This window comes from Typopeltis vanoorti, chromosome 2, assembly GCF_054136105.1.
Source record: "Typopeltis vanoorti isolate ZY-2024b chromosome 2, IOZ_Tvanoo_1.0, whole genome shotgun sequence".
NCBI lineage: Eukaryota > Metazoa > Arthropoda > Arachnida > Uropygi > Thelyphonidae > Typopeltis > Typopeltis vanoorti.
In genome coordinates, this window is record NC_143550.1 from 93,646,889 (window position 1) to 94,067,210 (window position 420,322).

Here is a 420,322-nt window from a genome sequence, read left to right on the forward strand (position 1 = left end):
ACTCTTCCCTCAAAATACATTGTAAGTCTTAGCACTCTTTTTGGCAAGGCTGACTTTAAACTTGTTCATGTCTCCTGTTCTACAGATTGTCCTTCTTCAACTCTTCAAGCCTCATGTCTGGTGGCACTATAATGGTTCTAATTAGGATGACCCTTTGGGATCTATGCCTCATTTCCATGGTCTGATTGCTGTTTTTGCTCTTCTGATCTTAGCACCTGCTCTGATCTAATAACAGAATTTATTCTCACTGGGATGAGTGTGTTTTTATTCCTCAGTCCACTCAAAATTCTCTATCCTTATTCAAATCCAACATTTTTACCAAAATAATCCAAGTCAAAAATTCAGCGTATGTCCAATAGCTCCAGTCAAAAACTCCATCCTCTTACTCAGCTTAAGCTACAGCTCATAACAATATCAATAAAATCTAAAGCAGACTTTACAAAAGGCCAAATGTTCTAAGCTTTTCTCCTGTCCAAAATGACAGTCAAGCCTTCTAGTCCCTTACCAAAGCTGCTGTGGGATGCAACTTCTCTACTTCCATATTTCCACCTCTCTCTCTCTCTCTCTTTCTCGTGCATCTCCTAAAGATAACGTAGACCTTTTGGTATCAGTTTGCTCCTCCAACTGTTGTATAAAGAACTGAGGCAGATCTCCTCCCACCATTCCACAAACTATCCACAGTATGCCTCCTCTGAATGTTGCCAGAAGGGCATCAGAAAAATACTCAGTAGCCTTGATACCACTAAGTCTCCTGGTCCTAATGGCATTCCTCTAGCTGTACTAAAACTTGTGCTCCAGAACTCACATTCATCTTCCATTATCTCTTCAAGCAGTTATACCCTGGCATTTTTCTAACTGTTTGGAAGCAAGCTTTTATCCATCCTTTTCCCAAGGATGATAAAAGTCAACCATCAAACTACTGCCCTATTGCACTGACCTTGATGCTCTCAAAAATAATGGAAAAGGTTTTCAATAGCCAACTGCTTCACTGCTTGGAGACTCACCAATTACTTAGCAATCACCAATATGGATTCTACTGTTCTCATTGCATAGCTGATCTCCCAGCTAGCTTTGTCCACCTTTGGATGCAGGTTATGAAAAAGTGAACTCAAGTGGTCACTCTTAATATTTCCATGGCATTTCATCAAGTCCAGTATCATGGCCATTTTTACAAGCTACCATCTTGTGATATTCCTTCCCTTTATGGCTTGCCAGCTTTCTCTATGGTTGTTATTCATTGTGGGTCATGGTGGATGGTTTCCTTTAATCAGATTTCTCAGTTAATGCTGGAGCTTAGTGCTGTCACCTACACCCTTGCTCCTGTACATCAGTGATCCTCTCTCTCCCTCTCTCTGACCTAATCCTATTCATAGCTTTGCATGACAGAACTCTTCACTCCCTCATTGTCAAAACCTTGTAGTGCTCAGCTGTCATACTTCCAGATCTTTTCTAACCAATGATTTAAACAATAATCACTCCATTCTCAAGTGGGATGAAGACAACCTGGTGAATTTTAATGCCATCAAAATGCAAACTTGTCTTATTTCCAAGAAGAAAGATCATCCCTTTCTTTCCTTCCCTCATGTTTGATAATATTCTTCTTGCCAACCATGATCAGTTTTTCTCTTCTTGAGTTAACTCTCACATCTAATCTATCATGCCATAAGCACATCAGGTCAGTAGCCATTCAGCCTCCAAAAAGCTTGGTATTGTTTTTTTGCTCCTAAAAGTACTTCTCTCCTGCTTAAACTTACATGCTGTCACCACATTCGGGTGGTATACATAGGACCTCTCTCAAAATGTTTGATGGTATTCAGAAGCAATCAGTTTGCCTAACCGATGATCCCTCCCAGTGACTCCCTCCAATCACACTCTGTTGCTGAAGGCTCCTCTATAGATTTTTTTCCATGGGCACTGCTCCAATGAACTGGCCACTACTATTCCTACACTTATCTCCAATCATACACAAACACAAGTAGCTGCTGGTCAACAGTTATATACAGTTCAACTCCCTACTCATTACACCAATTTCTCATCCTCTACCTTCACTCCATACACCTCTGCTCTTTAGAACAGTCTTCCCCATACTGCTTTCCCCAGTAATTACAATCTCTAGGTCTTCAAAAACACATGAACAAATTCCTTTTTTTCTTCTGACTATTTGACTATACACAGCACCGTGTCATAGATCTCAGGACATCTTGTGTGTGGAACTGATATATATAAAAGAAAAACTATCTAATAGCTGATGTTCTTTGTAGAGGACACCAGCTGTTAGATAGTACAATGGATAAATTCTAATGGTGTTGCTTTAGGAGATTTTTCAGACTGGCTTCTTACTTTTCATCCGTTTTTGTATTAATCATCATCATCAAATTCCTGATATATACCCTCAAGGATGTACAGGATATGATAGTACTACATGAAAAATTTACATCATTACTAACTTACTATCTACAATTTTCCTCCAAATCAGTCTGTTAAATGTACAGACTCCAATATTATCAGATCTTATATTTCTGTCTTCTAAGACACTTTTTACTGAATCAGTCCACCTATATCTTGGTCTTCCTCTGGATCTTTTTCCTGCCAACCTGGCAGAGAACACCTGTTTTGCTAATCTTTCTTCTCCCATTCTGCTTAAGTGACCATACTGCCTGAGATTAGCTCTGCTGATGCATTCCTGGATGCTGACAATATCAAGTTCTTTACTAATATCCTCGTTTTTAATATGATATTGCCATTGATGCCATCTGTTCATGCCCCTAATCTTTCTCAGAGCTCTGATATCTGCTGTCTATCTTTGGTCAAGTGTTTTACTTCTAACCCAGCTCTCACATCCACAAGTTAAAATTGGTTTAAACAGTGTCTTGTATACAGCTAATTTAGTGTTTTGACTAATTTCTCTCTTATTCCACATAAATTTATTCAGTTGACTTCCTACTATACCAGCTTTGTTGATTCTGTTGTCTATTTCCATATTTAACTTACCATCTTCACTAAAAATCATGCCTAAGTAGCTGAAATGTTTTACTTGTTCTATAAGTTCTCCATTCACAATGAGCTGATATTTTCAATGTTTCTGCCTATTTTCATTATCTTTGTCTTTTTAATGCTGACCTTCATACCATATCTATTACAACAGTTATTCAATTCAGTCAGGGAATCCTGCAGACTTATAGGGGATTTATTTAGAAGAATAACATCATATGCATACAGCAAAGAGCTGAGATAACACCTCCAATTTTCATATCAGGTTTAATACCACTTTCTTTCATAATGTGATCCATATAGATAATGAATAAGAGATGGGATAATGTACATCCTTGTCTGACACCAGATTTAACATTAAACCATCTTCCTGTACTTCCTTCAATTCTAATTGCTGACTTACAACTCAAATAAAGACTGAGTATTGCTTTGATATAATGCCTCATTAACACCATATAACTGTAGCATTTGGAATAGCTTCTCTCTTGGCACCTTGTCATATGCCTTTTCCAGATATACAAAACTTAAATACAGATCTTTGTTATATTCCCATGATTTCTCAACTATCAACTCAACTATCAACCATGCTAAAGATACCAAGCTACTTTAAATATAAACCTGGTTTTAATCCATTTCCCAAGTGAGCAAACAGATAAGAAAGTCAAGTTTGTGCCTGCAAGTAGTGCAAGTCTTAGGCAACTCGTGGTAAAGGTGGAATAAGCTCTGATCACTATTCTTAGTATTTACCCTTAATGTAAAACACATCTCCCTGAGGAGATGTATGATTTGCAAGACTAAGACTTGCACTACTTGCAGACACAAACTTGACTTTCTTGTCTGTTTGCTTACTTGGGAAATTGATTAAAACCAGGTTTATATTTTAAATAGCTTGGTATCTTTAACGTATATTATACCCAAGGTAAAAAAACTTTCTACATCTATCTCTCATTCTGAGATTTTTATTTAATAAGGTCGAAGCACCCTTATGGTAACTTGTTTTGTTAAAATATTTATAAGCTCTGTATTACTTAAACCTTGGTATTTCTAAGCCTGGCTCCCACTGATGAGACCTCAATAAAGGTTGAAACCGATCTGGGTAGTGGTACTAAGAATAGTGATCAGAGCTTATTCCACCTTTACCACAAGTTGCCTAAGACTTGCACTACTTGCAGGCACAAACTTGACTTTCTTGTCTGTTTGCTTACTTGGGAAATGGATTAAAACCAGGTTTATATTTAAAATAGCTTGGTTATCTTTAACGTATATTATACCCAAGGTAAAAAACTTTCTACAAGCTGAAAGTCAGTAAAACTTGATGTGTATCAAAGAGTACCACTGTATATGCCTCTTCCTTGTCCAATGCATTTATCACCTTGTTATAATATGTAAACAAATTTGTCAAATTGGTAAAATATGACATCCCTTTAACAAACCAATAACAATGCTCCCCAGTCACAGAGAATACCGCTATTATCAACCCATTTCTGTATCCTATCTCTCAGCAACCTCTCCAACCTTAACCACAAATTCCAGATATACAGGTAGAACTATAATTTGTAGTGTCAACTTTATCACACCTTTGTGAAATGGAACAATTTTCATTCCTTCCACACCTTAATGAATTGTGCTGTTGAAAGATTCTTGTTAAACACAGGTAACCCATGGCTGACACTAACTCTTGGAGCATTCCCTTGAGAGAGAGAGAGTTGATGACATTACCATGTGTCTTAAGGGAATGCTCCAGAAGTTAGTGTCAGCCATGGGTTACCTGTCTGACAAGAATCTTTCAACAGCACAATTCCTTAAGGAGTGGAAGGAATGTAAAATTGTTTCACTTCACAGAGGTGGGATAAAGCTGAAGCTACAAATTATTTAAGTATTTAATTTGTTGGAGAAGTTGCTGATAGCATAAAGAAGTGGGTTGATAACAGCTAGTAACTTTCCTCTTCTGGGATAATAATTCCCCCCCCCCATACACAGCCTGCTGATATCTATCAAATAGTCAATCGCCAATCCAATCAACTTATCATGTGGCAATCTATCAAAAGACTGCAAAATCTAAGTGTATACTACTGTGTATCCATCTCCATTGTCCAATGCACCTGTCACCTTATTGTAATAAGTAATTATCTAATACCATATAATATCAGTTGTTGTGAAGTGTATTCAGGTATGCTTCACATTCTATTTCCTATTCTTGTCTTCCAAGTTCTGAAATATGGAAGTCACAGATAGGATGCCGACCTGGTTGGCCATGTATTAGCATACTCATTCTCCAACCAACAGGCTATGGGTTCGAATACCACATGGGTGTGGATGTTTGTGATTATCCTTAGATGAGAGATGAATTTCATCACCTGGTATGAGACCACTGCCCTGCTTACTGGAGATCTGAAGCAGCTTGAAAAAAGCTCCATGTTTGATTTCTAGAGTAGGGTTTCTGGACTATGTAAAAATTAATTTTTAAAAAGTACAAAAGAAAAGTAATAAATAAAAATGATAAAAATAGAAAATGAAATACTTAACCCACCCATGGTGCAAAAGGGTACTATAGATTAGGAAAAATAGCCTTTCACGAGCAGGAGAAATTAAAAAAAAAGGATGCACTGGACAAAATTGATGGAAGATTGATACCTTGAATGAGGTAAATAAAATAAAAGATTTGAAAGTAATAGTGCAAAAAGGACCTAAAATTCAGGAATAACATTACTAGAATTATGAAAGTGATACAATGGATTACTGCAAATGATGAGGAGGGCAATGACAAGAATACAAATTACTATGTACAGCTTTGGTCACCTGATTTTAAAGATTAAGATATCTTTCTTAGAAAGGGTCCAGAAAAGAATAACTAGAATGATGCCAGGCCTCTAGAATGACACACACACACACACACACACACACACACACACACACACACACACACATATATATATAGAGAGAGAGAGAGAGAGAAAATGCCACTTGTATTAGATAGGAGGAGTGAGATGATTGAAAGAAATTGACATGGAGGAATTTTTAATGAAAGGCAGAATGACAGAGAAAAAGAGAACAAAAGACCCCCACCTGAAACAGCGAAAGTCTCCTGTATAAGAGACCTTCTCAAACTCACCACCTAGATGAGTCTTTGACTCCATGGGGTCTTGGGTAATAATAATTTTTTACCTCCTAGATGAGTCTTTGACTCCATGGGGATCTTGGGTAATAATAATAAGGAAGGCATTAGCATGGTTTTCTTTTTTTGCATGGAGAGAAAAAGAGAATAGAAAGTGAAATGGTTTCTGAGAGTGTGGCGAGTACAAAAAAGTAAATGATTTAAGACATACTAGGATGTGCACTGCACATGCATGCATGATAGTAAGCATCTCCAACAATGTACAGGTAACCCTCGTATAACGCTGTACTTATACAACGTGGTTTCGGTATAACGCTGTCTACAAATTGTAGTATCCCTTGTTCAACGCAGTTTCGATATAACGCGGTCTACAATTTCTAGTAACCTTTATTTTTTTTTTTTTTTTCATATTTTTCATTGCGGGACTTAAAATCAAATTTTATCTTCGTTAAATTTGTGTCTGCCCATATCGTGCAAGTAGTTATAAGTATCGAATTTAGTTTTATTGTATCACTGAATAAGGTACTGTACAAAGGCTTTTTGCAGTCTGTGTCATTCTCAACAAATAGTGCAATTAGAGACAGATGGAATAAAAACGGCGCTAACTAATAAATCACATGTCCCCTCTCACAGAAACTATGCTGTATAGACTTAAGCAAAACCATATGTTGCACCGAAACACAGTATCTAACTAAAAACTATTGTCCAATTTTTCAATTATGAAATAAGTGTTTGTTTTATTGCATTTGAAATTCTCGATGTCATTATGACAGATCACAAAGGCTAACTTGAAATAAAAGACTACCAAGAATTGAAACATGCCATATAATGAATGTGTGAGTTCGCCTACCAAGAAGCCATAAAATTCAACCAAGGGTTGAAACGTTTGTGTGAGTTGAGCCAGTCAGTAATGAGAAGTTCCATCGGAACGATAAATGACACCCTATTGTGAATGTGTTAAAACTAATAGTGAATGTTGTTATGACAGCTTCAGATGTTATGGAATTCGATTGAAGAGAATTAGCATTTCAACTCAACACTTGTCGGTTGCTTTTGTCTTTGGGTTGCATGATCTTTTGTAAATACCGCACCAATCATATACACATCTTTATAGCTGCTGTCTTGTGTAAAACAAAATTCAGCCTGTACATATTGCAACAATTAAAAAAAAAACTTGAATACTTTATAAGTGTATAAAAGGATATCACCTGTAAATCGTTGACATGCCAGCAAAATTCTCAGATGTACCACCTATGGTTTACTGTATAAAGTGTTTATTGTTGAAAATTGTCTTCGTTTTCTGCCAGGAAAGCGCATTTAAAATCATAAGTGTGTTATTCTCAAGTTGAGCAGTTTATTTTCTGGTGAGTTACATACATATGTAATGCTTTTTTTTTTTTATGTAAAATATTTTTATTGTAATGGCCACCAAAACTGCAACGAAAGGGAAAAAAAACAACATTGAAGAGGAAATTCATTTCTCTAGAAGAAAAAATTAAAATTTTGGATCGGTTGAAAATTGGAGAAAAACCAGGAGTTGTTGCAAGGACTCTGAATTTAAATGAATCAACAATTCGAACAATCAAACAAAATGAACATAAAATCCGAGCAAGTGTTATTGCTGGGTCAACGGTAAGTGCAAAGCACATTGCTTATGTTCGCGATATTCTAATCAAAAATGGAGAAATCTCTAATGATTTGGATAGAAGATTGCACTCAAAAGAAAATTCCTTTGGAAGGACACCATATTAAGCAAAAAGCTCTCAAAGTTTATAAACAGTTAAAAGAACTCAATCAAGATTCTTCAAAAGAAATCTCTCAGCATGGATTTTGTGCCAGTAAGGGTTGGTTCGAAACCTTTAAAAAGCAGTTTTCTTTGTATAATCTTAAAATCCAGGGAGAATCAGCATCAGCAGATGTTGAAGCTGCCTGGAAATACCCAGCAGAACTTTAAAAAATCGTTAAAGAAGGTGGTTACTGTGCAGACCAGGTGTTCAATGCAGATGAATCTGGGTTTTATTGGAAAAAAATGCCAAAACATACCTATATTTCGAAAAATGAAAGATCAGCTCCTGGATTCAAAGTTTCCAAAGATAGAATTACTCTACTGTTTTGTAGTTATGCATCAGGTGATTACATGACAAAACCAATGTTTATTAACCGATCTGCAAATCCTCGTGCGATGAAAGGGCTCAACAAGTCCATCCTACCTGTTTATTGGCAGGCCAACAAAAAAGGCATGAATTACAGCTAGCATGTTTGAAAATTGGTTTTTCAAGTGTTTTGTACCTGATGTAGAAAGTTACACAAAGAAAAAGAATATGGACTTCAAAATTCTACTAATTTTAGATAATGCACCAGGCCACCCAACAAATTTAAGTCATCCGAATCTTAAAATAACTTTTTCGCTGCCTAATACTACTTCACTTATTCAACCACTCGACCAGGAATAATATCAACATTTAAGTCATATTATATTTGGCGAACATTTCAATTAATTTTGGAAAAAATGAAATCTAATCCAAACATGACACTGCCTCAAGCGTGGAAAGAGTTTTCAATATTGAATTGTGTAAAAATTATTTCTCTGTCCATTAAGGAATCCCTCTACGCTGAATGTTTGCTGGAAAAAAATATGTCCTGAAGCCGTTCTGGAACAAAATTTTGTACCTCCAGTGGATGCTGAGCTACGTCGTATAATAAACGTCACACACATTTTTGGTGGAGAGGGCTTTTGCGATATGGTTGAAAACGAAATTAGTGAATGAATTGATGGAGACACAGATTTAAATGAGGAGGAACTGGTACAATTTTATAGATGGCATCGAACCAAATGGCAGGGAAAGTTCTGCCGAAGATTCTGATTGTGATGAATCTGTTAAAGAATTTAGTTTAAAGAAATTAGCAGAAGGATTGGACTTGGCAAGAAAGTTAGGAAATTATTTTACATATAATGATCCCTCAATGGAGCGCTCGGGAAAATTCACAAGACAATTGGATATTTGTTTAGCGTCATATTATGAACTTAATAAAAAATTGCAGCATAGTGGAAAGCAGTCTTATTACTGACTTCTTGATGACTAAACCAGCCAAAGTATGCAATAAGAATTATACAAATGATGTCCAAGAGATTTCACGTGGTGAAGACCTCCAGCCACTTAAAGAACATCTATGAAATCTTATTTCTGAAGACAGTGATAACGATTAAAATATGTGCTTTATTTTATTGTCTAAAATATTTATGCATTATGTGCAATGAAATTTATGTACAATTTGTAATTTTTATAATTTTATACTACGTATTGGTCTCATAGTTTCTGTTTTCTTAACTTACATGAATTACCTGAATTAAATAAAAAATATTGTTTTTGTTGGATATGTCATTGTTGTTTATATAATTAAATAAAAAACGATTTCGGAACCTAACCCTACTTTTTCTATGTGATCTAAGTCTTATATAACGCAGCATTTCTATGGAACCTAACATCCGCGTTACACAAGGGTTACCTGTATTTTTGAATCCATGGCAGTGTTGCTAATAATAATAATAATGATAAATTAACTATGTTTATTCTCCATCAATTTTATCATATAAACATTGAAATGAGAACAATAGTGATCACATCTCTGGCAACTAAGTGCAGAGGGTTAGCTAATAAGTTATTTGGGTTAATCAGAGGTTAGATAATGAATTGATCTGGTTAGAAATATAACTGAAATCACTTTTTTTTTTTAATACTGATCCCATACACGAGAGGTTGAAGAACCTATAATCTCATCAGTGCCATGTGGAGTGCAAGTGAGGACTGAGAAAAGTTTATTGACACTTTTCTTGAAGAGTGGCATGTTGTAGGTTTAGGAATACGTCATGAAAAAGGCTGTTCCATAGAACAGAAATAGATGGAATAAAAGAAAAAAGGAGAAGAAGATTCTGTGTATTTGCAGATGCACTAAATATAGATGATGGACAGCCAATGCTCTTGCTTTAACAGGCCCAACACAAAGTAGTGGAATGATGGCTGCTAGTTTGGGGAGTAATAACTATGGAAGTACCAGTAGAACAGACAAAGTTTTGAAACATTGCATCTGTGAGATAGAGGCTGAAGTGAGTCTGTAAGGGCTGGATCATCTGTAAGCAAATTGCTCCCTCTGAAAAGCAAGAATTTTTAGGGAGGTGTTTTTAGGTGCACCATCCCAAATATTTGAGCAGTATTCTAAGGATAGAGTTAGTAGATGGGTGAGTGAAAACAGCATCCTGTGTGGAAAAGAATGACTATGTTTTTATATGCTGAGAAAGTGATTGATGTGATGTGTTTATGCCAGAAAGGCTGGAGGCAATTGTTAGTCCAAGCAGAGAGATATGATCCTGTCTGATGATTCGTGTATTACTAAGGATAAGGATATGTGAGCTGAGATCACTTTTGCAAGAGAAAAAGCAAGACGGCATTTTGATGGCTAACAGATCATCCTTTCCCCCACTGAAGGATGGTATGGAGATGAATCATCAGCAGAACTGTGAAAGTAAGGCTATGAAGCCAGTGTATTGTCTGTTAGCTGTACTTGTTCTCTAGCTGATTTAGCATGATAAAATGCTAAGTTTCCAGGATGTAAATCCCTTCCTTCTCCATATGAGACTGGCTAACTCACTATCAGTCAAAAATCCTTTATGAAGGTTCCTTGTATCCTAGATGGGAATTGAACCCAGATTTTTCCAATTAAAGGGCCAATGTCATGATGTCCTTGCAGATGCACTGAGGTAACAGGTGAATTATTATATAGCTTTTATTACATTATTACATAAAATTATATTGCATAATTACATACAGTTCTTGTTGTTGTTTATTGTGCTATTACTTTTTACAGGGACGAGGAAGAATTGAAAAAACAGAAATAATAGAAATGGCTATCAAGCATTTAAAACACCTTCAAGCTCATTCATGCAAAGATCCAAGTAAGTTTTAAAGGGCTGTGTTGCAATCATAACTATTAATTTATAAATGTTGTTGTTGTTATTATTATCTTCTTAACCTCCATGGAGTCACAAGGTTCATTGTGGGAGATCAACACTAGTCAGTACAAAGTCCTCAAACTCATCCACTGTTTGCACTTTCGTCACCCTCTCATGCAATGCATTCCATGCAAAAAAACTTAGTTCTTACCCTTTTATTCGCTACATCCTGATATTAAACATTATTATTAAGGAATGTTTATGCTGATTATGAGTGAATATAATATCAGATAAATGGAAGTTGTCTTTACTCATGGTAGAAAAGGGAAAAATTCCAAAGCTTTCATCAGAAAAATCTTATCTCTGAGAATTCAAATCTTGCTGTATTTTAATGTTACATAAAAAATCTAACACATTTTTTCATAAAGGATATTGTAGACATAATTTTGACCTCCATGCAGTCATAAACATAGAGATCCTAATCAAAGTTCATTAAATTCCACCCAGTAAGAATCAAGTTACTATAATATACAGAATGGTCCAGAATTATGTGCTAAGGCAGTCAAAGAATCCACATTAAGCAAAGTATGTTTAAAAAAAAAAAAAATGCATTCACAGAAATCAAAATCAACAATTTTGAAATCAATATAATTATAATTTAATAACATCACACAAAAATCAATTAATAATCACAACAATAATAATGAAATTGTGGTGACTATTGTTCCAATAACTGCCCTGTTACTTCTGGCCACCTTGTATGCAATTTAATAATAAATAACTCTACTAACACTTTTAATCCTCAAAGGGAGTAGGCAAGGCCATTTTATTCCTATATGTTTTAGAGACTGAGAGACAGTCACTTTCTACCTTTAGCCGATCAGAAATAGCTGTCCAAACTATCAATGATTTTAAATGGCATCTAGTGAGGAGAGTATGGCAGCAGATAACTGCACCATCTGATGGTGGCAGTTATCTGCTATTCCCTAATTCTAACACAATATATCATATAATAGTGTGAAAAACCAGAGATTCAGGAAAAAAAAAAAAAAAAACTGCTTTCCCATTCCAGAGATTGATTAACTCAGAAACCAGTCAAAGAAAGCTTAGAAAAAGTTCCTCTAGTCAGCGGAGCAGAATCAAACTTAGAATGGTCTTTCTTTGGGAGACAGAAGTGCTTGGCAGTGGAAACAGTAGTAGTGTGAGAAATGAAGAGAGAATAGGAATGCAAGAGGAACAGGGAAATGGGCAGAAGCTCAGGTGGACAAGGAGACATGGCATAGGGAGAGTGGATGTTGAAAGCAGCAGTGAATGTGTGTATGAAGATGGAGTATATTGTGATGTGGGTGGGGAAGTTGAGACTGAGCAGATATATGTGGTAGCCCTGTGGAAAATGATATTTGCCAAACACTATTGACACAAATGCCATTTTCCACAGGGCTACCACATATATTTGCTCAGTCTCAACTTCCCCACCCACATCGCAATATACTCCATCTTCATACACACATTCATTGCTGCTTTCAACATCCACTCTCCCTATGCCATGTCTCCTTGTCCACCTGAGCTCCTGCCCATTTCCCTGTTCCTCTTGCATTCCTGTTCTCTCTTCATTTCTCACACTACTACTGTTTCCACTGCCAAGCACTTCTGTCTCTCCTGATTTTTCCCTTCATCTCTTTCTTCTTATCTCTTGCATGCATCACATACTGTGCTTTCAGTGTTATGATTTCCCCACCTTCACTCTCATTTAGATGAAAGAGTAAATGAGAATGCAGCTTGATAAACTTAAAGCTAAATGCAAGAAGTAACTACCCGTGTTCTTACATGCTTAGAGAAGAGTCGAAGAACAATGATGGCTAGGTGCTATTCCATCAAACTATGGCTAGTTTGATGGAATAGCACCTATAAAACAGCCTCTAGAAAAGATGTGATAATTTGTGAGAAAATTAGTGGGGGGGGGAGAATTGATAGGTTAAGCAGATTGCTCTCTTCTGCACATTATCAGGGATTTTTAGAGAGGTTTTTATTTATCATTACAAATATAAGTAAGTACAGTATTTTAAGACTGGATGAATTTGGGATTTTTACAGGTGAAGAGTGCTACTTGAATGGAAAAGGACCCAAGTTTGTTTTGAAGCTGAGAAGAATATGGATGTGATGTGTTTTTGCCAGAAAAGACTAGAGGTGTATGTCAGAGGGAAAAGACTAGAGGTGTAAATCTCACTTCACTTCTCTTTATTTTAAAAAAATAAAGAGAAGTGAAGTGAGATTTTTCTTATGAGAAATAAGAGAGGACTGTGTTTTGGTAGCATGAAACTTTGCTAGATTATCTTCATATCTCTAGAGAATGGCAAGGAGATCAAGGAAACATTGGTTATGGATAAGCTGAAAGCTTCAATCATTTGAAAAATGCAAAGTTGGCTGATATTAAAAAAACAAAATGAAATATCTAGTACACTATCTCTTGAGAGTACATACTAGAAAATTATGATTAATCTGAGATCATGATGTTACTATATAAACAAACAAAGAATGAGTATAAATGATGTTCATTGACAGCATCAAATACAGCATGAATGAAAACTGAGGAACTCAGCCAACCACTTATTATTATTATGTAACACCTTCAAGAAGTTCAAAGCCTCATTGAGGGAGGGCACCTACCCTACAACTTCTCTGTCTCCACCACTTAATCCACCAACTACAGTGAACCACCACTACCAACATCATCTACTGCCCACCAATTACCACATGTAGTTGTGTCTGTAAATTGCATGTGTTTTCAATTACTGAAGATTATATTGTAGACTGGTTCCATATTATAATTTCTTGAGTTATAATTTTGAGGAAAACAATGAACTAAAATTCGTTTAGTTTTTAAAAAATAATCACATTTCTGTAAGTTAAGTGTTGCTTTTTTTTCCAAATATCTTATACAAGTTTGCTTATAAGGATTGCTGTGCTGATGATTTTATATTAAACTGTTAACAAGCACATGTTACTTTTGTCTTCGAGATATATATAGTTTTATTTATTTTTATAGATAATTGTGAGCTTGCCAAAATAACTGAAGAGGATTATAAGAGGCAGTATCGTCTGGGCTTTCAGGAATGCATGTCTGAGACACTAAGATTTTTAGTTGAAATTGAAGGCATTTATTCTGAAGATGGTATATGTTTGCGACTTGTAAATCACTTACAAAAACATTATGACAGAGCTAGTGGAGGTATGTACTGTATTTTTACTGTTAACATTATTTAAAAAACTTAAATAATACACAAAATGAATGCTCCAAACAGATACATGGCATCTAAATTTCTATCAATTAAACTTGCTGGGACTGATTTCTGCCTTTGATCTAATAGTGTAGTGGTGATAATAGGGGTGTAATGATCATCACTTGTCTCTCTCTCTTTTTCTTTCTATGTTTGTTTGTTTTTTAGGCAAATCCCATTCATAAAGGCTCTTAGCCTTTAGTACATTAGCTTTAACAGCAGTGTCAGCCTAGTTGGCCAAATGGTTAGCATATCCGCTCTCCAACCAAAAGGCTACAAGTTTGAATCCTGCCTTGGGCATGGAAGTTTTTGTCTTTCACTTTCATACAAGTGTATAAACACTCTCCCAAGATGGAATGGGTCACCATGGGAGAAGTAGACCCACCTTTCTGCAATGGGCGAGGTTTTTACCCAACAGTAGGGAATATATAGGGTGAGTAAAAAAAAAAAAATAGCAGCAATGGACTTAAAGTTAAATAATCTAGAAATGCCCTGCTCAAGATACAAAAATGAAACTTTTTCAAACCACTTCAGGCCTTCAACAGTCAGAATGGTAGTTTCACACAGAGCAATGAAATTCATCAACGATCTATATTCACAGAACTCCATGCATACCCGTGTTTCTTGCTGCTTCAGTTATTTGGGTTAATAGATTCACTTTTTAGCATCTTATTTGTTTGTTTATTTGTTACAAAAAATCCATCTCTTCCAGCAGATAACTGAAGAATGATTTCTTCAGTTATCTGCTGAAAGAGATGGAGCCCTGTAATTATGACATTTATAATATGGTAATCCATATTACAAATGCCACTAATAAAAAGGCTGCATTCAAGTGGCATAGAGAACATGCTAATCCCAAACACCATGATTTTCCCCATAAAATTAAAATCAAATTACATTTAGGCAATTCACTCCGTCTCAAGGAAGTCACAGTATACTACAGTAATTGTAGATTTCCTTTCTAGAGATGATGAATTGACATTTACTGAGGAAGTAGCCATTTCAGGAAACTTACTTGCTGTGAGGCATCACTAAGAAGTTTTTTTACCAGTCGACGTCAGTACTATTTGTTTCAGTTGCACATGGAACTGTATAAATGAATGTTCATCAAAATTTAATCTGTTTTAAGGTTTGGTTTATCTCACTGAGCAAATTCATACCATAATTGTCAGCTTTGTATATGTTAATTTGTCAGTGGATTGCAGGGAGATATTCAGTTGTTTACAGAATATGTGAAGCTAGGAAAGGTTATTAGTAATAGTGCTGAAGTGGTAGCCCTGCAAGAGGAGTTGAATAAACTGGATAGATGGACAAATTAACGGGGGTGTCAGTTTAATGCAGCAAAATGTAATCTCGAAGTTTGGGATACATTGATGGGAGGCTGCATACTCTGTTGGAGCTGTATAGGAGGAAGTAGGGGAAACAAGAGATCAGGGGGTGGTGATTGATAAAAACCTGAAATTCAGGGAATATATCGCAAAGGTCGACCTGCAGAAATAAAAGAGTTGTCGTTCCATTGTATAAAGCCTCAATCAGACCACACTTGGACTATTGTTGTCAAATTTGGTTTCCAGGATTTAAAGATGATATTAACTAATAAATTAGCTGTGGAAAGAGTACAGAGATGGATAACAAAGATGGTTTCAGGACTGTACAATGTTAGTTATGAGGATCGACTGAGGGATTGTGGACTGCAGAGTTTGGTAGATAGAAGAAGAAGAGGTGATATGATTGAGACTTTTAAACTGTTGAGAAGTAGTTAAGAGGGTTGAAACTGGGGGAGTTCTTTCACTTCGTGGAACAGGGGAAAGGAGCAAAGACCATCCCTGGAAGTTATGAAAGGAAGCTGTAAGCAAGAGGATGAGGAGTGGTTTCGTTACATAGAGGGCGGTTGAACAGTGGAATGCATTGCCTGATTAGAGTGGTGAGAGCACGAACAGTCAATGAGTTGAAGGATATGGCATGATAGACTTTGTGTTTTCTAGGAAGGACCTCCCATGATGAGTCTTTTGACTCCATGGAGGCCTGAATACTAATAATAGATAGCACCAAATTGGGACTTCTTTGTGTTGCCCATTACAATTTTAAAATGGTTTCCATTAAACTGATTTGTGCTCTGAAGATGCTGCATGTCCTAAAATATTTCAAGCTAAAATATCCTAAAATAGTTCAAGAATAATGATTAGTTTTGATATTGCTTCACTGTTTACTAATGAACCATAACAAAAAAAGATCCTTGATTTCATGAAGCCCTGTTTTCTCGTGGATATATTTGCATTATTCAAATTTATAGCACATGCTGGTTATTTCACATGAAAAGGAATGGGACAACAATTGGTTTCTCTCCTCTCTCCCCTATAACCAATTTTTATATAGAACATTTAGAAACTCAAGCATTTTACACAGGTATACTCAAACTACTGGTTTAGCTGCTTTCTGTAGATGATGTATTTGCTATTTGGTCCCATTATCCAGGCACATTACATATATTTTTCTGCATTTAAACAGCCAACATCCAAAAATCTGCTTCACAATATAACAAGAATCAAATAACTGCCCCCCCCCCCTTCTGAGATACACTAATCACATCCATTTTGAATGGTTCATTATGTTTTTCTATTTATAGAAAACTAACACACGTGCACACACATACACTTTCACAGTCAAAATCAATCTTTTAAGATTTCATTAATTAAATCATTTTCAAATATCTGATCTGATTTTCCCTTTCAGTCATTTTCCACCGTAGCTGACTTTGTAGGCATTGCCCGGTGAGATTTTTACAGAATAGTTCGCCAATGCTTGCCCCCCCCCCCCCCAATTTTATCTGGGCTCAGGACCACCATATGGCTGGGATATATTCATGACCGTGTAATCCATGTGTGTTCACGGGGCCAGTTTGCCTGTTCTGGGGGGACAAAAAACTCGAGTTTCTGGGTGAATAAACCCCTACCTCTGTATGAGACCAGCTAACTCACCTTTAAGAGACCAGATAAAGATTCCTCATGTCACTGATGGGAATTGAACCCAGGTCGTTCCGACCAAAGGGCTTCGTCTTCGTCTATATTGACTGAGCTACGAAGGCTCTTTTCAAATATAATTAATTATATTATTATTAGTTATAATTATTATAACTAATTGTTATATGGACGGTACAATAATTATTATTTCACCGTCCATGGAGTTGGCAGACTCATCATGGGAGGTTCAATCAACTGACAACATATTTATCACACCAAATCTTAAAATCCTTAAAACTCCTTGCATTAACAACATGTTCTGGTAATGTCTTCCATTCACACAATTATCCATGTAAAAAATCTACTCCTCACACACCTTTTCACTACTCTTACATGACTTCCAGGGATGGCCTCTGGGTTTTTTCCTTCTCACCTTGTACTCCTTTTATAATCCCATCTGGATTAATCTGATAAAATTCTCTCACTAACTCAAATGTCTCTATCATATCGCCTTCTCTTCCTCCTATGCACCAAATTCTGCAATCCACATTTTTTTGATCTCTCTCTCCATAGCCAGCATTCCAAAGTCCTGATGTTGTCTAGTCACTTATCTCTGGACTCTCTCCAATGTTTCCAAATCACACTGAAAACCAGGTGACCAAATTTGAGCACAATAGTCCAAGTGTGGTCTGATCAGTGCTTTATGCAGTGGCACAACCACCTCCTTATCCCTACATGTTAGTGCTTCTCATAGCAGCACTGCGATGTTCATCTTTTGCATCAATTGCAATATGCCCTCTAAACTTCACTCTAATGTCAACCATCACTCCCAAATCCTTAATCTCATCCACTTCCTGCAGTATGGCACCATCGATATAGTACACAACCTTATATTTCTGCACTCCAAAATGCAACACTTATTAATATTAAAACTATAACCCCACTCCTTTGTCCAAGTCAAAGTCTATTCAAATCTTCCTGAAGAGAATTAATATCAGCAGTGCTACTTATAATTCACCCCAACTTTGCATCATCAACAAAAAACTGAATAACCTTCCATCTAACAACATTTATGACAACCTTGGCTGATCCTGCTTAAGAAACCTTCTTTAAATTATGTCATCTTATAAATTTGAAGTATTTTCTTAGATAATTTGAAATTTTTGGGTAGAAACACAGCAACGAAAATGTTATTAACATCAGACCTCCATGAAGTCAAAAGATTCATTGCAGGAGGTTCACACTCTCATGCAAAAAGATCATCGAACTGTGCCTTAAAGCCATTCATAATTTCTGCACTCACAACATTTTCAAGCAATACATTCCATTCACTAACCACTCTCCATGCAAAGAACCTACTCCTCACTCCTTTGTAAACATCTTCCCTATACATCTTCCAGGGATGTCCTCTTGTTCTATCCTCATCTTCCTCTATTCCATGAAAAATCTCCCTAAATATTAATCTGGTAACAACTCACCAACTTATATGTCAGAATCATATCTCCTCTTGTTGTATCCCTCAACCTGTCCTCATATCTCACATTCCATAGACCAAACAGAGACTTCATGAACCTTCTCTGGATCCTCTTCTTCTAGAAAACTAGGCAACAATTTCAAAAATCATTAAAGATTAGCCTTGTTAATTTGGATTTAAAAAAAAGCAAATAAAAAAACGCTTGATATAAATGAGATTTCTGAATCTAGGATGATGATCGAGGCAAATGTATAATTTTATCAGTGTAACCACTTTGTTCAGACCACACCTAAACTATTCCACATAAATCAGGCACCTGGTTTCTACAGTAATGAGAGTTTGCTAGAGAAGGCAAGGAACATAAGACAAACAGATTATTAGGACTTTAGAATAATAGTTGAGAAGAGATTGAGGGAATGTTAATTGCAGATCTTGGTTGATAAGCACAAGAGTGACCATATGATAGATATTTGAGTTCCTCGAATTTCAAGTTATGTGATTAACACGTTGTTTGAATGCACTCTCCACAGTAATATACTGACTCTATTAAAATAGTAATTTGTAACTCATTTTTCACAGCTTACTCATCAAATCAGCTGTTTTCTCAGGGTTTCGTGACACTTTTGTATAGGCAGTGGAATGTATTGTCAGGTTGTGAATGTGAAGAGTGCAGTTTAGTTTAATTATTATTATCATCATCAACAGACCTCTATGAAGTCAAGAGACTCATCATGGGAGGTCCTACTCTCATATGCACAGCTCATCATACCTTGACTTAAATGCATTCACTGTCCCTACACTAACCACACTCTCAGGCAATGCATTCAATCACCCACCAACTCTCCATGCAAAAAACCTACTCCTCACTCCCCTTGCTGTTATACACTTTATACAGCTTTCAGGAATGGCCTCCAGATATTTTATGAAAAATTTCATCCACACTAATCTGGTAATTATCCCTTACCAACTTATACGTCTTGATCATGTCTCCCCCTCTTCCTAGTGGAAGAGGGGGGGGAGACATTCTGTAATTTGCATTCTCTCAATCTTTCCTCATATTCCACATTCCAAAGACTAGATACAAACTTTGTCGTCTCTCTCCAACATCTCATCATCCTTTTGAAAACCTGGTGACCAAATTTGTGCACAATAATCCATATGTGGCCTGATCAGTCTTATACAATGGAATCAAAACATCCTTACTTCTGCATGTGAGCATTCTCTACATCATTCCCATAATCCACTGTCCACAAAATTTCAAGTCTCTATCCACCACAACCCCCAGATCTCCCTTTTGTTATCTGACCTCTTTAGGTTCCAAGTCTCACATCCATAAGTCGCTGTTGGAAAAACAACTGCAATCTAAAATCCTCAACTTTGTTCCCATGGAGACAGATCCATCCTTCAAATTTTAGACACATGATGTCTTCAGCATATATACTAAACAAGTGAGAAGAAAGTAAACATTCTTGCCTAACTCCCTTTCCAATCTGAAGCCAATCAGTAAATCCAACACCTGTTCTTACTGTGGCTTCTTGTTCCCTGTACAAGTTGGCTATCAACCTGATAGTGTATTGAGGAAAACCCATTCTTTTCATTACTTCCCACAGTTTCACATGCTGAACACAGTCAAAAGCTTTAAAGTAGTCTAACAAACACATTACCAGAGGGGATCTAAATTCTTTATATTTTTCAATGATCTGTCTAAAGCAAAGGTTCTAATCTCTGGTGCACTTACCTTTCCTAAAACCTGCTTGTTTCTCAGGCATCTCTGCCTCAACATTGGCCTCAATCCTATTTAGCATGATCTTCAATAAAAATTTTGTTTGCATGAGATATTAAATAATAATTCTATAGTTCTTGCAAGCCTTCATATCTCCCTTCTTATGTAGTGGTATGAAAACCAATTTCTTCTAGTCTCTAGGGCATGATCCTGTCTCTCATATCCTTGTAATCAATCTATTAATCTACTGACTCCCCTCTTCTGGGATATCTCTCTTTCGTACACAACCTGCTGATAGCTATCAGACAGCCAATCTCCAATCCAACACACTAATCTACCATCCAACCACATTCGTTCCAATTTAACTACCAGCTTGTCATGCGGCAATGTTTTGAACGGCTTTGCAAAATCTAAATATACTATTGTGTACTCATCTCCCTTGTCCAATGCATTTGTCACTTTGTTATAAATAAGCAAGCAAATTGATAAAAACACTCCCTTCCTTTATCAAATCCATGTTGTCCATCAAAGAAAATACTGTCGCTATAAACCCAGTTCTGAATCATGGTCTTCACTAGCCTTTCTAACACCTTGACCACAACTGCAGACAAGCAGATTGGCTTATAATTTGAAGTCTCAGTCTTCTCACTTCCTTTTTGAAGTGGAACAATTTTGCACTCTTTCCATTCCTTTGGAACTTGAGCCAATCTAAGACTCATGCTGAAGAGATAAGTTAAAGCTGTCGTTAACTCCCTAGGATATTCCCTCAAGACACATGGTGGTTAAATGAGCAGCATCTCTACTATATCCTCCTCAGTGGTCATCATTCTACCATGATCACTGACTAACATCATCCTTCCTTCTACTGGCCACATACACATACTAAAAAAACTCCCTTGGATTTCTTTTTGACCTCATTTACTAACTGCTGCTCATACTGCACTTTTACCTTTACCATGCAAGTCACTTTCTTTGCTTGCTCTTTGTACTCCTCATGTAACCAGTTATTGCCACTCATCTTGTGCTCCTCTGCAATGTCTCTTTCTTCCAGATTGCATGCTTCATCTCTTGAACCATTCTTACACCTATTTTATTATTACACCTATCTTATTTAATCTCCTGCCCTATGGAATACTCTCAGTCATTGCCTCTACAAGACAGTTCCTGACAAAGGACCAAGCAGTACTGATTTACTTCTCATTCAATTCCTCATTCCATGATATAGCTGCAAGCTGCCTCCTGAGATTGTCACAATCACCTGCCTTGTAGTTCCACATATAACCCTTTCTCACAGCAGTCCTGATATGGCTGGTCACCACTCAAGTGATCACTTCATAGTTACTTCCACCAACTGAAGAAAGATTTGACACTTCACTTACAATAACATCCTCTGATGAGATAATCAATCCTCATGTAGCCTCTTTTACATACTGCCATAGTTGTCCCTCAAAAACTCAAGAACAATGCAGTGTAGTTCCTCTAGCATTCATAAACATTCTCTTTGGTTCCAGATGCTGTCTCTTCATTGCAGTCTATATTACCATAATTGAAATCACCCATAATGATCACTGTTTTCTTATTAGCCAGATCAATCTGCCTACACATTTCTATCTCATAGCCTTCCACATTACTAGGTCCACAGCAACATCCTACTAAACATTTCATCCTGTCTATCTCCACTTCACACCATACTGCTTCAAACTTGCTCACTATTTGTTACTTGCATCTTCACCTTAGATGGGCACAACTCCTCTGCCATCATCAACAGAATCTTCCTCCCTTTCAGTCCTGTCTGGTCTATCTTCATCTCCTCATCCAACTACATCCCACGTATCCTGATAATTTTGGGACAAATGAGCTATCAGTGGTACAATTTTATTCCCCTTATTTTGAATACATCTAGCATTCATAAATATACACACTGGCTAATTTCTGGTTCTATAACAAGGCCTACTGACCACATTTCTCAGATATGACTCCCCCTCCCCCAGCCACTCTTCTCTATCATCACGGATATTACACCTCTCCCCTAGACCTAAATGTTATCTCCATGTCTTTGATCATCTTAATCCTTTCTTGCACCCTCACACATCCATTCCTGAAACCATCAACTACACTTCTCACACAGCATCTCCCTAACCCTTACCATTTCCCTGTCTGTCTTGTGTCCCTATTATCATTCTCTTCACTGATGCCACTCACCTCTCCTACAAATTCTCTTAACACCTCTTGCTTCCTCAGGTCTTTCATTCACTTCATTCATTTCATTACTTTCTCTATAGCAGCAGTTTCTCAAATTGACTCACACCAAATGCATTTAAACATAGCCCATCTCTTTTATACAGCTCCATCTGTCCCTCAAATTCACAGTTGCCTGCAGCAATTGTGAAATCACCATTAAAAGGGCAACGTCTAAATTCAACAAATATAAATATATTAAACTCACTGCTTATGCCACTGACAGTGATACCCTGTGGTCTCCCTAGCCAAAGCTATCAGGTGCAACTTTTGTCCATCTGTGCTTCCTCCTCTATCTCACCTAATAGTAGCATTATTACCTAAAGACAAGGCTGATGTCTTGGCTTTATTCTTCTCTTCCAACTCCAACATAGATGACTGTGGCAAAGTACCTCCTTCCTTGCCTAGAAAATTGCATCTCATGCTTCCTGTGATCTTCTGCCAGAAAGGGAGCTAGTCTGGATGGAATTATACCCACTGTGCTCAAGAGATGTGCTCTTGAACTAACACCTGTTCTCTATCATCTATTCACCAAACTGAGTACAGTTCAGTGAATAGATGTTTAGCATCCACCCTTCAGTGTAGAAAAAAGCTCATATACAACCAGTTCCCAAAAATGAGATAAATGTTTATCATCAAGCTATTGACTTATTGCTCTTACAACAGTTTTGTCAAAAGTAATGGAGAAGGTTATAAGCAGTCAGTTTCTTCAATACCTTAAGAAATGCTACCTAATTAGTGACCGCCACTATGGATTTTGCCACTCCAGATCCACAGAGATCTCCTAGCCCAGTAGTGGCAAACCTTTTTATGTGTACGTGCCAAAAATTTACAAATAGAGTTGCTGACGTGCCGGCGCTTGCCAAAAATTTACCAATCAATTTGCCGACGTGCCAGGCAGTTATTAATAGGGGGTAAATTAATAGAAAATTAATCTAACTTTAATTAATTAATCTACGCCTGCAACTAATCTAACTTTATTTATTTATTTATAAATGTATAATATATATATTTATTTATAATATTTTATAAATAATTATTTATAATTTTATAAATATATTTTATTTTATTTATAATATTTATTTATATACAAATTTATAATGTTATTCAATGTGTAAAATTGAATTCTTGTATTATTAAAATGATTTTCATTATGCTGGTTTGAAGAAGAAAAAAAAACAGTAGTGAGAAAAATATTTATGCATTGTAACTCACCATCAAAGTTAGCTGAGCAAGGGAAGCAGCAGAAGGATGTCAACCTGTCTGCAAAACTTACCATATTTACTCAAAAACAACTCGCTCTCGCGTATAACTGGCATCCCTGATTTTACTTTACGAAAAAAAAAAAAGATATTAAAAATTGTTGCATATGCTTCACACACGAAAAATGTTTAAACATGCTCACATCGAGGCAATAGTAACTCGCTCCCTGGGGTTAACAACACACCCTCCCCAACAGCCATTATACTGCAGTTGCAAGAAAAAGAAGTAATTTTATTGTATTCTGGTTAAGGTACAAGGCTTTTGTAGTCTGTGTAATATATTTCTCAACAAATAGTGCAATTAGAGACAGCTGGAATAAAAACGGTACTAATGAATCACATGTCCCCTCTCACAGAAACTACACTGTATAGACTCAAGCAAGACCATATGTTGCACCAGAAACATAGTATCTAACTAAAAACTCTTGTCCAATTTTTCAATTACATGAAATAAGTGTTTGTTTTATTGCATTTGAAATTCTGGATGTCATTATGACAAATCACAAAGGCTAACTTCAAATAAAATTCTACCACGAATTGAAATATGCCATATAATGCATGTGTGAGTTCCTGTGCCAGCTCAAATGCAAACAAGTAGCAATAAAATTCAACCAAAGGCTGAAACTTTGTGTGAGTTGAGCCCACTGATACAGAGAAGTTCCATCAGAATGATAAACAACACCCTGTCATGAATGTGCTAAAACTAAGAGATATATAGTGAATGTTGTTATGGAATTTGGTTGAAGAGAATTAGCATTTCAACTCAACAATTGTAGGTTGTCTTTGAGTCGCGCGACCTTTTGTTAATACCACGCCAATCATATGCACATCTTCATAGCTGCTCTGTGGAGTAAAACAAATTTAATTTGTATGTGTTGTAACAATTAAAAAGAGGTTGAATAATTTATAAGCGTATAAAAGGACCTGTAAATTGTTGACGTGCCATAGGTTTCGCCATCCATATCCTAGCCTGTCACTCACATTTGGATCTGTTCCATGGAAAGGTTTGGAGAAACCTGTGCGGTTGCTCTTGACATCTCTAAGGCTTTTGATAGGGTATGGCATTGAGGGCTTCTCAACAAGTTACCATCATTTGGACTGCCTTCATCCTTTTGTAAATAGATTGCCGCTTTTCTCTCAGATTGATTCCAACATGTAATGATGGATGGTGTTCTCTCCTCAGACTTTTCCTGCCAATGCCTGTCTTCCCTAAGGGCTCTGTTATTTCACCCACCCACGTCCTTATTTATATAAATGACATCAACTGTAAACCCTACTCATAGTTTTGCTGATGATACCACACTCCACTCGTCCTATTCGTATGACAGGCTTGAAGTGCTCAAGCATCTCATGCTTCAAGATCTATAATAAGTGCCCTGAATACTGATCTTGACAGTATCTATGATTGGGGTGAAAGTAACCTAGTCAACTTCAATGCTTCCAAAATGTAGTTTTCTTTGTTTTCTCATAAAAAAAACCACTCAAAACTTGTCTGTTTACTTTGAAAATGCTGAGTCAAGACCAAAGCTTTCTTCTCAGATGGACTCTTATTCTAAACTTTTCCTGGCACAATCTTATGACTTCTATAGAATCAGCATTTTCAAAAAACTTGGCATCCTTTTCCACTCAAGACTGTGCTTCATTGCTGAACAGTTACTTACTCTGTACAAATCCCAAAGCTGACCAACATTGGAATACTGCTCTCATGTATGAGTGGTGCACCTAAAACCTGCCCTAAAATTCTTGATGCTCTTCAAAAAAAAAGAGGAGTCTGGTTGATAAATGACACTTCTCTTACAGACTATCTTCAGCCACTATCCCCTAGGATCAATTTCTGCATTTCTATTCTACAGATATTTCCATGGGCACTGTTTAGTAGAAGTAGCATCCATTATGCCTCATATTTCTGCTAGATCAACAGGAACTTGTACTACAGCAGCTAAGCATCCTTTTACAGCCGAATTGTATACCCGAACCTGCTATTCCCAATCATCCCTTTCACCTCCACATTTCCAAAAGACTACAATCTTCAAGAATATCAACAGATTACTGTATTCCTGATCCTGCCCTCACAGTATCTGTTTCTATAGACTCTTCTGCCTTTTGTGTGTTGGATAAATATAAAAAAAATAATAACAATAATAATCCATCCCACATGTTCACAAAATGAACTCCTTTCTCCTCATACAACTCTGCTAGCATACCACCTATAATCTTTGCTCACCTTCTCTCATTTTTATACCTGGACAACATTCTGACTGCCTTACCTACTACACTGTTATTTTCAACTCTCCTCAACTGCCTCCTTGTTACCAACAAATCGTTTGTGCCAAATACCAATACACTACCAACTCTTTGCTTGCTTACTCCTCTCATCCAATGCTTCACTCTGCTTATTCTACCTCCCAGAAAACAAGGATCACTCAAGACACAGCTAATCATTGATCCTCATACAGGGCTACTTTCAAATCATTCAATATCTTTTTCAAAAGGTAATGTTTCATCCAATTCTTCCTCATATTTCCTTGCAAATCTGTAATTCTCCTCAGTTCATTCCTTATATGCTTCACCTCCTGCCTCATCTTTACCAACACTGTTTTCATTTCTTCAATTGCTTTCTCACTGCCATTTACACCAATTGCATTGCACATCTACTAACTCAGAGAAGTTTAACCCCCTCAAAGTTTGGACGACTCATAATTCTACTCTTTTGAATGGAATAAGAAAATAATGAAATTCAAAGGATTCAAAATTGACAACACAAATACCAAAGATGCAGAGAACCAGGCTATCTGGAAGAGGGGAAAAAAAGCATATGACTGCTGAGAAAATTCACCAGCAGCAGGTGCAAGTAATTAAAAAAAAAAAATCAGTGATGACACCAAGCCATCATTGTGAATATAAACTAAATGTTGCTGCCACAACAGCCAGGAGTTGAAAAAAAGTTTTTCATAAATCTAGTTTAATAGAGAGGGCACAGGTCAGTGTTCTGCCACATTTTTTTTTCTTTCACCAATTGGTGAAAGAAAGAAAAAATGTGGCAGAACAGTTTGATATTGATATTATTTGAAATGTGGCAGAAAAGTTTGATATTGTTAGCTATTTATTGTAAATTTGGCATAAATCTTAGCCTGAGATGAATGTGAAAGCTGAATATGAAAAGAAATTGGATCTGCAAGCTAAAGACAGTCCACAAGAATTCTATTGATATGCTGCAAGAAAAAGAAAGAATGAATCTGAAAGAATAATATTTCTGAATGCAGATGGTGTGAGGTGGACAGAAGAAGAAGAGTTTGTTCAACTAATGAGTGCTCATTTTGATAAAGGCTATCAACTTGATGTATGCAACATTGAGTTTACTACTACCTCTTCACTGAATGAAGAAATTCAAGTGTATGAAGAGAAGATATTAGAGCTATTGCACAAACTGAATAAGATTTCAGCAATAGGGACTGATGGGATATCAGCACATGTGCTAAAAGAATGTTCAGCTGAACTGGCTATTCCTTTGACCAGACTGTTTAATATGAGTCTCAGAACAGGGAAGATTTTGCAGGAATGGAAAGCATGTATTGTAATTCCATTGCACAAGGGTGTGCAAAGACCAATGTATCCAGCTATCAACCTATCAGTGTCTCAGGAGTGGTGAAGATTTTGGAAAAATTGGTTAGGGCTCACATTCAGAAATGGGTTGACAGTGAAACTCTGCTTTACAATGAACAGCATGAGTTTACTAATGGAATGTCATGTTTTAGCAACTTGCTCACATTCCATTATAATGTTACCATTGAATTAAACAAGGGAAATGGATACACCATGATACTTTTGGATTTTTCTAAGGCTTTTTTTTTGACAGAATAGAACATGGAAGATTGTTGCATAAATCAGAGAATATGGGTTTGGATTATAAAATATTAGCATGGATAAGAGGACGGCTGACTGACAGATATCAAGGTGTGCAGGTCTGATCTCCTGGTTTCCATTGTGATTCTGATACAGTGGAGAGAGAGTGCAAAGGAGAGTGTTTAAAATTATATCAGAATTGTGGAATACTGATTAAGAAGACAGACTGAGAATTTGTAGTGTAATTTTTCTTTCCCCATCTAACCAATTCTAACTCTCATCCCCTTCTTAGTGGAAGCTGAGAATGAATGCCACTAAGAAGGGGTTGAGTGTTAGATTTTCTCTCATAGGTGATGCATGACTGGAATGGATTGCCATTGCATGTTGTGTATGTGCAAACAGTGTGAATGAATTCAAGAATAAGTATGATAATTTGTGCATGTAGTATGTGGCCTCCTTTGATGAGTCCTTGACTCCTTGAAGGTCTCTCTCCCTCAAAAATAACATCCCATTTACACCATAGTAATTGTAGCATTTTGAATAGTTCTCCTCTTGGCACCTTGTCATATGCCTTTTCCAGGTATATGACAAGATTTCTTAACTATTTGTCTTTAAGTGAAAATCTGATCTTAAAATCCTCTATTTAACTTAAATTCAGCTTGTTCTTCACCTTCACCAAGCTTCCCTTGCACAATTGTTCTTAGCCATTGGAAGTTATGAAAGGAAACTGTGAGCAAGAGAGTGAGGAGTGGTTTCTTTGCATGGAGGGTGGTTGAACTGTGGGATGCATTGCCTGATAGAGTGTGAGAGCGAGAATGGTCAATGAGTTTAAGGAGTGGTATGATAGACTTTGTGTTGCCTAGAAGGGACCTCCCACGATGAGTCTTGATAGACATGTTTCCTAGGAAGGGCCTCCTGCGATGAGTCTTTTGATTCCTTGGAGGCCTAAATAATAATAATTTCTCAAGCATACTTGCATAAATCTTACTAGGAACACTCAGTACGGAAATACCACTGTAATTCCCTACTATCCCAGTTTTATTTCCCTTTTTTATAGATGGGTACTATGAAAGCTCTGTTCCATTCATCCAGAATTCAACCCTCTGACTAGGCCATCTGAATTATACAATGCAGCCACTATAAAACTTTTATACCTCCACAGTTGATCATTTCTGGTCAAATTTCATCTACTCCAGCTGCCTTTCCACATTTCAGGTTTTTGATGACTTTTTCTACTTTAAGTATGGATATGTATTCCCGTTGAGGAAATTTTCTACCACTGTGCTAACAATGCTTGTTTTAATTAGCAGTCTTTCAAAGTAATTACTCCAAACATCTAGAATATCTTCATCTTCTGTTTTCATGTTACTTTTATCATCTGATTCCTTTTACACCACTTTTCGTCCATTTCTAACCTTTTTCAAATAGCTACCAGAATATTTTGATACATTCCTCATATTTATTTTCTATGTTACCCATCAAGCAAAAGTCTTCCCATGACTTTTGCTTGATGATGACTTTTTTTGACAATGGTGAGCTCCAATAATAGTGAAGAGAAGTAAAGTATGTAACTAGACCATAATGATATGTACAGAGCCTGCAGTTACTAGTAAGTAAATTGTGAAATATATCTCTCCATCCATCTAAATCTGCATAAACATTTTTCTGGCTTAAAGTCACTCAGAGAATCAGTTCCTGAAGTTTGGCAAATTCCTCCTGATCTTTTGAGTGGCATTTCCTTTAAATTATTCCTTACCCCATAGTATGATTGCACATTGTAAAGTTACTATAGTCATGTGATGAATATGAATAGGGAATATGTTAGCAGAGTATGAATGAACTATCTGATGGTAAACTTAACTCATAGTATAACTGTACATATTAATAGCAGTAGCATGCATGCATGATATTATCATCACAATATCTCCATAGAATTATAAGTCATTCATGAGAGATCTCTAAACACTCTGTATAATCATTTCCCGCTCTGTCAAACTATTCCACATGATGAACTATTCTCTTAATTACTTATACACAATTTGCAACATTTGTGGCTTTGGACATTAGTATATATACACTACAGTATCCATTGTACCCTTACAACTACCCTAATACTTTGTATTGATTATCCCATTCAAATTGACAATTTGTGATACCATTGAACATTTTTTTTTATCATTCTCATACTCAGTTGCCTCGAGAGTACCTGCACATATACTTGCCTGCATCCCCTGCCAACTGCTAATTCCCTGTCTCTGCACTTAAAAATTCTCACAAAATAGTACTTTCTCCAGAAATCTAACTCCATATTCATTGAACTGAAATCCATCACTCATATGCTAGTCATTATATTAATCAAATTCACTTTGCACCTCCTCAAACAGCAGGATTCCTCCTGCAACCTATGCATTGACTCATTTGTGATCATGTTATTCTTAACTTGTCTATATCATACTGTGGCTGCAAACCTCTCTCTCTCTCACACACACACACACACACACACACACACACACACACACACACACAAACATGGTTCCAGCAACTCTTCTCTATCATTAACCACACTTGTCATCTGCCAGACTATTTGCATCTACCAAAGCCATCATCTCTCACTTTCCCTCTCAACATCTTGACAGCCTCACTAACATCTTTAAACTTCAGATGGCAAACATGATTTTGTCACACTCTTTTCAAACAACACTCTCATCGTGGAAGATGATAAAAGGAATGGTTATGTAGTTTGTCAGTTCTTATCTCTTTCATACTCTGCTTTTCCTTCCTTTGCACCTTTTCTTCCTTTTGCTTCTGTGCTATATCCTTGCCAGACTTTTCTCCAGTTGAGTAATGCAAAACAGTGTTGTTTGATATGCAGTGAATAATCTCTTAGAAAACAGAAATGTAGATCTCAAAGTATTGGATACCTGACATGTAACAGATTAATCTGGAAAAAAATTATTTTTTTTTAAAATCTTCGTGAAATGATCCAGTATATTTTTCATATTTCTTGGCCAGGCAGCTTGAGCAGCAGGAACTTTCGGTCAATATTACATAACAAGATTAATTTTTTATTTGATATATCCACAAACTACATATCGATCTCTTCACATACTCATCCATCAGGCTATTCATTATCTCTGCTCTCCTTTTTAGCTCATGATTTATCTTATCTAGGCCTGCATATCTGCTTTCTCTGCCATACCATTATTCTTTCCTCTCTTCCATAATGGATATTTTTGACCAACATCTGCCCTGATTCCCTCTACTACCTTCAGTCTTTCAATAATGAGTTTCTTCACAATGATATTGAAAAACCTTGTTCTAAATTAACAGAAACAATCACTTCCAGTGAAAAAACGGAAGAAGTGAAATTGTTTTGTAATGGAATTAGTCAACTCAGAGAAATATTGCAAAATCCAGGACATACAATTAAAAGGATCTGCAGTAATAGCTTAAATTCTGTTGAAAGATTTTTCACTTGGTTATACTATAAATTAAAAATGCCAAGAAATTATATTCTTGGTTTAATCCTTTATCTAAGTGTAAGCAAACAATGTTTGCACGTGAAATATCTTCATGACTGGGCTACTTGTATATAGAGGCTAATGACCACATCAGTTGCCTTAGTATCCCATAATGCAAAGCACACGTCTTTTCAGATGTTTGTATAATGCTATGCATTATGAAAAGGGCCACTACCCAGACCAGTTTCAACATTGGAAAGGGTGTGTGCTTTGTATTATGGGATACTAAGGCAATTGATGTGATGTCATTAGTCTCTATATACAAGCAGCCCAGTCATGAGGACACTTCACACATGAACGTGTTTGCTTATATCTTTATCCATCATCAGATAAAGGATTAAACTAAGAATATAATTTCTTGGCGTCTTTAATTTATAGTTTAAATTCTAGTTTTATTGCTACACATACTTCTGCTCATCAACCTGCAAGCACAAATTCTTCAAACACAACTCCTTCTAATATCACCAGTTCTCTAACACGATGACGTATACAAATTTAAGAACAACACTAAAGATCGTTTTAATCTTTAGACACTTTGACATTCTCCCCTTTTCACATGGAATGATGTATAAACATACTCACACACACTCTCGAGGTTCATTTACCCTTCTCATTTTAATACCCAGAAAACACACTTTATTGTTTGTGTATGTTCTTATATCCGCCACACTTCTAACAATCAAATCCATATATAAAGACACCTTTCCGTCCTTTCTTTTTTACCTTTGTTACTTTTCTTTGTCACTCCTTAACCAATCTCTTCTGCAGTCAATCAGTTTCTTCTCTCTCTCACACACATACATTTTGAGTTTTTCAGATTCATATTAGCCCTCCTTCTGAATGTTTTTTTACTTTTTTACTTAATCCTCTTCACTCCACCCGGGAGCATAGGGTCTTCTACCACTGAAGGTTTCAGTTTGCATAGCAAAGATTTTTTTCTGAGACTGGGTTGCTAGCTCTGTGCTCAACCCTCCCCATTTATCCGGGCTTGGGACCCGCATGTCAAGTTTTCACTAAGCATGGCTGGGTTCCTTCTGAATTTTCTTATGACTAAATTCTTTATTCTTAACAGTGTTACATCACCTTTTATTGCATAATGTTTAATGTATTTTCATTACTTCTCAGATGAAACATGTCCAAAAACTGTTTTGGACGTGTTTCATCAAAAACCCATAGTTTACAGCATGAAAGTAATGGTTATATATAATCTCTTATGAAGAGCATAAAATTCTATACTTGGGCACAAAGTTTATTAGAGAGAGAGAGAGAGAGAAAGATAATAAATATCCATTATTGCTTATGCCAAGTAGGCAGTGTTTGTCTTTAAAGGTATAAAGGATGCAAAAGTAGTTGAAAACTTGCAAAATGCCAACTTCAGCATATGCTGCATTGGTATTCCATTACTTAAAAGATACAAATGGATTCTTGGACAGCTTGTCTTTTAAATAATAGAATACCAAGGCAATTAATTTATGCTGAAGCTTTGCATGTCATAAGTTCTTCACTGGTTTTCCAAAATTTTGATAGTTTCAAAAGTAAACACTGGCTACCTACTTGGATTGAAATCATGATGATTATTATCTATCCTTCCTTCTGTTACACTATATAACATGTATTTTCATTTCTTGATTTTTACATGATTAAGTAATGTAGCAATTACTTATCTATTTCTAGGAATTCCTTATTTTGATAGTATCTATGGAATGCCACGAATAACAAATGATGAAGAATCTACAGGGACAGCAATGGAAACAGAATCTTCAACTTTTCATTCACTTTGTAATAAATATTTTTCACCGACATCTGCCCTGACTCCCTCTACTGCCTTCAGTCTTTCAGATATTAAAATAAATCAAAAATATGAGTCTGATCACAATGACATTGGAAAACCTTGTTCTAAATTAACAGAAACAATCACTTCCAGTGAAAGCACTGAACAAGAGAAATCAATCTGTAATGGAATTAGTCAACTCAGAGAAATGTTGCAAAATCCAGGACATCCAGCTGAGAGGATCCGCAGTAATAGCTTAAACTCTAGTTCTATTGTTACACATACTTCAGCTCATCGACCTGCAAGTACAAATTCTTCAAACACAATTTCTTCCAATACCACCAGTTCTCTAAAACCTGATGAAGTATACAAATTTAAGAACAACATTAAAGATCGTTTTAATGCAGATCTCCATTTTCATACAAATCTGCCAGAAAATGAAAGTAACAGTTATGAAAACAAAGGCAGCATTGGTTATCCTTTAGTTATTTCAAAAGATGCACAGAACTGGCAGCAGCAGCCAAATGGTAATGTATACACTTCAGATAATTTTGTTTCCAATTCAGAAATGCAAGCATTAAACTCAACTGCTCCTTCACCAATGCCTCATATAAGCAATCAAACAGAAATGCCTCAAAAAGTTTCATGTCCAGAATTAGGTTTACCATCAAATCATGGATGGGATCAACAGGGAGATTCAAGTAGTAGTTGTGGTTCAAACTCAAGTCCTCCAGCAGTGGGAAGATCCAACGGTAGTAGTTCTGGTTATAGCACTGGTGGTGAGATGCCTTTTGTTCCAAATTATGACTTCCAGACATTAAGTGATCCACAATCTGAATCAGTGTGTTACAATAATCTATTAGGAAATCTACCAGCAAGGTCACCAAGTCCTCAGTCAGGAATACATGATTCAAATGTTCCAATTTTTGCACTTCATCCTAAAGGAACCTTTTATGTTCCCCTTGCTTTGGATCAAGATCTTCTGGCACCCTATATTTCAGCATTTGAAGATGCCTCACCAATTCTTCATCCAATAAATATATTTGTAAACTTTTGTAGGTCGTTAAATGTTTTAGGAAAAATTAGTGAAGCAGTATGGCAACAGAACAGTAACTTTACCAAAAAGCAATTAAGAAAAGTATAATCGATAGTAAAAAAATAATGCTCTTCTATATAATACCATATCTTAAAAAAGAGACAAAAAAAAAGTGATAAATTTTCAGAATTCCAGGTAGAAGACAGTGTATAAAGGTATTGACAGATGCACATATCTGTTTATGTATATAACATGTAAATACTTTTAGTTTCATCACTTTACAAAGTTATTTAAAATTATATAATTAAAGTTTGTTTATACAATAATATATAATTTAAAAGTTATATTCATCAATATTACAAAAATAAATGACACATAAAATTAAGAGTTAATTCTCTCATTTACTTAAAAGCAAAAAAAAAATAAAAATGGATGGAAAAGCAATCGGCATTAAACAGGTTTTTATTCCACTTCAAGTCCTAATAAAGCATGATGGTGTGGTCTCATACCATGCAATTAAAATGATCTACCACTTTTTCTTTAAACAGCTGCAGTTAATAATAATAATAATAAAAAAATGTATTGACTTTGTTTTTCAATAACCAACAGCTAATAAATGTTTACTTGTCAATTGCTACAGCATATGTTGCAAAACAATCAAAAATGCTTCATTTTAAACATTATTACTACACAATGTCTAACATCTGATTTTCACAACAGTTCTTCATTTTCTCTCTATTACACATTAATGAGTGAAACCCTGAAATAGCAGATAAAATGTCTGATTTCCAGAGTTTACCTAATTCTTAATATGCATTATTATTATCCTAAGACCCCATGGAGTCAAAGACTCCATGGGGTCTTAGGATAATAATATTCAAGTCTTCTTGTAAGACCACAACATCTGCTCTACTCCTCATAGTTTCCAACTTTCCATAATCTGCAAACTACAGAATATCCCCATCCAAATCCTTGCCAATATCATTAACAAACAGGTTAAACAGTAATGGCCTTAAAACATCCCTGAGGCATACCACTAGTGAATTTCTCTCTTCTGAGATATTGCTCCACCATACACAACTTGTTGTGTATGGTGGAGCAATACCTATCAGACCAACAGAGCAACACCTATCAGACAGCCAATCACCAACTAGAGCAACACCTATCAGACAGCCAATCACCAATCCAATTCATGCAATGCAATAGTCTAATATCCAACCCCATCCTCTCTAGTTTGACTATCTACTTATCAAGTGGTATTCTATCAAAGGCCTTTGAAAAGTCTAAGTATACTACTGGGTATCCATCTCCCATGTCCAATGCTGCTGTCACCTTATTGTAATAAGTAAGTAGATTACTAAAACATGACCTCCCTTTAGGAAATCCATGTTGTCTATCACTGTCCAACACATACAATACATAATACTATTGTTGTCAACTCAATTCTGGATCCTGATTCTCACCAGCCTGTCCAACACTTTAACCACAACACCTAACACACAGATTGGCCTATTATTTTGATGCTTGAGTTCTGCTACTTCCTTTATGAAACAGTAGAATCTTTCCTTCCTTCCACTCCTTTGGAACTTGACCCAGTGTGAGACTTGCTTTAAACAAATATGTCAAGGCAGAAGTTAACTCCCTGGTACATTTCTTCAAAATACACAGTGATACATCATCAAGTCCCACAGCCTTATTAACATCAAGTTTGCTTAATTCTCCATATACCTCTTCCTCACGCACATGCTGGGGACTGCTATTGAAAAACATAAACTCTTAAAATACTATGTAATAGTATATATTAGAATATTAATTATAACGTTACAATGCAATGGTGATAGACCCTACACACTGTTACAAAATGAGCCTAAAAAATACAAAATTCTAATATGCAAGTATAATTTTTTGTCTACCATTTCTTCCAGGATTTTTTTTTTTTCACATAATTATGCTATAACATACTAAAGCAGATTAGCTAGTAAAAGTTTTCTTATGCCAACCAAACAGTGACAAAACATTGTCGATAAGGCAATATTAAAGGATTATTTAATCTATTAATTTTGTTATATTATGGCAAATGCTCTAAAAAAACACTGAAAATTCTTTGCTACAAACTAGTCACCTACACCTAAAGCAAGAGTTTTATTTATCATGCATCAAATTACATTAAATAGAGAAAAATCATTCACTGTATGAAAAGAGTACTAATGGAAATATATGAAGAATATGCAAATGAATTATCTATTTACACTTGTGCATAGACCCACCCAGCACACTGCAGGCTTATAAAACTAAATCAGATGCAACAGGGCTAATGATCCTATGTAACCAGTAGTTTGCTGTGTCTGTTAACTGCACTTATTATTCTCTGGCTGGTCTGCCTCTTACAGGATGAAAAACCATGCTACCACCATATGAAACTGCCTGACTCACCATCAGCTGAAATGCTACTATACAGGTTCTTTGCATCCTAGATGAGATTGAAACCCAGATCTTTCCAACCAAGGGACATCGTTGGCATTGATACCAACTGAGCTATAGAAGTATCTACATAAATGAATGAAATAGTATAAATCATAGTATACAATAAATAAAATGGTAAGAGTTCAAAAGGTGAAGAGCCAGCTTCACAAGATTGGCTTGATATTAAATGAAGTAGTAATTCTTGACCATCATACAAAAGTAGCAAAATGATAAATTACAAGTAATGGTAGTTACTTAACAGGCTTCATTTCGGCGATATAAACATTATTTAAATTAAGGGGATATTAAATCCCACATTGTTTTAAAACCGCATAAGAAACTCAAAGATTGGAATCAGAGAGTTTCAAGCCGAATATAGTAAACTATAAAAATATCGGCATTTACTAGCGTGAGTTAATGCAAGTAGTTCTAGTACGTAGTACAATACCGGGCAACTCGCAGCAAAGGTGGTAAAGTTCTGATCGCTATTCTTGGTATTTTCCATAATGTAAAAACACATTTCCTAGGAAATTAATATTTTTTTTTTATATTTATATTTAAGTAACTTAATGGATGCACCTGTTTGACAACTTGTATAGCAGAGTATATAAGTTCTTTTTGCTATAACCTTTGGAATTAATTTGGTCTAGCTACTCACTGATGAAGCCTCAAAAAAGGCTGAAACTGGTCTAGATAGTGACCTCCTGCCATAATGTAATAACAGCATTCATTTCCTAGGAAATGTGTTTTTACATTATGGAAAATACCAAGAATAGTGATCAGAACTTTACCACTTTTGCTGAGAGTTGCCCGGTATTGTACTATGTACTAGGACTACTTGCATTAGCTCACGCTAGTAAACGCCGATATTTTTATAGTTTACTATATTCGGCATGAAACTCTCTGATTCCAATCTTTGAGTTTCTTATTCGGTTTTAAAACAATGTGGGATTTAATATCCCCTTAATTTAAATAAAGTAATGGTAGTTATTTATTTTTATGCCATATATGAATCGAAATGGTGAAATTATGAATATTTATAGTGAAATAGTGAGCCAAACAATGGAATTACATCTTTTTATGCACAAGTTTTGTCAACATTATAGTGCTCTGAACAGTTAAATGAAGAAAGAGAACAAACCAATGATCACCTCTCCCAGCAGTGACTGTATTTATTATTGTCATAGCACCTCCAGGTGCTATGACAATAATAAATCATTGACAAAATCATTGACGAAAAGCACTTTTTAGTCATCATATATTTGAATATATTAACAAAAAGAAAAAAGTGCACTATCAGTATATTCACATAGCTATTATTACTCTCTGTAGACTGCACTTCTCTCTGCAAAATAGAATACACCCTCTCATTTCTCAATTCATTACTCCACACAAGGCCATCTCTGCTAAGTTCCACTATTCCAACTCCAGTTTCCGTGACCTAATGCACTCACTTGCTGAGAAAAACAACAGGTTCTCCAAATGCCTGCATCCATCTCTCTTGCAAACAGCTACTTTCTATCCTGAAAGGTACTATAAGCATTCACATATTCCAGACCTCTTTCTACATACTCGCCATGATCTCATCTCATTTATTTTCACTTCTCTTTATCTCCACTACGTATTATCCTACCAAGACACACAGCACTCACTTTATTCCATCTCTCTCTCTCACATGCGAGGGTGGTCTGAAAAGTTCTTGGCCACAACCATAGATGGCAACACTATCGGCAAGATTTTTTTTTCTAAGTTGGTACATCTGTCATAAGCATCCATGTAAAATTGCAAGTCATTCTATCAAGTAGTTTGTTTTATACAACTGTCTGAAGCAGAAGTGGTGTCTGTATCTCTGTATCCCTTGAAATGGATAAAACTGAGTATCGCGTGGTTATAAAATTCTTTGTAAAAAGAAGGTTTAATGCCAAAAAAAATTCATTCAAAGTTTATGGGCACTCTTCTCCTTTGTTTTTGACAATTAAGAAATGGGCTGCTGAGTTTAAACATGGCTGTACCAGCCTTGAAGATGATCCACGTGAAGGAACGTCCAAAAAGTGTAACAAATAAAACAGTAAAACAATAAACTAGAAATCATTGATCAAGGGCACGATATGGTATTGGATGACCAGTGAGTCAAAGTGCGTGAAATTGCTGAGGCTATAGGCATTTCAAAAGAACGTACAGGATATATTTTGCATGAAGAATTGCAAATGAAAAAGCTTTGTGCAAGATGGGTGCCAAGCTTGCTCACAGCAGATCAAAAATGCACTAGCACTAAAATCTCTGAACAGTGCTTGGAGCATTTTAACAAGAATAAAACTGATTTTGTGCAGTGATTTATTACTATGGATGAGACTTGGATTCACTGTTACACACCAGAATCCAAACAGCAGTCAAAACAGTGGACAGAAGCTAGTTGTTCAGCACCAAAGAAGACAAAGTCGATTCCATTGGCAGGAAAGGTCATCATGGCATTGGTATTTTGGGATGCTAAAGGAATTTTGTTTATTAATTACCTTGAAAAGGGTAAAACAATAACCAGGGAATATTATACCGATCTTTTAACCAGACTAGACGAAAAAATTCGTGAGAAAAGACCCAGTTTGCAGAAGAAGAAAAATCATCTTTCATCAGGACAATGCACCTTCACACAAAGGTGTTTTTGGCAATGGGAAAATTAAGGGATCTGCACTATGAATTGTTGGAACATCCACCCTATACCCAAGATCTGGCTCCCTCTGACTTCTATCTCTTCCCAAAACTAAAACTCTTCCTCGCTGGTCAGCATTTTTCTTTGAATCAAGAGGTGATTGCAACTGTAGAGGGGTATTTTGCAGATCTTACTGAAAACCACTACAAGGATGGAATAATGGCAAGGAAGCATCGCTGGAATAAATGTATTAGTCTTAAGAGAGATTATGTTGAAAAATAAAAATAATTTTGAAATTATAAATTCGTTTTTTCATTGTTAGGCCAAGACCCTTTCAGACCACCCTCATATATCTGATGTATCTCCTAGCATCAATCTCAAATCATTTGCTATATGATTCACACTATTATTATTTTCATATCTTCCAAGTTTTCCTCTTGCTTGATTGTGACTGCCACACTCTATTATTACTCCAGCACAAAATCAAATACTATTCTGCTCCAAATCATCAAATCTCAATACATTACTGGTGATTAGCACCATGGAAAGATAAGTGATTTTTTTCATAATTCAGTTAATAATAGGTTAATTCACTCTAGTTTACTGTTTTATGTGGGTGTCTGATAGACTGAGCTATTCAGTTTTAAGTAAACCATGTATTTTTGTTCAAATTCAATATTATTGGTATGGCACCCATCTGTGTCAGAACTATGACAGCAAGGACATCATTGTTGGGTGAAATGAATTTATGTAATTTTGTTCAATGTAGTGTTGTCTGAGAGATGCATTTTTCACGAAAGCTGAAGGATTTATAGGAGAGCAAAACTGATGAGCAAGTGTATAGTAAGTGTTTTAAGAGTAAGTGCAGTTGGATGCAGAGAACAAAGCAAGCATTAAACGTGTAGAATGGCTTATGTGTTCGTCGCATGTGTTGACTAATTTTGACGGTAATATATCAGAAGACAGAAATACTGTTATAACTGTTACACAGTTATAACAGAAGCCTTGAAACATACATACTCCAAAGCTTAACAAATATGGCTGAATCAATTTGCTTAAGATTTTGGAGACATAACTAGTACCTGATTTTTCTCTCTCTGTGTTTTATTTATTTATTTATTTTTTAACATAGAGGGCAGCTACTTAGGACTTTAGTCTTTGTGTTGTTGCTACATCAAACTAGTCCCATTATTACACCATATTGTTGTAGTCTTGCATAGTGTGACAAACTGTGTTTTGTGCTCTGAAGATGCTGGTTATAACACCAGCAAAATATCAGCAATAAGTCAATAAATAATTATTTACTTATCTTTCTGTGTTATATTATCGTCAAAATTAGTCAACAAAAGCAAGCATTAGTAGAGTAGATAGTCAATGGCAGACTGAAAAATTTTGATGTCAGAATTAATGTCGAACATGCAGCAGTGGAAATACAGAACAAAGTGGTATTTAAATAAGGAAATAACATGCTTGCATGTTATCTTTCACAGGACAAAGTGCAAAATTGAAAAATTTCAGAAATGTTACAAGATTAGCAGGTGTGATAAGAGGAAGAAGCAGGACATCCAAGGTAAGTATTGAGATCACATGAACAAATGAAACAAGGTAAGGAGAAAATTTTGTATGGAGATTCTATGATCAAAGGAGTACTTAATGAAAGTGAAACAGCATCCTGTTTTTCTGGTGCAAATCCAGATGCAGAAAGATAAGGTAAAAGAACTACTTGTCTTGGTTGGCACTAATGACCTGAGAGGTGAGAAGTATTCTATGAGGGCGGATGCGAAGGAGTTGTTGGATGAAGCAAAAACGAAAAGTGAGAAGGTGAAGATTGTAAGCATCCTGGCACACCATGATGAGGTGAAATGAGGAGGAGGGTACTGAATAGGCAGGTTGGCATATATGACATATATGAATCAGTAGGTAGGTTGGCAGAAAGAATGATGGAGGATTTGTGGCCCTATGGTCTAAGTTTGATGGAAAGAAGGATTTGTATAATGCTAACAGTCTGCACTTAAATGGTTTTGGTATCAGGTGTCTAGAGAGAGAGAGCATTGTTCACCAAGAGTGATCAAGAGCAAAGTCAGGAAAATGTGAGTAATTATGGTGAAGGGATAAGGGAGTGAGTGAGTGTGAAGACTATCCTACTCGATAGTCAATTCAGGAAGTAAAGGTAGATGGGGGCCTAAAGTGATGCTATGAAGAGGGGGGGGGAGCTGGAAAGTTCTGATAAAAACACCTAGAACAAAAATGATATGAATGTAACTGATATAACCACAAGAAAGAAAGAACATACAAGGATATAAGAATATATAAGTTACCTTCATTACTCTGATACCAGTATGCTCTTTTTTGTGGTCATATCAATTGCTTTAATATCATTTTTGTTCTAAGTATTTATCAGAACTTTCCAGACCCTCCCCTCATCCACAGAGGGAAGAGTTTTTGACATTGGTTAGTGCAACCTTGCCAAAAGTTACAGGCATTAGTGATACTTGGCCAAGAGCAGATGATGCAGTTACAGGGATAAAATGTGAAGGATGATCATTCCTTTTGAAGCAGTCTAGTGTGAAATTGAGGCCAATAAGTCCAAATATACTGTTGATTGATACTATAGGCCAGGGATGGTCAGGAAGATGAGCATCAACAAATTAGTACAATGAATGCAGGTCAAGTAATTATTATGAGGACTTTAGTTATGGAGATATAGATAGAAAGAAAGATCAAATGGCATTTATCAGGAAATGGAATTTATACACCTACCTTGAGACAGTATGTAAGGGGGGGGGAGACTTGGTGTGCGAGAGTACCACACCCAATCACAGGTTCAGAAGAACTATCCATAACCAAGGTGGCTACATTGCCTCTGACTGGGGAAAGTGACCATGCAGTCTTGGCTTAGGAGACTACAAAATAATTAAGAATATTCTGTCAAGAAATGATATATGTGGATCTATAAGGTAGATAATTGTGACATGATTAGGAGGAAGCTTGAAGCTGTGCCATGGCATAAAAACCTGTAGAGGAAGGCTGTTAGTAGTGCATGGGAGATAGTTAAGGGACATCTGTAGGAAACAATATCAGAATGTATATCCAAGATCAGGTAGGAGTTAGATGGATGAGTAGTATCATTAAGCATGAGCTGTAAAAAAAAAAAGAAATTGTTGTGGTAGGTATATATAAGAAAAAAGGTGACTAGTATGATAAAGGCAAAATCAAATTATGAGAAGAAACTAACCAAGCAAGCCAAAGGAAATCCCAAAAGTTTCTTTTGCTACATGGGAAGTAAGAGGAAAAGTGATTACAGAAGGATAACCTTAAGGAGTGTTGACAGCAGTGAAGTGACAGAAATAGATCAAATAGTTGAATGACCACTTTGTCATCTGAGAGGTTACTGTTGTGACATATGTGGCAGGGAATAGTGTGGGAACAGAGGTGGATGAACTGGAGGATTTTAGAATATTGCAGAATTAAAACGTAAATACAGCTGTAGTATTAGATGGAACATCAACTCGTGTTTTAAGAGAATTAGCAAGAGAAATACCTCTGGCTAGGCTGGAAAGAGGGCATAATTCCTTTGCCTCTTTATAAGGCTCTAAGACTTTAGTATTATAGACCATTCAGTATCTCAGGAGTACTTTTCCAGTAAAAGTACTGGAAAAGCTGATCACAAAGAGAATTCAGGAATGGGTGAATAAGAATATGATATCTATGAAGGGCCATATGGATTTCTGAAGAGTCAGTCATGCCTTAGTAATTTACTAACTTTCTATAATAGTGACAATGGCTACATGATGATCTTGCTGAATTTTGTGAAGGCATTGCACAGAATACCACATGGAACTCTTAAGCAAATTAGAGCAAATGGGGATGGATGTGACACTGGTTATATAAATACAAGGGTGGCTGATAGTTAAATTGATAGATACCAAAAAGTGATATGTGAAGGAGCAGAATCCAGGAGAATGCAGCTCACTAGCAGTACTGCTAGGTTCTGTGCTGGGACCATTACTGTTTAATTTGTGTGTATATATATATATATATATATATATATATGATATCTGAGGGAAGATACAGTTGTTTGCCAATGATGCAAAATTAGGCAGAGTAACAGTTAATGAAGGCGATGTGGAGAACTTGGAAGATGATTTGATGTGGAACAGCATAAAGTTGTGCATTTTCAGAGAAACAGATTATAAGCTGTGCCACAATGATGGATCTGTACTCCAGGAAACAGATGAAACTAGGGGTTTTATGGGTGGTAGTAGATAGAGAATTGAAGTTTAGAGGACATACTACAAAGGTTGCCAAGGTAGCTCATGCAATTACTTGGCTATTGAAGAACATACTAACAGATAGACACAAGGAAGCTGTTATTCCTCTTTATAAGGCCTTGATATCCACATATAGATTACTGTGTTCAGGTCTGGTCACCTGGGTTTCTTGGGGTAAGGAAGCAGTAGTGAAGATCCAGAGGTGAGTGGTTCTGTGGAATGCTCCCTATGATTGAGGTCTGTGGGTTGCAGAAGTTGATTGATAGGAATAAAAGAGTGATATGATAAAAACATTTAAGTTACTTAAAGGATCTTATAGGATTAATGCAAGAAGTGTTTTAGCAGTTGGCTACAGGGGGACAGAACAAGATGCCATCCCTAGGAGTTGAATAAAAGTGATAGTAGTGCGAGGACTAGACTTTTTGCTTGGAGAGAGAGAGTGGTGAGCGAATGGATTGGGTTGCCAGAGACAATTGTGTGTGCTTTGTCTGTTAATGGGTTCAAAGAAAAGTATGATACATTGTATGGATATTTTGAGTCTCCTGTGATGAGTCTTCAGCCTCCATGAAAATGCTTGTACAATAATAATTACACTCCTTACAGTTTCATTCTTCTCTCACTGGCATCCTTACCCCTTTCTGTTCCTGCTCTCTGGTCCCCCTCCTTTCTCTACTTCATCTCTCCTTCCTCTCATCATTCTCTCTCTTGCTCCCACACTTTCTCAACTTCTGCAATTTGTTTTCTTTCCCTATTTCTCATCTAATCTTGTTCTGCTTGCACTAGCTAACCTCTCATAATCTCCTCACATTCACCCTCTTCAACTCGGTCTTCATGCCTTCCATTTCCTTTCTCAGCAGTTCAATTTTTACTCTCCACACTTCCTGCTTTCATCATCTTCACTCACAGCCATCTGTAAAAATATTTGAAATTGGTGACTTTTGGTAAAATTCATCCAATTTCACATGAAATCAAAAACCAAACATTAAACTCTGAAACTCGGCAAATTTTAGTGGAATGAAATGGTATATCTTTATCTCATTTTGTCCTTAAGAAAAAGGCTGAAAACTCACGGGGGAATATAATAAGGATCCCAGATTGTGATAAAGACATATAATAAAATGTCAAGGATAAAATTATTTAAACACAAATTTATGTAAAAAAAAAAATCTTATAACAGCAAAAATACAAGTATTTTAAAAACTAAAGTAACACACATCATATATGAAACATTATTTGAGAAATAAGCACTGTGTGTATGTGGGGGGGGGGATGCTGATAATGATTTATGGTTTTAATGGCACAAGGACAGCAAAGGTCATACTGTACCATATCAAAGGTTATAGCAGTACACAAGGCAAAACAATCACAAACATCCATGCCTACAGCAGGATTTGAACCAGCAATCTGTTAGAGAGCAGATATGCTAACCACTCAGCAGGGGGGGGGGGGATGAATAGGTGGAGTGTTTGCAAAGCATGTAAATCAGAAAGCTATCCATCTGACCAAACATTTCTGGTTAGTGACTGTTGTACAATACTTGCTGCTTTGTTTGCATAGTGTTTACTCATTTTGTAACATATCCAGTACGGTAACATAGCACCATGTCATATAGCTCAATTCATGCAGAAAACTGTGTACTAAATTTTCTTTTAGAAATCCAACTGACATTCATGCAGATGGAGAACTCAGATTAGTTACTGACTAATCCCATTACACTATTTCACAATGAAAATACTATTTTATCACCCACTAGAATTTCCTGATTATATAAATACAAGTTATATAAATATCGGTCATTTGATGGAAGTAAATGCTGAAGAAAATCACATCAATTTGAAAGCCAGAAGCTAAAATGGTTGGAACTCAAGCAGAAGCAACTAAGGCTATGAGGCTAGTGCATAATATCCATTAATTGCAGATTTTTTTCCCTATTAGTCTGTGTTTTGCAAGAGGAACAACCTGCTATCTCTGTATGACTGAAGTAGCTCAACCTTCAATTGAAAAGTCCTTATAAAAAGATTCCTTACATCCTAGTTAGAGTTGAAATGACAGGTTTTCCAACCAAAAAACAAATTTGTGGCTGTGTGATATTAGGCATGCATCAGCATGACTACATTCTCTCCTTCCCACTTTTATTTATGGCACTCACCTACATGAGTGGCTATTCACCTTCTGGTACATTAGTATGGCATATGAACAAAGAGTGAAGCAGAAAGAACTCTACTGATGACATATTTGAAGATTTGTACACTGCACTTTCTACACATACCAGCCACAGAATTAGAAATTTTGCAGAAACAAATGGCTTTCAATATAGACTTTTCTTTGACTAGATATTCAGTTGTTTGCAGATGATGCGAAGCTGGGAAGGATTATTAATAATTGTGCAGATGCAGCAGCCCTGCAAGAGGATTTGAATAAGCTAGATAGATGGGCAAACGAATGGGGGGTCGGTTTAATGCAGCAAAATGTAAGGTCTTGAGGTTTGGGAAACATCGATGGTACACTGCATACTCTATGGGAGGAGTTATACTGGAGGAAGTAGGGAAGACAAGAGATCTGGGATTGATGATTAATAGAAACTTGAAATTTAGGGGAAATATGCAAAGGTGAAGGTAACACAGAGGATTGCTGCAATAATGAGAAGGACACTGACCTGCAGAGATAAAATAGTTATCATTCCGTTGTATAAGACCCTGATCAGACCACACTTGGACTATTGTTCTCAGATTTGGTCCCCAGGATTTGAAGGGGATAAATTAACTGTGGAAAGGGTACAAAGGCAGATAACAAATATGGTTTCAGGACTGTAAAATGATAGTTATGAGGATCGGCTGAGGGAATGTGGACTGCAGAGTTTGGTGGATAGAAGGAGAGGTGATATGATTGAGACTTTTAAACTGTTGAGAGGTGGTTACAGGGTTGACACTGGGGAGTTCTTTCGCTTGGTTGAACAGCGGGAAGGAGTGATGACAAGAGACCATCCCTGGAAGTTACGAATGGAAACTGTGAGCAAGAGGGTGAGGAGTAGTTTCTTTGCATGGAGGGTGGTTGAACCATGGAATGCATTGCCTGATGGAGTGGTGAGAGTGAGAACGGTCAATGAGTTCAAGGAGTGGTATAATAGATTTTGTGTTTCTTAGGGGGGGGACCTCCCACAATCAGTCTTTTGACTCCATGGAGGCATGAATAATAATAATAATAATAATAATTATTATTATTATTATAGTATAACCAAGTGAAAAAACTTTCAAAATCCATTGAAGAATGGTTTGGGGATCAGAATTTAAGGATACAGAAATTGATATTCTGAAAGTTCTTTTATGTAAAGTGCAAGGTTTTTCGAATGAGGAAAAAGAATGCAGTACTGTGTTCAATAAAACCATGGAATGAATTTGTATCCATATACACAGCCTGGAAAGAAGTCAGTGTAGTCCTACAACAGTCTAGAGGTCCTAGACTGTTGTAGGACAGATGGCCATTGACCTTACCTGACACTCCAGTTCATCCCACAATGTTCAATAGGGTTGAGATCAGGGATCTGTGGAGACCAGTCAAGAGTTAATGGTGATGTTCATGTCCATTAACTCCACAGTTACAGCAGTCTTATGACATGGTGCATTGTCTTGCTGAAAGAGACAATGGTCATTTCTGTAGAAATGCCACAAAAGTACGAAGCACTGCATTGTTCAGAATGTTCAGATACCTCTCTTGGTTCAATGTTTCTGGCACCACAAACAGAAGTCCAAGGTCAAACCAGGAAAAATAGGACAAACCATCACATTGCCACCTCTGAATTTTATAATTGGGGTTATACACTCTGGTAAGACATTCACCAGGCATCTGCCACACAAGTCCATATGCTTGGTAGAGGGTGTAGTAGCGTGATACATCACATCATAACACAGCTTTCAAAGCTTCCTCATCCCACTGTACACTGAGTCTTGTTCAATACAATTATATGCCACAAGAGAAACTACAGTCATTTAGAAGTGTGTTTGTGTGTGTGTGTGGTATGAGGGTGGTCTGAAAAGTTCTCAGCCTCGACCATAGATAAATAATATTAATCTTGCTGATAGTGGCAACACTATCAGCAAGATTTTTTTTTCTAAGTTGGTATATCTGTCATAAGCATCCATGTGAAATTGCAAGTCATTCTATCAAGTAGTTTTTTTTAATACAGCTGTCTGAAGCAAAGTGTTGTCTGTATCCCTTGAAATGGATAAAATTGAATATCATGCGGTTATAAAATTCTTTCTAAAAGTAGGTTTAATGCCAAAAGAAATTCATTCTAACTTCATAAAAGTTTATGGGCACTCTTCTCCATCGTTTTCGAGAATTAAGAAATGGGCTGCCGAGTTTAAACATGGCCGTACCACCCTTGACGGTGATCCACGTGAAGGACGTCCAAAAAGTGTAACACCAGAAATCATTGATCAAGTGCACAATACAGTAGTGGATGACCAGCGAGTTAAAGTGTGTGAAATTGCTGAGACTATATGCATTTCAAAAGAACGTGTAGCATATATTTTGCATGAAGAATTGCAAACGAAAAAGCTTTGCGCTGCGCAATATGAATGTTGCACTTGCTTTCATTTGAGTGCAGATCAAAAATGCACTCAAATGAAAATCTCTGAACAGTGCTTGGAGCATTTTAACAAGAATAAAACTGATTTTGTGCATTGATTTATTACTATGGATGAGACTTGGATTCACCAGAATACAAACAGCAGTCAAAACAGTGAACAGAAGCCGATTGTTCAGCGACAAGGTCAGTTCCATCAGCAGGAAAGGTCATGGCATCAGTATTTTGGGATGCTAAAGGTATTTTGCTTATTAATTACCTCGAAAAGGGTAAAACAATAACCGGGTAATATTATTCCAATCTTTTAACCAGACTATATGAAAAAATTCATGAGAAAAGACCCGATTTGCAGAAGAAAAAATCATCTTTCATCAGGAGAATGCACCTGCCCAGAAAGGTGTATTGGCAATGGGAAAATTAAGGGATCTGCACTATGAATTGTTGGAACATCCACCCTATTCTCCAGATTTGGCTCCCTCTGACTTCTATCTTTTCTCAAAACTAAAACTCTTCCTTGCTGGTCAGAGTTTTTCTTTGAATCAAGAGATGATTGCAGCTGTAGAGGGGTATTTTGCAGATCCTACTGAGAACCACTACAAGGACAGGATAATGGCACTGAGCATCGCTGGAATAAATGTATTAGTCATAAGGGAGATTATGTTGAAAAATAAAAATAATTTTGAAATTATAAATTTGTTTTTTCATTGTTAGGCAACTTTTCAGACCACACGTGTGTGTGTGTATATATATATATATATATAATATCACAAAAACTGAGTTAATAATGCAACAATCGATCAAAAGATTGGAGAGCACAGATATGAGTGTTCTTAGAAAAATTCAGGAGTGAACAAACTTAATGGCAGGAACATATTAGAAAAGTAGGTATAAATAATACTTACACAGATCTAATATAACAACTGAATGAATGCTAACTACCATGTAACTATAAGGAAAGGATTAATATATCAATTATAATAATTGGTATGTTAATCTACAAAAAAAGTGACTACCAAAACACTATGATAAAAGTAAAACAGCAAAACATCTGAGGTCTTCCACATACATACTTTTTTTTCTTGTAGTGTAAGTCTTAAAGTACAATAATTATATCACTGGAATTCATTCATAAAACCAAACAAATTAAAAACAATGTTCATATACTCGTAGAAATAATTAACCGACTTTGAACAGAAAAGTAAATGAACTCTAAAATTGTTTACATGCCTGAACCAAGATGACAAATTATAATTAGGCAGAATAAGAGAGAGAGAGAGAGAGAGAGGAGTATTTGGCCCTCCTTAGTGACACTTGATTTATGGATCATAATATAGTAATAAGGATAGAATGCAAGGGATATCCTTTGTAAATAGAGGAAGGGATTTTGCTAATAATAGTAGAAGTGAAGCCAGCGATGTGACAGCGTCTTTTGTAGATAGTAACAGATGAGAAATTTTGTTGATAGGAAAATATGGGATTAAGTTTAGTGAAACTTCTTCAAAATTCTACCAATAAATAAGTTCAGAAATATAAGGAAATGGAACCCTGTGATCTTTTGAATAATCATGAGGTGTCACAACGTAGGAGTCGATTATCTTTGGATTTGATGAACATTCTAACCATTTAATCCCACTAAAGATTTGATAGCAAAAAGTTCTTGTTGTAAGCTTGAAAGAGAGGATCATACATTAGGCACTCTTAATTAATAACTTAGCCTCTGTAGCTCAGTAGGTATAGATGAAGCCCTTTGATCAGAAAGACCTGGGTTCGATTCCCGTCAGTGATGTGAGGAAGCTTTATCTGGTCTATTTTGAAGAAAGGTGAGTTAGCCTGTCTCATACAGAGGTGGGGGTAGGGGGGGTTCCACCTAGAAACTCAGGTTTTTCGTCTCCCAGAACAGACAAACCAGATCCGTGAACACACACACACAGATTACAGTCAGGAATACCTAAGACCCAGCCATAGGCCTGATTCATCAGGTATGCCAGTCCCAGATAAAATTATTAGGGGTGGGTGGGGATTGAGATGGTGCAGTACTTCCCTATTAAAAGGGCCTCACAGCCGTTGTATCATCATATGCTAAATAAATAATAATTAACGACTTGATAACACCATTATTATCTTATTTTCATTTTTTTTTTTTTATTTATTTTTAGAGGTGTGATGAGCAGATTTTTGATGAATATATCTAAAGGTAGGTTTCCAATAAATACTGACTGACAAAATAGTGAAGGCTGTGCAAGTAAGAAGGATGTCCAAGAATGGTAAACTACAAGCATTTTCTTTTTCCATGATGAATTGAATGCACGGCTGAAGGCTATTGATCCGATGCCAGAAAGTGGCATCATTTCAGAATGAGGGGCTGGCCTGGTTGGCTGAGTGGTTAGCATATCCACTCTCCAACAGGTTGCAAGTTTGACTCCTGATGTGGGCATGGATATTTATGATTGTCTTACGTGTACTGCTATAACCCTTGATATGACCTTAAATATGAATACCTCTTCAAAGGAAGTTGTGAAGCCCTGTTATATCAGCCTAACTGAATTGGAATGACTCTCTCTTTTCTCCAAAAGTTTGAGAGATTATTTTATGTCAACGTCAAAAATTGTTTTAATATTTATTAAATATTAATTTTTAGCATGCAACAACCACTTTTAACTGGTAAACCAATTGTTGCATGCACCTTGTATTCCTGTTCATGGGTTTGTTTTTTGTTTCCACACACTCATGTACTGTTATTTTCAGAATGAAATATTTGTAGTTTCAATTCAAGTTTATTATTGTGTTTTAAAAGAAATGAGTTACTAACAGGGATGAACTGGCTAGTCAGGCTACCAGGAATTTCCTGGTGAACCATCATGTGAATGGGCCAAAATTTTTTATTAACTCACTAAAGTCAATTTTTATTCAGAAAATAAGATCGTAAAATAAAAATGCTTCTGAAAAACTTGACAGCAAATGCATATTGGCTGTTCAGCTATTCAGCATTCCTTTGTTTACTTAGTAACTACATATATTTGTAGCTGCTAAATAACAGTAATAGCTTTTTTTATGCTAGCGTTATGATGTTTTATATAATATATATAGATTGTGTGCAATAATGTACCTATAAATATGTAAAAAAGAAGACACGGTCGTTGGAAAAGGTTAAAAATGCGACATTTTTTTGTTAGAATTTTTTGTCACAGCTGATGTTACAGAATGACACGATGATGCTACGAGCAGAATCATATGAATGTAAGACACTTAAGGATACATTTTCGCAAACCACTTCATAATCACATGATACTTCAATGTGAAGATTAGCCAGTCTTCCTTGTTGCAGTTGTCGGTGAATGCAAACGCTGATACAGCTCCATTATATAAATATTTGAAGTCTAATTCCATACATTAAGATATTTTGAATAAGACTTTCAAATTAAAATTTGCAACAATGACAAATGAAGGCTTAGAAATTACATATGTCAATATGTTTGTTGAAAATAGAATTTAAGGATTATTAAAAGAACACGCAAGACCAGTAATAACTTTTAATTAATAAAGGTACAGATATTTATTATTATTATTACGGGCGATTCCAGGGAGTCCTTAGACTCATCAAGGGAGGCCCTAAACATCATGTCCACACAACTATACGACATTCTCACAGTATCTATCATACCTTGCCTTGAACTCACTCACCATCATAGCACTCACAACAGACTCTGGCAGCTTATTCCACTCATTTACTACTCTAAAAGTAAAGAACCCAGCTCTAACACCCCTGCTAACCACACTCTTGCCTAGGTTCCATAGGTGTCTTCTAGTCCCACCACCAGTCCTGATCTCAAAAATATTCTCTGAATTAATCCTATAGAAACCCTTTAGCAATTTGAATGTCTCAATCATATCTCCCCTTTTCCGCCTATCAACTAATTTCTGCAACCCACAAATCTTCAACCTGTTCTCATATGGTTCATTCCATAGACCCGCTATCATCTTATTCACTCGCCTCTGGATCCTCTCCACCTGCTCCCCCATCAAGAAGGAACCTAGGTGACCAAATCTGGGCACAGTAGTCGAGAGGAGGTCTTATCAAGGCTCAGTACAGAGGTACAATAACTTGCTTGTCTCTGCTCGTCAAGGTATTTTTCAACAACCAAGTGAGTTGATGAGCTGATTTAGCTACTTTTGCAATGTGCCCCCTAAACTTCATCTCCGTATCCACCAACACTCCCAAGTCCCTGGCCTCATCAATCCCCTGGAGTACAGTTCCACCAATGTGGTATACTGCTAATCTTTTCACCCCAAAATGCAAAACCTTACATTTTGTCACATTAAATTGACATCCATTCTCCTTAGCCTAGAACTCCAATTTATTCAAGTCGTCCTGCAAGATTTTGACATCTTTTGCATTCACTATCGCCCTACCCAACTTTGCATCATCAGCGAACAAATGAACTGTTCTTCTTTGATCCTTCCCTATATCGTTAATGAACAAATTAAACAGCAGTGGTCCAAGAACAGAACTCTGCGGCACACCACTAGTCACAGGCCATCTTTTGGACTCTACTCCTGAATAAACTACTCTTTAATCTCTCTCCATCAACCACCCACCTATCCATCTCACCAACCCTATATCCATTCCCATATGTTGTAGTTTACGGATTAGAATTCCATGTGGTATCCTGTCAAATGCCTTTGCCAGGTCCAGCAGTATCACTGTAAACCCATTACCCTTATCCAGTTTAGCCGTCACCTTGTTATAAAACTTGAGCAAGTTAATTTCATACTAAAACTAATAGTACACCTTCAGTGTCACACAAACAGTGTGACACTGAAGCATAGGAATTCCCATGTGACACATAGGAATGGAATACAAGTAATGAACATTCTGTGGATCACCTATTAAATTACAATTATTGCACGTGCTAGGAAATGATAAAAAATAATAATTAATCTTTAAGATAATTGGTTTTTTTATTGGTTACATAAAATAAAAGTCTCCCAGATCTTCGAGAGAGAGAGACAATCATTTTGATTTAAATTCAGTCGGTGTAAAATAGCTTCACAACTTTCTTTAAAAAGGCGTTCATATTTGAACCTGCATCTATGGGGGAAAATAGCTTTATCCCACTGGATATTATGAGTAGTGTTAATACTGTGTTGTGCTAGACCAGAATTCTGAGGTTTGTTGTATTCGATATAATATTGATGTTCCTTAATTCTTTTTTCCACAGAATGGCCAGTTTGTCCAAAATAAGCAACATCAATATTATATCGAATACAACAAACCTCAGAATTCTGGTCTAGCACAACACAGTATTAACACTACTCATAGGAACATATGTGGGAATCAATTGGTATTTTTTCAAAATTCTACCTATAGGTTCTGAGATTCCTGGAATGTAAGGGATTGGAACTCTACAGACTGTTGAAGAAACCTTAGGTATTGGAACATAAGATTCAATTATCTGATGGATTTGACTGGGAATGTAATTATTTGATTCCATTATCTTTTTAATGATGGTAAGTTCTTGTTGTAAGATTACCAGAGAAGAGTATGTGCTCTATTAATTAGAGATTTAAGAATGCCAAATTTTTGAGATGTGTGGTGAGCAGACATTTTATGAATGTATCTGCCAGTAAATGTGGGCTTTCAAAAGACGCTTGTAGATAAGGTACCAGAAGAAGGTTGAGTAAGGAGGATGTCCAAGAATGGTAAAATACCAGAATTTTCTTTTTCCATGGTGAACTGAATACGTGGGTGAAGGCTATTTATCTGTTGTAGAAATGTGGAAAGCTCATCTTCACTATGCGACCAAATAGCAAAAATATCATCGACATAACCAATTATCTTAAAGATTAATTATTATTTTCAATCATTTCCTAGCACGCGGCAACAATTGTATTTTAATAGGTGATCCACCGATTGTTCGTTACTTGTATTCCATTCCTATGTTTCACATGGGAATTCCTATGCTTCAGTATCACTGTTTGTGTGACACTGAAGATGTACTATTAGTTTTAGTATGAAATATTAGTACCTTTATTAATTAAAAGTTATTACTGTGGTCTTACGTGTTCTTTTAATAATTATACTATGCCACAGATACCTCTAAAAATAAGAATTTAATGATAAAATGGACTGGAATTTTTTTTTTTTTTAAATAATTCTGGAGAAATTAGTTCCAATAACCTGCAATAAAAAAAAAAGAAAGAAAGAAAAATGGATAGTATACTTCATTGTTAAATTAAAAGGTATTTAAACCACCATAATCTTTACAAGCAATTTTCCTATTTGGATCCCAAGAATTTTGAAAATATTCAAAATTATCTTCATAATAATGATCCTCTAAAACAAAGTGAGCTATTAAAAATTTAGCAAAGTTTTCAGAAAAATATTACAAACAGAGCTGGTGAATTCTGCAAGGAAATGGAGCAAATTCAGTTCATCATTTACCAAAGATGTATTGCATTGAAATATTGATACTGATAAAGATGATAACTTCAATGAAACTGTTAGATATCAAAAACTATAAATCCTACAAAATCTGCATAATGTATTATTAGGACTAAATTTAATTTGCATTTGCACTCTCAAACATTGAAATACATTTGCATTTTTTGCCCATAACGATATATTTATATTAACATCTTCGACCCAAGAATCCTGCGCTAAAATATATCTTAACTAGACTGCAGAAGTGTCTTAGACAATCATATCTTGATCATGTTAATATCACGAAAAAAAAAAAAAAAAAAAAGACTTACTCAATAAAATAAATGAAAAAGATATTGTTAATGAACTAGTGTCAAAATAAATTTTAATGCCATTTGAAAAAAAGATAACATAAATAATGAGGATATTTGTAATAGGTCAGAAAAAAAAATTTTTTTTTTAATATTTTGTAATATTAAATAGTGCTTTATAGGCCTTTCTCAGGAAACTTCCAAGGCCTATTTTAGTTGCCAGTAAATTTAAACAACTTAACATCTGGGAAATTGTCATATCAAAACTGAAGTTTCTTGGAACAGTATGTTTGTAAATAAACTATATCAAAAGAAATCCTAATTTCAGAGTCCAGCAAACAAATATCTTTAACTTGTTTAAGTTAAGGGATATATATCCCATATCGTTTCTTAGGCGAATAAAAAACTCAAAGAATTTCATGCCGAATATAGTAGAAACTATATAAAGTTCGGCGATTCCAAGCGTAAGCAAATACCTGGATACTGCAGCAACTGACCCTTAAGGTAGTGCAAGCTGAGGCAACTCATGTCTAAGGTGGAGCAAGCTCCGATCACTATTCTTGATATTTACCCATAATGTGAACTTAGCTCCTAGGAGCTGTATTACTGTTCTACATTATGAGAGAAGGTCATCACTACCCAGACCGGTTTCAACCTTTATTGAGGTCTCATCAGTGAGTAGGTAGACCTAGGTTAATATTAAGTTTGTAGCGAACAGAACTTACCACCCTTCTATGAGTATTGCCGAGAGGTGTCCTAATAAATTATTAGACATATGAAGAGCCAAAGGCTTCAATTTGGCAACAAATTGAAGTCGCCGAATTGAAGCCTTTGGCTCTTCATATGTCTAATAAAATATCTTTAATTTTCTCCTTGAAGCCAAAACTGTTTAATATAAGAGTTTGTTTGGCCAGTGAGGTTTTGAAGAAAATTCAAAAATTCTTTCGCTATATAGGTAGGAGAGCTGATGCAATCAACTACTGGACATAGTGGATAACTAGATTTGTGCATCTTGAGAAGACCATAGATATTGGGGGGGGGGTTTCAATCTGATGTGCCTTATGCAATGTGATCCCCTAAACTTCAGGTCAATCCATTACCACTAACTGGATCTCTCATTCCCCCCCCCCCCACTACCTCCTTCAAAATTTTTCCACCAAGTGAATACTTTGCACCCTCCTTTGCCTACTAAGTTTCAGAACCTTACACTTTGCAACAATGAACTGACCAATCCAATCACTTGCCTACTCACAGAATTTGTTCAAATCTTTTTGTAGAGATTTGAGTTTTCCAATTTTCCATCGTCTGCAAAGCTGCATATTTCCAGTTAAACCAATCTGAATATCATCAATATACAACTTAAACAATGGCCCTAAAACAGACGTCTGCAGCACAACCACTAGTGACTTTCTTTATTTTGAGATACCAAGCCCCATAAACAACTTGCAGATACTATTACATAACCAGGTTTCTGGTGGGCATTCTTAGCAAATCTTTAGCTTTGCACTTTTTTTTTTAGTCTGACAATATGGTAATATATTCTGCAGCTGGCTCCCTTGTGAACTCCTCAGTGTCAGTTCCTATACTATTGCTGATACCTGACAGCCTATACCTATCCAACTCAGTAATCTAGTATCTAATCCCATCCATTCCAATTAGTTACCAACTTGTCATGTGATAATCTATCAAAAGACTTTGCAAAAGTGGATAAGTTAAACTACATGCATTTGTTACCTTGTAGTAGATAAGTAAATTGATAAAACATGACGTCCAGGGGTGCCCTGGAAATTAAGTAAACTAAAGAGAAGCTCTCCACTTGAGCTTCTTTTTTGTCACACTGATGAGGATGAAATACCCTGATAAATTAAATACCTTAACTACAACCTTTGTAGCAGATACCAATCTACCATTTTTAACCACAGAGAAGAAGTTGGCTTGTTAGTAAAAAATACCTTTTTTAAAATCCATCACAGCCATTGAGCCACACAGACCAAGAATGATCTCAATTAGAATGAAAGCTAAGGAAGAGGGAATATACATAAAAATAATCCAGATCTATGCATCAGACCATTCACATGATGATGAAGAAATAGATGCCTTCTATCACAAACTACAAGACCTCATAAACAAAACTAATAAAAACGTTATCTTAATAGTCATGGGAGATTTCAACTCCTCCAAAATAAGGAAATACTCACCAGATATGAATGGTGTCATGGGAAAATTTAGAATAGATGAGAGAAATAATAGAGGAGAAAAACTACTTGAATTCTGCAAACAAAATAATCTATTCATTTCCAACGCCCAATTCTACCACCAGCCTTCCCATACTTGAACATCATTGATTACTAAAAAAAGTGTCCTCTCAGCAAATATTAAATTAATATTCAAAAATAACATCTCAAAGAACAACTGCAACTTAATTGGCATAAGCAAAATAAATGAAGAACATATAAATAAATTATATGAGAATGCCATAGAAACAGAACTGCAAAACATACCCTTTGCTAATAGAAACTGCATGGAACCAGGGAAGAAGAATAGTCAAAAACACAGCTATCAAGATTCTAGGCACGGTCATTAAACCAAATAACAATTGGATCTCCCCTGAAATATTAAAACTCCTAGAAGAAAAGAGAGGCTAAAAACACATTAAATCAAAATAACTCCAAAGAAATCAGACAACACTATAAAAAGCTAAAAAATAAAATCGACAGAATGTGTAAAGAAAAAGTAAAACAATGTGAGGAAGCAAATAAAAAGCATGACACTAAAACTATTTACAAAATAATAAAAGGTCTAACCAAAGAATACAATAACATTACTTCAAAAATGAAAGATTCTAATAATATGAAAACCGGTGCAATTCAAGATATACAAAAATATGGAAAGAATACTACCAAACGTTATTCCAAAGAAACCAAGCATGGGATTCGTGCTTGGTTTCTTTGGCAAAGAAAAAGAAAGAGCACCTGCTATCCTAAACGATGAGCTACTTTAAGTAATAAACCAAATGAAATCATCCAAAACTCCTGGAATTGACCAAATTCTTACTGAACTCTGGAAACACGGAGGCCAAGGAACTATAAAATATTTAATTGAATCTTTTTAACCAAATTTTATTCTCAGGAGAAATACCTAAGGACTGGAAGTTAACTCTACTTCATTCATCACAATTCCAGTATAAGCTGTTGGTTCTTCCATTCCTGCAAAGTCACCACCTGGATGATATACTCTTGCAAAGTGCTCGCTCAGTAATTCCACAATATTGACTGATTCGGTTACCTCCCTACCCTCAGCATTTTTTAAGATTATTCTACCATGAGCATTTTTCCTTTTACTTGCAACATATTGAAAAAACTGTTTGGGATTCTCTTTAGCCTGCATGGCCAATTTTCTTTCGTAATCCGCTTTTGCTTTTCTTATCACCCTTGTTACCATCCTGGCCTGAGCTTTATACTGTTCCTGTGCCTGATGCTCATGTTTCTCCTTAAATTCCCTCCACAATTGTTTCTTTTTTTGCAGCTCAAGCTTAATAGTGTTATTCATCCATTTAACCCCTACTTGATTTATTATTAGGACTCTTGGTATACAGTCAACCATTGCCTCCTGCAAACAGTTCTTAACCACCTCCCATGCACTATCAACATCCAGCCCTTGCAGTTTTACATGCCATGGCACTGAGCCAAGCACACACCTAAGCTTGTCACACTTACCAGCCCGGTAATTCCACATGTACCCTGTCTTAATTGTAAATTCCACTCCTTTAGCCACCTCCCAAGTCATGACCTTATGGTCACTCTCACCAATTGGTGGCAACATGGTCATGTTCATTACAGCCACATTCTCAGTTGCAATTACTAGGTCCAGCACTCTCTGCCCCCTGGTATTTTCCAATACATGTTGCCGTAGATAGTTGTCCCTTAATAACCGCATAAAATCCAATTCCTTCCTCCCATGTGCCCTCTCCTCTTTCCAGTCAATGTTACCATAATTGAAATCACCCATAATAATTACCCTCCTTCCACTCATTTCTTCTATTTGCTTATGCATACTATCCCCACTATCCACTCCATCACCCGGTCTATAGCAGCACCCAATTGTATATTTTGTTCTGCTAGATTCTATCTCACACCAAACTGCCTCAAATGTGCTTTTTTCCCCATCCTGCAGTTCAACTTCTATACTCCTTGGCTGCAGCTCATCAGCTATCATCAATAACACTCCTCCCCCCTTTTTATTCACCCTGTCACTCCTGAACACGCTATACCCGTCGCATTCAATCCCACTAGCTTTATCATCTTCTGTCAGCCATGTTTCACTAATACCAACAACCTGTGGCCTGGAAGTGCCAACCAAGGCCAAAAACTCTTCCTTCTTGTTCCTAATACTCCTGGCATTAGTTTACAAGAATTGCAGAAGCCCATTTGTCCCATCCCTACTTTGATGCCTTATACTAACTATCCCACTCTGATTTGTTGTCCTTCATACTCGCTCGGGCATAATATACTCATTCATACACTCAACTGCCTCCCTAAAGTCTGCATATCTACTCCCCCCCCCTTAATAAATCTAGTTTCCCTGAGTCTGTACATCCACTTCCACATCATACATCAACACTTTTTCAAGCCTCTGTACACCAACTCCATTCAAATGTAACCCATCCATCTTATATAAGTCCTTTCGCCCATCAAACTCATTCCACAAATTCCGCACCACTCTCCATGCATAACCCACACATAAAGTCATTGGCAATTATGGCCCTCCTTCTAAACACTTCGCTGTCATACCGCGGTAAGATATTCACCATCCTAACTCTCTCACTCTTCTCTTTTGCTACCTCAAGTAATTCCCTCACATCCTCTATTATTTCCATTTTGTCCTCTTTCAAATCATTTGTTCCTACCACGATTATCATCTCTTTCACCCTCTGTTTTTGCACTCGAATAGATTCGCTGACGTCCTTTATGTCGCACCCATTATACAAAACTGCATGCATAAATTAATGAAAGAAATTGTCAAAGAGGTACAAGCTGGTTTCAGACCCACAACTGATTAAATCTTCATGCTTAATACTATAGCAGAAAAATACTGGAAACACAATCTACTGTATTGCAGCTTCATTGGCTTTAAACAAGCCTTTGATTCCATAGACAGAGACAAATTGATCAATATCCTAAACTCTAAATCAATAGACTCTGAATTGTTGACCTTCATTTCAAACTTTTACAAAGACACAAAAGCACTCATCAAATTTAATAATATAAAAACAGAAGAATTTAAGATAGAAAAAGGAGTTATGCAGGGATGCCCACTTGCACGGCACTTATTCAACATACACCTAGAGTAAATATGCAAAGAAATCTCCAATGAACCAGGAATAAATATAAATGGAAGAAACATCAACTATATCAAATATGCAGATTATTATTATTATTATTTCGAGGCATCTCCATGGAGTCTGAAGACTCATCGCGAGGAGACCCAAATCAAATGATAAGATTTGTGTGTATGAAACAATTAGAAAAAACAACCCATCTTTTAAATGAAACATGTAAAAACTTTGGAATGGAGGATCAACAGCAGAAAGACCAAAATAATGAAAATAGGAAGAGAAGTTGAAAACATCTCAATAACACTGGAGAACAAAACCCTAGAACAAGCAAAATCCTTTGTCTACTTAGGAAGCACCATTACACACAATTTGGACAGCAGTGAAACATTAAAACAGAATTAATATTGGATGGTCAAACACGAATAAATTAAACAAAATATGGAACAATAACGAACTCTCGAAATATCTTAAAATCAAACTATTCAAAGCCATGATCATCCCTACAGCAACATATGGAAGTGATTCATGGTGACTCACTAAGAAGGAACTACTTCTCAAAATAAGTGCATTCGAGGGGAAATGCCTAAGAAAAATAAACAAAATACACTGGACTGAACATAAAACGACAGAACAAGTAAAGAATGATCTCAACTACCAGAACAACCTCACAGACATTATTCTTCAATAACGGTTCTGATGGTTTGGTCATGTCCAGAGAATACTGCCTCACAGACTTCAAAACATCGTGCTAAATGGAAGAACAGGAAAACAGTGCCCACCTGGAAGACAGAGGAAAAGTTGGCTCAGCTCCTTAAAAGAAAGAGGCAAATTCCCCAGCTTCACTACTATGTTCTAGAAATAGAATCATTTGGAGACAGATTGTACAAAGGGAACTCAACCAGTCACCAGACGAATTAACATCTCACTATAAACATTCTTTCTTTTACTTGTCACATATCAAAAGAACTCACTAGGATTAAAATGAAAAGCCAAAACGGCTATTTTTTTTTTCCTGGCGAGGTTGATAAGTTAAGGGGATAAAAATCCCTTATTGTTTTTCAGCCAGTAAGCGAAACTAAGATCGAAAACTACGATCTGAACGTTTCATGCCGTCGAACTGTAGGCTAAGTGTGGTTGGTGTGACACTACCAAGTGGTCACTTACGCTTGGATCTGCCGACAGTTCGTCAGCATGAAACGTTCCCCCAGCCATATGGAAGTGATTCACCAACCACACTTAGCCGACAGTTCGTCGGCTAAGTGTGGTTGGTGTGGCACTACCAAGTGGTCACTTACGCTTGGATCTGCCGACAGTTCGTCGGCATGAAACGTTCAGATCATAGTTTTCGATGCTTACTGGCTGAAAAACAATAAGGGATTTTTATCCCCTTAACTTATCAACCTCGCCAGGAAAAAAATAGCCGTTTTGGCTTTTCATCTTAGTTATAATATGTTATAATATAATATAGTGACACACCTTTCTGGCAATCGTATAGCAAAAGTATGTAAGTTCTTTTCACTTAAACTCTGATATTCTAGGTCTAGCTACTCACTGATGAGACCTCAAAAAAGGTTGAAACCGGTCTGGGTAGTGACCTCTCCTCATAATGTAAAACAGTACTACAACTCCTAGGAGCTGTGTGTTTTTACATTATGAGAAAATATCAAGAATAGTGAGGGAACTTGCTCCAGCTTTGCAACGAGTTGCCGTGGTGTGGCACTACCAAGTGGTCACTTACGCTTGGATCCGCCGACAGTTCATCGGCATGAAACGTTCAGATCGTAGTTTTCGATCTTAGTTTCACTTACTGGCTGAAAAACAATAAGGGATTTTTATCCCCTTAACTTAACTCACTAGGATTTTTCTTGGTCTAATTTGATAATTTCTCATCATACTAAATGAGCCACCTTCATGGCCTGCTCTTTATACTCTTCATGCAGCTGATTATTACAATTATTTAATTTATGTTGCCTCCACAATGCCTTCATCCAGATTTCATGTACAACTCCTTTATTCATCCATTTGGCACCTGCCTTATTCAGCCTTTTGACCTTCAAAATGCATTCTATGTTGTTAGATATCAGTTAAAGTACATATTTTAGCTTAGGTGCTGGTTTAAACTCATAGATCTAATGGAATGAATACAGCCTAGAAAAATAATTAAACAACTTTAATTGTTCCTATGTATATATTTCATCTCAGTCGGAGACACATCATATTAAAATGGTAATAAAATTGTAAATATTAAAAAAATACACAACACAATAAGTGGATATAGTTAGACTAGAAGACTAAAGTCCTATAAGGGTAGAGGGGGGATGGGGGGTATTCTGTACTGGATGCTGTTGACTAGCATTAGCTGTTGGGCAGGAAGCCTAAAAATTAATGTTTCCCAAATCTTGGGAAGTTAAACACAATCATATTTATTTAGATTAGGTAATTTTTTTAAATCTGCTACTGATTCTAAAAACGTCTTTAAAGTTTGCATTTGCTGCAGTGAAGCATAGTAATTTATTCCACCAGATTTGGTGCAAGATATCCAAGGCCTAGTCAGCTAGAGCTGACTGACCACAGTTATGGCAGCAGATGTATATCTAGCTTGACCATAGCTGCAAGAACAAGAAGCCTTATAAACACCCTGAACACAAAAGAGCAGACAAATGAGGTCAATTTCAAATGGGATTTGAAAGATTATATACCTTTTGTTTTTTTAGAGTTATGACTACTTTTTCTGATGTGCCCCAAATATAGGGAATAGTATTATTGCAATCTTTATGTTGAAGGAAATGGGAGGAATTAATTTGGTAAAATTTTTGGCACTGTAGACAGCAAGGTCTGGCAAATATAGAAGAGTTCAGCTGTGAGGGAAGCCCAGTTGGAACACAGGTTGGAGGTTCTGTTGACAAGTTTTAATAGCACTATTTTGATGAGAGGGAGGATGATGGGAAAGTTTATATATGTATCTACCTATGTGGGTGGATTTTCTGTAAACTGAAAAAGAAAGGGTGCCACTGGGAAGACATGTGATTAAAGTAAAAAAGGCAGACATATTTTCTTTTTCTACAGTGAATGGGATTCTGAGGTGGAGGAAGAAAGAGTTTAACGTATCTGAGTCATGCAGCCAAATAGAGACCACATCCATATATATCTTAACCAGATAGGTTTGGGAAAACCAGTATCAAGAACATAGTTTACCAAAATGCTCAACACAGAAATTGGCTAGAGAAAGGAAAAGCCTACTGCTGTATCTTCTATCTGTTTATACATGGTATCTTCCCATGTGAAATAATTTTGCCATGCATACTGGCAAAACTAAAGAGACCAATGATGTCAGGAAGGAAAACATTTTTCAGTAAAGTTAAAGTGCTAAATGTCCCAAGATTTAGAAAACAATAATTCTTAGGCCTTCTGCCCAACAATACCAATAGTAGGTGCCCTTCAAAGGAGTTGTCATATGAGGGGACACCTCTAACTTCTCCACATATTGTTTTGCATGTTTATATATGTATTTCAATTTTAATATAACATTGCATCCTTGACAATGTCTCTGTGACAGACAAAATATATGAAAACTTATGTTAATTATTTTTCTATGCTCTATTCATTCAATTAAACCTAACTTTGAATCTGTTACAGCAGCATTTATCTCCTTTTTCACTTAACTCCTCATTCCATGATACAGCTCCAAACTAAGCTTTTCATAATCATCAATCTTGAAGTTGCCCATGTATCTTTCCTTCAGAGAAGTCTTCATATGAAGTTCAGAGGACACATTGCTAAGGTGTCCAAGATTGCACATAGGATTACTTGGTTGTTGAGGAACACACTGACATCCAGAGATAAAGAGGTTATTATTCCCCTTTATAAAGCATTGATACTTCCACATTTGGATTACTGTGCTCAGGTCTGGTCACCTGGATTCCTTGGAGATGAGGAGGCTGTGGAGAGGGTTCAGAGAAGAGTGACCAAGTTGGTGAGTGATATAAAAAATGCTCCTTACATTGATAGATTGAGAGCTTGTGGATTGCAGAGATTGGTTGATAGGCGAAGAAGAGGGGATATGATAGAAACATTCAAATTACTAAAAGGTTTTTATAGGATTGATGCAGGGGAAATGTTTCAGCTGTGTGAAAGTGATGGAAGAACAAGAGGTCATCTCTGGAAATTAAAGAAGAGTGTGGTTAACAAAGGTGTCAGAACAAGGTTTTTTGCCTGGAGGGTGGTGAATGAGTGGAATTCATTGCCTGACTTAGTTGTGAGCTCTTCGTCTGTAAATGAATTCAAGAAGAGATATGACAGATATTGTTTTGCTAGTTTGGGTCTCCCGCGATGAGTCTACTGACTCCATGGAGATACCCGTAATAATAATAATAATAATAATAATAATAATATGGATGACCAGCACCCAGGGGATTAATTCATGTTCTCTTGTCAACTGAAAGAAAATGCAACACTCCATTCAGAATCACATCATCTTGTGCAACGATTAGCTCTAAGATTCTTGATCCTTGTGCACCTTCCATTACATGCTGCCTAAGATAGTCTCTCAATAACTCAAAGAAATTTTCATTATTCCCAGATGTTACCTCTTTATTCCAATCTATCAGGTCATCCCAAAAGTAGTAATATCATTTTTTATCCTGTACTTGCTTAAACATGTCTCAGCTTGTCTAAACATGAATCTTTAAAGCTTTATAAGTACTGCTAAGCAGCTAAACAAAACATAAGTTACTGTTTAAATACTCCTTTATTACTATGGTCACTGAAGAGCACATTAGGCACATCATGCTTTATGAGCTCAAAAAAGGCAACAATGCTGCCACCACTGTGTAAAATGCAAAAGAAGTGTATGGTGATGTTTTGAATGTGTCAGCGATGGTTCCAAAAATTTCAACAGGAGACTTTAGCTAGAAAGACTCACTCTGGGTGCCCTGTCTCTCTAATGATATGCTGGAAGCCAGTATTGCAAGAAATGCCAATACAACTTTTGAAGATTTAGCAAAAGATCTTAATTCATTGTCATCGACCATCCATCCCCATTTGCAAGAACTTCGAATAGTGTCTAAGCTCAGCAAGTGGGTTCCTCAGAAACTGACAAACAACAATCAAAGAAGAGCAGTGCTCAACATCTTCACTGCTCTTCATCTTCGAAGTCAATCTCCGTTTCTGAGTTGTGTAGTCACCAGTGATGAAAAGTGGACACTTTACAAGAATGTTAAGAAGTGAAGGCAGTGGGTTCATTCAGGGGAACAGGCTAAATCTCAGCCAAAACAAGACCTTCACTCTCAGAAGGTTTTAAGGTTTTGTTATGTGTTTAGTAGGAATATGGCTGGTGTTATACACTTTGAACAACACAACCCTCCACATATCCTATAGTTGACATCTGACTAAATGTCTTCCTGTCCATCTCCACCTCATACCATAATGCCTGAAGATTTTACATCTCCACCTTGTGGAGACTTAATTTCCGTCCACACACACACAAAAAAAAACGATGTTTTTGTGTGGACGGAAAGAATATCATTCTCATCCAACCTTGTTTAACTTATTCCAACAATTTTTTGGGTAAATAAACTCAACCAAGGCAACAATTTCAAATCCTTTATTTCTGATGCTCTTGGCATTCAAAAAATAAGAACAGCAATTAACTTTTGTCTATAACCAGTCCAGCCCATATCACCTGTTCGCTGTAAATTCTTCACACCCGGTCATGCCCAATCACCTCTCACTACCATTTACTCTATACTAGTGTTGTCAATTTAGCTATTTTTTGGGGGGAGTTAGTTCTAGCTCCTTTTTTTCTTCCCTAGCTCCAAATCTAGCTCCTTCAGAATTTGTTTCAGCTCTTTTTAGTTGTTTTTATAACCTAATCTTAAAGAAAGTTTTCAGATGTTCGCATTTGATAAAGAATTGTATTGTACATTTGGTGCTATTATCATACATGTTTCAAACACGCAATGACGTCAGTCACCTGGCCCAACAGTCTGCCACCTTGAAATTGATAGGATCACTATCAATAGTTGTTGTTGAACAGTGTTCTGGTTGGTAGTTATTGGTTGCCATGGGGCAACCCATGGTGAACAATAGCGAATGGGAAAGTTTTCAGACTGATTCGTTGCAGTAAACAGTTGCACACCCTTCTTCAAAAATGAGCAAAGAGACAAATAAAGCTTACAAGCAAAAATTTAGGAGGGAGTGGCTTAAATGGGAATGTTTAGTAAATTTTGCAGATGTGATATAGCTGCTAAATATTGTTAGCTTGTAAAGCATAGTGAAACTAAGAAATATCTTGCTGCAGTTCCATATAAGGCTGTTCCTATTACAAATATGCTTGTGAAGAAGTCTGATGAGACAACAAACTTTGAAGGCAGCTTAGCATTAGTTCTTTGTTGTCATTCATCATTGAACAGTTGCGATCATCTGATAGATCTTTGCAAAAATATCATCCCAGACAGTCAAATTAGGCCAAAGGTAAAAATGCACCAAACCAAGTGCTCTGCAATTGTAAAAAAATATTCTAAATGAGCATTTTGAAGATCTAATTGCAGATATTTTAGATGGAAATTTCAGCTTGCCAATAGATGAATCAAATAATATCACAGTGAATAAGATTTTAGGAATTGCCTTCATTTATTATATCAAGAAATTCAAAATTATGCATACATTTCTGAGCATGGTGGTTCTAGAAAAGTGATGCTAGTAGTAGTATTGTGGCTGCTGAAAAAAGAACTCCTAACCAAGAAACTGGACATTAAAAATCTCATTGCAATTGGTACAGACAATGCCAGTGCTATGGTTGGTGTCAATAACGGCATTTATGAACAACTGAAGGCATATAGTCCCTATTTAATTAGATGTGTATGCCATTCATTGCAACTGGCAATGAATGGCATACACACTTGTGCAGAATCTTCCAAGAAAATTCAAATTTTTAGTTGCTGAAATGTACACTATCTGATCAAAAGTATCCAGACACCTACTCAAAACTATAATCAGACTCTCCAGTAATGGACATTAATACAGGGTGGGTCCACCCTCTGCTTCTATGACAGCTCTAACTTTGCTGGGGAGACTTTCTACCAAGTGTCAGAACATCTCTGGAGGAATGTCAGCCCATTCTTCCTGAAGAGCTGTAGCCAAAGCAGTTCGTGATATGGTGTTCTAATTCATCCCAAAGGTGTTCTATGGGATTCAGATCAGGGTTCTGGGCTGGCCAGTCCATTTCTTGAACATTAGCAGGTAGCATTGTCATGCTGATACAGACAATAGTCATCACTGAATTGATCTTCTACCATAGACAGTACACAACAGGTCAAAATGTCCTTGTACCCTTCCGCATTTAGATTTCTGTAGTGTTACGAGAGGGCCAAGTCCATTTCATGAAAAACATCCCCACACTGTAACGCCACCTCCTCCAAATTTCACTACTACACATGCTTGTAGGAATCGTTCTCCAGGCATTCGCCACACCCAGGCCCTCCCATCGGACTGCCACATGGTAAAGCATGATTCATCACTCTAAATCACACATTTCCAGTTGTCCAGTGGCATCACTCTTTATGCCACTACAGGCAGCACTTAGCATTGACAGGAGAAATGTCTGGTGTATGGACAGATGCTCGACCACAGAACCCCATTCCTCTTAACTCTCGACGCACAGTCATGGTGCTGGCTGGACAGTTAGTAACAATACGGAATTCCCAGGTGATTATTTCACTCTATGTCTGGCAATTTCCATGAACCACCTTCTTCAATACTTGACGGTCCCTGTCTGTCATTAAACACGGCCTACCTGACATTGGTTTTGTTGTGGTTGTGCCTTCATATTTCCACTTCACAATCACGTCACCAACTGTTGACTTGGGCAACTTGAGGAGGGTTGAAATGTCTCTGACAGACTGATGTGGCAACCAATAACTAGTCTATATTTAAAGTCTGAGCTCCCTTGACCTACCCATTCTGCTCATACTTCTTAACACTGAACTCAACACAAAGTTCAGTAAATGAGGTCGTAGTGACATCTAGACATCAGTTTACGAATTACAGAGGGGTTGTCCATATACTTTTGATCAGATAGTGTATAAGTGGTTTTTGCATTCTTCTTCAAGACAAGTAGCATACAAAGAGCTGCATCAAACTATCAATGAAAATGATGCTCCCCTGAAAATTGTAAACAACTATGCAATGAGGTGGCTCTTCATTGAACCTGCAGTAGACAGAATTCTCAGCTAGTAGTTGGAATGAAAAACTTACTTCAAAAAAACTCACTTTCAGTCTGACTGAGAAATGTTACAAAGCTCAAATTTTGTGGGAGATGTACAAAGATGAAAGGAATCTGTTGTACTCTTTATTTTTTGACAAGATTATTTGAAGACCTTTCTCATTTGATTTACTCCATTGCTAATACGTTAGTGCTACCATCATCCACAGTCAATCCTCTAGAGTCAAAGATTGATGACTATTTGAATCCCAAACCAAATCTTTTACAGATTTGAAAGAAAAATTTCAGAGTTGACGATACAAAAGAAAATAACACAAAATGATGAGCACAATCTTAGAATAGAACAAGACAGTTTCTTTTTGGTCTCTTCAAACAGCTTAAACAAAGGTTGTCTGAAAACTTGAATATTTTAAGAATGATGTCTTCTTTTTCTGTTGACAATACCCTAAAACATATAAAAGAACCCATTACTCCCATCTTAGAAATAATGCTGAAAGCAGAAAAAGATGCTGCTGCTGAATACCAGTACAATACAATCCACTTAAATAAATGGAGAAATATAGAAAACACTGAGCTTTTCTGAGCTGAAGTACGAGAATACAAAGATGCATTTAGAATGAATCCATTTAAAGAAATTGCTCAATGTGCAATAAATTTATTAATACTGCCAAATTCTAATATGGAAATTGAACTAATTTTTAGTTCCATGAATGTAGTTAAAACTAAATTAAGAAACGAGATGGAATTGCCAATACTGACAGCTGTTTTGTCAGTCAAGTATGGCCTCCTGAGTAACAAGTACTGTAAAGACTATCATTTACCAGCATCTGTACTGAGTAATATTGGAACGATGGCCACATATAATAAAGCTGAAAATTTATGTGAAAACGCAGATGAATTAAGCACAGAAGACCACTTGAAAAATATTTTATCCACTCAAATGCAAGTACCACTTCATCTTGAGTAAAATAACTGAAAAGTATCTGCTACTACTTCTAAAATTTTAGCTTCAAATTTTATTTTCAACTCCTTTTTAGCTTTTTTTTTTTTTTTTAAATTTAGCTGTTTTTAGTCATTTTCATTTGGCAACACTACTCTATACATCTACTTGGACTCAAATACTCGGGTGCAGCCTGGTATGTATCGTTGTGTCTTCCTGTCCAGCCTAACTCCCAACCCCATTTCCCTATCCATCTAGCATTCCTGTTCTCTCACTCTCATCTCTCACACCTTTTTTCTATTCACAAACACTTTAGTCTCACCTGTTCCACTTTTTTCACATCACCTCATTCATTCTAATCTCTTGTTCACATCACTCCATATACTTGTTTCTTGCAAGTCTCTTAAGCTGACTCACACCAAATCCATTTTAACGCAATCCATCACTTTTGTACAAATCCTTCCCCTTAATACATCTCACTCAATAAAAAACACTGCACTCCCTTTTACTCACACAGCTCTGGTATCATATCATCCATGATTCTTGCTTGCCATCTTATCATTGTCATATCTTGTCAACACACTGACAACCTTACTTGCCCTTGCCATGGTGTTATCTTTCACTCTGCTCTATAACCTCCTAATATCCATTGCAAATTTTTCTGTCCAAGCAAATTATTTATTCCCACAATCATCACTGGCTCTTTGGCTCCCTTACTTCTCTTATCCAAAGCATTCATTCTTGTTCAATCTTTCCTTCCAGAAAACAGACTCTGGAAAGGCTTTCATTCACCAGACTTTTAATAATGGAATTTCCACATCGCCACTATAGTCATTCGTCATCTTTTTTTTATATATATATTTTTTCATTCTATCCTTCTGCACTCCTTCATTCTTATCCAACATCTAATCTCATTGAACATATTCCTCATCCCAGTCAAATTCATTCTTCAAATGTTGCACCCTAGCAATTTCATTGTCTTCTGCTCCCAGAACCCTGCATGCTTTCATTCCATCATTTGTACTTTCTTTTGCTCCTGCAGCCTTACTTGCTTTTGTTCCATTCATTCATACTTTTTTCCTCTTCCACCATCACATTCACTTTTGTACTGTCATTTGTATTCTCTTTTATAAGTGTAATCGTGATTGCTTTGGTACCAACAATCTTTCACATTTACTGATAACTCACAGACTAACAAAATATCACACACACTCTACAGACCCCCTACCTTCTCCTGTTCAGGTCGTTCCATAAACAATCCTCCACTCATACATGCTACACTCAAGACATCATTTTCAAAAATCTGCACAATTATTATTATTACGGGCGACTCCAGGGAGTCCTTAGACTCATCGAGGGAGGCCCTAAACATCACGTCCAACAACTATACGACATTCTCACAGTATCTATCATACCTTGCCTTGAACTCACTCACCGTCATAGCACCCACAACAGACTCTGGCAGCTTATTCCACTCATTTACTACTCTAAAAGTAAAGAACCCAGCTCTAACACCCCTGCTAACCACACTCTTGCCCAGCTTCCATAGGTGTCCCCTAGTTCTCCCACCACCAGTCCTGATCTCAAAAATATTCTCTGAATTAATCCTATAGAAACCTTTTAGCAATTTGAATGTCTCAATCATATCTCCCCTTTTCTGCCTATCAACTAATTTCTGTACTCCACAAATCTTCAACCTATTCTCATATGGTTCATTCCATAGATCTGCTATCATCTTAGTCACTCGCCTCTGGATCCTCTCCACCTCCTCCCCCATCAAGAAATAACCTAGGTGACCATATCTGGGCACAGTAGTCGATATGAGGTCTTATCAAGGCTCGGTACAGAGGTACAATAACTTGCTTGTCTCTGCTCATCAAGGTATTTTTCAACAACCAAGTGAGTTGATGAGCTAATTTAGCTACTTTTGCAATGTGTCCCCTAAACTTCATCTCCGTATCCACCAACACTCCCAAGTCCCTGGCCTGATCAATCTCCTGGAGTACAGTTCCACCAATGTGGTATACTGCTAATCTTTTCACCCCAAAATGCATAACCTTACATTTTGTCACATTAAATTAAAATCCATTCTCCTTAGCCCAGAACTCCAATCTATCCAAGTCGTCGTGCAAGATTTTGACATCTTTTGCATTCACTATTGCCCTACCCAACTTTGCATCATCAGCAAACAAATGAACTATTTCTCTTGGATCCTTCCCTATATTGTTAATGAACATATTAAACAGCAGTGGTCCAAGAACAGAACCCTGCAGCACACCACTAGTTACAGGCTGTCTTTTGGACTCTACTCCTGAATAAACTACTCTTTGATATCTCTCCATCAACGACCCACCTATCCATCTCACCAACCCTATATCCATTCCCATATGTTGTAGTTTATGGATTAGAATTCCATGTGGTATCCTGTCAAATGCCTTTGCCAGGTCCAGCAGTATCACTGTAAACCCATTACCCTTTTCAGCCATCACCGTGTTATAAAACTTTGCAAGCTGCTGATCTCATTAGTACTGCCATTTTGTTTTTCGCTGAATACAGGGTACAAGTTTAGGAAAAGCAGCACTAACAACCCACAATGTTCTACAATAATCTAAAGCACTTAGCAGCTATCAAAAATAAATGAAATTTTTACCAAAATACAAATAATATTGTAATTATTACACAAAACAACCTTTATCTTTTCCAGAGTTTTCTCAATGGTCTGATAGTTTACTGCTCCTTGGCAGACATCTTAAAATTAGTTGTTTGGGCTTTAGAGTAAGTATTTTTTCCACTTGGTTATACTACAAATTAAAGATACCAAGAAATTAAAGAAATTATATACTTAGTTTAATCCTTTATCGAAGTGTAAGCAAACAAAGTTTGTGCCTGAAGTATTTTCAGGACCAAGTGTAAGCCAACTTATTTGGTTACACTTGGATAAAGGAAATCAAGTATAAAATTTCTTGGTATCTTTAATTTATGCTATAACCAACATAACATCTTTGAACTTTGGAATCTAAAACAATTCTAGAAACAAGATTCCTAAATATGTAAATTTTTGTTAGTCACAGATGATTACCATATACTATTTTACTCATAGCAGTCCCATCATAGTGATATTATTATAAAATAAAAATGCCATTGCTTGCCCATGGCAATGAGATTTTGCTAGCTGTGAGTAGCTGCAGATGCAGCTAAACAGAATATATTGTAAAGAAAATGTTTAACTTTAAGAAAATACAGCACCACTAATCAGTTCATGGAATGCCTACTGACCTATTGGGACATAAGGGGAAGGGTCTTGGGTGAGTACTTTTTTTTTGTTTGCATGATGAGTAGGAATTTTTCATAATTTCTCAAGCCATGGATATAACATCAGTCTAGGGATCTTCATAAAAGCAAAATTGGCTATCTAGATTATATGTTACATAGTCAGATAAGCATAACTTCACTGGGCGCAGTTTTTGGATGCCACAGAGATAGAGAGAGAGAGAGAGGATGGACTAATCTGTTTATGCCACCTTCGAAAAATTTATGAACTGTTACTTTGGCTGTGCAATAAATTTACAGCTTCCACCGGCAGCTAAATACTAACAATAAAATACTAAAAGTAACAACTCCATAAAAAAATTATGACTGCTTTATTTCCAAATTAAAATAATAAATCACAGTTTACAATAATCAAATGACAAATCTACATTTATTTAACAATCCATTTTAATCAGGTTTTTTCATGCAATTACCATCAGGATATCGTTTCCGAAATTCATCGATTAAAGAATGATCAATAAGGCTAACACCATCTAGCTGATTACCTAATGTTATCCAATTGGGCTGAATATTATGAGGCCGACCAAATAATTCAATCTTTCGTGTGCCAGGTGAAAGTCTTTCAATAATTCCATATATTTCATCAGGTTTGTGACTAGTGGCTCGTACTTCTGCTACAATTACATCACTATCTAGTCCACGATTAATATCTTCTGGATTACCTTTAACACCAACCAGACAATGTTCTTTACCATGATTTAGCCAATGTCCTGTTCTTCCAGTTCGAATAATCCTTTGTAACTGATTTGTTTTAACCCAAATTATTTCATCACATCGTTCATAACCCCATAGCTGAAGACACTCCCGACCCAACTCCATAGCTCTACCTGTTACCCATAAGAAAATAAGTCCATCATCTTGAAGGCTTGGGACATTTAAATGCCTCATTTCATCATCAGACATTGTTCCATAGGGGAGTTCCATGTGAATATCCCATGGTGGATCGGCCATTACCACAGAAAACTTTCCCAATATAGTCATATCAAAATATCGTAAATCACACTGAATCCACTGTGCAGGACAGAGAACAGGAAGTTTACCATCATGATGATTTATTTTTGAGGGTGGTGTTGCCAACTTCTGACATTTGGAAACTGGAATTGTAACAGTAGAATAGTCTACTTCATAATGTACATATTTGCAAGTATCCATGTGAAAACAAGTGTTTAAAAAAGAACAATCGCCAAGAGATTCATCTGTATGAGGTTGAATAATCTTTTTGAAGTGGAGCTTGTTACATGGTTCAGTAACATTTGACACTTTAGTACATTCTTCTTTTGTTCCATGGGGGCAAAATTCCTGTACTTGGGCTCCTCCCTGTGACTGAAACTGCTCAACTAAGGATCTTTCTTTTGCTGTGGGTTTGCTCAGAAGCTCAAGAATTTCTTCTCCTACTTTTTTACTTTCTTTCTCTCTGGTGGATGGTTTAGATAAAAGACTTTCAATACTGTCATCATTTTTTCTTGATGTATCATTTTTATTTGCTACTTTCACTTTTTTTGTATTTAGCTCATCATCATCAGATTTATCACATTTTCGTTTTTTATTATCATCATCCTCCTTGTGTGGATTATCTTGGCTGCTGGCAAGATCAACTGACACAGCATGCAATTTAGTATGTTCTGCAGAAGAAACTTCAATGCAGCTTTTGCCTTCAGGAGTAAATTTTTCAGTAACTTTTATTAATTCTTGAGCAACAAATTTCTGAAGTAAATTTTCGACAACAATGTGAGGTACATCTCTGTTTAAAGATTTAGTTAGTGAAGAAGCCAAATACCTAGAATCAGTAGGTAAATTAAGTGATACATCACATAAGCATAATAATAATTTTTGTTCCACCCTCTGGTTCAAACTTTAAAATCGGACGGGGCTGATGTTTCTTCTTTGACGGTCTGCTGAAGACTTGGGATAGGACTGTTACTTCTTGGACTGCCTGTTCCTCCAAAATCACTGATACTTACAATTAATCCCTCACGTTCCTTCTTTCGTCTCTGAAGTCTTTCTCGAAGAATACTTTGTCTAGATTTAAAGGCTTGAATGTCACTCCAAGTATCAGACATCTCGAAAGAAAAAGTTCTGTAGATAAAAAAGAAAGATTTTTTTCAAATTTTCAACTCAACCAAATACGAAATGTTGATTAGGGATGGGGGGGGGGGAAGAGAGGAAGTAAATATATGCATGCTCTATCTAAAATCATTCAAGAAAGGTACTGGTATAATGCTTGTTCAACATCATTTTGTTTACCAAGTAACACATGAGTTTAAATTTAGTCTATAAAAAAAAAATCTTTTTGATCAAGGTTAAATTAACTGATCATAAGCAACATGTATGAATTTCTACTCTGAAAACAGTCTGAAAACAAGCATCCAGTCTGGAAACACATCCAATTCATATATATATATATATATATATATACAGTCATACCCTGAAGTTACGCGGTAGGTGGGACCAACAAAAAGCGCATAAGTCGAATTCGCATAACTCGGTTATAATTTTGCATACAAACATACAAAATATTAGTTAACTGGGACCCAAAGTTTTACAAAAACACCTATATTTTTTAAGAAATATAATCATAATTGTAGTTTTTTCGTACATAAAAAAAAAAGAAAGTTATTTCGATGTCAATGGTTTCATAAAATCTAATAGATTTGTCTAACGGCATAATGTCTTTTTCTTGTCATGCAAAATTTCTTCATAGCAAGCTAACGATTTTTTTATTCCTTGCCTTGTGGCTACAATTCGTGCCTCGTTAGAATCTATGTCCTCCAAAATCTGTAAATCTTTCTTTTATGATTGTTCTTACTGTGGATTCCTGTAGATCAAACTTCTTTGCTAGCTCACAAATTTTCGTTCCACCTTCAAATTCCTTAATAATGTTGAGTTTTGTTTCCAAAGTCAATGTTTTTCTTTTCTTGCTAGCAGTAGAAGAATCGGACTTGTTTCCTTTGGACGACATTATTATTTTTTATGTGATAAAATTTTTATCAAGAACATAACATTAAACAATCGCAAGGTTTGTAAACTATAAAAATCATGTATGAATGGAGACTGCGCAAAACACGTCAGTGCTTGTTCACAGCATGTGCGACACTGGTGAATGTGGCCGGTGCCAGAAAGATACGACTAGTGGTGAGGCATGAAGCGGGACAGCAATACGTACATATATGAAACCATGTAACTCCAGATTCGCATAAGTCGGGGTATGACTGTAAATATAATTAAAAAGAACAGAGAAGCTCTAATCTCAGTTCCTGAGTATTTTTCGCAACGTACAGTCAAAACTTTAATAAGCTAGTCAAATTTTTCTGTATAATGGAATTCGACCAAATATTATAACACTTTTATAACAGTATGCAGGTGCTTTCTACCCAACATATAAAAATATTGAGTATAAACACTTCTAGTGCAAATGGAAGAATAACAGGACATTGTGCCCCAAATGGGAAAGAGCCAAGTTAGATTCTTATTGTGACAAGAGGAATCTTTAATATGCTTTTCAGTTGAGGGCAAGTTAGCCAGTCTCATACAGAAGTAGCAGGATTTTTCTCCCAAGAACTCAGGCTTTGCACTCTGCATACAGGGAAATCTGCCAATGTACGCACAAAAGGCAGCTAACAGACAGAGGTTAGTGACACGGCAATGTGTGTGTGCAGATCAAGGACTTAGTAGCATGAACAGATTGTGTGAAATGGGGTACCTTTCCACAATTAGTTTAAAGACTTCTTGGACATACCACACAATAATAAAGCAGAAATTTATTGTAATTTTGAAGAAAGACTGACATGAAATCTGCTGCAGAGAAACAATAGCAGGAATGAACAAAGGAAAAATTTAATAATTAAGGGGATACAAATACCTTGTTGTTCAACTGCCAGTAAGCAAAATTCTTGAACAAAGGATTTGTATCCCCTTAATTATTATTAAGGATGCCAGAAAAATAGCCGTTTGGCTTTCAATTTATGTTATAAAGGAAAAATTTGTTTTAAGTTTGTCAGAATTAGTTTTAACTGAAATGGATGAGGATAGTAATGAGCTACTTCTTGTGCTTGAATAGATTTTGAAGGAAGAAGGTAATATTTACAGAAACCAATTCTGCTAAACAATTATTATTATTATTACTGACACCTCCAGGGAGTCCAAAGACTCATCGAGGGAGGGCACCCACCCTACAGCTCTCTGTCTCCACCACTCAATCCACCCACCACCACTACTAGTATTTTACACAGGCAATCACAAACATCCATGCCCACGGCGGGATTCGAACCCACAGCTTTTGGCTGGAGGCAGATACGCTAACCACACTCGGCCAACCAGGCCAGCATTATAATGTAAGTACTACATAAGAGGTGCACAAAATATAATGAAGCAAAGCAAATCAGCCAGAAGTGATATGGAAAGAAAAGAATTCATTAAACTGATTCCACTGAATAGCATTTTTAAGGAAGAACCCTCAAAACATGAAGAGGATTATACAGCTGGCAAGATCTAGATTTTGTCTATGGCAGAAAGAAAAAAAAAACACGTTTTTTTTTTTTTTTTTTAACGCTAAGATTACAATATTCATCAAAAAGATCCTGTCAGAAGGCCTGACTTATCAATTATAACAAGAAATGAAAAGGATTGAAATTTTTAAGAAATAAAACAGTACTGAGTTTCAAAAATAAGAGATTAGCAGAGTCCATGTCTTAAGTAGTGTCAATCCAAGGCAATTCCTATGCGGAAAGTTTTTGCACTTGGTTATATTATAAATTAAAGATGCCAAGAAATTATATTCTTGGTTTCATTCTTTATCCATGTGTAAGCAAACAAAGTTTGTGCATGAAGTAACTTCATGACAGGCTATAGAGGCTAATGACTTCCCATCAATTGCTTTAGTATCCCAAAATGCAACGCACATTACTTCAACCTTGGTATCACTTCTGAGTCTGGCTCCCACTGATGAGACCTCAATAAAGGTCGAAACTGGTCTGGGTAGTGGCCCTTCCCATAATGCATAGCATTATGGAATACTAAGGTAATTGATGTGAATTTATATACGAGTTGCCCTGTCACGAAGTTACTTTATGCGCAAACTTTGTTTGCTTACACTTGGATATAGGAGGAAACCAAGAATATAATTTCTTGCATCTTTAATTTATTCTATGCTGAAGTTATATTCTCAAACTCTGGTAAATTTTGAACCTTTTAAATTTCTATCTTATCTGGCTATAATATCAATGGATTAATATCCTTAAAATCTATAAGAGACGAGCCTTACCCACCAGTCAAGATAAGGATTTATAAATAAACTTTCCTTTCAATATTCCCAGTTGCACTCACATGTTCGGTGATGGATACGAGGCTACAACTTATTCAAATATACCCGCTGAGATATATACTCAGAGGGTGTGTATTTGGTATAACAGATAACTCTGTATCAGACATGACAGAGTAAAACTAAAGAAATGAACATTATTATATAAAACTTGTGTAATAATCTGCTTTTCATCCATTTCATCTTGGTATAAAAGGTGTAGCCCATTAAACTGGTTTTGCCACATTACAAGCATACTCTGATCAAACGACATATTTGGTTCCAGACCACTGTCATATAACAAATCACTGTCTTATCTCCCCCCCCCCCCATACACACTTGTAGATGCATGTGATGGTTTTACTGTTCTTAAGCAGTCATATATATGTAAATTACATAAAGCATTTATTAAATCAGATATATACACAAATGCAAAACGTATTCTGAATGAGTTGGCTTCAAGGAACATGCCAACTGGTTTGTTCATCAATCTACACCTTGTCACATTTATGGATAACTGTAGTATTAACTATCATAGAACATTGTTTCACTTAGAACTTTATTTTTAAGGACTGTACTAACAGTAGTTCAAGGTAAGTTTAGCCTGCAGCCTAATTCAGTGTTTGATACACCACTGTCACTAAATTTTAAAACATTTTAATATTAGTATATGTAATGAATTACACATCTTCTGTTCTCTGGAAGCAACAGTATCCTTACTACGGATTTTATCTACCCTTATTATTACCAACAATACAATAAAATAATAGTTATACAGTTTACGAGTAGCAGAAAAACATGGAAACATCGAGAGGTGCAGCAAGCAACCAAGGTCAAGGACCTGAATCCTATATAAAGGTCATGAAAATTAAGCATTGGTGGATTCATCAGTATTGTTGTTAAAACCATCTTATGAGCAAATGAAACATCGTATAAATGGCTTAGTCATAATCGGATTGTCATATGAGTTGATCATCATAAACCGAAGTGTCATAAGGTGGAGTACTACTTTATTACTCCAGGTGTCCCCATGGAGTCAGAAGACATATCACAGAGATCCATTATTCACACAATGCAATTCACATAATGACCTCTTCTTCTTCTCACCATACACTTTGCCACATTAAGCTGGCAGCCATTTACCTTTGCCAATAATGCTATTCTATTTAATTCTTCCTGTAAGAGCTCTACGTCACTTCCGTTTACTATCGATTTAGCATCATATGCGAACAACACTGCATATTTCCTTCAAATCATTTCCTATATCAATAATGTACAAATTAAACAACAGAAGATCAAGCACTGAACCCTGTGGTACACTACTGATCATCTGCCTTCTTGCAAACTGAACTCAATAAACTTCAATAAATATTCAATAAACCACTCTGAAATCTGTCCATCAGCCACACTCTAATCCAAATAACCAGATTCATATCCTTCTCCATTTGCTCCAATTTATGTATTTATGTGGAATCCTGTCAAATGCCTTTGCAAAGTCCAGCAATATCACCAAGTAGCCATTTTCCCTTATCCAACTCCACTGTCAGTATATTATAAAAAGCAAATTACTAAGACAAGAGCTACCTTTTGTAAAACCATGTTGTCCCTTACACAGTATCATATTGCTATCTAACCGGTCTTGAATGCTGTCTTTCACTAATTTCTCCAATACCTTAACCACCACTCCTGAAATGCTGATTGGTCTATAATTTGTTCCTTTTGCTTACTGAAGCCTCCTTTATACAGTGGAATTATTTTACCCTCATTCCACTCCATTGGCATTTTCCCAGTACTGAGACGTAAAATAAACAGCTTAGTCAGAGGAGCTGATAATTCCCTTGCACATTCTTGTAATACAGGGCAAAATATGCCATCTAATTGCTCACTATCTGACTTGCTCCTGTAAACTCCCCACCATCAGCACTTTTTAAAGTCATCCTTCTAGTTATTTCTCCTTTTACTTGTCACACAGCAAAAGAATGCTTTAAGATTTCTTTTGGCTTTGTCAGTTACCTTTCTGTCATAATTAGCTTTGGCCTACCTTACAAGTCACTCTTCTTGCCCATGACTTGTACTACTCATGGGCATGCTGATCACCTTTATCTTTATATTCCCTCCACAACTTTTTCTTTGACTGAAACTCACTCCTGCTTATTGATGCTATTCATCAATCTGATTTATCCTGCTGACCCTAGGGATAGTCTGATACTGCTCTCTTCAAAAACATCCCTTGACCACCTCCCATGCATCACCAACATCTCTCCCCTTCAAGTTCTTATGTCATGGCACTGCTGAAAGCTGACTCCTCAGCTTGTCATAATTACCTGCTTTCTAATTCCACATATATGACTTCTCGACAGAAAATTGTGAGTGCATGCATGTATAGAAATCTTCCAGGTGAAGACTAAATGATCATGTTCACCAAGCAAAGACAGTGTAACCAGAATGGTTACTGTTAAATTCTCTGATCTAAGATCAGATCCAGCACTCTCAAACCTTGTGTCCCCTCCATTACATGCTGTCTCAGATAATTACCTCTCAGCAGCTGAATAAATTCCATTTTCTTCCCTCCCTGTGACCATTCCCCTTCCCGGTCTATATCCCCCATAATAATTACTCTACCTGGATTCACCGTGCTAATACAGCAATGCATATCATCCACCTATACATTCTCCATCATACCCTTGGATTATAGCAGCAACCAATTAAATATTTCATCCTGTTGGCCTCATGCCAGATAGCCTCAAATGAAATATCCTCTGCATCCCTGTCCTCTAGATATTATTATTATTATTATTATTATTATTATTATAGGCTACTCCGTGGAGTTTTTAGACTCATCGAGAGAGGCCCTAAACATGTCAAGCACTATTCCATTCGCAGTATCTATCATACTTTGCTTTGAACTCCTTCACAGTCATGGCACCCACAAGTATCACTGCAAACCCATTACTCTGGCAACCTATTCCACTCATTCACCACTCGCCAAGCAAAAAAACTAGTTCTAATAGCCTTGCAAACTACACTCTTACTCAGTTTCCAAGGATGGCCCCTAGTTCTCCCACCACCAGATCTGTTCTGAAAATTTCCTCTGAATTAATCTTATAAAAATCCTTCAGTAATTTCTGTCTCTCCATTATATCACCCATTTTCTGCCAGTCAACCAGTTTCTGTAACCAACAAATGTTCAAATTGTCCTCATAAGGTTCATTCCATAGACCTGCTACCATCTTTGTCACTCGCCTCTGGATCCTCTCCATCGCCCAGATCTGAGGGCATTAATCAAGATGGATCTTATCAAGGCTCGATAAAGAGGAATAATAACCTGCTTGTCTATGCTCATCAAAGTATTCTTCATAACCAAGTAATCTGATGAACTGCTTTAGTCACTTTTGCTATGTGCCCTCTAAACTTTAACTCCCTATCCAATAACAATCCCAAATCTCTGGCTTCATCAATTTCCTAGAGTATAGTTCCATCAATGTGGCTTACAGCTGGTAATCTTTTCACCCCAAAATGCATAATGTTACACTTTGCCACATTAAATTCCATTCTCCTATGCCCAGACTGCTGGTCTATCCAAATCATCCTGCAAAATTTTAACATCTGCATTAACTACTGCTTTACCCAACTTTGCATCATCAGCAAACAACTGAACAGTTCCTCTCAGATCCTTTCCTATATCATTGATGTACAAATTAAATGGTAGCAACGCAAGAATAGAGCCCTGTGGTGCCACTAGTCACCTTCTACTGAATTCTATCCTGAATAAACTATGATATCTCTCCAACCACTCTCTTATCCACTTTACCAACTGTAAATCCATGTAAATCGACTGCAATTTATTGATTAGAATTCCATGTCATATCCTGTCAAAGGTTTTTACAAAGTCCAGAAGCATCACTGTAAACCCATTAACTTTAACCAACTCAGCTGTCACTGTATTATAAAATATGACCAAGTTACTGAGGTTATGACCTACCCTTCACAAAACCATGTTATCCCCTATACAGTAACCCATTTCCCTCTATTCATTCCTGTATTTTGCTCTTGACCAAACTTCCCTAGTACCTACACCCTCTGTTCAAAAAGAAATCGAACTTTTGATAGAAAATAAAACACTGCCCAATTATAATTATTCAAATCATTTATTTCAATCAATATACTCTCCCTGAGCTTCGATATAGCATTTAGCATGGTCAATTAATTCGTTAGATGAGTTTTTTTATATCGGTTTTGGGATACTGTAGAGGGTCGTGATTACTGCCGCTTGAACATTTTCAATGGTATCGTATCGCTTTCCTTTCATTGGCAAATGAAGTCGCGGGAAGAGAAAGAAGTCACACGGTGCTAAATCAGGTGAATACGGCAAGTGATCCAACACACAAACTTGGTTTTTTCTCGAAAACTGTCTCACAATGTTCGAACAATGAGATGGTGCATTATCATGCAAAAGTGACCAGCTATCACAATATTCTTTATGGACAATGTCCTTGGAATCATAGAAACAAATCTGCATCATCTTTACTTTCGACTTCTTCGAGCAACTTTTTTTTTCAGATGCCCCTCTTCTGGTGGTCTCACGCAGCACTCTGGTGCTTTGTTTTGGGCTCATACTCAAAACACCATGTTTCGTCACCAGTAATGATCATTTCTAGGAAGTTCGAGCCTTTACGAGCAGTTTTAATGAGGTCCTTGCAGTGTTCAATTCGATACATTTTTTGGTCGTCGGTCAACTTGTGGGGAACAAATCGCGAATTCAATTTACAAAGGTCCAAACTCTTGGTCAAAATGTTGTGCACAGTTGATTTTGGAATCCCCAATTCATCTTAAATCAATCTCACGGACGAGTTCCGGTTTTCTTTGATGAAATCACGCACTTTTTGGATGTTAACTTCGCTCAGTCCAGTTTTTAGACAGCCCGGCTTTTCGTCATCCTCAAGCATTTCAGGACAACTTTGAAATTGCTAAAACCACTCATAAACTTGAGTACAGGAATAAGCATTCATCACTGTATGCTTTTTGAAGCATTTGATGCGTTTCAGTAAAACTTTTACCAAGTTTAACACAAAAGTCAATCGCAGCTCTATGTTTGAAACTCATTTTCCGACCGTTTGTTAAAACACACTGTCACTCCTGGCACTATAACTTGGCTTCTAATGAAACAAACTTCATAAACAGTTGACACAACATTAATAAAGGTTGCCACTCTCGACAACAAAAAGATACAACAGGTAGCACCACTAGTTTCTTCTATTTTCTAAAAGTTCGGTTTCTTTTTAGACAGAGGGTGTATGACAACTACTCCTGATGTGCTGATCAGTCAGTAATATTGGCAGCATATCTAAAGAACTGTGGGATTATCTTTGGCCTGCACTGCTAATTTCCTTTCAAACTCTGCATTTGCCTTTCTTACCACACTGGTTACCCTTCTGGCATGTGCATTGTACTGCTCATGTGCCTGTTAGTCACCTATCTCCTTGAATTCCCTCTACAAATACTTCTTTTTTTTGTAGCTGAAGCTTAATGATGATATTCATCCATTTAACTCCCCACTTGATTTTTATTAAAAACAACATGTAAGTCCACAGTAATAACTTTAATTAATAAATAAGGTAGATATCTTGTACTAAAAATAATAGTACATCTTCAGTGTTACAAACAGAGAGGAATAGAATACAAGTAATGAATATTCGGTGGATCACCTATTAAAAACAATGTCATTGCGAGCTAGGGAATGAAAGAAATTAATAAAGAATTAATATTTAAGATAATTAGTTTTTTTAATGATTACATAAAATAAAAGTCTCCCAGATCTTTGAGAGAGAGAGAGGCAATCATTTTGATTTAAATTTGGTCGGAGTAAAAAAGCTTCACAACTTTCTTTAAAGAGGCGTTCATATTTGAACCTGCATCTATGAAGTAGAATAGCTTTATCCCAATGGATATTATGGGTAGTGGTAATACTGTGTTGTGCTAGACCAGACTTCTCAGGTTTGTTGTAATCAATATAATATTGATGTTCTTTAATTCTTTTTTCCACAGAATGGCCAGTTTGTCCAAAATAAGAAACATCGCATTCACAAGGAATTTTGTTGATAGAACTGTTGAAGAAACCTTAGGTATTGGAACATAAGATTCAATTATCTGTTGGATTTGATTAGGGTGGTAATTATTAGATACCATTAACTTTTTAATGATGGAAAGTTCTTGTTGTAAGATTTCTGGAAAGGAGCAAACTTTATGTGCCCTATTAATTAGACATTTAAGAATGCCAAATTTTTGAGTTGTATGATGAGCAGACTTTTTATGAATGTATCTGCCAGTAAATGTGCTTTTGGAAGACACTTGTAGATAAGGTACCAGAAGAAGTTCGAGTAAGCAGGATGTCCAAAAATGATAAAGTACCAGAATTTTCCTTTTCCATGGTGAATTGGATACGAGGATGAAGGCTATTTATCTGTTGTAGAAAGGTGGAAAGTTCATCTTCAGTATGTGACCAAATGGCAAAAACATCATCGACATAACAATACCAAAGAGATGGTTGAGGGTGAATGGATGAAAACATAGTCTCTTTGAATTGTTTCAAAAAATAGTTAGCCAAAGGTGGAGACAAAGGACTACCCATGGCAGTACCTTCAGCTTGTTTGTAGAACTTGTTTTTCCAACTAAAATAACCTGAATGGATAACAAATTCGAAAATTTTTGCAATATCTGGAGGGTAATCTTCATATAATAAATTGACTGTGTCGGCTAATGGGATATTGGTAAACAGAGATACAATGTCAAAACTGACTAATAACTCAGACTCTTTGATTTTTAAATCCTTGATTTTTTTCCAGGAAATCTGTTGAATTTTTTTATGTAGGATCTTGAATGTCCAGTGAGAGCACTTAAAGAACGAGACAAGACTTTTGCAATTCGGTAAGTAGGAGAATCAATGCAATTCATGATTGGTCGTACTGGATAGCCTTCTTTATGGATTTTCGGGAGACCACATAGATGAGGAGATCTTCCAAAGTAGGTATGTAATTTATCCACATAATTTGGGTCCCAACTGATGACCTCATCAAGTAATTTATTTAATTGTTTAATCTGCGAATTTGTAGTATTATGCATGATCTCTTTGTAGGTAGATGTGTCTTCTAAAAGACTAGATACTTTGGTCTCATAGTCAGTCTTATTCATGATTACAATAGCTTTTCCTTTATCAGCCTTAGAAATAGATATATTATTATCTCTTCTTAAAGAAGTTAGACCTTTGATTTCTGCATTTGATAAATTGCGTGGAGGTAATTTGCTTTTAAATAACGAAGTCGCAACTTCAAAAGGAAGTTTATTAGCATAGTCACTAGAAAGTCCAGACAGATTGCGTTCTATATTATGTAAAAAGTCAAGATACGGAATGCGTGTAGGAATAACTGCAAAATCAAGGCCTTTTGCCAAAGCACTGGACTCAGCGTTGGATAAAGAGCAATCGGAAATGTTAATAATCCATTTTTTATTAGAAGTGATGTCAGAGGTTAAGTTTTTCTTTTGTCTGTGATATAAAGAATTATATTTTTGCATAAGTCTGTGAAAATTTCTTTCGTAAGAACAAGTAACAGATTGCTTTGATAAGCGAAGAACAATATTTAGTAATTCATCATTAAGAACAGTTGAAATTTCTTCTTCGAGATCCGAAATAGACTTGATATTAGAAGCTAATTCTTTTCTGGCATTGCCATAATTCTTTTTGACAAATAGGTTCTCATGAAATGGAACCATTTTTGGAATCGCTTCTGGAGTAAGACTGCAGGTCATGTGACTGGTGCAATCAACAGAGGAACATTTGCAATCATAAAGTTCAGGTACAGTGGAATGGACATGTGAGGCTGAGTTGCTATTGAATTCTACTTCTACTCTTTTTGACTTCAATTCCTCTTCAATCATTAGCAAAACCTTTCCTTGCATTCTGTTCCTTTCATCCTTTCTGAAGATACTATATCCTTTGCATTCTACTCTTATGACTATATCATCTTTGGTCAACCTAGTCTCAATTAATGTAAGTAACTTTTGCCTAAGTTGAGCTAACAATGCCAAAAACTCCACACCTTTATTTCATCTTCTAGTATAAGTATATATAAACTGTAATGTTTCCCTTCATCTCACATCCTCCCTTAAACCTTTTGTTAGCCTACTAACATTAAGAACATAGATGCTTTTAATATCATGTGATCACCCACCAATTAATTCATTAACTTCTAGGTTGTGTCTGGATCCATGCTATCTGCATGCTTCCCCCCCCCCGGCCAAAAAAAAAATTCTAGTTTCCCTAACTCTACCCTTCTAACTCTCAATGAACAACACTTTCTCAAGACTCCTCACACCTCTAATCCATTAATATGCAAAAACATCCACCTTATATAAATCCTTCCTTCCATCAAGCTCACTCTACACAATTCCTCCTGCACAATCTGTGCAATGACTCATTAGCAATCATTGCTCCTCATTTCAGCTCACCTCTATCATAACATGGCAATAGACAACTTTTGCTTTATCACTCTTCGTTTTCATATGCACTAGCAACTCTTTCATATCTTCTCCCATACCACACTTCATCATCATCAGTTGCATCAGTCTTGGGACTGGTAGCTCAGCAGCAATTTCCTCCATCCTGCTCTGTCATTGGCTTTCTTCTTAACCTCCTGGTAACTCCTCAAACCCGTGCTGTCTTTGACTTGGTCAAGAAAGCTTTTCCTTGGTCTGCCTCTTCTTCTTTTCCCCTCTATTTTGCCTTCAGTTATTCTTTTCACAAGTCCATCACGTCGAAGTATATGTCCAAACTACCTATCCCTTCTACTTTTGATCGATTTTATTACAGTTCTTGTTTCGTTTATCTATACCACACTTGTCACCTGCTAAATCATTTGTACCTGTCAAAATAAACATCTCTTTCACCTCAACTCTCTGCATCTTTTCAGCATCACTAACATCCTTAATCTTGGCACCAGGAAAACATGATTTTGTGTGCAATATCTCTGAAACAGGATGCCCATTTGAGATTATTCTATCATTCAAACTTTCCTGTTTATGTGGCATATGCAAGTCTTTTCTTTCTCTAAACCTACAGAACGTTCATATAATGGGCTAACAACTTTTTTTATTATTTTTATTAATTTTATATATTTTTTTTATTTCTTTACATAGTCCAGACACCCTGCTTTAGAGATGAAATGTAACTTTTTCAAGCCACTTCAGGTCTCCTATCAGCAGAACAACGGTTTCATATGGAGCAATGAAATTCATCTCCCACCTAAAGGCAATCACAAACATCTATGCCCATGGCAGAATCAAAGATGCAGCATGTTGGTTGGAGAACGACTATGCTAGTCACTCAGCTAACAAAGACGCAGAGTTCTAACTAGATAGGATACTTTTAAATTTGTAGATAAAGAAAAGGGTAAGGAAAGGTGTGGGGGTGGGAGTGTTTAAGAATGCAAACAGAAGAAGCTATGTTCCCAATGGAAACGGAAACTGCTCTTTGACATATTTATCCAGAATTATTTTAATTTTTTTCTGACTAGTGTGTGTAAGGTACTGAGATGGCATTACTAAAGCTTACATTAATAGATATGGCTGGTTAATGGATGATACTTTGTATCTTTTTCATTTTCTGCAGGTTGTAACTATTGAAACAGAGTGCCTTTTTATCAAAATGTTAGCTCTGTTGAGAAGCTGTTTCCAAGAAACCTCAATGAAGCATACAGATTTTGCAGATTAACCAGACTCTCACACAATCAAAATACTCTCACTCATGACAATTTCAGGAGTGAGATCATGTTTGACATCAAGGCCTGCTAAATAAGTTGCCTTCCTTCAGTCTATCAGTCACCCTCTGTACACAATAGCCAGCTTTCTTTCTGGTCATTCAATGTATGTCATCGTGGATAGTACCCTCTATTCAAACACCAATACAGAAGAATCCCAGGGCTCTGCTCCATTGCCTATCTTCTTTCTCCTATACATAAACAACCTACTCTGAATAACTACTAATCCTATTCACAGCTCTGCCAAAGATAGTACACTCCATATCCTACTCTTTCAACAAACCATGTAAAGCTCAGACATCCCAAACTTCAAAATCATCTAGAACCAATACCTTAAACACTGATCTCTATACAATCCTTCAATGGGGTAAGGATAACCTGGTCACCTTCAATGCCACCAAAATGCACTCTTGCCTTTTTCTCTCTCACAAAAGGGACCTCAGCTTACATTCCCCTTACCCCCAGGAATAAACAAATCATAAGGCAAGATCAGACTTTGTGCTTGGAATGGCATTTACCTCTGAAAATGGTTGGGATGGTTAACCTCTAAAAGCTCTCAAAAAATTCTTGATGCTGTGCAGAAAAAAGCAATTCAACCAGAGATGATTTTCTCTTTCTTTCTTTCTCTCTCTCTCTTGCTTGCAGACTCACTTCAACCCATTTCAGCTCTTCACTTTTATAGAGGCCACTACTCCAGACAACTAGCAACCATTATTGCACCAGTCTCTACTGGGCTTGTTAAACGAGAATAGCAGCTTCCCAATCACATTTCAGTACAACTGCAAACGCATTGAACCTGCTTCTCCTCTTCCTCGCTTATTCCATTCACCTCTGACCTCTGGGAAAGCATTCCTCATGAGGTGTTTCAACAACTGCATTCTCCAACTCTTCGAGAAAAATTTCAATAGATTTCTTTCTCAATCCTCTCACGCACACAGACGCACAGCAATGGCGTGATATAGGTTCTTCTACATCTTGTATATGGAAAAACTATACCGGCAGGGAAGACTATTAATCTTTTTTTTTCTTTTTTTTTTCTTTTTTTGTTACTATTGGGTTGTAGCTGTTTAGTAGAGCTGTTCGTCTAATAGTTTCCAGTTTTGCTGGAGAGAAAACTTTCGGAGGAACAAATTTTGTGTGCTCTAGACACTGAGGATTTTACAATATCATACTTTTGACATAGATAGTAATCACATACATTATGAATATAGCAACCTGCAAAAAAAAAAGCTGGTTTTTGGTAGGCAGAAGTCGAAATCGATCCATCAGGTTCCCATCTGATATGCACATGAAAAAAGGAAGTTCCTTCTGACAATTCTTTTTCAAGTGTGTAAATTTAATTCAAGGATGTAAATTTTATTTATTTTATTTTATTTTATTATAAAAAATCAATGGAGTTCTGACTGCATGATTCCAAATAACAAAACCGTCATCAATGTAGAATAGCCACATATGGCTTTGGATCAAGAGAGAGAGAGAAATCTTTCAGATTATATCACATTAAACTGAATGCTAATATAATATATTTTTTCCCCTCTTTTAGCTTGCGATTACAGAAATTATACAATGTTATACTAAACACCAGGGAAGCATGAAAATGTACAAAATGAGATTTAAACACTAAACAGGAATTAGCATTTAAATAGGAAATAATAAATAGGTATTGGAAGTGAATAATGGTATTTCTAAAAATTAAATGTGTGATAACTGAATAAATACCATTTCTAATGAAATTATTTCAAAATCTTATTAGGTACTCATCTGAAATGATAATGATAAAGACATTTTTTTTTTATTTCCACCTGAATCCATGAATAATATATATGCGTGTGTGTGTGTGTGTGTGTGTGTGTGTGTGTGTGTGTGTGTGTGTGTGTGTGTGTGTGTAGAAAGTATTTTACCTTGGGTATAATAAATGTTAAAAATACCAAGCAATTTTAAACCAGGTTTAAAATTGCTTGGTATTTTTAACATTTATTATACCCAAGGTAAAATAATTTCCACATTTATATCTCCTCCAGAGATTTTTATTTAATAAGGTTAAAACACCTTATGGCAACTTGTTCTGGTAAAATATTTATAAGCTCTGTATTACTAAATCTTGGTATTTCTAGCCTAGCTCCCACTGATGAGACCTCAATAAAGGTTGAAACCGGTCTGGGTAGTGGCCTCTTGCCTTTAACTTTAATACAAAACATCATGCATCTCCTTCTTGGAGATGTGTTTTGGCATTAAGGGTAAATATTAAGATTAGTGATCGGAGCTTATGCCACCTTTACCACAAGTTGCCTTGGTCTTGCACTACCTGTAGGATCAGCTAGACTTGCATCACTTGCAGGTGTAAACTTGACTTGTTTGTCTGTTTGCTTACTTGGGAAATGGAGTAAAACCAGGTTTAAAATTGCTTGGTATTTTTAACATATATATATATATATATATATATTATTCATATGGATTATAAATGGCTATAACATTAACTGGTATGCGAAAGTTACCAATCATACTGGAAGTGATTTCAGGTAAGATAAAAATAGAAAACAAATTCCATCTTATATTTAAAGGAAGAAGCAAATTACAGACTGGTCAGGAATGGTAACTTGTTAAGGACAAAATTCAGGAACAGAAAAAAAACAAGGGCAAATTCAAAATTAAACAAGACAAAATTAGACCAAACAATAATAATGTGTCAGCCATGTGTACATAAAGTAGAGGTTGTTGTTATGTGCCATCCAGTCATTTTCAATTCTTGGTGATCTTGTGCACAAAGGCTCTCCATCCCACTCAGCTTCTTGTTCATTCTTTCAGCAATTGTAAGTTCAAATTAGTAAGTCATTTATGTTGTTCATCCAACTCTTTTGTGGTCTTCCACTTCTTCTCATTCCCTCGATCTTACCCGACATAGCTGTCTTTTCTAATTCATATTTATAAATTTAGGGACACAAAAACACACGTGTTGAACAGATTATTTCATTAATTACTAATAAAATAAAACTCGATGTTTCGACCCCTGTATCGAGGTCATCATCAGAAGGATACAAGTGTATAAGGAACCAAGCTACATATTCTAGCCCTGTACACCGGTAAACTAAATCTACGTAGTTAATTAATCCTTTCTCCTAGCCTGACCTCTAGTGATAAAAATAAATAAATAAATAAATAAATAAAATATTTAAAAAAAATTAAAAATATATATAAAAATTAAAATTAAAAAAAAATATAAATACAACTACAATAAACTGCTAAAGGTCCTCATGTATTAATATTCTGGATTTGTACAGTTCTGATTATTATCTAACAATCAGAACTGTACAAATCCAGAAGAATATTAATACATGAGGACTTTAGCAGTTTATTGTAGTTGTATTTATATATATATATATATATATATATATATTTTTTTTTTTTTATCACTAGAGGTCAGGCTAGGAAAAAGGATTAATTAACTATGTAGATTTAGTTTACCGGTATACATGGCTAGAGCATGTAGCTTGGTTCCTTGTATCCTTCCGATGATGACCTCGATACAGGAGTCGCAATGTCAAGTTTTATTTTATTAGTAATTAATAAAATAATCTGTTCAACACGTATGTTTTTGTGTCCTTAAATTTATAAATATGAATGCTGATCACCGTGTAACCTTAAAAGAAAGAATGTATTTTCTAATGATCATCAGTTCACATAGTATGTTCAAAGTACATTACATCAACTTCTGTTTAGTGATTATCGCCTCCAAGGAACATTGTGTTTATACTCTAAAATCTTACTGGCCATTCTTGCAGTCTGTGGGATTCTTAATAGTCTCCTCCACACCCATAATTCAAATGAATCAATTTGCTTTCTGTCTGTCTTCTTAATAATCCAGCTTTCACATCCATACATCACTACTGAAAATACCATTGCTTTGATTATTCTAACTTTCGTAGCCTTACTCACACCCCTATCTTTCATAATTTTTAGCAGGTTTAACAGTTTTTTTTTTTTTTTGTTGTTGTTTTTCCCCATGAATATCCTCCTTTTAATTTCATCTTCACATTTACCATCATTTCTGATTCTGGACACCAGTAAATCATAACTTTCAATTATTTCTATTTTAAAGTAGAGGTAGCATAGTACAAATGATCCAAAGTTCTATAATAATATTTATAATAAAAAATAATATTCCTTATTTTAATAAGGATGATGATGAACAGCCTATGTTTCTACCCACTGCAGGGTGAAGACTTCTCCCATTGCAGGAGGTTTTGGGTCTACTACTCCCATGGTGACCCAATCCATATTGGGATGAGTGTATCTATAACTTGGGTGAATGAATGTATGAAGGTGGAAGACAATCACAAACATCCATGCATACACGGGATTCGAATCCTCAGCCAACCAGGCTGGCTTTAATAAGGATATTAGAATATAAATTAATACTTAAAATATTTCAGCAAAGTCAAACTGCCATCATCAGGAAAGTGTAGGACCAAATATGCATAAAGTGATCAGTTCATTAGAAATAGCATTTAGTAACAAGTGGGAAACCCCTCCTTTGCCTTAAGAACAGCCTGTAGTTTATGACATTGATTCAACTAAGTGTCTAAAATGTTTTTTTTTTTTCCTAATCTGAAAAATCTGGCCTTGCTCAGCATGGAGTGAAACACTGACCACAATACCCTATGATCCAATACTCGCCTTTTACATTGATGTGGATTTATGTTTGAGTAGTTATTTAAAGAGTGATAAAGCACTTCTACAATGCCTAAATTTAAATCGGAATGACTGTCTCTCTCTACTCGTCCTCATAAATGGCAAGCAATACTATCCCATTTTAATTTTTTTTTTATTTGATATATAATTTGTAATTTGTTTACCGAGAAGACGGGGCGGATGTATAACGGTGAAAGACAAGACAAAGCCAAGTTTTCATTACTGTATTTAGTTTTATTTCGTTTTATTTTGTGTACTTCATGTTTTGTTTTGCTTGTAATTGTTTACTTATTTAGTATTCATTTATTTTTGATTTTGAATAATTAACGATTATGCTAGTAGTCCCTCGGCAGTAACGAATGATGGCGGATTCAGCTGCAGTTGCAAATGACGTGTTGCCAAGTCCTCCGCCATTTGGGCACTCTATTATAAGCAATATAATAAGGGAGTTTGTGGCATGCAGTATTTGCGGCATGTATGCATCTCGGGAATTGGATGTCTGGCTTGTGAGAGAGGATGGAGTGCGTGTGTGTTTAAAGTGCAGGCAGTGGGAGGAATTAAATGCAGCAGATATCTCAATAACTGACCTTGTTGCTCCAGGAATGGGAAATGAATACAGGAAGATGAGTAGTGTGATAGGAGGGAATGAAGAAAAAAATGTGAATGAGAAAATAATAGTTGATAGTGTAGAAGAGTGAGTGACTGTGAAAGTTTAGATGGTTTTGTTTGGGAAAGTGAATTTCGATTTAGAGTGACTGACCTGCAGAGGGAGATAGAGGAGCTAAAGGAGGAGGTGGAATGTCTTGGGAGAAGTATGATAAGTATGAAAGATGAGATTAGAAGAATGGAAGCGGTAAATGCAAGGCAAATTGGAGTAGGGGACAGAGAGCGTTCTGGGAATGATAGGAGAGGAGAGAAATTTGTGAATGATAAAAGAGGAGAGAATGGAATTGGATATGGAAATGGAAATGTAGAGAATGGAAACAGGAGAGAGAGAGAGAGAGAGAGAAGTATGGAAGTGCTAGAAGAGGAGAGAATGGAAACAGTAGGAGAGACGGAATGAGAGAGAGAGAGGTATGGGAATGCTAGAAGAGGAGAGAATGGAAACAGTAGGAGAGACAGAATGAGAGAGAGACATGGGAGTGCTAGAGGAGGAGAGAATGGAAACAGTAGGAGAGATTGAATGAGAGAAAGGTATGGCAGAGCTAGAAGAGGAGAGAATGGAATGAGAGAGAGATATGGGAGTGCTAGAAGAGGAGAAAATGGAAACAGTAGGAGAGACAAAATGAGAGAGAGGTATGGGAGTGCTAGAAGAGGAGAGAATGGAATGAGAGAGAAGTATGGGAGTGCTAGATGAGGAGAAAATGAAAACAGTAGGAGAGAGGGAATGAGAGACAGGTATGGGAATGAAAGAAAGGGAGAAAATGGAACCAATAGGAGAGAGGGAATGGTAAGAGGTATAATGTATGGGGATTCGATGATCTGTGGTGTTCAAGATAGGATGGGTGAGGAGTGTTTGCCAGGAGGAATGATAGAAAGGGTGGCTTTGGCAGTTAAGAGAGGTGAAAGGGTGGATGAGATGATTGTGATGGTGGGAACAAATGTGAGTGGTGGTGTAAATAGGGCAGCGAGAGATATGAGATTCTTGCTTGAGGTGGTACGAAAGAAGACACAGAGAGGAAAGATAGAGTGTGTGTTGCCTAGGTATGATAATGACGAACTGAGCAGAAGAGCGGTAATATTGAATGACATAATAGCTAGAATGTGTGATAAGAGAGGACTGGAATATGTGGTGCTTGGAGTGCATTTGAGGACAGAGAGGAATTGTATGCAAGAGACCACTTACATTTGAATGAGGAAGAACGTAGGCATCTGGAGAGATTGCTGTTCTGAACGAGTCAGTGTGTCTCAAGGAGGATGGTAGCAGGGATGGCCTCTTGTGGGAATGGGTACTTGGGAGAAGGGGGGGGACAACATCAGGTAACACTGAGCTCAGTGGAGTCTAGAGGGGATAATGCTGGGTATAGAAACAACGGCATTTATATACTATATACTAATGGCAGGAGTATCCGGAATAAAGGAGAGGAATTGGTGACGCAGATAGCATCAGCCTGGCCAAACATTATTGGGATCACTGATACGTGGTTGACAGAAGAGGATATAATAACAGGAATAGAAGTCGCTGGGTACATTTTTCGGCAGGATAGGAAAGGAAAGCGTGGTGGTGGAGTACTGCTTATGATACGTGACAACCTATGTCCTCTAAGAGTGGAGACTTTGGAAGGCAGTGGCACTAATAATTTTGAAAGCATATGGTGTGAGGTAGAGGTGGGCAAGACAGGATATTTAGTAGGGTGTTGCTACAGACACAGGAACACAGAAGGTGGGGACCAGGAAATGTTTAGACAGTTGAGTTTGGCAAGTGCAAGAAGAATGATTGTTATGGGAGATTTTAACTACAGTAGTATAAACTGGGGAGAGGAAGATGCATGTAACAATAAGGGAATGGAATTTCTAGAGTTCTTGAAGGACAAATTTCTTAGGCAACATGTAATAGAGGGAACAAAAGGTTCAAGAGTTTTGGATTTGGTTATAGCATCAGAAGAGTTGATAATAACTGAGATGACATCTCTCCCACCGGTTGGAGAGAGTGACTATATGGTTTGGACTTGGAAAATGAATAGACATGCAGGAGTCTCAAAGAGACGAGAACATATGTGGAATTATAAGGCAGTGATTATAATAGTCTAAGACGTCAACTTGGGGAAGTTTCATGGAGGGAGGAATTGGAAGGTCAGGATATCATTAGTGCATGGGAAATTGTGTAAGAATATTTGTTAGCAGCAATGGTAAATTGTATACCACGAGTGAACAAGAGGACACAATTTGGAGTAAAGTGGATGACAAACAATATTAAACAGGAATTGCATGCGAAAAAGAGGCTGTAGAAGAGATATAAGGAGACAGGAGAAGAGAAGATGCATGAAGAGTATAAGACACAGGCCAGAAGAGTGACTAGTATGGTAAGGAAGACGAAACTGGAATATGAGAGGAGATTGGTCCTAAAATCCAAAGAAAATCCTAGGGAATTTTTTAGCTATGTGGCCAGTAGGAGGTGAAATGACTGTGGAAGAATGGTATTGTGGGATAAAAATGGGAATAGAGTGACTGATGCAGAGGAAATAGTAGAATTGTTCAATGACCACTTTATTGGAGTATTTCATCCTGGAGGAGGAGTCAGTTTTAATGCTAGAGGGATTGGGCAGGTTCAAGGTTTAGAGGTACAGGAGGAGAGTGTGTTTCAAATACTGAGTACTCCGGATATTAGTAAAGCTGAGGAACTGGATGGCATTTCACCATGAGTTTTGAGAGAATGTGCTAGGGAACTGACAGTGCCTTTGACCTGGCTTTTCAATGAAAGTCTGGCTACTGGAAAGGTGCCCATGAAATGGAAGGACGGTAAGATAGTGCCATTGCATAAGGGCAGAAGAAAAACTGGAAGTGTCTAATTATAGACCAGTTTGTGTGTCATCAGTAGTTAGTAAGATCTTGGAGAAAGTAGTGAAGGACCGTATACAGCATTGGGCAGATGAGGGTAATGTTATCTGTCAGAGTCAACATGGATTTGTGAAGGGGTGCTCTTGTTTTAGCAATATGCTAGCCTTTTATGATAAAGTTACAAAAGCATTAGATGAGGGAAAGGCATATACTGCAATTTTCTTAGACTTAGCAAAGGCATTTGACAGGGTGCCACATGATAAGCTGATATTTAAGTTGCAGCACATGGGACTGGATGTCAGATTGGTGAACTGGACTCAGGATTGGCTGTTTGATAGGTATCAGAGAGTTGTGTATGGTGGGGCAGTTTCAAAGAAGCAGAGGGATACAAGTGGGGTCCCACAGGGCTCAGTACTAGGACCTATACTGTTTAACCTTTATATGGGGAGAGGAAGATGCATGTAACAATAAGGGAATGGAATTTCTAGAGTTCTTGAGGGACAAATGTCTTAGGCAACATGTAATAGAGGGAACAAAAGGTTCAAGAGTTTTGGATGAACATCCCCCTGCAATCCAATGATATTGTCAATGGATTGCAGGGGGATGTTCAGTTGTTTGCAGATGATGCAAAGCTGGGAAGGATTATCAGTAATATTGCAGATGCGGCAGCCCTGCAAGAGGATTTGAATAAGCTAGATAGATAGATGGGCAAATGAATGGGGGGTCGGTTTAATGCAGCAAAATGTAAGGTCTTGAGGTTTGGGAAACATCGATGGTACACTGCATACTCTATGGGAGGAGTTATACTGGAGGAAGTAGGGAAGACAAGAGATCTGGGATTGATGATTAATAGAAACTTGAAATTTAGGGGAAATATGCAAAGGTGAAGGTAACACAGAGGATTGCTGCAATAATGAGAAGGACACTGACCTGCAGAGATAAAATAGTTATCATTCCGTTGTATAAGACCCTGATCAGACCACACTTGGACTATTGTTCTCAGATTTGGTCCCCAGGATTTGAAGGGGATAAATTAACTGTGGAAAGGGTACAAAGGCAGATAACAAATATGGTTTCAGGACTGTAAAATGATAGTTATGAGGATCGGCTGAAGGAATGTGGACTGCAGAGTTTGGTGGATAGAAGAAGGAGAGGGTATATGATTGAGACTTTTAAACTGTTGAGAGGTGGTTACAGAGTTGACACTGGGGAGTTCTTTCGCTTGGTTGAACAGCTGGAAGGAGTGATGACAAGAGGCCATCCGTGGAAGTTACAAAAGGAAACTGCGAGCAAGAGGGTGAGGAGCGGTATCTTTGCATGGAGGATGGTTGAACCATGGAATGCATTGCCTGATGGAGTGGTGAGAGTGCAAACGATCAATGAGTTCAAGGAGTGGTATGATAGACTGTGTTTCTTAGGGGGGGGGAACCTCCCCTCGACGAGTCTTGATAGACTTTGTGTTTCTTAGGAAGGACCTCCCACGATGAGTCTTTTGACTCCATGGAGGCCTGAATAATAATATAATGCTCTTTCATTTCATTAATTAAATTTAATTTTATTTCAAATCATTTAATTTTAAATCTGAGACTTAACTAATCTTATTTTATTGTTAACCACCCACTAGGTGGCATCCAGCATGTGGCTTAGCTCTGTAAATAGGATTAACATTCTTTGTTGCAGCTTCACCTTGTGATTATGCTGATGCACTGATAATGATCAGTTTGTTTCAGGTTGAAATATTTGCAGTAATAAAATTACTATATTCTTGTGAATACACGTGTGTAATAAATAAGTGTCAAAACATTTCCTCTGGGATGTTTGTCCACTCTGTGACAATAGCATCACCCAAATGTTGCAAATTGGATGGTGGCAGACTGTTGCTGCAAGCTGCTTGTTCCACCTCATCCCAGAGATTCTCTATTATGTTCAGGTCTGGGGAATGAGTTGGCCACAAAAGTAAAGGAAACTCACTGTCATATTCCTAGAACCACTTTAACACGCTACACACTTTGTGGCATGGCACACTGTCTTGCTGGAAGTACTCACAAACAGTGGCTAAATTGCAGCCATGAATGATTGAACATGATCAGTGATGTTAAGATAGGCTGTGACACTCAGGTGGTGTTCAACTGGTATCAGGATATCTAATATGTACCAAGAAAACACTCCCCACACCATTACACCCCACCAGTCTGAGCTGTTGCTACTTGGCAAGAGGGGTCCACGGCCTCATCTTGTTGTTGCTGCTACATTCTGCAATCAGCATGATACAATAAGAACCGAGACGAATCAGACAAGGCGACATTTTTCCAATCATCTGCTTTCTGGTGTTGGTGATTATGTGGAAAACTGAAACTGCATCTTACTGTTAGTTAACAGCATTGGGACCCAGGATGGTACTCTGCTCCTGTATCACATGACAATGTGCAATAAACTGTGCACTCTATCACATTTCACAATCCTTGCCATTGTTCTCTGACATCATGCATCAATGAGTTGTTTCCATCCATAGAACTCAGTGTATGCACACAGGCACTAAACTGGCTAAGTGAGAACAAAGCAGAGCAACCAGAAGTGAGCCTAAAATTCTACATAGTGTCCACTAAGTGAGCTAGATCAGGTGTCCTTTGCTACTGAGCAAATTGTCTGAGGATGAGCATTTCTCAAATTTGAGATAGTTCCATGTATAGAAATTTGTATAGGTCCAGATACTGTCCAAAAGTAGAGGCAAATTCCAGGAACAGTCTCTCATATTTGTTAGAGTGGAGTAAGGTAATCTTTTTCCACCATATCGTGTGACAGTGTCCAAAGTGTAGTCTATGAGCATCCATCCATAGTGGTGTAAACAAATGTAGTCCTTGTACTTGACAATTCTGATGTTTGCAGTCCTGCCTGTTTGGGTATAGTAGAAAAGCTTACAATTGCAAGTATCTGGTAAACAACTGGCAGATGTAGGGACTGTGGCTGGTCTTGGAAGGGAAGATATGGTGTGTCAATTTTTTGTAGTTTTCAAAGGTAGTCATCATATTGCATTTTTTTAAGATTTCTGCTAGCTTGGTGTAGTCTATGTTTAAAGAGTGAAGAGGGAAGGTGTAATATTTGTTGGATATGGTAGGGGGATTGCAGCTACTGGCTACGAAGCATTGTGAATGTAGTTAAGTTCAGTGGGGCAGGGGGTTATTATTGGGAAAAAAATAATTTTTCCGTTGTATAAAGTTTTTATAATTCCATACTGTAAAAAGGAAAATGACTGTTGGTCAATATACCTATATGTGTACATTTTCAGCAAACCAAGAATGACAACGCTGCCCGTTTCCATATTTAATTTGCATCTTCACTAAAAATTGTGCCTAAATTTAGCTGAAAAGTTTCACTTTCTATAGATTTCCCATTCAAGATGCAGCAGATAGTTTCAATGTTCCAACTGTCTACTTTCATAGTCTACATCTTTTTACTGCTAATTTTATTCTCATCACACTAATCTTCATAGAGTCACTCAACCAACAATATATTTCACTCATTATATTCACAATGAATTCTGACAAGAACTGATAAAGAAGACTATTCAATACACATCAAGAAGTGAGAGAACTCAGGGTCACCTCTGGATATGATGCAAAAGTAAGGTTAGCAAAAGGTATAATGACTAGATATCCTTTGAGAATGGTGTATGAGTGGAATGGATTGCCAGAGGCAGTTATGAATGCTTCATCACAGAATGAGTTCAAGGAGAGACATGATAGGTAGGTATAGGAGAAAAGTATAGGATAACTGAACTGTGAAATAATGGTTATGAGGGTAGAAGACAAATGACTGATATAATTGAGACATTTGAGTTTACTGACAGATATATACTGGCTGGACAATGGAGAGATTTTTCCATATGGAAACAATGAAACTTTGGCAGAAAGAAAAACAACACATACAAGGGGCATCTCTACATTGCCTCAGACAACAATGAAAGTTAACATAGTAAATGAGTTTAAGAAATTATTATTATTATATGACACCTCCAGGGAGATCAAAGACTCATCGAGGGAGGGCACCTACTCTACAACTCTGTCTCCGCCACTCAACTACCATCATCTATCGCAACTACCATTGTCATCATCATCTACACCAGCGCCATCTACCACCCAATTTCACAGACAATCACAAACATCCATGCCCATACGGGATTCAAACCAGCAGCCTTTTGGCTGGACAGCAGATACTCTAACCACTTGGCCAACAGGTTGGCATGATAAACTTTATATTATGTACCATGGACCTCCTGCAATAAGTCTCAATCATATGAATGCTTAGAATAAAAATCATATTATTAAAAAACTACCCTTCACATAATGCATAACTAAATATAATTTACATCATAAGTTTATAGGTAATTGAGTTAGTAATCATTTTTCATCTCACACTGTTAACAAGGTTTTAATAAGGTATTACAAGTTTTTGTCCATCTCTGCTTCATGTTGCTCTTTGAAATGAAAATAACAAAAAATAAGAAATGGGGAAAAACTCTACCAAAAATTATCACACTAAAAAATGGCAAAGTTATCAAAACAGTAAATTTCAGTAAATTTTGTAATCATACTGAATTCATCATCATCACCAAAATTCTTCATATATACCCTCAAGGGGTGTACAGAATATGATAGTACTACATGAAAAATTTACATCATTACTAACTTCCTATTTACAATTTTCCTCTAAATCAGTCTGTTACCTCTCAAGACTCCAACATTATCAGATCTAATATTTCTATCTTCTAAGGCACCTTTTACTGTATCAATCCACCTATATCTTGGTCTTCCTCTGGGTCTTTTTCCTGCCAACCTGGCAGAGAACACTTGTTTTGCTAATTTTTCCTCTCCCATTCTGTTTAAGTGACCATATCACCTGAGATTAGCTCTGCTAACACATTCCTGGATGCTGACAGTGGCAAGTTTTGTTTCCTAATATACTCATCTTTATTATGATATTACCATTGATGACATCTGTTCATGCCACTAATCTTTCTTAGGACTCTCATATCTGCGGTCTCTAGGCTTAGGTCAAGTGTTTTACTTCTAACCCAGCTCTCGGATCCATAAGTTAAAACTGGCTTGAAAACTGTCTTGTATACAGCTAATTTAGTGTTTTGGCTAATTTCTCTCTTATTCCATATAAATTTATTCAGTTGAATGCTTACAATACCAGCTTTGTTGATTCTCTTGTCTATTTCCATATTTAATTACTATCTTCACAAAAAATCATCCTAAGTAGCTGAAATGTTTTATATGTTCGACAGGTTCTCCATTCACAATGCAATTGATATTTTCATTGTTTCTGCCTATTTTCATTGTCTTTGTCTTTTTAATACTGACCTTCATACCATATCTGTTACAACAGTTATTCAGTTTAGTCGGGGAATCTTACAGAATTGTAACGCATTTATTTAGAAGTATAACATCATTCGCAAAGAGCCGAGATTAACATCTACAATTTTGATATCAGGTTTAATACCACTTTCCTTCATAATGTGATCCATATAAACAATGAATAACAGAGGGAATAACGTACATCCTTGTTTGACACCAGAGTTAACATTAAACCATCTTCCTTTACTTCCTTCAACTCTAACTACTGACTTACAACTCAAATAAAGACTAAGTATTACTTGATATAATGCCTCATTAACACCATATAACTGTAGCATTTTGAATAGCTTCTCTATTTGCACCTTGTCATATGTCTTTTCCAGATCTACAGAACTTAAATACAAATCTTTGTTATATTCCCATGATTTCTCAACTATCTGTCGTAAAGTGAAAATCTGATCCTGACAACCTCTATTTGCCCTGAATCCAGCTTGTTCTTCACCAAGCTTCTCTTCCACAATCCTTCTCAACCGTTTCTCAAGTATACCTTGCATATAAGTTACCAGGAACACTCAGTAGAGATATACCTCCATAATTCTCACATTCAGTTTTTATTTTCCTTTTTGTATATGGGTACTATGAGAACTCTGCTCCAATCATCTAGAATTTGCCCCTTTGTCCAGGCCTTCTGAACTATGCAGTGAAGCTACTGTAAGACTTTTATATCTCCATACTTGAGCATTTCTGGTCGAATATCATCTACTCCTGCTGCATTTCCACATTTCAGGGTTTTGGTGGCTTTTTCTATTTAAGTATGGATATGTATTCCTGACTGCATTCCCTGGCAGTGTTTTTTACCACTGTGCTATCATCATTGCTTGTTTCATTTAGCAATTTTTTGAAGTAATTACTCCATACTTCAAGGATATCTTCTTCTCCTGTTTTCATGTCACCTAAATTTATCATCTCTAATTCCTTTTACAGCACTCTTTCCTCAATTTCTGAGCTTCTTCAACAACCTCCAGAATATTTTGCCACCTTCTTGATATTTATTTTCTATGTTCTTCCCAAAGTCCTCCCATGACTTTTGTTTAGCTAGTTTTATAGTGTTTAGCTTTCTTACATTTGTCTGTGTATTCTCTAAGAGCACAAACTGACTTATTTGACAGGAACTTTTGATATGCTTTCTTCTTTTCTTTCACTGCCTCTTTAACTTCCTGTTTCCACCATGGAGTTCTGATTTTTCTAACCTTGCAGACAACCTCACCACACGCATCTCTGGCTGAATCAATCAGTGTTTTCTTCAGGGCTTACCACTGAATCTCCTAGGTTTGGTTCCTCTTCTCAAACTCTTTCATTTTTTTCTTTAATAATGTTTGTGTATTTTAGTCTACAGTTCACATCTGAGGGCTGCTCAACTTTTCTTTGCTTTAAAACTTTAAAATTTTTTCTCAACAGATTACAAGAAAGTTTTAATTCTTGCTCTAACCTTCCATGAAAATTCTGGACTCAGCTTAATAGAATATGAACTGGAGCTCAAAGACAAACTGTGAACCATATTGTGACCCAATGTTATCTTAGAGCAGCGCTTCCCAAACTGTGGGCCATGCCCCCCCCCCTTTGGGGCCATTAGTTTTGTTGAGAGGGCTGTGAAATAATGAAAACAAATTTAAAATGTTTCAAGATTAAGTGTGCCATGTCAAACGTGTATGTAAGATGCTAAAAATACAATATTTGCATTTGATTTTTGCAATATTCGCTGTGTATGTTTTGTATTGAATATAAATACAATAAATATTATATTAATATACATTGGTATTACAAATTTTTTTCGATGGGGCCCGTGAAATATTTTAATTTTTACAAGGGGGTCTTTACATGCATAAGTTTGGGAAGCACTGTCTTAGAGCATATTCAGGAGACAAATCAGACTTTTTAAGTGCTACTCCTGAAGCTTTTGAACTACTTGACTAATATGGATATAACGTTTTAATTTTATTGGTTTTTAAAATGACTTTTAACTTTATTTGCTTTTAAAATGATAGTGTATTGTACTACATGTTTTGTTATTTATGCCATACAAATAAAGAAATAAACTGAAAAAGTTTTCAGTATCAATACTATTAAACTCTTTTAATAGAAATTCTCGTAGAAAGGCTTAAACTTTAGTTATACATGCTTACTAAATAACTTAAGGAAATTACAACGTACAATAGAATATACATTAAATTAAACTTTAATATATTTCCAATATTTTGGCAACGTGACGTTGCCATCTTCAAAGGAACTTACAATAAAGACATGTTCACTAAAAACAGTAAATGAGAAACGAAGCAAGGAAGTTATGGTTTTCCTAAAAGTCCTGATGGTGTCCCCTAGCGGGCTATGTAGGTATTCTTGGCCACTGGACTTGAAGGTCTCCTGATATAAGCCTCCCAAATTTGGGGCAGTCTCATGCAACCAAATTTGTTGAGGTTTGGCATGTTTCTTAGGGCTGAGGCTGATTCCATAAATAGTCTTTCAAATTTGAACTTGCTACGGTGTATTATTGTGGCTTTCTTCCACCTTATTCTGTGGTGTGTATCCAGAGCATGGTCTGCAAGACCAGAGTGGCTGCACTGGTGAAACAGGATGTAGTCCTTGTGTTCTAAAAATTCTGATTTTCGCTGTCCTGCCTGTTTGGCCAAAGTAGGAAAACTTACAGCTGCAAGGGACCTGGTATACATCAGATAGGTCTAGAGGGGGTGTTTGGTCTTTAGTGGAGCGGATAAGGGATGCCAATTTCCTATACGGTCTGCAACAAGATGTCAAGTCATGTTTTTTTAGGATTTTGGTAATTTTTTTTCGAAGTGCCTCAGATGTAGGGAATGGCATAGGGAATCCTTGTTGTGAGGGGGGGGGTTGTGGTTTACTGGTTTCAATATTTTTTGGATTTTTTTTGGCGGGGGGGGGGTGCCATTGGCTGAGAAAGTGTTGAGGATGTGATTTAGTTCATTGGTTAGGGCACTGTCATTTGAACAGATTAGTTTAGCCCTGTTGTATAGTGTCTTAACAACTCCATACTGTTGTGAGGGGGGGAGATTGTTGGTGAATGTATCTGCCTGTATGGGTGGGTTTTCTATAAACTGAGAAAACCAAGGTTCCATCAGGCTGGCAGGTGACTAGTGTGTCTAGGAAGGGGGAGGCTATTGTTTTTCTCTTTTTCCAGGGTGAACTTGACTCTAAGGTGTTGGTTGTTTCAGTGTGTTAAGAAGGAGAAGAGTGTATCAGAGCCATGTGGCCAAATAGTGAACACATCATCAACATAGCGAAGCCATATGGTTGGTTTTGGGGGGGAAGAGTTTAAGGCTTTCTCTTCAAAGATCTCCATAAAGAAATTGGCCAGGGGTGGGGAGAGTGGTGAACCCATGAACCCATAGCTGTCCCGTCTATTTGTTTGTAGAATTTTCTCTGCCAAACGAAATAGACTGAGTTCAATGTGAACTGAAAGAGGGCTGAGATATTGGGAGGAAATTTAGCTTGGATTAGCTCTAAGGTTTCCTTGAGTGGGACATTTGTGAATAAGGAAGAGATGTCAAAACTGACTATTATGTCAGTATGTCGGAGTGTAAGGTTTTCTATGCTGCCTTTGAAGTGGGTTGAGTTTTTTTATGTGTGATGGTGTGTTGCCAGTACAGTGTGTGAGCGCTTCGGCCAAATGTTTAGCTAATTTTATGTGGGGGAATCAATGCCATCCACTATGGGAAGTAATGGCACATTTTCTTTATGTATTTTTGGGAGTCCATATATAAAGGGGGGGGGGGGGATATAGAGTTATACGGTTTTAATTTGTTAGTAACTTCTATAGGCCAAGAAGTGACCTTCTTAAGCAGCCTGTGGAGTTTTCTAGTTTGTGAGTTGGTGGGATTGTATTCCATTGGGAAGTAAGTAGCCGATCTTATAATAGAGCATTAAGCTTACCTGTGTAGTCCGTTTGGTTGAGTACTATGGTGGCATTTTCTTTTTTTGTTTTGGTGATAATCATTTCTTTGATTTTCCTCATTTCCTGCAGCGCTTTATATTCCTTATTGGATATGTTGGTTTTTGGTGGTCTGGCTTTGGAGAGAACACAAACTACATCCCGTCTAACATTCTTGGCGATGTGGTTTGGAAGGTGGCGAATCCTGCGTTCAATTTGGATCATAATATCCTCGGCCGGCATTTTTTTGGGAGCAATGGCAAAGTTGTGGCCACGTGAAAGCACGTTGAGACTTCAGGCTTCAGAGTAACTGAAGAAAGGTTGACTACCGTGTTGGTTGGAAGTTTTAGTTCGGAGGTCGAGTTCTTTTTTAATTTCTCAAATTTCTTGATATGTCGACCCTGTATTTTCTCGAATTCTTTATCCGCCGCAGTGCATGAGGCGTCATATAAAATTGACCAAAGCTCATGATTTAACGTGCTGGAAAGCTCTCCTTCAAGCGCCTGAATAGCTGTGTTAGCTTCAGCCAGGAGAATGCGCATACCGGCAATTTGTTCTCGTAGCAGAGCTTGGCTCACGAGGTTATAAATTCTGTAAGAAGTAACGGTGCTTGAATTTAACACAATTTGGGATTATCTGTTTATCCCGGCAGTGTTTTAGGAAAGTCAGATGATTAAGTTGTCTTGATAGCTTCAGTTTCATTTTACTGTATTGGTGAGCCTGCAATGGAATCTCCGGTTTTACCAGTACAGCCACTCTGTTCTTGCAGACCATGCTCTGAATACACGCCACAGAATATGGTGGAAGAAAGCCACAATGATACACCGTGGCAAGTTCAAATTTGAAAGACTATTCATGGAATCAGCCTCAGCCCTAAGAAACATGCCAAACCTCAACAAATTTGGTTGAATGAGACTGCCCCAAATTTGGGAGGCTTACATCAGGAGACCTTCAGCCCAATGGCCAAGAATACCTATATAGCCCGCTAGGGGGGGCACCATTAGGGCTTTTAGGAAAACCATGGCTTCCTCACTTCGTTTATCATTTACTGCGTTTAGTGCCTGCGTGCACGTCTTTATTGTAAGTTCCTTTGAAGATGGCAACGTGACGTTGCCGAAATATTGGAAATATATTAAAGTTTAATTTAATGTATATTCTATTGTACATTGTAATTTCCTTAAGTTATTTAGTAAGCTTTTAATAGAATATATGCTTTATCGTGTCTTCTCTTTCATCTGTCAGCTAGTTGCAAACCCAAAGTCTGTCGATCTATTCTCATAGGGAGCATTCCATAGACCTGCCATGATCTTTGTCACTTGCCTCTAGATCCTCATCACCACTCCATCACCATGGAATCTGTTGTCCAGATCTATGCACAGTAGTCAAGATATGGCCTTATTAAAGCCTTATATAGGGGAAAAATAACCTCTCTATTCCTGCTGATTAGTGTGTTCTTCAACAACCACGTAATCTGATATGCCGATCTGGTTAAGTTTGCAATATGACCTCTAAACTCCCAGTACACAATCAACCCCAAGGTCCTAGCCTAATCAATAGAGTACATGGTTCTAATTTCTTCCCAAAGTGCCATCTTACACTTGGCCACACTAAACTGGCAGCCATTTACTTTTGCCCATACTGCTAGCCTATTTAAGTCTTCCTGCAGGATCTCTGCATCGCCCTTCATTTACATTGCTGTTCCCAGTTTAGCATCATCAGCAAACAACTAATCCATTCCTGTCGATTCATTTCCTATATCATTGATATACAAATTAAGTACAGCAATCCCTCGATTAATGTGCCCCCGATTAGTGCGTTTTCAATTAGTGCGTAATTTTTTATTTTTCTATACCCAAATTCGATTAATGTGCCTCTAAAATTCCATTAGTGCGCCTATATACATCTTAAAAATAAATGTTACCGATTTTAAAAATTTTCTATCTATACATTTTTATGGCTAACTATTTAAAAAAATCACTCACCAGAATGAAATAATTTAGCTACCGATTTAAAACATTTTACAAAGTTATTTTTTAATGGCATACTACATTATTTCCATCTACACTATGTTCCAAATTTAACGCTTAAATTAATGTCATCTGCTAATTACATAGCATTTTGATGATCATATCTCGTGCCTCCTTTGAAACTGTTTTCCTTACTTTTTTTTTATTTTAAAGTGTTTTCCCAATCTTTCATCATGAGTAAAAGAATTAGTGAGTAAAAATGTGGAAGTGTGAAAATGATTCGAAAAGTAATCTCACCGGAAGAAAAACTTGAAATAATAAAGAAAATGAACATGGCGAGTCCAGAGCAAAGATAGGACAACTACACAAAAATGGGTGAATCAACTATAAGAGCAATTTTAAGCAAACCTGCTGAATACAAAGAGAAAGGTAAGAAAAGAAAGGTTGCTTCAAGTTCATCATGCATGCACTGAAATCAAAGTATTATAATCATTGAATTAGAGAGACGTCTTTCTACATGGATCGAAGATTGTAATCAAAAACAGATCCACTGACATTATCAATCAAAAGCATTACGTCTCTTTGCATCCTTGAAAGAAAGGACTATCAATGATTGAAAAGAAGAATTCCAGTGCTGGGTGGTTCAAACGTTTCATAAAAAGAAATAGCCTACATAGTGTTCTAATCACAGGAGAAGCTGCAAGTGCAGATACGGAAGTGGCAGCAAATTATCCAGAGATGTTGAAGAAAATTGTGGATGAAGGGGGCTATTTTGACCAATAAATATTTAATATCGATGAATCCGGCCTTTTTGGAAGTGAATGCCTTCCAAGACTTTTCTGGCCAAATCAGAGAAATCCCAGCCTGGTTATAAAGTCGCAAAGTCGAATGAAATTACTGTGAGCAATATGCGAACCGTTTGGAATTCTTCCGCATTGTGCAAATGATTTTAGAGGCTTTTCAAATGAATCTAAGTCAATTAAATCTCATTCTGAGAAATTGAGTGATTCCCACCTGCTAAATTTAGATGCACAGCAGGAAGATCCCAAAGAATATGAAGAAAATTTAATCACTGACAAGCCCAAAGAGATTTCACAGAAACAAATTGAAATATTTTTCGTGCAACTGAAGTTCTTAAGCAGCAATGCTTAGAGATTTGCAGAAGAGGCAATAGAGCCATAACATCAGTTGTATGAAAAAAAAAAAGAAACAGAATGCCCGCCAAACTACGTTAGCTGAATTCTTTGTTAAGAAGCAGAATAATAAATTTATATTCTGAATATGTTTTACTGTCTTTCAGCATCATGGTTTTACTTTAATTAGTCCCTGAAACATACCCTAATTCATTTATAAAAAAATTAAGGGTCAAAAAAGAAATTTAAGGAACGAATTATACTTTTTTCCATAGGTTATTATATTCGATTAGTGCGTTTTTGATTAATGTGCCTGTTTTAAAGAACGCATTAATCGAGGGATTGTTGTATATCAATATCAAAGTATACCAAGTACTGAACCCTATGGTACACTGCTAGTCACTTGCCTTCTCCTGTACTCCACTCCTCCATAAACTACTCTTTGATATATGTCCATCAGCTGCCCTCTAATCTAAATCACAAAATTCATATCCAACCCTATTTGCTCCAAAGAAAAAAAAAATGCAGGTGCTAGAGCTGATTCTGGGGGCTTTTCACATATATTACTACTACTACTTACATATTTTTGAGCCTCCATAGCTCAGTTGGTATAGACAAAGTCCTTTGGATAAGAAAGATGGGGGTTCATGTCTCCTTTGTGACAGAGGAACCTTTATTACTCTTTCGACGTAAGGTGAGTTAGCCAGTCTCATATGTGGGGGGTCACCCAGAAACTCAGGTTTTTTGTCCCCCAAAACAGGCAAACCAACCCAGTGAACACATATTTACAGACATAGGACATGCCGAGAAGCAGGGCTAACCACCAGGGCCGGCCTTCTCTATAAAGGGGCCTGGGTGCAAGAAACCTTTTGGGCCCTAAAATATTTTTCAAAGGTAAAAATTAAAGGATTCGAAATAAACATATTGTAAAACCTCTTACCTGCAAATGATTTTGGCACAGGAAAACAAAAAAAAAATGCATTCGAAATATAATACGTTTCCGCAAATGTGTACCGACTGTGCCCACTCGATCATGGGGCATGGGTGCATTGCACCCACCCCACTCCCCGAGATGGCCGGTCCTGCTAACCACCTTATCCTCAAATTATGGTTGCCGTTATGAAGTCCAAGAAGTTGGAAGGTCGTGGACACTTAAGTGCCTGTTAGGACCACTGATGATGATGATGATGACTTACATATTTTACTACTAAAACTTTCTCAAGAAAGATCCTGCGATTATCTCCCCCCACACACACACACCTAATATTTTAGTATTTATCAGATTATATCAGAAAAATCCAAGCTATTTGTTTTACATCTTGTAATGCCTTTTCAATCCCCAAAGGATGCAGGTAGCACTTTGAGTTCTTTCTGAAAGTCAGGAAACAGCCAGTCCGCTTCTAATCTTTGCCAAGATCAAATGTATTCCAATGACATGCAATATTTCCTAATTTTACCATATTTGAATGAACACATTTCATAATCTAACTCAGATTTATTTGAATGTAAGTTTGCTAATTAATTTATCTGAATGTGTTGATGTGAGTTCTACATGACGGAATAATAATAATTACCTTAAATCATTCAAAACTTCAAGCTGATATTTTCACTTAGAATGTTGATACCCAAAAAGCATGTCTGGCTGTAGCTTGAGAATGCATATTAAATACTCAACATAAAAAATAGATGCTGCTGAAATCTCCAACAAGAATGTTCATTCTGCATGGCACTTAAACAACAAGTCACTTTCTGTCAATGCACAGTAAATAAACATAGTAAAGTCACAATAATGAAATATCATATAGTATTTCCATTACATATTTATAATTATTGTTTATTTTTTATTGGAAAAGTATACTCTCAGGCAGTGATTTTCAACCTTTTTTCATAACACGGCACACCTAGACTAATAATTAAAATTCTGCAGCACACTAAAAATATATTCTTTTAATTTTTTTGATGATCTAGCAAAAAATATGCATAATTCTAATTGAGTTACACACACACACAAGAATATGGAAGAGGCACACTAATAAATAAATGCACAAATTACATCCTTTTTTTTTAATTAATTTGTTTTCATAAATCTCGCGGAACACCTGAATACCTCTCGCAGCACACCAGTGCAGCGGTACACCAGTTGAAAATCGCTGCTTTAAGGCATAGGTGGCCAACAGCAGGCCTGTGGCCTGTAATTTTGTGCAGCCCATGGCAGGATAAAAACTATATTAAATTATATGTATTATCAATTTAGCTACCAGTTTCGACCACAGATTTTCTGATTGATATACTAGTTATATTCATTATTTCTGATGACGGAAACAATTTATATTCTCAACACGGAATCAAAATTGCTTTAAAAAGAATACTCAATTTATAAAATCTACTGCTTCTCTGTGTGAATTGTAGTAGTAGTGGGAGTGGTAGATTTCTATGTGCTCCAGATTTACGCATCACTGAAAGTCACTTGCTCTGCTCTGATTACAGTAATCAGTTTCACAATTAGCAGTGTTAGTGTTGCAGTTTGTGTCCCCTGGTCAGTTACTTCAGCCTTTGTGTACTATGAGTATGAAACATAAGATCTGTGAAGAAAACAGATCATTTCATCACTCCACATAGCCTTTAAAGAAATGCAGAGAACCAACCAGGGCTTCTGACCTAATTCCCAATCCTCACCTTCTCGTGGTGCACTCTGTTAGGTATCTACCTGGATACTGAACGGACGAGGATAGGCTAGCAGTTTCGGATTTAACCGACCTAATTGTATTCTTATTGGCTTAAACCAAAATTTCAAATGATGCTACAACATGACAGAATTTTAAGCTGGCTGGGGCATCGTCCGGTTAAACAAGGCCTCCATTATTTTCATCAGGGAACCACGGCAAATAGCGAAAGGTCAGCTACTGCAACAAATCCTAAAACTCGCCCCAACTCAACACCACCAGAGTTCAAGATCGTACTATAAACATAAGAAGCCTGAATAGCAAAAAAATGGAGCTAGCTGAGAAATTGAATAAGTATGAGATTGACATAATTGGGGCAACGGAAACAAAAAAGGCAAAAACTGGTGAGATCTTTCTGAGCAATAAATACAAAATGTTATATTTCAGGCAATGACAATCAAGGAAAAGGAGTAGCCGTAGTATTCAACACTAAATCTTCTTGAATGGCAGGCAGGCTCAAGTAGAGCGATGTGAGCAAATATTAGAATGGGGAACTGCACAATGAGACTTATTTGTACCTATGGTCCCACAAAAGGTTCTACTAAGGTAGAAGTGGAGGAGTTTTTTGAGGCTTTAGAGAAAGCAACTGACACAATGAAAAAGGAAAAGTTGGTCCTTGTTCAGGATCTAAATAGCAGAGTAGGAAATGATTGTCAGACATACAAAAATATTTTGGGAACAGTTGGAGAAAAGAGCAAAGCTAATAATAATGGTAAATACCTGCTGGATTTCTGCTCAGGTCATTTACTGGTTATTACTAACACAATGTTCCAACATAAAAATGTGCACAAATTCAAGTGGAGAGAAGATGCAAGGAATAAAAAAGTCTCATTGACTATGTTTTTGTTGATAGTGATGTTTTCTCCCTTTTGCAAGACACCAGGGTGTACAGAGGATCTGAAATTGGAAGTGATCACCATTCAGTCTTGGGCAGGATAAAATTGAATTTCATATTGAAAAGAATAACATGTAAGAAAGTTTTAAAGGGAATAAAAGTTGAGCAGCTCTCAGATGTGAACTGTAGACTAAAATTCACAAACATGATTGAAGAAAAAATAAAAGAATTTGAGAACAGGAACCAAACCTTGAAGATTCAGTGGCAAGCCTTGAAGAAAACACTGATTGATTCAGCCAGAGACACATGTAGTGTAGTGAGGTTGTCTGCAAAGATAGAAAAATCAAAACTCCATGGTGGACACAGGAAGTTAAGGAGGCAGTGAAGGAAAAGGAGAAAGCATATCAAAAGGCAAATAAGTCAGTTTGTGCTCTTAGAGAATACAGAGACAAATGTAAGAAAGCTAAACACTGTAAAACTGGCAAAACAAACGCCATGGGAGGACTTTGGGAAGAACATAGAAAATAAATATCAAGAAGGGGGGAGGGGGCAAGATATTCTGGAGCTTGCTGAAGAAGTTCAGAAATGGATGAAAGTGTGCTGTAAAAAGAAATGATAAATTTAGGTGACATGAAAACAGGAGAAAAAGATATCCTTGAAGTATGGAGTAATTACTTTGAAAAATTGCTATATGAAACAAGCAGTGATGATAGCACAGTGGTAAAAAAACACTGTCAGGCCATGCAGTCAGGAATACATATCCTTACTTAAGTAGAAAAAGCCACCAAAAGCCTGAAATGTGGAAAGGCAGCAGTAGTAGATGATATTCAACCATACATGCTCAAGTATGGAGGTTAAATGTCTTACAGTGGCTGCACTGCATAGTTCAGAAGGCCAGGACAGAGAGGCAAATTCTAGATGATTGGAGTAGAACTCCAATCTGGTATCCATATATAAAAAGGGAAATAAAACTGAATGTGAATGTCAGAATTATAGAACATATATCCTGGTAAGATATATGCAAGTATACCTGATAAAGTTAAGAAGAATTGTAGAAGAGAAGCTTGATGAAGATCAAGCTGGATTTAGGCCAAATGGAGATTATCAGGATCAGATTTTCACTTTACAACAGATAGTTGAGAAATCATGGGAATACAACAAAGATCTGTATTTAAGTTTTGTAGATCTGGAAAAGGCATATGACAAGGTGCAAAGAGAAAAGCTATTCAAAATGCTACAGTTATATGGAGTTAATGAGGCATTATATCAAGCAATACTTAGTCTTTATTTGAGTTGTAAGTCAGTAGTTAGAATTGAAGAAAGTACAGGAAGATAGTTTAATATTAAATCTGGTGTCAAACAAGGACAGACGTTATCTTCTCTGTTATTCATTATCTAATAACAAATAACACATTATGGATCACATTATGAAGGAAAGTGATTACAATTGGAGATGTTAATCTCAGCTCATTGCAGATGATGTTATACTTCTCAATAAATCCATAAATCTGCTACAAGTCTGCAAGATATTCTGACTAAATTGAATAACTGATGTAATAGATATGGTATGAAGGTAGCATTAAAAAGACAAAGACAATGAAAATAGGCAGAAACATTGGAAAGATCAACTGCATGGTGAACGAAGAACCTAGCGAACAAGTAAACCATTTCAGCTACTTAGGCACGATTATTAGTGAAGATGGTAAATTAAATATAGAAATAGACAACAGAATCAAAAAGCTTGTATGGTAGGAAGTCAACTGAATAAATTTATATGGAATAAGAGAGAAATTAGCCAAAACACTAAATTAGCTGTACAGGAAAGAATCTGACATATTGTCAGCATCCAGGAATGCATTAGCAGAGCTAATCTCAGATGGTATGGTCACTTAAGCAGAATGGGAGAGGAAAGATTAGCAAAACTAGTGTTCTCTACCAGGTTGGCTGGAAAAAGACCCAGAAGAAGACCAAGGTATAGGTGGATTGATACAGTAAAAAGTGCCTTAGAAGACAAAAAAAATATAAGACCTGATAATATTGGAGTCTTGACATGTAACAGGCTAATTTGGAGGAAAATTGTAGATAGGAAGTTAGGAATGATGTAAATTTTTTTTATGCAGTACTATCATATCCTGCACACCCCCTTGAGGGTATACATCAGGAATTTGATGATGAAGTATACTCTAAATAAGAATCCTTTACAGAACATGTTCTATTAAAAATAATAGAGTAGAATTTAGTTAACTGGGCTACTGGTTAATTAGGATAGCCATTTATTTATTAGGACAAATCTTAAAGAGCCAAACAAAATTGAGAAAACTGCCAGAAATTTCTTCACTTATTTGGTACAACAAGCCATTTATTTGTGACAAAAAAATGCATCATTCAAGATAATCCCATCTGAGGAAATTGGTGCAAATTTATTTTTTTTTTTGTCAGATTATAGTGAGATCTGGCTATCAGAATCAGACATGCTAACTGGTATCGAGTGTCAAGGGTACTGTATTTTTAGGAAGGATAGAGAGAATAGGAGAGATGGGGGCATGCTACCAATGATATGGGATGACTTGAATCCAGAGAGTTGAGACCTATGATTGTTGTACTACTACTACTTACAATATTTCATGTGGCAGTGAGTTTGAAGCCATCTGGTGTAAGGTGGAATCTAACAACATTAATTACATAGTGAGGTGTTGTTACAGACCTGGTGGATCAGTTACTAGCGATGAAGAAATGCATCACCAAATTCAAAGATGAGTGCAAAAAGAGTAATCATAATGGGAGACTAATTATGATTACTCTTTTTGATTTCTCATTAGATTCTACTGCTACCTGATCCAATTGATCAGGTAGCAATAGAATCTAATGAGAAGAATGAAAATGCATTTATTGAGCTGTTGTGGGTCAACTTCCTCAAGAAGCATATGACAGAAGGAAGTCTATGTCAAAGAGTGTTAGATTTGATTATAGTGTCAGAGGGTGTTTCAGTTAAAAACGTAACTATTCTGCCTCCGGTTGGTGACAGTGATCATGGGGTACTCACTTGGGAACTGAGTAAATTTATGAATGTTCCATTCAGAAAAGGTTACATGCTGAACTACAAAGCAAGAAATTATGACCAACTGAGGAGTATACTGAGTTCAGTGGAATGGGATCAGTTGCTGGATGGAAGGAATATCGACAGTGCATGGGAATCATTTAAATAATACTTAAATGATGCGATATCAGAATGTGTCCTGAGATTTCAAAGAATAAATAGGGAATGAGTCAAATGGATGCGTAATCTTATTAAACAAGAGATTCTTAAGAAAAGGACGATGTGAAAGGAATACCGTGTGCATAAGGATGACATCAGTTATGACAGTTATAAGCAGCAGGCTAGAATAGTCACAAGTGTTTACAGAAAACAAAGTCTGAGTATGAAAGGAAACTGGCTCTGCGTGCTAAAGACAACCCACAAGAATTCTATCGATATACTGCAAGTAAAAGAAAGAATGAATATGAAAGGATAATTCCTCTAAATCCAGATGGCGTGAGAGTTACAGATGCAGAACATGTTCAGCTAATGAGTGCCCATTTCATTAAAAACTATCAACCTGATGTACACACTGAGCTCACTGCAACCTCTTCACTGGATGAAGAAACACAGGTGTATGAGGACGAGGTATTACAGCTGTTGCACAAAATGAAAAAGAATTCAGCAATAGATGGGATATCAGCACTTGTGCTAAAAGAGTGTTCAGCTGAACTGGCTATTTACTTTAACCAGGATGTTTAATGTCAGTCTCAGAACAGGGAAGATTCTGCAGGAATGGAAAGAATGTAGTGTAATTCCATTACACAAGGGTATGCAAAGACCGATGTATCCAACTATCAACCTATCAGTATCTTAGGAGTGTTGAAGATATTGGAAAAATTGGTTAATGCTCGCATTCAGAAATTCGCATTCGCATTCTCTACTTTGCAATGAACAATATGGGTTTACCAAGGGAAGGTCACATTTTAGCAACTTGCTCACATTCTATAACAATGATACCATTGAACTAGACAAGGAGAATGGATACACCATGATACTTTGGGATTTTGCTAAGGCTTTTGATTGAATACAGCATGATAGACTCTTGCATAAACTGGAGAAAATGGGTATGAGGTTACAGAATATTAGAATGGATAAGATGATGGCTGAAAAAGTGGTACACAGGGGATGTGAGTCTGCAAGATTTAAGGTAACAAGTGGTGTACCACAAGGATCAGTGCTTGGTCCACTGTTATTCAATCTGTACTTTAATGATATTGGGAAGGATTTGACAAATAACATTCACCTTTGCTGATGATGCAAAGATAAGTAGGGAAATCAGGAATGTTGCTGATATGCAGTACTTGCAGAATGACTTGAATAGGCTGGAATCATGGGCATGGGAAATTGGTGTCAGTTCAATGTCGGTAAATGTAAAGTCATTCACTTCAGCATGATTAGATATCCAATATTGTATTAAATTGGTGGGGTTATGCTAGAACATCAGTTCCCAACTGGTGGTACATACCCGGGGGGGGATGTGCTGGGCCATTCAGGGGTACAATAAAAATAATCAGTAATGGCAGAAAAATTGTAAAATTGTTTACTTGTAAAATTGTAAATTAAATTGTAAAATTATTTAATTGTAAAACTGTTTACTTTACATTAAGATAGGCACTGAACAGAAGTGTCAGTATTTAAAAACAGCTATTTTAAAAACAAGGGGTACAATTTATAGAAATGGGTTTAAAAGGGGTACACAAGTGGAAAAAGGTTGGGAACCACTGTGCTAGAAGAAACTGAAGAGGCTAGGGATCATGGAGTGTTAGTAGATAGGAAGTTGAAGTTCAGGGCCATGTGTCAAAGATCGCAAACACAACACCAAGGATAATAGCAATGCTGAAATGATTGTTCACATGTAAAGATAAGAATGTCATTTTGCCTCTGCCTTGATAAGACCTCACTTGGACTATTGTGTGCAGATCTGGTCTCCTGGTTTCCGTTATGATTCTGATATATTGGAGAGAGTATAAAGGAGAGTGTTGAAAATGATATCAGGATTGTGGATACTAAATATGAAGACAGATTGAGAATTTGTAGACTGCAGACACTAGCAAACAGGAGAAAGAGGGGTGATATGATTGAGTCTTATAAACTTCTGAAAGAGTCATACAGGATTTCAATTGATGGAATTTTTCAATTTATGATGGGTGAGGAAAGGACAAGAAGGCATCCTTGGAAGCTGAGAATGAAGTAGGTAAGGACTAGATTTTTCTTTCAGAGGGTGGTGCGTAATTGGAATAGATTGCCATTGCATGTTGTGAGTGCAAGCAGTGTGAATGAATTCAAGAATAAGTATAATAGCTGGCGTGTGTAGTATGTGGCATCCCTCGATGAGTCTCTGATTCCCTGGAGGTCTGTCTTAATAATAATAATAAATGGTTAATTGGTTTAAGGCTTATTGACACAAAGAGTGCAAAGGTCATACCGTACCAATCCACAGCTTATAAATGACTCATCAGCTTTGTTCCTCCACATGTTTTGGATCATGACTCATTACTTCTCTCACAGACTCAGCATATATAGTGTATTACCTTCTAAGTGTGGCAGTTTCTAACTTGTGTTAGTTGAGTACACTTGTGTCATCTTTCATGATATCCATGCAGTTAGCCTAGTGGCTATGCACTTCGCAACCATATGCCTGGGGAAGGAGTGTCCTAGGTTCGATTCCCGTCGACAACGTGAGGAGCTTAAGGATCTTTCTCAGCCACAGCCAAGTTAGCCAGTCTTGGGAGTGGTCAGCAGGGTTCCAACTTCCTCCCCCCCCCCCCGTTTATCTGGGTTTTTCATCCCACAAGCAGGCAAACCAGCCTTGTGAACACACAAGAATATTTAAGATAATCCCTCCAGCCATAAGTCTGAATTGTCAGCTATGCCAGTCCTGAGCCCAGATAAAAACAGGGAGAGATTGAGGTGGTGCAGAACCTCCCAGTAAAAGGGGCTCACAGTCGTTGAATCACCATAAGAAATGAATGAATCTTTTATGATTCATTCATTTCTTATATGAGCCAATTCTTAATCAGAGAAGTGTAGATTTTTCAGTACTTTTTTTTTTGATAATTTCATATTTTTCATTTTATAAAATTTTGGATCCTTACCAAGATGCCATGTAAAGATTTGTCAGTAGCCAAAAACATTGTCTTACTAGACTAAATCAAAGACCATTCACCCAATACCAGTTATACATCTGGCTGAAATAACTGTAGTACCAAAAACTACAATTGTGTGCCTGATAAAACAGCAAGATAAACAAGATGAGAGGACATACCATGAAAACAAGGATACATTCCAAAATTGGATGCTGACATCGAGGATACTCTAAATCAGTGGTTCTCCATTAAAACTGGATGAGGAGTTTGCAAGGTGATGTGTTAAAATCCAATGTTAAAAAAGAAGTCAGAGGTGCTAGCTAAGAAGCTGAATCATGATGATTTTAAAGCAGCTGATGGTTGGTTCTTTCAAAGGAAATGTAGGCATAATATTAAATTCGAGTCTTCTTCTTCTTCTTCTCTTCCGTCTAAGACGGGTTGAGTCTTCTCTTGAGCAGGATCTTCCAGTCTTCTCTATTCCTTGCTGTTCGAAAAAGTTCCTTATATGTTCTGCATCCCGAGATGTCCTTTATTAATTTCAGCCAGGTAATTCTTGGTCTTCAAGGTCTTCTTTTTTCAGTTGGAAAAGTATTGATTAGGACATTGGAAGTCTGTCTGTGTCCATGCGTACAGTGTGTCCAAACCATCTCAGTTGTTGTTTTCTAATTTTTTCTATTATTGTCTTTTTATACAATAGTTCTTGTTTGACTGTGATGTTTGTTTTCTTTTCTATCCAACTTGTTCTATTTATTTTTCTTAAGCATTTCATTTCAAATGCCAGCAGTTTTTTCTCCTCTCTTTTTTTTAACAGTCCATGCTTCTGCTCCATAGATGACTGTTGGTATAATTATTGCTTCATATAATTTGATTTTGGCTTGCTTAGATATCTTGTTTGTTTTCCAGATTTTCTGTAATTTTCCCATGGTGGTCCATCCTATCGCTATTCTGTGTTTGATTGTTTTGAGGTCATCTATTGTTTCTGTTAGTTTTGATCCAAGGTATATGAAGTTGTCTACTTGTTCTATTTGTTCTCCGTTTAGGGTGGCTGAGATGGTAGTTCTGTTCCTCCCTATTTTCATCACTTTTGTCTTTTGTATATTTATTGTCATGTCATATGTTTTACAAGTTTCGTTTTGCTTGTTGATCAACTTTTGTAGTTCATTTGGGGTTCTTGCAAGAAGGACGAGATCATCTGAATATGTGATATTATTTATGTTTAAACCATTGACATTGATTCCTGGCCCATTGTCTATTGCCTTCTTTACAACTTCTTGTAGATAAATGTTGAATAAGCATGGGGATAATGGGCATCCTTGCATTACTCCTTTTGGATTTCTATGGGTTCTGTTGTGAGTGTGTCCTTTTTAATTATTGCATTTGTCTTAGAGTAATATTTTATCAGAAACTGTATTATATATTTGCCTATTGCTTTTTCGAGTAGAATTTTAAGAAGGATTTCTCTGTTGATGTTATCGAAAGCTTGTTTAAAGTCCACAAAACAGCAATATAGTTCTTTATGGTCTTCCCAGCTGAGCTCTACTAGTTGGTGCAATGTGAAAATTTGGTCTATTGTTCAATAGTTTCCTCGGAAACCAGCTTGTTCTATGCCTATCATTTCTTCATAGGTGTTTTTTAATCTATTTTGTATAATTCTTATGAATATTTTATAGGTGTGAGGGAGTAAATTGATTGGTCTATAATTTCTGCAGTCTCTTTTGTCTCCCTTCTTGTATATTGGGATGACAGTCATCTGGGATCTCTCCTGTTTGTAGTATTTTATTGAATAGGGTTGTTAAATATTCTATTGATATGCTGCCTCCATACAACCACAGTTCAGTAGGGATAGTATCAATGCCTGGTGCTTTATTGTTTTTCATCTGTTTTATTGCGTATCTAACTTCTTCTTGTAAAATTTTTGGGTGATCATTATTTTCTTCTATTGTTGCCATTGTAGTTTTGTTTCCTTGGTGGAAGATAGTCTTAAAATGGTTTGACCAGATTTTTCTTATATATTCAATATTTCTGGTTTCAGTCATCTTGTTGTTTATCATTGTTACTGCTTTTTCTGAGAATTCCTTTGTAATTTCTCTTACAGTATCATGGAAGACTTTTAGGTTGTTTTGTTGGTATGCTTCTTGGCATTTCTTAGCTTTTTCTTCTAACCATTTTTCTTTGGCTTTTTTGCATAGGTTATCAACTTTATTTTTAGTGCTCTGTATTTTTCTCTATTCTCTTCATTGTTTTGTTAGTTTACAAGTATCTTGGCCTCTCTTTTCTCTTCTATGGTAGCTATGATTTCTTGGGTTATCCACTGTTTGTTTATTTTGGGTTTGGAATCTAGAGTGGCTTTTGCAACTGATAACACTGTTTCTTTTCCTTCTTCCCAGTATTTTCTGCTGTTCTGGAAGATGGAGGGTTTTAATTTCAAGCATATCTGTTCTAAAAATCAACTTCTGCTTGAGCTATCTTTTAGTTTTGATAGGTTGATGTTTTCTTCTTTTCTGATATTGTTTTTCCTGTTGAATTTTATCTTCACTTTGGCAGTTAATATTTCGTGGTCAGTGTCAAAATCAAAACTTCTTAATGTTCGTACGTTATTTACTGATCTTTTCCATTGTTTGTTTATGATGATATAGTCTATGCAGTTCTTTATATTACCATCTGGGGATGTCCATGTATATTTATTATTAGAGCGTTGATAGAACAATGTGTTTGTAATCATTAGATCATTTGCTTTACAAAAGTGGAGTAATTATTCTCCTCTGTCGTTAAGCTCTCCGTATCCAAATTTCCCCATCACATATTTTTTGTCTGCTGTGAACTGTCCTATTTTAGCATTAAAATCTCCCATCACTATCATGAGTTCTCTATTTTTGGGATTATCTATTTCCTGTTGTAGTTCTTCGTAGAAATTTCTATTTCTTCCTCTGAATGGTTACTGTCTGGTGCATATATTTGGATTATTTTAATTGTTTAATTCGAGTCATATAAATAAAATGTATAGAAAATATTAAATATTTTCTAATGTGTTGTGTATTTTGTTTTAATAGAATTAGATTGAAGGATAACAGTTCTATGTTGATATTGATGATGAGGAAAATTTAAAATGTACATATTTTGGTATTGTCATCATCATCGTCATCATACTTAACCTTGTCAAGGTTAAGTAGAGTGGCCTGTTCTGGCCTTAGAAGTCATTGTTGAATCTCTTAAGAGGATGTTTTGCTATTGTAATTAATTTAAATAAATTATTTGTTGATCAGTCTTTTTAACATAATTGGGAGAGAGAGAGAGATGCTTAATTGAACCAAAATGTTCTAGTTCAAATGTGTCCCAATTAACCAGGATGTACAGTATTTAAAAATCTTCTGCATCCACCTCATTATCCATATCCCATATATCTATGATATATGGATCATCAAGTCTGGCTTTAAAAGAATTCAACCATTTACCTACCATAGAAATATTTTCTATTTAACACCTAAAAAAAAAGAAGGGTGGATTCTCTTGTCAGAAAACCTCAGTATTGCCTTTCAGCAATATTCATAAAGCCAGATTCTCCAGCAATATACTAATATGTAATATAGTCTTCCCCATTGAAACTATTTTCACTGTCTCAATTAACAGCAGGCATAATTCTTTAAATTCGCTAATCTGTTATTATGGCTGCCCTTATACTTTAGTCCTTCAACTGCCAGTAAGCCAAAATAATAATAATTATTATTACATGACACCCGACACATCGAGGGAGGGCACCTACTCTGCAACATCTCTGTCTTCACCATTTAATTCACCAACGCCATCTACGCTACTAGTAATTTCGCAGACAATAACAAACATCCATGCCCACGGCGGGATTCGAACCCACAGCTTTATGGTTGGAGAGCGAATACGCTAACCACTCGGCCAATCATGCCGGCAATAATTATCCTTCAAACTCCCAACTTTTGAAATTATCGCTCAAAAATACGAAGTAAGAATAAAGAGAGAAAGATTACATTAAACATGAGGGCCTCCTACCGATAATTCCTTCGGTTCATATTAAAGTATTATAGTAGGCGGTATGCATTTCAGTCTATAATTTACCTACAAACAGATACAGTAGGTACTTAATTACCTTCAAGTGTTCCTTAATCTATGCATCACTTAAAACAGATGTACTACAAGACGAATCATCACTGGAATTGAAACAGGAAACACGAAAATAAAACAATATGATAAGACATAAAAAGATTCAACAAAAATTCCAAAACATATTGCACAAATTAAAATGCATAGTACATAAATCCGATTGAATACCTGATAAGCTATTTCAACTGGTTCAATTTCTTATAAATACGTGAATGAACACATATTGCTTTTTTTGATCGATACATAGCACATAATGCCAGTTACAAACGTCGTAAAAACACATTACGAGAAATCCAATTGACATAACTAATATAAATTATTTATACAATTAACATGCAATTCCTCTTTAACTAGGCAAATTAAATAACATAACCTTGCCTGACACTGATAATTCGCGAAATTCAACTTGGTATAGCGCGACCAAGTATAAACAATAATATACACGTCACGCCCTCTACGGTACTAAAAGTGAGTAGTATTTTCTTTATTAGATAATCTAGGGTAAATCCTTGAAAGTCTCATCCAGTGTTATCTAGTAGATGCAATAAAACCTCAAATTTATTATATCAGCAAGATTATTAATAAAATAAGTTATTATAGGCCTATGTAGCTCGGAGGAAGTGGCGCTTGCATTCTCTGCGCTAGGCTGCACGAAGATAGACATGGTTCGATTTTAGTCTCCTACTGGAGGAACTTTTTTCTAAGCCTTTCTTCGACCAGTTTTTTCTGAAAACTCGGGTTTTTCATAACCTGAACTCAAGAAAATCGACCGTAGAATCCACATTATTTCAGACAGTGACATATCCTGTTAAGGTTAGGTACCAAGAGGTGGCAGCGCTTCTTTGCCGGTCTCTTCATTGGTGGCTGCCTATAATTAGTGATAGACAGGGGAGAACTATCTCTAATTGGTACCGGTGGAGACTGGACTGCCCACTCAGATCAGTCTCCACCGGAGACTGAAAAGCTAGATAGCGTTTAAAGGCCTCGCCTATTATATATAAGTGAATAAAAAGGCGTTAGCTTATTATTATATTTATTTCCCAGTGTGGTGGCCAGGATAAGAATAGCCCGGTGTAGCCGATGCATATCGTACGACGCGACTAAAATTGGCACCCACGGAAGGTAATGGATGGTGATGCTGTAGCCAATGAATTTTTAACTGAGGCCAGCTATTGCTGTTACCTGCCTACCATGATCAGAGCTTATAGTCCTGTATACATTTTATTTTATTTTATATTATATTTTATTATTTATTTATTTTTTTATTTATTTTTTATTTTATTTATTTTATTTTTATTAATATAATAAAATTATATTTTATTAATAATTAATGAATAACTTACATATAATGAATAAAAAGTCTGCCTTAGGATCTGATGGAATATCGGCACAGTTGGTAAACGAGTGTTCAGCTGAACTCGATGTGCCTTAAACCAATGTCTACAATTTGAATCTCAGTACAAGTAGGATTCCATAGAAATTAGAATAATATATGTCAATTCTACTGAATGCGGATGGTACAAAGACAGATGTGTTTAACTTCAGACCTATAAGCATCTCTGTAGTGGTGATGAAGACATAGGAAAACATAGTAACTCACATGCAGAAATTATTATAGAGAAAATCTATATTAAATAGATTTTCTCTATAAGGAAGTTCATGTTGTGAAGTTTGTAGAGAGATGTGTGCGTGAACTCCTATGCAGAAATGGGTAGGAAAAAAACTATATTTTACAAAGAACAGTATGCGTTTTCTGAATGGAAGTCATAATGTGTGAGCAATTTGCTAATATGTTATCATCATCACTGGCTTTTAAAGGTCGTCCGTGACCTTCCAAGTATCTTTGGACTTCCCAACAGTAATATGAGGATAAGGCGGTTACACCTGTGGCACTAATAATTCTTGTTTGTAAATTGCGTGTGTTCCACTTGCCGGTTTCTCTGTTTTGAGAGACGAAAAACCAAGTATCTGGGAGAAAAACACTCTGTCTCCGTATGAGACTGGCTTACTCACCTTTAGTCGAAAGAGACCAGATAAAGATTCCTCAGTGACAGCAATCGAACCCAGCTCTTTCCGACCAAAGGGTTTCATTTATACTCACTGAGCTATGAAGGCGCTCTCATATGTTATGGCTGAGTTAAATAAACGGAATGAATATGCGATAACACTATTCGTCTGGATGCTGAAACAGTTGATAAGATATCACATGAAAAGCTGTTGCATAAACTGGAGGACATGGGATTTTAATATGAATTATTGGCATGTAAAATTGAGTGACTGACGGACAGGCATCAAAAAAGTGATATGGGGGATGTGAGTCTGATATAAGTTGAAAAGTAGTGTCTGCCACAGATACCTTGAACCATTATTGTTTAATCTGTATATCAATGATACTGGAAAGTGTCTGACTAGAGCTCTTCAATTGCTTGATGATGCCAAAATTGGCAGAGCAATTAGAGATGCTACTGATAAACAACATTTATGGGGTGATTTGAATAGACTAGAAGGGTGCACAAACAATAATGGCTATCCATTAAATGTCGGTGAGTGTAAAGTTCTGCATTTTTGTGTGATGACATAAGATAAAGCCAATATCATATTATATTGGTGTGATTATCCTTGTAATAATTGAGGAGACTAGAGATCTTGAAGTTGTTATATTGTGAATGAAGACATTTGGGAATTATAACACTTCATTCACATTTAACATAATCCATCATGTTATAGGCAAGATTTGTAAATATTATTTGTTGTTAGTCTCTTGCTTGTAATATATTATTCATATAAATGCTTTGAGTTTTGTTTGTTATTAAAAAAAAAAAAAAAAAAAAATCAGCTAACGCCTTTTTATTCCCGTATACGGGATTAGGCGAGGCCATTTAGCCCTATCTAACTTTTTGGAGACTGAGTGGCCAGTTCAATCTCCACTGGTACCCAATCAGAGACAGATGGCCCAAGGCTATCACTAATTAAGCGGTACGCAGTGAAGAGAGATGGCTCAAATGTGCCGCCATCTCGTGGTCCCTAACCCTAACACAAATATATTTAATGTCTGAAATAATGTGGGTTCTACGGTCGATTTTCTTGAGTTTACAGGACGAAAAACCCGAGTTTCCGGGAGGAAAAACCTGCTTGCCCGTGCCAGAGATCGACTAACTCGGGAACCGGTCGAAAAAAGGCTTAGAAAAATTTCCTCTAGTCGCCGACTAGACTCGAAACCAAGACTTCCTTCGTGCGGCCAAGCTCGTGGTGTGCAAACGCCACATCCACTGAGCTACACAGGCTCTTGTTTGTTATTAATTAATTATTTAATCTTAGAATATGTAATAATAATGAAAAGACTCTATATAAATATGTCATTCATTTTTTTTATTTAGCTTATTCTATAAAATTTATTATAAGAAACTGTGCATAAGTAAATTTCAATGTATATTGTATGAATTGTGATATATCTTTTTTATTTCTGTATGTAAGAGTGATTTTATGTAATTCTTTGAATGTATTTGATTGGCTGCTGAAGGAGAAACGGAGTTTGTTTTTAGTATGCCGTTCACATTTTAGAACGTGAACGGCTGTGATATGGAGTGAAGCCAGTAGATGTAAGCTGAACTGGCTAGAACCGGATTGTGGCGGAAGAATGAACGATTTTAATTGGTAAGGGGATTTGTAAATGCCGTAAATCGATCAAGAAAGGACCGGGAAATTAATCGACAATTCGGAAAATATTTCTACGGAATTCTAAAATTACAGCGAATACTAATTGTTTTGAGGAAGAATAGTGCAAAGCTGAATTTAATGCATAGAAGAAAATACGGAATAAGTTGATTACCTAAAATGAGTGGGTCAAGATTTGTGAAACACTATGTTAATATTTCAGTTATTATAGTGAAGATTTCTTTTGAATAGTATTCCTTCAAAGTAATAGTTAACTACAGTTTTAAGTGTGCCTATAGTAAATCCCGGTAAAAGCAGTGCTTGTTATATTTCAGTGTGAAGAAATAAGAGTTAGCTCCGCCTGATATATCTTAACATTAACTGTGGCGTTCTACTAAAAATAGCCGAAGTATGGAGCTTTAAGGTGTTTTCCCCTTGAAATGATAACTGCCTCATAATTAAATTAAGTGTTTGTTGACTAAGAGTGAATTAGAAATTTCTACCTTAAGAATAATTACTGTAAAATTCTGGAAAATTGAACTGTGTGAACCATTTTCAATTATTCGGAAGAAGAATATAGAATTGACAGCTGAATATTCGATGCCTAATGTTTTATGTTATGAGTATTTGAACTAAGTTGATGTATAAAAGAGTTGAATTATCTCATTGAATAGAGACAAGTTGTGATAATAGTATTTAAGCGTTGGAGAATAAGAACTGTAAATTTAACTTCAATCTTTAAACCAAACCGAGAGGCTACTAGTGTTTCGGAGATATTTTGAATATTGTTCAAATAGATTATCTTGATTAGAAAATTATGCTTAAATGTACATGTTCTATAACCCTGTATTAAATGTTTATTTTATTGAATTCATTTGTTATTTGCCATTTTTCTTCATTGCACTGCTCATAAATTTATTCGAACCTTGCGGAAGCCTTAAATGATAATATTAACCTCGGCCTGTATAGAGCGAGATTGCAAAAGTTAGTTGATGATTGATTCCACTCTATTATATAGACTAATCCAAATATAGGGTGGCACAGTATAATGTGAATTTCCTTATACTCGGATCCGTATCAATCAGCACCTAACAAAATAAAAACGGAATTTAAAGAAATAAGAATAGATCCGATTAACCAACATAAATGGATCAATTAGCAACATGGACGACACAAAAAAATCCGTAGCCGACAGGTTGTGAATTCACTGGTATAAATTAAGCAATTAAATATTTTTTGTGTGATAGTAGAAGTGATCCCTAAAACCTTAATAGTAAATTTAAGTGAATCACAGTGAGCAGGTTGTGAACTAGAATCAGGCAAAGAAAAAAGGCATTTTAAGAATTCAGAATTTTAAATTTAAGCTTTGTAGCTGATAGATTAATATGGCAGTTTCATCTAGTTCGAGAGTGGAAGATAGTGAATTTTTCGTACAGTCTCTTTTCTCAGTTTTTGGGTGAGGAATCAGATGATGTGCTGTCCTTCTTTTCTTTTGTTGAATAACTTAGGGAAATAGCAAATTGGACTGACTTTCAATTATTAATATTGTTAAGAAGTAAGTTGACTGGTAAAGCTAAAACATTTTTGTATTCATCCCCAATTCTTAAAGAAACGTTAGAATATCATAAATTTAAAGATGTTTTGATTTCACAGTACTCTAGATTAGGAAGTATTGGTCCCAACTTATGGAAACTACAGAGAGCCACACAAAAAGATAAAGAAAGTGTCACAGATTTTTACAATCGTTTGTTGACTCTTTCAAACAGTTTAAATGTGACTAATGAAGATAAACCTCATTTAGATTGGGCTGAATTCCAACAGTTTCGACAAGGGGTAAAATTAAAATTAAGAGAGACCTGTCTACAAAAAGAGAATTAACAATTTGGAAGAATGTTTTAAGGCTGTCAAAGAAAGTGAACAAATAACTGGAGACTTAAGTCCCTCATCCAATATAGGTCTTGTAAATGTTGTAAATAAGACTGATTGTTCCCTGAACCAATCTGAGATTGAAAAGAAAAATAAAGATGAAAAGGAAAAAGGAAAGAATATTGGAGAAACTCCAAGAAATGTTAATTGCATAACTGAAAGTAAAGAGCAATCCAACAAAAAGTTGATGGCAGAAGTGCAAGCCCTAATTCACCAGGAAGTAAAGAAATTACAACAACCAATAACGGATAGTCTTAATGAGGTTATAAGCAATTATCAGCAATTACCATAAAGTCTCAAGAAGACCAAAATCCCACAACTGATAAAATTAGTAAGATAATTAAACTAGAAGTGGAAAAACAAAATAAACCCATTTTAGCTAGTCTAGATAAGGTGATTCAAGGACTAGAAATTTTTAAACAGCAAATACCCATTGTGACTCAACCTCAGACAGAGAGAGAACATAGAGATCCTCCCAAATGTTATAGTTGCAATAAAATTGGACATTTGCCAGGAATTATTTCTATAACAAAAGAAATTACTCTAATAACAGATGGGATTCCAAATTTCGACATATACTTCACAAAAGGTATAATAGAATTCAGAAATCCCCAAATTTAAATGCACAGTTGATGAGAATTAGAAGAGATATCCTCGGCTCTAAGTGTAGCATCTTATTAGGTACTGGATGCAATGCCTCTACCAGAAATAGTCCTAGAATGGACTATTTCTTAAGCTTAAAATGCAAGTTGTGGAAGAGCATTGCCAAACTGAGAGAACCTGTGAGAATTACTATTCTCTCAGACTCAAGCTTCATAGCTTATGAGAAAGTTCACGTAAGGAATTACCTGCCAGAATTTAGACTAGGTGTCTGGCAGGATTTGCTTGTTGTCCCCCAAACATCCAACTTAAGCTCCCACATTATTTTAGGAACAAATTTCTTAGCAAAGTATCAATTCTCCTGTAATTTTTCTAAGCGGGAAATATCAATAATGAACAGGAGAAGAAGTATCAGAAGAAATAGTGGTCATATGTATGATGGAACAAGGCCACAGACAAAAGAGTTTCATTTACTAAATGAATTGGAACCATCTACTAAGGTAAAGTCTTCTGTAAATAAATGAACTGAAAAGGATGGCGATGTAAATTGTGATGTATTTTATCAGATTGAAACACAACTTAATACTGATGAACCATCACAGCAACAAATATTGATACCTGAATCAGATGTTGGCACTGAAAATCAAATAATAGTTAAAGTTAATTTTGCCAAGGTACTGAAAATTTATTAGAATAGAATTAGAAATTTGAGAAGTCAATGGAAATACAAGGGAATGAGTGATCACAGAAGGAAGACTAAAAGAATAATTCCTCTGCATTATATAGACTAATCTGAATATAGGATGGCACAGTATAATATAAATTTCCTTATACTCGGAATTAGCATCTAACAAAATAAAAACGGAATTTAAAGAAATAAGAATAGATCCAACGAACCAACATAAATGGATCAATTCGCAAGATGGACCACACAACAAAGTTACGGTGCACAAAATCAAAGGTCACGTGACAAAATAGCAAATATAACCGAGAGAACAATTGCAATATGGAAAAGATATGGAAATCATTTTGCCTCTTTAGAAGATCTTGATATGTCCACAACTTGATTACTGTGCATAGATTTATTATCCTGAGTTTGGACTTTTTAAAGAAGCTGGGGGAAGGGGACAAAGAGAGTTACAAATAATACTGAGATTACAGAAAGTTGATTACGAGAATAGATTGAAAGATATCGATTACAGACATCAGAAAGCGAGGATATGGTAGAGAAGTATGAAGCTTTTGGAAAGCATTATAGAATATCGGTTGATATTATTTTTCAATATATGCTGGTGAGGAGAAGAAAAGAGTGCATCCGTGGAACTTAAGATTGTGTGGTGTTAAGAAAGGGATAAGAAGCACCCCTTAACATGACAAGTGGAGTGGGTGAGCTATGGACGCCATTAATCAGTTCTTCGATACTGGATGTCTAATAATAAGAATAATACAAAAAATCATTGAGTATGAGAAGGAAAAAGTTAACATGTAAGCTGACTAATGGTGCTTCCAGGAATCAGTACTTGATCCATTGTTATTCAATTCTACTATTCTCACTGACATTAAAAGTATTGGCCTGAGACATTGGTGTTTGCTAATGATGCAAAAATAGAAAAAGTAATTAAAAATGAATGGCGTGCAGAACTTTCAGAATGATTTTAATATGCTGGTATCGTGGTATGTGAAAATGGCTGTAACTTCGTTGTTACTAAATGTAAAGTTAATCATTTTGTGGTGAATTATACCTTTTTTAGTGCAGTGTATACGGAAAGATTATGCCAGAATAAAACTTATCAGCGTATTAATCTTAAATAAATGCTTATTAAACTTAATAAATGACTTACGTTTCTGTGATTAAGAAGTTCTGTAAATAAATTCCGGTATTGAGACAACATGTTTTAAGATAAATAACGAGTTCAATAAATTATAACCCTACAAGTTTCGTAAGTCGTCAGATTTACATCATCAGCGGTATTAGCAAAGTCGTACAGACAAGAGAATAGGAACAATGCATTATCAGCTAACGCCTATTTATTCCCGTACAGGCAGTAGGCAGGCCGTTTAATCGGGTGATATGCAAATTTTTAAAAAATTCAACATTAGTTCGATAACAGCGCCCTCTAACGACATAATGTCCAAACAAGGTATAAAGCACTATACTATGTATTGCTGGTTTCTTTAACAACCTCTGCGTTAAATTATGTGCCATATAACGAAATATACTTAAATACACTCAAATAGCTTCATTAGATAGCTTTGTGTGTGTAAAACACGAAAATAACGTTTCCGTGAAATTTTGCAAAAAGTGAATTTTTTCGTGTTTTTTAGTCAAAAGCAGCTTGTTTTCACTCTTACAGCACGAATACGCTGATACTCGCTGGAAAATGATCCGATCGATATGAAACTTTTTATATAGGCATAGGACAGTGCTATCTATCAAACTGTGCTAATAAGAACTTAATCCGGTGATATGCAAATTTTTAAAAAATTTGCATATCACCGGATTGGCTATCGCTGTTATCGAACATTAGTTCGATAACAGCGCCCTCTAACGACGTAATGTCCAAACAAGGTATAAAGCACTATACTATGTATTGCTGGTTTCTTTAACAACCTCTGCGTTAAATTATGTGCCATATAACGAAATATACATAAATACACTCAAATAGCTTCATTAGATAGCGTTTGTGTGTGTAAAACACGAAAATAACGTTTCCGTGAAATTTTGCAAAAAGTCAATTTTTTCGTGTTTTTTAGTCAAAAGCAGCTTGTTTTCACTCTTACAGCACGAATACGCTGATACTCGCTGGAAAATGATCCGAACGATATGAAAATTTTTATATAAGCATAGGGCAGTGCTATCTATCAAACTGCGCTAATAAGAACTTAACTATCTAACTTTTGGAGACTGAGTGTGCAGTTCAATTTCCTCTGGTAGCCAATCAGAGATATAGCTGGCCCAAGGCTATCACTGATTCATCAGTACGTAGTGAAGAAGGCGGCAAGCTAGGTCGATTTTCTTGAGTTTACGGGACGAAAAACCCGAGATTCCAGGAGAAGAAACCCGCTAGCCCGTGCCAGAGATCGACTAACTCGGGGACTGTCGAAATAAGGCTTAGAAAAATTTCCTCTAGTCGGCGACTAGATTTATTATTATTGTTATTATTATTATTATTGAAACCTCCAAGGAGTTTGAAGACTCATCGCGGGAGGACACCTACAACTGTCTCAACCACGGCACCAAAAGTCTAGTACGAATTATCTCAATCACTGCCATCTACCGCCCACCTCTACCACCACAACTAGTATTTTTGTGTGTAAATTGCGTGTGTTCTGAAGGGCCGATTTGTCTGTATGCAGGATGAAAATCCCGAGTTTCCAGGAGAAAAAACCCTGCTACCTCCATATGAGATCGGCTAACTCGCATTCTATTGAAAATCGTCCAGATAAAGATTCCTCCCTTCGCGACGAGAACCAAAGTTAGGCTTATTCCAATGGAAGGGCGCAGTGTACAGTCGTTCTTCCAATTGTGCCACGGAGGCGCTTTAAACCACCAAACCCTTTCTTCGTGTGGTCAAGCACCGTAAAGTGCAAATGCCACTTCTACTGAGCTACACAGGTTCTTCATTATTATTATTTTTAATTTTATTTATTATTATTTTTTTTATGATTTTTTAGCTGATTTTTGTTATGTCACATCTCCAGGGTGTCCAAGACTCATGTTAGATCAATGCTAGTTGCTGTGGTCACGTTCTCTAGCATCGCGCATCACTCGTTCGATGATATCCTATGTCCACGGCAGTTAGATTTTTATTAACAGTAGAAGAAAATTTGATGTAAGATTAAACTTTGATATTTGTTATTTGGGTGGGGATCCACAACATTTCAGAGGCTTCTTTGAGTGATCAATATGAGACATTTTTGTTTGTGAAACTTCTTGATGACCTTTGGTAGTTGTAATGGATGCCAAAACTGATTTATGCTGTCTTCTTTTTTGGGCGTTTCTTACGTGTTCAGACATATGGATCTCCCCCAACCTTCCTGTGTGGCCTACATAGCGCATGCCACAAGAACAACAAATCTCATATTCGCCTGGTTTTTTCATGGAAGGGTGCTGAGGTTATGGTGGATATAACGATTTCAAACGAAGGTGAGTTAGCCGATCTCATACGGAGGTAGCAGGGTTTTTCTCCCGGAAACTCGGGTTTTTCATCCCGCATACAAACAAATCGGCCTTTCAGAACACATGCAATTTAAAGACAAAAAAATGCTAGTTGTGGTGGTGGAGGAGGTTGGCGGTTCATTTGCGTTGATGGGGATGATTGGTAGTAGAGGTTCAGTGTAGTGGTTGAGACAGTTGTAGGTGTCCTCCCACGATGAGTCTTCGGACTCTTTGAAGGTATCAGGAATAATAATAAGAAGAAGAAGACTCAAGAGATTTTATGCAATGGTATAAAAGCCAATTTAATGTTGTACTCACTGAGTAACTTTTCTTCTTTGTAACATTCTTGATGTAAGTTGTGTGACTGCCTTCTTAAATTACTATATACTCGTATGTGTGGATGCATTAAGAATTTTGTTGATTATCTTTAGTTTGTAACCATAGAGAGCAAGGTTATGCCTCAGGTAGAGTAGTTTTTCATTTCTATTAGCACGTAAAGGAAAACGGCAATGCTGAAACAAACCTTGATACTGAATAATGAACCTTGATAATTTAATGATGATGAAGTAAATTTTCCTCTTCCAAGAACTTTATACAACCACAATTGAATTACTATGTTAATCTAGTAGAAGTCTTAAAGATTCTCCGAATAAACTGAATAACTACTGCAATAAATTTCGTATGAAAATCAGCAATAATAAGGCTAACCCCCTTTTATTGCCTTATAGAGTAGGCGAGAAATTTTTCAACCCTATTTTTAGCTTTTGGAGAATTGGTGAGTATTTGAATATCTACTGGCGGGCAGTTAGAGATAGCTTGGCCAAGAATAGCACTAAATTATAAGCGACAACATGAAGAGACTGGCAAGCAAGTGGTGCCATTTCTTGGTACCCAACTCTAACGTGATATGGCCACGCCTGAAATGGTATAAGTTATACGGTCGATTTTCTTGATTTTACACGGAAAAAACTTTGTTTCGTAGATAAACAAAAAACCGCTTACCATATCAGAGACTAACTAACTCGGGAATCAGTCTAACAAAGGCTTAGAAAATGTTCCTCCAGTCGGCGACCAAACTTGAACTTAAGGCTATATTCGGGCGAGTCAGCTTAGCTCTATATGCAGCAGACAGCATATAGAACCTGTAGAATAATTAAAAGATTTCTTCTATTTAAAAATAAATTTTAGTAAAGTTGACAAATTAAATATGGATATACACAACGGATTTAGAAAAGCTGAGATAATAGGAAGCTACCTAAATAAATTTATATGGAGTAAGAGATTAATTAGTCAAACACTGTGGAACTATGGAATCAGTGCTATGAAAATTGTGAAAATTGGCCACATTTGCCACAAAATATTTTTGGAACGGCAGCCTTACATGACACCACACGACGTTTAGCACTGTTCTTGATGATATTGTGATTGATCGGCATGCGATTGGATTTGCGTGGCCGTAGAAAGCTATATGTTTTTAGTTCTCAATGAATATTTGGTGTTGGCATTGGTTATAGAGGCATTTCGGAACAGGGTAGCGAGTGTTTCAAATGAGAACAGGAGATTTTGTCGCGCTTCCTGCTTCAGCACTCGGCAATCCACTCTGAGTTTATGTGACCTACTCATGACTGTCCTGTTGTTGTATTATATATATATATATATATATATATATATATATGATGCTTAGAATACAACTTTGCCTTGATTAATCCTGCTGAGAATCAAAAGCTATTGTAAAAATACAAATGTTTATTTCTTTTTTTCTCCATAAAATCCAAACTTTGGTTTCCTCATCACGGAAAACTAAAAGAAAACCATGGATTTGTTCAGTGATTGGACAAACTTGATTGAATAAAAAATGATTGTTGAAAAGAAAATAATTCCTGCAACAGACTTTATGCCCAAAGGAAGCGCTAATTTGCCCAACCGTATTTGAGAACAGGTGGAAAACAAATCCCAACCGTTCAGCATTCACTGATACGGAACCAACGCCATCAATGTACCAAGACTATCAAGAATGACAGACAACCATAATATGATTCCATGTCGTGGCTCTAACATTCACCTTTGGTGTGTAACAGTGTATCCTCCATCGTCGAATTTTTCGAGATACTGAATTAGAATCTACATTTTCGAAGAGCACAACTCCTACATGCCTAACTCATGAAACTGCAGAAGAAAGACAGAAAAAAGTTATCTAGTTGGTAACTAGAATAAACCATGTAATAGTCTTTCTTTGGTAGCCTAGCGCTATAAAAGCAATCACCAGTTCCATTAATTGTTCGGGTACTTTTTCTTTTTCAAGTTCTGATATATGATATGTATGGAATGCTACAAAATGTTATGATTCTACTTTTGAGAGAAACTTGTGAAATAAAATTGTGAATTATCTACAAGTAAACAAAAGAAAAGTATATTTAATATACTTACTTAATCCTCTTCACTTCACCTGGGAGCATAGGTCTTCAACCACCATTTTCCACTGGACTATGCTTTTTGCTTCTTCTTTTATTTGGTTCCAGTTTTCATTAATATTTATTATTTCTTTCAGTATTGTTCTTTTCCATGTTTCTCTTGGCCTTCCTCGTCTTCTTTTACCCTATGCGTTCCAATCTAGAGCGTGATTTACTATTATTTTATCTTCATTATATAACATTGCAGCCTGTGTAGCTCAGTGGATGTGGAGTTTGTACACCACAGCCTTGACCGCACGAAGGAAGACTTGATTTCGAGTCTAGTCGGCTACTAAAGGAAATTTTTCTAAGCCTTTTTTTCGACCGGTTCCAGACTTAGTCGATCTCTGGCACGGGCAAGCGGGGTTTTTTTGTCCTGGAAACTCAAGAAAATCGACCGTAGAACCCACATTATTTCAGACATTAAATACGAGTGTTAGGGTTAGGGACCACGAGATGGCATCACGTGTTGAGCCGCCTCTCTTCATTGCGCGCCGCTTAATTAGTGATAACCTTCGGCCAGCTATCTCTGATTGGGTATCAGTGGAGATTGAACTGCCCACTCAGTCTCCAAAAAGTTAGATAGGGCTAAAAACGGCCTCGCCTACTTTCTATATATACGGGAATAAAAAGGCGTTAGCTGATTTTTTTTCCCCTCAACACATGCCCCAACCATCTCCATTTCCTTTCACATATCTGTTGCAACATGGGTTTCTGGTTTGTGCCATAGTTCTTCGTTTGATATTTGTTTTGACAAGTATATTCCCAGTATCATTCTTAAATACTTGTTAAGGAAGACCTTGACATTGTTAACTATCGTTTTTTGTTTAACATCCACGTTTTTGATCCATAGATTAGTATTACCTTGACATTTGCGTTAAATATTCTCATTTTATTTTTTATAGAGAAATTCTTTTTTTTCCAGATATTTCTAAGTTGGTTGAAAGTTGAATAAGCCAGCTGTTTCCTTCTATTTATATCTTCAGTAGTTCCTCGTTTTATTGATACTATTGAACTAAGGTATATAACTTGTTCTACTTCTTTAAGCAATGTTTTTTCTATTGTTATTTGTTTATTTTGCTTTGCATTTATTTTCATCAACATTGTTTAATTTCTATTTATCCTCAGACCAACTTTTTTGGCTGTTTCTACAAGTGTTGTTGTTTTTTGTTCTATATGTTGGTGCTTCTGTGAAAGTAAGCAGATATCATCTGCAAAATCCAGATCATGGAGTTGGGTTGGTTTTGAAGTCACCATTGTAATCCACTATTTCCATAAGATACTTTTCTCATCACCCAGTCTATGACAAATAAAAACATAATAGGCGAGAGTATGCTATCTTGCCTTACTCCTGTCTTTGTTTTAAATGGTTCTGAGAGAGTATATCCAGGTATTACTTTAATTTCAAAATCTTCATACATTTTTTTAATTATTCTTATTATTTTTTCTGGGGGGGTCCATAATGTCTAAGTAATTACCAGAGGGAAGATCTATTTAATATTTAATATACTCCCAGATATTTCATTTTGAAAATAACAAACTATCATCAGTGGCTTAACAGGAAACAGTTTTTTACAAGGAAGAATACAAACAATTGATTATTCAAAATTAGAACGATCCAGGTGATGTTAAATCTCGATATCATTTCATTGAAGAAAATTAAACACATGAGTGCAGAATAAATTACATATATAAATTTACAATGTCATACAAAAAACTAAATTTAGACTATCATATTGAAGATGGTCTTAATTTTGAAAAAAAATAATGTGTTTTCCAAATCAACCTCTCCCATATTTTTGACATGGAAACGCAATCATTCTTATTCAACTTAAGGCGGGTGAATAAGGCCTCGGCACTCTCATTAAATACGCGAGTTAATAGTACTACATGAAAACTTTACATCATTACTAACTTCCTATCTAAAATTTCCTCCAAATCAGTCTGTTAACTGTCAAGACTCCTTCGGACTCTCATTAAATAGGCATTGGAATTTATATGGACATTTGTGTAGAAGGCGTGTTTCAGACCAGAGAATGCTGAGGTTTGTCTCTACTCCGTGTTCCGCAAATCCCGACTTCTCGGGTTTGTTGTGAAGAATATAAGATTGATGTTCCTGTATTATTTTTTCTATAGAGCATCCGGTTTTCCAATTTAAGAAATATGGTAGTCACATGGAACTTGGTATACATCAGGAAGAGATATAGCTGTGTGTTTATCTTTAGACGAGGGGAACAGGTAGATAGTTTATTAATAGGAAAATATGTATCTTTTCGATCATAGTTCTTCAAAATTCTTGAAATTGGTTCCGAAATTCCGGAGATATGTGGCATTGGTACTCAGCGTTCCAATCGCTTACTTAGAACCCTTTGGAACTGGCGTTCCACGGGGTTCCAAGAGGTTAGTAATTCGAAGGTTTCCAACAACTAACTGCGCTCAAACTTGCTTAACTTTTTGCTGAGTCATTAGTAGCAGAGGCTCTAACAATCGACCAACCTTTAGAGAAATGGAGGTGCTGAAAATATTAGAGAATCTCAATACAAACACAGCCATGGCATTAGACGCCTTCTAGTACCATATTGGCCTCTATGGTACTAGGAGGAGTAAAGAGATTATGAACTCCTATAATCAAGTATATTACTTTAAACGCCAATACTTGAAAGGTACTAATAGAATTAAAAGGGGGAAAGCTACACATCCGGCCAATAAATTAGAAACCTTGATGCAGATGTACGTAAAGTTAAGTTACTCACTGTATATGCAAAATATTGTGATATGAGACAGTAGGTGTTCTAGGAAACTATTTAAGCATGCTACTTATTAAAAATCGTCAATAACTTTGATCGCAATAAGAAAAACAAAGGATCTTTCTGATTCAGATAAAAAGCATTACGAAGGTTATATGGCTCGAGCCACAGATTCTGCAAATTGCAGTAATCACTAGTTTCTCAAAAGGTGAGTTATCCCGGTTGTTAAATGCTTGTTTAAGAAGCGTAACCCTATTTCGAAGACAGTCTATCAGGAACGAAATCGACGAGGTCTGAGAAGGTTTGGAAGAAGAACGAGAACTTCCTGTGTGTAACAAATGCCCAAAGCAGTTAATGAAGAATGTTTTGGAATGGGTAGGGATTGAAAACGATCAGTATTGGCAGTCGTTAGCCTAAACGGAAACTCATCGTAATCAAATTACTGCCATGTATCCTCAAGGGGTGTACACTAGGCAACAGTACGACATGAAAAATTTACATCATTACTAACTTCATTTCTATAATTTTCCTCCAAATCAGTCTGTTAACTGTCAAGGCTCCAACATTATCAGATATTATTATTGATCTTTTTCCTGCCAACCTGGAAGAGAACACTTGTTTGGCTAATCTTTGCTCTTCCATTCTGTTTAAATGACCATACCAACTGAGATTAGCACTGCTAACACATTCCTCGATGCTAACAGTATCAAATTCTTTTCTAATATCCTCATTTTTTATAAAGATATTGTCACTGATGTCATCTGTTCATGCCCAAATCTTTCTGGGGACTCTCATATCTGTGGTCTAAAATTGCTTTGAACACTGTTTTGTATACATCTAATTTAGTGTTTTGAGTAATTTTCCTTTTATTCCATATAAATTTATTCAGTTGACGTTCTACCATATTGGCGTTGTTGATTCTGTTGGCTATTTCCATGTTTAATTTACCATCTTCACTTAAAATTGTGCCTAAGTAGCTGAAATGTTTCACTTATTTTCTAGGTTCTCCATTTACAATGCAGTTGATATTTTCACTGCTTCGGCTTATTTTTATTGTCTCTGTCTTGTTATTGATGAACTTCATATCATATCGATTACAACTGTTATTTAATTTAGTCAGGGAATCTTGTAGACTTGTAGTAGATTTATTCAGAATTATAACATCGTTTGCATATCTGACACTAGATTAAAGATTAAACCATCTCTCTGTACTTCCTTCAATTCCAACTGCTGACTTACAACTCAAATAAAGACTAAGTGTTGCTTGATATAATGCCCCACTGGCACCATACAACTGTAACGTTTTCATAGCCTCTCTTGGCACCTTGTCATATGCCTAAACGGAATTTATTTTTACAAAGAACAGGAAAGTTTGTCTACAGCAGTGATAGAAACATCGTGACTGGGCACTGGAACACTTTTTGTAATGTGTTCCGATGAGTCACAGTTCATCGTGCTCTATACCAACGGTAAGTGGAGTTTGGCGACAGCCTATGATGTACTAAACTCAGCTTGCCTAGTAAACACAACTCAGGATCCTGGAGGAGTATTGTCTCGGTGTGGTATATGTTCTCTTTGTATGGAACGAGAACCCTGATATTGCTGGAAGGTCAGGTATATCTAAATATTACTGCCTATCAGTTCAGTCCTGCAATATTGACATATTATCGAGCAGTTCACGGTTGTTTCATGGACGGCAATGCTATTATTCTTCGAGCAAGAACTGTTCAGCAGTGGTTCTGCGAAAATGACAGCGATAACACCATATTCGTTGGCTAATATAGAGCCAAAGAATATGGCTCTATATCCGGGAGCAACGTTCCTTTCCTTCAAATCTGAGCCAGTTAATTAAAAGACTCTCTAATGAACGCCTCGTATGTTGCACAAATAGCTCAATCCATGGCCTCAATCTCACACCAGGCTGCTTCAAATGAACAGCCAGCTTCCCACCTATTTATTATTTTTTGGCTGCAATAAATCCGCTGTAATCGGCAGGAACCCTCTCACCATATTATATACTCTATTTACCCTGAAAATACTAAAGCGTTCACATTCTATCCCTGTAACTACCCCATCTGCTGTCTCATTAATCCCTGTAACTTTTGACGACGTTGCACTAAGGAATGCCAAAATCCCCCCTCCCTCTTGTTCCTGATATTTCTCTCATTGGTATATAGAAATTGTAGCATCCTTTTATGTCTCCACCCAACTTTATTTTGTGAATTGAACGCACTATTCAATATTTTTGCTGAGAGACTAAATTTCTCACCTGGTCATTGCACGCTCATTGCATCATGGGTGCCATCATATAAACTCACTTGCTTTCACCCTAATTGCTTGAGTTTCCCTGAATTTGCACATAAGCATGCTCAGTGAACAAAACCCTCTCTAGACATCTCAGAACAAAAATATTTAGATTCCGTCCAACAGCATTGTACAAATCCTTTTCCCTTCAAACACAGATCACTGATCCAAAAAGCATATATCAGTTCTTCTACACAATCTACCTATAGACCCATTGGCTATCAACGCCATCATCCTCAGTCTGCCTCTATCATAGTGTGGTAGGAGATTTCAATTTTCACCTTGTCACTCTTCAGTTCTAATGTTCTAATTCAGTTCTTCAGTTTTAATGTCACTCTTCTCTTCTAACAACTGCTTTACATTCTCCCTCATTGAATGCTACTTGCCTCTCAAATACATTTGTACCAACCAAGACAATCATTTCCTTCGACTTACCTTTTTTGCATCCAGTTATCTCCTATATTATTAAATTTATATTTCGAAAACTTTGAGGAAAAAACAATCAATTCCTTTACATTAAAAGCAAGGGTAAGGAAAAGGTATACTGATAATAATTATGAATTTGGAGTCATGGAAAGCTTCTTTAAAGAAGTTTCTGATCAATCCGAACAATCAAAACAATAAGATAATTTATCTCCGAATTGGTAGTTTACAATTCTCACCTTTTATTGAATGTAAAACTGGCTCGTTTTCAGTATCCAGGAGTATATAGTCTTTGGTGGAACTGCAATTAGCCTTATTTTTGCCAGACAGAGACCTATATTAAGTTGCCTATGAAATCACATATGAGAGACATTCCATATGGCATAACTAGAGCAAGCGCTCTATCTAATCATGTTCATAATTCTAATCGCCCTAAACGAGAATGATTCTGTCATTCATCTAGTATTTGGAACAAATCAGAAAGCATTTTTAGATGCCACGATGAAATGCAGAGAAGAATTGCTCAATTAACAGATATTGTGCTCGCTATGGTCCATTTTAATGCTAACCTTCGGTATAATCTCAGTTGCAGAGGAAAAAAAGTTCTCTGCAATTTAAACTTATGGGTACCACACGAATTATCATTAGGGGTGACTTAAAAAAATCAGCTAACGCCTTTTTATTCCTGTATATAGGGAGTAGGCGAGGCCGTTTAAACCTATCTAAATTTTGGAGACTGAGTGTGCAGTTCAATCTCCACTGGTACCCTATCAGAGATAGTTGGCCGAAGACTATCACTAATTAAGCCTCACGCAGTGAAGAGAGGCGGCTCAGTAGCGCCGCTATGTCATGGTCCCTAACCCTATCACTCGTATTTTTTTGTCTGAAATATTGTGGGTTCTACGGTCGATTTTCCTGAGTTTATGGGACGAAAAACCCGAGTTTACAGGAGAAAAAACCCGCTTGCCCATGCCAGAGATCGACTAACTCGGGAACCGGTCGAAAAAAGGCTTAGAAAAATTTCTTCTAGTCCCGAGTTGATTCGGAACCAAGAAGTCTTCCTTCGTGCGGTCAAGCACCGTGGTGTGCAAATGCCACATCCACTGAGCTACATGGCTAGGAGTGACTTTAATTTTCCAAACATTGATCGGAAGCAGAGAAAGCTGTGATAAGAAAGATGAAGAATTTATTGAACTCTTGCGATACAACTTTCTTAAGCAGCATCAAAACGAGCCCCTGGTAAGAATATGGCTATTTACAGCAAATTGGTGATAGTCATCATGCTGTTCTTTAAAGGGAAGTATCTAATAGTATTGATGCTCTGATTAAAACAGGTTACATGCTGAACTACAAAGATGGAAATTGTGGTCAGCTTAGGAGAACACTACCTTCCGTCATATAAAAAAAATCAGCTAACGCCTTTTTATTCCCTAATAGGGAGTAGGCGAGGCCTTTATACCCTATCTAGCTTTTGGAGACTGAGTGGGCAGTTCAATCTCCACCATATGGTATCAGTTATTGAATGGAAAAATTTACAGCACTGCATGGGAATCTTTGAAAAAAGTGCTTAAATGAGGCAATATCTAAATGTAGCCCTAATCTTTAAAGAATAAGTAGGTTGGGAGAGAAATTGATGTGCAACCTTATTAAGCAAGAGATCCATAAGAAGAAATTGATGTAAAAATATGGTGATAATAAGAGTGGGAGGTATTATGAAATATATGAAGCTCAGGCAGGAAAGTAACGAGTGTTGTGTGGAAAGCAAAACCGGAATATGAAAAGAAAATAACTATGCATGCTAGAGGCAATCCAAAAGATGCCGCAGACAAAAGAAAGCATGATTGTGAAAGAATAACCTTATTGAATTCAAATGGTACTTGAGTGTCAGAAGGTAATGATATTATTGATTTAATGAGTGCTTGCTTTGCTACGAATCAACCAGCTGCATGTAACACAGTGAACAGTGCTATTGCTACATTGGATGAAGAGTTAGAGGTTCATGAAATTGAGGCTGAAGAGCTGTCGCATAACATGGGTAAGAATTTGCCTATAGGGACAGATGGAATATGAGCCTGTTTGCTAAAGGAATGTTCAGCCGAATTCGCTAGGCCTTCCACATGTTTGTATAACTTGAGCTCAGGAATTATACCACAGGAATGGAAGGAATGTAGGATGGTTCGATTGTACAAGGGTGAGAAAAGACAGATGTGTCTAACTACCGACCTATAGTATCTGTGGTGTGCTAGTGAAGGTAAGAAGTTAGTAAAAGTTTGCACATAAAAATGGCTAGAGAATCACGCTATTCTCTGCAAAGAGCAGCATGGGTTTACTGAAAGAAAGTCATATTTTAGCAGTTTGCTCATAATTTATAACAATGTTACAGCCGAGTTGGATAAAGGGAATGGATACAGTATGATGATGTTGGATTTTTTCTAAGGTATTTGATAGGATACAACACGAAAAGCTGTTGCAACAAAGGTTGGTCGATTGGTAAACCTCTGCTACTAATGGCTCAGCAAACAGTTAAGCAAGTTTGAGCACCGTTAGTAACTGAAAGGGGTTTATCGTTAGATGCTGTTGGCACACTCTCCCTCGATTAGATTTTGGACTTCCTGGAGGTGTCACAAAAAAATCAGCTAATGCCTTTTATTCCTGTATAGAGAGTAGGCGAGGCCGTTTAGCCATATCTAACTTTTGGAGGAGACTGAGTGGGCAGTTCAATCTCCACTGGCAGCCAATCAGAGATAGCTGGCCCAAGGCTATGACAAATTAAGCGGCACGCAATGAAGCGAGACGGTTCAACAAATGCCGCCATCTCGTGGTCCTTAACCCTATCACAATAGATTTAATGTCTGAAATAATGTGGGTTCTACGGTCGATTTTTTTGACTTTATGGAACGAAAAACCTGAGTTTACCGGAGAGAAAACCCGCTTGCCCGTGCCAGAGATCGATGAATTCAGGAACTGGTCGAAAAAAAGCTTAGAAAAATTTCCTCTAGTCTACGACTAGATTCGAAACACAGTCTTCCTTCGTGCAGTCAAGCTCCGTGGTGTGCAAACGCTACATCCGCTGAGCTACACAGGCTTTTATGATTATTATTATTATGTGACACTTCCACATTGTGTGTGTGTGTGTGTGTGTGTGTGTGTGTGTGTGTGTGTGTGTGTGTGTGTGTGTGTGTGTGTGTGTGTGTGTGTGTGTGTGTGTGTGTGTGTGTGTGTGTGTGTGTGTGTGTGTGTGTGTGTCACATAATTATAATAATAATCATGAACTAGAGAATATTGGATCTGAATATAAAGTTTTGTTTGGATCAGAGGACGGTTGAAAGACATATAAAAAATGTTATACAGTGATTGTGAATCCACCAGATTTAAGATGATCAGTGATGTACCTCAGGAATCAGTCCTGGCGCTATTCTTCAATCTATACATTAATGACATCAGGCCGGGTCTAATATCAGGTGTGCAGTTGTTTGCCAATGATGCAAAGATGTCGTGGCCTGTGTAGCTCAGTGGAAGTTGCGCTTGCGTCCTCTGCACTCGGTCGCTCAAAGTTAGACTTAGGTTCAAGTCTAGTCGCCGACTGGAGGAACTTTTTCGAAGACTATCTTCGGCCATTTCTAGAGTTAAACGATCTCTGGCACGGGCAAGGGGTTTTTTCTCCCAGAGACTGGGATTTTTCGTTTCGTGAACTCAAGAAAATCGTCCGTAGAATCAACATTATTTCAGGCAGTGACATAGGCCAGCTATCTCTGATTGGCTACTGGCAGAGACTGAACTGCTCACTCAGTCTCCAAAAAACTAGATAGGGTATGAAGGCCTCGCTTACTTCCTATGAGGGATTAAAAGGCGTTAGGTAATTTTTTTTTTTTTTGATGAGAAGATAGGCAGGGCGATCAGGGAAGCTACTGATATTCAACACTTACAAAATGATTTGAATTGGATGAAATTTGGGCAAACGAAAATGGCTGTCAGTTTAATGTTAGTAAGTATAAAGTTATGCACTTTGGCGTGATTGGAGTTCCAGTGTCATATTATATTAGAGGATTTTATGCTACAAAAAATTGAGGAGATAATGGATGGTGGTATATTGCGGATAGGAATTTGAAGTTCAAAGGTAACATAGCAAAATATAAGCATAAGGAAGTCATTTTGTCTTTTTATCAGACTTTGATAAGACCGCTCTTGCATTATTGCGCACAGATTTCATCTCCTGAATTCCAAGGGGATAAAGAGGCTGTGGAATGGATGGAAAGGAGAGTTTCAAAGATTTTATCCTGATTATGGGGTTTAAATCATGTGGATAAATTGCAGGTATTTGGATTCAGACCCTGATTAACAGGAGAAAGAGGGATGACATGATAGAGGTCTATAAACTTTTGAATGAGTGTTGTAGGATATCATCTGACGAAATGTTTCGTTATATGGACGGTGGGGAGAGAGAGAGAGCTCGTCGGCAACCATGGTAGTTAAGTTTGTTCACAGTCAAGATAGGGATAAGAGCTCATGGTTTTCTCCAAGAGAGTAGTGAATGAATGGATTAGTTTGCCTTTATGCATGGTGAGTGCATCTTCTGTGAATGAATTTATGGCAAGGTAATGAATTTATGGCAAAGCAGCTAATTTGGGTGATAGAGGTCTGTAAATGTTTGAATGGTTATTATAGGATATCATCTGATCCGCCTCGCTCGATAAGTCCTTGACTTTCTGCAGGTCTGAGAGAAAATAATAATAATAATAATAATAATAATAATAATAATAATAATAATAATAATAATAATAATAGCATATCTTATTGTCACTCTTCAGCTGTCCAACTTTGGTATACACGTGATCATAAGCGCGGCATGATCTCGAACTATACAGCATCAAGAACTCCTTCAAATGTCAGCAATACATTGGCAACTTAATTTATAGCTACGTCTTTTAATGTGTATTTTTGTATTTCTCTCTTCATGTTATGCATCCGATGAAGTTTTGTAAGAAACCGAAGCTAGTTGTGCTATCAAATACTTAGTAGTATTCTTTCTGTTTTTGGCATCTCTCTACTTCTACTCATTATATTTATTTAATCCCACCCCTATCCACTGACACCCACACCCACACACATATCTATTAGAATTCAGTGAAACGAGATGATGGTTTAATCGCACCCCCTGAAAGCATTGATTCATTATAGCTTGAGCTCACTATGAGTGATGGATGAAAAGCCGACACCTTCTGGAGGTCCTTGCAATCGTTAAGAAGTTAGTTAATTATAGGAATTGGAGGACTTCTTCCTACTATCTTTGGGAATACAAAGCATTAGATTTATTTGTTTATATGTTATTTTTAAATTATGTGAATTCGAGAATACGAATTTGTGATAAACACAATAAGAAAAACATTTGCCATGAAGCTGGGAATTTTGATAATGGGAACTTTTACAGCTGGGGCAACGACTCCAAATTACAATAAGTAACTGTTAAAGGTGAGTATTAGTTAAATTGTTGTTGTACCACGGTAGTAGTATAATGTTTCATTGAAATAAGTTTTAGACGTGATAATAAAACTGCAAAAAAAGTGAGATAACATGCCGGTCATTTTAAAGGTAATTTAAATATAATCTTATCATAAAGTACTGACGACAGGAAAAATTAAAGAATGCAAAAAAGTTTTAAAAAGTTCGTTGTAGCTGTGGCGTGGATGGAAGTATTGATATTAATGGGACTAGGAGTAAACGCCCATAAAATGCACTTTTGATCTGTTTTGAAATACAATAATGAACCTCTTATCTCAATACCTATCACAACATAAAAAGAAGCAATGAGATATGTATATGCATTTGCAGTTGCACTGCGAATGAACGTTAAGCAATTGCTGCTCATGTTAATGTGGACTTAAAGGAAATTGAATGAATGTTACATGTCACTAGACAGAACTGTGCTAAACACACAGGCTACGTAGAGTGGAATCTTAAAAAAAAAAAAATCGTGATTAGATAAGTGGTAAAGTTTCTTAATAGGCAAACTGCTTACACACTTGGGTAAACGATTAAAACAAGAATATAATTTCTTGCCAAGTGCATAAATAAGTTTCATAGTTTTCCAATCCTCCACCGTATGGGCTGACTAACAATTTCTGGATGGATCAACATAAAAATAAAAGCATAACATACTTTGTAACCAGTTGAAAAGAAAAAAAAACTTATCAAAAAAAAAGTTCATTACAAATGTATAAAAGGAAGTTTCAGAACTTATTAAGTTTAAAAAAAAACTACTTCATATATGCATTCTTGAATTTACTGAAATAATTTCAGTATATTTGAGAAAGTAAGAAAGAAGTAAACACATTCAGCAGAAACATGGTCAACATATCTATACCAAATAATAGATCACTTAGGAGAAAGATAACAATTGTCTCTCCTTTCTGGATATTCTTATTCTCTCTCAATATAATGGCAGTCTATAATTCTCAGTATACAGGAAACATACTAACACTGAAAATATGTTATTGCTGCTTCTCATCATCACTCCTGTTGGAAATATGGTGTGATTAAAAATTTAGTTCAACATGCACATAAACAATGTTTTACTGATTTACTTCTAAATAATTAACTGCCATTCAGTTATTTAGACATCTCCAGTGGTTACAATTCAGAAATTATTGATAAAATAATTATGGCCTTAGTTATAGAAGTTCTTTGAATTTCAATTTCTTATGGTAAACGATTATCAGAGAAAATTGCAATACCTCTATGCCACATTACCTACAAGTTTCTTTCCACCCAGTTCTAAAACAAAATTAATTCCTAGCCTCTCCAGAAAACAAATATCCTCTTTCTTATATTGGAGTTTACAGGATCACATGTTTGTGCAACTTTTGTTATTATTTGGAGATGGGTTGTTCAGCTCAGATTCATTTAGAATAACATATATCTACTTCAAGTCAGATAAGTCGTTTGGCTATTCATTTATTAGGCATAGAATTCATTGGAACAAAAATAAAGTTCTACACTAAAGTTATTTTCTTCTTGAAAGATTATATTAAAGAAAGTTGTGAAGCCCACATTTATAATCAGAACTGAAACAAAAAAATGACTGCCTTAAACTTTACAAATTTTGAGAAGTCATCCTAAGTAAAACATCCCTCATTCCAGTAATAAATTTAGTTTAATCCTTTATACAAGTGTGAGCAAACAAAGTTTGCGCCTGAAAATATCTTCAGGACTGGGGTAAGGTAGTACAACACTGGGAAACTCGTAGCAAAGGTGGACCAAGCTAGCATCACTCCTATCTCAGCATCTCCCATAATGCAAAACACATCTCCTTGCGGATATGTATAAAGTTATGCATTAAGGGAAGGGCCACTACCCAGACTAGTTTCGACCTTTATTGAGGTCTCTTCAGTGGGAGCCAGGACCAGAAGTGGAGATACCAGGCAGAAGCAATGGCAAGGTCATCTCTATCTATAGGAGTTGTCAAAAGGTGTGCCACCTTTTTATTAAATTACTCTAGATTTAGAGAATGATGTTGAAAGTTTATTTTTCACTTGGTTAGCATAACATTATACATATCTGCACGGAGATACTGAGATAGGAATGATGTTAGTTTGGTCCACCTTTGCTACGAGTTGCCCGGTGTTGTACTACCTTACCCCAGTCCTGAAGATATTTTCAGGCGCAAACTTTGTTTGCTCACACTTGGATAAAGGATTAAACTAAATTTATTATAGTCTAACCAAGTGAAAAATAAACTTTCGACTTCCCTCATTCCAATGTTTCTTAATATTGTAATTATTTCAATTTATTTCTTTGAATTCTAATAGTTGTAGATGGGGTTACCCTCCTGCAGTTGATAGTATATATTGTCACACACTTGGAATTTAAATGTTTTTCTTATTGTGTTTATCTCTTTTCAGCTGTATTGACAGTAGCTAGGAGACCTTGTCAAAAAAATCTACAAACATTAAATAATTTTTTACTAATGTAAATGTTAATCCTTGACTCTATAATTTTATCATTGGATATTGAACAGAATCAGACAGTTGTTTGAATGATTCCATACAATGGAATCATTCAATTGTTTGCTGATGTTGTAAAGTTGGGTAGGGTAATAGTTAATCATGGTGATGTAGAGAGCTTGCAGGATGATTTAAATAGGCACAGTATGGACAAAAAACATAATGGATGTGAATTTATTGTGCAAATGTGTAAAATTATGCATTTTGGGATACGAAGATTATAAGCTGTGTACCACATTGAGGGAACTATACTCCAGGAAACAGATGAAGCCAGGGATTTGGGGACTCAGGGTTGGAGTGAGTTTGATCGAATTATTATTATTATTATTATTATCATCTAAGACCTCCAGGGATTCAAGGACTCATTAAGGGAGGCTATAAATCGCCCAAACCAGCTGTCATACCTTCTCTTACATTCATTCACACTAGATGTACTCACAAACTACTGTGTGAGAGAAAAACCTTGACTGTGAACAAACTTAACTTCATGGATGCTCCCTGTGTTCTCTCCCCACCTTCCATATAATGAAAAATTTCATCAGATGCTATCCTATAATACACATTCAGAAGTTTATAGAGGGTCTGTAATCCACATACTCGCAATCTGTCCTCAGATCCCATAATCCGGATAGAATCTTTGTAACTCTCCTTTGCACCATTTCCACAGCTTCTTTATCCCCTTGGAATCTGGGAGACCAAATCTATGCACAATAATCCAGGTGTGGTCTTATTAAAGTTTTATAAACAGGCAAAATAACTTCCTTATTCTTACATGTCAAGGTTTGCTTCAACATCGCAATTATCCTTTGAGTTGTATTTGCACCTTTGAATTTCAAATTCCTATCTGCCCAACATGCCATGATCCCTCACCTCCTCAGTTTCTTGTAGCATAGCCCCTGCTAATATAATGTGTCACTGAAATCTAATCATGCCAAAGTGAATAACCTTCACTCTGTTGGACTCTCTAACAATAAAGATACATTTCATAACCACAGCAAGGTTAATTGCCTAGAATGTTCTCTTAATACAGTAAAACCCATCCAATCCCTCAGCCTTACTGACATTTTGGATTACTTAATGTTCTAAACAGCTCTAGTTTACCTACTTCCATTACCACAGTTGCTCTTTCTCCTCTACTGTATATTTCTTGAATGTTCACTTAAGCCAGTTGTTCATTGAATAGTTTCACTGTATCTTCTGCTTCCAAGGAGTTTTTTTCCTTTGTGCAGCCAGTAGGAAGCACAATTATTACAAAAATATAACCTTATTGATCTCATCTAAATAAAGTCATCCTTTTGTAACGATTGCCCTTTCTACTGGCTGCATGAAGAAGAAATCTCCTCTGAATTTCATTTTGTCTGCTTTCCTATTCTCTTCTCATTTTCTAATTTGTTTGCCTTACTAGACCTGTCATATTCCTTGCTGGCACTTTATATTCATCATAGAATAAATATGTAGATAAATAAAAGCAATTAGTTGTGTACCTGTCTGTTGCACCATAAGTTCAAATATACTACTATCATGTATTATGAATAAAAGATTAAGAGAATGAAGAGTGTCTCATAATTGACAGACTGGTGACCAGACTATTTAATTGAAGTCTCAATACCTGAAGGATCCCAAGGAAGTGAAAAGAGGACCAGATTTAAACTGGTCAGTGTTTTAGGAATGGTGGTTAAGGTATTATAAAAGTTGATTAAAGTCATTCATTGTTCAGTAATTTGTGGATGGAAATATGGTACTCTGAATGATATTACCTTGTGAAGAATAGATCTTTCCTCAGTAATTTACTTACCAACACGGCATTTAAGAGAAATGAAGGAAATGGTTATGTTATGGTACTGCTGGACTTTTTTCAAGGGCATTTGGCATAAATTGGAACTATGGGAATATATATAACGTTGTGATATAGATATGAAAGTGGATGATAGACACATAAATGAGTAGCATATGGTATAGTAGAATGAAGGAGATTGCAGGTGATAAGCAACCCATCACAAAACTCTGTATATGGACTGCAGCCATTTAATTTGTATGTTAAAGATATTGGGAATAATTTGAGGACCTGTTGTTTTAAGGATACTTGCGACATAAGACTGAATGATATAATCACGTAATCACAAGAAAGATATTTATTTAACCAAATATTTCTGTCTGGAAATAGCAGACCATCGTCGGTGGTATTACAAGAACAGTTTAAAAAATATACAAGCTAGAATACTAACAATAGATCGTTGAAATTAGAACATGCCGCGTGATGTTATATCACTAAGTATGAAACGAAATATTTTGAAGTAGAAACATGATTGAATTTGCTATTAAAAAAAAAAAAAAAAAAAAAAAAAAAAATTAATGAGTAATCTTGATTAGGCTTTCCCAGATTTTTGATATAGATATGCAGTCATTACGATTCAGGTTGGGATGATGGAGCAAGGCCTCCACGCTTTCCTTGAACAAACGTTCGAACCTATAACGGGATCTATGTAAGAGGCGCGTTTTGGACCAAAGGATGCTGTGGTCAGTTTCAATCCCGTGTTGAGCCAAACCAGACTTTTCAGGTTTATTGTGAAGAATGGATGATTGATGTTCTTGGATTCTTTTTTCAAGAGAACGTCCAGTCTGTCCAAAGTAAGAGAGATCACAGTTGCAAGGAATTTGATAAACTCCAGGAAGAGATAAAGTTGAGCGTTTGTCTTTAGGAGAAGGAAATTGAGAAGACAATTTGTTAATAGGAGAATACGTAGCTGTTAAATCATATTTCTTCAAAATTCTTGCGATAGGTTCTGAAATACCGGAGATATAAGGAATAGGTACTCGACGTATTGAATCTTTGTTGTTTTGTGGAGGATTATAAGATGTAAGAAGATGTTGAATACTTTTTTCAGAAAAGCCATTGAGTTTCATGTGTTGCTGGATAGTAGAAAGTTCTTTCTGTAGATAATCAAAAGTAGAACAATTAGTTTTGGCTCTTTTGATGAGACATTTTATAATTCCTGTTTTATGACATGGATGATGGGCTGATTCTTTCAGAATATAACGACCTGTGAATGTTGGTTTCCTGTATACTGTAGTTGTAAGAATATTTGAAGATGATCGGATGAGGAGAACGTCTAAAAAAGATAACTGGTTGTTTTCTTCTAATTCCATAGTAAACTTTATGCGATGATGTAAGGAATTAATACTGTTTAAAAAGGAAGATAAAGTGTTTTTACTGTGAGGCCAAATAGCAAATATGTCATCTATATATCTTACCCAAAAAGATGGTAGAGGGAAACTAGATGTGAAGAGGACTTTTTCTAAATGTTCCAAATAAAAGTTGGCTAAAGCTGGAGAAAGAGGACTTCCCATGGCTGTTCCTTCTACTTGGCTATAAAATTTGTTTTGACATATGAAATAACCAGAATGTATAACGAAATCGAATAGTTTTATAATATCTTGAGGAAAGATGTCAGCAAGTAGTTTTAAAGTTTCCTTAAGAGGTACATTGGTGTATAAAGATTCTATATCAAAACTAACCATAAGATCTGTAGGTTGTAATGAGACATCTTTTAATTTTTCTAAGAAATCTGAGGAGTTTTTTAAAAAAGAACTCGAGTTGCCAATGTAAGATTTCAGTAATTTAGCTAGATATTTGGCTATACGGTAAGTAGGAGAATCAATGCAATCTACTATTGGACGAAGAGGATAGTCAATCTTATGGATTTTTGGAAGGCCATAAAATCTAGGAGGTCTTGCAAAATGAGTTTTAAGTCTTTCAATTGTGTCTTTATCCAAACTGATGACTTCATCAAGGTATTCAAAAAGTATTCAACGTCTTCTTACATCTTATAATCCTCCACAAAACAACAAAGATTCAATACGTCGAGTACCTATTCCTTATATCTCCGGTATTTCAGAACCTATCGCAAGAATTTTGAAGAAATATGATTTAACAGCTACGTATTCTCCTATTAACAAATTGTCTTCTCAATTTCCTTCTCCTAAAGACAAACGCTCAACTTTATCTCTTCCTGGAGTTTATCAAATTCCTTGCAACTGTGATCTCTCTTACTTTGGACAGACTGGACGTTCTCTTGAAAAAAGAATCCAAGAACATCAATCATCCATTCTTCACAATAAACCTGAAAAGTCTGGTTTGGCTCAACACGGGATTGAAACTGACCACAGCATCCTTTGGTCCAAAACGCGCCTCTTACATAGATCCCGTTATAGGTTCGAACGTTTGTTCAAGGAAAGCGTGGAGGCCTTGCTCCATCATCCCAACCTGAATCGTAATGACTGCATATCTATATCAAAAATCTGGGAAAGCCTAATCAAGATTACTCATTAATTTTTTTTTTTTTTTTTTTTTTTTTTTTTAATAGCAAATTCAATCATGTTTCTACTTCAAAATATTTCGTTTCATACTTAGTGATATAACATCACGCGGCATGTTCTAATTTCAACGATCTATTGTTAGTATTCTAGCTTGTATATTTTTTAAACTGTTCTTGTAATACCACCGACGATGGTCTGCTATTTCCAGACCGAAATATTTGGTTAAATAAATATCTTTCTTGTGATTACGTGATTATATCATTCAATTTGAGGACCAGTATCTAGTCGTTTGCTGATGAAGCCAAACTGGTGATGGGAAATAGATGATAAAAGTGATGTAGATATCCCACAGAATAATTAAAATAGACAGCCAGTACAGACCAAGAATAGTGGTTTGCTCAGTGTGAAAAATGTAAAGTTTGGGCTGAAAAGATTACAGTTATGGCATTGTAACAAATAGTGTCTGCTGCATTATTGTAATAACTTCTTTTATTCTTTATTATTATCATCATCATCATCAACACTCGACCTCCATGGAGTCAGAGACTCATCGTGGGAGGTACTCACTATTGCATACAATGCTCATCCAACTACGTCTTAAACTGATTCAATGTATCCACATCTACACAACACACTCAGGCAATGCATTCCACTCACCAACCACCCTCCATGCAAAGAACCTGCTTCTCACTCCTTTGCTCACACCCTTCTTATACAGCTCCAAGCAATGGCCTCTTGTTCTACTTCCTTCTCCACTTCTATGAAAAATCTCTTCCATGTCTACCTGATAACAACCCCTGACCAGTTTATATGTCTCGATCATATTCCCCCCTCTTCCTCCTATTCACGAGGCCCTGCAACTTACATTCCCTCAATCTGTTCTCGTACTCCACATTCCAAAGACCACTAACCACCTTTGTGAATCTTCTCTGTACCCTTTCCAACATATCTTTGTCACCATGAAAGCCTGACGACCAAATCTGTGCACAATAATCCATATGAGGCCTTATACAATGGAATAATAACCTCTCTATTTCTGCATGTCAGGGTTCTCTGCATCATTGCCATTATTCGATGTGATGTCTTCAAAACTTGTGCAATGTGACCCCTGAATTCCAGGTCCACCATCACTCCTAGATCTCTCATCTCCTCTACTTCTGTTAAAGTTTCCCCACCAAGTCTATACTTGGCATCCCATTGTTCCTTACCAAATCTCAAAACCTTACACTTGGCAACATTGAACTGATAGTTCCACTTATCTGCCCATTCATACAATCTATTCAAATCCTTTTGTAAGGCATTAACATCAGCCTGACTATACATTGCTCTCTCCAGTTTTGCATCATTTGCAAACATCTGGATATCACTAGTTAAACCAAACCCAATATCATTAACATACAAATTGAACAACAATGGCCCCAAAACTAACCCCTGTGGCACATCACTGGTGACCTTTCTCTTTCAAGATACTGCACCCCCCCATATACAACTTTCTGATACCTATCTGACAGCCAGTCACTGATCCAACACAGAAGTCTCTTATCCAATCCCATCTCCTTCAATTGAATTAGCAGCTTGTCATGTGGCAGACTAAATTAGCAGTGCACGCTTTTCCTCTCGTGACCTTTCTCACTTACTCTACTGCATATTATGTTTATCCACCTTCCGTATTTACTAGTCGAATTCATATGAAACACTGGAAAATTTATTTGTTAGACTGTGCCATCCAATATATCAGTATTCGGCATAAGACTCAATAAAACGTCCGGTAGATCTCTCTCTCTTACTAGCGTAAATTCCTTCAACAAAGTTTACATAAACAGTCGTGGTTCTTAAATAATTAACCCGTGCTTTTAATGCCTTAGTTGTTTCCTGCTCACAAGTTCGATTATTTTTAGAAACAGTGCATTGTAAAATAAAGGATCAGGCAGCACTCTTTTAACAAATAATTAAAACACATTTATTTACATTAATGTGAAGTATACATGAATCAAATGATAGGGAGATTGCTTTCTCTACCCATCTATAAAATCTTTAGCATAAAATTAGAACCCTTTTACTTCAACACTAAATAATCTCTTTAACTCCAAAACTTATTTACTCTCTGCTTACAAATTCAACTTATTAAACTTCTAGTTTACTCGCAAAGAGGTTAGCTAACTCTCTGCTAAGTTACTTTTACAAATTTAATATCAACTTCTAACATGCCAATTGTGATCTCTTATGGACACTTCTTATTACTATTAAACTAATTTTTAACAGTCCATATATAACATATCTCCTAGATTATAAGAGAAAATGTACAAAAGGAGGAACTTACAGAGGCTCTATATCACACATTCAGTCAAGAGTCTTGCACTAAAGTTTTTATGGCATTTCTTTCATCTCAGATTTTAAGCTTCCTTCAGGAGTGTCTTGCTTCAGCGGTATCACTTCGGGGTATTGGCGAGCTTTTGGACTGCAATCTGCAGTACTCGAATAGCACATGCAAGAGGGTTCAGCATACGGGAGGGCAAATTCTCCTCTGGATCCTACTTCGGGAACTTCTGCTTCTAACTGCTGCCACATCTGCTACTAATTGCCAATCACTGTTCCTCTACCCGCCGATGACTAACTGCCACCGACTGGCTCTGGCTCTCTTCGGTAACAGCGCTTTGCCTTGCTCTGTCAGCAACTGGATCTTGGCTCTCCTCTCTTGGCAACTGGACCTGGACGCTCCTCTCTCAGCAGCTGGACCTGGACTATCCTGCTTAGTAACTGGGGCCTTGCCTCTCCTCTTTCTCTGCCACCACTGCTCTGGTTCCGACTGCCTCTTCTCTGCCAACAGCTGGAAGCCCCTTATGCTCATCTCAGTCCCCTCTTATTTTGTGATTTTGGGTCCTTGCACTAAGGGTAGTAAACCCCAAAGAATTCGTCATGACTCTTTCATCTTCTTTTAAGTTCAACCTGCTCTTTGTTCTCCTCTGAGCACTCCCCTCTTTTTTTTTTATCTTGCCAGTCAGCAGAAACTTGTCTGAACCACTCTTAGATACTAACTTTATGTGCAGAGCTCACAAACAACTTTTTGCCCTCGTAACTCTACTTGAAACTGCCTTCCAATCAAGAACTTCATGTTTGTTATTGAATGCTACCACTGCCCCTTCCTTTCCTTGATCATTATTGCCTGAAAATAACATCCTATACTTATTATTTAAAGGAGGTTCCAAGACTGCTGTTGCAAATTACCAACCGATCAGTATATCAGGAGTTGTTGTCAAGGTCTTGGAGAAAGTAGTCAAGAGAAAAATACAGGAATGGATAGATGAAAATGGGATGCTGTATGGGGAACAGCATGGTTTTGTGAAGGGTAGATCATGCCCCAGTCACTTGCTCACGTTTTATAACACAGTGACAGCTGAACTGGATAAGGGTAATGGGTTTACAGTAATACTGCTTAACCTTGCTAAGGCCTTTGACAGGATACCACATGGAATTCTAATCAGTAAACTGCAGCATATGGGGATGTATATAGGGTTGGTGAGATGGATAAGAGGGTGGTTAATGGAGAGATATCAAAGAGTAGTTTATTCAGGAGTAGTAGAGTCCAAAAGACGGCCTGTGACTATTGATGTGCCGCAGGGTTCTTGGACTACTACTATTTAATTTGTTCATTAATGATATAGGAAAGGATCCAAGAGGAAATGTTCATTTGTTTGCTGATGATGCAAAGTTGGGTAGAACAATAGTGAATGCAGAAGATGTCAACATTTTGCAGGATGATTTGGATAGATTGGAGGACTGGGCTAAGGAGAATGGATTTTAATTTAATGTGACAAAATGTAAGGTTATACATTTTGGGATGAAAAGATTAGCAGCAGTATACCACATTGGTGAAACTGTACTCCAGGAGATTGACGAGGCCAGGGATTTAGGAGTGTTGGTGGATAGGGAGTTGAAGTTTAGGGAGCACATTGCAAAAGATGCTAAATCAGCTCAAGAAATCACTTGGTTACTGAAGAATACTTTGATGAGCAGAGACAAGCAAGTTATTGTTTCTCTGTATCAAGTCTTGATAAGACCCATTTTGACTACTGTGCCCAGATTTGGGTGCCAGGGTTTCTTGTTGATGGGGCGGAGAGGATCCAGAGGCGGGTGACCAAGATTATAGCAGGTCTATGGAATGAGCCTTATGAGAACAGGTCAAAGATTTGTGGGTTGCAGAAATTGGTTGATAGGCAGAAAAGGGGTGATATGATTGAGACATTCAAATTACTGAAGGGGTTTCTATAAGATTAATTCAGAGGATATTTTTGAGAACAGGACTGGTGATGGAAGGACTAGGGGCCATCCATGGAAACTGGCAAGTGAGTGGTTAGCAAGGGTGTTAGAGCTAGGTTTTTTACTTGGAGAGTGAAATGAGCTGCCAGAGGCTGTTGTGGGTGCCATGACTGTGAATGAGTTCAAGGCAAAGTATGATAGATACTGTGTGAATGTTGAATAGTTGTTCTTGACATAATGTTAGGGCCTCCCTCGATGAGTCTAAGGACTCTCCATGGAGTAGCTCGTAATAATAATAATATTTAGTAAGATCTCCTCTGTTTTTGTCGTCTTTATCTCAGTAATGCCAATTATGTCCAATTGTTGTGTAAGTGAATATGAAATCATGTGAATGGATACTGGTCATAAGTGACAAGTGTTATGTCATGTCAACTGACATGAGCAAATGCAGCATCGTGTAATTGGGTATTGGTCATCATTGAAAAAAAGTCATGTGAGCGGATTGTCGTAAAGTGGGAGTAGTAATGCCTCGATTAAGTTGATGGGACTGTATTGCAAAAAGTTGTTGATGCTAGAGATTTGTGATGATGGTAGATAGGGAGTTGAAATTCAGAGGATACATTGCAAAAGCAAGCAAAATAGCACCAAAGATTATTGGGTTGAAAGAAAAGATGTTGAAAGACATTTTCAAGTATAGATGATTGCAAGTAGAGATGCACCCCATGGAGACAGTAATTCTTGAACATTTCTATATTTTATATTTAATTATTTGCACTGGGGGAATTTGTACCTAAACATAATATTTTAGTATACTTTGTTAGTATTCTTTGTCCAGTATTTAAATAATTGTGGCAGCTGCAATTCAGTTATCCAGTAGCTTAATATCCGAGTCCTCCACCATATAAGGACTACATTTTGCACAGCTTACTAACTGATTTAATGCATTGCCTGATAGAGTTATGCGAGCACAAACAGTGAATGAGTTCAAGGAATGGTATGATAGACTTTGTGTTTTCTGTGGTGGGCCTCCCACGATGAGTCTTATGACTCTGTGGAGATCCTGAATCATCATCATCATAATAATTAATATTAGAGTATTTAATTTATCTCTATTATGCTATGAATGTAATTCTGTTTCTCAATTTCCAAAATATATTTATTTAAAAAAAAAAGCAGAATGTTTCTCATTATTTGAAAATTGTCATGAATTTGCATTTCATTCTTTTGTCAAGGAAGGCAGGATCAAGGGCATCCATGTGAATAATGTATCTCTACTTAAAGATAGCTGAAGTGGCTACATACAAATCAATCTTGAATTTGTATGTAGCAATATGCATAAAAAGTAAGTTCTTAATTTTAAATTATAATAATTTTGAAAATTACCATATATGTCATCATTTAAGATGGTATACATTAGAAATAAAAAAAAAAAAACAGTTACCAGGGATCCTCTTACACTCCAGGTATAAAATCTGAACTTTGATGATGGAAAATATTGTTTTGACAGGCACAAATGATTTGAAATGTGAAAAATATGCAATGAGAGAGGATATAAAATTGTTGTTGAAAGAAATGAAAATGAAGAGTGAGAAATTAAAGATATGAGTCTTCTGTCTCTGTATGATAGCTCAGAATTGAGAGAAGAAGGGCTATGATTGCTAATCAGCCAATTTGTGCAGGAAAAATGGTGGGCAGTTTATTGATCTATGGAGTGAATTTGATGGACTGCCTTTAAATACTTTTGGAGTTTGGAGAAAGAGTTGTTCAGCGACAGGTTGAAACTGCAAAATCAGAACATTTAGAGATATTAAGAGGAAGCAAACAAGTATGAATCTACCCACCCCTGGGACAAAGCAGTGATCATCAATAATAATAATAAAATTCCTGACATAAACTCTCAAGGGCCACATATTAGTACATGAAAAACTTACATCGCCATTAACTTCCTATCTACAATTTTACTGCAAATCATAATAAATTTAGTTTAATCCTTTATCCAAGTGTGAGCAAACAAAGTGTGCACCTGAAAGTATCTTCAGGACTGGGTTAAGGTGGTACAACACCAGGCAACTTGTTGCAAAGGTGGAGCAAGCCACCAACACTCCTATCTCAGTATCTCCTATAATGCAAAACACATCTCCTTGCGGATATGTCTAATGTTATGCATTAAGGGAAGAGCCACTACCCAGACTAATTTCGACCTTTATTGAGGTCTCTTCAGTGGGAGCCAGGCCCAAGTGAAGATATCAGGCAGAAGCATTAGCAGGTCATCTCTACCTATAGGAATTGCCAATTGGTGTGCCCCCTTTTTTAATAATTTACTCTGGATTTAGAGAAAGATGTTGAAAGTTTATTTTTCACTTGGTTAGAGTATAATAAATTTAGTTTAATAATCCTTTATCCAAGTGTGAGCAAACAAAGTTTTCACCTGAAAGTATCTTCAGGACTGGGTTAAGGTGGTACAACACCAGGGCAACTCGTTGCAAAGGTAGAGCAAGCTACCAAAACTCCTATCTCAGTATCTCCTATAATGCAAAACACATCTCCTTGCGGATATGTCTAATGTTATTCATTAAGGGAAGTGCCACTACCCAGACTAGTTTCGACCTTACTGCAAATCAATCTGTTACCTGTCAAATTCCAACAATATCAGATATTATATTTCTGTCCTCCAAGGCACTTTTTATTGTATCAATCAATCTATATCTTGGTCTTCCTCTGTGTCTTTATCCTGCCAACCTGGCAAAGAAAAATTGTTTTCTTAATCTTTCCTCCCCCATTCTGTTTAAGTGATCATGCCACCTGAGATTAGCTCTGCTAACACATTCCTGGATGCTAATAATGTCAAGTTATTTCTTAATATCCTTCTTTTTAATATGATTGATATTGTCATTGATGCCCTCTTGTTCGTGCCCATAATCCTTCTCAGGACTCTCATATCTGCGGTCTCTAGTCTTTGGTCAAGTGTTATATTTCTAACCAAGCGCTCAGATCCATAAGTTAAAATCGGTTTGAACACTGTCTTGTATACAGCTAATTTAGTGTTTTGACTAATTTCTCTCTTATTCCATATAAATTTATTCAGTTGACTTCCTACCATACCAGCTTTGTTGATTCTGTTGTCTATTTTGATATTTAATTTACCATCTAGTTTAATTTAGTGCTTTATACTGATTATTTATATGCTTTATACTAATGCCAGGAGTATTCGGAATAAAGGAGAGGAATTAGTGGCACAGATAGCATCAGCCTGGCCAAAAATTATTGGGATCACTGAGACGTGGTTGACAGAAGGGGATATAATAACAGGAATAGAAGTCGCTGGGTATAGCATTTTTCTTCAGGATAGGAGGGAAAAGCGTGGTGGTGGGGTACTGTTTATGATAAGTGATGACCTATGTCCTTTAAGAGTGGAGGCTTTGGAAGGAAGTGAGACAAATGATTTTGAGAGCATATGGTGTGAGGTAGAGGTAGGCAAGACAGGATATTTAGTGGGGTGTTGCTACAGACCCAGGAGCACAGAGGATGGGGACCAGGAGATGTTTAGACAGCTAACTTTGGCAAGTGCAAGAAGAATGATTGTTATGGGAGATTTTAACTACAGTAGTATAAATTGGAGAGAGGAAGATGCATGTAGCAGTAGGGGAATGGAATTTCTAGAATTCTTGAGGGACAATTGTCTTAGGCAACATGTAACAGAGGGAACAAGAGGTTCAAGAGTTTTGGATTTGGTTATAGCATCAGAAGAGTTGATAATAACCGAGATGAACATCTCTCCCACCAGTTGGAGAGAGAGTGACCATATGGTTTTGACTTGGAAAATGAATAGACATGCAGGAGTATCAAAGAGACTGGAACTTATGTGGAATTATAATGTAGGTGATTATAATAGTCTTAGACGTAAACTTCGGGTAGTTTCATGGAGGGAGGAATTGGAAAGCCGGGATATCATTAGTGCATGGGAAATTGTGAAAGAATATTTGTTAGCAGCAATGGTAAGTTGTATACCATGAGTAAAGTGGATAACAAACAATATTAAACAGGAATTGCATGCGAAAAAGAGACTATGGAAGAGATACAAGGAGACAGGTGAAGAGAGGATGCATGAAGAATATAAGACACAGGCCAGAAGAGTGACTAGTGTGGTAAGGAAAGCGAAACTGGAATATGAGAGGAGATTGGTCCTAAGATCCAAAAAAAATCCTGGGAATTTTTTAGCTATGTGGCCAGTAGGAGGAGAAATGACTGTGGAAAAATGATATTGTGGGATAAAAATGGGAATAGAGTGACTGATGCAGAACATAGTGGAATTGTTCAAAGAACACTTTATTGGAGTATTTAATCCTAGAGGAGTCAGTTTTAATGCTAGAAGGATAGGGCTGGTTCGAGGTTTAGAGGTACAGGAGGAGAGTGTGTTTCAGATATTGAGTACTCTGGATGTCAGTTAAGTTTTGGGACTGGATGGTATTTCACAATGAGTTTTAAGAGAATGTGCTATGGAACTGACAGTGCCTTTAAGTCTGGCTTCGGCAAAGGTGCCCAGGGAATGGAAGGAAGGTAAGATAGTGCCATTGCATAAGGGTGGTAACAGACTGGAAGTGTCTAATTATAGGCCAGTCTGTGTGTCATCAGTAGTTGTTAAGATCTTGGAGAAAGTAGTGAGGGACCGTATACAGCATTGGGCAGATGACTGTAATGTTATCTGTGAGATTCAACATGGATTTGTGAAAGGGCGCTCTTGTTTTAGCAATATGCTAGCCTTTTATAATAAAGTTACAAGAACATTAGATGAGAGAAAGGCATATGCTCCAATTTTCTTAGACTTAGCAAAGGTATTTGACAGGGTGCCACATGATAAGCTGATATTTAAGTTGCAGCACATGAGTCTGGATGTCAGATTGGTGAACTGGATTCAGGATTGGCTGTCTGATAGGATTGTGTATGGTGGAGCAGTTGCAAGAAGACAGAGGGTTACAAGTGGGGTCCCACAGCGCTCAGTACTAGGACCTATATTGTTTAACCTTTATATCAATGACATTGCCAGTGGATTTCAAGGGGATGTTCAGTTGTTTGCAGATGATGCGAAGCTGGGAAGGATTATTAGTAATAGTGCAGATGTGGCAGCCCTGCAAGAGGATTTGAATAAGCTAGATAGGAAAGCAAATGAATGGGTGTTTCGGTTTAATGCAGCAAAATGTAAGGTCTTGAGGTTTGGGAAACATCGATGGGATGCTGCATTCTCTATGGGAGGAGTTATGCTGGAGGAAGTATGAGAAGACAAGAGATCTGGGGTTATTGATTGATAGAAACCTGAAATTTAGGGGACATATTGCAAAGGTGGTGAAGGTAACACAGAGGATTGCTGCAATAATGAGAAGGACACTGACCTGCAGAGATAAAACAGTTATCATTCCATTGTATAAGTCTCTGATCAGACCACACTTAGATTATTGTTCTCAGATTTGGTCACCAGGATTTGAAGAGGATAAATTAACTGTAGAAAGGATACAAAGACGGATGACAAAGATGGTTTCAGGACTGTACAAAGATAGTTATGAGGATCGGCTGAGGAAATGTGGACTGCAGAGTTTGGTGGATATGATTGAGACTTTTAAACTGTTGAGAGGTGGTTACAGGGTTGACACTGGGGAGTTCTTTCGCTTGGTTGAACTGCAGGAAGGAGTGATGACAAGAGGCCATCCCTGGAAGTTACGAAAGGAAACTGTGAGCAAGAGGGTGAGGAGTGATTTCTTTGCGTGGAGGGTGGTTGAACCGTGGAATGCATTGCCTGATGGAGTGGTGAGAGCAAGAACAGTCAATGAGTTTAAGAAGTGGTATGATAGACTTTGTGTTTCTTAGTGGGGGGGGACCTCCCCTCAGTGAGTCTTGACAGACTTTATGTTCTTTGGAAGGACCTCCCACGATGAGTCTTTTGACTCCATGGAGGCCTGAATAGTAATAATCTCTTTTACTTTTTCTTTTCTATTTTTCCATTGCATTCATTATATTTATTTCTGGAAAGTACAAAATAGTAACACTGTCATTAATGGCATGTTTTGTGAGGAAATTGCATAGCATATAATACTTCTCTTTTTTGTATATTTACTTCACTTACCTGATCATTACTCAATAATAGCTTATTGGTTTCAATTCTTTCTTGTCTCTTCTTTTGGTGCTTAACTTTCTTGTGCTTTCTGTGCTTCTCTAAATGTTTCTTGACTTTTTGTAATTCCTTCATCTGTCTGATAATTTACTCAAGTCTTGAGATTTTGAACATTAATTCACTTTCAGTATTCATATTTGTTACAGTACTTGCATATTTTTGTTCAGTGAGGAAATCCTTCTTGTTCTCAACTTCAGGAAGCTTATATCAGGAATAGGCATATGGTCATAACAACCCCACTTCTTTGCAACATTAATAAATTATATTCATTATATCATTATCTTCCTCATGAAAATGTTTGCTTGACTCACAAAGTGAAAACTAATAAATTAAACTAATATTATGTATATACAGGTTTTTTTTTTGAGAACCACAGTTGACTTGCAAGCAATAATGAAAGAATCTAAACCAGCAAAAAAAGTGTTTTTTCTGTATTATTTCAAAGATGTCTTTCTTTGACTGTTATCACAGTGAGGGCATATCTTGCCAAACCATTGACAACAAAATTTTTAGGAAATATACAATTAATTTCTTACATCTGAATAGTAAGATGTTATGTCTAAATCTTTATTTTGATTGAAATAATAATGCAATCTGCCTTTCTTATTATATATATATTCTCATGTTGTGAAAAGAGAATATATATATATAATGTTTCAAAAATGTTATCAGGATTGTGGAATACTGATTATGAAGATAAGTTGAGAATTTGGCTGCAGACACTAGCAAACAGGAGAAAGAGGGGTGATATGATTGAGACTTACAAACTTCTGAAAGGGTTATACAGTATTTCAGTAGATGAAAATTTTCATTTTATGGAGGGTGGGAAAAGGATGCAAGGGCGTCCATGGAAGTTGAGAATGAATGCTGTCAAGGAAGGGATTAGGGCTAGATTTTTCTCTCTTAGAGGTGGTGCGTGATTGGAATGGATTGCCTTTGGTGTGCAGGTAGCTTGAATGAATTCAAGAACAGGTATGACAGTTGGTGCAAATAGTATGGCCTCCATCGATGAGTTCCTGAATTCCTGGAGGTCTCTCTCTTAATTATAATAATAATAATAATATACAGGCAATCCCTGGGTTACGAACGAGATACGTTCCTGAGAACGTCTTTAAGTTGGATTTGTACGTAACTCAGATCCCTGATGAACAGCACATATACAGTAATAATAATAATAATTATAACAATACTATAATGGCTCATATCTGGCAGTAATAATACGGTGTAATAATAATATCCCTGTACTCTAATAATAAGTCACAGAAACTATTGTTCTCTTTCTTTTAATTTAAACAAACAGAGTGTAAAAACAAACTCATACATGTGGGTTTGTTTACGTGCATGGAAGAAACTAGTTCCTGAGTTATTAATTTAATTATTTAATTCGCTAGCTCCAAATACTTTTTCGGTTCATGGCACCCAAAGTCAGAACATAAGCCTACCTAACAGTTGCAGTGTGCAGTTGATGCAGTTATTTTAGTGAAAATATTGGAATATTTTGCAGTACACAGTTTGGGAACCACTGATTTAATTGTTAATTATCCTTATGGGAAGCATTGGGAGCCCGTTCGTAAGTGTGAAATGCATAAGTCGGGTTGTCCCTAACCCAGGTACCATCTGTGTTATGATAAGCATGTATGATTGCTGTTCCCTAATTTATCCATACAGTATGGGAATGCAAGCCAATGTATTCTAGCATCAAAATAAATAATGAAACAATATATACACTTCATTCCATCTATTTGGGAAGTTAATTATGTTTTAATCCAGATATCACCTATCAGTATGAGACATAGAAATAGTGTATCTCACGTAATTACTTATTGGACTGTTTTGTTCACATGATTTTTACAATATTATTGTTATTATTATATATTAACATGGATGTGTTTGTTTCTTTAAGTTTTGAAATGTATATTTTGCTACCTGTTTTCCATGATTCTTGTTTTTAGAAAATAGAGCTATTTCCATCATCATCATCACCATTCAATAAAACAAATGATATCCACTTGAAAAAGGATAAAGTATGGAAAATTACAGTATGGTAAAGCAGATTGGCAAAGGTAGTTATGGAGCAGTGTGGTTAGTTTCTTATCGTAAAAATCATAAACAGGTATGAATTTGATTTCAGTACACTTTTAGTTGATATCTGCCATTTTATGTATTTTTAAATATAAGAGCAGAGGTTTGAAGTAAAAAAGTAATTGGCTTTAGCTGATAACTGTTGATTTATATATTTTCGAATAAAAGAGAGTTTAATAATCAGTAGTAAAAAGGAGTTAATTTTTATAAACTTTGTATTTCTGGGTCTTTATTAGTATTCTTATTATAATCACAGGATTCCTAAGCAATGTGTGTGTATATGCATGCATGTCACTTGTGCAGTGCATAAATGGCTCTGCGCATTTATTCCTGAATGATATAGAGAATCAAAAGCTTTTTCAAAATCTGTGAACACTAAATATCCAGGAAGCTTATATTCATTTACTTTTTCTATAACTTGATTAATAATGTGAATATGATCTATTACAGAGAATCTGGCACTGAATTCTGCTTGTTCATATGGCTGTACATCACCCAAAAACTTTGTGATCCTATTTAGCATAATGGATATAAACATTTTGTACAGTTATGATAGCAGACTAATAGGGCTATATACTTTCATGGTTACATGGTGATGAGCATTTATTATTAAAAATTATGGAAACAACTACTGTGTTATAGTAAAACTTCAGTTTAATATAAACCAAAGTTTTATTTATTCAAATTAAGTGGATAATGAATCCAACATTATTTCTTAGTCGAATTATTTCTTCGGCTAAGAAATAAGGTTGGATTCAATATCTACTTCATTTGAATAAATTTACTTTGCCAAAGTGAAGCGAAGCCTATTGGCTCTTTATCTCAGTGAAGTTTTATTATAACAAAACGATCACTCGACATTTCGACCTTTATATAAAGGTCATCATCTGGAATATACACATATATACAAAGAAACAAGCTACGTTACAATCCATATGGTATGTTAAAATTACAGTAATTTGATCAATCATTAAAACTACTGTCCTGACCTTTGGTGAAAATAAAAACCCTTACTACATCAAATCTAGAGTCATGTTATTATTATTATTATCCATTTGGTTATATACCATTAAGAGATATATTAAGCTAGAGAGCAACATGCTCTCACATAATTACTCGTATAAATTAGAACAAAACTGTATAGATGGTGGCTGGAGCTGAAGTTATTGCTTTGAATCCTAAAGTAAGGGTTTGCTGTAAAACTTGAAGAACTTAAGGGGGCTAAATGTGTGTCATCCAAATTCTGGGAATTTTTATGGCACCATTATTGTTAAGATTAGGATGATCAAGATTTCAAGGCGTCTTTAAATTTGCATTCATACCAGGTTTTTGCATAATGTAAAGAACAGGTACATTTCCAACCAGTTTGGTGTAAGGCGTTAAGAGTGTGATCTGAGATGCCTGCTTTACCAAAATTGTTAAATTTAATGCAGTGGTTAAATTTAGCCAGGGCTCTTTGGGGCCTGGACCCAGAACATTTTTCTGTTTTGTGACTTTTCTAACTTTATGGTAATTAAGCCTAACATGAAACAGACAGCATTGGCAGGTTATTAAGACATGCATATGATTGGTGCAGTATTAACAAAAAGATTACACGACCGAAAGATAAAAGCATAGCCGACAATTGAACCGACTCTTCAACCGAATTCCAGTAATATGTGAAACTGCCATAATAACACTCACTATATATATATTTCTTAGTTTTAACACGTTTACAAATTTTAACACATTCTGTTGAATTTTATTGCTGCCTTGAGGCGAGTGAATTCACACACATCTAATTAATAACAATAGTTTTTAGTTAGATACTGTTTGCCGGTGCAACATATGGTTTTGCTCGAGTCTATACAGCATAGTTTCTGTATGAGGGGACTTGTGATTCATTATTTAGTTTCATTTTTATCCCATTTGTCTCTAATTGCACTATTTGTTGAGAAATATATTACACAGACTGCTCATACTGACATAATAAAAGTACTTGTTTTTCTTGCCTCTGCAGTATAGTGGCTGTTGGGGAGGGTGTGTTGTTTACTGCTGCAAGCGAGTTACTATCCCTTGATGTGAATGTATTTAAGCTTTTTTCATATGCGAAACTTTTTAATTTCATTTTTCGAAAAGTAAAATCAGGGGTGCGAGTTATATGTGGAGGCAAGTTATATTCGAGTAAGTATGGTATTTCAACTATGGATAAGTACATTGGTACCTTCTTTAAATGGAAAAATAGCTCGGATAACAGTGACAATACAAAACGAGTTTCTAATGACAGTTTGTGTATAGTTTCTGAAGAGAAAGAGGTCTGTAAGAAATCTGCAAAAAAGGGCATATTCTGCGAGTTCTGTTGCCACCAGCTGCACGCTTCATGTGCGAAAATTGACGAAGCTGCACATAAGCTACTTATTGAACTTAACCAGCTTCTTCTGTTCACTGTGCCTTCCTTTGGTAAAACAACTTCTGAACATAGGCAAACGTGTCTAAAATCTCAAACAGCACATCAATGCTTTAAATGAAACTTTTACTGACAAAATACATGCAGTCGAAGCTAAGCTAGATCAAATCAAAAACCAGCGCAATGCAAGCTCCACTCCGCCAGTGAAAGAACTTCGCGATATCTAATTGCATCCATGGTAAACAACTTGATGGAGGCTGAACAAAAAAAAAAACTCAAAGCCATCATTCTGAACTTCCCGACGGAAAACGGAAAATCACTACAAGAAGACATCAAGAAACTAGCTGAAGAATGCAACATTGATCCTGAGAATATCGTCAGGTGCCATCGTTTTGGGCCTATAAATAAAAGGAAGGACAGTACGAACTTTCCATGCCTAGTAAAAGTGACTTGCAACATGCCGACAAGCACATCAAAAATAATAACAGCAATCAACAACAAGTTAAAAGACTCCTGCCCCCCCCAATCGCGCATACGTGCACAACCAGACTTATCATTTTCACAAAGAGAACAAAGATGTCAGCTTCGAAGACAACTCAAAGATAAACGTCAAAATGGTGACAACAGTTGGACCATCAACTACAGACAAGATAAACTGGAGAAAAAACCAAGTGATGCCACTAGCAGCCACCATGGGGGACCAGCAGGCAGGCACCGCATAGGAAATATGCAAGACCCATGCGGTCCAACAAACGTCCCACAAAACCCTACACATCCACTTCACCAACATCCTTGGCCTAAACTCCAACCTGAATAGTGTCCACTACCACTTTCAGTCTACCAAACCCCACCTATTCTTCCTGGCATAAACCCAAGTCTTGCCTCTCGCCAGCACCACTTATCTCAGCCTCCCAAACTACTTACTCTTCAACAACTTTTGCCCCAAGGGTGGTGTCTACGCATACATCTGCTCAGACATACCTTGCCAGAGAGCACCTAACCTAGAATCACCCAACTTTGACCTTCTTTGATTGAAAATATCCCTTCCCCACTCAGTTCAATTCATCTGCTGCCTCTATTGCTCCCCCAATGCAACCAACCACTCTGAGCTCTTTAATTTCCTCTTCCTAAAAGTCGACTTTCTCCAATCCCACTTTCCCAACAGCGAAATCATTCTTCTAGGAGATTTTAACTTCCACAACACTAGCTTTCCAACACTGGCTTTCCTCCTCCAGTTGTACAGATCTTGCAGGCAGAGATGCAGAAACATTTGCCATCACCAATGACCTTACTCAACTTGTCCAGATGCCAACCAGAATACCAGACAACCCAAACTGCTTCCCAAACACCCTAGATCTCTTCCTCACCAATGACCCCTCCAAATACACAGTGAAAGTAGTGGGCCCCCTAGGCAATTCTGACTACAACCTAGTGCTCATCTCCTCCCCCCATGCAACAACGTTTACACAGACACTCCCATACAAGAGTAGTTTGGCACTATAACAGTGCCAAGTGGGACAGCCTTCATAACTTCTATGCCGCATTCCCATGGTTGGACTATTGCTTCCGGCCTTCCAACCCAAACATATGCACCGAGCTGATTACCGAAGTAATCCTCACTGGCATGAATACATACATTCCACACAACACTCTGAACTGCCATTCATTAACGAAACCCTGGTTCTCCAAAAGATGTGCCAAGGCTGTAGAGATGAAACACCAGACATACCACAACTCTGAAATCAAGAACCTCATCCTCCTTCAAAGCTTACACTGAAGCCCGTAATAATAGATGCAAAAAAACAATCAATGCTTCCAAAACAGAAAGTCGAAAGAGCAAAAAGTAGGAAACTAGCAGCCTGTCCAAATGGCAGCCGAGCCTTTTGGTCTCTTGCCAAAGGAATTGGCCGTAACTTCTGTCCAACACTATTCCCACCCCTATCATACCCTGATGGCTCTACTGCCTCATCACCCACAGAAAAAGCCAATCTTCTGGCCTCATACTTTGCTTCAAATGCATGCATAACTGACGATGGTAAATGTCCCCCAACCATTCCGGACACCCAACATACAATGCCTCCTATATCCTTTTTCCAGGATGAAATCAGAAAAATACTGTCCCAATTAGACACAAAAAAAGTCTCTTGGCCCCGATGGCATTCCCCCAATTGTTCTGAAAAATTGTGCTCCAGAATTGACCCCTATCCTATGTCACCTATATATACTCTCCTACTCCACTGGAATCTATCCCACAAACTGGAAATTGGCCTATATTCAGCCCATTCCCAAGAAGGGTGACAAGTCACTGCCATCCAATTACCGCCCTATCTCGCTTACCTCAGTCCTGTCAAAGGTAATGGAAAAAATGTCAATTCCCACCTCCTACACTATCTTGAAGACACTCACCAAATAAATGACTGCTAGTATGGATTCTGCCACTGCCGATCAACAGGAGATCTACTTACATGCATCACCCATCTCTGGACAAATGCTATGGAGAGGTTTGGCGAATCTCAAGTGATTGCACTAGATATCTCCAAAATCTTTGACCGGTTTTGGCACAAAGGCGTACTAGGCAAACTACCATCATTCGGTCTGACCCAGGACTTCTGTAGGTGGATCGCCAGTTTTCTGTCTGGACGCACACTGTGTCCAGACAGACATGGTGGATGGCTCCCTATCCTTGCACCACTCAATTAATGCTGTGGTCCCACAAGGTTCTGTCCTCTCACCAACCCTGTTCCTGCTATACATCAATGACCTACTGCAATTGACCTCCAACCCAATACACAGTTTTGCAGATGACAGCACACTATACTCCTCGCTTGCATTTGAAACCCTACACAACTCGCCTCATCCTACAGAACAGCTAACTGTTATCACCACCCTTCACAATAACTTGGAGTCATTAACACCCTCAAAAACAGAGCTATAACAATTTGCTCTAATTAAAAAGCTCTTAAACAAGAATTGCAACCTATTAGCAATACGTTTATAAATAATAGCTCTAGCAAAACATTATCAATCAAGTTCTTCATAAAACTTCTAAAATTGCATATAATATAGATTACAGTAAAACCATTTACTGTAATATAGATTACAGTAAAATCAGATAAAAAAAAAATAGAATTCTACACCATTATTGTCTTAATGGCTTTTAAACCACTAATAAAATTAAAAAACATATTCAACTTCTTTAAGGATCCCCTCCCCACCATTGGCCCAACCTGGAGTATACCGTATCCATTGCACCTGTAACATACCTTATTATTATTAAGAGAGACCTCCAGGGAGCCAGGGACTCATCGAAGGAGGCCATGCTATTTGCATCAGTTGTCATACCTGTTTTTGCATTCATTCATGCTACTTGCACACACAACATCCAGTAGCAATCCATTTCAGTCATACACTACTCTATGAGAGATAAATCTATCCCTAATCCCTTTCTTGACAGCATTCGTTCTCAACTTCCATGTATACCTCACATCCTTTCCTCACCCTCCATAAAATGAAAAATTCCATCCTGTGAAATTCTGTATGATCCTCTCAGAAGTTTGCAAGTCTCAGTCATATCCCCCTCCCCCTCTTTCTCCTATTTGCTAGTGTCTGCAGTCTACAAATTCTTAATCTGTCTTCATAATCAATATTCCACAATCCTAATATCATTTTTAACACTCTCCTATGCACTCTCTCTCTCTCTCTCTCTCTATTGTATCAGAATTACAACGGAAACTAGGAGACCAGACCTGCACACAGTAGTTTAAGTGAGGTCTTATCAAGGCTTTGTAAAGAGGCAAAATTATATTCTTATCTTTACATGTCAAAGCTCATTTCAGCATTGCGATTGTCTTTGCAATGCTGAAATGTATTGCTAAGATGTATTGCAATCTTTATTACCTGGCCCCCTGAACTTCAACTTGCTATGTACTTACACTCCGAGATCCCTAGTCTGATCAGTTTTTTCTAGCATAATTCCACCAATATAATATGACATTGGATATCAATCACACCAAATTTCATGATTTTGCATTTACTGACATTGAACTGACATCCATTTTCCCATGCCCACAATTCCAGCCTGTTCAAATCATTCTGTAAGTACTGCATACCAGCAACAGTCCTGATTACCCTACCTATCTTTGCATCATCAGCAAATAGCTATATGTCACCTGTTAAATCTTTATATCATTAATGTGCAGATTGAATAACAGTGGTCCCATGGACTGATTCTTGTGGTACATTTTGTTTTATTTTATTTTATAAAACTTTGCACTGAAATGTAGTGCTACATATTATGGTCTACCAGAGCAAAGGCCGATGCCTTTATCCCAGTAGGCTAGAAAGGCTGAAGCCAAAATACATCAAGATCTATTCCATGCCAGTACAATGTATTCTAGAAGTCATTTGTTGGTTACGATGCCAAGCCACCAGTGTGCCCTGCAAAGCTCTAAGTGACAAGATCTTAATGTCTGCTGAAGTAATGCCTACAGAAGTCAAGTCTTTGTAGCTCTCATTGCACCATACACCCTAAAAGGGAGATGGTAGCACTAGTGCAGTGAAGAGCTGCTCCAAACCCCCCTTCAATCTGTCAAGCAAGATCTATATTCTGCTCATGATATGAGACCTTGTTCCTGTGACTGACAACAAGTGGGCATCTCTGCAAATTTGAGAAGTAGATATTTCTAATTTCTTATTTCTATTATAATGGAGGCATGGGATAAGCCAGCAGAGGGAAGGGATATCAAGTCTGCTGTCCTTCACCATAGCATGAAAATAGGCAACAAGAGTATCTAAAGGAAGCCTAAGCCATGAATGAATAGCAGAGCAAATAGCTCTACCCATATCTGACAGTACTGAGACATAGGTACACCTGAGCATCAACTTATGATAATACCTAGGAAGCAAATAATTTGAAAGGAGGAAAAGCCTCTGCTGAGGGTCAAGAGGAGCTTTTCTTAAAGATGACAAAGTATTTTCTAAAGAGAAGGGAATAGAAGACCATCTTTTTGGTGTAAAAAAAGATACCAAGGTATCTCCATTCCTCCAGGACAGTAAGGCAATGCAATGGCCTGTCTTGTAGGAAAAAACTCAAGATTTTTTACCTTTAGCTTCTTGTCACACCCTGAAGGGACAAATGCTAATGAACAGGACTTCTTCACATTTATGGTAAGACCTCTAACATGAAAGAAGCCTACTGCCCTGTCAAGGAGTTCCTGCAGGCCAACGTTAGTGGAGGCCATGAGAATAAGGTCATCAGCCTTTGCTGACCACCTTGTTCTCGTGTCCATATCATTAAAAGAAGAAGCATCAAGAGCATAACCAATATGGTTAAGTAGAGAATGAAGAAATTCATCAATAATGCAGTTGAAGAAAAGAGGGGGATAGAGGGTCGCTTTGGCCTGTGCAACCTCTATTCCCAAACTGTGGGAATAGAAGTCACACAGGCCCCTATATTAATAGTTAGAGAATTATTAGATATAAAAAAGCAGGCAGAACAACAAACCAAGTTCAAGAGCATAACCAATATGGTTAGGTAGAGAACGAAGAAATTCATCAATTAATGCAGTTGAAGAAAAGAGGGGATAGAGGGGCGCCTTGGCCTGTGCAACTTCTATTCCCAAACTGTGGGAATAGAAGTCACACAGGTCCCTATATTAATAGTTAGAGAATTATTAGATATAAAAAAGCAGCCAGAACAACAACCAGTTCACAGGATGACACCACTTACCAGACTGGTGCTAAAAAACTACACACTCACAATGCCAGCAGCAGCATCTATAACTAGAAAATGTGCATGTGTCAAGTTCAGATTCCAGTTATTTTAGGATGCCCCCTCATAATTAGTGAGTTATAGATATACATGAATCATTATTCTTTATGAATCATTAATCTCTTAATGGGTTCAAGGAGAGGTATGATAGATTGTGTGGACAGAGTGGGTCTCCTGCAATGGATCTTCGGACTCCATGGAGGTGCTCATATAATAATAATAATAATTATTATTATTATTACATGACCTTCATTGGTTCAGCAACATGGCTAACTCATCAAGGTTCTGTATAAAGTGATAACAGAATAATCTGTTCACCTTTAATTTTCTCAATAACAGAGTGTGCCAGAAAATCGGTGGTGCACCTATGTTATTATGTGACACCTCCATGGAGTCTAAGGATCAGAAGATGCTCCACACTACATGTTCCACAATCCACACAGTATGCTATGTGCAACTCACTAATAGTATTTTTGTCTGTTAATTGTATGCGTTCTATAATCAGTTTTCCTGCATACAAAATGAAAAGCTTGAGTTTCTATTAGTAAAAAACACTGCTATCACCTTCAGTTGAAAACGTTTATATAAAGGTTCTTCTTGCTATGGCGATGTCTTTTACAATAAAAGGGGACATTGTTGGGTTGTTCTTCCAGTTGTGCCACAGAGGTAATTAAATATGGTGAATATGAACATGCACAAAGATTGTCCTTCATGAAGAAGGATGAACAAAGTGAATGAGAGGATCTGATTGGTAAGAACACATGATTTGGATGCAGAGAATATGATGATGAATATGAAAAAAATTGAGAAATGGTTGGAACTGTATAAAGTGATAACAGAATAATCTGTTCACCTTTAATTCTCTCAATAAGGAGAATGAATTTCTTGAATTCTTAAGGGACAACAATCTTAGGCAGTACGTAATAGAGGGCACATGATGGTTAAGTGTCTTAGATCTATTATCAGAAGATGTGATTGTGAATAGAGTGTCTAATCTTTCCTCGGTTGGTGAGAGTGACCATGAAGTGATCACCTGGTTTACATCCAATCACATGAGAACTTCTATAAAGAAGGAATTTATGTGGAGCTATAAGGCAGGTGATTATAGAAAGCTGGGAGTTATAGCAAGGAAAGAGGAGTTTAGTGGAAGGATGTAGACTCTCTGTGGGCATTAATCGAGAGCTGTTTAACAGCAGCAATGTCTGAATATATCCCAAAAGTGAAAATACTAAATAAGATAGGAGTGAAATGGACGAATGAAAAGATTAAGCATGAAATCTGGAAGAAGAAGGCAGAGCACTGTGAAGGCAACACAAGATGAATGGTGATAATGATCAGTTGCATGAAGAGCACAAAGAGCAGGCCAGGAAGTAACTCAGGTGATAAAAGTAGTAAAAGGACAGTATGAGCAGAAGTTAGCCAATGAAGTTAAGAAAAATACTAGTGATTTCTTTTGGTATGTGGCAGGTAGAAGGAAAAATGACTATGGGAGGATGCTGTTGATGACACTGGAAGATTGGTAACCAATGCAGAGGATATCAGTTGAATTATTCAGTGATCAGTTTATCAGTATATTTCTTCCTTGTGATGGAAGAAATATACTGATAAATATACTAAAGCTGGAGTCTAGAGGGTATGGTGGAGGAGGGAACTGATGGTAAATGAACAGGAAGTATATTAGTAATTAAATAAACTTAATATTAGTAAGGCAATAGATTTGACATTTCACCACTTAACTTGAGGAAATGCTCTATGACATTAACAACACCTTTGGCACAACTGTTTAACTTGAGTTGCAACAGAGCAAGTCCCAAAGGATAAAGAGAGTGTGAAAAGTTGTTCCACTTCACAAAGGGGGGGGGGTAAGACTAAGGTTATAAATTATGGGGCAATCTGTGTGTTTGGGGTTGATTTTAAGATATTAGAGAAGTTGGTGAGGACTGGGATTCAGAAGTGGGTTGATAATAGTAGCAGTATTCTTTATGATGGTCAGCATTTTGTTAGGCGGGGGGTCATTTTTCAGCTTACGTATAACAACAAGGTGACAAATTCACCTGATAAAGGAGATGCATATACAGTGGTGTTTAGATTTTTCACTCTAAACACCACTGTAATGGCCTTTGATAAACTGCCACATGAGATAGCCAAACTGAAATTGGATAGCTGATTGGCTGTCAGGAAGGTATCAGCAGGTTGTATATGGAGAAGTGGTATTCCAAGAGAGGAAGGTCACTAGTGATGTGCCACACAGATCCGTTTTGGGACCATTATTGTTTAACTTGTGTGTTAATGACATTGTGACTGGCTTAACTGGAAATGTGCAGCTGTTTACTGGTGATGCAAAGTTGGGAAGGGCTATGAGAAGTGGAGCAATTTTGTAGCCTTGCGGGTGGATCTAAATAGACTATGTAAGTGGGACAAATAAGAGGAGCTATCAATTTAATGTTGCGAAGTGCAAAGTCTTGAAATTTTGTAGGCAAGGTTGGGATGCAAATTATACTAATGGAGACATTTTGAAGAGGCAGAGGAGATTGGAGATGTGGGAGTGATCATAGACAGAGACTTGAAGTTTAGGGATAACATTGCTAAAATTGTAAGACTATCCCAATGGATTATGGTGATAATGAGGAGTACTTTGACATGCAGAAGCAAAGAGGTTGTGGTTCCTTTGTATAAGGTTTTGATCAGGCCACATATGGACTACTGTACACAGATTTGGTCACCTAGTTTTCAAGGGGGATGATGCATTGGAGCAGGTCCAGAGTAGCTTTAGTAAGTTAGTGTCAGATCTGTGGAATGTCAGATACAAGGAGAGAGAGATTGAGGGAATGCAATTTACATAGCCTTGTGAATAGAAGAAGAAGAGGGATATGATCGAGGCATATAAGTTGGTGAGGGATTGTTACCAGATTAATGTGAAGAAGATATTTCATAGAGTAGAGGAAAGCAAGGGTAGAACTTGAGTGAGAAGTAGGTTTTTTGCATGGATGAATGAATAGCCTGAAAGTGTTTCAGTAAGGAAATATCGTGAGTAGACGTATTACTTACTATTATAATAACGTAATTAACTCATGTAAATATTCTTTATTAGTATTATTTATTTAATTTAATTTAATTCTTTTTTATTTTTTATTTTTGTAAATAAATTTAATCTTAGCTATTTAGGTGGTGCTTTGTGAATATATCAGTTATTGTTTAATTAGCCTTTGTACTTGTACTGATGATGCCTGTGCTACTCAGGCAAAAATTCTACTAATAAAGAATAATTTACGTGAGTTAATTCCATTATTATTATAATAGTAACTAAGCCTGAAAGTGTGGTAAGTGCAGAAACTGTGAATAGGTTCAAAGCACAGTTTGATGATCTTTTGTTATGAGAAAGTATGGACCTCTTGCAATTCTCTTAAATATGGCTGAAGAATTCTTGTCTTTGCTTGCTGTTTTTAGAATTCTTACAGATCTAACATTGTTATTAGGAGCCAAGCTCTGCTTAAGCTTATCCTATCCTAACCTAACCTAGCATGCATGATTGCAGAAAAATAGGTCGTGCATATAGATACCTTTAATCTGTTTTTGATTGCACGAATTAATATAATAATTTAAACAATATTGTCAATACAGCTAAGTAACAACAATTGACAGTTTATGTGCTATAAAACAAGTTCTGATGGCAGAAATTGGGAAAGCAATTAAAAAAAAAACTGGTTTTTGTGAAATTTTCTTTTATTTACTTTATTTAATTATTTTTTTACTTTAGTTTATATATAGTACTTGATATGCTATTCGATTATATGAAATTTCCATCCAGATGTTGTTGACAAGGGAAGTGGGAATATTTATATAAGGAGAATGTTGATGGGAGTTAAATTAGTGGTGAACGAAATCCTACAGTACTGTTAGCAAATATTGTAACATTGTTGGAGTTAGAAACTTGCTAACACCACAGTACTGCACCTCGAATACTGTAATTTTCCAATTACAGCCAAAAATGTTTAGAGAAATAAAAACTAATAATATGCTTAATATTCTGTGTAAGCAAAGCTGATCTGAGGCTTGGTCACCTAAATACAATGAGAGATGAAATATTAGCAAACCAAATGTTTGAAGCAGAAAATGGTGAAAACCAGAGAAAGACTAAAATATAAATTGGTTAGTGCAGTTTGGAGTATCCTAGATCAGCGCTTCCCAAACTGTGGGTCGTGGCCCCCCTTGGGGGCTGTTAGTTTTGTTGAGGGGGCCATGAAATAATGAAAACAAATTTAAGATGTTTTCAGACTAAGTGAATTTTTTTTTTTTATCTTAAAAGTATTTATATTAGAAATTATGGACTTTACAACCGTGTTATAAATAACTCTTAATTTCCCGACGTTTCGATCTTCATACTAAGATCATTATCTGGAGCATATACAAATTATTATTATTATTCAGGTCTCCATGGAGTCAAAAGACTAATCGTGGGAGGTCCTTCCTAAGAACATAAAGTCTGTCAAGATTCATCGAGGGGGAGGTCCCCCCTAAAGAAACACAAAGTCTATCATACTACTCCTTAAACTCATCGACCATTCTCCATCAGGCAATGCATTCCATGGTTCAACCACCCTCCACGCAAAGAAACCACTCCTCACCCTCTTGCGCACAGTTTCCTTTCGTAACTTCCAGGGATGGCCTCTTGTCATCACTCCTTCCTGCTGTTCAACCATGCGAAAGAAAATTTGGTTACGACTGCTGATTAAAAAATAAACTAATAGGGTAGTATAAATAAATAGTAGATTCTAAGGCCGTGTAATTATCTGCATGTTAACTCTCTGACAGGAATATCCTTTTTTGTATAGGAATCAAGATGGTGCAGCTGTATTAACAAATAAATTTTTCTTGATTCCGAAAAGGAGCTAACTCCAGATCTGTAACAGTAGAGAAATTTGGCTTTCATCAAGGGCATTCTCTTTGTCTGCAAGAAGAGTACACGTGATCCATCAGAAAGAATGGTGTCTGATAAAAAAAAAAAAAAAAAAAAAAAAAAAAAAAGTCAGCTCTAACTAAGATTAAGCACTGTAATTTAGCGGCTGGAATAGGAACAGCAGAACAATTGGTAGAAAGACTAAAGAACTCTAGATAAGATTTATAAAGGACAGTAAACCACAACAAATACAAATATAATGATATAACACTTTCCACAATTCATTTATCCCCTTCAAATCCTGGGGACCAAATCCGAGAACAGTAGTCCAAGTGTGGTCTGATCACGGTCTTATACAATGGAATGATAACTGTTTTATCTCTGCAGGTCAGCGTCCTTCTCATTATTGCAGCAATCCTCTGCGTTACCTTCACCACCTTTGCAATATGTCCCCTAAATTTCAGGTTTCTATCAATCATCAATCCCGGATCTCTTGTCTCTCCTACTTCCTCCAGGAGTTATACTGGAGGAAGTAGGAGAGACAAGTAGGAGAGACAAGTCCCATTGATGTTTTCCAAACCTCAAGACCTTACATTTTGCTGCATTAAACCGACACGCCATTCATTTGCCCATCTATCTAACTTATTCAAATCCTCTTGTAGGGCTGCCGCATCTGCACTATTACTAATAATCCTTCCCAGCTTCGCATCATCCACAAACAACTGAATATCCCCTTGCAATCCACTGGCAATGTCATTGATATAAAGGTTAAACAATATAGGTCCCAGTACTGAGCCCTGTGGGATCCCACTTGTAACCCTCTGCTTCCTTGAAACTGCTCCACCATGCACAACTCTCTGATACCTATCAGACAGCCAATCCTGAATCCAGTTGACCAATCTGACATCCAGACCCATGTGCTGCAACTCAAATATCAGCTTATCATGTGGTACCCCTGTCAAATGCCTTCGCTAAGTCTAAGAAAATGGCAGTATATGCCTTTCCCTCATCAAATGCTCTTGTAACTTTATCATAAAAGGTTAGCATATTGCTAAAACAAGACCGCCACTTCACAAAGCCATGTTGACTCTCACAGATAACATTACCCTCATTTGCCCAATGCTGTATACGGTCCCTCACTACTTTCTCCAAGATCTTATGACCCAACTACTGATGACACACAGACTGGCCTATAATTAGACACCTCCAGTATGCTACTGCCCTTATGCAATGGCACTATCTTACCTTCCTTCCATTCTATGGGCACCTTTCCTGCAGCCCGACTTTCATTGAAAAGCCAGGTCATAGGCACTGTCAGTTTCCTAGCATATCCTCTCAAAACTCATGGTGAAATACCAACCAGTCCCACAGCTTTACTGACATCCAGAGTACTCAGTATTTGAAACACACTCTCCTCCTGTACCTCTAAACCTTGAACCTGCCCAATCCCTCTAGCATTAAAACTGACTCCTCCAGGATGAAATACTCCAATAAATGTTCATTGAACAATTCCTCTATGTTCTCTGCATCAGTCACTCTATTGCCATTTTTATCCCACAATATCATTCTTCCACAGTCATTTCTCCTCCTACTGGCCACATGTCTAAAAAATTCCCTAGGATTTTCTTTGGATCTTAGGGCCAATCTCCTCTCATATTCCAGTTTCGTCTTCCTTACCATACTGGTCACTCTTCTAGCCTGTATCTTATATTCTTCATGCATCCTCTCTTCACCTGTCTTCTTGTATCTCTTCCATAGTCTCTTTTTCGCATGCAATTCCTGTTTAATATTTTTTGTCATCCACTTTACTCCAAATTGTGTCCTCTTGTTCACTCGTGGTATACAACTTACCATTGCTGCTAACAAATATTCTTTCACAATTTCCCATGCACTAATGATATCCCGGACTACCAATTCCTCCCTCCATGAAACTTCCTCAAGTTGACGTCTTAGACTATTATAATCACCTGCCTTATAATTCCATATATGTTCCTGCCTCTTTGATACTCTGCATGTCTATTCATTTTCCAAGTCAAAACCATATGGTCACTCTCTCTCCAACTGGTGGGAGAGATGTCATCTCAGTTATTATCAACTCTTCTGATGCTATAACCAAATCCAAAACTCTTGAACCTCTTGTTCCCTCTATTACATGTTGCCTGAGATGAAACTCAACTGTCTAAACATTTCCTGGTCCCCACCCTCTGTGTTCCTGTGTCTGTAGCAACACCCTACTATATATCCTGTCTTGCCCACCTCTACCTCGCACCATATGCTTTCAAAATTATTAGTGCCACTGCCTTCCAAAGTCTCCACTCTTAGAGGACATGGTCGTTACTTATCATAAGCAGTACTCCACCATCACGCTTTCCCTTCCTATCCTGCTGAAAAATGTTGTACCCAGCGACTTCTATTCCTGTTATTATATCCTCTTCTGTCAACCACGTCTCAGTGATCCCAATAATTTTTGGCCAGGCTGATGCTATCTGCGCCACCAATTCCTCTCCCTTATTCAGTATACTCCTGGCATTAGTGTATAAAGCATATAAATGCTTTTGTTTCTATACCCAGCATTATCTCCCTCTAGACTCCACTGGGCTCAGTGTTAGATGATGTCGTCCCCCCTTCTCCCAAGTACCCATTCCCACAAGAAGCCACTCTTGCTACCATCCTCCTTGGGACACACTGATTGTTCAGAACAGCAATCTCTCCAGATGCCTACATCCTTCCTCATTCAAATGTAAGCGGTCTCTCGCATACAATTCCTCTCTGTCCTCAGATGCACTCCAAGCATTCACATATTCCATTCTTCTCTTGTCACACATTCTAGCTGTTATGTCATTCAATATTACTGCTCTTCTGCTCAGCTTGTCATTATTCATACCTAGGCAACACACACACTATCTTTCCTCTCTGTGTCCTCTTTCGTACACCTCAATCAAGAATCTCATATCTCTCACTGCCCTATTTACACCACCACTCAAGTCATTTGTTCCCACCATCACAATCATCTCATCCATCCTTTCACCTCTCTTAACTGCATCTCTTAATGCATCTTAAATGTGCATGTAAGATGCTAAAAATGTAATATTTGCATTTGATTTTTGCAATATTCGCTGTGTATGTTTTGTATTGAATATAAATACAATAAATATTATAATATCGTCTGTATTACAATTTTTTTTTTTTTTAGATGTGGCCGTGAAATATTTTAATCTTTCCAAAGGGGCCTTTATATCCATAAGTTTGGGAAGCCCTAGATGATCAAAGGTGAAAGCAAAGCAAATCAAATCAAATAGTTGATGAGTTCAGGGGAGAGTTATTGATAGGAAACTGTATATATGATATTGTATTGTGTTGTACTACCATAATTTTGTTATATGTCTACTGAGATGTACATATCAGAAAGTAACCAATTCGGTATTATTCTTAAATGTTAGAGAAGGTTATAAATGAAAAAAAAAAAAAGAATGAACTTTTATACTTTAAACTTGGTGAAAGGAGGCATGGAATGATTACACTACAGTCATGGTCATACTGTTTGTACCATGATTTGTTTTCTCAACAGATGTACTACCCTCCTCTCTATGATCAGTCATCTCCAGAATTGATACTTTTGCTAAAGAGTGTGATGTGATGAACTCCTGTTCAATTGCAACATCCCTTTCTGATACAGTCACCATACTGACTAGATGATATTAAAAATAAATAATCTGTTCATCTTCAGAGCATGAATATTGATATCATCTGCTAATAAACAAAATTTTTCTTCTTGAATTTTTTTTGAAAATTCTTGAAACAATTCTTGAATTTTCATTTATCAGTAGTTAACTTAAAATAACATTGCCACAATGGGATTTTGCTTAGGTAGTTTTTATTACTTTATAACAACATAATACTGCATGAATTTCCTATAGTGTGAATTGACTGGGGGAAAAGGTGGGGACTTTTCTGATGTACTGTTTTTTGTCGATTGGAGTCATTTAAAATTCTGTTTGATTGTAGTTCAGATAACAGTTAATCTTTTTTTTTTAAAAAAAAAAAAAAGAAACGATTAGTATAGAAAATGACTATTTTTGGCATTTGCAGTATTATTTTTAAGATTTAAGGCATTTATACATTACATTACAAATTATTACAAACATCGGTTGCTATTTTTAATTTAATTTTTAGTTGAGTAAAAATTGTATTAGATAAGAGGAATTTGAATTACTTTATATATTGATGTGTATTTTTTCTTTTTCCTTTTTATTTTGTATTTTATTTTGTGAAGATCAGAAGAAATCAAATATTTTTATAAAATTTATTTCTGTAGTATGTTTTGAAACGAATAAATCTTCATCATGCTTCTCGCCAAGAACAACAAGCTGCTTACTTGGAAGTTCAACTATTGTCTACTATAAAGCATCCAAATATCGTATCCTATTTTGATTCCTTCCAAAACTCTGATGGCATATTACATATTGTAATGGGTTATTGTGAGAGTGGAGACCTTTATCATCATATTCGAGAAAGAAAAGGAGAACGATTTTCAGAAGCCCAAGTTGTGGAATGGTTTGTACAAATATGCATGGCATTAAAGGTGAGATAGTAAATAACATTCGTTTTAGCATATTTTGTCTTTTGATTGCTTAAGATATGGCATTTTAAATATACATATTATTTATTATTAGTATTGTTTTTGCTGTTTTAATATTTTGATTGGCATATGTAAAGCATGAATTGAAATTTCATGGCCTTATATAGAAACAGTTCATATATTAAAATTCATTTTATAGAGATAAGTCCTTGTAGAGTCTGTGTACCTTGATGAATTTGATTATTTCAGCAGTGAAATTTATTTCAAATTAGTCTGCTAAAGCAGCTTTAATTTCATCATCGTCATCATCACGAACCATGGGCTCACTGCCTGTTGGTGTCCAATGCCTCCTTCACTATCTTCTTCCACCTTTCTTTGTCCAGTGCACAGTGTCACAGTTTCTGCACACCCATTCCACACCACTCCTTTATGTTGTCTATCCATTCTCTATATGGTCTACCTCTTCTGTTCACACCATCCATAATACCAAGCATGAATGTCTTTATCTTTGGGTCCTCACTCATTCTGCAGATGTGTCCAAATAATTGCAGCTTCCATTTTATAATCTTCTACATTAGACTCTCCTTTGGTAGATATCTATCTCCTTTGATAGAGCTCTTCATTTGTGACTTTCTGTACCATCCTATTCTTAGAATCTTCCTGTAATAAGTTCTTTCAAATGCCAAAATTCTTTTTCTTGATTCCTTATTTATTACCCACGTTTCAGATCCATACAGCACACCACTAAAGATGCATGTTTCCAGTACTCTTAGTTTTTTTTGCAGGCTGATCACTTTACTTTTCCACATGTTATCCATAGCCTTCCGATTTGTTCTTCCCTTTGCAATCCTGATCTTTATTTCTTTTTTACAGTCCAAATCGTATGTCATTTTACTTCCTAAATATGTGAATTGTTCTACATTTTTTATATCAGTTCCATCCACTTGTATCTTTTGTTTCATGTTCTTCTCACCAAATACCATTGTCTTTGTTTTTTCCAAGTTCATAACAAGTCCAGATCTTTTCCCTCATTTAACAGTTTCAATGTTTTTTGTAGTTCTCTTCCACCTTCTTCAGTAATAACAATGTCATCTGCAAATTTTGAGTTGGTAATTCTCATCCCATGCACTTATATTCCTTTTGCATCTTCCTTCATTTTATTCATTGCACGATGAAAATGTATGGTGACAACACAGATTTGTCTTTTTTTTAAAAAAAACAAGCAGAGGTACTAGAAAAGGGGGAAGGGGTCCAATATCAAGTACCTCTGCTTGTTTTAAACCAGTGGTCGCCAAAGTGGTCGATATCGACCCCAGGGGTCGATATAACATTGTTAGGGGTTGATTCGGGCTCAAGGGCCGATTGGAGGTCGATAGAAAAATATAAGACATCATTGTATGGATAATATTTAATTCGATTAACTTGGATTACCTCCATCCTGAATGACAACGCAATTAAGAGTGAATCGTGGGAACAGTGACATGAATAGGACCTATAACATGGAGCAAGGTCATGAAAATAGTTACGGAGGTCAATCAAGTAGGCCAAAATGACATATTTACCAATAAACAGATGTCGGTGGTTCCTGCCCAGCTGGTGCAGCGGGAGCGAGATTGCAACACGCACGCGGTTGCTTATTTACTTATACTTGCATGTATTCGATCCCAGTCTCATTTTTGCACATCGACATACAAGTGAACATTAATGTTCTAAAATTCATCAACATACATATTACATAATATTAAAATTACATAATAGTAAAATAGAGGGGGTTGATAAAAAGTCAAGAAACTCTTAAGGGGTCGACAGTCAAAAAAGTTTGGCGACCCCTGTTTTAAACCATTTCCCCAAATCATCACCTATTCTAACTGCTGCAACTGCATTCTTATAAACATCGCTTAATATAGCTATTAGCTTTTTGTCAATTCCATATGATTCTAGCACTGACAATGTCACTTTCTGGTTGATACTGTCAAATGCTTTCTGAAAATCAACAAAGCAAGCATATATGTTTTTGTTTTTTCTCCTAGCTTTCTCTGCTGTTAACCACATTGTCAAAATCTGTTGAATTGTAGTTCTATCTTTCCTAAAGCCTGCTTGCTCATCTGTAAGGTATGCTTCCAGTTGTGTTCTCAATCTTTCTGTCAGTATCACCACCTTACCAAGATGACTTGTCAAGGCAGTTGTTCTATAATTTTTACATTGTAGTTTATTTCCTTTCTTGTATAATGTCACTAATATCAATTTCACCCACTCCTCTAGCATTTTTCTTTCTTTCCATACCATATTACATAGTTGGTGCATATCTGTAACCATACTTTCACCACCATATTTAATCATTTCTCCAGTGATGTTATCATTACCACTACTCTTGTTGTGTTTTAGCCGTCCTATTGCTTTTTCTACCTCTCCTCTTAAAATGTCCATATCATACTCATTACCCATACACCCATTCCACACCAGTCCTTTATGTTGTCTATCCATTCTCTATATGGATTAACAACATTTCCCCAGATCTTCCTGTCTGTCCTGCGTAGCAGATGCCGCAAGAACAATAAATTTTATAAACACCTGGTTTTTTTAAAGAATGATGTGAAGGATTCGGGGGATATAGAAATCTTGAAAATTTTTCCAGGTGATATCTGCTTCAATTCTTCAGTCTGTTTCACAATGCTATCTAAATCTAGTTTTTCAGCTGACCAAACTTGGTGTAGAATTTGATTATAATGATATTTTTGCCTTGGTTTTTATTGCATTGTGTTGAAATTCTAAGCATGTTTGCAGCTTCTTTAAATTTCCTTATGTAACAGTTTTTTTCTATATAAGACATGTTTGTTTTCTTCCAGAGTGCATTGTGGCCGGTGGAAGTGGTATGAAAATCTAGACCCTGATTTGTGTTCTCTTCTGTTTTGTACATCCTTTTGGTGTTCATTCATGCATATTTCCCCCAGATCTTCCTGTCTGTCCTATGTAGCAGATGCCACAAGAACAATAAATTTTATAAAAACCTGTTTTTTTTAAAGGACGATGTGGAGGTTTCGGGGGATATAGAAATCTTGAAATTTTTTCCAGTGGCAGAAAGGCTACTTTGATGTTCTGTTTGTTTAGTAATTTAGCCATCTTGTCTGTAACATTCTTGATATATGGAAGCGCGATGGTGTTTTTGAAATCTTGTTTCTGTAGGATGCTTGTAGGAGGTGTGTGGAGGATTTTTTTGATAGTCTTGGGTTCATAACCATTTTTTGAGGATCTGTGTTGAATATTCCAATTCTTCATTTCTCTGTTTTTCTGTGCTGGAAATATTACAAGCTCTGTCCCTCAGGGTTTTTATTAGACCTATTTTTTGCGAAGGGTGGTGATGATGTGAGGCCGCATTAAGAAATCATCCTGCGTTGGTAGGTTTTCTATATATTGAGAAAGAAATAATAAATTTAGTTTAATCCTTTATCCAAGTGTGAGCAAACAAAGTTTGCACCTGAAAGTATCTTCAGGACTGGGTTAAGGTGGTACAACACCAGGGCAATGCGTTGCAAAGGTGGAGCAAGATACCAACACTCCTATCTCAGTATCTCCTATAATGCAAAACACATCTCCTTGCGGATATGTCTAATGTTATGCATTAAGGGAAGGGCCACTACCCAGACTAGTGTCGACTTTTATTGAGGTCTCTTCAGTGGGAACCAGGCCCAAGTGGAGGTATCAGGCAGAAGCATTTCTACCTATAGGTAGGTCATCTCTACCTATAGGTAGAGATGACTTGCTAATGCTTCTGCCTGATACCTCCACTTGGGCCTGGCTCCCACTGAAGAGACCTCAATAAAGGTCGAAACTAGTCTGGGTAGTGGCCCTTCCCTTAATGCATAACATTAGACATATCTGCAAGGAGATGTGTTTTGCATTATAGGTGATACTGATATAGGAGTGTTGGTAGCTTGCTCCACCTTTGCAACGAGTTGCCCTGGTGTTGTACCACCTTAACCCAGTCCTGAAGATACTTTCAGGCAAACTTTGTTTGCTCACACTTGGATAAAGGATTAAACTAAATTTATTATACTCTAACCAAGTGAAAAATAAACTTTCAATTGAGAAAGAAAGTTTATTATCTTTTTCATTGACTTCTAATAGGATGTCAAGAAAAGGAAGTTTTCTAAGTTCTTCTTGTTCTAAAGTAAATTTTATATTCTTATGTAAATTATTCAGGTAATTTTTGAAAGCAATGAGTTCATCTGTTGTTCCTGGCCAAATGATGAAAATATCGTCTACATAGCATAGCCAAATTTTGGTTTTTTATGATAATTGATTAAAGCATTATTTTCAAAATGTTCTATAAATAAGTTAGCTAAAGCCAGAGAGAGGGAAGAGCCCATAGCCAATCCTTTTTGTTCACAAAATTTGTCTTGATACATGAAAAAAGTATTATTTATACAATGTTTATAAAGATCTATGATGTCCGGAGGAAAGCGGTCTTCAAGGAGATTCACAGTTTCGTTTCTTGTAACATTTGTAAATTGACTGATAACGTCCAAACTTGCTAAGATGTCTGAAGGTATATTGTAAATATCTTTTACCTTCTCAATAAAATGTGTACTGTTCTAGATGAAAGAAGATGTTTTTCCTGTGTGAGCTAAAATCATGTTAGTGAGATGTTTTGCTAAATTAGAGATTGGAGAGTCTCTTCCATCCACTATCGGTCTTAAGGGAATACCTATCTTATGTATTTTTGGTACACCATAAATTCTTGGAACTAATGGGTGTTTTGATTGTAGAGTTCTTTTAAGTTCTTCAGTCCAATTAGGCATCTTTTTAATTAGATCATTGGTTTTATTGTGAGCACGCCATGTGGGATCTCTGTCTAAAGGTCTATAGGTATTAGAATCTTCAAGAAGAGTTTTCATTTTATTGTTATAATCTTCAGTTTCAAAACTACTGTTGCATTCCCTTTATCTGCTTTGATTATAACGATATTTTTGTCTTATTTTAGTTCTTTTGAGGGATGTGTATTCCATGTAAGGAAGGTTCCTTTGAGGTAATTTGCTTTGCAATAGTAAAGCTGTGCTCTGTATGCAGATGAGATCTGATGTATCACCAGGTAAATTTCTTATTCCTTTTTCTATTTGAGCGATTATGTCAATTTTTGGTAGGAAATGTGGCGTTAAGGCAAAGTAGAAACCTTTCATGAGTAGATTTTTTTCGGTTCTTGATAGGACTCTTGAAGAAAGGTTAATAACTACTTTGGAATAATCTAGGTGTTTTCTTTGTTTTTGTTTTTCATGAAGAAGTAAGTTAAATTTTTTGATTAAAGTATCAAAAATTCCGATCAGAAATTGCTGCAGCTTTGTTATATATGATGATATCTATGTTGTTCCACAGGTCGGACAGAAGAGATGTGGCTAACTCATCATGTAGAGAAAATGTATCTCGGCTAATATGTGCTAATTCTGATAAATTTACCCAAGAATGGAACTAGCGATTCTGAGATAAAGAATTTCAGCCACTAGATCAGAATTAGCACAAATTAGCTGAGATACATTTTCTCTACATGATGAGTTAGCTACATCTCTTCCATCTGACCTGTGGAACAACATAGATATCATCACATATAACAAAGCTGCAACAATTTCTGATCGGAATTTTTGATACTTTAATCAAAAAATTTAACTTACTTCTTCATGAAAAACAAAAACAAAGAAAACACCTAGATTATTCCAAAGTAGTTATTAAACTTTTTTCAAGAGTCCTATCAAGAATCGAAAAAAAATCTACTCATGAAAGGTTTCAACTTTGCCTTAACGCCACGTTTCTTACCAAAAATTGACATAATTGCTCAAATAGAAAAAGGAATAAGAAATTTACCTGGTGATACATCAGATCTCATCTGCATACAGAGCACAGCTTTACTACTGCAAAGCAAATTACCTCAAAGGAACCTTCCTTACACAGAACATACATCCCTCAAAAGAACTAAAACCAGACAGTTCAAAACTACTGTTGCATTCCTTTTATCAGACAAAGCAGATAAAAGGAATGCAACAGTAGTTTTGAACTCTGAAGATTATAACAATAAAATGAAAACTCTTCTTGAAGATTCTAATACCTATAGACCTTTAGACAGAGATCCCACATGGCGTGCTCACAATAAAACCAATGATCTAATTAAAAAGATGCCTAATTGGACTGAAGAACTTAAAAGAACTCTACAATCAAAACACCCATTAGTTCCAAGAATTTATGGGGTACCAAAAATACATAAGATAGGTATTCCCTTAAGACCGATAGTGGATGGAAGAGACTCTCCGATCTCTAATTTAGCAAAACATCTCACTAACATGATTTTACCTCACACAGGAAAAACATCTTCTTTCATCAAGAACAGTACATATTTTATTGAGAAGGTAAAAGATATTTACATTGGACCTTCAGACATCTTAGCAAGTTTGGACGTTATCAGCAAAAGAGTGAGAGGTTTAAAAAAATGGATGAAAAAAGTGGGGGTTGTTGAAAAAAAATCAGTAAAAGTGAATCATACACACACACACATATTTGGGAATGTGTGTGTGTGTGTGTGATTTCCAAATTTATTTTTGTGAATAAACTTATAGTACAGTTGAACCTTTACTTACAAACTTTCAAGATACGAACCATTCGTACTTATGAACACTGCACTGACCAATAAATTGCAACCCCCAATTCATTTGAACTAACACAGAATCTTGTGCTTCTGAACATTCTATAATGTCTGAAGTTTACTGATCCCTTAATGAGGTTAACAATACATATTATGCAAAAAATAAAATTCAACTTAGGAACATATTTCAAGGAATGCATTATGTTTGTAATTTGGAGTCACCTGTACATTAGTATATCATGAATAGAAAGGTTATAGTTGGGAGTGGCCTTTAAATTAATCCAAAATTTTTATGAGGAACCCATCCACAAGAGGTTAATCAACTAATAATACAAAAATTAATCCAAAATTTTTATGGGGAACCCATCCACAAGAGGTTAATCAACTAATAATACAAGTACCATGGATGGGGAAGAAGGAACTTGTTCACATTTAGCTTGAAGAGCTGTGGATTGTATTCCTTAGTGAACACGTGAATGACACACTATTCCAGAGGACAGCAGTGGAAGGGAAGGGATGATGATTGAAGAGACAAAATTTGTTCTTTGAGTTTGGAGATGCACTGTGAGATAGTGTTGATTAGCTGCTGCTGAATGGGGTATTATTGATGCTAATTCTGATGATCTGTAGAAGATGCAAGTAGCAGAAACTGAGTACCTGTATAAACGTGAGTGAAGTGCATTAGTGAGTGAGAGAGAGAGAGAGAGATCATTTATCAGTATGACTGCTCTTTTTTTTTGTGCAAAGTCTAGTATCTTTAGTTAGCTCTTAGAGGAATTAGTTACAAATCTGACTAACCACTGATTCCTCTTAGAGGAATCAGTGGTTAGTCAGATTTGCAATTTGTATAAAGTTAGAAACTGTTTGGAGTTAAAGTAATGCCCATAACAAAAAAGAAAACCTAATTTTTTGGAAGCAGAAGATGCACTATTTGTTATATGTTTGCCAAGAGAGACTTGGTGCAAACATATAACAAATAGTTTTGGCACATGAAGCATGTGCCTACTAGCTCATGTCTTGATCACACAGCTGAGGTGACTGTAAAAGTTGCATGGATAAAAAAAAAAAAATAGATATAAAATTTCTAAAGGAAAACTATTAGGAACAATTAACAGTAATCGCTTCCCAAAACCTAGAGATTGACTTGCAGTCAGAGTGGTTAAGGTTTGGACGATTTTGTAGTGTTTTGTGTTTCAATGAAAAAACGATTAAATTTGAACCTGCTGGAATGAAGAAACCTCTGCTTAGTGCCAGTAGCATGAGGAACAAACCTGGACTTATCTGATTCCAAAAATGCAATATAAGTGGACAGTCTCCAAAATAGCAAAGATAATGAGCAGGGTACCTAATAGACACTTGGTAAGAAGAGAGGTGGTACTGTATCCTTTGTAGATGGCATAGACATTTTCCGAGCTGGTTTGAAGGAAGCTTATGGACTGAATTTGCAAAGAATCCCTGCTGTTTGTTCCGAGATTCCTTTAAGGTAGAGTATTAAAATTCTATTCACACTGGATCTTAGTCTAGTAGATGGATTATACTTATCAATAATTTTTAATGGTAGTTTTGTTGTATTCGTTGGACAAAAGATTGCATTTAATTTTAAACAGTTCATCTAACAAAAGGGAATTAAAAGAGCAGATTATATGAGCTCTATGTACAAGATGCTTGATAATATCTACAACATGATTTGTAGGATTTTGAATTATTACGGTATCCAAAACGGTAGATAGTTATTGGATTCATGTTCAGTAGTGAACGTGATACGGTAGTACAAGGAGTTTATTTTCTTCAGGAACGGAAGTAGTTCTGACTCTGAGTAGGACCAGACAGCAATATTATTGTCTATCATAATGAGTTTTGAAGTTATTTACACTACCTGCACTCACAACGCACTCAGGCAATGCATTCCACTCACTGACAACTCTCCACGTAAAAATCTACTCCTCATATTCTTCTTCACCACATCTTTATACAATTTCCAGGGATTGCCTCTCATTCTTCCCATCTTTAACATCCACTATTTTTATAATTTCTTCTGTATTAATCTGATAGAATCACTTAACTAACTTGAAGGTCTCTATCATATCTCCTCTTTTCCTCTTATCCACCAACTTCTGTAATCCACATTCTCTCAAATTCTCTTCATAACCAGAGTCTCCTTCATCTCCAGAGTCCTGATATCACTTTGGTTATTCATCTTTGGATCCTCTCTAGTGTTTCCACATCACAATGAAAAACTATGTGATCAAATCTGAGCACAGTAATCCATATGGGGTCTGACCAGATTTATAGAGGCACGACCACCATCTCCTTATCCCAACATGTCAGTGTAGTTTTTATCATAGCAGCTGTATGATGTGTGCAGTTTTATATATACAGTGGTGCCTTGGTTAACAACGGCCTCAGATAATGACGTACTTGGTTAACAACGAGTGGCTATAAGAAAAAAAATCTCTTGGTTAACGACTCAGGCTTCGGTTAACGACTCTTGATTATGTGAACCTCTATCCGATCTAAAAAACTGGAATTTTCCGATCGCACTCAGCCACACGCGGGAAGACATTGTCGAATAGAGAACAGCCACGCAGCATAGCTGTGAAGCTCGGATATGTTTGACCCATCGTGGCCAGCTGTTTACGTTTTCCGTGCACTGTGCTTTATTTTAAAATTAGTGGTTATAAATGCGTTTTATGATGAAAATGAGTATTTAAGTATTTATTTTTATGTGTTGGTTCATGTAGACAATAAATCGGTGGGTGCGTGTCACTGTTCATTCACCATCAAAAGGGAAAATCAAATCTCATCTGTATAATAATCGTTGTATCTATAAGCTGCTAATCAGTGTATGTTACGGTAAGTGCTGTATCTAATATCGTCACCTTACAAGCAAAATGCACTAAGTCAAAAATTGCAGGTTTCGAATTTAACTGTTAACTTTTATTTCAAAAAGTTTTTTTTTTGAACTTTTACTTTTATTTTCAGGTGACGATATGTTCTTTGTATCCCTTGTCTTAGTGTTGTACAATTTGTAATAATACCATATTTTGCGTATCTTTTTTTTTTATATAGAGTAATTTTTTTACCGTGTGCAAAATGGATCCCAAAAAGAAAGCTAGTGAGGGAAAAAAAAAAAAAAAGCAGAAAAATTTTCTCTATTGAACAGAAGAAAGAAATAATGGCAAAACATCATGAAGGTGTGAAAGTTATGCAGCTAGCTCAAATATATGAAACCAGTCATTCTACAATATCAAGCATTTTGGCTAAGAAAGAAGACCTTATGGTAGCTAAGGTTGCTAAGGGAACTTCAAGGTTGAATGTCACAGGGCTTCTTTTTGAGCAAATGGAAAATCTATTACTAATTTGGATCAAAGAAAGAGAAATGGCGGGCGATACTACATCTCAAAATGCAATCTGTCAGAAAGCTAAACAGATTTATCAAGATTTGAAAAAGAAGACTTCGAGATCAATTTCTGAGGTAGATGATGATGATTTCAAAGGTAGCAGAGGTTGGTTTGACAACTTTAAAAAAAGAACAGGAATTCATAGTGTGGTCAGACACGGAGAGGCAGCTAGTGCTGACAAAACAGCAGCAGCAGATAAATTTGTCAATAGATTTACAAGAATTATAGAAGAAGGAGAATACCTACCTCAACAAGTCTTCAATTGTGATGAGACTGGGTTATTTTGGAAGAAAATGTCCAACAGGACATTTATCATAAAAGAAGAAAAAAACACTTCCTGGGCATAAACCAATGAATGATAGGTTAACATTGCTTTTAGCTGAAAATGCAAGTGGAGACTGCAAGGTAAAACCAATGTTAATCTACCACTCAGAGAATCCCCGAGCATTCAAAAAGTTCAATGTCTCTTAATTCAATCTCGGTGTTTTGTGGAAGTCTGACAGCAAAGCCTGGCTCACAAGAATAGAATTTAGAGACTGGATTTGCAAAGTGTTTGGACCAACTGTCAAAGCTTATCTTGAGCAAAACAATCTGCCTCTAAAAGCCATTTTAACCTTAGATAATGCACCTGGCCATCCAACGGGCATACAAGAAGAGCTACCAGAGGAATTCGATTTTATCAAGGTGATTTTTCTTCCTCCCAAGACTACATCTCTGATTCAACCTATGGATCAGCTGATAATTGCAAATTTTAAAAAACTTTATACAAAGGCACTTTTTGCCATGTGCTTTGAAATGTGTGAGGCTACCAACATAACCCTAAGAAAATTTTGGAAGGAAGAATTCAAAATTGTCATATCAATTAGGCTAATTGTAAAGGTTTGGCAAGAAGTAACAATGAAATGCCTCAGAGCAGCAAAATGGAAACGGTGTCCTTTCTTTGGTAATGAAGAAACTTCAGATGAAGGACACAAATTGGTAAAGGATATTGTGGCAACTGCTTATGATCTTAACTTGGAAGTAGAGGAAGAAGATGTTGAAGAATTATTGGAGATGCATGACTGAGAACTGACTACTGACGAGCTAAAATAACTTTTCAAGCAGCAATGTGAAGGAAATGGAAATTTCATCTGAAGATGAGGATGGAGAGAAAGAACAAATTATGACTGCTGAAATCAAAAATGTTTTGGCAAAGTGGGAGGAAGTTCAAAATGTTGCTATGAAATGGAATCCAAACAAATCTGAGGTTATCAGAACTGCAGATCTATTTAATGAAAAGCCCATGCAGTTTTTCAGAAACATTTGATTGTGATATGAGATTCAAATTACTGAAGGGTTTCTATAAGATTAATCCAGATGATATTTTTGAGAATAGGACTGGTGGTGGGAGGACTAGAGGCCATACATGAAAGCTGGGCAAGAATGTGGTTAGCAGGGGTGTTAGAGCTAGGTTTTTTACTTTGAGAGTGGTTAATGAGTGGAATAAGCTGCCAGAGTCTGTTGTGGGTGCTACGACCATGAATGAGTTCAAGGCGAGGTATGATAGATACTGTGTGAATGTTGAATAGTTGTTCTTGACATGATGTTAGGGCCTCCCTTGATGAGTCTGTCGACTCCTTGGAGTTGCCCGGAATAATAATAATAATAATAATAATTTTAAAAAAAGAGGCAGAAGCAAATGACCCTAGACATGTTTTTTTACAGGTCCATTTGTCAAAAAACTCCGAAGTGAGCTCAATTGTCCTTCTGGTGAAGATTGATAATTAAAAACTGTTTTCATGAACAATTCATTTTATTAATGTTAATTTTTTTGTAACCAATACATATACTGTATAATAAATAAATGATATTTACCATATTTTTATGACATTTTAAATGAGTTTTATCTGCATTTTTAACATGTACTATGGTTGTGGGGAGGAGCCAGAACAAATTAATCGATTTATTAATTTGGATAACAACAGTTTTGGTTAGATGGTAATCCTGGAACGAATTACCTTCGTTAACCAAGGCACCACTGTATATATATATATATATATATATTGAGTCCATACATGAGAGATTGGTTGATCAACCTATGGTACATTAGTACTGTATATGAATAGTGGGTTGGGAAAAGAGGAACTTGCTTACATTTGATTTATAAGACTGTATATTGTATTCCTTGGGAAACAAATCAGGGAAAAGACTGTTCCACAGTACAGCAGTAGATGGGATGAAGGAGGAAAAGAAACTTGTTCTGTGGGTTTCAAAGTGCACTGTGAAGGGATGTTGAGCAGCAGCTGCACGTGTTCCAATGAACTTAGTACTAAACGGGGGAATTATTGATGCTATTTCAGATGAACATTTTCCATTGCAGAAACCAAACGTCTGTGTGAAAGTGGGAGGGAGTGAGTTGGTAAGAGATGGGTCATTAATAAGTCTAATTGCTCTTCTCTGTATTCAGTCAAGCATTTTGAGGGAGCTTTTAGGGGGGTCCCTACTCCAAATGTGAGAGCAATATTCAATAGCTGGGAAGATTTGTGATTTTGTATAAGGTTAACAGCTGTTCAGAGGTGAAGTAGCATCTTGAGCAAAAGAGAAATTCTAGTCTTTTAGAAGCTGAGGATGCAATGGTTGTGATGTGTTTATGTCTTTGCAACACATGTGATGTGCTCTCAGAAATTCAGTCCGCCATCCACCATCACTCCAAGATCCTGAAGTACAGTTTCACCAATACAGTACATAGCCTTATATCTTACATTTATTAACATTAAAACTGCAACCCCACTCATTTGTCCAAGCTAAAAGTCTATTCAAATCTTCCTGTAGGGAATTAACATCAGCACTACTTCTGATAATTCTACCTAACTTTTCATCATCAGCGAATATTTGAAGATCCTCAGTCAATCGACATGAAATATCATTAACAAATAAGTTAAACAGTAGGGGCCTAAGAACAGAACCCTGAGGCATGCCACTGGTCATCTTCCTTTTCTGAGATTCGACTCCATCATACACAACTTGCTGGTGTCATTCAGAGAGCCAGTCTCCAATCCATCTAACCAATATATTATTTATTCCTATCCTCTGCAGTGTGTATATCAACTTATCATGTTGCAATCTATCAAATGCTTTTGCAAAGTCCAAGAATATCACTGTATATGATTCTCCCTTACCTAACACATTCGTCACCTTATCATAAAGTATAAGCAGATTGCTAAAACAAGACCTGCCCTTCACAAATCCATGCTGACCATCATAGAGAATCTTATGTTCATCAACTCAATCCTGTATTCTATTTCTAACTAATTTTTTCAGTACTTTGATCACAACTGCAGGTATATAGACTGGTCTATAATTGGAAACTTCTGTTCTCGAACCATGCTTGTGAAGAGGTATTATTTTGCCTTCTTTCCACGCCTTAGGAATCTTCCACATTGCAAGACTTTCATTAAATAACTGACACAAGGGCATGATTAACTCTTTTCACATTATTTAAAAATATGTGATATGTCATCCATTTTCACAGCCTTATTAACATCTAACTCGAGCAACACTTGATACACCTCTGATTCTTTCACCTTTAATTCTCCTAATTCTTGCCTCCCTTTTACATGTTGCACAGCATCATTCACACCACTATGATATACACATATGAAGTGTTCATTAAAGAATTCCACTATATAATTTGCTATGGGAAGATGGAGATTGGAATCAATCGACCGTGAGATGCGGTGATTGATTCATTCAATCCAATACCCTTGGAGAGTAATGGATGGCAATGCTGTAGCTAATGAAGTTCTAACTGAGGCTCGGCTATTGCTGGTTGCTCTCCTGCCATGATCAGAGCTTTAAATTTGCTATGGTTACTTTGCTACCATAACTATCCACCAGCATCAACCTGCCATAATTATTTTTCCTCTTGTTTGCCACATAGCAGAAAAATTCCCTTGGATTAGCTTTGACATGACTGGCCAGTCTCCTCTCATATTCTGCTTTTTCTTTTTTAACCATGCTTTTCACTTTTCTGACCTGCACTTTATATTCTTCATGCATCTTTAAACTCTTTTGTACTTCCTCCATAACAACTTCTTTTGTAACACTGCTTGCCGGATTTCACCGTTTATCCATCTCACTCCTACTCTTATTTATTCACTTAACTCTTGGTATGCAGTTATGCATTGCTTGGGTTAGATACTGTCTTATCATTTCCTATGCACTGTCAGTATTTGGAGCTTCTGATAATCACTCAGCTTATAGATCCATAAATAGGCCTTCTTAATAACAACTTTTTCTTGTTTGACTAGCCTCCAAACCAATACCTCATGATCACTTTCACCAGCAGGTGGCAGTGTTGATGCCTCATTCACAACCACATCCTGCAAGGATATCACCAAATCTAATACTGATAAACCTCATGTTGCTTCCATCACATGCTGCTTTAGATAGTTTTCCTACAGAAACTCAGCAAATTTGTTCTCCTTGTTACTATACATCAGCGGTTCTCAACCCTATGCCCTGGGGTGCATTTGCAAGCCCACGCTGTCAATTATTAAATAAGGAAAAAAATATAATTAAAACTGGAAAATGTAAGTTTTCTACTAGTAATAATATTTATTGAAATCGTAAAAATGTTAACATTTATGCTATATTATGAACATTTTGTAATTCCTCTGCCTTTGAGTGCGAGTGTTACCAGTGCCAATTTTGTGCGTATGTTTTATGTATTTAGTCTACTTGAGGGATGTGTCAATTCAGCATGCTTTGACCATACATTGTTTTCTCGTGTTTAAAAATTTTACCTCAAAATGAGTAATCCAAATGAAAAACAACAAACCTATACATTGAACAGCAATTGGGAAGAAGACTATTTTTTTATCCAGAGTAAAGAGATATGTTTTTGCTTATTGTACGATGGTTTAATTTAGTTGTATAATAAATGTTACATGTGTATTTATCCTACTTTCATAGTTGGTTAATTTGTTAATTGTTGTCATTTGATAGGATAAGCAAGTATAAATTTTCATAGAAAAAATATCGTTGCCTGCCACTCTCTTCCCAATCTCAAATGTACCCGTGAACACAACCAGGTTGAGAACTCCTGCTATACATCATCTCTTCTTTCCAATCCACATTCCTATAATTAAATTCTCCCATTAGGATCATCTTCCTTTTACTTGCCCAACTAATTTGTCTAAACATTTCACAATCAATGCTCTCCATCTTCCCTGGCCTATAACAGCATCCTATTAGATATACTATTCTACTGATCTCATCTTCACACCAAACAGCTTCAAAATCTTCACACACACATTACTATTTTCCACATTGATTCTTGAATGATACAATTACTCTGCTACCATTAATAATACCCCCCCCCCCTCCTCTGTTTATCTTCCTGTCCTTTCAGAAAATTCTCTATCTCACCATTTCAAGTCCTGTCAGTATATCATCTTCAGTCAACCAAGTTTCACTTATAACAATTATCTTTGGACATACGAATTCAATCAACGTTACAAACTCAGCTCTTTTATTTCTAATAATCTGATCTGATCCTGTGGCTTTCTCTCTTGAGAGGGTTGCAGCTGATTACTATGGAGATAGTGATGCAAGGTGGTTTCCCGTTGCCTTCCTTGCCGTATTTTATGACTGTAGCCTGTGTGTTCACGGGTCCAGTTTGCCTGCTTGCAGGATGAAAAATCCCAGATAAACTGGTGGAAAAGCCCTGCTGTCCACGCCCAAGACTGGCTAACTTGGCTGTGGCTGAGGAAGATCCTTAAGTTCCTCACGTTGTTGATGGGAATCAAACCTAGGACACTCCTTCCCCAGGCATATGGTTGCAAAGCGCAAAGCCACTAGGCTAACCGCACGGACTCTGATACTCTATACATTAGTATACAAGCATAACAATTCTCCACTCTTTGAAGCCACCCCATCAACACAATCACTTTTTACTCTTTCTGCTGTAGTACCCTTCTCTCTTTATCCTGACCATTCCTGTTTCCCTAATCCTGACTCTGATTTTCATTTATATTCTTATCATCCCTACCGTTTTGCACTGCATCACTTTGCTCTGCTGTAATCACTTCTGTGCCTTTGTATCCATCCTCATCCTTCCACAAACTGCTTCTCAACCTCTTTTCTGACTCTTAGTAATACTAATTTCATATGAACCATATGTACTCTTAGTAAACAACAATTGGACCAACACCAAACCCATTCAAATGCATTCCAACTTCCCTTCGAATTTATTCTATACATTCACAAATTGAACACTCTCTCCCTAACACAATTCAGCCATCTTATTATTCAATATCATTGCTTTCCTCAGTTCACTACTGTCATACCTGGGCAACAAACTAACCATGTTCCCAATGCACTATTATCCTTCACTTTCTGCTGATCAGTGTGAATGGGAGCATATGGTTTTTAGATATGAATAGTATTCAACTTGTGGAAATTATTTATGAAGTGACCATTATCATTACATCGTCGGTCAACCAAGTTTCAGTTATGCCAATTATTTTTGGGCATACTGATTCAATCAATGTTACAAACTTGGCTCATGTGAGCATAGTTAAAGCAGTACTAAGAAAAATATTGTTGTAGACGATAAAAAGATTGGTTCAAACAGATGACAGAATGTGAGTTTGTAGAAAGTACAATATTGTAATGACGGGCAATGATTTTATATTAAGAGTAGTGAATGATGGGCAGAAGATAAAAGATGAAAGAAGTAGAGGGCAACAGTTTTGATTAGTAAAAGCTAGAATGGTGAGCAGACAAGTATATGAGGTATGATAAACATGTCTTCTTCTTCTTGGATCCCTTAGCTGGTGCCTGGATGGGGCTAGCTCCTTAGCCAGTATGCTGCTGTGGGTACCGCTGGACTATGGATGCTACATATAATTGTTTGCCATGATGTAGGTTAAAGGCCTTTCTGCTTCACTTCTGTGAGACAGAGCCTCTGGTAAACATGTGAGTGTACGCACAATGAGTTTAGAGAGCAAGCAAGAGAGTAACTCAGTAAGGGTAGCATAAGTACAATATGAGTACAGTTAGCTAATGAGGCCAAAGGGACTCCTAGGAGTTTTTTTTTCTATACATAGCTAGAAGAAAGAATCATCATTATGGAAGGATGACTGATTGGAGAAAAGGGAAGAATTATAACCACTGAGGAAGCTATAATAAAGATGATAAATGAGTAATTTATAAATGTATTTCATCCTCATGAAAGTAACATTATACAGAATTTGAGAGCAGTGAGGAGGAGCCACTGATCCAATGAGCCAGCAACCAGGAGGTATGTGAGGAATTGAGTAAACTTGATATCAATAAAGCAGTAAGACTCAATGAAATATCACCACATGTAGTAGAATGAATGTTCGAGGAAGTTAACAAAGGCTTTAACTTACCTCTTTAACTAGTCTTAGATTTGTCCAGTAGGAAAAGGGCAAAATTGTTCTGCTTTATAAAGTTGGGGGGGGGGATGATAAGACTAAAGCTTCTAATTACAGACAAATCTTTTTTGTCTGGAGTTGTAGTAAAGATGTTAGAGGCTAGTGAGGCCCAGGATGCAGAATTGGGTTGATGACAACAACATTCTCATTGATGGATAGCATGGGTTTGTTAAAATAAGATCGTGGTTTAGCAATCTACTTACTTGCTATAACAAGGTGATAGGTGCATTGGACAAAAGGGAAGCATATACAGTGGTATATTTAGATTTTGCTAAAGCCTTTGATAGATTGTCACATTACAAGCTAGTAATAAAACTAGAATGGATAGGATTGAATAGCAGATTAGTGCATTCGATTGAAGATTGGCTGTCTGATAATTATTAGCAAGTCATGTATGGGAGAATCATATCCCAGAGGAGGAAAGTCACCAGTGGTCTGTCCCAAGGGTCCGTTTTGGGCCTGTTGCTGTTTAATTGGTATACAAATGATATTGGGAAGGGCTTCAATGGTGATATACAGTTGTTTGAAGATGATGCACAAAGTTGTGAAGAATTATGTGGAGTAGACATACTTCTAATTATTTAGGAAACGACAACATAAACTATGTTATTAATTATAAAAACTTTTATTAATGACTACCTATATTTTGGCAATGTTACATTACCATCTTCAGGAATCACATAACAATATGTGCACACAGGCACTAAAACTAAGTAAATGAGGCTGAAGAAAAGCAATTGAAGTCCTAGAGTCTAAAGGTGTCCTCTAGCAGGCTAAATTGAGTTGTCTTGGCTGTTAGATTGTAAGCTGATGTTCTTAGATTGTAAGCTTCCTAAATTTGGGGTAGTCTCATGCACCCAAATTTGTTGAGGTTTGGGAAGTTTTTCAAAGCTGAGGCTGATTCAAAGAATAATCTTTCATACTTGTACTTGCTGTGGTTTAATAAAGTGGTCTTCTTCCAGTGTATTCTGTGGTGGGTGTCTAGTGCATGGTCACAAGTCCTGAGTGGCTGTATTGGTGAAACCGGATGTAGTCCTTGTGTTTGGATATTCTGATATTGTCTCTCCTGTTTGTTTGGCTGTAATTGGACAGTTTGCAACTGCAAGGGATCTGGTATACTCCAGGTAGGTCTATGGGAAGTGGCTGGTCTTTGGTGGAGCAGATAAGAGATGCCAATTTCTTATGTGGTTTGTAACTAGTTGCGAGGTTATATTTTTTTAGGTTTTCTTTGGTAGTTTTTTTGGATATACCCCGGATATAGGGAATGGTGATAGAATTAGAGTAATTTCTGTTATGAAGTAAACAATAATAAACCATAAAATAAATTTTTATTTTTCAAAATGAAACAAAACTTATAATAAGATGGAAAATAATGTTTATTTTTGTATACTTCAACTTTATTTAGATTTGAAAAGTTTTCTCCCACTTTTTTTAATTGCAAAGTCTTTGATCAGATCCTCAAAATTAATCTTACGTAACACATCTGCTTCTATACTTAGTAGAGATAAGGCATTCAACCTGCCTTGTTGCATAGTTGTTCTGATGGGATTTTTAATATACTTCAACTGAGAAAATGAACGCTCAGCTGAGCAATTTGTGACCATTAATGTTAAAAATATACGGAAGGCAATATCTACATTTGGAAAGGCCCACTCAATATTGCCTTCTACAATTATTTTATAAAGTTTAGCATGACCGAATCTTGTTTTTACATTTTTTGTTGCACTGAACTTATGGCACACATATGAGTGAAACTGCTGAAGCTCAGCTGAGAAATTAGTGTTCAAGTCCTCTGGGTAAGCATCAATCAGCTTTTGACAACACTGAGAATACTTTTCAATTTCAGTAGATGATGAAGTCACTGAAATAGCATTATGTGGCTCATCACTTAGAAAAGAAAATCTCTCTGATATTTCTTTGTATATCTCTACTCTTCTTCTCATCTCAGTTTCAAGTTTGTCAACAATTGTGTAAAAGCTGGTGATACGAAATTTATCTCTGGCATTCAGATATACCTCTGGAGCATCTCGTCATTGGGTACCTTCCTTCTGATACGATTGCAAGTTTGAGCTGCCTTGTAATCAACATCTCCTTTGTAGCTGCTTCATATCTTTCAAATTCATTTCGTGAAGTGCACAATTAGTCAGCTAACTGGACACGTTTCATCTTGGTTCTTGGGATCTGTTAAATACAGAAATAAGAAGATTATTTTGTTGAACATTAGGTGGCAATCAACACAGTTACACATATCACAGGCAAAATCATACGAACAATTTAATTTTCGGCTTACAGCTGAATCTTGTGCTTTCGTGCTTTAATTAACTCTTATTTTACTGGAGTCACACTTCTGCAACAGCTAGGCCTTTTACCGGAGGCGTGTTTCTGAGACAACCATGTGATTTGTTTTATATTTGCTTCTGGAGCCTTTTATAAGACTTAATTTATTAAAACAAGACCTAAAACAAACAGGAAAATAAAAAATAAAATGGTTATGTTAATTATAAAAATTTGCCTCATTTGACGCAATGGTAGTGCCAGAAAGCGTCGTGAGCGATAATACGGTGTAAACGAACCGTCATGCACGTGGTTAGAGTTTTATTATGCCTTTTACACGTCATTATTTATTGAAACAAAGAAGTTAACAGTAAGAAAAGATAAAAACAATGAAAAACTAATTAAAAGTTAATTTAAATTAAATTCATCATCTAACTAAAGCAGAAATTCTGTAGTGTCCCCCTTTCCATGATGCCCTAAGCACGTGCTTATTTTTTCTTAATGGTTAATCCAGCCCTGAAGAAGGTGTTAAGGATATGGTGTTAAGTTCAGTAGTTAGGGCATTGTTATCTGAACTGAGTAATTTTGTCCTTATATAGGGTTTTTATAATACCACATTGTTGGAGGGGGGATGACTGCTGGTGAATATATCTACCTATATGTGTAGGTTTTCTGTAAATAGAGAAGGCCAAGGATTCATCAGGCTGACGTGTAATCAGAGTGTCTAGGAAAAGGAGACTGTTGTTGTTTTCCTTTTCTAAGGTAAACTGGATCTTGGGGTGTTGATTGTTTAAGTGTGTTGAGAAATTGTGGAGTGTATCTAGGCCTGTGGCCAAATAGTGTGCACATCATCCACATGGTGTAGCCAAACAGTGGATTTATGTGGAGCAGAGTTTAAAGCTTTTTCTTCAAAGGTCTCCATAAAGAAGTTGACCAGGGGTGGAGAGAGTGGAGAACCCATTGCCAGTATATTGTGTGAGCACTTTGACTAAATGTTTGGCTAATCTACAAGAATTATTACTATTACTATTATTACGGGCAACTCCAGGGAGTCATTGGACTCATCGAGGGAGGCCCCAAATCATATTCATCACAACTATTTGACATTCATACAGTATCTATCATACCTCGCCTTAAACTCATTCACTGTCACAGCATCCACCACAGACTCAGGGAGTGCATTCCACTCATTCACTACTCTAAAAGTAAAGAACCCAGCTCTAACACCTTTACTAACCACACTTTTGCCCAGTTTCCATGGATGTCCCCTAGTCCTCTCACAACCAGCCCTGTTCTTAAAAATATCTTCTGAATTAATTTTATAGAAACTCTTCAGTAATTTGAATGTCTCAATCATATCTCCCCTCCTCCGCCTATCAACCAATTTTTGCAACCCACAAATCCTCAACCTGTTCTCATACGGTTCATTCCACAGACCTGCTATCATCTTGGTCACTCGCCTCTGGATCCTCTCCACCTCCTCCCCATCAAGAAGAAACCTAGGTGACCAAATCTGAGCACAGTAGTCTAGATGGGGTCTTATCAAGGCTCGATACAGAGGAACAATAACCTGCTTGTCTCTGCTTGTCATCGTATTCTTCAGCAACCAAGTGATTTGATGAGCTGTTTTGGTCACTTTTGCAATGTGTCCCCTAAATTTCAATTCCTTATCTACCAACACTCCTAAATCTCGTGCCTCATCAATTTCCTGGAGCACGGTTCCACCAATGCAGTAAACTGCCGCCAATCTTTTCACCCCAAAATGCATAACCTTACATTTTGCCACATTAAACTGACATCCATTCTCCTTAGCCCAGACCTCCAATCTATCCAAATCATCCTGCAAAATTTTGACGTCATCTGCATTTACTATTGCCCTACCCAACTTCGCATCATCTGCAAACAAATGAACTGTTCCTCTCAGATCATTTCCTATATCATTTATGAACAGATTAAACAGCAGTGGTCCAAGAACAGATCCTTGTGGCACAGCACTAGTCACAGGCCGTCTTGTGGACTCTACTCCCGAGTAAACCACTCTCTGATATCTCTCCGTCAACCACCCTCCTATCCATCTCACCAACCCTATGTCCATTCCCATATGCTGCAATTTACTGATTAGAATTCCATGTGGAATCCTGTCAAAGGCCTTGGCAAGGTCCAGTAGAATCACCGTAAACCCATTACCCTTATCCAGTTCAGCCGTCACTGTGTTATAATACGTGAGCAAGTTACTGAGGCATGACCTACCCTTCACAAAACCATGCTGTCCCCGATACAGTATCCCATTTTCTTCTATCCAATCTTGTATTTTCCTCTTGACTATTTTCTCTAAGACCTTGACAATGATTCCTGATATGCTAATCGGTCGGTAATTTACTACAGCAGTCTTGGAACCACCTTTATGCAGTGGAACTATTTTCCCCTCTTTCCACCCGCTCGGGACTAACCCAGACCCGAGACTCAAATTAAACAAAATGGTCAAGGGTACTGACAATTCTTTAGCTGCTTCTCGTACAACACGAGCTGGTATACCATCCAATCCCACAGATGTATTGACATTGAGGTTATGCAATAGACTACTCACCTCCACTTCATTAACCACAATTCCCGTATAATCTACTGGTTTATTCGTTTCTGCAATGTCACCACCTGGATGATATACTTTTGCAAAGTGCTCACTCAGTAACTCAACTATCTCAACTGATTATGTAGAGTAGAACAGATGTTATAGCCCTGCAAGTGGACTTTGAATGGATTTTGTGAATGAATGAGGCTATTAGTTCAATGTAATAAAGTGTAAGGTTTTAAAATTTATTTTGGAATAAAATTTATGCGGATAATTTATGTTAGTGGGTGACTTTAATGCACATGTTGGAACAGATGACCAGGCATGGCGAGGTGCGTTTGGGAGAAATGGGGACCCTGACCTTTGCATGAATGGGTTGAAATTATTGGACTTCTGCTATACTAACAACCTGTCCATAATGAATACCTTCTTCCAGCACCGAGAAGTCCATAAATATACCTGGTACAGGGATACACTTGGGCAAAGGTCTCTGATTGACTTCTTTATAGTCTCAGCAGACCTATTTTCCTCAGTGCTGGAAGTTCATGTGAGGAGAGGGGCAGAACTGTCAACTGACCACCACCACCTTGTTGTCTGCCCTCTATGGCTACTGAAACCAAATGCTACCATCAGTGCTGGTAGACCTAAGCAGCTATACCGCGTAAAATGGTTGGAAAATGAGGCTGTGAGGAAGAATTTTGCAGATAAGTTCAAAAGATTCACAAACATACTGCAGATGTTGAGGAGGAGTGGGAGCTGTTCAGAACAGCTGTCACTGCCTCTGCACTCTCATGCTGTGGCAGAAAGCGGCTCGGTGTGGCGATGGGCAATGAGAAAAAGGACACCTTGGTGGAACCAAGAGGTCCAAAAAGCTGTCCGGACAAAAAAAGGAGGCCTACCTAATATGGCTTAGGGTCAGGTCACCTGAGAGGTGTTTCCGGTACACTGAAGTGCAAAAAGCTGCTGCTGAGGCAGTAAAGATAGCAAAGCAGAAGGCTTGGGGATCCTTTGGAGAAAGATTAGACTCATCCTATGCAAATGCATACAAAGTATTCTGGCAGAAGACCATCTGCTGTCTTCGAGGGAGGAAATCGTGCACAGCAAGGATAATTAAGGCCTCTGATGGTGCACTTTTAACATCTGAGAAGGATATCCTCCACAGATGGAGGGAATACTTGTGCCACCTGGGTTGAGAGCCTTCTCAACCCAGGTGGCACAGCAGCTGTGGACATCCATGAGGTGCAGATCGGAGTGATGACTAGTCTCACAGCAGAAGAGGTCCATTTAGCAATAAAATTGCTAAAATTGGGCAGGGCTGCTTGTGATGATGAAATTCAGCCTGAAATGCTGAAAGCCTTAAATTGAGACGGTGTTGTCTGGCTGACTCGAGTGTGTCAGGTTGCTTGGTTATCTGGTATAGCACCAAAGCAATGACTGGTATTATTATGCCAGGCAGACAGGCATAATAATACCAGTCTTCAAGAACGTAGAGATTGCAGCAACTATCATGACATCTCTTTCTCTCTCTGCTCAGCCTGCCTGGGAAAGTGTATGCTAGGTGCTTGGAAAGAAGGTGCAGGAGCATAGTTGAGTCAAAGCTCCAGGAAGAACAATGTGGCATTCGTCCTGGTAGACACACAACTGACCAAATATTCACTTTAAGGCAAGTCCTTGAGAAATCTTGGGAATATGCCAAGAATGTCTACACATGTTTTGTGGGCGTGAAGGCATATGACCGGGTTCCTTGGGATAAGCTTTGGCAAGTAGTACAGGAGTATCGGGCAGATGGCCAACTATTAGCTGCCATCAAGTCCCTGTATGAATGCCTGGAGTTTTGTGTCAGGGTAAACAGCACAAAGTCTGAACCTTTCACAGTCTCCATTGGTCTCTGCCAAGGGTGTGTTCTGTCACCCCTCCTTTTCATAATATTTATGGACTGGTTGGATAGGCACAGCCGAGGCAGTGAGTGTGTCAGAATTGGAAGATGTTGCATTGGATGGCTGCTTTTTGCAGATGACCTAGTTCTGTTAAGTTCTTCCACAGATGATCTGCAGCAGACCCTGGATAGGTTTGTAGCTGTTTGTGCAGAAGCCGGGATGAAGATCAGTGTGGCCAAAATGGAAACATTTGTGGTCTCAAGACAACCATCCCAGTGCACTCTACATGTGAGTGGAGTCTCACTGAGGCAGGTGGAGAAGTTTAAATACCTTGGGTCCATATTCACCAGTGATGGAAAGTGGGATGTAGAGCTAGATACTCGAATTGGTTCAGCAAGCACAATATTGCGAGTTCGGTAGTATTGAAGCTGGAGCGAAGCCAGAAGGCAAAGCTGGCTGTCTTCAGTACAGTCTATGTCCCCATCCTCACCTATGGTCATGAGAGCTGGGTAATGACCGAAAGAATGCAGACACGAATCCAAGCGGCTGAAATGTGGTTCCTGAGAGGAGTTGCAGGGCTGACAAGATTCAACAAAGTCAGAAGCTCTGCAATTCAGGAAACCCTCACTGCCCAACTGCTGCTTCTCCATGTTGAGAGATCACAGTTATGATGGTATGGTCAGAATGCCGCAAGAGAGGCTCCCCCAGCAGGACCTCTTTACCAAGCCAGAGGGTGGGAGGCCACATGGAAGACCAAGTACTCGCTGGATAGATTATATCCAGAACCTTGGGTGGACACATCTAGGAGTCCCACCAGAACACCTAAGCTTGGTGGCAGAGGATCACGACCATTGGAAGTTCCTCTTGCAGCTTCCCCCCCCCCCCAACCCAATTAGGAAAGGTGGGCCTTGAAGATGGATGGATTTATGGGGATAGCTTAGAGGAGATGGAGGAGATAACAGATCTGAGGGTGTTGGTGGATAAGAACCCAACATTTCAGGAACATTTTGCTAAAATTGTGAGTACAGCACAGTGCATTATGTCACAAATTTGGTCACCAGGTTCTCAAAAGGATGAAGAGATGTTGGAAAGGGTTTGGAGATGATGACTAAAGTGGTTTCTGGTCTCTGGAATGTGGAGTATGAAGGCAGATTGAGGGAATGCAAATTGCAGTCTGGTGGAATAGAAAGATGAGGGAGGGTGGGAGTAAAGATTGAAACATGTAAGATGGTAAGGGGTTAGTACCAGATTAATGTAAATCAGATTTTTCATAGATTAGGTGGAGGGAGGGGAGAACAATGGAAGCTATATAAAGAGCAGTGGCGACTTTAAAATTTTAAGTGGGGGTGCTGCATATACAAAATAAGAAAAATAATTCATTTTTTCCTAATCAGTAACCAATTTATTAATAAGTAAATTTACATATTAAAAAATTTGCTTTATTAAAAGTATTATTTGAAAATAAAATCCATTCTTCTATTTTTGCCTTGACAAAATTTTTCAATAATCTTTTCATTAAAATTTGTAATCTGCGAAATCATGTTTTTTTTTTTTTTTTCATTTGAAATCACAGAGAGTGCTGTTAACTACTCTTGGCTCATGGTATTCCTTAAATATGATTTCACCCTTTTTGAATTAGAAAACATCTTTCTAGTTCTGCTGTGGTCATTGAAATTGTTACTAAAATTTGTATAAGTTTAATTATTTCACTGAAAGAATTTGCTAAATATTCTTCATTTAATAATGAAAGTAATCTTTTAAAATTGTGAAATTCTTTTCTAGAGTAAAAAATTTGTAATTCTGTTTTTAATTTTTCTTGAACAAGAATTGAATTAACTTGACATATTTCTTTTATTTCATAAGTTGGTAACTCTTTATGAAAACTCTCAAAATTTTCCTGATAAAAAACATTTTAGCAGCTATTAAATGATTGGTGAATACAAATCTTTCTTTTGCTTCCATGCAGATACTATCGCACACTTCTTTACTTTCCATAATTTTAGTAGTACTAGCAGACTCGCAGCATTCTGAATTATGGATATTTGAAATTGCTTTATAAAATTCATTTAATGCTCTTTGAATCTTATTAGCATCAATATTTCTAGATTGCATTTGTTATATAATATCTCAACATTGAGACATGATTTTATGAAACAGTCCTAGCCAAAATATAAACGTTTCATTTTTCAATAAGCCTAAGAATCCTGTTGATGCCTGGATATGATCCTTATTCAAAAACTATATTAACTGTTCTTAAATTAAAATTCCAACGTGTGTTTGATGATCTTGGAATGCTTGCATTTACATACTTATCTAATATTGTCAATCTCTGTGGAGATTTTGAAAAAAAAAATGTTGCTATTCCTGAGAGAATTGCAAAAAATAATCGTACAGATTTAATTGATAAAGTTACATGTTTCATAATAAGATTTAGTTGGTGAGCATAGCAATGAGCATTTTTAAAAACTTGTTGAATTTATATTGAACCCCTCCTTGCTCACATTTCATAACATTAGCTCCATCATATGTTTGAGCTATTAACTTATTTGAATAATTTTTCAATACTTTGTTTATTTTGTTAAGTAAACATTTTGACAAACCATCTGCAGTAGCATTTTCTGGAGTGAAAAATCCTCAAAATAGTTCATAAACTATATCTTGACATTCATAACGGAAAACAATCGCTATTTGTGTATGTTCAAAAACATCTGTGGTATCATCGACCATGACTGCTACATACAATGTTTCACTGATTTCTGATGCTATGTGATCATCACAAACTTCTAATATGCATTGTAATAATTCATTTTGAATAGTTTTTGCAAAGAAGGATCAAAAGTTGCAATGAAATTTATTAATCCCTTAAATACTCCCGGATTTTCACACGAATCACTTTCATCATGTCCCCGAAGAGATAATTCAAATTTGCACACAAAATTTTATACTATCAGTTATTTTCAATAATATTTCTTGGTTGTTCTCTTCTTCATTATGTTTCAATTTTGATGTTCTATAAGCCTCACTAAGTTGTTCGGAAATATTAACTTATCCTAATAATGAAAACAAAATAACATTTTCCATGTGTTTTTGAGAATTTTGATGCTTTTCACATTTTTATTTTTATTTTGTTTATATTTGTAAAACCACTTTGAGTCCATACAGTATCACCGTCAAAAAGCAAACAAGGAAAACAAAGCATTTCTAGTTTCACAACTGCAAAGCCATTTAACTTTTCGATACCACTCACTGCTGTTAAAAGACCTGGTGTATTTTTTTATTTTTACTTATTCCTTCCTGACTAATAATAATATCTGGAGTAGGACAACCTTCATTTTTTATTTCTATTTTTTCATGTAACAATAATCGGAAAAATATAATTCTTTTTAATATTTTCAACATTGACATTCTTCATAATTCAGCCTTGTATCTATAATAAATAAATAATTATATGTTATTTTAACAGAATAAAATAAGATTTTACCAAAAATATTTCACCCTCACCACGAACACACAGCAATGATAAAAGTTTGGTATCTCACAGAAATAACACGTGCAAGCATACAATTTATCTGTAATGACACTGCTTAATGAGCAGTGTTAGATTCATTGTTACGTGCAGTGACAAGTGCAAACGAATATCGGAAAGTGGAAGTCTAGCCACAACTGACCGAACATGATAATTCAGACACTGCGTTATATCGCAGTGCATTTGTTTCATAATCTAAAGCATTAACTGAACAATTCCAATTATTAACTATTTCGGTCAATGTCAAAAACATAAGCTGTAACCTTTAACATATTGTATTGTATTTATATAATGTTGTAAACATTGTTATTATTTATAAACACAAACAAAATTTAATTTTTTCATTTTTTCTTGGGAGTGCTGCAGTGTCACAGTGCTTATGTACTGCGACACTGCTTTTTCATTTTGCATGAAGAATTGCAAATGAAAAAGCTTTGTGCAAGATGGGTGTCGTGTTTGCTCACAGCAGATCAAAAACACTCCTGCATGAAAATCTCTGAACAGTGCTTGGAGCATTTTAACAAGAATAAAACTGATTTTGTGCATCAATTTATTACTATGGATGAGATTTGGATTCACCATTATGCACCAGAATCTCAACAGCAGTCAAAACAGTGGATAAAAGCCTGTTCTTCAGCACCAAACAAGACAAAGTCGCTTCCATCAGCAGGAAAAGTCATGGCATTGGTGTTTTGGGATGCCGAAGGCATTTTGTTTATTAATTATCTTGAAAAGGTAAAACAGTAACTGAGGAATATTATTCCGATCTTTTAACCAGACTAGACGGAAAATTTCATGAGAAAAGACCCAGTTTGCAGAAGAAAAAAATCATCTTTCATCAGGACAATGCACAAAGATGTTTTGGCAAGCAATGGGAAAATTAAGGGATCTGCACTATGAATTGTTGGAGCATCCACCCTATTCCCCAGATTTGGCTCCCTCTGACTTCTATCTCTTCCCAAATCTAAAACTCTTCCTCTCTGGTCAGCGTTTTTTTTTTTTTTTTTAATCAATAGGTGATTGCAGCTGTAGAGGGGGTATTTTGCAGATCTTATTGAGAACTACTACAGGGCTGGGATGATGGCATTGGAATAAGTGTATTAGTATTAAGAGAGGTAATGTTGAAAAATAAAACTAATTTTGAAATTATAAATTCGTTTTTTTCATCGTTAGGCCAAGAACTTTTCAGACCACCCTCATAGTTTGAATGAGGTCATAAGTGAATTATTTCCATCAGTTGCATGTGATGTCTCCCTGGTTCGGTTTTTGTCCTCTCTTCATCCTACAAAGCAGGCAGCCAGCCTACTTTGTAGGATGAAGACAGGACAAAAACCAAACCAGGGAGACATCACATGCAACTCTAACCACTTAGTCTGTAATATTACAGATATCATTCAAAACTTAAACTGCCAGTTCTTACATTCTCAAAATTATTCTCTGATCATATCATTTTATTTCCGGGTTTAGGACCGAAACTGTTTGGTCTCAGTATACATAAAATTGTTATATGATTAATTATTATTATTATTATTATTTTTATTATTATTATGAATTTTTCATGTAGTACTATCATATCCTGTACACCCCTTGAGTGTATATACCAGGAATTTGATGATGATGATGATTATTATTATTATTACCTGGCATCTCCAGGGAGTCCAAAGACTCATCGAGGGAGAGCACCTACTCTACAACACTCTCTGTCTCCACCACTCAATCCACCAATGAACCACAACTACACCAACGCCATCTAACGCCGATCACCACCACCTCCGCTAGTATTTTCCCAGCCAATCACATACATCCATGCCCATGTTGGGATTCGAACTGTCAGCCTTTTGGCTGGAGAGCAGATACACTAATTACTCAGCCAACCCAGGCTGGCATTTTATTTAATAATAAATAAAGAACTATATCCCCTACGTTGTAATCATCTCTCACTAATGTAGATGCTGTTATAAGTGAACTCATTCATTATATCAAACTAATGAATATTCCTAAGCAAGGCACTATTTAATATAGCAACAATTATTTTTTATAGGAAATTGTGTATAACAGACTTTCTATTTATATATATATAATAAACTAATTCATTTAGTCACTATGTTTGCTATGGTGAGATTCTGTTGTTGATCCACATAACCTCTTTCACAAAGTGAAATAGATCAGTTAACTTGATTGGTAACATATCACAAAATATTACATAATATAAATGTTGCATTTTTTTTTATGTGACTCTCATCACAACATAAAGAGTTGTAAATCTATAGTACATTCAGTGAGGATTTTTAATTTTTTTTTTTTTTTAAGTTTGTGTTTTTTTACATAATGTGAAAACCCTTCCCTTATCACCAAACGCAGTACTTTTTCCAGCAACTTTGGGCCTCCAATAAGGAACATGGTGTAAAACAGTCAATCAGCTCTCACCTGAAGATCATCACAGACATCCATACCCATTGTGGGATTCAAACATGCAGGTTATGGATTCAACAGCAGGTATACTAACCACTCACCAACTGGGTCAGCATGTGAGTAACTTTGAATGATAATCAGCAAAATTGACATTACAATGTGACTGGTATTCAATTTATCTAACTGCACTTATCCCTTGCCAAAACCTCATAATATTAAGTGGAATTGTTTCAGAATTCTATATCATATTTTACGTAAAACACATCAGGTAAATTGGTTAATAAATAGTTAATGTTGCTCCTACCACTTGACAGAACCTCACGATATTATGTAAATATTTGGATAAATACATATTTCATAACTAAGCACCTACATGACATAGTTTCTTAGTAATCAAAAGAATATATTTATAGAGATTGTTATGTAATTTGTTATAAAGGAAGCAATTCAACTGTATAAACATCAACTTTGTTGTTATAATTATTACTGGTTGGCTAAGTGGTTAACGTATCTGCTCTCCAGCCAAAAGGCTGCAGGTTCCAATCCCGTTGCAGGCATTTGTGATTGTCTGAAAATACTAGTGGTGGTAGTGGTGGGCAGTAGTCGGTGGAGACAGAGAGTTGTAGAGTAGGTGCTCTCCCTCGATGAGTCTTTGGACTCCCTGGAATGGTCACGTAATAATAATAATTATCTAGTAAAAAAAAAGTATGTAACAGTAGTGATTTCTAATTATCTTAATATTTTACTGAACTCTGGTGTGAATAATCTCAGCTGAATCTTATCAAGCTATTTCATATTTTTAATTGTTTTAGTACTTGACTGATGGTAATTCTTGTAGAAAGGCTTATATGCTGGTTAAGCATGATAACTAAATACTTAAGGAATTGACAGCATACACTAGAAATATAAATTAAATCAACTTTAATATACACTTTCCGATATTTCCATCTTCAAGGGAACTTAGGATAAATACACGTGCATGCAAGTACTACATAACAGCAAATGAGAAACGAAGCGAGGAAGCTACCATTTTCCTGAAGTCCTGATGGTGTCCCCTGGCAGGCTATATTAGGTGATCTTGGCCTTTGGGCTGAAGTTCTTCTGATATATGTTTCCCAAATTTAGGGCAGTCTCATGCATCCAAATTTGTTGAGGTTTGGTATGTTCCTAAGGGCTGAGGCTGATTCCATGAATAGCCTTTCATATTTGAACTTGCTGCGGTGTATTACTGTGGCTTTCTTCCACCTTATTCTGTGGCGAGTATCCAGAGCATGGTCTGCAAGCCCAGAGTGGCTGTACTGGTGAAATCGGATGTAGTCCTTGTGTTCTGAGATTCTGATATTTGCTGTCCTGCCTGTTTGGCCAAAGTAGGACAATTTACAGCTGCTTCAGTTCACAATGAACTCAGGCTATTTCGTTTGGCAGGAAAAATTCTACAAACAGTTAGAGGGGACAGCCATGGGTTCACCACTTTTCCCACCCTTGGCCAACTTCTTTATGGAGACTTCTGAAGAGAAAGCCTTAAACTCTGCCCCACAAAAACTTACTATATGGCTTTGCTACATTGATGACGTGTTCGCTATTTGGCCACATGGCCCAGATACACTCCTCTTCTTCTTAACACACTTAAACAACCAGCACCCTAAAATCAAGTTCACCCTGGAAAAAGAGAAAAACAATAGCCTCCCCCTTCCTAGACACACTAGTCACCCGCCAAGCTGATGGAACCTTGGTTTTCTCAGTTTATAGAAAACCCACCCATACAGGCAGATACATTCACCAACAATTCCCCCCTCCCCAACACAACAATATGGAGTTATTAAGACACTATTCAACAGGGCAAAACTAATCTGTTCAAATGACCAAGCCCTAGCTACTGAACTAAATCACATCCTTAACACTTTCTCAGCCAATGGCTACCCCCCAAAAAAATCCAAAAAATACTAAAACCAGTTATCCACAATGGCTCCCCCACCTTCACAAAACAGATTACTCTCAATCCATCACCATTCCCTACATCCGAAGCACCTTGGAAAAAATCAACAAAATCCTAAAAAAACATGACTTGACCTCTTGTTACAGACCATATAGAAAATTGGCATCCCTTATCTGCTCCACTAAAGACCAACCACTTCCTCTAGACCTACCTGGTGTATACCAGGTCCCTTGCAGCTGTAAATTGTTCTACTTTGGCCAAACAGGCAGGACAGCAAATATCAGACTCTCAGAACACAAAGACTACATCCGATTTCACCAGTACAGCCACTCTGGGCTTACAGACCATGCTCTGGATACTCGCCACAGAATAAGGGGGAAGAAAGCCACAGTAATACACTGCAGCAAGTTCAAATATGAAAGACTGTTCATGGAATCAGCCTCAGCCCTTAGGAACATGCCAAACCTCAACAAATTTGGATGCATGAGACTGCCCCAAATTTGGGAAACATATATCAGAAGAACTTCAGCCCAAAGGCCAAGAACACCTAATATAGCCCGCCAGGGGGCACCATCAGGACTTTAGGAAAATGGTAGTTTCCTCGCTTCGTTTCTTGTTTGCTGTTATATAGTACTTGCGTGCACGTGTCTTTATCTTAAGTTCCCACGAAGATGGCAATGTGATGTTGCCGAAATATCAAAAAGTATATATTAAAGTTGATTTAATTTATATTTCTAGTGTATGCTGTCAGTTCGTTAAGTATTTAGTTATCATACTTGACTGATGCCAAATGTTATCAGAATTATGTGCTGCAACATGCTGAACTTCTTAACTCTAAGTTTAACATGTTGCAGTACATAATTTTTACACCATTCTGCATTATTCGAGCACCAAAACATTCTCAATGAAGAATTTATGGAACAAGTAAAATATTTCTGCTATTTAGGCACAGTTTTTAGTGCAGATGGCAAATTAAGCAAAGCTGTTATTGAGGTGAGCCAGTTGAATAAATTTATGTGGAATAAGAGAGAAATTAGCCCAAACATTAAACTAGTGATATACAAGACAGTGTTCGAACCAGTTTTAAGTTATGAATCTGACTGAGAGTTGGATTAGAAATAAAGCACTTGATCAAAGATTAGAAACCACAGGTATGAGAGTTCTGAGAAAAATTAGGGGACTGAACAGATTGCACCAATGGCAGAATCATATTAAAAATGAAGATATAATTAGGTTAGGTTGTTTTGGAATTACGAATCACAGGCTATTAGACTAGTATATTATGTCTGTTAATTCTTATTGTTGGTTTGTCTGTTTCGTGGGATGAAAAACCCGAGTTTCTGGGAGGGAAAATCCTGCCACCCCTGGCTAACTCACCTTCAGTATTCAAACCCAGGTCTTTCCAACCAAAGGGCATTGCATTAGGAAGGAACTTGACATTATTCACATTCAGGAGCATGTGAATAGGTCTAATCTAATGTGGTATGGTCATTTAAGAAGAATGGTAGAGAAAAGGTAAGCAAAAGAGGTGTTTGATACCAGGATATCACCATCAGGACTTTAGGATAGCAAGAAAGTCCTGATGCAGGAAAAACACCCAGAGGAAGACCAAGATAACTAAGTGGATTGATTCAGTCAGAATTGTCTTAGAAAATCAAATTGTTAGATATGGCAGTATTGGAGTGCTGACAAGTATTAGACTAATTTGGAGGAAAATTGTTGATAGGAGATTAATAATAATATAACCTTAATAATCTTATACTATCATAGTAGCCTGTACATATCAGGAAATGAAATTGATGATAATCATGAGGATTTGGGGTATTGGAGAAACAATGTCTTTGTTGACTTGGAACATCCATGCTGCAACCAAACTTGGTTTACAGAACTGCTGTCATCTCAGTTTTGTTGTATGTTTACAAAATGTGAATGATATACTTCATGCACCTGGAAATATGCAACCATTATTGTCCTGAAAGATTTCTTAATAGTCACTGTAAAGGATACTCGCTAACATCAGAATTTTGACTAAATCTAACTGTATGAATATTGAGACAGCCATTATTCATCATCAGCTTTACTAGATTGATCATGTCACTCATATGCCAGTTAACTTCTTCCCAAAACATTTCTAGATGGAACTGAAGATGGATCGTGTAATAAGAGGAAGACAAAAAAGCACTTTTGTGATAACCTGAAGACAAATATGATGAAATTTAGCATTGACATAAACAACTCTGGTGCTCTGGATCATTCGAAATAGAGAAAAACAGTATATCTCACATCTGTGTCCAACCACAGATGTGAGAACCTTGGCTGGCACAATGCCAAGAAGAGTGTGGATAGACTTATGTGTTCGTCGAACATATTGTTTGTTATTTTAACGGTATCTATTAGAACACAGAAACTAAGTAAATAATTAATTTATTAACTTATTGCTGATATTTCGCTGGTGTTATAACCAGCATCTTCAGAGCACAAAAACACTGTTTGTTACAATACGCGAGACTATAACAGCATGGTGTACTTAAACAAAATTGTAGCAGCAACACAAAGACTAGAGTCCTGATTTTGGCGCCCTCTATCTGAAAAAAAAAAAAAAAAAAGAGCTATCACATATTACTAGAGTCCTAGAAAAGTGCTAGTTTTTTCTTAATATGACTGTCTCCCAGATCTTCGGCAAGTTAATACAGCCATATCTGTTGAGATTTGGAGTGTGTTTTAGGGCTTCTGTCGCCTCTAAGAACAATCTCTCTGATTTATACGGGTTTCTGTGTAGTACTTTTGTGTTTTTCCAGTTGATCCTGTGTGCAGGGGTATCCAGAGCATGGTCTGCTAGGCCCGACTTCCAATAATGATAATTCCGGACGTATCTTTTATGTTCGCTGATACGGATGTTCACAGTTCTTCCTGTTTGACCGTAGTAGGCTTGATTACATGAGCAGGGTACTTGGTAAACTCCTGGATGTGATAAAGGAGGAATGCTGTCCTTGGGTGAGCGGATAGCTAATTTGCTACATGGTCTGAATGTAGTGCGTAGTTTATGTTTATTGAGAATTCTTGAGATCTTCTCGAATGTGCCTTTAATGTAAGGGATGGTGACTGTTTTGTTGTAGTTCTCTGTGGTGGATGGTGGGAGGGGTTTCTTAAGAGTGTTTAGTATTTTGTTTATTTTATGTGGATTGTAGCCGTTGGCCAAGAAGGTGTGGCGTAAGTGAGTCAGTTCAGCAGTAAGAGCCTTGTCATTGGAACAGATTGCTCTCGCTCTATGGGTTAGCGTTTTTAATATGCCATATTGTTGAGAAGGATGATGGTGTGATTGTTTGTGTAAGTATCTACTTGTTATGGTAATCTGGCTGTTGAGATCTAAAAATGCTTCTAGATCTCAGTGCCATCAACACTGTTAAATTACATGAATTATGCATCAGCCTATTTAACATTCTTCAGACTCAAGTAGATCAATTTTGGAAAGAGAATCATGCATTTTCAATGCTGTGGTTGATGATATAATATATCATGTGATCCTGTCTTGTAAAATAAATAATTATTGAAGGTTTATTTTATATCTACCAAAAATATTGGCACACTCGTGTGTGAGTTGGACCATGCAAGTGTCACTAAATTCAAAGCCAGTGATGTCTATTAGCAGATGAATTTTTCACTATAATTTATAACTTTCAATATAATTTATAAGTGGAAAGAGGGTAAAATTGTTCCAATTCATAAGGTAGTTGATAAGAGTAAGGCTTTGAATTATAGATCAGTCTGTGTGTCTGGAGTTGTGGTCAAGGTATTAGAGAAGTTAGTTAGGACTAAGATTCAGAATTGGATTGACAACAGAAAAATACTCTTTGGCAGCCGGCATGGATTTACTAAAGGAAGATCGTGCTTTAGCAATCTGCTTACTTTTTATAATAAAGTGAGAAAAAATGTGTTGGATAAGGGTGTTGCACATACAGTGGTATATTTAGATTTTGCAAAGGCGTTTGATAAATTAAACAGTAGATTGATTCGCTGGATTGGAGATTGGCTGTCTGATAGGAATCAGCGAGTTGTCTATGGAGGAGCGATATCCCAGAAGAGGAAAGTTACTAGTGGTGTATGCCAAGGGTCTGTTTTGGATCCATTGCTGTTTAATTTGTATGTAAATGATATTTGGAGAGGTCTGAATGGTGATATGCAGTTCTTTGTAGATGATGCAAAGTTGGGGAGAGCTATCAGGAGTAGAGCAGATGCTGTAGCTTTGCTAGAGGACTTGAATACACTGGCTGAATGGGTAAATGAGTGGGGAATGGCAATTCAGTGTCTCAAAGTGTAAGGTTTTGAAATTTGGGAAGCAGAGATGGGATGTAAAGTACACAATCGGTGGACATATCTTGGAAGTGGTAGAGGAGATGAGGGATCTGGGAGTGATTGTTGACAAGGACCTAAAATTTCAGAGACATGTTACTAAAATTGTGAAGACAACACAGTGTATAATGGGAATGATGCAGAGGACATTGACTTGTAGAAGTAAGGATGTTATGGTTCCTTTGTATAAGGCTTTGATTAGGCCATATATGGATTACTGTGCACAGATCTGGTCACCTGGTTTTCAAAAAGACGAAAATGCATTGGAAAAAGTTCAGAGGCGATTGACTAAGGTGGTTTCTGGTCTCTGAAATATAGAGTATGAAGACAGATTGACAAAATGCAATTTGCAGAAATTGGTGAATAGAAGGAGGAGGGGAGGGGATATGATTGAGACACATAAGCTCTTAAGAGGTTATTACCAGATTAATGTCGGGGAAATTTTGCACAGAATGGGTGAGGATAGCAGGAGAACAAGAAGTCATCCCTGGAAGCTGTATAAGGAGGGTGTGAGCAATGGAGTGAGGATCAGATTTTTTGCATGGAGAGTAGTGAGTGATTGGAATGCATTGCCAGAGAGTGTAGTGAGTGCAGAGACAGTGAATATATTTAAGTTGCAGTATGATAAACTGTGTGTATAACAGTGGACCTCCCACGATGAATCTTTGACTCCATGTAGGTTTTTATAATAATAATAATAACTATAATTTTTAACTATTTATATTTTTATTGTAAATATAAACACATTACTGAAAAATAATCAGCTGTATGAATAAACATCAAAATTTTTCCGTGGTGAACCTATTATCCTCCTAATACATATTAGGAAGATAACCTGTTAACACATTAGACTTAGCAATTGTTAATCAAGTCATTTATTGACCAAAACATATATGACACTTTTAGTCAAAAAATCTTTATTATTGATTCTGTGTTTTGTTACAGTATCTACATGAAAGAAATATCCTTCATCGTGACCTCAAAACTCAAAATATATTTCTGACAAAATGTAAACTTATTAAAGTTGGTGATCTAGGAATATCTCGCATTTTAGATGGAACATTCGATATGGCCACAACTCTTATTGGAACACCATATTACATGAGCCCAGAGCTTTTTTGCAATAAACCTTATAATCATAAGGTAAGATAACAGTTGAACTAATGATATATGCTGCTGGTTAAAACCTTTATTAAATAATTCAGTAAGAACTGTTTAACTTAAACTTAACAAAAAAAAAACTTTCCTTTATAAATTTAAATTGTTTCTGTGAAAATTGACTTCACTAAGAGGACACTAGAGTGCTACTTAGTGAAAGGTAGGTGAAAGATGATGCTGAAAAGATATACTGCTCAAAACAATTAGGGGGAGGGAGATATTTTGGTTTTCTTGTAAATTATAAAGTTATAAAAATAATTTACAAATGTAACACATTTATATTAAAATATTCTTAATATACAACAGTGTATAACATGTAACTGCATACAAAATCATGTTAGGATTTGTCAAAATGTGTCTTAGCCATATCAGCATGTGGGGGTGGGGTATAAAAGCATGCCTTGTTGCGCTCATTTCCACAGTACATAATTATCACTTCAATTGTAAACTTGTGTCAACTACCACCCATTATTTTGTTAAAAATAGCAGAGCAACATGATATCCCGGAATCCATAGCTTGGAGAGCCATTGGTCAATTAGAAGCTGGACAAATGCAGCAAGTTGTCACTCAAGCGTGTCGTGTATCTCAATACGTAATTTCGTGACTTTGGAATTGCTTTCTGGAGATGGAAAATGTTCGAAATCGTCTTCATGCCATAGGTTTATATGCTCGAAGACCAATAGTTTGCATTCCACTACTGTCAGTCACAAAAGAAGCCGAAGAATTTGGGCACAGGAACACCACAATTGGACAAATGATGATTAACTCATGTACTTTTGCTCATGTATAAGTCCAGGTTCAGTCTGCAATCAGATAACCAACGTAACTTGTTATGGCATGAAAGTGGAACAAGACATAATCCATGGTTTCTTCGTGAAAGACCCCAACATCAAGGTGGGAGTTTGATGGTATGGGCTGAAATATGTATAGGTGGCCATGCGGATCTCTATTTTATCAGAAACAGTTCCTTAAAGCCCAAAGGTATTGTGATGAGATTTTGGCACCTATAGTTCATCCACTGTAATTCAATCAAATATGCCTGGATGCTTTAGGTAGGTATGCGTCTCTGCTTGACTGGTGCCACCACGATCGCTTCAAGAACTCGAAATTGCTCTCCCAGAAGAGTGGGGAAATATCCCACAAGAACTGCTTGATCATCTTATCAGGTCCATGCAATCAAGATGTACCGCTGTTAATGGAGACCATACACCCTATTAAAAATTAACAAAAGCATTTTTGGCTATTCTTGTTAAAATTATTTCATGCTAAAATGTATAATTTGTTAAATTTGTAATAAATATCGATTATTTAAATAATATCTCATCAATTACACCCTATCCATAAGTAAGAAATATTTATTCATGTATAAAGTACCCAATAGTTCTAATTCATTTTTGAAAATTATGGAGACAACTACTGTGTTTGAATAAAAACTTTAGTTTAATATAACTAAAATCTACATTCAACGTTTCGACCTTTATGTCAAGGTCATCTTCTGGAGCATACAACTATACACAGAAAACAAGCTACACTACAATCAAACTGGTTTGTTAAAGATACTGACCAACTGCTACAACAATTGTTGTCCTGACCTCTGGTGGAAAAAAAAAAAAAAATTATACATCAACACTAGAGTCCTATTATTAGTGTTATCTGTTGGTTGTAGAAATACATTGGGCGCAACAACAAGTATCTATATACATATATTAACATCATGATTATACTTGTACATTCCAGCCAGTTGGTATGAAATGGTTTCTAATACTAGCTGAAGACTGGCTAGGGTCCCGACTTATGCTGGATCTTATATATATATTAGGTAGACTGAACGTGTGCCATCGAGATCCTTGGAATTTTCATGCCAACTTTGTTGTTGATATTTGGGTGGTTTATCAGGATTTCGCAGGCTTCCTTAAATTTCCTTTCATACCAGGTTTTTGTATGGTGTAAAGAGCGGGTGCTTTTCCAATTGATTAGGTGTAAGGTGTTGAGTGCATGGTCTGAGAGGCCTGCTTCACCATAATGGTTATATTTAATGTGTCTAATGTGTTTTTTCTTGTGTATAGGGATTGTCCGTCCTGTTTCACCAATGTACAGTAAGTTACAGGTGCAGCGGATGCAATAGACTCCAGGATGTGCTAATGGGAGGAGAGGATCCTTAGAGGAGTTGAATATGGTTTTAAGTTTAGTGGGTGGTTTAAAGGTGGCATTGAGGTTATAATGTTGTAGGATTCTGTTGATTTTTTCTGATAACCCTTTAATGTATGGTTTCTGATAACCCTTAAAAGAAAGGAATAGTTCTAATTATTTGCAGAAATTCATAATTATCCTACAGAAACTAAAATATCCCATAATTGTTTTGAGAAGTGTAGTTTTTTATTTTTGTAGTAAAGTAGAGATTTGGATTTGCATTTTGGTGTAGCTTTATTTTATTTTATTTTTTTTATAGCTTAACTGAGCATAACTGAGTGATTGTGTGTTTGAAACATTTTTATTTTTATTTTTATTATTTTTGAAGCTTTCAGTGAACGAGAACAAAATGGTGGTACAAACAAAATCAGGAAATCAGGCAGCTTGAAGATCAATGGACATTTTGAGGATGGTACATTGTTGTGAATGCAACATGCATACATGGCAGAATGTGAAGGGTGTGTTTGTGGAGAGACTGAACAGGAGACAAGAGAGTGTGATATTCAGTTGGACTACGAGTTATTGGTAAATGTGAAACTGGCTGACGATAGAATAAAAGAGTGCCTGCCTAAGCAAATGACTGTATAAATCACAGAATGGAAGCAATTGCAGGAGCGAATGATTGTATAAATTATGGAACAAAAGCGAGCAGAATTACAGAAGCAAACGAAAGTGAAACTGGCTGACGATAGAATGAAAGGGTGCCTAATTGTTGAAGTCTATCTGAAGAAATGAAAGTGAGTAACACTGTGGAAGAAACGTTTTTTTTTTTTTTAATTTGATTTTTTATGGTGCAAAGACATCAAGGGTTATACTGCACCAAGACACAGGTCACAGCAGTGCATGTGGTAATTGTTTCAGTAAGAAAATACCATCAGTAGACATATTAATTAAAATTATAATAATGGAATTAACTCACGTAAAATATTTATTAGTAGAATTTTCGCCTGAGTATCACAGGCATCTTGAGTACATGTAAAAAGCTAATTAAACAATAACTGACAATTCCAAAAGGTGTCACCTAGGTAGCTAATGTAAGATAACTAAAAAAGATAATTAAATTTCCTAACTTATTAAAAAAAATAGATAAATAAATGAATAAATAAATGTTGTGTATATATATATATATATATATATATATATATATATATATATACACACACACAATTAAAAAAGTTAGTAAAGATTAGCTGATTTAAAAAAATATTATCTCTCACAAAGGGGATAGACGTAGACCATCGGATCTGTTTAAGTTAGGAGAGTGAAGTAAAGTTTCACATGTTTCATTATAAAGCCATTTCATGAAGAACTGACTTTTGTGAAGGACTCTTATCTTGTTTCAATGAACTCTATGTCTAGTGTTGATGACATGCTCTGCAAGTCCAGACTGTTCAGGTTCAAGCTATTCAATATAAGACTTGTGTTCTTCTGGCCAAATAAAAGTAGATCTTCCTGTTTGTTCGAAATAAGATAACCCACAAGAGCAAGGAATCTGGTAGACACCTGGATAACTGAGATGTGGAAGCTTGTCCTTTGAAGAAGTGAGAAAGAGGGAGATTTTTCTGATTGGTCAAAAGGCAACAAAAATATTTAGTGATTTTAAAACTTTTGTTATGCATTCATTAATCCCTTGCACATAAGGGATAGGAATATGTGTTATTACTTCTGTATTTGAAGAGGAAGATATATCAAAACTACTCAAAGCTCTTTTGATGAAGGAATTCTTATATCCATTAGATAAAAAAGAGGAAATAATATATTGCAATTCTTTCTGTAATAGTTCATCTGAAGAACAAAAGGAGTGGACCCAATGAACCAGCGTTTTTGTAGTTCCCACCTTTTGACTGGGATGATGATGAGATTCAGAATGGATATAATGGCCTGTATGAGTCTTCTTCTTCTTCCTATAGACTGAGAAATGTAGGTTACCATCTGGTTGGCAAAGAATTAGCAGATTTAAAAAGGCTAACTGCTTATTTACTTTTACTTCTAGGGTGAACTGGATCCTTACTTCACGCTCTTAACTTAAGCAGATCCGATGATCTATGTCTGTACCCTTTGTGGGAGATAGTACTTTTTAAATCAGCTAATCTTTCCTAACTTTTTAATTGTGTGTGTGTGTGTGTGTGTGTGTGTGTGTGTGTGTGTGTGTGTGTGTGTGTGTGTGTGTGTGTGTGTGTGTGTAAGTTATTTATTTATTTATCTATCTATTTTTTTTTAATAAGTTATGGAAATTTAATGACCTTTTTTAGTTATCCTACATTAGCTACTTAGGTGGTGCCTTTTGGAATTGTCAGTTATTGTTTAATTTGCTTTTTTTACATGTACTGAAGATGCCTGATACTCAGGCAAAAATTCTACTAATAAATAATATTTTGTGTGAGTTAATTTCGTTATTATAATTTTAATTAATATGGTAATTGGTTAGTAGGACAATCACAAACATCCATGCCCTTGGCAGGATTCAAAACCACAGCCTCTTGGCTGGAGAGTGGATACATTAGCAACTTGGCTAACCAGGTCAGCGGAAACAAAGGAACATCAGAACGAGGAAACAAAAGTAATGAATGATAGACTGACAAATAGTGTAGTTGCCATGATGCAAGAATTGAAAAATGAGTTGATCAGAATGAGAAGTGAAACGAAAGATATGCATAGTGAGATGAGAAGTTTGGTGGATAAGAACAGATAAATACAAAAGGTTAGAACAAAGAACAGCAGAGAAAGAGAGGTGGCAAGTAGTAAATGAGAGATTCCATAAGGTGTGTTTTCCAGTAGAGAGAATTAGTAGAATAATTGATGCATTAGATAAAAGAAGCAGAACAAATGACTTGTTTGGACATAAAGATCATGTAAGAATGGATATCAGTAGATTGTTGAGGAGAGTAAAAGATAGCAGTGTGGTTGGTGAGTTAAGAAGAGCAGTGATCATGAATAGTATGATGGCAGAGCTATATGAGGAGAAGGGAGTGGAGTTTGTGAATGTATGATGCATTTGAAGGAAAGATAGAAAATGTACAAAAGTGACGGATTGCACTGGAATGGGTTTGGTGTGAGTCAGTCAGAGGAGGAACAAGTGATGTGAGCAAGAGAGCAGAAGTAAGAGATGAAGCAAGAGATCTGGAGAGTGGAATTGATGAGATGAGAATAGTAGTACCATAAGTAATGATGATAGAATGAGAATGCAAGAGGACAGAGAGGCACTTTATAAGGAGAGTGAATGTTGGTAGTAGTGAATGTGTGTTTGGGGATGGTCAGTATAGTGATAGGATGCTCATGCAAAGTGGAGATGCAAGATGTTAATAGTGGGATGTAGTTGAGTCAGAAGAGATAGATAGGGGAAATCACAACCTACAGGTGGCATCCTAAAAGTGAATCGCTTTGTTTATTTACCAAATGCCAAGCATCAGAAATAAGGGAGATGAAATAATTTTGTTGATTGGATTTACTTACCCAAAAGAAGCAGATGAATGTTGAATGTTGGAATAAGTGAAATGTGGTTGGATAAGGATGATATTCTGACGGGAATAGAAATTGAAGGATATGATGTTTTCCATGAGGATAGAAAGGACAAGAAGGGAGGAGTGGTGCTGTTAATGATAGAAGGCGAATTATGCCCATGCAAAGTGAAAATGCGAGATGTAAATAGTGGCAATAATTTTGAGTCAGTATGTTGTGAGGTGGAGATTGACAGGAAAAGATATTTAGTTGGATGCTGCTATAGACCAGGGAATGTGGAAGGTGATGATGAAGAAATGTATAAGCAACTTTGGTTAGGGAGAAAGGGAAGGGTGATTATTTTGTGTGATTTTAATTATGACAGTATAGATTGGAATGAAGAGATAGCATTTGGGAAAATGAATCTCTTGAGTTCTTAAGCAACAGCTATCTCGGGTGGTATGTAAAGAAAAAAAAAGGCATGTGAAGATCGAGAGTTTTAGATCTGATCATTTCATCAGAGGATGTGATTTTGAGTGTGATTTCACACTTCCCTCAAGGATATATGTGGAATTACAAGGCTGGTGATTATCTGAAGCTTAGGAGACAGCTTGGAGATATTTAGCAATATCGATGTGTGAATGTATTCTGAATAGAGAATACTGTGGAGCAGCACAATATGAATAATGGTCACAATCAATTGCATGAGGTGTATAAAGAGCATGCATTAAGGTGACTCAGTTGGTAAGAACAGCAAAACTACAGTATAAGCAGAAATGAGTAAATTATGCAAGGAAAAACCTAGAGTTTTGCAGATATGTGGCAAGTAGAATGAAAAATGATTATGGTAAGACGGTGTTAATGGATAAAAATGATAGAAAATGGATGAAAATGGTAACTGCTACAGAAGATAACACTAGACACGACCCCACAAAAACACAAGTCAAAAAATTAAAAAACTTACTTAAAAGGTATCTTTCTGGCCACCGGAGATTACGAAAAAACTCAAACCTTTCTGTCTTACCCCCCCCCCCCCCCGAATATACAGTTTACTAAAAATCCACAAACCCAATTCCCCACTGAGACCTATACTCCTGGCTACAAACCGTCAAAAGCTGACCAACTCTCTGACCCCCCCCCCCTCACTGGACTTTCCACATCCTATATAAAAAACTCTACCCATTTTAAAACCCTAATAGAAAATGTAACCGTAAATAACACAGACATATTGGTAAGCTTTGACATCTCCTCACTGTTTACCAGTATTCCCTTAATTGATACCTTAACACTCTTAGAAAACATTTTTCCTTCTGACATCTTAGATTTCTTTTCCTTTGCCATCAATTCTGGTTATTTTTCTTGGAAGAACAAAATCTACAAGCAGGTAGAGGGAACCACCATGGGTTCCCTCCTCTCACCCCTGTTGCCAATTTTTATATGGAAAATTTTGAAAAATGAGATATAGACTCAGCCCCTCTCAAACCTTCTATCTGTCTAAGATATGTAGATGATGTGTTCTCTATTTGGCCTCATGGCCCAGACACATTAGACTCCTTCCTCAGTCACCTCAACAGCCTACATCCAAGAATCTAGTTTACAATGGAAAAGGAAAAGAACAATTGTTTACCCTTCCTAGACACCTTAGTTACATGCCTTCCTAATGGTACACTTTCATTCACTGTATATAGAAAAACCTACGCACACAGGCAGATACATTCACAAACTCTCCCATCACCACCCTGCTCAACAATATGGCATTATTAAAACTCTAACCAAGCGAGCCCACAGTCTTTGTTCCAGTGGAACCGCCCTTACAACTGAACTTTACCATATACACAACACTTTCCTCTCCAATGGCTACAGCGATCACACTATTAAAAAAGAAATCAGTTCCTCCCCCCATTCCCCAGTCTTCTCTTCAGAAAGAGTTTGGAAATGCCATCACCATACCCTACATCCGTGGCACATCAGAAAAAATAGCCAAGATTTTAAAAAAGTACAACCTACACTCAGCATTTAAGCCCCACCGCAAACTTGCTACCCTTATCCGTTCTACAAAAGATTAGCTCCCTCCTCTCTCGGTGCTTGGAGTTTATAAATTACCCTGTTCCTGTAAGCTGCCGTACTTTGGACAGACAGGCAGATTAGCAACCATCTGCCTGGAGGAACACGTCATACATCTGCAACGACGACTATGGTTAGTCAGGCCTGGCTGACCATGTCTTGGATACAACCCACTGGATCTCATGGAAAAAAACCACCATGCTCCACCACAGCAAATTCAAAAAAGAGAGACTATTTTTAGAATCAGCAGCAGTTCTCAGAAATCAACCAAATCTTAATAAATACGGTTGCATTACGCTTCCTAAGATTTGGGAAACACTTATCATCAGAGATCCCACCTTACATTCCAGGCCATCTAGAGGGTGCTCCACCTTAGAGGGTGCTCCATCTAGATAGGACTTTATCATCACCCATGTGGTTGGGCTTAGTATTGTGTGGTATTTGTGTATATGTTACATTATTTTTTTGTAATCCCTGAAGATGTCTCAGTGACTGAGTCAAAATATAGGAAGTATTAAATTCTGTTTTAATCCTTTCTGAGTGCTGTATACAATCCATTAAGCCTCCAACATGATATCATTAAGGTATTCATTGCATAATTTATAAGCTTGTTTAATCCTCATCAGTGTGTAATCATGAAAACTCAAGTATGGATGACATAGGAGAGGATAGCTTAATTGTGAGGGAGCAGGAGGTATATGAGGAAATAAATAAACTTAATGACAATAAGGCAAAGGATTTGATGACATATCACCACCTGTCTTAAGGGAATGCTCCAGTGAATTGGCAGTAACATTAGCATGTCTGTTTAATAAAAGTTTTATAACAGTACATTTTCCAAAAGAGTTGAGAGAAGCTAAAATTATTCTACTGCATAACAGTGGTCTGTGGCAACAAATTATAGGCCAATCTCAATATCAGGGGTTCTGGTTAAGATACTGGAGAGATTGATGAGAACTATAATACAGAAATGGGTTGATTTATGCAGCATTCTTTGTGGTTGTCAGCATTGGATTATGAAAGGGAGATCATGTTTTACTAACTTATGTGCTATAACAAGGTGATAAATGTGTTGGACAAGGGAGATTCATATACAGTAGTATACTTAGATTTTGCAAAAGCTTCTGATAGACTGCCATATGACAAGTTGTTAAATAAACTGAAAGAAATGGGATTGGATAACAGACTACAGAAATTGGTGACGGGTTGTCTGATAGGTATCAAAAAGTTCGTTTTCAGGGCGAAGTGTCCTGGAGGAGGAGACAGGATGATTCAGGACATTGCTGTCCTGAATCATCCTTTGTAATTGAAGAATTTGATTAGTGCAGTTCTTTTGATCACCATTCTGCATTTTGTGATATGGGTCATAATAGAAACACAAATTCTTGTCCAGGTAATCATGCTGTTTAGGAAACAAAGTTCAATATTAGCTGTTTGAGCAAAACCTTTAAAACCTTTACCATTTGGCTGAGTTTTTTCCTTTACACAGTGTGGAATAAAATGCTTAATTTTTAATGAGTTTGTGGTAATTATAGACTGTTAATTCTTTATTCACATTTAACTCATTAGTATTCTCAGTATTAATTGGCAGTCACTTGCTAGTAAATCATGCACCTTTATCAATTCATGACTGCTGATTGACTCTGATTGGTCACTTCAAGGATTCTCTTATATCCTCTCTGCCCTCTTTAAAAATGCTTAACCCATTAAAATGTTTATGCCCAGAATAGAGCTTCATCCCCTCTTAAGCTGTTTATAGCTTAAGATGGGGATGAAACAGGACTTTCTCAAGAGTCACACAAAAAACTTAATGTTGATTCATTGTTTGATTTTTTGGTTTCAGATGCTGTTAGAGACTATCACAAAGAATGTCCATGTAAAAAAAGCAGCTGAAGACCTTGGCAAAGACTTCTTAGGTTGCATTTCTGTATTTCTTTAATTTCCTCTGCTGGAGTGATACTCACATTAGATATCTTTTTTTTATTCAATCTTATTACTTTATTTTGCCCCACTGTTTGTATATTCTAAATAGCCACTATTGACTATTGTCTTTACTTGGTCTATCACTATCCTTAGTTGAGCCATTTACTTTCCATTCCTCCTTACATTCTCTGTCCTTTCTCCTCACTCAAGTCATTTTGACTGAGTCCCTCTCCCATAGTCTCATAGGCAAAATACAAGATGAACTGCTGCTGAAAGAAAGGGATTCCAGTCACTGATTTGCCATTGCCATTTACAGACTCCTGCATGACTCAACACATTCTTTTATCTGACAGCATTCCCTCCAGATTTTCAGTACCATCACACAGTTCATTCAGTTTCCTTTTCTTCTCAGATTTCTCTCCAACTTCCACAAATTCCAGACTACTCTTCCTACATCTGTTAATCATCATGTTGTTCACAGTCATTACTTGCCTCTCCTGCCTACTATCATACCTGGACAACAGGCTTACCATATTTGGCTTATGTCTGGCTGTCTCTCTCTCTCTCTCTCGCGCGCGCTCTCATTTCTCCAACAATGTGCAAATTGTGTGCTACGTTATTTATGTTGTTCATAAATCATTTTGTGTCAGTTAGCATAACCATGCTCTGCACTGTTTCATTTCTCTCTCTATAGCTGCACTCTGTATTTTCTCCCTACACAAACCCACTTTCGACATTTGCTCATTCCCACATCCTTCGGAAGTTTTCAGTACAGCACTATATCACCTTTCAGTTTTCCACTGAACTTCTCATTTAACATTTATCTTTCTTACTGACACTCTCTCACTATTATTTTATTTATATATAAATTATTTAATATAATAATATCTGTATAAAATATATTTATTGCTTATTATTTATAGTCAGATGTATGGGCTCTTGGATGCTGTATTTATGAAATTGCAACATTAAGGCATGCATTTAATGCAAAAGATCTCAACTCATTGATGTATAAAGTATTGGGTAGAAAGGTAAGATTTCTTAAATTTTTATAACATTTATTAAATAATATGCAGAAGTCCTTGTGTTTTGCCATATGTACTTCTCTAATTTCAGTTGCAGTAAGTAATAATATTGTTAATTGCTATTAATTAGAGTAATTTAATATAGTGGTCTGTTAGACAGAAATTATATCTAACAGCAGAAGTTATATCTAAATTAATTATTACTTAATTGTGCTATCCGTTAAACACATCCACTTATACCTAATTCATTCATGTGTTATTCACCCTTAAGGTTTGTTCTAGCCCTTGTACTTGGTTGTGTGATATGCTCATGGAGTATGAGACAAATTTGAATGTGAGCATTAGCAAGCAAAGAGCATAGTGGGAGATCATTTATGTAGCTGTGAAAGCAAGCGAGAGTGCCACACAAGCAAGAGAATGTGACAACAGACTGTAACAGTAAGATATCATGTAAAACTGATGGTGAGAAAGAAATTGCGACTGGTGTGTGTGTGTGTGTGTGTGTGTGGGTGGGTGGGATCGATGGAAAGATAGTGGGAATGAAAGAGACTGGGAATGGCAACAAGAAAGTAATTCACGACATTAAAGTGGAGTTGGTGAAGTTGAGATGAGATGAATTGTATGCAGAGTGAAGTGAAGAGAAAAACTCAGGAAGAATTGAACAAAATGAAAGAAGTGTAATGATTTGAGAGTGTATGGAAATTATTTAGAGATGTGTATGGAAATTATTTAGAGGTGTGATGAATGAGAAGGTACACAAGGTTTGTTTTCCTGGAGGTGGAATGAGCAGAGTGATTAAGACTTTGGATATGAGGAATAAGTGAGCAAAAGAATTGGTAGTGATAATAGGAATGAATGATTTGGTTGAAAGCAAAAAGAATGTGAGATTGGATATGAGGAGGTTGTTGAAGTAATGCATTGTCCATGTATAATAGCGATGAGTTGAAAAGGTGAACAACTATCACGAATGGTATGCTAGTAGAGCCTTGTGAGGAGAAAAGCTGCATTTTGTGAACATGTAGGGTGAATTTGAGGGATGGAGATGACATGGCAGGAATAGATGTGGGGGCAGATTTGACATCTTTTATGAAGACAGGGCAGAAATGGATTAGGAGTGCTGTTGATGGTAGCAGAGGAGTTCATCCAAAGTAGAGGGACACATAGAGATAGTATGGTGTGAGCTAGAGGTAGACAGGATGAAATGCTTATGTGGTTTTTGCTATAGACTTAGTAATGTGGAGGGCAGTGAGAAAGAAATGTATATGCAAATTATCCTGGAAAATAAGAAAAGGGGTGATCATTATGGATGATTTTAATTATGATAATGAGCAGGGGGAGGGGTCTGGAAAGTTCTGATAAACACCTAGTACAAAAATATTTTTTTTATATAAAAAGTGTTTCATTAAACATTTTTTTTTTTCATATAAAAATGTTTTTTCAGAAAATATCTTTTCTTTTAGGATATATAAAAAGACATAAAATTAATTAATTTTTGTTCTAGGTGTTTATCAGAACTTTCCAGACCCCTCTTGTAGATTGGAATGAAGATATAGCATCTCAGGCAAAGTCAGTGAATTTCTCAAGTTTCTGATAGACAATTACTTGAGGATCAAGGGTCTTGGATATGATCATCTCATCAGAGGATACTATTATAAATGGGATCTTAAATCCAGCTGGTGAAAGTGACCATGAGGTGATCACTGGTGTGGTGGACAACCATATGAGAAAGGGATATACATAAAACTATAAATCTGGTAATTATGACAAAATCAGAAGATGGCTAAATGCATGGCTAGCATCTGTATCGTTCCACGATACAGCTGTTAGCCATGCAAGGAATATCATGGAAGAAGAAGTTGTGCAGAAAGGAGGTTAATGCTGCTTGCACCCTGCTCAGGAATAGACGTAGAGAGCACAATATTACTTCTGCCATAACTATATGGCAGAAGTAATATCTGAATGCATTCCAAAGGTCAGATTGTTAAGTAAGGCATGTGTGAAATGAATGGATGAAGAGGTGAGGCATGTAGTCAGGAAGAAGGCTTTATGGAGGCAGTACAAGATGAGTGGTAATAATCAGTTTGCATGAGGAATACAAGCAGCAGGCAAGAAGGGTAACTCACTTAATCAGGGTAGCAAAAGTGCAGTATGAGCAGCATTTAGCTAATGAGTCAAAAAAAAAAATCCCAGGAAATTTTTTTGATACATGCCCAGTTGAAAAAGAATGATTACATAAGGCTGATATTAGTTGATGAAGGTGGTAGAATGAAAACCATTGCAGAGGATATAATTGAGATATTAAATGAGTAATTCATGTGAGGTATTTCATCATCTTGAATATGACATCATGCAGATTTAATGTATTGAGAAAGGAGGGACTGATGGTGAGTGAGCAGGAAGAATTGAGTAAACTTGATATTAATAAGGCTGTAGAGCTAGATGACATATTGCCATGTGTTTTAAGGGAATATTGTACTTCATACGGAAAGTGATAAGACTAAGACTTCAAATTATAGACTTATCTGTTTGTCTGGACTTGTGATTAAAGTGTTTAGAAAGGTTAGTGAGGATACCAAGATGAGAATTGGTTGACAACAGCAGCTTTATATTTGATGGACAACATGGGTTTGCCAAAGGAAGATTGTGTTTTAGGAATCAATTTACTTATTACAAAAAGCTGACAAATACATTGTACAATGGAGATGCATACATGGTGATATAGGGGTATGTGTAGATTTTGCATGTGATAGATTGTCACATGACAAGCTGCTTATTAAATTGGAGCAGGTGTGTGTGGTTGGATTGGAGATAGATTGTGTGATAGGTATCATCAAGCTATTATGGGAGAGCAACATTTCAGAAGAGAAAAGTCACTAGTAATGTGTCCAAGATCTGTTTTGGGACCATTGCCGCTTAGCTTATTTGTTAATGATATTGGGAAAGGTTTTGATGGTGATTGCAATTGTTTGCAGATGTTGCAAAGTTTGAAAAAACTATGAGAATTAGAGCATTTGTTGTGGCTTTGCAGAGGACATGAATAGATTAGATGAATGGGCAGGTAAGTGGAGCTATTGCAAAGTGTAAGGTTTTAAAATTCTGTAAGTAGAGATGGCATGCAGGATATACAGGTAAAGGGGATATCTTAGAGGAGATGGATTGATGATAGACAGAGAGCTAAAATTTTGGGGACACCGCAGAGGATAATGACAATGATGTGGAGGATATTGATTGTGTCTGAAGTAAGGATATTATGGTTCTATTGTATAAGGCTTTGATCAGATCATGTGGATTATTGTACACAGATTTGGTCATCTGGTTTTCAAAAGGATGAAGAAATATTGGAAAGGGTCCAAGAGATGAGTGACTAAAGTGGTATTGAGAGTACAAGAACAGGTTAAGGGAGAGCAATTTTCTGAGCCTTGTGGATAGTTAAAGCAGCAGGGATATGATTGAGACATATATTGGTGAGGAGTTATTGCCAGATTAATTTGGATGATGTTTTTCTTATAATTGGAGAAGGATGGAGGAGGACATAAAGACATCCTGGAAGTTCTATGAGAAGGGTGTGAGCAGGAGGATTTGTGCATGGAGATTGGTAGGTGATTGGTATACATTGACTGAGAATGTGTGTGGTGAATGCAGATAGCTGAGTGTGTGACAGTGATACCTCCCATGATGAGTCTTTCACTCCATGGAGATCTGGTGATATAATAATAGAAGCTTTTATTGGCCTTAATTTTTTCATAGCTGGCACTTTCCTGTATACACTTTTTTCTTTGTATTATTATTCTTTTTTTTTTTTTAGTGTTTACTAGTAGATAAATACAGTAGGCAAGGCAAACTATAAAAACAGAGGATAGCTCATGTTAAAGGCAATCAAACAATAACAGAAAATTTTAAAAACCACCACATTAGTAGACACAACTGAAACAGTCAATATTTTCCTTGGGGATATTAATCTACTTCAAATATATATATATATTTGAAGTAAATTAAATGACTGGAAGCTGAGAGATAAAAAAATAGAAACACTATTATTTATTTAATTAAAACACATAACTAGTTTTGTCTTCTTAGAAGACTTCATTGGGTGCATTACATGGGGGGGGGGGCATTCCAAGAGAAAAGCTATAAATTAAATTGTTATGTGCCCATTTAGGTTGGGTGTGCAGTCATGTGGCTTACAACCCTTGCTACAAAATTCATATCAGTTTGACACTATGATTGCATTTTTATTGATGTATGAAAGTTTTAAGAGTGTATAGTGCATCAGTGCACATCTTAATTGTCCAATGCAATTAATTCTGGGTTTACTTTAAATACTTTAATTTATCTGGAGACTTTTGAAGAGAAAGCCTTAAACTCTGTCCCACAAAAACCAGCCATTTGGCTTCGCTATGTTGATGATGTGTTCGCTATTTGGCTACATGGCTCCGATGCACTCCTCTCTTCCTAACACATATAAACAACCAACACCCCAGAATCCACCCTGGAAGAGGAAAAAAACAACTGCTTTCCTTTCTTAGACACACTAGTCACTTGCCAGCCTGATGGAACCTTGGTTTTCTCAGTCTATAGAAAACCCACCCATACAGGCAGATACATTCACCAACAATCCCACCACCCCTCCTCACAACAATATGGAGTCATTAAGACACTACACAACAGGGCTAAGCTTATCTGTTCAAATGATGACAATGCCCTAACCGCAGAACTAAACTACATTCTCAACACTTTCTCAGCCAATGGCTACCCCCCCCCCAAAAAAAAAATCCAAAAAATATTGAAACTAGTAAACCACAACCCCCCCCCCCCCCCCCTCACAACAAGGATTACTCTAAATCCATCACCATACCCTATATCCGAGGCACCTCAGAAAAAATTACAAAAATCCTAAAAAAACATGACTTAACTGGAGGTATCAGGAATAATAATAATAACTTCTTGTTACAGACCATATAAAAAATTGGCATCCCTTATCCGCTCTATTAAAGACCAACCTCCCCCCCCCCCCACCTAGACCTACTGGTGTATACCAGGTCCCTTGCAGCTGTAAGCTGTCCTACTTTGGCCAAACAAGCAGGACAGCCACTCTGGTCTTGCTGACCATGCATTGGATACCTGCCATAGAATATGGTGGAAGAAAGCCATAATAATACACCGTAGTAAATACAAGTATGAAAGGCTTTTCATGGAATCAGCTTCAGCCCTAAGAAACAATCCAAACCTCAACAAATTTCACTGTATGAGACTGCCTCAAATTTGGGAAACCTACATCAGAAGACCTTCAGCCCAATCGCCCAAGAATACCAACATTGCCTGCTAAGGGGCACCATCAGGACTTTAGGAGAAATAATAGCTTCCTGCTTCTTCCTCATTTACTGTTTGACAACTGAATCGTCTCGCCTTCCTAAAACGCTGCCGGGATAACCAGGTAATTCCTAACTGTGTGAAATTCAAGCACCGTTTCTCTTCGCAAAAGGCCTTCGTATTTATAACCATGCCAGCCAAGCCTTACTCAGAGAACAAATTGCTGCAACTCGCCGTTTCCTGAATGATGCTAACGTAACTATACAGGCACTTGAAGATGACTTTTCAAGCACCTTAAGCCACGAAATTTGGTCTATTTTATACGACATCTCGTGCACTGCAGCAGAGAAAGAATTTAAAAAAGTACGAGATCGGCACATCAAAAAATTTGAAAATTTAAAAAAGAACTAAATCTCGAAACCACAACTTCCTACCGAAATGGTAGTCAACCTTTCGTCATTTAGTGTAAAACCAGAAGCACTCGACACCTTCGCACGTGGCCACAACTTCACCATTGCGCCCAGAAGAATACCTGCTGAAGATATTATGATAAGAAATGAATGCGGGATATGACATCTTCCAAATCACGTCAGCAACGATATTAGACTGGATGTAGCTTGTGTTCTGACCAAAGCTAAACCACCAAAAGCCAACATACCCAGCAAGGAAATTAAATCTCTACTGGAATTAAAGAAAAACAAGAAAATAATAATCACCAAAGCTGATAAAGGGAACGCCACAGCATTGCTTAACCAAAAGGATTACACAGGTAAGCTGAAAGCTTTATTGTTAGATCGGGCTACTTACCTTCCTATCGAGTACAATCCCACCAATTCACAAGTTAGAAAACTCCACAGGCTCCTTAAGAAGGTCACTTCTTGGCCTGTGGAAATCACTAACAAATTAAAACCATGTAACTCAATAACCCCCCCCCCCCCATATTTATGGACTCCCAAAAATACATAAGGAAAATGTGCCATTACGTCCCATAGTGGATGGCATTGATTCCCCCACATACAAACTAGCTAAACATTTGGCCAAAGCTCTCTCACGTTATACTGGCAACACACCTTCACACATAAAAAACTCAGCCCACTTCAAAGCCAGCATAGAAAACCTTACACTCAAACACACTGACACAATGGTCAGCTTTGATGTCTCCTCTTTATTCACAAATGTCCCACTCAAAGAATCCTTAGAGCTAATCCAAGCTAAATTTCTCTCCCGATATCACAGCCCTTTTTCAGTTCACAATGAACTCGGGCTATTTTGTTTGGCAAGGAAAATTCTACAAACAAATAGAGGGGACAGCGATGGGTTCTCCACTCTTCCCACCCTTGGCCAACTTTTATATGGAGACTTTTGAAGAGAAAGCCTTAAACTCTGCCCCCCACAAAAACCAACCGTTTGGCTTCGCTATGTTGATGATGTGTTCACTATTTGGCCACATGGCTCCGATGCACTCCTCTCCTTTCTAACACATATAAACAACCAACACCCCAGAATCAAATTCACCCTGGAAGAAGAAAAAAAGCAACTTAGACACACTAGTCACTCGCCAGCCTGATGGAACCTTGGTTTTTTCAGTCTATAGAAAACCCACCCATACAGGTTGATACATTCACCAACAATCTCACCCACCTCCTCGCAACAATATGGAGTCATTAAGACACTACACAACAGGGCTAAACTTATCTGTTCAAATGACAATGCCCTAACCACAGAACTAAACCACATTCTCAACACTTTCTCAGCCAATAGCTACTGCCCCAAAAAAATCCAAAAAATCCAAAGTAAACCACAACCCCCCTTCCCACCCCCTCTCACAACAAGGATTGCTTTAAATCGATCACCATACCCTATATCTGAGGCACCTCGGAAAAAAATTACAAAAATCCTAAAAAAACATGACTTAACTTCTTGTTACAGACCATATAAAAAATTGACATCCCTTATCCGCTCTACTAAAGACCAACTCTCCTCCCCCCCAGACCTACCTGGTGTATACCAGGATACCAGGTACCTTGCAGCTGTAAGCTGTCCTACTTTGGCCAAACAGGCAGGACAGCCAATATCAGAATTTCAGAACACAAGAACTACATCTGGTTTCACCAGTACAGCCACGATAGTATACTGTAGTAAATACAAGTATGAAAGGCTTTTCATGGAATCAACTTCAGCCCCTAAGAAACAATCTGAACCTCAACAAATTTGGCTGTATTAGACTGCCTCAAATTTGGGAAACCTGCATCAGAAAACCTTCAGCCCAATCACCCAAGAATACCAGCATTGCCTGCTAGTGGTACCATCAGGACTTTAGGAGAAATAATAGCTTCCTGCTTCTTCCTCATTTACTGTTTGTTGTGCCTGCGTGCACGTGTCTTGTTCTTAAGTTTCTTGAAAATGGCAATGTGACGTTGCCGAAATATTGAAGTATATTAAAATTTATTTTAATGTATATCCTAGTGACGTTATAATTTCCTTAAATTACTTAGTAAAAAAATGCATAACCAACGTCTAAGCTTTTCCACGAGAACTTTATCAATTAATATAATTTTAAATATGGAAAGCATAAAGGTCAAATGAACAATAGCTATGCTTCACACATGCTACTTATGTTAGAAGCACAACGGGTTTACGCTTCATGGCGAGATTAGATTATCATTGGCAAATAATAGTGAGACATGAATAATTTGAATTTTCATAGGATTTTGAAATACAGCCATATAATACATGCAGAAACTGGAAAAAGTAATCACTTGGGAAATTATTGTTTTTCCAGATTGAACCAAAAAAAGGCTGAAATAACCAAAGAAAGGCTTATTTATACACAAGTTTCAACCTCCCTCAATTATAATTATACAATCCATAAAACTCTGGCAGAAAATGGGAATTCAGTAGATCATCAACACTGTTTCCCATTGTAAATATGGGCTGAAAAGTTATAATAAATTATTTATAGAAAATTATATATTAAAAACTTTTCTATATCAGTGTATGAGACTGACTAACTCACCTTTAGTCGAACAAGACCAGATAAAGGTTCCTCACATCATTAATAGCAATTGAACCCAGGTTCTTTCCAACCAAAGGGCTTTGTCTATACTGACTGAGCTACGAAGGCTCAAGATGTTTTTTATATAAGTTAAAAATCTTCTAATAGAAGTAGCAAGTAAATTAAGTAAGTATTTAGATAACTTATAAGTGGGACATACTGTACAATCATCAGCTGGTCATAATGGAATAGTAGGTTTATGAATTTGGATAAACCTTATAATCTAGGTCAGGGGTCACCAAACTTTTGAGACGGAAGAGCCAAACCTGTCCCTCACAACAATTTAAAAATTATTCGAGAGCCATAAATATATTTTTACAAATAAGGAAAATTTAAAGTAATATTATAGTAAATTTATAGTAATATATAACAAGTTATAATATTAATTATATCTTTATTAAATGAAGAAAAAATCACACAAAAAATTGCTCTCATTGGTTTTAATCGTTGTGAGCAATGAGCTTGCATTTCCTTACAAAGTTTCTGTATGTCCGGTTTGTAACTAGTCGATTTTTAATTTAAGGCACAATTCCAAATTGGCATCAGTAATTTTACATGTTTTATTGTAACACTTTGTTGTAACGTTTTATTGTAACAGTTGCATGTGAAATAAAACATGGCACGGTAAATCGCGACCGTCAACATATCTAAATATAATAAAACCAATATTATTTATATATATATATATATATATATATATATATATATATTTAAAATAATTGCCTTTATAATAATAATAATAATTTCCAGGTTGCCTTTATCACCTTAATGCAGTTTCTGGATGCACCCAGCCAAAAGAGAATACTAAGTTGCAGAAACAGCAAAGTGACACGGACTCTGCTTAGACATTTCACCATTGCCAATGTTGCCTTGCCCAGTAGAGGGTTCCCATGCGCTCACTTATTTGTCACTTTGTTGCTCTGTAAATGACCTCAGATGTCGAGGCACCCTCAAACCTAATCCTAATTAGTCACTTTGTTTGACTGCCCTGCCTACCATGTGCTCAACCATCCCCTCCACTCCCTCTGTATACCCTCTCCACACTCGCTTTCCCCTCCCTGACATTGTGCATTTTAGTGCCATGAAGTTTTGCGAGACCTATAAAACAAATGAAATCACCATTATGTGAATAAAATCCTTTAAAACTTTTACAAATGAAACTTTGATAGTTTTATTTTCAAATTCAATTTTACTTCAGAGCCACATGTACGTACCCAAAGAGCCACATGTGGCTTGCAACCTGCAGTTTGCTGACCCCTGATCTAGGTGAACGAGCACAGAAGGTGTTAAGCTTTTTCATTTGTTCTTCATCTGAAACAGAAACATTATCAATAAGAGAATTAACCTATTCATCTTGGTACCAGTAGGATCAGAAGCACAAGACCTATAAGTAAAATAGTTTAAAATAATAGTGAAATTTTTCTATTATATTCTCTTTTACCTTGAATAACAACAGCCATTCCTTTGTCCTCTTTAGTGATAATAAGATTGCTGTTTTTCTTCAAAGACTTCAGGGCTTTAAATTCAGAAAAACAAAGATTAAGATGTGGAGGTTTAGCATTGAAATGAATTTTTGCACATTTGAACTGAATTCTGTTAGCTGTTTTAGAAAAAAGGAATCAAAGGCCTCTATCTATCCTGTGAAAACATTCCATAAAAGTTAAAGATACCAAGAAATTATATACTTGGTTTAATCCTTTATCCAAGTGTAAGCAAAACAAAGTTTGTGCCTGAAATATAATCAGGACTGGGGCAACTCAGGCACAAACTTTCAAGCACAAACTTTGTTTTGCTTACGCTTGGATAAAGGATTAAACCAAGTATATAATTTCTTGATATCTTTAATTTATAGTATAACCAAGTGGAAAAACTTCCATTCTATAAGAGTATCTTTTTTGGAGAAATGGCAAAGTTATACATATCCTTTAGATAAAACAATATGCTTGTCCTGTATTAGTGGATAGCGGGATATATTCGTGACAAGTTTATGTGTGTCACAGACAACATTATGAGCACTGGTCCTAATGCAGCTTACAAGTGAATTAAGCTTGCATTGGTAAGAAGATGAAGAAATATTAAAAAATTCAGCCACTAAAACAGATTCTATGACATTCTTGATAGAATCATTTAAGACTTATTTATTTAAGAGGGGTAAAAACTTTTTGCCTCATTCAGTTCATGAATTAAAAGTGACTTATTAGCCCCCCATGTAAATTCTCATTCTTCAAGCAGATAAAAGCAGAAACCTTCATAAAAGTCAGAAACCTTCATAGAATGTCTATATAAAGAAATTTAAACAGATTTGATGGTCTGCATCTATCCGCTTTATGTGAAATAATATTTTTTAAACCTGCTAATCTTTCCTATCTTATATATATATATATATATATATATATATATATATATATATATATATATATATATTAGGGTTACCAAGTAATTTTATAAGCTTGGTTATTTAACTCCTAATCCCAAGTATGCAAACAATTAAGTTTGCACCTGAAACATAGTTCAAGTCTAAAGATGGTACAACACCAGGGCAACTCATTGTAAAGGTGGGTAAAGCTCTGATCACTATTCTTAGTATTTTCCCATAATGTAACACACATCTCACTAAAAGATGTATACTGCAATACATTATGGGTGGGGTACTACCCAGACCAGTTTGAACCTTTTTTGAGGTCTCCTCAGTGAGTAGCTAGACCCTAAATACCAAGGTTTAGTAATACAGAGCCTTAATAACTTTACCTATAGAAGTTGCTACAAGGTGTTTTTTTTGTTTTTAATAAAAACACCTTGTAGTGTTTTTATTAAAAATACAATTTTATTAAAAATTCAATACATTATGGGTAGTGACCCCCACCCATAATGTATTGCAGTATACATCTTTTAGTGAGATGTGCTTTACATTATGGGAAAATACTAAGAATAGTGATCAGAGCTTTACCCACCTTTACAATGAGTTGCCCTGGTGTTGTACCATCTTTAGACTTGAACTATGTTTCAGGCGCAAACTTAATTGTTTGCATACTTGGGATTAGGAGTTAAATAACCAAGCTTATAAAAGTACTTGGTAACCCTAATATACAGTATCCCGAAGTTAAAAAATTAATTACATCTGTATCTCCTCCAGAGATTCTTATTAAAAATAAAAACACCTTGTAGCAACTTCTATAGGTAAAGTTGATAAGGCTCTGTATTACTAAACCTTGGTATTTAGGGTCTAGCTACTCACTGAGGAGACCTCAAAAAAAGGTTGAAACCGGTCTGGGTAGTGACCCCACCCATAATGTATTGCAGTATACATCTTTTAGTGTGATGTGCTTTACTTTATGGGAAAATACTAAGAATAGTGATCAGAGCTTTACCCACCTTTACAATACAATGAGTTGCCCTGGTGTCGTACCATCTTTAAACTTGAACTATGTTTCAGGTGCAAACTAAATTGTTTGCATACTTGGGATTAGGAGTTAAATAACTAAGCTTATAAAATTACTTGGTAACCCTAATATACAGTATCCCCAAGTTAAAAAATTAATTACATATATATATATATATATATATATATTGATTGGGGGCCACTTGGTGTCGCACTGATTAGATCGTCGGCTTGTCGAGAGCTCCTGAAAAGATTAGTAGTATTTTGTGTTAACATTAGATATTTTACTAGAATTTTAAGTAGTATTGTTTGCTTTTTGTTTCTTGGTGTGTCTGTGCAATTTTTGCGTGTTTTCTGTTATTTTAATTATTATTTTTAAGAAAAGATAGCGTACACATGGCACCGATAAAGAAAAAAATGGCGGCCAGGTCGCAATGTTTGTTTAAGAGTTTTGATGTAAACGAATTTAAGCAATGTGCTGTCTGTGAGATGTATGCCTTGCGAAGAGCGGTGGGAGTCTGGTTAGAAAGTGATAGTGGAGTTAATATGTGTAGAAAGTGTAAAGAGAATGAGGACTTCAAGCGTGTTTCGTGTGTCGAGAGTGATATCGTTAACAATAGTCAGAATGTAGAAAATGGCGGTGTGCTAGAGAATTGCGTGGTAGTGCCAGATAGGTGTGAGAGCGTCGCTGAAAGTGTAAATGAAGGTAGAAACACAGAAAGAATGGATGATTTGATCAATAATGAAAATGGTGAGATAAATGCGAGTAGCGAAATTGCCCGTTTGAATGGTGCGATACACAGAGCTAAAAGACAACTATGGCGTATGGAAAAATGTGTGTTGAACGTACCGAAAAATAACCGGTGGAAGTCTGTGACGGCAAATAATAGAATGTTCGTAAACGTCAATAAAATGAAGGAGCGAGTGCTGTATGGCATCATCATCATCATCATACGTATCAAGGATTTAGGCCTAGTATGGCCTGTTCCGGCCTTAGAAGTCATCGTTTAAGAGGACGTCCTGGTTTTTTTTTTCCTAATGGCTTGTACTTTAAGGCTTGTTTTGGTAATCTTTCTGTTTTCATTCTTTGAACATGTTCCATCCATCTATGTTTATATTTTTTAATTTTTTCAATTACTGGTTCTTGGTTTAATTCTTTCATAATATCTTCGTTTCTTTTGTGATCAAATAGGGTATACTTTGCAGTTTTTCTCATAAACTTCATTTCTGCTGTTGTTAATCTTTGTTTGTCTTTTTGTTTTATTGTCCAGATTTCGCTTCCATACATTAAGACTGGTAGGGCTAATGTATTGTATACTTTTAGCCTGGTTTGTTTTTAAACTAGGTTTGGTTTAAATATAGAGTTAATTACTCCTGTTATTTTTAAATATTTTGCAATTTTTATGTTTATATCTTTTTCATTTTCATAAGTGATCATACATCTTAGGTAGTTAAATGAATTCACCTGTTCTAAGATCTTGTTATCTAATACTATTTTAGTTCTTGCTGGATCTTGTCCTTTAAAGGCCATAGTTTTTGATTTTTCTGTTGATATTATCATACCATAATCTTTGGATATCTCATTTAGATTTAAAATAGCTTTCTGTAAGTTATCTTCAGAATTTGTAATTATTATTTGGTCGTCTGCAAAGAGGAGAGTGTTTAAGTTAACTGTAGGTGAAAGTTTAATTCCTTGATGTAAATTTTTACTCCATTTTATTATTATTTCATCTAAGTAGATATTAAAAAGAGTTGCTGAGAGGGGACATTCCTGTCGGACCCCTTGGTTTATCTCTCTTGTATATGATAGCTCGTGATTTAATCTTATTTGTATTTGATTATTTTCATATATACTTGTGACAGCTTTTAGGATATTATTTGGTGTTTGTCTTTCTTTTAATATGTTAAATAATATGTTTCTTTTAACTTTGTCAAATGCTTTTTCAAAGTCAATAAATGCAATATGTGTTTCTAAATTATATTCTCTTCTTTTCTCTATTATTAATTTTAGGCAGTAGGCTTGGTCTATACATGATCGTCCTTTTCTAATTCCATTTTGTACCTCTAGAATAAAGTTTTCGGAATATTTCATTAGTTTGTTATTTAAGATTCTGCTGTATATTTTGTAACATGAATTTAGTATACTGATACCTCTATAGTTTTTAGGGTCATCTCTATTACCTTTCTTAAAGATAGGAATCACAATTGCTTTTTTCCATTCTATTGGGGGGATACCAGTTGAGTAAATTTTATTTAAAAATAACAAGAGTCTTTTTTTTAATCTTGTTCCTGCGTATTTATATAGTTCTGAACCTAGCTTATCTTCTCCAGGTGATTTTCCGTTTCTTGTTTCTTTCAGGCTGATTTCTAATTCTTCTTCAGTTATTTCCTTTTCATTTTCGTTAATTGTTTGCCAGTTGTCTTTTTTAAAATATTTGTCTGTCCACAGTTCTGTGTAGTAATTTAGAAATTCTTCTAATTTCAATTCAGTGTTTAGTTTTATGTTTTCTTTGGTATCTGCATTTAGGTGTTTCAAAATCTTATATACATTGGGTCTTATTTTATATAAATCATGTTCTAAATTATAAACAAATTTATTCCATGATTCTCTGTCTTTTTCTGACTTCTCTTTTAGCTATGGCTCTTATTCTTTTATATTCTATTTCATCTTCTAATCTTTTACTGCTTAACCATTTGTGATAGGCTTCTTTTTTCTTTTTGATTATTTCTCTGATTGTATCATCCCAGATCTTCAGTTTTTTTCTTTTATTGAATTTTTTGGTCTTTCCTAAGCTTTCATTTACTGCTGCATTTAGTCTCGTTTTTATATTAAGCCATTCTATTTCTTCATTTTGTTTTATTTTATCTAGATACTCGTTAATTCTTTGTTCATATAGCCATTGTACATTTGTGTCATTCAATAGTCTAGTTTTATAAACAAATGTTTCAATTTTTCTTTCTGTTCTTGTTACTTGTAGCCATTTAGGTGGTAATCTTAATTTTATTTTAACAAGGAAGTGGTCACTGCTTATTTCATATCCTCTGTGAACTCTAACATCTAGTGAAAATTTTGATGTCTTTTCATTTAATATAAAGTAATCTAATATTGATTTCCATCCTCTTGCTGCCCAAGTATATTTATGTATGTCTTTATGTTTATAGAAGGAATTCATTATTTTTAGGTTATTATAAACTACAAAGTCAATCAATTTTTTACCATTTCTGTTTAGAGTGTGTTCTCCATGTATTCCTATATTATTATTAATTTTCGTGTTTCTAATTCTTGCATTTAAGTCTCCTGCTAAAATTATGTAATCATTTTTTGTAATCATTTATATCATCCAGGTGGTGACATTGCAGAAACGAATAAACCAGTTGATTATACGGGAATTGTGTTCAATGAAGTGGAGGTGAGTAGTCTATTGCATAACCTCAATGTCAATACATCTGTGGGGTTGGATGGTATACCAGCTCATGTAGTATGGGAAGCAGCTAATGAATTGTCAGTACCCTTGACCATTTTGTTTAATTTGAGTCTCGGGTCTGGGTTAGTCCCAAGCGGGTGGAAGGAGGGGAAAATAGTTCCACTGCACAAAGGTGGTTCCAAGACCTCTGTTGTAAATTACCGACCGATTAGCATATCAGGAATCATTGTCAAGGTCTTAGAGAAATTAGTCAAGAAAAGAATACGGGATTGGATAGATGAAAATGGGATATTGTATGGGGGACAACATGGTTTTGTGAAGAGTAGATCATGCCTCAGTAACTTGCTCACGTTTTATAACACAGTGACAGCTGAACTGGATAGGGGTAATGGGTTTACAGTGATTCTACTGGACCTTGCCAAGGCCTTTGACAGGATACCACATGGAACCCTAATCAGTAAACTGGAGCAGATGGGGATAGATATAGGGTTGGTAAGATGGATAGGAGGGTGGTTGAAGGAGAGATACCAGAGAGTGGTTTATTCAGGAGTGGAGTCAAAAAGACGTCTTGTGACTAGTGGAGTGCCGCAGGGCTCTGTTCTTGGACCACTGCTTTTCAATTTGTTCATCAATGATATTGGAAAGGATTTGAGAGGAAGTGTTCACTTGTTTGCTGATGATGCAAAGTTGGGTAGAGCAATTGTGAGTGCACAGGATGTCAAAAGTTTACAGGATGATTTGGATAGTTTGGAGGACTGGGCTAGGAAAAATAGATGTCAGTTTAATGTGGCAAAGTGTAAGGTTATGCACTTTGGGGTGAAAAGAATAGCAGCAGTATATCGCATAGGTGGAACCGTACTCCAGGAGATTGATGAGGCCAGGGATTTGGGAGTGCTGGTGGATAGGGAGTTGAAGTTTAGGGGGCACATTGCAAAAGCAACTAAAACAGCTCACCAAATCACTTGGCTTATGAAAAATACTTTAACATGCAGAGAGAAGCAAGTTGTTGTTCCTCTGTATCGAGCCTTGATAAGACCCCATCTGGACTTCTGTGCCCAGTTATGGGCACCAGGGTTTCTTCGTGATGGGGAGGAAGTGGAGAGGGTCCAGAGACGAGTGACCAAGATGATAGCAGGTCTGTGGAATGAACCTTATGAGAATAGGTTGAGGATTTGTGGGTTGCAGAAATTGGACGATAGGCGAAGGAGGGGTGATATGATTGAGACATTCAAATTACTGAAGGGTTTTTATAAGATTGATCCAGAAGATATTTTTGAAAATATGACTGGTGGTGGGAGGACTAGGGGCCATGCATGGAAGCTGGGCAAGAGCGTGGTTGACAAGGGTGTTAGAGCTAGGTTTTTTACTTGGAGAGTGGTGAATGAGTGGAATAAGCTTCCAGAGTCTGTTGTGGGTGCTACGACCGTGAATGAGTTCAAGGCAAGATATGATAGATACTGTGTGAATGTTGAATAGTTGTTCCAGACATGATGTTAGGGCCTCCCTCGATGAGTATGTCAACTCCTTGGAGTTTCCCGGAACAATAATAATAATAATAATTTTTATTTATTTTATTATATATGTTTTGTAGCTGATTATAAAAATCAATATTATCCTGTTCTCTTCCTTCTTCTGGGGCATATAAACCAATTATTGTTAAATAGTCTCTATCTATTTTTATTCTAGCTTCTATTATTCTTTCATTCCATAATTTATAATGTTTTAACTGTTTTGAAAGGGAGTTATGAATCCAAATCATGACTCCTGCTTGTGCTCTTTGGTCTCTGTCGACTCCACTGTATATCACATTAAAATTTTCAGTTCTCATAGTGCTGCATGGGGATTCGCTATTAAGAGGCGTAATAATTGACAGTTTAACGAAGTCATACCAGCCGGGTGCGAACATAAAGGACGTCAGCGAATCTATTCGACTGAAAAAACAGAGGGTGAAAGAGATGATAATCGTGGCAGGAACGAATGATTTGAAAGAGGACAAAATGGAAATGATAGAGGATGTGAGGGAGTTGTTTGAGGTAGCAAAAGAGAGGAGTGAGAGAGTTAAGATGGTGAGTATCTTACCATGGTATGAAAGCGAAGTGTTTAGAAGGAGGGCCATAATTGCCAATGACTTTATGCGTGGGTTATGCATGGAGAGTGGTGTGGAATTTGTGGATGTGTGGAATGAGTTCGATGGGCGAAAGGACTTATATAAGATGGATGGGTTACATTTGAATGGAGTTGGTGTACGGAGACTTGAAAGAGTGTTGATGAATGATGTGGAAGTGGATGTACAGACGCAGGGAAACTAGATTTATTAAGAGGAGGGGGGAGTAGATATGCAGACTTTAGGGGGGCAGTTAAGTGTATGAATGAGTATATATTTTGCCCGAGCGAGTACGGCGGACAACAAATCAGAATGGGATAGTTAGTATAAGGCATCAAAGTAGGGATGGGACAAATGGGCTTCTGCGATTCATGTACACTAATGCCAGGAGTATTAGGAACAAGAAGGAAGAGTTTTTGGCCATGGTTGGCACTTCCAGGCCACAGGTTGTCGGTATTAGTGAAACATGGCTGACAGAAGATGATAAAGCTAGTGGGATTGAATGCGACGGATATAGCATGTTCAGGAGTGACAGGGTGAATAAAAAGGGGGGAGGAGTGTTATTGATGATAGCTGATGAGCTTCAGCCAAGGAGTATAGAAGTTGAACTGCAGGATGGGGAAAAAAGCACATTTGAGGCAGTTTGGTGTGAGATAGAATCTAGCAGAACAAAATATACAATTGGGTGCTGCTATAGACCGGGTGATGGAGTGGATAGTGGGGATAGTATGCATAAGCAAATAGAAGAAATGAGTGGAAGGAGGGTAATTATTATGGGTGATTTCAATTATGGTAACATTGACTGGAAAGAGGAGAGGGCACATGGGAGGAAGGAATTGGATTTTATGCGGTTGTTAAGGGACAACTATCTACGGCAACATGTATTGGAAAATACCAGGGGGCAGAGAGTGCTGGACCTAGTAATTGCAACTGAGAATGTGGCTGTAATGAACATGACCATGTTGCCACCAATTGGTGAGAGTGGCCATAAGGTCATGACTTGGGAGGTGGCTAAAGGAGTGGAATTTACAATTAAGACAGAGTACATGTGGAATTACCGGACTGGTAAGTATGACAAGCTTAGGTGTGTGCTTGGTTCAATGCTATGGCATGTAAAACTGCAAGGGCTGGATGTTGATAGCGCATGGGAGGTGGTTAAGAACTGTTTGCAGGAGGCAATGGTTGACTGTATACCAAGAGTCCGAATAATAAATCAAGTAGGGGTTAAATGGATGAATAACACTATTAAGCTTGAGCTGCAAAAAAAGAAACAATTGTGGAGGGAATTTAAGGAGAAGGGTCACCATCAGGCACAGGAACAGTATAAAGCTCAGGCCAGGATGGTAACAAGGGTGGTAAGAAAAGCAAAAGCAGATTACGAAAGGAAATTGGCCATGCAGGCTAAAGAGAATCCCGAACAGTTTTTTCAATATGTTGCAAGTAAAAGGAAAAATGCTCATGGTAGGATGATCTTAAAAAATGCTGAGGGTAGGGAGGTAACCGAATCAGTCGATATTGTGGAATTACTGAGCAAGCACTTTGCAAGAGTATATCATCCAGGTGGTGACTTTGCAGGAATGGAAGAACCAACAGCTTATACTGGAATTGTGATGAATGAAGTAGAGGTAACTAGTCTATTACAGAACCTCAATGTCAATACATCTGTGGGATTGGATGGTATACCAGCTCGTGTCGTACGTGAAGCGGCCAAAGAATTGTCAGTGCCCTTGACCATTTTGTTTAATTTGAGCCTCAGGACTGGGTCAGTCCTGAGGCTCAAATTTTCCCCTCTTTCCAGCCCAAGGGGGTAGAAAGAGGGGAAAATAGTTCCACTGCACAAAGGTGGTTCCAAGGCTGCTGTTGAAAATTACCAGCCAATCAGCATAACAGGAATCATTATCAAGGTCTTAGAGAAAATAGTCAAGAGGAAAATACAAGATTGGATAGAAGAAAATGGGATACTGTATTGGGGACAGCATGGTTTTGTGAAGGGTAGGTCATGCCTCAGTAACTTGCTCACGTATTATAACACAGTGACGGCTGAACTGGATAAGGGTAATGGGTTTACAGTGATTCTACTGGACCTTGGTAAGGCCTTTGACAGGATACCACATGGAATTCTAATCAGTAAATTGCAGCATATGGGAATGGACATAGGGTTGGTGAGATGGATAGGAGGGTGGTTTACGGAGAGATATCAGAGAGTGGTTTACTCAGGAGTAGAGTCTACAAGACGGCCTGTGACTAGTGGTGTGCCACAAGGATCTGTTCTTGGACCACTGCTGTTTAATTTGTTCATAAATGATATAGGAAAGGATCTGAGAGGAACAGTTCATTTGTTTGCGGATGATGCGAAGTTGGGTAGGGCAATAGTGAATGCAGATGACGTCAAAATTTTGCAGGATTATTTGGATAGATTGGAGGTCTGGGCTAAGGAGAATGGATGTCAATTTAATGTGGCAAAATGTAAGGTTATGCATTTTGGGGTGAAAAGATTGGCGGAAGTTTACTGCATTGGTGGAACCGTGCTTCAGGAAATTGATGAGGCACGAGATTTAGGAGTGTTGGTGGATAAGGAATTGAAATTTAGGGGACACATTGCAAAAGTGGCCAAATCAGCTCATCAAATCACTTGGTTGCTGAAGAATACGTTGACAAGCAGAGACAAGCAGGTTATTGTTCCTCTGTATCGAGCCTTGATAAGACCCCATCTCGACTACTGTGCTCAGATTTGGTCACCTAGGTTTCTTCTTGATGGGGAGGAGGTGGAGAGGATCCAGAGGCGAGTGACCAAGATGATAGCAGGTCTGTGGAATGAATCGTATGAGAACAGGTTGAGGATTTGTGGGTTGCAAAAATTGGTTGATAGGCGGAGGAGGGGAGATATGATTGAGACATTCAAATTACTGAAGGGTTTCTAAAAAATTAATTCAGAAGATATTTTTGAGAACAGGGCTGGTTGTGGGAGGACTAGGGGACATCCATGGAAACTGGGCAAAAGTGTGGTTAGTAAAGGTATTAGAGCTGGGTTCTTTACTTTTAGACTAGTGAATTAGTGGAATGTGCTCCCTGAGTCTGTGGTGGATGCTGTGACAGTGAATGAGTTTAAGGCGAGGTATGATAGATACTGTATGAATGTCGAATAGTTGTGATGAATATGATTTGGGGCCTCCCACGATGAGTCTAATGACTCCCTGGAGTTTCCCATAATAATAGTAATAATATTATGGGTGGGGTAACTACTCAGATCGGTTTTATCTTGGTCTTCCTCTGGGTCTTTTTCTTGCCAACCTGGCAGAGAACACTTGTTTGGCTAATCTTTCCTCGTCCATTCTGTTTAAGTGACCATACCAGCTCTGCTAATGCATTCATGGATGCTGACAATTTCAAGTTCTTTCCTAATATCCTCATTTTTAATATGATATTGCCATTGATGCCATCTGTTCACGCCCCTCATCTTTCTCAGCACTCTCATATCTGTGGTCTCCAGTCTTTGGTCAAGTGTTTTACTTCTGACCCAGTTCTTAGATCCATAAGTTAAAATTATTTTGAACACTGTCTTGTATACAGCAAATTTAGTGTTTTGACTAATTTCTCTCTCTTATTCGATATAAATTTATTCAGTCGACTTCCTACCATACCAACTTTGTTGATTCTGTTGTCTATTTCCATATATCTTCACTAAAAATCGTACCTAAGTAGCCGAAATGTTTTGCTTGTTCTATAGGTTCTCCATTCACATTGCAGCTGATATTTTCAATGCTTCTGCCTATTTTCATTATCTTTGTCTTGTTATTGCTGACCTTCATACCATATCTATTACAACAGTTATTCAATTCAGTCAAGGAATCTTGTGGACTTGTAGCAGATTTATTTAGAAGTATAAAATCATCCGCATAAAGCAAAGATCTGATATTAACATCTCCAGTTTTGATATCAGGTTTAATACTACTTTCCTTCATAATGTAATCTATATAGATAATGAATAACACAGGGGATAATGTACATCCATGTCTCACACCAGATTTAGCATTAAACCATCTTCCTGTACTTCCTTCAATTCTAACTGCTGACTTACAACTCAAATAAAGACTAAGTATTGCTTGATATAATGCCCCATTGACACCATATAGCTGTAGCATATTGAATAGCTTCTCTCTTGGCACCATGTCATATGCCTTTTCCAGATCTACTAAACTTAAATACAGATCTTTGTTATATTCCCATGATTTCTCAACTATTTGTTGCAAAGTGAAGATCTGATCCTGACAGCCTCTATTTGGCCTGAATCCAGCTTGTTCCTCACCAAGCTTCTCTTCCACAATCCTTCTCAACCGTTTCTCAAGTATACTGGCATAAATCTTACCAGGAACACTTAGTAGAGAAATACCTCTGCAATTCTCACAGTCAGTTTTATTTCCCTTTTTATATTTGGGCACTAAGAGCTCTATTCCAATCATCAGGAATTTGTCCCTCTGTCCAGGCCTTCTGAATTATGCAGTGCAGCCATTGTAAGACTTTTATACCTCCATACTTGAGCATTTCTGGTTGAATATCATCTACTCCTGCTGCCTTTCCACATTTCAAGCCTTTGATGGCTTTTTTTCTACTTCAAGCATGGATATGTATTCCTGATTGCATGCTTGGTCAGTGTTTTTTGATCACTGTGCTGTCATCACTTATAGACATTATTTAGTCTTATCCTCTTAAGATTGAATGGTGATCACTTCCAATTTCAAATCCTCTGTACACTCTAGTGTCCTGCACCATAGAGAGTTTTATTATTATTAAGATTAAGAGTTTATTAAATTTATTATTTATTTATTTGTTAAATTGAAATACAGAACCTGGAGATTATTTTTATTAGTAATGAAAGAACACATCACATAAATGCCTTCCATTTTTCAGCTTCACAAAGACAGGCCCTTTCTATAGCATGTTTGATGATACCTATTACCGTATATTCCGGCATACAAGTCGACCTGGCATATAAGTCGATATTGGAATTTTTTGAGTTTTTATAGTATACTTGTCATATAAGTCGACTCGAAAAATTTCTTTTTCGTGTTGACCAGTTCACCAATAGTGCACTAAAGTGCAATGGCTCCTTTTAAAAGAATGAAATATGACGCGAGTTTTAAGTTCAAAGTGATTAAATTTCCAGAAGAAAATACTAACTGTGTTGCTGCATGTTGGTTCGGAGTAAACGAAAAAATAGGTTGCTATTGGAGAAAAAAATGAAACTTTAATAATGAAAATGCCAAAAAATAAGTGCACATTATGGAAAGGAATTTGTAAGTGGCCTATTCTGGAAAATAATATTGCAGATTGGGTTTGAGAAAATCCCCAAAGTAGACTCATTATAACGAGAAATAATATTCGTTTATTTGCTTTGAAGTGGGGCAAAGCAAATAAAAAGGACAGCAAAAACTTCAAAACTACAGTGACTTGGTGTAGTCGGTTTATGGAAAGAAAAATTTAGTGCTTCACCTGAAAACGAAAATCGCACAGAAGCTGCCAAAGGATTTGGATGATAAGTTATTAAGTTTTCAAAGATTTATAATTGCTAAAAGAAACCAAAAAAATTATTTATTGTCTCAAATCGGAAATATGGATGAAACTCCAGTTATGTTTGACACGATCGGGAATAGAACAGTAGAAAGTAAAACTATTTCTTTAAAAACAACTGGACATGAAAAAAGCCGTTTCACAGTTGTACTTGCTTGTATGGCTGATGGTACTAAATTAAAACCTATGATAATTTTTAAAAGAAAAACAATGCCAAAGATCAAAATTCCAAGAAACGTTTTTGTCCATGTTCATGAGAATGGTTGGATGGACAAAGCAAGAGTTAAGCTGTGGATAAAAAATATTTGGAATGCACGACAAGTTGCATTAAAAAATTCAAACAGTCTTTTAGTGTGGGACATGTTCAAATCCCATTTAACAGAGAGCACAAAATCTTTATTAAGAGAGAATAATACCAATATGGCAGTGATTCCAAGTGGGTTAACTTCACTAGTGCAACCGTTGGATGTTTGTATAAACAAGCTATTTAAAGACAGTTTACGAAAACAGTGGAATGCGTGGATGCGAGAAGGAGAGAAAAGTTACACAAAAGGAGGACAAAGTGACATGCGTCTTTGGTAACTATTTGTGAATGGGTAGCGAAAGCATGGGATGAAATAAAACCAGATACAGTAATAAAATCTTTTAAAAAACGTGCTATACAAATTAGATGGCTCAGAAGATGATTTTGTTTACCGTGATGATGAAATTGATGCTAAATCTGATGGAGAAAACGAATACAATTTATACGAAGACTGGAAGAAATTACAGAACCAGAGTACAATGAACTTTTCATATATTTAGACAGTGAAAATTAAATTTTAGTTATGTAGTTACCTACCTATTTTCTTTTGTAAATAAATAATTATATAACGTAATAATTTTTCCTGTAAATAAATTTTATATAAGTTGAAATATTTTTACTTATTTACCCGTTTTGTATATTGCTAATAAATTTAACAGAGTATGATACATACTAGTTTTTTCTTGGAAAGCAGTCAATTTTTGACCTGGTGCATAAGTCGACTTAAAAAATTTAGTACTTTTAAATTTTTCAATGCTGAAAAGTCGACTTATACGGAATATATGATAATATTTCTGGGTGGAGCATGCCTTTATTAACAGTGCCAATGCGAAATATTTTTATTCAGCTTTCCCTGCTGGCAAAGAATGCATACTGGCAATTAGTGTTTTCCGAGAAAAAAAAAAAAAGCAGTGCGTGCGTGTGTGTGTGTGTGTTTATATACAACATACGAGGGTTGTTTGAAAAGTTTGGTAAATTTCCAATAGACAGCGGCATAATTCGTTCATTCATACCATTGTCGGCACATATCATCTTTTTCATATGTGCCAACAATGCAAATACAGTCATTTTAAATTTTAGCCACATGTGACGTAGTTCTCGTTTGGCAAACATTTAAAATGACTGTGTTTGCATTTTTCAAAAAATGGAGAAAAACGAGTTTTGTGCAGTGATAAAACACTTTTATTTGAAGAAGTGGATGGCTGCGCAGATCAAAGCCGAGTTAGATGCAGTTCATGGAGACTCTGCACCAGCATTAAAGATGATTTATTTTTGGATAAATGAGTTTAAACGTGGTCGTAAGTCCATCGAAGATGAAACACGCTCTGGATGCCCGACTGAGGTCACTAGGAAGGAAATGATTGACAAAATCCATGGCATCGTTATGGAAGACTGCTGAGTAAAAGTGTGTGAGATTGCTGAGATTCAACTGAATGGGTGTATAACATCCTGCATGAAAAATTGCACATGAAAAAGCTGTGTGTGCAATGGGTGCCACAATTGTTGACTTCGATCAAAAAACGCATGCGAAAAGACATTTCAACGCAGTGTTTGGCAATGTTTAATCTCAATTTGCAGGATTTTTTGTATATATTCGTGACTGTAGACGGAACTTGAATCCACCACTACACACCTGAGTCCAAGCAGCAGTCAAAACAATGGGCAATGTCCGGTGAAAACTTTTTTTCACTGTTTTTTTGGATTCCCATGGAATTATCATGATAGGCTATTTGGAAAAGGGTAAGACAATAACAGGAGTCTATTATGCATTATTGTTGGACTGTTTAAAAGAAGAACTGAAGAAAAAATGGTCACGATTGGTGCACAAAAAAGTGCTCTTTCATCAAGACAATGCACCATCCAACACATCGGCTGTCGCAATGGCAAAATTGCATGAATTGAGGTGTTTGAATTGGTTTCTCATCCACCGTATTCTCTGGACTTGGTCCCCATGTGATTTCTTCTTATTCCAAAACTTAAAAATTTGGCTCTGTGGGAAAAAATTTTGGTAAGATTTGGTATGATCCGACAGACGATTAATGGCTGATGAATTGCAAATGAATCAAAAAAAAACATTCAGGGTAATTTTAAATGAAGAATTCAGTATGCGAAAGATTTCTGCGAAGTTTGTGCCTCAGATCTTGATGGACGAACGGAAGCAGTGGTGGCTTCAAGTTGCAATTGATCTTTTTTGCAAATAAGCATGTTTCCAAGAGCAGTTATGGATGATGAAACCTAGTGCTTTCAGTACAATCCCAAAACAAAATGCAAGTGCATGCAATGGAACCCCCCCCCCCCCCCCCCCCGAGTTCACCATGTCCGAAAAAAAAAAAGGCATGCATGTCACATTCGCAGTTCAAGACCATGCTGGTGTGTTTCTTTGATCAAAGGGGGATAGTCCACTATGAATTCATTGAACAGGGACAAACGGTCAACCAACAATGTTATTTAGAGGTGCTGAAAAGATTACAAGATTCTGTTCAGAGAAAAAGACCTGAATTGTGGCCTGACAAGTGGATCATTCACCATGACAATGATATATGAATTCTAAGATATATGAATAAGGAGGTAAAAGAAAGAAGTGAAACTTGAAATAATCAAAGAGAAAACCTGTCTGAACTTCTTCTAAAACTTATGGCAAGATAGTAATGACTCTAAAACTGATACAATACTGATTACTAACTATACAGCAGAAGAAATAACATTACAAGAAATCCAACAAGCAATACAGCAAAGCAAATCAAGGAAATCCCCTGGAGAAGTATGAACTTATTAAACATGCAGACATTCCTATTCATCAGACAACTTTTAAAATTACTTAACAATGTCTGGCAACAAGGAAAGATCCCAGAAAGTTGGAATAAGGCAATTATCATTCCAGTGTATAAAAAAGCAACAAGTGCAACTGTGATGAAAGTTACAGAGGAATAAGTCTCCTAAATACTAGTTATAAGTTATATGCTGGATATTAACTTCAAAACTTAAATCATACGTAAAAGGTAGCGTTGTTAAAGGTAGCGAAAGAAAAGAGTAACAGAGTTAGGATGGTGAGTCTGTTGCCGTAGTATGACAGAGAGGAGTTTAGAAGGAGGGCCATAATCGCAAATGACTTCATGCGCAGGTTATGCAGACAGTGTGGAATTCGTGGACGTGTGGAATGAGTTTGATGGGCGAAAGGATTTATACAAGATGGATGGCCTGCATTTGAATGGATTTGGTGTGCGGAGACTGGAAATAGTGTTGCTGAATGAAGTGAAAATGGATGTGCAGAACCAGGGAAACTAGAACTACCAAGGAGTGGGGGGAAGTGGATATGCAGACATCAGTGAGACAGTTGAGTGTAAGAATGTATATAATGTACCCGAGCCAGTACTAAGGACAAGAAATCTGAATGGGATAGTTAGAATAACGCATCAAGATAGGGTTGGGACAAGGGGACCTCTGCATTTCATGCATACCAATGCCAGGAGTATTAGGAACAAGAAGGAAGAATTTTTGGCCTTGATTGGCTCTTTCTGGCCACAGGTTATTGGCATTAGTGAAACATGGCTGACAGAAGATGATATAGTTAGTGGGATAGAATGTGTAGGTTATAGTGTGTTTAGGAGGGACAGAGAGAATAAAATGGGGGAGGAGTGTTATTGATGATACCTGATGAACTGCAGCCAAGGAGCATTGAAGTTGAAAGTTTATTTTTCACTTGGTCAGACTATAATAAATTTAGTTTAATCCTTTATCCAAGTGTGTGCAAACAAAGTTTGTGCCTGAAAGTATCTTCAGGACTGGGGTAAGGTAGTACAACACCAGGCAACTCCTTGTAAAGGTGGAGCAAGCTACCAACACTCCTATCTCAGTATCTACCATAATGCAAAACACATCTCCTTGCAGATATGTATAATGTTATGCATAGCCTGGTGTTGTACCACCTTACCCCAGTCCTGAAGATACTTTCAGGCACAAACTTTGTTTGCACACACTTGGATAAAGGATTAAACTAAATTTATTATAGTCTGGCCAAGTGAAAAATAAACTTTCAACATCTTTCTCTAAATCCAGAGTAATTTAATAAAAAGGTAGCACACCGTTTGGCAGCTCCTATAGGAGGAGATGACCTTGCTAATGCTTCTGCCTTGGTATCTCCACTTGGGCCTGGCTCTCACTGAAGAGACCTCAATAAAGGTCGAAACTAGTCTGGGTAGTGGTCCTTCCCTTAATGCATAACATTATACATATCTGCAAGGAGATGTGTTTTGCATTATGGTAGATACTGAGATAGAAGTGTTGGTAGCTTGCTCCACCTTTGCTAGGAGTTGCCTTGTTGTACCACCTTACCCCAGTCCTAAAGATACTTTCAGGTGCAAACTTTGTTTGCACACACTTGGATAAAGGATTAAACTAAATTTATTATTATTAAGGAGCATTGAAGTTGTATCGCAGGATAGTGAAAAGAGCTCATTTGAGGCTATTTGGTGTGAGATTGAGACTGGCAGAACACAATATATAGTTGGGTGCTGCTATAGACCAGGTGATGGAATAGATGATGGAGATAGTATGCATAAACAAATTGATGAAATGAGTGGAATGAGGGTAATTATTATGGGGGATTTCAACTATGGTAACATTGATTGGAAGGAGGAGAGGACACGTGAGGAAGGAAATGGATTTTATTGAATTATTAAGGGATAACTATCTGAGACAGCATGTAATTGAAAATACTAGGGGTGTGAGAGTGTTTGACCTGGTAATAGCATCTGAGAATTTGACTCTAATGAATATGACCATGGGAGGTGGCTAAAGGTGTGGAATTTTTGATTAAGACAGGGTGTATGTGGAATTTCCGTGCTGGCAAGTATGACAAGCTTAGGAGATTGCTTGGTTCAGTGCATTGGCATGTACAACGGCAAGGGCTGGATGTCGATAGAGCATGGGAAGTGGTCAAGGAGCATTTACAGGAGGTTATGGCTGATTGTATACCTAGGGTCCAAATAGTAAAACAAGTAGGGGTTAAATGGATGAATAACACCATTAAGCTTGAGCTGCAAAAAAAAAACTGCGGAGAGAATTTAAAGAAAGAGGTGACCTGCAGGCACACGAATGGTATAAACTGCAGGCCAGAAGGGTAACGAGTGTGGTAAAAAAAGCAAAAGTGGATTATGAAAGAAAACTAGCTATGCAAGCTAAAGAGAATCCCAAACAGTTCTTTCAATATGCTGCAAGCAAAAAAAAAAACTGTACACGGCAAAATGATTTTAAGGAATGACGATGGTAAGGAGGTCACTGAATCAGTCGATATAGTGGAATTACTGAGTGAGCACTTTGCAAGAGTATATCATCCAGGTGGTGACATTGAAAAAATGCAGGAACCATTAGTTTATACGGGAATTATGATGAATGAAGTGGAGGTGAATAGTCTATTACAGAACCTTAATGTGAATACATCTGTGGGATTGGATGTTATACCGGCACGGGCCTTACGTGAAGCGGCTAAAGAATTATCAGTGCCCTTGACCATGTTGTTTAATCTGAGTCTCGGGTCTGGTTTAGTCCTGAATGTGTGGAAAGAGGGGAAAATAGTTCCACTGCATAAAGGAGGATCCAAGACTACTGTTGCAAATTACTGACCGATCAGCATATCAGAAGTCGTTGTCAAGGTCTTGGAGAAAGTAATTAAGGGAAAAATACAGGAATGGATTGATGAAAATGAGATACTGTACCGGGGACAGCATGGCTTTGTGAAGGGTAGATCATGCCTCAGTAACTTGCTCAAGTTTTATAACACAGTGACGACTGAACTGGATAAGGGTAATGGGTTTACAGTGATACTGCTGGACCTGGCTAAGACATTTGACAGGATACCACATGGAATTCTAATCCGTAAACTACAACACATGGGAATGGATATAGGGTTGGTGAGATGGATAGGTGGGTGAAGATGAAGTTGATGAAGAGATATCAGAGAGTAGTTTATTCAGGAGTAGAGTCCAAAAGACGGCCTGTGACTAGTTGTGTGCCGCAGGGTTCTGTTCTTGGACCACTGCTGTTTAATTTGTTCATTAACAATATAGGGAAGGATCTAAGAGGAACAGTTCATTTGTTTGCTGATGATGCAAAGTTGGGTAGGGCAATAGTGAATGCAGAAGATGTCAAAATCTTGCAGGACAACTTGGATAGATTGGAGTTCTGGGCTAAGGAAAATGGATGTCAATTTAATGTGACAAAATGTAAGGTTATGTATTTTGGGGTGAAAATATTAGCAGCAGTATACCACATTGGTGGAACTGTACTCCAGGAGATTGAAGAGGCCAGGGACTTGGGAGTGTTGGTGAATAGGGAGATGAAGTTTAGGGGGCACATTGCAAAAGTAGCTAAATCAGCACATGAACTCATTTGGTTGTTGAAAAATACTTTGACGAGCAGAGACAAGCAAGTTATTGTACCTCTGTACCGAGCCTTGATAAGGCCTCATCTCAACTACTGTGCCCAGATTTGGTCACCACCTAGGTTTCTTCTTGATGGGGAGGAGGTGGAGAGGATCCAGAGGCGAGTGACCAAGATGATAGCAGGTCTATTGAATGAACCTTATGAGAACAGGTTAAAGATTTGTGGGTTGCAGAAATTGGTTGATAGGCAGAATAGGGGAGATATGATTGAGACATTCAAATTGCTAAAGGGTTTCTATAGGATTAATTCAGAGGATATTTTTAAGATCAGGACTGGTGGTGGGAGAACTAGGGGACACGTATGGAAGCTGGGCAAGAGTGTGGTTAGCAAGGCTGTTAGAGCTGTGTTCTTTACTTTTAGAGTGGTAAATGAGTGGAATAAGCTGCCAGTGTCTGTTGTGGGTGCTATGATGGTGAGTGAGTTCAAGGCAAGGTATGATAGATACTGTGAGAATCTCGTATAGTTGTGTGGACATGGTGTTTATGGACTCCCTGGAGTCGCCCGTAATAATAGTAATAGTAAAAGAGATAAACTTGGTGAAGAACAAAATGGCTTCCAAAATTGATGATCATGCATCAACCCAGCTTTTATATTAAAAATATTAATGGAAAATCATTATGAATTCAACATGGAAACAGACATGTCATTTGTAAATTACCAGAAAGCTTTTGACAGGAACAAAAGCTTTCTAGTAATCTACGTTTGGAATAGTAAAGAAATGGAAGAAAAATATAAAACCAGCATTTTAACTGAATTGTAGAACTAGCAAGAAGTGAAGATGAACTCCAAAGATCAATATACTCCTTAAACATAACTGCTAAAAAATTTGGAATGTAAATATCAACAGACAAAACAAAAATCATGGCCTGTCAAGGATATTTCCAGTCAGAAGTAAAATCATGATTGAAAATAAAATTTTATAACAAATTAACTGCTTCGTATACTTTGGATGTGCTATATCATACACAAAAGAAGCTGACATTGATATCAAAATTTCAAACTTATTAAAGATAACAGGCATGATCAGTGATATTTTCAAACCTAACCAAGTTCAAAAGCATACAAGAATAAGAGTTTATAAAGTTTTGGCAAGATCTTCACTACTGTACTGAAGTGAATTATGAACCATTAAAACTGCAGAAGAAAAAAGAATAGAAACTGAAGAAATAAAATTCCTATGAAGGACAGCAGGCTATACTCTCTTGGACAAAAAAAAAGAAGCTAAAAAGAGAAAGTAAAGAACTAAAAATAGACCCAGTATTGGACAAAGTATATGAATACCAAAAGAAGTGGATTGAACACATCAAAAGAATGGACAGTTCAAGACTATTAAAAAAAAATACCCAAATACCACCCAGTTGGAGGATATAGAAGTCTGGGTTGACCAAGGAAAAGATGCAATGAGACAGAGATGGGCCATTGGGTCTAAATCCCTGAAAAGATGATGATGTGCATGCATGCACTTGCTTCCAACTACTGATTAATATTATGTGGATGGAAAAGCAATGTGTAAAATAAACTTCAAAGTTTATTTTACCTCAAAGTCAGAATAGTTTTATCATACACTTTCACTGTAATAAAACAAGAGAGTGACAGGTTATTGTTACCTGCTGAAATGCAGCCAGTGAAAACTGTTAACTGTGTACATTAGGCTCCATTGTCATTAGAACACATCCCTGAATTTAGTGATACTTTATAACACAAACTTTACCAAAAAAAAAACAAAAATCTTGCTTAAGTAATGGTAACTTTGGAACTCTAAAGCATACAAATGATTTTTGTTTATATTTTTTTAGAGACAAAGACAACTGAATTTATTTATTCATTACAGAAAGTTAAAAGTCATAATGGATTTTTATAATATAGGATTAACAGTATTGCATTACTGTAAATGAAAAAAAATTAAATATATTAATCCATTTTATGTCTTTTCCAAGCTACTTTTAAATTAGAATTTAAATTTCATCGTCATCATCATCATCAAATTCCTTCCATGTACCCTCAAGGGGTGTACAAGATATAATACTACTACATGAAAAATTTACATTATTACTAACTTCCTATCTACAATTTTCCTCCAAATCAGTCTGTTACTTATCAAGACTCCACCATTATCAGATCTTATATTCCTATCGTCTAAAGCACTATTTACCATATCAATCCACCTATATCTTGGTCTTCCTCTGAGTCGTTTTCCTGCCAACCTGGCAGAGAACACTTGTTTTGCTAATCTTTCCTCTCCCATTCTGTTTAAGTGACCATACCACCTGAGATTAGCTCTACTAACGCATTCCTGGATGCTGACAATGTCAAGTTCTTTCCTAATATTCTCGTTTTTAATATGATATTGCCATTGATGCCATCTGTTTGTGCCCCTACTTTTTCTCAGGACTCTCATATCTGCAGTCTTTAGTCTTTGATCCAGCTCTCAGATCCATAAGTTAAAACTGGTTTGAACACTGTGTTGTATACATCTAATTTAGTGTTCCGACTAATTTCTCTCTTATTCCATATGAATTTATTAAATTGACTTCAACCCTAATAGCGTTGTTGATTCTGTTGTCTATTTTCATATTTAATTTAGCATCTTCACTAAAAATTGTGCCTAAGTAGCTGAAATGTTTAACTTGTTCCACTGATTTCCCATTCACAACATAGTTGACATTGTCTTTGTCTTCTTATTGTTGACCTTCATAACATATCTATTACAAAAGTTATTCAATTCAATCAAGGAATCTTGCAGACTTGTAGGAGATTTATTTAGAAGTATAATATCATCTTCATAAAGCAAAGATCTGATATTAACATCTCCAATTTTGATATCAGGTTTAATACCACTTCCCTTCATAATGTGATCTATATAGATAATGAATAACAGAGGGAATAATGAACATCCTTGTCTCACACCAGATTTAACATTAAACCATCTTCCTGTACTTCCTTCAATTCTAACTGCTGACTTACAACTCAAATAAAGACTATTGCTTGATATAATGCCCCATTGACACCATATAACTGTAGCATATTGAATAGCTTTTCTCTTGGCACCATGTCATATGCCTTTTCCAGATCTACAAAACTTAAATACAGATCTTTGTTATATTCCCATGATTTCTCAACTATTTGTTGTAAAGTGAAGATCTGATCCTGACGGCCTCTATTTGGCCTGAATCCAGCTTGTTCTTCACCAGCTTTTCTTCCACAATTCTTCTCAACCGTTTCTCAAATATACTTATATAAATCTTGCCAGGAACACTCAGTAGGGAAATACCTCTGTAATTCTCACATTCAGTTTTATTTCCATTTTTATATATGGGCACTAAGAGCTCTACTCCAATCATCAGGAATTTGTCCCTCTGTCCAGGCCTTCTGAATTATGCAGTGCAGCCATTGTATGTAAGAATTTTATACCTCCATACTTCAGCATTTCTGGTCGAATATCATCTACTCCTGCTGCCTTTCCACATTTCAAACCTTTGATGGCTTTTTCTACTTCAAGTATGGATATGCATTCCGGACTGCATGCCTGGTGAGTGTTTTTTACCACTGTGCTGTCACTGTTTGTTTCATTTTGCAATTTTTCAAAGTAATTGTTCCATACTTCAAGGATATCTTTTTCTCTAGTTTTCATGTCACCTTTATCATTTCTAATTCCTTTTTACAACACTCTTTCCTCCATTTCTGAGCTTCAGCAAGCTCCAGAATATCTTGCCACCTTCTTGACATTTATTTTCTATGTTCTTACCAAAGTCTTCCCATGACTTTTGTTTAGCTTTCTTACATTTGTCTCTGTATTCTCTAAGAACACAAGCTCGCTTATTTGCCAGGAACTTTTGACATGCTTTCTTCTTTTCCTTCACTGCCTCTTTAACTTCCTGTGTCCATGGAGTTCTGAATTTTCTATCCTTACAGACAACCTCACCACATACCTCTCTGTCTGAATCAATCAGAGTTTTCTTCAAGGCTTGCCACTGAATATCCAAGGTTTGGTTCCTGTTCTCAAACTCTTTCATTTTTTCTTCAATAATTATTACTATTACTATTATTACGGGCAACTCCAGGGAGTGATTGGACTCATCGAGGGAGGCCCCAAATCATATTCATCACAACTATTTGACATTCATACAGTATCTATCATACCTCGCCTTAAACTCATTCACTGTCACAGCATCCACCACAGACTCAGGGAGCGCATTCCACTCATTCACTACTCTAAAAGTAAAGAACCCAGCTCTAACACCTTTACTAACCACACTTTTGCCCAGTTTCCATGGATGTCCCCTAGTCCTCCCACAACCAGCCCTGTTCTCAAAAATATCTTCTGAATCAATTTTATAGAAACCCTTCAGTAATTTGAATATCTCAATCATATCTCCCCTCCTCCGCCTATCAACCAATTTTTGCAACCCACAAATCCTCAACCTGTTCTCATACGGTTCATTCCACAGACCTGCTATCATCTTGGTCACTCACCTCTGGATCCTCTCCACCTCCTCCCCATCAAGAAGAAACCTAGGTGACCAAATCTGAGCACAGTAGTCTAGATGGGGTCTTATCAAGGCTCGATACAGAGGAACAATAACCTGCTTGTCTCTGCTTGTCATCGTATTCTTCAGCAACCAAGTGATTTGATGAGCTGTTTTGGTCACTTTTGCAATGTGTCCCCTAAATTTCAATTCCTTATCTACCAACACTCCTAAATCTCGTGCCTCATCAATTTCCTGGAGCACGGTTCCACCAATGCAGTAAACTGCCGCCAATCTTTTCACCCCAAAATGCATAACCTTACATTTTGCCACATTAAACTGACATCCATTCTCCTTAGCCCAGACCTCCAATCTATCCAAATCATCCTGCAAAATTTTGACGTCATCTGCATTCACTATTGCCCTACCCAACTTCGCATCATCTGCAAACAAATGAACCGTTCCTCTCAGATCATTTCCTATATCATTTATGAACAAATTAAACAGCAGTGGTCCAAGAACAGATCCTTGTGGCACACCACTAGTCACAGGCCGTCTTGTGGACTCTACTCCCGAGTAAACCACTCTCTGATATCTCTCCGTCAACCACCCTCCTACCCATCTCACCAACCCTATGTCCATTCCCATATGCTGCAATTTACTGATAAGAATTCCATGTGGAATCCTGTCAAAGGCCTTGGCAAGGTCCAGTAGAATCACCGTAAACCCATTACCCTTATCCAGTTCAGCCGTCATTGTGTTATAATACGTGAACAAGTTACTGAGGCATGACCTACCCTTCACAAAACCATGCTGTCCCCGATACAGTATCCCATTTTCTTCTATCCAATCTTGTATTTTCCTCTTGACTATTTTCTCTAAGACCTTGACAATGATTCCTGATATGCTAATCGGTCGGTAATTTACTACAGCAGTCTTGGAACCACCTTTATGCAGTGGAACTATTTTCCCCTCTTTCCACCCGCTCGGGACTAACCCAGACCCGAGACTCAAATTAAACAAAATGGTCAAGGGTACTGACAATTCTTTAGCTGCTTCTCGTACAACACGAGCTGGTATACCATCCAATCCCACAGATGTATTGACATTGAGGTTATGCAATAGACTACTCACCTCCACTTCATTAACCACAATTCCCGCATAATCTACTGGTTTATTCGTTTCTGCAATGTCACCACCTGGATGATATACTTTTGCAAAGTGCTCACTCAGTAACTCAACTATCTCAACTGATTCAGTTACCTCCCTACCATCGGCATTCTTTAAAATCAATCTGCCATGTACATTTTTCCTTTTACTTGCTACATATCTAAAAAACTGTTTAGGATTCTCTTTAGCCTGCATGGCCAATGTTCTTTCTTAATCCTTTTTTGCTTTTCTTACCACACTCGTCACCCTTCTGGCCTGTGCTTTATACCGTTCGTGTGCCTGCCGGTCACCCTTCTCCTTAAATTCCCTCCATTATAATGTTTGTGTATTTTAGTCTACAGTTCACATCTGAGAGCTGCTCAACTTTTAGTCCCTTTAAAACTTTCTTACATGTCATTCTTTTCAATATGAAATTCAATTTTATCCTGCTGAAAACTAAATGTGATCACTTCCAATTTCAAATCCTCTGTACACTCTGGTGTCCTGCTCCAGGTAGAACACATCACTATCGACAATAACATAGTCAATGAGACTTTTCTTATTCCTTGCCTCTTCTCTCCATGTGAATTTGTGCACATTTTTATGTTGGAACATTGTATTAGTAATAACCAGTCCATGTCCTTAGTTGAAATACAACAGGTATTTGCCATTATTATTAGCTTTGCTCTTTTCTCCGAATTTTCCCAAAATATTTTTGTATGTCTGACAATCATTTTCTGCTCTGCTATTTAGATCCCCAACAAGGACTAACTTTTCCTTTTTCACTGTGTCAGTTGCTTTCTCTAAAGCTTCAAAAAATTCTTCTACTTCTACCTTAGTAGAATCTTCTGTGGTACCATAGGCACAAATAAGTGTCATTGTCCAGTTCTCCATTCTGATATTTGCCCACATAACTCTACTTGAGACTGCCTGCCATTCAAGATTAGTCTCGTATTTAGTGTTGAATACTGGTTACTCCTTCTTTTCCTTGATTGTCATTGCCTGAATATAACATTTTCCATTTATTGCTCAGAAAGATCTCACCAGTTTTTGTCTTTTTTGTTTCAGTCACCGCTATTATGTCAATCTGGTACTTATCTAATTCCTCAGCTAGCTCCATTTCTTTGCCATCCAGGCTTCTTATGTTGATAGTACCGATATTTAACTCTGGTGATGTTAAGTTGGGGTGTGTTTTCAGATTCCAAATTTGATCATCTGATTGAAATCATCAGCTATTCACAATACAGTCGTTCATTTAAATTAACATACTGTTCATGTTTTTCCTTGGATTCAAGATGATGTAGGTAGCTTGCAGGATAATTTAAATAAGCTGACAGTATGGGCAAAACATAATGGATGTCAATTTAATGTGGAAAAGTGTCAAATTATGCATTTTAGGATAAAAACGTTATGAGATATGTAGCATGTTGAGAGAACTGTATGGAAGGAAATTTATGTAACTAGGGATATGAGAGTTGCCAAGGTAGCTCATAGAATTACTTGGTGCTTAAAGAACACACTAACAATCAAAGATAAGGAAGTTATCATTCCTCTTTACAATAACTTGATATGTCTACATCTCATTACTATTCTCAGGGTCTGTTAATCTGAGTTTCTTTGAGATGAGAAAGCAGTAGAGAGGATCCGGAGGTGAGCCAAGATGGTGAGTGTGGAATGATTCCCAGTGACAGTAGATTGAGGATTTGTGAGATACAAATGTTGGTTGATAGGTAGTAAACAGGAGATATGATATAAACTTTTAAATTGTCACAGCTGTCACGAGAAGCAGTAGTAGTGTATTTGAATAGTGTTTAAAAAAGTTTTTTTTTTCTTAAATTATACTGTGTAGTTTTTTTTATAATAGCGCTTTTGTGCAGCAGTCAGACTGGATATAGGTGTTCGTATTGTGATATAAAAAGTGTTTTCTTCAGTTGTTTTGATTAACATGTTAGTTAATTACAAAAATGGCAGCATTAAGAAGCTCATGCTAGCAACATGGAAGATTTTAACTCAGAGACTGAGTTTTCCCCAGGAATTTTTGCAATGCTTAAATTGCAATAATTGCTACATGTATGCATCCAAAATTGTTAAAGATTTATGATCTGTTATGGGTTAAATCAGCAGGAGGAACACAATATGGTGTGTGAGAAATGCACTGACAGGTTAGGGCATTTCCAAAAATGAGGACAATGTCACCAGAAGTAATTGAAAATAGATGGAAGTCTTGGTGATGATAGTAATAGAGGTGAAATGTGAGAGCTTAGTTAAGAGTTAATGAAAATGAAGAGTGAAGAAATTAAATGTATGGAGGAGGAAATTGATTGTCTGATTAACTAATGTATATGAGGAGGTTAATAGGGAAGAAGCAAGTATCCAAGAATGGTAGGGTGACTTTATATGGAGATTCAATCATTAAAGGTGTGGTATATTGCCAGCCTGGTTGGCTAATTGGTTAGCATACCTGCTCTCCAACCAACAGGTTGCAAGTTCGAATCCCGACATGGATGTTTGTGATTGTCTTTAGGCAGGAGATGATTTTCATCACCTGGTATGAGACCATCACTCTGCTTATTGGAGGCCTGAAGTGGCTTGAAAAAAAGTTCCATGTTTGGTCTCTAGAGCAGAGTTTCCAGACTATGTAAAAAAATTGCAAAAAAAAAATAATAAAAAATAAAAGTGCGAAAAATTCTTAGCTGACCCACAGCACAAACTTGCTATAAGTTTACTAATAACCTTTCATGGGTGGGAACAACATAAAAATAATAATAATAATAATAAGATACATGAGGCATGTTTTCTAGATGGTACAATGAAATGAATTGATGCTTTGCATGGAAGAAATGAACAGGCATCAGAATTAGTACCGGGCACAGTGTCATTGAGAAAGTGGTTTGTTTGTTGCCCAGATATGATAATGCCCATGGTGAAATTGTGTCAGGCAAATGATGTTCAATTTTTGAATATATGGAGTGAGTTTGAATTTGATGGACTTCTCTACGACTCATCGTGGAGAGGTCCATCTTGCACAGAGCTCATCATGCTGTTACTTGAAATGTATTCACTCCTTCACACTCACCACACTTCCAGGCAGTGCATTCTAACTGCCCATAACTCTCCATGCAAAAAACCTACTCCTCACTCCCTTGATTACACCCTCCGTATACAGCTTCCAGGAATGACCTCTTGTTCTTCTCCTGTCTTCCCCCATTCCATGAAAAATTTAAAGCTGATGGATTGCATTTGAACGGGTTTAGTGTTGAAAGTTTGTCACACTAGTCACACTTGGATAAAGGATTAAACTAATTTTATTATACTCTAACCAAGTGAAAAAATAAACTTTCAACATCTTTCTCTAAATCCAGAGTAATTTATTAAAAAAAGGGTGGCACACCATTTGGCAACTCCTATAGGTAGAGATGACTTACTAATGCTTCTGCCTGGTATTTCCACTAGGGCCTGGCTCCCACTGAAGAGACCTCAATAAAGGTCGAAACTAGTCTGGGTAGTGGCCCTTCCTTTAATGCATAACATTAGACATATCCGCAAGGAGATGTGTTTTGCATTATAGGAGATACTGAGTTAGGAGTGTTGGTAGCTTTCTCCACCTTTGCAACGAGTTGCCCTGGTGTTGTATCACTTTACCCTAGTCCTGAAGATACTTCAGGCGCAAACTTTGTTTGCTCACACTTGGATAAAGGATTAAACTAATTTTATTATGGGTTTAGTGTTGGAACATTTGGAGCGACTGTTGTATACCAAGAGTACACAGGGTCGGTATGAAATTAGCATGTTTAGGATCAGAGAGAGAGGTTGAGAAGCAGGTTGTGGAAGGACAGGAAGATGATGGATACAAAGGTGAGGAAGTGATTATGGCAAGGCAGGGTGATGCATTGCAAAAAAAAAAGTGGGGATAATAGGAATTATTATTATTATCAGACCTCCAGAGAGTCAAACAGCTCATCGTGGAGAGGTCCATCTTGCACAGAGCTCATCATACTGTTACTTGAAATGTATTCACTCCTTCACACTCACCATACTTCCAGGCAGTGCATTCTAACCACCCACAATTCTCCCTGCAAAAAACCTACCCCCCCCTTGATCACACCCTCTGTATACAGCTTCCAGGGATGACCTCTTGTTCTTCCCCTGTCTTCCTCCATTCCGTGAAAAATTTAAGTCACATAATCCAGTAATAACTCGTTATCAATTCATATATCCTAATTATGTCCCCCCCTCCTTATATCCTCTAGATTCTGCAATTTTCATTCTCTCAATCTATCATCACACTTAGCATTCCAGAGACCAGAAACCACTTCAGTCACTCATCTCTGAACCCGTTCTAACATTTCTTCATCCTTTTGAGGTGACCAAATCTGCTTTTTTGATCAGACCACATATGGATGCACAGTAATCCATATGTGGTCTGATCAAAACTTTATACATTGGAATCATAATATCCTTACTTGTACATGTCAGTGTTCTTCACATGATTGCCATAATCCGCTGTGCCATCCTCCCAATTTTAGCAAAATGTCCCCAAAATTTCAGGTTCATATCCACCAACAACCCCAGATCCCTCATCTTCACCTCTTCTAAGCTATCACCACCAGTCTTATACTCTGTATCCTATCTGTACTTCCCAAACTTAAAAACTTTACACTTCGCTACATTGAACGGGTAGCTCATTCATTCGTCCATTCACAAAATCTATTCAGGTCCACTTGAAGGGCTACAACATCCGTTCTACTCTTCATAGTTCTTCACAACTTTATGCTTCATCTTTAAACAACTGCATATCATCATCGAAGCCCTTCCCAGTATCATTTACATACAATTAAATAGCAATGACCCCAAAATAGACCCTTGGAGCATGCCACTAGTGACTTTCCTTTTCTGGGATACTGTTTCTCCATACATGACTTGGGAAGTTAATATTCCCCATATCAGACAGTCAGTCTCCAATCCAATGCATGAATCTACCATCCAGTCCCATCTGATCCACTTTAATTACCAGCTTGTCATCTGGCAGTCTATCAAAGGGTTTAGCAAATTCTAAATATACCAATATGTATGCATTCCCTTTGTCCAATTTACCTGTCAAGTTGTTATAGTGAGTAAATAGATTGCTAAAACACGATCTTTCTTTAGCAAACCCATGCTTTCCATCAAAGAAAATGTTGTCGTTGTCACCCCAATTTTGAATCCTGTTCTCACTTTTCTCTCTAACACCTTTACCACAACTCTGGACAAACAGATTGGCCTGTAATTTGAAGCCTTAGTCTTATCTCCTCCCCCATGAAGCAGAACAGTTTTTCCCTCTTTATTAACTTCTGGGAACATTCATTCTAGACATGCAGTGATATTCCATCAAGTCTTATTAACATCAAGTATGCTGTATTTCTCATATGCATCTTATTCACTCACCATCTCACAACTCTCAAATTCTGCATAATGTTACTTTCATGAAGATGAAATACATTTAGAAATTATTCATTTATCATCTCTACTATAGTTTCATCAGTGGTTATAATTCTCCCATTTTCTCCAACCAGTGTTATCCTTCCATAATGATGATTCTTCTTCCAAATGATTCTTTCTTCTACTGGCTATGTATTGAAAAAACTTTCTATGATTTATTTTGGGCTCATTAGCTAACCTCATCATACTGAACTTTTGCTACCCTTATCAAACAAGTTACCTTTCTTGCTTGCTTCTTATACTCTTCATGCAAGTGACTATGACAACCACTCATCTTGTGCCATTTGCATAAAGTCTTCTTTCAAATTGCATGTGTCACTTCTTCATCCATCCATTCCACACTTACCTTGTTTGACCTCCAACCTTTGGAAAGCATTCAGATATTGCCTCTGCCAAACATTTCCTGAACATGCAGTGATATACCATCAAGTCCCAAGCAGCATTGATCTCCTTTTTCATCCATTTCACGATGATGTAGCTGCAAGCTGTCTCCTGAGTTTTTCATAATCACCATGTTTATCCCTTTCTGATAGAAATCTTCATGTGGTTGGCCTCCACCTTAGTGATCGTTACACAAACAATTTCACCAGATAGTTTTGGCATCCCATTTATAATAACATCCTTTGATGAGATGATCAAATCCAAGATCCTTGTTCCTTCTGTACCCTCCATTACATACATCAGGTAGTTGTCTTTCAAAAATTTGATAAATTCATTGACTTTGTCCCATATGCTATCTCTTCATTCCAATCTATATTACCATAATTAAATTCCCTATAACGATCGCCCTTTTCTTATTAGCTAGACTACTTTGCCTATACATTTCCTTCTCACTACCCTCTACAATACCTGGTTGGGTCCATAGTTACACCCAACCAGATATTTCATACTATTCACCTCCACTCCACACCATACTGCTTCAAAACCACTGCTCTTGTTCACTCCTTTCATTTCCATCTCAGATGGGGTTAACTTCTCTCATCAACAATATCCCTCCATCTATTCTGTCCTATTTTCACAAAAAGCATCATATCCATCCATCTCTATTTCTTATCTAATCATCTCACTCATTCCAACAGTTTTTGGGTGAATATATATATATTTTTTTTTATGTTGTGCCCATACAAAAAAGGTTGGTTGATCAATCTATAGTACATTAGTACCGGGTATGGGTAGTGGGTTGGGAAAGGAGGAACTTGTTTACATTTGATTTAAATGCTCTGTTAATACTACAATTTCATTTCCTTTATTTTGAATACTTCTGGCATTTGTAAACATATACACTATTTTATTTCTGGTTTTATAACAAGTTTCGCAAATCCCACTCCTCAGATATGACCTCTCCAAATGCTCCCTGTCCCCCCCTTCCTTATTATCTCACACCTTTCCTTATTTCTCATCCCAATCCTTTCTCTACACACACACACACAACACACACAACACACACACACACACACACACACACACACACACACATCTGCTCCTGTATCCATCATCCACTCATTGCAGTCTCCCTGTCCACCCTGACTCCCCCCCGCTCCCTTTTTTATCTTGAGTTCCTTCTCTCTCTTTCTCTTCACCCATGTCACTTAAATCTTAATTGACAAGCTCTCCTACCTACTTTCCTGTTCTTCCATGTCACCTCCACACCACCTCTTGCTTTCCCAGATCTTTCATTCACTTCAGTCATTACTCTCTTTTGCAGCAACAGTTTCTCTAGCTGAATGACACCAAATCCATTTAAATGTAGTTTATCTCTTTTTAAATATTGCTTATCTATATAGCTCTATTCATCCCTAAAATTCATTCCACACGTTAACAAAATGAATTCCTTTCTCTTCACACAACTCTGCGAGCATTCCATTCATAATCCTTACTCGCCATCTCAGATCATCACTATCATACTTGGGCAACATTCTGACTACCTTTCCTACCATGTTTCACTCTCCTTAGCAACCTCCTGATATCCATCTTTACATTCTTCTTATTGCCATTCAGATAATTTGTGTCAACTACCTTTACCAAGTTTTGCTTGCTTCCTCCTCATTCAGCCAACCAGACCAGGAAAGTTACCATTAGCCATATGGAAGTAGCAGGAGTTTTCTCCTCTTGGAAGCTTGGATTTATTTTCTGTAGTAGAACAGGTAGACCAACTAGAGAATGTACATAGTTGACAGACAACAGACTGTAAGTGGAATTGATTGAATCATAATTTTAATCAGGTTCATATCAAGTAAGTTTCTTGCTGGAACATGCTATTGATACATGTTAAAGGTAAAATAGGATGAGGTGGCATTCTGTACCTTCATGTATAGAATTATTATTTAAAAACAAAAAATATGTAGAATCACATAAAAAAGTGTATGTGTAATTTGAGCAAGGTTTGCATGTTTGAAGTTTGACATTCATAGTTCTCATTATCTCCAAACATTATTTGAAAAATGATTTAAAATAAAGAAGCATTGTGTGAGTCAATTCATTGCTGCTCATTGCTTAGTGTATATTGCCAAGAAACCTTCACAGAACCCTATTTATTGTTACCTAGGTTGAATCACATGAAGGCAGTCTAAATAAAGAACTAAGAACTTGTTAGGGAAGATGTACTGATTTAATATATCAATGGGGGCTACTCTGAATTATCATCATTTCATTTTCAATTATTTGATATCATGGTAAATTTATTGTGCATAAATTTATCTCACTTTATTTTATGTACTATTTTATATAAGATTATTTTCATTATATTTTATATTATTTATTGAATCTTTATCTTGTTTATATGCTAACTAAAACTATATTCTAAATAAAATAATTGTTAGAATATTTTAAAATGAAATTTTATAATTAATTTAAATTCCATTTGCTATATATACTCTTTGTATTGTATGCTTTTATTTATATGGAAATATCCATACCATCTTTTTTATTGTATTCTTCTAATGGACAACTTTTCTATTTATTATTATTATTTTTAAAATTTTTATTTATTTATTTTTAAGCTACCTACAATGCCCCAAGATTACAATCCTAAACTCTTAAATTTGATCAAAGCTATGTTAAATTATGATCCAGCATTAAGACCCAGTGTAGGACTCATTTTGCAAAATGATTTTATACGGAGACATATAGAAATGTTTTTGGAAGAAACAAAAAATAGGTGAGTTCAAAAATTAAAGAAATAAAGCAAAGCTATTTTGTGGTATTTGCAATTTTCAGAATTTACAATATTAATAGGCCAGTTATTTTTATAATACGACTTGGATTATTATTATTATTACAGTAACCTCCATAGAATCAATAGACCCACTGTGGGAGGCCTGCTCAACCAGAAATATGTCTATCATGTTAAACTTTAAAATCATTTACACTTCCTGCATTCAGAATGTACTCTCTAGCAATGCATTTCACTCTTATTCTTCTTCTTTCAGCCATTTTCTGTCAACTAATAGGCAGTACTATTTAGAGGATCAAAAAAAATCGATTTTTTAATATTATTTTCTGAAAGTATGTACTTTTAAAAATCTGTTCCTAACTTTTTACCAAGAAATTTGAAAAAATCCCGAAGATATAGCCTATTATTCAAAGTGGTGCACAGATCAGAATCGGAGCGCTCACCGCTCTCGCTTGTTAGTAAACGAATAAATGCATAAAAACCTGCAATGGCAGGTACTGGTGCTTTGAATGCGAGAGAGGCCAATAACCGACCTAATACATTTAGGTGATGAAAAGTAGGCGATGACAACTGCCTAAAACAAATGAATGCTATATGCATCATAGCGGACAAAGAACGATCGAAATCAGTCAATCGTTAATCGATCGTGAAAGTATGATGAGCACTTATAATGTTTCAATAAAGTCTCTGTTTTTTTTTGTCTTGTTAATTGCATGATAGTCGGCAGTGAAGAAAATACATCATGTCTACTACTCGAAAATATGTCAATAGTGTAGATTCCTTCTGCTACATTTGTGGCAGCTTTACTGTTCCCAGTCAAAGGACAAATATCACTGATTTCATTAAGAAAGTGTACTTTGCATACTTTGACGTAAAACTTGCAGATCAGGACAATTCATGGGCTCCAAATAAAGTGTGTAAGTCATGTGTAGAAAATTTATGACAGTGAAGCAATGGAAAACGCCAAAAATTAGCTGTTGGCATTCCAATGATTTGACGTGAACCGAAAAATCACGTAGATGATTGCTATTTTTGTTTAGTTCAGACTTCTGGTTATAATAAGAAGAATAAGAAAAAAAATTGTGTATCCAAATCTCGACTCAGCAATTCAGCCAGTTGCTCATTCCAATGAAATAGCCGTGCCAATTTATAAAGGACTTCCTTTACTTGAGAATGAGCATGATTGGGATATGCCAGATGTTCTTGAGGAGCAAGACCTGGATGTTGATTTAGACAATGAAAATTTAATTTCTAGTTCTGGACCGCAACGTTTTACTCAAGCGGAATTGAATGACTTAGTAAGAGATTTGGGCCTATCAAAGGAATCATCGGAATTGTTAGGTTCAAGATTAAATGAAAAAACTTACTGGAGCAAGATACGAAGATAACTTTTTATCGTAGCAGGGAAAGTAATCTTGTACAATATTTTAAACACGAGTGTGGGTTTGTTTACTGTAACAATGTGTCAGGTTTACTAACTGAAATGAGTGTTGTACAATATCATCCAAATGAGTGGCATTATTTATCGACAATTCAAGCAGAAGTCTCAAGTGTGTCTTACTACACAATGGGAATGTATATGGCTCAATTCCTATTGGCTATTCAGTCCACTTAAAGGAAACATATGAGGATATTAAAAAGGTTCTGACGTTATTAAAATATACAGACCATAACTGGATCATCTGTGTGGATCTTAAATTGGTGAACTTTTTACTTGGCTTTCGAAGAGGATATACAAAGTTTCCGTGTTTTCTATGCTTCTGGGATAGTCGAGCTAGAAACCAACACTGGAGTCAGAAACATTGGCCTCTTAGAATATCCTTAAATGTTGGAGAACAGAATGTTATAAATCAACCTTTAATCGACAGAGAAAAAAATCATTTTTCCACCTCTACACATCAAACTAGGTCTTATGAAGCAGTATGTTAAAGCTTTAGATTTACAAGGTGACTGTTTCCAATACATATGTGAAAAATTTCCACGACTTAGTTATGAAAAAATTAAAGCCAGTGTATTTGATGGACTGCAAATTAGAACTTTAATGAGAGACCCAAATTTCATCAACTCTATGAACGAAATTAAGAAAGAGGCCTGGACTTCACTTACAATGGTTGCGAATAATTTTCTTGGAAACAGAAAAGCATGCAATTATAAAGATCTAGTGGAAACAATGCTTGAAAATTTCCAGCGCCTAGGTTGCAACATGAGCATAAAGCTTCATTTCCTATAGTCATCTTGATAGATTTCCCGAGAATTTAGGTGCTGTAAGCGATGAACAAGGCGAAAGATTTCATCAAGACTTAAAAACTATGGAAGATACCAAGGAAGATGGGATTCTCACATGATGGCTGACTACTGTTGGAGTATTCAAAGGGATTGCCAAAACAGAACACACAGCAGAAATTGCTACAAACAAAAATTTATTCCCTGAAACTCATGTGTAAGTAAAATTGTTATTTTTTTATAAATATTCTTGTAATTTTTAATGAATATTGTTAAGTAGTTATGTACCTAATTATCGGCCTCTCTGGCATTCAAAGTGCCAGTATGTGCCGTTGCAGGTTCTTACGCATTTATTCGTTTACTAACAAGCAAGAGCGGTGAGTGCTCCGATTCTGATCTGCGCACCACTTTGAATAATAGGCTATATCTTTGGGAATTTTTTGAATTTCTTGATAAAAAGTTAGGAACAGATTTTTAAAAGTACATACTTTCAGAAAATAATATTAAAAAATCGATTTTTTTGATCCTCTAAATAGTACTGCTTCCTTAAAACTATCAAAAACTTACAAATTAGCAAAAAGAAAATGCCATGGAGGAAAAACCTGATGTGATAGAGAAAAATGGGTTTGATATTTGAAATCAGCGTACCCAAATTAGTAAAAAACAAGTCTCATATAAAAGTCAGCAAAAATTATGTTGGACTGTGTTATCTTTCTTCCGGCAGTACACAAGTATTTGCACAAAATCCACATAGTTGAAACATTAGAAAATTTACCATAATTATTTACAACATGATGCATAGATAAGTTTTACTTAAATTACTAATGTTGCTTATAAATTACAATTGGCTTTATTTCTTCTGATATACCAATATTGGCCCCAGGAATGTTATTTCATGTTAAATCTGAATGAGACATCAATGGATTTAATTTCAGTTTCAGTCAGAATTTAACAGTATGGTGGTCCATCGTTCATCTCTTCTAGATAGATGTCCGGCCCATTTCCATTTTAGTCGCTTGTGGTGAAAAATGATGTTAGTGATATGTATCTGGCTTCTTATCCAGGTGTCTTACTTCTTATATTTTAATGTGATGCCTAGCATTAGACTCTCCAGTTTTCTTTGAGTTGTTGCTAGTTTATTTGTCAGTGATTTTGTTAGAGACCAAGTTTCACAACCATATGTGATGACTGGAAGTATACACTGGTTAAATTGCTTCCTTTTTAAACAGAGCAGGACATCATTGTTTTGAAAAATGCTTTTCAATTTTATATTCAGTTTTATATAATATTAATGAAAAATGCATTCCACTCACCATATAAAAAATCTATTCCTCACACCCTTCTTCACTACATCTTTATACAACTTCCGGGGATGGCCTTTTGTGTGGATATCACCAAATCCAGCACCCGAATACCTGGTGTTGTTGCTCCCAATTCATGTTGCTTAAGATAGTTATCCTTCAGAAATCAACAAATACACTCTCCCTGTTACCGTTCGCTATCTCTTCTTTCCAATTTACATTCCTATAATTAAAATCGTCCATTATGATCACTATCCTTACTTGCCAAACTAATTTATCTAAACATTTCACAATCTGTTCTCCCCACATTCCCTGACCTATAACAACATCCTATTAGATATACTATTCTATTTATCTCAGTTTTCACACAAAATAGCTTCAAAATCTTCTCATATGCTACTATATTTCACTTCACTTCACTTCCATTCTTGAAGGACCCAATTCCTCTGCTATCATTAACAATACTGGCGCTCCTCTCTTCACCTTCCTATCCTTTCAGAAAATTCTATATCATCCTCAGTTAACCAGATTTCCCTTATACCAATCATCTTTTGGCATAATGACTCAATCAATGCTATAAACTCAGCCCCTTGATTTCTCTGATACTCTTTGTATTAGTATACAAACATTTCCCCCACTCTTTGAGACATCCCATCAACACTATCACTCTGTACTTTCTGCGCTGCAGTACACCCCTTTCTCTCTCTTTGATCTGAACATCCTGGTTTCTCTTATCCCGATTCTTATTTTTATTCATATCCTTATCCTTGTCACTTTTTTTGCACTGCATCACTCATAGCTTTAATTTAATTTAAACCAAAATAACACCCAATGGTTCAACTTCCATATCAAAGTCATCATCTGGAGTTTACATATGTATACAAAGAGATGTACCGTATTTCAGTACACATTGTACGCTATGATCACACTAATTTGGTCAGCCATTAACAATATGCACCTGATCTCCAATTGAAGAAAAATCCCTACTACATCAAAACTAGTCTTGTTATCTGTTTGTTTGGTTAGAGATTACCCATAGATAAATGAGAACAAAAAAGCAGTGTTGATAGTGGCCAATATATAAAATAAGAACTGAAATTATTCCTTAAATTTGTTTTCAGACCAAGTTTTTGTGCATTGTAAGGAACAGGTTCCTTACAACCACTCAGTTTGGTGTATGGTGTAGGATGTCAAGAATGTGATCAGAGAGACCAAAATTGTTTAATTAGATGTTTCATTTCTGTTTTTTTTATTTTTATTTTTATTGGAGTATTATGCATCCAGTTTCAGGTGCACTGGATTTATGATTTGGTATATCCCAGGGTGGGGAGGGCTCCTTGGAGGGGATAAATATGTTTATTAATTTTGTAGATGATTTAAAAGTAGCATTAAGGTTGATATCATGCACCTGATATCCCTTTAATATGGAATAGCTATGGTTTTACTGTAATCTGTATTATTTCCATTTTAGGTGTAATCTTGCAAAGAATTTTATTGATGGTATTTCTGTTATAGCCATTATTTATAAACATATTGCTAATAATTTTTAATTTTTTGCTTAAGAGCCTGCTCATTAGGGTAAATAGTTATAGATTTTATGGGGACGTTAATGGGTCCACGTTTTTGTGGAGAGCGATGGTAGGAGTTTACATGTATGTATTAGCCAGAATGTGTGTTCTTGCTGACAGTGAAAGATAGACTCCTTAAGGGAAGACTTGTGACAAATATAGAAAATGAAGTGAGTTTTGGTTTTTAGTTTCAGTGGTAAATTGTATGCATTTCTATTTTGTTCAGGTGGCTGAGGAAGGTGTTTAAGGTTTGGCAGCTGTCTGTCCAAATAACAAAAACATTGTTAACATATCTAAGCCAAACTGTAGATTGTAAAGCAAAGGATTCTAGAGCACGTTGCTGAAAAGCTTTCATATAAAAGTTAGCAATAGGAAGCAATAGTGGTGCTCCCCTGGCTGTACCTTCTTTTTATAGATAAAACTTATTTTGCCACATGGGTTGCTTAAGGACCAAAGATGTATAAATGAGAGGAGACCTCCACATAGCCTTTAAAGAAATGCGGAGAACCGAACAGGACTTCTGACTTAATGTCCAATCCTCACCTTCTTGTGGTGCACCCTATTAGGTATCTACCTGGATACTGAATGAACAAGGATGGGCTGGCAGTTTGGGATTTAGCAGACCAAATTGTATTCTTATTGGCTTAAACCACAATATAAAATGATGGTACAACATGACAGAATTTCCTGCTGGCTGGGGTATCACCTGTTAAACAAGGCACCCATTGTTTTCACTAGGGAACTAGGGTGAACAGTGAAAAGTCAGCTAGTGGAACAAATCCTAAAAAACACCCCCCCCCCCCCAAACTCAACATCACCAGAGTTCAAGATTGGTACTATCAACATAAGAAGCCTGAATGACAAAGAAATGGAGCTAGCTGAGGAATTGGATAAGTACCAGATCGACATAATAGGGTAACTGAAACAAAAAAGACAAAAACTGGTGAGATCTTTCTGAGCAATAAATACAAAATGTTATATTCAAGCAATGACAATCAAGAAAAAGAAGGAGTAGCTATAGTATTCAACACTAGATACGAGGATAAACTTCTTGAATGGCAGGCAATATCAAGTAGATTTATGTGGGCAAATATCAGAATGGGGAACTGGACAATGATACTTATTTGTGCCTGTGGTCCCATAGAAGGTTCTACTAAGGTAGAAGAATTTTTTGAGGCTTTAGAGAAAGCAGTTGACACAAAGAAAATTAAAATTTGGGCCTTGTTGGGGATCTAAATAGCAGAGTAGGAAATGATTGTCAGAAATACAGAAATATTTTTGAAAAATTTGGAAAAAAAATCTAATAAAGCTAATAATAATTACAAATACCTGTTTGGATTTCTGTTCAGGACATGGACTGGTTATTACTAACACAATGTTCCAACATAAAAATGTGCACAAATTCACATGAAGAGAAGAGGCAAGGAATAAGAAAAGTCTCATTGACTATGTTATTATTGATAGTAATGTTTTCTTAGTACTGAGGATTTGAAACTGGAAGTGATCACCATTTAGTCTTGAGTAGGATAAAATTGAATTTCATATTGAAAAGAATAACATGTAAGAAAGTTTTAAAGTGTCTAAAAGTTGAGCAGTTCTCAGATGTGAACTATAAACTAAAATACACAAACGTTATTGAAGAAAAAATAAAGAATTTGAGAACAGGAACCAAACCTTGGATATTCAGTGGCAAGCCCTGAAGAAAACACTCATTGATTCAGCCAGAGAAGCATGTGGTGAGGTGGTCTGCAAGGATAGAAAAATCAGACCTCCCTGGTAGACACAGGAAGTTAAAGAGGCAGTGAAGGAAAAGAAGAAAGCATATCAAAAGTTCCTGGCAAATAATTCAGCTTGTGCTCATAGAGAATACAGAGACAAATGTAAGAAAGGTAAACACTGTGTAAAACTAACTAAACAGAAGTCATGGGAAGACTTTGATAAGAACATAGAAAATAAATATCAGGAAGGTGCCACGATATTCTGGAGGTTGTTGAAGAAGTTCAGAAATGGAGGACAGAGAGCTGTAAAAGGAATTAGAGATGATAAAGGTGACATAAAAAGTGGAGAAAAAGATATTCTTGAAGTATGGAATAATTACTTCAAGAAATTGCTAAATAAAACAATCAGTGACAGCACGGCAAAAAACACTGACCAGGCATGCAATCAGGAATACATATCCATACTTGAAGTAGAAAGAGCCATCAAAAGCCTGAAATGTGGAAAGCCAGCTGGAGTAGATTATATTTGACCAGAAATGCTCAAGTATGGGGGGTATAAAAGTCTTACAGTGACTGCACTACATAGTTCAGAGCGATGAATTTCAGATGGTTGGAGTAGAGCGCTCATAGTACCTATATATAAAAAGGGAAATAAAGCTGAATGTGAGAATCACAGAGGTATTTCTTTACTGAGTGTTCCTGGTAAGATTTATGCAAGTATACTTGAGAAACGGTTGAGAAGGATTGTGTGGAAGGGAAGCTTGGTGAAGAACAAGATGGATTCAGGCCACATAGAGGCTGTCAGGATGAGACTTTCACTTTATGAGAAATAGTTGAAGTCATAGGAATATAACAAGAATCTGAATTTAAGTTTTGTAGATCTGGAAAAGGCATATAACAAGGTGCCAAGAGAGAAGCTATTCAAAACGCTACCTTTGTATGGTGCCAGTGGGGCATTAGATCAATCAGTACTTCCTCTTTATTTTAGTTGTGAGTCAACAGTTAGAATTGAAGGAAGTACAAGAAGATGGTTTAGTGTTAAAACTGTTCTCAAACAGGGATGTACATTATCCCCTCTATTCTTCATTATCTTTATGGATCACATTATGAAGGAAAGTGTTATTAAACCTGATATTAAAATTGATGTTAATCTCAGCTCTTTGCTTTATGCAGATGATGTTGTACTTCTAAATAAATCCACTACAAGTCTGCAAGATTCTCTAACTAAATTGAATAACTGTCGTAATAGATGTGGTATGAAGGTCAGCAATAACAAGACAATGAAAATGGGCAGAAGCTTTGAAAACATTGAGAATGGGGAACCTATAGAACAAGTAAAACATTTTAGCTACTTAGGCACGTTTTTAATGAAGATGGTAAATTAAATATGGAAATAGACAACGGAATCAACATAGCTGGTATGGTAGGAAGTCAGTTGTTATATGGAATAAGAGAGAATTAGTCATAACACTAAATTAGTTGTATACAAGACAGTGTTCAAACCACTTTTAACTTATAGATCTGAGAGCCTGGTAGAAGTAAAAACACTTCACTCAAGACTAGAGACTGTGGACATGAGAGTCCTGAGAAAGATTATAGCATGAACAGATGTCATCAATGGAAATATCATATTAAAAATGAGGATATTAGGAATGAACTTAACATTGTTAGCAACCATGAATGTATTAGCAGAGCTAATCTCAGGTGTTATGATCACTTAAACAGAATGGGTGACGAAAGATTAGCAAAACAAGTGTTCTCTGCCAGGTCAGCAGGAAAAAGTCCCAGAGGAAGAATAAGATATAGGTGGATTGATACACTAAAAAGTGCCTTAGAAGACAGAAATATAAGATCTGATAATGTTGACGTCTTGACAGGTAACAGATTGATTTGGAGGAAAATTGTAGATAGGCAGTTATTAATGATGTAAATTTTTCATGTAGTGCTCTCATATCCTGTACACCTCTTGAGGGTAGATGTCAGGAATTTGATGATGATGATGAGTATCCAGGACATAGTACATGTGAAAAAAAGATCCATAATATCAGTTGATCGGGACACTTGTGAAAAGGGTAGAAACATCAAAACCTGAGAAGCCTGTGGATACCTTGTAAGTCTGAGATGTGCGTGATGATCATTCTTACATTCTAAGGTACAGTCCTCCTTATTATAATTTTAGAGAATTTTCAGATTAAACGTGAATGAATTTCTTTCAGATTACTTCGAATGATTGCTAAACGAAACAAGCAAGTGACAGCATAGGGGTAGTAACACTTTAGAGAAGTGCCGTCTGGAGTACATGTCAGTATTTTGTTGTTGTTGTTGTTATTATTATTATGATAGATACCTCCAAGGGGCCAGGGACTCAATGAGGAAGGCCTGATTTTACTTGCACCAGCTGTCATACCTGTTCTTGAATTCATTCACATACTTGCACTCACCACCACCAGTGGCAGGCCTTTCCAATCATGCACCATTCTCTGAGAGAAACATCTAGCTCTCATTCCCCCATCTTGACAGGATTAATTCTCAAACAGTGCCTTCTCATCCTTTCCCCTACTTCCATAAAATGAAAAATTCCATCTACTTATATCCTGTATGACCCTTTCAGAGGTTTGAATTCTCAATCTCGTCACTTCTCTTTTTTTTCTGTTTGCTAGAGTATGCAGTCCACAAATCTTAATCTGTATTCAATCCTGATATTATTTTTAACACTCTCCTTTGCACTCTGAAGGACTTTTGTGAAGGTGGTTATCAGAATCACTATGAAAATCAGGACACCAGACCCCCCCCACACACACACAATGGTCCAAGTGAAGTCTTATCTAGGCCTTGTAAAGAGGAAAAATTAGTTCCTTAATTCATCTAAGCTGTGTTTGCACTCTTTGCTATATGGCTCTTAAACTTCAACTTCCTGTCTACTAAAACTACAAGATCCCTAGCCTGAGCAGTTTCTTCTATCATTATCCTGTCAATATAATATAATACATTTCCCAGCAAACTCATAGCCATTTTAACATACCCACAATTTCAGCCCATTAAAGTCATTCTGCAAGTACTGCATGTATGCTGCATTCCTGAATATCCTGCCTAATTGCATCATTGGCAAATAGCTACAGAGTTTCTGTTAAATCCTTCCTAATGTCGTTAATGTGTAGATTGAATAACAATGGTGAAACTTGAAGTGAATAAGTGGTGAACCTTGTGGTACACCACTTTTTTTTTTTTTTTTTTTTTTTTGTACTGGTTATGGGCAGTACCACCCTTACATCAGGTCCAGACTTGATATAGGCCTAAGCCTTTACAAGTGTTTTACCCTATGCCTGTTCTAGTTATCATTGTAGTCATTCTCTGGAGGCAATGCCATGCCACCAGTGTGCCCTGTAGGACCTTCAAGGAAAGAACTTTTATATCCTTCTGCATAAGCCCAAGCTGTTTTAAGTCCTATTAACTATCTGCACTCCATATGCCATGTAAAGAGATGGTGGCGTTGGTAAACCTCGGAGTTGCCCAATGCTCCTCCCGTATCTTACTAACTAGATCTTGGTTATTTTTATAATAATTTACTTTATTATTATGGCTATAGGCTAGTAGGCACCCTGTTACCGCCACCTGGGCATCAACTACCCAAACATCACCATCTCTTTTAATCACTAAGTCTGGCTTACGCAAACCTGTGGAGGTCCTATAATGTGGTTCCACCGCAGTCTTCCAACCTTTCTTCTTAAAGCGGTTGTTCAGAATGGAGACCACGGCATCATGCCTCCTCACGCAGACCCCATGGTTGCGGAAGCAACACTGGGCTATATGAAACAATGTCTCACTGTAGTGGCAGCCAGCCCTACAGTTGGAGTTCACTACCCTATCAAGCTGTGCAGGCTCGAGTAGGCAGGGCATTGATCCTCATCCTGATAAGGTCAATATACTCGAACCTAGAGAGGAGTCTGTTGCCATCCCTTACCCAATCATGCTGGGGAGGCACCAGATATGACTCTTTTAAAGGAGCACCATCTACAGAACAGTGCAACAGAGATGCCCATCTCTTGTGTTCTGCAGGTGCTGACTCGATTAAAGTACCGTGATAATGGGACCAGCCTTTAATCCGCCTAAAGTCTTCTTGTATTAATGGGCTATAGAAAGCCTCTCTGCAGATGGGGAAAGAAGATAGTTCTAACTGTACGATTCTTGACAGCCACAGGTGTGGGATCAGCCATCTAAGTGATGGAACCCCAAGCCCACCATCCTTCACCCTCACATGGAAATATGCAGTAGGAGTGTCAGGCGGCAGTCGGAGCCATAATCTCATGGCTGAATGGATAGCCCTGTCCATTCGGGACAGTACCAAGATATATGTCCTACCAAGCACCAACTTGTGGTAAAAGCGAGGTAAGAGATAGTGGGGAAAGAGGAACAGTCTTTGCTGGGCTTGAGAGGAGCTTTCCTCAAAGAAGCGATCCCAGCTTCTAGAATAGAAAGGACAGAAGACCTTTCCTTTGGGGTGAACATGATACCGAGGTATTTCCACTCTTCCAGGATGGTCAAAGCATGCAACGGCCTCCCGTGCAGGGGAAACTATAGTCTCGACCTTAAGCTTCTTGTCACGACCAGAGGGGACAAGAGCTAAAGAGCAGGACTTCTCTACATTAATAGAAAGACCTCAAATAGAGAAGAAGTCAACTGCCCGGTCAAGGAGTTCCTGCAAGCCTATCTTAGTAGAGGCTACGAGAATAAGATCATCCACAAAGGCCATAGCATTAAAGGAAGAAGCGCCTAGAGAGTAGCCTATATGGCTAGGAAGAGAATGAAGAAACTCATCTATGACGCAGTTAAAGAAAAGGGGAGATAGAGGATCACTCTGGCGAACATCCCATCCTGCGGGAATAGAAGTTGCACGGAACCCTGTAGTGATAGTGATGGAGCTACCCAAGTATAGCTCCATAACATAGGAAAGAAGGGGTTCTGGACATCTATCAATAGACAGCACTCAAAGGAGAGCAGGAATGGAGACGCTATCAAAGGCCTTTTGGAGGTCCAGCGACGCCATATATAGGGGCTTAAGGTGGTGTCAGGAATCAGAGAGAAGAGAAGAAAGAAGATATATATTCTCAGTACAGCCATCCGAAGTGACAAAAGCTCTCTGTCTATAATCATGCTGTATATGTTGCTGAAGTTGTTTAACTGATATTTTATGATAGAGTTTAAGTAACACAGGGGAGATGGTAATAGGTCTAAAGTCTGATGCAGAGCTTGAAGTTTCTTTCTTCGGAATGAAGATAGTTCTGGAAGCACGTAAGTATGGTGGTATTACTTTACTGGAAAGGAGAATGTCCACTGAGTCTTGAAGAATCTTCAACAGCACCTTCCGAAGCCTAGATGTAGGAAAGCCATCAGGTCCGGAGGCAGAGAAATTGGATGGAAGAGCTGCTTTAATCTCCTGGATAGAGACAGGCTGGTATATTTGAAGGGCAGGAATGGACCTCAATATCGTAGGTTGGTCATCATAATCAGAGAAGTGTGGAAGTGGAGCAGAAAAGACTGTACTCCAGAATTTGACAAAATCATCATGTAAGTCTGCTAGAGGTGGAGGGGAAGCACTGTCAAGGATGATTTTGGCACATTGCCCTCTATTCTTTTTATAGAGGGCCTGCACATAGCTGCATAGACCCTCTTCCTCTGCTTCCTATTTGACAAAGTCATTGTAGAATGAGACGTAGGCTGATGTTGACGAGGTATGAAGTGTTCAGAGAATTCAGCATGGAGGTAGTCATTCAACTGATCTGTGATATCCATTCCCAGAAGGTGAGTCTGGATGAGATATTTAAGAATTTGATGGTTATATTCTGGAAGAGGAGGATCATCTAGAGATGATGTCAGTCTGAGATTCAAAGCCTCTTCTTCAACATCAGGATGGTAGCTGCAAGATGGAGAGGCAGGGACAGGAGATATGGAGATATTACCTGTTCCTACCTGTGGCGGATGGGCTGCCAATTCTTAAAAAATGACTTTCCGTCTATGACACTTGATGGCATCCAAGGATCTTAATGGGAATGCCTTAAATAAAGCCTCATTGATTTTCTTAATCCCTCGCGCCATCAACTCGATCTCATGAGTGGTGAGGATCTTTTCTTCTTCGGCAGTTCAACGTGCTTTGATGCGCTCTGTTCTTATTGCAGCGTTGGCTTCGGCTGGATGTTTTGAGGTGCGATGCACGCTAAGGCCAACTGTGGTAGAGAATGCACGATCGCAGACCTGACATATGAAGTGGCTGAGATTGGGAACTCCTTGACTGCCAGAACAAGCATGATGAGAACTTGAATAAATGGGTTGATGACAGTCTTTGCAGAGCTTTCTTTTAACTTTCTTCCTGAGGACTCCACTAGGACGGGTGGCAGGATCACCTTACATCTTGTAAAATGACATTGCCCTTATACCACTTTTTGATATCTGTTTTTATTTATTCAAATTTAATTTAAGACTTGGTTGTGTTAACAGACATTTTTCTTTCTTTTTATTGATAAATATATGTATGTACAAGTATTCCTGAAATATTAAATATTATGATGATACTGATTATCATCATCATTATCAAATTCCTGACATGTACCCTCAAGGAGTGTACAGGATATGTTAGTACTACATGAAAAATTTACATCATTACTAACTTCGATGCTGATTATATCTTTTCAAAAAACATTCTGAGGAGAAGTTTTTCTTTCCAATAAATAGACAAGACAATAAAAGAAGTAAACAAAGTAAATTAAAGACTAAATATTTAATTTGAAAAGATGCTGATTATATCTTTTCAAATTAAATATTTAGTCTTTATTTTACTTTGTTTACTTCTTTTATTGTTTTGACTATATATTGGAAAGAAAAACCTCTTCTCAGAATTTTTGGTAGTTTTTCACAAAGGAGAGAATTTACAAGAGAATTTGACAGAAAAAAAAAATACTCTATGGTAAGTGTACAAAGCATGGTCAGCATATCCTGAGTAGCTGTAGTGGTGGAAATGGATATAGTCCATATGTTCAGCAATTCTGATGTTGGCTCTCCTGCCTGTTTGGCCATAGTAGGGTAGTTTATAACTACATGGGACCTGGTAAACACCTGGCAGGTCTAGAGACTGTGGCTGGTCTTTGGTGGAGTAGATGAGGAATGCTAAATTTTTTATATGGTCTGTAAGTGGTTTAAAGGTTGTATTTTTTTAAGATTTTTGTTTGTTTTTCATTTCAGATGTGCCTTTGATATACAGTATAGTGAAAGCATTGGTTCTGTTATGAAGAGAGGAGGGGGGGGGTTGGGAATTTTAATATTTTTTGCATATAGTAGGAATTGTGACTATTAGGTTAGAAGGTTTTGTGAAGCTAGTTGAGTTCATTGGAGAGGGCACTGTTATCTTTGTCCTCAAATACAATAGAGGGGACAAACAAAGAAACAAATAAAGGGGATAGCCATAGGCTCTCTGCTTTCTTCCCCCTTCCCCAGATAATTTCTTCTTGGAAACATTTGAAGAGAAAATGCACTCTAAATTCTGCCCTATACAAACCTACTGTTTGGCTATGCTTTATTGATGATGATGTATTCTCCATTTGGCTGCATGGCCTGGATGCTCTCAACTTAATATTTTTAACACACCTAAACAATCAATATCCTAGGATCCAGTTCACATTAGAAAAAGAAAATGACAACAGTCTTCCCCTTCCTAGACACTTTAATTATATGCCAGCCTGATGGATTCCTGGCATTCTGTTTACAGAAGACTCACACAGATGCACATGCACTAGTAGATACATTCACAAATAGTCACCCCCCCCCCAACAGTATGGAATTATTAAAACTTTATATAATAGGGCTGAATTAATTTCAGATAACAGTGCCCTCTCCACTGAACTTGACCACTTTCGCAAAACCTTCTCAACTAGTGCCTACAATTCCTACCATATCTAAAAAATATTAAAACCTCAAACACACACACATCCTCTACTCCTCTCCAAAGCACATCTGAAAAACTAACAAAATCTTAAAAAAATACAACCTTTCAACCACTTACAAACCATATAAAAATTAGCATCCTTTATTTACCAACCACAGTTCCTAGACCTGCTGAGTGTTTAACAGGGCCTTTGTAGTTTTTAAAGTATCCTACTATGGCCAAACAGACAGGACAGCCAACATCAGAATTCCTGAGCATAAAGACCATCCTACTATGGCCCAAATAGGCAGGACAAACAACATCAGAATTACTGAACATAAGGACTGTATCTGTTTCCACTACTACAGCCTCTCAGAACGTGCTGACCAAGCTTTGGACACCCACCATAGAATATGCTGGAAGAAAGCCACTCTACTCCATCACAGCAAATATAAATACAAAAGACTTTTCCTTGAATCTGCTTCTTCCTTAAGAAAAAACTGCCTTAAATTTGGGAAGCTCTCTTTCTCTGTACTTCAGCCCAACAGATGCCCAATTTAGTCCACTAGGGGACTCTTTAAGCTTACTCTCAGTTGACATGCTTCGTTACTTAGTGTGGTACCTGAGTGTACATATCTTATTATACACTATCTACCAATAATTGTCTGGACACTTTAGCAATTTACAGTTGATACCAGTAGGCAAACCCTAATATTGAGTATGTCCACTTTTGGCTTTGATTACCTTCACCCTTTGAGGGAGGCTTTCCACTAATGTGCATCAGATATCAGGTGGAATTGTCTCCTTCACCATGAAAGCAGCACTGAGTTCAGTGACAGATCGAGGACTTGCAGCTCCAATTTGTCCCACAGGTGTTTGATGGGGTTGAGGTCAGGATGCTGCACAGGCCAGGGCAGGCATTTAACACCCATCTCTTCATACAATTTCATAACAGCTGCAGCTTTGTGGCATGGTGTTACATCCTGAATGAAGAATTTTATTGAAGAAATAATTCATGCAGGATTTAACTAGTCAGAAAATTCAGCTGAGAGAAAAAAAAACTTGTACTGGAGCAGAAGAACTAAAGTACTGTAAATGGAAATAGAATTACTTTAATTTAGCAGAATTGTAAGACCATGTAAAGAACTTCGTGTATAAAGTAGTATTATATGAATGCGTAAATTAGATGTAAGCAATAGTCCAAAGGTCACGGGCGGGCCTGAGGCAAATTTAAATCTCGGTAAGTGATGCACATTCGGTTCCCGGAAGACGCTGCTAAAATCTCGCGATGTACCGAAGTTGCCATTGTCGATGAAAGTAGCAGGCGGGAAAAGATTGCAGAAAAAAAAGTAAGAGGGCGCTATCGTGGTAAGAACAGGGTGCTGAAAAAGGGGGGAAGTGAAGGAGGAATAAAAAGGGTTTGCACCCCCTTCTCAGGGCTTTTTTTTTCACATGTTTCCCTGGATAATGATTTGACTTCTCTTGTGGGACAGTGGTTCCTGATGATGTTCTTGGCGGCAGTTCAGTATCGGGGAGTGCGCCTTTCCCTTCGATGTCTGAACTTCTGCCGGTACTACAGCATGAGATGTCGGTAGATACAGCCTTTGCTGAAAGTACCGACGGAATACTATTGCAGACGTACGTTATAACTGGCAGCTAGAGTTGAGGATGGCCCGAAACAGATTGAGAATAGACGAGGGAAACTGATAACCATAGTGACCCACCATGTGGACGCAGGCTTGTGGCAGATTCGAAAGGTAGTTCAAACAAAGGAGGACAGTTCCGATGGACCTGGAGACCCTACCCCACGAACTGGTAAAGTACAGATTTTGTTGTATAATTACCCAGTCGGAAAAGGGGAAGAATTATTGCAGTGTATTAATCGAGTGTGGGCAGTATTTAAGGACTTTAAGTGATTATTTAGTAGTGTTAATGTCCATAAGACAAATTGTTAGGAATGATTATAGATGATTGTGACTAGTTTAATATGCAAGATTAACACAGTAGGTAGAATATTGATTAGGAAAGATTATTGTGTATATTATGTGTGTTAATTCTTTAACTTGATAGAAGGGTTTGGTGTTCATGTATCACTTTGATACAGTTTGGTTGTGACTAGTTTAACATGCAAGACTAACATAGTGGGTAGAATATTTTAGAAGTGTACATTATGTGTGTTAATTCTATAACTTGAAAGAAGGGCTTATTGTTCATGCATTTGAATATTAATAAGTTTGATATAGTTTGATTTATCATGTCATTGAACTAATTGAAAGTAAAATTGATCTAAGTGTATATTATGTCTTTAGATTCCAATAAATATGCTTTGTCTTTTATACCTGAGTTTTGCCTGTGATGTGAACCAAAACTACCACTCATTAATTCGAACCATAGCGGGAGGGGGAGGAATTGAAAGAAAGGTATAACATGTTATAGAGGCTATGACTGCAAACCTGAATTTACTTAGCCATAGTAGAGTATTTGAATTATGAGTATAAGCAATAAATTTATTCTCCTTGTGCACCAAAGGTCTGGAAAAGTCTACCTGAATAAGAGTCCCCCTCTATTCTAAGATATTGGCTGGCACAGCGTTAAAAAATAAATTTGTCAATATCTGAAGAGGAGACGGTCCCAGATAGAAATTAGAGGATTTGTTTCTTAGTAAGGAATTACCTTTAACAGTTAGGATATGCACATGAGTAAATTTAGGAATCGGCCAGAGATATAGAATTTGCTTTCCTTATAGAATGAACGTGTAATAAGTGATACAGATATTAGAGCCAAGAAGATTTTGTAAGTAAAGTAGGGAGGTTAAAATAATGAGGGAAGTAAAATAATGGAAGAGCAATGATATTTAAAATGGCGCACACGGCAATACATAAGAATGCCAGAGAGACAAACACCGCGTGGTGGCAGACATAACAATGGGGCATTGTTGTCTTGATAGTAACATGGGTCTGTTCTATAAAAACCACACAGTGTAGGGAGCACCTAATTATCCAGAATATCAAGGTACTGAGCTGCCTTCATGGAAACACAGACAATGACCAGTGGTTCCACTTCAAACCAGCTGAATGTTCAGTAATTCTGATGTTGCTTGTCCTGCCTGTTTGGGCCATAGTAGGATGGTCCTTATGTTCATCATTTCTGATGTTGGCTGTCATATCTGTTTGGCATAGTAGGATAGTTTAAAACTACAAGGGACTTGTTAAACACTTAGCAGGTCTAGGAAGCATGGTTGGTCTTTGGCAGAGTGGATAAGGGATGCTAATTTTTATATGATTTGTAAGTGGTTGAAAGGTTGCATTTTTTTCAAAATTTTTGTTAGCTTTTCAGATGTGCTTTAGAGAGGATGTGTGTTGTACCCACACCATTACTCCACCACCAAACTTTACTGTGGGTACAACACACTGTGGTAATAAGCATTCACCACGCTGCCCCTGCACCCTTCCATCAGACTAAACAGGTGAACCTTGATTCATCGCTCCAGAGTACCGTTTTCCACTGGTCAAACCAGTTCACACACTCTTTGCACCAGGCCAGATGAGCCACCTTGTTCATTGTTTTGATGTTCGGCTTGTGTGCTGCAACTCTACTGTGGAAACCCAGTAAATGGAATATTTTCCATACAGTATTAGTGCTCACCATGGTGTTACTGGTCTGTGCTGATTGTAGCCAGTTTTTGTGTGCCACCAGTCTTTCTTTGGTCTTCCATGTCTTCTGGGTCTTCATATTTGGTGTTGATTGCTGTCTCTAAACCTTCCTTTCCTTGATCATTATTGCCTTAAAATAATATCCTATACTTATTATTTAGTAAGATCTCACCTGTTTTTATCTTCTTTGTCTTAGTAATGCTAATTATGTCCATGTGGTACTTTTCCAATTCTTTTGCAAGTTCGATTTCCTTTCCATTAATACTCCTTATATTGATGGTTTCCTGTCTTCAGTTCTTCTGATGTTGGGCTTATTCTTCTTTTTCTTCTAGATGTTGAGTTGGAACTTGTTCCAGTAGCTGACTTTTCACTGTTCGTCCTGGTTCCCCTGATGAAAACGCAGGGACCTTGTTTAACTGGGCGCCGTCCCTAGCCAGCATGAAATCTCATGATGTTGTTCCATCATATGCATTTGTGGTTTAAGCCAATAGAGAGTACAATTTGGTCAGCTAAGTCCCAAATTCTTTGCTGTGGAGATTTTGCAGATTTTGTCTCCTTCACCATCAAAACAGCACTGAGTTCAGTGACACTGAGGTCAGCCCATCCTCACTCGCCCAGTAGATGCTTACCAACAGGGGTTCACCATGTGAAGGTGAGGATTGGACATTAGGTCAGAAGCCTCAGTCAGTTCTCTACATTCCTGAAAGGCAATATGGAGGTTACCTTCCAGTTTTCTGACTGTTACCCTTAAGCAATCCCTAATTAAATTTATAATTAATATTGATCTGTGTTGTAATTTCCTTAAAATATACAGTTTTCATCAGATTCAATGCCAATTCTGTTGCAAATTCACATAGTACTCAGGCTGACATACCATCCAGTCCCACTGGTGTATTTAGATTGATATTTTTCAGTATACGGAGCATTCCCCCCCCCCCCTTCATCTACTTCAATTCTGATATAAGTCTCTGTCACAACAAAACTGCAAAATCTCCATCTGGATAATACACTTCGCAAAGTGATCTTAGCAACTCAACTATTTCTTTTGCCTCGGTCACCTTCCTACTGGCTGTCAGTATTGATTAAAGTCAACCTTCCATAGTATTTTTTTTTTCTTTTGTTACTTGCTATATAATGAAAAGCTGTTTCAGATTTAGTGTGGCCTGCTTAGTTAATTTTATCTCATAATCTGATTTGGCCTTCCTATATTAGTCACTTTTCTTGCTTGTACTTTGTACTGCTCATGAGTATGCTGATCACCTTTTTCCTTAGCATACCCTCAATAATGTTTTCTTTTTTGCAGCTCTTGCTTTATATCTTTACTCATCCACTTAATCCCTACTTGGTTAATACTCCTGACCATGGGTTTGCAGTCTGATACTGCTTCTCTCAAACAATCCCTGACCACTTCCCATGCACTACTGACATTCTTTCCTAGCTTCTCAAGCCATGGCACTGCTCCAAGATGCTTCCTAAGTTGGCTATAATTACTAGCTTTTATAGTTCACAGTGGCGGCTCATGGCTTGAAATAGTGGGGGGATGCTGCAACTTTCTAAATATACATACACACTGTAAGTATAGTGTATACGTGTTTGGATAAAATATCAAAATTAAAAAAAAATTAAACATGAAAAAATATTGTTTATTATCAATAAAATTATATAGTTTGATATAATTCAAAATTACTTAAAAATAAAATATATTCTTCTTGTTTTGTAATCACGTGAAGCTATAAATGAAGCTTCTTCAATATCCTTATTTTCTTCATTTTGGTATATTTGAAAAAGACAATCGAGTATCTCATTCTGCATAGTCTTAGAAACATTTTTAAAGACCGTACTGGTTTCTGAATGGTTTCTTAAATCTGGATCTAATTTAAACTCAAAATTCACTAATCCCCTAAATAGACCTGGATTTGCTGAATCAATAAAATTTCTTTTTCGTCATGTCCACGTAAAGGAATTTAAAAATTTCCACAAAATAACATACAGGCAATTATCTTGGATAAAATTTCACGGTTTTTAGCAACCTTTTTGTTATGCTTATTAATTGAAATTCTGTAGGCTTCACTAAGTTTTTGTTTAATATTTACAGTTCCTTAAAGTGACAAAGAAACAGCATTTTCAATATTTTTTTTGATGTTTCGTGTTTTTCAGTTTTTTCTTTCATTTTATTTATATAGAGAGTATATAGACAGTACAATTTGGTCAGCTAAGTCCCAAACAAAATAGTGCATTTTTCCCTTCACAACCATATAGCAAACTTTTCTTTTTTATATCACTATGTATTAAAACTTCTAATGTACTTCTTATCATTGCTTATTCCTGGCTGAGATATTTGAATATCGGGTAAAGCGTGGCCTGTTATTTTAATAGAAACTTTGTCAGCGAGAATCAACTGTGAAAATGTAAGTTTTTGTAGTTCACTTACAGTCACTACTGTCACAGAACTTATTTCTTGAGGTTGCATTTCTGAGGTCATAATTGTTAATAACCCCAGTAATGTTCTAAAATAAAAACTATAACAAATGTTATGTCTTTAATTGTAATGTCCAAATATTTAAAGAGATGGAGCAAACATGATAAGCACTACGAACACTCTACTACTGGCACATACTGGATATAAACAACGGTGGAACTGCAGTACGGACAGTGCCACATTATGCTAATAGCTCGCATCTCACTATGACTTGCATATGCTTACATGTGTAGCAATATGATACTGTGGTAAACACAGTGCTGCTAGTGTCCTTCGCCCTCCGAAGTGCTACAAGATGGATTCTTTTTATAATTTTAAAAATTATTTCTATAATTTTTATTATTTTTTATACAAAATAAGAGAATTGTATAGGATTGTTGATGACAAAATTAAATATTACAAGCAAATATAAATAAATTAATAATTATATTTATATATGGAGAAAAATTGGGGGTGCTGCAGTGCCTATGCATGAGCGCCCCTGATAGTTCAATATAAACCTTTCCTTGACAGAAAATTCTACATGTTAACAACTTTCCAAATAAGACTGCATGGTCGCTCTCCCCAACTGGAGACAGAGCATCTACCTTCTTTATTGATATATTCTCTGGTGCTGTTACTGGATACAGCATTCTCAAACCTCTGGCTCCCTCTATGACATGTTGTTTCAAGTACAGAGAGTTCTCACTTTACAAATTTCCACTTTACGAATTTTTTGGATGGGAATTTTTATTTTAAATTGTGCATGGCCAAGGACGTAATGATCGTATGAACGTAATGATCAGTTACAACGAGCCTCAGTCACTCATGAGTCTTGGAGATGCAAGTGTGTTATTCGTAGTTTTCTTCAATTACACCTGATTTTTTATTTTGTTTTCTTTTTAACTATAACCCTTTCACTGTGATTGCAACGTTTAAAACACATTATCTCAAAGAAACTTTTGAAATGTTAATAGAAGCAACTGATAAAGATGGAAAGAAAACTTTTCTATCAGAGAGTTTTGGAAGATATTCAACATTTTAGATGAAATTCATGTAACACAGAGTGCCTGGCATAAAGTTTCCAAAAAAAACTATAAAATGAGTATGGCATAAATTTTGTTCTTAGTTTAATGATAATTTCGAAGGTTTTGAAGACCCAACAAAGATTGTGAATTCTGAAACTCAAGCGATTTTAGGTGTGGCTAACCAGTTTCAAATGAAAGTTTCGGAAAGTGATGTTAATGAGCTGCTTCAATCTCACACTATGAAATCTCACCCAGTGATCTCCTTGAATGAGAGGAACCAGAAAGAAATGAAGAAGAAAAAGACAAAGAAGATAACGAATATGAAGCAACTCGGTTTTTCACTTTAAAAGGCCTAGAAGAAGCATTTAAACTTTTCGAAAAATCTCAAGCAATCTTTGAATCGCAAGATTCGGACTTTGAACAATTTAGTAAATTGTTCAAAGTCCCACGAAATGAATAATGCTTCTGCTTGCTATTGAGCTATTTTAAACGAAAAGATGTGGAAGTCAACGAAACACATGACACTCCAGGCCTTCTTTAAAAAAAAAAAAAAAGATGCACTGAAACTTCCTAGTATATCTCTTACTACCTCAATGGTTTCTGATTCACCTGATAATATAGAAATGAGCTAATTTTATTTTCAAAGAACCTTTTCTAATTTAAAATTTTTTCTTATGTTATTTTTTAAATATATAAATATTTGGCCAGTAAAGTATTTTATTATCATTTAATATTCATTTTATATTTTATATATTCCTTCTTACGAACATAACTCTCACTTATAGCATTATTTCAAAGGCAAATAAACTCCCGCTTTACGAATCCCCAGTTTACGAAGTCGCCAGGAACCAATTAATTCGTAAAAACAAGAACTACCTATAGTTATTCCTTAGCATCTGTATAGATATCGCTTCCCTTTTGCCATCCCTACTTTTTGTCCTTCAGTTTGTCTTCATAGTTGAAGTCCCCCCCCCCCCATAATAATTGCTTGGTCAGTACTCATGGTGAAATCTGCTTTTGGTGGTATCCACATATTTCTGTGCATCTCACATCCCCTAACAGTGCATGTTATTGTCTGAGTGTGGGGGGTCTATGTTCTATGAGTCAAAGACTCATCTCCCAGATAAGTCTTTGACTCCATGAGGTCTTGGGGTAATAATAATAATGTTCAATTTTTTTTTTTTTTTTTTTTTTTGTGAACAAAAAAAAATGAGTTTCTGGGAGGAAAAAATCCATTGCCTGTGCAAGAGATTGACTAATTTGGGAACCAGTCGAAGAAAGGCTTAGAAAAAGTTCCTCTATTCGGTGACTAGACTTGAACTTAATTATCTTCATGTGGGCACAGAGGATGCAAACGCCACTTGCACTGAGCCGCACAGGCCTTTATTTTATTATTTTGAGTCTGTTTTCATCAGATAGCCTCAATGAACCATCTCTGCAAGAATTAAAATTGTCTTTAACTTCTATTTTTGTTGGTTATATCAACAATACCTCATCTCCTGTCCTCTTTCCTCTATGAAAATACATTACCCTTTACATAATATCCCTTTAACTATGTCATTTTCTGTCATCCAGGTCTTACTGATGCCTATAATTTTTGTCAAAGTCAAGCTGACCAATGCCAAACACTCCTCTCCTTTATTTCTGATACTTTTGGTATTCGTGTACATGCAAGTTACCCTTGTGCAATGTTATTACAAACAGTTGCTTTGGAAAGAAACTAAAAGGCTTGGCTGCCAATTGGACATAATACTAGTTTCCGGTTTTTTTTTTTTGCAAACTGAACCCACACTTGACTGCATTGTCCCCAATAATACTTTTAATCTTCTTGGTTTTGCACTTCCAGCCTTTCATGCAACGCTCTTTCCAAATATTTAACTTCAAAACAGTTAAAATGCAGTCTATTAGGCATATTCAAGTCGTTTCGTCCATCAAATTCACGCCATACATCTATGAACTGCATACCATTCCTCCTGCACAATCTTCTCGTTGACTCATTTGCAGTCATGGCCCTTCTTTGCAATTCATTTTTGTCATGTCCGCAACTGATATCTTTCATTTCACTGCATATTTCTCACCTTTCAAATGATTTGTACCAGCCAAAACAATCAATTCTTTCACTTCTCCTCTGTGCAAATTAACAGCTTCACACATCCTTAATCTTAGAACCTTGGAAACATGCTTTTGTCATGTTCTCATTAAGTGTACCTCATCATCAAATCTCCATACTCTTAAGTTCTTGTACTTCATACTTTTCTCATTCACTTTATCTTTCATTCTTTCTCCTGATATACCACACAATAATCATTTCTCCATTTGCTCAGCTCATGTTTTGTTCAGTGAATGATGCCACATTAGCATGCTATTTCACTCTCACTAATTGTTCCTTACTGTGACCTCATCATCCACATTACTTTCAGCCACTTCTTTCCTGCTCTCATTCATATTTTGTGTGCTATCTTTCCTTATATCATTAATGTTACTCACCTTTTTCTCCTGCATTCCACTCACATAACTCACATTTCTTGCACCTGATAATTTTCATAAAAAACAAACACATACTCAACTTGACAGTCTAAAGTAAGTAAAAGATTAGAAAAAATAATTACTAAAATTCCTAATCTTCACTAAAAATAAAAGACTTATCTTTTATTTTTAGTGAAGCCACATGCAGTACCACTTCTACTATGTGTGGCAGTGAAGTGAGTACAAGGGAGTTTTAAAGATGATATTAGGATTGTGAGTGAAGTAAGTACAAAGGAGTTTTAAAGATGATATTATGATTGTGGAATAAACACTGTGAACACATATTGAGAATTTGTGGACCCCAGACACTAGTAAACAGGAGAAAGAGGGCTGATATGATTGAGGCTTACAAACTCTGAAGGGGTCATACAGGATATCGGTAGATGAAATTTTTCATTTTATGGAGGGGTTGAGAAAAACAAGAGGGCATTCTTGAAAGTTGAGAGAGAATGAATGCATTCAAGAATGGGGATGAGAGCCCAATTTTTCTCTCATAGAGTGGTGTGTGATTGGAATGGATGTAGTGAGTGCCTGTAATGTATGGTCTCACTCAATAATAATAATCTCTTTCTGAAGAAAGGACAGATGAGGCATTAAGTATTGGACATTTGGAATGGTTGAGGAGCGCCTTTACTCAGGATCAGTTTTGCATGCATGTTGGAAAAGTAGAAAGACAGAAGATTGGCTTTTTCTGTGGTTGATGACACAATAGAGCCATCTATGTGCATTAGGGTGGGAGAAGTGTTGGGTAAATATTACAGACAGTTGCTTTGGAAAGAGACTAAAAGGCTTGGCTGTTAATTAAACATGGTGCAAGTTTCCTGGTTTTTTTTTTTTTTTTGCAAAGTCTGTTTCGGAAGTTTTGATAATTTTCTTGCAGCTGTTTTGGGTATAATCACTAAGGGAAGATGGAGCTCTCAATGAAAGACAGTTGTGGTATTCTTGATTTTTTGCTTGTAAAGTCTTGGCACACCTTTTGGAAAGCCATGGCTTAGATAGGCAGTGGCAGTTTAGGATGGTGCGGGGGAATGTATGTTTCCATGTCAGTAAGGATTATTGAGAGTTTATTTTTCACTTGGTTAGACTATAATAAGTTTAGTTTAATCCTTTATCCAAGTGTGAGCGAACAAAGTTTGCGCCTGAAAGTATCTTCAGGACTGGGGTAAGGTAGTGCAACACCAGGCAACTCGTTGCAAAGGTGGAGAAAGCTCTCATCACTCCTATCTCACTATCTCCCATAATGCAAAGCACATCTCCTTGCGGATATGTGTAATGCTATTCATTAAGGCAAGGGCCACTACCCATACCGGTTTCAACCTTACTTTGGTGATATGTTTGATGCATATGTTCTATTTTCCACATTTCCTTTGTTCCATTACTTTCCATCTCTGTTATTTCCATCAATTTCCTTTGTTATGTTTCTCACCATGTACAAACATTATTCTATCTTCAGTATCTGATTTCCTGCCATTTCTTTTGTCTACTGATTGTAATATATATCATTTCTAGGAAATTCAGTATGCTGTCCTAAAAGTTTGAACTTTCACTGTTCATAATAGTGAGCTTAAATTAGCTTGGTTCTATGGGATTTAAACAAGGACTTTTCATAGTTTATTGTACTGTATCATTTTTATAGTGGTATTGACTAAAGTGCATGTCTGCTGTATTTCTATTACACATTATTTGTGTGTTATGTTTACCATCCAAAGAAATTTTGTTTGTTTGTTTTTAATCAGTGATATCTGTATTTTGGCAATTATGACTATGATATTTTTAATTATTAAATTTTTTTTTTTTTCAGATGTAAACCAAATCGGCAAAAATTGCTAAAAAAAGTTGAGAAGCCTTCAACAGAAATTATGTTTTTAGAAGAAAAGAATTTCCCAAATACTCAAGCATCTGAAGAACACAAATTGCAGGTTACACATGCTGCACTGAAGGCTTCTGAGTGTGAAAAATCGTTCGTTAACAACAATTATGATATCAAGATTGGCTCAAAATTACCTTATAACTTAGACAGAAATAAAACATACATAATCCATAAGCAAAAAATTGCATCAGATAAATGTGAAAGAAATGAAATCTTCCATGCTCTTCCACCAAGTTCACCAAGTTTTGATGATATTACTGTCAGTAATGAAATTGTCAATAGTGACCAAATGCTCAATTGTTATGATTCTCATTTTTGTTTTGAGGGAAAAGAAATTACAAATAGAATTGTTAATTCTGGTTTTAGCAACTCTTCTTCAAAATATGATTCTAATTCTGGTGATATTAATGTCTTTTGTGACCCTGTACTTTCAAAAAATGAAACTATGACTGAAAATGTGTCCATGATGACTTCAACAAAAGAAGTTTCACAAAAATCAGAAAAAAACATTGAAGGTTTACCACTAAGATCATTTGAAGCTGTTTCGTGTAATAATCATACTGAAGTAAATCTGGATATGCCAGTAGACAATGATACATTAACAAAGAATACATTTGTTAATGATCTCACAAAATGCTTCCCTTCAGAACCCAAGCTTCCTTTAACAGATGTTACTGAACATGTAAGCAATCCAGGTGATTTTCAGAATGTGTCAAATAAAGCAGATATAGAAAAAACATCCAAGAACCATTTGGTAACAGTTGACCTCATGACATGTGATATTTCTTCTCCCACTGATATCAGTATTTCAGAAAATCACTCAGAAATTGCATTTCAGAATAGTCAAGTCAAACTAGTTTCATTAAATGAACCAGGTACTGCTGCTGACATATTCCTACCAGCTGTTCAGAATGAGGTGTCAACTTCTCATCCAGAGAGAAAAAGAATAGTACATTCAGAAGCTAGAATTCGAAGAAGGCATATTCCTGCAGTAAAATTATCTGACCTTGTAGATTTAAATAATTATGAAAATATGCCTAATGGCAAAGATTTGTTGTCAAGAGAAATGCAGTTTAATTTCAAAAACAAAAAAAGTGCATTTTGTAATCCCCCTTTCTTAGATAAAAAAACCGTCCATTGTAACAATTCTAAAGTTTCAATCAGTAGATTAGATTCACAGTATACAGCATCAAGCAGTTCGGATAATAAATATCAAATACTTCAGTCATCTGTGTTATCAAGAAGCCAGACCAAAAATACTTTAGATAAATTGACTGAAAAACATTATTCTGATGTTGATCATCAGGAAGAAAAATATAAAGTGAGTGAATATGTCACTTAATTCCTTTACTAAATTAGCTTTAGCATTCATTATTTCAAATAAAATGATATTTCTATGTCAAAAATAGAATAGTATTTTTGTATTAATCAGATTTTTTTTAGTTAAAAATGAAAATTTATATGAAGCATTTGGACATTCATGAGAAATTATATTCTTGTTTATTTCCTTTACCCAAATGCAAGCATGTGAGGTAACATCACAGCTAGGGCTACTTGTACACTAGTAGGAAGACAGAAGGTTGGCTTTTTCTGTGGTTGATGACACAATAGAGTCATCTATGTGTGGGAGAGGTGTTAGGTAAATATTACAAACAGTTGCTTTGGAAAGAGACTAAAAAAGGCTTGGCTGCTGCCAATTGGACATGATGCAAGTTTCCTGGTTTTTTTTTTTTTTTTGCAAAGTCTGTTTCAGAAGCTTCAATAGTTTTCTTGCAGGCTGTTTTGGGCTTGGGTATAATCACTAAGGGAAGATGGAGCTCTTGATGAAAGACATTTGTGGTATTCTTGAAAATCTCAGAATTTTCAAAGGTTAGGGATGTAAGTTCAAACTTATGGAAGTTACATCAATGCATTCAAAGTAGTAAAGAAAATGCTTTCGAGTATTATAAAAGGTGATCAATACAGCAAACTCCTAGAGACCAAAGAAATGCTTGGTGTAATGCAAGGTTCACTGAATTTAGAAAAAAAAATATTTATCCTCTCACTCTATTCCCATGAGATTTAAAATAAAGGAAATGACAACAGGAAACAGAACAAAAGAAAAAAAGTGGTAAATCATATATTGACAACAGAACAGTGTTTATGTATGGCAGGAAGCATAAACAAAGCAAATCACAGGATTATTATTATTATCATCATCATCATCATCATCAGATCTTTATGGAGTCAATGCATTCCAATCATTTGCCACTGTTCATGCAACAAACTATAGCAAAAAGCATTCCTGAAATAAGTATGTCTTAAAGACTGCAGTAGCACCGTGATCCATGGATTACAGAAGTGAGGTGGTATTCGTTAAATGTATTAATGGAATGGCTGTCATAAGTTGCATACATTGTAAGCCATTGACTGCCTTGTGATTATGTCTTGATATGTATATAAATTCCATTTTCTTCCCCATATGATCTTTACCTCTTTCAATCTGTGTCCCTGTAGTCAAAGTCCTCCATAATAATTACTAGACCTGCACTCATCATGCCATTCACATCTTCACTTGCATCTACTCCTCCCCAAGCCTATAACAGCATCTAATTGTATGTTTTGTCCTGTTGGCCCCCATCTTTCACATCTCTCTCTCTGATGATCTCCTCTTCTCTTTTTCACTGCAGTTTATTTTTATTTGCTATCTTCTATCCTTCCTGAAAATACTATATTCCCCCCCCCCCACATTCTGTTCTTGTAACTTCATCATCTGCTGTCAACAAAGTCTCACTGATGCCCATAGTTCATTTAATCTTATTATGTCCTCTGGTTGGAGTCCTGTCTGATATGCAAAGAACCTTTATAAGTGCTTTTCATTTGATGATAAGTTAGCCAGTCTCATATGGAGGTGGCGGGGTTTATCATCTGCAAGTGCGATAGACTAACTCCAGACAAAAAAATGCATGTAACATACATAACATACTGGCTTCATAGCTTTAGTTCCCTGAGCCTAATGCCAAATAACAACAACAAAAAACAATCCCTAAAAAAAGATGCTTTGTGTAGTTTAAAAAGGGATTCTATGCTGGCCAGCATAACCTTTGCACTCTGCCTTTTCTCAACCCCAATGTCACCACAACCTTGCAGTTTAGCGTGGTTCATTATTATGCTGATACTCATCTGGGATATTTCTATAGAACTTCTGCAACAAAGGCAGCACAGAATTGTCCAGAATGTCAATATAATAGTCAGTGTTTTTCTTAGCATTATGAAAGGGAACCTAATTCAAGTCATGAGAGATACTGTAAGATTTCACATATATGTCTTGTCTAATATGATCTTTTTTACAAGTTTTGTTTGGTGAGAATTTATTGTTTAAGTGAATTATGTCTCTGATATGTAAAATATTATTCAATAGGGCAATTATGTACTTTGCATTATTCAAGTTGTCTTGTAACGTAGGAGTTGTAATAATGGCAAACATGTGTGTGACGTTGAGTTATCACTATGAATCTTGGGATCAAGCATGCACATAGGTTGTAAAACTTTTGTATAAGGTCTGTCATTTTGTAAGACGGAACAGTCATTGTTGGAGATAAGAAACAGGAGAGATGGCAAGAAAGAGGGAGAGTAGTCAAGGTTTTGTCACTAAGACAGAAGTCGACAGGAAGGTCGGCAGAAAGGTCATTGTCGTCAAAAAAGACATGAGTTGGCGGCAAAGTAAAGAAATCAGTAGGAAAGTATAAGAGCTATTGTCAGAAAGATCAAGAAGAAAATTGTCAGGAGAGTAAAAGAATATCAGAGAACTTTTTTGAATCACTTTCCAAGGATAAGGAACTGTACAGCAAATGTATGCTGAAGCGATAGATGTATCTATGAAGCAGTATTGAATCTGTTGTGAAAGGTCTGGAAATTGGAATTGAATTTGGACTACTCAAGTAATATGTTCCCATTTTTTTTTTGTAATATATTGCTGTTGTTTATGAGACCTTCTTTTTCAATATCTGTTTCAGATAATTTGAAAGACATACGTTAAGTGAAGTTACACATGTTGAACTGAATGTTAAGAGTTATCGGTAGAATTAATTTGTAATTGTTCTAAGCACTGAATAGGATATGAGGGAGATTTGTTTGAGTTCATTAATGTTAATTTAAAATTGATTACAAAATGTTTCTTGTGATTAATAATCTCTTGTACATAACTTTATAGTACAAAGTAAATATTATGAAATTTTATTGAGCTTCATTAATTTGTGCAACCATATAGTGATACTGAAGTCAGTGCATCATCCCAGGATACAAATCTGGAATAATCTAACTAACAAAGAGTTAAATTTTAAATAATTGTTAATTTACCCCATGGTTATCTCTAATTATTGGTTAAACATAAAGGGGAATAACACACGTACTTGTTATAGTATAAGAATCTCAAATACTCACACAAACACACTCATTAATGTAAAATAAATAAAATATAACATTAATATAATAAAATATAACAAATTGTGCAGTAGCGAGATAAAGTGTGAGAGAGCAAAGTACTATAATAATATAATAAAAATATAACAAATGGCACAGCCGACAGGATAAGATCCGATAGGATAGGATTGGATTAGTTTTGACTTCAACATCTATATGTTGTATTAAAGTTTGTCCGTTTGATAGATAGAAAATAGATACTGAACGTGGCTATGAAGTTGTTGTTAATACAAGTAGGTTAAATGTAATTGAAGATAGTGAATTTTTTAAAGCAGTTAATCCTAATCTTGTTATTCCTACATTTTCAGGAGATGATAATGAAAATGTTGAATTATGTTTTAAATATGCAAAGAAACTTAAAGATATAGGGAAATGGTCTGAATTTTGCTTGTTAATTATTCTGAGAAATAAGTTAGTAGGGAGGGCAAAAACTTTTTTAATACTACCTGTGTTAAGAGATACTATAGATTATAATACATTTAAGAGTTTGTTAATCTCAGAATTTTCAAAGGTTAGGGATATAAGATTAAACTTATAGAAGCTACATCAATGCATTCAGAGTAGTAAAGAAAATATAACTAAGATGAAAAGCCAAACGGCTATTTTTTTCTGGCGAGGTGGATATAAGTTAAGGGGATAAAAATCCCTTATGGTTTTTCAGCCAGTAAGCGAAACTAAGATCGAAAACTACGATCTGTAACGTTTCATGCCGACGAACTGTCAGCGTATCCAAGCGTAAGTGACCACTTGGTAGTGCCACACCACGGCAACTCGTTGCAAAGGTGGAGCAAGATCCCTCACTGTTCTTGATATTTTCTCATAATGTAAAACACACAGCTCTTAAGAGATGTAGTACTGTTTTACATTATGAGGAGAGGTCACTACCCAGACCGGTTTCAACCTTTTTTGAGGTCTCATCAGTGAGTAGCTAGACCTAGAATATCAGAGTTTAAGTGAAGAAAACTTACATACTTTTGCTATACGATTGCCTGAAAGGCCTATATCAACCTCGCCAGAAAAAAATAGCCGTTTGGCTTTTCATCTTAGTTATACTATGTTATAATATAATATAGTGACACACCTTTCAGGCAATCGTATAGCAAAAGTATGTAAGTTTTCTTCACTTAAACTCTGATATTCTAGGTCTAGCTACTCACTGATGAGACCTCAAAAAAGGTTGAAACCGGTCTGGGTAGTGACCTCTCCTCATAATGTAAAACAGTACTACATCTCTTAAGAGCTGTGTGTTTTACATTATGAGAAAATATCAAGAACAGTGAGGGATCTTGCTCCACCTTTGCAACGAGTTGCCGTGGTGTGGCACTACCAAGTGGTCACTTACGCTTGGATACGCTGACAGTTCGTCGGCATGAAACGTTACAGATCATAGTTTTCGATCTTAGTTTCGCTTATTGGCTGAAAAACCATAAGGGATTTTTATCCCCCTTAACTTATAGTAAAGAAAATGTTTCTGATTATCATAATAGATTGTTAAGTATAGCTCATAAGTTAAGTGGCACAATTGATGAGAAATCACACTTAGAATGGTCAATATTTCATCAGTTTAGAGTAGGTCTAAAAGAAATTAAAGATACCAAGAAATTGTATATTTGGTTTAATCCTGTATCCAAGTGTAAGCAAATAAAGTTTTTGCCTGAAATATTTTCAGGACCGGGTCAACTTGTATATAGAAGCTGATGACTTCACATCACTTGCCTTAGTATCCCATAATGCAAAGCACATATCCTTATGGGTATGTATAATGCTATGCATTATAGGAAGGGTTACTTCCCATAATGAGACCTCAATAAAGGTCGGTTTCGACCTTTATTGAGCTCTCATCAGTGGGAGCCAGACCCAGAGATGATACTAGGTATACCCCACTGATGAGACCTCAATAAAGGTCGAAACCGGTCTGGGTAGTGACCCTTGCCATAATGCATAGCATTATACATACCCATAAGGATATGTGCTTTGCATTTTGGGATACTAAGGCTAAGATATGATTGTGATGATAAGGCTAAGATATAGTTGATGTTTCTGATTATTATCTTATGAATTTATCTTATGTTTAATAAATTTAAACATAAGATAAATTCAAATGTTGGAATGAAATATGATTCAAATATAGTGTTAGTAAAAACAAACTTACCTATAGAGATTTCAACTCAAAATAATGAGTTAGTTTGTAATTTAAATCATTGAGTTGATATTGCTATAATGTCACGTATCAGTAATGATAACCTTTAACAGGGTTTTATTGAATATATACCTTGTGAAATTCTATTAGATACAGGAGCACATATTTCTATTATTTTTGGTCACTTTTTAATAAAATTAAGGACATGATTAAGTTAACAAACATTTTTGAAACAGAAATTTCTACTTCTAAGAAGATAGATATATTTCTTCACATTCCATGTTTTCCTTTCAATGTTTCTCATGAATTAGTTGTTCTTCCAGATATTTCTAATCCTAATATACAAGTTATTCTTGGTCTTGATTTCCTAAAGAAATATCAATTTGCCTGTGATTTTGCAGATGGCTTTATTTCTCTTTGTGGATTAGAATATAATCTTAATGAGTAATCTATTAACAACGTGCAAGATTTAATTTATGCTATGAAGTTTCTGAAGCTGGACAAGATGAATTGCTAAAAACTGAAGACCTGAAGCAATAAACATGAATGAAAAGGAAGATTTGGTGAGAACAAAAGAAATCCTAGTAGAAAATGCAATAAAGTTGGCAGTTTACAGTCAATGAAAAAGAAGCTAATTAATGCATTCTTTGAGTCTGCTTTTCAGTTATTTTCTAATGTCTTCACTGAAGATGTTGTCTTGTACTAATGCATTTGAGCATTCTCTGCAATTTACTGCTCAGACCCCTATCTATAACACAATATCAGACTCCAATGAAATACATGGAGCATTGTTACAGGAGTATGAAAAGGCAGGAATTATAGAAAAAATCTAACTCAAACTGGAATAGTCCATTTATTCTGATAGAAAAACCTAATAGAGATTTGTTTTAGATCTGAGAGAAAGCAATAAAGTTACAAAACCCATCGATTTTCCTCTATGTAAAATTGAAAAATTATTAATTGGTTTAGAAGGAACAGAGTATTTCACTAAACTAGATTTAAACTCTGGCATTGATAGAAAATATTTTGCCTTTGCTACAAGATGGCAAAAGTACCAATTATGTCATCTTCCTCAAGGAGCTAGAAACTTAGTCATGTCTTTTCAGTCACTAATGAATTCTGTTCTTTCTGATATATATTAGATAAAGGAGTTATTTATGACTTATTTTTCACGGTATTTTTCACACCACAAACACTTTTATCAACAAAGATGTTTTATTAACGCTAATATTTCGCTGATTTTCAACTCAGCATCATCAGAGCACAACACACATGTAAACGCGACAGTGAGTGAGTGAAACAATATAATTGCAAAAGACAAAAGATCTAAAGTCCTATTTTTGGCGCCCTCTAACGAAAAAAAAAAAAAAAAAAACAGCAGTTATCCAGGAGTTTTTCTTAGGATAACTGTCTCCCAAATTTTTGGCAAATTAATGCAACCATATTTGTTAAGGTTGGGAGAATTCTTCAAAGCCATTGCTGACTCAAAAAATAATCTTTCAGATCTATACCGACTCCTAAATAGCAAATTCGTTTTCCTCCATCTAATCCTGTGTGAAGGAGTGTCCAAAGCGTGGTCTGCCAGTCCCGACTTGCCATAGTAATAGTAGTGAATGTATCTTTCATGTTCTTCCAGGCGGATGTTCACTGATCTTCCTGTTTGCCCATAATAGGCCAAGTCACAGTCACATGGAACTTCATACACTCCTGGGTGTGCTAAAGGGTGAAGTTTATCCTTTGGCGAGCGGATCAGAGTTGCCAGCTTGACATGAGGTTTGAAGGTGGTGCAAAGGCCATGTTTCAACAATACTTTGGCTATCTTTTCCGATGTACCTCTGATATAGGGAATAGAAATGGTCATGTTGTATTCTTGTGTATTAGGGGAGGGCAGAGTAATGGGCCTATGTAGTATTTTATCTATTTTGTAGGGATTGTAGCCGTTGGCTAAGAACATATGGCGCAGGTACTGGAGTTCAGTGGTCAGAGCTGTATCGTTAGAACAAATGGCTCTGACTCTGTGTGTAAGTGTTTTTAAAATGCCGTACTGTTGGACTGGATGATGATGTGATTGTTTATGTAGGTATCTTCCTGTGTGTGTAGGCTTTCTGTAAATAGAAAAAGATAGTGATCCATCTGAAAGGCGGGTGACTAATGTGTCAAGAAATGGTAAACAGTTATTTGATTCTTTTTCTACTGTGAAGTGAATTTGGGGGTGTTGGCTGTTTAGGTAGGTGATAAAAGCATCCAAAGTGTCTTGTCCATGGGGCCAGATGGCAAACACATCATCTACATAGCGCAACCACACTTCTGGCTTGTATGTATCTGTGGTAAGTACTTTGTTTTCAAAGTGTTCCATGTAAAAATTTGCTAACGGGGGAGAGAGGGGGGAACCCATAGCAGTACCATTAATCTGTTTGTAGAATTCCTGCATTCATGGTAAATTGAAATAATTCAAAAATATCTGGGGGAAATTTAGACTTGATTAAATCAAGAGTGTCTATAAGTGGTACATTGGTAAATAGGGAGGTGACATCGAAACTAACCATTATGTCTGAATTTTTTAGGATTAGATTTTTAACCAGTGTTTTGAAATGGATTGAATTTTTTACAAAAGTAGAGGAGTTGCCAGTAAGAGGGGCAAGCGACTTAGCTAAATGCCGGGCCAGTTTATATGTGGGACTATCTATGCTATCAACTATGGGGCGTAGGGGAATATTAGTTTTGTGGATTTTTGGTAATCCATAAATACGGGATGTTTTAACATGAATTGGTTTTATTTTCCTGATGATTTCTTTGGGCCATGATGTCACTTTTTTCAGTAATTTTCAGACTTTTTTCTTTTGCGACATCGTAGGGTCTCGATGTATAATTTGATACGTGGAACTGTCACATATGAGATCTTGCATTTTTATGTTATACTCTTCTTTATTCATGATAACTGTTGCATTTCCTTTATCGGCTTTTCTATTAATAATATTTTTATTAATAAAAAAAATGATGGTACGACATGACAAAATTTCATGCCGTCATGTCAAAATTTCATGCCGTCAAAATTTCATGTAGTGCTATCATATCCTGTACACCCCTTGTGGGTACATGGCAGGAATTTGATGATGTTGTTGTTGTTGATGTATAACTTTTTTAGGGCAGTTATTTGCTTACGTGGCATATTGCTTTTTGGAGGCTTATCCTTGTTTATAATACTTGCTATGTCTAGTCGCACGTTATTGGCCATTGCTGGCGGAAGATCGTGGATACCCCGTTCTACTTTCATCATCATTTCGAGTTTAGGTGACCATTTCTATTCCCTATATCAGAGGTACATCGGAAAAGATAGCCAAAGTATTGTTGAAACATGGCCTTCGCACCACCTTCAAACCTCATATCAAGCTGGCAACTCTGATCTGCTCGCCAAAGGATAAACTTCACCCTTTAGCACACCCAGGAGTGTTATGAAGTTCCATGTGACTGTGACTTGGCCTATTATGGGCAAACAGGAAGATCAGTGAACATCCGCCTGGAAGAACATGAAAGATACATTCGCTACTATTACTATGGCAAGTCGGGACTGGCAGACCACGCTTTGGACACTCCTTCATACAGGATTAGATGGAGGAAAACGAATTTGCTATTTAGGAGTCGGTATAGATCTGAAAGATAATTTTTTGAGTCAGTAATGGCTTTGAAGAATTCTCCCAACCTTAACAAATATGGTTGCATTAATTTGCCAAAAATTTGGGAGACGGTTATCCTAAAAAAAACCTCCTGGATAACTGCTGTTTTTTTTTTTTTTTTTTTTTTTCGTTAGAGGGCGCCAAAAATAGGACTTTAGATCTTTTGTCTTTTGCAATTATATTGTTTCACTCACTCACTGTCGCGTTTACATGTGTGTTGTGCTCTGATGATGCTGAGTTGAAAATCAGCGAAATATTAGCGTTAATAAAACATCTTTGTTGATAAAAGTGTTTGTGGTGTTGTTAATACCGTGAAAAATAAGTCATGAATAACCATCAACGCCTAAGTTTATCTGTTAGATTAAAGGAGTTATTTGTTTTCAAGATGATTTGCTAGTATACTCAGAAGACCTAACATCCCACAACCGCCCAAATCTTATCGAAAGTTCTTTATCTCTGAAATGTTCAGAATGTCAGGTTTTTTTTTTTTTTTTTTTTTTTTTTTTAAAGGAAGTTGTATATCTAGGCTACAAAGTTAGTAGAGCAGGAATAATTCGTACTAAATTTCAAAAGAAGGACAATGAGGAATTTCAAATGAATAAGCAGATGAATTGAATAAGATTAAGGGTAAATCACTTAATAATCAAAACTGGAAAAAAGATCCCATTTTTAAAAATATATATGAAAAAGTTCAAAGGGTAAATTTATTCCTGAAGAATTTTCTTTCCTTCACATGCTCTATTTAGATGAGGATGGTTTGCTTTTATCTAGGCAAATGGATGAGGAAAAAAATCTCCAGTTATCATGAAACCTTGGATTCTTTATACCTTTCATGATTCTGATCTAGCTGGTAATCAAGGATTTCAGAGAATCTGGTAGCATCAAGGAAAGATGAAATGATATTAACTCATTTGTGAAGTCCTGTCATTTATGTCAACTAGGTCTACCTTTAGAGACAACCCTTTCCATTCCAGGAAAATGACCATTTCAAGCTGTAGCTATTGATATAGTTGGACCCTTACCCACAACCAAGCAAGGAAATAAGTATATCCTTGTATGTTATCATGCTCTCCAGAAGCAGTATCTATGAAGGTATCAGACTGCTAAAACAGTAGCTAATAAATTTTTTAAACTAATAATTTCAAGATATGGTACACCTCAAACACTTTTATCTGATCATGGATCAAAGTTTACTGCAGAATTAATGCTACAATTATGTAAATTATTAAATATAAAGACACTTTTTACTACACCTTATCATCCTCAAAGTAATGGAATGTATGAAAGGTTAAATAAGACTTTAAAGCTCACACTTTCTAAACTAGCAGATGGTAAATTGCCAAGTTGGGATTCATACTTGCCACAAGCTTTATTTGCTTGTAGGGCAGCTGTTCATTCTACTATTAAAGAAAAACCTGCTTTTGTACTATATGGTTTTGATTCTAACTTTCAAAATGAGTTAAGATCTACACATATTAATTCAGGTTTTTCAGATATTGATGAGTATCTTGAAGAAATAGTAGAAAAAAATTCATTTATTCATGAGCTTATACCAGAATCTAGTAAGCTTAGTTCCCATAAAACACGAGCATTTATAACTAGATTCAGAAAATATAAGAATCTTGGTCCTGGTAATTTAGTACTTTTAGGAAATAAATTTAGTCCTAGAAAGGGTAGTAAATTAAAAAAAAAAAAAGCTTCAGGTCCTTATAGGATATTGGAACAATTATCTCCTGTGAAAATTAAAAATACAAGATATGAAGAATCCAACTAAAATACTAATTGTGCATTCTGATAGATTATGATTATATCTGTTAAGGAATAAAAGTATGTGTTTAAGAGATGATTTAAATAGGATATTAAAGGATGAAGTTTTTCCTAACATAAATAATAAGAAACTAAAGTTTTATAAAATTAAATCTAGATGTCAGTCTAATTGGGCAGAAAGTTCAAGGCAACAAAGTCATAAAAATGATTACAAAAGATCAACTAGTTATATACATAAGTATAAACCTAAGTTCTCTAAAGAGAAAGTAGATAATAAAATTAAGCAACACGATTATTTACATCACGAAATTAATTGTACTATAGAAGAATTGATGTCAGAGTATCATAAATATGCATATGAGGATTCAAAACAGATTAAAGAAACTATATCTAAATACTGTTAATGAAGATAACCAATCTTCTAAAACTATTAGTGAAAACTTTGCACTAACTAATGGTAAATCTATTGAGAATAGGCAAAGGCAATATAATTTAAGGCCTAGAAAACATATTCGTAAGAGGTGTAATTTTGTTAAAATTAAAAGGAGATAAAAAAAATAATCAGCTAACACTTTTTATTCCCATATAGGGAGTAGGCGAGACCATTTCAGCCTTATCTAACTTTTGGAGATTGAGTGGGCAGTTCAATCTGCACCAGTAGCCAATCAGAATTAGCTGGCCCAAGGCTATCACTAATTTAATCAGCACACAGCGAAGATACAACTAGCAAGTGCGCTATCTTGTGGTCCTTAACACAATATTTTTAATGTCTGAAAATAGTGTGGGGTTTGATGGTCAATTTTCTTGAGTTTACAGAACAAAAAAAACGAGTTTCCAGGAGAAAAAAACCTGCCAGAGATTGACAAACTCGGGAACTGGTCAAAAAAATGTTTAGAAAATGTTCCTCTAGTTGGTGACTACATTTGAACCCAAGTCTTCCTTCGTACGATCAAGCACTGTGAAATGCAAACGCCGCTTCCACTAAACTACGCGGCTCAGTGGAAGTGAAATCCCATTGTCACATTGCTATGCTGAAGAAAATTCACTACACAAACTAACCACTATAATTTCATTGTTCCTATGGTACCTACAAGTTCTCTATAGTGATAATCTACCGTATATAATTTTATTGGACTTTTATTGGACTGTATTTACTTATAGTCTGTTAATGAATCATTGAACAGGTAATTGACAAAACAATGCTCTAATCTATGCCTCATTTCCAGTATTGTACACAGCTGCAGTCATTCATGCATTCCATTGCCTAAACACATTGCTTAGATGTTTATGCTGTTGTTGTCCTTGGTGTGCATTATTTGAGAAAAGTGGGGATGGTCATTAAACTATTGTAAACAGCACATATGCATATCATAAATTTATATCGTTAAAATTATCTGTTAAATATACTTTATTCTTAGGGAGAATAAAGTATAACAAATTAGTATACGTATTGTAATTTTGTGATTCTTATGTATTGATTTATATAAACCAGATAAACTAAATGTTATTTAAGTTATCTGTATTATGTATTGTATCTGATCCAATGAGTGTCACTGGTTTTAGTCTAGCAGACCTAACTCAGCAGCAAGACAGCGCAGGAGACAAAAACTCCATTCCCATTTTCACAGTTACCCTGAAATGAATATATCACATATCTGTGATGGTGTCAGAAAAGAGGAAAAGGAAAGGCTTCCTAGTGAAAATGATCAAATTGTATCTCACAAGGTAATAAGTTAAATTCTTTTGATAAAACTGTGAATGATAATTTTCATGAAAACTGATATTTAGATTTAATAAAATAAATAAATAAATATCTCCTAAGTATTAATAAAAAGCAACTGAAGTAGCCTCTCATAATAATGTTTTATGCTATAAACAATGCCAAGATAGGAAAAAAAATGTTTGTTTATTAACCTCACTGATATTTTGCTGGTTTTCTAACCAGCACACAGGAAAAAAAAATGTTTGTTTATTAACCTCACTAATATTTTGCTGGTTTTCTAACCAGCACCATCAGAGCACAATTATAACTATGATAGGCACATAGCACTAAACTACATAATTAGGAAAACAATTTAAATTGTAACTGACAACAGATCTAATTTTCTTACATGACACCCTCTATGGGTTGGATAACCACAAAGTTAATTTAGAGAAGTCAGGCTATCAAATGTTAAAATGACAGTCTCTCAGATCATTGATAATTTGATGCAACCATACTTGTTGAGGTTAGGAGAATGCTTCATAGCTGATGCTGATTCTAAAAATAGTCTCTCAGACCTATAATGTAATAAAGAAGAAGTCATTTCCTACATCTGATCCTATGTGAAGGAGTATCCAGAGTATGATCTGCCAATCCCGACTTGACATACAGATGATTGTGGATGTGATTTTTGTGTTGTTCAAGGCGAATATTAAACTGATATACAAGTCTGTCTAAAGTGGGCCAAACTGCAAGCACAAGGAACTTTATTCTGGTGTGTTCAGGAAGATGCAGTTGATCTTTAAGAGAATGCATGATGTTAGCTAGCTGAATGAATTGTTTGAAAGTGGCATGGAGATCATATTTGCAAAGAACTTTGGCTATTTATTCTGATGTACCCTTAACATATGGGATGGGAATGATTTTTCTGTGATCCTGTGTGTTGGAAGGATAGGGGGTGCATGCAATATTTTATTTATTTTATATAGGTTATAGCCATTGGCTAAAAAGGTGCTGCAAAGGTCCCCTAGCTCAGTGAGTAAGTATTTTGAGCATGCCATCTGTTGGGAATAAATCATCTTAAAAGTGTACACTTTATTAAAAAAAAGTTACATCTTGGTCTAAATTCACAAACCTAATACTCCCCCCTTCGTCCAATAGTAGGCAGCCCACCTACAAACCCACCAAGCATTTATATAAATCATTTTCCTCCCCTACCAACAACTCTTTCTCATATACTAAAAACTATATGCACTTTAAAACATTAATAGAAAATCTAACTTTGACAGATTCTGACATTATGATCTGTTTTGATATTACTTCACTAATATACCTTATACCTTTGACAGACCCTGAACTTCGTCAAGCCACATCCCTCCCCCACCTGACATAATTGAATTATTCACATTCACCACATGTGCAGGTTATTTCATATCAAAAGGAAAAATATATAAACAGTTGGATGGAACTGTCATGGGTCCCCCCCCCCTTTCAGCTAATTTCTATATGGAACATTTTTGAATAGTTTTGACTGTGCTATGTTGATGACGTGTTTGCTGTTTGTTCCATTTTTTCTTTCTTTCTTCACATGTGGAATATCTTTTTAGTATGGCTTTGTAAGTACTTCAGAACTGTTTTGGGGTTTGTGTCTTCTGTGATATTGCTGTTGAATATTTTTGATGTGCTTCAGTATTTCTTTAGATGAATGTTCACTGTTGCATAAATATCATATTTATGATATTTATGCAACAACCGCCCTTTTTTTTTTTTTTTTATGATTTGAACTTCTAAAAATTTCTTTGACAAAAAAATATTACTTGTCAATAAGTTCTTTTCCTTTTGTTAACATTAATAGAAAATCTAACTTTGACAGATTCTAACATTACGATCAGTTTTGATATTACTTCACTCTTCACTAATATACCTTTGACAGACCTTGAACTCCGTCAAGCCACATTCCTCTCCTCCCCTGACATAATTGAATTATTCACATTCACCACATGTGCAGGTTATTTCATATTGAAAGGAAAAATATATTATTATTATTATTATTATAATTATTATTATTATTATTATATATAAACAGTTTCCTCTGTCATGGGTTCCCCCTCCTTTCAGCTGATTTCTATATGGAATATTTTTGAATAGTTTTGACTGTGCTATGTTGATGACGTGTTTGCTGTTTGGTCCATAGTCCAGACACGTTAGATACATCCTAACAGATACATCAAACACCCCAAAATAAACTTTGCATTATAAAGCAACAGTTGTCTTCCCTTTTTAGATACACTAGTGACATGTTTCTTAATGGATCATTTCCCTTCTCCATTTACAGAAAATCCACTCATACAAGAAGGTACTTATATAAACATTCACATCACTATCACCCTTCCCAACAGTATAGCATCCTCAAAACACTATTCACCAAATCAAGGCTATTTGTTCAAATGACACAGCTCTTGAAACTGATCTCAGGGACCTTCACAACACAATGGCTACAACCTATATAAAATAGATAAAATATTGCATTCATCTTCCATCCATTGAACACACACAGAATCACAGCGAAATCATTTCCATCCCATAGGTTAAGGGCACATCAGAATAAATAGCCAAAGTTCTCTGCAAATACTCTCCTAATCTCAACAAGTATTGGCTGCATTAATTTATCAAAGATCTGGGAGAGTGTTATTTTAAGACTTGATAGCCTGACTTCTATAAATTAACTTTGGGGTTATCTGACCCATAGAGGGTGCCATATAAGGACAAATTAAATTGTTTTCCTAATCATGTAGTTCAGTGCTATGTGCCTATCACAGTTATAATTGTGCTCTGATGATGCTAGTTAGAAATATTAGTGAGTTTAATAAATATATATTTTTTCCTCTCTTGGTGTTGTTATACCTTCAAACATTATTATGAATCATCAATGACACCTAAGCCTTTCTATATGTTGTAGTCTCTCAGTTATCTAACCTTCAAATAAACAAGTCTTTAGTATACTAACCTTTGATTGGGTTAGTGGGTCAAATTCTGATATGGCATCATGTAAATGTATCTTCAGTTATACAACAGGCAAATTGCTCTCTTGCTGTAGTTGGGTAATTGAGGGATTACTGTATTTCATACCAAAAACAAAAAAAATTGCCATTTAGCTGTAGGAAAATGATTTAACTTTCCCAGATTCTTATCTGAGTTGCTTTTACTTTTTGTACCTATTGAGTACAAAAATGGTCCATTTGCTCTTTTTTATATCTTGTGATAGGCCATTCATTTTTTAAAAATTTGTCTCTTATTTTTAGTTAAACAAAAAGAATGCCCCAATACTATTTTGAAGTTTATGTTCTTTGTAGGAATATGTGTTGAGTTTTTTTTTTAATTCTTCTTCTTCAAAAGTGAAAAATGAATACTACATGGTAAGTGATATGGCTATGGCTAGATGAAGTCAAGGCTACTGGCTGGCCAGTGTAATGATTGTTACTTAAGAAAGTAAAAAATAATAATTTTTCGTGAAAGCTGATATTTAGATTTAATAAAAAAAAAGTTAAATAAAATTTCTCCCAAGTAGTGAAGAATTGCTATCATTATTTTCTTGAGTATATCTTTCAAATTTACTTGCGTCATGAATTTAGTTTTATCTGATGAGTTTTATTTACAACATATAGGCATTTTTAATTTCTTGTTCTGTGATAAAGCTACATTGTTTGATAAAGAATTATCAAGTGAGTTATTTGCTTTTTTAAGATCATCTCATATTTCATCTTTGTTGGGAGTTGTTGCCATTTGTACAATCCATTAATCTGTTAATTAGTGTCCAATTTTTGCATCTTTCTCCACATCAATCATTCATTCAGTCAGTCAATCTAATCTTCTCCCCTCTCCCAACTTTTTTGCAATAATAGTAAACTGCTGGTAGTCGTCCAATCACTAAAATTTTTCCACAAAAAATAGTCCAAAAAATGTACAAAAAGCAACAACAACAACAACAAAAAAAAAAAACATCAAAAACACCAAAAATCCAACAAAACAATCCATCAACATTAATTCTTACCAAAAAAAAAAAAAAAAAGTTTCCACATCCACTTCACCAACATCCCTGTCCTAAACAGCAGTATAAACAATGTGTACCACCACCACCACCTGTAGTCAAATAAAACAAAATTACTATTCTAATCAGAACCCCAACTACCAACCTCAACAACCACTGTCCATCTCAAATGCCCAAACTACACACAACACATTCCTTCTGCCACGAGGGCAGTGCTTATGCATTCATCAGAACCGACATACCATGCCAGAGATAGTAAAACCTCGCATCCTCTGTTTAATCTGCTTTGGCCCAAAATTTCCCTATCAAATCAACCCGCCCTTTTCATATGCTCTCTCTATTGCTCTCCAAACTCCATTAACTACTCTGACCTCTTCAACTATATCTTCTCTAAAGCCCAACATTCTGCATTCGAAATACCTCAGTAGTGAGATCATCCTTCTTGGGAACTTCAGCATCAACCAACTAATATTTGGCTTCCCTTCTCCAATTTCACCAATCAAGCAAGCAAGCAGAGATGCTGAGATATTTGCAATCAGCAGTGACCTATCACAGATCATCAATCTCCCTACCACAATACCTGACAATCCTCTCAATTTTGTCAACACACTTGACCTCTTCCTAACAAGCTCCCTTTCCAGGTATACTGTGGTTGTTGGTTCTCTTCTTGGTAACTCAGACCACCTCATACAAGTCTCTTTTGCCACAGAACAACTTTCACCTACTAATTCACAGTCTTGTGTCATTTTGCACTGCAAAGGTGCCAACTGGGAGGACCTCTGCAACTTCTATTCTTCCTTTCTATGGTCCAGTTACTGCCTCAGTTCTTATAATCCAAACACCTGCTCAAACCAAATAACAGAAATCATCCGTACAGGAATGAAGGCTTTTATCCCTTATTCCACTTCAAATTCTCAGCTACCATTCAAGCCTTGGTTCTCAAAAAAGTGTGCCAATTCAGTAAAAGAAAAAAACATCTACAATACCACGAATGGCCCAAGCCCAAAACTCTAGCAGCTTACTCTGTGTATAGTACAGCTTGCAGTATATGCAGTTGTAAAAGAATCGTCACCAAGTCCAAATAAGACTCTGAAAGGGCCAAATGCTGCAAACTCATCTCCTGCCCAAATGGCTGTCACTCCTTCTGGTCCCTTCCCAAGGCCATTGGGCACAACTTCTGCCCACCCAGGTTTCCACCACTCTCACATTTGGATGGTATTGTAGTTACCTTATTTAAAAACAAGGCTAACTTACTGTCTTACTCTTCTCTTCCAATTCCTGCATTGATGAAATGGGCAAAGTTTCCTCCACTCCACCAGAATCTCTCTCTCTCTCTCCATATCACCCATAGTCTTCTGCCAAAATGAAATCTGAAGAATCCTTAATAACACAAACAAACATCTGGTCCTGATGGTATCCCACCTATTATGTTAAAATATTGTGTCCCAAAACTAACACCTATCCTGTATCACCTCTTCAATCTATCCTTATAACATGGAAACAGGTCCACATCCAGCCCATCCCAAAGAAAAGTGATAAAATCAACCATCAAATTACCATCCAATTGCACTCTCACTTCTGTTGTCTCTAAAATTATGGATATGGAGAAGGTCAACAACAGCCAACTCTTGAACCACCTAGAGACCTACCAAGTAAAACCACTTGTGATCTACAGCTAATCTTCTTGCTTTCACAACCCACCTCTGGACTCAAGCCATGGAAAAATTTGGAGAAACTCACGTGGTTGCCCTCAATATTTCAAAGGCATTTGATTGGGAGTGGCACAGGGGGGCCTACTCAGCAAACTGCCATCCTATGGTTTATCTTACACACTCTGCAACTGGATTGCCAACCTTTCGCACAGGTCACTCACTACGTGTCATGGTAGATGGTTTCCTCTCCTCAGATTTCTCCACTATTGCTAGAGTACCCAGGGTTCTGTTCTTTCATCCACTCTCTTCCTCTTGTATATAAACAACCTCTCTCAAAGACTTCCAGTCCTATCTGATCTCTTGCAAGAAAGAGCTCATATCCCCCCTCTTACCTTCAGTAATTCTGAGATATCCAAACATGATCAGATTTCTCTTTTTGGACTCACCTGCACCTCCAGTCTTTTCTGACACTATATTTCAACTATACTGCCAATAAATTCGGTGTACTTTTTCACACCTTCACATCTGTTAACTCTATGCAAATCCCAAATCTGCCCAACCATGGAATATTGCTCCCATATTTTGTATGGTGCACCAAAATTCTCTAAGATTGCTTGATTCTATCCAGAAGAGAGCAATCCTGCTAATTAATGATCCCTCTCTCACATATCTACTTCAATCCTTCTCTCACAGACATTCAATTTATGCATTGTGCCTCTTTTACAGATACTTTCATGGAGAGGACTCTGCTGAATTGGCTACTGTTATTCCTCCACTCTCCTCCAAAATCATTAGAACAAGAGCCACTGCTAATCAACACACCCTTTTACAATCCATCTTAAAACTCACTGAACCAGCTTCACTGCCTCGTCTTTCATTCCATCTACTTCTGTTCTTTGGAACAGTCTTCCCCGAAGATGACAACCTGCAGCTGTTCAAACAAAATGTGAACAGGTTTCTCCTTTCTTCTATTATATATAGGTCTTGTCCCCTTTCATGTGTGGATAATATATATATAAAAAAAATCTGCACTACATACACTAAGTTACCATGGGAGGGAGATTTGCTACCACTAAATGAGACTAGCTAACTCACCTTCATTTTGAAAGAGCCTATATAAAAATTCCACTTATCATAACAACAATTGAACCCATATCTTTTCCACTTAAAGAGTGCATATCCTCTCATTCTTCTAGCTATATTATAAAGGCATATATTATAAATATACTTTGACACATGCCTTGAAGCAGACATCTAATGAGTATTCAGGTATTCAAAACATATGTGCACTTCAGATCTTTCATAAAATTTGCCTGGCCATTAAACTGGAAAGCCTTTTTGAAATCAAAACAAGTAATGACATGTTTTTGAATATGATCAATGTTTTCAGGGATCTGTTTCAGTGAAAATACTTGCTTTATGCAGCATCTGCATCTTCATACATTACATCGAGCACCGGCACTTCTTTCGGTGTGACGGCGAAATTGTGGCTGAGGCTTAGGACATTGACAGCATCGTCGTTGAACCTTTTCTAACGTAATTAACTACTGTCTGGAGCGGTTGAATTTGCAGTTGTTTCGATTTACACAGGTTGTTAAACTTTTTGATATGCTTATTTTTTATTTTTCTTATTTTTTTTTATATGCTTATTTTTTAGTTGAAAGGGCAGTTCCAGTGGAACTGCCCTTTCAACTGAACTCAACCACATACACAACACCTTCCTCTCCAATGGCTACTGCGATTATAGTATTAAAAAAAGAATCAGTTCCTCCCCCCCCCCATTCCCTGGCCATCTCTTCAGAAGGAGTTCAGGAATGTCATCACCATACCCTACATCCATGCTACATCAGAAAAAATAGCCAAGACTTTAAAAAAGTACAACCTTCACACAGCGTTTAAGCCCCACTGCGAACTTGCTACCCTTATCTGTTCTACCAAAGATCAGCTTTCTCCTCTCTTGGCGCCTAGAGTTTATAAAGTATCCTGTTTCTGTAAGCTGGCGTACTTTGGATAGACAGGTAGATCAGTAACCATCCACTTAGAAGAACACTAGTCATGCATATGCAACTACGATTATGGTCAGTCAGGCCTGGCAGACCATGTTTTGGATACAACCCACAGGATCTCTTGGGGAAAAACCACTATGCTCCACCATAGTAAATTCAAAAAAGAGAGACTATTTTTAGAATCTGCAGCAGCTCTCAGAAATCAACCAAATTTAAATTTGGTTGATTTCTATAATTATATATTTAAATAAACGGTTGCATTAAACTTCTGAAAATTTGGGAAACTAATCATCAGAGATCCCACCCTACATTCTAGGCCACCTACAATTGCCTATAGAGGGTGCACCACCTAGATAGGACTTTAGAGTCACCCAAGTGGTTAGCTTAGGTTCAGTTGAAAGGGTGTGGTATTTGAGTGTATGTTACATTAGTTTTTTTGTAATCCCTGAAGATGTCTCAGTGACTGAGACGAAATATTGGAAGTATTAAAATCTGTTTTAATCCTTTCCGAGTGCTGTATACATTCCATTAAGCCTCCAACATGATGTCCTCACAGCACCTAAGCCTCAACACATGTTTTCCATAACCTCATATGAAACTTTTATCAGATCAAGAAGTTGTAGAGTGTTTTTTCATTTGGTTATAAATTAAATTAAACTTGTCAAAAAATTATATTCTTGTTTGATCCTTTATCCAAGTCTAGACAAACAAAGTTTGCATGCAAAGTATCTTCAAGACTGGGCTACTCGTATATAGAAATATATCCAGGGATATACAGGCAGTTTCTGCTTTATGAATTCTTTGAGTTTTTTTGCTCCCTAGTATCAAGTATCAACAAAAAATTGAAAATATGAACATTAATTGCAATAAATAAATGCTAAACTTTCGCAAATATTGCATTCTAAACCACAGACATAGCTATACGATACAGTACTACTCTGCATGTGTTCAGGCAGACAAGAGCATCTCACTGATGCACATAACATAAAGCAGTCACCATGCTAATATTACAAAGAGCAGTTGTTTTGCTTTTCATTTTTTCTGTGTTGTCTTATTTTACATGTATCCATCTTATTAATACTGTACTGTACTATACAGTATGATAAGCCTAAGTGGAAAATTATATTAATAAAAAGAAACAATGAAGATGAAATATCAACAAATGTATATTTGATGATGATGATGATGAATATCAATAAACATTCCTTAACATTTTATGACTGAATGAAATGAATGACATATATAATTTCATTATTTATGTCATTCATTTTTCATTATTTAAAGACTTCATTTCTTTGGATAAATAAATCATTGGTTTAGCACAAACTATCATTTTGTTGATTTTTTATGTAAGATTAATATGGTCAAATTTCATTTGTTGGGAACATAACCCATGCTTTTATCATTAATTTCATTTCCACTCAAATCAATTTCTGCTTTATGAGTTTTTCACTTTACAAGCTCATGCTAAGAAGGAATTAATTTGTAAAGTCAGGAACTACCTGTATACTGCATCTGAGTACACAGATATACTACATTTATATACAAATCTCAGTTGTGAAAATATTTCACATGCAAACTTTGGATAAAGGCTTAAACAAGAAATTTAAATTAAACTTGTAAGTTTAATTTCAATGAAAATAGTTCTCACACAAAACTGAATATTATCGAAAAGATTATCCAAATGCTCTGCCCATGCAAAGTGCACAGATACATACTACATCTATGTATAAAAATATATAGATAAAGATAACAATAAAAACATAATTGAAAGGGCAAGATACCACCATAGTTTCCTGTCTTTCAGTTCTTGTATTTTTATTATTATTATTATTATTATTATTATGTGACACCTCCAGGGAGTCCAAAGACTCATCGAGGGAGGGCACGTACTCTACAGTTCTCTGTCTCCCCCAGCTACTACAAATTGCAAATATCATCATCTACATCAGGCGTGGCCAACTTCATTCTGTATGAGGGCCAACATATGATGAGTGGTAGCATCACAAGCCGTACACTTTTAGACAGAACTTAAATAAAAAGAAACTCTGCATTTTTTCAAGGCAATAGTTATATGTATTGAATTACTATATTTATTAAATCATTTTACTACTGGGAGAACAATATAAAATACTTGATTGATTTAAATGTAAGTTGTTAAATTAAATTTAATTACATATTTCTGGTTTTTTTACATGTAACACAACTTAATGAAAACACTGTGGGCATTCATGTGTGGCAACAAGTTCATCAAAGTTGATTTTCAATCATGATGTATTCGTAACAAATCCTGAAGGTGGTCATCAGTCAGTTGGCTTCTTTGTGATGATTTAACTGCCCTCATAGTTGAGAAAGTGCATTCACATATGTATGTGCTTCCAAACATAGATGCAATTCTCAAGCTGAAATCACTCAATGCAGGATATTTTTCCCTTGGTACCAGTTTCCAAAAGTCAATGCCTGTCTCCACCCTTGACTGGAAAAAGGGGTCACTTTGAAGGTCACACAACTCCAATTGAATAGTGTCATGCAGCTCTGAAATGTCGCATTTCATTTGGTTGTTAAATAATATCAGTTGTGGATACATGTCACCGAAGTCAGAAAATTGCTTACTGAATTGCTCGCAGTGAGTCAAAAGTTGCTCTAACATTGGCACAGAAAACTTGAAGTCAATGTCATGGCTCTCCTCCATCAATTCCCTGCAGGAAGGGGAATGTACCAAATTTCCTCTGACTAGGGTGAATTTAAAAACTTTCAGTCGACTTATGAACCCATCTAGGTGTCCAACTAAATCTGAGATTATTTGGTTACGTCTCTGTAACTTCACATTGAGATTTATGTGGTGTGTGATGTCTGTTAGAAAGGCGAGTAAGCTCTTAAAATGAGAATCACATAGTTTTGTGATTAGTTCTTTGTTTGTCTCCTCATGTTCCTCTAAAATCTGTTTTATTTCCTTTCTCAAAGTAGAAAACCATTTCAAACAGTTCCCTCTACTTAGCCAACGTGCTTCTGTGGACAACACTAAATCATCATATTCTGCCTTCATTTCTGTTATGTCATGACAGTGTGTCATGACATAACAGAAATGTGCAGTGTGTCAAGGCCCGATTTCCACCCTTAATTAGATTTACACACTTCATTACAGTTTTCACAACATCCTCTATCTCCAGAATTTTACCACAGAGAACCTCTTGATGTATAATGCAGTGCAATACAGGGTAATTGATTCCAGCCTTCCTTAGTAAGCCAACTAAGTCTGTTTGAGTACCAAGCATTGATTTGGCACAATCTGTCACAATAGCTGTGAGATTGTTGATGTCACCAGTACCATTTACAACCTTCATTACTGCATCATAAACGTCTTGACCTTTGGCTGTGTTATGCAATGATTCTAATGCTATAGCTCTTCATTAATAATAAAGTCTTTGGAAATAGTTCGAATGAAAATTAGAAGTTGAGCTATATCTGTTATGTCAGTTGATTCATCCAGAGCCAATGAGAAGTAAGCTGAATCTGTAATAACACTTTTTAATTTATTTAATATGTGAGAACCTATTTCCTTGACTCTTTTTGTTAATTACAAATTGAGTCAAGGAATTTTTAACTCAAAATGAGTCTGGCAATTTTAACTTCCCCAAATGTACATGCCATTTTCACAGAACAGTGTTTTACAGATTCCCTTTGATATTGATCAAAGGGAATGATTCTTTTGCTTTTGCTATCTCTGCACTTACAACAAACAGTGCCAAGAGTGAGCTTTTTTGTATTGATGTTGATTTAGTAAAAATACATTTCTGAGCACTAACCTTTCTCTTCAAATTACGTACAATTTTAGTACATACTTATCCAATGTATTCTTGGTATTAAGCGGTGGTCCTGTATGTAGTGGCATTTGAGGTTACATTCCTTGTGCACAGACAATACTTGCAAACACACAAGGCCCTGTGGTTTGTTGTTGTTATTGTTTATAAACAGAAATTCATTTTCCCATTTCTCCTGAAATGACCTGTTTTCTTCACAGATCTTACGTTTCTTACTCATAGTACACAAAGGCTGAAGTAACTGACCAGGGGACACAAACTGCAACAATAACACTGTTAACTGTGAAACTGATCACTGTAACCAGAGCAGAGCAAGTGACTTTCAATGGTGCATTAAATTTTAATGATGATATGATTGAGACATTCAGATTACTGAAGGGTTTCTATAGGATTAATTCAGAGGATATTTTTGAGAACAGGAATGGTGGTGGGAGGACTAGGGGCGATCCATGGAAGCTGGGCAAGAGTGTGGTTAGTATGGGTGTTAGAGCTAGGTTTTTACTTTTAGAGTGATGAATGAATGAGTGGAATAAGCTGCCAGTCTGTTGTAGGTGCTATGACTGTGAATGAGTTCAAGGCAAAGTATGATAGATACTGTGTGAATGTTGAATAGTTGATGAACATGATGTTCAGGGCCTCCCTCGATGAGTCTAATGGAGTTTCGCCTAATAATAATAATAATGATAATTACTCTGGAGCACATAGAAATCTGCCACTCCCACTACTGAAACTCGCACAGAGAAGCAGTAGATTTTATAAATTGAATAATCTTTTTAAAGCAATTTTGATTCCGTGTTGAGAATATAAATTGTTTCCGTCATCAAAAATAATGAACATAACTAGTATATCAATCAGAAAATCTGCCGGCACAACTAATAGCTAAATTGATAATACATATCATTTAATATAGTTTTTATCCTGCCATGGGCCTGCTGTTGGTCACCTATGATCTACATCAACGCATTACATCTACATCATCTATGCCAATGTGATCTACCACCCACCACCATTACCACTAGTATTTTCACAGATCATGTTCTTATTGTTATCTTTTAATGATTTCACTCCATTCTCTCTTCTTTCCTATATAACCTAATGTTACTTGAATGTTTCTCTAGCCTTTTTCAGCATTCTCTTCATTTAGTAATTAACTGCATTGTCCTCCCATCAATCTATTTTTCTTTCTACTTAACTATTAATCGTAATACTACTTTGGGGGGAAAAAAAGTCAACATGATTACCGGTTTATATTAATTTGGCATGTATATATATATATATATATATATATAGCCTGTACAATTCTTTATTATTCCTTTAAAGAACTTTAAAGGAATACTTTAAAGAACTGATAGTTTTATTTCTTTGCATCTCTATCATATGATCCTAGTTTTCTAAGATCCTAAAATTTAAAATTTGGAGAAAAGAGCAAAGCTAATAATGACTAAACATACACACATAACCACAGTAATAAGATTTTTTAATAAGTAAATATTTCGTCCTAAGTATCATAGGCCATCGTCAGTACAATTAATTCGAAAAATACTAGGAATCACATATAATTAAAGCGTATGCTTACAATGGAATTCCTCTATGAGTGCAGTTGCATTTTAAAGAATTAAATTAAAATATGTCTAAAAGAAAAAAAGATTACATTAAAATGAGATAACATATATAAAAATTATTTCACACAATTTAGGATGACAATTTCCCAAACTTTAGGGATAGTAAGAACGTCATTACGGTTCAAACTAGGTCTGTGACATAGGGCTTCAACACTTTCTGTATATAAACTTCTTCTTCGTCTGTGATCTCTTATGCTTTTAAGCATCGAGATTTTGCCAAAGAGATTTCCATGCTGTCCTGTCCAAGGCTTTTTCTTTTGCTTCTTTCCAGTTAATTCCCTTCTTTTCCAATTTTTCTTTAATTTCCTTTTGCTAACCTTTCCCAGGCCTGCCTATGTTTCTTTTTCCTATTTTCTGGCTTTCATATACAGCTTTTGCTATTCTTCCATTCGATTAAGATGTCCGAATCACCTCATTTGGGCTTGTGTTATGAATTGGTTCAGAGGTGCAACTTGAAGGCTGTCTCTTATAGTTTGATTTCTTATTTGGTCTAGTCTTGTTTTTTGTGCCACCTTCCTAAGATATTTCATTTCAGTTGTTTGTAGTTTATTTGTGTTTCCTGTTGTTAAACACCAAGACTTGCAACTGTATGTTAATGTTGGTACAAACACTGAAAGGTACACCTTTTTGGTATTCCGGGTAACTTCTTTCTTATCTAGGAGTGGGCCTTTCATTGCATGGAATAGCTTTGTTCCCCCAGTTATCCTGTTGTTAATTTCTGTGTCTAGTCTACCATCTTCTTATATATATGATCCCAAGTATTTAAAGGAGTGAACTTGTTCCAGTTGATGGTTCTCTATTTTTATTATGTGTTTTGATTGGTTTCTAGATATGATCATTGTTTTAGTTTTATTTATATTTATGGTCATATTTCTTTTCTTTATTTCTTCATATCAAATGTTGATGTTGTACTGCAAATCTTCAGCTGTATTTGCTAGAATCACTACATCATCTGCAAAAGGCATGTGTGAAATCCTGGTTTCTTTCAGTTTCCTGTATCCTAGGTGGAACTTTTTTATTTTTGTTTGGCATGCCTTTAAAATTTCATCCATTACTATAATGAAAAGAAGAGGAGTGAGGATACAGCCTTGCCTCATCCCTACATTTGTTTCAAATTCTTTTGATCTATTATTGCAGGTTCTTACATAATTTCTATTACTTTTGTAGAGGCTTTGTATGGCTGCTATTAAGTTATCTTGTATCTTGTTTTTCTTTAATGTTTTCCATATTAAGTGTCTGGTAACTCTGTCAAAGGCCTTTTCTAAATCTATAAAGCATGCATATAGTTCTTTATAACATTCCAATGTTTTCTCTGATATTTGTCTAAGACTGAAGATTCTATTTTTTCGAAAGCCATATTACATTTCGTGCAGTGTATTCCCTATTTGGTTCCTAAGCCTCTCTTCTAAAATACAGGCATACAATTTTCCTGGAATGCTTAAAAGTGAAATCCCTCTATGATTTTCACATTTACGATTATCTCCTTTCTTAAATATAGGAATTATTATTGCTACTTCCCAGTCTTTGGGAATAATTTTCTTTTTCCATACAACATTGAATAGATGTAAAAGAAATTTTATGGCTTTCGTTCCTAAATTCTTTATCATTTCTGGTGTTATTTGGTCATGGCCTGCTGATTTGCCCACAAAATTTGCCCGCATTTGCTGCTAACAGTTCATTTGCATGAACTTCCTTACTTTGATCTTCTATTTTGCTTGCATATCTTGCTCTTAGGGTTCTATTTTTTCCGTGTCCTGCATCTTCCAATAATTCTTGGAAGTACTGTTTCCACCTTTCATGATGTCTTCGAAATTTGTGAGTAACTTTCCATCCTTATTTTTGATAAACTTTATGGGGCACTCTTTCTCTGACCTCATTCTTCTTAAAACATTATAGAAGAGTTTTTGGTTTCCTTTAAAATTTTGTTCTAAAGTATGTCCGAAGTCTTCCCAGAATTTTATTTTCTCTTCTTTCACTAAGGTTTTAACTTTATTTCTTTGGTTGTTGTATAGTTCTCTATCAACCTGCAGCTTTGATGTTAAGTATCTCTTCCACAATTGCTTTTTCCTTTTAATTTCTTCTTTTAGTTCTTCAGTCCACCAGGGTGTTTTATGTTTCTTCTGTTTATTATTTAATGATACACCACAAATTTCTTTGCTTGTTTCTAGAAGAAGAAGTGTTTTGAACCTATACCATAGGCTTTCTACATCTTGGTCTTCATATATCTCTTTTTCTACTTCTTTCATCTTCTCTTCTATTTTACTTTTATACTCAATGGCTGTTTCTTCTTTCTTTAGTTTGTAGTTCTTTATCTTAACATTTATTCCCTTGCTACTTTTTCTACATTTTTCGACTTTTATTTTATGGATCATTTTCAATACTAATAAGTAGTGGTCACTGCCTATTTCAGGACCTCTATAGACTCTTGCATTTTTTGAATACTTCCAGTACGATCTGCCTATGATGGTGTAGTCAATTATAGATTTTTCATTTCTACTGGGCTCTTTCCTGGTAAACTTATGGATTTCTTTATGCTTGAACATAGTATTCTCTGTTACTAAATTATTTATAAGGCAAAGATTTATTATTCTTTCTCCATTATTATTCCAGGTTATTTCTTCTTGTGATCCCAACACTCGTTTCATTTCCTCATCTACTTGATTCCCTACCTGGCATTAAGGTCTCCTAGTAGTATAATATGCCCTTAAAATTCTTCAGTTGTATTTTGTAAGAGTTCAAAGAATGCTTCTTTATTAGCATTATCATTTGGGCCATATGCAACAATTACAGTGAATACTTAGTTATCTGATTTAAAATCTATAGTGATTGTCAACAACCTTTCATTTATTAGTTTAGTATTGTAATAATATATTAATATAATACTAAATTGCCATTTAGTAATATATTCTTTAAGATCTGGTTTAATTATGCATGCTACCCCTTGTTTTCTCCATTCTCTTGGGTTTACCCCTGAATAGAAAAGTATATATATATATATATATATATATATATATATCCATCTTTCATTTTCTGGCAACCTTGACTTTTCTTTTTTGTTTCTGTGACTGCTAGCAGAATCCAATCTCAATTTTTTTAAATTCATCTATTAATTCGTTTTCTTTTCCATGTAGCTTTTTAATGTTCCAATGTCCATATACCTTTTTCCTCGCTTTGTCGTTAACCATTTAGGCAGTTCAGCTATTCTTTGTTATTTCTTTTAATGGACAAAATTTTAAGGTGTGTAGGGGGATTAGCCTTCAGCACCCGAATCTGGTGGTGGGACTGCCACCTTCAAGGCCCCCAGACCAGCCTATGAGAGAAGTGCTACCCTGTTGGTCACGTAGGAGGTATTTTATTTCCCCTCCATAGTAAACTGTGACAAGCATTCCCCAATCCGCCACCAGGGGATGCGCCCAATGGGGGTTACAGGTGTCCCCACACCGGCTTTATATAAATGTTCATGTTTATATGAAGATCTATGTAGAAGTTTGGTCTTCTTCCAATGGATCCTATGGTTAGGGTTTTCAATTCCGTGTTGTGCGAGGCCTGATATATCATTATAAATCATTAATAACCAGAGCACACAGATTCTGCTCTTCCAAAGAATACTTAAACAAAAATTGAAAATAATCAAAAGTACAGCCATACAAAATGGATACAATCCAAAAACAACTAAAAAAAAAATTATCAGTCACTTTCCCACACATCAACCTAGACAAGAACAGACCCATAGGATTCCCATACGTTATGTCAAAGGCATCTCCAAACATCTTTCAAAAATTATGAAGAAATATAAATTGGCTGCTGCCTACAAACCAATCAACCAAATCTACAATTGGTTACCTTCTCCTAAAAACAAACTCTCACCTCTGATGCTACCTGGCATGTATGAGGTCCCATGCTCCTGTAAATTGTCCTACTATGGACAGATAGGTAGATACATTAGCAAATGCATTTCAGAACATCAAGACCATATCCGTCTTATCAAACTGCAGAAATCAGGACTCGCACAACATGGAATTGAAAACCCTAACCATAGGATCCATTGGAAGAAGACCAAACTTCTACATAGATCTTCATATAAACATGAACGTTTATATAAAGAAAGTGCTGAAGCCCTATGTCACAGATCTAATTTGAACCATGCCTTTGACATAACGTATGGGAATCCTATGGGTCTGTTCTTGTCTAGGTTGATGTGTGGGAAAGTGACTGATAATTTTTTTTTTAGTTGTTTTTGGATTGTATCCATTTTGTATGGCTGTACTTTTGATTATTTTCAATTTTTGTTTAAGTATTCTTCGGAAGAGCAGAGTTCCCTAAAGTCTGTAAAATTGTCATCCTAAATTGTGTAAAATAATTTTTATATATGTTATCTCGATTTAATGTAATCTTTTTTTCTTTTAGACATATTTTAATTTAATTCTTTGAAACGCTACTGCACACATAGGATTCTATTGTAAGCATGCACCTTAATTGTATGTGCTTCCTAGTATTTTTCAAATTAATTGTACTGACGATGTCATATGATACTTACGACGAAATATTTGCTTATTAAAATATCTTATTACGTGGTTACGTGTGTATGTTTAGCCATGAATGCTCTCAGGTTTCATTATACAACAAAGCTAATAATAATGGCAAATACCTGTTGGATTTCTACTCAAGACCTGGACTGGTTATTATTAACACCACGTTCTAACATAAAAATGTGCACAAATTCACATGAAGAGAAGAGGCAAGGAATTAGAAAAGTCTCATTGACTATATTATTGTTGATAGTGATGTTTTCTCACTGGTGCAGGACACTAGAGTGTAGAGAGGATTTGAAACTGGAAGTGATCACCATTTAGTTTTGAGCAGAATAAAATTGAATTTCATATTGAAAAGAAGACATGTAAGAAAGTTTTAAAGAGAATAAAAGTTTGAGTAGCTCTCTCAGATGTGAACTGTAGACTAAAATATAGAAACATTATTCAAGAAAAAATGAAATAGTTTGAGAATGGGAACCAGACCTTGGAGATTCAGTGGCAAATCCTGAAGAAAACATTGATTTATCCAGCCAGAGAGGCATGTGGTGAGGTTGTTTGCAATTAGAAAAATCATAACTCCATAGTGGACAGAGGAACTTAAAGAGGCAGTGAAGGAAAAGAAGAAAGCATATCAAAAGTTCCTGGCAAATATGTAAGCTCGTGCTCTTAGAGAATACAGAGACAAATGTAAGAAAGCTAAACACTCTGTAAAACTAGCTAAACAAAGATCATGGGAAGAGTATGGTAAGAACATAGAAAATAAATATCAAGAAGCTAGCAAGATATTCTGGAGGTTGTTGAAAATGCTCAAAAATGGAGGAAAGAGTGCTATAAAAGGAATTAGAGATGATAAAGGTGACATGAAAAGTGGAGAATAAGATATCCTTGATGTATGGAGTAATTACTTTGAAAAACTGCTAAATGAAACAATCATTGACAGCACAATGGTACAAAAAACACTGACCAGTGTTTATTTACCACTGTGCTATGGAAAGGTAGCTGGAGTAGATGATATTCGACCAGAAATGCTCAAGTATGGAGGTATAAGTCTTGCAGTCACTTCACTCCATAGTTCAGAAGGTCTGGACAAAGGGATGAATTCCAGATGATCGGAGTAGAGCTCTCATAGTACCCATGTACAAAAAGGGAAATAAAACTGGATGTGGTATTTCCCTACTGAGTGTTCCTGGTAAGATTTATGCAAGTATACTTGAGAAACGGTTGAGAAGGATTGTGAAAGGGAAGCTTGGTGAAGAACATTCTGAATTCAGGCTACATAGAGGCTACCAGGATCATATTTTAATTTTATGACAAATAGTTGAAATCATTGGAATATAACAAAAATTTCGATTTAAGTTTTGTACATCTGGAAAAGGCATATGACAAGATACCAAGAGAGAGAAGCTATTCAAAACATTACAGTTGTGTGGTGTCAATGGGGCATTATACCAAGCAATACTTAGTCTTTAATTGAATTGTAATTCAACAGCTAGAATTGAAGAAAATACAGGAAAATGGTTTAATGTTAAATCTGGTGTGAGATAAGGATGTACATTATCTTCTCTGTTATTCATCATCTATATTATGACATCAAATTATGAAGGAAAGTGGTATTAAACCTGATATCGAAATTGCAGATGTTAATCTCAGCTCTTTTCTTTATGTAGGTGATGTTATACTTCTAAATAAATCTGCTACAAGTCTGCAAGATTCCCTGACTAAATTGAATAACCGTTGTAATAGATATGGTATGAAGGTCAGCAATAACAAGACAAAGACAATGAAAATAGGCAGAAGCATTGAAAATATCAACTGCATTTTGAATGGAGAGCATATAGAACCATTTCAGCTACTTAGGCATGATTTTTAATGAAGATGGTAAATTAAATATGGAAATAGACAACAGAATCAACAAAGCTGGTATGGGGAAGTCAATTGAATAAATTTATATAGAATAAGAGAGAAATTAGTCAAAACTCCAAATGAGCTGTATACAACACAGTGTTTAAGCCAATTTTAACTTATGGATCTGAGAGCTGGGTTAGAAATAAAACACTTGACCAGAGACTAAGAGACCGCAGATATGAGCGTTGATGTAAATTTTTGAGGGTAATTGTAAAAATATGTTATTTATTAAGTTTATTACATATTTTAATTTCAATCCTGTCTTGGGTAAGGGGCTATGACTTAAAATTACTACTCACATAATTTAGCCTATTCTCCTTAATCCTTAACCTTCCTTACTTTCTTTGTTTGCTAAGCCCCCCCCCCTTTTCTTTCTTACCCTTGCTCTTTGCTCCTACCACTTGTTAATATCTCATATTCCATTTTCTGATTTAAAGTACAATACTTGAAATGAATTATTTGGTAAAATTTTCAATACAGTTAATTTATATTCAGATAAAAGGAGTCTTACATTACGATAAAGAGCCAAAAATAATGAGGGATTTATTATCCCCTGAACTTAAGGAGTCTTACATTAATTTTTCTACATTATTTTGGCCTAAAAACCCTGTAAAATAGAGTTTGTAAATAAATTAAGTTAATTTATTGCATGAAATTTTAAACTGAGAAAGATTAGGGACATGAACAGATGGCATCAATGTCAATATCGTACTAAAAACGAGGATATTAGGAAAGAACTTGACATTGTTATCAGTTCTAATCTCAGGTGGTATGGTCACTTAAACAGAATTGGAGAGGAAAGATTAACAAAACAAGTGTTCTCTGCCAGGTTGGCAGGAAAAAGACCCAGAGGAAGACCAAGGTATAGGTGGATTGATACAGTAAAGAGTGCCTTAAAAGACAGAAATATAAGATCTGATAATGTTGGAGTCTTGACAGGTAACAGATTGAATTGGAGGAAAATTGTCGATAGGAAGTTGGTGGGGATGTAAGTTTTTCATGTAGTAGTATTATATCTTGTACACACCTTGAGGGTACATGGCAGGAATATGATGATGAGTAAAGGATGGGGGTGGGGCAATGATTAATTCGATATACGAGGGTGTGCTTTTCAGCACACCCTCGTATATCGAGGTGATAATCACCAAAAAAGGAAGTGAGGTAAAATCTCAATCGAGGTGTTTAGCAGAACTTTTCAGTGCCCCCCCCCCCATGTGTGTGTGAGTGCATGCGCATATATGTATGCATGTAAACTAATGTCTATATTTCAACATATGCATAGCTCACTGTTAATATAAACGTCTCAGTAATTGCTATTATCACAAAATTTTCATGGAACTTTGCCCTGGGGGCAAACAAGAAACTTAAACTTTGTTAAGTCACTTTAGGTCTCCAAATAAGTAGGGTGGTGGTCTCATACTGGGCAGTGAAAACTATATATCACCTATCCATGTGTAGAGGCTTAAGTGCTGTGAGGACATCATATTGGAGGCTTAATGGATTGTGTACAGCACTCTGAAAGGATTAAAACAGATTTAATACTTCCTATATATTTCGTCTCAGTAAATGAGACATCGTCAGGGATTACAAAAAAACTAATGTAACATAAAAACAAATAACACACAATACTAAGCCCAACCACGTGGGTGACACTAAAGTCCTATCTAGGTGGAGCGCCCTCTAAGGGTGGTTGTAGGTGGCCTGGAATGTAAAGTGGGACCTCTCGTGCAAGCGTTTCCAAAGTCTTAGGAAGCTTAATTAAGCTTGACAAGATTTGGGAAACGTTTATGAAGTGCATATACATATGCACTTCAAACTTTGCATAAGTTTGTTATCTCTCATGTGAACTTGAAACAAGTTCACATGAGCTGACCTGCATATGCATGCATCATCAGAAGGGTAGTCTTTGTGGAGTTTTCTGGCTACTAAAACTTTCCAGATGCTCATGGGATATGGTCTTCAATAAATTTATTACCATCATATGACAAGATTTCATGATGAGTTTCTGGTTGTCAACTTTCTTCTGCATTGTTCTGTTATTCCTCACGTCTCTGATCTCATTTGATCAGCTTTACACTTCACATGCAAATTTGTTTGCTTCCACTTGGATAAAGGATTAAACAAGAATAAGTGGCCAAATGGTTAGTGTATCCACTCTCCAGCCAAAAGGCTGCGGCATCAATTCCTGCCGTGGGCATGGATTTGTGATTGTGAAAATACTAGTGGTGGTGTGCAGCAGATGGCGTTGGTGTAGTTGCGGTTCATTGTAGTTAGTAGATTGAGTAGCGGAGAAGAATTATAGAATAGGTGATGAGCCTTTGGACTCTGGAAGTGCCACGTAATAATAATAATAATTTCTTGGTATCTTTAATATCACTTATGCAGTGAAACCTCAATTCATCATTCCTGGAATGATGGATCCTAGCATCATGGATGTAAGAGCCTAGAGATTTCATGCAATGGTAAAAAAGTCGCTTTAACATTGTAATCACAGAGCAATGTTGCCACTTTGTCTGTAACATTCTTGATATAAAATAGTGTGATTGTGTTCTTAAAATCTTGTTTAAATAAAGGAACTGTTGGAGATGTATTAAGAATGTATTAAAATTAAGATGTATTGTTTTGGGTTCATAACCACCGAGGGTAAGCATGTGCTTCAAGTAGCACATTTCTTTATTTCTGTTATCTGATGTACTAGACATATTGTATGCTCTATCTTGTAATGTTTTAATCATGCCTATCTTTTGTAATAGATGATGGTGTGAAACAGTATGTGAAAACCTTCCAGTTTCATCAGGTTTTCTGTATACTGAAAAGGATAATCTTTTTTCTTCTTCATTTACTTTAACAAGGATATCAAGATACAGTAATTGCTTTTTGATCTTCTAGTTCAAGAGTGAATTTTATATTGGGATGAAAGCTGTTCAGATAATCTTTAAAATGAATTAAGTCATCCATTGTTCCTGACCAAACAATGACAATATCGTCAATGTAACATAACCAAGTTTTTGGTTTCTTGTGATAGTTTTTAACAGCGCTCATTTCAATATTTTCTATATAGAGGTTGGCGAGGGCTGCAGATGTGTGTGTGGGGGGGGAACCCATGGCAAGTCCTTTTTGTTCCCACTATTTGTCCTGAAATATGAAAAGAAGTTCATATAGTGTCTGAATAGTCTGTGTTCAATGGAAAAGGTTTTCGATCAGATCCACTGATTATCCCTAGTTATCCTCAGGTACATTGGTGAAAAGACTGACTACATCTAAACTTACTAGGATGTCTATATTTAAATCTTTTTTAATTTTATAAATTTTAAAGTGGTTAAAATTTTAACCATTAAGTTATGAATAACATCCAACACATAGGTTTGTCAATTAGATTTTGTATCTGTCCATCAGCCACCCTCTTATCCATAATATATCCATTTCCAAAAATGTGTCAGATTATTAAAAGTTAAACTGATAAGCATTGTAATCATCAGTGGCTTAGTGATTTTAGTAATTGTAATCATCAATGACTGAGTGGCTTAGTGATGGACAAATAAAATTTAATTGATGATTATGCTGGGAAGATTAGCAATCCTGTAATATTAAGGCCTAGGTTTAAAAAAAAATACACTTGAAATTATAAACAACTAGCTTTTAAACTAGTTGTTTACATTATATACAGTGTGTGTAATCTGTTTGATTAATTGATTTATTATTTCATATTTATTCATTGTTTTTTTTGTGTGTGTGTGTGAAGATGGCATCAGACAGTTCTAATAACACAACAGCAGCCGGTGTTCTCTTAAACAATAATGGATTCTTATGTAAGGAAGAAAGAAGAAATAACACTAAAAAATGGAAGAGGTATCGAATTTTATTTTACCTTATATTTTGATCATTCACAACAGCTACAAGATTGTAATTAAGTGATGAAACTTTATAAATTTTTAATTATTACTGATTACTTCATTATAAAATTTTCTAAACCTTATGAAAATTGAATACATTTTTTGGACTGCAGATTTTGAATTTAGTAAATTAAATGCAGTATACTAAAACCACTTAAATAAACTTTGGTTGAAAAAAAGTCTTCTTTAAATCTATTATACAAGTTTATATGGTGATTACCAATCACCTCACTGATACTTTTAGGAAGAGATGACAACATAAAGGATGTATTTGTTAAATAACTCTGATTATTACTTCCTATATTTTGCTAAAGTCAAAACAGCAGTTCAACAAAATATAGACGTATGCATGCCACAGATAGGTATATTAAACTTATGATAAAATTTTTCACTTGGTTAGACTATAATGACTATTCATATGCAAAAGGATGTACGCTTTGCATTATGGGATACTAAGGCAGTTGATGTGAAGTCATTAGCCTTTATATACAAGTAGACCAGTCATGAAGAAACTTCACATACAAACTTTGTTTCCTTACACTTGGATAAAGGATTAAACTAAAAATGTAGCTTCTTGGTATCTTTAATTTAATGAAATTATATTCTTGTTTTAATCCTTTATCCCAGTGTAAGCAAATAGAGTTTCTGCATGAGTATCTTCCTGAATACCCTATTGTATATTATTATTTTATTTATTATTATTATTAAACAAGACCTCATGGAGTCAAAGACTCATCTAGGAGGTCCTTTTATCTTACACACACATCTCATCATACCGTGTCTTAAACACATTCAAACTACTTGCAGACACCACGCTCTCAGGCAAGGCATTCCAATCACTCACAACTCTAAAACAGTATACTAAAACCACTTAAATAAACTTTGGTTGAAAAAAAGTCTTCTTTAAATCTATTATACAAGTTTATATGGTGATTACCAATCACCTCACTGATACTTTTAGGAAGAGATGACAACATAAAGGATGTATTTGTTAAATAACTCTGATTATTACTTCCTATATTTTGCTAAAGTCAAAACAGCAGTTCAACAAAATATAGACGTATGCATGCCACAGATAGGTATATTAAACTTATGATAAAATTTTTCACTTGGTTAGACTATAATGACTATTCATATGCAAAAGGATGTACGCTTTGCATTATGGGATACTAAGGCAGTTGATGTGAAGTCATTAGCCTTTATATACAAGTAGACCAGTCATGAAGAAACTTCACATACAAACTTTGTTTCCTTACACTTGGATAAAGGATTAAACTAAAAATGTAGCTTCTTGGTATCTTTAATTTAATGAAATTATATTCTTGTTTTAATCCTTTATCCCAGTGTAAGCAAATAGAGTTTCTGCATGAGTATCTTCCTGAATACCCTATTGTATATTATTATTTTATTTATTATTATTATTAAACAAGACCTCATGGAGTCAAAGACTCATCTAGGAGGTCCTTTTATCTTACACACACATCTCATCATACCGTGTCTTAAACACATTCAAACTACTTGCAGACACCACGCTCTCAGGCAAGGCATTCCAATCACTCACAACTCTGCACGAAAAAAACCTGCCTCTCACTCCCTTACTCACACCCTCCTTATACAGTTTCCAGGGATGACCTCTGGTTCTCCCCTGATCTCCCACTATTCTCTGTAGAACTTCTCCACCATTGATCCTATAACAACCCCTTACCAACCTGTAGGTCTCTATCATATCTCCCCTCTTCCTTCTCTCCACGAGACTCTGCAAATTACATCTTTTCAATCTTTCCTCATACTCAACATTCCAGAGGTCAGAAACTACCTTAATCAGTCGCCTTTGGACCCTTTCCAACATCTCTTCATCCTTCTGAAAACCCGGTGACCAAATCTGGGCACAATAGTCCAAGTGTGGCCTAATCAAAGCCTTATACATTGGAACAAGTATCTCCCTACTTCTACATGTCAGTGTCCTCCGCATCATTCCCAGAAGTCTTTGTGTTGTCTTCACAATTTTGGCGATGTGTCCCCTAAATTTTAGATCCTTATCCACTATCACCCCCAGATCTCTTATTTCCTCTACTTCCAACAATATATTCTCACCAAGCATAAATTCTGCATCCCATCTTTGTTTTCCAAATTTTAAAACTTTACATTTTGCAACATTGAACTCACATCCCCATTTGCTTGCCCAATCACTCAATTTATTCAAGTCTTCTTGCAAGGCCACAACATCTTCACTACTCTTTATGGTTCGTCCCAACTTTGCATCATCTCAACTGAATATCTCCATCCAAATCTTCACCAATATCATTAATATATAAGTTAAATAGTAATGGCCCTAAAACAGACCCCTGAGGCACTCCACTAGTGACTTTCCTTTTCCTGGATATTGCACCCCCATACACAACTTGTTGATACCTATCAGATAGCCAGTCTCCAATCCAATGCACTAATCTAATATCCAACCCCATCTGCTCTAGTTTGACTGTCAATTTATCATGAGGTACTCTATCAAAAGCCTTTGCGAAATCCAAGTGTATTACTGTGTATCCTTCTCCTCTGTCCAAGGAAGCAGTCACTTTATTGTAATAAGTAAGTAGATTACTAAAACATGACCTCCCTTTAGCAAATCCATGCTGTCCATCAAAGATTATACCACTGTTGTCAACCCAACTCTGGATCCTAGTTCTCACAAGCTTCTCCAACAACTTAACCACAACACTTGACACACAGATAGGCCTATAGTTTGATGCTTGAGTTCGATCACCTCCTTTATGAAGTGGCACAATCTTGCCCTCCTTCCACTCTTTAGGAACTTGACCAAGTGCAAGACTCAATATAGAGGCTGTTGACTTTACATCAGTTGCTACAAAATCCCATAATGCAAAGCACCCTTCCTTTCAGATCTGTATATTGTCCAAGAAGATACTAAAGCTAAACCAATGCAAAAATAATATATTTTCCATATACAACTAGTAAAATGGTGTATCACCATATTATTAAAATACTCTAGATCAGACAAAGTTATAGATTTTTTTTTTCTTGGTTATAAAGTATATTATACTTCATGAATAGCCCTGTATACATCCAAAAGGAATGAAGTTAACAACTTCTATATACAAGCAGACTAGTAATGAAGATATTTCACATGCAAACTTCAGTTGCTTATATTTGGGTATGGATTAAAACAAGAATACAGTTTCTTGTCAAGTATAATAGACTAACTAAATTTATCACTATCCCATATATCCAGACACATCTGAAAAAATACAACTTTATGACTATCTATAGACTATTTTTAGAATCTGCTTCCACGTTAAGGAACTATCCAAATATCAACAAAGTTGGATGCATGAAACTTCTTTGAATATGGGAAGCACTCATCCTCAGAACATTTGGCTAAGAACAGTCCAACCCACTAGGTGGAAGTCTTTAGGAATTTAGACCTATTGTTGTTACTTATGCTTCAGTCTTACTTACTCAGTGTAGTGCCTGCCTGACATGATGCTAGTTTGACTGGAAAAATATTGGAAGTATTAATTAAATTATATTATTAAATTATTTCATTTTACTTATTTTTATACAAATACTTGATAAGAAACACTAGCCTAAAAGATATTAACGTACCTGTAATTTGTTTGGTGAGAGTGAATTTAGAGAATTGCTAATTAGACTTCAGTTAAATGAAAGACATAGTTCATGGATTTCAGAAATACCTAAGTGAACAGATTGTTTCAAAACAAAAAAAAATAAGAAGCATTTGATGAATGTAAATATGATACCAATTTCAACAAGTGAATGTAAATGAGCATTTGTTCAAATGAATCTGATTATCAGCCAACCAGAGCACTGGTGACAAAAAAAAAAAAAATATATATATATATATATATATATATATATATATATACAGGGTGTTCGGGATAAATTTGACAGTTTCGTAAGGAAAAAGAAAATCTTCTTTGTATCTATTAAATTTAATGAATTGACAAAAAAACATTACAGGCAGAGTTAATTACAATACTATCAACAAGATTTACTCAAAATAACCACCATTAGCATCGATCACAGCTTCAATTCTGCTTCGGAACCTCGAACAAGCTGATGCTACAGTCTCCCTGGGAAGGGCCGCAAAAACTGTTTTAATTTTATCCATTAACTGGGCTTTTGTATTACTGGAAGTGCGATTGGTGTCTTTTTCAACTGCGCCCCATACAAAATAATCCATGGGGTTAAGGTCTGGGGAGTTTGGAGGCCAAACATTTGGACTGGTGAAGTCGTAGAAATTTTCAGACAACCATTTTTGACTTTTCCCAGAGGTGTGGCAAGGGGCCGAATCCTGCTGCCATACATACGGCCTACCATTGGCTACCCTTGTTATCCAGGGCTTGACTACAGTTAGCAACTCCACGAACAAAGCCCGAATTCCAATGTCAGGGTTCTTCAACACCTGTTCCTGCAGATTTGCGAGGAATTCTGCTGTACGAACGCAATCAGATCGTCTGCTAGGGATCTTTCTTCTTGCTACATCCTCGTAGTCACCATTGCAAGTCTCTAGTTCATGCCTGATTGTTTTTACTGTATTCAGGGAGCATTGGGCAGCAGTCGTAATATCCTTATTTTGATGGCGGGCACGAATCATCATGATACAAGTTATTCTCTTCCATGATTCAGGTGGGTTCCAGCTATCCATCCTTTCTGACATCTTGTATATGAATGAAGAAGGGTCCAAACTTTTAAATGAAGAGAAGTGTGTGTTAATACATGTAACTTACGGAAAAATATAATTAATTATAAATATGTCAAATTTATCCCGAACACCCTGTATATATTTCTTCACTACTGTTCATTAAAATTGTAGGTTCATCACTGATATGCTTCAATCTAACAACATATATTGATTTGTGGCTGCTTTGGAAACATTATTCAGCAGTAGACACAAATAGTAACGAAAGAAGTCAACGTATTTTGTTGGATGAGAACTTGATAAAAATTTGAAATTTTTTATAAAAAAATTATCATATACATTTTACTTATTTTTATATACTTGTACAATAAATTTATGCTTAATAAACTGCATCTAAAAACATTATCGCACTAAGAAGTATCAATATCAATAAATTTTTTAGTTTTCTCTTAATATTGTTTTAATTTTTGATTTTTCCTGCTAGTAAAAAAATGAGTACTGGCACCTTTTTTTTTTTTAATTTATTTGTTTATTTTTTTTTTTAAACTGCCATTTTGAATAATCAGTGTATAAGTCCAATCATCATTTATGCATCTGTTTAGATAAATGGATTCTATTAACATGATATAACTTCATTATTGGTATTTGGCACTTACCTTGGAGCCATTTATTGTATGAGCCCTGGTATAATTCAGACCTAGTTTTTAGTATCTATGCTAATTATGAAATACAATATTTTTTTTGAAGACTTCATTAAATTATCTTATATGGCAAGAACTGTGGCATTTCCATAGTTTAGCATTCACACGTGCCATAATAAAATATAATATTGAATACCACATTATTTCTAAGCCGAATAAGAAACTCAAAGATAGGAAACCTAATCTAAGCGTTTCATGCCGAATATAGAAAACTATAAAGTTCGGCGAGTCCAAGCGTAAGCCAACACCTGGTAGTGCAATGCTAGGGCGACTCGTAGTAAAGGTGGAGTAAGATCCGATCACTGTCCTTAGTATTTTCCCATAATGTAAAACACAGCTCCTAGGAGATGTATTACTGTTCTACATTATGAGAGAAGGTCACTACCCAGACCGGTTTTGACCTTTTTTGAGGTCTCATCAGTGAGTAGGTAGACCTAGATGTAATACTAAGGTTTCAATAGTCAGAACTTATTTCTTTACTGTACGAGTTGCCAAAAGGGATGTACCACCTTATTTGCCATGAAACTCTTATATTAGGTTTCCTATCTTTGAGTTTCTTATTCGGCTAAGAAATAATGTGGTATTCAATATCCACTTAATTTTACTTCACCGAAGTGAAGCCTGTTGTCTCTTATTTCAGTAATATAATATTTATTTTACATCAGATATTTACATCAAAGCTGTCCTGGTTGACCAAGTGGTTAGCATATCTGCTCTCCAGCCAAAAGGTTGCAGGTTCGAATCCTACTGTGGGCATGATGTTTATAATTGTTTTTCACCTTCATACATTCATTCATGGAACTATATATATATATATATATATATATATATATATATACATACATACCCTCTCCGAAGATGGAGTGGATTACCATGGGAGAAGTAGACCCAATCCTCCTGCAATGGAAGAGTCCTTTACCCAGCAGCAGGGAAGATACAGGCTAAAAACAGACAGACATTTACATCAAAGGTATCTCTGAGAGTGGGTAATAAAGACTATAAAAAAATTTCAAAGTGCTTCACTAACCAAATTCATAATATGTTACCCTCTCCAAAAAAAACAAACTCTCAAACATTGATGCTGCCTGGAGTATACAAGTTCTGTGTTTATGCAATCTGTTATACTATGGGCAAACAGGAAGATTAGATGACATAAATACAACGAGGTGATGTTAGAAAGGGTCCAGAGAAGATTCACAAAGGTGGTCAGTGGTCTTTGGAATGTGGAGTATGATGACAGATTGAAAGAATGTAAGTTGCAAAACCTCATGAATAGGAGGAAGGGGGGGATGGATATGATTGAGACATATAAGCTAGTCAGGGATTGTTATCAGGTTGATACAAAGAAAATTTTCATAGAATGAGAGAGAGAGGGAATAGAACAAGAGACTATCACTGGAAACTGTATAAGGAGGGTGTGAGCAGAGGAGTGAGGAGAAGGTTCTTTGCATGGAGAGTGGTTGCTGAGTGGAATGCATTGCCTGAGTGTATTGTGAATGTAGACACATTGAATCAGTTTAAGGCATGGTTGGATGAGCACTGTGTACCTCCTACGATGAGTCTCTGATTCCATGGAGGTCAGATGTTAATAATACATTGAACTGATTAACATAATTGTTACCTGCAGTCCTAAGTATTACACTTCCCCACATTATTCCTCCTTAATGAAAATATCCAAAAATGTTTGGGGTTGCTAAGTTCTAATGTTACCCTATTCTCTCTTTTTTTTCCCCCTTTAACACAAAAGCATGCTGTTCTTACTTCATATGTAGAGATCTTTCAGACAGTCCTGCTAAGTCTATAGCAAGTGTGATCAAGGGATGGAAATTTCCTTACTTTGAGTGACAGTGCTCTTTTATCTGTAAACATTCTCTGAAAAATTCTTATTCACTAAGGAACTGGTGTCATTGCCTTTAATCTTAAGAGGGATTAATTACTAAAGAAAGAGCCATATGGCTTTATTTCAGCAATGTAAAACTACATAGGAAAAGTGGATATTAAAGATCCAACATTACTTCAAAGTTGAATGTTTGTAGAAACTGAAAGTTTCGTAAATTTGACCTGAGAGCTTACAAGAATACAATCCTCGGCATCAGAGTTGTTTTAGCTTGCCCTACTTAAAAGAACATGACTGCTGCCCAAGCATCCATATGTTTGCCTTTGTTAGTGCATTTCATAAAGTTTTCACTAGCCTGACCACCGATTCAAACTGGTTAGTTCTCTTCAAAGACTAGGCAGAAACCTTAAGAGAGCAAACGCTCTCATTCATTACTAAAGAAATCAATTGTCAGAGAAAGTAGTGCAAGTTAAGGCAACTCCAATGCTGAGGATTGTATTCTCATAAGCTCTCAGGTCAAATTTATGAAACTTTCATAGTTTCTACAAACATTTAGCTTTGAAATAACATTTCAAATGTCTCAATTAGCTGAGCATGGCTGATGTCGTCAATTGCAGTGGTGATGTTCACTTTCAGTTGGTGGAGTATGTGTGGTTTATTGGCATAGACCTTTCCCTTCAACATGCCCCACAAGAAGATATCTGGCAGACTGAGATCTGGAGACCTTGGTGGCCATATTGGCGATTATGCAATCCTCAAAGAAGCTGGTTACAAGTGACATAGACCTTTTCGATGTGTGACACATTGCCCCTTCTTGTGGAAGTAGTCACACTTTAACTCAGTGTTGTCCAACTGATTAACAGATGCGTCAATAATTTTACAGTACAGGTCCATGTTCACTGTCATTTCAAGAATATGTGCCCTATGACTTGCATGCGTGATATGGCACACTTCAATCTTGAGGTCATGCATATTCGTGGAACTACAAATATGTGTTTGTGGACCAAAGTGCTTCGTTTGCAGCCATGAAGGTCTGAAACCAATTGCAGTATGGCATCCTTTTTTTTGTGAAATTGGGCCCCTGCAGTTCCTGCACTACAGATGCTTGATATGGGCAAATGCTCCCTTTTTTACTGCTCAGTGGCAAGTTGAAGGTCACAAGCCAATTTCTTAGGACAGTTGCCATTGTGTTAGTGAGTTAAGCTACCTGTTACACATGTCCTTCACTGTTTCCTCAGTCATTGTGGGACTGCTGCCCCTGTGGACATTCACTAGCGTGCATGTTGTCTGTTTCAGTTTTTTTACCATCTTGACCATCACACTTCTTTACCATCATAATTTTTGACAGCAAAATTATGATGCATTAAACATTAAACAGTTTTCTAAAATTCGAACACATAACCTTGAATGAACCCATAGTCCAATATGATTTGACCAAGAAAACTTTCTGCTCAATCATGTACTTGTTTACTGCACTGAGACTGGTTGCAAACTGAGCTTATCAGGGTGTGGGGAACCCAACATTGGAAGTTGGTGACGGTTTCTATTGTGCCGCAGTGCGGCTCCATGCAGCTAAGACATGTCAGAGCGTTGCATTTAAACATGTTTCTATTCATGTCAGTACTCCTTTAGTTGCAACCATCTTGTTTGTATAATAAACGATAACTCAGGTCCTCCTAGGAGTGAAACACCCTGCATATACTAAAATAAAGAGCCAAAAGGCGCTTCACTTTGGTGATGCAAAATTATATAAATTAAGTGGATATTAAATCCATCATCATTTCAAAGCCAAATACAGAAACTATAAAAGTTTTATGTGAAAATTGACCAGAGAGCTTATGGGAATACACTTGCAGCCATACTACGAGTTGCCCTAGCCGAACCTTGTAGGTGACATGAATGCTCAAAGTGCCCATATATTTGCCTCCTATTGGTCCATTTTGATAAGGTTTCACTGGTCTGACAGCTGTTTCAAACTCATTGGTTTTTGTCATCAGAGACCAGGCAGAAACCTAATACCCTGTATATATATCTTGGTAGTTATCACAACTATTACCTTACTCATTTGCATAATGATCGCACGTCACATATCATCGGGTAAGTTGTACTCTGATTCACGTTAAGTTTTTGTTTTCCATGAGAATTCAGGTGTAGAATGATTTGAGTGTAAGATTGAATTCATAACAAATGTATCATCTTAATTGTTTTCTTAATTCCTCTTTGATCTCAAGCTATAGGGACATATATTAGAGGATTCACCCTTCTAACTTTACAAATATTCTTACTCCTTTTGTTTTAGTTTGCTTGATGGTTGATGTTGATAAACCTGTGAATCAATTTGTTTTACACTGTCTTCATGTAGATCAGTACAGTATCCTTATCATCTGAGTATAATGCAACATCATTTCAATTAAACACTGATTTTTATTCTTTAATAAAATGAAATTTACCACTGGACCTTTGATTACATACTTTCCTTGAGCCATCTTGAGAAGTACTCAATTGATTAAGGTTTGCAAAGTAGAACTGTTCATATCTTTCAAAGCTTTCTCTTGCAGATTTCTGTGAGAGTTCTTTTTTCTGAGTTAGCATGATATGAGTAATCAGTTTTGTAGTTATTCTCATTACTTAGTAACTTACTTATCTTTTTGTATGATCAGATTAGTTTGTCTTATACAGTACTTTTTTAATCTATTAGAATATACTTTAAATAACCTATTTGGATGTTGTACATATTGATTTTGAAGTTAGTTCACAAGGGAATTTTTTTTCTATTATTTGGAACTAAATTTCCAATAGTTAAATCTTTTTCTCTATGAAATTTGTTTAAATAATTTCTGCTTCTTACTTGCTGCACTTAGCTTAACATTAGTAATGATAAGTGCTATGAAACTTTTCAAGAGTAGTCTCTAAATAAATATCGAAATCTTTAAAATCAAAATTAGGAATCGTAATTTGAAGTTCACTTGGAAAGACTGGAACAAATCCTAGGACAACAAAAGTAGGTCTCTCCTTTATAGCTGTATGAATGAGATGTTCATCTCAATCATTCAGTGTTTTAATAACTAATCTGGACAAAAAAATTTTATACTTTTGTTAAAACTGACACATTTCATTACATTGAAGTGAAACTTTTCTTACTATTTAAGAGTTTACACAATTGTAAGAACATTCAGAGGTGAAATTTTTGATACTTGGGTAGAGAATTCATATCTGCAAATTATTATCATTAATAATTTGCTGATATGACATTATGCAGATATAATTATGATAATAATAATAATAAATAATAAATAAATAATAATAGGTAATGAAAAAAATTTAATGGCCATAGTTTCAGCAGTCTGAATTTTCATAGGACAAGCTTTAGGAAATCATGGATCTGTTACTACTAAGATATATCTCTTTCCTTTTCTTGAAATTTGCACAGATCGCACATATATTGCCACTGCTTGAAATGATCTAACAAAGGTAGGCAGGGCTTAAAGGAGCATTCTCTCAAAAATTAGAAATAATTTGTCAATCGGGACAAAATCTAAAAATCCATTCCAAAAATACCTCTCTTTAATCTTCAAATAAATCTCAAAACTTGATATCTGACTAAAGAGGAGTCGAGTGTATATACACCTGAAGTATCATCTCCTTAGGGACTAATATCTTAAGTTTTCCTTCATCTTCCTGTCTAATCAGAAGCAAGCTATTCTTATCTATGCACAGATTGTATATATCATAAGGAATTCCTACATCAACTTCTTCCATCAGAGTTTCCCTTAAATTTCTAAGAACTGGCTCAGCATTCTGAGCAAAAAAACCTATGCTTTGTTTCCCCTTACTTGTGAGCATAAAAAATTTCCATTAATATTAAAAACTTCTTTTTAAGTCTTCCCCAGAAAATTTCTTCCTTTTCCTCTGAAGTTTAATATTTATGTTTTGAGAGATCCAAATATCAGCTACAATGTTAATTCCTGCCAGAACCCATGATACTTATGTATCATATTCTTGCAACTCCATTGACCATCTGTTTGTTCTTTGATTTTTGTCCTTCATGTTGACCATCCATCCATCTATTTCTTGGGCATCATGATATGTCATGTCACTCTGTTCTGCAATGATGCACCACACCAGTCCTTGCCAGGTGGTCCTGTTGTATGCTATTCTGGAGGCATTAATTCTGAAGATCATTCATTTCAGACATACCATCCACCCATCTCACTGAAGGTCTACCACTTTCTCTTTTTCCAGGAACTTTTTATTACTGTTTTGAGAAGTCTTCCTTCCATTCTTTCAATGTGTCCAAAGTATTTCAACTTTCTTCTGTCAGTATCTTTAAGGAGCCTTAAAGTTCTGCTGATTGTTTCAGTATGCGATATCTTCAAACAGCCTCTATAACATCATATCCTAAAAGTAACTGTCTTTTTTCATATCAGGCTTCTTTAGTTTTCAAGTCTCACATTGATAAGTTGCTGTCAAAAAACAGCTGCATCCAAGATTCTCAACTTTGTTCCTGCAGAGAGGGATCAATCCTTCCAGATTTTGGTTTTTAGCTATTCCTAATCAATCTTCTGATGTCTTTCGAACAGCAATCTTCAGATTAATATTGGATCCCAGATACTCATACTTGCTGACTTCCTCAATTCTTTTTCTGTTAAGGTACACTTGTTTCTCAGGTCTATATTTCCATTGAGAGTCTAGATTTCCTTTGAAAACCATAATCTTTGTCTTACTAGGATTGAGTTGAAGTCATCTGTTCTTAATGAACCAATCAGTTAATCAACTCCTGTTCTTACCATGGCTACTTGCTCACTGTACAAGTTAGCCATCAACCTGATAATGTGTTGAGGAAAACCCATTATTTTCATTATCTATTACAATTTCATATGCTGAACACGGTCAAAAGTGTTCAGTCAAAAGCTTTAGAGTAGTGTATAAAACATATTACCATAGGGAGTCTAAATTCTTTATACTTTTCATTGATCTGTCTAATGCAAAGTGTCCTATCTCTAGTACCCTTGCCTTTTCTAAAATCTGCTTTTAGGAAACATATTGACCTAATATAAAATATCTGAACTTCCTTAAGGATGTTATTATTGTTAAGGCTTCCTTTCAAAGGTTGAGTAGTTCAGTTCAGGATTATAAAGTTTTCTAGTAATGAAAGGCTGTAGGTCTAAACTGATCCTTTTCCTTTTGTACTAATACTGCTGCAACTATAACACAAGCATACAATGTATCCATGGATAAATAAAATGTCTCACCAAATCTGGATGAGTTAATGGATTACTAAAGCATTTTGTGAAGAAAGAGTGCCTTTTGTTGTACTTTTCCCCATTTAAATCTTACACTCTTTTCTTATTGGATGAACTGAAGGTTTAATAAGGTTAGAAATCTGGAATGAACTTGCCATAAAAATTTATCACTCCCATATATATCTTCAACTTGCCTTATAGTTCTTGGAACTAGGTTATGAAATATTAAAACTATCTTGGATTTCCAAGATAGTTTTAATATTTCATAACCTAGCTTTAATATTTGATTTGGAAGGAGTTATTCCAAGCTTATTGATTTCATGCCCATGTTCAATCTCTTTCAAGAAGCAAATCTGTCTCTGAGTATTTCAAAGAAAGAATTGCTTCTGCCAGTTTACTTACTATTGACAAGTAAATGTCAAAATGTTTTTCAGTTTATTTAGAGTAAATTAGCACATCATCTTGAAATACTGGAACTCCTTTCCCTAAATATTTTTTTAGAGAAAGGAGTCTCTCGAATTTTCTCTTCTCCATCATACTTTTCTCTTCTAAGAAGTTTGATATATGAGGGAGGGGAAAGTTCTGATAAACACCTAGAACAAAAATTAATTTTCTGTCTTTTTATATATCCTAAAAGAAAATATATTTTCTGAAAACCCATTTTTTTATATGAAAAAAAAGTATGAAAAAACATTTTTGTTCTAGGTGTTTATCAGAACTTTTCGGACATCCCTCATATATCTTGATAGCTGTAATTTGCACATGCATCTTCTAGTGCATTACATCACAACTGTTTCTGTTACGTTTGCATAACAACACATCACATGTCTCAGAGGAAGTCACATACACATTCACTTTTTCTTCTCTCCAAGAATTCAGGCACTGAATGATTCATGAATAAAATTGAACTCTTGCATTCATCTTAAATCACTTCTGCAAGCTGTCACTCTCATCTGGCATCTATCCAGTAGCTTGCTTCTAAGCTGCTGGATAGATGCCAGATGAAAAAATCCATCCTGTTCCCAAAAAAGGGAGATAAAAGTCAACCATCAAACTGTTGCCCTATTGCTCTGACTCCTGTACTCTCAAAAATAATGGAAAAGCTAACTTATTCACTACTTGTAGACTCATCAGTTACTTACTGTTCACTGGATTTTACCATTCTCACTCTACAGTAGATCTTCAAGCTCACCTTACTCTTCTTTAAACACTAGCCAGAAACTCAAGTGGTTGTTTGTGATATTTCCAAGGCATTTAATCAAATTTTAAGTTGGTAAGAAGGCCACAATATACATTGTGGCCTTCTTACCAATGTACTGTTTTATGGCATTCCTCCTACCTTTTGTGAGCAGATCACCATTATCCTCTCTGATTGTTCATTGTAGGTCATGGTAGATGGTTTCCTTTTATCAGATTTTTCAGTCATGCCAGAGTACCCAGGTCTCCATCATTTACCTACATTCATAGCAGTCATCTTGCACATCAATGATCCTCTCTCTCTCTCTCTGATATTCAGTCCTATTCATAGCTTTGCAGATAACAGTACTCTCCATTCCTCTTATTTATTTACAAAACCTTATAGTGCTCAAGTGAATCAGGCGTCAAGATCTTCTTTCACCAATCTCTTAAACCCAACTGTCTTTGCTATAATCCTGAGTTTTAATGCCTTCAAAAGCAGTCTTGTCTCATTTAATGAAAGAAAGACATTCTTCATTCTCCTTCACTTTTGACAATATTCTGCTTGCATGAGATGAGTTTTCTCTTCTGGGCTGACAATCACATGTAGCTTATCTGGACACAAACACATTACATCCATATAGTCTTCAGCCTTCAAAAAGTTTGGTATTGTTTTTTTTTTTTATACTAAGCAATGCTTCCTTTTTGCTCAACTAATGACACTTTATGTATCTGAAATCTGATCTTAGAATATTGTTCTCACATTTGGAGTTTCTCTGGGTCCTTAAACTTCTTCAGAATGCTTCGTTGTATTCAGAAGTGTTATCTACTTAATAAATGATTCCCTTTCTCTCTCTCACCAACTCTCTTCTACCACTTTCTACTACTACTCTCTTGCTGCATTATATGTTTTTGATAAGTATTTCCATGGATACTGCTCCACTAAACTGACCACTACCATTTCTCGACTTTCCTGAATCACATACAAACACAAGCAGCTATTTGTCAACACCCACATACATTTCAGCCTTTAAACTTATTGAATCAACCTCTCATCCAACTCCTGTATTATTCCATATACCTCTGTTTTCTTGTACTGTCTTCCCCAATGATTACAACAACCCTCAGTATTTCAGGAAACACATCAACAAATTTCTTTCTTCCCTCTAACTACTTGCCAAAACACAGCACTGTCATAACTAACTTTATAATGATAAATTAGTTTTTTTCATTGTGTGAAGATATATTTGCTTGTATTGTGAGTATATTACATATGTGTTGCAGTTGGTGGAGTGGTGGAGATGGAGAGTTGTAGAGTAGGTGCCCTCCCTCAATGAGTCTTTGGACTCCCTGGAGGTGTTATGTAATAATAATAATAATAATAATAGGTTATCTGACTTCTCATGTGTGGGACTGATTTAAAATAAAATAAATAGATAAAAAGTCATTAGTAGACCTTTCTAGTCATAGAAGACAAAACACACAGGTGTGATCTGTGTAGCTTAAATTTTGTTGACATAACAAATTTTGTGGTTTTTATATACCAGATTTCATGAAAATCCTGATGAATTTAGATCCATTTTTAGGTCAGTAGTAGACAGACAAGAATAACAATCTGATCTGTTTATCTTTCTTAAATATATATATAAATTAATACTACTAAATGAATTTTACTGAATCCCCAAGCTAGATGCCATCAAAAGCCACCCAGTAGTTGTTTAAGTTTAATTAAATTACAGACTTTTATACTGTGAAAAGAATGCCTCATAATGAGTGTGTTTTTTGTTCCCCAGTGAGGAGGCAGCAGATATGACAGATTTGATTGGTCTTTTAAGCAGTACTCTGAATATGGATGATTACCACAGAGAAGATAAAAGTTTGAAAATGAATTCAGATGTAAAACATAGCAGTACAGATAAAGGTGTGTTCTGTGTTATTTAAATTACATTTAAATGTATATTGTTTTATTTTATTTAGTTTAGTAATTAGATTATTAAAATATTTTAATTCGAATTACCTATGAACTGACCTGATTCATAGCAGTAGGTCCTTTTAGAGCCGGAGCATTCTAGTTGCATTATTTATATTAGTAGCAAGGCTATTTAATTTTAGAGTATTCTGACAGAAAATAACTTTGTTATATACTATAAATGAACATTTTGATTGCAAAATTATCCAATATATTTTTGTAGATTTCGTAGAATTTTTTCCCTGACACTAGTCATCAGCAAAAAATGAAACTGACTAGACATATTATCTGCAGTTAAGTTAACATCTCTAAAATGCAAATCATAACACTTAGTTGCATAATAATAATAATAATAATAAAATCACTATGCAACTAAGTGTTATTTTCACACCCTCCACAGACTCAAAAAATTCATCATCAGAGGTCCCCAGTGATGCACACCAAGTTAATGAAACAATACCTTAAACTGATTCAACATTTTTGGAAATATTTCCAGATCATTTAAACAATAGATTATTGTACATAATTTAGCACTGTTGAACATGTCTGTGTATAAGCATGTATAAAAAAATAAAATAAATATAATGTGAGGAAATGGAAAAGAAAAGTTTGAGAAACCTTGTTATTTCTCTTAATATTTCCAAAGCATATTTTGGGGTCTGGCATCCAGGCCTGCTCAGCAATTATCATCCTTTGGTCTAAGTTCACTTATCCATCCTTAAACGGTAAACAGTAGTGGGCTGTATTTACTTTTATCTGACCTTAAACCTTTACTTTTATCCGACCTTAACATGTTGACTGGCAACTATGAGATAACTCGTAGTTGGCGGTCTGCTGCTGGATGCCCACTACATGTTATCAGTGGCCAGGACAATCTACGATGACAACCACAATCATTCTCATAGCAAATATGTACTAACTGTACGCATTGAGCATCTGTGGCAAGTCATCTTCATTTTCTTCAGATTCACTTTCGGAAGTATATTCGTCATTTCCGTGTGTACTTGTATCTAACAACTGATAATTTTCTTCAACATCTGAAGTATCCTGTAGAAAGTTCTCCCAATCTGATTCACTCATATTCACATAAATTTCTATTTCTCTTTCTGTTAGCTTTCTTTTTTTGTGACATGATGTGTATGCTGTCGTACGTGCACCTTGCATAAAACTGAATGATATCTAGACTGAATCTACACTCTGCAGGAATCAACTAGTTCCCACAAGCCACCACAGTGAAACAATATGCAGCGATAAGTAGAACCAGTAGAAGGGGCAATACAAGATAGTTCGTAGTTGACATATGGAAGTATTACTTCTTTCAGGATGTCAACTATGAGATAACTCGAGCGATGATTTTTTTTTACAAAAAAAAAAAAGACTGATTTGTCACAAAAAATCAAAATTCCTCATTTTCCTATTGAATAAAGTAATTTACAGACCATGGCATCTCGGATTGGACTTGACAAACTCCCTGTGGCAAATGAGTCTTTTTTTTTGTGATCCTTGTTAAATAGTAAAAAATTGATTCAGTAAGAAATTGGTTGACATGGAATGGTCAGTGTTTAAGGTTGAATAAATGGATATTATAAAGAGTAATTATATATGAATATTATATACATTTATCCGACCTTAAACACTGACCATTCCATGTCAACCAATTTATGGTAGATCACTATGTTATTGTTCTTCAATATTCTGATCCTTCAATTATTATCAAAACTCACCGTTCTGATAACTGAAGAGTCAGATAAATGGTAGATTATTGTATCATACACAGTGCATCCAGTAAGTAATGAGACAACAGTTATTATATTAAAACAAAGAGCTATTTTTGGAATTGTCAATTACACATGTTCAAAATAATCTCCCTCCAACTCCACACAATGTTTCCGTCTGTCGTACAGGTGTTCAAAGGCATAGTGGAAGTCCTGAACGGGAACCTCCTTCAGTGTCTAGGTCACACCATGTTGGAAATCCTCAATGTCAGTAAAGCACTCCCCTTTCAAGGCACACTTCATCTTTGGGAAGAGGAAAAAGTCTACAGGAGCCAAATCTGGCAAATAAGGGGGATGTTCAATCATACAGATCAACTTTGAAGCCAGAAACTATTTCACAAGGCAATTCACAATGTGCATGACCGCATTGTAATGCAACAGAAACCAATTGTTGTTGTGGAAAAGTTTTTTTTTCTGACACGTCACATGCAGACATGTGACTTGTCATTACTCCTAAATGTTGCATTACTCCTAAATAATATTGACCATTCTCTCTGTGCCCTCGGGAACAAATTGTGGATAATTCCAGCAGTGTTGAAAACAACAATGACCATTGTCTGACACGTGATTTTTGCAACCCAACTTTCTTCTCCTGGGGAGAAGATATTCTGTGCCATTCCATGCTTTGACGTTTCATTTCCAGATCAAACTGAAAACACCAACTTTCATAACCATTGCAATACATCATGATCTTGATCAACTGCATGGATGAAATTTTGACAACATTCAACCCAGTGCTCTCTCTCTCTCTTTCTATTCGTGTGCCAACATGTTCAGTGCAAGCATCGAACAAATCGTTCTTGTGCAAATCTCTTTCTAAGATTAATCTGTTTTTTCTTACTGACATCATGCTATATAGCAAGTAGCCAAGTGATTATTTGCCTGTCATGGGCAACAATTTCCCTAGCTTTCAACGCATTTTCATTTGTCCGTCTACAGTGTGGTTCATCTTCCAGGGATACCCTCCCCTCTTTAAATGTTGAAAACCAGCAGAACACCTGTGCACAGCTCAGACAGTCATTCCTGTAAATTTTTTAGGTCTTGTTACACTTCTGTAGCAGTTTTTCTTAATTTACAGTAAAATTTTATCACATCTCTTTGCTCCATGATGCAACTTCTGACACGTTACACTCACACACTCTTACTTCAACAGTTGCCACACGAAAATTGCTGAGTCACCTGACTCAAAAGTTGCACCTGTGATTACAACACACTCTATCATTCAAAACTATAAACACATTTGTTACTTTTATTCAAAGGGGAGTCCTGTAAATAATCAATCTCATTACTTAATGGGCATACTGTGTATAACAGTCAACTCTCAGTGTAGAAAGTATATAAAAAACCTTTCATACTGAGTATTTACCCAGTTATGCCTATGAGACTTAATAGGCATAACTTGCGACTGAAAAATGCCTCAACTGATGCCTCATAGCATAATGTGATTCTAAGAAAAATTTATTATAATAAACTATGCATTATAACAGGCTATTGTTTGGTCCACCCCTACCCCACCACCACAGATTTTCTACAGTGAGTGTCAAATGTAACATACTTGTAGCAGGAGTTGGCACCTAGCTGTTCTAGAGTATCAGTTGATCTCATCAAAATAATAAAGTTGTAAAAAGATGAGTTTTTATTGTAATTCTCTGAAAAAAATTCAAAAATATGTTAGTTTTTTATTTCAGCATCATATTTCAATCTGTTGCAGTGGCAGAAAAGAAGACTAATAAAAACTAATGTTTTTATTAGTCTTTTTTTACTGCATGGACAGTTATTGTTTTATCTTCTATTTTCTCTTTGCTGTTTTTCATTGCACATGAGCCAATGGTAGGTGATTTGTATGACCTGCAATTCCTCTGAAGTGCTGTCAGCCTTTATTCAGTCAGTGATATTTAAGAATTACACATCTTTGTTACATTTATTCCATAAGATATTTTCTATATTATACTTAAATTAGGAAAATAATTTTTAGTGATGTTAAAAAAAATTATTTATGATATTTGATTATTATTATTATGGCTATTATAGCCTGTGTTTGTTTAGAAGTATTCCTTATTTTAAATACATTGGCTATTTTTACTGAAAAAAATTGTATATATATTTTAGGGCATTATGGATGAGTATTGAAGGCAATTATAGCAGAATAAAAGAGGAGGAAAAAATTTGTACATACCTTGTTTTGATACTAGGATGTCTTCAAATTCCATGTTCCTGCTGAAGGTTGTTTATAACAAGGGGGAAGGGAGCATGGAGGTGGTGCGTTTTGACACGGGAAGAATAAATTGGAAACCCAGGTTTATTTTAATAATATATATATATGACAGAATGATCATTGACTCGGTTAACATACATAGTTTTATGAAAAAAAATTGAATGACTAGAACCGAGATTTAATTAAAAAGGTTTTAATATAAACACACTACTAGTTTCGGCCTGTAACAGCCTTCTTCAGGTGACATTATAAAAGAAAAAACACTAAACATTGAGGGTTAAAAGACTATGAACAACATAGACAGTCTTTATACATAATTAGCATTAAAACGTTCTATGTTGTTCATAGTCTTTTAACCCTCAATGTTTAGTGTTTTTTCTTTTATAATGTCACCTGAAGAAGGCTGTTACAGGCCGAAACTAGTAGTGTGTTTATATTAAAACCTTTTTAATTAAATCTCGGTTCTAGTCATTCAATTTTTTTCATAAAAATATATATATATATATATATATATATTATTGTGTTTAAGGGCACTTTTTTTTGGGGGGGGGGGTTTACTTATGGGGAAACTAGGGGAAAAGTTAACAGGGTGCAAACCGAAACAGTTCGCACCCTGTTAACATTCTTCCCTGCGGTTCCCCGTGGGGGTGGTGCGTTTTGAGGCGGAAAGAATAAATTGGAAACCCGGGTTTATTTTAATAATATATATATATATATATATTATTGTGTTTAAGGGCACTTTTGGGGGGGGAAGGGTTTACTTATGGGGAAACTGGGGCAGGGGAGAACGTTAACGGGGTGCGAACCGAAACAGTTCGCACCCTGTTAACATTCTTCTCTGCAGTTCCCTGTGGGGGCGGTGCGTTTTGACGCGGGAAGAATAAATTGGAAACCCAGGTTTATTTTAATAATATATATATATATATATATATTATTGTGTTTAAGGACACTTTTGGGGGGGGGAAGGGGAAGAGTTTACTTATGGGGAAACTGGGGCAGGGGAGAACGTTAACGGGGTGCGAACCAAAACAGTTCGCGCCCCGTTAACGTTCTCCCCTGCCCCAGTTTCCCCATAAGTAAACCCTTTTTCCCCAAAAAAAGCGCCCTTAAACACAATAATATATATATATTATTAAAATAATCCTGGGTTTCCAATTTGTTCTTCCCGCATCAAAATGCACTACCCCCATGCTCCCTTCCCCCCTTGTTATAAACAACCTTCAGCAGGAACGTGAAATTTGAAGATATTTCATGTTCAAAATCCTATTATCAAAACAAGGTATGTACAAAATTTTTCCTCCTTTTTTATTCTGCTATAATTGCCTTCAATACTCACCCATAATGCCCTAAAATATATATAAAAAACTTTTTGAGTAAAAATAGCCAATGTATTTAAAATGAGAGACACTCCTAAACAAAAACAGGCTATAATAGCCGTAATAATAGTGTTTAAGTGGAGTAGCATGGGAATTTTCCTGGAAACAATTCCTAATGATATTTGATTTTTATTTTCCAGAATGTATCACTTGCAGTGGTTCTCGATTGCTGCATAGAGCTGATACATTAAAAAGGTATGATTAAAATATGCTGCAATATATTTAGACAACTTGAACAAGAATTTATTTTTATATTTACTTATTTTATCTGTAATAAAATGCTCCATTCAGAATGCAGTTGATATTTTCTGCTCCCCTGGTTATTTTCATAGTTTTCATGTTTTTATTGCTGATTTTATACCAGATTTGTTAGCAGTTATTCAGTTTGTTTCTAGAGTTCTGAAGTGTTTATGGATTTATTTTTAAGAATATTACATCTACATAAAGTAAAGAGTAAAAAAATTTTGATATCAAAATTTTAAATGCAACACTGTTGTCTTGTGCCTGATTTTACATCCTTAATTCTAACTTAAGAATATGCTATATACTGCTCTATGTGATAGTCCATTTATGTAACTGTAGTGTTTGGCATCTGATCATATGTCTTTTCCAGGTTAATAAAACTTCAATGTAGATTCTTCTTTAATGCCAGTAATTTCTTGACTATTTGTCTCAAAGTAAAATCTGGTCTTGACAGTCACTATTTGGCCTGAACAACTTGAAAGTGACTAATAGACATTCTTCTAGAGAAGAATGCTGATGGAACGATGCTCTAGCCAACACTGTTGTGCATGCCAAATCTTCTGTCCACTCCTTTATTTTGATGGATTCATTAGTAGCCCTAGAGTTCATTTGCACATCTATTCTACAAAACTTCATACATTTCCTAACAGAAACTCAAATTTTAGTTTGAGTTTCTGTTACGAAATCTCATCTCACAACGATGCTTCCTTGGACAACTTAAGATTAACATGGATATTAAGTAACATCTCAAAGGTGGCGTTCGTACATACATTTGCTCTGACATACTAGAGCGTTTAAAAAAACAAACAAACTTAGAATCTATTTTTTTTGATCATCTTTGACTAAAGATCTCTTCTCTCTCACACACACATATACACAGCCCTTTTCCATCTTTGTTGTCTCTGCCACCCCTCTTATGTCACCAACCAGTCTGAACTTTTTGATTTCCTATAAATCTTGATTTACTCCATTCTGATTTATAATAGTGAGATCATCTTACTTGGAGAATGTTTACAACTCTAATTGGCTTCCTTTTCCAACCATAGATCAAGCAGGTGGAGATCTTGACACATTCATATCTGCTGTTACTCTTTCTTTTTCTTTTCAGCCATTTTCTGATGACCTCCTCCAGTGGATGTCATCAGAAAATCCTCCTCCAGTTCTTTCCATCTTTCTCTGTTCTTGGCAATGGTTGACCAATTTTTCCCAACAAATTTTGACAGTTCATCACTCCACCTTCTTTTAGGACGTCCTCGGCCTCGTTTCCCTTCTTTTGGAATCAAAAGAAGGGAAAAATTTAGCTTACACAAATTGTTCTAGGGTCTCTTCTGCACTAATGACTATTCTAAGTACAGCAATACTTCGCATAGTCTGGGTAATCGGTTCCACCGATATCCCGGATTGTTTGAAACCGGACTAATTGAGGAACTAAATACATACAAAAAATGATAATTGGTTCCAAAAAAAAATATTCTCCCTGTTTTTCAATAAATAAAACAAGATTAATAAATTCAAATGTCTTTATCAAAAATAATTAAACAAAAAAATACGTGTTTTTCATAATTCATTTTTTATTCTCTAAAAATGGCAATATCGATGTCTGCACATTTTTCTTCTTTGGTTTTTTCTCTTCATACATTTCTTTGTAGCAACAAATTGCATTGTTTATCATTTGGCGAATTGTAAAGCTACGTTCAATATTGGGATCAACTTCCATAATATGCTCTGACAAGGTTTCACCCATTCCAATAATTTTTGATAGTTGTTCAGCTGTTAATTCTCATGCAGGCACTTCAGCACAGTCGTCGTTGTCTAAGTTGTCCTCCCACTCTTCATAAGCTCTTTGTTCATCCATGTTAATAAGTGTTTCATTATCCAGTTCATCAGTGTTCGATTCAATGCACTCAATTATGTTGATGGAATCTAACGCTTTGAAACCAAGTTGTTGTTGTCCAATTTCTACTATGTTATTAGTGACTTCAGCAAAATGAGTTTCAAAACCAATGAAACCATTTGCACAATGTGGTATGATATGTTTCCATACTGCTCTCATATTGCTTGCCGTTAATTAATGCCATGCTTCGTCTATATTTTAGATAACGTTTCTGAAATGCGCCTACTTTAATTCCATTGAAGTAGGCACATTTTCTCATATTGTAGTTTTTATGGCTTGTGAAAAAGTGCGGCGCAAATAATAGGCCTTAAATGTTGCAATGACACTGTGATCCTTTGGTTGGATCACCGACGTTGTATTTGGTGGAAGAAAAGTTATTTGTATATTTTCATTTAAATCACAAAGAACAGTCGGATGACCGGGGGCATTATCTAAGATCAATAAAATCTTAAAATCTAATCTTTTTTTTTCTGCAATAACATTCTGTTGTAGGGCAAAAATAGTTGGTGAACCAATTTTCAAATAAAACGTTTGTGACCCATGCTTTCTTATTTGAATGCCACAACACTGGGAAATTATTTTTTGATACATTTTTAAGAGCTCCAGGATTTTCTGCATGGTACACAAGCATCAGTTTTAATTTGAAATCTCCTGCTTCATTTCCACCCAATAACAGTGTGAGATGGTCTTTTAAAATTTTATATCCAAGGCATGACTTTTCATTGGCTGCTATAAAAGTGCGTGATGGCAACTTTTTTCAGAATAATCCTGTTTCAGCAACGTTAAATATTTGTTCATCTTTGTAGGCATCTTTTTGTATGATTTCACTCAATTCCTTCAGATATCTTAAAGCAGCTTCTTTATCTGCGCTGGCAGATTCGCCAACAATATGAACATTGTGAATACCAGTTCGTTGCTTAAAATGAAAAAACCACCGATGACTTGCTGTAAAATTTTCACTAGTTCCCTCACCTTCATTTTCTATATCATCAGTAGTCTTCAAGTCATTGTAAAGACTTAATGCTTTGGCTTAAATTTCCATTTGACTAAGTGGAACTCACTTTTCAGTTAAGTCTTCGATCCATATGGATAATAGCTGCTCCATATTTACCATTCGAGTGCTTCTGGTTTTAGTCACTAGTTTTGATAAATAACAAGCCGTAGCCATACCGTGTGATTTGTATAGTTTTTTTTTTTTGATTAGTTTTCGAACTGATAACTCATCCATTCCGTTTTCACGGCCTATTTTAGCAAAGGATGCACCTTCTACATGAAGCTTGATTATATCAAGCTTTTGTTCTAAAGTGAGCCATTTACGTTTCTTGGTGACAGAATCACTTTCATGTTTTCTTTTTGCACTCATTATGTAGTTTTTTTAAATGGGATTAAAATTTAATTATCACAAATTCAACATTAAAGTTCACAAACGTCCACTGCTCACTTGTACTATGCATAGCTTACACATTAAGACGTCGAACATAATGCCACGTTTACATTCTCGCCGAGTCTAGGTACATACATATGCAATGGGGAATCCCCAAAAAATTGAAATATCATATTGCATAACTTTAAAACCGTACAAAAAGAGACTTGACCGTATAAAGGGAAAAAACCGAACATTTATGTATAAAAAAATAATTTTGTGTATTAATTTTTTAGGATTTAAAACCGGACTGATCGAAGATGTGAGGTATTGCTGTATATTGTATTTACTCGAATATAACTCGCACTTTTTTTCCAAAATTAAAGTTAAAAAATCATGGTGCAATATATATGCATTGATTTTCGGAAACTAAAGTTTTCAGGAAAAAACTGAAAATGGGTAACTTACCAAGAATCTCCTAACTCGCACACTTTGAAATGCAACATTTCGTGCAAAACACGGCAATCATCTTTATGCAAACCTAATACATATTCAAGTAACTCATCCTCCAATTCAGGAAACTTTCCATTTTTAGCTCCTCAGAATGCTTTTCACTTATTAGTGCTTTCTAATGCAAGTTTCTATTTATGCCAATATCGGACATTAAACTCAGTTACTGTACCCTCACAGCCTGCTGCCTGATTGCCATGTTTTTCTGCAAAATCAATAACTTTGAGTTTAAAACCAGCTCTGTAACTTGAACGTTTCTCCATATTTCAGGCAAAAATTACCAGTTATTTACAAGGCTTGAGATACATAATGAGCAATCCTTCACAAATGACTAATGAGAAGTGAAAGCAGAGTGTGAATGGACAGCAACGGTAGGCTAATAGAGATAGAGCAGTTATGAAGATGTGTATATGATTGGTGTGGTATTAACAAAAGATTGCGCAATTCAATGACAAAGGCAAGTTGACAATTGTTGAGTTGAAATGCTGATTCTCTTCAACTGAATTCCAAAATATCTGAAACTGCCATAACAATATTCATTATATATTTCTTAGTTTTAACACGTTCATGTCAGGGAGGTGTTTTGCCCATTTATCATTCTGACGGGACTTCTCATTACTGTTTGTGTACTGCTTATCCATCACACAGATGGGCTCAACTGGCACAAAGTTTCAACCCTCCAGTTGAATTCTATTGCTGCTTGTTAACGTACTGCTTTCATGTCAGGCTGGCACACACATGATACGGCATGTTAGTTTCAATTTGCGGGTAGAATTTTATGTAAAGTTAGCCTTTGTGATCTGTCTTAATGACATCAAAAATTTCCAATGCAATTGAACAGATACTTATTTCATGTAATTGAAAATTTGGACAAATGTTTGGACAATAGTTTTTAGCTAGATACTGTGTTTGGTGGTACAGCATATGGTTTTGGTTGAGTCTATACAGCATAGTTTCTGTGGGAGGGGGATTTGATTCATTAGTTAGTGCCGTTTTTATCCTAATTGTCTCTAATCACACTATTTGTTGACAAATATATTATTTGTCAACAGACTGCAAATGTCTCTGTACCTTATTCAGTGATACAATAAAACTACTTGTTTTTCTTGCTTTACTGCAGTATAGTGACTGTTGGGGAGGGCATGTTGTTTATTGCGGTGAGCAAGTTACTATCATCCTAATGTGAACATGTTTAAATTTTTTTTCATGTGCGAGGTATATGCAAAACTTTTTAATTTCTCTTTTCATAAAGTAAAATCAGGGGTGCAAGTTATATGCAAGGACGATTTATATTTGAGTAAATACGGTGTTGATGTTTATACTAATACTTTATACTAATGCCAGGAGTATCCAGAATAAAGAAGATGAATTGGTGGTGCTGATAGCATCAGCCTGTCCAAAGATTATTGGAATCTCTGAGATGTGATTGATGGAAGATGATATACTTACAGGAATAGAAGTAGCAGGGGATAGCATTTTTTGACAGGATAGGAAGGGAAAGTCATTGCAGTACTATTTATAAGTGATGACCTATGTTCTCCCAGAGTGGAGGATTTGGAGGGCAGTGGCACTAATGGTTTTGAAAGCGTATGGTTTTAGGTAGAGATGGGTGGGAAAGAATATTTAGTGGGGATGTTGCTACAAGCCAGGGAGCATAGAGGGTGAGGAGTAAGATATGTTTAGACAGTTGAGCTTGGCAAGTGCAAGAAGAATGATTGTTATGGGAGATTTTAACTACAGCAGTATAAATTGGGAAGAGGAAATGCATGTAGTAATATGGGAATGGAATTTCTGGAATTTTTGAGGAACAAATGTCTTAGGCAACATGTAGTAGAAGGAACACAAGATTCAAGAGTTTTAGATTTGGTCTTAGCATCAGAAGAGCTGATTATAACTGAGATGACATCTCTTTTGGAGAGAGTGACCATGTGGTTTTGACTTGGAAGATGAACAGACGTTTAGGAGTATCAAAGAGAAGGGAATGTATGTGGAATTATAAAACAGGTGATTATATTAGTCTTAGATATCAACTGGGGGAAGTTCCATGGAGAGAAGAATTGGAAGGGCGAGATATCATCAGTGCTTGGGAACTTGTGAAGGAATATTTATTAGATCAGTAGCAAGCTATATACCATGAGTGAAGAAGAGAATACAGTTTGGTGTAAAGTGGATGACAAATAATATAAACCAGGAACTGCAGGTAAAAAAGAGGTTATGAAAGAGATATAAGGAGAGGGATGGAGAGCAGATGCATGAAGAATATATGACTCAGGCCAGGAGAGTGACTAGTATGGTAAGGAAGGCAAAACTGGAATGTGAAAAGAGATTGTCCCTGAGATCCAAAGACAATGCTAAGGAATTTTTTAGCTATGTGGCCAGTAGAAGGAGAAATTATTGTGGAAGAATGACATTGTTGGATAAAAATGGGAATAGAGTAACTGTTGCAAAGGACTCTACTATGTCCTTTGCATCAGTTTTCATCTTTTGCATCTTTATTGGGGTATTTCATCCAGAAGAAGTAGATTTTAATACTAGAGAGATAGAGCAGGTTCGAGGTTTAGAAGTGCAAGAAGAGAGTATGTTTCAAATACTAAATACTCTGGATGTCAATAAAGCAATGGGACTGGATATGATTTCACCATGGGTTTTGAGAGAATGCACTAATGAACTGACAGCTCCATTGACCTGCTTTTCAGTGAAAGTCTGGCCATGGGAAAAGTACCCAAGGAATGGAATGAGGGTAAGATAGTACCATTGCATGTGAGTGGTTGCAGACTGGAAGTGTCAAACCATAGGCCAGTTTGTATTTCATCAATAGTTGTAGATCTTGGAAAAATTAGTGAGGGATCATTTACAGCATTGAGTAGATGAAGGTAATGTTATCTGTGAGAATCAGCATGGATTTGTTAAGGGAAGCTGTTGTTTTAGTAATATGATTGCCTTTTATAATAAAGTGACAAGAGTAGTTGATGAGGGAAAGGCATATTCTGCCATTTTTTATTTATTTTATTTTATTTTATTTTTATTTTATAAAGGCATTTGACAGGGTACCACATGATAAACTGATATTTAAGTTGCCTTATTTAGATGTCAGATTACTGAACTGGCTTTGGGGTTGGCTATCTGATTGCTATCAGATTTGTATATGGGGAAGCAGTATCAAGGAGGCAGAAGATTACAAGATTACACAGGGCTCAGTACTGGGACATGTATTGTTTAATCTTTATATCAGTGACATTGTCAGTGAATTGCAGGGGGATATTCAGTTGTTTGCAGATGATGTGAACCTAGGAAGGGTTATTAGTAAGAGTGCAGATGTGGCAGCCCTGCAAGAGATTTGAATAAACTGGGAAGATGGGCAAATGAATGGGGGTGTCAGTTTAATGCAGCTAAAGGTAAACTCTTGAAGTTTGGGATATGTCGATGGGAAACTGCACACTCTGTTGCAGTTAACTGTATTGGAGGAAGTGGGAGGGGCAAGGGGATCTGGTGATGATTAATAGACCTGAAATTCAGGGAACATATTACAAAGGTGGTGAAGGTAACCCAGAAGATTGCTGCAATACTGAGGAGGATGTTGACTTTCAGAGATAAAAGAGTTGTCATTCCATTGTATAAAGTCCTGATCAGACCACATCTATTGTGCTCAAATTTGGTCCCCAGAATTTGAGAGTTTGAAGTTGAAAGAGAACCATTGAAAGAGTGCAGAGGCAGATAACAAAGATGGTATCAGGACTGTATAATGTTAGTTATGAAGACAGGCTTCAGGAATGTGGACTGCAGAGTTTGATAGATAGAAGAAGGAGAGGTGATATGATTGAGATTTCGAAACTGTTGAGAGGCAGTTCTTTCTTTGGGTTGAACAGGGGAAGGAGCTAGGACAAGCAGCCATCCCTGGATGTTTCAAAAGGAAGCTGTGAGCAAGAGGGAGAGGAGTGGTTTCTTTGCATGGAGGATGGTTGAACTGTGGAATGCATTGCCTGATAGAGTGGTGAGAACACACCTGGTCAGAGAGTTCAAGGAGTGGTATGATAGACTTTGTGATTTCTAGGATGGGCTTCCCATGATGAGTCTTGTAACTCCATAGTGGCCTGAATCATAATAATAATAATAATGTTTTGTTGACTTTCAGAAAACATTCACCAGTATAGATCAGAAAGTGGCATGGGCTGTACTCAAATGTTATGGAGTGGATAGGAATCTGATATGTCTCTTGCAGAACATCAGTGACAATGCAAAGGCTGTTGCGAGAAACTGTGGGGGAAATAGGAAGATGGTTCTGGACAAGACGAGACCCAATATCCCCCAAACATTTTTAATCATGCTTTTGGAAAGAACAATGGATATCATCAAGGATAATATAAGAAGAATTTCAGTTCAAGGTATGAAAATAAATAATTTGCAATTTGCAGATGACATAATCATTATTGATGAAGAGGAACAAAAAAGAATAGCTGAAGCTAAGTAAAGAAGGAAAGAGATATCGGATGATAATAAATATTGATAAAACAAAACAATGATATTCAGAGAGAAGAATAATCAGAGAGAAGAGGATGAAAAAAATAAACAAACGTCAATGGACTAGAGCTAGAAGAGGTTAGGAACTTCACATACCTAGACAGCAACATGCTGCATGATTTAGATTATATAATAAAAAAATTAAAAAAAGAGAGATAGTGTTTAGAATAACAAAAGCTAAAGCAAACTTACAGGCAGTGGATAAGATATGGAAAAGTAAATCCGTGAGCCTTCCCATAATGCTGAAGACTGCTGGAAACATGCATATTCCCAAGTGCTCTCTATGGTATGAGACAAGGATAATGGTCAAAGTTTCTGTGAAACAAATATTGGCTTTTGAAAGAACATGTGATAGAAAGATTCTGTGTATTGGATGGATGCAAAAAATTAACAAATGAAGAACTGTATCACAAAATAAACTGCAAAGGAAATCTAATGCAGAAAATAATTCAAAAGAAAAAGTTTTTTGGACATATCTGCAGAATGGATACTTTATACAATGGATGGCATAAATAGAAAAGGATTGCAAGACAAGAATGGATAGATGATTTGAAAGTGTGGTGTGGAAAGAGTTTGAAGGATTTGAGTAATCTGGCAATGGTAAGAGAGAAATGGCAAAGAATGGTGAAACAAGCATTAGATGCAAAAAGGCATTGGACCCATGTGCAATAATTATGATGAAGACTGAATATCCTCTCATGAATGGGATTACCATGAAACCTATCTTGCTCTTCTCCATGTTTCTTTTCCACAATTTCTCTTAGCCTCCTCTTAAGCAAGCTTGCATAAATTAACTATAGCATTCAACAGAGAAATTCTTGTGTAATTTACATATCAAATTTTACTTCTCTTTTTGCAGATGGATATGAGAGCTCTCCTCATAATTAATTCATATTAATTATATATTCCTGATTGTATTTTTCTTGTTTGTTTTTTAGCACTGTTTTGTCACTGCTATTTTGTCTAATAAATTTTTAGAGTAATTACTCCAGAAATCTATACTAGTCTAATCTTCAGTTTTTAGATCATCTTTATCATCTCTGATTCCTTGTATAGTTTCTTTCCTATATTTCATGACACTACTGTAGCGAAGTACATTAGTACAATGGATGGGAAGAAGAGAAACTTGTTAACATTAGATTGAAGACCAACAGATTGCATACTCTAGGGCAGACTGTGTCAAAAGATAGCTGTAAAAGGAATGAATGAAGAAGTGTTAGATAGCTGCATAATGGTTTTAATGGATTTAGATGACACAAGGTGTTATCAATGCCAGATCTGATGGACATTGACAATATAAATATTAGTATAAAATGCAAGCAGCAGAAACTGAATTTCTCTCTGAAATAGAGTGGAGCAGATTGGTGAGGGATGTATTACTCAGTCTGATTGTAAATTAAACATGCCAAGAAATTATATTCTTGTTTAATCCTTTATCTAAGTATAAGCAAGCAAAGTTTGTGTGCAATGTATCTTCATGGCTACTTGTTTATAGAGGCTCATGACTTCCCATCAATTGCCTTAGTATCATAATGCAAAGCATCCCCCCCCCCCCTTTCAGACGTGTATAATGTTGTACTTTATGGGAAGGGCCACTATGCAGACCAGTTTCGACTTTTATTGAGATTTAGAGTGACTCTAAAGGATTACTACTAAACTCCAGGACAGGAAACTCATTAGTAGTTCCACTCAGTGACAAGCAAAAATTTACCACTGAGCAGAACCATTCTAAGCCTGAAGATGAATATTATTAAATGTCATCAGTGGCAGCCAGATCTTGAGGAGACAGCAAGCCTCATGTAATGCAAAAGTCATATATTTCCCATATACAAGTAGCCAAAAAGATGTAGTACCTTATTAAAATACTCTGGATTAGTGATAGATGTAGAAAGTTTTTTTCACTTAGTTATAATATAAATTAAATGTGCCAAGAAATCATTATCATCAAATTCCTGACATGTACTACCTTCAAGGGGTGTACAGGATAGTATGATAGTACTACATGAAAATCTTATATCATTACTAACTTCCTATCAACAGTTTTCCTCCAAATCAATCTGTTATCTGTTAAGACCCCGACATTTTCAGATCTTATATTTCTGTCTTCTAAGGCACTTTTTATGGTATCAATTCACCTATACCTTGGTCTTCCTCTGGGTCTTTTTCCTGCCAACCTGGCAGAGAACACTTGTTTTGCTAATTTTTCCTCTCCCATTCTGTTTAAGTGACCATAACACCTGAGATTAGCTCTTCTAACACATTCCTGGGTACTAACAATGTCAAGTTCTTTCTTAATATCCTTGTTTTTAATATGATATTACCATTGATGCCATCTGTTCATTGCCCATAATCTTTCTCAGGACTCTTATATCTGCAGTCTCTAGTTAAGAAAAAAAAATCTTTAGTCCATTGGGTGAGAATCACAAAAAAACAAAAACTGAATGCATGCCAAAAAAGAAAGAGTAGGTGAAAGATCCTCTACATGTTGCCGTCTTTGTGATATTAATATTTTAATTCTTATCAAGGTGTTCTCATGAGTTCTGTATGGCTATTTCTACACAGAACTTAACTTTCTTGTTTTTCTCTGTATTATCTAATGGCACATGCTGATTTGCTTAACAGGGACTGTATGTTTTTTTTCCAGGATTGCCTCTTTAATGTTATTTGAGTTGACCAAGTTCTTATGCTTTTATTCTTGTAGACAACTAAATGGTTCCTTGGCTGAAAACAGTATTTTCTTCATATTTTCCCATTGGTTCTAGGTTTTGGTTGTTTTTTTTTTTCCCCAAAATTAATTCAATATTATTTGTATATTTAAGTTTATAGTTCACTTCTGAAAGCTGCCCAACTTTGATTATTTATAGGGCTTTTATATATATTTCTCTTTTCAATGGATACTCATTTTTGTCCTGCTCAAAACTAGATGATCACTTCCCATTTTGAATCCTATTTCGACAATAACATGTATGAAGATCAACAAAACAATTATGAAGAATAACATAACCACTAATATAATGTTCACTCATTAATTCACACACATCTCTATCTTGGAATACAATATTAATAATGGCTAATCCATGTCCTGAAGAGAACTTTAGCAATAATTACCATAACAGTTTCCATTGCCCTTTTCTCCAAATGTTCAAAAACATGTCTATACGATGTTTTTGAAAATTTGGAGTAAAGAGCAATACTTTGATTATTTATAGTGCTTTCATATATATTTCTCTTTTCACTGTACTCATTTTTGTCATGCTCAAAACTAGGTAGTGATCACTTCCCATTTTGAATCCTGTTTTGACAGGACTTTGACAAGATATATATAGGTTACGTGTTTGAAAGTAATATGTATATACTGGGGATTAATTTTCCTACTGTGCTATGTTTCATTTCTTTTCCTAATTTCTTACTTCTCTCAAATCTCATGCATATATTTTGCCCATAACCAATCTGAAGAACAGCAAAACAAATAACAATAATGTAAATTACTATGATTTTTCTTATTTCTAATGTGAATTTGTGCACATTTTTATGTTGGAATAGTCACTACTTCTTCCTTTCACAAATCACTGTTGTCTGAATATAATATCTTAAAGTTACTTAAATATAAAGAGCCAACAGGCTTCGTTTCAGCGATATAAACATTAATTAAATTAAAGGGATATTAGATCCCACATTGTTTTAAAAGTAACGATCAGAACTTTCCCCACCTTTGCAACGAGTTGCCCGTGTTTGTACTACGTTCTAGGACTACTTGCATTCAGCTCACGCTAGTATTCGCCAATACTTTTATAGTTTTTTTATACTATATTCGGCATGAAACTCTCTGATTCCAATCCTTGAGTTTCTTATTCGGTTTTAAAACAATGTGGAATCTAATATCCCCTTAATTTAATTAATCTTAAAGTTATTTTGTTGAAATATCTCAACAATTTTTTTTTCCCTTAGTAAAACTGGTTATTTTGACGTGATATTTTTTAAATTCCTCTTTTAGCTCAACCTGTTTTCCAGTGACACTTCTTATATATATAAGAAGTTAAATATTTTCAAAACTGACTTTTCACTGTTCATCCTGATTCTCTGATGGCCTTGAATAAACAGATTGTCTCAGCAAGTATGCCATTTGATCACGTTGTATCATCATATTCCTATATAGTTTAATCCAGTAGAGGATATAATTTATACCAAATATAATTTGGTTGACTAAATTATATTTGTTATTTATTTGTTGGCTAAGTCCCAAATTACCAACCCATCCTCATTTGTTCAGAATCCAGGTAGATACCTAATGCGATGCACATGGGAAATGATCACCATCTAGTTTTGAGCAGGACAAAATTGGGGATAGGACACCAGATCAGATGTCCCAGTTCTTTCTTTGTATTCCTTACAGTCTAAAGTCTCCTTCCAGTTATTAGCTCTTATTCTTAACCTAGTATGAATTCAGAATTAAAATACTGATCAAAGTTTTTACTGAATTATAATTTTAAGCAAGAATCTTGAGTTATATAACAAATTAAAAGTTGGTTGCCTCTTATGGCATTGTCTTTATAAATATTGGTCATTATCTGCTGTTGCTGCTGAATTTTATCTTTTTTTTTTGTCAGAATTCTCCTGCTGGAGTTGTTTTTATCCATATTTCATTTCACACTTTTAGGTGTTTCTTTTAAATGTATTCAAGAATGTGTTATTTGTTTCAAAGTTGAAACAAAACAGCAAAAAAAAATCTTCTCTACCACAAACCAGTAGCATTTATTTATTTTAATGCTAGTTTACCAGTATTACATTTGTAAATGAGCCTTCTGTGGTTTAAAGTTTGAACTCTGTTATGGAAAAGTTTGGAAAACAAACGTGTTAGTTTTGTTATATTTAATCTTATTTCTAATGAGAAGTTGACAGTTTTCATGCTTATTGCTTAACTATTTCAACCACTCAGGATTCCAGATGTACACTTTATGTACACTGATGCCACTATAAAAAAAAAATTCACTAAACTCAATTATTTCATCCAAACTAATACCAGATTCCCAATCCCTTTTTTTTTTCTCTGTGTGTGTGTGTGTGTGTGTCAGTCAGCTAGCTAGCTTTCAAAGAATTAGAAGACAATAACTATCAAATGCTTTTTTAGTAAGGTGAGATGATAAATAAATTATAGTCAATTAATTCAGTATAATTATTCATAAGTATGTTCACTGCTGTTTAGAAAGTTTTTAAGAAATTTGAGCATTTCTATAACCAGAAAATTCATTCTAGGTTCATATATATATATATATATATATATATATTTTTTTTTTTTCTGTTTTTGGTTTAGTTAAATAGGCCCTTTCTTATGAACAGGCAGTTAAGTGTGTCTGCAGATTAAAATTATCTTATTGAAATGGTTAATTTTTATCTCTTGAACTTATGCTCTAATTATAGAATTATCAAGCAAAACTAGCAGTTTTAATTTCTCTCCTCTTTCAAAAATATTCTATGCCTCAGTCCTCCTGTTTTTTGTAGGCATGTTTTTGCACTTATGATGCTTCAGACAAGCCGGTGGCATATGCAGGATAAGTTCCAAGGGATGTGGATCCATTCCTTTAAGACAGGTATACTCTTCTGCCAAAAGATAAATGCACCAAAATGAAAATTTATCGTTATTTTTGTTTTCATTATAATGAAAATGTAGTGATACAGATTACTTTCAAAAAAAAAAAAACTTCCTGCTATAGGAAAAGCTTACTTATGCTTCTGCAACGAGCTTTCTATAACTACAACAGTCACAACATCCATTCAATCGATGGTGAGTTAGCCGATCTCATACGGAGGTAGCAGGGTTTTTTCTCCCGGAAACTCAGGTTTTTCATCCCGCATACATACAAATCGGCCCTTCAGAACACACACAATTTACAGACAAAAATTACTAGTTGTGGTGGTGTTGGAGGTGGGCGGTAGATGGCGTTGATTCGTAGTAGAGGTAAGGTGTAGAGATAGTTGAAGATGTCCTCCCGTGATGAGTCTTCGGACTCCTTGGAGGTGTCAGGAATAATAATAATAATAATAATAATAATAATAATAACATAAATATCCAGTGGAAAGTCCCTCTTTAGAGAAGACAGAGCAGTTCTCCTTACTGTTTCTTTTCTTTTTTTTATCTGAAGAAAGGCATCAAGCAAATTTTTTATCTTTGGCATGTAAGTTCCAATATAAACGTGTTATGCTTGAAGCTTTTTTATCTTCTTTTCTAATTCACTAGTAGTATTAATTTAAGCTTATTTGTCAGATATATTGTTAATTTCGTAGCACTTCATTTGTCATGTCACATCTCATTCAGTTTATTTTTACAATATTTTTCTTTTTGTTAATATGTGTTATACCTTTTTTTTTTTTTACTTTATCTCTAATTCACTAGCAGCACTAATTTAATTCATTTCTCAAAAAGGTTTTAATTGTTTTGCACTTCATTCATCATGTCATATCTGCTCATCCAGTTTATGTTTACAGTATTTATTTTCTTTTTGTGAATGAAACACAAATATAGTGGGGCAGCCACCAGCTTGGCATACCAATGTGACACATCTGTATGTGGAGGGCACAGTTTCTGTGCACTGGTCTTTAGGATGTGATATATGTAAGCAGATTGAGGTAATGCAGTTTGCAAAGCCTTGTGAATAGGAGGAAGAGAGGGGATGTGATTGAGACATTTAAGTTGGTAAAGGATGTTACCAGGTTAATGCAGAAGAAATTTTTCGTAGAATGGGGAAAGGGGTAGAACAAGAGGATATACCTGGAAATTGTATAAGGAGGGTGTGAGCTGGGGGCATAAGGAGTAGGTTCTTTGCATGGAGAGTGGTTGGTCAGTGGAATGCTTTGTTTGACATTGTAGTGAATGTAGATACATTGAATGAGTGTAAAGCACAGTTTGATGGATTTTGTGTGTAACAATGTTTGCCTCCCATGGTGAGTCTGTAGAATCCATGGAGATCTGGTGTTAATAATAATAACAATAACAAAAGGATTATGAATCCTCAGTCAAGTCAACTGTTGAGATAGATCCATTTCTCAATCCAACACCAAATCTGTCTAGAAACAATATAGTATCTCTCAGGAAAATATTAAGAATAGTAATCCAGAATGTTCATAGCCTCTTGCAGAAAGGAAAACTAAATATACTACAGGAATAAATTACTCTTCAAAGAATAAACATTTTAGACCTTGCTAAAACCTACTGGAGAGGTCAGGACATTTTGTGACCAAGATGATTACTATCATTTACTTTTCTGGTTCACAAGAACTAACTACACTGGAGTAGCTGTGCTTGGTGTCAACTTTATGAGAGATGGAATTAATTAAAACCTTTAGAATTAATACAGAACTACTACCAATCATATTTATTCAGGTTCATGCTCCTACAGCTGAAGCTAATGAGGACACCATTGATACTACCTTTTACAATGAACTAAATAGAGCCTTCAGAGGAATACCAAATAAGGACACTGAAATACTCCACGGAGACCTAAATGCCAAGGTTGGTTTTAGAAATATTGGTTGAAAGAGTGTATGAGAGGTGTGGGCTTGGTGTTAAAAATCAGAGAGGCAAAAGGCTAATAGATTTTTGCATTGAGAATGACCTGTCTATCATGAACACATTTTTCCCAACATAAGAGAAGACTTTACACACCTGGAAGTTCCCTGAAGACAGATACAGAAATCATATATACTGTATAATGATAAGAAGCAAATGGAAAATAATGGTGCAGAACTCAAAGGCTTGTCTTAGATTAGGTCACCAACTACTGATTGCTGATATTAAAAAAAAAAAAAATCCTTTAAATAGATATGATTTTATGCGAATCCCCAAAGCTTATAAGAATAAAAGTGAAGAAAGATTACTTGAGGTCTTACAATATTCAGAGAATGCTACATCAGATGAATTTAGGGAACCAGACCAAGATGATCCTGATTAAAGCAGCAAATAAGTGTATCCCAAAAGCAAGTAGAAAGAAAATTAACAAGACTCTTTCAAGAGAAAATTTGATCTGATCAATCAGGAAAGAAATTAAATCCAAGGGAATGACCAATGAAAACAATAGAAATCATTAGATAATAATAAAGCAATAGAAAAATTTTGTAGGAAGAATAAAGAAACATATATCAATAAAATATGTGAGGAGATAAGAGTCCTGTGTTCTCATAGAATATAATGACAGACATCTCCTAACTGGAAAAAGAGAAATTTTGAAGAAATGAAAAGAATACTGTAAGGCTTTAAAAAAAAACTGCAGATATAGATAACAAATGTGTTTGACACACACACACGCACACATATGGGAAAATGAACCTCCCATCCTCAGAAAGGAGGTGGAACTAGATACCAAAAATATGCAAATTGGAAAAGCAGCAGATAATGATGGAATTAATACTGAGATGATAAAGAGCATTATAGCAGGGATTGAAGTAGTGCTGAGATTATGCAATCAAATTTGGAGTCTGCTAATGGACTGATTGAAGACAATCTTTATACAAATCCATAAAAAAGGAAGCACCAAGAAATTTCATTCCCATTTATCCTCTATTAATCAAAGAAAGAATTAGTAATCAGCTGAAGGCTCATATATTTTTAGAACATGCAGAATTCATGAAGGAAAGAGGCACCAGAGATGAGATCTCAAATGTTAGACACCATATTGAGAAATCAAGAGAATTCAATGTCCTGCTTACTTTTCAGAGCTGTGTTCAACAACTTGCAGAAAATTTGTCCAGTTTTAATTAGATTTTCTCTTCCTCTTTATACAATTTATGTAACAGCCCAAAACATTTTTCAGTGTTTTGTTAATATTTACATTGTACTGCAGTGACCTTTCAGTTATCCAACTTTCAAATGAACAACCCTTCAGTTAATCAATCCTTGAATATGTTAGCATGTCAACTGACTTCTGGTACAGTGCCTTGTAATTGTACCTTCAGTTATGTAACTCATCCATTATCTGAGCAGCAAATTGCTCTCTCACTATGGTTGGATAGATTAAGAATTACTGTATTTCTTGGAAGCCACATTATCACAATGATTCCTTTTATATTCTGAAAGATGAAATCTCGGTGCCAGCTTTTTTTGGTTATAAAGCTTTATCTCTTGTACTTCTGCTTAGATACAATCTTCTAGAGTCTATTTTCTATCTATCCCATTTTCTCAGTCATACAGCTGGCAAAGGTAGCTATATGCTACCATACTAGGGAGATGATTATGAGCAAGGCAGTTTCCCTTGCATTCCTTGCCATAGTATATTTTATTACTGTAGCCATGTGCGTTCATGGGACCAGTTTGCCTGTTTTGAGGGATGAAAAACCCAAGTTACTGGGAGGAAAAACCCTCCACCAGTGTATGAGACCAGTTAATTCACCTTTAGTCAAAAGAGACGAGATAAAGGTTCCTCACGTCACTGACGGGAATTGAACCCAGGTCTTTCCAACCAAAGGGCTTAGTCTATACTGAATGAGCTACAGATGCTATTTTCTATCTACATACATGAAATCTTTATTTGCAAGTCTCCTGAGAATTGAATAGCTTCTATATCTGAGGTTTAAAAGTCAAAGCCCATTTTTTCCCATATGTCACTTCTTTAATTTGTTACAATTATTTTTAAAACCTATCAGGTCATTAACATACTCAGGCTACACTCCATTTATTTTATTTCCCAGTACTTCTTGCCATATGAATTAACTAATGCTTTAAATATTTTTCTTGAAGTTGTGCACAGTACTCCAGTTACAGTTGTATTAAGGCTTTGAAAAGATACAAAATAACTTCCATATCCTTACATGCCAATGTTCATTTCGACATTACAGTTATCCTCTTTTGCAATTTTGGTTATGTAACCTTTGAACTTTAACTTTCTGTCTACCATATATCCAAGATCTCTAGTCTCATTAGTTGCTCCAAGCATAATCCCACCAATATAATATGTTGTTGAATATCACTTCACATCAAAATGCATAACTTTAAACTTACTAACACTGAATTGACAGTCCAAAGCATGGTCTGCCAATCCTGAAGAACGCAAAAATTGCATCCGAGGTCATCTGTGTGCCAAGTCATGATTCGCAAACCAACATAGACGTCATTATTACAGGTCTGAAAGGCTATTCTTAGAATCAGCATCAGCTATGAAGCACTCTCCCAACCTCAACAAGTATGATTGCATTAAATTACCAAGATTGGGGTGACTATAATTTTAAGATTTAATAGTTGGACTCCTCCAAATTAACTTCGTAGCTATCCGACCCATAGAGGGCACCACAGAAGTAGGTGTCATAATTGCTTAGTTTAGTGCTATGTGCCTGTCACAGTCATCGTGTTCTGATGATGCTGGGTAGAAAACCAGCAAAATATTAGTGAGTTTATATTCCAATTCTGTATTCTCCAGTTTGTGAAATAGCCTTTCATTTGGTATCCTATCAAATGTTTTAGCGATATTTAACAGTATCATAATATATCCATTTCCTTTATCCAACTCAGCTGTAATATTATGATAAAATATGAGCAAATTGCTCAGACATTATCTTCCTTTTTTGTTATAATGAATTTCCTGTAGAAATTAATGTAGAAATGGCATTGATGCTGTGGGATTTTTTATTTATTTGTTAGTTAGAAATACTGTTACTAGTACTACAATTACAGGTCTCAACAGTAACTGGATTCAAGTCATCCGATATCATATCATTAGCAGCACTCTCCCTCCTCTCCTATTTATCCAGTATGTTTTTTCATTTATCCTGTTTTTTCCCAACATTTTGCTGTCTTTTGTTACTTTTACTTTTACTGGCTGCTTTAACTTTTTTCTTTACATTCATATTAAATTGATCAAATGGACAGAATCAACAAAATTTCATAAAAGAACATAATGTAGACATCTATAGTATACTAAAATGGAAATATGGTGATGTTGTTGGGAATAGCAGATTTGTTACCAATAGTGGTGTGACTGCTATCTAATGTGACAAAATATTGAAATACAAATACCAGACATCATGCTAATAACATCAATGAAATTCACACGTGTAAAAAAAAAAAAAAAAAAAAAAAAAAAAAAAAAAAAAAAAAAAAAAATTCTGTCAATGACTACCAAATGTTTTTAATTCAGTAGGCATTAATAAAACAATGTCGTAAAATAATGTTGATAAAAACAATGTTGTGCGTGAGGTATCTTCACGACTGCAAAACAATGTTTTGCTTACTTGAATAAAGGATTAAAATCAAAAATATATTTTCTTGGCATCTTTAATTTATAGTAGTACCAAGTTAAAAAAGAACTAAAAAAAGAACAGTGGGCTATGCAATGTTATAAACATCAGGAGAACTCAATCTGTAGTGCCATTACAGCCCACAGGAGAAAAATAATAATAATTAACACAGCAGTAGAGTATTAAGTAAGATGTCATTCAACATCTCAGACAGTTACTCCTATCTAAATTTGGTTCATGAATAAGTGTTTCAGAGCCTTCTTTATATAATCTTTAGATTAGTGAGTACATTTTTTTCTCTTATAATTTTATTGTTATCCAAGTAATGATAGCAATGGGAAAATTCTTGATAGTGCTGAAGTGAAGAATAGGAAAATACTTATAATGCATGGAAAATATACTCATATTTTTGAAACATGATGCTTTTTACAAGAATTAAAATCTGGAATCAACATAAATTATTTAAAACATTATTATTATTTTTATATACAATTAATGGAGTTCACTTCTAAAGTGTAACATATAACAACATAATCAAATTGTTGTCTGGCAGATGTGCCCAATTCAAGCCTTATAGTGGGAAATGATTAGATATCATCATAAAATGCAAGATATCTCTGATAATGCCATTTTCTGGAAGAGTTAGGATTATATTATATCTTGAAAACTCAGATTTTTCAAATGTTTCATAAATATTTTTGATATTGTTCCTGGCATTCCTATGACAATAAGAACTGATGTACCCTTTTGTTCCAAATTTGATTTCAATTGCTAGATCTCAATACTTGGTCAGTCTTTCATGCAGTTTTTCTTCTACTCTGCTATATTCTAGTATTGCCCTGTCAATAAACCATATGTTGTTCACCAAAATGATATTTGGCATATCATGTTCCACATACCTATCTGTCCAAATTTCAAAGTCCCATAATATCTTTACACTTTCATTTTCATTAACTTTTTTAACTGTGTTCCCAAGCAGTTTTGCAGGTTGGAGAACCATATTTCCTACACAAGTTCCAGTACAGCTTTTATTTCTAAAGACTCAATGCAGGAAGTGCTTCTATTCTATCTACAATAATACCTCCATATCCCCACCTTGAATGCTCTCAATGTGTGGGTGCACTCATAAAACCACTCAGGGAATGCATTCCACTCACCCCCAGCATGCAAAAAAATCTGCTTCTCACTTTCACAACATCCTCATACAGTTTCTAGAAGTAAAGGGGGAGATAGAAGGATCTCATTCTTCCATCATTCACAGCTCTGCAAAATAGCTTCCTTACATCTGTCCAGTAATCTTTTTGCATCACTATTTCATATATGTTTTGCTAACCTTTTCTCTCTCTCTCTATCTCTTTAGTAGTAAGTCTTCTTTTTCTTCCCAGTCAGCACTCTTTTTAGGGGGAATAGGCATTTATTATAGTAACATTTTTATACTTGGTTTTGAACCTAGTTTTTATTATTCTTTCTGATACAGGGTTCCATTCCAGTAACACCTTTTTTTTGCTTCCACTGTCATCATCATCAGAGTGACAACCCCTGTTATGTTCTTCCAGAAACCCTCGGGGTTTCCAGAATATGTGATGTGTTTGTTTTGATGTTAGTCTGATCTCACCAGTTCCATTCCTTCTGGTTTCACTTAATCCTAGTATTTGTAGTTTGTATCTATCCATCTCCTTTGCTATTTGATGTGCTTTCCTAGATTCATACATTCTCCTGATGTCCCAGCACCCAATTTTGGTTGCAGATTTTGGGTTTGAACATATCCTTTCTACGAGATAACCTTTCTTGGTGATTCTTCAGCAAAATTAGTCTGATTTCTTTTAATACTTGAAGTTTATGTAGCAGGAAAATTTTTTATGTATTGTGGTTGCTAGCCACGAGTAGAGCCCTCTTCTCATTCAGGCTCAGGACCAGCAATGGCATAGTTAGATCTGCTGAGGACCCCATATTTGGTAATCACTGATTAGATGACAATTCTCCAGTTATTGAAAAGGTTGACTGTTGGTGACTTCTCCATTTGTAGGCAATTCATTATAAGTTGCAGTAGTCAGATGCGAAAAATGATGCCAAGGATGTCAACTTTATCTTTAGATAATGTTGTAATACTGCCAACTGGATGAGAGAGAGGGTGGGAGCACAGATAGACAGAAATTGGCAAGCATCTTCCATACCTTACTTAGAAAAGAATTACTTTGGCAGATTGTTAGGAATTTTCCAAGATCATTTGCTCAGTAAAATAGAAACCAAGGAACAATCCTTCATGATATTTGGAAATCATGAATTAATGTGTAACATTCAAGACCTCTCCTATGCCAGAAATCACATACAGAGTTTATACAACAATGAAGAGACTGCTGGTATCGTGGGAAGTCAATTGAATAAATTCATATGGAATAAGAAAGAAATTAGTCGGAACACTAAATTAGCTGTATACAAGACTGTGTTCAAACCAATTTTAACTTATGGATCTGAGAGCTGGGTCAGAAGTAAAACACTTGACCAAAGACTAGAGACCGCAGATATGAGAGTCCTGAGAAAGATTAGAGGCGTGAACAGATGGCATCAATGGCAATATCATATTAAAAATGAGGATATTAGGAAAGAGCTTGACATTGTCAGCATCCAGGAATGCGTTAGCAGAGCTAATCTCAGATGGTATGGTCACTTAAATAGAATGGGAGAGGAAAGATTAGCAAAACAAGTGTTCTCTGCCAGGTTGGCAGGAAAACGACCCAGAGGAAGACCAAGATATAGGTGGATTGATACGGTACAAAGTGCCTTAGACGATAGAAATATAAGATCTGATAATGTTGGAGTCTTGACAAGTAACAGACTGATTTGGAGGAAAATTGTAGATAGGAAGTTAGTGATGATGTAATTTTTTCATGTAGTACTGTCATATCCTGTACACCCCTTGAGGGTACATGGCAGGAATTTGATGATGATGATGATGATGATGAAGAGACTGCATGTAACATGCCTAACGATACACATAATCAAACTATAATTGCAGTGATTTCAATTTATAGAAATAGCAGCTGTTGGGAAATTTTTATTTTTTGTCAGTTTTTTACTTATGTTAAATGACCTCTTGAAGATTCTGTTTCGTTGTCTGTATAGCTGGCAGAATCTTCAAGAGGTCATTCAAGGAATACATCTAGTGTCATTAAAAAACATTTGAGTTAAAACTTGATTATTTATTATTCAGGCTTCTCCATTACTGTAGACAGCACCAAGGTCAGAACAGGTCATTAGTTTGATCATAAACACTTATCTCCTTTTCATGGCATTAGACTGTATATAGGCTGCATTGTGGATTCTAGCTGAGCACAATATAGTGCGGAGATGATAAAGGACAAGTTAGTACTGGTGCACATTCTTGCGCACATTTGCTGGGATGCCATCAAGACCACTAGAGCTATACATTGCAATGTTCCAAGTAAATTCTGAAGTGATTTGCCATAGTTATTTGTCAAAGGGAACCATTTGGAGTTTGGGACATTAAAAGTCACCAAGGAAGATGATCACTCTTGGGATACTCAGCATGCAGGAAATCACACTTCATTTATGAGAAGTCAAAGAGGGCAGAATGATTTTTGCAACTGGGGAATGATAAAGACAGCAGATAAATGATACATAATGAGGCAAAGAAATCTTAAGCCACTGCAAATCAAAAAGAGGAGATTCAAGATTAGGCATCCTCTTGGTGAGGCATATCATGCAGAGTGCAGTTTAGACAGTTAAGGTGGTTGTTGTTGTAGTAATTTGAGGTTTGTGAAAAACAGGAGATATGGTTTACCACAAATATTGATGAAGTGAATGAAGAGTTTTTTTGTGATTATTATTATTATTATCACATAATCTTGTATACATTATATTTATTTATTCTTTGTATAGAGACTGCATTCAAGGTATTGGTAAACAGTTGTTGGATGATGCATTTACTGTAATAGAAGAAAATGATGGAGATAAAGCAGAGGTAAGATTGAAATTTTATATAAATTTTTTTTTTAATAGTTTGAATTTCTGAAACTCAATTTTCATGTAGTTCATAACCTGTTGGTGCAAATATATGTTGATAACTAAACTTAGTGGAAATGGAGCTATCCCAGTGTAATCAACCAGTTAAGGCTAATAGATCAATAAGTTGAAAATTACTAATTAAAATTTATTTTCAAGAAAATACTGATAAAAAGGTCATATATTTGCATCAAAAGATAAACTACATGAAACATTGTTTATGAAATTAAAGCTGTTGTTTTGTTGGACTGTTCTTCTGTATGGCTATTTTAAATATATCTCTCTCTCTCTCTCATACATTGTTCATGAAGAACCTTCTTCCATGCTCTTCAAGTTAACTAGTGCAAACAACAGCACAGTAACATGATTTAAAAAAAGAAAAACATTAACAGAATCAACATATACATTTTTTGAAAAAATGCTTTACATATAATGTTGTGTCAATTTACAGGAATCAGCAAATTGACAATCAGTTTCTAGATCATTAATAAAAAAAAAAGCATTAAATAATAGGCATAATCAAGGGCAACTCATGCATAGGCACTGCATAACTGCAGCACCCCCAATTTTTCTCGATATATAAATACAGTAAAACCCCGTTTTTACGTTTCCCTGCCATTTATGTAATTTTCCGTTGGACCTGTCTTAAGGCCTGTTCTTATGATATATTGTTTTCCTGCCATTAACAACTTGATGTGAACGTTATTTCTTATGATTTGCGTTTTTTTCTTGGGTGGCAATACTGATTTTCGAATCGATTTCTGTGGAAATCTGCACATTTCTGTTCCCAGATAGCTTTGCTTTCAGCTGTAGTTTTGTTTCCGCCATCACGGACTTGCACTCTTGCAGTAGTGATGAGCGATACTGTGATTTTTCAATCACAGTACAAATTGATATTGCAGAATTTCTGCTACATAATTTAGCATGTGAAAGTTGCTTTCAAGTTGCGGTGGTGGATTATCCATGTTAGTAACATGGAGAAAAAAGACAGAAAATGTATTTCAGTAGAAGAAAAGATGGCAATTCTGCGACATGTAGATTGGCATGCCGGAAGATGTGTGCATTTAGCAAAAGATCTTGGATACTCTGTGTCCACTTTGAACACGATAGTTAAAAACAGGTTAGGCATTGAACTCAATGCAAAGCAATCTGGCGCTCTGTCAAAAAAAATGAAAAGCAAAAACAATCGACAATTAAAGATTTTTTTAAATAGATAAATGTAAGTAATTGTAAATTTATTTATTTTCAGTTATTAAATTTTGTAATCTAATATGTAGACTCACATACTAGCAGTAAATCATCTTTTAGCCCTTTTTTAATGTTTTTTTGCATTTCCTGCTATTTACACTTTTTTCCATCAGTCCCCTGAAAAGTGTAAAAATAGTGTTTTACTGTATATTTATTAATTTATTTATATTTGCTTGTAATATTTAATTTTCTCATCAAATCCTATACAATTCTCTTATTTTGTATAAAAAATAATAAAAATCCATCTTGTAGCACTTAGGAGGGCAAAGGATGCTAGCGGCACTGTTTACCACAGTGTCATATTGCTACGCACGTAAGCATAATCGTGTCATAGTGAGATGCGAGCTATTAGCATAATGCGGCACTGTCCATCACGCAGTTCCACTGTTGTTTATATGCAGTTTGCACAGGTGTAGAGTGTTTGTAGTGCTTATCATGTTTACTCCATCTCTTTAAATATTTGGACATTGCAATTAAAGGATTTATTTGTAATGTCTAAAAATTGTAAATCCATTCCTTTAATTACAATTAAAGGAATGGATTTTATTTTTAAGTAATTTTGAATTATACTAAACTGTATAATTTTATCGATAATAAACAATATTTTTTCATGTTTAATTTTTTTTAAAAATTTTATCATAATTTTGATATTTTATCCAAACAGTATACACTGTACTTACAGTGTGTATGTATATTTCGAAAGTTGCAGCACCCCCATGATTTCAAGCTGCCACTGGGCATAATACTAAAATATAAGCATATAACTATATTCACTAAAGTAAAAATCACTTAAAATGCCTATTAGGGTCTAAAGAATGGTAATTTTCTCTAACCAAATTCATTCTTTAATTGGTAATAATTCTTATATAATAAAACAGCATCATAATAAATTAACAAATTTATTATTAGCTTCTAATTACAGATCCTATCAATGATTTTATTATTATTACTACTACATGACACCTGCAATAAGTTCAGGAACTCATCATAGGAGGACTACTCATTTAATACAGTCCACTGTCTGCACTACTTAATCGTCCATCTATACACAGTGCCATCTACTGCCTTCCAATGATATTTTTTATCTCTAAATTCTGTGTATTATCTCGGCTGATTTATATGTATTGGAGATGAAAAACCAAGTTTCCAGAAATAAAAATCCAGCTACTTTTGTATGAGATCAGATAACTCACTTTCAGTTGATAAAGCTCATATAAAGAAGAGAATCAAACTCAGATATTTTTTAATCAAAGGGTGTAATGTCCTTCTGATTGCACTATGTCATCACTTTGTATTACTTAATTTTTCTTTTTATTTTAATGCTAAAATCTAACCAGTTCATCCTTAGGAAATGTTATTACCTATTCAGACCCATGTGCTCAACTTAACATAAATAAACCATATCTTAAAATATTGTAGCTGAAGTCAGAAATCATTTCAGTATATCAAAATAAATAGTTTAGTTAATTAGATATTATATACAGTACTTATCTACAAGTTCATAGATGCATCTTCAGGAATACAATGTTAAAATTGTAATAACACACACACAAGAAACAATAAGTAGAAGAAATGAGATTGTAATAAATTAAGACTAGTCCTGTGAGAGGCACCCTCACAGGGAAATTTAATACAACCATATTTATTATGATTAGGTTGATTTTTTAACTCTGCTACAGATTCTAAAACGAGTCTTTCAAGTTTGCATTTGCTGATAGACCTGACTGACCATAGTTGCTGTGTTTTTTTTTTTTTTATATATATATTTTTTTAAGGTGGATGTTAGCAGAACTCCCAGTCTGACCCATAATATGATAAGTTGCAAGAACAAGGAACTTTGTAAACACCTAGAATAGAGAAAAAGGAAGTAGCTCCTTAGGATTGCAAAGAAGGGGAAGCCAACTTCAAATGAGATTTGAAAGTAGTGCAGAGATTATATTTCTTTAAAGTTCTGGCTATTTTTTCTCTGCCCCCAGATATAGGGAATAGTAGTGGCATTATTGTAGTCTTTCTGTTGAAAGTGATATAAGGAGGTGGAAGAGACAGATAATTTGTAGGTTGGTTTTTTTTGCCTTTGTAACCATTAGATAGGAAAGTTTGGTGAATGAAGGCAAGTTCTGCTGTAAGGGAAGCTTGGGTGGAACAGAGGTTGAAGGCTCTGTTGACAAGGGTTTGATGATCCCATATTGTTGAGAAGGGGGATGGTGGAAAAGTTTATGCATGCATCTACTGGTGCCGATGGATTTTCTATAAACTGAGAAAGAAAGGGTATACCATTGGACAGACGTGTGATTAGAGTATCTAAAAAAAAAAAAAAAAAGGTAAGCTGTTGTTTTTTTCTTTTTCAATAGTGAACTGGATTCTGGGGTGTTACTGTTGCGATGGAGAAGGAAAGAGTCTAACGTTATTACAATTTTAACATTGTATTCTTGAAGATGTCTCTGTGACTGAGATGAAATATGAAATGATTAAACCTCTTGTTTAATTATTTCTCTATGCTGTTATTATTCCATTAAAGTATAACATGAAGGCTTATTATAAAACATACATACCCAGGGCTATAATGTAACTGTAAATTAATAATAATTATTTCACTCTCACACACTTTCTTTCAATTTAAAATGTTTGAAATAAAGATATATGCCAAGCTCAAATGATTTAAATAATTCATCTCATAAGATTTAATGATTAAAAATACAAGGAGCCAACAAGTTTCACTAGCCACTGTCTAGCATTTTCAAGGCTATATTGGTGTGAAAACAAATGCATCAAGTTGCATGAAAACATACACTTTAGTAACTGCTAGGCCGTTGCATTCGATAATTCATGTTTGATGGTGTGCAGGCATTCGAATGCTTCAGTCAGAATCCGGTACATGACCACGTGTTGTGTAGTTTTTCGCATGTTGTAGTTCTGTAAAGCTGAGAGAATTGATGAGATATTTCCGTATGTCTTTAAGAATAGCACCTTGATTTTTATTTAAATTATTGCCTGTGCATAGCACCACTGCTGCTTCTTTGAAAGTCTGTGTCTGTAGTCATTCTCGATGTAAGGCATAGAACTGTTTTTCCAATCTATAACGTGATTTGATGTTGAGAAATGATGAGCTAAACCAGATGTGATGATTCTATTGGGATCGACATCCCTCGCATGTTCCTTCTGTCTTATTTCAAAACTTCTAGAGGTCTGTCCAATGTAAGAAAGGCCACACATGCATGGAATTTCATATACTCCAGGAAATTTGAAGAAAGGTACCTCATCTTTGGGTGATCTTAAGACTTGTGTGATCGTGGTAGTTGGTTTAAAAACTATTCTGATGTTATGAACTTTTAACATTCTCGCCAATTTTGTGGATACTGAATTAATATGTGGAATGACAGCTGTGGACACATATTGGGACTCTCTTCCACGTTGTTGGAGGTTGTCTTTAAAAAGCAATTTGTTTAAAATGTTAGAAGGGTATCCATTCAGAGATAGAGTGTTAGCTATTTGTGACAGTTCTCTCTGTACATCTACTTCTTTCGAAATAGACCTTAAGGCTCTATTATGGAGCATATGAAACTGCACTGTGGAATTGGAAAAGAACAAAGAACTACCCTTTCTTGACATACTGGTGAGGAGAGAAGATAACAATGTCCAACTGTCCATTTACAAGAAACCCACAGATACAGGTAGATATCTACATTATTCGTCTAATCATCATAGATCACAAAAACACAGCATCATTCATATGCTCTGTAATAGAGCATATGAATGATGTAATATGAACCATTCGAACACATGCACACCATCAAACATGAATTATCAAATGTAACGGCCTAGCAGTTACTAAAGTGTATGTTTTCATGTAACTTGATGCATTTGTTTTCACACCAGTACAGCCTTGAAAATGCTAGACAGTGGCTAGTGAAACTTGTTGGCTCTTTGTATTTTTAATGATTAAATCTTATGGTCTTTTAATAATAAAAGTTCTTAATTCATCTCATAATGAAAAACACGCAGGTCAAGATGACATCAGTAATTTATTATGAAAATGCTTTCCATGAAACCTTCAAACATTTTCAACATTCAGGTCTCTGTGAGTGGGCTTAGCAGAGTAGGTAAATTATTATATCAGTCTTAAGTTAAATTATCGATTTAAAGTTTATTTCCAGACATCCTTTTAGTTTTTTTCGACAAGAAATAAGAAAGAGAGAATAGAGATAATTTAACTGAAGAAATAAAATAATTCTATCTTTTGTTAGTACTAATAGTAGAGAAGATTCACCAACAGAAGCACTGACTGCATCATATTAACTTGAAGAATGACACAGACACTACATATTAAAAGTTTCTTCTGTCCCAGTCACCTAAGGACAGAAAGTATCACCAGCAGCTTTGCTTTCCTTAATTACACAAAATTCCTTTCAGTAATCTATACTTCGAAAATAGCAACATGTCAGTTATTTTGATTGCTCGTGTACTTAATAAAATATTCATTTTATTTCTTGATTAAACATAGAAAGTTTCAATCCATATTATTCCATAATATTTGAATTATCCATTGTTTTTCTCTCTGTCCCTATGTTTTAGTGTTGATGTTGCCCATTAACATGTACGAGGGTGGTCTTTAAAGTTCTCGGCCTAACAATGAAAAAACGAATTTATGATTTCAAAATTATTTTTATTTTTTAAAAAAATCATCTTCTCCCGACTAATACATTTATTCCAGTGACGCTCCAGCGCCATTATCCTGTCCCTGTAGTGGTTCTCAGTAAGATCTGCAAAATACCCCTCTACAACTGCAATCGCCTCTTCATTCAAAGAAAAATGCTGACCAGCAAGGAATAGTTTTAGTTTTGGGAAGAGATAGAAGTCAGAAGGAGCCAAATCTGGGAAATAGGGTGGATGTTCTAAAGTGCAGACACTTAATTTTCCCATTGCCAAAGCACTTTTGTGGGCAGGTGCATTGTCCTGATGAAAGATGATTTTTTCCTTCTGCAAACCGGATCTTTTCTCATGAATTTTTTATTATAGTCTGGTTAAAAGATCAGAATAATATTCCCTGGTTATTGTTTTATGATTTTCAAGATAATTAATAAACAAAATGCCTTTAGCATACCAAAACACCGATGCCATGACCTTTCCTGCTGATGGAACCGACTTTGTCTTCTTTGGCACTGAACCTGACCTCTGGTGGGAGCCAGACCTCTGGGTCTGGCTCCTACTGACGAGAAACCAGTATGGGTAGTGGCCCTTCCCTTAATGCATAGCATTATACATATCTGCAAGGAGATGTGCTTTGCATTATGGGAGATATTAAGACAAGGAGTGATGAGAGCTTGGTCCACCTTTACCAGGAGTTGCCTCAGTCCTGAAGATACTTCAGGTGCAAACTTTGTTTGCTTACACTTGGGTAAAGGATTAAACTAAATTTATTATAGTCTAACCAAGTGGGAAAAAAAAAAAAAAAAAAAAAACTTCCAACAACACTGTCTTGTATACATCTAATTTAGTGTTTGACTAATTTCTTTCTTATTCCGTATACATTTATTCAGTTGACTTCCTTCCATACCAGCTTTGTTGATTCTGTTGTCTATTTCCATATTTAATTTACTCTTCATTAAAAATGGTGCCTAAGTAGCTGAAATGTTTTACTTGTTCTATAGGTTCTCCATCCAAAATGCAGTTGATATTTTCAAGGCTTCTGCCTATTTTCATTGTCTTTGTCTTGTTATTGCAGACTTGTAGCAATTTATTTAGAAGAATAACATCTGCATAAAGAAAATAGATGAGATTAACTTCTCCAATTTTGATATCAGGTTTAATACCACTTTCCTTCATAATGTGATCCATATAGATAATGAATAACAGAGGGGGATAATGTGCATCCTTGTCTGACACCAGATTTAACATTAAACCATCTTCCTTACTTCCTTCAGTTCTAACTGCTGGCTTAACTCAAATAAAGACTAAGTATTGCTTGTTATAATGCCCCATTGACACCAATACAATTGTTGCATTTTGAATAGCTTCTCTCTTGGCAACTTGTCATATGCCTTTTCCAGATCTACAAAACCCAAATACAGATCTTTGTTATATTCCTATGATTTCTCAACTTTTGTCATAAAGTGAAAATCTCGTAGATAAACTTATACATTGGTAATCCATAACTATCAGATTTTAGGGAAAGACAACGTATACTAAAATACAGGTGGTCCCTAGGTTACGAACGGGCTCCCCATAAGGATAATTAATAATTAATATAATTAAATTAATAATTCGGGAACCAGTTTCTTTCGCTCATGTAAACAAACCCGCACTTCGAAGCATTATAAAAACAGCTCTTCCCGTTATTTGGAAATCTAAATTAAGGGCTTGGGTCACACTTGCCGTATTTGATGAGTTCTTGAACTGTTTTATTCCTGCTGTGGAACGTTATTGTTTGTAAAAGAAAATTTCCTTTAAAATTCTGCTGGTGAAACAGAATCAAATCCTGATTCTCTCACACCAGGTCGATCCTCTCTAGCACTATCTCCATCATCATCTTCTGATTAATGTTAGCCTACCTTCTTACCTCAGAAATGCCCCTTCCAGTAAGCAAGACATTGATGCAACCTTTAGTATTATTTTTTGAAATTTCTCCTATCTCCTATCTAAACCTTTTGTATGAGTATGTTTTTAAGTTCTGTTTGTTTGAATTAAAAGAAAGAGCACAATAGTTTCTGTAACTTATTATTACAGTACAGGAGTATTATTATTATAGTATTACACTTTATTATTATTGCCACATATGAACCATTGAAAAGAGAAGACTGCAATATTTTGGACACATATGTAAAAGGGAAGGCAACCACCCTGGAAAAATAATCATCCAGGGTTAACCTTGTGGGAAAAGAAAAAGAGGGACCCCCCCCCCCAACAGGCGGATTGACCAAATATCACAAATCACTGGACTTAAACTAGAATAAGCAATGAGAAGCACAGGGGAGAAAGAAATGGTGAAGCATCATCAGGAAGGTCACGAGTCCTCAGACATGAGGAGATCTGAGAGAGAGAGATGAGCCATTATAGTATTGCTATTATTATTACTGTATATGCGCTGTTCATCAGGAATCCGAGTTACATACAACTCTGACTTAAAGACGTTCTCAGGAACATATCTCGTTCGTAACCCGGGTACTGCCTGTATTAATTAAAAAACTTTAATTAATACTTCCTATATTTCGGTAATGTTACATTATCATTTTCAGGGAACATAAAAATAATGATATGTGCACGCAAGCACTAACACTAAACAAATATGGCTGAAGAAAACAACTGAAGTCGGTCCTAGAGTCCTAAAGGTGCCCCCTAGTGGGCTAAATTGGGTTGTCTTGGCTCTTGGGCCGATGTTCTTAGAATGCAAGCTTTCCATATTTTGGGCACTCTCGTTCATTCAAATTTGTTGAGGTTTGGGGAGATTTTAGAGCTGAGGCTGATTCCAGGAATAATCGCTCATATTTATACTAGCTGTGGTATAGTAAAGTGGCTTTCTTCCAGCGTATTTTGTGGCAGGTGTCCAAAGCATGGTCAACAAGTCCTGAGTGGCTGTATTAGTGGAACCAGATATAGTCCTTATGTTCAGATATCCTGATATTTGATATGAGATATTATTCCTGGAATCAGCCTCAGCTCTTAAAAACTCCACAAACCTCAACAAATTTGAATGGATGAGACTGCCCCAAATACAGGAAGCTTGCATTCTAAGAACATCAGCCCAACAGCCAAGACAACCCAATTTTGTCCACTAGGAGGCACCTATAGAACTCGAGGACCAACTTTGTTTTCTTCAGTCATGTTTAAAAAATAATGATATGTGCATGCACATATCATTATTTTTATGTTCCCTGAAGATGGTAATGTAACATTATCGAAATATAGAAAGTATCAATTAAAGTTTTTTATTTAATATTTTAGTATACATTGTCTTTCACTAAAATCTGACAGTTATGGATTACTGACATATAAGTTTATCTACAAGAATTACAATAATCCACGGAGATTCCATCGCATGCAAGGCCTGTCAATACCTCGAGTTAAAACTGAAGATCTGTAGACAACTAAATCAATTAGCCTTTCTAAAACGCTGCCAGGATAATAATGTGATCCCTAATTGCCTAAAATTTAAACACCAATTCACTTCACCTAAAGCTTTCTGCATATATAGATGCACTAGCTTCGCTCTATTACGGGAGCAGATTGCCGCCACCTACATTCTCTTGGCCAACACCAAGGAGGCTATTAATGTGCTAGAAGAAGAACTTGCCACCATGCTGAACAGCAACCTTTGGATTATCCTTTCGAACATCTCAAATGCTTCAGCAGAAAAGGAATTCCAAAAAATATGTTGTTGGCACATCAAAAATTCGAAAGTTTACAAAAGAACTCAGCTTGCAAACCTCAACTACCGCTCAACACAATAATAAACCTGTCATCCCTTACCCTGAAGCAATCAGTGTACTCATGCTAGACCACAACTTCACTGTAGCACTGAAAAAAAAATCCCTTCTGAAGAAACAATGATACAGGTGGAACGTGGTGTCCCCAACCTTGCCAACTATAGTCAACAATATGCCAGCAAAGGTTGGTCGATTGGTAGAGCCTCTGCTACCAATGGCTCGCAAAAAGTTAAGCAGGTTTGAGCGCGGTTAGTAGTTAGAAGGAGATGGCACATTCTCCCTCGATGAGTTTTTGGACTCCCTGAAGGTGTCTAATAATAATATGTCAGACTGGATGTAGCTGGTGTTCTTACCCAAACTAAACCACCTAAAAGCAGTGAAGAATTCAGAGCTCTAATCTAATGAAGAATTAGAATTAGAGCTAAAAAAAACTACTTTCTTATATGTTCTTCTTTTCAACGTGAAATTCAATTTTATCCTGCTCAAGACTAAATTGTGATCACTTCCAATTTCAAATCCTCTGTACACTCTAGTGTCTTGCACCAGAGAGAAAACATCACTATTACAATAACATTGTCAATGAGACTTTTCTTATTCCTTGCCTCTTCTCTCCATGTGGATTTTTGCACATTTTTATGTTGGAACATTGTGTTAGTAATAACTAGTCCATGTCCTGAGCAGACATCCAACAGGTATTTGCCATTATTATTAGCTTTGCTCTTTTCTTCAAATTTTCCCAAAATATTTTTGTATGTCTGATAATTATTTCCTGCTCTGCTATTTAGATCCACAACAAGGATTAATTTTTCATTGTTTCAGCTGCTTTCTCTAAAGCCTCAAAACATTTCTCCACTTCTACCTTAGTAGCACCTTCTGTGGGACCATAGGTGCAAATAAGTCTCATTATCCAGTTCCCCATTCTGATATTTGTCCACATCACTCTACTTAATATTGCCTGCCATTCAAGAAGATTAGCTTTGTATTTAGTGTTGAATATACTATGACTACTCCTTCTTTTCCTTGATTGTTATTGCCTGAATATAACATTTTGTATTTATTGCTCGGAAAGATCTCACCAGTTTTTGCCATTTTTGTTTCAGTCACCTCTGTTATGTCAATCTGGTACTTATCCAATTCCTCAGCAGCTAGCTCCATTTCTTTGCCATTCGTGTTTCTTATGTTGATAGTACCAATCTTGAACTCTGGTAATGTTGAGTTGAGGTGTGCTTTAGGATTTGTTCCAGTAGTTGACTTTTTTGCTGTTCGCCCTGGTTCCCTGGCAAAAACAATAGGGGGTGGGGCTTGTTTAACTGGGCAACGTCCCAGCCAGCATGAAATTCTTTCATGTTGTACCATCATTTTATATTGTGGTTTAAGCCAATAAAAATACAATTTGGTCAGCTAAATCCCAAATTGCCAGTCCATCCTCGTTCATTCAGTATCCAGATAGATACCTAATAGGGTTCACCATAAGAAGGTGAGGATTGAACATTAGGTCAAAAGCCCTGGTTGGTTCTCCACATTCCTTTAAAGGCTATGTGGAGGTCTCCTCTCAGATAAAGATATATATCTTTATCTTTTTCTTATATAAGTTACTTAAAGATTATTATAGGATTTGTACGAGGAAATATTGTTTCAGTACATGACTGATGGAAGAACTATGGATCATTTCTGGAAATTGAGAAAGAGTGGAGAACTAGACTTTTTTTTTTTTGCTTCTAATGGGTTACTAGAGTTAGTCGTGAGTGCTTTCTCAGTGAATGAGTTCAAAGTGAACTATAATGAGCATTGTGTGAATCAGTGGCTGCTGGTGACAATAGAAACAGGTGGGGCCAGGGGCCAAAAACAGCTTCATTTTTTATATTTATATAGTGGGTTCTATTATTGATTTATAGTTATTTCTATTACAATAATGTTTAGTCAGAATCTACTGATGCATTGAGCTATTAATTTTTTAAAATTGTTAGGACGTAACATATATGGGCTCAACGTATTAATAACACGAAAACTTGAAAGATTTGCAGTTGTGGACATAGCTCAACAGACTATAGCAAAAAAAAAGCTCAACAGACTAGAGCAGTGAAATCCAAAGATGCCGGTTCGACTCCAGCTGGCCACCCTGCAAAATGTTTTCATTTTTCAAGTGTTAAAACAAAAAAGTTATTATTTCTATTATTATTTATTTTATAAATCAATGTCAAAACTTCTGAGATTCCGAGAAACGTTTTTCCAATAAACTATTGATTTTGTTCATAGTTAAAATGTATTGTTTATGGACGTAATAAAAATTTAAACTTTAAAATAAATTATTACAAAAAGCGACAACAATAAAACAGATCAACAACGAGAATAAATAATAAGATAATTAAAGAATCGTCCGCTATTTACGTACAAACACAGTGACTGGGCCAGACCGAACTGGCCCCAAGATAAGCGTTGCGCCTGGTAAACAAACACGATCGCTAGTGCACTTGCCTCACACATGCCCTGTGTTCTGCACATAAAATAGGGCCAGCCGTGGCTGACCCCAGAGATCATACTAAGTCGCATTATACAATATTGCCACAAAATACTACAGTAATTTTTTTATTAAACAATAAAACGTATTGGAAATAGATAAAAAAATAATTATAAGAAACATATTTTTTAAAACTACAATTGCTGGGCTAGTTATAGAAATATAGGTGGGGGGCCCATCCCCTATAGACGAGCCGCCCCTGGTGTGAATGTTTGTTAGTGCTTAGTGGAATGTTTAAGGTCTACCTCAGTGAGTCTACAGACTCCATGAGGATGCCTGTGTAATAATAATGTTACAAAAATGTGTACATTAAAATTATTCTGTTTAAGAATAATCATTTATTATTTTTATTTGGATTAATTTTGCTAAATAGTTGCTTAGCAAAATTATGTAACTTTATTTAAAAATGGAAGAACAGAAATTGCTTGCAAAGGCATTTTGGAACTTGGTGGTGAATGTTTCAACCAAGGACAGGTGAATTTTTTTTTTTTTTTTTTTTTTGCACCACATGCCTCGGCAATCAGTAGTTCCACTCTGTGATTTTATATGGTTATCACATGTGCTGTTATTGCTCCTAGGCATTTTCACTTCACAAAGTAATATTACATACAGTTGATCAGGGCAAAATATTCCCAAATTGAGTTGTTGCAAAAGTGGCATCCTATGATAGTGCCATGTCAAAAGTCACTGATCTCTTCAGTGACTTTTGACATGACAATAGCCCATTTGACTATTAATATTAATATATGTCTATGAAGATTGCAAGTCCCGTGCTTCCTTTTATACTGTATAAGCATGACCGTGATGTATATAGCCATATCCACTGCTATAAAGGGTTGCCCAGATATTTTTTGATCAGATTGTGTAGATTTTAAAGTGGTAGTGAGCTGACATTTCTTGGTAACCTTTGCAACACATTTTTGAGCTGCCTTATGCAATACAATGTAATGCATCTACATATGCAGTGGGAATTCTTCTGCAAATTTCTTCTTGATATGGAGGACTTAGAAAGAGAGCTTGTCAATAATTTGAGTTATTTCAGATTAGTGCTAATGTATACACCTGATATCTGAAATAGTTAGCTGTTGTTCCAGTATGTAGTTGTAATCTGTTGGATTCAAAATTTTCATTTTTTTCTTATACAGGGATGATATTTTTTCTGACACAAAATGAGATACTTGTTAATTAATATTTAATTAATTAAATGATTTTATCTTTTACTGTGGTTACATTTCTTCAAATTATGGATGGTCCACAAATTTTTCTACATTATTTGTTATAATTATGAATATAACATAGTTTGTTTATATTACTAAGTTTTCTATAAAAGGAATGCAAGTTTATGGAAATTTCTTTGTGAAATATGAAATTTTGCTCATTTACAGGCCTTATTGGTTGAACTTCTTGGAAAAGAAAATTTTGAAAGTTATATAGGCAAAATACTTCAGCTCAAGTTATGTCAAAATTGTCTGTAAATATTCTGAATCACTTTTTTGATTGTTAAATTTATGAACATCTGTACATATTCAGTTTTTTAAAAGCTGTCGATAGATTTTTATTATAAAAACTTTAATTTATATACTGTAATATACTGTACATGAATATTTTTCTTAAATTATTTATTATGAAAATCTTGAAATAGTTTTTGTTTGAAATATCTGTTGTGCAGTATGAATTGCATGACAATTTAAAATATTTTAAACTGGATAACAAGTGATGAGAATTTTAACATTTTTGTATTTAGCATTTTATATAATATTTCATAGATCAGTTTATTATGTAAAGAACTCTTCCTCTGAATGTATATAAAATATATTTTTATATGAAGGAATGGTAATATTTTAGTTCAGCAGTTAACAGATTTCTAATAAAAATCAGTTGAACAGACAAGCACTGCCAGTAGTCATTTCATAATCTGAACTTATGAATATATTATAGAAGTTAACTTTTACTCTTCAGTGTTACCAATGGAGAGTATCTTTTAGAATTTCAAGATAACATGATAAATTAAAGATAACCTGTGTGTGGCGTGGGACATACTAACACTGTTATACTTGACCCACTCCCAAGAAACAGTAATTCATTTGAATGGGTGTAATGTTCCTATCATAATTCTTTCATTTGGCTCTAAGTACAAAAGTCATGACTGAATATCAGTACCAATTAAAAAAAAAAAAAACAGAAAATTTTGAATTGGCAAATGATTTGATTATGAAAGGCTACTGCAGACATTTGGGAACTGGATAACTATCACCAACAGCCCATTCATACATATCCCTCTCTTCACCAGCAGCAAAACTATATCACTTCACTGGTCTGAACACACACATTCTCTCTCTCTCTCTCATTTCAGTTATCTCAGCCTAGCTAAATAAAAAAAGGCCACCTATAACTTTTTATGGCGAGAGAGAGAGAGGAAAATTGAAAGGAAAAAGAGTAGCAACTCACTTTTAGAAATGTACTGATATAACACTGAATTATAACCACTAATATCATGCTGTGCTACTTTAACAGCCTTTACACAATGTGGCATTCAGATGTTTACACATGCACTAGATGTTTGATTATGTCATTTGAATCTATAACCATGACGTCTACAAGGAATTTCATAGTTTATGAAGGATGTAATGTCTAAGTATGTTTCAAAGCATCCTGCAAGTATTTGATTGAGACCTGGTGAATTCACCCTTCATTCAGGAAAGGTGATGTCCATGTGATTAGGATGCAAAATTAGGATTCCTCTGCTGACAAGCTGCAGAGGAATCCTAATTCTGACACGAAACATACCATAACATACCTCTACCAGCTTTAAATGGTAGAAACCATGCACCAGGGAGTTTACTGATTTGTGCTATCTGCACTTGATGTGTATCCATTTATTTGCATAATGCAACAGTAATTGAAGCTCTCATACCTTCCATTGCCCTATTTATTTTGTGACAGCTGTTATATTCTTGGTTTAATCCTTTATCCAAGTGTAAGCAAACAAAGTTTGCACATGAAGTAACTTCATGTATCCAAGTGAAGTAACTTGGATACATGAACTTGGATACTTACACTTGGATAAAGTATTAAACCAAGAATATAATTTCTTGGCATCTTTAATTTATCGTATAACAGTGGAAAAACTTTCAACACGGAATTGTACTATATGGTAGCAAAGCCAGCAAAGGTTGGTCGATTGGTAGAACCTCTGCTACTAATGGCTCACGAAAAAAGTTAAGCAAATTTGAGCGTGGTTAGTAGTTGGAAGGGGATCAATTGTTCGATGCTGTTGGCACACTCTCCCTCGATGAGTCTTTGGACTCCCTGGAGGTGTCACATAATAATAATAATAATAATAGCTTAATTAGATTTGAAAAAGTTAAAAAGCATAGTTCTCATTTTAATTTTTTATATATTAATTCATTAAAAGAGAGTTGCCTTTAGCAATAGTATTGAATTATTGTAAAAAATTAGAAATTTTATTAATGAATAATAATAAATCAGATATTGACATGATAGAATTTCACAGAGTTAAAAATATTTCAAACAATCATTTCATGAGGAACTGAACCAATAGGAAGCATTAAAATTAATATTAAATCAAAATTTAGCAGAAATATATCTGTATTTATAATTCTGTGAATATTATTAACCATTCCAGTAAGTATTGCTAGCTAAAAACAAGTTTTTCAAAACTTAACTTCATAATTATATCACTTGGAGGGTAGTCAGCCAACAAGGACTAATGTTAGAAAGTGTTATATACATGGGACTATAAGGCTGGTGTTACGAAAAACTCAGGAGACAGCTTGCAGAAATATCATGGAATGAGGATAGATAGAAAGTATATCAGTGCTGCTTGGTACCCACTCAAGAACTATCTGCTGGAGGCAATATCAAAATGGATCCCAAAGGTCAAGTGGTTAATTAGAGCAAGTGCAAAATGTGAATGAAGAAGAGGCATGCAATCTTGGAAGAAGAAGGTATTATTGAAGTAGTACAAAATGAGTAGTAACAACCAATTGCATGAGGAGTACAAAGAGCAGGTGAAGAAGGTGACTTGCTTGTTAAGGGTAGCAAAAGTGCAGTATGAACAGCAGTTAGCTAATGAGGCTAACAAAATCCTAGGGAGTTTTTCAATATGTGGCTAGTATAAGAAAGAGTGATTATGGAAGGATGATATTGATAGGTGAAAAGAATACAATGCTACCTGTTGCACAGGATATAGTTTGAAGTATTTAATGAGCAATTCATAAAGATATTTCATTCTTGTGAATGTGACATCATGCAGAACTTGAATGCAGTAGGATAGGAGGAGGAACTGTTAATAAGTGATTAGGAGGTATATAAAGAATTGAATAAACTTGGTGTTAATAAGTCTGTAAGACTTAATGGCATTTGTTTTTGTCTTTTGAAATGTTCTGGAGAGTTAGATTTGACATGCTTTTTTAACATGAGTCTTGCATCGTATCAAGTGTTCCAAAGGAGTGAAAAGAAGGTAAAATCGTTTTACTTCATGAGGGCAGGTGATAAGACTAATTCTTACCTCGAATTGCATGCCAATCTGGGTGTCTGGAGTTGTGGTTAAAGTGCCAGAGATGTTAGTTATGACCAAGATTCAGAACTGGGTTAACAACAACAAAATACTCATGGTCAGCATGGGTTTGCTAAAGGAAGATAGTGTTTTAGAAATCTGCTTGCTTATTGTAACAGGGTGACTAATGCATTGGATAAGGGCATACACGGTGGTAGATTTAGATTTTGCAAAGTCCTTTGATAGACTGCCACATGACAAGCTGGTAAATAAATTGGAACAGATGAGGTTAGATAGTACATTAGTGCACTGGATTGGTGATTGGCTGTCTGATAGGTATTAGCAAGCTGTCTGTGAAGGACTCATATTGCAGAAGAAGAAGAATGTCACCAGTGGTATGTCCCAAGGGTCTATTTTGGAACCATTGCTGTTTAACTTGTATGTTAATGATATTGAGATAGGTCTGAATAGTGATATGCAGTTGTTTGCAGATGATGCAAAGCCGGGGAGACCTATGAGTAGTAGAGTAGATGCTGTGGCTTTGCAAGAGGACTTGAATGCACTGGCTGAATGGGCAAGTGAGTGGGATTATCAGTGTATTGTTGCAAAGTGTAACATTTTAAAAGTTGAGAAGCAAAGATGGGATCTAGAGTATACAATTGGTGGAAATATCTTGGAGATGGTAGAGGAAATAAGAGATCCAGGTATTAATGTGGACGAGGACCTAAAATTTTGGGGAATATTGCTAAAATTGTGAGGGCAGCACAGAGGATTATGGGAATCATGCAGAAGACACTGATATATAGAAGTAAGGATCCTATTACTGTGCACAGATTTGGTCACCTGGTTTTTAAAAAGTGCAGAAGTATTCGAAACCGTCCAGAGACATTTGACTAAGGTGGTTTCTGGTCTCTGGAATGTTGAGTATGAAGACAGATTGAGAAAATATAATTTGCAGAAACTGGTGGATAAGAGGAGGGTGGATATGCTTGAAACATATAAGTTGCTAAAGAGTTATTACCATATTAATGCAGTAGAAGATTTACATAAAATGGGGGAAGACAGGTGGAGAGCAAGAGATCATCACTGGAAATTGTATAAGGAGCAGATTTTTTTGCATGGGGGGAATGGTGAGTGACTGGAATGCATTACCTAAGAATGTAGTGAGTGCAGAGACAATGAATATATTTAAGGCAAGGTATAAGCTGTATGCATGACAGTGGGACCTCCTGCAATGAGTCTTTTTGACTCCATGGAGAATTGATGATGACAATTGTAATAATAATTATAATAATAAATCATATAAAGTCAGCAATGGCTGAACAAAGATTAAGGTTGGCTGAGGTTAGCATACCCACTCTCCAATCAATGGGCATAGATGTTTGTGATTATCTCTATCTCTAGGTGGGAGATGAATTTCATCACCTGCTGTGTGACCACCACCCTGCTTATTGGAGACCTGATATGGCTTGAAAAAGTTCCATGTTTGGTCTCTAAAGCAGAGTTTCCAGACTATGTAAAAAATAAATTATAAATGCAAAACAGTATACAATTGTTACAAAATATGAGAAAAGAATCCATAGCTGACCCACAGTATGAAATGGACTATAGATTTGTAAATAACCTTTCGTGTGTGGAAATAATTTTATTTTAAAAAGCAACGATTTCAGGTAAGAATGAAATTGCACAAAATTTAGATTTAGAAAGAACCTGTTGCTGATTTTGAATTAAAAAAAGGCCAGAAAAGTGAACATTTCATTATTCTATTATGTTTTTATTTTCCTTAATTATTAAAAATTTATTGTGTCCATCTTCTTACCATAAAACTTTCAGATCATGTTTTTAAATGTTAAAATAAATTGTATTGCAAACATAAAAACACCTTTTAACTAAAACTTTTTTTAAACACATTTTCTTGAATTTAGAGGGTCTTGTTTGTTTTATGTGTTTTGGTTTAAATGGCTCAAGCATAGATGAGATCATACTGTGCCAATACAAAAGTAATAACTAAAGGACATAAACAGGTAAAAATCAGTATATAAAAACAAATATACAAAGGGATATAAATAAAAACTTTAAAAAGATTCATAAAAGTTTATTAAAAACAGATGTTAAAAGCTTATATATACACGAAATTCAACTAATATGTGTGTAATTTATATAAGATTGTAAAAATTTAAAAAGAGATGTGACCTGTGATGAATCTGATAAAATCTGCTTTGAGTATATATATGGCTCACACAGATCGTGGTGACTAAATGTTGATGAAACAAGAGCAGTGAGTTAAATTATGAATGACAGTTAGTCTGGTGCCACACAACTCATGCATAGGTATCTCATCATGCCTCAGTAAAAAGAACTGTGTAAAATGACTATGACCATGGAGAGCAAAGCAAAAACAGCTTCTTTTTACAGTCCCTGTGTAGACTTAGAGTGCCACAATTTGATTTCATTCTTGATTTGATGGAGCTTATTATTGGTGTTCTCTATTCCATGATGACCACCAATGAGATTAAAGTTTGTCAATGATATACCAGTAATAGCATAGGGTAGATGGTAGAAGCTTGCAAAAAAATCTGACCTAGTTACGGCCTCATTTCTCCTAATCCTGATGCAGCTTGAAATCCAAAAGATGCATACATATATCCAAGCTATGTTTGCTGTAAGATGTACATGTGTGCACACACATACGGATCAAAAAAGAGAACCTTCCTAGTATCTGCACCCACAAAATTTTTGCTTTCACAGTCAACAATTTTTGAACATACCCTAAAACTGAATTATATGATAAATCATACCTGTTATTTATTTTATTAAAAATTATTAGTGTCTGGAGTTTAGACAGTATAGTCACACGATCTTGTGCAAATAGTAATGGATGTTTGTAGCTACGTGGATTAACCAAATTTAATTTAGTGCTCACAATTGGGTATGCCTTGATGAGAAATGGGCAACATTAATATATGAAATATTACATTTCTGATTTTATTGTGTGAAACTCCAAAAATGTCACTGTTGAAATGAAAATGGAAAGGAACTGCAAATTCGTTTAACTTTGAGCAGAGGTGTAGGAATGGTGGGGCAGTTGCCAAGGGCACTGGTGTCAGAAGGGCACCAGTAATATATTCTAACACCAAAAAAAAGCACATAGCTACAAATTTGCCAAGGGTGCCAGTAACCTGACCATGTCACTGACTTTGAGTGGTAGGACAAATGTGATCATTTGTTTATAAACTGCATGTATACGAGTATGTAGTATTTGAGTAGCTGAAACAGTAAGCATTTAGGTAAGTAAGATTGCTCTTATAGAAATATTTAGCATCCCACACGATTAGCCTAATGACTATGCACTTCGCAACCATATGCCTGGGGAAGGAGTGTCCTAGGTTTGATTCCCATCGACAACATGAGGAGCTTAAGGATCTTCCTCAGCCATAGCCAAGTTAGCCGGTCTTGGGCGTGGACAGCAGCCCCCCCCCCCCTTCATTTCTCTAGTCAAGAAAGCAGATGATTTGCACTTTGGATGTAAAGTGGTAGATGAGGTGGTTAAAGGATACACATTTGTCTGTGCAGTTTGCTATCCTACTTGTATTGTGAAAGTTAGAAACCATGTAGGAGATTGTTAATTTATTAGAATACTGTATCAATACTCTACTCACACTTGCTTGAGAACATTTCAATTTCTTAGCTATAAACTGTTGAGTTTGGCCTTCTTTGTGTAGAGACACCATATGAAACTTCTTAGCTTCCGATATGTCACTCGTTTGACCCATGTTTAGTAAATGAATTAACTGCCACGCACAAATGATTCCTCACACATGATCTAGTCCCACAGCTGAAATATATGCTATTTCTATGCTCTCCTAAACATTTTTGGAAAAATTTGGAATATTCTAATATTTTGAACCATGTTAAAAATTATTCTAATGTTGTGAATGTTTTCAAATAACAGTTTCCTATAATTTATATTACATTTTTAGTTTACATGGTTATATAATCTACAAAGCACATAGATTTAGATGATGCTAATTCATATTTGGTAATAATTATTTTTTATGCAGTAAATTAGAATTGCAAACCATTCAACACATTTCTTTGATTATTCTAATTTTTTGATTCAGAAGTGTATTGTTACTTCAAAGCCCTTTACATCAGTATCTCTAAACACTCATTTTGAATTAACCTTTTAATATTTTCCTAATTTGAAGTCCAACAAATACCTGTTCCTTCAGTTTTTAAACTTTCTCATGAGACTTAGTTTAATGCTGTTATTGGTATTTGAGATCATAGGCAAAACAACACAGCTATGATGCCAGTGGTATTATGTTTGTTAGTTGCACATATTCTTCTGGCTGGTTTGCCTGACAAAAAAAAAACCTCACAACCTTCATATGAAACTGGCAAAATTTAATATGCAGTGGTGTCAAAATACTTTCTTGAGATCAACATGAGTATTTTATGTTATCTGTGACAGACCTTTTTTGAAAGGCCATATTTTCTTGACATATTGCTCCATTGTTATTACCCTGATGCCCCTTCAACACAAAAAACACCAATACTTTGTAAATCCTAGTTGCATTCTAGGCATTAATTAAATTACTTTTAAATTGCCACAGCTATTCAACTGATAACTCTTATATTAAATTACTTTTAAATCACCACAGATATTCTACTGGTAAGGCTTATACCTCATTACTTCCATTAACTACAACATATGTAGAAGTAGGGAGATACTTGTTCCAATGTATAAGGCTTTGATTAGGCCACACTTGGACTATTGTGCCCAGATTTGGTCACCGGGTTTTCAGAAGGATGAAGAGATGTTGGAAAGGGTCCAAAGGCGACTGATTAAGGTAGTTTCTGACCTCTGGAATGTTGAATATGAGGAAAGATTGAAAAGATGTAATTTGCAGAGTCTCGTGGAGAGAAGGAAGAGGGGAGATATGATAGAGACCTACAAGTTGGTAAGGGGTTGTTATAGGATCAATGGTGGAGAAGTTCTACAGAGAATAGTGGGAGATCAGGGGAGAACCAGAGGTCATCCCTGGAAATGTATACCACGGGTGAGAAGGTTAAATAAGGTAGGTGTGAGATGGATGAATAAAGAGATTAAGCATGCAATACAGAAAAAAAAGGCATTGTGGAGACAGCATAAGAGAAGTGGAAATAACCAATTTCATGAGGTCTACAAAGACCAGGCAAGGAGGGTGACTTGGTTGGTGAGAGTAGCTAAAGAGAGGTATGAACAGCAGTTAGCTAATGAAGCCAAAAAGAATCCTAGGGAGTTCTTTCGATATGTAGCCAGCAAAAGAAAGAATGATTATGGAAGGATGACATTGATTGGAGGAAATGGTATAAAGACAGCTGTTGCAGAATGTGTTGTGGAGATACTTAATGAGCAATTCATAAAGATCTTTCAATCTTGTGAATGTGACTTCATGGAGAGATTAAGAGCAGTTGATGATGGGGAGGAGAGACTGACTGTAAGTGAGCAAGAGGTGTTTGGGGAGTTGAGTAAACTAGATGTAAATAAGGCTGTGGGACTTGATAATATATCACCACGTATTCTGAAGGAATGTGCCAGAGAGTTGACACCTGCCTTGACATATTTTTTTAATACGAGTCTTCCACTTGGTCAAGTTCCTAAAGAGTGGAAGGAGGGCAAGATTGTGCCACTTCATAAAGGAGGTGATCGAACTCGAGCATCAAACTATAGGCCTATCTGTGTGTCAGGTGTTGTGGTTAAGTTGTTGGAGAAGCTTGTGAGAACTAGGATCCAGAGTTGGGTTGACAACAATGGTATAATCTTTGATGGACAGCATGGATTTGCTAAAGGGAGGTCATGTTTTAGTAATCTACTTACTTATTACAATAAAGTGACTGCTTCCTTGGACAGAGGAGGAGGATACACAGTAATATACTTGGATTTCGCAAAGGCTTTTGATAGAGTACCTCATGATAAGTTGACAGTCAAACTAGAGCAGATGGGGTTGGATATTAGATTAGTGCATTGGATTGGAGACTGGCTATCTGATAGGTATCAACAAGTTGTGTATGGGGGTGCAATATCCAGGAAAAGGAAAGTCACTAGTGGAGTGCCTCAGGGGTCTGTTTTAGGGCCATTACTATTTAACTTATATATTAATGATATTGGTGAAGATTTGGATGGAGATATTCAGTTGTTTGCAGATGATGCAAAGTTGGGACGAACCATAAAGAGTAGTGAAGATGTTGTGGCCTTGCAAGAAGACTTGAATAAATTGAGTGATTGGGCAAGCAAATGGGGATGTGAGTTCAATGTTGCAAAATGTAAAGTTTTAAAATTTGGAAAACAAAGATGGGATGCAGAATTTATGCTTGGTGAGAATATATTGTTGGAAGTAGAGGAAATAAGAGATCTGGGGGTGATAGTGGATAAGGATCTAAAATTTAGGGGACACATCGCCAAAATTGTGAAGACAACACAAAGACTTCTGGGAATGATGCGGAGGACACTGACATGTAGAAGTAGGGAGATACTTGTTCCAATGTATAAGGCTTTGATTAAGCCACACTTGGACTATTGTGCCCAGATTTGGTCACCGGGTTTTCAGAAGGATGAAGAGATGTTGGAAAGGGTCCAAAGGCGACTGACTAAGGTAGTTTCTGACCTCTGGAATGTTGAGTATGAGGAAAGATTGAAAAGATGTAATTTGCAGAGTCTCGTGGAGAGAAGGAAGAGGGGAGATATGATAGACACCTACAAGTTGGTAAGGGGTTGTTATAGGATCAATGGTGGAGAAGTTCTACAGAGAATAGTGGGAGATCAGGGGAGAACCAGAGGTCATCCCTGGAAACTGTATAAGAAGGGTGTGAGTAGGGGAGTGAGAGGCAGGTTTTTTTCGTGCAGAGTTGTGAGTGATTGGAATGCCTTGCCTGAGAGCGTGGTGTCTGCAAGTAGTTTGAATGTGTTTAAGACACAGTATGATGAGATGTGTGTGTAAGATAAAAGGACCTCCTAGATGAGTCTTTGACTCCATGAGGTCTTGTTTAATAATAATAATATTTTCAAATATTTCCTTTGTGCTCCATGTGCAAGAGATAGAGAAGACTTCTCATAGCTATTACACAACAGAATTGTTTAAGCTTGGTTTGGAGAGGTCCAGAAATATGTTCTTCATAGAATTCAATATTTCTCCATTCAATATCTATTTTCCATAGAAAATCCCGATAAATTAATGCTCCTTTTTAACTAATGTGTTGCATGATCATTTAGTTTTCTTCATATCATTAGGCCCCAGTACTGGAGACTGGTCTTTTCTGTTAATTCTACTAAGTCAAATTAACTTTACAAGATGCCCATAGTAATGAGCTCTTTTTTGGTCCTCTATTTCACATCCAACATAATGAAAGTATGAAATCCTAACCACATGTTACTGCTTATGAATTTACATTCACCGTAAATGAATCACACAGACACACATGTAACAAAAGCATTGCATCTTATTCTTGCTTTATAACTCCCATAAGTTTTAAATTAAATGCAGCATAATAAAAAAATTAAACAAATGATACTTCCAAAGACAGATCAATAGTAACAAACTCTCCAAGGGAGTGCGATGCTATATTCCGCTATGTAATAGAGGAACGCTGTAAAACACTTGCCTCTATTCATTTTCTAGCCACATCAGCAATAAGTTGCAATATCTCACACATCTGTAAACTGCTAATCGGTATGTCTCTATCATATCTCTGTGGTCTATTCCACAAGCCAGTCACCCACCCCTGGATATTTTTAAGTTTTCCTAGTTCTTGGGAACTCAGGTGACCATATTTGCACACAGTATTCCAGATGTGATCTTGTCTTGTAAAGACAATATCACATTTTTTTTTTTTTTTTTTTTTTTTTTTTTAAATCCAGGGCATCTGTTAGGACACTAAATCCTTAAGTGCTATGTGTCTATCTGGTTTGTAATTTTGTGTTCTGAGTATATTAGTTGGAATATCAGCAAGTTAAATAAATTATTTTCCTCTGGTTGTTTACACCATACAGCAATGTTATGAATAACAACAAACCTAAGCACTGTACAGTTGAACAATGTCATGGTCATCTAGAGACATTTGACCACAACAATATCAAGACTGAAATGTTAGTTATGGGTTGAGGGAATGTATATTGCAGTTTAGTGAATAGGCAGAGAGGGGAAAAAAAAGGTGATATGACAGAGATGTTTAAGTTAGTGAAGGGGAAGAATGAGAGACCAGCATCCTCAGAGAGGTGTAAAGGTATGGTGAAGAGAGGATACGAGGATTAAGTTTTTTACATGTAGAGTAGTAGGTGAGATGCATTGCCAGAATAAATACTGTGAACATAAATAAGGTTCAATATGACATATACTGATAATTAATTGGACCTTTCATGATGAGTCTGTTGATTTCATGGAGGTTGCTGTAATGATAAAATAGTACTAATAATTTTGGAATTAAATTACTGGCAGTTTAATTCATCTGATTTTTTAATTAAATTGTGCAATTAAAGAAAAAATGTTTATACCAAGTTATAAAAACATTGAAAGGACTGAAATAAGATTCAGAAGTGTCACACAAAGTTCAAATGAGACATTCAGAATTAATTTATTTTTGCAATTTTGATGCTTGTGTTTAATGATCAGAAATGCTAAGGATAACTAATCCCTTCCCATAATTAGCAATTTTATTCATTTTTAATAAATAATTGATCATATGATAAAAAAATTTAATCCATGCAAAAAAAACACATTCTCATATATAATGGAATGAATTCAGAATTATGGTACATCTTCCATAAAAAATATGGTAAACATCATGAAAATAAATACATATGGAAAGGATTAAGTGTCATTGATTATTCACAAGTGCTTCACATTATAAAAATCAGGAGTGGGAAAAATACATTAATTGAACTTACTAATGTTTTGCTGCTTTTCTACCCGGCATCTTCAGTGCACAAATTATAACTGTAACAAGCACACAGCACTGAATTAAACAATTGTGGAAAACAATCCCCCTCCAACTAACTTGTACATAGAACATATTGAAAATCAAGCACTCAACACAACCACACTTAAACCAGTGGTTTGGCTGCACTATGTTGATGTGTTTTGGCTATTTGGCATCATGGTTCAAACACATTGTATGCATTTTTAACGAATCTTAACAGTCAACATCCTAAAATAAACTTCACCATAGAAAAAGAAAGTAACAAATGTACAAAAAGGAAATGTATCTTTGTAACAGTTTTTGAGCCAATGGTTACAACCCCTATAAAATAGATACTGCATACAATCCCATCCCTCCTGCAACCAACAAAAGATCACAGCAAAACTATTCCCATCCCATATATTATATTATATTAAGGGTACATCAGAAAAAATAGCCAAATTTCTTTACAAATATGATCTCCATGCAACTCTCAAACCTCTCATTCGGTTAGCTACCTTCATCTTCTTGTACATCCTGGAGTGTACAAAGTTCCTTGTGTCTGCAGATTGGTAGATCTATTAACATCTGCCTTGAAGAACACAAAAATTACATTCACAGTCATCCATTTGGTAATTTGAGATTGGAAAACCATGCTCTGGATACTCCTTCACATAAAATTAGATGGAAGAAGAAATCGGTATAACATAGGCGCCATTATAGATCTGAGAGACTATTTTTAAGCATCAGCTATGAAGCGCTCTCCCAAGGTCAACAAGTATGGTTGCATTAGCCAGACTTCTCCAAATTAACTTTATGGTTATCTATTCTGTAGCAGGCATCATGTAATGGCATTAGTTCTGTTTCAATTACAATTTTAATTGTTTACCACAGTTATAATTTGTGCTCTGAAGATACTGGATAGAAAATCAGCAGAATATTAGTAAGTTCAATAAATGTAGTTTTTCCTCTCTGTGTTGTTTATACCATGAAGTGCTATTACGAAGGAGGTTAAAATTTACGTCAGATCAGGTGAACTTGAAATAATTCATGTATAGTATCAAAACCATACTATACACAGGTGTGTACTAAATGATGACTTCAGCCCTTGAATAAAAGAAAAATAATAATGCAACCCACTGTGAATTTCTTACAAGGTACATGTATATTAATGAAGTTTTCTCTGCCTTTTGTTAGCTAGGTGCTTTAATGGCTCATTCAGAAATTTACCAATCATATGACAGGATTTATCCATAAGTCCTTCATGATACAAACAACACCAGAATAAAAAAACGATAATTCATTTACTGAACTTACTACTAATATTCTGCTGGTTTTCTAACTAATGTTAATCCCTTTTCAGCAATGCATATTTCTGAATATCTTGTACTTCCAAGATCTAGGAGACCAGGTAATAAGAAGGTTAAAATGAAGTCATAAATGTGGTCTTAGAAAGATGGTCTCTCAGATCTTTTGGCAAATTAATGCAGCCATACTTGTCAAGGTTAGAGGAGTGCTTCATAGCCGATGCCGATTCTAAAATCAGTCTTTGAGATCTATAACAATTTCTATGCAACATTTTCTTCTTCTATTTAATCCTGATTTACCAGTCCTGACTTACCATACAGATGATCTTGGATGTAGTTTCTTCAAGGCAGATGTAAACAGTTACCAGTCTGTCTAAAGTAGGTAGGCCAACATGCAGGCCCAAGGAACTTTATTATTATTATATTTGACACCTACAGGGACTCATAGAGGGAGGGTACCTGCTCTATAACTCTGTCTCCACCATTCAATCACCAATTGACTGCAACTACACCATCTACCACCAACCACCACTGGTATTTCCACAGACAATCACAAACATCCATGCCCATGGCAGGATTCGAACCTGCAGCATTTTGGCTGGATAGAGGATACGCTATCCACTCGGCCAACAAGGCTAGCATAATGCAGCTATGTGTTAAACTTTATGCACTCCAAGATGTGCATGGGGATGAATCTGATCCTTAGGAGAATTGAAGAGACTATATGGGGATGAATCTGATCCTTAGGAGAATTGAAGGTGCATTTAAACACAACATCCAGACATAGCTACCTGAATGTGTGGTTTAAAAGTAGCATGAAGATTACATTTGCAGAGAATTTTCTGTGATTTGGATTTGGTTGCAAGAGGGATGGTGGCAACATGTAGTATGTTGTCTATGTATAGGGATTGTAGCCATTACTTAAATGTTACGAAGGTACCCAAGTTCAGTTTCAAGGGTTTTGTCTTTGAACCAATAGTCCTAGCTCTGTGTTAAGTGTTTTGAGTATATCATACTATTAGAGTGTGGTGATGCAACTGATGATATAAATACCTTTCCATATGTATGGGTTTTCTGTAAACACAAAAGGATAAGGAATATTTGGTTGTACTGTCGCTAATGGGCTTAGAAAGGGAGATAATTATTACTTTTTTCCTATCATGAATTGTTTTGGATGTTGTGTTTAAATGCACTAAATATGCATCTGATGTGATGAGGCCAAATAGCAAACACATCTACATACACATATTAGCAGTTTGGCTATGTCATGTTGAGTGCTTGATATTCAAAAATTCCACATAGAAATTTGCGACATGAGAAGCTTAGGATCTTTCTCGAACATAACCAAGTTAGCCAGTTTTGGGCATGGACTGCAGGGTTTTTCTTCCTAATTTATCTGGGGTTTTTCCTCCCACAAGCAAGCAAACCAGCCTTGAGAACATAGCACCTCTACAGACATAGGATACACCAAGAGGCATAGGGCCAACCACCTTATCCTCGCATAACGGTTGCAATTATAAGGAATAGAAACCCTTGACACTGTAAAGGTAAAAGTGAAAGATTAAGAAAGAAATATGCTAGTGGGGGGATTACAGTCCAATCTAGTGGTTTATATATGTTTTGCTTTCCATAAAAAATAACCTGAATAATCCAAAACTATCAGAGGGAAAATGGGTTTCATAAGGTGAAGGACTTCTGTCAAAGGTACCTTAGTAAACAATGAAGTAATGTCTGAATCTTTCTAGATAAGGTTTGTTATTAAAGTTTTAAAGTGAGCAGGGGGAGGGGAGTGATTTTGCTATTTGTTGGGGCTGTTTATGATCTCAATTACTGGAAAAAGTTGGGAAGGAATATTAAGTTTGGGATCTACATATCACAGGTGTCTGTATGGTATGGTTTTAGCTTTTTAGAAATTTCTTTGGGCCAAAATGTAATTTTTTTAAAGTAATTTATATTTTTTTTTCCTTTTAAGATTTGATGGGATCCCAGTCTAAATCTGATTCATAATTAAGAGTTGCTTTACAACTATTCATTATAGATCAAACAGTTGCAGCTTTTGGTTATCTCACTCCTAGTAAAAATCTGACATTTAAATTATTTCATCATCATCATCAAATTCCTGCCATGTATCCTCAAGGGGTGTACAGGATATGACAGTACTACATGAAAAAATTACATCATTACTAACTTCCTATCTACAATTTTCCTCCAAATCAGTCTGTTACTTGTCAAGACTCCAACATTATCAGATCTTATATTTCTATCATCTAAGGCACTTTGTACTGTATCAATCCACCTATATCTTGGTCTGGGTTGTTTTCCTGCCAACCTGGCAGAGAACACTTGTTTTGCTAATCTTTCCTCTCCCTTTCTATTTAAGTGACCATACCACCTGAGATTAGCTCTGCTAACTCATTCCTGAATGCTGACAATGTCAAGTTCTTTCCTAATATCCTCATTTTTAATATGATATTGCCATTGATGCCATCTGTTCATGCCTCTAATCTTTCTCAGGACTCTCATATCTGCGGTCTCTAGTCTTTGGTCAAGTGTTTTACTTCTGACCCAGCTCTCAGATCCATAAGTTAAAACTGGTTTGAACACTGTCTTGTATACAGCTAATTTAGTGTTCCGACTAATTTCTTTCTTATTCCATATGAATTTATTCAATTGACTTCCTACTACACCAGCTTTATTGATTCTGTTGTCTATTTCTATATTTAATTTACCATCTTCAGTAAAAATCGTGCCTAAGTAGCTGAAATGTTTTACTTGTTCCACAGGTTCTCCATTCACAACACAGTTGACATTTTCAATGATTCTGCCTATTTTCATTGTCTTTGTCTTTTTATTGCTGACCTTCATACCATATCTATTACAACAGCTATTCAATTTAGTCAGAGAATCTTGCAGACTTGTAGCGGATTTATTTAGAAGTATAACATCATCCGCATAAAGCAAAGAGCTGACATTAACATCTCCAAATTTGATATAAGGTTTAATACCACATTCCTTCATAATGTGATCCATATAGATAATGAATAACAGAGGAGATAATGTACATCCTTGTCTCACACCAGATTTAACATTAAACCATCTTCCTGTACTTCCTTCAATTCTAACCGCTGACTTACAACTCAAATAAAGACTACGTATTGCTTGATATAATGCCCCATTGACACCATATAACTGCAGCATATTGAATAGCTTCTCTCTTGGCACCTTGTTATATGCCTTTTCCAAATCGACAAAACTTAAATACAGATCTTTGTTATATTCCCATGCTTTCTCGACTATTTGTCGTAAAGTGAAGATCTGATCCCAACAGCCTCTATTTGACCTGAATCCAGCTTGTTCTTCACCAAGCTTTTCTTCCACAATTCTTCTCAACCGTTTCTCAAGTATACTTGCATAGATCTTGCCAGGAACACTCAGTAGGGAAATACCTCTGTAATTCTCACATTCAGTTTTATTTCCCTTTTTATATATGGGTACTATGAGAGCTCTACTCCAATCATCGGGAATTCATCCCTCTGTCCAGGCTTTCTGAACTATGCAGTGCAGCCACTGTAAGACTTTTATACCACCATACTTCAGCATCTCTGGTCGAATATCATCTACTCCTGCTGCCTTTCCACATTTCAAGCCTTTGATGGCTTTTTCTACTTCAAGTAAGGATATGTATTCCTGACTGCATGCCTGGTCAGTGTTTTTTTATCACTGTGCTGTCATCACTGCTTGTTTCATTTAGCAGTTTTTCAAAGTAATTACTCCATACTTCAAAGATATCTTTTTCTCCTGTTTTCATGTCACCTTTATCATCTCTAACTCCTTTTACAGCACTCTTTCCTCCATTCCTAAGCTTCTTCAACAACCTCCAGAATATTTTGCCACCTTCTTGATATTTATTTTCTATATTCTTGCCAAAGTCCTCCCATGACTTTTGTTTAGCTAGTTTTACACACTGTTTAGCTTTCTTACATTTGTCTCTGTATTCTGTAAGAGTAAAAGCTGACTTATTTGCCAGGAACATTTGATATGCTTTCTTCTTTTCCTTCACTGCCTCTTTAACTTCCTGTGTCCACCAGGGAGTTCTGATATTTTTTTATCCTTGCACACAACCTCACCACATGCCTCTCTGGCAGAATCAATCAATGTTTTCTTCAGAGTTTGCCACTGAATCTCCAAGGTTTGATTCCTGTTCTCAAACTCTCGTTTTCTTTTCAATAATCTTTCTGTATTTTAGTCTACAGTTCACATCTGAGAGCTGCTCAACTTTTATTCGCTTTAAAACTTTCTTACATGTTATTCTTTTCAATATGAAATTTAATTATATCCTGCTCAAGACTAAATAGTGATCACTTCCAATTTCAAATCCTCTGTACACTCTGGTGTCCTGCACCAGGGAGAAAACATCACTCTCAACAATAACATAGTCAATGAGACTTTTCTTATTCCTAGCCTCTTCTCTCCATGTGAATTTGTGCACATTTTTATGTTGGAACATGGTGTTAGTAATAACCAGTCCATGTCCTGAGCAGAAATCCAACAGATATTTGCCATTATTATTAGCTTTGCTCTTTTCTCCAAATTTTCCCAAAATATTTTTGTATGTCTCACAATCATTTCCTACTCTATTTAGATCCCCAACAAGGACCAACTTTTCTAAATTATTTTCTTGTAATTAATATAGGAATGCTCTAAAACATGATTTTTTAAGCCCGAAATATTTAAAAAAATTGGTTTTAAAAGAATTACCAAGTGTTACCACAGTCCAAAGAAAACATGCAATCAGGTTGCCATTATCTGAGTGAAAGGAAAAGCCAATAATACATACCCAGTCTCCCAACATATATACAACTATTAATAAAAGGTAGTTATTCTTTATAAACTAACCAAATACAGTAAAACCCCAAAGTTACGTGATAGGTGGGACCAACAAAAAGCACGTAAGTCGAATTTGTGTAACTCAGGGTATAATTTTGCATGTAATTTATATTTATATATACAAAATATTAGTTAATTTGGACCAAAGGTTTACAAAAACACCTATATTTTTTAAGAAATACTGTATAATCATAATTGTAGTTTTTCATACATAAAAAAAAAAACGAAAGTTATTTCGATGTCTATGGTTTCATAAAATCTAATAGATTCACCTGACGGCATGATGTCTTTTTCTTGTCACACAAAATTCTTCATAGCAAGCCAATGATTTTTTTATTCCTTGCCTTGTGGCTACAATTCGTTCCTAATTAGAATCTATGTCCTCCAAAATCTGTAAACCTTTCCTAATTAAGCTGAGACCTTCTGTTAATTTTGCAATTGTCATGTGCTTTTCTAGTAGAACTGGATCTGAGGTTTCTGTCTCTTCAGTAGTGCTTTGCTCACGCATCTCTATGAGCTCATCGATTGGGCATTTTTCACAGCAGCGAGAATTCTTTATCTTTTATGATTGTTCTTACTGTAGATCGAACTTTGCTAGCTCACAAATTTTCATTCCGCCTTCAAAATTCTTAATAATGTTGAGTTTTGTTTCCAAAGTCAATGTTTTTCTTTTCTTGCTAGCTGTAGAAGAATCAGACTTACTTCTTTTGAATGACATTATTATTTTTTATGTGATAAAATTTTTATCAAGAACATAACATTAAACAATCGCAAGGTTTGTAGACTATAAAAATCGTGTATGAATGGAGACTGCGCGAAACACGTTAGTGCTTGTTCACATCATGTGTGACACTGGCAAATGCGGCCGGCACGGAAAAGATACGACTAGTGGTGAAGCAGGACAGGAATATGTACATATAAGAAATCATGTAAGTCGGGATATTACTGTATCATACATACTATGAGAAAGAAGTCACAGAGTGCTAAATCAGGTGAATATGGCGAGTGATTCAACACACAAACTTGGTTTTTGCTCAAAAACTGTCTCACAATGTTTGAACGATGAGATGGTGCATTATCATGCAAAAGTGACCAGCTACCTGCATCCCGATATTCATGCCGTACACGACAAATTCTCACTATCAATTTTTAAAACTTAGAGATAAAACTCACCACTGACCGTTTGGCCAGGCGGAATGAATTCTTTGTGGATAAAGACCTGGAATCGTAGAAACTAATCAGCATTGCCTTTACTTTTGACTTCTCCAAGCGACTTTTTTTCGAATGCCCCTCTTCTGGTGGTCTCCACTCAGCACTTTGTTTCGGGCTCATACTCAAAACACCACGTTTCATCACCAGTAACGATCATTTCAAGGAAGTTTGAGTCCTTACGAGCAGTTTTAATGAGGTCCTTGCAGTGTTCAATTCGATACATTTTTTGTCGTCAGTCAACTTGTGGGGGAACAAATCACGAATTCAATTTACAAAGGCCCAAACTCTTAGTTAAAATGTGCATAGTTGATTTTGGAATCCCCAATTCATCTTCAGTCAATCTCACGGATGATTTCGGGTTTTCTTTGATGAAATCATGCACTTTTTGGATGTTAACTTTGCTCAGTCCAGTTTTTGGACGGCCAAGCTTTTCGTCGTCCTCAAGCGTCTCATGACCACAGGAGATAAGCAATCATCACCATATGCTTTTTAAAGCATTTGATGCATTTCAGTAAAACTTTTACCAAGTTTAACACAAAAGTCAATCGCAGCTCTGTTTGAAACTCGTTTTCCGACTGTTCGTCAAAACACACCATCACTCTTGGCACTATAACTCGGCTTCTAACGAAACAAATGTAATAAACAGTTGACATAATACTAATGAAAGTTGCCACTTTCAACAAAAAGATGCAACAGGTGGCGCCACTAGTTTCTATTTTCGAAAAGTTCTGTTTCCTCTTTGGACAGAGGGTGTAATGCATTAATTGCATTATAATTCCATATATGTTAAGAGATAACTCTGTATGTGTTAATTTTATGCATAAAATAATGACTCTGTATTAATGAAGAAATAACATTAGAGATGTTATTTCTGTGTTGTAATAAGTTATATTCAATATCAGTTTGTATGTTTTCTAAGAGGGAAAAAAAAGGAAAACTGAAATTTATTTCTGGGAGGAAAGTCTCTGCCACTGTATGAAACTGGCTAACTAGGTGTAGTTGAAATTAGTACATATGTTTCTTACTGGGATTCAAGCCTATGTTTCAAACCAAACAAGCTTATGCTTTTCTACTGAAAATGCACTACAGGACATTATAAGTTCCAGTGTAGAAAAAAATGTAACAGTCTTGTAGAATATCTCATGATCACCATATTCAGATATACATGTTTTACTAATTACCATGTTTCAAAATTCAACTATTTTAAATTATAAGATATAATTCAATGCATTCATTTTTTTCTGTTTTGTAACCTTGTGCTTAGCAATAGTGAAATGGCATTCACTATCATTTGCCCATAGAACCAGTTTACCTAGATCAGCTTGCATGGATTCCCATAATGGAAATGTCCTTATCACTCTTTCAAATTGACAAATAATTGTATATTGCTATCAGTGACAACCTCAATATCATTAACATACAAATGAAACAACTATGGCCCAAGTACAAAACCCTGTAGTACTCCACTGATTGCCCTCCTCCTTAGAATCAGCACTTCCATATATTAACCTCTGAATACCTGTCAGCAAGCCATCCTATCAGTTCACAAGTGTTTCACATGCCTATCCCTTTGAATTTGTATCATAATCTCCAGTCCAGAATCTTGTCAAAATTCAAAGGTATTATAGTATATCCATTTCCCTTATCCAGCTCTGCAGTCACAAAATATGAACAAACTGCTAACTTACTTTGTGTCCATATTAGACTGTCAGTGCTGTTGTAGCAAGTCCCTTCCATCACATACTCTTAAGATAATTATCCTCAGTAACGCTATGCATTTCTCCCTTGTCTTGCATGCTTTCTCCTTGCTCCAAGTCTATATCTGCATAGTTTAAATAACCCATAATGAGAGTTCAATTTATATTCATAAGGTTTATCTGTCTGTGCACTTTGCAGTCCTCAGGCAGCATCCAACTACATATTTTATACTGTTAACCTTTGTACATCAAACAGCCTCAAACCTAATTGCCTGTACTGTTCATACTTCTACCAAACTATGCGGATCTCTACTCTAGTTGGATTTAATGCTTCTGCAACCATTAGCAATACATCCCCATCTTTTTTATTTTCTACCTGAATACACTATAACCATCATATGCTATTCCTTTAAGGACCAGGCTCATCCCTTTGATGAGCCTAGTCTCACTGACGTCTATAATAAGCTTTGGTCCCATTATCATTTACAAATGCTAAAAATTCATATAATTTATTCTTTATGCCTTTTGAAGAACATGCATAACCAATACTAAACTAATATACAAGACGATTTCTAAATTATTGGCGGGGTTTCATTTCTGTGTCTTATCATTTTCAAACCAAAAACAATTAAATAAAACCTTACAGAATATGAAAGTGTAATAACTATGAATAATGATGTATCATGTTCATTTTCCAAGTTTTGTCTAAATATAGATAGACAGAATTGTCATTGCCTGTAAACTTACCAAAAATTCTTTGTATGTATTAATTTCGTTACGAAACTGTTTAATGGTGTCCCAATGTTAGCACATTTCCATATATGGTAATATTGACTGCTGCATGTGCATGCTATACAGAGTCTGTGGCATATATAAGTTCTCACATCTTGAAGAAGAGCGTCTTAGGGTTCTCAGACCTCTCATCCATGGGTCCATGGCCATGTGAAAGTCAACTGCCGGTCATCAGAAAGAGAAGCATCTCAGGTTTTTAGCCAGTCTCAAGGTTGTAGCTATTCCTTTCCTGAATCCATCACCATGTGAAGCTTCACTGTCTGTCGCTGGAGTGTCACATGTCAGGAAGCCTGTACATGTTGTTAAGGAGAGCCAAATGCAGATAGCACTCGTCGAATGGCTGATGCCACCATGATGCTGGTTAACAGACTGAAGGTCAAAGATATTATCGATGACAGAATAAAAGAAAAGTTGGGAAATCGGGAACAGACATAGTCTGAAGAAACAAAGATCGTATAGACAAAGGAATCAAGTAAGAACTACAGCAAATGAATGAACTATATGATATGTAATTTGTCTTAAGCACAAGAGAGATTTGTAAGTACTTCCGGACAAATCACATACTGTGCTTTAGCTCGCAATCAATTGTATTAGTATAAATATTATCATATGTAAATGAATAAGTACCTATTCTAAGAGTAAGCTTAATTTTGTAAGTAGAAAACATAAGTTACTGTTAATCGAACTTGTGCTTGAAAAGTTTGTTGATTAATGTGCAAGAATTACTCATAAGAATATCTGAAGCAATACTTAGATTATAAGACAGAATGGTAGTAGTAGTAGATCTAAGATAGAATTACTTAATTATCTAAGACTTGAAATTTCATCATCATCAAATTCCTGCCATGTACCCTCAAGAGGTGTACAGGATATGATAGTACTACATGAAAAATTTACATCATTACTAACTTCCTATCTACAATTTTCCTCCAAATCAGTCCGTTACTTGTCAAGACTCCAACATTACCAGATCTTATATTTCTATCGTCTAAGGCACTTTGTACCGTATCAATCCACCTATATCTTGGTCTTCCTCTGGGTCGTTTTCCTGCCAACCTGGCAGAGAACACTTGTTTTGCTAATCTTTCCTCGCCCATTCTGTTTAAGTGACCATACCACCTGAGATTAGCTCTGCTAACGCATTCCTGGATGCTGACAATGCCAAGTTCTTTCCTAATATTCTCGTTTTTAATATGATATTGCCATTGATGCCATCTGTTCACACCACTAATCTTTCTCAGGACTCTCATATCTGCAGTCTCTAGTGTTTGGTCAAGTGTTTTACTTCTGAACCAGCTCTCAGATCCATAAGTTAAAACTGGTTTGAACACTGTCTTGTATACAGCTAATTTAGTGTTCCGACTAATATATCTCTTATTATATATGAATTTATTCAATTGAACTTCCTACCATACCAGCTTTGTTGATTCTGTTGTCAATTTCCATATTTAATTTACCATCTTCTAAATCTTGCTTTAGAACAAGTAAATGTTTTACTTGTTCCACAGGTTCTCCATTCACAACACAGTTGGCATTTTCAATG

At 36.1% G+C, this 420,322-nt stretch overlaps 2 protein-coding genes across 5 annotated transcripts; one reads left to right on the forward strand and one right to left on the reverse strand.

The window, feature by feature from the left end:
* Nucleotides 1–72,980: 72,980 nt before the first annotated feature.
* Nucleotides 72,981–74,750, reverse strand: LOC150109259 (N(6)-adenosine-methyltransferase MT-A70-like protein). The gene has a single exon (XM_090406749.1). It carries the CDS (start codon nt 73,834–73,836, stop codon nt 73,072–73,074), a length of 765 nt encoding a protein of 254 aa, XP_090262875.1. The 5' UTR covers nt 73,837–74,750; the 3' UTR covers nt 72,981–73,071.
* Nucleotides 74,751–145,838: 71,088 nt separating this feature from the next.
* LOC150109260 (uncharacterized) lies at nt 145,839–397,015 on the forward strand. 4 transcript variants are annotated; one of them, XM_090406776.1, is made up of 15 exons: nt 145,839–145,977; nt 158,319–158,424; nt 165,198–165,358; nt 182,696–182,962; nt 213,047–213,169; nt 220,317–220,514; nt 231,069–231,176; nt 274,849–275,006; nt 301,210–302,599; nt 314,884–315,045; nt 338,351–338,457; nt 353,930–354,057; nt 359,612–359,666; nt 383,120–383,201; nt 396,814–397,015. In XM_090406776.1, the coding sequence occupies exons 3-15, from the start codon at nt 165,272–165,274 to the stop codon at nt 396,901–396,903; spliced, it is 2,955 nt and encodes a 984-aa protein (XP_090262902.1). In that variant the 5' UTR covers nt 145,839–145,977; nt 158,319–158,424; nt 165,198–165,271; the 3' UTR covers nt 396,904–397,015. The 4 variants fall into 4 exon arrangements, with proteins under 4 accessions (XP_090262902.1, XP_090262928.1, XP_090262920.1 ...); XM_090406794.1 differs by having other exon boundaries at nt 145,867–145,977; nt 158,315–158,424; XM_090406785.1 differs by lacking the exon at nt 145,839–145,977 and adding an exon at nt 146,035–146,097 and having other exon boundaries at nt 158,315–158,424.
* Nucleotides 397,016–420,322: the final 23,307 nt, after the last annotated feature.

Coding starts and splice junctions, on each gene's coding strand:
- LOC150109259 (XM_090406749.1), bottom strand. CDS start 73,836: ATGGATACTTGCAAATATGTACATTATGAAGTAGACTATTCTACTGTT.
- LOC150109260 (XM_090406776.1), top strand. CDS start 165,272: ATGGAAAATTACAGTATGGTAAAGCAGATTGGCAAAGGTAGTTATGGA. Junction 231,177..274,848: donor ATAAAGTATTGGGTAGAAAG/GTAAGATTTCTT, acceptor TTTATTTTTAAG/CTACCTACAATGCCCCAAGA. Junction 359,667..383,119: donor AGAGCTGATACATTAAAAAG/GTATGATTAAAA, acceptor TTCTTTGTATAG/AGACTGCATTCAAGGTATTG.